This window comes from Myripristis murdjan, chromosome 11 (assembly GCF_902150065.1).
Source record: "Myripristis murdjan chromosome 11, fMyrMur1.1, whole genome shotgun sequence".
Classification (NCBI taxonomy): Eukaryota; Metazoa; Chordata; class Actinopteri; order Holocentriformes; family Holocentridae; genus Myripristis; species Myripristis murdjan.
In genome coordinates this window covers 23,132,199-23,557,198 of record NC_043990.1, presented here as the reverse complement: position 1 = coordinate 23,557,198, position 425,000 = coordinate 23,132,199, and the positions used below count along the sequence as shown (strand labels likewise).

General features: G+C 43.0%; 25 protein-coding genes and 1 long non-coding RNA gene across 34 annotated transcripts in view; 14 read left to right on the top strand and 12 right to left on the bottom strand.

Annotated features, from left to right (window-relative positions):
• Positions 1-23,583, bottom strand: part of trit1 (tRNA isopentenyltransferase 1) — a 33,308-nt gene extending 9,725 nt beyond the window's left edge. Inside the window, exons 1-8 of one of the 2 annotated variants that reach the window (XM_030064182.1) lie at positions 23,378-23,583; positions 10,781-10,921; positions 8,146-8,244; positions 6,955-7,115; positions 5,785-5,927; positions 5,480-5,591; positions 1,438-1,550; positions 1,194-1,271 (exon numbers count right to left, since the gene is read on the bottom strand). In XM_030064182.1, the coding sequence (XP_029920042.1) occupies positions 1,194-1,271; positions 1,438-1,550; positions 5,480-5,591; positions 5,785-5,927; positions 6,955-7,115; positions 8,146-8,244; positions 10,781-10,921; positions 23,378-23,536 (1,006 nt within the window). In that variant the 5' untranslated portion in view covers positions 23,537-23,583. Of the gene's footprint in view, positions 1-1,193; positions 1,272-1,437; positions 1,551-5,479; positions 5,592-5,784; positions 5,928-6,954; positions 7,119-8,145; positions 8,245-10,780; positions 10,922-23,377 lie in introns of both variants that reach the window. The other variant, XM_030064180.1, reaches the window with a different exon arrangement.
• Positions 23,584-24,234: 651 nt separating this feature from the next.
• On the bottom strand, positions 24,235-31,468 carry myclb (MYCL proto-oncogene, bHLH transcription factor b). Of its 2 annotated transcripts, none has more exons than XM_030063943.1 (3): positions 31,205-31,468; positions 29,755-30,424; positions 24,235-28,040 (listed from the first exon to the last, which is right to left on the bottom strand). In XM_030063943.1, exons 2-3 carry the CDS (start codon positions 30,380-30,382, stop codon positions 27,271-27,273), a joined length of 1,398 nt encoding a protein of 465 aa, XP_029919803.1. In that variant the 5' UTR covers positions 30,383-30,424; positions 31,205-31,468; the 3' UTR covers positions 24,235-27,270. The 2 variants fall into 2 exon arrangements, with proteins under 2 accessions (XP_029919803.1, XP_029919804.1); XM_030063944.1 differs by lacking the exon at positions 31,205-31,468 and adding an exon at positions 30,931-31,056.
• Positions 31,469-60,486: 29,018 nt separating this feature from the next.
• mfsd2ab (MFSD2 lysolipid transporter A, lysophospholipid b) lies at positions 60,487-77,819 on the top strand. Its single transcript, XM_030064179.1, has 14 exons — positions 60,487-60,719; positions 63,984-64,109; positions 65,294-65,418; positions 70,725-70,848; positions 71,184-71,262; positions 71,404-71,594; positions 71,779-71,869; positions 72,537-72,655; positions 73,020-73,103; positions 74,950-75,033; positions 75,312-75,424; positions 75,536-75,679; positions 76,117-76,293; positions 76,400-77,819. Exons 1-14 carry the CDS (start codon positions 60,630-60,632, stop codon positions 76,452-76,454), a joined length of 1,602 nt encoding a protein of 533 aa, XP_029920039.1. The 5' UTR covers positions 60,487-60,629; the 3' UTR covers positions 76,455-77,819.
• Positions 77,820-79,805: 1,986 nt separating this feature from the next.
• On the top strand, positions 79,806-83,396 carry LOC115367982 (uncharacterized). The gene is made up of 2 exons (XM_030063924.1): positions 79,806-80,317; positions 81,431-83,396. Exons 1-2 carry the CDS (start codon positions 79,900-79,902, stop codon positions 82,417-82,419), a joined length of 1,407 nt encoding a protein of 468 aa, XP_029919784.1. The 5' UTR covers positions 79,806-79,899; the 3' UTR covers positions 82,420-83,396.
• A 595-nt stretch (positions 83,397-83,991) lies between these two features.
• odad1 (outer dynein arm docking complex subunit 1) lies at positions 83,992-91,406 on the bottom strand. Of its 2 annotated transcripts, XM_030064508.1 has the most exons (16): positions 91,285-91,406; positions 89,880-89,988; positions 89,084-89,156; positions 88,616-88,712; positions 88,339-88,519; positions 88,080-88,196; positions 87,776-87,889; positions 87,535-87,602; positions 87,230-87,417; positions 86,417-86,551; positions 85,935-86,017; positions 85,470-85,638; positions 84,809-84,972; positions 84,608-84,711; positions 84,413-84,485; positions 83,992-84,299 (listed from the first exon to the last, which is right to left on the bottom strand). In XM_030064508.1, exons 1-16 carry the CDS (start codon positions 91,404-91,406, stop codon positions 84,288-84,290), a joined length of 1,809 nt encoding a protein of 602 aa, XP_029920368.1. In that variant the 3' UTR covers positions 83,992-84,287. The 2 variants fall into 2 exon arrangements, with proteins under 2 accessions (XP_029920368.1, XP_029920369.1); XM_030064509.1 differs by lacking the exons at positions 89,880-89,988; positions 91,285-91,406 and adding an exon at positions 89,756-89,869.
• Positions 91,351-92,172, top strand: LOC115368406 (SOSS complex subunit C-like). The gene has a single exon (XM_030064511.1). The coding sequence runs from the start codon at positions 91,598-91,600 to the stop codon at positions 91,907-91,909; it is 312 nt and encodes a 103-aa protein (XP_029920371.1). The 5' UTR covers positions 91,351-91,597; the 3' UTR covers positions 91,910-92,172.
• Positions 92,173-92,916: 744 nt separating this feature from the next.
• On the top strand, positions 92,917-98,808 carry yars1 (tyrosyl-tRNA synthetase 1). Its single transcript, XM_030063320.1, has 14 exons — positions 92,917-93,063; positions 93,802-93,872; positions 93,970-94,116; positions 94,265-94,440; positions 94,542-94,671; positions 94,834-94,914; positions 95,120-95,212; positions 95,347-95,482; positions 95,580-95,665; positions 95,780-95,915; positions 96,042-96,154; positions 96,769-96,962; positions 97,103-97,244; positions 97,901-98,808. The coding sequence occupies exons 2-14, from the start codon at positions 93,816-93,818 to the stop codon at positions 98,009-98,011; spliced, it is 1,602 nt and encodes a 533-aa protein (XP_029919180.1). The 5' UTR covers positions 92,917-93,063; positions 93,802-93,815; the 3' UTR covers positions 98,012-98,808.
• Positions 98,809-99,498: 690 nt separating this feature from the next.
• On the bottom strand, positions 99,499-155,412 carry nhsl3 (NHS like 3). Of its 3 annotated transcripts, XM_030063317.1 has the most exons (11): positions 155,366-155,412; positions 140,057-140,170; positions 138,491-138,892; positions 107,147-107,305; positions 106,467-106,510; positions 106,197-106,344; positions 105,464-105,571; positions 105,213-105,379; positions 104,800-104,997; positions 101,064-104,634; positions 99,499-100,276 (listed from the first exon to the last, which is right to left on the bottom strand). In XM_030063317.1, exons 3-11 carry the CDS (start codon positions 138,720-138,722, stop codon positions 100,236-100,238), a joined length of 4,668 nt encoding a protein of 1,555 aa, XP_029919177.1. In that variant the 5' UTR covers positions 138,723-138,892; positions 140,057-140,170; positions 155,366-155,412; the 3' UTR covers positions 99,499-100,235. The 3 variants fall into 3 exon arrangements, with proteins under 3 accessions (XP_029919177.1, XP_029919178.1, XP_029919179.1); XM_030063318.1 differs by lacking the exons at positions 140,057-140,170; positions 155,366-155,412 and adding an exon at positions 139,712-139,779; XM_030063319.1 differs by lacking the exons at positions 138,491-138,892; positions 140,057-140,170; positions 155,366-155,412 and adding an exon at positions 128,828-129,416.
• A 4,911-nt stretch (positions 155,413-160,323) lies between these two features.
• Positions 160,324-167,997, bottom strand: rbbp4 (retinoblastoma binding protein 4). 3 transcript variants are annotated; one of them, XM_030064276.1, is made up of 12 exons: positions 167,739-167,997; positions 166,478-166,625; positions 166,222-166,367; positions 165,170-165,343; positions 164,870-164,985; positions 164,508-164,668; positions 164,233-164,359; positions 163,951-164,028; positions 163,575-163,651; positions 163,438-163,495; positions 162,379-162,489; positions 160,324-161,333 (listed from the first exon to the last, which is right to left on the bottom strand). In XM_030064276.1, the coding sequence occupies exons 1-12, from the start codon at positions 167,752-167,754 to the stop codon at positions 161,271-161,273; spliced, it is 1,275 nt and encodes a 424-aa protein (XP_029920136.1). In that variant the 5' UTR covers positions 167,755-167,997; the 3' UTR covers positions 160,324-161,270. The 3 variants fall into 3 exon arrangements, with proteins under 3 accessions (XP_029920136.1, XP_029920134.1, XP_029920135.1); XM_030064274.1 differs by having other exon boundaries at positions 166,478-166,628; positions 167,739-167,996; XM_030064275.1 differs by lacking the exon at positions 167,739-167,997 and adding an exon at positions 167,162-167,195.
• Positions 167,998-168,673: 676 nt separating this feature from the next.
• tert (telomerase reverse transcriptase) lies at positions 168,674-178,027 on the top strand. The gene is made up of 16 exons (XM_030064441.1): positions 168,674-168,958; positions 169,517-170,843; positions 170,933-171,122; positions 171,230-171,383; positions 171,468-171,635; positions 171,778-171,939; positions 172,029-172,130; positions 172,220-172,305; positions 172,535-172,651; positions 172,788-172,859; positions 173,964-174,152; positions 174,487-174,613; positions 175,363-175,424; positions 176,360-176,484; positions 176,605-176,742; positions 177,189-178,027. The coding sequence occupies exons 1-16, from the start codon at positions 168,743-168,745 to the stop codon at positions 177,290-177,292; spliced, it is 3,339 nt and encodes a 1,112-aa protein (XP_029920301.1). The 5' UTR covers positions 168,674-168,742; the 3' UTR covers positions 177,293-178,027.
• A 761-nt stretch (positions 178,028-178,788) lies between these two features.
• LOC115367305 (sodium-dependent neutral amino acid transporter B(0)AT3-like) lies at positions 178,789-186,974 on the bottom strand. The gene is made up of 12 exons (XM_030062977.1): positions 186,830-186,974; positions 185,244-185,384; positions 182,182-182,319; positions 181,791-181,972; positions 181,487-181,597; positions 181,274-181,386; positions 181,050-181,178; positions 180,787-180,946; positions 180,139-180,343; positions 179,509-179,668; positions 179,179-179,341; positions 178,789-178,986 (listed from the first exon to the last, which is right to left on the bottom strand). The coding sequence occupies exons 1-12, from the start codon at positions 186,972-186,974 to the stop codon at positions 178,789-178,791; spliced, it is 1,845 nt and encodes a 614-aa protein (XP_029918837.1).
• Positions 186,975-187,978: 1,004 nt separating this feature from the next.
• Positions 187,979-200,010, bottom strand: LOC115367304 (inactive sodium-dependent neutral amino acid transporter B(0)AT3-like). The gene is made up of 12 exons (XM_030062976.1): positions 199,869-200,010; positions 197,341-197,481; positions 197,060-197,197; positions 194,701-194,882; positions 193,904-194,014; positions 191,737-191,849; positions 191,448-191,576; positions 191,148-191,304; positions 189,258-189,462; positions 188,704-188,863; positions 188,446-188,608; positions 187,979-188,161 (listed from the first exon to the last, which is right to left on the bottom strand). Exons 1-12 carry the CDS (start codon positions 200,008-200,010, stop codon positions 187,979-187,981), a joined length of 1,824 nt encoding a protein of 607 aa, XP_029918836.1.
• A 1,001-nt stretch (positions 200,011-201,011) lies between these two features.
• LOC115367303 (sodium-dependent neutral amino acid transporter B(0)AT1-like) lies at positions 201,012-209,550 on the bottom strand. The gene is made up of 12 exons (XM_030062975.1): positions 209,352-209,550; positions 206,859-206,999; positions 206,544-206,681; positions 206,275-206,456; positions 205,264-205,374; positions 205,061-205,173; positions 204,812-204,940; positions 204,437-204,593; positions 204,129-204,333; positions 203,824-203,983; positions 203,365-203,527; positions 201,012-201,173 (listed from the first exon to the last, which is right to left on the bottom strand). The coding sequence occupies exons 1-12, from the start codon at positions 209,548-209,550 to the stop codon at positions 201,012-201,014; spliced, it is 1,860 nt and encodes a 619-aa protein (XP_029918835.1).
• A 1,826-nt stretch (positions 209,551-211,376) lies between these two features.
• Positions 211,377-217,021, bottom strand: LOC115367718 (sodium-dependent neutral amino acid transporter B(0)AT1-like). Its single transcript, XM_030063608.1, has 12 exons — positions 216,823-217,021; positions 215,929-216,069; positions 215,682-215,819; positions 215,244-215,425; positions 214,668-214,778; positions 214,093-214,205; positions 213,849-213,977; positions 212,749-212,905; positions 212,356-212,560; positions 212,104-212,263; positions 211,781-211,943; positions 211,377-211,583 (listed from the first exon to the last, which is right to left on the bottom strand). Exons 1-12 carry the CDS (start codon positions 217,019-217,021, stop codon positions 211,377-211,379), a joined length of 1,905 nt encoding a protein of 634 aa, XP_029919468.1.
• A 2,594-nt stretch (positions 217,022-219,615) lies between these two features.
• On the bottom strand, positions 219,616-228,396 carry LOC115367963 (sodium-dependent neutral amino acid transporter B(0)AT1-like). The gene is made up of 12 exons (XM_030063904.1): positions 228,099-228,396; positions 224,518-224,658; positions 224,194-224,331; positions 223,933-224,114; positions 222,915-223,029; positions 222,723-222,831; positions 222,406-222,534; positions 222,095-222,257; positions 221,773-221,977; positions 221,530-221,689; positions 220,214-220,376; positions 219,616-220,093 (listed from the first exon to the last, which is right to left on the bottom strand). The coding sequence occupies exons 1-12, from the start codon at positions 228,295-228,297 to the stop codon at positions 219,884-219,886; spliced, it is 1,914 nt and encodes a 637-aa protein (XP_029919764.1). The 5' UTR covers positions 228,298-228,396; the 3' UTR covers positions 219,616-219,883.
• Positions 228,397-230,019: 1,623 nt separating this feature from the next.
• fhod3a (formin homology 2 domain containing 3a) lies at positions 230,020-289,708 on the top strand. The gene is made up of 27 exons (XM_030063903.1): positions 230,020-230,570; positions 236,334-236,443; positions 240,822-240,889; positions 260,146-260,213; positions 261,732-261,837; positions 264,802-264,896; positions 265,293-265,404; positions 265,570-265,664; positions 266,077-266,220; positions 266,535-266,770; positions 269,685-270,143; positions 271,121-271,180; positions 271,954-272,088; positions 272,405-272,455; positions 275,318-275,535; positions 277,061-277,411; positions 277,783-278,477; positions 279,141-279,281; positions 281,783-281,941; positions 282,573-282,755; positions 283,803-283,922; positions 284,258-284,419; positions 284,815-285,005; positions 285,782-285,986; positions 286,550-286,757; positions 287,465-287,629; positions 287,730-289,708. The coding sequence occupies exons 1-27, from the start codon at positions 230,406-230,408 to the stop codon at positions 287,804-287,806; spliced, it is 4,779 nt and encodes a 1,592-aa protein (XP_029919763.1). The 5' UTR covers positions 230,020-230,405; the 3' UTR covers positions 287,807-289,708.
• Positions 289,709-289,815: 107 nt separating this feature from the next.
• On the top strand, positions 289,816-293,107 carry LOC115367965 (glutathione S-transferase A-like). Its single transcript, XM_030063906.1, has 6 exons — positions 289,816-290,785; positions 291,015-291,080; positions 291,272-291,377; positions 292,447-292,565; positions 292,678-292,763; positions 292,930-293,107. The coding sequence occupies exons 1-6, from the start codon at positions 290,618-290,620 to the stop codon at positions 293,060-293,062; spliced, it is 678 nt and encodes a 225-aa protein (XP_029919766.1). The 5' UTR covers positions 289,816-290,617; the 3' UTR covers positions 293,063-293,107.
• Positions 293,108-294,498: 1,391 nt separating this feature from the next.
• On the top strand, positions 294,499-300,633 carry LOC115367302 (coagulation factor XI-like). The gene is made up of 9 exons (XM_030062973.1): positions 294,499-294,559; positions 294,659-294,815; positions 295,376-295,485; positions 295,601-295,763; positions 298,046-298,164; positions 298,266-298,410; positions 299,669-299,763; positions 300,079-300,238; positions 300,492-300,633. The coding sequence occupies exons 1-9, from the start codon at positions 294,499-294,501 to the stop codon at positions 300,631-300,633; spliced, it is 1,152 nt and encodes a 383-aa protein (XP_029918833.1).
• A 1,758-nt stretch (positions 300,634-302,391) lies between these two features.
• Positions 302,392-305,154, top strand: gstr (glutathione S-transferase rho). The gene is made up of 6 exons (XM_030063905.1): positions 302,392-302,663; positions 302,795-302,860; positions 303,180-303,285; positions 304,171-304,289; positions 304,546-304,634; positions 304,766-305,154. The coding sequence occupies exons 1-6, from the start codon at positions 302,496-302,498 to the stop codon at positions 304,896-304,898; spliced, it is 681 nt and encodes a 226-aa protein (XP_029919765.1). The 5' UTR covers positions 302,392-302,495; the 3' UTR covers positions 304,899-305,154.
• Positions 305,155-306,891: 1,737 nt separating this feature from the next.
• Positions 306,892-312,699, top strand: LOC115367301 (coagulation factor XI-like). The gene is made up of 9 exons (XM_030062972.1): positions 306,892-306,952; positions 307,052-307,208; positions 308,202-308,311; positions 308,427-308,589; positions 309,519-309,637; positions 309,731-309,875; positions 310,148-310,251; positions 311,804-311,963; positions 312,527-312,699. Exons 1-9 carry the CDS (start codon positions 306,892-306,894, stop codon positions 312,639-312,641), a joined length of 1,134 nt encoding a protein of 377 aa, XP_029918832.1. The 3' UTR covers positions 312,642-312,699.
• A 2,234-nt stretch (positions 312,700-314,933) lies between these two features.
• heyl (hes related family bHLH transcription factor with YRPW motif like) lies at positions 314,934-318,731 on the bottom strand. The gene is made up of 5 exons (XM_030064133.1): positions 318,652-318,731; positions 316,229-316,295; positions 316,012-316,095; positions 315,775-315,856; positions 314,934-315,661 (listed from the first exon to the last, which is right to left on the bottom strand). The coding sequence occupies exons 1-5, from the start codon at positions 318,729-318,731 to the stop codon at positions 314,934-314,936; spliced, it is 1,041 nt and encodes a 346-aa protein (XP_029919993.1).
• An 11,461-nt stretch (positions 318,732-330,192) lies between these two features.
• zbtb8b (zinc finger and BTB domain containing 8B) lies at positions 330,193-335,441 on the top strand. Its single transcript, XM_030063586.1, has 5 exons — positions 330,193-330,309; positions 331,541-331,735; positions 332,776-333,676; positions 333,901-334,079; positions 334,440-335,441. The coding sequence occupies exons 2-5, from the start codon at positions 331,562-331,564 to the stop codon at positions 334,740-334,742; spliced, it is 1,557 nt and encodes a 518-aa protein (XP_029919446.1). The 5' UTR covers positions 330,193-330,309; positions 331,541-331,561; the 3' UTR covers positions 334,743-335,441.
• Positions 335,442-335,555: 114 nt separating this feature from the next.
• Positions 335,556-341,025, top strand: LOC115367703 (tissue alpha-L-fucosidase-like). The gene is made up of 7 exons (XM_030063587.1): positions 335,556-335,975; positions 336,430-336,564; positions 337,123-337,366; positions 338,264-338,464; positions 339,147-339,337; positions 340,105-340,204; positions 340,306-341,025. The coding sequence occupies exons 1-7, from the start codon at positions 335,608-335,610 to the stop codon at positions 340,441-340,443; spliced, it is 1,377 nt and encodes a 458-aa protein (XP_029919447.1). The 5' UTR covers positions 335,556-335,607; the 3' UTR covers positions 340,444-341,025.
• A 1,147-nt stretch (positions 341,026-342,172) lies between these two features.
• On the top strand, positions 342,173-347,348 carry LOC115367704 (tissue alpha-L-fucosidase-like). The gene is made up of 8 exons (XM_030063588.1): positions 342,173-342,746; positions 342,863-342,997; positions 343,257-343,394; positions 343,566-343,671; positions 343,829-344,029; positions 345,143-345,333; positions 346,219-346,318; positions 346,661-347,348. The coding sequence occupies exons 1-8, from the start codon at positions 342,403-342,405 to the stop codon at positions 346,793-346,795; spliced, it is 1,350 nt and encodes a 449-aa protein (XP_029919448.1). The 5' UTR covers positions 342,173-342,402; the 3' UTR covers positions 346,796-347,348.
• A 1,206-nt stretch (positions 347,349-348,554) lies between these two features.
• dlgap3 (discs, large (Drosophila) homolog-associated protein 3) lies at positions 348,555-372,517 on the bottom strand. Of its 2 annotated transcripts, none has more exons than XM_030064220.1 (11): positions 371,360-372,517; positions 366,087-366,304; positions 365,263-365,365; positions 364,049-364,265; positions 361,886-362,433; positions 360,556-360,650; positions 358,293-358,512; positions 357,381-357,675; positions 356,349-356,440; positions 355,977-356,123; positions 348,555-348,721 (listed from the first exon to the last, which is right to left on the bottom strand). In XM_030064220.1, the coding sequence occupies exons 1-11, from the start codon at positions 372,452-372,454 to the stop codon at positions 348,602-348,604; spliced, it is 3,150 nt and encodes a 1,049-aa protein (XP_029920080.1). In that variant the 5' UTR covers positions 372,455-372,517; the 3' UTR covers positions 348,555-348,601. The 2 variants fall into 2 exon arrangements, with proteins under 2 accessions (XP_029920080.1, XP_029920081.1); XM_030064221.1 differs by lacking the exon at positions 348,555-348,721 and adding an exon at positions 350,487-355,229.
• Positions 361,592-363,364, top strand: LOC115368196 (uncharacterized). The gene is made up of 3 exons (XR_003928999.1): positions 361,592-361,664; positions 362,060-362,062; positions 363,354-363,364. It is a non-coding gene; the product is annotated as an uncharacterized LOC115368196 (long non-coding RNA).
• Positions 372,518-425,000: the final 52,483 nt, after the last annotated feature.

Here is a 425,000-nt window from a genome sequence, read left to right as displayed (position 1 = left end):
CGGTGGCGGCTTGTGCATACTGCAGCACCCGCCACTCTGGCAGGTAACCAGCCATTCCAGTTCACTGCTGAACTCTGGGCTGTTTTACTGGAAGGTGCGAGAGACTCGATCATGGAAACAGTGAAAGAAGCAGTGAAGGCTTTCAGCTGCAGGTGCACACCCGGCGAGGAATTTTGAAATTTTATCTGTTCTCTAACATCACTGCGGCTCGCCCACGCTGCGGAAAATCCAATCCAAACTTGTGTTATAGAATAAATTTCCATAATTTAAATATAGACGACTATCAGAAACTCTGCTGCGTTTTAGGAAACAGACAGTGTCAACCTGAGAGAGAGAGAGAGGTTTGACATCAGTTATCATGACATCAGTGACTACAAATGAGACGACCGCAGTCATCTTCAGACGTTTCGGTGGTTGCAGAAAATTTAAGGTCTTCCGCTTAATCAGCTTTGCAAGATGCTTGCGGTGTGGCAACAGGTTCGGTTCATCTCTGACTCAGTGATATCACTACTACGATCGGTGGAAAACACTCAAAATTCTCTGCTGATTTGCATGTTTTTGCACCATCACCGTTTCGCATATGGAAAACTAAACCGTTAAAAATATGCAAATACGACAGGGGCTGTGGATGTATGACACAAAAAAAAACCTTAGGAGATTAAAAATGAAACAAAACACTCAAGTGGCGCATTTCCGAACAGCAAAATGCAAAGAGGAAACACATAAACAACCGTGAATAAACTGAGACTGGGTTCAGTGCACCTCAAATAAAATGAAGATGCTAATTTTGTTTGAGAATAAATTACTGAAATTATACATATTGCATACAAAAAGACTATTATTCTTATTCATTTGTCCATTTTAAAGAAAATCACTTTTTATGTTGATTGTATTGGAAGTGATATAAAGTGAGACACTGCCCAATCTCGGTGTGCATGCACAAGCACACGCATATGAATACGCACACACACACACACACACACACACACACACTACTCTATATACCCATATACCCCGGATAAACACCATAATACGGTGGGTGAGAGGGTTTATTATGTGTTTAATGGAGTGTGTGAATCTCATCTTGTTAAAGAGACCACTGATTACTAAGGCACTGGACTGCAGAGGACACACAGACACACACACACACACACACACACACACACAGTGTGGGCTGGGCAGAGGGTACTCACGCTTAAGGAAGCGGTTGCGGACCCATTTATTCTGCTTGCGGGCGTAACGCCTCGTAGCAATCTTCAAAGCTTCAATACCTGGAGAAATTCAGAGGAAGGGGGGCGTTATCGATCGAGAATACCAAGGGGACACAGAATGAAATTCAGAGGGTCGATTTTTCTGGCTGATCAGTGATCAGTCAACCAGTCCACCGATCGATGAATCTAAATCCGTCTCTGTGACTTTGGCGGGGTATTTTCTGACCTTTGTCTCGGAGTGTGTCTCTCTCCTGCTGGGTGGTGTGTTCAGGAGCAGTCAAGTAGTCATGAAACTCCTTGAAACCAATCGACTGGAAGATCCCATGTTGATAGTCCTGACTGAGAGGAGAGGAGAGGAGGAGTGAGATATACCATCTATCCATGAAGAAATATTATCCATCTATAAAAAAAAAAACAGTTTCCATCTGTCTCCAACTTGACATTTCTAGGCACCCAATGGCGATTAATTTCAGCCACTCCTTATCTCTGCCTCTCTCTCTGAATAAGGAATATCAGTCTGAGCAGACTTGACGCCCTTTGGGGGACGAAGTGACAGACTGACATTCAGTGAACTCCGTGGCCCCGACAGAGGGACCCACGGGTGCCAGGCCTGACCGGGGTGACAGCAGGCAGGGGCGCACAGCGGGGCAGAGGGCTGGAGCTCGTCGAGCCAGACAGACGACAGGGAGAAGAAATTATTTAAGCCAAGGCAACATCACCCCATTTTTAGCATCTTTGCTGGTTCCAGCCCAAACTAAATCTTTCAGATATACATAACTGCTCAAAGATTAATGTAAATATAAAGTCTGATGCCATAAGTATTTTCAGAAATTTGAGAGATTGCAAAAGTGATGCTGCTCAGCCACGGTGGCCATATTCCTTATTTCCCAGAATTAGAATTTAATACAGTTCTTCCCTCACATCAATTAAGCAAACAATGATGAGGCTGAAACAATATGTTGCAAAATATGTTTTGATGGAAAACAAGGAACAACTGTTCAGATCATGATGTACACGAGTGATGCTATGTGAACAAATACAATGGATTCGTGAATGAAATTGTAATTTTATTGTATCCCGTTACACAATATCAGTGAATTTGCCTTTATATGGCGATCTGAACAGTTTATGATCTGTCTCAGCCATTTAAACTAAAGTGCAGACATATTTTTAATCCTAACGCAGTTCGGCACTGGAAGGGAAAACCCATTTGCTCGCAATGGCAGAGAGACGATTTACGGCCACATCCGATTTTTGCAACAGCTCCAATTCTGAAAATGTTCAGGTCATCAAATTGTGCACGTGCTGGGCAAACCTCTATCATCTTTTACAGACTTTTTACAGACTAATACAATAATCTTTTATTTCTTTTTACCTCCCCTTTATGGTTTCCTTAAAGGCTTGTTGGCCTGCTTTTATGTGTCTAACCCTGCGTTTACAGCTTTTACTCTCATTTCATCTTTTTTTTTTTAACTCCTTTGAAAAGCACTTTCAAAACTTAGATTTTGAAAGTTTTTCTTTTTTTTCTTTCTTTTTTTTTTTTTTTAAATAGAACTTATTGCTGTAATAAGTCCTTAAGTTATAGATGTATAAACTGAACAATGGGCTGGAAAAACAGAAATAAATCTGGCTAGATGGGCAGAGAGACAGACAGAAATTTGAGAATAGGGACAGAGCACAGGAAATGCAGTCGATGGAGGAGAAAGAGAGAGAGAGAGAGAGAGAGAGACACAGAGAGGGAGAGAGAGAGAGAGAGAGAGAGAGAGAGAGAGAGGAAGAAGAGAGGGAGGGAGAGATTTGACCTTGATGTCTGGCCACAGCAGTCAGGGATGGAGACATGAGGGGAGGGCGAGAGAGAGAGAGGGGAAGAGAGAGAGAGAGGATAAAAGTGCTTGGGTGATCAGATTGTTAGGTGATGCAGAGAGGGCAATGGTGGTAGAGGTGGAGGGAGAGAGAAAGAGAGAGAGAGAAAGAGGGAGAGAGAGCAGAGGAGGAGGAGGGACGGGCTGCTGGCGGATGAAGTGGCATGGGGTGATGGGGTGATGAAAGGAAGGAGCGAGGAAAGCAAGGAGTTGGCGGCATCCAGGGCACCATGCCACCAATGCATCAATTCCCCGCAGCCACGCCCCATCATTCAATTACGCGCACGCGCAGGCACACACACACACACACACACACACACACACAGACACATATCAATATGTCACGCAAAAGAGACCTACACAGCACTATCTGTCCACCCATCCTTTTCCTCTCTGCAGCTATTAGTGAAGCCCACACAGCAGCACATGCATAGCAGCCTTTTATACCAAATCCAATTGTGAGCATCCGTACAAAAGTCCTTTCAAACTGGATGAGTGTTACTGGGAGAGGCTCTGTGATTACCGCAATTACTAACCACCACACACAGCTTCAGTCTTGTATGAATCTGCCATGTGTGTAAGTTTTTGAAATTAAAAAAAAAAAAAAAAAAAAAAAAGTGTCAAATGTTTTTCATCACAGTCAGAAATAAAGTGACAAAGCCACATCACTGATACAAAAGAGGAATAAAAATCCAAATGAGGAATAAAGCAAAGCAAGCCCTTCAAAGACTGAAATCTCAAATGTGATGAGCTTTATTTCTCGTGTAACAGTAGATAATTAGAGAATGTAAAACCACTGCAGACAATGGGACACTTCCTCATGCAGTGCAAAATGTGTGTGTGTGTATTCAATCAGTGTGTGCATTTAAGTGGAAGTGTAGATAATGATTTTTTTACATCCAGGCTACAAGCGGTAATTCAGGGAAAATCACAGAGATCCTCTAACCTGCCCTAATGGTCCTTGGTATTACACGCACCATGGAAAAATTACATTACAGAAGCGCCCCTTGTGAACTTAATTAAGTTCAAAGAGGGCAAAATACTTGCGAGAAAAGCTCATCCAATCAGTTGAGTCTTATGTAAGGACCTCAGACAGTCTCCGTGTTTTGTTAAACACGCCTTTAGGATAACTAAATTCATTCAAATTGCTCGTGCCCTGGACGCAAATGTATATGGCCAAGATTTTACAGTTTGTCACGTCCTGATTCAGCAAAAGAAAATATTATGTTTCCAATTTTTCATGACAGAAAGACAACAGAAATTGCACACTGAGAAAAGGAACAAGAAATTGTGAAATACCTGGAGATTACTGACAGTTTGATTCAGGGTTTGTATTATCAGGGGAGCTCTGGCATCACCCAAAAGCAGGTAAGTGGTGGGCGAACTGTAAGCTGGCACACTTCCGCTATTTATGCTGGAATTCGACAAATTACAGACAAGGCCAGTTCACTCAGTATTAAAATCACCAATGACAGCTCTCTCTGGAGGCCATAAATATTACAAGAGGAAGTCAGTTACCATATTTTTGTCTATGCACAATTTTTATTTCAGTCATTCCTCTTAAATAACCACAACCGTGAGCCATAATAATCCATGGATATTCCTCAGAATATCAAAAAAAAGGCATAAGTCTCTTCATGTACCTTCATATCTGTGACAACACTCGATCCTGAAACGTGTTGCACGCCTCTTGTAACAGAGATACAAAGTGTGCAAGTCAGTAATTGCATGAAACACCAGATGTCAATCTGGACTAGATTAAAATTACCTCAGGACTTTGGCACTAACTCAAAATCTAGAGGGTAATTTCAGACTGAATTTTTCACCAGTCGGCTACAGAGAGGCAGTGATTGGTTTGTTATGGTCAGGGTGAGAATCCTGGGGTTTTGAGGTAATAACTACCAGTCACCAGACATCTCCTGATAATATTAACTCCATCTGGAGAGGCCTTATCTCTGCAATTATTAAAAATCACTGGACGTCCCAAAGACATAACAGTCCCTTGTGAACTGCACTCGCAACAGCGCGGCTGCGACTAAATTGGTCTGCGGGCCCCTGGGAAACAGCGGCGCGCAGAGTGACCTGTCGGAGCATGAAGGACAAATAAATAGCTGGATAGCTGCTCGGCTGAGTTCACTCCACTGCTATCACACTGGTTATACAGAGGAGGGGAGTTATCTTTGGATTAGGCATTACTCAGAGGAACTTCTGGATGATTCACGTGGATAGGAGGATGAGAATATAATCTTGATCTTGCTAGAAGGATCCTGACCTCTTTGCCTTTAATCGTTTGGTAACCACAACAACACGCCCAAAATGCCAAAAGGAAATGCTTAGTGAGGCTGAGCATCAGACAACCTGTGCCATCAGGGTGTCTGGCATGTTTGGCTGCTGTTTGTTTTTTACCTTTGGTCCTGGACTTTCTGCTGATTGTAGCGCAAATGAAAGTCTCTGAGCTCCTCTATCAGTCCCAGAGACAACATCTCATCGACACGGGCGTCCAGCCGCTTGTCTAGAGCTGCAGGACGGAGGGATGGAGGGACGGAGGGAGGAGAGAGAGCCAGACATTTAATGAAACGAGACAGACACACAAACCAAAAGAGGTGCAGCACTTCCTATTGAAGCTCTCTTATTAATATTGACATTTCTGTTGCTTTGGGAAAGAGGGATTACTGTGAAATAGAAATCCATATGATCCTCTCCTCCCGTACCGTCCATGTCTGCATGCAGCCAGAAGATGCAGGGGTCTGGGTACCTCAGCGGCCCCCCCAGCCCGTCGCCTCCCTCCTGCCCCCTCTGCTTCTCCAGCCAATGGCTATGAGGGACGCCCGTCTCCTCGTGCACCTGTAGGCTCCTGCAAATGACAATTATGCAAGTGATGACGAGGAAATGCTCCTCTCATAGTGCAGCTTTAGCACATGAGATAAACGGTCTAGAGATCAGAAGAAGAAAGGTACAAGAGAAGGTATAAAAATTAACCATGACCAAGGCTGCACAAAAACTGCTGCTGTATCGTATCCACTCCAAACACATGTGCTGCCAGTTGCTTCTCAGCGTCACCAGTGGCACGTTGTGTTCACCCTGCACTCGACAAAGTTTGAGACGAGACTCAAATTCACACCAGACTCTTTTCGTCATGCCCGGCTGCTCTCGGAGGTTATGGGAAAAAAAAAAAAAAAAAAAGATGATTCCTGTCGCCTCCTGTCAGCTGGAGGAACGAGGCAACCATCAACAGATCACAGTGTGTTGACTGAAACACGTCATCTGTGCGTGTGTGTGTGTTTGCGTGTGAAGTAAACAGATACTTGTCCTGTCAACGTAGATTGGGTGGTGCCTTGTATAGTTTGACAGTCACAGAGCGTGAAAGCCGTTTAGCACCTCGCACAAATCAGAGAAAGCTCAAAAGCATTGTCATGTCACTCATATGCGCGCGCGCGCACACACACACACACACACACACACACACACACACACACACACACCAAATTACAAGAAAGAAAAAGCAGCCTCCTAAACCATCTTACTCAAGTAAAAGTATTGCTAATTTACTGAAAAGTAAAATTACTAGGATAAAAATCTAAGACTAACAAAGCAAACAATTTGTAAGGGTAATTTACTTATAAAGACATCTGTTATTATGCCTAACACTATCACAATGGTGTTATTTTTGCTACAAGCTATCAGACTAGCCAGCGAGGTAGCACAGTTAATAAATAAAGTATATGTATACATTAAAAACTGACTTAAAGAAACCCTCTGCTGACTCTAATGGAGGGGGATTCTAATTCATGTCATTGGTAACAGTTTGTGTTTAACTTGCTTTTTCATGTCAAGATGGCTGCTGTGAAAAGGCTCTCCAATGACAGCATGCAGGCTCTCACCTTGCGATCTTACGTGTGTCGTTAGGGTGCAACATGGCGGCCATTTCGGGGTCCACCTCCGCCAGTCGCTTATGCAGCTCCGCTCCTCCCAGTTTCTCTAGCTCCTCCTTCCTGTCCGTTGCCCCGCCTTCTTCTTTCTCCTTCCCCGACTCCTTGTCCTCCTGCTGCGAGGGGCATTTCATTTGATGGTTCAGACATTTGTTCAAAAAAAAAAAAAAAAAAAAAAAAAAAAAAAAAAAAAACGAAAGCCGCCTTCAAGTGCTCTTTGTAAGATTCCCATTAACACGACTGGCACATGCTCACATCAGCTGGAAAATGAAGTGGGTGAACAGGAAAGTAAAGTAGCTAAAAGTCTTCAAAAAGTAACATATTAATCTGTAAATTAAAAATATATATATATGTTCAGTCTTATGATAGGCTGAGTTAGTGTTGTGGCTCGAAACATGCACGATAAAAGTAGCATTAAATTTGGTTGTATTCACCTTTAATGGTCACCATTTCCAGATACTAATGCATTGTTTACCCCCGAGTTGGATACATCAGAGCTTTCAGGAAAAAATAGTTTCCTGGTAGTAATTCCAAGTTGGACACTGACGTCCCACATGTTGGAAGACGGTACTCAGAGTAAGTGAATACCACTTAAACAGAAGGTTTGAGTGCATTTAATGAATGAATAAATGAATACAAGCAGTTTTTGGAGGCTGTTTTTTTTTTTCCTTTCGAAGTCAAGAGGCTCAGAACGACTTGGTGCTGCAGCAACAGCATTAAACGAAGAGGAGAGAGCGCACGTCAGCCATGTCATTAATGTTTTAATTAAATCGTTACACGGCTTCCATGCTCGAGCCATTTTTCCCCTTCAAGACACACACAGTAAACTTGATATCTCAGCAACTTTGGTATCAAAAAAGTCACACTTTCTCGATCATATATACACCACTTAATTGGGCTACGCTGGTGTGTGTTGAATACCAAATGACAACACACTGAAGGCAGGGTAACGTGGCCTACTGTGGTGCTTCAGATAACGTTTATTTTATCAGTAGTGCTTTAGTTGGAGTTTGGATTTGAGAGAGAGAGTTGGAAGACGAAGGAGGTGTGAGGCAAGAAGGAGGAGGACAAAAAGAAAGAGAGAGACCAAGAGAGATCATATGTTTTAAGAAAAAAAAGGGAATGAAATTCGATGGTACCCACCCCTGTGTCCACCAGGACTTTCCACAGTAGAGACTCGATGTAATAGTTCGTCCCTCCCACGATGATTGGCAGCTTGTCTCTGCTGTGCATGTCTTCTATGTTGAAGTGTGTTAAGGAGGAAAACAGATCTTTGAACACTGTGTGCACTGCAAAAACGCAAAATCTTACCAAGATTATTTGTCTTATTTCAAGTCAAAAATGTCTTATTTCTAGTCAAAATATCTCATTACACTTAAAATAAGACATGATCACCTCAGAAGTAAATTGTTTTTAGACAATTTTCACTTGTTTCAAGTGAAATTTTGTTTGTTTCATTGGCAAAATTTGCCAGTGGAAAAAGTGAAAATTCACTTGAAATAAGTGAAAATTAGCTAGAAACAAGAAACAAATTTTGCCATTTTTGACTTGAAATAAGACAAATAATCTTGGTAAGATTTTGATTTTTTGCAGTGTTTAACCCTAACTGCTCTGTGCATGGACACAGCATGACCTAAACACTGACAGCAGAATAATGAAATCGTCTAGTGGCCTAGTTAAAGGTCAATATTAGGCTGCAACACTGGCCCCCACCCAATGAAACTGGTAGGGGGGGAAATGTGTGTCAGTGTTAATGCATTTGTTCGTCTGTTCATCACAACGGCATAACTTCCAAACAGGTTCTGGTCAGGGTCCAAGGAGGAAGTGTTGAAGTTTTTGTGCCCTTTGGCTTGCGGTGTGTAGCTGCTGACGAGTTGGCCGACACACAGCGTGGGTGTGGCCCACCATGCAAAGTCTCACAACACCCCGATGGATTAGCGCAAAACCACAAACCTTTGGCGCGAGGAGCAATGTATTGTCTTCTCACGCTGATCGGGCCACGCCCACTTCAGTTGTTGTGCAGTTTTTGTACAGAAAACGTGTTTGTTTTAAAAATGGATTTTTAAAATGGCAATATCAAGTTCATGATTCACTCTCAGTGGAATTCTCCTTTTTTTGTCAGCAGAGTGTAATCTAGCCGGTAAGTGATCCCCTCCTCTGTTCTGGTCATTCAATAAGACTCTAGGTGAGGTAACTGCTACACCCCAGTCTCTCTCCCTCTTCTTATCTCAAAGTTCAGTGTCTCTGAGGAAGAGGGCTCCACCAATAAACCGGGTCAATATTGGCCTTGTATTAAAAATTCAATATTGGCCAGTTGAGTTTGGTCCACTTCCAATATCAGGGCAAATATATCGACACCAGCAGAAAAATTTCAAACTCCACAGAGCATGCAGTAGAGGAGCTTGTGTGCCACACCTTATTTACTCTCTCCCTCTCCCTCTCTCTCTCTCTGTCATGTCTTTGCTTGTCCCCCACCTTTCCTTTCACTCATCCTTCCATCCTCCTCTCCATTCCTCACCCATCCATCCTCCCTGCGTCCCTCAAACAGGGATAATTAAATAACCACTCAGACAAGATAAGTCTCATCAGCCATCATCACTCACATCCTCCCTCGTTGTCCCTCTTGCACGCACACACGCACGCATACACACACACAAAACAACCCCCCCCCCCACCCCACCCCACCCCGCATCACTGTGCTCTTGGAGGAAAAGAGGAGAAGATGGGAAAGAGATTGAGAACAGGAGGATCGCACACAAGTGGCGAGGGAGGGAAAACAGAAAAAGGGTTGGAGAAGAAATTGGGGGGTGGGGGTGAGGGAGAGCCTGGAGACAAGAAGAGAGAGATATGAGAGAGAGATGGAGAGAGAGGGGGGAAAGAGGAGGGAGTTTTGTGTGAGTGGCATGTTAAGTGAACGTTGATGGTGGATGATGCGACGATGCGACCGTCTCTAAACCTCTCAAGACTGTCAGCCCTTCCCGATTACTGTACCTCCTCTTTTCTCAGCCTGTTTCCTCTCTATCTCCTCTTTTCTCAGCCTGTCTCCACTCTCTGGCTGCACTTTTCCTACGTCTCTTTCCTCTCTATCCCCACTTTGCCGTCTTTTCTGCCTCACAGACTCAAACCCACCACACTGCCTCTTTCCACTCTAATCTGTATTCATCTCTTTCCATTTCTCTCTCTCTTCCTACCAGCATGCTGGAGCGGCGCTGAGCCTATTCTTAGAGCTACCGCAGCCCCTCGCCGCACTGGAGAGTGTGAGTGTGTGGGTGCGAGAATGCGCATGCATGCGTGTGAGTGTGTGTACGTGTGCGCACGCCTTCCTGATCTATTAATACCTTCTCTAGTTATCGCCTTCTCTCTCCACATCTGTGTGACGGCCAGTGTCTGTGGGAGGGTGTGACTGCCCAGTGTGTGTGTGTGTGTGTGTGTGTGTGTGTGCATGCAGGCAGACCACAGACACAGACTCCTATTAATATCCTCTCTAGTGATCGCTCCCTTCTCATTTTCAGTGAAGCATCTGCAGCGAGAGACAAGCTGACAAAACCAGGACACAGCAGATCTAATTTTTTTTCCCCCACATACACATGCACATGCACATGCACATACATGCACATGCACACACATACCAATCAGAAAAGGTCAAGTCAAAAGAAATCATTTGCGATAGTTAGCGCTTTATAAGCTGGAGAAAGGTGTTGCTGGGTGATACCAGTGGGTGGACAGGTGTTACAGACAAGACTGTTCCTCTGATTTTACGTGCTTCTAGGAAGGATATGAGGGCCAGGGCTTTGTTTCTGAAGTCGACCACTGTGTAGCTGCTGACCAGCGGGTCCACAAAGCTGATCATGTGATGTCTGCACTGAGCGCACTCCTCAGCTGTCACCTTATTGGTGATGATGTCCAATCCCTGGTATACCTGAAGGGAAAAACAAAGCAGATAATCATTATGGGATATAGTCAGGGCAAAAAAAAAAAAAATCATCTAAATATATTAATAAGTAAGTCATTAAAAAACAGCATAATAAAGCAGTTTAATGAGGAGGGGAATCAAATAAATGAGAATTTTAATTAGAAGTAAGTAATACTAAGCTTCATTTATATAGGGCTTATCGGAAAGCAGAGTAAAGAGGACAGCTTAAACACAACACTATTGAAAAATATAATAATAAAAATATAATAATATAATAAAACTAATACAAGATAAAAAAAAAAAAAAAAAAGATTAACATGATGACACAAGTTTAAATATGGGCCACATAAATCAATTATATACATAAAGTCTGATAGGAGTTGTACAAAAAGAGGCTCCATTAGGCAAATAGCATCAAATGTAAGTGGCACTGGGATTGCAGTGGAGCTTATAAGCTACTCTGTGATTTTTCATCAGTGAATTCTCATTCACTTCCAAAGTTGTCGACTTTGGAAGGTAAGGTCCCCAAAGAAGGGTGCTGCCAGACCTTCTCCTCCAATGGACTTTGCCCAAGACTAGAGAAGACTTAAAAAGGTCTGCAGACAGTGATCTCAGACCCAGCCAATAGCAGGATGTGTAGCTGGAAGCAGGCCTTGTTGAATGATAAGGGATGAGAAGTGCTGTCTGCTGGCCACGTGAAATGATCCCAACCATCCCTGTGATAAACACACCTCCCCTCTCCATGTTACATCACCAAGCAACCGGGCTCATGGAATGTGACGGCTGGGTGTCACCCATCGTTGGCGATTCTCAGACATGCACAGGGCTGGAGGAACAGCCAGCCCTGACAGGAGCGTCTCTGGATGTAGAGCGCTGTCTCACTAGGCCTGTTTTTCTATAGGCCTTCACATCTTTTAAAATGGGCAAGAAACGCCTCATCTCACTTGCTCTGCATTCATGGCTATCATGCCAAACATGTTGTCCCTCTTGGTCCAATCGGTAGGCTAATATTTAAACAAACATTACTGCAACTCACGAAGGCCAATCAGGCCAGAAGGAGGCAACGACATTCGCCAAAAATCCATCATATTCCAAAGAGTGGCTTTTGAGGTATTATGTGACATGTAGAAAATTAATGTTGTTTTGTAGTGCCTCCTGACAGCCAGTCAGTATCATTTTTAAAATCCCAGACCAGAGCTCGTCATTCCCCAAAAAATTTCAAAAAAAAAAAATTCAAAATCCAGTCAGACTTTGGTGTTCAAGATACTACTCTCAACTTGTTATTTCTTATCTGACTGTTTGTGTCCATGAGTAACCCCCCCTGCACATGTGCAATATGGAGTACCACAAGGCTCTATTATAGGTCTCTTACTGTTCTCTATGTTGATGCTCCTATTTGGCTATGTAAGTTAGAGCTATAATATCATCTTTCATTCTTATGTTGCTAATACAGATGTGTGTCTGTACCTGTCTTAAGAGTTGTTTGTCTGATAACAAATGATGCTTCAATGTTCTCCAACTTGCTGATAAAGCTGCTGTTGTTGTCTTTGGCCTGCAGATTGCATCTGACATATTTCAAGAACAAAGAAACCTGGCAACCCACATTAAACTGTCTGCCAAAAACTTGGAGGTAATCTAATGATTTTTAACTGATCGTTGAAAATCATGTCCAAAGAGTTGTCCACTCCTGCTGAGAACTATGTCAAAAACCAGATTGTTTTATCTGCTTCACACATGGAGACAGTTATCCATGCTTTTATCTAATGCCAAATTGATTATTACATCTCTTTGTTTTCTTGCCTCATCAGTAAATCTCACCCTTATCTGCAGTGGATTCACAATCCAACAGCTAGATTTTTAACTACAACTAAAAAAGAGAGCATATAGCCCCCATTTTCACACCCCTGCACTTGCTTCCAGTGAATTACAGAATTGCAATAAAAATGATTGGAGTGTGTTGTAATTCTCTGGTAGTAAGCAATATAAAAAAGGGTGCTTTTTGGAAAAGGCATGTAAACAAAATGAATAGAAACAAATATATCTCCTTAAAACCTGAAGTGGATTTAGTAATCGTGAGCTGTAGGAGAACTTGAAAAAGGTTCAAGGCACACCATTCTATAGGAAAATGAAAAAGGCTTTATTATGACATGGAAAGTCATGTTAATTAGGCATGAGATGAAATTCCCACCTACTCAATTTCTCAAATGCTCTATTATGGAGAATGCGGTAAGTGATCAAAGCCACTAGACATTTCACTCTAAAGCCACAAATAGAAATATTGGATCTCTGCTCCAATTAGCTGGCTTACTCCTCACTACTGAGAAAACGTCATTTAATTTACTGGACAGTTACTGGTCATTGTAAGCTATACCAAAGACCTGTTTGGTGCTGCTAGTCCTTGGTCGTCCACAAAGGTCGACAAAAGGTAGAGATTAATAAGAGAAGCGCAGGCGGGTATGTTGATTCTGTGCGTTTAGTCTTTTATGGTAATGCACAGACAGATAATTCGATTCAGCAAAGAAACTCCGTCAGTATCTTTATGTTATTTTGAAACGTACATCATACCAATTAAGCGGGTTCAAGACGGTAAATGTCAATGTCTTCCCTTATATCATAGAAACATGACTTTATGGCCTCGTCTTGTTGATAGCATCTATAGTCTAATATCAACTATTCCCGGTATTTGCAGTTTATAAGAGAGGGAATCAGTGTGCAGCTGCCAGGAAAACATTATGTAAGTGTATGAAACATTCCTGACAATAGACCATAGGTTTTAACATGAGTTGGATTCAGATTTGATTAAAAAAAAAAAAGCTGTTTTGGCCACTAAGAGGAAAAACATACATTCATTTACTTCATGTTTAAGAAAACACATTATTCATTTTTTAACCGAGGATTGAATTTTCCTGAATCTAGGAGTGGACTTTGCCACCAAAGTGAGAATTATTGCTTCCTCCACTCTCAGGAGGGGATTGAAAAGACAGCTAAAAATAATCTGAGCATTGTAGTTAGATCTGGGAACAGACAATATAGTTCTAGCTTTGTTTTTTTCATCAAGCTGATTAATTTTTTATTTGTCAGCTTCAAAAAAAAAAAAAAAAAAAAAAAAAAGTTGTTTGTTTCCCCCCTATTATGATTGCGTGCATGTCTGATTTCCATACGCTCAATTACCTCTCTAAAATAGACAGCATGCTGTGGCGGTGCAAGGTGTGCCTACATCCTCTTTAACATATCCTAATTTTGTTGTCCAGCTCTGACTCTTACATTTGGAGACATTACAGGCTATTTAACCTGGTTTACATGCACCAGTTAGTTAATCAATACGGCTGTACACTGGTTACCGATTTCCATGGTGCTGGTATGTGGCTTGCTTGTACTTCAAGTAACTGTACTTGAGTGCCATGGAAAGCCAAAAGTGGGGAGCAGGGCAGGACAGAACAACCCAGCCTGATAAATTATTTACGGCTTCTCTGCACGACACCGCTGTCAGCCCAGGGAGGGATGGATGGGTGGAAGGAAGGAGGGATGGAGGCGGGGAGGTGGGGAAGAAGAGCAAACGGAGGAGGGTGAAGGTCTGAAGGAGGGCTGGGAAGAATAAGATCGATGGAGAGGAAGAAGGAGGCAGAAAGAGAGAGAGGTGAACAGACAGGAGAGGAGACAGAGGAGCGCTGTGTTCTTGTTACAGAGAACAGGATGCTCCCGGAGAAATTTGCACACATTATCCCCCCCGCCTCTCTGCACTCTGTCTCTCTCTCTCTCACACACACACACTCACACACACACACACAGCCTGTACCGACAGGACAGGATGATGGGTTGCAGAACGGAGGCAGGGAGATGGAGAGAGCAAGAGACAAGAGATAGAGATGCTCGGAGAGTTGGCATCAAGCTGGAAAGCCACTGTGTATGTGAGAGAGTGGGGGTGTGTGTGTGTGTGTGAGTGCTCTCTCTTACAACTTAAATCATCAGTGCGTGAGGATCATGTGTCTCTCATTTTGGGACACACTACGCAAATGCCCCCGGATTTATGCCCTTTTTGCTCCAAACATGGTGAAAAGGCATACAAAAGCCTCCCTTCACACTTACACACAAACACACACACACACACACACACACACACCATTCAGAAGGGTTTGCACCACTATTTCTCTCTGATCCATGTATGTGTGGCATCTTTCATCAAAAATTCTACTCCAATTTTCTTACTTTTTATCTCGCAAATCCTTTTTTTTTTTTTACCTCTGCTCCTCTGCTTTCATCTTCATCCTGTCTTCCACATCTAGGCTTACAGCCTTCAGTTCTCCTAAAACTCCCGCCCGCCCTCCCTCCCTTCCGTTTTCTCCAGTGGTGGTTAAAGTTTCCTCTCCTCCTTTTCCATCCAGTGCCATTTTTTCCGCCTACTCTCAAATCCCCTCTCATTTGGTCCATTCCTACCTGCCACTGAATGGGACATGGCTTATCCTTCTGTAACGATGCCTGAATGCGCATTTCTGCGTATGTGCATGAGTGTAAAAACACAGATTGAGATGATTCAAAGTCTCCCTTAACGAGGACAAGGAGGCCCAAGAGTAAAGGCAGGCAGGAGAGGACGAGTGTTCAATCAGAAAAATCAAAAGAGCCACTTGAGGAGAAGGCATGAGAGGAAAATGCTTCAGGTGGGTGGAGAGAACGAGATAGAAATTAAGACACCAGCCAAGCCGGGGAAAATGAGCTACAAATTGCAGGGTTGCTTGAGCTCACAGCCGTAAAAGCATCAAAGATAAAACTCAAGACAGCGAATCAATTTTACTCATGTCTTCTAGTAAGTCCCCTGGGGTGAAAACGAGAAAAAAAAACAGCTGTAGAGAAGGAAGATGTCTGGAGGAGAAAGTAAATAAAAAAGATGGAGAGACAGTGACTCTGTTTCCATACAAATGTCAGGTGAATTTGCAGTAAGGGTTTGAAATGTTGCATAAAAAAAAAACAAAAAAAAAAATGCGGAAAACGTGTGTTTCCATCAGCTGGGTTGAAGTGAATAAACAGGCATCCTGACCGGGGAATCAAGTAATTTATGTAAAATCACAACCATGGAAAAAATGGAGAGACAATTTCAAAAACTCATTAGTGAATGGGTGAATACTTGCTTGTGATTGGCTGGAGGGAGTGTGTTCAAACAATGTGACCGACACGCAGCTCAAGCTTAATCACTGAATTCACACGCTGGCCATGAAGTTTTGAACCAAACTATGTAGCCGTGGCAACAAACTGGAACTTAACCTGCCTTCGAGTGCAAATCGGAGGCTCTTATTTCCGACATCAGGACTCCAGTATATGGACTGACTGGTGCTCAAGAGCTCTGGTTGGAAAAATCAGGTAACCATAACAACCTGATTTAAAAAAAAAAAAAAAAAAAAAAAAAAAAAAAAAGGTGCCCTAGTTGGTCACCAGATAAAGGGCGTCCTGGGTTCGAATCCGACCTCAGGCCCTTTGCTGCATGACATCCCTACTTCTCCTCTCTCTCTCTCTACTGGGACTGTCAAATAAAGCAGAAAATGCCTAAATAAATAATCTCTGAAAACATGCCACCAGAAATCTAATTACTGCATAATTATATAAGGTTTAAAAGTTAAATTAGTTCATATTTGAGCTAATCTGTAAAAAAAAAAAAAAAAAAAAAGCCCTCCATGGAGAGACCACATCATTGCTCTCATGTGCAATAAAAATTCTTTAACATACACCTGGTCGTGGATTATCTCTTATTTGATATCGGCTTATTATTTAAGATGACAGAATGGAAAAACAAAGAAGTGTGCTTGGTAATATTGTACTACTGAGCATCTTGTATACAGGAAGGAGTGTGTGTGTGTGTGTGTGTGTGTGTGTAGCACTTCTAGGAGGTGGGCAGATGGTTTACAGACGTTTCAGAAAGCCTGCAGCCACTGTTGAACTGCAAACGAGATTAAAACATTCATCAGGCCGGTCATGACAAGCCACTCCGTTATTGTGTTAACTTCTCGAGGAATTTTGCCACACTCTTGCCGTTCCCATTGAGCCTTTCTAGCTCATTACTTTGCATGCACACTTTGGCAGCCCAGCTCGTGTGGGTTTAGACTGGCGCGGCCTGGCTGCCTACTCCTTCCTGTCTTGGTTCAAAGTGGATGTGAATGGACGTGATCGTGTGGCTTATGTGTGTGTCAGAGAGAATGAGGGGCAAATAGCAAAGCAAGAGGAATGTATGTGCGTGTGTGTGTGTGTGTGTGTGTGTGCACGCGCGTGTGTTTGTGTGTGTGTGTAAGTGAGAGACAATGAGCTCACTGTTCGAGCTGTGCAGCCTGCAGCCGGCCTGCCTGGCCAACCTTACGCCCCGCACGAGACAGCTGTTCCTCTGCTGCACAAATAATGGGGGAGCAGGGTGAAAGAAAGAAAGAAAGAAAGAAAGAAAGAAAGAAAGAAAGAAAGAAAGAAAGAAAGAAATGAAACTTTTATTGGATACTGCCCAGTTAGTGTCATGATGGAGGTTCCTCTCCACTCAGCCACATAGAAATATTTATCGCAGCTCGGTGAAATCTGATTTATTTTCTTTACAGATTTTGCCTCCTTGTTGAACTGTTCAATAGTGTTGTAAATTTCTAAATTATTTCTCCAGTTAAAGGCTGTGACGTATCCCCTGCATGTCTTTCCTGGCACTGAATGGGCTGGTGGGTCATTCCGCCTTAAAGAGCTGCTAACCCTAAAGTAATCTCATTAGTCTAGGCTTCAGTGGAGAGTTTTAGTGCCCAGCGATGATCTAAACGCTGCTTCAAAGGGCTTGTCCCCTCTGACAAGCTGAACATTCTGGCGGAAAACACTGAATCCTTTTCTTTTCCGGGGTATAAAAAAAAAAAAGGTCAAATTTAAAGACCTTCAACGTGGACTGTCCGCAGCTTCGACGCAGGAATATCAGACAGCAGCATCAGTCGAGCTCCAGTCCGGGGTACAGTCGGAGGGAAAACGGTACAATGTGTCCTCGGTCTGACCCCTAGACATACAGTAGGCCTGTCCAACGGCCAGACTGTAAGTCGTTTCGCTTCATTTTCTCCCTCCATCCTTCCTTTCTTCATTAAACCTATTTTTCCCCCCATCAGAATACCTCTCTGACCGCCTCTTCTCTTTTTTCATCCATCCACCCCCCCCCAGGCACCATCCTTCAACAATTTATCCCTCCATCTCTCTCTCTCTCCCTCTCTCCCTTTCTCTGTGGGGAATGGCCCAGTAATGCCAGACTAATAAATCATTCATGACGTTGTCCCCCACCCCCCCACACCCCACCCCGCCACAAACACACCCCTTCCCCCTTCTATCCTCGCCTCCTTTGCTGCTTTTCTGTAGCGGTGACCGCATCACCACGCCTGCAGACTACCGTTTACAGCTACTTCTCTCTCTCTCTCTCTCTCTCTCTCTCTCTCTCTCTCTCTCTCTCTCTCTCTCTCTCTCTCTGTCTCTTTCTCTCTCAAATAAGGAGTTCACCGGATCTCGTCTTTGGCTTGGTCCCGCAAAGGTTTAGATTACTAAAAAAGATGCATCATAAAATGGACGTAGGAGGCGGCGTCGCCTTAGTGACAATGCGAACGGATACGTCAAAACCCAGACAGGTCATAACCACTCCACACCAGACAGACCGAGAGAGGTGGGGAGGGAGCGAGAGGGAGAGAGAGAGAGAGAGTGAGGAGGAGGAACATGTGTGAGCAAACCAGAGGGGATACAACACATAGCTGCACAGTGTGGGATGTGTTTAATACGTAAACAAGTATTCTCTGTGTGTGTATGTGAGAGAGAGAGAGAGAGAGAGAGAGAGGGAGAGAGCCACTGACCCCATACTGAGCACAACTTTTCAAAGCATAAGAGCCCCTCACTGACGTAGAATCACTGGTCAAGTCACACGATCATCAACTTTCAGAGTTTATGGCCCATAAGGCGTAAATGTTTCCCCTCAGAGAGACCTACTTGTCATACGTTAACGTGTCGGCGTATGGGACTACACACACCACGACAGCACATGACAGTGCTCATGCCGCTCCGCAGTGACGCCTCACATTCCACAGATCATGAAGACGCCCGTCAAACTTGTGTCCCCCTGGTCACAAGCTCCTAAGGAGAACACTGCGGCTTCTTCTTCTTCTATTGTCCCGGCGGAGTAAAGCAAGGGTCACCGCCTACCAATACTTCCAATAATCGCACATGCACACTTAAACATTAAAGTGATGGTCGATCCAGCTTGTGCATGACCTGTTAAATTGCCCCCCTGGGACCTCCTGAAGGCCGTTTGTCATGACGCCCCACTCCCTCGGCCACACACGCAGCCTGAGGGGCGGCCACCCCACCGAGCGAAAAAAATGGATTTTGCGGCCGTGATATATTAACACGATACGGTGCTCGTGCTATATGGAACTTGCACCGCATGAGAAGCATAGTAGACTTAAATTGTGCATGTGATTGATTAATATATAGAGTGAGAGTAACCGATCCCCTCCGTCAGACGGGGTGTCGGAGAGCTGAGTCAGATCCTTTATGAAGCCCTCAGCCTCCCTGCAGAGTGCATGTAGATGACAGCACAGCCTGTTTGCTGTCAATATGCCTGAGCCCAACAGCGAGCCAGGGAACTTCCATTTAATTAGTTCAATATGCAGCAGCACATAAAGGAAACAGACACTATCAACTATGTGCCAATATTGTGCTGTATCAAGATTATCTGCTGTATTTATATTACAATTCTTACAAAGAAATGCATATTAGTGTCAGTATCAGCTGCTGCGGGTGAAAAGATATTGGATATCCATATCAGCCTCAAAAAAAAAAAAAAAAAAAAAAAAAAACACATCAGTGCATCCCTACTTACTCTTAATGTATTTGCCAATTGTTTCTTACCAATATTGTCTTACCAAGCAGTAATGGGTTATGTCTAGATAAATAATCACATGTATACAGTTTTTACTTTGAGTGAAAATTGATTAACAAATCTATATCCATCATATCTCTTGCATCTAGGCCTACATCACACCACATCAAAAGCCTGACTCAACAAAATACATGTATCAGCAAAATATCAGGGCAAATGAACAAATTATCGCATTAATGACAGCAAGTGGCTGAAATCAAAAAGAGGTATATTGTATGGACTCCAAATAACCAATACAACAGCACAAGGTCTATTTTGTACACACACAGTACCCTGGAATCTGTGCACAGTGGCAATATGCAATTTTTCCCCTCTTCCATTATGCTCTATTTGTTGTAATTACAGTCATCTTAGGTTTTTCTTATTTTTCTTCTATTATTATTCATATCGCAGCCTTTGCTATAGCCTATTCTTTACTGCTGCAATGCTCCAAGTTCCCCACTGGGATCATTAAAGATCCGTCTGATCTAATCTAATCTGACGTTGCTCTCGTTCCCATTTACATACCAAAGCAAAGCCCAAACCCCTTGACTCACCAACCCTATGTCCAACCTCTTAACCAAAGCCTCCACTATTTATAGGTTCTACAGTTTTAATACGCAAACTGTCCAAAATCCCAAATATTCTTTGTGGCCGCATTCTTTCAACTCAGTGATCGACACCATCTGGCACCAAAGACCCCCAAACTGATCCACATCAGACCCTAAACCTCCATGTGGTGTTTTCCAAAGGAAGGCTATCTGAAATGGTTATCACAGAAAGCCAGATTTAAGACGTTTCAAGACATTTAATGCCAGCCTTGAGCATGCGTGCGTTTGAATTTAGGATCAATTTAAAGACCAAATTAGAAAAAATGGTGGTTGAATCCAGCCTATTTCCAACTGAACACTGAAAAACAAAGTTATGAAACTGTAACTGGACACTATAAGTGGAAGAGATGACAAAATAAATTGTCAGTAATGTGTAATTCAGCACAAAGACATAAATGCAATATAATTAGTGGAAAAAATGTAACCTACAATAACCATAATGAAAACATTCTAATACTTTTTGAGACCTTGAACTTGGATAATCAAACGTCTTAAGGACCTGTGGATATCCACTCAGAAGATTTTTAATCATTGGATATGAATTAGTACATAATTACACAACTGTCTATAGTGTAGGTGCAGATATAGCTACAGTATAAAAAAAACTTCTGTCGCATGAAGTAACAGTGTAATTCATCTCAGCCACTTTTTGCTGGAAGCCTCTCCAGGACCCCTGGGGGTCCCTGGACCCCGCTTTGGGAACCACTGCCTTCCAGTATTGGCAAGACCCAATTCAATGACAGTACAGGCAGGCACTTGTGTGTGTGTGCCATAGATAGCATGTTCATTTAATGAGTGAATAATATCCCCCTGCATTTCCAATGAACTGTGGGCCGGGGGGCATAGGCTAAGGGCAGGAGGGGGTGTGATAATAACACAATAGGAGTGTTAGGGAGTGTGGGAACCAATTCTCCCCGGGACAATAGACACTTCCCAGTGGCCACAGCGGGCCCATTCACTATCAGCTGCTGGGCCAGCGTAGCACGGCGCAGAATATGCACCGGCTCAGCACAATGCTGCTTTCTGCCAAACAAGACCAGACTGTTTCCTATCCCAAAGACAACACAGCGCGGCTCTAGCCTATACACAGCCTCATTCTCACATCGGCGGACTCTCCCTCTCTCACTCTGTGTCTCTCTGTCTCCGTCACTCACACAAACCGGAGGGGAGCAACAAGGCCGGGGATTGTGGAGACGGGACAGTTCTGCCACGCTGTAACTAGGCCACTGTTTCTCTCTGCTATCGAGCTGCTGGTCGTTGAGATATTCTGGGCTGAGAAGTTATTAGTGTAACCCAGTTTACCCAGTACCAGGCAACTGCTGGAAGACTCGCTCCCCGCAGAGACCCACACTGTCAAGGACAGAGTGTGCTGAAAAGGCGGGAAAGGGGAAAGAATGTGCTGGGAATTGACAGTGAAGCAGTCCTAATGAGCGTGACATGGACTGGCGTCGACCGCTGTCGTCTGTGTCACTGACGCTGGACGCTGTCAGATTTGCTCAAGCTAGAGTTGGTGTGTGACTCTGTGTGTGTGTGTGTGTGTGTGTGTGTGTGTGTAGACCGCACTCTGGTGTGACCCAGACCCAAACCAGTGCCCAACCTTTTCTTTTGTGTGCCATGCCCTCCGGTTGCTACGGCAACAGAGCCTGAGAACCATGATGGTGGGGGGACGGAGAGGAAAGCAAAGCGATGCCAGCGTGAGAGTTTTTAACGTTGTCGTGCTCTCTCTCTCTCTCTCTCACACACACACACACACACACACACACACAAAACAGCCGGTGGAAGAGAGCATGCCTGTCATTTCAATATGTAGACTATCATCATGTGGCTCTTTAATTTCACAGTAGCGTCTCACTCCACTTTATTACGCTGACAAATGCAGACAGACCTCTTCCTCCTCATCACTGAGATCTTGTGACTTTCTTATTTACTGGAACTAGTTCCTGCTGAATGCCACCACACATAATAATACCAGCTGTACAGTAACTGGAGCACACACTAAATCATTTCAACTGCTTATGTAATTAAAAAAAAAAAAAAAAATCATCATGTGGCCTAAGACTCATTGATTTATTTTAGTAATGCATGTTAACCTGCTATATTGACTGCAAGTTTCCAGTGTGCCATGTAGAAAACTTTTGGCAATCTCCTCTCTTATAATCAATGTACGGAAATGAGTCATGACAGTAATCACCTTGGAGGCTTCACAGGGAAAAACGCAGGATGACAGCCGCATGACAAAGTGGACAGTTGCTAAATATAACATCTTGCAATGAAACAGGCAAGAGGCTTAAATAGTAAATCTTGATAGGAGTGCTTTTTTTTTTTTCTTTTTGTGTCTGGTCTTTGAAAACCCTGTCTCTCTCCTGTGTGCATCCTTGCATTTGGCCTGCCTCCTCTGCAAACAGCCATGCAGTCACCACCCTCAGGTCCCATCACGACATCTAATTTAGTGCACTTTACTCCTTTTGCAAGTCATTTTGAAAAGCATTTAGCCAAAGCCATTCTTTTCTGCACGTAATCGCCCTGTAATACTCCTAGTGGCTTTATTCTGATTAGCACGATAATGACAGCTCACGCAACATAACACTAAATATTGACTCAAGAAGGAGAGGCAAATCGGTGATAAAACAGTCATTGCATTCCTGTAATTCTGCTTTCTCACTGGACTAACTTCGAGTAGATCAAATTTAACAATAATAATAACAATAACAAATCATTCATAGGTTTCTAGTTGTGGGCTCCCTGCAGGGCTCCACATTTAGTTAGATGGCAAGTTGCTTGCTTACATTGTCGGCATGCATTTCGCGGAAAAATCAGCCTTCGCCGTGCTCTTGCAAACTGTAGTCTGCCTGTTTCTCCCCGTCTTGTCAGGTCAATCCAGCCTCACTTCATCAACAGCAGTATGGCTGCCGTGTCAAGGACTGACAGCGCGTTTCCTCGTGTCGACAGTTTTCTTACCTGCATGGAATCGGCGCTGATTATTTCTCCTTGCACCCGTTTTCCTATCTCGATCGCCAGCTTGGACTTCCCGGTGCCGGTAGCTCCCAAGATCACGACCAAAGAAGGGGCCATCGCTTTCTGCAAGGCATACTGCATGCTACGAGTGGAAGCCGCCATGATGCTGCCCTTGGTTGGCCAGCTGACGTGCCGTGCGCATGCGCAGTGTGGACATGGCTCGCCGTGAGCGGTGGGTGTCTGTTACCAGGCAACAGAAAGCCGTTACTGTAGTAACATTGATTTATGGAGGATTATGTTGAGTTGTCTGGGAAGGTCCTTTGTCCCGGGAGACAATAAAGAAATGTAATGGTTTTAACACGGCAGCCCGCTGCGAGAGAATCAAGCCTTTATCCGTCATCACTCTGAAGGAAATATCATTGAGAATTGCTCAGAAGGGTCCAAGTGGATTTATATGTCATCGCTGCACTTGTGAACACATCCGATGGTCACCAACTTTCACCGTTTCCGTGAGATGTCTTGCGGAGATAAACTGGGGACGGTTGGTACGGTTTCTATGGAAACTGTAGGGAGCAGGAGTGGTGAGGGAAGATGCTTGTTGCTATGGCAGAGGTGCCAGGACGGGTTGCCTTGGAGACCGCTCAGAATGAAAGCAGGATGGGGACAGGGAGGAGTGTGTGTTCACTCATACAGGTGGTTAGAGAGAATATCTTGTGTGTCAAACATTAATGTGCTTTAGCTCATAAGTGTGTGCTGGATGTGAACAGTTAGAATATACAATTAATAAGGCATGAAGGCATTTTTTTTTTTTTTTGACATTGTGTGTGAGAGTAAGAGAGACACTGAATCACACCATCAGGTTTCATGTCTAACATTGAATTTATTAATTTTCTTACTTATTCTCCCATACATAGAGGCTTATGAGGTACAGAAAAAACAAAGTGCTGAGACAAGGCTCCATTGTCACCATAGTCTAACTCCCAAAGTAAACAACGTCCACTGCTACCATGACCATGCCAACAGCAGAGACCAGTGACCAAAAATAAAATCAAATCAAATCAAACACAAACAAAACTGTGGACTAAACCACTCCTGAGGCCCTAACCCCCCGCCGCGAGAAAGAAAAAAAGAGTGATCGAGACCTATGGTGGTTTGTGCAGAACTGCTTTGCTGAGAAAGTTCACTGAAAAAGGAGGAGAGGAAGAGGTAATGATGTCCTGGACCAGTTTTTGCTCAACGGAGATGGCAGAGGCAAGTACAGCATGCCTCCTCTGATCCGTTTCCATAACCAAACCTCCCCACCTCTGTCTTTTTCTTTACCCAGTGGGAGGCAAGGAGAGTAATCCAGGCTTTAGGGATTATATATTGTAGCAAGGGGGGTATTTTCCTCAAAGCTCAGCCTATGGCCCTACCGTAAATAAGAGCTACAGACTATTTGGGAGTTCCTGAGTGCCCTGGTAAATGTGGGGCCTGCTACTCAGCATGATCGTGTCATTTACAGTACTAGTTTCAAGGCTACAGTGCTATCTGATGTATGGCTTATGGACAAGAAGGAGCACCAGGCTTGTGGGAAAAAAAGCACAAAGAGAGCTGTAACACTGAGGTCACCAAAGGCTACGCACAGCCAGAGGTTTAACCAGTAGATCCTCTTAAATCCCCCCACCCCCCCTTCTGCTACCGGATTGGAGACGGCACTACAGCTACGACTGGGCTGAATATGGGGGGCATATATGGGTGCTTTCACCTCCAAATGGATGTGATGTAGAAAGAAAGAGACAGTACATGCCAATTTTCAGCACAAAACCACCATACATCTCAATCAGCTACAATAACAAAACAGTCATTAGCTCACGCTGAAACACAACTCTGTAGGAAAATATAGTACAAAACTTTTGTCACCTGACATGTACAAATCAAACCCAGACAGTAAAATTATAAAACGGTAAAGAAAACAAATAGGCATCAAACAAAAAAAACAAAACAAAACAAAAAAATGGTGTCACAAAGTGGCTAGTGTGATCATCAATATTTAATAAGTGTTTTATTTTTTTCATAATCATTTTATTAACAAAAATAGAAGCTTTGAGTTATCTTTGAAAAGTCAGCAAGCTTGGCCCTGGTTTAGGACACAGGGCAGAACAAAAACTAGGAAGAGTATAGTAGACAGCTCTGGTTTTGGTTTAGAAGGGACTGTACAGTAAGGATCCTATATACAAAACATCCAACAGGATAGTCTACATACATTAGAAGGCTTCTCTAGGCATTAACCAAAAAAAAAAAAAAAAAACAAAAAAAACTGTTAATTTACAAATGATATTAGACAGCAAGATGAAAGAAATGTACAGTTTGAAGTCAGTGGGCTTCACTTCCAAGCAAAAGTTGGCATTGTTGATGTTGCTGACACATACAGACTAAATTAAATTAAATTAGCCACTTGGTAGTTTCTTTTGGTTGATCAACTGAATCCGACATTCAACTTTTGGCTGGTCTCAATGGCACATTAATAATAAACAGACATGGTGGAATCTGGTAAATATGTTCTTGAAAAAAAAAAAAAAAAAAACATTTTGCAGTTGTGGTTTGAGAATGGGAAAATGTTTAGGATTCTAATTTCTTTATGCGTGCATCTAATCAGAATCTCAAATGCTGCCTGCATGGCATGCTAATATAGCTCTTCACTTCCTCCCAAGTAAATAAGGCTACAAAACAGGCTGTTATCATGGGCATGGTGCTTTCGTCTACACAGGCTGTCATGCAAGAAGTGAAGTGACACTGATGTTATCAGTGGAGCCTACAGATGCAAAGGTTACGATGGGGACATGAAGAATCTGAGGTTTTCGCAGAAGAGCGAAAAATATCCCTCCAGTCAGTACGTTACTTGCTCTATGGCTCAAAATATTCCCACAGTGGCCCCCTGCAAGCATGAGCCCAGCACACCAGACATAGGATCGGATGGCACTGGAAAGAATCCGGCCGCCTGGTCAAGCCTGAGGTCTCAGCGGGGGTCAGAAAGCAAAGCAACAGAGCCTGTCCTCCTGAACAAAGCTAAACTTTAACCAGCTGTATAATGGAGGCACAATGCCTGAAACTTCATTTGCTTACAAAGCAGCAGTAACAAGAAGTGGAAATAAGAGAATGCACGAGGAGGAAACAGAGGGGACAAGAGATGGGACACTAAACTCAACTGAGCTGAAAAAAAAAAAAAAAAAAGGACAAAGACTGAGCAGAGAAGGGCTCAAGCTGACAGCAAAAATGACTAAGCTGCATGTCGAGAGCTCAGCAGCAAAGGATAAAACAGAAACTGAGGTGGCGACCGAAGGTCAAGGGAAACTAACGTGGAAAATCAAGAGGAAGTTAGTAGGAAAGATTCAAAGATCCCTGCAATCTACCAAGAAAGGGAAGTCACGCCAAGAGAGCCAACAGTTCTACAAGCATATTCAGCCCAAACAAGATCAGGGACATCTCTGACAAGCCCATGCAACAATCTAACAGCACAGTTGTAACAGTTTACCTACTAGCAAGCTCATAAACCTGCACCATGTCTTCCAGGAGGAAGCAATATTTTGAATGATTTTACCAAGGGGATACTTGACCACAACAATAACCATGGACATATTAATCTGTCCCTAGGATGCCCCTTGAAATCAGTCCCTAGCTTGCTGTCCTGACTGGCTGGCTGCTTTGTCAATCACTCAGAAGCTAGTGTGCAAACCACAAAAATAAAAAGTGGGAAAAGAACACAACAACAAAAAAAAAGGAACACAATCCACCCGCACCATTCCAACGTGACCCACTCAAGAAGAGTGAGCATGAGTGTCTTTTCTCCTTCATGTTGCCCCATTCAGTTCTGAAAGTGTGTGTGTGTTTCTGTGGGTGGTGATTGCCAGTCCTCGTGCTCAGGAGCGCTTCAGCTGTGCCAGCCTGCGCAGCAGCTGCAGCTGCCTGGCTTTCAGCTGCCTCCTCTCCTGCGCCTTCTGCTTCTCGCTGGCGTGCAGCTGCTGCAGGTACTGCGTGGCTCGCGTCAGGATCGCCACCTTGGGTGTCTTGGGACACTCTGCCAGGCCCGGGATCTCGTCCCGCAGCGACAGGAAGCGCGAGCGCAGGTCGTTGCGCCTCTTGCGTTCCAGGAAGTTGTGCGCCTTGCGTTTGTCCGTGTCCTCGCAGTCGGATGACTGGGGGCTGGAGAGGTGGGAGAGGGGGTGTGGCTTTGAGGGAGAGCCCTGGGGATGGGAGGAGGAGGAAGGTGGGGATGAAGGTGATGTGGAGGAGGTAGGAGAGGAGGCGCTGGGGTTGGGTGACTCCGACCCGACTCCGGCCACAGCCACACGAGGTTTTCCGCTCTCAAAGTTCAGGGGGGTGTGGCCGGGCCGTGGCTGGTGGGGCTGAGAGTTCTGCGGTCGGGGTGACTGGGTGGAGGCCTCCTGACGCAGCCTCTTGCGGGGCGGCTCAGGAGGGGGGAGAGTGTCCGGGGAGGGTGCTGCGTAGTTGTGCTGCTGCTGATGGATGGAGATGTGAAATCGCTTCATGCCTGGGTCAAGGGGGTCAGCTCGCACTGTTATGGTCACTGGTTTGCGGGCGTTGACCACTCGACGAGGTTTGCGCTGCTTGTGCTCCACCGTCACGACATCAATCTCCTCTTCATCCTCATCCTCGTCATCTTCATCATCTGAAAGGGAAATCAGGAGTGGATTAAATGAGGTGTGATCATGATGTGCTCATACACAAACAAACTTGCAGTGGCCAGGGACAAGCGGTAAGTGAGCCATCCCCATCCATACAAAGAGAGCTGTAACTCTTCCTCTGCCTGCTGCCTCCTTACAGCCTCTAATAGATGCTTCAGTAAATTGAACTCTATACAACCTCAAAAAAAAGAAGAAAAAAAAAACACAATCACACATCATCTCTCACACAGCTCCAGACCGCACGCTCTGATGCACAGTGTCACGAATGCTGTGAATAATCACTGCATTAGGTCAGCACCCTTAAGTGGAAATTCCCGCTCTCCATTCATGTGGAGACGAGTGAGGAGGAGAAGACGAGAGGGAGAGACAGCTTAGGTTAAGAAGCACTCAGTACAAATCACTAACTCTTCAACTTGTCGAACAAGGCCAACTAGAACACAGCGAGGCACACGTTTTAAAACCATTTGCTGCTCTATTTGCGAGAGCGAAAACAGGGTTTTAAAATTGTGTAAAGGTCTTATCAACTCAATTTCCACCAACTCACCAAATTTTTGGGAGATTTCAGTGCTTCTGTAAATTGAAACACACTTAAAGTAATTGCACCCTTGTGGATGTGACTGCTCAGTAGTAATCGCTATATGATTAACGTAGGAGAGGGGGATGGACAAAGAGCATGGGAGGGAGGTCATCTCGCCTAGCTATTATCCCTTACAGCAGTTACATGACAAAAAGATGACATCTCACATAACAGGGCAAACAGGACCATTATTTTTGCTCTTCTAAATATTTCTACCTCTCTTCACTGAGTACATTTTGCATTTTCTCCTGAAACTCTGTGTAAGAAAGCAACGTCAAAGAATTCCCCAGGCCTAGTCGACCTCATAAATGGCTAATCCTGCACTATTCACGGCCCGGGCTCACTAGGACCAAATCCACCCACTGACACAATTGGCGTTGCAGCCTGTTGAGTGGAGGAATGCTGCAACAAGTTCCCTTTGTGACATTCCACACACCATTATGCATGGTCTGGCTCCACATCACATGGCAACCTACATACCAACCAGATCATATGGGTTCACGGCATGGAAATGGGGAAAGTAGGTCTCAAATTAGGGGGAAATTTAGTGGGTTGGACACAAATAAAAAGGATAGTTTTTTTTTTCCTCCCAGCTCTTTGTTACATAAACTCCTGATGACTGTCCTTATTGAATTCATGTCAAATCTTCACCAGAGACCGCAAAGAGGATATTGTTATCATAAGTCAGACTAGAAGAACAAGGAGAGTTAGCAGCTGGTCTGCTGGAGCCTGGCCAAGTAGCAGATGTTTCAATGGGCGTGTCGCTCTCCAGGCTGGAAGCATGTGTTGCATGCACCAAGGTAACGCAATGCAGTCATAATGTGCCATGGCAATCCTCATAGTCAGATAATGGCTAACCCAAGCAAAACATTACCAGTGCCAGAGCAAAACATTCCCATGCTATTTCAGTTCAGGGAAATTCTCACTTACTCACTCTTACGAAAAAAACAACTTGCGTAATTTTACGGTAACATTTAGTTGGAAAGCCTACTATGCACAAGTCATCCAAAATAATTCTAATTAAAAAAAATATATATACAATGAAGTAGCTACAGATTGGACAGAAAGTCCCTATAGGAATATAATAAGGTTGCATATTTGTTCTGGTGCCACTTACTGACCTGATGAGTCGGTGTGGGACTCTGAACCGGATGAAACTTGTTTCTTGCAGCCACCGGTTAACGGGAAAGTGAGCACCGCAGCCGGGTCCACGCAGTCTGCCGCCAGGCCGCTGAGGGGCGGCGCGTCAGCCGGCACGCACTGCGCCTTCCCCGGGGACGCGGCCGTAGACCCCACAGGGACCTTGGCTGCGGCCCCCGGCCCGGGACAAGAGGCGCATCGCTCCCCTATTACTCTCTCCAGCTGCTGCCCGGCGGAGAAGCCGCTCCACATGCAGTCCTGAATAATGATGGAGCTCAGGTTCCCGAAGGAGTCATTCGCCGTGGTCAGTTTACAGGGCAGGTCCTGCTGCTCCTCGTCCTGGCCCAAGAACTGGGAGACCCACTCCAGTTTGTCCCCCAGAGACGGGTACACCAACCCGACCCTGCCCGACCCTTCCACCGTCCGGATAGGGGACATGGGCGGGGTCGGTACCAGCTCGAATTTCTTCCATATGTCCTCACTGGGCGCCGTGGACTTGAAGAAATCCTCGTCCGGGTCGTGGTCGTCGTAGAAATAATGTTGGTAATGGTCGAGGTGGTCCATGTCCCAGTTTTCATAACGAGGTGCGGTGGAGCTGATGCCCGGCATTGGGGCTGCAGGCCAGGGGGAATTACTCCCTGTTCCCTCTGTCTGGAGAGAGGAGACCACAAGTTCTGTCAGAATGTGCCTTTACTCTCATTATTAAATCATCAAACCCCCATCTGTCTTAATATTGCCTCCTGGGGGGAAACTGCCTGATTTTGTGGCCATGCATAATGCAGCTAACTGGGGTGCCTCATGCCTTACACTAGTGTCATCTGGTTGGCTTGTTAGAGCAATACATGGGTGACATGCAGTTCAACCTTTCCAGAAAGAAAACCAGCACAAACACGCTGTAAAAGTGTAAAGAAGTGCGGAGTCTGGCCATAATCGGACACAGTGACACAGTGATTCCTTGCTGGGTTTTATGCCAAAGTTGAGTAAACTTCTGCGTTTTGTTGCGGCTGCGAAGTTCAAGTTTCGCAACAGTGTTTCATTACATAACACCACCTTTTAAGTAGTATACTGTGAACCGGGAGGAGGGGGGGCTCACAAGCGAGCAGAATAAATACAGTGAGTGAATTAGAATCAAACCGATTAATTAATGAGACAAATACCTGTCGTCCCTGCTAATGAACCGGCCCAGACTGAGGAGTCGTATGTAAAGTAGTTTATCTGGCTCCTCCTTTATTTCTACTCATCAGGCTGAAAGAATTCAGCTGCGACTCGAGCGCTGATCAATTAATTAACTAGTAGAGGCGCTGGAACGGAAAGCCAAACTTCTCCTGGTTTAATTGGCTGAAGCGCTAACAGTCCGCCGGCACCGCGGCATGCACGGCAGCCAAGCCCCGGTCAAAATATTGCCAGTGAAATTATTCCAAGAGTTTTTACCTGGTGTTGAAAATAGAAATCCTGCCTGCTTCATAGATCCGCCGTGCGCAAAGGAGTGCCCCAAAAACCAGCCTATAGCACAGCGATGGCTTTCCGAGTGCTCTGCCTCGATCAGGGGCTGTTTTCCGCTCTTCGACCGGGCTGGTCTTGGTTTCACGTTTTGAACGAGTCACGGAAACAGCGAGTGGTCTGGTCGTAGTGCCGGATAGGTTTTGGCTGTGGTCACTTTCTTAGCGGGCTACTGCAATATGTGATCCAGAGGAAGGAGAGTTGGCTATTATGCATAAAAGGCGGGTCGTAGTAGGAGAGCCACGCCTGTCATTTAAAGGGACAGCGCACTCAAAACGTTGATGCGTCGCTGCAGCAACAGCCTTACGAGAGCAGGGGGGTTATGGCACTGATTTCATAAACACCCATTTAGTGCGATAAGTATGCAGTGTGTGTGTGTGTGTGTGTGTGTGGGGGGGGGGGGCGGTGGGAGGAGGGGATCCCAGTGTGATATAATGTGGACATATGGCTGCAGTATCTGATGTCCTCAGTGCATCTCTCTGTCTCTGAAGGCTAATCAATATCAGCCTTAAGATGTAAAAAAAAAAAAAAAAAAAAAAAAAAAAGCACCACACACACACACACACACACACACACACACTCCCAGTGGTGTTGATATTGAAGCAAAGCCCATGTCTGCCATGTTATGTGTCCCTTGGACAGCTGCACATGCACGCACGCACGCACACACACACATACACACACACATGAAAACTGCTGACACATTTGTTCCTTGCAATATGAAGAGTGCCTCCATCTTTGGGAATGTCCTTTGTTAGCAAACATGAAAATAAGCGCACCATAAAACTTCTGGTGTTTGATGTTTCCATGGTGATGGTGATCAAACATCGTTTCTCTTCATCCCCTGACGCTCAGCAGGGAACGAGACAGCATGAAATCCTTGTCTGTCCGGCTCACCTTCCCATCAAAAAAAAAAAAAAAAAAAAAAAAAAAAACTCAGGAAACCCCCCCCAAAACCCCATCTCCCGTCACGCATCCTCTCTCTCTCTCACTGGTTTTCTCTTGCCTCCTTTTCTCCTGCCCCACCCCTCTCCCCTGCTTTTATCCCCCAGTCACCCCTGATCAAAAGATCTTGACCCAACATGAAACAGTGGGACTTGAGAGGGTTATGTGCCTCTGTTCCCAGGAGAAAGCCTACAAAGACACATGGCTAACAGATCGGAGAAACCGAGGCAGCAATCTTTCAATTTGCCCGTCCATATCACTTTCCCCCTGTCTCAACCCATCTCTTTTCTGATCTCCCTCTGTCTTCATTGTGCTTTTATCTTGTTCCTCTGTCTGCTGCCTTCTTTCATACTCTGAAACGCTTAATCTGCCTCCAGCTCTGAATTAGTGATCGTGAGTGGATGGGAGAAAAGGAGACAAAAGAGAGAAATGGTTTCTTAAACGACATCAATGAATTAAGTGCACTTTGCCCCCATAGACAGCCCACGCCTTTTTAAAAAATTGCATCTATTAAAGTTTGAAGCAGTCCACCATTTAGAGGCAATATTTGATTGTTGTGTGCCGATGTACTTTTCTTCAGATTCCTGCTTGGATGTGTTGTAGGAGGCTCTGAGGGAAATAGCTAATCTCTGTAATTCCTCAATGGATTAGCAAACCTCTGCATGAAAATAGGAGGGGGAGCTTGTGATGTGGGATAAACCTTTGAGTTCTCTCCCTCTAACTCTAACTTGATCTCCCTCTCAAAACACACACACACACACACACACACACACACACACACACACACACACACACAAAACACAAGACAAGACAGTCCCATAGGATTAGAGGAGCGTTATCACACATGTGGTACCTATTAAGTGATGTCTGCTCCCAGAATATGGAAGGCGACAGACTTGATCTGTGCTACGCATATTAATATATCACATCACAGGGCCGGTGTGCTGCAATTTAAAACAAAAAGCACACACTGGGGATAATGCAAACCTCAGTCATCGCTGTGCGTGCCCAGAGAGGAGTGATCTGTAGGCACGGCGGCCATAAAAAAGATCCACCTCCTCATCCGTGACCCCACTGTCTTGTTAACAAATCTCTCACACAACTCTCTTACCTCCTGACCCTTCTCCATTCATTTTCATCCCCAGAGAGCTTAGACAATTAAAGGTGGGGCGGCTCTGTTGTTCAGTGAAACATTTGTGTCTGAAAAATGCTTCCACAATGAAAACATTACAAGGAACCACATTATTTGCTCCTTTGCTTGCCCAGTTTCCCTGAGGTTTTGGTCTAAGTTCATGAGAATGTTCTGTGTTCTCTGCTAATGATTTTGATTAGATTAGACAAAGTTAAATGAAGCTGAATGACGCCCAAAGGGTGGTCGCAGCAGTGGAGAATGTGATATAGATTGACAATTGAGCATTGATGATAATACACTGCAAAAAAAAATCCACCTTTACAAGATATGTAGTCTCATATTAAGTCATAAAATCTTGTTTTTTCTTAAACCAAGGTAAAAAAAAAAAAAAAAAATTGCCAGTGGGATGTGACTGTCTCACTTGTTTCCATCGGTAATCAACTTGTTTCCAGAATTATTTTCCTGATACTAGGCTAATCTGCCTTGTTTCAACATCGTTGCCAGAAAAAAAATCCTGAAACAAAGGAAACTGCATCTGAGACAAGTGGGATTATCTCATCCTACTGGCAGATTTGCTTCACTTGTTTTCAGAAAAACAGGATTGAACATTAGATATGAGACTGTTTTGCATGCTGTTGCTCGTGTGTGTGTGTTTTGCAGGTAACCTGGAACACCTCCAGTCGTCATTTGGTGATTGCAAGCACCTGCTGAGCACCCTCTGAAAAAACCTAGATGTCGCTCTCTCTCTCTCTCCTTCCAGACAGCTGTCACAGCACCAGGCAGTGTCTCCAGCAGCACCCTGTTTATTCCCCTCTTTGGTTATTTTTGATTTGCAGTGAACCCCATTATCTTTCATACGTCAGTACACTGCGTTCTGAATCCTTTATGTTGCTTCCCTCAGACCTGTAGTCGTAAAAGAGACTAAATGACTTGTTGAGATGGAGATTTTTTTTTTGCGGTGTAGTAAGTAATCACACCTATAGACGCTATACTGTAGCACTGCAAATAATAAAGAAAGATATGGACACAAAGGTTTCAGGTTGAGGCGCCTGCTCCTTTTAATGTGACAGAACACATATACAGAAATGTATATGTATGCAGCCATTCACATGATCACAGATGGGGAAAGCATAATCACAAGATATGTGCAGCGCATGCAAATGTGCACACAGTTAACTGTCACCATGTCCAATAGACTGAGGTATAGATAGAGGCAACGTATATAAAGAAATGAATCATAATGTGGTAAATGTGCATTGCTAGCATCTCTCATAAGATATATACAGGGTGAATATTCAAGGACAGAGGTTAGAGTTTTTCAAGCAGTGCAATAAAGCAGTGCTAGAAAATGCACTCAAATCCTTCACTGACAGAAAACTAGTTAAAGTCTTGCATTCAAAATAAGTCTGAGAGGTAAAGGTAGTGTGAAAAACAGTTCCTTTCAGAATGATTGATGCAGTAACCTTGTAATGTTGTAGCTCCAACTGCTCCATGAAGCAATCTGATCTATGATTTCTTCTGATTGTTAAGCATTTTGTAACCTTACTTAGTAAAGTGCTATGAAAATAACATAACATATTTATTGATTATTTCTTCCGTGAACCTTTGGAATGTTTAGTTCCTCAAAAAGACTATTTTTTATACACAGTTCAAAAAGAAATGGATTGTGAAGTTCCCTCAAGAACCACCTTAAATATAGGAGGTCCCTGTGTGGAACTGCATAAGGAACAGGGCTCCTGGAGGCACCATGTGGTGTTAAGTACAGTGGCTCTGAGCTCATTCAACAGTGAGGGTGCCTCTCCCCACCCCAATGGATATTAGATTGCTGGTGGAACCAAAATAGATGACAAAAGGTTTCTTTGAGCAACCTTTGATTCTTGAAAGCACCTAATCGGAACCAGCAGTTTTTAAGGTGCATATATTCTTTCTAGCTTTCACTCTAAAAGTGCATCACATTTGATATTTTGCACAGAAAAGCTCATTCTGCAAAGTAACCACAGCCGTCAGATGAAAGTAGTGCAGTTACAGTATAAAACTGTTGAAGGTGAAAACACTCAAAATCCTCAGTAAATGTACCAGGTTACTTTCTACTGACATTTGTTTTTTACCTCACAGCATACATAGATATAACCTCTTGTTACAGCAATATTCATGCAAATGCATAACGTAGCAAACATGTTTAAAAAGGACATGTCTTGTCCCATTAGTGATGAAGTAAATGAGGAAAAAGGGATGGAGCGATGGAGTGAGGGATGAAAGCAGGAGGGGAGATGAGATGACAAGGGCAGCCTCCTCTGCTGTCCCGCGTCTTCCTGGGTCACCCTGCGCTTCGTCCTTCCAGCCCTCCTGCCAGACTGATCAATGAACACCTAGTCTGGGACCCACCCATCTGGGCGCACACATGTGTGTGTGTGTGTGTGTGTGCCTGTGTGTTAAGATGGGCAGCCACAGATTCAGTTGATTTAATACTGGAGTCTGGAGAGGGAAAAGTGACAGCTGCTACCCACTGGATGGTGCTGACCTCCTACTGACACACAAGCCACACACACACACATTCACACACAAAGACGGACACACATGCACGCACACACACACACACACACACACACAAAGCAAAGGAGAGGATTGCCTTTCAGTCCAGATGCTCACTGATGCTGGATTTTACTCTGGGCTACTCCACACTGTTGAGTTGAGCTACCTTCTGGCCTCAACTCTTTTCATTCAAAAGACATGAAATGTGTGTGTGTGAGTGTGTGTGTGTGTGTGTGTCAGCTAGCCCGTAATGGGTGGAAGAATGTTTTCCATTTAATTAGAAAATCAATGTGAGAGACAGCACATGTAATTCCAGGAAATACTCCCATCAGTTTCACTCCCTCGCTCTGCAGTGCGCGCTGCACCTTTGGCTCCATTATCTGTCTGTCTGCTTGTCTGCTGCTCGGCCTGCCTGTTATGCTTCCACCTCCATCCGTCCGTCCACAGCTGCGTCCATGCATGTGAAAACAACGGCCTTGTGTTCAATCAAACGGGAAATTGATAGCAATCTAATAGCCGCGCGGACAACGATTAGCAGTTATGATCACGCCGGCAGGAAATCCATGAGGCCTGATGGGAATAATGAGAATGTGTGAAGCTCAGATGTGAACGTTACGCTGCTACACCGGCCACAGGTCAGCCGGACGGGAAATCAACTGTCTGCCGTCTGCAGTGTGTGTGTGTGTGTGTGTGTGTGAGCGTGTGTACATGTGGTGACATATGCAGGAGCCCCACCTCCTGTAAACACACACACACACACACACACACACCCATCAAGCGGCAGTGATTGACAAGCTGTCGTTACTCAGTTGCTCCCCTCCTGCCTTTAGTGAGTTTTATTGCATTCTGGGTAGAAATCAATTCTTGGGGAACAGGCTGTCAGCACAGACTGTACTCTAGAGAAAGAGAGAATGTGAGAAACACTGAGGTGTGTGTCTGCGTGTGTGCGTGTGTGTGTGTGTGTGTGTCAGAGCAGTGAATAACAAGTGCACACAGGAAACAGAGAGGTAAGATAGAGGAGAAGGAGGCTGAGCAGAATAATGAATTAGAGGTGGATGTGAAGAATGTACAGACAGAGCGCTGGAAAGGGAGGGAGGGAGGAAAAGGTATTATATATCAAGGAAGAGAGAGAGAGAGAGAGAGGTGGTGGAGGGAGAGACGGCTTGATGCAAATTTAGGGAGGTGAAGAGATAGCAGTTCACAGGAACAGACTTGAAGAAAACGACACAATTACATAACCGATATTTGGCAGGAAAGGTTATTGAGCATTCTTGAAGCATTAAACACACTCCTACACTCACACATATGGGCACACACACACACACTGGCACATATGCAAATACACAAACACACTCACAAACCTCAGAGAGTACAGATAATCCACATATATTCATACAAACCATAGTAAACAAATACAAGTAAACACATCACTAGCCTACTAACGTTTCCTCTGATAAATCCCCTGCTGCTTTGCCTTCACATTACGTAACCGCTGTCTGGGATATTATCAGTGTGTGTGTGTGTGTGTGTGTGTGCGCGCATTAGAACTGAGCTCATTGTTTTGAATGTGTCTGCAGCGAGAGGAGGCACTTCTGCTCTGGTGGTCATCACTGTTTGTGGAGTGCTGAGTTGTTCCTCTCTCATAACAGAGCTTCTCTATACCAGCAGGCGTTAGATAAACTGTCTGGAGGGGAGCCAGTTAGGACGGAGCGCGGTCACTTCCCCAGTTATGTGCACCAGATCAAGCCCTCTGAAGTGTTCAGTGTCCATTTGGGATAATCGGCCGCAACCCTCATAAACAACAGCCACCATTTCAACCTCTAAAAAAACATAAACAAAAGATTATAATGAAGTGTCTACTGTTGGTTCAGGTGCCGAGGCCGTATCAATATGTTTATCCTTGACATTTTGCACTTTTCCTCAGGATTGTAACAGGTGTTACAGCCCAGTTGCCAGGAAAAAAAAAATCTTGGCATTTTACGTTTCTGAAAACCAGGGCAACCATATGCTGAAATGTAATGTTTTCAAGTTTCATGATGTGGTTTAAAACAAACGAAAAATGCTGCGTTAGAAGGTAAATGAGGTTGTGGATGGCACAATAAATAGGACTTTGCTTCTGCAGACCGGGGTTCATGTCCTATATCAGTCTAATGTTCTCGCTCTAGGTAGTTAATATTGACCAATATTGACCTTAACCAAGACCTTTTCCTAACCTTAACCAAGTAGTTTTGGTGGCTAATAAAGCTAACAAAAATGGAAAGTGCACATGTGCAAATATTAGCTGTCAAATGACATTGTTACAACAATATGTTTTTGGTTCTGAAATGTTGACAATTCAACATATTTGTTGGTTATCAGATGCGTAAAATGGTAGCACTTTATTTTGGCAACTGGGTTGGGGGTTGATATGAGATATCCTGCCAGGTGGTCATATGTTCACCTTGCCACTGGACGTTAAAGGAAAAATCTGGTCCAAAACTTAGTAACACTGTTTAAAAAGAGGAATTAGAGAATTTATATTGTGTTTGTTGTGCTGTTGGGTTATTTGATGTTGTATTTTTGTTGTTTCCCCCGAAAATGAATCCAGTTACATCACTGAGTTTATCCTCAGTGCAGCTGCAATGATGTGCAATAGGGGGAAAAAATCAACAACATAAAACTGAAATGTTAGCGGTCACGTTTTAGTGTCAATTCCCAAAAATAAAAGAGCAAAGGCTTCTTTGTAGATTCAGCGATTTGGAGCGACGTTAAACAAAACATGCTGGGAGAAATCCAGCATAGAAGAGGGAGAGCACGCTTTGTCCTCCCATTAAGCTCCACTGTAACTGCAGCTGCTCTCTATGTGCAGCTATGTGCGTGTCTGAAAATACTTTAAAACGGCAAAACAATGATGATGTAAGTTAAAAATCCCTGTTTTTAAAGTGGAATGTTTTAGGCTGGATTTTTCCTTTAGACGGCAACATTGTAGTGATGCTGGCTGGCAGCTTCTTGACCGCAACATTCCAGGCGTGGGAAAGTTGGTAACTATGCAAGTAGCTCCACTACTCTCCTTTTATTTTCATGCCACCAATCATTAAAAAAAAAAAGCATTCTCTATTTTTTCCTTTGTTGTTGGTGGTCTTATTATTTACTCAAACTGTGCTGTTGCTTTCATGGTGTCATAAGTTCACAGCTTACATAAAACTGCTCGCAGGGTCCCACTGTGCCTCTTTCCCCATGGAGCGACTGGTACGTTTCATGAATCCCTCCCTTCGCCTCTCCTCTCTGCAATAGACACACAGCTCACTATGGAGACATCTAGTGGTCAGAATGAATCAATTTGGAATGCATGACATCTTCGATCGCCCTTGAAGGTAAAAATCCCCCAGAGACAGTCATTGTATTTTGTCTGCACATATCTTTTTTTATATTTTGTTGAGACACTCAGCCGCACGGTGCAGTTTGATTATACTGCTTTTCCACGTTTTGTACATAGTGTGCTTTGTGAAACGCACATAGAGCTATTGAACAACGCACAGTCCTTGGCGGACAAATAGTTGTCAAGACAACAACATAAAATAATAATATTTATCTTTATCAACATTCCTTTCCACTGAAGTGAGAGTAACGTTTCACCTAATCCAAGAAGTAACCGAATGTTGACAAAGATGTGAGAGCAGTGGCGGCAACCTTCAGTCTGCTGCCTTCTGACATGAACGAAGGCCAAAGCACAAAGTTCTGAGCAACGCTGAGTGATGAGACATGTGAAGATCCTACGCTAAACACTAAACACTAAACAGCAGATACAGAGCATTCCAGGCATTCGGCTGGCTTTTGTACAGACATCAATGTCCCAACATGCTGAACAGAGGTTGATAAAATGGCCCGCTCCTGTTTTGAAAACCTGCATTTAAATATGAACCAAAATGAAAGCGGAGATGACATATGTGGTTGCCCATAATCGCTTTAATAACTGCATTAATTCATGACACTGGGATCAAAACATCTTTCTGATCAAATCAAAATTTCCAAACATTTCAAAAATGGATGCCATAACATCATATTACAAAGTCTTACATGACATTTCAGCTTTGATAATTTCACAGGCTTAGGTGGATTGAACCATATATACTGATTACAATTACCATCCAGCGAATGCTAACAGAATTTCATCATCAGATACCGGGAAACACCCATTTCCCAAGATCCTCCACCATGATGGTAGCTGGCAAAGTGTGAATTTAGATAGCTAACTCTGTAGCCTCTTAGTTTTTGTGTGGGAGGTCAGAGCGACTATGAAAATTTGTGGTGTTTGTGGATGTAAGTCCTTCCCCTCCATTCCCGATGTAGTTTCTTAGACTGTACTTCCTCAGAATTATTTTTTTTTGTCATAATTCTGGCGAGCTAACTGGCACTTATGATGTAGTGTAATGAAATTAAACTAGAAAACAACAAAACAGCACAACAACCACAAGGTAAAACAGGCATATTTTTGTTTTAACAGTGTGATTTACAGTTGAATCTTTTCTTAAATCCTTAATGGAAGATTGGGACTGGGTCCTTCAGCTGGTGAGGAGGTCCTTCTTGCCCTTTGGAGAGCTAAGAGGGAGTCTATTCAAAGTCTCAGGTTTTTAGCTGCACATATGGCTTGTCAAGGCTGCACAAGGCTATTTACACATTGGCAGCTGATGAAATGAATGGCAACTGGTTGAATTTTGCAGACTGGAATAACCCAAAATCATGGAAACATCATTGCACCTTTTTTGAGCCTAAATGTCTCTTTCTTCATGGCTGGTGAGTCCTACCAGTGATTGCAGCCGACACCCACTGATATTAGTAGAAGGGTGAATTTATGGAGTCTGAATTTGCAGGGATGGCACACTCTGAAACTACTCTTTTGCAGCCCCACTTTGTGATTTTGGGTGATGCTGATCTGGTGCTGATCGGGGCTGCAGTGTATGAATGTCCATTTTGACCAAACAGTTCAGGAGCCAAAGTTCCTTGGTCTCGCTCTTGGAAGAAACCTCTGGGAGCAAAGTGAGCTCTCAGCTCTTGAGAGATTCAGTTTTCATGTCAACCCGAGAACAGCAACGGGATGTCTAGTCATATTGCGTGCGACTGACAACAGAAAAAGAGTAAACACAGAAGATGTTGTAGCTGTCAGTATGTTCATGATTATTTACAACTGTGCCGCTGTGCTGTTACATTTGGTTTTGGGGAAGAGATGTGTGGATGTTGAAAATGGGACTGAGGCTACCAGAATGACAAGACGTCAAAGACAAAACTGTTCAGTAATTGAGATCATGCCATGCAGTCTCAAATGGAGATGAATGGTGTGTTCTGCTCTCAATTACCGGCTGAACGATTGCTTGATCGGATCTTTAGTCAAGTGTGTTTGAAGTCAGTCAGTCACTCCTGGTTTTAAAATCAGCTGGACTGATATTTTCCCATTGCTTGTGTCAAATGTTTAACCAATTGGAAATGTTCAGTGCTGAAACTCCACTTTGACCATCCAACCTGAACAGTGCTACTTCGGCTGCAGGAACTGTTTTGGGGCCGAGGAGCTCAAGAACCAGGGCAGAAAAAAGATTTGTCTGGTTCCTCCAGAGGCAACAGGGGTGTGGCTCTCTGCTTCCTCAAAAGGAGTAACAGCCTGTATCCTTGAGGCTGGGCAGGCAAGGATGTGCGGTGACCTACAGATGGATGCACAGACGCAGATGGGAGCCCACACACTCAAACACAGAGTGCAATCCGCATCAAGATCAAAGGGGAGCGCGGCTTTGACTTGTCAGCACCGAGGACAATGACAGACAGAGGCATCTGTGTTGGCGCTGGAGTGGAGAGAGTGGAGAGAGGAGGCACAGATCTACACATGATCCTCCAACCTCATTATCACATTCACTAGACGCAAAACAATCTCACAGTCCTCCTCGGGGCATTGTGGTTTTCCTTGAGAGCCGAAAAGGGAATGTCTTAGTCAGCAGAACGGCACTGCATAGTTGCCATAAAAATCACTACTTGTGTGCACATGGTGTCTTCTCACTGTGTTACGTGTAATGGATTCATGCGGGCTTGATTACGCTCAGTTTCATCTCCATAGTGACAACTGTGAAGACATGCTATTTGTCATGTAGATTAAATAACCCCACCACTACAGATGAGCTGGGAAAAACACAGCTGTTTGCATTCTCCACTGGCTCTCTTGTCAGAAATGTACAAGGCATGCACACGGTTACCTCAACAACACGGGAGGGTGAGCGGAGATGAAAGGAACTGGGATGGATCCACCTAGCCTCGTAATTAGTCCTATTTCTGATTAATTGCATGTTAGAGCGCAGGGGGGTTATTCCTACTGGGCCTGTGGGTGTGATTTCCCACACAAGGATGACTCAAAACAAAACACGACTGCGCGCCTTATTTACCCTGAAACTTCAGTCTCCACTCTGCCTCTGGGTTTGGAAATGATGCAAATGTTGCAAAGATCGTAACAATCCCAACATTAACATCAGACATTTACTGTACTCCTCCAACCAGCATTAGATCAGTTTATGAGTTTACCAGTATATAGGCTCAGGATGTGTCTTTTTTTTTTTTTTTTTTTGAAAATCAGATATTGGCATGTCTTCCCTCTCTGGTATAAAAGAGGTTATTCTCGAGCTCATGATTTTTCATATTGTTTGACAATACCTCTTGCATCTTTTTATTTTGCGTTGTCTTTGTTCATTTTGTTTATTGAAAAATTTTATTAAAAAAATTATTTTAGTGATTGATTTCTTTTATATTTCTTTCTTTCTTTTTTTTGCATAGTAATTTTCACATTTAAAAATATTCAGAATCAATATCAGCCATCGGCAGCTTCAGTCAAGCTTCACTATGAACAAAACATTAATTTATCATCAGAGAAGTTTATGTCGGTCTAAAAACGGCAGCAAACTCTATCATGCACATGATGTTATTGTGAAGTACAGATTTTTTAAAATTTTTATTTAAATTTTATTTTTTTAGATGAACTGGTGCTTCTAGATGCCTTGGCATAGCAGATACCATCTTAGACCTTTTGTGTTTTATCCTTGATTATTTTATAATCATGTGCAATACGGTGTATGTGCATTTTGGATTGTTAACAATCAATTAAATTACTTTTACTTAAATTACAAAAAAATTAAAAATATGAGTCAGTCAGGTTTAGGTGGGTTTACCCTCAATTACATCCCAAATGGTGCTTTATAAGCTGATATATCTCTTCATCAGAGTCACAAATATAAATACCTGAAAACTGATTATAATCAGTGAATGATGAGATTTACTTTTGATGTACTTTGTTTGTTCAAGATGAAATGTAGCAGAGAGAGGGAAAATTGTCTTCCTATATGAGGTACAGTTCCATCCCCTATAACATTAACCGTTGTGCCGACATGATTCAAGCATTCAAAAGAGGCATTACAGGGTGATGATGGTTTTCCTGTTTTCATATGTCGGAGGATGATCGGCCACCTCTAATCACGAACCCAATCTCTTGTGCAGTGAAACGAGAGTGGAAAAAAACAACTATTTTCTCCTTGAGTAATGGCGGGTGATCACTGCGAGGAGAGCGTTTATCTCCTGCTGTCTCACAGACTAAATAAGCGAGGTCTGAGCGTGACCGTGCTCCCACTGTCAGTGTGAGAATGTCTGGAGGGAGAGAGAACACTGCAGAATGTGAGACTTTTCCCTGACATGCAATTCTGTCAAACTTGGTGGCTGACTTTTTCCACACATTTGTTTTCAAATCAAGCTTTTTTTTTTCCATCAGCATTTTTTTGGGCTGCAAATTTTTGCTGTAAATATTTATGTACGTCTGCGCAATGTGGGAGTTACATTGCATTGTCCTGCACTTTTCTTACGGTGTCCTCCAAGTGTCCAGCGCCCACGCACAATCTGCTGTCGATGACCGTGTATTCATTGTGGCTCGAGCAAAGACGAGGCTGCTCTTTGCATCTTTGGCTGCTCCGAAAAGACTTACGGCAGTGCTCCGCTCACCTTTCACCCCTCACAAACTCCTCAACACCCCCGTCACACCCAACACCTTTCAACTGTCTCTCACCATCCCCAAAGACACAATGGTTAACTTTAACAATACCTCCTCCAGATCCTCTATAAATGTAGCCAAACTGGGGTGGCCAGTGTGTGTGTGTGTGTCTTCTGCTTATTGTCTGTGAAGCATATGGCCTTCTGACATCGAAGGCAGAAGGTCACTGGCCACAGGAATTCAAGTCATTCTGGGAATCTTTCTTTTGCATTGATAAGGCTTCTTTCACAAAATTGGTTGGTCAATGGGCACTAAAATGCATAGATGCACACACACACACACACACATAGATAAACACAAACAGATAGTATCCCGGCCAGATGTAATCAGGAGCAGATAGCAATGAGAGGCATCCTGTTACATCTTAACCGTGAAGAGGGAATGCGACTAGGAGTGATGGACACACTGCTCCCATTGTAATGGAGCCACAGCGGGGGGAGGGGCTGAGGGATAAGGGGTGAGGGGTGAAATAAAGACATGAGATTGCCAACATGATCCACAGTAGAAGCCCAGGAGGAAATAAACAGGGAGGGAAGAGGTGACAAAGCAGCAGAGGAAAGAAGAAGAGAGAGGAAATTTAAAGGAGGAGCAAAGCGGTGGTCAGTGGCGCTGCAGTGGAGCTGGGGTTTGGATGAGTTGGCGGGGGTGGGGCTGGGAGGGGGGTCAGACCCCATGGAGAGGCTCCGATAGTGGGCCGTGATCTCTCAGGTGGCAGCCTGCTCCCTCCAGGCTCAGGGCGGGCCTCCATGTGTCAGGCCCGGCCGGTGACAGATGTCCCTCTGTCTCTGAAACAGCAATAATTCACCATTAATCACCAGATGATACTGTAAAGGGAGGGAGGGGAAAAGGAGAAATGGAAGAACAAAGAGAGGGAACGGGGGTCGGACTGAGGATTTGAATTATCACCTTGTTTCTTTGAAAATGTGATGTATTGCACAGGAAGACGGCGCTTTCTACGAACTGCCCTTCTGAGTATGTGTGCGAGTGTTTGCACGTGGCAAGCATGGCATTGGGTTTAACGGTGCACTGTATATCTTAGTCCCTGAATCCTCTCTCTCTCTCTCTCTCTCTCTCTCTCTCTCTCGCTCGCTCTCTCTCTCTCTGACCATAATGAGAATGTGTCACTGACATGAATAGATGGTGACGATCACAGACACGTGCATGTGCGTGTGTGTCTCGGCCCTGACAGTAAATCCATATGCACTTAGATAGTTATTATCGGCGCTGTATCTGGGTGTATTTCTCCCATGCTGACACATTCTTCAAGGCTGGATGGGGAAGAAAACGGACACCCATGGGTGGGCCGCGCTGAGATGGCAATCATGTGAGGCCATGCTTTTTTATGTCAGCTTTTGTGTGTGCGTTTGTTTGTGTGTGTATTTAAGTGTATGTGGAGGTGTTTGAAAGTGGATGTGCATGTAGTGTGTGTGTGTGTGTGTGTGTGTGTATGTGCATGTGTGCCTTAGTATGCATGGGTCTTTTTGCATAAATGCGCCTTAACCTGGTGTGTTTGTTAGTGAGTGAGTGTGTGTCTAAGTGCTTGCATGTGTGTTTGTCTATATTAATGTATTTGTGCATGTGTGTCTGTTTGCATACATATGAGTATGTTTCTGTGTGTGTGTGTGTGTGTGTGTGTGTGTGTGTGTGTGTGTGTATGTGTGTGTGTGTGTGTGACTGTTATGTGATGATGCAGTATCCTCCAGGGATCATGGGATCGAGCCTGTCAATCAGAGTGATTGATCTGTCTCCTGCCCCTCCCTCCCTGGTTCCAATACAATCCCCCCCGCCCCCTCCAACCCCCTGGTGATTAATCACTCAGTCACTCAGACAGGTAGTCATGACATCATCTAATACCTTCCACCCACCCTCCTTAAAGGAACACACCAGAGGTTTGGGGGAAATTGTCTTCTGGTCAACTAAATAATGAGAAAATACACCAAAACCATCCAAGAGTCCCTGGTGGGTCATTTTATTCAGAGAGCCAACACTGTTACTGTGTTTTTATTATAAGGCCTGTAGAAATATCATTCACTTGACCCAGCTGATGTAGGCATGTTTATTTGCGTAACAATTTCAGGTTGTGGTGTGACGATTCATTCTTTTCATTGATGCAAATCAGCTGTTAAGTCTACCAATTTGACTGAACTGACCTGCTAAAGGGAAAGAATTGCTCTGATTTTGGCCTTAATTGATATGTTTTGGATCAGTTCATTCACAATTACTAAAATAAAAACAACAATTTACAGGCGATTTCAGAGAAAACTCTTATTATTTACTTAAAAAGTAAAAAATAATTCTGTTGTCTGATTTTTCTTTTTAATTTAAGAAAAAAGGTTTATTATATTATTTGTGCGTGTTAAAAATCTCAAGTCAGAACGTTGACTTGCATTGTGCTTTACAAACTTGAATATAATTGAATCAATCTGAACAACAAAAATTACCAATTAGTGTATTGGGAACTGAACTGAACCGATGTCAGGTCAAAAATCCCCCCCCTAATTTTAAGCAGCAAACTTACATATTCATCCACTGTGCAGAGATTTTTAGTTATAAACAATTTGTCATTGCCCAGAGGGGAACAGTCGTTTATGGTAGTTCAAAGCTTTGTTATTTTCACATCATAATTCATGTAAATTTCAACAAGCTCTTATACATTATTCATTTCAAGCTTTACAGTTAAAATTGCACTGAAAGGCTCCAAATGACAGTGCAGCACATGCTCATGTTGATCAGCTGAACCGGTCTGCAATCATTTTACACCAAAAAAGCCAAAGGATACCAAAAGGACATGAGGACAAGATCTAATGCTGGTGAGTCCAGCTTTCTCTGGACGGTGATATACTCCATGCTGCTCTTTTTCTGTTTAGTTTCAATTCATCGCTTGACCAACGGGCCAACCTTGGGCTGAAAACTTGGTGTACTTGGAAAATAAAGGAGTGGGTGTTGATACAGCAGGTTTTGTGTCTTCTCTAAAGGTCATATACACCACCTGTGTCCACCGGAGGGCGGCATGTCAGGTCATTTGGGTTTTTTTGTATCTCTGGAATGGGAGGTCAAAGAGCCACAGGACTGGCCCCAAACAGATTTTGGATCTGTGTTGGTAGGAGGGTTGTGTCTGGATACATGGGCCAATTGCATCTCCTTTCAAAGTCACCAAGAGATATGTCACTTGTGTCACTTGGCCTGCAATTCCACCTGTGTCCACAGGAGGGTGACATGTCAGGTCATTTGGGGTTAGAATATAGGGATGAGGCGGTCAATTGCCCAGCAGCACAGCAAATATTTCCAGAACCCTAAGTGGCAGAGACACCAAATTTGCTGCACATGATCGTCTCATCCCACTGCCCATGTCTGTCAAGTTTGGTGCCTGTAGCATCTTCCTTTCATAGAGCTGCCATAAATCCCACTCAAAAAAAATCTCTCCGTCATTTAAAATTTTTTTCTCCCATCACTAGGAGGTTCGGTTCCGGAGATAGAGGCCAACTGCCTGTCCATTCAAAGTCCAAATTTGGTGGGTGTGATTGTCTTGTCCCACTGCCCATGTCTGCAAAGTTTGGTGTCCCAAAGGTCTTCCTTCCATATAGCTGCCATCAGGGCCAAGGTTTCTGTGACCCTCACTCCATCCACTGCTCACTTCAGAGCTACTTTGTTAATGTTTGATCATGTTTGATGATGTTCAACTTTGACACCAATAAAAGCTGTAAATGAATTATGCCAGAATTAACGGTTCCTGTGTTTGCCCAAACTGGGGTCATTCACTTTCACAAGATAATGATAATCTTCAGTCAGTGTCAGCAGTTTCTGTCTTTATTTGAACAAAATTGGTTTTAAATTTATTTTTAGTTTGAAGAAAAACACATATCCAGTGAATGGATGTGAAGTGAATGGATCTGAAGTCCGGTCCCCATTGGAATAAAACTGACTTTTGCTGCTCCCTACTGGACATATTCTTTACCTGCAAGAGTAAGAACTGAGATGAGCTTCTGCTCAACATATCGAAGCAGGAGGTGAATTTTGTCTGAATTCATGTATTTTTTAAATTATATTTATTCAGTGTACCAGAATCCACCAAAACAACAATCTATCTATCTATCTATCTATCTATCTATCTATCTATCTATCTATCTAGAAAGGTATGGAAATCAAAGGGAAATTTCAGTTGTGTAATCAAAATGAGATTGCCAAATTTTCAGAAACTCCTCTTTTATGTTTTATATATAGGCATGTAATTAGAAAGCTCATTAGCCAATAGTATGTTGTTGGTGAATAAGTAGATTTCCAGCATATTGTAATGCACTTCAGCTGTTGAGGCCAAATCTAGGTACCTTTTATTATTATTAATATTATTATTATTTATTCCAAAGGTGCCAAGAAAACACAAAGGAGATTTTGGAATATGTATATTTAGACAGAAGTAAATTAAAGATATCACTGAATACCAGTATGCTGACAATAAATTACAAGACCAAAACATATGACGTAAGTTACAGTTGCCTTAACTTTATACAGTGCCAAAAGCAGAAAGACACTGAAGGATCCATTTTTAAGCTCCTTTGGAGTGAAAAAGGTTTCTGCCTCTAGGATGTTTGTCTTTGCCTCTGCCCACAGACCAAACTTGGTATCACTGTCATTGTAATACTTTAAATTCACCAGTAGGTGGCAGCAAACTTGCAAAAATGGAACAAAATCTTGGGGCCGGTGGAGAAATCAGAGCGAACGTGATCAAGGATCCTCTAAGAGGCCATTTGAGGTCAGTTGCACTAAACACACCTTAGTGAACAGGAAACAGGAAGCATTAACTGAAACTGGAGATAATGACTAACAATAATGATGACTAACAAACGCTGTTTTCCAGTTTAAGATAATCGAACAATGAGAGTTTTTATGAATCAGGGTGTAACTAATTTCCACGTAAGAGAGGTACTGTTTATATTGTTTCTATAGACCTCCACACTGAAGACATCATGTGTAGGCCTACATGGACACACACACACACACACACAAAAAAAAAATCCAAACACAGCGTCGGAAGAGATGACGCACAAACCACACCACAGCTCATAAGTCAACTGGCTGGCAGTGAACTTGTGAACTGCAGTTTTCTCTGACTGACGCTGGACACAGGAACACATGCCATTGGATTCACACACACACACACACACACACACACACACACACACACACACACACACACACACACACACACACACACACACACACACACACACACATCACATGTCACAGTTTCCATTCTAAAGATAAATAAACCCAGTCCACCTCCCAAGAGCATAACCATAAACAGTCAGCTGTACCAAGTCTATTATGACACCCCACCTGCTCTTGTCTACAATTGTAAGGTGTCATGTGGTGGGCGGATCAATGGATACTTAACTGACATGCTTTTCAACACCGATTATCAACAAACTGTATCTGCTCCAGCATCGGCAAGTGTCACAGCTTCACACCGGCCGACAAATAGATGCTTTTGACTGATAGCAGCCAGTATTGTCAATGTCGTGACCCATGAAACACAAGTCCTCAGGTACTGCGGCTCTACTCACACTCACCTCTGTCACCCTGCGGCGACCTCCTGCCATATCATCACACGGTCACACCATGGTGGCCTCACACATGTCACTAAACATATGTTTGACCAAGCCTCCTTAAAGACGAGGCAGCCACAGGATGTCATCAGTGTGGAAACTTGTATTTCATCAGAAATGAGATGAAGCTGTTGAGCTGTTCTGGGCCATTAATTTCAAAACCTGTTTATGGATATTGTAAATTCACAGGTTTATTGCACCCTGAAAATAAAAGGCAGCAAGTGATAATGAATGTGACCTATAAACAAGGTTTGAGAGGAAGCCATGGTGGAATTCTCCATGTCACATTCACCTGACTGGACTTTGGCTTCTGACAGCTTGTGTGTGTGTGTGTGTGTGTGTGTGTGTGTCCGTGTTGTATTTATGGGTGTGTTGGTTTGCATGGGTGAAAGCACAAATTCACTTATCTGAGTGTGTATACGTCTCTACAGTGTGTGCTTTTTGTATGTGAATGTGTGTGTATGTTTGTGTGTGATAGCTGCCCTTTCCTCTGTTTTTCTTCCTCCCACACTTCTAGTTAAAAAGAGTTCAAAGTGTAAGAACATGGGTTTCTGCTCTTGGCCCCCAAACACACAACATACAGTGGGTACACGGCTGAAATGAAACTCTCAGAAATGAAACTCCCAGAAATGAAACGAAACACAGTTTTGCACAACCCCCCAGTAATGGAGCTACCAGCAGTGTTACATGTTAAACCACCGGTAGCTTAGCTGGGTGCTGCAATATATATTACACACCACAAAGATTATATCAGAAGATAAGATAAAAATGACAGGAGCAGTTGCACAGAGCAGAGACGGCCATGTGAACTAATTAGAGAGAAACAGATCCAGCCAGTCACTCTCCATCTACTTCTTACTTACTTACTTCTTACTTATTATTATTATAGATCATTGGTTTAATTTATTATTATTATTTTTATTTTTATTCCAGCCACCAACTATCCGCTCTCCATCCGCTGTCCCTGAGGTTGGCTCCTAACCCAGATCCTGGGTCAACCTCCCCGAAATCAGTTTTTCAAGGATGTACAAATTAACATTTTAATGATGAATGAAGGCATTTCCTCTGTAAGGCCTTGAGCACTAATGATATTCTGTTCCAACTCCGATGAAGAGCGCATTTACAGTCGGTCGATATGCCACCGAGAGAGAGACTGAGACACAGAATGGCAAACTCACAGAGGCTGTACTTGCTTGATCAGCAGCTTAGAGGGCATGCAAACTTTCAGTTGGTTTTGAAATGAGGTCATGGGGACGAGGGGGGGGTATCAAAGGGGTGAAGTGGTGCAGCAGCCTGCAATTTACATAATTACAAAATCACACAGTAATTACAAAACCGGATTGAGCCCATGCGTGTCTGCAGGCATTGTGCGCATGCGTGTGGGTGAACTGGCACTGTCATCGTCTTGATCTCGCTGTACGGCCATGCTCCGCCCACTGATGTGCACCCCTGTGTTTGTGCACGTCGTCGTGTTACACATGCATGTTCACATTGTTTTCCTTTCATTTCTCACCCTTCTTCGTTTCTCACTACTCTGTTCAGAGGATCTAGGAAATCCCTGGGGCTTCTCTGATATCTGAATCATCGCACCAAGACTCTGTCTGCAGGCATCTGGTGCTGTTGACATTAAAAACATACATTGTGAGGTTGTAGGTATCACTTCATGGCTCCGTGTTACCCTTTCTCCCTTTGCAGAGCGGTTTATGGCTGCACCTTGCCCTGCAGAGAGCATTTTTGGACAAGGAATGTGCTCAGCTCGAGTCACAGTCCCCTGCTGCAGTGAGACTCACGGGGTTGACCTTTCATGACCCTTTGACTCCACTTTAAACTTTGCTGTGACTTTTTATGAAACACCTGGGAGAACGCTGCAGCTCGGACAGTTGGCTTTTAAAGCCACATTAGACAAGATTTTTGTCAAAGAATATACCCATCTCAGCCTAAATCACAAAGCAGGCCCCAGCACAGAAGAGTGTCCCATAGCTAATAGAGACTCTGTAGATTCCCTTTGAAAAATTAAACTGTGATATCAGGTATGGTCACCGGTGGGGAACTTTTCTGCACATAGGAGGTCATTGATTGAAACATAAGAGTGAAACCCAAACTGTCTCCTACACAGATAGAACAAACACTGTGTCACCTCTGCCCTCAAGAAGATCCTGTTTGGTTTACGGATGTTACCATAATTTCTAAGTACTGAAGTCGATAACAATTCAAACTTTAACTTCACCTCTTGTTGCCTTTTGGGGCTGGCAGGAGGTGAAGCCACCGTGTACAGCTGTAAATATAGCCTTCCAATACAAAACCAGCAGATCTAGGCCTGTGAACTGCAGCAGTACAAGGGATCAGACAGTTCCTCTGATGAAAACAGGGTGACATCACCAGTCTGGGACACTGTTAATCAAGGTCAGTCCATCCTGATAGCGGACAGGTTCAATGTTCTCCAACCCCCAGCCACACTGACAAGAAAACATGGACTTTGAAACAATCACCTTAGCTGAATGCAAGTGTCTGTTACTGGCTATTTAAATGTTCATCTTGATTTTTTTTTTTTTGCTTATTTCCTGTGCATCTGTGCTTCAGTGCATTTGATCCATCTGTCCATCTGTCCAACCTGCAGAGCGTGGAGGCTCCAGAGCTCGGGCTGTAGTGTCACAGGATCGGCAGCAAATGTGGAGTCATGGCAGAGGCGGATGATGCGACAGGGACTTTTTTGTATGCAGACACACATTTCATAATAGTCATTTCCCAATCCACAGGATGTACTCTACCCCATAAATACACTTAGAGGAACAAACCACTCCTCGATCCCCTGACACTGTTACATATCAATCTGTGATATTAACATGCCGTAATTCGCTTTTTTGGAGCAAACAACTTTCCATGATTGTATCACACCCCTGATTCAAAACACATCCTGATGCTGTCTACATTGCATTATTATGCCTCCTTGTATGATTGTTGAACATCAGTGTATGACAGCAGCTGTAGAATGGAAGTATTTATAAGACTTTACTTATATGGCAATCCATAAATGTGGAGCTTATTGCACAAATATTTCACTATTCACAAATGTGCGTCTTTTTTATTTTTGTTTTGTAAATTCGTAACCACAGAAATATCCAGTGGTTTGCAAACATGTAGAATTTACTCTGAGTAAGGGTATTTTAATTTCACAGAAAATGGTAAAGGTTTTCTAAATGTAAAGTTTCAGGGTTTAAATGGCGTTTACATTTGTGGACTGTCTTCTGTGGATTAAAATTGATAATGTCCGGTAAATACTTGCATATAACACCGCTTCGAATAAAGAGCTGGCAACATCGCTGCCATTCACTTTCATCATTTCTTTCATGATTTCTGTATTGCACCACAGTCAGCTGGCCATCTCCTAACCTTTAAGCTGATTTCATGTCATGCAAAGGTTTTGCTGTAATCGCTCTGTTGCAAAGCACCGCTGGCCTGTTGCAAAGAGCTGTGCACCATGTTGAAATGTAGTTATTGTGAAGATCACTATGCCAACGTCAAAATTTTCAGTATCTGCAGGATAATTGATGCGCCTGGGAAGCGAGCATGAAACATATTTAAGATTTCGAGGATGTATGGACAGAAGGTAGTGACACTTTTTGGGAGAGGGAAAAAGAAAAGGAAGGAAACATATTCATCATGTGGTCTTATACAATGTGGAGGAGCAGATGGACATGAGAGGAAATGTCCAGGGGAGTTGGCAGGCAGTGCAGACTGCTCCTGCCTGACCAGACCTTGACCTAGCACTGAGAAGCCTCGACAGACGGGACATGTGTTTTAGAAATGTACGTTTGACAGTATGAGAGAGACAGACAAATGATTCGTTTAACTGTGAATCCTTTTGTTTTCAAATGAACAAAGTTCTGTGTTTCTCCTCCCAAAGTTGGTCTGAATTGAGGGTCTTCTGAATAGAAACCAAACTCCTGTGCATTTCATTACAGCAAAACAAAGACTGCGTACTGTACTGCCTGTTCTGAAAGACCTCAACCTAATCCGACAAGGCACTTTCCCATGGCTCAGCTTACCTGCCCCATCTCTTTCAGCCTGGCCAGACCTGCTGGGAACTCACCCGAAACGCTCTGGCGCGCCCCCAGGAGAGCCTCTTTGACCCTGTGTTTGACTTGGAAGGCCTGTTGGCGGGCTGAAGTAATGCCATGGCTTTGGCTTATGTTGTGTGGAGTGTTTTGTCTGTTGTCCCGGTTCAGGCTAGGACGCAGTCACATGGGCGAAGCTTGATCCAGATACACCCACAATAAATTCTAACCTAATTAGCTCGAGTTTTGGCCCGCTTGTGATAACTCAGCTCATTCGATGTCATGCTATTTGTTGCAAAATCTTACAATGAGGCAGCTGGCGTCTGTGACCACTGCATTGTGCACAGGAGCATTTGTTATTATATGAGCGTGTGAGTGCGAGTGGGCCTTATGCCTGCATGTACTTGTTGCCAAACAGAGTGTGTGTTGAAGTGTGACAGCTGAATACTATGTGGTGAATGCAGTGGCCGTCCAATAGGTGAAGCCTTCTGTGCGTCATATCGACCAAGCAACCGCGTATACATAACTACAAGTGGGATGGAAAGTCATAAGGGAGGGACACACACACACACATACACCGACGTGATGGCAGTAAAAGGGGAAGGGGGAGTTGTCATGTGTTCCGAATCCTCTGAAGCTGAGGTATTCTGCCTTGAAGTGGGCTTCAAGGAAAACATTACAAACTGGCAAGCAGTCTTTAGATCCCCTCTGTCTCTACACACCCACACACACACACACACTCAATCATGCACACAAATCTGAACAGCAACACATTTGTATATTCTGGGGAGAGAGACAATGCCAAGTGTGCAGTCAGCATTAAGCACATACTCAACCTGTTGTGACTTGCATCACAAGCTACTCATGTGTAATCTTGCTTTGAAAATTAAATTCTTGCCTGTACTCACACCTGTTTACAAGTCTATTTGTGTGTGTATGTGTGTGTGTGTGTGTGTGTGTGTGTGTGTGTGTGCACCTTGTAAATGCTACGTAGTGAGGACCAAAATGCAATTTTGACCAATAGAGTTGGGACATTTTTGGGAAGTGAAGACATTTTGGCCGGTCATCACAACTACAAAAGCTCATTCTGGATTATTATATTATTATTATATTATATTATTATATTGTTATATTATATTGGTTGAGGTTAGAATTAGAGTCAGGTTAAGGACTGGGTTAAGGTTTGGGTTAAGCATGCATTGGTTATGGTTAAGATTTGGGAAAGGCTGTAAAAAAATGAATGGAAGTCAATATATTGTCCTCACAAAGACAGAAAGACGACATTGTGTGTGTATGCATTCATGGTATTGCCTAAATTACCAGTAAGATGCATGGCTATTGCAGGAAGCCCATAGAGGAACCAGTTAGAATGTTGCTGTTGGTGAAAGCCAGTCCTTCCTTTATGTACACAAAAGGTTCCTGTAAGTGGCTAAATGAAGGAAACACCTGAGTAAATACAGCATATTAGATGCAAGTGGTGTTCATTTTTCTTGTGTGGCATGTGTGCACTTACCCAGTACAAGGCAGCAAAAAACAAACAAAAAAACACACCCATAATTTCATTCTGCTCGAGCACTTTCATGCTGTCATGCAGAGTTTATGTCTTGAGTGATCTAGTGAAGCAGCAGACACACAACATTATTATTAATAATTCAAAGGAATTTGTAGAATGTAAGCCGAGTCTGATATATAGTGATAATAAGAACTAGTGGAACAATTTCACGGGCAGAAGTTAAACTGATGTATAAGAAAAATCCAGCCTAAAAATATTTAATACTACTAAAACTGTATGTTGATGTATTTTGTTCCAAAGAAGTTGTGTAAAATCATATTTCCAGTGTAGCTACAATGACGTTTAGCAAAACATTTTTTTACATATGTGAAGTGGTAAACATAATCCTGTAGAATAAAACAGCTTCTTTCTAGAGATGTCATGTTGCACTGATGTTCAGCAATCGTGCAAAGACAAATGCACCATGGAATCGGAAGAAGCCTCAAGTTCAAATGCAAGGAATGCATGTCACTTACAAACAACTGTGCAGTCAGATCCAGACAAAACAGCTGGCAAAATGAACAGCTGTATGTTTTAACGGCTCGTGTGCGCAACGTCACATGCACAGTCTGACTGTAAAGTTGTTTTTCTGTGCTCATGCTCTGGAGAAGATTGGTTTCTCCCGGACAACTTGGGAAGATCTTTCTTCACAGAAACACAAGAATCAACTTGACATTCTTGGACTGGATATTTGCCTTCTGCAGTTGTTGCAAATGGCCCAGCCCGGATCATATAAATGCCCCGGTGATCATAAACCATTTGACCAGCTAACTATCTTTATATGCACATATACCCGTCTGACTGAGAGCAACAAGCTCATGTCTCTTGTCAAGAGGTTGTAAAAGAGGCAAAGGCAGGAAATTATTACTGCAGTAGATATAAATGTAGAAGAGACGGGTAAGTGGGTTCACCAAAAAAACGTAAGTTATAATACTTCATTGCAACATAACTCCTGGAATAATAAACTGATGATACAAAGTGTAAGAATATCCATGGGTGGATTCATACTTTAAATAGAACTAATATCACTAATTGCAATTTGTTTAAAAAAAAAAAAATCACATGCAGATGTTGGAAGCCTAGATGTCTTGTTGCCATGGGGTGCCATGTTTCATCAAACTGTGCCCTGCAGCATTTTGGTGTGCCAACCTAATCGGATATACACGGGCACACCTAGCACAACAAAGCCCTCACCCACATGGTGTGACAAGCCCTGGATTGATGAGCAATCAGTCACCAGAATCAGCTTTTTTCATCTGAACAGTGAAAACACACCAGAACATAGAATGCATTGGGGAAAAACATTACCCATCCTAATCTGTATCACAATGCATTAAACTGCTCAGGAGGCACTATACAACAGTTTGACTTTGTTAAAAACAGCTGTTGGTAAATGTGGTCATACATGACTACATTTCAGAGGTAAACCCAACTTCTGCAAACTCCCTAAGGGCCATCTGGGACCAGGACCTCAGCATCACCATGTCAGATGAGCAACGTGGGCATATACTAGACTTTGCACACCCCTCCTCTGTTTGTGCAGGGCTCAGTCTACTGCAGAGTCCATTTCACCAATGGCAGACTGGCCTAGATACATCCTGACAGAACTGCATACATGCAACAGATGTAAACAATCACCAGCCGAATATGCACATGTTGTGTTCACGCCCACAATTATCAGAGTTTCGGCCGGCAGTCGCTGATAGACTTATGGTGGTAAAACAATCGACCTCGATCCCCTCTCTGCCCTTTTAAGAATTCTCTCTACACCCAACGCACCCAAAACCACAGACACAAGTTATTGCATTCACCACTCTGCTTGCAAGGAGGCTCGCTCTTTTGTGCGGACACATCCCTCCCCACCTACTCATAATAAATAGATTCATGAGATACTGCAGTGCATTAGGGGTGAAAGGATCAGGTTTTCCCTGCGAGGTTCCATAAAGACCTTCCATAAAACCTGGCAACCCTTTTTAAATCATAAAACATATCGATAACCCTGGCTATTAACAAAGAAATCAACAAATGAACAATCAACCTGCTCTCTCGGATTTTTATTTTTCATGATTTATTTATTTATGAATCCTTTCCTCTTTCTGTCCTGGCATGCATGTGTGTGAGTGAGATTCCTGGGTCGGGACTGACCTCTGAGAGAAGAAAGGGCCAAGAACTTGTGTGGGTGGCAGTGGGGTTTACAAAAATGGGTGGGAGCGAGCTGGAGTGGGGTTTGCCATAGATAACCACAGAACACTGTTAGCCGACTGTCAATTGTGTTTGTGTTGTTGATTTCTCAGGTGGTGGTTCATGTTTCTTATTCCTGTGTATAAACGCCCCTAACAAGGATGATGCAACATCATGTGATTGTACGCAGTTTTTTAGATACTTGTGCCATTGAAGACAGGTTTTGTGGTTAGTTTCTAAGAATTACAGAGTAACTGCTTGCATGCTACTGAACTTGTGCTGAGTCACGGGACAGCAGTTTTTGGATAATGATCCATATAGCCTACTATCATAAGGAAGCATTTTTAAAAGACACCCGAAATCACCATCACTGCAGTGAAAGTGTGTGTGCATTTAGCTGACACTGTGCTCTGTCTGTATTTGTATTTTACAGTGTTAATGACACTGGTGTTTACTGACACCACTGCAGTCCTGCCTTATCTAATCTACTGTTTACACACATTGATCTGTGTGTGTGCCATTACAGCCTCGCACCACGTGTGTGTAAGGTCCGACTGTCTGAACTTGGCTGTGTACAGCTGGCAAGGTCAGGATCCAGCTATCAGATGGAGGTGTCTAAGGTGTGTGTGTGTGTGTGTGTGTGTGTTTGTGCTGGGTGTGAGCGTGCATGTGTAAACAAATAGATATATTGTTCATAGATCAAGCTTGATACTCAATGTGCACTGGCGCTACGTGGCATGTGTGTGTGCTCGTGTATGTGAGGTGTGTGGTGTACGTGTGTGTAAGCACGCACTAGTGTGTGTGTGCACGCATGGCAATAAGCAAACATTGCCAGTATATATGTCCATAGGTCTCCGTCAGTCTATGGGTCCCTAACTAAGACACAGATGAGTATTCAGGCTGCTGCTGGTGTGTGTACAGTGATGTGTGTGCTGTAGGCTTCGTGGCATGTGTGCTCAGCTAAAACGGGAACATATACGTGCACGGCCTTACACCGGCGCACAAGACGCTTTGCAAATAAAGACTCGGAGAATTTGAGCCGGTGCTGGAGAAAAACCTGAAGGTAGCCACTAGCCAGCAGCCACATTTGAGGAGCTGCTGTTTGTTCTGCTGCACATGAGGAATTTTGTGCATGCTTCGCCTCAGCACAGGGGCTATATATGTATCTGAAAAGACGTTAAAATGGTCGGTTTGAAGTGTATTTGGTGTTGGTCAATACAGAGGAAGGTGGCCACTTTGAATCCAGGGCAGCCGTGGCCGGAGCTGATGAAGGTGCAGATGGAGCATGGCTGATCAGAGAGGCTCCCTCACTCTGCAGCCACATGTGTGTCCCCACTTCAAATAACACCGTACGCAGAGACAAAATATACACAAATGCGCTAAAAATGTGTTTTGAGGACACTGGAAATGTATTTCCTCCCCGCATCGTCTTGAAAACATACTGTATCTGCAAGTTTATTCACAACATATTTTTGCCACTTAAAATATACTTGAAAACGGTGTTTTGAACATGTGCAAATATGTTTAAGACATGTTTAAAAACCTCATTTTGACACATATTTTAATGAAATCTAAACATAAAAACAGAGCATTCCTATATTGTGCCTTGGGGTTGATGTTATTGCCGCAAGGGGAATCAGTTCAGTATTTAGACTTCATTATCAAGCACCTTTGGGTAAATAAAGCTTCTTAATGAGAGGAAAAGAAAATGGCTGCTGGTCTGTAGATTAGTTTGTAGTTTGTAGATTCACAAATGTATGGAGCCCTACATCTGAGAAAATATTTGCTAAAACTGCAGCAGCAAACAGTAGACGGCACTTGAAAAATAGAAAATAAATGGCAATAAAACAGATGGGAGTGCATTAAACATAATGCACACTGAAAAAAACATTAAGGAGACCTATGCACACGTGGAAGAGTGTGATCAGAATGATTGTTATACTGCATACGTCCTCTGGGCGATGCATTTTTTTCTAGGATGGTGAAGGCATGACCTAATTGAGTTACATTCATTCTCTGCAGTCTTTCCTCAACCTGACCCTAACTCTTACCTTAACCCTAACCTTAACCTATAAGCCAAAATGACCTCTCAAAATGTAAAAAATTACTTCCCCATCCTTGGGGGAAAAAAGCTTCCTGTGGCCATGTTTGGTTAACTGACATCATGAAGGGGATCAGATGTGAAAGTGCCACAGACTCCAAAGTTAAAACTCCATTATAAAAATACTGTTTCAAGAATAGCATTGAATGGAATGACATAGAAATCATGTTAAAATAATTTCAAAAAACTTATTTCATGGCTTCAAATGTCTTTCACCTTCACAGAATCTATCAAAATCAGTCAATCACAAGTCAGTCACAATACTGTGAATATATAGTTTCACTGACATGTTGCTCCATTTTTTTCTGGTTTGTACAAAATTATGAAGAATAATATAAATTGTCTATTAGTGTAGTAGAATAATAATTTAATTCTCTTTGTATTTGCATTTATACATTAAAATTTGTCTCTGTCTTTATTACTTTTTATATTTATGAGTCTTCTTTTTGTATACTTTTTTATATTTATATAGTTATGAATGTTAGTATTATCTGGGTTTCGATGGCAGTTCAGTTTTGTTCGTTTTTTGTTTGAAGTGAAATATTGCAATAATCAGGTTCTCTTCTTTGTGAGTGTGATTCTGTGTGTGGATTTGTGTGATAAATGATTTGCGCCATTAAGTTTTATTTGTGTGGTTAACAGAGTAACATCTCTAGCAACATCTTTTTTTTTTTTTTTTTTTTTTGGTAGCTGTGAGATTTATTTTAGTTTAAAATGTTTGGCTTAGAAATGTTAGGGTAATGTTTTTTTTCCAAATATCCGATCTCGGGTGGTTTTGGTAGTGGTGGTGGTGGTGGTGTGTGTGTGTGTGTGTGTGTGTGTGTGTGTGTGTGTGTGTGTGTGTGTGTGTGATTTTTGGTGGTGGTGGTGGGGGGGGCACTGTTTGCTGGGGGGAGCAGGGTGGACACACCAGCTCGCTCCGCCGCTGTGTGGAGATCCCTGGGCCGGTGTGGTGGCTCCCCCCCGGCGCTGAGCCCGGCTCCCCCCGCCCACGCTGTGGGCGGGGTTAAATAAAATACGTAGGAATGGCCTGTTGAAGGGGCGGGGAGCTCTAAAAAAATGACTAAAAAAAACCCCACATCTACTACGTCCCTTCAGTTTCCTAATTGATTGTAGACTACACGGATCTCAGATAGGTGTCCAGTAGAAGACGGCTGATTGTTTCTGTGATACTGAAAGTCAACAAATAAAATAAACGCAGCACGGCTATGGCAAAAGGAGAGGGAGCTGAACAATACTCCAACGCCAGTTTATTGAATAAACCGGTCAGCTCGGATGGCATCAAGCTCGCTGGGAAGGTGAGTTCATTCATCGATTTATGATTTATGATTTTTTTTTTTTTAACTGATGTGTTCGTAGCCAAATAGCCTCACTAGACACCACATGAAACCTCCAAAGACTGGTTTTGAGAGGGGCTTGGTTTAATAAATGAGTGAGTGAGTGAATGAATGAAGCAGACTCTCTAGGCTCAATTGACAATTCGAGGGCGTGAGTCGTCGCGCGCGCATTTGTCTCTGTACTATTTTAACCGGAGGGGCTTTCGCTTGGGAGAAAGCAAAATGATACATGACTGAGATTATTAATCCGGTGAAAGGCTGTGTCGTTTTGCAGCGTGTCCCACCAAAAAAACATTCATTTTCTGCCCGGCACAGCGCTCTGCCTGTCGTGAGAAAGTCCCCAGATGTCGTAAATTCATCCAAACTCCAGGTACTGCGAGGTCTTCAACAACAGTCAACATATTAGCCTGTATAATGGGTTTAAGTCCGAAAAGAAAACTGTGATAGAGCTACGTTTTCTGTTCATTTTTTGAATTTACTCATGCGCTGAAATTGGCACTACAATTCATACTTAATGACATCAAAAAGGTCGTAAAAGGCAAAAAAAATAACCTGATAAAAATTGGTAGACAGGCTGTCAATTAATGATTAGCTCATTTAGCCCTGTTCTGTTTCTAAGTAGGTTGAGACAAGGTACGAAATTATTCTCTGGGAGTCATTCACCAAATATAGTGGCGTCTTCGCCGGTGCTGCCTTCAGGGACTCGTCACAGAGCAGAGGACAAGGCGAGGGAAAACGCCTAATGAACGTGTTTCTGTTAAACTGTAACAAACCAGCCCATATAACACGAGTATATGATGGATATTTTATTTTACCCGGTAAATTATCACAGAGTTAGCTTGTGTTGCAGACGCAAAATGAGGAGAACAAAGTCCACATCAGGGTGTTTATTTAGTTAATTCAGTAGACAAGCGGTGCGGTGGAATGCATCACTTTTCGCCCTCAGCTAACGCAGGTTTCTTGCTCCAATTTCCTCTCAAAATGAGCTACATCTGTTTGGGGGGAAAATCCCCACGTTTTCATAAATCGGGAACACTCACAATTCCGATATTTCAGTAGCCCTTGAACGGAGTACTACGCTACACTACAGGCAGCGCTAAACAAGGCGACGTGTCATACAGAAGGGGAGCAGCTTGTGGATTTGGATGAAACCAAATCGGCATCAGCCTCAGCTAATAAGATCTTATCCCGAGCTACCAGCAATTAATCATATTTCATTCACTTAATGATCATTTACAAACTCATTTACACCATAAACCTGGGACTTGATTATGTTGCTTACCAGTCAGCAATGATAACAGTGTGATTATGTTTTATCATTAGTAGTATAATTGAAAGTTAAGAGGTGGTATTGTTGGTAGCAATAAAAGGATTATTTTCATATCAGGACATAATGGGTAGGTTGAATGTTTTTAGTAGATGGTGCTCCCTGTGTGTTAGGACTGGCTTATTTTTGGATGAACACACTCACAGGGCTGTACAGTACATGTGGTCTGCTGTAACTGCAGGGGTTAGGATGCATTATGCAATTAGGAGTATTTTGAGCTGATGGCATTAAGGAACTGTGCACGAAAGGGTGACATGCCTGACACGCAGGTCTGCAAACTTAACACTATGCCAACACATCCCTGCAATAGTTTCATTGTGACCCAGGTGGTAGATTTACTCCACTGTAATTTTATGGTTAGGAGTGGCAAAGGTTGAGTGGTGGGACTCTTCTTTTTCTCTTGGTCACACTTCACTCAGGGTTACTGGTCTTACAGCTTTAAAGGTCTGTTCTTTATTTTGATAAAATGTGCATCAGATCAAGTTTAGATATTAGTGACCACGACTGCGAACACCTGACCTGACTCTCCACGTAGTCTGACTGCTGTCCAGCGATTGCATTTTGTTGCTATAGTGTGAATGATACATTTACTGTTATGATGACGTCTTATTTCTGCTGGAGGGTGTTTTGTCACCAAAACAAAGACTGTGTTGGGTGTATCAGCACGACAGAGGCCAGATGATTCGCTTGCGGTCACAATGGTGTGTTGTGTGGTGGCCTGATCGTAGGTGAGACAGCATTCATTGGCTGTCACTCACAAACATAACATTGAATTCAACTCTAAGGAATGCTGAGGCATTTATCAAGGTCACCGCCAAGTGCGAGTCTTTACTCTTAGACGATTAGTGAGATAATGACCTGCCTTTTGGCTGAGATTCTTCACAGCTGCCTTTCCATCACCCAACACCAGTGATCTATAATTGTTTTATCCACCAAGAGGGAGGGCAGGGAAGACAGCACCAACCATAGCCCTTTCATTGGCCAGAGGGAGGGTGTGTTTTACTGCCTCTGATTGGCTGCTGGTCCAGGAGGCAGCAGTAGGAGCCCCGGTCAAACTGGCCCACATCCCTGTGGGTTCTGAGCCAGTTCAGCCTCCAGCCAAGGTTCTGGCACCCTGGCTTTAAGGTGTGTGTGACACTCTGGTGTTGTAGTGCCCTAGCATAAGTCAGCCCAGCAGAGACTGGCATTGCTGTCACATTAGACTTTCAATACACTGTTTGTCTGTTGTGGATAAAATTAGCCCTGCAGTGGAGAAAATGACATGGGACATCTCAGCCACGAGACAGGAGCACTTTGTTACAAAACCAAAGTTGTCTGTTTCCCAGTGGCAGTCCCTGAGCACTGCCAAATAAGCAAATGATGGTTATCTTTTTGCCAACGAAACTCCATTTCTTGCTCTTAAGAGTTTACACAACATTCCCTGTGAGGCACTTGTTAATAGTGCTACTGCTTTAAAAGGAGAAATGAGAAATAGAAGAAAAAACTGTGTTGAAGATTCAGGGAAATGAGAGGTTGAGAGGCGGGAGTCACCAAATAAACCAGGGAAATTTGGTGTATTGAGGTTATCCCTTTGTGGTGTCTACCATGCTCACTTCTGCAGAATATGTTACTCCTTATGATTATGAAAAACAGGCTCTGCTAAAGCACAAGCCTAAAAGGTCTTGCAAATTGCTACTTATTTTAAGGCATCCTCTAAAAGTAGGTTAGTATCAGTATTAAGAAATGCTCGAATGTTTGGCATTACTTTTATGCTTCTTGTTAAGCAAAATAGATTTTATATTTCTAATATTTTGTCTGCATTCCTATAAATTTCCTGTGCATCTTCAAGGTAAACCTGTTTGATTTTCATTCACTGATTAACCTCATGATTTTTGTCCTCTTATTTCTTTTGATCGCAGCGTGAGTCGAGGAACAGGCTGTCAATCTGCAATAAGCTGTGCTATGCCGTCGGCGGAGCGCCCTACCAGATCACAGGATGTGCTCTGGGCTTCTTTCTTCAAATCTATCTGCTGGATGTAGCTCAGGTGAGTTGGTGGCCTGATATGATTTCTAAACCACTATGACCCAGCCTCTTCAGATTTCAAGTAGCCTTTTCAAAGCATGGACATAAAAAGAGAAAAAAAGGATGATTAGAAAGAGCCTGTCACCCTTAGCCCTTAACGTCAGAGGACTTACACATGCATACTATGTGTCCTATACACTATTCTTGCACAGTATGTGGGCTGGCATGTACAGACTTCAGAGCGCAGGACTGGTCATCATCATTCCTGCGCCTACAAAGAAACCCCTCTTACAAGGGCACATGCAGGACATGGTGACCACCGAGGCTCGCCATCAATGAGGCCATTGTCCCGGAGAAGGAAAGAGTTGGAAAAAAAAGTTTTCTTTTGTTTCCCTCATTAACTCCATGATGGGGCTCTACTGTAGCATCAGCAAGCTCAGTGGGGCTTGGTCTGAAAAGGTCAGGGTGAAGAGGAGGGAGTCAGGCCAGTAGCATGATTAAGAGTGGCTTGCTTTAATGGGCTTTGACACTAATCTGATTGTCAAGGCCAAGATGGAGTGTAAATCAGCGGCTTCCCAGGGGTTAGTTTTGTCTGGCTGCTAAGATCAGTGATTAAGAGTCTATTGGGTGACACAGCATGGAGCAGAGTATACAGTCAGGAGGTCCAGCATTCATTCTGCCTGACTTCCATTGAGGCTTGACATCCATGCAGGGCTGAATAAGAAGAAGTTGCACCCTCGCTGCTTGACTCGGCTCTTGCCAAGGGTTGTACATAAGAAACACAGCTTTGCATATTTTGCTACACCCATTACATGTGTCAAACTGCTGACCTGTTACCTAAGTGAGAAGTGGTTGCATTCACTCAGGAATCTTTTTTTTTTTTTTAAACATCTCTTGAAACATGGTCTGTGCATGGTCTGTATGCTTTCTGTGATTATTAGTTCTTATAGATGAGATGGGCTGTGGCAGCCATTAGATGCATTGTGTGTAGAGTCATTTTTAACATAGCAAAGTGATGAAATGGGTACAGGTAATACTAGTTTCTGTGGTTTCAGGAAATGACCCATGGACAACCGGTGTGTGTATACTCATTCAAAAGAAATGGGAGAGTCGGTCATAGAGAACACTTGACAAATCTTCTCTGGTACTCTCATTTACATTCCTTGAGTTTCCTGTGAACTTCCTTTGTATTTTCTACTTCTACAGTTGGATCCCTTCTATGCCTCCATCATCCTGTTCGTTGGCCGGGCCTGGGATGCCATAACAGACCCCACGGTGGGCTTCCTGGTCTCCCGAAGCCCATGGACACGCTTCGGACGCATGTTGCCCTGGTACGTTCAGCTTCCACCTTGGATATGAAATTTCTATGTTCACCATCTGATTCAATTGGTTCTTTGCTGCGAAAATTAATATTGGATTTATATTAGATCCAATTTAAATCTGTGAAGATTTTGTTTCCTAAGGTTTTTTTTTTTTTCCTAAGGCGGGCACTGCTCCTTCTCTAGCTCTAATACTTAGGTCTTTGGCATTTTTGGTATGAGATAACCATTGAGGATTTTTTTTTCTCAAACTGAATCAGCCTTTTTCCCATGTTTTACCTCCCTGAGGATGAGGGGGCAATAGTGCAAAGCATTTCCACTATCTTGCTGATAAAGCTTAGCTTGAAACAGTTGTGGTCCTATATTTACTTTTGGAAATCCCAGATGGGGGGCCTTCAGGTTTCAGCCTTGGTGAATCAGAGCTGAGTGGAAGCTCTCATGTGATGCAGACGAGCCAGTGTGTGTGTTTGTGGGCAGGGCCTCATGCTATGACTGCATTTGAAATTCCAACGTCATCACCGGGGGGGTTACTATGGGTCATGCTGATGCAATTACTGCCTTAACCGTTTTCTCAGTGCCTCCACGTGTGTATATACAACACTGCTGCCCCTCCTGGACACCCCCCTCTCTATTATCCGCCCACCCACCACAAATTGTAAAGACTTTACTGCTGCTGCACGTGCCAACTATAAAATATTTTATTGAAAAATGCTTTTCCATAGTGAAGTCCAGGCTTTCACATTGAAGCTAAAACATAAAGGAAACCCCATAATAATTGACTATTTGTGCTTTCTAGTTTTAAATGAGGAAAATCTAGCGGGCTTGCGTTGGCTTGTACATTCCCCACAGTGTGGCCTCTGGCATGGTATTGGTAAATATAACTCCTGCCTGCTAGGGAGTCTACTTCTCACAGCAAGCACACAAGCCTCACCAGTTTTCTCCCCCTTTTCAGAAAGAATTGCTGAAAGCAGATGTTTTCAATAACCAAGTCATTTTTCAGCTGTATTTGATAATAGTCTCATTTGTGTGGACTGACCTCAAATTAGATGCTGATGTGGGTCATTGTTCGATAAAACATAGGCTCATTTTACTCTTTTTTTTTTCTTTCTTTTTTTTTGCTGCCAGTGCAATTTGACCTCTTTCTCTGGATTCCTGATGTGGGGTGACATCCCCTGAAGCAAATCAAATGCTGCCAATTCATGCCTCGCATTTTTGTCTCATTGGTGGTGCCTTTGTGTGGTTGGCTAAGGGAGTGGCAAGCCTATGAGGCTGCAGGCCTTCTCACAGCGAGGTTACTGACCCCTCTTAGCTGCTTTATCCCATCCCCCCCCCCATGCCTTTCAGTATAGCATCTCACCCAGCAACGCACACGGGTTCATCTCTGAATTAGAGCTGTGCAGTGTCTACCCGTGCGTTATTGTGCGACTCTTGGCTGCGGTTCCTGCCTGATCCAACATGACGCACCCTCATGCAGCTCTTGGTCCTGGTCAATAACACTCTTGTGTGAGAGACGTGAGAGCTGCTGGGTATAGAGAGTGGCTGCCAGCCTCCTTTCAACATAGATGTTTCAGAGAGCCGGGACAGGTGACCTTTAGTAGCCCGATCCAACAGGAAACCTGCGGTACCTTGTGAGGGTGACTAGAGTGACAGAAATGGGCCGATGAAGAGACGTATTTGATTGAGGCGGGACTGTGTTGGGGGTTTGACTGCATTCCTTAAGTTGTGGAGACAAGGCAGTGGAGGGGAGAGGGAGAGGCAGATGCACTGTTTATATGTTGGCTGGGGTTGCCTAGCACAAAAGCATCAAGAGTAGATACCAGTAGTAGACATATAAACATTATAGCCGCAATTCTTCATGAGTATGATCTCCTAGGAGCTGGTTCACATGGAAACAATCAGTGCAGGCATCCACCTACACACACACAACAGAGTTACAACCTGCCTGTTTGCCTAATATAATCATAATGGGATATCCCAAGACACTTTTGGAGTGTCTCATTTCTCCGAGGTGACTTGTGCAGGGAGCAGACGACACAACTGGGAGGGAGCGGCAGTCCTGCAGGTCCCAGCTGGTCCCGGTTGTGGCAGATAGAATCAGTCGCCCCTGTTTGTCCTCCCTTTACGAGTTTTTGCGACGAGTAAAGACCTAAAAAAAAAAATCATTCGGCACACACAACAATGATCTACCTGTGAAGCTACTGTGGTTATGAGGCGGTTCCGTGGAAATAGCAGATGTGTGGTTTGCACTGTTGGATTGTAATGTTGTCCAGCAGTGTGTTTTGAATAATAAAATGAACCCACCACACTACCACACCAGGAAATTAGACGATCCCTTTTTTTTTTTTTTTTTTTTATGCAAGGATCAGATGGGGTTTTAGATTGTGTCCACAGCTTTGACAGTTTTGCTTTCTTTCAATCAGTCATGCTCTACATCATTATCTCCATCCCGTGTTGAGATATCATGACATCAGATCTGAGCCCCTATGAAGTGGGTCAGGCTGGGTGTTGCTTTTGCAATGCAGTACATATCATCATCCATTTGTGGTGAGTGCAGGGATAAGGGGTGGGTGGAAGGAGACAGGATAAAGGAGTGGTCGACAAGTTCGGCTACATTACAACTGGCTCAGTCATAAAACAGGGAGGGGAAAAGGACTGTAATTGTGCTGCGCCTGCGGACAGGGAAGAGGAAAGACAAGAAAAAAGCAGGAGCTCCCCCATCTTCAAAGCTTGGTGTGGCGAGAGGTGGGGGGTAGCTAGAGCCAAGTCGGCTTCTCATTGGTCCTGCCCACAACACACCACCGGCGTCAGCCAATAGCGTTGCAGCTGTCAGCTGTGAGGGCCCTGGATGTCTTTTTTTTTTTTAAAGACTGACTGAGGAATCTGGGAGGTTACTGGAGTTCAAGTGGCTTCACAGGAGCAGAGTCAAAGAGCTTCACTGTTGCTGCTGGAATAGACACAAGCGACAGGTTGCAGGTTTCCTGTGGATAGTTTAAACTTCTGAACATGAATTTAAATTGATTTCTTTGGATACTGTTTAGTATTAAATTACCGTTTTCAACAAATATCGAGTGTGTCTCACAAAATGAGAATTTCAAATGGAATCCGACCCTGTAGATATAAGTGCAGAAGATCAAGCGATGTAAAATCCAGAGGAAACAAAAAACTTTTTCATATTTTTTTTATTTGCATATGTTCAGCTTTCACAAAGCATGCACGTACATACACAGGAAAATAAGGCCATAACAGCCCTACAATAAACAGATATGTTATCAGTATCTACCCATAAAACACGTTATTACTGCCACCTATTTAACATCACCCTGTTTCCCTTTTGCATTTGGCTGGTCTCTTATTGAGAATATGGGCTGTCACTTGATAAGTTAACTTATAAGAGAAGCTCTTCCCTCGTCAGCACGGCTATTTCAGAGGCCAGTGACATCTGATGCCATGCTAGAGGGGGCATCATACTGTATGCCGCTAGTTACATGGCCTTCTGTGTAGTCCTGCATGCACAGCTAAAGACTTGGTGTGGCCCCGCAGCTTTTTTTAGAATCGCACACACGTAAAAAGATTTGCAGGATTAAAAATATCCATATGAAAGAGTTCCAGACTGACATTCTGACTTTTTGTAGCCCAAATCACATCATGATTATTCATCTGTTAGGGTTAGATTAAATATTAAAATCAAGCCCTTCTTCAGGCTGTGACATTTCCGTAAAGGCAAATCATCCTTGCAGACATGGGCGTATGTCTAGTTTAGACGGTGTCAGTCTGGACATGTGGAACGGATGAAATGGGTATTAGCAAAAATTGCGTTCCCAAGGGCACTACTCATCTCGCTCCCTCGCTAAAACATCCACTTGCATACTTGGACGCAGCTCCTTATGCAACCGGGCTCTTTTTTGGTTTCCACAAAACATGCACAAAGGTGTGGCCTGAATGCCGCACCTTTTTTTGTTTTGTTTTATATTTGTTTGGTTGCTGTTTTTTCTTTCTTTAAAGAGGGGGAATAATAGCCTCAAGGTTAACAGAGGAGTTGTTATATCAGGTTGCCAGGAAGACACTTCCAGGGCACTTAAACTGTTTAGCTGACATTGACTGAGAGGTCGGTAAGAGCTGGTTAAAGCCTCACTGCAACAGGTGGCGCTCACAACAGTGCAAGACAGTGCAGACAGCTTTCTGGTTATTGCTGTGAAAAGGGTCAGAGAAGTGCATCTGAAGTGGCAGAGAAAAGTTGGCTTTCTGTTGTTTACATGTTTTCACTCACATGTTTATGATTTTACACACTAAGGCTCAGCCACAGTCACCTGATGTTGGAATTGTCCTGGCTCTTTAATAGTTTTGTAATGTTGTCATTTATTTCGATGAGTTTCTTTTACATATCAACCAGTGCAGTGACTCGAAATGAGGTCAGGATGTTAAACTGGAAACCATCAGATAGGGTTCCTGCCAATATGCTCTGATGCATTTCCTGTCTGATAAACTGAGATGAATCACCTGATTTAACCGTAAACGTCATCTGGACCCGCGACAGCGCTTTTTCTGTTTCCGCGTGTCAGCGTTGTGGTCATGCTCGCTCAGCTCTCCTCCCATTGGAGCGTGCCGATCAGACCACGGGAAGAAGCCGATCGGGGGCAGGAAGTGACCGCAGACATTCCAGGGTCCAGCTCTCCCACTGCTCCTCAGCTGGTTCTCCCTCTGCACATGACGTCATGGTGGAAGTTTTACTCATGTTAGGGTTGTAAGGAGGAGGAGTGCAGGATGGCCGCGGTGTGTTTAGGAAAATGAGAATGGCGTGTTCCTATTAAAAGGCTGAATTCCTGAAACACTCCTTTTGCATGAATATGATTTTTCATTACTCATTAATCCATTAAAGCCAGAAACGGCACCTAATTTGACTATGGGGCAGCTCTTGTCTGACAGCATTCCCTACTGTTCTGCTCTCATCTAATCCTGAAGTAAAGTCATCAGTCATGTACATGCATGTTGGGAATGTTGTTTCAAGAACACCGTGCCCTGCTAATAACCACATCAACATGAGACAGTTACGTGCCAAGCGCCATACTCTGAGCCCCGCTGAGCTCAGTAATAGTTGGCATAGACTGAATGAATCAAAGACAGCCGTTGGAAGTGGGCACAACTTCATTATGTAATGAGTGGCCTCTCGCTGCAGACAGAGCACTTATTGTCCACGGAGCTCGTGTTGCACGCTTGAATAGGATCACGTTTTTAACCACTGTTGTTGATGTTGTTTTTCTTCTTTCCCCCCGTTCTCCTCTTTCTTTCTCACCTCCTCTATCCGTCCTATCACGCCGCAGGATCCTGCTTTCCACCCCTCTCGCTGTGCTGTCCTATTTCCTCATATGGTACGTCCCCCCGTTTGAGGACGGCAAGGTCATCTGGTACCTGGTGTTCTACTGCCTCTTCCAGACCCTTCAAACTGTGAGTGGGACACACACACACACACACACACACACACTTGATGAATGCTCACTTGTAGAGCAATAGGAGAGTTTTATGCCAAAGAAAGAGCTGCAGCGAAAATGCTCGCTTATCTGAAAGTAAAGCACATTATCGAGCAACTAGAGGAGTTGTTTTAAGACAGTGGGATACAAAATTGTTTTGAAATCTTTTCCTTAATTTTTTATATAGCATTTTGAAATGAAATCCCCCACCTGTACACACATCTAGAGCGAGTTCTGCTCATGAGGAAAAAGTTCATTTGAGAGTTGTCACTGTGTTTAATTTGTCTCATCGTGTTTCTCTCTGTTTTTCAGTGCTTCCATGTGCCCTACTCTGCCCTCACCATGTTTATCAGCTCAGAGCAGAAAGAGAGAGATTCAGCCACCGCATACAGTGAGTACCACACACTTCCTCTATTACAGCAGAAGAGGAACTCGGCATGGAAATCTATTGGCCTTAATGACTTTCCTGACTTGAGTCATTAGTGTGTCAGCTTCACCCATTCAAAGTTTCCCCCGCCTCTGCTCCAATCAGGGATGACGGTGGAGGTTCTGGGCACCGTGATTGGCACAGCCGTCCAGGGGCAGATCGTGGGCATGGCCAACGCGCCCTGCGTCCCCGTACCCAGTGACATCACGGACAAGCTGGGCAACTCCTCTGCATCGCTGCCCACCGCTGGTCCTGAAATCAACACCAGCGAGCCTGCCATTTCCCTGGAGCACACGGTACACACACACACACACACACCCCTTTCTTCCTCTTTCTTGTTTTTGATCTTCATGGCTCATTTGTAAGTCACATTCTTGCCAGTGTGTGCTGATGACACTATTAGTATTGCATCAGGAGACGCTGATGTGAAAGTCAGTATGAAGTTGGTGTGAGCTAACTCTGTCGTCTCCCCCCTGACAGAGAGCAGCCTACATGATTGCCTCAGGTGTCATCTGCGCCATCTACATCCTCTGTGCTGTTGTGCTCTTCTTTGGTGTGAGAGAGCAGAAAGGTACGCCACTGACCCCCCTCCCTCTATTAAATGACCATTTACCACTCCTTTTATTGTCGAAAACCGGGAAAGAGGTTTTTATCTTTCACAGATTTTTGAGCTTTACGTTGTATATCATGTAACAGTAGAATACTGACTCATTTTATTTGAACTGAAGCTGCCAATAGCTGATATTTTGCACTAATTTTAATCTTTAAATTTGAAAATTGCTCTGCAAGAAATAAACAAGGAATCTGTCACTGACATAAATCTGAATTTTTTGAGTAAACAAAGCAAAAGAAGAACCTAATTAAAAAGATGAGAGATCCTGTCAAAAATATTTATGGATACATACCTATATCCAATATTCAAAAAAGGGCAGATATCAGCAGAATATATCAATATATCAGTAAACCAATAAGTTAGTCTAACCCTACAGGGTCAGTAAATTCTTTAGTCTGGATTATTGTTCATTGAATCAAGAGAGAGCAAACGTTTTGATGTAAATGGATGAGTACATGCAAATGAATGTCCCCAAAATGTTTTGGACTGCTCCTTTGAATGCAAATACACATGGCATGACAGACAGCTCCACATGGAAATTTTAATAAAACACCATGGTATGTAGAAATACTTAAATCGAACAGCGTGATACATCTAATTCTTTCTGTCTCCCTCTCTCCCTCAGATTCCTGTCGCCCCAGGTCAGAGCCGATGTCTTTCTTCCAGGGCATTAGGCTGGTGATGGGACACGGACCCTACGCCAAACTGGTCACGGGCTTCCTCTTCACCTCTCTGGCTTTCATGGTGCGTGTAGCGACACACACCTACACACACACACACACGCTCCATGACATTAGATAGGCCTGCGGTCCTCTCCTCAACACTGCTAAATGCTGGAGTAAAGCCTTCACCGCAGCCGGCTGGGGCAGTCTGCCATCTGCTCTCTATATGTGGACAGGAGAAGTCCCTCAGAGGGGCACACTGTGTGTTTGTGTTTGTGGTCATCGGGTGAAGCCGCTGCTCGTATTAAATGTTGAGAGGTTCGCTGAGAGGGTTTACTTGGCGCCTGCGAGGTTGGACAGAAGTGTGTGTTTGTATGTGCTTTGTATAGACGTGTGAGGACCTTGTAACTTTTTTACTGAGTGTGTCTGTGTGTTTCCTTCTGCAGCTCCTGGAGGGAAACTTTGCTCTGTTCTGCAGCTACACGCTGGGCTTCAGAAATGACTTCCAGAACATTCTACTGGTCATCATGGTGAGCACACACACACACACACACACACATATACAGTCAGCGTTGTCATACCTACAGAGGGGTGCACTGTTCCCACAGCAATGACCACATCTCCTATTGGCCGAACAAAAGCCTCCCCTCTAAGTGCAAGAACGTAAATTCTCCTCAGTTACGAGCCCAGTCCTCCTCCGGCTACGGCCACTGTCTCCTCGCCTGCCCCATTTCCGTGATGTGTGTCCATGCTGGCCCATCTGCCTGAATGCCATCCAATTCCCACAGATGCTCGCAAATGCTCAGCAAAGGCACCGCTGCAAAACCTGCCAACGGGAACTCTCAAATCATGTTATCCTTTTATCTGTCTCCTTTTTTGGCTATCCTTTTACATAAACCTGTGGGCAAGAGAGAGGTTTTTCATATCAAAGACTCATTCAACCTTCAGGTCCTGACAGATATTAAATCCCGTTAATGGATAAAGGCTGCCTAGCTAGCACAGTAGAGCTGTACAGGGTGGGAAACTGTCTTCGGGTTAGCGAGGTTGAAAAGATTACACGCTCTTATCCTTGACTTTGTGGAAAGGATTATAGAGGCAACCCTTTTTCAGAGGAAAGTTTGATTTATTTAACAAAATGCCTTTTTTTTACGACTTCAGTGCTATCATGACAGGCTTTGAGTAGAGGCTTCCCCTTAAGAAATCCCGGATCAGCATCTTAATCTTCACTTTGACCATTTTTGAAGCGACTTCAAACTAATCTGAGGAACCTGCCTCATGACTTGGGCGAACGCCAACGCCTATGGACGAGTTAAACCAGTGAAACCAGCAGGCGTTATTTGTACAGGGCTTTCGATAATCAGTGGAAACTCAATAAGGTTGCCAGTTAGCAGGCGATGGGAACAGCAGAGGTCAAATGAAACGAAACACCATCCCGGAGGTGGAATCAGTGATTAGTGAGGTTTTGTTTATTGCTTTCGTTTTACAGCTGTACACTCAAGTCAACTGAGTGACATGTGCAAGTGATTTTGTGATTGCTGTTGAGGAGATAAGGACGTTATGTACTGATAGTGGTGTGAGACTTAAGGGAAAGGGGTTATAAGGCTGATCGTAACATTGCTGGGAAGTAGCAAAGGCTGGTTTTGAATAGGCAGTTCAAATGTATGTCATACACCAGGAAAAAAAAAAAGCAAATGCAAATGTGCCGTTTGTCATCATGTAAAACCACATAGCAGACAGCCACTGATGCAGAGACGCCACAAGCCAATATAGATGACTGTGCAGCTAAAGTGGTGCATCAGGATGGGGGGGGGGGGTGGGGTCGCCTCTTTGCTTAGCATTTCATTTGCAATGCTTATTCAGAAAGGTGGGAAAATCCTTTTGCCCCATAGCTCTGTGTTATCTTTACCTTCCCACTGGTCAAACACGGAGGGGCCAGAGGGCAAAGTGCTCTGTCGGGGGGGCCGCCGTGCCCCCGCCGCGTCCGAGGACCTTGTGCAAGTTCATATTACGTTCAGCTGAGAATTTGTTTTGGGAAGGGCCGCAGACGCTATATTGTCTTCCACCTCCCCTGTTGGGATTGGCACATGGGACGGTTCAAATGCTCCCCTTCTGCATCACCACATTTGGAGGTGGTGTAACACTCGGGCGGAAGTGAAAACCTTCAGAGAATGCGTGGCATGTCATTCTACCATTGTGTTGCATGTATTACGACACAGGGGCTCGCTCATTTTCAATTTGTTGTGCATGCAATTTCATGTGAACTTGAGTAAAAAAGCCTTTTGTAGAATTTTTTTTTTCTCTTTATTTTCTCTTTATATTTGCCAGCATTTGTGTCAACAGTCAGCTAACCAGACTCTGAATGTTTTTCCCCTCCAGCTCTCCGCCACTCTGGCCATCCCCTTCTGGCAGTGGTTTCTGACTCGCTTTGGGAAGAAGACAGCGGTTTACGTTGGCACCACGGTGAGGCCCACAGTCATGTCCGTACACCACCACTGAATATGAGAAGGCTGCGAGATTGACAGAAATGCACTTTTGAATGTTTTTAACTGCATGAAGAGTGACACCGTGGCGGTGGATGGTGATTTGAGCCGCGCTGCATTGCAGGAATCTCAATTGGCTTTAGCGTCACTTGGCATCTGCTTTTTTTTTTGGAAATAACTTTTTTTTCAAGGACAGCTGCTCAAGTGTGTGTTCATGGGCTGACACTTCTTCCTCTGTTTTTTTCTTGTCCTTTCCAGTCTGTGGTTCCCTTTATGATCCTAGTGGTGTGTGTGAAGAGCAACTTGATTGTCACCTACTTCGTCTCCTTTGCCGCCGGGGTTGGAGTGGCTGCAGCCTTCCTGCTGCCTTGGTAAGGCACTCTCTGATTGTGTTTGTGCCTTTTTATGGCTTGTTCATCAGCTGAGCATGCATGTTCTGAACTCAAATTTCACTTGCACTGCGACCGCCCTCTGTCCGTCAGGTCTATGCTTCCTGATGTGGTTGACGACTTCAAGGTGCAGAACCCAGACTCCACCGGCCACGAGGCCATTTTCTACTCCTTCTACGTCTTCTTCACCAAATTCGCCTCGGGAGTTTCCCTCGGCATCTCCACTCTCAGTTTAGAGTAAGTCCTCACACACACGCGCACATGCATCCTCTATATCTTTAATCACTCAAATTGTGTTTGGAAAGAATTTTTAGTTAGCATGACCGACACACATAATAATGAAAGGCACGAACAAGAGGCTAAGCCAAATCTCTCTGCTCCCAAATCCCTCTTCAAAGCAAGTGATTCCTTTATGGACTCATTGGATTTAGTACAGTAAAGCCGTGTGGTGTGTGTGTGTTTCTGTGTGTGGCATTTGTGTGTCACATGATTGGCTTTACTGCAGAATGATGGCCTTTGATCAGTTGCACGGTGAGAAATTTGGCCTCATATGAAGATGTGTTTTATTATCTTTGTGGAAGTTCATCTCTGGCCGCTGGCGCTCGGTCAGGTTCTGAGATGTGAGATGCTTTTTGTCCGTCTCATTTATTAAACACGCCTCTTCCCATCTCCAGCTTTGCAGGCTACATCACGCGAGGCTGCTCTCAGCCAGAGGAGGTGGATTTAACCCTGAAACTGCTGGTCTCCGCTGCACCCATCGTTCTCATCCTGGTCGGCCTGCTCATATTCATCTCTTATCCGATCAACGAGGAGGTTAGGCAAGGCAACCGCAAACTGCTACAGGAACAGAGGTAAGACAACAGTCAGACAGCTGTCTCGGCCACGGCTTCGCTCTGTTGTGTGTGTTTTGCCTTTTAAAGGGAAACTCCACCTAAAAATACTCTGATTTTCTTGCAGGGACAGCGAAGCAGACTCTGAAACAGACTCTACAGAACTGGCCAACATGGTCTAGGACATTTGGGAAAAAAAAAAACAAAAAAACAAAACAAAACAAAAAAACATGGACCAATTGGGTGACCAACTTCCATTTGCACTGGGCGGGACCAATGGACCCGGGCCTGTCATATTACAGAGACACTGCCTCATCCTTTTCACTTGCTGCTCCTCCACCTCTCCAGAACCTCTTCAACTAGACAATGTCATGGCGTCAGCCACAGCGAGGCCTTTCTCCTAATAACTACCCTAACGTCTGAATTTCTGATGAATTTTCCCACATTGTAATGAACTCACCTTTTTGTTACTTTAATTTTTTAAAAAGATTGGCCTTGTTTTTGGCTAAAGTTGCACAAACTCTTGAAATGTGACGAGCACAGTGGGCCTGTTTGGTGGTTGCTGCAGTTATTGGTGCTACTTGCTAGAGCTGAGCAGTTTCCCTCCCGGTGGACTTGAAAATTCATGACCCTGAGTGCTGCACTACAACACCTGCATCCCAGTGATGTAAACACCATGAGAAACTTGAACAAACAGTGGCTACATCTTCATTTTCAGGGCTGCTTTTGGTTTCCAGACGTTTCAAAAACTCTAGAGATTATTAATACAACAGTCTGTAAAAGGACTTCAGATATACTATATTTGCATTAAATGAGACCGACTGGTCTTCACAAAAGCATTTTTTTTTCTTGTTCAGCATTAAGTTATTGCCCTGTTTGGAACACCTTCAAATGTTAGTTCTCATTTGCACATTTTTTTTAATAAGTTCTGCTCACGTTTACTTTACTGAAACCAGTCGGCCACATTGTTTCCATCCCATTCTATCCCATCCCGCTGGCTTTGCTCAGAAGATACAATAACGATCTGATGTGAAAGCAGTTGTTGAACTGTAAAAGCTGTGTTTTTCCTCCTCACCGTCGTACTGAAACCACTAAAGCAGCAGAGCAGTTGATTTCACAGTTAACTGTTATGTTAATCCAGCAATTACATGATTTACATGACATTATCTGTAGCACAGCTACTGTAGACCATAGAGAGACTGTTTTCTCTAAATTGCTATTCATGTATTGAGCAAAAGTTGTGACTACAACCAGTACTAGTAACACCATTATTTAAGTATTTATTTGTTTTAAATCTAGTATTTTTTGGTTGCTGGAAGGTTGTGCTTCTTTGAGTATTTAAATCTATTTAAGGCCTTACAGCTTGTTGTGCCAGCTGAATGAGATTTGAGTGAAGTATATTTCAAAAGGCAAACATGGGGGGATAAGATGTGTATTAATGGTTAGGCCCCAAAGAGCGAGAGTCAGTTTAAAAAAAAAAAAAAAAAAAGACAAACATAATTGATATAATATTGCATGTTGCTACTGCTATAGCTGATGCTACTGTTGTTTTTGCTCCATATGCATTAAAAAGGGAAGCACATAGTAATGAGAAAATATTTGAAAATGGGGAATTGACATGTTTGTAGTGTCCTTTGTGTGTTTGTGAATGGTTTTGTGTGTATGTGTGTGTGTGTGTGTGTATTCTGTAAATTAATGTATAGTTTGTAAGGAACAACCAGGATGCTTTATGATTATCTCAATTCTTTGTCATGAATGAGGATTGATGGTTTCATATCCTTTGATATGGAATATGTTTATATACAGTGTCATATGTTATACATACTGTTGCATCTTCAACTTGCGTTGACTCTGACAACATGGTTATCAGTGTGAAATGCTTCATATGTCATCTTATCGCCTCTTTTATTAAAATTCCCTCCCTCCCAGAGAATTCTTACATCACTGGGAGAGGAGGCATGCCAACAGGGTGACATTTTACACACAAACCCTCAAAACAACACCTGACCTGTTAATTTTATTTCTCTAGTTTCTTTCCTTTTCATGGATCTGTACAGCTTCCCTAATGACCCCCGAGGCTGTAGCCAAATGCATGAGCTTTAATCACAAGCCTTGTGTACACACCTCCTGTGCATATGTATATATTGTATGTAAACCTGTAAATATCTTTGATATTTGTGCCAACAAGTGAAATGAACGTATGTACATTGATGTACTGTAGTTATTTAAGACAAGAAAAGATGTTTTTGAGAATAAATACAGAAGATATTGTTAATAAATACTAATTGATAAATGTATTGTGTGTGATCTGCAGTTATTTGAAAATGTTTCTCTGCAGCAGACTTGAGCAAGCTAATGAAAGTGATGAAGCTATTTAAAAAAAAAAGAAAAAAGGAACAAGTGCGTTGTTTAAAATTCTCAGTTCTCCTGTTAACTCTCATGCACTCTCATCCCTTGCTGGTGGATTCATCAAAATCCTGTTGCTGGCTGCACCTGTATTTAAGTAGGCAAAAAATTGTGTTGTGGAGGCAATAAATGAAGAAAAAAAAATGAAAACCAAGCAGAGTAATTTAGCTGCTAAACACAACACATCTGGGTTTATCTCCATATGCTGAGAAATTATGCATAAAAGTGTGTTTGTGTGCAAATCATTTGAAGCAACTATGCTCTCTATAAAACTCATTAAGCATATAGGATCCTACTGGTGCACTGGAGCCTTTTTTCTCACTTTATTGTAGGATTCCAGTAGTCTTCTTGAAGTGACTTCAGTCTTAGGAATATAATTATTAAGTGCACAGCAATCTTATGTATAAGTCTTTTCCCTCATAGGTGTAATTTTTTTTTTTTTTTTTAAATTCTTGTAGTTGCAATGGACTGTATTATGCATTTGATAGTTTTATATGAAATTGCTGCAGGTAATTAGAATGATTTATAGAACTATTTGCAGCAGACAGCAAGCTGCCCTCTCACTGCCTGGCAGTGCAGTTTGTTTCTGTTGCAGGTTGCACGGTTTGATCAGTCACTCATTAGCTCACTGCTGCCACCTAGTGTCCGCACAGCGCCATGCCGGACTGGACAGGTCGGAGGAGCGAGGTACCTCTCCGCCTTAAACTCGCTATTAAATTTACTTCCTTTTTAACTCTGGCCAAAAAGACCACTGCTACTCCATTACTGATTTTATAGTCTGACAGAGGTTTGTTTGATTTGACCAACAGTGTGTTTAAGGGCTTGTAAGGCTGATATTGATGTGTTGCCTCCATTTACTTCCTACTTCCAAGAGCCGTTTGCTTTTAGCCAGGCTGTCACCTTAAATAAGAAATTAACTTAAGACTAAAAATAACATAAATTTGTTGAAATCTATTTTTTAATGTGCAAAATGTAGGTCTAGGCTGTGGCTTGATAATTTTTAAAAATATAGTGACTTTTGAGTGTTTGTGTGTGTGTGTGTGTGTGTGTGTGTGTGTGTGTGTGTGTGTGTTTTCGCCCCGCTCTGATCATTTTTGAATGCAGTAGAGCTGTAAAAAAAAAAAAAAAAAAAGCTTTTATTCTGGAAAGAGGGACGGGAAGTCTCCGTTTTTTACATTTCCGGTTTGTGCATGCGGAACTAGACAATAGCAGGGTAAACGCATGGATGTTGACAGCACTAACGTGAAAATGGTGCAGCACAGCAAATGCTACTGCAGTGTGCCAAACTGCTCCAACAGCAAGCGCAAACAGCCGTATCTGAGCTTCCACGACTTCCCGGCTGATTATATGCTGCGGCAACAGTGGGCCAAGGCGATCAGGCGAGAGGAGGGTCCCTTCTTCACCATCCTGCGGGGCAGCACCTTCGTGTGCAGCAGGCACTTCCGGCCCGGGGAGATCTACGTGAAGGAGGGGGGCAGCAGACCGCGGCTGAAGAGGGGCTCCATCCCTTCCAGGTTCGTGTGGAACGACTGGGGGACCCGGGAGGTGCCCGTTCCGCCGCCGCCGGAGCGCCCCGCTGGGCTGCGGGTCAGAGACCTGAGGGCTCTCATGGATCACGACTACTGCCCTATGCCTCATGGTGAGATGTGACAATTATCAACAAAATAACATGCAGCAACAACAACAATACTGTCTAGTTGCTTTGGACATACTGCACATGATGCACATTGTTATTATTATTATTATTTTTTTACAACTACTATTAATGCACAGGTAGTATTAATACATGTCTTTATACATAATGCACATACTTTCTTTAAATTTCTAAGGCATATGTTTTTTTTTTTTTTTTCTTAATTCTTATTTCTTTTTTGTTTCTTATAATTTAATTCCTCTGGAGATTTGGAGCAACTGCAGCTGGACCAGTTTCCCCTCTGGGATCAATCAAGTATTTCTGATTCTGCTAACAAAAGGAGAAAGGAGGAGAAAGACCAGGGAATGCTTCATAATAATGCGCACTGTCATAATGAATGGAGCTCAGAAAAATTATACTAATGAGGGGTACATACACACGACATCAGGAGAGATAAAGGGGTGACTGATGAAGAAGTTCATTTGATTACTTTGTATATTTGAGTGATATTTCACAGCTTTTAGATTCTGTCTGCTGCAACTTGATGATGCACATTTGTCAGGATATGGTGCTTTTCTTTTCCCATTTATTATGCATATGTGTAATATTAGAAATACGCATCTTGCAAACGGAAAGAAATATCATTTTAAATGCTGGAGCAGAATTTGTCACGAAAGCGTGTGCATGTATGTATTTCCTTATGGCGAGGGACTTCAGCTGCTTTTTATTGATGCCGTTTATTTCATATATTTATGTTTTAATATTTTTTGGGGGATGTTATTCACTTTTTTAAATATAATTTCATAGTTCTATATAACTGACTGATGGATAATGTTCTAGGATTATTGTTTCTAATCGTTTTGTGCAGTGTTTTAGTTGCCTTCTTTATTTACTGTTTTTCTGAAGTGTCCTATTGATATTCCTAAATTCTCAGTAGCTTATCCGGGTTTCCATTTTCACGTTTACTGTTGCATTTCATGTAATTGTAGTATGTTTTTTTAATGACGTCTGTAAGATATGCAAGGGAACCTGAGATATCGTGCATTAAGTGACATTCATAAATCAGCACCACTCCCTACAGGCCGACAGAAATAAGCAGAATATACTTATACTCCCCAGGTGCCGTGGATGCTGCTGCTGACAGAAGGGAGGTGCTGGAGTGGAAAGTGATGGAGGTGGAGGATGAGGCAGTGCCGGTACCCGTCCAGACACAGCAGCCCGCGCTGAACCGCTTTTGCTCCACAGATGAAGAGTTCTTCTTCTTCACACACTTCACCTCCGAGAGGGTTTTCCTGTGGTTCTGGGAGTCTGTTGAACCATCTGCCTCCACGTTTGTCTGCTGGAGCGAGGCGCAGAGACAGGCTCTGGGCACACCTGGCCCCGAGCAGGAACTGGCCCTGGTGGATGAGTGCTTCCTGTTTCTTTGCCGCATTGCTGCTGGACTTGAGGAACAGGCGCTGGCATCCATGTTCAGCATCAGCTTGTCCTCTGTCAAATCCACCATCCTAACATGGACCAGATACTTGTACCTACTCCTCGGCTCCCTGCCCTCATGGATGACCCGAGAGCAGGTGCAGGCAACTACACCTGACGAAATCCTGCGATGCTGCCCAGAGGTGCGGGTGATAGTCGGCTCCACGCAGATCTGCTGCGAGGCGGCATCTTCGCTCCCCCCGCAGTCTGAAACAACCTTCAAAGGGCTGATTGGCATCGCCCCCTGCGGCGCCATTACATTTATGTCTAAGCTTTACGCCGGATCTATCTCTGAACAGGAACTCACACGAAAATCAAACTTGCTAAGTCTGCTGGAGCCAGGAGATGGAGTGATGGCTGGCTTGGGCTTTCAGATTGAGAGGATGCTGGCGGAGGTAGGGGCCACCCTGGTCGCTCCCCCTCAGCTGAGCAGGGACGATGCTGAGAGGACAGAAGCAGTAGCCCGTCTTGGACTGCTGGTAGAGAGAGCAATCCACAGAGTGAAGGAGTACCACATCTGGGACGGGGTTCTTCCCATCTCTCTCAGAGGCTCCATCAACCAGCTGTGGCTCATCTGCTGCCTCCTGTCAAATTACCAGGGTCCTTTTGACATTAAGGAGGACCAACCTGTTTGATCACTCCCCTCTGTTTATTACAGAGCTGGACCATATATCAATATTGTATCAATATTGTGATATAGGCTGTGTTACAGTAAAGCGGTGTCGTTTTCTGAGCTTATTCAACTGTTGTAGCTGTTCTGTTATGTGCCTCAATCTGCTTGATCATCGTGTCCATATTAATGAATGTTTATCAGAAATCTCATGTAAATATGTGACATATGAAAGCACCAAGACCTCTCTACAATATCGTAACAATATTGAGGGAATCAATCAAAGATATCTTCATATTTGATGTGCGTTTTTATTTTATTTTTTTTAATTTAAAAAAACTGCAGCAGCACACATGATTGTGTTGATGGCCTGGGGCCAGTTTTTCAAAGCTGGATCAGATTACTCTGGGTAATCAGATCACAGTTTATCCTATAGAGGATTAAAATGACCTCATTGATTTTGAGCCAGACTGGATAATACTGATCCACATACTACAGGATCAAGACTTCTCATTTGCTGGTCAAATAAGCGCTAATTTGGTAATGAAAGAGGAATCATTATTGAACTACCTTTAAGAGAGAAGCTGCCTTTATTCTCCATCTGCCAACTTATTAAGTGCAATTAATCTTTGGACAAATAGCCACATGTGCATTTCTTTTGATGACAAAGGATTTTTAATGATCATTTGAGAAATCCACGTCCGCTGCAGCATTTCTGATTGCCCATTGTGTAGTGGTGGCAGGGCTGAGGATAAGCCCACGGTATTGCATTTTGTGTCAAGTGGAACTGTGCTGGTCCAAACATGGTCTGTGTTTGTCCACACATTACTGGACATTGGGACCGATGTGCCTTTATTATTTATTATATTTTGTATTTTATTTATGATATTACTTTGGGAAATACTGGAAGTTTGGACAGTTGATATGAAAATAAAGCTGTAATGAACTGTGTCTAATTGATAGTAAGTTTGTAAACTTTAATCATGGATTAAAGTGATCATAAACCCTGTGAGGGTTTCTTTTCCTGAGCTCTTCCTCATGTTCAAAGCCTTCCAAATGGAGATGCTCTCCTGCCCTCTGGAGAGCGTACTGAGGTTTAACTTGGTGATAGCCATGAGCCTACAACACCCAAATTAATGAACAAACTGAAAGGATGTTCTCAAATCCGTCATTGTTTGAGCTTTGGATACAGTTGTGTTTCACTCAGGTCTGTATTTCCTACACCGTGATGCTGGAAGCCCACAGATCAGAGCTTTCTCTGTTTCTTGTCTTTCGTCTTGGTGTATTTTAATGTGCTTTAGATGACACTAATGCTCTGATGTGGTCCACTGTTGTACACCTTTAAAATGTTAAAGCAGGGATCTTTCAAAAAAAAAAAAAAAAAAAAAAAAAAACAAGATTCTACTACCTTAATGTACATTTGTAGGTATAGAAACTTCAGTACATATAAACTAAGATTAAATTCACAGTTGTCACTATCTTTAGATTTAAAATTCCATAGTAGTTTCAATAATAGCACTTTAACCACTATATACACAGAGTGCATTAGACAAATTAGACAAATATTCAAAAAACAAAACAAAACAAAGAAGTCAGGTCAAAAGAAAAAGTTTTTTTATTCTCTTGAGAGTGAGAATTGTGCTCTACAGAATAGAAAGGTTCTGGTGAGATGTTTCCATGTTGTGAGTCTCTGATCGCTCCACAAATTTAGAGAGAGGGCCTTTTCTCTCCAGATAATGACTTGAGCATGTTTTCCCTACATTGGGTGATTTGCTTTGATCTCACTTAATTTCTTTGGTTTTTCATTTAATTTGACATTAAAAGTCTTCCAAATGGCGTCTGTCTGCTGGTGAACTGCTGGCTGATCTCATAGGCTCGTCCGACCGGCCCCTCTTACACCTGAAGCTGTAAATCATTTCAGGAAAATCAGACGACCTGCAAGTATTTTTTGCTAAGACTACCAAACATTAAGATAAATAGCAGCACAGTATGGTCATGGCATTTTTAACTGCACTTACGCTTTTCATAATCCTTTCACAAAGTTCATCCTGAGAAAGAGGCCGTCCTTCTTCATCAGGGAGGGATTCCTCTCTGAGGAGCAGTCATTGAAACAGACACACACTGATCAGTCTCGGTGCTGAAAGTGTTACAACCTTTGCATGAATTTGATTAGAAATACATTAAAGTCAGAGTAAATGCAGTAGAGTATTCACTCAATGATTGGTGGTTGGATCATAGTATTCTCCTTAAGCATTCCTAGGTTTTGACCCAACAGGGACATGGCCAGGTCTTCTGGATTGTAGTCTCTGTCTGCATCCTGTAAGGAGGCAAAATGGACAGAGATTAGATTTCAGAGCAGAAATGAGTGCAGTGGTTAATGTTGTAAGTCTGTCTGTGCCATTCTGACTGGTTACTTTGGAGTTGATGAAAGCTTGCAAAGTGAGCAGCTTATTGGTCTTCTCTTCCACCAGACCCACGTAGGACATGATGTTGCTCTCGCTGATCCCTGCAGAGGAGCCCAGCTTATCTTCTAACACAGAGCGGTCACACTCGAGCTTGGACAAGATGCTGTTCAACCCTGTGAGGAAACAAGGAGCCAGGGAGCTGCTTGTGCTTTCTTGTGTATGATAAGTATTTATAAAAAGTTTAGGGTGAGCAAGTGTGAGCATGCAGGTTAGAGCTGGGCAATATACTGATATTATATGGATATCGTGACGTAATAAGACTACATGTCCTCTGGGATTTTGGTTATTGTAATATTGTGATCTGAGTTAAGTGTTGTCTTTTCCTGATTTTAAATGCAACACAGTGAAGAGATGACATTTTCTTTAACTTATTAGACTGTTGTAGCTGCTCTGGTATTTGCCTCTACCTGCTTGGTCATCATATTCACATTACTACTGATTGTTAATCAAAAATCTCTTCTTTAAGTATCTTGTGAAAGCACCAGAAGTCGTCCCTTCAGTATCATCACAACATGAATATCGAGGTATTTCATCAAAGACATCAGGATGTTTATGTTTTTCCATATTGCCCATCCCTGATGCAGGTACATAAGGGTTTGAGAAACAACACCTGTTTTAATCTGGTCCAGGGTTTTGCTCACAACGCTGGCTTCTTTTTCATACTCCTCAGCTTTGGATTCTGTCCCCCTCTGACACCCCTCAATGTCTCTCAGCAAAGTCTGCTGGACTTCCTTCTGTTGTAAACGTTCCACTTGAAACTGCTCCATTTTAGCCTGGATCTGCAAGGGGCACGCATTTTATCACAAATAGATGCTGGATGAGGACACACAACTTGAATGATAGTCCTTCCGCTTTATTCACTCTTATTGCTCTCAAAATAACTTCCACCTCTCTCTTTAGCTTTTATTTAATTCTAAGGTCAAAGAAATATTATTAGGGCTCTAAGTGCCTTGCCTACTGGTTACATCTAATTTTGATGAACTACAAATTTAAGGGGATTGCACAGTAGCATAATCTTTATGGAAGAGTAAAAATAATGAGCAGGGTGTTAACAGGCACAAGCTTACAGACTTACCTGGTTGATTTGCTCCATCAGTGCCTCAGCCTCAGTGTTTTGTTCATTCACAAAATTGAAGAGAGCAAAATTCTGGTCCTCAGCTACACAGCAAAACAGTAATTCAGTGAGATACATTTTCCTACTCAGAGCTGAAATGGTTCACTCTGTTTGACAAACTGATCCCTTTACATTAATGTAGCTGTTATGAGACCTTGCAGCTAGAAAACTTAACCTGAGTGAAAATTTCACTGCCTGTCATTTTGGCTCAGCCCACTCAAACTACAACAATTACAACTGTAGCTATAGCATAACTGTCCCAACATAGAAATAACCAGTGATATAAATTCTGAAACTATAACACCCACTGCCAGGCGGAGGCCCAGGATCAAGATTAGCCCCACTCCTTACATCTCTACACTGGGAAACACTAGAAGCAACATTAAAAGAAAACAATGGATTTGTGCATGGCTATATGTGTGACAGTTTGCTGAGTGACTCACCCTGGATGAACCTGGTGACCAGCATGTCCAGGTTGTCCTCTCCTGTCACAGCCTGAATCCTCTCAAAAACCTCCTGCAGAGTCTCCACTGACTCCTCCCCTGAGCCAGTCAGCTTGTGCTCCTTCAGCCCTGATACTGGGACATGCAAACGTCATTATCATCTCAGTTCAAGTTCAAGTTTATTTACAGCCCTAAATGACAGTTACAGTCCCAAAGATGCGTTTGACAAACTATTTTATTCTTGTAAATGTCCTTAATGTCCTTTACTTGTGTTTGGAAGTAGTCATAAATCACTGTTTTTTGTTTGTTTGTTTGTTTGTTTGTTTTTTTTACCTCTAATACGGTCTTCAAGGACCCATCAGCTGACATACGGTGGGAATCGCTCTCTTATCACAATATAAAGTTTAAAAAAATATTATTTTGTCACCTTGGAATTCCACCTGACATTTTTGTCAAAACTGGGTAATTCAAATGATCTAATTGTACAATAACACTATGTGTGGTGTGATTGTTAGTTTTATGCATTTTTGGACTTTATTGAGAGGGAATTGTCCTGGATATCAGTTGTGCTGTACGGAATGCGAAAACTTCAAAGCTCAATATCTCAAAACCGTTCAGATCCTTATAATTCCTAGTTGATTTGTCTGCAAATTGTGCAGTGCGAAATTGCACATTTGATATTCTGTTATTCATATTATGGATCATTAGTAGTATGATAATCATAAATAACTTCACTTTCACTGCTGCCATTATTATGATCATTAATACTGTCAGAATAGAAACATCAGATACAACAGGACTTCCAGGTCTTACACTGTCTGCGTCCCATCTCCTGATCCTCATCCTGGCCCGTCCTCTCGCTGCACTTGGTGGTCATAAACTCTTTGAGGAGCCGCTCATGTGCAATAACCTTCTCCGCTTCTTTCATCTCAGCATTGTGCTGGCCAAGGTCCTTCACCGCCTTTTCCTTCATCATGGTTATCTTGGACTGAGCCTCCACCCTAAGCCACGCAGAATTATAAATTACATCTTCAACAACAAACGCCATGAACCACATCATACTCTGTTTTTTTTCTTTCTTTTTCTAATTGACGTGACCACCTCAAAGCAAATCTCACCTGGCATCGTGAGCAGCAATAGACAGGGTAACGGTTTTCCCAATGTCCTTGCGGATATCCTGCAGCTCCTGCAACAGACAGGAAACAACGAACCAATAACTGCAGCCAAAGTATTTTGTGGGCAATTGAGAACCAATGTAAAATCTTCAAAATAACAGACTAAAACTATAAAAGCCAAGGCATCCCATTAAAAGTAACTATTGGGCCTGGTCTCTGGTGTGTTGGGAACGTGATCTCTGACCTTGACCAGCCTGTGGTACAGCTTCTGGAAAGAGGAACGCTCCACCTGCAGATTCTCCAACTCTTCTCTCAGATGTTTGTTTGCAGTCATCTCCTCATTGAAGCAAATAGTGGCCTGCAGAGGACATACAACGCACATAAAAGCAATATTTGTAATAATGTGCCAACATGAAAATTTGTCATGTGGTGAAACACAGCCTGATTGTGCAGACAAAGTCACGACTTTCAGTGAAATGATCAATCAAAGTAACAGTAAGTGATGCAATCTGATTTCCTGGTGCAGTGCAATGAGCCTTATAACTCACTCTGTGTAGTTTGTTTTCCAAGGTGCGTATGGCCTTCTGAGTCCGCTGTGCCTCAGACTTGTGTGTGTCAACGGTACCTTTTCTCAGCTCGGTCAGCTTCTTCTCCATGTCCGAGATCTGTTCACATCACACAGACATGGCATCAGCTATCTCTATCTGTGACCTTAGCAAGCCTTGAAAATGATCGTATATGTTATATATATTTCTGTTTATCTGTGTGTTTCAGGCGTGTGAGCGGCAAAGTGGAAAGGGTTTTGACCTCCTTCTTTAGTTCATTCTGACACTGCTTCTCCCTCTCCAGCTCCTCCTCAACCTGCCCCAGGTCTGCACAGAGTCTCTGGGCGTCCTCACTGCCCTTCTGCCGCGGGGACACATTCTCATACATCTGCAGACTTCTCTGCAGTTCCTCCTGCTCTCTCTGCAGCCGCTCTACCTCTTGCCTTCACCCGCAAAATCACACAAACAGCGGATTAGATGATACACGCACATACATACACACAGAGCAATGACAATAAGGTGTAGGCGTGCCATTTCACCGTTGTTTGCGAATCTGCTCCTGCGCCCGGGTGTTGTAGGCCTGCAAATCTCTGCCCATGATCTTAAACTGTCTCTGCAGTTTGGCCAGCTCCGATTCTGCTCAGAGGACAACAGACAACCTCAGCGTTTCAGTTAAGTTACATCTTTAAATCTGACAGGACATGTTCTCAAAATAGGGCTGAATATGAATATGATTTTAAAAAAGCTTGACTCTCACTTTTTAATTCTAATAATGTGATTGTCGAATGTTTTTCTTATGTCACAGAGAATATGACTTGCAGGTCAGGGTATCTGTGTAGCACCACAGTACTTAATTTATAATGCTGTCTCACATTTTACCTTTATCAAAAACATCACAACTCCTGTGATTTAGATATTGCCCTGGAGCATGTTGTGACTTTGATGACACTTTGATTAACTGTTTGCCCTTAATATTTCATATTATAAAACAACATAACCAGCATTACCTGTGCCATCTATATCCATCGTGCTGGTGTGTGAGTAAGTTAGACTCTTGCTGATCTTCCTCCAGTAATAGTCCTTTATATGTTGAAAATAAACAGCAATATTATTACTATTTATACACATTCGAATTTACTGACTTTTTTTTTTTTATCAATTACGATAAATTTGACAGCTATAATTTAAATCTCCAGAAAATGATTATAATAACAATTGTTGCCCAAGTTAATGTGTCAGGTACTATGTGTCTTGTTGACTACCTAAATAACACTCATCCAAAACAACTAGAACTAATGTGTATAAAATGTTGATATTTCTTGATTTTTACAGCTAAAAAGCCCTGAAAACATATGTTAATTTTATCTTTGCCCACTTGTCCCCATTAAATTAGTTAAAGTGTATTTCGAGGCGTTAATGGGGATCAAACTGCCCCCAAAGATATTAGGAGGGTTAACCAAAACCATGACCAAACCTTACTGTTAGTGTGTTTCCAATTAACAGCACATACAATTTAGGAGCTGAGCTAGCGTTAGGTCAGCAGAACGAACGAGAAATATTACGAAGTACTACAGTAATGGTAGCTAATCGTTAGCGAGCTATGCTAACTAGTAACAGTCGTTAGACGTTAGTATTTAAATGTTATCTCCCAAACGTTTGGTGTTAATGAGCCTACAAACCTGCTGTTTTGCTTGAACTCCCAAGTCTAATTTTATTAAAGTTCACTAACTAAGGAAGCTGGCACCCTGCTGCTACAAAACAGTGAACAAATGGTCAGGTTGGGAGCAGCAAAGTTGAGCGTACCTGCTGAAAGGTGTCCAAATTCCCCAGTGGGTTTAGGAGCAGAGACTGTTGTTGGACACTGTTGCTAGGTGACGGGAGTGAGCGCGCTGCAGGGGGAGGGGCTCCGGGTCTGAAGGCAGCACCCACAGAAAACATCTAAGCAATGAATACCAAGCCTTATCCTTACAAGACAAGTGATCTCTATCATATAGAGGCTAGATGCAGGAGAAAAAGTCGTGGCTCGTCCGTAGTTTGTTTCAAATAACTTTTGAAATAATAACTTTTTCTGCACAAAAAAAAAAAATGTTTTCCATGTATGTCAGGAACATTCTTCAATACAGCTGATTGATACTTAAAAACTTTTGGTGAAATTCAAAATATCATCAGCCACCCACATATAAAAGAAACAATTATAAATTATATAAAATATAAATATAAATTGTGTAGAACCTGTAGACAGCAGCACACACCAAATACAGGCTGTGCCACCGGGCGAATATTGTATCAGTGGCAGAAAAGAATGGTACAGAGAAAAAAGGGGAGATTTTATTTCATAATACAACCAAACATCAAACACATCTTCAAACTGGGGGGAACAGACTGCAGAAATTGTATTAAACCACGATCCATCTGTTACATATAAAACTGGCCGAATATGGAACAAAGATTTTTCCTTGAGCTTAATACTCGTTGCAGATGACTGGGAAATGATTAAAAGAGTCCATCACACAACACACCAGGGTCCACCTTTTTCATAACTTTAAATCTGAATCAGAATGATCTGAATAATCATAAATAATTTTCCTGGACATAAAGATGATCTCACTGATTTTGAGCCACTTTTTCAAAACATAGTTATATTAGTTCATGCTGATCCAGATCATGGACTTCTAAATCTGAATTTGGAGTGCATTTCATACTCCTCTATGTGGCCATTCTGCTGAGCAAATTTGGTAATGAAAGAGCAATCATTCATGATCTAGAGAGATGTTACATTTATTTTCCATTTAGTTCAGACAGCATGTAGGCCTAGTAATTAAGAATAGAAGAAATTAAGTTAAAATCCCATCCCTGCATGTCCTTGCTAGCATAAAGTGGGTAAATATTAACATGATGATATGTTTTCAATGTTCTGGACACATTTTGTACACATCTGTGTTTCTTTGGAATCAGTAAAACACGTAAGAGAAATCAGCATTTTACACAAATTAGTTTTAGCTGTTTTGGATGACACTGAGGAACTATAACATGTCATTTCTAGTCTTCAAAAAACTTCAGGGTCCTACCAGAGGGCGGGGGGCGTGATGTATTAAGAGGAGTGAGTGGGGGAGGTTATGTATTATTTAAAGAGCTGAAAAATAATGTTAGTAAATGTGAAGGTAACAAGAGGGCTAAACGCATGTTTAACTGATTTCTAGCGTCTGACCTGTAGGGGGCAGCAGTGTGCCTTAGCTGCTTCTCGTCTGCCAGAAACCGAAGAAGAAAAGTAAGGAGGAAGAAGAACAACAACCGGCAAGCATCGCTCCTGGTGGCTGAACACAAAGACATGAGAAAATGCTCAGTCTTACTGGTGGAAAATAACACTTCTGTAAGCTAAAGACACCTAAACTGTGCACAGTGTCTGTTTGGACGTCACCACCCACAGGAAACGACGAGTTAGCTCGACAGGAGGTAACAAACGCAAACAAGCTGCGCTAACGTTCAAATTTAGCTAACTAGCGGACTTGTGCTACACCGACATGGCCACTAACACTCCGGGACAAGCCTTCCAAAACAAGACCCGTGTGGCTATCCTGGCCGAGCTGGACAAAGAGAAGAGGCGGCTCCTGCAGAGCCAGTCCATGAACAGCCCGGGGGCCAGCATCCCGCTGTCGCGGCCCGGGCTGAAGGAGTTCCGGGACAGCGCCGAGCAGCAGCACATCGCCGCGCAGCAGAAGGCGGCGCTGCAGCACGCGCACGTGCACTCGTCCGGCTTCTTCATCACCCAGGACTCCTCTTTTGGAAACCTCATCCTCCCCGTGCTGCCGCGCCTCGAGCCCGGTGACCTCTGACCCTGTGCCCGGACATCCCAGCGGGCACACTGAGACAAACATTCAGATCACCTCCGCTGCGCACTGTGTGTTGTAAAAACTTGTGTTGTATTCCTTAAGCTCCTCAGCTCAGACTGATCCACATTCATGCTGAGTAATGAGCTTGCTGCTGAACTGTGCTGGGGCAGACAACCCCACTATTAACAGAAATGTCACTTGTATTGCATTTGTTACTGAATTTATTGAAAATATTAAAATAAAGTATTTAAATATACACGTTCAAATAAATTGTTGTCTATACACTCAGTGACCACTTCATCAGGTCCACCTGTGCAACCTAATACAATCCAGTCCAACAGTTCTGCCATCAAGTTTCCTTTCCTGCTGCCTATAATGTTCAGGTTTTCTTTTTGTCACAGTAATAGAGGTGTTCATTCACTTCTATGTTTGGCATTGAGCTCATAGTGCTACTGTTGTACTGGACTGCATTTTATTGAGAGCTGTTTCCACGATTCTACCCCCCTCATGTATATAAACGAGGGATGGGGGCAAGGGTAGACATCTTTAGTGTGCTCAAAAACGTAGGAATTTGTTGAACTATGGCATGGAAGCCCTGGTGAGGTATTGGTCATTACCCCTCTGAGAACAGGACATACAGGTCTTAATCAAACACACAGAATACACACATAGAATAGGCATGCACCCTACTGGGCCATGCACATACTGAAATAAACAAGAAACAGTCAAATATGTACTGATGCATTGCAACAGGTATGATGAAGGGAAAAAGAGAATTATTATTAGGACTAAATGATGGAAAACAAAATGTTACCCTGGAGAATCTGTCAGGGAAGGCATCGAGTAATATACACAATCTTCTGATGATTTAAAACCAGCATGAACATTACAGAGAACTTGTGTTTTCCAGATTCAGATTACCAGATTCCCGTGCCCACCCATCCATTCCAGTAGGTGGCGGTAATGCCCTTGCAAGCTGGTTTGTCCATCTCCATTGGCACTTAAAGTAGTTAGAAGAAGAGGCCCTCTCGATTGGTTTTCCCTTGTGCCTGAGTGAATCGATCACAGAGCGACTGGCAGCGCTGATGCAACTCTGACAGGTCCAGCCGGTCTCAGTCACACTCTCACACCTCTCGCAGTCAGGAGCTCGTCTTGAGGTAAGTGAGCGGGTTATGCGGTGTGGCTGCGGGGCAGACTGTCGTTTCTCTCGGTTGAACCAGGGGCAGGCAGAGCACACTGGCCGGCCAGCGCGGAAACCTCACCGCGGCTAACGGCGGCTACACATGGTCAGGTCGGCTAACCAGCTACACATGACTGCCCACCGTGTCCATTCACTTCCACCGTGTCAGCGGCTCGCCCAGCTAGCCAGAGAGCTAACACGATAGCTGTAAGCAGCCAGTGAGTGGCATATGTTTGGCGAAAGGATGAATCTGCGCTTTCGTTTACGATGATCTTACACGGAGTCCGGCCGCTCGGCGCGAGTCGTTCACACTCATACATGAAGACGGCAAACCAGACTCCATTAAATAATCTTTCACTTCAGCGTGATCTTGCTAGTCCATCGAATCAAAACAGAAAGTGATGCAAGACCTGTCAGCAATCAGGATCAGATCAGTTCGGCGTACAAATGAATCACCATGCACCGCATCATATCAATAAAGTCTCAGTTTAAAGCCAATGTGTTTGGTAGAATGCCATTAGAATGACAGTCGGAGTAATTCTCCCAAAGTTATTTTGTAAATAAGAGTCAGTGATTCTCAGTGTACTGTGTGACAGCTCTTTACAGTGCGTTTGGTCTCTATCCAAAGCATTTTGCATTTCACTGCAATATATTCTGAATAGATTTTTAAAAACTTCTGCCGTCATCTCCTCTTTCTCGGTCTTTCGCCGGCCAGAAGCCTCAGGTGCCATGGCAGAACAGCTCAGCCCGGATGAGAAGTTCAATCTCATCACAAGGAACCTGCAGGTGGGTGTGGGTGGGACACGTAAAAACACACACAGGGATTGTATTATGTCCCTCTTGTGGCTCGGTCTGATGGATCCATGCTTGTGTTTTCCTGCAGGAGGTTCTGGGTGAGGAGAAGCTGAAGCAGGTTCTCCAGGAGAGAGAGCTCAAGGTGTACTGGGGCACAGCGACCACCGGCAAGCCTCATGTCGCTTACTTTGTCCCCATGTCCAAGATCGCAGACTTCCTCAAGGCTGGCTGTGAGGTGAGCAGACTTGTTGATCTTGTTGATCGACTGTCCTGTTTGTACTTTGGGTGTGTGTGGGTGTGGGTGTGTGATGCGATATCATCTTCACATTCACTGGTAGCTTATTGCAGACTCTTTCCTCATTCCCTCCGTTTGTTTTCCTCAGGTGACCATCCTGTTTGCGGACCTGCATGCCTACTTGGACAACATGAAGGCTCCCTGGGAGCTGCTGGAGCTCCGGGTGCAGTACTACGAGCAGGTCATCAAGGCCATGTTGGAGAGCATCGGGGTTCCACTGGATAAACTGAAGTTTATCAAGGGAACCGACTTCCAGCTCAGCAGGTGAGTTGTACATCTACACTGTCAGTTTTCCCATAGTGCCTCTGCAGCCTGAAATCAAGCCGAGGTGTTGCACCCCTCCTCTCTCTCTTCATTACTGTCAGAGAGTATACTCTGGATGTGTACCGCCTGTCCTCCATGGTGACGGAGCACGATGCTAAGAAAGCCGGAGCGGAGGTGGTCAAACAGGTGGAGCATCCTCTGCTGAGTGGCCTGCTCTATCCAGGACTGCAGGTAAAAACACGGCTCTAAAAGATGCCCTAAGATCACTCAGAGTTATAATAATGATTACAGTCACAGCAAAACTGTCCATATTGTGATACCACTGCCCAAGTAAAAGACATTAATAAACTGTAGAATCTACTGGAAATCATCCTGTGATGTCTTTGTCATCAGGCACTCGATGAGGAGTACCTGAAAGTTGACGCCCAGTTTGGAGGAGTCGACCAAAGGAAGATTTTCACCTTGGCTGAAAAGGTACTGTCTCCCTCCGTCCCCGCACATTTCCTCCCACCTTTCAGCCACTGAGCCCTCCTGCTCTTGTTGACACTGTTTTCCAGATGAGTGTGGACACAACAGCACTCTGATGTTGTAATACCTGATCTTTAGAATTAGATCTCAAACATCACATTGAAATGTCAAGTATAAATGTACTGTATGATCACAATGTATTTGCTTCCAGTACTTGCCCTCCCTGGGCTACGCCAAGCGCTCCCATCTGATGAACCCCATGGTGCCAGGACTGACTGGGGCCAAGATGAGCTCCTCAGAGGAAGTAAGGACGCAGATGTATTTTTTTTTTGTTTGTTTGTTTGTTGGGAAAAGCTAAAACAATCATAACTTTATATGCACATTGTTTTCCAAAGCTCTTGGCCAGTCATGACTTGTATTTTCTGTTGGTGGCTGCAGGAGTCAAAGATTGATCTGCTGGACAAGAGGGAGGATGTGAAGAAGAAGCTGAAGAAGGCTTTCTGCGAGCCGGGCAACATCGAGAACAATGGAGTCCTGTCCTTTGTCAAATACGTCCTCTTCCCTCTGCATGGAGGTACAAAACTCATCTTTCCATCTCTGTCCCTGAACTCCTTCCCCCGATTTCCTGACACTTTTGAACAGAGCGTATGTTTGGTGTCACTCCGTTTCAGAGTTTGGCATCAAAAGAGACCCGAAGTGGGGGGGAGACAAAGTCTACACCGAGTTCGAGGAGGTGGAGAAGGACTTTGCACAAGAGGTAGAGGATGGCGTACTTCAGCACCTAGCTAAAAGACATGCACCTCAGTGTATAGCTGCACTCCTATAAAGGCCCCAGTTTACCTTCATGCCTCCTAACCTCTGACCTTTTTAGATGATCCACCCTGGAGACCTGAAGGCCTCAGTGGAAGTAGCACTAAACCAACTGCTGGACCCAATCAGAAAGAAGTTTGAGTTGCCTGAGCTCCGCAAACTCACCAACTCTGCCTACCCCGACCCCTCGAAAACCAGTCAGTATCATACTAACACTTGTCACCTCATCTGTCCCTTCACACCCAGATACAGGGTCACAAATGGTGCTGTGGCAATGGGAAGGCATGTAGAAATTAAAGGTCATTTCATGTGTCTGTGATCAGAAGCAGCAGGAAAAGGTGCCAAAGCAGGAGGAGGGGGAGGAGGAGGAGAGGACGATGAGCTGGTCCCCTCCAGACTGGACATCAGGGTGGGCAAAGTCATCAGCGTGGAGAAGGTAGGCGGTCAAAACACCCCTGCCCTGTTTCAGGACAGCTGGAGGGTCTTTTAAAAAGTTAAAATCTTGTTGTATGACTTAATTGCATTTGATTAAGAGTGATTAGAATTGCTTTGATTAGTATTATCTTGGTCTATCAACACTGAAACAAGTGCCAATGAATTTTATGATGGCCAGAAAGACTATAAAAAACAAACAAACAAACCAAAAAACCCTTCACTGAACTGTCATATTGAAAAAAAAAAACATTTTTTTTTTTCATTTTAATATGCCATGCTTCTACATAAAACAATAGGGAAAGGCCCTCCATCGGCAACCTAGAGGTAAATAAATAATAAAAAAAACAGATTGGAAGGAATTTATAAAGTGCAAGTTTAATAATGCTACAAATAAACACACAGATTAACAAAAGTGCACAAACAAGTAATGAATGACCACAAAAAAGGTTTAGGCAGCCTTCATCAGTGTCAGTGCTGTCAGTCCCAGTAGGAAGCAGTTCATTTGGAGCATGCATTTTCTCTTTGGATACACTTTATGAGGCTTTACTTCATGAGATTGCCAAAAAAAAATAAAAAAATGTAATGGTACCATAATAAGCTGCTGCCTGATTTCAGCACCCGGATGCCGATTCGCTCTACCTGGAGAAGATAGACGTGGGAGAGGCGGAGCCGAGGACGGTAGTCAGCGGGCTGGTGGCCTACGTTTCCCAGGAGGACTTGCAGGACAGAATGGTGTTGCTGCTGTGCAATCTCAAACCCCAAAAGATGCGCGGAATCGAGTCTCAAGCCATGCTGCTATGTGCCTCTGTGTGAGTGTTATTGCTGTTTTTTTTTTTTTTTTTTTGCACAAACACACACACACACACACACACACACATTTGGCAACTCATCCTACGTCTGCACTTTCTTCTTCACTTTCTAAACCTCTCTCTGATTGGCTGGTTTCTAGTGACGGGGAGCCCAGGAGGGTGGAGCCTCTCGACCCCCCAGAGGGCTCGTCGCCGGGGGAGCAGGTCTTTGTTGAGGGCTATGAGACAGGCAAACCAGACGACAAACTCAACCCAAAGAAGAAGGTGTGGGAGAAGCTGCAGGTACGTTTCAGCAAGACTCTCTGTATCTCTGTGCTGTAAAAACACTTCCCACTTGGCACACATTCCCACATGCCGTGCCAGCCACAGGTGAGGCGAGGCGTGACTGGCTCTTGTGTTTCAGGGTGTTGTTGCTTTCGATTCAGAACAATGGCCGATTCTCCTGCTGTTATGAACACGCACATTAATGCTGTCCTTCACTCAGATGGATAGTAGCTGCATTGTCTTGGAGACTTTTCCAGATTTTTTTTTTTGAAAACACCCAAACAACAACAAAAAAAAATCTAACACAGTCTTTTGACTGACCCATGAATCTTACAGGTTTTGTTTCACGCTAGTTTCACAGAGCAAGATTCCTAGAAATTGAAATTGCCAGATCAACTTTTCCAGTGTCAACTCTGGATCCTGTTAACATAGGAAAATTTGTGGAAAATATCTGGGTGAAGCTGCATATGTGAAATGGATTTCTGTCCACTACAGCGGTACAAAATATTTCCTTTAAAGCAGCAGACATAAATGAGAAATGCAGTTCTCATATGATCCCTAAATAAGATGTCTGCCACTTGGAAGAGACCTCTGCTCCCTCTCTTCTTCTCCTAACAAAGTGCGTATACATCATGGGTTGAACTGAACATGTGTTTTTCTCTCGTCTCTGCCAGGTTGACCTGAAGGTGTCAGAGGAGTGTGTAGCCCAGTGGAAAGACAAGCATTTGATGACCAAACTTGGACAGATCACATGCAAGACACTGAAAGGAGGCAACATCAGTTAAACACACACACACACACACTCATCGCCACTCAGCACTGAAACTGCTCCCACTGGCCGCCCTCACAGCGAGAATCCACTCATCATCTTATCACCATGGTAACGGCAGCGCTCAAACTTCATCGGCATGGTTCTCGAGGGGGAGAAAAATCGGAGCAAGATTGGACATGAATGCCAAAAATCTCAAATGGTTGGGACGAGCATGAAAAAAGTATCTTGCTTTGTCATGTATTATGAAAAAGAATTTTAACTCAACAATCTCAAGAGCTATGTACAACAAAATGTATACGACTAATCAGACTCTTCATTGTAATGTCATTATGATTCAGTACTATGGCATTTTTACCAGGCATTGTGCGCTTTCAGTAACTCACTTCGAAATACAATATTACAAATGTTGAAACAGCTTATGTTTTACAAACGATACTCATAAAATAGGAATAACCTCCTCTTCATTAGTGCAGTAATGGTTACTTGGAAGCTGGCAGGAAACATCTCAGGTGTTGAAAAGGGAATTCATGTTTCAGTAGTTTTTTCTGGGGTTTAAAATCTGTGGTGGTGGCTTCCTCTGCAGTAAATGTCAGGTTGTGGGTCAGTCTGTGAGGCTTCATTCATGACAAACGGTTTCATTGGCAAGTTTCAGGTGTTGGATGTATATAAAAATCAATATGCCTTGTATAAGACTACATGGGGTGGTTGTATTGGGTGTAAGGCTGTACAGAAATCAGTATCGGGACATGAACTGTCATGTGATTAATATTACATCAAATCTAATATGAAATAAACGCTGCCTGAAATCTGTGGTCTGTGAATACCTGAACAGGTGAAAAGACTGAGTACAGAGTAAAGTTCATGCTTTCTGTCCAGAAGCATTGGGACTAATGACATTATATAAGACATCTATACCAAATCTCTAAAGAATAAAGGCAAGAAAACGACATTTCCAATACTTTAATTTTATTTATAGAAGTAATAACTGTACATAATTCTTTGAAATCATCAAAATGTTTACTTTTTCACGACTCTATGGATGAAGAGAGTCAAAATAATTCATTGACCAATGACTTTGCTGGGTAAAGGCATTTTGTGCAAATCGTGATTGGGGCTGGACTTTCCACCAAACAGGCCGGGTGGGGCAAGAGTTGCAGATACGGAGAGGGAAGATCAATTTACGTTCCTCGAAGAAAGCCTGACCTCACACTAAGTCTACTCCAGTGTATCAATCTTCCAGGGCTGATCTAGACATCGGTAGCCCCAAGAGTGGTTTTCAGAAGAAAATACTTTTTAAATATTCTATATTTGGTAAGAAAAGGTGACTGACAGTGCTAATAGTGGAACCAACCACGCATAAATAAATAGGATACTTGTGAGTATGGTCTTACTCAAATGATTTTATAGAATGTGTCGGGTTGACCTTTAGTACATCTAAGCGAGATTGTGCAGGTTGTTATTTCTACTGTTATTTTAATCACTCGTCTAAACTGTGACAGCTTATCTACTGTAGCTTTACAAAAGTGCCTTTGTCCTGACAAAACATCGCTCCCTTGTTCTTGTGAGTGTGCACCATCCCTTTTCACTATTATGGACCCATCTATCCACACAGTGAAAAGCAGGACTGAAAGTATGATCTTTTTTCACTCTTTAAGCAAACAAAATGAAAAACAAAGCTTTTCTCTTTTTGTAATGATGCTTATAGTGAATGTCATTGTCAGCCTTTTGAGACAAAACCGCATAAATGCCTATGCGAAGGAAGCATTATATTATAATAGAAAAACAAACTTTCAGATAAAAGTAACCTTAACAGACAATAAGCCTCTGTACAGAAATTGCCTTGTCCAGAAAACTCTTTTTCTCTCTCAGCTGCAGTGACCACTACCTAATTCAACCTCTGGGAGGCGATCTCACACAAGCCAAATATTTACAGTCCAGCCGAAGTACACCATTTCATCCTGAGGGGCCTTAGTAGGAGAGGAGAGATAATATAGCTTAGAAAAATACTCCAGAATAAAGCTATCATAAGAAACTGGGACCAACACATTTTTTGCATAAATATGTAGGAAGGCCATTACAGGCTAAGGCTTTTGGAGAAGATGTATCACACAAAAATGCTCAGATGAGTCTCTCAGTAATGTCACTCGCTGCTGTGATTTCTCTTTCTCTTGCTTGTGGTCTTTGCTTGTTCCTCTGGCATGAGCCCAGTCCTTACTTAATCACCATGGAGCTTTTTCTCAAAACAGCGTTTCAATTGTGTCTGCTGTCACTGTTGTAGCTGGAAGGGGGAAGATGAGAGGAGGTTAGAGATGATGGCATCACCATAATACAGTTACAGGAACAGGCATAAAGAGCATTCAGTCCCTCAGTCTAATTCAATTGGTGAGACATGATCATGAGCTTTAGGTTAAGGCAGCCTGAAGCACATGCTTGCAAATTCAACTATAGAACGCAGCAAATGTATAGCAAGAGGGGAGTTTGTGTAAGTGCTTGTGAGTGTAGTTTTCTCCCATTAGTATGGAGAAAAATCTGCTTTTTTAAGCAAATGTTGCTTAGCAGCTCAAAATCATGGTAATGCTGGTATTTGCATTCTGCCTTTCCATGACAAGAGTGGCATGATTGTTATTGATCGATTGTACGACTGAATCAGCCTTAACACATTTCTGTGTTAACACAGTCAGCAATACATCAAATTCCTGCAACACACTGATCAGGAAAAATGGGCCAGCTTTCATGACTCGAGCTGGTTTTCATGACTCAAAGGCCTTTTTTTTTTTGCTTACAAATGTAAGCTTTGCAGCTCTGTCCATTTTTGATTTCTGTAGTTATGTCACTGCTAAATGTGTGTTTTATTGGATTTTGCTGCAATCAGTTTACCTTCTATTCTTTTTCATTTTAATCTCTAAATTACAAAGCCCTCTAGGGATGGGTGTTGCAAATTATCATTCGCTACAGCTACTATGATACTTGAATTGGATAGCTGTTTTCAGTTTGTCTATGTACATTGTATCAATCCTTATGAAATACGTAATTAATTAATTAATTAATAACATTGCAGCTCTCACTTGTTTCCGTGGGAGGTGTTTTTTGGCCCACAGGTTGTACTGTTGCCATCACTCCATTGGTTTCGGTACTGAGCTCCATCTTTGCAGAAAAAGCAGGGAGTTTCAGCGAAGGGTTGCTGCTTCCATGGGCTGGTTTCTTAGCGACTGGCGGTGGAACTTTATCAGATCTCATTCCACCATTGGAGAAAGCAATGGCCTTTGAATGGTCAGAAACCTGCATGAGCTCAGCTGCTAAGCTTTGCTTCAGACTTGCTTGAGCTTCGGGAGTTGCAACCGGAGTTTCTATGACAACTTTTTTTGTGCTCCTGGAGAAGATAAAGCTGGCGGTAGAGGCTGGGGACTTGTGCATGTCACCTATGTCAGGTGACTTGGGTGATGGAGCCCCTGGGTCACTGGTGCTGCTACTGGTGGATGATCTCAGACCCAAACGGGCTGGAAGACCATCTCTTGAAGACATAGCTGCAGTTTTCATACGTATGGCTTCTTGTAAGCGCATGGAGGGGGCGTTTAGTGTTACAGTGGATGTTTTCACTGTCTGAGATTTTAGAGACAAAGACTTGCGGATGGGCTTTTGTGGAATGTTTTGAGGTCCTGCAATTGAGACTGGGCAGTTGTCCTGAACTGCTGCCCCTCCGTTTGTTGACTTGTTGTCCTCCGAGGTGGCTTTCACCTGATCTTCAGCCATGCTGACTGATCTGAGCCGGACCATTTGAAGCAGGGAAGGGGTGACGAGTGGTATATTAGCATCCTCTTTGGGAATGGGTGCACTTTTGTGTCGGGAAAGTAGCTCCTTGCTTCTGGTGTCTCTGCTTGATAGACTGGGCTGCCTTCTGAAATTCACTCCAGGGCCTTGGTTCTCCACTGGTAAAGGGGGTGCTACAGGGACACTAATTTGAATTGGAAGTGGGACACTGACTGGTGGCTCTGGGGGAGTTTGATCTTCAATTTTCAGAGTGTCTGGCTTTGGGACACTGCTTGGGGGAACTAATGCAAAGACTGATAATGGCTTCTCGGTTGTTGTAGTAGGTGGCGGAGGAGGGGCTTCCACCGGTGGAGGTGGGACACCCTTCGGAAGAGATGAAACTGCTCTGTAGCAAATATCTTTATCGGTGTCAGCTTTGGGAAATTGTACATCATCTTCTGGTTTTGCCTCATTCACCACAGTCTGTGGCACAACTGGGGGCAAATCTGCAGTTTCTTCATTCATAGACTTCCCAGCTTCAACTGAATCGTTAATTGTCACTCCAACTTCCTCTAGAGCAATGGGCCTGTTTGGAGCATCAATCTCTGCAATGCAACTGTCCAACATATCTGGCAAACTGTCTGTCATGAAAGGAGGAGGAGGGGGAGGGAAGTCCATCTCGTCTCCTCCATCAAAGACTGCGTCCCCTTCCAAAGGAGGTGGAGGAGGGGGCCAGCAAGACTCTAAAACATGGATCTCCTCCTGTACCTCTTTTAACTCATCAGGTGGCATGGACACTGATGATGGAGGTGTCTTTCTTGAGGGAGGAGGTGTAGGGTGATAGGGAGGGGGAGGTGTGGCAGGAGGTGAGACTTTATTAATTTTAGGGACATCAACATAAAGTGTCTGCATAGGCGTGACTTCACCTCTGTCTGTCTCAACCTCACTCTTATCAGCTAAAACCTCAGCTCCAGTCTGTGATGAGGATGCATCATTCTCAACAGATACATGAACTTCTATCTTGACATCAGCACATACTTCCTGTGGCTGTGTCTCTAACAATTTGTTTGACACTGATTCCTCTCTGGGTGATACTGGAATGGTTTTCGGCATGACAGGAGGGGGCTCTTTCTTTGGCATTGTCTCTGGACTCTGTACGTCTTTAACCAGTGAGCTACTCTTATTCTTATCTTGAATTTGAACACCCATACTTGCCTCTACCTTCTCTGGAACTGACTGCCTTTCTTGTTCTGTACTTGGACATTCCCTACTCTCTAGCTCCTGACTGACACTTTCTACAACTGTCTCTAACAATGCTTCAGGTTTGTCTTGAAGGACTGTTTCTTTGCTTTCTGACAATTCTAAGACAGGTTTCTCTATAGGTACCTGTTTTTCAGCTGAGTCTTTACTGGCCTCTGACGGAGTTTCTATGATTTTAACTGTGCCGTCCTTCAACTGTCCTGGTTTCTGCAGCTGAGTTTGTTTATCGACATTAGGGCAAGGCCCACAGAGGAGCTCAAAGGTGCGTCTGTTATGAGCCCATGTTTCTGGTGGAGGAGGACAAGGTGCTTTAACCTTTGGAGGTGGTGGGATGTTGAAGAAATCTCTGATTGCCAAGGTTGCAGTTGGACAATTGTTGACTGGTGTTATCTTCTCTGTTGCAGCAACAGAGGGCAGAGATCCCTGCTGAGACGGACAAGAGCTACTTGTGGAAACATCTTGATTGACAGGCTCAGAAGTAGTAGATGATAAAGAGGTAAGAGAGGAGGAAGCAGAAGCTGCTGAGGATGAGGCCCGAGACACAGATCTCTCTGGTTTGACTGGTTTCTTTTTCTGTTTTTCGGGGGAGGTGGGGGAAATCCCTTTTGGGGAAAGGGTTGGGGTTCCACTCTGACTGGAATAGCCACTGGAGGGGGACATGGTCCTTTCAAATTTACCCCCTTCTGATGGAGTTTTCTGTGGGGAGGAACTACTGGATTCTGACCGGGGCTCTGGTGTTCCTCCAGTCCCATTAGAGGAGGCTTGTGAGGGGCTTAAAGGACTGGAGGAGGCTGAAGATCTGGAATCATTTAGAGAGCTGGATCCAGCAGAGTTAGATGCAGATTTTGGGGTCTCAGTGACATCTGCAGTGGCTAATTTTGTCACATCAGTTGATAAAATATTTTCTGTTGCAGTTTCCACCTCTCCAAGCACAGAATCATTGAGATTTTTGCTATCCACGAGATTTCTGGAGTTGCTCTTTATCTTGTTATTGTGAAGAGAATTTGTTCTCCGTGGAGGTGCTGGGGGCAGCTTGGTCTTCATAACAGACAGATTACGAGAGAAAGGCCGGCTGTTCCTCATATACTCCCCAGCCGTTAATGACCCTGACACACCAGACTCAGGCCCTGGGCCCTTAACAAGACATTCAACTTTACTGCTGGGGCTGCTAACCGAGCTAACTGAGCTCAAATGGTCCTGATCTCCACCAGGCTGCTTTGGCTGGCTTTCCTGTCCAGGGAGGCCCACTGTCTGTGTGTTACCACTGTATGTAGTCCCCTTAGAGAAGATGGTGGATGAGTTTGACATAACAGTCTCAGAAGACTGCGACTGGCTCCAGTTAGACCCTGAAGCTGATGCAGGCATTGGGGTGGAGGAGTTGTGGGAGTTGTCAATGTGGGAACCATCTCCTTCTGATCTTCTTGATGATGCAGGACTGACTGACGAGTCCCCTGATGCCAGGCTGCTTTTGCTCACAGTGCGAACACTCCCGCCATGATTGCTGCTTTTTCCATGTGTCCGGCTGCTGCTGCGGTCAATTTGAATGACTTCGATTGAGGCTGGTAAGACAGCATTAGGGATGATTTTAGACAAGTAGGTAGCCTGAGGAGAGATAGACATCACTGGGCCCTGGAAACAACAGGAAAAATAATTTTCAAAGTTATGTATTTGAACAGTCAAGTTACAACACTATTTTACACAATTTTTCCAGATTAACATTTCATAAGAGTAACTCAGTCTGAATTGTGATGCTATCTTACTACCTAATTAAAACGGTCTGATCTTTTGTCTGACCTGGGGCTCCTGGAGGAAGCTAAACATTGTTGAAGGAGAGGAGGAGGAGGTCGTCATGCCAGGCACAGCTACAGACTTTGGTCTCTGGCTGGATGTAGAGGAGAGACGGGCATCAAAGCCCTGGTGTTTGAAGGGCTGCTCATCCTGGTACATTGCCTGGAGGTGGTGCCTCAGCAGCTGCTCCTCTCTGGAGCCCTGCTAAAGCGAAGAAGAGAACATGAGGTACACTGTGGCACACTGTGGATTACTTAAAAGTCACTGGTCATTTTAAGACATTTCCCTACAGCCTTTCATTTGATCTGTTTGTTCTCATCTTATTTTTGTTATTTAGTCAACAGACAGGTCTGAAACATGCAAATGGTCTGCTGTTAATCAATTGAATAAATAAAGAAATCATTTTGGGAGAACCTCACCTCCAGATCTGAGAGGTGCACCCTCGCTCCCTCCTGATTGGCTGCTAGAGACTCTCCAACAATGGTAGGAATGATCACAACACTTGACTGGCCATCACTGACCCGTCCATCTCCATTAGGAAGCTGCGTAGAGACAACCTGCTGGAACGTGGAGTTTCTGTGTAGCGCTGGAAGGAAGATGAATGAATGTAAAAACATGTTTACATCCAAAAATGCACCATGTCCCTCTTGCACAGTTGATGTGAACGTACCGAGCTCTCTCTGGACCTGGTGGGGTATGCCCATGATGGTGGTCCTTCTGCTCCTCTTCTTGCCCTTATCTAACCTCTTCACTGGGTTCAGAGGCTTGAATGTTGAACCTAAGGTAAAAAGCAATAAACAGAGGATGTTTTTTTGCCAATATATATTCAGCTCAGGAGGACAGATGGGTTAGACAGGGAGAGACCGGGTATAAGAAAACTCACATTATAAAGCAATATGGAGGGGAACTGGAATTTCTAGGGGATTTCAAAAGGGATGTTGGAATTATGGATCAGAATACCAATCAGATGTACTGAGTGAACACACACACACACACACACAGAATAGTGTGCATTGCCTTCCAGCTGTGACATGCAGAGGCAGCTGCAGTGCTGTCTTCAGATGCAAAGAGACATTCCAGTATCAGAAATACACTGTGTGCGTGTGTGTGTGTATGTCAAGTTCCTCTTCATTTGATTTCACACCATAACCAGAGGCTCCATACAGCTGGAAACGAGCCGTGCATGTTAAACACTTGCTTCTGCCTCGTCATTCAGCAATAACTATACTATATGAACAAAGCTCAAACTGCTTTCACAGACACAAGCTCAATGATTAGCTCTTTTTGTCGTAAGATGAATGGGATGTGGATAGTTGCTTTCAAACTCTCCATAGACACACATATCCACACACACACACACACACACACACACACACACACACACACACAAAGCTGTCCTGTACCTTGGCGGGTGAGCACAGGCCGAGTAGACCCAGCTGACATAGGGGAGGTTGCTGTGGTGTCAGTATTCCCAGAGGTGGATCTCGACTCTGGAAAGCCACCATCGTCCTTGGAGCTGATATCCTGCTCAGGACGGAGAGTGTCTGTGGACTGCAGGACAAACACACACATACACACACACACATACAGAGCAGTATTAAGTGAGGTGGTGTGTAGTATGCTTAGGAAGTGGGGGAAATGATTGGTCATTCACACAGCTTTGGAGTACTTACAGCAATACTCTCATCATCTTGAAAGTTCACTCCATTCTTGTTTTCTGCGTGAACCAAATGGGAAAAGTCCTGTTATATTTTGCAATATATACGTAAACAGTGATGTAACAGCAATGTCATCATTTCACTGCTTCAACTGTTAGTGTATATGATGTGTTGATGTGTGTTGTACAAGTGCTGTCCAAAAAAAACTGCAGTCTTATTAACTAGTTATTATTTTGTGCAATTTTCTATTGATACGTTAAACCCTTATATTGATACATATCATTGACACACTTCATTTTCATATAATTTTATGACATCTACATTCTACTGCCAGTGCTAATTTGGTTTCAATAAATTTCAACGGGAATTTTGAATTAAAATTATTCATCTTTAATTAAAATTGACACACCTTGTATCGTGTTGTATAGATTTTAGACCGGTGTGGTTTTGTTTAGTTTGTCATCCAATTTAACATATAATATATTGTATATTTTGTTATTCTGCTTGGGTGTTATGTAATAGGCCATTATTTTAAGCTGTATGTATACATTTTCAGTCAATTCTGTAGAGTAATGCAATAATTGTGACAAAAAAAGTGACCCTTGTAATGTGAGACATATTGTATGGTAATGTCCTTGCTATATGTTGTACTTTTTGATGTAAAAATGTCCCCTGTCCCACTGGACATGTCTGACCTTCCTGCTGTTGTATCTTTAGTCCCTCCTGGGCCTCGGTGTGCAGGTCCTCCAGGTACTGTGGCCTGCTGCCTTCAATGAAAACATTTTCCTGGTAGTGCTGCGAGGCCGTGTAGTGGACCGCCAACCTCTTCTGCTCCTCACTGCCCTTGGGACCAGCTGTAGGGCGGAGGCGGGTGGAAGGAGGAGAAGAAGAGAAGAGGATTTATGTATGTGGTTTACATGAAAATAAATGCCACATTTCACTTTTAATAGGTTCAAAAAAAAAAAAAAAAAAAAAAGGGACCTGTAAGCTCGCTAGGCATGTGGTGATTGTATCTCAGTCTTTCTCCAGACATTACAAGACACAATCAGGCTAACAGAGGACAATGTGGTGTCCAATCTCTGATCTTAAATATTAGCAGTTGCTTGTTACCCGTCTTGTGCATCCTCTTTCCTCATCTAACCTTTATTCTGTAATATATTTGCTCTGATGCCTTGTATCCCAGTCCCCTCCTTGATATGATCATTTTCACTATTAATGCCACAATGTGATTTGGTGTTTGTCAGCTTTGCCCAGGATCAAAGCTAGGAGGAAATGTCAAAGGTATAAGGATTTCCAATGAGATAACTTTCCATTCTCAGGACTCTGTCACACACACACATACACACCAGGTGTCCAAGTGCCAAAACCAGCTTTACAGTGACCCCTATGCACCTCCACCTGGCAGGAATGTGTGTGCATGCATGTGTGTGTGTGTTTGTGTTTGTCAGTGTACACAGCAGTGCACCTTTGACACAGCACACACTTCCAATCCCTTCAGCCAGGCAGTCTGGCGGGCAGTCCTTCAAGCCTCGCCAAGCCCACAGCAGTAAACCAAACCAAGGCTCGGCTAATCTCCAGCAGTATCTTTCTCCCTCGCTAGTCCCCGAGGGATTAGATAATCTGGATTGGCGTCAGACAAAGATGCCACCAGATCCCTGCTGTGGGACTATTTTCTGTCACACTATCACTCCACTCAGTTTCAAGTCATCAAAATCCAACAGTGCTGCTGCTTTCAGGAAAATGAATGTGGACGATTTTATTACGGTGATGGAATACTGGTGTGAAGAAAGTTTGAAGTCTGTGAAAGTTCATTTTCATATCGTAGTGGAATGAATGGAAACCAATGGCTGAATACAAGGGAGGAAAACTGATACCGGAGTACTAAAATATGAGAAAAGATTACCAGAAATGTGAATTATATACATTTTATGGTATTTATACATTTTTATTGTGCTAAACATGCAAAGCCACTACTGTGGTCCTTCAAATGTTTCTGGAACGGTGTGCTGGGCACCAATCTAGTCTAACATAATGGGACTCCTGAAAGTAGAGAGCATGACCCACTGGAAAACACTTGTGTAAAGTGGCTGTTCAACACTCTCTGCTCCTTGTCCGCTGGCTAAGCAAAAGTCAGCGAGAGGTGTCCTCTTTCCCTTCTTTGTCACAAACAACACTATGGCTCTCAGTCTCTCCTGGTTAGGTAATACTTTGCATTTGTGTGTGACTATGTACATACAGTATGTGTACGTGTTTGTAACAGACACCCAGCCCTGGCTGCCCATTACCCTTTTCTACCCTCAGTCACTCAGGTGAGGCAGCCAGTCATGCCCAGATACAATGCTCTCTCCTGTGTTTGGCTGTGGGAAAACCTTTTTTTTTATTGTGAACTTGGCACTGTCTGATGCAATCTAAGGAATTGGGGAGACATTCTAGACACAGCCACCAGGCAACTCTGTCATAACACGGGCAAAGCTAAGCATAAATTTTGCATGTAGTGTATAAGGTTTGGTTCAGTATATCTAATTAATAGGAGAAGCAGCACTCCTACAGATCTCCCAGACGCTTATGGTAGGGTTAGGGATTTTGGTTGATTAAGCGGTTCATTGTCAAAACCGATAAAGCCCCTCATCTCATTAGAGAGGACCCCCAAATTCCCCTCAACAGTAATCCTTGCATGCCACTGTCTGTCAGGTCCTGCAGTTGTGTGTGTGTTTTTATGAAGTGAGAGAGAGAGAGAGAGAGAGAGAATGAAAGAAAGAGCAGCATTTTTCAAGCTTCCAATCAACTAATGACATTTTACTAACTCACAAAGGAACCACTGATCCATCACCTCATAATAGTGCACCACAGGCTTGTGCGTTTCAAGATACATCAAAATAGTCCTGAACAAAGTCAAAGTCCAGCTCATGTATAAACCAGATATATGTCTATAAATCATGAAAGCAAAGTTCAGAGCATGAGTATAAATCACTGTCATCAGCGTAAAGGCAAAGATACCAGCCTGCCAAACCCTTCCACTGCACTCACCCTTCTTCTTGAAGACTGAAAGCAGAGAGTGGATGCTCTTCCTCAGGTAGACCACCATGCCTACACCGGCCCCATGGCAAACTTGAATGTAGTGTAAAAATCAGAACAGAGTCTGAAAAGTCCTCTTTGTGCCACAGATCCTGATGCTCTGACTTGTGCGAGCGAGCAAGGCTTGAAATCACTGCGCAGAGCCAAGACTGAGAACAGTTATAGATGGCCCGCTGTCAGAGTCAAAAGCTCTTTCTCCTTTGCAAAGTGTCTGGGCGACTTGGGAAGGACAAGTGCACAATAAGATCTGCCTCCAGCCAAGAAGCCTGTCCCAGCTGCCTTATCCCTGAGTCTGTTACCCTCCTCCTCCCCTCCCCCTCCGCCCTCTCTGTCTCTGTCGCTCTCTCTCCTCCACTGCAACTCCCCCTCTATTGTCAAATGATGACACCCCCCCCCCCCCCCCCCCCCCCCCTCCACCCCTCAGCAAAACGGCTGTCAAAAGTTTGGCTTTTCTTCCAGAGCCGTCCACCCCCACTTCCCTCACACGCTCATGAACAGACACGTGTGTATAATGCGTGTACACACGACCCCCATGAATCCCTTGTTAGGGTTTGTTGGGTTTTTGTGGTGGCAAGCAGGCCAACGCTCTTACACGCTGTTTGCAGCCAATAAATAGAGCCTCAGTTCTCTTTTTTCACGAAATCACCTCCTCCTACACATATTGGAATATTTTTAAACCCAAGGCTCATCTTTGTTCAATGTCTATCGTTTTTTTTTTTGATGAATGAAAGAAAATGTTGTGTATCGACTATTTAAAACTGCTATTTGTGGCATTTCAACTAGGGCTGACTGATATATCGATGTAATAAAAATGTTGTGATATGATACTAGATATCATCTGGGATTTTAGACATTGTAATGTGATGTTATGACATAAATTTCATCTTTTCCTGCTTTTAAAAGTATTTAAAAGTATTAGTCAGTTCTAGTTGTTTAATTATTTGCCTCTAGCAGCTTGGTCATCATATCCACATTACAAGTGAGTGTTTATCAAAAATCTCTTGTGTGCAATATACTATGAAAGCACTAATAGTCATCCCTACAATACTGTCACAGTACCGATATTGAGGTATTTGGTCAAATATATCACAATATGTAATTTTGTCGGTATCGTCCAACCCTAATTCTAACATCCGTATCCTGGTTCGACCCTCTAACTGCCCACAGAAGTTCCACACATCTTCCTCTGTCCTTTCTCTCATCTTTCAGAGTTAAAGCCTTCAGCATCATGCATGACTCGGTCTCGTTGCCACATTATCCAAGGGCTACAGTGGACCACAGATATTGCATCTTCAAAGTAAAAACCTAAATAATAACTATTCCATCTCCTCTGTTTCACTACATCACTTTCTTCAATGTTCTCTCTTTCCTCCTCCAGCCTCTCCCTCTTTCTTTGCACGCCTCCCTTTCTTTTCCCCCGTGTCTTTCTCCTTCTCAGCCTTTCTCTCCCCTTGTCTGCCCCTTGGCTTCGTAGACACAGAGGTCTACTTTGAGTTATAAATAGCCAAAAGTGCCTCGGATCACTCAGTTCATCGTGGCAGCTCAAATGCCGCTGTGTGTGGATGGGTGTTTCTCTGCGCCGACTTATGTTTCCTGATAAACTGCGGAGGGCATGAAATACAACACGGCTGTGCAAAACAAACACAGAAATGGCTGATTTGGACAAGCAATCGACCGGCACAGTGTCCCAATATGATTTCCCTGGTGTGGAGGCAGGACTTTGATTCCTCTGCCCCCTGAATGGCTGTGTTTATTCCCAATAAAGTGGCCCGGCAGGGGGGCTACAGCTGGCCCATACAACCCGACCAGCTGGAAGGACACGGTATTAAAGCAATTACCTTCATCCATACGCCCACCATCCACACTCACGCCGCCTCAGCCCGGGGCCCCTGGCACTGGGTAAAGAGCCCAGGCGAGTGGAGGCAGCTAAGATTTAGGCTTCTCCAGGAACGCCTAAGAAAAGAAGAAGAAGGAGAGATTCCCACCCCGGCGTGTCGGGTCACACTGCCCGGCCTGGTGTGCTGGCAGCGAGTCAGCCAGGAGGTGAGAGGCAGGCGGATAAGCTGAGGCCTTGAGGAGAGCAGCTTTAAACACGGGAGCCATGCCAGAGGATTAACGCTGCCAATGGCTTAACCTGTCTCTCTTTTCACCCAGCACTCCCTTCTTCCTGACATTTATTTTTCCTCTCATCTCATTCTTTCTCTTAACACTACTTTGTTTTTCCTGTTTCACCCGTCTCTGATCCCGATTTTTAAAAAATTTTTATATGAGCACGCACAAGCTCTTAAAAACTTTTGTTTATGGAGCAAGTGACATCACCCCGGCAAGCAATTCATACTCATTAACTCCGAATCCATATTAATTTGTGGGGGAATATTTTCCGATATGGGACGTGGTAGATTATGTGCGTAATAAATCAGCCGCGTTTTTCAGTGGTGTGGTCCTTTAAACTCTCAGCGCTCTCTTTCTCTCTCTCTCAAAGAAGAAATCCCCGACACACTCAGCCCATACAATGTTCCCCACCCCAGTGCAGACCTTTACTATCTGCCAATTTTGGGGGTTTCTGGCCCAGCCTCTATACCCCCCTGTTGTTAACTAAGACCCCTCATATCAATATTCATTAGTGGGCATAAAGAGACACCATCTGGCCTGGAGAGAGAGGGCAAAGGGGAGAGAGGGCTTCAAATGCCTTTGAATCAACACACACACAAACACAATTCCACCACATCAGCAAAATGACACAATGTATTATAATAGAGAAGATTAACACAATGTTACGCTGATGCAGGCGACTGAAACTTCATTCAGTTACATTTCGACTAGGGCTGGGTATCATCACTGATTTGCTGATTTGTTGTGATTCCAATTCACAAGACCACGATTTAATTTGATTTTCAATTCTATCGAGATTGGGTTAGGGTTGCTATTAGAATACCAGTTTTACTTAGTTTGTCCACAGGGGGGAAAATATATAAAAAGATCATTTCAGGAATTAAATGAATCCATGAAGATCTATTCAAGTCGGAAAATCAGTCAAGTAAACCCAGCCCTGATTTTGACCACATGAACAGACGGTCAAAGCCAAAGATTCTCAGTTGGCTTGGTAGTTCCATTCACCAATTCTGCATTGAGATCTTAAGGCTGAGCAGAGCCACACCTCAAGGGCCACTCAGAAGTTGCTTTACAGCTTTTTATGTCTGACTCTAGAGAAAATGTTATAAATCAGTCGCATCAGGTTGTTCGACTTGTTAGCAGGTCAAACTGCCTATTCGGAGGACAATCAGAGTTCATGGAGGCAACAAAACATGCTGCTTAAAGAGTCAAAGGTCAGTCCAACTCCTCCAGAAGCTAGAACCACTTTAAAAATATCTATCATACTTGTCATGCCATTCTCTCTGTTTTTTTTTTTTGTTTTTTTTTTTGTTTTTTTTCAAAATTAACTTTCATCTTATGTTACACTGGATGAATTTTGCGTTTGGAGGTATGCTGGGCACCCACCGCAACCCCCTCGAAAGCAAACTAAAACTGCAGTTTGACTGATGAAGACTGTTCAAGAAAAACTGCTACCAACAGTTTGTGCTTGCATGCGAATTGCATGAGAATGGAAATGCCTATGAAACAGTATTAACATCATGTGAGCCTACAACTCTACTGAAACCCAGACTAATGAAATAACTAATAATGGCAAATGTTAAATTCATGGTAAAAAAAAAAAAAAATAAAAAAAAAATGTTGTTTTCATGCAGCTGTGATGAGGGAGTAACCTCTATAATATCCATATTGGACCAAGTATCTGGCTGATATCCAACATTAGAAAAAACAAGGCACATATTGGCTTGATACATTGGTGGAAATCATTCTAATTATGAGAGCTAAGCTGCCCTGCATCAACAATGTTCCTCTTTGTACCCGCCCCTGGAATTTTTGCTCCACTAGAGAGCGCTGCATCAACTCTCACTCTGACTGGACTGCAAGTATGAGACTGCAAAAAAGCAGAGGACCCCATGAAGACATTTATTGTAGATCCACAGGTCAATTTGCGGCGTTGCAGGACAAAGGAGCAGCTGGATGTGAAGTATATGACTCCCACTGGACTGACCAGGCCCACACCCTGATACACACACACACACACACAGAAACACACACACTTATTGGAAAATGTAATACTGTGACCGCATGGTGCATATTAGCTCATCTTGTGTCCTCGGCTCACCCTCCCATTTGCTGCACAGCGGAGGGAGGAGATACATAGAGAGGCAGAGCACAGAAAGCGATAGTTGCTCTCCTGCCCTTGTAACCTCAACATCAGTATCAGGTGAGAGTGCAGAGCACTGGAGCATGGGAAGCAACAGAGTTTCCACTTCATGCCTGGCTGGCTATGAAGACTGCCACTGTGTGAGCGAGAGTGTGTGCTTCAGTACATGCATGCTGTGTGTGTGTGTGTGTGTGTAAGACAGACGGATCAGGAGACAGGGAGTAGGAGGGAAAGAGAGAAAAAGAAAGAGAAAAAGAAATCAAGGCGGAGGCAGGTACAGGACTGTAAAGATAACTGCAAAAATGACAACGAGCAACATGGGTGACGAGGAAGTTATGAATCATTGATCACTGCAGGTCTTTGAGACAGAGAATAGGGTGAGCCAGGCCTCCTCTGCAGAGCAACGCATCTGATCAATAAGCTCCTTCATGCCCAGGATTGTCTTACCCTCCTCACAGACTACCTGAGCAGGGGTGGCCAGGCATCTGCTTTTGGCTGCCAGAAGAACAGACAGACAAATAGATAGAGGAAGGAAGAATGACTGAATCACCTGTAATGATTGAAGACCATGAAGACTGGCTCATTTTTGACTTCTCGCCCACAAATGTATTGGTTGCATGAGTGTGTGTATAGCATATGCTTTTGAGGTCTGAGAAGTCAAAGCTAACTTAACACTGATTTACTCTGATTCATATTCAAAAATGTGTATAGCACAATGTAGGACTGAATGTACAGTATCTAATTTGTCATAACCAATTCATGCAAACTGACTCATATTTGACTCATTTCCCCGACTAATGACTTCAGTGGAGAGCTGTCTCATCCCAAGGTCAGACAGTGCTCACTGTACCTGGCAGATGATATTCAGACCTTGGCTATTAGTCTCACAACACAATGATGCTCTTTCTCAATCCGCGTATTGTTCGGGAAGTGCTGTTGCTTCCTTAAGCGAGGCTGCCGTCTCTCGATGGTGATGATGCCAAGTGGGACCAGTGTTTGCCCTGAGGTGTTTTTCACCCTCGCAGTGCGGTGAGGATTGCTCCACGCGGCGTCATGGTCGAGGGATACACAAAGACAACAGGCACTTGTTCGGCAAAGAGGTTTGGGACTTCCTTGTCCTCGGCTGGGCTTGTTTCCCTCTATTGTTGCTGTCATGTGGCTTAATAATTTTCACCTTCAGCCCAGCCTCCTGAAATTTCGTAACATGAGTTTCGTGTCATAAAATGTGAATCTATACTCCATGGGTGGAAAGTGATAAATTTGATTTCCCACCAATGAAAGGAGACACGACTAGATACATACAGCAGTTTGACATAGAAATATTGGAAAATAAAGGTATATATATATATATATATATATATATATATGCCATATTAAACTCTGATGAACTGGGTTCAATTCCCAAACTAGGCCAAGTGTCATCCTGTGAGAACATTCACAATTTTTAAATCTTTTCTAATTTAAACATAATGTAAACCTTATCCTTATCAAATGGTCTTAATCTCCCGACTTTAATTTAACCCTGTGTCATCAACTTTTCTCTTCATGGACGAGTGAAAATAGCCTGGCCATTTTGTCACATAATGCAATTCACAGTGGAGCGACGCTGTCTTCATTTAATTTGTGCCCACGACACATACGCTGTGTTTCAGACTCTGCACTCATTTCGCAAAATCATGAGACTGTGTCCTCTAAGAGAGAGTGAAATCAGCACTCCTTCTCCTCTTTGGTTTGCCCTTTCAGTCCTCCTCCTTGTCACGTCTAATCACCCCACTCTCTTTCGCTCCTGTTCCCTTCTTCACCTCTCGTCCTCCCACTGTGACGCACCCAGAGCTAATCAGAAATGCAGGTGATCCATGGGCGACGACACGTACTGTATTCGGTGATTTATGTCCTCTCCCTCCTCCCGTGCCCTCTTCCCTCGCCCCCATTTCCTCAGCCCTCTGCAGACTGTCTTCATCACTTTCCCTCAGTATCCCTCCTCATATCTCCGCCCTTCTATCTCCACTTCTCCTGCTGTAATCTCGCCACCATCTCCAGGGTCCTGTAGGACACAGGAGGTTGTGTTTTTTGTGTTCGCTGTATGACCAAACTCACACATCCTATAGATAAAATGATGAATGCATTCAGTCTTAAAGCGCCTATTTCATCCTCAGAGGGCCACCTCAACACATGCTGCATGATAATATCATAACAAGATACATGAAACATGAGATATTCCATAATTCATGGAATTATCTGACCAATCTCTCTCTCTTTCCTGTCCCTGGTTAATACTACACTACTCAGTGTTGGACAGGTGAGCACGTAACTCAAGCCCACCACAGCAGCCATAGAATACAAATCAGTGGAATGGTGATGAACAAAATAACGGTGGCTCTCTGTGTGTGTGTGTGTGTGTGTGTGTGTGTGTGTGTGTGTGTGCGCATGCTGGTGCGTCGAGGCCATTGTGGGTTTATTGTTGGTCACATTTTAACCCTCTCTTGCTTTGCTCTGGCAGTTTCATTACCTCCCTGAGATGGAAAGAAAAAGAAGGAATGACAGAGAGGAGGGAATGAGAGAGAGAAGGAGTGAGGAGGAGAAAGAGGGAGAGAGAGAGGGAGGGGAGGGAGGGGGGTTACAGCCAATGTGGGCACTCAACACAAGCCACCAGCAAAATGTTGCCTGGACTTTGCCTGGTGGTTGAGTTGGTTTTCTTCTATTTTGAAAATCATACTTGTGAGATGATCATACTTGTAAGTCCGTCTGTCACTGTGGACTGCTTTAACTCGTAACTCTCACAATGTGAGTAGAACTAGACAGATTTAAATTATAGGAAGATCTTTTGAGGAAGCACACATTTTTTTTTTGTTCCTGAAAATATACCGCCAAGTAGATTAAAGCTCTGGCAGGCGTGTATGTGATTGCCCTTGTCTGTCTGTCCATCTTTATATCAGCAGGATAACTTGAACAACAGACAAATCCGACAGGGGCTTGGTCGGATCGCTTGGAGTGTCTGTTCTGTTTTACCCATGGTTAACATGTGGGATGTGTAGTGGGCGAGACAAGGCAGGATGACTCAAAAGGTCTTTGACAGATTTGCAGCAAACTTTGTGGTAAGGCTGGTTAGAGTGATTAACGGCCAATCGGCCTCGAGAGGCGTGGCGATGGTGGGACTTTGCACAGCCATGGCTGTATTTTCTAAATGCATTCATGTAAAGGGGGGACAAGGCGGCACTGAACCCGCTTTACCCGCTGATTGGCTGCAAGGGGTGTGTCCTGTAATGACATTGCTAAAAGGGGACGTGGCTTAGCACAAACATTTTATTACAGAAGTTTTACCCACTGTGACTGATCTTCTCTCCTCTATACCGCTGCATCACTGCATGTAGAATTTAGCGACATCACTCACTGAGCACAGCTGTCTCCTTTTAAACATCTGTCTAACCTGTGCAAGATCACTCCTGAATTTGCTACGGTGATAATCCCGACTTGGAAGAGGCTGGTAAACCTGAGCCGCTGCGAATGACTCCACCTTTAGACCCTCAAATTCCACGAGGGCGCACAAACCGAGAGCTATACTTATCTGCTTCAGTGCCCACCGAGGGCAAAAATAGAAACCGCCACTCTTTTCGTAACGATCTCTCTTCCTCTCTCTGTTTCTCTGGCCCTCTCAGACAAGGGGACTTTGATCTCTCTCATTTACAGGGAGGAGCTGTTTTCCTGCTCGTCAACTCCAACTTAACCGCATTTCGAGCGCAAAACTGAAACATGAACGTGAGTAGAGATATAGAGAGATGCACAGCACAGACACAGATGACCCACTCTTCGCTGCATTCGCCGACAGTCTCAGAACAGGATAATAAATCTGTTTGTTGCTGGTTGGTGTGTGGGAGAGAGCAAAGGCGTCCCCCGGCTGACCCCTGAAAATTAGAGAGAGACAGATCCAAAGGCCTCCAGCCAAAACCACCCTGAGAAAGAGAAAGAGAGAGAGGGACAGAGAGAGGCAGGGCAAACAAAGAGCATATACGACAAAAAAGCGTCTGTGAAGTTATTCAGCCTTTTCTAATGTTGTTTTTTGGAACACAAGTGAAGAATTCTTGCCTCCAGATTAAAAAGTCACAGACAGTCACAGACAGAATGACTTGTTAAGATGGCTATTTTTTTTTACAGGGTAGTCAGAAAGCCTGCTGGAAACAGTCACACAGTCCACAACAGAAACAGAAGTAGCAGACCTAAAATAGAAAGAAGGTATAGCAGGCTATTTGAGGCCGGTCCGTGCCTCCCTAATGGCGAGCAGCCTCATTTATTATGATTGATGAGTTAATGAGAGGTCTACAGCTTCCGCAACAGTCCAAAGCACAGAGCCGCCGCCGAGCAGGACCGGACAGGCCAGACGCCCTCAAGTCTGACTCTGCTATGGGACCTTAAATCCCTCTTTGTTGAGGTATGGACATCCCCATGTTTGTCTATTCAGCTGTGTGTCTCCTCTGCTTTAAACAGCTAACATGTCCAAACAAGTAATTTAGTCTCATATTTACTTTTTTTTCCCCTTAAAAAAGTGAAGAATTCTGCCAGTGGGGTGATATCCTTTCCTTAGTTTGGATTTACAACATATATTTCAGGAACTGTCAGAAGAAAATGGATCACTGATCACACGATAGTAAAAATCCTTAATTTAATCTTCATGAGAAATCATTTATGTCAGTCTTTTGAGCGATAAAAACTGTCTCGTACAAGTTCATGAGTTTATGGATCGTCTTATCTATCCTTTAATTACATTTGTATAATTACCTCTCTTGTACCGTCAAGTGGCACCCACTTGAGTCGAGACTGATGGATGACAGGCCAAAAGACAGATGAGTCTCTGCTCACTGTCACAGAGCAACAAACACCCATATGGATTACGGCCATAAATCCATGCAGGCATTCCAGCTGAGACAGAGATGACATTATCATGGGAAAAATTAGTTTCGCGTTTAACAACAGTGCAAACTCCCAACCTCCTCGACCTTCTCCACAGCAGAAACGACACAGCGTCAAAATGTCATTGTCTGGATTGTCTCATTGTAGAATCCCAGTGTGCGCCTGGGATTGACCTTCCTCTGAACCAAAAACTTTATTCACTTTATTCACTCTGTGGAATCAAATCCTAGAAATTTTCAAGATATTTTCATCCGGCAAACACTCATGTCTTATTCTTAGTCTGAAGTGTGTGTGAGATGAAAAAAAAAATATGTATCAACATCCTGAATGCTGAGCTGTATGGTACAAGGGAGCAAATTCACAGCTCATTGGACATCTGAATCACACCCAACACATTAGGTCTGAACAGACGCTGGCTATGTCCAATATGGGCAGCACCAAGCATCACACATGTAAACACACACACACACACACACTCACACACATGAATACACAGGCAATGGAGGTATTAGTTTGGTCCGTCAGCAACATAACCGCATTAAAGAAGAATGACGGAGTTTTGTGAGTGTGTGTGTGTGTGTGTGTTCAGCATCCCCGTCCCATTCTGCCCTTTGTGAGCCTTCACTAAGTGTAGCAGCGACACAGTTACTCTTCCTCAGTGAAATCCTGTTACACATAGCCAGTAAACAAAGCTTTCCCTCGTAAACAAGGCGACTCCTTTTTTTCCGACTAAATCTGTTACAAAACACATGCAAAACCATGTGAAAGGACGACAGCGTGTTTGAGTCAACCTCCTGCCAACTGCTGAGGGACAAAAAAGGCCGAGGCTGGCACCGGCCCTGTGCCATCTGTTTGCAACAGATCCTCAGCCACCCAGTGCAAACCTCCTCGCCCACATGAAGCCCAGGTCTCATGACTCCGGTAACACGACATAACCGATGGGGTAGGGGTTAACAACACTGGTGGACAATATACCGGTGCTCTGTGTATAATGCAGCAAATGAGCCTTAGGTTTTCTAGAGGTGAGAATCTGATTCAGTTTGAGTCACACTTCACTATTTGGCAACTGAATTAAATAAAAAACTTTTCTTTTTGGAAGTAAGAAGCAAGAAATAAGTCACATCGTCCTTGGTCTGAGAGTCTTTTGTCAATATGCCTTTTGTCAATCTTTAGAAAGGGTGTACATGAGCATGTTAAAATGTAATTTTAATCTATGAAGACAGAAACTGGTGGATAACCTCAAAGAAAAGCGGCTCCAACACTCACTGGGTAACCCTGAGAATTTAAGCTCAGCTAAAGCTTTTGGTTACAGACCACTATGTAATATCTTTTTTTGTGTGAAAGAGAAAAGTCTCTGTTTGTCCAAAGATGAGGCATCTTGCCGTTGGCTATTAAAGTGAAGAATGTAGAGTATGTTTGCTTTGTGACCTGGAGGACATTCAAAATGAATTGCATGTTATGTTTTCCTGCACTCTATTTGAGAACTTGAGATTACCACTATCATGCAACTTTAAAATCCTGTGTTACTGCGGTCTGATGGAAAAGATAAGCTGGAATGGACTTTTGAGCATAACACTACGAGTTTTATATCTGAAGCCTGGGAAAGGAGACAGGCTATGAGACTACTAACAAAAGGAAAACAGATTTACTTTAATAATCTATATTCTAGAGAAGAATTTTATTGACCAAAAAGCTGCAATTTATAGGATTCTGTTGCACCACAATATTAGGTCTTTTTTTTTTTTTTTTAAGAACTGTGAATGAGTTGATTTGTAGCATTTCATACCCATTCAGTCTATTTGTTCAGCAGATCAATTCAGTTGAATTGTCAGAATTTATAATAAATTTAGCATTGATGGACTGAGAATCATTACACCCTCTTACACCACTAGCAAGTGAAATAATGAACATTGTCACAAAATGTGGAATGTGGAGCTTGTTATTGGATATTGGTTTTAGTATCGGTGATGCTTCTAACCAGAGACAAAAAATAACACGTCTGTACCAGCTTTCTAAAATATTTTATCTGAATGAGCACTTTGAGACTAACAATAAAAGCTCCTTTGATTGATGCATAACTCGATTACAGTGAAGTTTAATTTTTTAAGTGATATCAGTTTCTTCTCCATCAACTGGGCAGAGCAGAATTCAGCCGGGAACGTCACAAGTTTCCAGTTTTGGATTGGATATGGCCCTTTTGAAGACGGGACAAAAGACAAAAAACAAAACAAAACAAAACAAACCCTAACGTGGGCAATAAAAGATAAATTTGTCCTTGTTTCACGGTGATAAATTTTAAAACCCAGCCATGCCAAAACTTTAAAACACAACCTTCGAATTGGCAGGATTGCTGTCATGTGTGTACATGTGGATGTGTGGATGTGTGTGTGTGTGTGTGGTGTGTGCGTGCTTGCATACACTGTCTAATGTTTTAACTCAATTTAGGTGGTGATGCAGGAAGCCACTGGACTGAGCCCCATTACAGAGCAATCTGAACACTGAGTCCCTTTACGCTGGAGACAGAGCGCCCACTCTGATGCACTGAAGCTGCATGAGGGTGAACCACGCTCAGAGCCATTGGTGGGTGGCAACATGCGACTCAAAATACATATTCCTCAAATGTTAATGTTAATTTCAGTATTTCCATTAGCATTACAAAGAACAAACTAGTCCCTACTCTTCTAAATGTCAGATTATTAAAAAAACATTTTGAACCAGTTCCCCTGAAGTCTTTTCATCAGTGGTGGAAAGAGCACAACAAACTGTTATTCAAGTAGAATATGATGGCTGAGTCTACATTGATGATATTATCCCCCCTTTCTCCACATTTAATCTTTTATTGCTAAGCTTTTATTGTGAAATTTGGAAGTGACAAAAAGTAGAACCAACAAAGCAGAAGCAGGTTCCTCTTCTCATCTTTGCTGGCTGAGCTTTTATTGTGAAAGGTTCCACAATCTGTCGCTGATCATTTGCTCACTGTGATGGATATGATTTAAAATGTAGTGAAGCACAAGCAACGATGCACTTAAGTAAAAGAAAAATGTAATTAGTTACCGCCGCCTCTGAGATCTGGTCATCGTCTTTATAATTGAGATGAGAAATGACAGAAAAAGTTCATTTTCTCATTCTTTGAGTTTATCGAGTAAAAGATGTAAAAGATGTCAATTCTAAATTTTGAGTAATAAAGTAGGAAAAGTAATGGAACGGCTGCTTTAACTTATCAAATTACTTCTGAAACGCATGAAGTAGTAAGTAACATATGACTTTTCCAAGGGATGAGCCCAATACTAATCATAACCACGGCTGAAATAACAGGATTTCTTTCCCAGTGATATCTTTAGTGAGACCTGGGTCAAATCATCGCATCACACAGAAACACAAACACGTCTCTTTTTGCCCTCGTGAGACTCGCTATATGGCTGAGGATCGTTCTGGATATGCCATTCAGTGCTACAAAAATTCCCATGCTACATTTAGACCCAGAAAATGTAACCACAACTGCGTGCTGCCAGAAATGTCTCTTTCCATTTGGAAAAAAAAACAAAACAAAAAAAACAAAACAAAAAAAGTTCCTATTCTTGCTGCTGGAGGGCATGATAAGAGAGACAGAGAGGAAGAAGGTAATGATCTCCCCTCATTTCTAGGGAACAGGGATATTTTGGTGCAACAGGCCAGAACATGATGTTACAAGGTGAAACATCCACAGTGACAATTAAAACAAGCAGCGCCGAGACAGGGCCGTGCTGCCTTCAGAGCCCCTGGGAACATAACGTTACAGGGAGAGGAGGAAGAAGACGAGGAGCGACGAATGACAGGGCTTTTCATAGCCTTTCAACAGACGCAGCACTCTGTACTTACTCTGCATCACAGGCATAATAGGAAACAGAAAAGTTGGAGACGGAGAAGAAAGGGACGAGAGGGACGGAGAGGGAAGTGAGCAGACGCCGAGGAGCTGGGTTGAGAGACGAGGCTTAAGAATAACTCGCGCATCTCCCCACCGCGCCGTCGCTTGTGGTGGGGAATACGGCGCAAAAAAGATATTTTGGATGTAGGAAGCAGAGAATAAAGAAGACAAGAGGGCGAGGGAAGAGGAACGGGGGCTGTGCATGCGTGTGTTGTAGATGTTCCTGTGTAGGTTGTGTTTAAAAAGGAGAGAGGAGCAATGAAACGCGAGACAGGAAGAAAGAGACCGTAAAAGATCGTGGCTGCAAGGAAGGAGGGAGGGGGGGGGACGGAGCGAGGCGTGGGAGGGATAGATAGTAGGGAGGAAAAGTCATCCTCTCTTTATCCGGGCAGTATGATGCCTAAGCTCTCTGTGGGGAGCCCATGACATTGACAGTGGCACATGGTAAATGAGATCTTCAAAGGAGGACGGCGAAGAGAAAGCCCCGCTTACAGAAATCAAAAGGCTTACCCCGCAGGATAATGGAATGTGGAATATCACAGCCTGCACAAGACCGTTTTAATGGAAAAGGCCGGGAAATCTGCTTACCGCCTTGTTCTCCAACTATACATAGCCCTACACTTGTGTTTCTCTGGATTTCTCTCCCCATTATATCATATTCTCTCCGCGCAGTGACGCCTTCCTGCTCTCCCTCCCTGTTTCTGCCGCTTTTCCGCTCTCATTCTCATTCCTATCTTCCTTCATTAAATCTCAAGTCACTCCGTTTTTGCCATTAACGACGGACGTAGGTGTGCAGGCCCGTCCGTGCAGATCGGAGCGGGGCCGAGATGCCGATACCCTCCCAATACAAACGCAGCCAGCGGGCCAAGGTCGGGGAGATAGCAGCATAAAGATGAGGAAGGACAGCGGAGTGCGGAGGGAGGGAGACGGAGATGAGAGCAAAAGAGAGAGAGAGGGAGCAGTGGCAATGTAAGAGCATGTCGGCACAGCGGTTTTCAAAGTGGGGTCTGGGGCACCTCAGGGGTCCTTGTGGGGCCTCCGGGGGGTCCTCAGCAACATGAGTTAAATTTCACAATATTTTAAGTCACGTGTGATACACAAAGTATACAAATTATTTGAGCACTGGTTTAATCTCACTGCCATGTATGACATCTGAATAATTTAATGTGCAACACACACCAAAATGTGCTTTAATATTCGGGGCCCTACTGTGCAAAATTATTTTAATGGGTGTTTTTGGCTTCCCCCTGAGCAATTTTTAGCTCATTAAAAGCTTTAAAGAGGTCAAAATGGTAGATGTCAAGGCTAAACCTGGGAAACATGCCGTCTAAAAGTGAAAGTTTAGTAGATGTGTACGTCTTCGACTGCATCTTCTGAGATATAGGACAAGATGTATAAATCATTACCTTGTACATTGTTTAAATGACGCCTAGCGCTCAATTCCTGAAAATCACATGAAAATGTTTTAAATCCCGTGTTGATAAACCTGGGGTTTACAGTGTGAGCAATTTATTTATCCTGACAACACACACACCACTCGCTGTCCTACTGCAGAAACGTGCTGGGCTGAAAGTCTATCCCGTGATCAAAGCCGCTTGCGGTTTTGCCCTGCAGAGAGGACAGTTATGAGAAGGTAATATGAAACATCTGGAGACCCATCTGCTCCACGACATGACTTTATAAAATCTCAGGGGGCCTCAAGACTGAAAGAATGATACAGAGAGGGAGAGAATGTCTTTCTTTGCCCGTGTGTGTGTGTGAGTCTTTCTGACCACCTGTGCATGCAGCAAAGTGAGTTCATGGCCAGCTAATCTCGTCCACTGAAGCCACTGTGTTCATACTCCCATCAGTGGATGAATAGGCGTCTTTGTGACTGCGGAGCAAGGCTGGCAACACACGTTGGGTCGCTCTACAGCATTTGAGCGCAGAAAAACACCTCCAGTCACTGTTAAGTGATGCTGGAATTGATAAATTCTTTGTGTCAATTGCCAAGCACAGAAAATTTAATGAAAGTCCTCAGCGTCCACACACCTACGAGAACATGTTGTCTGTGTCCTCTTGGAAAAAAAAATCCACAAGGATGCAACATTCGATAATTCAGTTAACTCAGAATTGTGACCATATGGCTGTCCCCTACTGCTGCACATTTGAGTAATTAATCTGAGGTGAATGTAATGCCTATGACTGTGCAGGACTGGAGCTTCAGACCAGTCACTAACACTAAATAATTCTGGAAATGTTTGGACATCCTCCTGTAGTCTGAGCTGGGCCCCGTGACTCACAGGTCTGCAATAGTAATACAAAACTATTGCCAGCGAAAGAGAAATAAAAAATAGCAAGAGTAGAAATGTTTTCCACCTCTGTGTTGTGCTTGACTTTGTGTTGTAGTAGCACAAACACTTCTGCTTTTGTAATATTTGGGGTATGGGTGACTTGAAAAATGAAATGCCCAGGTTCTTTTTGGCGATGTACAGTCCAATTTTAGACCAAGCAATAAACAAATTCATACATATTTAAATTATGCATACACATCTGTAAATACCGAGCATATGCACCAAAGAAGTTAATGTGTGACCTTCATAGCCGTTTAGACCTCTTTAAAAATATTGCGTGATTCCAGTCTCTACCTAACATTCATGTAACCTTGTTTGGACCTATAGTGGTAGCACTGTATCTTGGTCCAATCAATTTAATTTTGAAAATGTGATAATGTAATTGCAAAATGCAGCATTTTCAGGTTTCTCTGAAAATGCAGAGGCTGAAATCTGTGTGTGACAAATAGCCAAACACATATAACATAAGGAGAGGGTGGACAAAAATCTGCAAAAGCCAGTCGTTGCGCGTGTGAAATTCATCCCTCTCCTCATGTGTGAAGTCTTGTGCTGTTGTTTATCTCCAGCAGGTGATGTGAAGGACGCGGGGCAGGGTGCGACTCCTCCATTTGGAGCGGGGCCAGAAAGACACAGACACGCCTATTTCAGGGGGGAGACAGAGAGCATCTAGGCACTGCGATTAGGCAATCACTTGCATGTTTCATTACCCTGCTCGACTTTAATGCTGCGCTGCTGCCGCATTGAGAGACCACGCATTGTGTGGTTGTTAGCTTTGCTGTGGGTTTAATCCATTAGCTATGGTTTACTGGTCTATAAATAAAGTCAACAGGGAGACAAATTGGGAGTAGAGCATCAGCCATCCTCTACACTAACACACACAGAGAGAAGCTTAGACATTATACCCTAATAAATATCCTCTCAGTCTCACTGAGAGGATATTGCACGTGTTCATTTTGACGCTGATTTTTGAATTTAATCCAGTTTTTGGTCACAGTGTGCGTGCAATAGTTAAAGTCATATTTTAGTCTTTTCATTTTCATTTACTCTCGTTACTGTTGACACTGATTGAATTAGTGTGCTCAGTGTTATTCTAATGAACTCATAATTCAGTCATTCCCTTTATAACACTTTATTGCTTACTTTTATTACATTTTTATTGCAATACTCTGCAAAGCAAACTCAACCTTCTAGCAGTCACATGTGCAAATATGCAAGCCTATATTTGGTCCTGCAATTTGAGGAAATGTTATTCCATTACAGCGTGCAAAAGACAGTCACTGCAAAGGCAAACTTGTCCAATGAAGGATTTATTCATGCCACATGATTTTTTTTTTTTTTATTCATTAAGCAGGAATATGTAGGGATATATATGATACTAAAGAAAACTTGATTCAGAGTCTGGTGATTTTGTTTTCTTTTCAACGTTTGCTACAAGGAATTTCGCCTTAGTTATCTTTGTACCCAAGGTGTTTTGATCAGTCATTGTCATTGACATTTACTTGAAAAAAAAAAAGGGTGGAATATTTCTGTTCACTAAATTAGCATTGCATTCTATCAACTTTTGCTTTGGTAATGTGCAATCACCTGAAACAAACACAAATTCAAAATGAGCCACACCTCCACATGGTCTGAGAAAGTATTTGTGTGTGTGTGTGTGTGTGTGTGTGTGTGTGTGTGTGTGTGTGTTTTGATTGGGTGTCCATGCATAAAGAGATTGGATGGAATGCAGGAATGCATTCACACCCCAGGTTTCTGAATAAACTCCCCATGAATGAGATGGTGAATACAGGAGAAGGCGACTCAAGCCAAGAAGATGACGTCACTCACACACACCGACCACCATGACACACAATGTAATCCTGGCATGTTCATATACACACACAAATATGTATCCCATATATTCCATCTCTCTGACACACTCCATGCTGACATTCTGGTTTATAGCTTTCTCTACTGGCCTGTTTCAGTCGGTGTATCTCTGACGGCTGCTGCATACCTCCATATCATTAACAAACAGGGTTCACAGGGGTCACTTGTTGCCATGGAAACCATTAGCATCAGGGACTAATGGATGAGACATGCCATCACAAGCATAGCTTTCGGCCATATTAGTAAGAGAAGAGCTCCTCTGAAGACTTTACTAAACTATCGAGGGAACTTTAAGTTAATTTTTGACACGTCACAAACTACACAAAATGAAACCGGAGTGACTCCATCAGCTGATGGAGGCTCCTGAATGCTGGACGCCAGTATGTCAGAAAACGCACACACAAGAAAAAAATGAAAGGAGGCTTTCGAGAATTGATTCGTAATGGCCAAGCTGTTTCTGTTCTTTGTTGTCAGCTAATGTCGGTAATATTTCATGCTGTCTGCGAAGAAAAACAGAGAAATGCACTCAGCATGTTTTTTCTAGTCACACCACATAATGGCCACACAACCACGGAAAATGTCTTGGGAGACAATGCAGATTTCTGGTTAGTCATGGTGGACACTTACTGGACAGATATCATTACATGCAGCAAACATCAACAACCAGTCTCCCTAACCTGAATCCAAATTATTTGAAGGAAATCTCCTCAAAAAAAAAAAAAAAAAAAAGGCCAAAAAAATGATTACTTTTACCTGTGCTCTAGAATTTGCATGCAGAAAGTCATCTTGTTTACAAAATGTTCATCAGAAGATATGCACATGTCTACAAAACCATCATTAAAGAATGATAACGGTCTTGCATAAAGTCTTGTTTATGTTCTTGTTTTATGCTCTGATGAACCTTGAAAACAAAACATGGACTGATCTGAGTGTGCGAGAGATTTTTTTCACCCTGGAACTAGTCAAAGCAGACTTTGTGTCCACTAGAGTTTTCAACTAGATCCTTGACCCTTTTGTCAGTAAATCAGGAGTCAGAAATGATAAAACGACGACGCTCCTGGGTGAGAGGCGGCAGAGTCAAAAGTCAAAAACAAAACCCGTGGGAAACAATCGGAGACATCAACACGGGTGGAAAGGTACAGCCTTATGAAAGACAAATGCCATCTATCGCACAATCTCAATGTCTGTGAGTGTGTGTGAAACCTGTTTGTCAGCCCCCCCCCTCCCTCTTTTCTCCTGCTTTGTTTTCTTTTGCTTCAGGGAATGTTAACTCAGACAGTGATCAGCATGAGACTGGCTTAGCGCTGTTTTCCCCTCTGACAGTAATCAGTCACAGGATCATAAAATAACAAATGCATCACCACAGGATCACACACACACACACACATACACTGAGGCATGGGTGCGTATAGATGTCTGTGAGAAAATAGCAACAGTGAAGGTGGAAGTGAGCTCTACCTTAACTCCACAAAACCCAGCCACCCCGACTCTACAGTCAGCAGAAGAAACAACCCACCGGAACAACAAGAAGCCCAACACCTAGACTTGCTTGCTCACACACTCACCACAAACATACATACACGCACACACACACACGCACACACACACACACAAATCCTCCTCTGCAAACTTGTGCAATAAGCAGGAAGCCTTGAAGCTGACTAAGGTAAAGTCAGCATGGGAATATCGTCCCCTTGAATCCAAACTGCTTACTGTACGAACAAATTGACACATACACATGGTCACACACACACGCGCACACACACACACCCCTACACACCTATGCATGTTGGTTCCAATCTCAGCCTGTGTCAAAACTCTTTACACCCCAAACAAGTCAGATCTGAGCAAATAAGACACAACACTCAACAGTCAATATATGACCCATCAACACACACACACACACACACACTCTCTCTCTCTCTCTATTGTTGTTCTAAGGAGCCAAAAACGCCAGCAGCTACCCAGAAAGAGCAACACTCCAAAATGCCTATTTCTTCGCCTGTTCCCTCCAGACGTCCTGCTCTGCTCTTACCTGTTTTCAGCTTGTCTGAATGTCCAAACAGCCAGAAGCCTTTCGGTTTGACCCGGCTCGGGCTGGGCGACGAGGTGGAGGAGACGCTCCTCTCCGCCTGGACTTTCTTCTTGTGGATGCTGTTCCCCATTCTGGGGGTCGTCCCGAAGCCCCTAGAGGGGGTCTACTGTCCCATGGCGCGAAAGCTCCCGTAACATGACATCCAGATGCCCTTTCCTCTCTTAAGACCTCCAGCAGTCACACATATTCATCCAGAATGAACACGCGCACACACACACACACACACACACACACCCTGAGTCAAAATCAATAGTCTTGAGCCCCTGTGGTCAGATCATTCCTGCTGATTCAGACTTGCTCGTACACACACGTCCCCACCGGCATGTGTGTTAAAGACCCACTGACACCATTCCCTCACTATGCAAAGAGAACCAGCGTGCAAAAATATCACACCCACGCATACACACACACACACACACACACACAGTCGGGTTGTTCCTGTTCCCCTCGCTGACACACTTCCAGTCCTGTACATCCAGCTGCTCTGCTGAAGCATCGGCAGCGTCCCACACTGAGGAGCTCACTGCCATATGTGTGTGTGAGTGTGTGTGTGTGTATGTATGTGTGTGATTTTGAGTGCCCCTCCCACTCTCTTCCTCTTCTTCAGCTGAGCACTGACAGAGCTCGCTTTCACTGCTCACAATGTACAGCCCGCAAGCACATACACACACACACACACACATTCATGATCTTGTTATCCCTCATCTTCATTATCATTTTCATCATATTTCTCATTAAACACGCCTTCTTTGTGTCACGTTTAACGGCAAACTCGGATCCTGCGCCTCCTCTAACTCTCTGATTCCTCCTTTCGAGTGAAGTGATCAGCTGTTTTTAGGGCAAACCATTACAAACACCGATGACAGGTCCTGTTCACACAATGAGGCGGCGGAGTAGACACAAATCCCCGTGCTCCCGCCACGCTCATTCACAAGTGGTGACAAGAGGAGGACTTTGTACCGATGGTGTTTATGTGAAGGAGAGCGCGACAAAGACCTGGAGAAATGGTGACACTAAAAACAATGAAAGGGCGCTGAATAATTCAACTGATGTGTTTGGTGCACACACACACACACACACACACACTTTATGAAGGCACATATGCACCCATCATTACAGAGAGAAACAAGAAAGAGCAGAGTATGTCCCAGTCAACCAGTCAGACAGATGAAAGCCTGTTGTCAGATGAAAACATTCCAGCTATGCTCAGAGGAAATACAGATGCTGATCAGGACGGGCGAGTTGCAGACAGACAGACGGACGAACGGGGAATTCCACCGATGCAACGGTGCTCCCGGTAAATGCCGGAGCGCTGAAACACTGAAACAAGGAGGCCATACTCAGCTCCATGTCCCTCCATTCCTATTAATGCACATATCAAACAGAGTCAGTCAGTCCCTGTACATCATGATGACTTGGCAGTGTCGCTGCGACTAATCGGGGTCTGTCCCACACTGATGATGCCGTGACCTTTGCTGTCAATCAGCCCGGAAGGTGGCACTCATACAGCATTGCACCGGTCCAGAACGAAATGAGAGAGAGAGGTAGATATGAAAGAAGGGAGACAGAGAACACGAAGAATACCACAACGTTGAATGTTGAAAGTGCACTGGAGGAAAACGGGGGAGTGAAGATAGAGACCAGATAAAGATGGAAAGATGTGGAAAAAACACATAGTGCTATCATCACTCCACATCCCACATCATGGCCACCCTGATCATGTTTCCCCGACGTACAGAGAACCGCTGGAAAGATAAAAAGCCCCCAATAAAAGACAGATTTACTGACCGGGAGGGGGGTTAGCATGTAAGAAAGCAGAGAGCTGCAAGCTGGGGGAAGAATTTACAATCCCTCGTTTTTCTTGGAGAGGAATCGATTTGGTGTTTAAAGAGCGGGAGGAGCGCCTTGGTATTATATGTGCATATACCGTGCACGGTGTATATGTGTGTGTATAAAATGTGTCTGTGAGAAGGAGCAAGAGCGGGGAGTGTGCATGCGTCACTTAAGCTTTCCAGTGCGGGAGTGTAAAAGGATCCTCCATAAACTGCTCAGAGAGAGATGCTGCTTGTAATGCAGCCCCAACAGAACCACACCCATTACATCTGAGCTGGCAGAATACTGAGAGAGCCCCGAGCCCACTATCTCATCCATCAAAGAGCTGTGAGAGTGAGCGCACAATTAGGCAGTGCAGGCGTCGGTGCCTCTGTAGCCTGAGCTGCAAAACAATGTGCCAAGCAAGCCCCAGATACATGGGCAACCGAGGTATTTTGTCAATGTCGAGGTATATTTTATGATCTGACAGCTGGCAGGGAACTCAAAGGAGCACGCAGCGAGTGTATCTGTGTGTGTATGTGTGCGCATGCGTACACAAAAGAGCATTTGTGTAGTGGAATGTCGTCGTCAGGGAATGGTCGTTGTCAGGGAAAGCGGTTGTCAGGGTGACCATAAGTAGGGCCTCAAGACGGGATTAGGGAATCTACCTTCGTAAGTGTGTGTGTGTGTGTTTTATGGGAGTCTCGGCAGGTCACTGATGGTGGTCTGAATTCAGGGACTCATAAGTTACATAACAACAGCCTGGGAGTCATTAAAGGTCTACCTCTGCCCCCCCGATCACATCCACCTAAACTCTTCTCAGCTAAATCTCCATCCACATCCAATACCAATTTAAATCTGCCTGCCAACATCTACCCACCACTCCCCTCTAGTGGCAAGGCTTTGCTATTACTGAGAGAAAAAAAAAAAAGAACACATTAGCAGGATTATGTAAGCAATTTTGGACATCATCAGTCTGTAATGTTCAGTGCATTCCTGTGGTTATTTAGTAATAAAGTGTAGTACATTTACTCTATTGTACCCATTTTTAAGCTTTCCTAATCTACTTCTACATCAGTTAAAGATTTCCCAGATTGACTTCTGACAACTCCCAGAAAAGGGCTTCAGCTCTTGGTTATGTGTGTAGGTGGAAAGAGTGATAACAGGGGCAGAATTTTTTTTTTTTTTTTTTTTTTATTTTCCAAGTTTATTCAAGTTCAAGTTCAAGTTTATTTAGAGCCCTAAATCCCTGTTTACATTCCTAAAGGACTTCACTGGTCCACAATTTTACAACAAATACAGCAGCACAACACCCCCAGACAAAAAAATCCCCCCTCAAAAAAGCCACAGATAATAAGGGAGAAGGGAAGAAATCTTGAGAAGGTCCACAGAGAGGAGGGGTCCCCTCCTGGCCAGTCAGATGTGCAATAGGTGCCAACCTGAAGGCAAATTATCAAATTAAGTTAGCCAATTAGATCAAATCAAAGCAAAGCACAAGATGAGAACATGAATGTAAAAATATAACAAGAAAAAATAAGCAAAGTGCAGCATGTCCTGTGCCTGAATTATGTTCTGCTCTATCCAGGCTACTGTCAGCGGAGAAACTGGTTTTCTGGAACAGATTTCTCCAAAAGCTGAAAGCTGCAGCGTGTTGAATCTAGAAATAAAGATGGCCTTGCTAATTCATTCTAAGGCACCAAAACCTTTTTGAAGATAGTTGAAAAGTTTTTTGCTATCAAACTAAATATTTTGATGTGACTTCATGTCCACATTTAGCCAGAAATTAAAAAAAAAATCACCAACAAAGAGTAGAATGGGAGTCCAACATACATTGCCAATAGTTGGTTAAAAGCCAAAGGCAATGTGAAACTAGAAATCTAAAATACTGTAAAAGAGTTCCGCATTTTAGTAGTTTTCCTTTCAGTAGATGACCAAAAGGCACCAGTGAATGCTCCATGATGTTTTTCTAGCTGCGGTCATGCTCCCTGTACCTCAAACACCTACAACTAATTGAATTCCTGAGCTGTTTCGTCATCTGTTCGCTCTATTCTTTTCCTAGCAGAATAAAAGGAGAGGACATGGGAACATGCAGCTGGATGAGGTAAACAGTGCTCAACAGGTGTATCCATTACTACAGGTTACGCAACACACACACACACACACACACACACACAGGCACACACACTCTGTCTTTAGGGTAAATCAGTTGTATATCCCTGTGTATACAGACTCCCACTCCCACAGCCCCATGCTGATGTCTTCCAGCTGCCTCCCCACCACATCAAACACAGTCCCATCCTATAAAACAACCCATTAGCTTCTATTCCATAAACAATACCACTGAAAAAAAAAAAAAAAAAAACACAGGAATGTTTTGAACGTTGATCAAGAGTTATTTTAATTACCCCTTACATTTTGTACTGTATATACACGGCTGTGCATGTTTTCGTGTGTGGCCGTGTGTTTGTGTAGGTGTGTCCTTGCACATACAGTACGTGTGCTGGTAATTTTATGATATTTTCAAAGGACACTATCCAAATATAACAGTTAAACTATAACCTATCTTCAACATAGATTGGGAATATTATTATAGCAATATTACTACAATAGAAATTAAAAACATCATAATATCATAAAGTCATCAGTCATTGAACCCATTGAGTTGACTGTGATTGTTTTAACTGTTTGTTATAGCTGACCCTGCTGTCTGATTTTAATTTATTTGTTTTAAATGATTCTGCTGTTTGACTTCAGTTTTGAGATCTATTGTGCTAGTTTTAGCAAGTCATTTGTTTTCTTATCTTTTATGATCTGCTGGCGATTGCTTTCAACTTAGTTGGTTGTTTTTACTAATTCTGCAGTTCCAGTTTTACTGTTTGAGTTACTTAATTTGCTCATATTTTGCAGTTTTTTAAAAATGCAATGTTGAGGTGATGTTTCTGCTAAGTCCTTGTTGTCTATGCTGACTTTTGCTATCAGCATTAAAAATGAGGGCCTAAAACCTTCAACTTTCTTCAGAGCTTTAATTGAAGCTGGTTTTGTTAGAATGAGCACTGTGCTGAGTTGAGAATGCGCATGTGTGTGTATCTGTCATAGCATAATTAAAGGTGCATTGTATAAAATTGCTGAAGGCTGATATTAGTGTGGACAGTTTAGACTCAACTGACAACTGACAGTGAGTCGGGTCGATGACAAAAACGATGTAGACTCAGCCATCAAATTAACATGTCACTCCTTTTTTTTGCCAGCTGGGTCAAAAGTTCTCGTCACTTCAATCGACCTTTGGCAATTTTGCGTAGTGCACCTTTAAAGCTGTCGGCTGTGAGGTGGAAAACTGTGCTTTAGCAGACCAGAGGCTGGTATCAGCATAGAGGTGGAGCAAGATCTGAGTAACACTCAGTAATCAATAGTGGGGGGGTGGGGGGTAGGGTTGACTTTATGGCCATTATTATTTTCTATTCTTTCTCTTTTATTTTCCATTCTGCCTTTCATTTCTTCGCTCCGTTGCAACATTTCTATAGCCCATGTTAAACGCCACCTGAACAGCCATTAATGTTTCACTCGGTTCTTCTGTGACATCACAGCTGGACCCTATTGTTACATCACAACATCGTTGCCGTGGCGACCGCTACCTCACAATGCCGTTGCCCGGGAGATGTTTACCTCACCAGCATCACTTTAGGTCTGCGGTGATGGATGAGGGCTGCAGGTATCTGTTTACCCAGGTAAAATTACCTGGCTCCACACAGTGTGTGTGAGCGGTGAATGATGTTCGCAGGAGACACATTGTGCGGCGGCATTAAACATTCACACCCCTCCCTGTCTGCCGCACGCTCTTCTTTGCCCTCCGCTTGCTCCCTTCGCCCCGTCACACTGTGCTGTGGCAGTCATGAGTGGTGGCCTGTAATACAGCAAAGAGTGAACCACTACTGAGCGCATGAGCTGTTTACTCTCTTAGTGCTGCACCAGGCCTGTAATCTGCACAAGACTGTGGTGCATCGACATGGCCTAATTGTGCTTTGCAAAGTGGTACTGACACACACACACACACACACACACAACCAAGCAAAGAATGGTACCCCTCACAACCAGCTGTATAAGGCCTCTGTGACACCGTCAAATACACAAACACACACACACACACTCAAAAACAATGCATACACACACGGACACACACATGGAATCCCAGGGATTGTGCACAATGACCTCACTGCTGAAACAGCCAGCAGCTGAAGATGAGCTGCAGTGGACAAAGCAGGTAGTTCGCAGGGCTCTGCAGTGCGCTGTATGTGTGTGTGTGTGTGTGTGTGTGTGTGTGTGTGTGTGTGTGTGTGTGTGCATGGAGGTGATGTAATGAATGCTGGCGCTGGTTTGGCGCCGTCCTAAGCCTAGCAATATGCTGCTAACAAACACAGAGATACTCTGTGATACAGGGCAGCACAGGCCATCACACACACACAAACACACACACACACACAGTCACAGTTTTAAACAACAATGATTACATAATAAGACAAACACACCCACAGCAGTCCTGAATAGAGGGAATTAAGCAAACTGTGAAGCAAATCAAAAACAGTTATGTGGTAATGAATAAGCAGAGTCTGCAAAAACCTGAGAGTGGGACAGAGGATTGTGTGTGTGTATGCGCATGTGTATGCGCGTGTGTGTGTGTGTGTGTGTGCGTGTGCGTGTGTGCGCTGAGGGGTTGCTCTAATTAAAAAAGCATTGAGAGAGTGTTCCCTAAGAGTCCTCTCAAGGCTGAATGAGGCTTTGTGATTCGCTGTAATCTCTCCTCTCTATCGCATAACTCTAGCCCCAATCTGGCAACCAGGCAGCTATACACACACATGCGCACTAACAGACCTAGACACACACACACACTCACACACACACACACACTGCGCTGATACTTTGCTCCCAGGAATTCAACACATCAAAGAGTGTTTTTTTATTATTATTTTTTTTTTCAGGAGAGGAATCTCAATAAATTATGGCGGGCGGTCAGCGCTGGACAGCCAGCCTCTGGATCACTGAGCTACAGAGTTTAGCCAGTCATGCTGCAGTGACACAGCCATTGTAAATCCACCGGCGGAAAACGATTACATTAAAGGCTACATGTATATAAACCATTAGAGGACACCATAAAGATCTGTGGGCACAGGTAGGGTCAGGTTCATCGCTATTAGGAAGGTGCAATGGTTCATCAGAGGAGGAGAGGATACTTCCACTGAAAAGTGCTAACTAACTTCTATGTGGCAAACTTTGCACTCTGTAGAAACTCAAGTCAACTCTCAAGTTTGGTTTGTTATGATGTGTAAAACCAGGGCAAAGTGTACCTGGAGAGTGTAGTGAGTGTTTTTTTTTTTTTTTTTTTTATATACAGACATTATGTATGGTGTTGTAAGCCAATGTGGACTGCAACCTGATCAAATATAACAGATCTACTGTCCGACAGTTTAGTCACATTGCAGAGGTCAAAGGCTGACATGCAACCTTAATTGCACTGCAGAGCAAACAGCGTCACAGTGCACCGTCGCCATTTTCACTTTTTCATAATATAATTGCAAATCAAACGCCAAACTCTGTGCTGGTTGTGCTTTAATATCATTAGAGCAGTGTCTTTTGTGAGTCAGACCTTGAGACAGGGCAGATAGCGGCCGCAAGTGATGTGCAAATCACGGTGCTATCAGCAGCCACAATCCATTCTTTGTGAATTCGCCCCGGAGTGTGTGTGTCCACGTGTTTGCGTGACAGCTTTCTTTGTATGGGCTAATTCTTCGTCTCGTCGGGCTGGGGGGTTAAAGTTACCCAGCAGGTTTGTGAAATACAGCAGGAGCAGCAAAGAGGAACATAAAGGTGCAATGCGCTGTTCTTTAACTAGTGGGAAATAGCCCCCTTGTGCTCTCTCTCCATCTGAGACAAAAGCAGCCACCAAACAATGAGGTACATTCATACACAGGTAAGACGAAAACAGAGCTCACACAGGTCAATGTCAATGACTCATTAGTCCCTTTGTCCGAATAAATTGGGATCCCACAGAGTATAGGAGGTTTAGGTTCACTATAGGTCACTTCAAGAACTGCAACTTCTGACCTGGCTGGGTGTCCACAACTGCACGTGATCCACTTTGATACACTTGGGCGCACTTTGGATTTTACAATCTTCCAGGCAAGTAGAAGCTTGATATGACTCACTCAATATACAAGTTTTGCAAAATGAAAGTCAAGTACTTCAGGAATATTACTGCTCTTGAGGTCCATGCATCACAGGCTAAGAGCTATTCTAGTGGCTTTGGTCAAGGTTCCCTGATTTTTACCTCCATCTCTTAGTAAAGCTCAGGTACCGCTTTGTCAATAAAAGAAGAAAAGACATGATGGTTTGGCATACTTTGGCTCAGTTTTATGGATGATAAATCTAAAGCCTTTTCAGTCTTACAATCATAGAATCACTGGGAATGAACACAGGAAAACATGGTTCCCACACATTCTAACAATCAGTCTTGACCACATCCTCTTCTTGGGAATTATTAGCCCTACAACTAGTTAATCTTTGTTTTCAAATGGAGTTACTGCTTGCTATCCATCCAGTATTCGCAGACCTCCACAGCCCTTGCAAAACCACAACCCACGACATAATAAGGGATCATGGAAGTCCCATTTTGCCGGAACAAGTACAAAAACCACAACCAGTACGTGCCAGTTTCCAAATGGAAATCGAACAAAATGGTCTAAAAAGACCGTAATCTTGGGTTTCCAAGAGTTGTTGGCTAGCGACAATAGTGACACCCACACACACACACACACACCACTGACAGGAGAGAAAGGGATGGCTTAAGAGGTGGAACAAAAACAGGAAGTAGGGCCTGTGGGTAATCTCTGTGTCGCCAACCAAGCAAACGCATCAGTAAACAGAAGAGGGGATTAGACCCCTGTGTGTCTATGCGAGTGCGAGTCTGTGAGCCAGTTGTCAAGATATAACTGTACAGACTGATGTCCTGATGATAACGAAATCCCTCATACCCTTTGCATCTCTTACAAACACCATATCACAATAGCCAAAACAGAACAGAGCTGCCAAACAAACTGCAAACACACCTGGGCTCATCAACCTGTTGCGTAAGTGAGGGGCTGATAGCCTTAATTTGACCTTGAAAAGGAAAACGCACTATGAAACACGACTTGGCATATTACTCCTATGATGATGTCATCAAGCCAAAAGTGTCTTGTTGACATTAATATGATTTCCTGGAGATGATCCTTGGAGAATCAATGGGAGGAAACTTGGTGATTTCACTGGAATACAGACGTTCCCTTGATTCCCTTGAATCCAGGTCTCCAATACACTGTCACCAGTTTTTCTCTTCATGATATCACAGATTAAAGTCCTGATTTCTAGCTTTGGGAGATGCCTAGTGCCTGGTACATGTTGCCCAGTAGATCTTCAGAAATATTGATTAATCTGGATAAAACTGCAGAAATGCAATTTGTGAATTCTCTTTTGGGTTGAGATTCCCAACCCAGAATAGCAGATTCAACCATCATCCTCTGTCATACACTGAAAATGAATCTCTGCAAAAAGCACTAGCTGTATTCCGAGCACTTTGTTGTGATACAAGAATGTTTCATGATCCCAGCAAAACTGTGGCCTGGACATTCACAGGCCCTATAATTGGTTACTTTGCATTTTTTGGTAATCTAGGAATTGAAGCTCATTCTACTGTATGGACATCACTCTGCAGAGGAGCAGGGTCAGGTAAACATCTAAAATGAAGCATTTTGGCCAACTCACCTTTGTCAGGGTCGTGGCTTTGAAATCCCAGTTTGGCATCCGTCACCCCGATGCCTGTGCGGCTCAGTCCATTGCTGATGCTCTTCTTCCTCCGGCTGCCCTTTAACCAACTGAAGGCCTGTCCCAGAGAGCTTCCCGTCTTCCTCTGCCCGCGCTGAGCCCTCGCCTCCCGGGCTAAGATCTCAGAGATGTCCCTAGGCACCAGGTCCCCTGTGGAACTCCTCCGGGACATCCTGGAGGTTGGCTCTGGGAGCGGAGGCCTGGTGCTTCAACCCAGCTCAGCGTGTCTTTTCTTGGAGAAGGGTCACGGGGTCTGAAGCCACCTCCACCCCCAGGGATTGGTGGACCCCTCCGTCTCCCTTTGGCCTCGCTCAGTGTCTCTCTTGTTCTGTCTGTCGCCACCTGGGACAACAATGAGATCAGCGGGGTCAGAGAGAGGGAGAGGAGGATGGAAAGAAAAAGAGAAATAAAGCATTAGAGAAGACAGACAGAGATGGGAGAGAAAGTGAGCATTAATAAGAGAGAGGAGATTAATTAGTGTGAAGAGATTAATTGGGAGAGAATTAACTCACACAGGATTTTTATCAAAAAAAAAAGAAGAAAGAAAGAAAATAATAAAAAAAAAAGGCCAGAGAATCAAAGCATAACAGATGAGAAAAAAAGAGAAAAATGCATGGGAAGCTGCACAGTCTGACTACACTGGAACCTGCTGTTAAAACAGAGTATGAAGACCATTCCCACGTTGTCCTACCAAGAGTTTTTCTCTTCATCTGTCCGCCCCCACTCCCCCTTTTTTCTATTCTCTCATTTTTGTGTGTATGTAGAGAAGCCCCAGGGAAGAAAGCTGGACCACTGCAGTGTCTGTGTGTGTCTGTGTGAGCCTGTGTGAGTGAGTGTGTGTGTGTGTGTCACATGTGGTTTACATCAGCAGAAACGTGTGTGTGTGTGTGTATGAGTGTGTGTAAGCGTTTGGGTGAAAGACCAAAGTTAAACTAGATATGGCTGGCGATGGAAAAACACTTGGTATGCACATGACGCTTTGCTTTGACAAGAAACATACATTCAAAGATTGCAAAAGATGAACACACACACACAAGTACAGAAACACACAGATGCACGCACACACAAACACTGCCTCTACATTTTTTTCCATTCCAAAATACAAAAAAACAGAAAGTCATCACTTGAGAAACAGACAACATATAACTGTGTACAACTTACTCAGCGAGCTTGCTGTGTCCTCTCCTCGGCTCCCCTCTCTTCTCTCTCCCTCTGTCTGAGAACAGGCTGCCGAGTATGTGTATTTGTGTGTGAGTGTGTGTGTGCATGTGTGTTTAGCAGTGTGAATGAAGCGCCATGCTCTCTGAGCCGTCAGTCCCTCCCTCTGTATGAGAGCCAGCCTCTCCTCCCACCTCTCACAGGGCTGATATGAGTTAGCCAAACCATTCCAGCTCCGGCTGCCTCTCCTCACTCTCCAAATACCTGAGATTTAGCATTTTTGCTTCCCTGTAAAGTCCTTTACTTCAAGCACACAGAAGGCCATTGCTTGCAAGATTAGATCTCTACCTTTCTCCTGCCTTCCTTTGTCTGGTTCTTCCTAGCCTCCTTTGCGGGGATCAGGTGCAGTCATACCCTGTTCCCCCAGGAGGGAAACCCCAGCGTCAGGAAGCCTCATGGTCGCTGTGGAAAAGTAAAACAAAATATTCAAAAACACGAGACAATCCACTGCTGATTACAGCTCACGCCACGGGCCAGAGTAGGATCGGCAAATCTGGTTTAAATACAGCCTTAGCAGCAGAGTCAGAGGTGATGCTCTCTTCTTGAGCTTTAAAAAAGGACATTTAAAAAAGAAATTTGATAGTGAAACTCCTAGGAACAAAACACAGCAGCTCAGTGGAGAGAAGAGGACAGGTGAGGGTGAAGAGGTTCAGTTGTGTCTTCAGCAGAAAGAGGGAGTGTCTCTTTCCTGTCACTTTGCAGTGAGGCAGAAACTTGATACCCCTTGTTTAACATGACAGGCACACACACACACATACACACACACACATGCAATTAGGTAGGCAGGAAGGGCGAGTCACCGAGGGCCAGTCACCTTTAGGGCTTCGTTGCCTTGAGCAGACGAGCCCTTCCATTCGACACTGAAGTGTGTGTCATTTTTTGAAATCTCACTATGTTGGGGATGACAGGAGCTGACATCATTGTGTGTGTATGGAGGGTGGGAGGTGGAAATGGGGGTGGGGCATGTGATGGAAGGGGGTGGGGTGTGTGTTTGTGTGTGTGTGTGTGTGTGTGTGTGTGTCCTGGGACTGGCTCATCTGGTTTGAATGTTGAGTAGACCCTCTTGGGTAAGGGCTGGAGGGGAAAGAGGATGGAAGGGGAGGGAGGAGGATGGGAGGAGGAGGGGGAGGAGGTGAAGCAGCCTTGGGGGAACAGACAGAGACACACCTGTGACTTCTGTCTGCAACATACAATACAGTTTGCAAATTAGCAACAAGACTCTCCATTCGTTTATATTCACCTAACAGCAGCATGGCATTACCTTTGTAATACATTTGTAACATCTCTAAAATTAACACTCATTCTGAACTAGGGTTGCAAGGTGCTGGAGCCTATCCCAGCATGCACTGGGTGAAGATGCCTTGCTCATCAATGCTGAGCAGCAGTTGTTTAGGAAGGCAATTGTGTTTTACAGTCACCTCCCCCAATCAGTTTTGTTCCCAACTAGTTCACTGATTTGAGCCAATGACTTTCTAGCTTTTCTGTTAACTTTTTTTAAATCAAGATCCAAATGCAAAAAAAAAGATGCAAACCAATTTTGAAATTTTGAACCGCTAACAATGGCGGCACGTCAGCGTAAGACACAGTGTCGGCCAATCACACTTTCACAGTTTCTGTAGCCGCAAAACTTTGCTATTTACGACAGATCCAAGAGGCAACGCTGCAGCCCAGGCAAGCTCAGACAAGACAGCTGTTAGGACTCGACACAGTGGAATTAATACAGGTAAAAAGATAACTGCATGCCTCTGGGAATCAATCTCAACATGACGGTTTACATTCAACATGGAAATGACATGGGCTGCTGCAGGGCAGACTATCAAAATGTTGCTGTGTGGGTAGCACATGTGAGAGCACAAGATTTTCTGCAGCACTAAAGCCATTCAGAAAAAGAAAAACGTTATGGCTCACTGTTGTTTACTGTTTGACAGTGTCCCTAAATATGGAAAGGGCATGACAATACATATGTGAGAGTTTTATTTAATAGGCAACCCATTTAAAGAAATAGGACTCTTGTTGGCTGTGATCCTATACTGGCTTTCGGCAATTTGTCTCCTTTTATAATCCTAAGTATTTCTGATACATACCATCAGCTATGAATGAACTGTGGTCATACAATGTATTACCTACATATTATCCCGTCATATGCACAAGGTGTATTTGATCTGCTCCATCTGGGACCAGTGGGTCACTGTCTTCATTTAGCTCCTGTGACAAGGCAACCTAATTACTTGTCTGTTGGGATTCCTGGGCTAACTCTGGCACAGGACCTCAGGATATTACTGTCACTCAGACCTCAGCCCTACCTCTGCTTTTATTAAACACGTGAAAGACAATCCCATGGAGAGAAAAAAAAAATGCATTATGTTTTGAGTGAGGCAGAGAAGGTAATGTTGTTTTATGCTGCAACTTATATGGCCTTTGGAAGTTCATTACTCAAGTGGATTGTATACTGTAAATTAGGAGCGGGGGAAAATTTTTTAATTACATCTTCTACAATTCTGCATTCATTCACCACTTCCAAAATGAATTTTTAAAACCTTTTTTCTGTTTCCGTTTTCTCCTCACTGGTGACAGTGCTGACTTGCTGTGTGTTCTTTCCAGCTGCCGTAAAACACAGCTGCAGCAAGCAGCGTGGCTACTGGCTGGGCTAGTCAGTCGCTGTTAACTCCTCAGTTGCCTTTGTGTGTTTACCTTATTGCAATCAGCTGATATAACTTTTTCAAATATAAAAACTACATAATATTACACACACTACTCTGCTTTCATGCCATAATTCACCAAACCGCCTTTCTTAGCGCACAGTGGAGTGCAATAAATCATGAAATTAATGCCACTATGTACTGAATTGAGAATCAGTTTTGAATCAGGAATCGTTATGAATCGATTTAGAATTACAGTTGTGATTACATTTAGACTGTACAAGATGGCCTCTAGCACATTTCTTATGGAGGGCCTTGCATTAAATAGTGAACTCCACTGTATACAGAATATTTTGTGCATGTCTGCACAGTGTTACATTTTCACAGCTCACCGTCAGTAAATATTGCACAGTAAGATTTGGGCTGAAAGAGTATTGCAAGCCTGAAAAGGCAAAGTCATCTGAAGCTTTGAATCAGACGACTGGGCTCTGGACGTGTGGTTACGGCAATTACAGAGGGTTGGCGTTGGCTGGGGCGGTGGTGCCCAAACATATATCTTTACAGGGCCCACACACACACAAACAGACACACACACACACACACACACACACACACACACACACACACACACACACAGGGGTGCATGGGAGACACAAGGAAAAGGGAAATACTGGCAACACAAGAGACCATGACATTATTATAAATTAAATATTGTGCCAGAATTCAGAGGGAGTACTAAACTAACTTTTGATTCCCTTTAAATAACAGCATTAAAAGTTCATTTGTTTTTTAGCTGTTACACAGTTAGACAGTGGCATGATTTCTCTGTGTATGATGGTTTGTTGTGGTAATGTGTGTGTGTGTGCGAGCATATTACTGCATACGTGTGTGTGTGTGTGTCTGGGGAGGGGTTAAAATGAGTCATGGTTTAGCTCACTCACACTGCACACTGAACAGATTGAAATGTTTTAATGTTTCCATGACAATCCAATAGAAAGCAGCCTCTCTCTGTACATCTGTGAGGGAGCTGTAGCCTGTAGCGTGTATGTGTGTGTGTGTGTGTGTGTGTGTGTGTGTATGTGCTGTAAAAAGGCACAAAATCATTAACCACCAGAACTCTGTGAGCCTCCTGGGGAATGTATCACCAATCCTCTCCTTTCCTCGTTTCTTTCTTTCTCCATCTCCAGTCTTTTAGCTTCACTGGCTACTTTAATATGCACACTAACGTTCCATTAATTACGCCTTTTCATTTCTAGAGTCAAGCTGAAACTAAATCGTATTTCTATCCTGAAAAATGTTAACATCCTCATGTGTTCGGAGGGTTGATTATGTTGCAACAGCAATTTGAAGTAGGTAGTTGTGGAAAAATGTAAGATGCTGGGACAAATTGAGCAATTCAAGTTCCAGACGAAGCATATTTCAGTGTAGCTGTAACTAGCTTACTTCACTGGCTGTATCACTAGTGGGAAAAGGTGTGAATTCTGTTATTTTTTTTTTTCATGAGCATGTTGTTATGAAGATGGATATTCAAGAGGTAGTTCTTAACGATAATTAAATATAAACCGTCCGAAGTGGTCGTAAACAGATAAAGGAAAAGAGCAACCTGTGAATTTAATGGCATTTCTACAGAAAGTGGAGCCCAGGTACTCTGCTGCACACCTGTGGTACTATCCTCGTCCAGGACTGACTGCCGTGAGGAAGGCGACTTGCATGGGATACCTCCCTGTCTTCTCTCTATCCTCTGTCTGGTTCCTACAGCGTCGTGATGAGCGATCAGGAGGACAAAGTAAAAAAGCAAGCTGGCCACAAAAATCGGCCCCGTTGTCTCTTTTTGAGCAACAACTTGCAGCTGGGTCCTTCCTCTCAATTGCTGGTTTGGTGGAAAACTATTTGGTGAAGTGCTTGGCAGGATTACTTGCAGGATGACTTGCCAAATACTTTGATGTAAATTATGTCAGAATTGGTACAGTTGTCAGAACTGCTGGAATGGTACTTTTTGGAGCACCAGACCACACAGCAGCAATATGATAAAGTATTCCTTTTTTAGTTTCACTTTCAAGAAAAAAATAATGGGTAGGAAACCATATAAGGCACAAAAAAACCACTTCAAATCAAGAAGTGGACACAAAATAAGCTTCTCAATGGTCGTATTTCATGTATTACGCCTGGGAACCAACTGGAAACCTATATTTTCACTGAGGTTCAAGAAAAAAGACAGGGAAGAGCATAAAATAAGGATAATACCCACAATGAAAGCGTTTTTGTACCTCATCCACTGTTTGGACTGCATCAAGACATCTTCAACACATTACTGTCGCATTGCTTGTCGTGTGTTAGATGTTGCACAACTGCTGACATATTCAAGTGTAGCCCAACATGGTTTCAAGACTGTCGATTAACACGGTGCCATAATAATTATAAACGACACAAACACACTCGCAGCATGATGGACTGTTTGTTGAAGAACTGTGTGTACGTGTGTGTCACATGTGACTGAAAGGAATGAGGCAACAGGCAGGAAATCCATACTGCCGGTTGGGATAAGCCTCCCTCTCTCAAACCAGCATTATCATTCCCAACCTGCCTTTGTCCAGCGACGAACGCATTCTTTCTGCACCAATGACTGCTTCTCCCTCTGGCTCTCTCTGACACAGTTTCAGTATAAAATACCCACCGAAAACTTAATGAAATAAAATTAAAACGGAGCAAACTCATAGGTCTCGAAGACACATTTCGCATCTGTAATTTCGTTCATGGCCTTTTTCACAAGTATTGTTTGGGTGTATCTGCCAGTTTGTCTTCTAGAAATGCATCTCTAAGAACACATGAGCACTTCCAAGCACTGACCAAGGACCAAAAAACTACCCTTCTTCGCCAAAATTACATTCCATAGTCCACTATTTATAACATCTACCAACTAAGAGGAGATGGGAGGGGTGGAAAGACATAGGCACAAAGAGAGAGAAAGACTGAATGCTTGTAATAACAGTTTCACAGAAGAGTGAGAGTGAGTCCAGTGGGATATTCAGTTGTGAAACACACAGAGGGGTTTCCTCTGCACAATAGAAACAGCTTTGACCGGCCAGTCCTTGTCTAGAATAGGCGGTGCAATCTCTGCAGCTGTGAGTTTTGGTGAGCAAAAAGAGGTAAGGGAGGATGCACGAACAAAATGAATGCAAAAATAGCTCTGGGGGAAAACATGCAAAAGATAAAGGTAAAAGGAAACAGTGCAGGGCAGTGCTGTGACCCCCCGCCTAACTCGCCCCTGCCCGGGCTTGTTGTCGTCCCTCCCTCTGGATTCACCCACTCACTGCCCCTGCATTCCTCTGACCTTCCCCTTAATGGAGGCACAAAAATACGACAGGGAGACAGAAAGACTGTGAGGGTATAAGACAGGGAGGGAGGTGCAGGATAAAGAAAAATAGGGCAGGTTTGACCATTTTATGCCAAAGGGAAAGGAGGTGCAAGGAATGATGGAAGATGGGGGAAAGTCGTGAGAGTTACAGCATGGTGAGTTATAGGTGAGGAAAACAGAAAACATGGGCTGGGTCTGCTGAAGATGAAGCTGTGAGAGCCGAGGCTGCTGTGTGCTTTATGGCGCCTCTAGGGAACAATATTGCCCAAGAGCCTGAGAACAGAAAAAAACGAGGCTCAGGAAGGGTAATTTTCTTATTAGCCACTGGTCCTGCCCTAAAATAAGGCAGTTACCACTGAACATTGTATTTTGCAACCCAGTTTTACTACACCATGTCAAGCCTTTGTCTGTTATTCTTCTGGACAGGTATATAATTACTTTCCTTTTGCTGAGAACAGACATGTCACACACACACACACACACACACACACACACCGGTGTGACACAATTTGGTATGCATTGCCCAGTTCCAGACATCACTCTACCTTTTCATTTCCGTCACCAATAACCTCTGCCTAACCTTCCCCTTGTCAGGGTGATGACAAACGCTGCTTTGAGGCTGCCTTTAAGCACACATCTTTATCAGCTCTGGACCTTAAGTAGTGAGGTAATGGAAACTGACGAAATGTAACAGTAAAGCTGACTCTAGATCTGTGTTTGAGAGATTTCTATCTGTGCGATACCATCTGAGGAGGAGAAGGTGGGGTTTCCATGTGTGTCTGACCTTCTCACAGGCCAACTGTTTGACCTGTGAGCCGTCCATCAGTTTTACGAGCCAATCAGCTTTTACCTCTAACTGGACAAGTTGAAGCTGGTCAATTAATGGTGCTTGCCTTAGGCTGCATTGACCTTTCACACACACACACACACACACACACACACACACACACACACACAGCAAAAATTAAACCATATGACCTAAAATATTATACATGGTGCATGACAGGCTATAACCCTCCTTGTTTTTTTGTTTTTTTTTTCTTAAAGATGAAATAATAATATAATAATAAAACAACAGTCAGAGCAAACATGGGAAGCCATCTGTGTGTGCTGTTTGGAGTTAAACTGTCTTCTCTGTGGGCAGTAATGTACTTCTCAGAATCCAGGAGCAGCGAGAGCCAAAACACACTGGCTGTGTGCAGAACCATCTGGCCAGTCATCCACACACACACACACACACACACACACACACACACACACACACACACACACACACACACACACACACACACACACACACACAAATATACACACAAAGAGAGGATTCACTCAAATAAAAAAAACATGCTGGAATACTTAGACCAGAATAGCCTGCATACCGGATACTTTGTGATGAAGCAAAACCTAGATGTTTCTAAAATTTGCATTTGCTTGGATTGAAGTCAGCATTTTAGTAATTGTAGCTATCCTGTCCAGTTGGGCTTTTGATGTTAGCGGGTTTTGAAGAGGTTACTTTTGCTGGCATGCCGGGTTGGTAGCATAATCCAACACAGTGGTTTGTCACTGAAATGATGCGGTGGAAATTAAGGGTGTGGAGGTCAGCATGGTGGATGAACTAAACCTCTGCCTTCAACTCCAGTGACCCGGGCTGAGTCACTAACTCGTGACGAGAGGATTTCAAGAGTAACATCCCCAGCACAACCAAGTCAAAAGATCCCCGACCCAGCCATGTAAAAAAATGTACTTTAACTATCACATTGGTTTAATTTCCTGATCTTTACCAGTGCTTTAAAGGGATGGTGAATTATGGTGTGTAAGTTTTCATTAAAATGTTTTATTGTCATCATTGGGTGTTGGAAACATCATGAAACTGTGAGTCCTTTCTACGCAGAAAGTGGCCTGTCGCTTGATTATTCCACTCAAATCATGCCAAAGAGGGATCAGAGGCTACTTTAACACGCACAAGCTGGGCGATCCAATCAGAACACAGTCTCAGGTTTTATTCCTCTCGTGCCAACATATCAATGCCAGATTTCAGTAGTTAGACCTGTAATTATTTCAGTCCCAACATCAGAATATTTTTCTGGACAGATGAGTTGCAACAATATTGTAACCAAGAGTGTTAAGATATACCAGTTTTTGATAATATCCGTGATATTTAAAAAATAAACTATTGATATCATGTTAATAATACACATGATAATATTGTGCAAAAATCCCACCCAGCCCTGCCGGAACGTATTACATTAGAAAATGCAGTTCCTAAAACATTTTATTGCTGTTATTGACTTTTAGGAACGCTCAAATCTTGGTGGCTGATAAAGATCAACTCAAGTATAATGCTAAACATGAAAATCCCCAATTTTAACTGGGTTTGCAATCCGATTAAAGGTGCAATCTGTAGTTTCCCTTGTAAACACACTGCCTTTTGTTTGGTTATGTTTTTTGCAAAGCCTTATTTGGAATATTTTGAATGTTGTGTTGTTTTCACCAGCGTGTGCAATTTGTTGCTCCCATGCTTATGGCATGCCGGAATATGTTATGTGAACAAAACCACTGGTGGTCATACACTACACTGGGCACCTTTAAATCTGACCCTCATTTTAATCCAAGCTGTTTTACTTGCAAAAACTGAACTGTGAGCTAACCTTCTCATGAGAGAAAAACATGAAAATGGCCTTTCAGTTTGTGCTACTCTCACATAATGCGTTCATAATGGAGGTATGCAATCTCCAAAATATTTGTGTGTACAAGACATAATCTATGTTTCAGAGTTTATGCTCAACAACATTTTATGAGACTGTTCTGTAGCTGTGTTTGCTCGGTTTAATCATTTCATGATGGGGAACAATATTTCTCTCACATTTTGTGCCCAGAGCAGACCAGATATTTTAATATATCACTCTCATTTTATGAAATTCTCTGTGAGATGCATAATATTTCAAACCCTCTTGGCATACTAATCAGGGTTTGCATCCTAACCAGGTCAACCCCAAGACCATTACTCTGCCTCTTACCCCAGCCAGGATCTGTGCTGCTACTCCACACAACATTCATCACACTGGCAAATGTTCTCAATATTTCTTCCCTAAACAGTGGAAAAAAAAAAAAAGTTCATTACTTCCTTTGTTATTTATCCTGCACTTTTTAACACTTTTTAAGTGTTATAAATAAAGGTTGTTTTGTCACCACAGTGTTGTAATAAAGTAATTATAGCAATAAAATTGGCAGGTTTTAATTGGGATGGCCTTTATGTGGTTTGTAAAGACATAAGACAGTAGTCCAAAAAATGACCTTTTTATCAAACTTTCAATTTGATTATATCAATGATTTTTTTTTTTTTTTCAGATTGGTTAGGAACATCATTTTAAAGATGTGTTTAACTAAACTAGTGAAAAGATATATCTTAACTAAACTGGTGAATTGTTATTTAAAACTGGTAATATGTGGCTGTATTTAGCTGTTTCATCCATATGTCCTGTTTTACCATGTCCATGTCCACCCCATTATGCAGCAGGAGTGTTAGAGGTGTGAAAACAATGACCATGTTGCTATAAGAGTGAACTGCTCCTTTAAAAACATGACATGCAATATTGTTGCAGCAGGAATTCCTGAGAGGGTGTGGCTGCCACTGGCTTCACTGGGACCGGACAAAAACAGGCCACGGTTTTCCATCCATCTATCCATCCACCCACCACAACATCTCGCACTCCTCCTGCTCACTTTTATTCTTTCTTTTGTTGCCTCTGCCTCTTTCCCTCACTCCATTAGCAGAGGAACCATCGGCCTGTTTCCGCTCTCTCTGGGGGGTCATTTAAACGAGACACTGACGTCACAGACAGGAAAGCCTGATGTGACCTCTGTCAAATCAACTTTATTAAAACAACAGAGCCGGCACAGGAACAACGTGTGATTAAGGGCAACCGAAAACACTGGACTCGTTGTCTGTGGCGCTGCTCTTCCAAGAAGCCATTTCTGAAAACTAACAGCAGGGATTTGCACGGCCTCCAAAGATTGCAGTGTAGAGTGTGCAAGAGCAAATCTGTTGCCTTTAGAGAAGTCATAAAATTAATTTGATTGTGAGCAGCCATCACAATATTTACTGAGGTAGCTCATGCTCACATTTAGAGTACACCATTAAACATCTCAGCAAAATGCAGTCCCTTAAAAGGCAGCAAACAGGAGCATATGCACATGCCTCCATCTGAGGTATATACTGTATGTTTGACATGAGAGGAGAGCTGCAGGTGGACAGTGTGTCTCCGTAAAGCCCGGTTGATACATGGTGGTGCTAAAAGCAGCCCTGTTAAAGTGAGCCTCTGCTGGAGAGACATGAGTAAGACCAGAAGAATGCTGCATTTCATACGGAAATCTGCGAGTGTCTAAATGGATCTGTGGTCCAGAGTGAGATCCACATGAACTGCAAAGAATGTCCATTTAATTTAAATCACGTCAAAAACAAACAAACAAACAAACAATTGAAATAATTTAGCTTGTTTTTGGTGTCATTCAGCTTGTCTCAGTAATTTTTTGGTATTTTTGTGGTAGCAAGTGTCATTTTGCCTCATACTTGCGGCATGGATTTTCGTTTATATTCAGAAAAATAAGATTTAAGACTTAATATGAGACCAAATGACTTGATATGATGGACATTTGCAGTCTACTTGCTAAATACAGGGTTTCTGTTCCAGACCTACATTTCCAGACTTCCCAGTAGACTTGTTCAGGCTATATCAGACTGCTGATAACTAAATGTTTATCAGGCCTGTAAATTATTTATCAGTTTACCCTCCGCTTTTGCTTTGGATTTGGGATCGTTTGCTAACCATTTTGAATAATTTGGATGGGTTAGCCACTGATCTGAAAATCTGCATTTTCCCATTTTGTGGCTATGGGTGGACTGGAAATAAAACTGAAGGGAACCAGGCTGTATGGCCGCAGCATAGAAGCCCGAAACAGTCGAAAGGAGACATTTGAATTGTTCTCTCCCGTGCTCTCTCAATGAAAATGCAAGTCTTTTCACTTGGCACAAGCCAAGTGAAAAGACACTCCTGCTCAGTTTCACACACATACACCCAACAGCCTGCTCCCCTCATGAGTAAACACATCAAAGTAGTACTGCAGACCACATCCACATCTCTGGTCACAGATAGGAGATACACTTTAAAAATATCACTGTTGACTACTTTCACTCTGCACAGAGCCTGTCACCCATGACTGAACCCATAGAAGGTGAGACTCGCTGACAGAACAGATGTAATCTCACCTCTGTCAGCTCCTCTCATCTCTCTCTTGGTCCCTTCACGGGAAATGACTGTGGCTGTGCTACAATATACAGGTGATGTTCACTGAATTACAGCACACTGTGAAGAAAGGTTGATGTAATATTGCAAGCATAACACAACAGTTACAAACGTAATATCCTTACACACACACACACACACACACACACACACACACACACACACACACACACACACACACACACACTTTTTTAGGCATATCTTGGCTGTGCTCCAACTATAAAATGCATGCAATTCTGATTTTTTTTTTTCCACCAGAGCACCAATAATAATGGCCTTGATGGTCTTGTGAATGATTGCACTCAACCACCACCTTTTTTGGTAGGGTTAAAAATCCCTCAGAGAGACTAGAATTTCTAAAGAGAAATAGTCTTACAATTTTTGGTGAAAGAAAAAGTTAATCTCAAAGCCACAGAACTAAAATACTGCTGCTTTGTGGCTTCCAAGGATTAGTGTGAGATGTCTTCTTTAAAAGGAGGAAACATGCTTAATCCAGAACAGTGGAAAAACATACTTAAGAAGGGCATGGGGCCCCTGCTTCATTATATTAAGTGATCCCTTAAGACCATAAAAAGCCAACTGGTACAAACACAGGGTGGCGGATGACAGTAAAAAGATGGTGGCTAACAACCATCTAGACGAGACTTTCTCTTTAAAATAAACACCAGATAAGGTCAGCATCATTAAAGCACACTTAGCCAGAGTGGGATGACACCGCATGTTGCACAACATGACAGCTGGCAGAGAACAACACAAGCCCACATTAAAGAATACAACCTGGAAGTGGGAGAAGTTGTGATGGATGGCTGCCAGTTCAAATCCCTTGAAAAGCCAGGACAGTTTGCAATGAGAGAGTCAATGAATAACACTCCCTCTTTCCCTCAACAGCTAGTTATAATGGTGCCCTTGAGCAAGGCACCGAACCTCCTCAAACCTAACATCAGTGAAATGCACACCAACCCTGCAGGTCTACTTTGTGCAAAAACTGACAAGAAAGAAACAAGGGAGGCAGAGAATTTGATGATGAAGAGCTCCTCTTTCTCTGGGCAGAGAAGTAGGAGGCAGTTTGTGTTTCGCTCTTAAGCATTAATGCATCACCTCTGGTGAGTCTGAAAGTGTACAAACCAGACACCGGAATTTCCTCTCCTCAAATAATGTCAGTCTATGGCATTTCGATTAGATGGGATGGGGCGCTCCTCTTGGCTGCAGCCACTCTTTGTGATTTAGACTGATAGGTCAGGTGTCCTTTCAGTACACCAGCCCTGCCACAGTATTTTCTTTCTCACAAATGCAATAGCAGGAGGGCAGAACAGATGGTGCCATTATGCAGGGTAGATATAGTAAAGTTAACAGAAATATGCTGTGAAGAAAATAAATAAACGATGTAATGATGAGAACAGGGGGAGAGAGAGCAGGAGCACAAGGGGGACGAGAAAGAGGGGGAAACACAGAGAGGATGGTCTGATCAGTCTGGACCGTGCTGTGGCCAAATGGTAGTCCAGCATATGGTTTGTCTCAGTGGGTCAGTCAGCACTCAACCACAACGCCTCCCTAAATATTTGGTTTCCTCTTGTCTTCTACTCCCCCACACATGGACTGTGGATCTCTCTAACCTCAGTAAAGGAAATTGCAGGACAGAAAGACAAAGAAAATTAGAGCTTAAGAGACTGTTTTTATGTCCGACAAGTGAGGAACAGACAAGAGGTTTCTCTCTCGATCCCAGTGGGTGAATGGGTGTGCACATATGCATCAGCACAAATGTGTCACAGGGTGTTAAATGGTGTGTTGAAACAGATAATCCCGGGGACATAACGTCATGTAAATTATCGCCTCTCTCAAAGGCCCAGCCTTGCCAAAACACAGAGTCACAGCAGTCAACATGGCTGAATTTAATAAACATTACACATTTCCTTGGACACCAGGGACGCTATCTTTTCATGGAAACACTGAATCAGAGTCCCCAAAGAATTCACTTCACTATTTTATAGAGTCTCAACTGTAAATAGGGGGATACGAAGTAAAAGAGGGTTACATAAATGTTCTTAAGTGGTATTAACAGTGAAGTCGGCAAGTCTGGCAAACTGTTGTCCATGTTATAGAAGAAGCTGGTTATTGTTCTATCTCTCTTTCTATTCCTCCGTCTCACATCACTTTTTACAGGCTTATTCCACTCAGGAGTAACACAGCAAGCATTTGCCTTCAACTGGCAAATTTGTGAGGGAGAAAGAGTGAGAGAAGTTACAAATACAGAGAGAGAGGGAGGAAGACATCTTCAATCTTTCTTCCTGCTCTATCTTGTTCAAGATTGTGGATAATATCTGTCCTACACATGATGTCATACAGTTTTGTAACACTAGCTCTTGGTCATCTGAATTGGTGTTTTGACAGAATGGTCTGCGGAAAGTCCGGGTAGAGGGGTTGAAACTGTTTAAAGACCAGCTGGGCTGTCAAAACAGAGATGTTATATTGCATGGAGAGTCAGTGTTGCCTTGTATGTTACCCAATAGAATGAGAGGACCTCTAGTTAGACTGTGTTGCCATCTAGTGATATGTCATTGTTACATGTTTTCCTCAAAATAAGATGGCAACAGATAACTTAGAATGAGTATGAGTCTTATTATCTTACAATAACAATGTTAATATTACCACCATTACCACTACTACTACTACCAAGGAAGGCAGGGGGTATAAAATTATGCCATAATAAGGAGGTAACAACAACAAAAAGGTCACTACATAAAGATAAGTCTGCTCCAAAAACTGCATTTCCTAGATCATCCTTACATCGGTCTTTCTCAAACATTTCACACCACCTTTCAATCTCATTTCTCTGTGTAACTCTCATCCTTTCTTCCACACCTACCACCTTTTCCTGTACACCTCCATCCCATCCTCTCTGCCCCCCATTTGGAAGGCAGGGAATAAACCACCTGTGGTCCATCATACTGGGGTCAGAAGTTTAGGGGAAAACCAATCCTCCTGTGGGAGGGGGGCCAGAAAGGCGCAGGAAGCTATTTAAAGTTGCCTCGATAATGAAGAGGCATGGGTGGAATCCTGCAGCCATGTTCCATCTGAGCATAAAACAAATGCACCATGAACCCTTCTACCCCATGAACCCCCCTACCCCACCAACAGCCATAACAGATAGTCCCAGCTGTAACTCTTCAGATGATCCACACTATCAGAGCAAGGAGTGAAAGTGTGCTATAACTTACACCAGGTTTCTTGTTCTTGTTGAGTACTCGCCTGTCTGACAACATGAGATACTCTCACTTGTGCTCACTGTAGTTTCACTCACAGGTTCAACTGCAGCTGAGAGAAGTGACAATGGTGATACTTTTAAATAAGGCAGATACCTCTAACAGTACCACAAAAATGTCACTTGTTTCAGAAGAAAGGTCAGAAAATAGGTAAAACTTTTTTTTTTAACAACATTGCCTGAGTTTGCCATCCTATTTATGGCATGAAATGTTGAAATATCACATAGAAAAGACAAGACAACTGAAAAACAAACAAACAAACAAACAAAAAAACAGGTTGCTTTCTACTGAAAATGCTCCCGTGCTCAGCTCTTCAATAATTTTAAGGCAGTAAAGTATGTATAATATGTTTCCAGTGCATTTGCTCCTGAATGTCTGAATTCCCATGTGCAATATGATTTAAGAATTGGAGGTGGAAAATAGAGCAACCAGGTGTTTGATCTAATTTTTCGAGGTCCACTTTGGCAGATCTTTCATCTCTGCTGGGTAGCAAGCCAGGCTGCTGTGGCTCCTCTTTCTCCCTGCCCACTGTTTATTAATAAACCCTAAATAGAGTCAGCGTAGTCATGGTCACGCATAGCTACAAACTGACTGTGAGAGAGGAGGCTGGGTCAGATCAACCATCCCACCATTCCACCCCCAACTTGATCTCCACACACTCGTCCCGCTCATTCTTTGCCACTTGGTTGATGTTGAATCCAGAGCTACCCTCTCGTAGATCTGTCCCCTGGACACCGAGAGTGTTATGTGCTTAGAGGTAAGTTCAAGCATGTTTCATGTTAACTAAAGATGGTGCATTATCTTGCCAAAGGGTGACATTTGGTAAGATAACATTTGCATGGAAAAGACCAAAGACACACTGTAACGCTCACCATTCCTCTAGTTCTCAACCATCAGCCTTCAAACTGTCTGTATGTGTTAGGGCTTGTGCAGCTAATTTAGCAATCAAATGTACTAATATCATGTCAGATCGAGTTGAAATTGAAGATGAAAATGTTTGGCTACAACTGTAACTGAAGAGTTTCTATTCAAATGCTCACCAAATGTAGGCCAGCGCCTTGTTTGGGTGGTGTAGGGTCTGGAGGAATGTGCCCTGTGCCCACGCTTGCACTCCAGCAAGACAGCTGGTCAGTGTTATGTCTTCCACAGGGATTTGCTTTGCCATGCACAGAATGACAATGTCCAGTCCCTGGTTACTGGTAGTACCTGTGATGGAAAAACGAGACAAACCCAAAGAGAGAAAGACGTTAGTGGCTCCATAAATCTGGAGAGAGATTTTTTTCATCCAGTGAAGTTTCAATCAGACAGTAGAGCTGTGCATCTTGAATTTCATTTAAATGCAGCTTTGGCAAGGAACTTTTACATGAAAGTCACTGTAGTCTCTCCTGCTCCTTCTACATTACTAATTGCTGTGAAGACACAGCTGGGTCAGTTTGATCAAGTTACTCTCAGTGTTTGTTTCTGGCCAGACTTCACAAACGTTTCAAAGGGTGAAATTACAGTTACAGTATTCACCAGGGAGAGAGTATGAATGCCTCACCACCTGTGAAATGACATGTTATGATAATGTACTCTGTGACATGTTATGCAATGTAACCTGTGCGATGCCACTTGTTGAAGTTTTAGAGGCAAGGTATTCATGTGTGTTTATATTAGCAGTGTAACAGTGTTTGTGTGACTGCCACAGTATCTGCAATTTGAGTGTGTGTGACTGTGTGTGTGTGTGTGTGTGTGTGTGCTGAGAGACAGAGAGATTAGTGAGAGTGAGACCATGGCCCAGTTGTCAGTTGGTCCCTACGAGGCTTCCAGGATAGGGGGGCAGCTGTTAGTAACATTGCTCCTGCTGACCTGCCCCCTTTACCCCTCATGTGCTAATGACTTCTACATAGTTTACAGCCTAGCTTACAGTCTGGCCAGAACTTTAATCCAGCTCTTTTGTTGGCATGCCATCACAGGCCAGACCTAGAATTTGTGAAATTCAGCATGACTGCCAATGATCATATACATTATGTTTGTGCAGTACACATTGGGTAGGCCGTCTAATATGTTCATCTGCTTTTGTCAAGGGATAGGTCTTGGTTGCAAAGGACACTGTTATTTCAGCAAGATAAGTGGCTACATGAACAAAGGATAAACTGATGGAGGACGACAACACATCATCAACTAGTTTTGAGCCTCTCTTCATCCAGGAAGAGGATGGGGAGCAGGACAGAGCCCTCATGGAAGATGGAGTTGAGTGCAAAACAATACAATCTGGACTCGCCTTCACACAAACATCGCTGAATCAGCCCACTCCAATTCAGCCATACTTACAAGAGATGGATGACTTATTGAAGAGCTGTGAGGAGCTTACTGGAGTTCCCTTTGGCTCTCAGCTTTCACCTAGTTATACAGACAAAAGCCTGAGTGCATCGACTCAAGGTCAACTTCGAGAGGATGTTAAGATGGACAGATACAGAGAAACAAGTATATCTCCGCATCCATATCTCTCTACGACCTACATTGACACATGCATGGATAGGGCTGGACCAGAGGACCATTCAGCTCATGCTGAGCATCAGGACCTGGGCTCCATCATCAATAGGTATGGGGATACAAGAGGAGGTTCTGCTCAAAGAGAAATGCCCCTCACTTCAACAGGTACCGAGCTGAGCAGCACCATGGTGGAGTACCAGAGCCAGCTGCTGGGGATGCTGGCCATGTTAGAGAGCTGTATGGAAGAGGTTGGCATGGACTTTGACCCACAAGAGTGGGCTGCAGATCCAAACCAAGAGTATGTACATATCAGACAGAGATCTAGTCTTCACAGGGCCACAACATTAAAGCCAATGGAGCAACAGAAGGCAGTAAAGTCAGAAACCGAGTCAATGCCACTCCACTCCTGGGTTGGTCATCCCATGGATGGCATTACAGAGAAAGGATCCTTGGAGAACAGAGACAGGGTGATGCTGAGTTCAGCTACAGAGAGAAGCCCACTAAAGCCTTGGCTTAGCCATGAGGACACAGGGGGCATCTCAGTGGAGAGACTGGAAAGGTCAGGGACCGAAACTGCAGTTTGCGTAGATTTTAAAGTAGATCAGGGAGTTCTTGAGCCTGAGTTACTGCTTTCAGGGTCACCAGAGCTGATGCAGAATATCCAAAATAAAACAGAGTACTATGAGAAAATGCACGAAGGATATATGTCTGCTGGTGAGGGGACACACACAAGAGGGGAGATATCTACGATGGATGTGGGAGACACTGGACTGCCTGTTGGAGGGACTCCAGAGCTTAAGATGGAAGCAACTGATCTAAGGTCTGGCATCGATGAAATAAAGGCCCTGGGGTCTCGGCTAGAGGCGTGTATAGAGGAGGTACAGCACTTGAAGAAGAAGAGGGAGGAACTGCTGGTGGAGGTGCTGGAACTGAGAGGGCAGAAAGAGGAGAGAGAAGAGCCTGAGAAGAGCGTGGATGAGGAGGAGAGGATAGTGGAAGCAGAGGAGAGAACTGAGAGGAAAGTGACAGAGCTGATGGATGCACTGAAAAAGGAGGCAGAGGTGAGAAGAGAGGAGAGGCAGAGGGAGGTGCAGAGCCTGAGGATGCAGAGGGCAGAGGAAGAACGGAGGATGTGGAAGGTGAACCTAGAGTGGCAGGGGCTGCAGGAGGAGACTAGGAGGCTGAAGAGGAGGCTCTTCACCATGGCTAGGGACTGCGCTCAAAGCCAGGCCACCTTGACGACCCAGCAGCATGAGGTAGAGATCTTCAAGAGAGAAGAGGTAGGAGGGCAATGAAGCATTTTCCGCAACTTTCAACCCCTCAGAACTTGGTTAGAATTTGGTTGACAAATTTGTTTATAATACAACAAACAAATTGAGCATCAGATTTCTAAGTAAATGAATGTACAAAAATCAACCATATTCAACTCTTGTCTCCTTTCTCCCTGTATTTCAGGAGAAGCTGCAATCACTGGCACTCGAGCTGACTGAAGAGAGGTCCCAAATCCTCGAAGCCCACCAACAGCTGCACTCAAGGCTGAAGGCAGAGCTTCAGGCCATGGCCTCCTGCAAGACTTCCAACACCCAGGAGGAGCTGACCCAGTGTAGGAGGAACTCCTGCGGGGACCTCCAGCAGTACCTACAGGGTGGGCTGAAGGTGCTGGAGGACAGGTACCATTGTTGGCTGAGTACTAGCCTTGTCTGAGTGAAAATGTTATCTTGATTCACTTCCTAATAGCTGAAGTCTATACTGAGTCATTATGAGTCATCCATTTTATGGATTATCCTGCATGCTGGTCATATGGGAATGGGAAAGTGTTGGAACAACCTGACAACTCAAAGTAACAACTCTGACATGTTCAGTATTCCAACTAGTTTGAGTTCTTCTGCAACTCACGAGCACAACATGATTCATATGATGAAAATCATATTATTGTTTGTTTTATTTTCAAAATGTACCGCCTGCAAACGACTGAAGGTGATTTCCTTGTTGGTGATGTAAGAATTCAGAATTCCCAAGTAATATTTATCATTGGAAAGCTGATGTGAAATTCGTCCTGGAGAGCAAAGTGTTTCATGACATGAGTGTTGGATTGGAACCTAATGATGAAACATTCATAGAAATTATCATTTTTGATCTCAAACTATAGTTATGGCTAGAAATGCATTTTAACTGTCAATGGTCCTCATGATGCAGGTATGAGCCGATGTTGCTGGCCCTGCTGAAAAGGAGGGAGGCAACAGCTGGAGCCCTTGTGAAAGCCAGAGAGCAGGCCCAGGAGCTAAGGGCCCAGCTGGGGCCCCTGAGGGAAGAGAGCCAGAGGCTAGGACTCCAGAGGGCCTGTTTGGAGGAGAAACTCAAACTAATATACATGCAGAGGAAAGAAGACGTGGAGCGCTATAAGGTAAGCAAGACAATCGGAACATGTGGAGGCACCATGACGTGGGGAGATGAAAATGGAATCAAAGAAAAGAAGAGAAGAAGGAATGTAGGGTTAACAAGAATATGTGGTTGAGCACCCATGTCGGCATATAAGTGCCCTAAAGTCTCCATGAGCCAAACACTAAAGCTCTGCCAGCTGTTGCTCCATAGCTCACTCTTACCTCCCTGTGGAGCACCAAGACAAAAGGAAACCGAGCACAATGAAGTGATACATTATTAAAAAGCAGTATAATTTGTTGAGTATTTAGTTGTTTCTTAGTGTTAGGGCACTGTATGAAACAACTAAAGCACTGAAACCCTTACAGGAGGCAGTGTATTGTCTGGAGGAGACTAACAGAGAGCTGAAGACAGAGCTAAAAATCCAGAAGAGGAAAACCAAAGAGATCGAAGAGCTGAAAGACAGCCTTACCAAAGAACTTCTCCTGTATAGGTATGTTAATTTTGACTTATTCTGAGTAAAGTGGATACCTTCTCAGATAACTCAAAACTCAGTTTTGAACAAATGCATTGTAGCCTTAATGAAAACATTCTTCTTGCAGGGCTGTCATTGAGGACCACACCAAGAGCAACCTTAAGGAGGCGAAAACATGACTGCGTGATTACGCTAATGCCAATCAAACATATTTCTGCGATTACTTTAAAAGATGAGAAAATTAGAAAATTATTTTATCTATAACATATAGAGCTCCAGAGGATCAATGTAAGCACTTTGGACACATCAAGGCACTTTTAGGTGTTTGTATGAAAAGTCTGTAAAGGTGAACCAGATTGCTGCTTGTAGAAAGGGTTTTGTTATGAATAAAGGCTTTATGCTTTCATTGTAACCTGAGTGCTGCAGATGAGTTAAGAACTGAGTAAGAGAGGAGAGACAGGTTGGTGTACTTATAAGGGCAATGTGGCTGGAAATCTAAACAGTGAGATAGAGTAATAGAGTGAGAGTAGTCCACTGTGTGATGAGGCATATCTCAACTTCTTGGTTGTTTAAAAATACTTCCTAGCTTAGGAAGACACTTTGGAGTAGAGGAAGATAATTTGAGCAGCTTAAGTGGTTATTACCAATGAGTAAATTATGCACTCAGAGTGATGGAAAAATCATTTTATTAAGAACGCACTCACTGTACAATTGAAAAATACTGAACACAAAAAAAGTTCAACTAGTAATAATAATCTACATCACAACGACAACATTTAGATGACAAAGACAGCTATGGTGAGGGGAGGTTGGATGAAAAATTGATGTTTCAAAATAGAGATAGTCAAAAATTTGGATTTCACTTGTAAACGACTCACATGACAGACCAACACTTTCAAAAATGCTGTTTCATGAACTTTGCTGGTGTGAAAATCAGAGTCCAGAACAATCAGATGGTGATCAGACTCAAGAGATGAGGCACATTTTAGACCATAAGATAGCAAGTGGACTACCTGCTACCTGCCAGACCACATGCAACTGTTTACTATGCCACCCTAAAGAGCTCTAGCAAAAACACTAAGTGTTCAAACTAGACTGCATTTAATTCAAAAAGTGTTGTGTTCAAGAGCACCTCTAAGATGTGCAAGATTATTTTTTTACACTATGAAAATCACACAAAACAACAGGGAATGGTTTACTGTCTCTTCTGTTTTGGGATGTTAGTGTGATCACCACCTTAAAATCTAGAAAAGCAATTTATTAAGACTAAGCACTGGCTTTAAGTAACTGAATAGTGTGTAAGTGTGGAGGGCACAGCCAATTTCAATATAAAAATACACCTTTTATAATGCAGTACAAAAAACATATGGCAAAATTCCTCAGGCAATAAATTAGCTATTTGAACCCGTGATGGAGAGTTCTTCATAAACACACTGCAAAAGAGACCAGGGCTGAAAATGAATGCATCGTCTGCCCTCCTCTCCCGCATTCTTCATTCACACCACCAGTAAAGAAGAGCAAGCTGGGAAAAAGTCATGAAGTGAAACTTCTGATATGGCCTTTTGACAGTAAGTGATGAGGTTGTAGTTGGGTGAGAGGTACAGGAGGCAATGATGTTACGCTGTGGCTTCTGGGTCTGTCGACCCCTCAGGATCTTCATCATTGTAGATGTTCTCTGCCTGCAAGAACAATCAGCATGTGAGACAGTCATCCACGTATTGTCAGCATTATTTTCAGATCCCTGAAGCTGGACAGACAAAAAGATGAGGTACTGAATGACTACTTGTTAGCTTTTTGGTGATTAAAGTTGAACCTGAGTGAATCAACTTAACACAATACTGAATCAGTAAAACTTACCATTCTTGCTCTCTCTCTCTCTTCCTCCTCACTTTGCTTTGAATTAGGGCTCTAGTGAAGTAACTAGCCTTGTTGACTTGTAAGTCGGCAGTCAGTTATGTCAAAAATCGAGCTTGGGTTGTTGATTTTTTTTTTTCTTTTCCCAGTTACACTCAGTAGCTGAAATGTCAGAGGGCATCTCATTGTGATTTTTTTTTTTTTTTGCAAAGTTCATGTCTGCTCTCATTCACATTAGGGCTGAATGACATGGCCAAAAATGTTAGTTATGATAAAAATGAACTATACTGTTCGAAAAATAATTCTCAATATGTATCAAGTAATTATTATGTCACAGTTAGAGGCTTCTTTTTGCTTCTGAGTAAAATCTGAAGAAACGTGAAGGCTCATTATACTTATCTCCTTTGGTCTACCAAAACAATACAGCATGCCTGCATGCAATGTACTGTATGCCTCCTCTCACATAGCAGGACGAGCAACAGGAACATTCCTCTATTCCTGCCGCAACAGGCTACTTGTGTGTCATTTATATGCCACCTATATATTCTTGCCTCATGATTAGCTATTTATGCATCAACCATGAAATAGCATTTTGTTGACATTTACTGAACATTATTTATATTTGTAGTGAGGAAAAATAGATTGATATTAATTCACGTTATTGTATCATTCCCATAAAAAAAGACTCCTGCGAGAAGAGACAGCCGTTGACTGTGACGGTAACATGTTGCTGTTGCTTAACTGAAATCTCATTTTATCTCAGAACTAAATATTTCCGTCCAGGACATTATACATACAATGGAAGAAAATACCTTCTCGTGCTGCTCATACCCAACATGCCTGCCTGAGGTGTAGCTTTAACTGTCTCACCATTTGCCAGACTTGCATGATGTTGTCTTCAGACACAGAGCAGATGACCCAGGGTTCATTGGGGTTCCAGGAGAAGTCAGAGATCTTGGCTGTGTGGCCGCCGTGGATGAACTGGTGGAAAGGCAGAAGACCAGTCATTATAACGATGTATGATACATAAACAGTGATATATAAAATCTAATGACTGCTAACTGAACACCCAGCATGACTGAGTCACATATATAAATAAGCATATCCGTTCATGCTGATAGATAGGTAAAAATCATACATTCAAAGCTACCAGGTAAGACATAACACCATTGCAGAAATAAGCCTAAATTAATAATCACCTGTTGTCGGTCTTAAATTAGCATTTTGCAAAGACACTGGGAATTTTCTGTTATCTCTTAAATAATTTTATACGACTGACTGTTGCTGTTTTTTCCACACAGTCTAAGAGGAAGGCTGTTTTAATTCCTATCAGAATTAAAACAAAAATTCCTATCAGAATTAAAACAGACTGTTGACATATTTTGCAAAGAGAGATACTCAAACCATTAACACATGATAGAGCTACTTCTCTGTTACGGTCACAGTCCATGTTACCTCTCTTTCTCCAACTTGCTCATTTTAACATCCTGCTGATGTATCTATTATATAATGTAATGCTCTAATGTAAAATAATGTATGTAATGTATTATCTTCTCCAGTAAAACTCAACCAGCATGGTAATTCTGCTGTGTTGTTGTTGTGAGTTTGTGTACCTCAGCAACGTGCAGGCTTATTTTTGCTGTCTGAGTAGTGGCTGACGTCAAGCTTGACAGCCAAAAGCCTATCTCTGCTATCTGACTATTTGTGTTGTTTGTGGAAAGACTATTTTTACTATGCAACTGCCTGTTCGTACTGCAAGCTTATGTGCAGACTGAGAAACGCAGATGTTCAAAATGACTTTGTCCAAAATAAATCCCAAAAGTCTGTCACTGTTACTGGGGTGAATTTTATTTTCATTTGATAACTGGAGATGATTTTATTTCCCTCCTCTAGTTCAGTTCAGTTCAGTTAGAGTTGAATAAAACTCACCAGCAGCTCAGGGGGGCCATCCTCTGCATCTTCCGGTGACTGCTCCTCACCAATTTTACTACAAACACAGACAGGAGAGTTAAACTGGTCTACCAAACAATATTACAATACAAATGCACTAGTGTCTGGTAATTTACCTGAGGTCCCAGACATTGAGTCGTCGATCTGTTCCACTGGATGCCAGGATGGTCTCATTATGGGGTGACCACTGGACCTGAAGCAGCCAATCAGAGGGCTCAAGTCAGGTCAACATAATGATACATGGGTATTTTTCTCAAATGTACTACAATAAATTTTAAACAATCAGACTTGATTTAGATCAGACACTCTTCATAACACCACAATATCAAGTTTGTCTGTTTGTCATATTTAACCCTCTTATGATCTGGTAAACTCAGTAAGCAGTAATGCATCTTTGTTTGTCCTTTTCCCTTAATTAACCGTACAGATTTGAAAAAAATGGATCATGCTATTCTCATTTGAAGAAGATATCCAACATGAGAAATCTCTTACTTGGAAGATCTCGTCCTTGTGTGACTCAAATGAGTGCAGCTTTAGTTTCAGGTTTCTCAGGTCCCAAAGGGCCACAGTCTAGGGGGAGGAGAGAGATATTACACATACCCTACAAGTTTGCTCGATCTTGGCAGTGACACTGCAGTAATAAAGTGGTAACACTATCAGGCGCATTTATTAACTTTAATAGTTACACCATACCTTCATATTGCAGAGTTAAGCCCCATAATGTAACTGAAACTGTGTAGAGGCCAAGTAACATGTGGCGGAGGATTGCATTACCTTGTCTGCTGAGCCTGTGGCGAGGATGAACTCACTGTACGGGTTGAAGGACAGACAGTTGACCTCTGCTGTGTGGGCATCCACTGCATGGCTGGGCTTGGATGTGTTGTTAGAGCGAGTGTCCCAGCTTAGAGGCACAGAGGTGGGAGAAGTGGGGCAATGGTCATTCATTTACACACCAATTTAAAATAATTAGATTGGCTGGAAGATTTACCCAAATGTACTGTTTCATGTGACTGTTAGACGTCAGTGCTCTTTATTTTCAAGCCTCTTACATCATGAGTTTCTGGTCGTCTGCTACGGAGCCGAAGAGAGACTCGTGGAGCAGGTGCCAGGAGACGTCTTCCACCACAGCAGTGTGACCAGTGAAAATAGTCTTAGCATCCACTATCTTCCCCTCCTTTGGCACAGCGCTAATGTCCCACAGACAGATTGTCTACAGAAGAGGGCAAGACAGGAATAAGATGGCCATCAACATTTCAAATCTCAAGTTGCACACAATTAATTTTTGATTTCATAGAATGACATTCATTTATTGATAAAAACATGTTTTATTAGATCATTTTGTAAAGCTCAAACAAATTGGAAAAAGAGGTTAAATGAAAATATTTCACACAATGAAACATTTTTCTCTTACATGGTCATCAGAGGCACTTAGCAGGCAGCCGGAGAGATTTGGATTCCAGGAGAGACCATAACCTTCTTTCTGATGGCCTCTAAGACGAAGGTCAGGTCGACACTCGCTAGATGGGTCTGTGCACAGAAGGATCTTAATGTACACCATCTATTTACACTAACAATGTAAGCAATAGCAGATAGACGGTAATGAGGCAGAGTTATTTATTTGGCTGATGGGCTGATTGTACCCATTAGCAGACTCTACTTTCAAAACACACATTCAACATCTTTAGCAGTGCCTTGGATCTATTCTATGTACCAGGCTTGGAGGGGTGCTTGGTGTAGTCAAAGACCAGCACGTCTGAGGTCGGGGTCTTTGTGGCGATGATGCAGGGGTTCTGGGGCATGTAGCGGGCACGATTCACCTCTCCCTCATGGTTGATCTTGATCTCTATCTCAATTTTGCCACTCACTGAGCCAAAGCCTCCAAACTCTGCAGGAGAGATAAAAGGGACTTGTTTGTTCAAGTAGAATGAGGGGGGACAACACCTTTCTGGCTTCAGCCACTTGATTTAGGTAAATTACGGCAGAAACATGAATACTGAATGAAAAAAGTGTGTGAAAATTTGTCTACAACTCAGTACAAATGCAGGTTGCTTTGTAAACAAAGTAAACGTAACATGTTTACATGCACACCAATACCCTGATTTCTGGGAGTAATCAGCTCAAAGCATTTCAAATATGACTTTTAAAATGCTATGAAGTAACAGAATTTCTCACATAACTCAGTTTACACAAGCTCATCAAATAATCAGCTCACCAACTGTCACTCCACTGCACTGCACCTTCTTGTCGATTATGCAAATACAAAATCCAGATTAGTCAGTCTGGGAACTGATGTGTAGTTTGAAAAAGCCAAAAGAAATCTGTATTTCTATGCCTGATGAATCAAAAGATTGAGCTCAAGGTGTGTTAACAGTCATTCTTACTCAGATTATGACCATATCTAAATAAAGATGATCAGCAAAAGGCATTTACCTAACAATTTCAATCAAATTATTGCCTTAAATGTTAAAATTAAAGTGCACTGAGCATGAAAACATACTCATTGCAACATGAACCAGGTAACAGTCATTCAGCTCTCCTAGTCGATGCCACAGTAAAATGTACACTCCCATGATATTTAAATGTCTTCAAATATCTCTGAAAATACATTAGTGTTGTACCTTTTGCACTGTGCAACGTTCTGATATCACAACAAGAAGCTGCTGTTTTTGGAACCATCAACAGTGTAATTCAGGAAGTTAATAGGCACTGGGTCACTTACAAACCAACTGCTCTGTACTGGACTGCAATGTATGTATTTCCCACCTCCTTTTTCACTGTCGTAATGAGAAGCATCAAACTGGGCATCGTCATTTGGCAGCTGGACGCTGGCAATAACAAGGTGATTCTGCTCGTCAGATGTGTGAGTGCCCAACACAAGCCGGTGCACACTGTAATCCTTCCCTTCTGGTCTAGGAGGGAGCAAAATGATGTTTTTTAAACATTCGCAAGACCATGACTGATGCAACTAAGTGAAAGAATACATGTAAATACGATGAGTCCAGTGTGTAAATGTGTGTACCGAGAGACGTCAGGCAGCCACTGAGCTGTGAGGCTGGGCCACTCTAAAGCATGGGTCATAACCAAGTCATACAGGAAGGGAGTGTTTTTCTTCCAGATCTTATACTCCTCATTGATCACCCTCTCCTCCACAGCATCATCAAATGCACCTGCTGAGAAAGGAAAGACACCTCAGACGTCAGTGATGAAAAACAGCATGCATGTCATTTCACTAGACAGTGGCTAGTTTTGCCAATGAGTCTTAACCCTCATATTATCTATGGGGTCATTCTGACGCCATTCAGTGTTTAATGCCTCTAAATACATGATTGACACTGTTTCTGTTATGCTTTGTATTTAATGACTTTTCCTAACTTAATGGGGACAAGTGGATATTTTCAATGTTCTGGACACATTTTGTACACAACATTGCTTGCTTGATGCCAGGCTTTTTCAGCTGTATAAAACATAAGAATGTGTTTTATTCAAAGGGCTACTTAAGAAGTGAACAAGACACAGAAAGCACCTGACTCATAAACTTGGGTAATAATTTAATATTTATTAAATTAAATGTATTTAATTAAAATATTTTTCTAGGGGTTTAAATTACTGGGGTCAATATACCCCAGTTGATGAATACTGTTACTAAATGTGAAGGTAAAAGCAGAGTTAATGATTCATGCTATCAATGATATTTTTAACTGACCATCTTGATGAGGCGGCATGCATGTGTTAAAACATGACCAAGTACAAGTCAAACTGTCAGTTCATCCCATTGATGGCCACAAAACTGAGGTCAGATAAGACACATAATGCCTTCCATGATAGTAAGACTGGCCTGTCCCCACACCTGGCACCGTTACTTCAATCACCACCACCATCATCATCATCATCATCATATACATTGAGGTTTGACATTGTTTTGGTTTGGAAGCATCATGTCACTTATAGATCCAGTGGCTAGCAACTATTAACTAGCTAGCATGTGAACTGCCATATACATCTGTTATATTAGCAATTACACAAACGTCAGCAAACTAACGCTACAGACATTTAAAGTGCTAAAGTGTCACAGACTGCTGGTTTACGATACCCTGTGGAAAAGCACACGAGCTACAATACTGTATTAGCCGGGTTTGTGGTTGCTTCATGAGTGAAGGTTAGCTCGAATGCCACGGTGGCTACATGCTAGCTCAGCTGCCCACTCGGCTAAGTTCTGTGTTAACGTTATCAACCTTATCGCTGAAAAACGAAATAAAATTCATGTGCTGTGTTTACTCTACCTTCCTTGTCTGCCATGGCAGCTGGGTTAAGCAGCAGCTAGACCAGGGAGAAGCGTGTGGGGACCAGTGAAATGTGGAAGCCGGCAGCTCTGTGTCAGGTGCGCCAGCCTTGTGTCGCCCAGCCCCGCTGTTGTTTAAGGGACCGTCTGAGCCAGGCTAGGCTAGGCTAGGCTAGGCTAGGCTAGCCTGGCTAGGCTAAGCTAACTGGGCAGCCAGCTGAGAGACGTGGGTGCGTTCGCGCGCTCTGTACAAGCGAGGGGATGCTCCGACCAATCAAAACGCAGAACGTCTCCTGTAGTTACTTCGATCAACCAGCAGGGGGAACGAGAAAGCTATGCTCACCACATTCAAGAGTAACTTTATTGGCATTCGGACTCCATACAGGACAAGTACGCTGCAGAGATTTGTGCTGCATCCACGTGCTGTCAGAAATGGTGGAAACACCTCACGGAGGCTGTGACATTCCCAGCTGATGAACTATTTTGTAAACTCAGGCTATTTTGAGCCTACACTTTATGTCATATTACATAAAGACTACCTGAATAAAGTGATACCTGTTGCAAAACATTTAGGTATCCTATTTCACAGTGTTTTTCCATTGAGAAAGCATGTTTTTCTTTATGAACAGTGTATATCAGGTCCTTGAATGCAACATGCATACTGACGGTCTACTTTGTATTTATGTTTTATTTTGTTCATTTATTTTTTTATTTTGTTCATTTATTTAGTTATTTTGTTCATTTATTTATTTATTAAAAATCTATTTATTTATTTATTCATTTATTTATTTTTACATTATGACAGTTTGTGGCCACGGCATAACTCCAGCGTTTTGCTCCACTTGGATGTGATTTTGTGAATGGAATGTCCCTTATCCTTTTCCGTAGTTTCTCTCATTGGCTGAGGCTGAAGCGGGGCCCTTAAATAGTCAAATGAACTGAGGTTTACCACAGTGTTGAGTTACTGTCTGCCATTTAATAAACCGCACAGCAACTGTAGCCTTCATGTCTACTCCTGACCTTTCACGGGTTGCAGATATCCTCCGCTCACTCTACCCGCATGTCCAAACCCTGGAGCAGTTCGCCGACAGTATCGTGTTTAAAGAGGGACGGAGAGCAGCTCTCGTCGAGCAAACCGACTCAAACCGCTTCGTGTCTTTCGTGCAGGGCGTTTTGGTGTGCTCCGACAAGAAGCTGCACCAGGTGCCAAGCTGCAACCAGGTAACTACTTGGGTTATATTTAGATTCAAATTCGTCCTCGGGTGAATTATGTAGTGTTGACGTGCTGCAAGCTCACTTACATGGTGATTTACCCCAGTGTACTCTGCCCCGATTATATTAGGGACACCACCCTCCATTAAAAAAACATACCCATACCAGCAGACATGATTCGAGATGTGTCTGAATCTTTGGCTTTCACTTGTAAATTCGGCGTACCCTTTTCCCACCACGATGCCCTTTTTAATGCACTGAAATATTTTATTCCCCAAGTTCAGCCTTCCACCAAAATAGACCAGCATAGACAAGGAGCTGTAGTGATACATGTGAGACATTCTAAGGTTTGAAATAAAGTGTTGCTTTCTAGATCATTTCATTCATCTGTTTGCCAAGATTACTAAAAGACCACAAATATTCACAAAAAGATCTTAAAGCTCCATGCCAGCCAATAGGCAAATACACACCAGACTGGCAGCTTATTATTTCCAATGTAAGAGAATGAGAGCATACATTGCTCACTTCTGAGCACTTCTGTAACTCCTAATTTTATGCTTTCCATAGATCTGCACTTTGCCCGAGCTACTGGCTTTTGTTCTAAACAACTTCAAGCGGAAGCGAAAAAGAAATGTCCTGGCACATGGCTACAGTTTTCTCTCCCTGGCTCAGGAGGAACGGGATGCAGACCAGTTCAAGTTTCAAGGTGATGTAACTCAAAGTGCTGCCTACATACATGGCAGTGACCTGTGGAGGAAAGTCACGGCACGCCTCGGCACAGACATCACATGGTACCTGCTGGAAAGCTGTGCCGTGTTTGTGGCTGTCCCGCCTTCATGTGTTTTCCAGGTGTGTGGAGTTCCTGTCTATGACCGGGTCTCCATGTCTACTGTGTCCTCTGGCTTCTGTCTCCAGACCCAGTCAAGGAGACATAAGAGTAGTCAGTATGGAAAGTATCAGGGGAGTGCAGTGATGTCAAAAAAGAGGCGAGAATGTGAAAATACTAATATCAGCAAGCAGAAGAAGAGCAGATCCAGAAGGCATGGCTGCAGAAAAAAGGTTAAAAGGAAAAGAGAAAGGGATGACAAGGAAGAAGAGGGTATGAGTTATTCAAGAAAGAGGAGACGGATAGATGAGGATGGGCGCACACAGGGAGTCCAACAGGATTGCTATGAATCAGGAGATGATGGGCAGAACAGATCAGTGAAAACATCAGTGTCTCTGAAGCTTTTGGACTGTGGTGGCATTGATTCTAAGCAGCCTGCTGAAATACCAACAATCACACTTCCCTTAGAGGGAGGTCCCAGTTGGAGAACAGGGCTTTTCCCTCCTCTGCCTCCCTCACAGTGTTTTATCCGCACACGGGGAATGCTTTATGGAGGGAGAGGCATGCGCGGCTTCCTTCTCAACAGGAAGAAGAGGGGTGGAGTTGAAGTGCCTAGAAGGCTGCAGGGGCGAGACTTGATAAGAATAGTGTTTTTTGAGGGTGTGGCCTATCTCAACGGGATGGAGAGAAAGCCGAAGAAACTTCCCCGGCGCTTTTTCAGCATGGTCCCCCTGTTTAGCCAGCTGTTGCGTCAACACAGGAGATGTCCATATGGCAGAATACTGCAGATGATGTCCCCAGTGGTGGAGGGGGAAGATGGAGAGGGACAGGACTTAGCCTCTCTCCTGCCCCAACACTGTGCACGTCACCGTGTCTACCTCTTCATCAGGGAGTGCCTCTCAACCGTGGTCCCACAGGAGCTGTGGGGGTCTGACCACAACCAGCTATGTTTCCTCACCAAGGTTAGGGCCTTTCTGCACAGCAGCAAGTTCGAGAGGCTCTCACTGGCCCAACTGATGTGGAAGATGAAGGTGAATGACTGTGATTGGCTGAAGATCAGCAAGACTGGTGAGCTTATCAACTAATTTTTTTTTTTGTTTTTGCCATGTTTGAGTTTGATCCAGGTATTTCAGCTTAACCACCTCTGTCTCCCAAAGGATGCTTCCCACCCAGTGAGCTCTCATACCGGACACAGGTGCTGGGTCAGTTCGTGGCTTGGCTGCTGGATGGCTATGTTGCAGGCCTGGTTAGAGCCTGTTTCTACGTCACTGAAAGCATGGGCCAGAAGAACGCCCTGAGGTTCTACAGACAGGAAGTGTGGGCTAAGTTGCAAGAGCTGGCGTTTAGGTAGGCTCATATACACCCAAGCATACAATCACAGTGCACACAAGCTCACCAACTTGTAAGTCATCAAAACATTTTGTGATTTTGTTTATGTAATTTATTTTTTTAAGAACTCACCTCTCCAAGTGCCACATGGAGGAGTTGACCCTGGCTCAGGTAGCATCCCTCCCCAAAACCACCATCACCTCCCACCTTCGCTTCATCCCCAAGACTAATGACATGAGGCCTATCACACGAATCATAGGAGCAGATGCCAAAACAAGGGTACATCACTTACAATAATACATTTCCACTGTCACTGCCCATGAGTTTCCAGATGTACTGATATATGTATGTATTTTTTTGTAGCAATACCAAGGGCGTGTCCGGGACCTTCTGGACATACTGCAGGCATGTGTGCATTCCAACCCCTCCCTCCTGGGCTCCACAGTGTGGGGGATGACGGACATCCACAAAGTCTTGCTCTCTCTGGCTTCAGCTCAGAAGGACAAGCTGCAACCCCTCTACTTCGTTAAGGTTGGTTTTTGTCCCCACTCTTATTTGTCTTGTCAGTGACCAAAAATGGAAATTGGGTTTTGTACTATTGCAGTCATGTATCTGATTAATTTTTATAACATGCTATTTTACACTTTCCCTCTTTTGTTATCTGCCCCTTCAGGTGGATGTGAGTGGGGCCTATGAGAGTCTGCCTCACACCAAGCTCGTGGATGTGATTAGCCAGGTCTTGTCACCGGTTCAGGATCAAATCTTTACTGTACGCCGCTACGCCAAGATCTGGGCTGATGCACACGAAGGCCTTAAGAAGAGCTTTATTCGACAGGTACATACACACATCCTTTTGTTTTTTTGTACCCACAAACACAACCTTTTGACCTATAAATTAGTTTTTCATATGTTTCTTTGATGTAGTCAGGTGTCCTGGTTGATAATATGGGATTCACCAACATGAAGGGGTTTGTGATGTCACTACAAAAAACGGGAAAAGTTCATCATGCTATACTGGTGGAGCAGGTGAGAAAATGTCCCACAGCGCTCAGGCATTCTTTTTAGATCAGGATGTCCAATTCACACCAGTGTGACTCTGCTGTTGTTCCTTCCAGCATTTCTCTGCTGATCTTCATGCCAGGGAGGCCCTCGAGTTTTTCACCCAAATGCTCACTGGCGGTGTTGTTCAGTTTGGGAAGAGGTAAGATTTGCACCTGGTTTAAGCTGCCATTATGAAACTGATGTGTGAGGTGCAGTATGCATTTGGTAAATACTGATATTTCTATCATCTGCGATAAGATCTCTGTGCTGTGAGAATGAGCAAATGTGTTTTCTTTCCGTGGAAACATAAGTATAACAAAAAAGGTTCCTGATGGTCTGCCTATGGTAGTTTTGAGAGTGGATTTGAACACTCCCATCTTTTTTTGCAGAACGTATCGTCAGTGCCGAGGGATTCCTCAGGGATCGGTTGTGTCCAGTTTACTTTGCTGTCTCTGCTACGGCCACATGGAAAACCTCCTGTTCAAAAGCATTTCTGATAAAGGAGGGTAAGTAAGGTCTATGCTGCATTTCAATCAACATAAACCTCAAGATGTCATGGCCCATCACTGACAGTAGAGTGCAGTCTTCCTATATTACATCTCATTTTGGTTTACTTGTATGTTCTTTCTGTCTCTCCTGTAGATGTCTGATGAGACTAGTGGATGACTTCCTTCTGATCACCCCTCACCTAGACCAGGCACAAAGTTTCCTCAAGTATGACACACACACACACACACACACACACACACACACACCTGTCAGAAACATCATCATTCATGTAACATTGTGCAGAGGAAATCCTGGAAAAGTCACAGATTTAAAAAAATGTGTTTTCCAGTCTTGGAAATGTTTTAGAGAATGGTGAAATCTATGTTAAGTTTTGAAAAAGTTATTAAAATTGATGAGTCAAGCTACAACTTTTTGAAGGGAAAATCATTAGGGTATTTTTTTTATTTCTTGAAAATCAGCTCTTGTGTTGTTCTAGTAAACCAGGCAGTCATAGTCAAGAGATCTGACAGTTGCTATAAGATGCATTTTATTTGTCTTGTGATTTCATCCCCTAGTTGTAAAGGTTGCTTTCCTCTTTACGCTTCAGAAATACAGTCATGGAAATTTGGTGTATGGTTCTGGAAAAGTCATGGAAAAGTTTTTGAATTAATTGCAAATACATATCGAAACTCTGACTGCCGGTCTCAAGCTGTAGGCCGCTGAACTTCCACTGGTCGCCTATGAGCATGCTTCATTTTTGATTTAGTAATTCCTATTTTGAAGACTAACTCAGATTTCTATTAACAGTCCATAGAAGTTATTTTTATCATTGTTTTGCACTCTTAAACTCATTTGCAAAAAAAATGTCATATTCCATGTTGCTGCCAATCACATGCCTGTTAGGGAAGAGGGGAAACATGGCATTGCACTGCCTTGTTATCACAAAAACAAAACCTGCCTCAGAGTACAAGAGGAGCCACACAGCATACCAAAGTCAATGTGCAGGATAAAGAAAATGAGTCAGAGCATTGTAAACAAGAGTAAGAAAGTACTGAACGGCACAAAGGGCAGTTGTTCAGTTTGTTGGGCACTGAATGTACAAAAATATTTTGATACAACTGACAAGGATTCTGATAAGCACCAGCTTCCCAAATCAAGATCTCATCCCACCGCATTTGCAAATAACATATCCTGAGAATGTAAGCTAGCCAGGCCATTTATTATTGGGTGTCCCACTTGACTTGTTTCTAATCACATTTTTTGTCCCACCAGCCAGAGGTGAAGAACCACTGATCTTTTCTTTTCTTTTCTTTTTTTTTTTTTGTGCAGGACCTTGTTGGTGGGGGTGCCAGAGTATGGGCTGGTGATCAAGACCCAGAAGGTGGTAGTCAACTTCCAGGTGTCTGGAGACATGGGCTCTGTTCCTGGCATTCGCCTGCTGCCCCCTCACTGCCTCTTCCCCTGGTGTGGACTGCTGCTAGACACACATACACTGGATGTCCATAGAGACTACTCCAGGTGACTTTACATGTTCACGCACACACACACACACACACGCACACGCACACTGAGGAAGAAAGAAACATTGGAGTTGATTATAATTTAACTATAGTTTTATAATCTCTCTGTTTTCTATGCAACACTTTATGGTTTCTTGTAAGGTGACTGAAAGACACTTGTACTTTGTACCTACTTATAAAAAACCTCGCAGTCTAGCTTGGATAGATTACTATATCAATATCCTTTTTCAAAATGCAGCAAACACTCTAATTGCTATACCACTTAAACATTTCTTTTGGTGAATGCTTGTTTTTTATGTTTTATTAAACTCTTGCTTTTTGTCACTTCGCAGCTACGCAGGACAATCTCTGCGCTACAGTCTTACGTTAGGCTCCTCCCACTTAGCTGGACAGCAAATGAGGAGGAAGCTGTTGTGTATCCTCAGACTCAAGTGCCACGCTCTCTTTGTGGACCTCAAGGTCAGGGCTGTAAGGTTTTTTAAATTCCATTGCCTTTGTTTCAAAGTCTTATAATTGCACAATGTTGGCAATAATTCACTGCTGCTCTGATATGGTTTACAGTCTGAGGATTTCCTCAATATCACTAAGAGGTTGTTTTCACACTAATCTGTCACTGGTTAAGACAGAATTCCACTGTAAGCATCAGTCAACTAAGCAAATGTTTTTTCAGTGGCTCAACAGGCACCATAACTTTCTTATGCTGCATCAAACTATCACTTTCCTTTTTTAAGGAAAAGGCACTGAACATTTTTGGTCAGTTTTTTTTTTTGTGGAAATATGCAACAGGGAGCCAAGACATGGTTGATGAAAAGCTTTGAAAATCAAAAAGAGTGGCGTAAAATACACCAGTTAACTTGAGGTCTCATTTGGTCTCATAATTGTTAACATGTATGGACAAACAATGAACACCACACGGTCATGCTGGTTTCTAAATTACAGAGGCAGAATTTGGAGGAGGCTATGAAACACAAAGTAGGACAGATTAAAATTGCCTGCGTCAAACATCACATGTCAGTTATTGATTAGTTAGCTCAGACCTTTTGTGTATCTTTCCATAATCTTTATTGTGTTTGACTGTGATGCATCAACAGAGCGGAGGACTCAGTTATTACCTGTTGTTTTTCAGTCCATGTCACTTCAGGTTTACACATCAGCTCATTTACACTGCATGAAAACCAATCTTTTATTGTATGTGTTTCCCTTCTCAGACCAATTCTGTTGAAGCAGTCTACAGGAATATCTACAAGCTGGTTCTGCTTCATGCATACAGGTAAATACTAAACACCATGGCCAACACTAGACTCCTGTTTTTATTTCTTTTTAGGGGTCCAAGCAGCAAAGCCACTGGGTCTATATTGTATCTGGTATTGTTTTTTTCCCCGCTACTGTTTCCATTCACTTTTTTTCCCTCTAAGAATATCTGGGTTACTCAGAAACTGTTACAGCTACGGTTCCTAAACCTTCTCACCCACTATTCAGACAAGAAAATATATAGATTGGCCGGAGGATGGCGTTGTAGCTGTGAACTCTATATTTTATCCAATAACTTTTGGATTTTTGATATAACTTGCCCTCAGTGTTTGCGCAAATGATGTGGGCGGGGTTTATATTAGAAAATATGTCGTATCTCCTGAACGCTACAGGAGGGGGCACTACAGCTACATTCGGAAACTTTCAGGAAAAAATCAACGAATGTAATTTACTTTTGGACGTGTCATGTCCAATGATTCCTCTGGTTATGACAAATAAGTTTGCCGGTACATGTCTTCATGCCAAAGTCTTCAGTTTTCCAGCACTGACCCTGTTATCGCCTCTTGCGGCTATTTTTTTCCCTAAAATTGAGGTAATTGGGCATTTTCAATACATAATTCTGTGCCGTAGTGCAGGTACTAGTGTGAATGCAGGTGTTTTATTTCATGCTGAGGTTAAAGAATTGATTGAACATTGTGAATTGAGTTGAAAGATGGCGGTAAACACAGGCCAGGGACTTTAGACTGTATGTCCTTCCGCTCTGACATATGCTCAGTAGTTTTGGCTTAATAAATGGGTCTGTGGAGATAATGCTGCTATTCAAACAGACTGTGTGTGGATGGCAACCACCAATCTGCTCTGGGCTGAAAACTCACCACAGCACCTGGCACCTCAGAGTTTATGTGTCTGAGTGGGCAGGGGTTTTTGTTTTTGTTGTTCTTTTTTTCTCTTTAGGTTTCATGTGTGTGCCCAGAGTTTACCCTTTGGTCAGACTGTTGCCAAGAACCCGGTCTATTTCCTGCAGATGATCTGGGACATGGCTGAGTACACCAATTACCTCATCAGACTGAGCAACAAAGGCAAGATGCATACACACACAACACAACCAATCATGGAAAATTACAATTTGAAAACAGCTTTCTCTTCATTGTTCTCTTTTTTTCTGCCCATAACATTACACCTCTCTGTCATTCTTCCAGGTATGATTATAGGTAGTAAGGCCCAGACAGGCGTCCTCCAGTATGAAGCAGTGGAGCTGCTCTTCTGTCTTTCTTTTCTGCTGGTGCTGTCACGCCACCGTCCTCTCTACAGGGCCCTGCTCCCGTGCCTGCACAAAAGTATGTACCTGACATACACACACACACACACATACACACACACAGGTGTCCCGTGGAAACTCTTATCACAGCATTGTTGTCACATTTTTCCATTTAAAAATCCATCAAAACAAAATGAACACATCAGTTGTATTACAACATGGGCCAGTCCCTTTGAATGTGGACTTTGTGAAAGGAACACCCAACCAAATGACACTAGCTACAGTTAAATTTTTATAATCTCTCTATAATCTATCTTTTTATAAGCCCCAATGTGACCTTAAGTATAGTTACATGTTTTTGGTAAGTCATGGTCACTGCCCACCTCATCTCAGTTGCAGTTTTACAGCTGTTATATAAAAGTTAACACACGTATACAGGTCGGCTAATTTAGAATAATGCAGTTCACCAGCAAGGTAAAAACTAGTCTGAAGTCCCTCTCTTTCCTGCTGTCCTCCTCCTGACAGGGAAACGTGGTCTGGAGAGGCGTCTGGGGGATCTGAGGCTGGCCAGGGTCAGACAGGCTGCTAACCCTAAGATCCCAGAGGAGTTCCTGGCCATCCAGACTTAAAGTGTCGCCCTGTCACCTTAAATCACCTTCCAGTTATCACACTATCCCCCTGGAAATATAAGTATATATATATAAGTTGGACCTAATTTTTGTCAAAATCAAGTTGCTGTGGAAAGCAGCACCTTTACTGTGACAAAAATCCAAGTGAAGAGGAGTTTTTCCCCGATTCTCAAAAGGATAAAGAAACTATAAAGGACATCTGCTGTGCAAAACTACATTACTAGGAAGGTTGGTGTTGATATAAAACACTAGTTGCATGGTAAATACTGATATATTTCTATCATCTGCGATAAGATCTCTGTGCTGTGAGAATGAACAAATGTGTTTTCCTTCCTTGGAAACAAATAAGCAAAACAAAAAAAGCCTCCTGCATTTACTGCATAAAAAAATCTAAATAAAAGTAAAAATAGGTCATTTAAACTTTAAAGTAAAAGTTATTCCGTAGCTTTTTAGAAAAGAGCATTGTTACATGTGATGTTGTTAAAAAGACAAGCAAACAGAGTTAAAACTCAGTTCTTTTAATCGGAAAATTTCAAGATAAAGTGCAGAAACAGCTTAAAGCCAGTTTCACCTTTTCTTTCTTGTTGAATAGCTGCTCACTGCAAACGGATCCACAATTTGTCAACTGAATTTTCTGACGTTTTTAGTGTTCCAACAATTTGTATTGCATTGGATGTCACTTTAAATGTAGTGAGGTACAATATTTAAATAAAATTCAATTTTATTGCACAACAAGCAACGCACTCTGCTCAGTTACATGAGTAAACGCAAGTTAAATAAAGAAATAATTACACATTTGAAGTTGTGATCTTTGAAAATGAGTAAGGCACAGAAAAACACATACATACAAACAAAATGACATACTAAAGAAAGGATCAGTCCTATCACTGTTTAAAATAAATCTAGCCTTGTTTTATGCAAATAAATGTAAGCTCATGTTTTCCCTTTGTCTTTGGGGTGGGAATTGCTGGGTGATTGGCGATACGATACTGTCACAATATTCCATCCACAATAATGATGGAATCATGATACAGGTAGTTCTATGATATGCAATGTATTATAAGATAATCAGCTATGATATGACATGAATTTTAAAATAAGCAAGAATTTTTCAGTGTTTTAATATACACACCCACTGCACCATGGGCATGACATAACAGTTCCAGTTCAAATAACTGAGGGCAGGGAACAAATTCGCCTCACAGGAACTCAAATGTGAAAGTGTATTGGTAATACTGTATATCACAAAAGGAAGTGTTGCGATGTATTGCATTACAGATTTATGTCACACCCCTACTTCACACTGATTTAAAAAAAAATGATACCAAACATTAAGAGGACATTTTTGATTAACAAATCCACAAAGGGAAGGATAAACATAAATGAGGCAAAAGTCCTTTCCAATTCATGAAAGTCAGTACTGTTGAGTAGGAACATTTCCTTGAGCTCAGGCTCCTTCTGTTCCTATGTTTCGACCACAGAAATTGAACTGAATTTCATGCGGTTTCTCCGGTATAGCCATCGTTGACATAAGGATTGGGTCTGACGTTGGATGACTTCCTCTGCAGTCCACATAAAATCAGTCTGTAGAGAGCCACCAGTGGGATGGAAATCACAGGCAGGACACAGAGGAGGACAATTATGGCAAATACCCAGTTTGGGTAGGGCTTCATCTGGGTTTGAGGGAAAAATTCCTAAAGAGAGAGATTGATATAGATTGTAGTCATCAAGTAAAAAGATAACATTAGACAGAAGTTGAATATCAGGTGTACAATATAAAAACTGCTTTATTGCATAATGCAGTGGAGGTAAAGGCTACGTAATGTCCATTAATGAGGCTCATTTAAGTTGACTGAAATCCATGCCAGCCCCCTCAGCTTGCTTACGTAGTCAGGGTTCCATGCAGGGTAGCTGGGGTATTTCTGTGCCTGGACAATCACATAGGCAATCAACACCCCTTTTAGCAATAAAGGACTGATAAATGTCCAACAAGCCCTCCAGAAAATGTTGGGCCTTCTCCCAGTCATAAAGAGAATGTCCTCACCAAACCTGTCAAGAGACACAGGAACAGTCTAAGAAATCATTAAAAGTTTATTTGTAAAGCTTGGAAGATTAACACAGCTGTAGTGCATATTTTTTCAGTGTAGATATCAAAACAGAAACTAAGCTTTGCTATTCTAAGAAGACATGCAGACTAACGGAGCAGAAAAGGGTACCTTTTCATCCCATAGATATAAGACACTCCAACAATCTCAAAGACTGCAATGATGAGTAGGGGCACAGAGCCCACATAGCTGCTGAAGATCTCCACCCAGTAATTCCCTGAGCCCAGGGTGAAAACCAGAGCCATCAAGAAGGATATCAAGCAGACGACCGCTGAGGAATTGAGAGAAGTGCTTAGTTTTTCACGGAGCAGGAATTCAAAAAGAACAACACCCCTTCCCATGAGACCCTCATGGACCTCAGCTGTGTTCAAAATTCCTCCTGAAACAGTGAATCTCAGAGGGTCATGTATGATTACCTCAACAATCACATCAAGCCGCCCATGCAACAGGTTATTCAAGGCCTGGATTGGTTGTGTTGCCCGTCTAATTTGACTTTCTAATATTGCCATAGTAATGGTATTATAAAAGTGAAATTGGAGTGCTGTCCTTTATAACTGACTACATTATGATGGCAGATGAAAATCAATCGTTAAGCTACCATGTGCCGGTGGTTGCTTGATGTAGATAATCATACGTCATTGAACTGTTAAAGGATATTATTCCAGTAGGGATCACAGAAACAAAGTATTTAAGATAAATATTCTAGCATGAGGCCAAGAATGGCATGCAATTAGCAGGTACCTGTTACAAGTTCATTAGGGATCTGTTTGGGCACCACTTTGAGGTCAATGAGTGGTGTGACGATGCCCTCTATGGTGCCAAACATGGAGGAGAGACCCAAGCTGAAGAGCATGATGAAGAACAGTATGGCCCACACCTGAGAGCCTGGCATCTCTATCACTGCCTCAGTGAACACAATAAATGCCAAGCCAGTACCTGAAGCACTCTGGGGAAGGAGGAGGAAATTAAATGCCTGATTAATTAATTAATGAGGATGTGGATGACTTAATGAAATGAGAGTTTCGGTGAAGAACATGTCTTACTGAGGTGAAAAGTGTTTCAAATATCATGTATGCTGGCACATTTGATGACTTGGTTGCTTTCTGTGGTTTAATTTGTACCACTTTACCCATATCCAGGCTCAGGGGCGCCGTATATGGGGGAAAAGTTAGGACAATTCCCTTGCCTGACAGGGGCCCCCAAAAATAGGTAAAAACTAATATAAAATTATTAAACCATCATCAAGTAAATATATATATGTATTTCATGGGGCCCAAAATTCCTGGTGGCGCCCCTGTCCAGGCTGAACTGTCATCCTATAAAGTTTAAACTATTACCACAGTGTATGAAACGAGTTCATCAGATTATTCTCTAATAAAGTTACAATACCTGATCAAGGAATGTTTGCAGATTGCAGGTCCTTATGTTCTTGAGACTAGAGACTTCATCAGGAAAAGATGCATTCAGGTATCCCAACCAGTGGTCATAGTTCTCTACTGTTATATTCTGGTCAGAAATCTCAAAATGGTTGGTCAGAACTAAGACGTTGCTGCAGACGGGATAAAAGATAATCACTGATGATTTTTCAGGTGTCTAGTTGGTATCAGTAAGCAAGCAAAAAACATGTATTTCCACAAAATAGAGGCACATACTGATTTAGACAGGTGTTGTAGTTGGATCTAGCTTTAAAACCCAGGATGGCAAAGATGGGAATGGAGGCGTAGAGAGATGTAGCGCTGTTTATCACCCCCACCGCAACAGCATCCCTCTCACAGTCATTTCTAATACAAACAGAACAGAAAAAAAACAACAGAGCTTCACTCCAGTCCCACACCAGCTGCTCCATTTCTACAAAAGCAAGAGCAGAAGAACTTACTTCTCAGGGTTGTAGCTTGAGAACGCTATGAGGCCACCAAAAGCCACTGAGAGGGAGAAGAAGATCTGGGTGGCAGCATCCAGCCACACCTGAGGGTTCTTCAGAATCTCCCACTTAAGGAAGCATGAAAATAACATATCAGTGATTCAGGATGTCTGTGACTCAAGATGCCGCCATCTTTCAATTGAGAGAGCAAGCGACGAGTGAACTCACATCAGGGGTGAAGAGGTAGATGAGTCCATCAGTGGCTCCGGGCAGAGTGAGGGCACGGATCAGGAAAATTGTCAGTACCAGGTAAGGGAGAGTGGATGTCACATATACAGCCTGAAAAGTAAAACAACAACAAGACATTTTCATCTCTAGTCAAAGTCTCCAGACTGCAAACGTGTATCTCAGCTCTCACTGTTTACGCTATTCCTCTATGTCTCAGCAAATACTGAATATGAGTGAAAGCACTGATCTTCAAGAGTTTGGGTACAATGGTTGATTTTGGACCAGGATACCTATTGCACCCCACCTTTCCGATGGTATCAATGCCTCTGATGAGACAGATGTAGACCACACTCCAGGCAGTGGCCAGGCAGATGACCATCCACCACCGCGGGGAGTCGCTGATCCCGATGTCAGCTGTGATGTCCAGGGTCTCGCGGTACCAGAAGTAGTTCACTGGTGTACTGGCCACACATTCCTCATTATAGCCTGTTTAAAAAGCCATTGCATAAAGAGAGAGAAACCAACAATCAGAGGTTCTCTCAAGTTCTATATAAAAGCATCCTCTTGACACTCCTAGTTTATTTTGTTTCATATCTGCAAAAAGTTCAGAAATAGAGCTAATTTCATGCATTTTTATATTAACAAATTCAACAGGAATTGTTGCTAATTGATGTGATACATGCAGTCCTTGTTACCTGTGTGATTTACGTTGAGTGGACACTGGCTCCAAGGCAGGGGTTCTTGGAAGGAATGAAAGAAATACCAAAGCACCCAGGCCAGGATGGTGTTGTAGAAAACACCCACCAGGAATGACACCAACATGCAGCTAATACCTACACACAGTAACATTATTCATATTATTCACGGGGAGTTGCATATATATTTTAATGGTAATAAGGCAGCAACATAACTGACTAAGTAATGCACATCACTGATTCTTGAGAATTTGGATAAATCACGTCCCACTAAGAAAAATGCTATTTCTGCTGGAAATTTACAACATTTTAATGAATAAAAAGAATCAAGGGCATAATCAGGGGGTCCTTTGCACATTTGTAACGTTCTTTTATAGGTTTATTTTTAATTTTTATTAATTTAATGATTATATGTTGGCCCATGGCCTACAAAACCAGTTGTCCTCGGATAGGAGATAATCATTTCAACTTGATTAAAACAACAAAAAGTAATAATTTCATTGAATAATATCTTTACCACATGAAAGAGTACATCATAATATGTATTAAAAACTACAAACGATGGGTTTTGAACAATATTACTATTATTTTGTGGTTGCTCAAAATGTGTCCCAGATATTTGTCACCACCGTCAGACATATATTTAAAAAATAATAATAAAAAAACTACAAGGTCAGTTACATTCCTGAGGAGCCCTTTTCAAACCTTCAGCTCTGCATGCTTCAAGACCGCTCAGGCTCCTGGAAGTTTTCTATTTTCTCTTAAATCTCTTCATATTTTTGGACACTGCTACTGTCACAACCATAAATTGTCAACACCGTCACTTCTGTATAAAAAATATTAAATTAGATTATGGAACAAATGTATACTTTTTAAGAAGAGGTCTGATGCAGGTAGCAACAGGGCGAAAACAAGCTGGCTAATATGAACAACTCATGCTTATCATGTGAAAGAGTAGGCTTTTGTCACCACCGTCAGACGTCACCACTGTCAGGTTTTCTGTCTGACGGTGATGACTGAAGTCTGAAAAATGCTTATAACAGTGCTCAAGATTGTTATTTTTTGTACCAAATAGTTAAATGGAGCTTAGCGTAAGTTCAATCAAGAAGACCATCTTTTGCCTGCTTTCATCAATAATTCTATTCCTCTGTTATTATGCCATTCACTCTTCTCTCGCATGCGCACTCATAATTTCCCGGCTGTCACTGTGGGGCTGTCAACTGAGCTCGATCAGCTGTTCTCGTCAGCTGTTCTCATCTTCCAATGGCCTAGCGCCTCACCTTCCTCGTTAGCCTATCAGCTTACCGCGGCTTTTTTAAATATGCCTCTCTCTGTGCCTCTAGATTCATGCTGCTGTCGTGCGCCCCTCCACCTCCCCATCGCCTCCTGGTCTTCCCAGATTCATCAGTTCAGCTCATCTTCAGCCCCATCAGTCGCCACCCCACCACCACCACCAGTGTCTGGACTCCATGGGGGGATTTATTTAGATGCCGCTCAGGGCTGTCGCCCTTCGGTTAAATCTCCCTGTAGAGTCTAAGCGCCAAAGTCTTGTCATTTAATAATTGCTCATCCGTTATAATAAACCACTTTCATTCTTGATTCGTCTATGTGTCTCTTGATTGAAATAAAGTTGTTAAGCAAGAAGCCATTGACTTGAGTGGTATAAATTTTGGAAATGTATGTTTTAATGAGGCGACTGTCACCACCGTCAGATTAGTGTCACCACCGTCAGAGGCAGTTATATTGGTTTTAAATGAATATGCTTACAATATGTCTCTTTGGTGCTGTTGAGTTATTAAAGTAATAGTCTCTTTAATACAAAAAAATGTTTTTCAAATTAAAAAAAAAAAACATTACGGTGACGGTGTTGACAAAAACAAAGTAGCCTAATAACTGGAAAAACCTATTTTATGAAAAAAATGCAAAATGAGGAGGTTGCACCGGTACATTGCTGAACAGCCAAGACCTTGGCCTATAATGATATACCTTCAGATTTTTTTCAAAATTAAAACCTGTTTTATCCAAATTCCCAAGAATCAGTCACATTTCTAACTCAGACTATAAATTATCTTTCCTCAATGCCGCAATTTGGGATTTTGTGGGAGTTGACATTTGGCAGACACACGTATCCAAAGCAACAAACGTATGAGAGGTGGTGAGTAGGGTCACAATATCATGATATCTTTCTGTTGTGCAGGATGGTGAGCCCTGTTAATACCAATGTGTCCATCTGTTTGCTTGTATGTTAACAAGATATCTCAAAATGTTATGAACAGATTTGCATGAAACTTGGTGGAAAGTTTGATAATGGGCTGAGGGAGAACTGATAAGTTTTTCACACTGACTGGCCCAAGTGAGGTGTGGCAGAGAGCACGGCTTAACATAAAAATGCATGTAACTTTTAAAAGGATTCAGGAACACCATGAGAAATTATGGAAAGGTTGGTCATGTGGCAAGAAACACAGATTAGCTTTTTGCACTGATTGGCTAAAAGGGGTGTGTGACAGTGGGCATGATTAGCCAACCTGTGGATAATCTGGCATATCCTGACAACAACATAGTGTTTCTAACGTATGTGCTATACTTAGTGCATATCTTCAGTAACAAATCTGTGTGCCTTAAAAAAAATATTTTAAAAGATGGCATTTTTGGTCCTCATTTCCTCATCTCCCCCACCACATGTGACTGTGGAAATGGAAATGCTTTCAGCTAGTTTTGTTTTGTTGTTGTTGTTGTTTTTTTTGTTTGTTTGTTTTTGTTTTTTCCCAAAATACTGCAGCTTTAATTTTATTTTACAGTCTTAACATGCAAATTTGACTCTTAGGTTTATCGTTACTGAATTATAATAGCCTTGCAGACACATTTCTGTAGCTCTGCATGTTGCTTTTCACGTTATTCAAAAGGAAAGGAAATGGGAGACATTTACCTAGAATATTCTGGAATAGTAAATAAAAGTGGTTAACAATTATTTACAACCTCATTTGGAAATGTGCATGCAAAAATGTTACCATTTATTACCAAAAGTAAATACTGATTTAGATTAAATATTCTGGGCTACCCACCGACTCCACCCAGATATGGTGAGATGGAGTTCCAGACACCGACACTGCCCTTGCGGAGCCTCTGTCCTATAGCCAGCTCCATGTAGAGCAGGGGGAGACCCTCAAATACCAGTGCTATCAGGTAGGGGATGAGGAATGCACCTGAAAAAAAAAAAAAAAAAAAAGGGTTGGGTGCAGGCCTTATGCCTGGGGTTCAGCCTTTTGGTTTTTATTGTCAGATTTTGCCTCAGGCCAGTGAATACAGCAAGTGGCCAAAATGCCAATCTTTATGATTATGGGGGGGTCACGTGATCTGGACCCTTATCTTGATCATCAAGCCATTAGGTAATGTTTCATGCTATTCTAACCAGGGACATTGTCATGGCAGACACTCTTTTCCTCTCTGGAAATGAAATGCACTGAAAAAACACTGAAAGCAGCTGATCACAGAGGATTTTTAGAGTTGCTGTGATTTTGAATTCTCAAAAAGACCACTGGACTTTAACTATGCCATCATACCATCATTGCTTTTTACTGTGGAGTTACTGTGGGGACACTATGTGTGTGTGTGTGTGTGTGTGTGTGTGTGTGTGTGTGTGTGTGTGTCTGTCTGTCTGTCCATTATTTTGTGGCTAAACATGTGACTTTAAAGTGAGATGAAGTTTCAACTAAATAAACGCCTGAGGCAGTCTGACACTTAGAGTCAATATTTAAATGAACAGAGCGTGTGCACATTCCTGGGATTGGCTGTTTGCTCAGCGAAGCCCTGACCCACAACATTTGAGGTCCTGTTAGCTCTGACCTGGTGAATTATCTCACCTGGAGTTATGAGGAAGTAAATAGTGGACGGGGGTCTGTTAGAGATACTCATACTAGTCTGAAGTGTCACAGTGTAGCATTCAGCAAAATAAACCAGATATGCTGTAGATGTGGCTCACTATTCTGAACACAAAGAAACTGATTGCTCTTCCTCGTCTGTTCTGGAGGAACATTACATATTACACAGTCTCAAGTGTCATTGCATCGAATGACAAAAAATGGTAATAAATAAAATTAAAAATTTACAGAAATTTATGTGTTGGGTACTTTATATTTCTTTTTTTGACTACCTATACGGCTCTTTACATAAAACACATCACAGTTTTTTTTTTTTTTTTTGCTTCTATAAGTGATTCTCACACTGCTACAGGTGTGGTTATGTTCGGTGAGAGCCCTTAAGCAGAAGGAAGTTTTTTGAAGATTATAAATGGCGTGTTATAGTTCCTCAGTGCCATTGAAATCAATCAATTAAAACAAAAGTGTGGAAGGTGTTGATATTTCATATATGTTTTAAATAGCTAGAAAAGCCTGACCCCATAGACAGACCAATGTGTACAAAATGTGTACACCATGTAATACATGATAATCATGTATTTAGAGGCACTAAATATAGACAATAGGATGGTTAAAAATTTAAGTGAGTTAAACTGTGATCTGAAAAAACTTTTCATGTACATGTCTTCACTCCCGTTGATGATAATAAATTATAACAGCATTTTTTTTTTTTTTTTTTTTAAAAGAACTCATTATATTATAGATGAACGTGTGAAACAAAGCTGGCATCTTACCCCCTCCATAGATTTGACATAAGTAAGGAAAGCGCCACACGTTTCCCAATCCTACTGCAAAGCCGATGCAGGTTAACAAGTACTGAATCTTGTTGTCCCACTTGGGTCTCTCCTCCACGTCAGTGGATTCTCCTGTTTTCACCATCCTCAGCTGGCAGCGGCACAAAAGTTCAGCACAGCTCCACTTCCAGTTAAGGTGAAACCTTAAAAGCTCTCCAAGTCTGATATTCGCTGCAAATCAGCCAATAAAATATTTAGTGTAATTTTATATATTCAATCCTTTCCACTTGTTTTTACTTTAGTTTTATAGCTTTCTTTTTTTCTTTTTACATCCGTCCAGCTTGTACTGAATACTCTTTCTTTGCTACTGCGTTTTACTGTGCCTTGACTCAGTATCAGCTTCCTTTGCTTCAACAAATGTTCACTGGCAAAGTTAAATAATGTCACTCTCTTCTCTTCTTTATGATTGTCCTGGTTTGTCCTCTACTGCCGTCTCAGTTGCAGCTTTGAGTGCAAGTGTCAAGGAAACAGTTTTTATGGGTGGTACAAGGAAGTAGGCCACTAGGGAGGGAGGGTAGATAATGCATGATGATGCTTTAGTGGGTAAACCTTCCTGCTTGTTTAAAAATGGGATTGTAAAAATACAGCTATGTCTTCAATATGTAGAATATCTTCAGCTCTGTTCATAGAAAACATGGTGAAAAACATCAACATTTATTTTGACAGGCTTAACTCAATCACAACCACAAATATAACATTCTGTACCACACAAGACCTAACACTGTTGTCGCTACAGGTGCTAGAACATTATAACAAAACTAAATTTCATTAAAACTAAATTAAAACACTCCATCAGACAATCATGAAATGCAAACCATGTCAGTGGCAGTTATGGTGATGTTGCAGCTGTGTTGATCAGTTTCAGAGTCGGCTGTTTATATCATGAAATAGTAAACAAAAGGATTTTTTCAAGAAAGAACAAGAAAGAACACATATTTTATCATGTTAATGAAATGACCAGACCTGACGTGATGTCTGGCAAAGCACAGACAAAGTAAAATGAGGTCAAGGACAAACGTTCATGTATTCAAACGTTCTTCAGCCGTTTAGGTGAAGTTTGCAGAATATTCAGTCTCTCAGCTCACTGAACTATGTTTCGACAGCATAGCCATCATTGACATGAGGGTTGCGGTTGACTCCAGAGGACCTCCTAAAGATCAGTCTGTAGAGAGCTACGAGGGGGATAGGAGCTACAGGCAGTGCAGAGAGGAGGATAATGATGCCATACACCCAATCCGGGTAAGGTTGCACATTCATTTTGGGGAAATCCACCTGTTGGGGGGGAACAAAAATCTGTCAGGTATGTATTCAGTCTGCTGGCAATAGCATGTTTCATATCAGATGTTCTTACAAGGTAGTAAGCTGATCACTGCATGTTAGCTCAGACATATCGATCAACTGTGTCTGTTGCATTCTTTTAAATCAGTGCATTTAGAAAAATAAGGCAGCTGGCCCATCAGCATTCCAGAAACTAAACTACACCAGTCACGGCCTGAGGGGATGTTTTATCCTACTGGTATGAGATTATTTGGATCATTTGAGTTGTACAGTCTTACATAGTCAGGGTTCCATGGAGAATAGCTCGGGCGCTTCTGTGTTTGGACAGCAACATAGGCTATGAAGACTACCAGCAACATCAAAGGACTAATAACCATCCAGCAGACCTTCCAGTAAAGGTTGGGTTTTGTCCCTGTCATGAAGAAGATGTCCTCACTGAAACTACAGAGCAGAAACAATCACAATATTCACCGCATTCAGTTATTCCCTTAGTATATAATACAAAGCACAGAACACAACAAGAAAACCAGTGTTACCGCCGCAGTCCGTAGACATACATCACCCCAACGACCTCAAAGAAGGCGATGATGAGGAAAGGAACAGAGCCCACGTAGGTATTAAAGATTTCCAACCAGTAGTTGCCCGAGCCCAGGGTGAAGATCAGAGACAACAGGAAGCATATCAAGCAAACTAATCCTGAAATAGAAGCAAGGGTTGCATTATAGATATAAGAGATTTTTACAGGGTTCATAAAGACAGAGTCACCAATGTGCAATTAAGCAAAAGCAGACAACATGCACAGTCTGTAAGTAAACAACATGTCCTTGTGGGGATCAAGGACTCGTGTTAAGGGAATTCTGACAAAATGGCAGAATTTTGAGTCCAATCCAGTCCTTTTTTTTGTTTTGTTTTTTGATGTGAACAATGTATAAGGTTATTTCGAAGCACATAGGCTATGCTCTTCTAGTAATATCTTTATCAAGAGCCCAACTAAATGCAAAACTGGTTTCAAGATTTCTTGAGAAGCTGCCCACAAGCCAATTGTCTTAGTCATTGTTGCAAAATCTAGCCCAAAAACAACACTGCTGACCTGTGAGGAACTCCTTTGCTATCCACTTGGGCACCATGTTTAGTTCCTGGAGGGGGTTGAGGACACCTTCCAAGTTTCCAAACATAGTTGAGAGACCCAAGCTGAAGAGCATGATGAAGAATAGTACAGCCCACACCTGAGAACCTGGCATCGCTATCACTGCCTCAGTGAACACAATAAATGCCAAGCCAGTACCCGAAGCACTCTGGGGGAGGAGGAGGAAGCACAGAGAGAGCAAAAAATAATCAGAAGGTCTGAACATACACTACACCCTGACCAGTACCTGATGAACTCTGTCCATGTCACCAGCTTCCTGACTGCTTACTGTGATTTTATTTTTACCCTCTCTGCTACTTCATATCCAGCTTAATCTAGATCCAGGAAAGTTCTGAATATTCAACTTCAGCTGAATTTCAGCTTCAGTTCATTTAAAGTACACATCACCCAAGAAGTCTCTGTATACTTTACACGTCGGTAAAAACCAAAGGCAGAATACACACACACACACAATATTACAAGTACACACACATACACACACACTTTCACATGTGTGTGTGCGTGTACTGTGTGTGCTACATGGGTAATAATGTTAATATGACAACAAGGCTGAGGTTAGCAATTTACAAACAGAAATCATATAACTGTAACAGGGTTGGGGTAGCTGTACGGAGAGCTGTTGGGGTTCCCAGCTGCTGAAATTAGTAGAGGTCATAGTGAATAGACAGAGGATGTGTTTTCAGTGCAGTGGTGACTCATTCCAGAGAAGTGGAGCTCAGTGAGCAAAGGCTCAACCAAAAGAGCTCTTACTAAATCAAAGGGTAGAAAGTGGAGATATATGAGGCAGCTGGACAATTTAAAGTCTTATAGGTTAGAAGGAGGATTTTGAAATTAGCTCCTGCGTGAAATAGTGGCCAGTGCAGAGACATCAGTACCAGTGTTTTGTAGGATCCAATTTCTTAGATCTTGTGAGGACTCTGGCAGCTGCAATCTGGACCAATTGGAGACCTTTTGTTAGTATAGTTGGCCAGAGAAAAGTACATTACAGTAGTCTCTGCTAGATGTTGGTTAGATGAAGGCATACAGTATATGAGGATTTTGCATCTGAATTACCTCCCCTTATGGGCTGTTTACCTTCATAAGACTATTTGGGATAGATATATCTAGATATAGCTAGATATACATATATTTAATCTGTTTATAGAGATCTGAATGTGATAAAAGAAGGCACTTTGTGTTATATACTTGAGGTGTGGCTCAAATACAAGAGGGGGAATACTACTCCCTGACTCTTAACTGTATGGGTGTAGGAAATTCTGCAGGCATCAAGATTAATAGAAAAATCTGTAAAAAGTGACATGAATCTAGTTGGACCAACAAGTAACATTTTGGTCTTGTGTGCATTCAAATGCAAGAAATGATTGAGCATCCAGTGATGCACATCTGATAGGCATGACTCTAACCAGCTGGGAGGAATGGCTGACTGTTACAGGAAGATAGATTTGTGTGTCATCTGCATAGCAGTGCTACAGTATTTATTTATTTAGTTATTTATTTATTGAAAACAGCATAAAGTAAACCCAAAACAAAAGTGGACTGAATACTTATCCTTGTGGAATACTGTATTTAACCTTGGAGCAGAAAAACATAGTTTTGTTGTATGTAATGTTTTGTGTTTTATTACTCAGGTATGAACAGAACCAAGAAAGTGCCAGGTTCATTAGGTTCAGGACATTATAGGAGGATGTCGTGATCCACAGTGTCAAAGGTGGCGGGAACTTAAATGTAATAACAGCAAGCAGACAAGTCCATTGGAATTAACAGGTTGTTAGCGCGGTTTCGGTAGAACACATTATACAAAATGTGCTCACCAGATAGACAAAGGCATACTACCTGATCAAGGAATGTTTTCAGGTTGCAGAGACTCAGGCTTAAACTGGAGACTTCATCTGGATATGTCCCATTCAGGTATTCAACCCACTGATCATAGTTTTGCACTGTTATATTCTGGTCTGCAATCTCAAAATGGTTGGTCAGAGCCAAGATGTTTCTGCAGTGATATATATATATATATAACAGGTCAGAGTTTCTTTTGAGTGTAGTTTAATCAATGATTATGATGAGGAGAAAAAACAGCAATTAGAGATATTTGTAGTTAGTAACTGGCAGATGTTAGTACATTCATATACATACCTTTCAAGACAGGTTATATAGTTCGCTCTGGCTTTAAACCCAAGGATGGAGAAGACAGAGATGGAGGCATAGAGAGATGTGCCGCTGTTTACCAGCCCGACCACAACTGCATCTCTCTCACAATTATTACTGACAGATGAAATGTGAAAGAAAAAGAAAAAAAGATTTAATTTACAGCCATAGTGCAGTGACAATAGACATAATGAAATATCATTGTGACCATTTAATGGTTGTATATGATTGAAAAAAAAAATTGACACTGGAAAAGCTGTCCCTGTTTGACACTAACTGCAGAGGATTGTAGCTGGAGAAAACAATGAGGCCCCCAAACGCCACAGAGAGAGAGAAGAAGATCTGGGTGGCAGCATCCAGCCACACCTGGGGGTTCTTCAGAGTTTCCCACTGAGGGGAGACACAAGATAATACATGATTTTAAGAAGAAGAAAGAATAAAAAAAGAAATATAGAAAAGGGTTAATTTCAGTAATCTTAGCCTTTAATGCCTCCTACAGGCTATAGAAGAGAATGACAGAAATTACACTAATGCTGATACTATCACAACAAATAATAATTATAAAAACTATTAGTAGCACACAACAAATAATAATTTTAAAAACTATTAGTAGCACAAGTTTTTCACTAATTAACTAACAACAACTCATCTCATTATTATTTCAACGACAGCTGTTACTAGTACAGTTAAAACTACAGTCATAGGTGAAAGTATTGGCACACTTGGAATTTTTCCAGAAAATACACCATTTCTCCCAGAAATTGTTGCAATTGCAAATGTTTTTGGTATACACATGTTTATTTCCTTTATGTTCATTGGAACAACACAAAAAAGCAGAAAAAAGCCAAATTTTACATAATTTTACACAAAACTGATGCTAGTTTAAACTCACCTGTGGCAAGTAACAGGTGCTGGCAATATAGAAATCACACCTGAAGGCAGTTAAAATGTATAAAAGTTGACTCAACCTTTGTGTTGTGTACCTGTGTGTGTCACACCAAGCATGGAGAAGAGAAAGAAGAGCCAAGAATTGTCTGAGGACTTAAAAAGCAAAATTGTGGAGAATGAACAATCTCAAGGTTACAAGACCATCTTTTCAGATCTTGAAGCTCCTTTGTCCACTGTGCCCAATATAATCAAGAAGTTTATAACCCATGGAACTGCGGCTAATCTCCCTGGACGTGGACGGAAGAGAAAAATTGCCGAAAGAATGCAACGCAGGATAGTTCGAATGGTGGATAAACATCCTCAGTCAACTTCCACACAAATTCAGGCTGTCCTCTAGACTCAGGGTGCAAAAGTGTCAGCTCAGACCATACATCATCATCTGAATGAGATGAAGTGCTAAAGCAGGAGACCAAGGAGAACCCCACTGCTGACACAGAGACTCAAGCCAAACTGGAGTTTTCAAAAATGTACCTGAGTAAGCCTCAATCCTTCTGGGAGAACGTTTTCTGGACAGATGAGACTAAGGTAGAGCTTTTTGGCAAAGCACGTCATTCTACTGTTTACAGAAAATGGAATGAGGCCTACAAAGAAAAACACTGTACCTACAGTCAAACATGGTGGAGGTTCAAAGCTGTTTTGGGGTTGTTTTGCTGCCTCTGGCACTGGGTGCCTTGACTGTGTGCAAGGAATCATGAAATCTGGAGACTATCAAAAGATTTTGGGCCGCAATGTAGGGCCTAGTGTCAGAAAGCTGGGTCTGCGTCAGAGGTCATGGGTGTTCCAGCAGGACAATGACCTGAAACATACCTCAAAAAGCACCAAGAAATGGTTGGAGGCAAAGCGTTGGAGAGCTCTGAAGTGGCCAGCAATGAGTCCAGATCTAAATCCCATTGAACACCTATAAAGAGATCTCAAAATTGCTGTGGCAAGAAGGCACCCTTCAAATCTGAGTGGCCTGGAGCAGTTTGCAAAAGAAGAGTGGTCCAAAATTGGTGCAAAGCTTGATGGTTATAGGAAGCAATTGGTTTCAGTTATTTTTTCCAAAGGGTGTGCAACCAAATATTAAGTTGAGGGTGCCAAGAATTTTGTCTGGCCCATTTTTTGAGGTTTGTGTAAAATGATGTCAAATTTTGCTTTTTTTTCTGTTTTTTTTTTTTTTTGTGTGTTGTTCCAATGCACATAAAGGAAATAAACATGTGTATACCAAAGACATTTGTAATTGCAACAATTTCTGGGAGAAATGGTGTATTTTCTGGAAAAATTCCAGGGGTGCCAACACTTTCGTCCATGACTGCAAAACAACTACTACTACTATAGTTACTAATAATACTACAACCACTACTTCCTCTACTACTGCTAACCACAGTTTGTTCCTTTTGAGGAGTCTGGCAATATTACTACTACCAGATAAAATAATCTTTTTTTTTTTTTTTTTAAATCCAAACACCTTTCAGTAGTGTTTGTTTAGGCATTTTAGCATGGATAACAGTTGTTACCTCAGGGGAGAGAAGGTAGATGAGTCCATCAGTGGCTCCTGGCAGAGTGAGGGCACGTACCAGGAAAATGGTCAGTACCAGGTACGGGAATGTAACTGTCACATACACAGCCTGGAGAAATATTAATTCATTTGAGTCAAATGGTCGATTTATGACGCCTATGGCATGCTGCTGAGCCATTCCAATGTTGCCCTAGGGTGATTTTTTTTTTAAATCTTATTGCTGCTACTTCTCAGCTGCTTCTAAAGCAGATGTCCATTTTTTTTAAACTACATTGAGTACAAGATGCCCAGAAATTGCCACAATAAGAACACTATCAAACACAAAATCATACCAAATACTCTGCTGTAATTGTCTACTCTTTCTGAAAGCCATTGTTTTCTTTGTATCCCAACCCATCAAGCACATAAAAAGTATTTGCAAATACTATGACTAAAGAGGTGTTGGAAGAGATGTAAAATGTTCCAGTTCTCCTTAAAAACATGTTATGCCTGGCATTCGGTGATCTGTGTTTATCTAATACTGGTATATGAGTGAGTAAGATATAGGAAGGAACCCCAACATAGAGACTTTAACATAAACTGAAGCAGAACGTCAAGCAAAGAGGCAATCTTTCTGACTAAGAGCTCTTCAGACAATGGTGTGACAAATGTCTATGGGGAATTAGAAAAAGAAGTTATAAGTCTATTCTAAAACACTAACACTACAATAGCATTTTGACTGATCTTTTTGCGAGGGGCTGGTGGGGTTAGTTGACCAAATCATGATTTTATCCTAACCACATGAAGCCCACCCACCTTTCCAATGGTGTCAATGCCTCTGATGAAACAGATGTAGACAACACTCCAGGCAGTGGCCAGGCTGACGACCATCCACCACCGCGGGGACTCGCTGATCTCGATGTCAGCTGTGATGTCCAGGGTCTCACGGTACCAGAAGTAGTTCACTGGAGTGCTCTCTTCACACTCCTTATTGTAGCCTGTAATGTGGTGGATCAATTTTGATCTTGTTCTTGTAAATGTGTTAATAGACAGAAATAATCAAGCAAAAATAACTAATTTCAACAAATAAGGACACAGACCAAATAACAGCTATCTTATCACTCATCAGTCAATGCTCTGCGTTTTCCACAGACATGCAATCAATAATAGAAGATTTGGAAATTCACAGGTGAATTTCTCGGAAGTGAAAGATGTCTATGGTGCATCCGCAATAGGTGCAAGGTACCCTGTGTTTTTTTTTTGTTTTGTTTTGTGTGAGACATTGGTCTGTCTGCAGCCTGCTGTATCAGTACAAAACATCTCCCCTCTCATCACTTATGGCTGTTTGTTGTACTGCATTGAGTGTGTAACGACATGTTTTGCACAAGCCTGCAGGCTGCAGATAGACGCTCTTGGAGACCTTGCTGCATTTAGTGGATGCTAGATACACTATATTACCAAAAGTATTCGCTCACCCATTCAAATGATCAGAATCAGGTGTCCTAATCACTTGGCCTGGCCACAGGTGTATAAAATCAAGCACTCAGGCATGCAGACTGTGAAACAAGACATTTGTGAAAGAATGGGCCGCTCTCAGGAGCTCAGTGAATTCCAGCGTGGAACTGTCATAGGATGCCACCTGTGCAACAAATCCAGTCGTGAAATTTCCTCGCTCCTAAATATTCCACAGTCAACTGTCAGCTCTATTATAACAAAATGGAAGCGTTTGGGAACAACAGCAACTCAGCCACGAAGTGGTAGGCCACGTAAAGTGACGGAGAGTGGTCAGCGGATGCTGAAGCGCATAGTGCAAAGAGGTCGCCGACTTTCTGCACAGTCAATTGCTACAGAGCTACAAACTTCATGTGACCTTCAGATTAGCCCAAGTACAGTACGCAGAGAGCTTCATGGAATGGGTTTCCATGGCCGAGCAGCTGCAGCCAAGCCACACATCACCAAGTGCAATGCAAAGCGTCGGATGCAATGGTGTAAGCACGCCGCCACTGGCCTCTAGAGCAGTGGAGACGCGTTCTCTGGAGTGATGAATCACGCTTTTCCATCTGGCAATCTGATGGACGAGTCTGGGTTTGGAGGTTGCCAGGAGAACGGTACATTTCAGACTGCATTGTGCCGACTGTGAAATTTGGTGGAGGAGGAATTATGGTGTGGGGTTGTTTTTCAGGAGCTGGGCTTGGCCCCTTAGTTCCAGTGAAAGGAACTTTGAATGCTTCAGGATACCAAAACATTTTGGACAATTCCATGCTCCCAACCTTGTGGGAACAATTTGGAGCGGGCCCCTTCCTCTTCCAACATGACTGTGCACCAGTGCACAAAGCAAGGTCCATAAAGACATGGATGACAGAGTCTGGTGTGGATGAACTTGACTGGCCTGCACAGAGTCCTGACCTGAACCCGATAGAACACCTTTGGGATGAATTAGAGCGGAGACTGAGAGCCAGGCCTTCTCGACCAACATCAGTGTGTGACCTCACCAATGCGCTTTTGGAAGAATGGTCAAAACTTCCTATAAACACTCTCCTCAACCTTGTGGACAGTCTTCCCAGAAGAGTTGAAGCTGTAATAGCTGCAAAAGGTGGACCGACATCATATTGAACTCTATGGGTTAGGAATGGGATGGCACTTCAGTTCATAGTATGAGTAAAGGCAGGTGAGTGAATACTTTTGGTAATATAGTGTATCATTGTAAAAAAAAAACATCACTCCCTAAAGGTTCATCACATCTGACCCAGCAGTGTCCAAGATATCGATCCCTGTTGGTCTGATGGTGGCGCTGTGTTGGGCAAATCAGATTTATATTCAAAATGTTGGACCCTGGTCTCAAAATCCATCATTCAACTGAGTTACATCAGTCCATAGTCCTTCAGTCTTCAGTTGTGGGGCACAAAAAAAGCAGATTTTTATTTTATATTAACAGCCATGCATTTTTGATGGTACACAATTGAGTTTGAAGGGAGTTCATAAGCAAAAGCATGATGAAATTTCCTCAACCCAGATTATTACTGTGATTCTTCAGTTCAAGTGAAATCATTAAAGCAATCAATACTGGAGAAACAGTGAAACTACAAATGGCAAAAATGCTGTCAATAGCATTTTATATATATATTTTTTTAATATATTCCTCTGAGGCTGTGGAGAAGTTCTTGGTTCTTCTTACCTGTGTGGTTATCGTTGAGCGGGCACTGAGCCCAGGGCAGAGGATCCTGGAATGAGTTGAAGAGGTACCACAGGATCCATGCCACAAGGGTGTTGTAGAACAGAGTCACTAAGAAGGAAATCAGCATGGTGGCTATGCCTGAAAACAGAGTAAAAAACTTATTAAACTGCCATGTGTGATCTGTTTAAGACAATCATGAAAAGCACAGCTGCTGCTCTCCATGTATCTGATGAACTGTGTATTTATGCACAATGATTGGTATTTTTATTAGGTCTACCCACCGACTCCACCCAGATATGGTGAGATGGAGTTCCAGACGCCGACGCTGCCCTTGCGGAGCCTCTGTCCTATAGCCAGCTCCATGTAGAGCAGGGGGAGACCCTCAAATACCAGCGCTATCAGGTAGGGGATGAGGAATGCACCTGAAGAAGAACCGTGGTGGTGAGCAAAAGAAGGTTTGATTTTCACCTTAATGAGTCTGTTGAGAGCAGGGATGTGATTCCTCCTGATTCATCAGGAATTCACATTTTTCTGACTTAAAAATATGACACATGTGAATCATGCAAACCTGTTAAAAAAAAAAAAAAGGTTTTTGAGTGGGGAGTGGGTGTGCAGAGCTATATGGAATTTTTAACATAAATGATCTGAGGACATGTGGTTTTTAGGGCCATTTCACTCAAGCAAATTTTCATTTTCTTTACCTGCTTTGTCATCATATCCATAATTAATGACATTTCAATCTGTATATTTTCCTTTTTTTTGGGGGGGGGGGTCTTTTGCCAATGACACGCCTTTGAGATGTTAAATATCAACCATAATTTTATAATGACATTGTAATTTTCTTTTAACACCATCATAAATCTCAAAGTTAGATCTATGGACGTTTCTTTTCACGTCAGTGTGACGAGTTTGGTGTCCAAGAGGAAGAAAGTGTTTAGGTGTAAGATTAACTTAACTTGGATGAGAAATGAAATGTCTTCAAGCATTTACAAGCTGACCTTGATTCAACTGTGTGTGGACAACCATAACTTGGATGACAGAGAACCTTCACTGACATCCTTTCTCATATAAAATACAAATTTATATATTTACCTAATTATTGCGTACATGAAATCGTGTTTGTGGATTCTAGTCAACTACAGGCATGTCAAGAATATTGGTTATTTCAGTTGGCCCGTAAAGGAGCAATTTCTTTATTTGTACACTTGTATATTTTATTTATTTAGTCATTGGTTTAATTTGAAGATATAGTATAGATATTATTTTAAATATTTCAGAGCTAGTCTGGTCAAATTGCCTTAAAATACTCCTTTGAATTTTCAGAGACTATAAAGGCATCCGTTTGGCGATCATACTGACATCCAGACAACATAAGACATAATAAAAAATTGGCAAAAGAGCATCATTTATATTAGTGATGAGGCACAAGAGTAAAACGGCAGTTTTTAAATTTTAAAACATTAGGTTTTTATTTGACCACTGGGTATTTACTGTGACAGATTTATTCATTCTTTCATTCAATCTTAAGTTATTTCTTGAAAGATCATTGAGGGAAGTGAAAAGAAAAGAGTTACAATAAACTAAATAAAAGAAGACAAGAATAACAGTAACTACAAGATTTGAAAAAAACAACAACTCAGTCACAAGCAGGGCTGGGGAAACTCACAATCATTTTTACGTGACCAAAAGGCAGTGTTGAGATGATGATATAATTGGTTCCAAGATATTGGTGCGCTAACACTAAAGGCACTCTTTCCTATTCCCATTCATTTTATGGAAACTAACAGACTGTGTTAACAATGAAGAGATATCTTCATTCTGCTTCATAAATGAACACATACCAATATCATGACATTTCAACACATTTAACCTGTTTAACAGCATCCAATGAAAAACTGCACGCTTTACTGTGTTAAATGCCGTCCAAAGTATACAGCCCCAATCATGCTATCATTCTACATCACCACACTACCTTTGACACCATGGGCAAGATATACTGTAATTAAAGATATCATGAGCATATCTACATTTAAAAAAGGTGTGTACTATGGCTGGCTTCCGTGTACTTTGAAACACACCCCGAGACAGAATCTGCTCTTTGTAATGGGAATGATTCACTAATGTTCTTAACCACAGCGGAATCACATTCTTGGCTCTTGAGTTTTTAACAGAGCTGATTATTCTCTGCGCCTTTGACTGAGAGATGTCTCCGAGAAATACATAAAATCTTTGAGCCTCAGAGAATGAATTGGGCTGTTACTTTTTAATTATTGCCTTAGTTTTTCTTAATGTCCATACAGCATAGTCCTTGTACTGTTACAGAGAGCTGACATTTTGGTGCACACATTAGATATTCACACAGACCAAGTAATTTGTCATTAGTTATTTAAAGCTTTTTGACAGCAGCCGCTCTCCCCATTGATTTGGGGTTATTTTGTAGTAATTTCTGTACAGTGATAGGGCTCCCTCACTTCTGGTGACCCGTAAGCCTCTTGTAAGACAGTTTGTACCGAATCTGAATGATATAACACGGTTTCGCCACGTCTTTACAGTTTAACTAAACAGTCTTGCATGTACAAATCCACACCCAGGTCCAACGACTGAATTTTGTAGGCTGTAAACATACCCCTTCTAAAAAGTGCAGGTGCTGCCTCCTGTTTCAGAGGTGCACACAAAATACATTCATTTATTAGGGAAATGTTAAAAATACAACTCCAGAAAAACTCTCAATGAAGCATAAATATTGTCGAAGAGATTATTCAAATGTTTGTAGCTGCCAGTACTACCCAAATCATAGAGAGCACCTCACCTCCTCCATGGATCTGGCACAAGTACGGAAAACGCCACACATTCCCCACTCCTACAGCGAATCCAATACAGGACAAAAGGTACTGGGCCTTGTTGTTCCACTTAGGCCTCTCCCCTGTCTTGGAGCCCCCTAAATCCGCCATCTGCAGGCTTCTGTTGGATCAGCGCTGGTGTAATCTAGCTTCTAGAAGCAAAATAGTCCACCAGGAAGGCAGTGCAAGGGATTCAGTATGCGATTGAATGGCTCTAACACAGTGGAAATATACCAAGGAAAAGTATACCTTTAATTAGTTTAATGGATAACCAAGTGGTGGCCTACTGTTGCAATGCGCCCAGTGTACGAGCCACCAAGAAACTGCAAAGTTGTCAATCAAGCAAACCACTTACATGTGTGAAGGAAATTGTGTGCTCATTCTTAGCAATCATCTATCTGCCTATTTTTAATCATTTAAAAGCATGTAGCCACCACTTTTATTCCATATTCCATATTCATGTTCCATGTTCACATTTTGTTAGGAACGCTTCTGCCAGTGTTTAGTTCACTGTGCACTACACTTTGTTTTGTCTCTAGTAGTGACTGCTGTGTTTGGCAGTCTGAGTTCTTGCAACAGTGATAGAGCTGAAGTGTTTGTTTTTGTTTTTTTTTTTCAACCCATACACTCACCACTTTGTGTCTAAAGACCCAATAAGGAGATGCAATATTACAGCACAAGGAAAGAGTACTCTGACAGTTCTGTCCTTTAAAAGAGAATTCCATGACATATGATAAAAAGGCAAAGTTCAGTGAAAAATATAAAGCATTTTAGTATATTAATAGTCTTAATATTATTAAAACTATTAATGGGGTTATTTTCAGCAAAATGAAAATGAGTAACAGATGATTTCAGACATTTCACTAGAAATATTCATGAGCAAACAATCTTGTGTTGACTTATAGGTAAACTATATTGAGGATAGTGGATACTGGTGTTCACATAATTCAGAATTTTGAAAACAAAAAAGTCCTTGAAAAAGATAAACAATTGTTTCCATTACCTGTTAAAACACAGTATAACAAATCCAACATAAATAGACTATTCCAAAAATCAACATGACAAAATCATACATAATTTTATTTGCTGAATTGTGTAATTTTTTAAGCACTTTACATAATTTGGCTTGTTTTGCCTCTGGATAAACAGCGAACAAAGACCAGCCTACATAATGCATACACAGGCATTGCCAGAGTGGGGATCCCTGCCAAAATAAAGATGACCGCGCTGATCCATGAGGGGTATGGTACTACTGCCAAAGACGGGAAGGTCTCCTGCAAACCAGGAAAAATTATAATTAGTGCATTTGACTTGCAAGGGTTATCCACAATGAAGTAGACTATTATGTAGTTGATATGGCTCCCACACACAATAGGGTTATACCATAACTGATTTGTCTTTTACATTTGTCTTCCTTAAAAATGCACCATCTGTCAAGCTACCCTTTATTTATAAAATTTAGAAAAAGTTGTTGTTAAGCAGCTCACAGCTATCTTGGACACACACAGTACTTTTGATAAGATCCGGCCTAGTTTGCATCAGCTTCATTCCAGTGAGCTGGCCAGTCTTCAGTGACATCTTAATCGCTGCTGACACAGCTGAATGCTCTGTTCTACTTCTGTTCTAGTTCTCTAGCTCTGGAGTGGTTTTCTGCATATCTGACAAATAGTTTCTCTCTGTTAGCTGATCAGCTGTAATGTCCACATCTGCTTTATCCTGAGGTGTGCCTCAAGGGTCTGTTTTGGATCCTATTTTGTTTGCTTTATATATATTTCTATTCACTAAAGACGGCTTATAATCAGCTTCGTAGATGTGTCTTATCACTGCTATGTGGATGATTTACAGCTGTACGGATCATTTAGTTCAGAAAAAAATGCTAAATTTTCCACTCTGCATTAATGTTTAAACTCTTTTATTCCTGACAGTGCTGCTCCCAAAATTAATCAGTATTTAAATTCCCTTCTGTCCTTTTGTACAGTCTAACCTGAGGCAATCTAGGTGTTGTCTTTGACCAAGCTCTATCTTTTGATCAACAGTTTCAAGTCACTGACCTAATCTTGTTATTTTCAGTTACATAACATTGCCAGTCTCAGGTCTTTTGTGTCACAACCTATATTGGAGATAATTAGACAAGACTATAGATTATAGCACTTGACTTTTGCCGTTAACAATTAGTCCAAAATGCTGCTGCAAGGCTTCTGACCAAGTCCACCAAAAAGTCCCACATCACCTCTTTTTGGTTTTATGCACACTTACACACACACGCCACCAAAGATGGATGGAGGTTATGTTTTGGCCCCATTGTTTCTTTATTTTCTGTTATCTGTTTGTCTGTTAGACAGAAAAATCAAAAACTAATGGATTTGGATGAAATTTCATGAGCGCATGGCTGATTAAATTGGTCAGTATCCAGGTCAAAGGTCATGGTCAATGTTGCCCAAAGGTCAAAATTCACATTTTGCTGGATCAAAGAATCACAGAGAGATGTGTTATGTTGTTGTGGATATTGTGAAGGGTGTTGGAGGTTACTGTCTCTGACTACTCTCATTGCATTTGTCTTACTTGCTGTTTGTACACTTTGTGACCTTTGTGAAAGGTCATTTCTATGGTACCTTATCATACACAGAGTGTATTCAAAGCGCTTTATGGGCAAAAGATATAGAAAAAAATAAATGAAAAATAAAACGATTTAAAAGATAAACATATAAAATTGATAAATAAAAGTACAGATAATTTTACTGATGTTTAAACCTGGGCTTGTTGTTATTTTGCATTGAAGCATCCAACTGAGGTTTTCAGTGATGTTGAAAAGATTCCTGAAAGTAGTGACCCATTTACAATATGCAATAAATCCACTGGCAAAGAGCTAAAAACCTTTTTTTGAAAAAACTTGTAGCCAGAATATCTAGTGAGCATGTAGATGGCACAATGCCTTACAGAATTTTGTTAGTAACTGCAGAGTATTCAGACATTAAGACTTAGTAGAGGGGTATGAAGCCAGAAGGTCTCTCCAGGGTTGAGTGGAGCTGTACCATTTCTCCATGGTGCTCTGTGTTTACTAGCAAATTATTTTAGTCTTAACAAATGCTATTGCATCAAAGACCCTGATTTATTTAGTATTTTGAAACTCATCCACAGACCCTGCTTTTGTGACTGGAGAATTAAATAAAGTGTGCATAAATAGAGCACTGGTATTCATATTAATATACCTTTTTTGACAGTTTTAGACCTATCCTAAATAAACTGAGATAACAAAACTGTACTTACTACATACTGTATTGCAGAGGAACACCATTTAATCTAAAAATGTTTATTTTGCAAAAAAAAAAAAAAAAAAAAAGTAATCAAAAGCATCAGAGAAAAGCATTAGCGAGCAAAGATGAAACAGTGGGCTGAGATGATTCCTCATACAGTATATCCAGATGTTAACAACCAAACATTTTATTCATGAGTGAGTGTGCTTACAGAGCTGGGATCCCAGACTAAGTAGGTGAGCTCCTCTTGGAACTGGGTAACCAGGTAGAAGACTAGGATAACCAGGATGATTAAAGGACTGATGAATCTCCATGTAGCCTGCCAGTAGATAGAGGGCTTATGTCCTATCATGAACTCCAAGTCTTTATTGAACCTGGCACACAAGAGTGTTTTCATTAGTGCTGAACAATGACATAGAGTTTTCAGTAAAGAAATGTAACAGGAGCCCTGTCACACAGGCCTTAAAAACAGGGCGCTATCTCTAAAATTCTGCTCAATATCCTCAAATAGGTTGGGGCCATCTGAGAAAACATACACAACAGCATGTACTTTTTCTTTTGTAGTCAGTCAGTAAATATGTGGATGCTGATATAGTAATTTTGCAGCAGGTTGCAGCATATGGAAATGTAATGCAATAACTGGAGGCCATAGTGATGCAGAATCACTAACCTGTCTATGCCATAGATGTAAACAACAGCTATCATCTCAGTAAAGCCAATAGTTAAAAGTGGAACAGAGCCAGCATAGTTGTCAAACAGAGTCAGCCAGTAATTCCCTGACTGCTGTGCAAACAGGAGGGTGATGATGAAGGCAACAATGCATGTTGTACCTGAAATGTACATGTAAGAAAGACAGGGAAACTCATTAAAAGAGAAACAAGAAAAAATATGGCATAATCAAGACGTAATCAAGAATATGTGATGGGCATTTGAATGCTGATTTGTACATTGGGATGATTTTTAAAACAGGATCACCAGTCAAGACTTCTTGGGGCCATTTTCTAGGAAAAATATTCAGGTCTCTTAAGGGAACAACAACTCCTTCGATGGTGCCAAACATGGTTGAAAGCCCCAGGCAGAGAAGCATGATGAAAAAGAGAATGGCCCAGACGGGAGAAATAGGCATCTTCATGATGGCTTCTGTAAAGACAATAAAAGCCAAGCCTGTCCCCTCCACACCCTGGACAAACGCATGTCATGGTTACAATTCACATGGTAACAGAAAATAAGAATGTCAAGTTATGTGATTAATTCAGCGCTGAACATTGGTAAACAGTGTTTACCTGACTGAGAAGTGTATGCATGTCACAGTGTTTGATATTCAATCCAAAAACAATTTCTGGGTAGGAGCTGTTGAGATGGTTCAAGCTTGACTCATAATTGCTTGTAGTGATGTTGTCTTCAGCAAGACCAAATGCATTTATTAATGTCATGATGTTTCTGGGGGCAAAATGTTGTGATACTGATTAACAGAAAAAAAGAAAAAAAGAAATCAGGGTCTTATAAGATTATGAGTCATCACTAAAGTGCAGTTTCTAATCCATATGTAATAGTCTATTTCCACTGCCTGAGATCCTTGAACTCTGTCAGAACCTTAAAATGATCAATATACCTGAGACCCACATACTATAACAATATGAGATTTTGTTCTAACTCACCCACTGATACAGCTGTCAAATTTCTCTGTGGCCCTGAACCCAATGACGGAGTAGATGACCATGGCAGCATATATTGAGGTGAAGCCCGTAACCACAGACAGAATCAAGGCGTCTTGCTTGCAATTGTTGCTGGGGAAAACAAGTAGAAAAAAGCCATGACGTCGCGGTCTGAATTCACTGAACCAAATCAGACTTTAGCTGTTGCATGACGATAAAACATCACAGTGCTTTGGACTGTCAGGCTCTTACTGGACAGGGTTGTAGCTTGAGAAAGAGATGAGTCCTCCCCACGCCAAACCAAAGGCGTAGAAAACCTGGGCACCCGCATTCAGCCAAGTTGTTGGGTTCTTCAACTCATCCACCTAGGAAGACAAGGTGTGAGGCATGGGAATTAGTATCTTAGTACATATAACAAATAAGCCACTTTCTTTGTAAGGAGGTTTGAAACTTACATCAGGTGTGAAGAGAAACTGGATTCCACTAAAGGCGCCTTTAAGAGTCAGCCCCCTGATCAGGAAGATTGTCAGCACTATGTAAGGCAGGGTAGATGTGATGTACACTGCCTGAGGTCATGACAAAAAAAAACAAAACAAAAAAACACAGGGAACCAGACAGTTATTGGCCATCTGGGCTCCATTTTCATAATTTTATTACAGAATAGCAACAATTTTCTTTTTTTTTTTTTCTTTTTTTTTTTTTTTTTTCATTTGCTTTTTTTCAATCCAGGATCAGACTGATCTTTCTGATGTCCATTTCTCAGAAATGAATCAGATTGGGTCATTCTGATCTGGATACCTTTACATCAAAAGATGCCAGACCAAACATCTCCATCTGTGGTCAAGTAATGTGGCATGTTAAGTCAAAAAGATGAGTGAACAAGATCTAAAAAGGCAAAAGACTGTGAGTTACTTAGATTTTCTTATTTGAACAAGTTTAGGAAATCATTTCTTCTTTCAAAAAACTTGAAACATGAAATTCAAAGATTCATCAAACAGCAAAATCCAAACCCCAAGTTATTTACATTCATTATTTGAAGATCTTTTAAAATGATGGTTCACTAAAGCACTTTTCACTGATGGTCACAGACATTCCATAAAATGTAAACATTAAATACTGTCAATAATTTATATTCAGTATTTATAGGATGTATTTCCTCCACATCCTACGATGTATTCCCATTCCTATTCCTACATGAAGTCGTTCAATTTTTGCATTTTCTACTTATAAATTGTGAAAAACACATACAAAACATTTATACTTCACTGAAGTTAGGATTGGATTACCCAGTTCAGTTCCCAAAATGGCCAGAGTTTCATTTGCCAGTTTTTGAAAAACCCAATTGTCAGATTCAGTCCAATCTGATTACTAAAATCCCACCAGAAAGGTTTTGAAAAACTGGAAATGATAGCATGTGCCTGTGCAACTTTATCATACATGGGGGACTGACTAAGAGTTGAACTGACCTTTCCAGAAGTGTTTATCCCCCTGATGCAGCAGACACACAGGACTGACCAGGCAGTTAACAGACAAAGCACCACTGGCCAGTGGATTCCACCAGAGTCAGATATACTGGTAGAGCTGTTCAGAGTAACTCGGTAGAAAAAGTAATCCACAGTGGTGCTCAGCTCGCACTCTGCCACATAGCCTGTGGGGGGCAACAAAGAACAAAGATGCAAGTAAGTTGACTGGTGTGTGTGTGTGTGTGTGTGTGTGTGTGTGTGTGTTCAAATACCTGTCTTATTCTCATTGAGTGGACACTGGGTCCAAGGCAGTGGGTCTTGGAACGAGTTGAAGAGATACCACATGACCCAGGCAATGATGGCATTGTAGTACAGTCCGATCAGGAAGGATACCAGCAAGGAGGCTATGCCTGAGTGCAAGAGCATATTGATGAAACTGTAATATGAAACTCAGTGGCTGCATGATATTCCTCCAAAACTGAGGCGTTTAACAATATAAAATAATGCCTTTGTGTTCCCATGGCAGCATACGGTAGTTTCCTTATTGGTTTTTGACAAGGCACTCTAGAGCCTTGTTGGCTGCTCACCAACACCAGTCAGGTACGGGCTGATGGCCCGCCACACTCCTACACTGCCTGTCCTGAGGCGCTGGCCAATGGCAAATTCCAACAGGAGGAGAGGAGTTCCTTCCAGGACCAGCAGGATAAGGTATGGGATCATAAAAGCACCTGGAAAAAGCAGACATGATCAATGGCCACAATGATTCTCGAGCTAAACTAAATTAAACTAAATAGTTGAATTAACACAGACGATCACGTCATCAGCACCGACAAAACTGTCGTCAGCACATCAGGTTTCACAGTGGCTATATTAACTTTCAGGTACAAGGTGTGATATGACATCACATACCCACAAGTCAAGGACACCAGGACCATTGTGTTCCAGTTGATAATGAGTAATCTGTAATTTGAACTTCATATGCAGGCTCTGTTTTCCTTGTGGATGTCCAGTAGTGAAATGTTTTGTATAGAAGCACATCAAAAAATTAGCTCAACAAAACTACAAGTGATTCTGTATGCATGTCAGCAATTTGGGTAAGTGGTTAAATTAATAGTCATATGTCACATGCTAATGATTATAATAATTGTTAATTTATCAATTCTGTGCTGTTAAGAATTTAACCAAAAAACCCATGAACCGAACAATGTAATTCTCTGATGCTCACGTGTTTTTATACCACAAGAGGGAGTACTTCACCTTTGTTTGCAGTTCAGAGAGGAACAAGTAGTCAGTGGGAAATATTATTCTGTTTGTTGAACTTGTTTGTGGTTCACGAATTAATAAATTAATATTTCACACTTAAATGTTAAAAAATAAAACTTGACTGTGAAAGAGACATTCATTATCTGTCTTGTTAATTATTTATGATTTATTATTGATAAGGTGTTCAACTACCATTTAGGGAAATTTGCAACCCTGGTTTGTTTCCTTCTATCATCATAAAAATCAGAGTCCATTACAAAAATGGCAAAGTCAGTGTCTGATAATCACAGGGCTTAATCATGCTGAGTCTTTTTAAAGTACAGGGGCATAGTGTTTTATTGCTATATGTCAAAGATTATACCGAATCACACTCGCAAAGCTTGTCTGAATCTGCCTTTGTCAGTAGAATTGCACTGGCTATTGTGTCTAGGTGAGTCAGTTTTAGGTTATAGTGAAGTAAAGATCGACAGAAGTCTGTAGATCTTTTGTGGAATTTAGGATTAATTCTGCATCTTTAAAAAAAAGGTTTTCAAGTAAATATAGAGTATAAAAATTTCACAATAAAAATATAGCCTATAATCTGTGAGCATACCATTACTAGGCTGCTGTATTCCTCCAAGCAAATAATCCTGGCTTTACTATATGATATTGCTGCCGCTAAGGTAAAGGGATGCACCCTCAGACCAAGTAAACAAGGTGCAGCAGCCACAGTCACTTGTGTGCTGTCAGCTCCCACTCTACCATGGGCATTCTGGGACCAGGTAATTTGACTTTATGTTATTGAAGTTTTTCCAATGAAAGCAATAACATAGTGTGTTCCACTGGCATAACACTGTGGCAGGACACAAATAATTCTGTTAAACAGTTTGGGTAAGCTGGTATGATAATCTTGTAGCACTTGGCCCATGTTCATGTACAACACAGTTAACATATTCAAAAGCAGTCAAAGGAGAGTCTCTACTCATGGCAGTACTGACAAATGGTAATAAGTAACCTGTCTCTACAATCCAGATTATAATAATAATAATAAAAAAAAAAAAGTATTTCCTAGCCTACGTAACATGACATGATGAGCAGAAAACTAGGTAGTATTAATGTTACTTCGACCCAACTTTGTGCCTAAGCAAATATTTGGTTGACCATAGGTTTGGCTCTTATAAAAGGGATGTTAGCCATTACATAGACAGACCTCACTCGCTGTTTACCATTAATATAACCTAAAACTGATTTCATACCACTCCATGTCTATGAATCAGGTTCAGCCCTGGGCATTGGTCAAATAGGCAGACATAAGGTGCCATTCAATCATTCAATCATGCTATGGATTTAAAGGGGAAAAATAAAGTGTGCTGTGGTGGTGTATATAGAGAGAAAATCTGATAGAGTGTTTGCAAACTAGGGGAGCCACCTAATTTGGTTTTTCAATGCATTTGCAGTCTGATCTGTTGTGTTTACAGCTGCCAAGATAGGCTAAAATGAGTTCTTCCATTGGAAGGTGGTGTATGAGGGAACTTGATCCAATGGCTCTATGTTTTTTTCTTTAATAATTTATTCACCCTGTGTAGTTTTGAATGTCTCATGAAAAGTGTTGTGTTAATTCATTTGTTCAGTGTGTCTCAAACCAGTGTATTTCACTCAAAAACTGCTAATAAACCACCTGCACAGTTGGCATTAATGGACAAATTTTGACTATAATGACTATAATAGAGTTAAACAGTAGTTTTAGTGAACATGCATACACTAGAGTTTGACAGGGATTTCAAACAATCCTTTAGGAACTGGCACTCTTGTCCTTTTATTCTTTCATCCCAGCTTACCTCCTCCATGACTCTGACACAAGTAAGGGAAGCGCCACACGTTGCCAAGCCCGATGCAGAAGCCCACACAGGTGAGGATGTACTGGGCTTTGTTGTCCCACTTGGGTCTGCCATCGGCCTCCTCCTTCTCCAGCTCCTCCAGGCGCTCATAGGAGGGGATTCGGTCATCCAGTCCCGGGTTAGGAAGAACCAATCTCATCGTGTGTCATTCCACATCTACACAGAGGCAGAGACACGACACCGTACTGCACTTGCGAGGCAAAGGTTTTGACACAGTAATAGTGTCGGTGGAAGAGCAGATTAATGTAGTTTGTTGCCTCTTTGTCCGGTCAGTGGCAAAGCTGGAACACGTTTATGATCTTTTATTATCTGTTGCACTCCTGCTTAACCCATGCCCCTTGTGTACTTTCGTCTTTTCGCTACCATTCAGCAACCATTAAACAGGAAAGGCTTCCAGTCGTCTCTGTCCTGCATAACAGGCTGGACATTGAACGCTTTGCAGAAATGTTTACACTAAATTCTTGGTGAAGCTAATTTGCTTCTATAAGTAGTCAGTGAGCAAAACAGAACTACATAGGAAGGTATGGTACTAGGTTAGCCGAAAGGTATGCATGAATAACAACTGGAAATATTAAAGTGAAATAAATTAAGCAAGGCCTGTGGATTAGCTCTGGATCAGCTGATGTGTCAGCTGAGCTTCATATTGCCTTCACCAGCCGCTTTGTGTTTAAATGATCAAACTCACCTGCCCTCATTCTCTGCTGCTGCCTGTCATGCTGCTGCTGTTGCTGCTGCCACCCATGCAACTCACACACCTGCCTCCCAGCATCCACCTGTGCTATCTGGCCCTTCACAGATTCCCATGGTGGGATTTGCATAGATCCCTGCCTGTTTTTGCTTTTAATTATGCTTTTTATTGAGTGAAAACTTGTCTCATAGTCTTGACACCAAAATATAAAGTATCTGCATTTATTAATCATGTTTACAATGGTCTGTCTGACTGAAATCAAACGTATGCTTACAGTAATATACATATTATATACACATCATATACATACAATGAGGCAAAGATATAACCAAGCCAAGCTCACAGTTGTGATTCTGAAATTATTTATAAGATTGCACCGTTTCATTGCTGAAACTGAACAAAAGTCTTAAAAGTGCTGATTAGCCTATCAAATGTTTCATTTTCATACCAGCTTAAAACAGTCATGTTTTTTTCTTTCCATTTTTCAACAGAGTGTGCTTTTCATTTTGGAACAAAGTTGTTTATTTTGAACTCGTGTGAGATGATCATTAACACAAGGACTCTCAGCATAACCTGTCTTAACCACACCGGTTTATGACAGAGTAGTCTGTATTGTTGTGCGCATGTGTGTGTATGTGTGTGTTTGTGTGTGTGTGTGTGTGTGTGTGTGTGTGTGTGTGTGTGTGTGTGAGATAGAGAGAGAGAAAGAGAGGGAGAGAGAGAGAGAGTGAGAGAGAGAGAGAGAGAGAGAGAGAGAGAGAGAGAGAGAGAGAGACATTCAACAACTGGGTGTAGGACCATAGTATGTAAACAGTGGATTCATGCACAATAAGATAAAAACACTATAAATATTTAAAAAAAAAAAAAAAAAAAATTCGAGTCTCAGAAAGTAAACTAAGGCTTTGAGTATAATCAACATGAATTTCTTCTGTTTAAAAAACAACTCCTAATATGTTTAATGTGAGAGATTATTTACAAAAAAATAAAATAAATCAATCATTATACATACTACTGACACAGTAGCAAACTACTACTTTTTTCTCCCCTGAAACAAAGCTACATATTTTATATAAAACACTCTCCACAGATGTTATACATTGATAACAGCTTTGATTTATGTAGTCTGAATTTTACAGTCTGTGTTGTTCTTTGCATGTGCAAGGCATGAAGAGGAAAATTGCAATAAGCAGAAAATGGAAACAACAACAACAAAAAAAGAGTCCATGTTTGTTCATCTTTCCAGTAATATGAAGTATACACACACACAAAAAAGATATTTAGGCCTTTCCATTTTCAATCATTTGTATTTTGCGATCAACTGTTTCAACAGTGTCCTGCCTCTGGTCCTTTTTGCAGCATTTGTTCTGGATGAGTTTGAAGAGTGCAGCTCCTGGGATAGCAAGACAGGGAACTCCAGCCAGGATGAAGATGATAACATTGATCCAGGCAGGATAAGGACGCTCGGCCAGCGTGGGGAACTCCGGCTATGGAGTCAAGAAACCCGCAGGGTCAGCAGAAAATTTGTGATGCACACAAGGTTTTGAGCAAGTATTACATTATCTCAGATTTGTTTGCTAAGGAAAGGACCACCATCATCAAGGCATTCGTTTAAGGGAAAAGACATGAAAACATTTCTGAAATTGAAGCTTGCATTTAAAAACCATTTGATAAGTGCACTCACCGCTTCCTGGTCCCAGACAAGGTAGGTGAGATTCTTGGAGATTTGGGTTACAAAGTAGAAAACAAAGATGACAGCCATGATGAGTGGGCTGACCACCCTCCATGTCACCTGCCAGAAAAGGTTTGGCTTGTGGCCAATCATGAACTCAATGTCTTCATTGAACCTGTTGGGGGAGTAGTGAGAGGGATACTTGATGTCAGCTGGGCTGTATCAGGCTTTCTTGCGATAATGCCCATAAAACTGACTGGAAACGTGATCTTGGTTGTTTATTAGTTTAATGAGGCATGAGTGTTTCTTTAATAGCTCCATATAGCTGGACTCACCTATCTACACCATAGATGTAGATAACACTGATCATTTCAAAGAATGCAATGATCAGGAGCGGGATGGAGCCAGCAAAGCCATCAAAAAGAGCCAGCCAGTAGTTTCCGGAGCGCAGGGCAAATATGAGTCCGAGGGCAAAAGAGACTAAGCATGTGAGACCTGAAAAGAAACAAAACATACATGCAAAATGGCAACACTGGCATCTCTGGTTCAATTTTTGCCACCAAACCAAGCCAAGTCAAATATATTACCTGTGAAAATTTCTTTGGGCCATTTTTTGGGCAGAATGTTGAGGTCCTGTAGGGGAACCACTACTCCCTCGATGTTGCCAAACATAGTCGAGAGACCCAAACAGAATAGCATGATGAAGAAGAGGACAGCCCAGATGGGAGACACGGGCATTTTGGTGATGGCCTCTGTGAACACAATGAAGGCCAACCCTGTCCCCTCTACACCCTGAATGGGAATACACAAAATATTTCAGTGTTTTTCTCTTTGAACAGCCTGTTGCTGTTGTATGCAGTGTGATATCTCTCTTTCCTCTGAAGATCTGAGAGGTGATCAGTGAGACTAAAACTGGGTAAATTAATCATCTTTCGTTGAATCAACAAGAGCGGTCCATGTCTATATTTTAGCACACAGACCTGACTGAGGAAATCTTGCATGTTGCAATTCTCGATATCCAGTCCTTGAATGATTGCTGGATTTGTGTGGTTGAGGGAGGCCAGAACATCTTTGTAGTTGCTTTCTGTAATGGTACCTTCAGGGTAGTTGAAGGCATTCATCAGCTGCAAGATGTTGCTGCAAAATGGAATGGACATGGAGTTCAGATCACCCTGAGCTCAGACAATCATGATTGAGGCCTCAGCTTCATTACCCTCTGTTTAGTGGTGAGAGGCTTCTTTGCATTTAGATGTGTGGCATTTATGCCCTGCAAGGGGGCCTGAGGATGATCATGTCAGCATGTCTGTCCAGCCATATGTACATATATCTGTCCAACACTTTACTCCAAGGGAACTATTCTCAAAATATATTGAGCAGATTGCCATGGAATTTGGTGCGCATGTTCACGCTTCTCAGAGGATGAACCCCATCAATTATGGCGACCTCATTACAATTCCTGTGGCGCCAAGCTCAGATCAAAATGTCAGATTAGCACAATCATAGCATAAAATATAATTAGTGGATTGCCATGCTCTATATCCTTTCATGAGTGTAGATGTACATAGGTACATTTACACTCCTGAAAGGAAGATTCCCCTGAATTGTGGTGATATGACTTTTCTCTAGTGCCATCATCAGGCCAGATATTTCACTTGTAAGTAACATCTCTAAATGCAAAGGATGGATTTCCGGGTAATTCTCAGTGTATTCAAGATTCCTAAGGAATGAACCCTATCAGTTTTGTTACCATCATCATTCCTCTTGTGCCAAACTAAGACCAAAATGTCAATTATCTCACAGTCTATCAGGCAGATTACCATGAAATGCCATGAGCACATTCATACTCCCCTGGAGGGAAACCCCTCTCAGATTTGATGACCTCAAGACTGTTCTTCTAGCACCACCAACTATTCAGAAAGTTCAAACCCTATTCTCCCAAAACCTTTATTCCCCCAACATGTACCAAGCCAACAGGGCACCAGGCCCTGCAGTAGTTTTCATAGTTTTCAAATTTGGAGATATGAATTCTATTTTCACTGTCCCTCGTAAGTGATCACTTAAATTCAAAGAATAAACTCACTTTCCCAGGCAGTTGTCGTATTTCTCTGTGGCCCTGAAGCCGATGATGGAGTAAATAACAGTTGCAGAGTAGACAGAGGTGCAGCCATTGATGATGGAGATGATGACAGCATCCTGCTCACAGTTGTTGCTATTAAAATTATGAAGGGAAACTGTGTGAAACTATGGAAACTGAGAACAAGAGAAGGTTTCTCTATATCTCTATTATGTCACTACTATATCTTACAGTTGAGATATTTACTTACTGAATAGAGTTGTAGCTGGAGAAGGAGATGAGACCTCCGAATGCCAAGGAGAATGAATAAAAGACCTGGGTACCTGCATCCAGCCACGTTGACGGGTTCATCAACTCATTCACCTAAAAGAGGACAATCAATAGGTAGAGGCCACCATTACACCAGGTGCTCAGGTTCAGTTTTCACAATAAAGCCTTGAAAAATGCAGATGCCCATGCATGTAACTTGGTCTTGTAATGCATCTGTCCTTTAAAAGTAGCAGTTAACAGTATCTTCTACTGTCTTGAAAAAGTTTTTTTCAGGCTTTGTGTTCCTTTCCCTCTCTGTTCAGCCATGATGGCTATCACTACTAATGCAAACCATCCAGTTCTTGCTGCTGCTGCTGCAAGACACATTACATCACTCCCTGTGCACTGAAGGACACTGATACTTATGAGAGCGAATGTATAAGTGTTCATGAACATTGTATAGATTGAATCAATATTGCAATAGATCAACTGACAATACAGACAAAGTGATATTTTTTTACATAAAAATTTAACAAATGATCACTTTAATTGGTTGGATATAACATCAGTGCTTACATCTGGTGTGAAGAGGAACTTGATTCCCTCCACAGAGCCTTTGAGAGTCAGGCCTCTGATGAGGAAGATGGTGAGGACCAAGTATGGAAGGGTGGAGGTGATGTACACAGCCTGAAAAAATAGGAAAAGTTAGACTACACCAATTGAGCCCAGACTTAATTTTATTGTTGCTGACCGATTTCCAGCATCGTGCCCAAATGTAATATGACATGTTCTAAGAACTGACGTTTGTCATCTATGATGCCCACAACAACCCAACATAAAGTCAAAGATTTTTTTCGGCTTTTCCTGGCTTGTGTGGCAGTGGACACACTTGACTGTCATAATGTTAATTTCTTGATGCCTTCTGCCTTCTTGTGGACATTGCACTATACAGCATGTCACGGCTTGTCTTCTCTCTCCAACAAGACAAGGCAAGAACTTATTTTACTACCTACCTAATAAGGCATGGTAATATTATGCAGTCTGACCCCAGTGTAATACCTGCAGGTGCCCACAAGGACATGCACGCAGAGCCAGAGGTAAGCTGGCATCATTGCTACATTAGATTATTCTTGTATAATTTGACTTGAAGACCTTGCCAGTGGTCTCGATGCCCCGGATGCAGCAGACGTAGAGCAGAGTCCAGGCAGACACCAGGGTCAGTACCATCCACCACTGCAGACCTCCAGACTCCTCAATGTTCGCTGAGGTATTCAGAGTCTCTCTGTACCAGAAATAGTCTACTGTGGTGCTCCGGGCACATTCCGTCACCAGACCTGTAGGCAGCAGCAGATAGTGGCAAGGCAAGTTCAAGATCATAAAGCTGAAAACAGGACGTCGGAAGTGTTTAAAGGAAGCAGCAGTAAATTGTGTAACTTCTGCTGTTGTTACTACAGCTGTTGACTCATGAAAAAACTTCTGATAAGGCAGATCTGACTCACTGATTTTGCCTTGTCAGCTGCCTTTTTTAAGATGTATTGAAGAACAGTATCAAAGACATAAATACTGTTATCTTGATAGATGAGGGCATACCTGTCCTGTTGGCATTGAGAGGACATTGGCTCCACGGCAGGGGGTCCTGGAAAGAATTGTAGAGATACCACATGATCCAGGCCATAATTGTGTTATAGTACATGCCCACCAAGAATGACACCAGCATGGAAGCGATACCTGTCAAACAAGGAAACAGTCACACAGCCGTTTTTTTTGTTTTGTTTTGTTTTGTTTTTTTATTCACAAGTAAATTTCCTCCTGAAAGTTTTCAAAAGCTTTTACATACCAACACCAGTCAGGTAGGGGTTAATGGACCTCCAGACCCCCACGCTGCCCTTCCTGAGCCGCTGACCGATGGCGAACTCTAAGTGCAACAGTGGGATTCCCTCCAGAACCAGCAGAATAAGAAACGGGATCATAAACGCTCCTAGAAGTACAAAATTCATTTGTGATGTAGACTGAGTAAACTAAAAATGCATCACTTTTGTTATCACTTAAATGGAAAGTAACTGAATCCTCCATGGGGACAATTCACAAAATTGCTTGTATAGCATCCCTTAACTGCGATTATGTCATGGTGTTACTATCCACAGAGCACATTAAATAAAGCACCATCAAATATTTCAGCCTGTACTGTTTGAAAAAACAAAACAATGTAGGAAAAAGGCAAGAAAATCATTAGACCACATGCACTGTCAGTCTTTTCTGTAATAAGAAAAAAAAATGTGTTCTGCAAAGTCAGGCCAAGAAAATCCAGGAGATGAGATGAGGTGCTGTTTCTGAGTATAGTAATAGCAAGAATTCTTCCCAGGAATTAAAGTGCCAAGATAGTCTCCATCTGTCCACCGCTAATCAATAGATCCTTTTTACTGAAGCCATTTTGCCATGAAATAGCAGGTAAACTAATGATATTCATTAAGATTCTGTTCTATTTAAGCCTAACAGAGCCAGGGTCCTGTTTTTTTGTTGCTTTCTCACTGGAGAGGCTCTGCTACACGTAAATTAATGTGAGGTTTTGTGAGGTAGTAAAATGACTTGAAACAGTGAACAGTGCACATCTCTGTCATCCTACCTCCCAATTAAAAGTTTTTGAATTGTCTTCAGCATTTTCTTTATCCACTCTAGAGACTGATTTGACACTCATCCTCTACTTTATATCTTAATGTATGAAATAAACTACCTCCTCCATGGCTTTGACAGAGGTAAGGGAATCTCCAGACATTGCCGAGTCCCACACAGAAGCCCACACAGGTGAGCAGGTACTGGGCCTTGTTGTCCCACTTGGGCCTGTCCTTTGCCTCCTCATTCTCCATCCTCTCCAGGTCCTTATGGGATGGGATCCGGTCATCCAGTCCTGGGTTTGGAAATTTAAGTTTCATGATATCTTATTTTTAACCTTAAGCCTACACAGAAAACTAGTATTAATCAGTCCAGTCTCCTTTTGCTTGCCAGTTGCTTGCTTTTCTGTTCCTGTGAAAATGTGTAGATGGCTGTGTCCTTGCTCATACAATGTCCTCTGTGGAATTCCCAGTGGAGTGTCTGTCTTTGTGTCCTTTACCTGTGGTGTACTCTTTGAAAGGGCACCGAAAAGCCATTTATGTTGACCTTTGGCATCTCAACGGGAGTTATCTGTAACTTAATGACAGTGAGGCATTATACACTGTCAGCACCTTTAAACAGAAGGAGGTGCAACCACCTTGATAATGGTTAATACATCATGTGAAGTGCTGTCAGAGATGCTTCTGTCCTCATAGGATGAGTTAAATTATCGTTACTCTGTGAGGCCCTGTGACGCAGCATCTCTCAGACAATGTGATAAATAAGTTAAATGCATGAGAAATAAAATGAAAAGCCTATGGCATATTCAGTAACAGTTAAAATGATACGGTATTAACTACATAATTACAAACAACGGGCAACAAATTGTAGTACCATAAAATAAAGGGAATAAATACTTCCAGGATTAGAATGATTTTTGGTTGTTGCGTAAAATACAAATAATTGTATGAGATAACTGGAGCTGAAAATTCAGAAAGGTGCAGTGAATGATAAACTAGTTAAAAAAGGGTGGAAGGACAATCATTACAGAGACTGGCTACACCTGCACCATCTTTTGCCACTTTTCATATGTTTACAGTGAAGAACACATACAATAATAAAATTATATTTTTTGAAAATGCAATTTAGTGCTCAAATGTACAATACTCACACAGATACAAAAGTGCACAATGTGAACTCTGCAAAAATAACGAGAGAACAAAAGAAACCCTTAAAAAAGTGGCTGTAGTAGACTTCAGACTGAAGACAACATATCTAACAGGACCATTCAGAAGCTGTAGAGTATAAAATCTACACTTTAGAGATGTTACGCAGTGTGTGGAAGGTCTAAATTACTTGATGCTATTTTGCTAAAAAAGAAAAAAAGTACCAATGACATCTCCCTTACTTGGTTAGTATTTAATTATTTCCAGTCATTTCTGTGAAATTAAGGACCTGAAATTTAAAATACCATCTTATTTAGAACTTTAACAAGCATATCCATTGTAGCATTCTTTAGCTCCAGTTTGTCCAAGGCAGAAGGAAAGCATAAATCAATTGCAGGCAGCAGATTTTCCGACCCTTATCTTAACTGTCAGGCCAAGCCTTTTCCAGTCCTTGAGAAATTAGATTGTTTTATTACATAAGGATGTACAGTCACATATGTATGCATTCAAAGGCTGAGTTGCTTCCAGAAATCGATCAGATTTGAAAATCAAACTGAGGCAATTTGTCGAAGTGTTATTTTTCATAGTGAATTTTAAAAGTCAGTCAGACCAGAAGAAGTCATTTTACTTTTTGATTTGCACTGTTATGCAGTATCATGGTTTAACAACTCAAAAGTGCTTATAAAGCTTATCAGTGTTCCTCTCTAATGCAATTATTAACCAAAGAGGCACTGTCATGTGTGGACTATTTTATTGACTGGCAATCTATAGAGGCCATTTCAAGGATGTCTTTATGACTGTCTGTACATACTGTATGTGTTTGTGTGTGTGTGTGTGTGTGTTTGTGTGTGTGTGTGTGTGTGTGTGTGTGTGTGTGTGTGTGTGTGTGTGTGTGTGTGTGTGTGTGTGTTTGTGTGTGCTCACAAATTGCAAAACATCAAGATAGGTTTAACCATCAAAAACACTTATGGGAACAGCGGCTAAGTAAATCTGGTCACATTTGGATGTGTGGAAGACATCAGGAGGTAGACTATTTTACAATTCTTTGACATCCTTTGAATGAAAATCTGCAGCCAAGAGGCTGTGTGTGTGTGTGTGTGTGTGTGTGTGTGTGTGTGTGTGTGTGTGTGTGTGTGTGTGTGTGTGTGTGTGTGTGTGTGTGCGTGTGTTTGTGTGTGCTCACAAATTGCAAAACATCAAGATAGGTTTAACCATCATCATTCCAACCAACAACTCCACCAGGTGATTTCACTGATCACCCTACCTCCAAACAGAGAGGTGGGACTAATCAGTGAAATCACCTGGTGGAGTTGTTGGTTGGAATGAAAACCTGCAGTCTCTTGGCCCTCCATAGCACCAGTTTGACACCTGTGATCTAGAGTAATTTCATTTTATTCTACTGATGTGTAGTCAAAATGAAGTCAAATCAGGACAATCTCTTTATACCATGCTTAGAGCAGTTTATTCAGATTTTCACAAAAGAAAAAAAAAAGAATATCAAATAAATATTTTTTCCTTGTATGGACATATATTTCCAGTGAAAACATCTTGTAATTTTTAATTAATAAATGTCAGTAAAGCAATACACATTCCACTGTTAAATCAATGATCATGTTTTATTGCACTGGCCACTAATTTTGAGGAGCATCCGCTAATTTTATGCATTTGAAATTTTTTCCTTATATCCTAAAGCAGTTTTGGCATTAGGTTTATTTTTCAAGTATAAGAATGTGACATATTTATATCATTGTGTGCTAATTAACTGTGCTCTATCTGGTGTGAACTAGTAATGTCACCATAGAATAAAACTTTAATAATAATGATAAACAGCATGATGAAATAGAATAAACTGGTGCTTTATTGACATTTGCATGTTTACACATCTGAGACTTTGATTCTCACAAATATTAATTCCATGTTTTAAGGCAACAGGGGTGGCATGTAACTTCATTAAGTGAGCAATATGCAGTATCAAAGTTGCATCATTATATAATACAGATATTCAACACAATCCAATTAAATGTTGCTGCTGACATTCTATGACTTTGTGGGAGGGTCTGACATGCTGACTGTGGAAGAGATGGTGTTGAGCACAGGTACATCGGTGGTTTTCTTGCAGCAGCATCTTTGAAACAGTTTGTATAAGGCAACTCCTGGGATTGAAAGGCTGGGAACTCCAGCCACAATGACGATGACAACATAGACCCAACCAGGATAGAATAATGTGTCCAACACTGGGAAGTTAGCCTATAAACCGGATAAGGAGGATACATTCGAGTTAAAATATATCTTTGAAAAAGTTTTTCATGCTGGAGAGTCACTTTATAACTGACTCAACTGACTGGAGGCGATTGCCGTTGAACATACCGATTCTGGATTCCAGGCGATGTACGACACTTCGGAGCTGACTTTGGTGGCAAAATAAAAGACAAAGATAACAAAGACAATCAAGGGGCTGAGCACTCTCCATGTGACCTGCCAGAAGATGTTGGGTTTGTGTCCAATCATGAACTCTATGTCTTTGTTGAACCTGTCGAAGAAAATATAAACGACTCAGTGCTAATATGGTGCATATTTCTGATCTTTATATGGTAAACTGGTTCATATATCTATATATACAACACATGATTCATTGGTCATACTTCAGTTAGATCCAACTGAGTGATTTGATCAGACAAGAGGCATTCAATGAGCGCTGACATTCAGTACAACAGCACTCTGATGTCTTACTCGTATGTGTGACTATTACTTAATGCTTCACTTGTTCAGTAAATAACTGTTTAATGCATTGGAGGCCATTATCCACATTGTAACAGACTTTGTACTGCAACAGCACAAAGATGGACACTTTCTAAAGACACTGGAGTTAAATTACAAACGGTCATCAGAAGGCTATGAAGGGGAGGAAAGCAGTCTAGATATGGCCACCTCCTGCGTTTTTGTGCGTTTTTGTGCCTCAACTATTGTTTGTAAAACTGGTGTATAAAAGCAACCTGAGGCCATGCTGTTACTCTGCAGTTATACATTATCTTCAGGACTTGGCCTGCAGCCCCATGCCTATGACCAAATCACTGCTGTGCTGATATTCAGTGTAACAGCAAGTGTGATATTACTTAATCATCCATATTTAAATAAGAAAGTAACATCTGTAAGAAACTTTCAGTACACTTAAAAATTTCAACAATCCATAGTCTTTCCTGCACTTCCCACTTTAAAAGTACACCTAAGATTCTGCAACTGTGACAGTATGTGTTTACATAACCTCACAACTGCTAGATTATTCAAGTAACACTATAATTTTGTTATGTTAACTGCAGTGTTGATTCAGTGGCTGCTAACGCCATAATAAATGTTCATCTGATCAGTTGCAATTAGCTGAACCTGCAGCAAATGGCTACATTAATGTGCTTGAAGGTAATTTTAAAAGCTGATGTGGTGCTGATTCCAGCAAGCATCCAAATTATTTTGACAATTGTTATTTTCAACCATTTCACAAAGTTTTTAGATGTAGTGGCAGACTATAATAAAACAAAACTAAATTAAAATAAATTAAATTAAATCAAATCAAATTAAATTAAATTAAAAACAGCTACCTGAAAGTGACATTTCAATATCAAATCATGAATGTTTCTTTGCTAACACATTTTAAAATCTAGTCTTCAGCATGTCTTAAAACCACCTACCTGTCTATTCCATATAAGTAGGAGACAGCAATCATTTCACAGAAGGCGATGATCAGCAGAGGAGTGGAGCCAGCAAAACTGTCAAACAGTGCTAACCAGTAACTACCAGACTGCTGGGCAAAAATTTGTCCAATCAAGCAGGACACCAGGCACACAGTTCCTGTAACCCAAAATGTCACGTTGCTTATTTACAAAGCTTCTCACCAAAAGTCCTGTTGTATTGTAAAGATAAATAGATACTACCTGTTAGCACCTCTTTGGGCCACGTCGCAGGAAAGATCTTTAGATCCTGCAGGGGAACAACCACTCCCTCAATGCTTCCAAACATGGTGGAGAGCCCCAGACAGAAGAGCATGATGAAAAACAGGATAGACCAAAGAGGGGAAATGGGCATCTTGGTGATGGCCTCTGTGAACACAATGAAGGCCAGACCTGTCCCCTCCACACCCTGGAGAACGACAGTGCACACTCAGTAGCAGCATAATATGGACCCTTTTAGAGTAAGAGAATACAGAAACTACTTGCCATCAGTGGCATGTGGGGTGAAATGTCGATGAAATCTTACATCAGAAAGGAAAGATTTCATGCTGCAGGTGTTGAGGCCCAGCCCTTGTATGACCTCTGACCCAGAGATCGTGCTGTTGAGTGTTTGCAGCATTTCATCATAGTTGCTCTGTGTGATGCTCCCCTCAGCTAGACTGAATTCATTCAGTAGCATAATGATGTTTCTGAAATTGAAAATTGTGAGCATCATTGACCAAAAAATGGTTTCACACTGTGCTTGTAATCACGATACCAACATTTGCATTTTAGAAGGTCCTCATTTTTGTCTGGATTTAAATTGTGTAAAACTAATTTCACATGGAATGCACATACTCATTAAGGCAGGCTTCAAACCGCTCTGTGGCCCGGAAGCCGATGATGGAGTAGATAACAATGGCAGCATAGACAGAAGTACAGCCATTAATGATGGAGATGATAACAGCATCCTGCTCACAGTTGTTACTGAGAAAAAAATCCAAGTCAATAAATTTGTTCAATACTATTTGTAATGTAAGACTAGATGCTTAAAATTGTATATAATGTAGGGATATCATGTGGCTCCATCAGCGAGTATTTGTTCTGTTTATCTCTGCTGATTAGATAAGGTGTTGTGAAGACTCAACATATAGGGGTAGCAAATATCCACTTACTGAACAGGGTTGTAACTGGAGAAAGAGATAAGACCTCCAAAGGCCAAGGAGAAAGAAAAGAAAACCTGGGCACCTGCATCCAACCACGCTGACGGATTCAACAACTCATCTAGCTAGAAAATTAGAATATCATCAACATAGTGTGATTTTTTTCATGCCATTTACAGGTAAAATGATTGTTGACACATATACTTACATCTGGTGTGAAGAGGAACTTGATTCCCTCTATGGACCCTTTGAGAGTCAGTCCTCTGATGAGGAAGATGGTGAGCACCACGTATGGAAGAGTGGATGTGATGTACACAGCCTGTGTAGAACGGAAAGAAAAACTTAAAGGTGTCATGTGAAGCATTTTTCAGCATCAGTCTGGATATCTTGGTAAAAAAAAAAAAAAAGAAAAAGAAAAGAAAAAAAGAAATCCATGCTGAGATTCTAATTCTAATTCTAAATGTGTATCATATCTATCGGACTTTGTGTTATATTTCAAATTGAGATTCAATGTATATTTTACTTTCACACTTTCTCTTGCTTTCATGGTAGTTTCTTTGCATAGTGGTGATGCACCAACTACTGACTGAATACAGAGGAGGGAAGAGGGATAGGAGAGAGATACTGGTAGAGAGAGATGGAGTGCGTTATTGGTTGCTGTTATTGCCACTCAATTTGACTCTATGTGTTGATAGCTCTGTTTTATTCTGTTTCTGCATTTTCTGTGCCAGGGATGGGCCAGCCATGTGACCTGAAAAAAGATTTTTTTTTTTCCAGAAGTGAAACATTAAATATAACCATTTTTTATGCCATTTTTTCGCATTCATGTAAAATTTGTCATTACCAAAAGCTAAAAAATGTTCTCTATAGGCTCTATAGTGATGCTATTATCACGTTTGGATGTATTTTATAAAAAAAAATCACATTCTTTGGTTTATCATCCTTTTAATCTCTTTTAATGCTGTGAAGAAGTTAATCAGAAACCACAAAATGTACAATGCAGTGGCTGGTATAGGCTGCAGGTTTTCTTGATAATGGTCTTGCTGAATCATGGTGACTATATCAGTGACTTGAATCTAATGTAATAATGATTATTTGAAATGCTACACATCACACATTTAAAAAAGGGATTGTTTTGGACGAATAGCTTTCACATGGCTTGAATGATCTATCCTGCCATGTCCCAGCAGTTACACAGTGATGCCGGCTGTGGCTGGCCTACCTTGCCAGTGGTTTCAATCCCTCTAATGCAGCAAATATAGAGCACAGTCCAAGCAGTGACTAAACAAAGCACCATCCACCACTGCAGACCTCCAGACTCATCTATAGCTGTAGAGGTATTCAGTGTCACTCTGTACCAGAAGTAGTCCACTGGAGAGCTCTGTTTGCATTCTGAAACCACATCTGCAGTGAGCGAAAATCAAATAGTTAGACCAGATTGCAGTGAGACAGTCTGACTGAATTTGAAGGAAGGATCACATACCTGTGAGATTGGCATTGAGTGGACACTGGCTCCATGGCAGGGGACTCTGGAAGGAGTTGAAGAAGTACCACATCACCCAGGCCATGATGGTGTTGTAGTACATGCCCACCACAAATGACACCAGCATTGATGCAATACCTTTGGCAGAAAAAAATGCTTTTACCTCACAGAAGCCCAGACGTGTATGCTGTACATCTAAAGAATGCAGAGAATAACCAATGACTTCTTCACCAGTCTCGAGGACTGAATATTCACACAGCCTTTTGATATAGGACTGATGGTTTGGTTAACACAGGTGCTGCTGGATTAAAGTTTTACACTCACCAACACCAGCTAAATAGGGGTTAATAGCAGTCCAAACCCCCACACTGCCCTTCCTGAGGCGCTGGCCGATGGCAAACTCTAGGTGCAACAATGGGATTCCCTCCAGAACCAGCAGAATAAGAAACGGGATCATAAATGCTCCTATAGACACAGCAAGGACAATTTAGATAGCCTATGTGAGAGAATACACTTGGGAACCAGCAGAGGTCAGCAGCAGCAAAGCAGGTCAGTTTGTGATGTGTCAAGAGACTTACAATGCAACACTTCTTCATATCACTTCTTCTTCTATCTTTATTGTTCCCTTTGTAATCACAGGCCATTTGCTCTATATTGGTTTTTAAATACATTAAAATTTAGTGAATAACTGTTGTCAGGCGCATAAACGTTTTACAGAGATGAATGTTTTGCAGAATCATGTTAATAGTGTCCTGACTGACAAAAGGGAGTGTAGGAGTATTTATTATCTTCATTATCAAGTATGATGTTGCAGATGGGATAAGCTCAGAGCTGAAAGTTCACTTCGCCATCAGGACTTTGTGGGAGATAGTGAGATCTGAACCAGCTGATAAAGTAGAAAATGACATGTCAAATTAAAAACCTTCCATACAGTAATTTGAATGACTTGAAGCAGAGGTGTGGCATATAATAACAGGCTGTTGGCTTATATGAAGTAGTGGCTGTCCCTGTGAATTCAACAGCTACTCTTTGCTAGTGCCAATGAACCATACTGCAAATCAGTGGTCATGTATGTAAAATATTAACCGGGGGGGAGTGTGTGTGTGTGGGTGGGTGAAGCCCAAACACCTGAACATCAACACTACAGAGATCTGAAAAAAAAAAAGAAAAAGAAAAAGAAAACAAAAAGAGTCTAGAGGTCAGATTTAAGTTTTTCTTGGAGAGATCGTTGAAGAGCGCAACACCTTTCAGAGGCCACCTAGCTGTGCGATTCAGCAATCACCGAATGAAAGAGGACTGTCTTGTTTCTTTTCTGGACATGTCCTCTTTGCCATCCGCATGCTATTTCCCACATATCAAAGCGGTAATCTGGAAGTTCTCTGATTTTCTTCAGTTTTTTTTTTTTTTTTTTGTCTCTATCATTTGTGCTTCCCCCCTGTTCAGCCAAGGTGACCACATTGACCATGGTGACTATATTCTCCCATTTGCTGCTTTGCTGCTTCCAAAAATGTCTTAAAAGTCTTGCTTCATATAAAAGTTAGTTTAATGTCCTGCAGTACAACACATTACTGACTGCCTGTACTAGTAGATGAACAAAGGCATCAGTTGTTTGTAAAGATACTGCTAACCTGTAATGTACTGGGTCTCCAAAAGATAATGAGCCCTTTTGTAATGTATGGAGAGCTATGAAAGCAGGGGTGAAAGCAGGCCCGTACAGTCCAGTACTCCATACCAGTGAAAGATTCAGTGTGGGCATGCAGTACTGGGAAGAGGGAACAGCAGCTGCCTGCCAAAACCCATGCACACACTGTCAACACACTGTATGTCCAGATTAGTTACAGATTACAGCTAACAGTGTTCATAATGGAAATAAGCTTAACAACTGAACTGAGATGGATAGCCTGTATTGATGTGTTAAAACTGTTATAACTTGTTTATAATTGCTTCTTAATGATTTATAAGTGTTTACAACCTAATTATTAAACTAATTACAAACCATTCATGAACCCAAGATAGGGCAGGACTGAAAAGTGATAATGAAATCACTCACTACAGTAAATGTAGGTGCAGCAGGTTAAGGGAAAGTGCATTCACCAGAAAAGTTGAGCTGAGTTTAGCAGACTCTATGGTGCCTTGGACAAGAAATCTGTATAGTTTTCCCCTTTTTTCTCAGCATATTGAATAAATACAACTTGTTGAATGCTCATTGTCTGTATAAACACTGAAAAATATACTGTAGTTACTGCAAATGTCAGTGAAAAATGGTCTGAATGTACACATTCAATCAACATCTACAAGTCAGTGAACAAACTTTTGAGCCTGTTTTTAAAATCTTTTCAGTGGTGAACGTAGACATCTTTTCATCTAAAAATGCTCACAGATTACACCATTTAAATAAATAATTTGCTTGTTGTCAAGTGTTTCTAAAGGCAAAGTTCTAATATGTGTGTTCAGGGATAATACATGAAGCTGGGGGCGGTAAGAGAACGATATGAAATGATGAGGGCTGGGTTTCATAGTAATACCGACAAGAACTTCAAGCTGCTTTCACCTCAGGTAACACACCATTCAGCACAAAGCTTATGTTTAGGTTTATGTTGGTATGGCAAGACACACATGGCAGATAATCTGTAGAGTTGTAAAGAATCTGTGGAAACATGGTTGTAAATGCTCATAAAAGTGACGTCTGGGAAGAGGGAAATGAGTGTTGATACTCAAAATGACAAAATGTTTTCCATCTCACTTCAGATAACTGTCACCTCCAGAAGTCCTCCGATGATACAGCCATTGTTTGACCTTTAGCCATTGTTTCTGTGTATGAGAAGGTAATCAGAACAGGAGTACAGGGAGCTCTTCAAGAGCTTTGTCAACCTGTGTGAGCTCAGCCACCTTCTCGCAGAAACATGAATGAAAAGGTAGTAGACCTCAGCAGGAAAATGACCCAGATAACATCAACAACATCAATGAACATCAGATATCAACATAGTGGAAGCCTGTATTTGCCATTTTTATCTATCTATGTCTATATATTATCTATATTTTATCTATCTATCTATCTATCTATCTATCTATCTATCTATCTATCTATCTATCTAAATTATCCAGTCTCTGTGCAATTATCCAATTTACAATTCAATGTTTAAGTATAAGTGCATAAGTGAACGGTGTATACAGTGTATATAGTTTTTATAGTTCTTATTTATCACTCAGTCACCCCTTTCCTCTAATTTGAGCTGCTGTGACAAGATAATTTCCCCTGGTGGGCATCAATAAAGCTTCATGTCTTATCTCTTGATAGACCAGTGCTCATCCCCGAGAAAGTGTTAATATTTAACCTAAAGCACTTTAAGTGCTGCTATTGAGCCCATGATGATGCATTATCGCTTCATATTTTAATTATAAGTGAACCGTGTTTCATTCTATTAAACATAGCTCCTCATAATAAACATGCCCTATAAAATGCAATTCACGGTCAGACCATGTTTGCACAAACTGTACTTCATGAGCATTCACATTTTTAACTCACGCCCTCTGTATCTTCAGCAAACATGTATCTATCTTCCCCAAATAAACTGTGTAAACCAGTAGGGAAGTTCTGACATACTTTTAGCACTTCTAAGAAAAAATTAACTCAACGGAATGGACAGAGTGTTAGAATTGGTATGATCACTGCAGGACACAGCATAACATTAAATGTATGAATGAATGATGTTTTAATCATTCATTCATGCATTAAATGTTATGCTGGAATTTCTTGACCTGATGTAAATCTCTAAATAAATAACTCAGTTAAAATGGATTTGCATTACTTATTTTAAAGTATATGTGTTTTGTTTTATAGAGAAGACACAATCTGATATTACACTCATGTTCTATTTTATATCTTAATGTATGAAATGAACTACCTCCTCCGTGGCTTTGACACAGATAAGGGAATCTCCAGACGTTGCCGAGTCCCACACAGAAGCCCACACAGGTGAGCAGGTACTGGGCCTTGTTGTCCCACTTGGGCCTGTCCCCGGCTTCCTCGTTCTCCATCCTCTCCAGGTCCACATGGGACGGGATCCGGTCTTTGAGCCCAGGGTTGGGGAGGACTAGTCTCATGGTGTCTGTGGCTGCAGGGGATCAGGCTTCACTCCAATCGACAGTTTGGTTCAGTCACAGTGCAGGTCAGGCTCTGCCGCAGGGAGCTGGGAGGTGGGAGGATCTCAGTGCTGCTAGGTTTCTAACAACATGAGAAGCAGCTACATGACTCTCAAACTTGCTGTGTATCACTCCGCTCCATCTGCCAGCTAATATGCTCCTAGCAATAGGGTTACCCTCATTTACAATGTGCCAAGATTACGGCCACACACACACACACACACACACACACACACACACACACACACAGACAGATACAAAATAACTTAAATGGGATGATGGAGGTTTAACAAGTGATCTAAATTGTTCAAATGAAACAGGAAAAGCTACAGTACAGCTGAAAGTTAATGATATAAAATATTGTCACAAAAAGTGTTGCTAACCCTCTATTCTTCTCTCTTTCTAGCCTCTCACACTGCCTATTCACCTGCTTTAACGTTTTAACCTTTTATCAGCTTGTTTGAAAAGAGGTGTTGCAGTCGGTGGTGCAAAGGTAGGTGGGGGCTCTTTGAGATAAAAGTGATAAATTGTTCCCCTGCAATTTCATCATTTCCGTATGCTGCAAATCCAACGTTGTGTACATACACAATTACAGATTATTTCGTCTTATTTGTCATTTATTTTCTGAAAATTTAGGAGCTTAAGGGCAAGAGCATTAATCTTCACCAAGCTGAGTCAAGTTTTTTATTGTATAGTACATTTTATACACAAGAAAAAACTTAATGAGCTTTATATAAAATCAATACACATGTACAAAAGTAGCACACACCCATGACCAACACATTCGTTACATTGAGAAAATATACTTCTGAATAGAGAGAGAGAGAGAGAGAGAGAGAGAGAGAGAGAGAGAGAGAGAGAGAGAGAGAGAGAGAGAGAGAAAGAGAGAGATCAGTGTTAAAAGTAACCCAGTGGGTTTCTGACCTCCAGTGGGTAGTATGATAATACACTAAATATTTCCATTGTGTCACAGCACTCCTAACTTATTACTCATTTACATCAGAATATATCTATTTATACATGTTCATTCATAGATGTATATTTTCCATAAATGATAATACAGATTAAGGTTGATCTGTGGTGTATTACGTTATGGCAGACAGAGAAAGAAAAACTCTCACTTTGGCCCTGTTTCCAGAGTCTGTTCTCAAAGCACTGATGAGCAAACATGTCACTTATCAGTAGACGATCTTTGGCTGTGCTGACTGACGCACCAACTGCAATTGCAACTTTTTGCCGCTTGGGGTCATCAGCGCTTTAAATAGCGCTGTGACGCGCAGCAAAATCCCTACAGAAAATAACTGTAATATTCCTCTAACATTACTTTAGGGACTTATTGTATGTCTCACTCAGTAGTGAGTTTTTGACACCGTGTTCCAGCAGTGGACTACTATTATAACAGCCCTACTCCTGTAATATTCAGGACTTTTAGTTGGTCTAGTGACCATATTGTACTTTACTGTAATTTTTATTATCTCCTATGGCATTTCTACTTCTCTAATATTCCTACGAGGACTTTCCATTTGTATAATGCTCCTATGAAATTAAATATAGGATTACTACAGTTCTTTCTCATATGGGAAGCCACAGCTAAGCCGGGGACATGAGCCGCAGGGAGGGGGAGGAGGGAGGGATGAGGCAGAGGGGAAAATAGACAGGGGGGTGGATTTGCTGGGACGCAGACAGACAGCAGACCGGCTGTCCCAAGCTGCGCTGATCCGTCACTCTCCGGCACCAGGCTGGAGTCCGCCTGCCTCCCCTTTATCAGCGGCCACCTGCCTCTCCGAGAATAACACAGCAGCATCAGAAAGCACAGGGCAATTAAAAGCCGCGCAAAGGAAGGAAATCAGCGAGGCGAAAAACTGACCGGTTTCTGGTGCCATCTCACCGCCACACAGCCCCCTGTCCTGCTGGAGGAGAGGCTGCGGTGGAGAGCGTCTGTGCGCACTTGGTAACCTGCTGGGTTTGTTGTCGTTACCAGGAGAGGAGCGCTCAGCGACGGGACTCACTGCTGGTGTGATTCTTAAACCGGGCTGCCCCCTCGGCGGAGACACTTGCATGGATGCACCATGGCCACATTTGTCTGCAGGATTCAGTTTTTAGATGATACCGATCCATTCAACAGCACAAATTTCCCGGAGCCGACCAGACCACCATGTTACACCTTCAGGGAGGATATTCCTCTTATCAACCAGATTGCCGGCGTCCACCGGCTTCTCAAAGCTCCGCACAAGGTATGAGAAAGACCTCGAGTACGCCTTGAATCACTCTTAGGAGGACAATATATGTTTGAATATTGTTGTAAATATATTTAAAAAAGGAGATGAAGAATTGTTTAGGGGTTTTGTTGTGTCTGATTCAGTGCACAAACATAGAAATACTTTTATATTTAATAGAGGAACCAGTTTACTTGGCTAGGTAAGACTTCTCACTGTGAGCCAACAGCAAATAAACTCCATACCCACCGGTCAGGAGCTATTTTGGGAGCAGATGCAAGCTCAACTGATTGGTTCTCCAGCCCCTTTGAGAGCAACAGGGTTGCAAATGTTTGCTTCAAAGCCTGGAGAATAGCAGCCTCACATCACGGGCCAAAGCAGAGCTTGGCTTGTTTGAGATTAAATGTCCCTATTTTATCCCATGCTGGCAAGAAGTGTGCTGAAGTGTCCTTGAGCAAAACACTGAATCCCCACCAGCTGTTCTGACTGTAGCTATCCTCTGACCTTTGACCTCCCTGTGGAGGAGCAAGACCAGAGAGAATTTCCCTGTGGTGAGCAGTGAAGTGTGTCACTGTTATCATCAAGATTATTTAAGAAAATATCCTCTGTTTGATATGTGCACTCTGCTTTCAGTGTCAGGGTGACAGGTGGGTGCACGGGCATTAGTGAGGCCAGATATATCCCAAGATGCCTAATTTATTCACAAGGGACAGTGAGGAGGGTGTCTGCAAGATTATGATGTGTGTGTCCTCTCTCTGTATAGACACTGTATACATACATATATGTACAATAGACACTGTACACACAAACACACACACACACACACACACACACACACACACTCATATATGTATATGTATGTGTGTGTGTGTGTGTGTGTGTGTGTGTACACTCAGTTGCCACTTTATTAGGTACACCAGTACAGTCTAATACAATCCAGTCCAACAGTTCTGCCATAAAGTTGACTTTTCTGCTGCCTATAATGCTCAGCTTTTCTTTTTGTCACAGTAACAGAGGTGTTCATTCAGTTCTATGTTTGGCATTGAGTTCATAGTTCTAATAAACATAGAATTGAATTTACACATTCTCCACAATGTCAACAAAGACTGAACAGTATAAACTTTGTTAAAAGGTAGAATTTCTGGCAGCTGCTGCATTTAACTGCAGTAGATTGTACAGGTGGACATAATAAAGTGGCCACTGAGTGTATGTGTATGTGTGAGTGTGTGTGTAGGTAGGTAGGTAGATAGATACATAGATAGCTAGATATGCTTATAAATACCACTAGTTACTGTGGAATGAAGTGTCACAGCAATACACGGATCCCCAGATCTCACACTGTCAAGGTTTACTCACACACACACACACACACACACACAAAAGTCATAGAGATGCAAGTGCAACATATGTTTGTTATGCACAAGTTATTTCCTTTTTTATATTTTTTATTATTATTATGTCTGGAGGATTTGGCAATACTGCTCACCTGTTTGCATTCATGCCAAGCCAACTGAACTGAACTGAAAGAATTGAAAACAGAGGGGATGAGAGAGAGAGAGAGAGAGAGAGAGAGAGAGAGAGAGAGAGATCGAGAGCGGAGGTTGAGTGCTGGCACGTCGCTCTGACAGCCAACCAGTGTGTTCAACAGCAGAGCGGTTTTCCAGACCAGTAGCTCTTTTGCTGTCCCATCTTTAAAAGCCACAAAACAAATGAAAAATGGCCCGCAGAACAGAAAATCTCATGATTACAACCTATATGAGATGGAGTAGTCCATGCTTGTGTTTGTAATTTTGTTCTCATCAGGCGGCACACTGAAAGCAACGGCAACTTGAATATCGCACTTAGATGCAGATTATAGGGATGGAACTGAACTGTTGCAAATTTGCCTGTCACAGCGTCATGACATTGAAGCCTGATGTTGAAAAGGCATGGAGGATTGTCTGGAGTGGCTCTGTCAAGCCGGAGGTGGAAACTGTGTCAAAGCTGGTCAGTGGTTGACATTTGCCTGAGCAAAGGCTTTTCGACCGATACCTCCCTCTTTCTTTCTTGATGAAGCCGGCCTCTCCTCTTCTTTCTTCCTCCTCTTTCTTTTTGTCTTGCTCTTTCGTCTCTCTGCTCCTCTTGTCTCAGAAAAGCCCGAGCCTACTGTATTATTATGTTGCGATGACAGAGCTCTCTGATTGGCTGGCTGGGCTAAATGTAAAGTATAGGTCACTTGTCCCAGAATTCCTGTGGTCAGGGCCTGGATCCCTCCGACACTTTGTTCTCCTCACTTTGGGTGCCGCGGTTTTCCTGACCTCTTCCTCCATCTCCTCTTCTACCTCTGACCATGCACCAGTTCATACACTCACACACACACATACACACACACACACACATACACACACACACAGGCTCACTGGCCATGGCTAAATCAGTGTCTCTGGTTTGTGAGAATAGGATCTGCACATCTATTTTTAACATATAAAACCTACAGTAACAAGTTACAACAAAGATCATATGAAAGTGATATGTGTTGGTTTCTAGGGTTACAGGATATTTAGTTACATTTATCATCACAGTACCACGAGTCTCCCTTACTTTTGGTTGTGCTGTCTTGGTGATACAGCATAAAAATTAATATCTACTGCACTGCTGCACTTATGTTAAGTTGTTCATGCCCAGTGGAGAAATGTAAATGTAAAAGGTCAGTAAGTTAAATTATCTTAAGAAAGTAGCACTGACTTACAGTAAGTTAGGCAAAAGCACACACTGAATATTCGACTCATCAGAAATTTCACCATCAAACTGCTGCATCTTTGCGAGACAAGTTCCCATTCCCCTCAAAAACAACAAAGCCCAGACATCACAGCACAATTTTAATTTCATTACCAAATTGTTTCCATTAAAGCAGCGCTGAGTGCTTTAATAGCTGCGCAGAACACACCCTCCCCTCACTTCAAAGAACCTGATCCACTGCTCCTCTGATTCCGAAAAAAAAGAAAGAGAAGTTCTTAAAAAGTCATCCTCTCAGTTACGTAAGGCCGTCGTTAACAGTCGACCCGCCGTGATCGCCAGCCGGCTCGGTGTTGTTTTAACGTGGAAGTAATTACTCCCTTACCCCCCTTTTTTTTCTCCCCTGACTCTTCTGGGAGAATTTGATTAAATGAGTGTAAAGTATACTAGCCACGAAGTGTTTCCCTCGCCCGGCCTGGAGCCTCTGACGTGAAGAGCTTGTGGTTCTTTTCTGGAGCCACCTCTCTCCGCCGTCGTCCAGCATGATGTGTTTTGTTATGTTATTACTCCTATTACTTCAACGAAGTGTTTTAGGAAAGAGACACCCTTTGGAGGGCGCCCTGTTAAGATATTAGGTTACAGAAGTGGTCGAGGGCTCATTTCTCGCTGTCCAAGCAGTATTTGTGTGATTGAGTAATGCGTGGATGAGGCAGAGCAGCAAAAGTAAGGGGAAAATGGAGGTGTTTGTGTGGAGAGAGAGGGGTTCGTTTACTTAGGACACGTGTAAAGCAGTATGGGGTAAGAAGACAGCCTCGCTCAGCTGCTTAAATGAGCACAACACAATGAGGAGGGAGCAGACTAGGTAAAATCTGGATAAAAATGCTGAATAATGCTGGCAGATTGAGCCCAAATTGTTTTTTTTTTTTTGTCTTTTCCTTCCTTAAGAACCAGGCCACTGGGGCAGGGTGTGATTAACCCCCCATGCTTCTCCACCCTACCCCTCCCTGTGAGCTCGAGATCAAATCTCAATCTGAGACTTTCCAAATCTCACTCGGTGCTTTAAGTATGGAGAACAACAATGCCAAAGCTTAGTGGCAACATGGACGTCGGTCCAGCCCAGCTTTCTCCTTCCTATCTCCTTGGCCTTGGCTGTGCAACCTCTTGTACTCGGAGCCCCTGCGGACACACCCACCCTTCAGCTCCTGTGTGCACGCTGTCTCACAGCAGAGTAAATATAGCAAGGTTATATTTAGGCCGTGAGTCCATCCGTCAGTCTGTCTCTCTGTTTCCAAGAGAGAGGCAGAGGGAAAGACAGAGCGCGGCAGCAGGTCTTGTGATCTGAGGTCTCTGCTGGTCAGAGAGTGTCGTCATCCAGCGGGACTGTGCTACCAGGGGGCCGCTTGGCAGCGAATCAGAGGCCGGGTCAGGTCAAACCAAAACCGACGGCGACGAGGTGTTAAATGGTAATGCAGCGCGTGATTCTGATCTCATTCACCTATATTCACGCGCCGGCAGCTGCAACAGTCGGCTCCAAAGATCGTAGTGGATTTCAAGAACGCAATCGCGTATGTTATTCTTTTACGAGTCAACCTTTGGATGGCTTCTCGCACCTGCCATCAACTTGTGACCGAGCTCATAAACATCAGTGCCAGTGGTGCTCTGATATACGACCGTGCACCTGGTCTGGGACCCAGCGGGGTTTCTCGTTACATGTCCATTTTGACACGCAGGCTCCTGCAGCGTTACCTTAGATCGTGCACTCGCAGGTGGAATGAGCGACAAGATTTTTCTGCTCTTGAGCACGACGGGTGGTGCTTTTGTACAAGCCGTTGTGTTTGGACAGCAGCGGTCCTTCACATGCATAAACGTACAGGAGATATAAAATATTGGAAGGAACGCAAATGCTCCTTCCACATGTGCATTCAGACGAATGTACACGGGTGCATCCCCCCTGCACATGCATGCATGCACACGCAAAAGCACAGACACGCAAATGCACACACAATGCCGTACGTAATCGCAAACGCAGCATCAACATGTCAAATTTTTCACAGCTGGCATTTGAAGGCACTTCTTAAAGCTTCACCTCCCCCTGTGCCCAGCCCCACCCCCCTCTCTCTCTCTTTCTCTCCGTCCTGCCCTCTGGTTTGCGTTTCATGTTCTGCAGGCTTTATTGCTACATCTCTACTAGTTAATTCCCTTAACAGCTTTGTAATGCTGAAAACAGAGCCGTGCCACAGATGGCTCTCTCTGTTTTCATGGACCACTGTACACACTCTTGTTCGTACCCTCCCGTTAACTGGCTTTATTTTATAGGCTCAAACGGTTTTAAAAAAAAGGGTGTGAAACAGACACAGAAAAAAGTGAAGGAGCATAAAAAAAAAAAAAAAAATAGTGGGCTCAGAGGCCAATGTCATTCCTGTGGGTGGGTTATGTACATCACACCCTGGCCTGCATGGAACTTTGTGTGTGTACAGTATTTCACATGCCACCCTGCACCTCCGAGTGCTCAGTGATGTTTTCTTTTTCCTTTTTTAGGTAAAAAGGCAGATTTAGAGCGGTCGGACGATTTTCCCCAAGTCTAGTCCTCTCAGTCCAGTTCAGTTCAGTTTTTGCTCATTTCTGTTCCGTTCCTTTCTGTTCAGTTTGGTTCAGTTCAGTTCGAGTCAGTTCAGTTTAGTTTGGTTTGGTTCATTTCATTGCAGTTCAGTCCTGTGCAGTTCATGTACATGTGCTGCTTTCAGTTTAGCTCAGTTCTCTTCAACCCTGCCAGTCCCATCAGTGGGTTCCTGATTACAAATGAAGGTTGCCCAGCTGAGCTTTGTCCAAACCCATGGAACTTTATTATAATAAAAAAAAAAAAAATCTTCAGTTCAGTTCTGTGTAGTTCATTTCATTTCAGTGTTATTTAGTTCAGTTCAGTTCAGCTAATTTCATTTCATCTCATACAGTTTCACAGTTCAGCTCAGTTTACCTTCGTTTAATTCCATTTAATTTATTCTCATTCGAGCATGCTTAAGCCAAAGTTCCTTAACAGTAAATTAACATGTTTCCTCCTCTCCATAGCTTGATGACTGTGCGTTGCAGCTGTCCCATAATGGCACCTATCTGGATCTGGAGTCTTCTCTGGCGGAGCAGAGGGACGAGCTGGAGGGCTTTCAGCAGGACGACACGGGGTGAGACTGACTCACATTTATATCTTCTGCAGTAACAAAACACGCACTCACAATCTCACTCATAACTGTCAAAACAACGCTAATCATTTGAGACAAAGCGAGGAGTCCTTTTGCCCTTTGCCTCCCTCAAACACACACACACACACACACACACTCACATTTTCTGAGTTTCTTCATTCCTCTAAAATGGGAAGAATCACAAGCTGCTGGATATGGATTTCTTGGAAGGACAAGTTCACGGAAAGTATGAAGCGCTCTGGAAAGCGGGACAGATGCGCCCTCCCTTCCACAGCAGCACAGAAAAGAAAAGCTCTGGGCTCTCATTTTCTCTCTCTCTTTTCTCGCTGTGTTTTTCTTTGTCATCTTCTCTGCGACAAAATATCATGTTGCAGAAGCCCGTCATCCTCAACAGTGCTGTGAAGCTATTGAGGCTTCGCAGTTGGCTCCGAAATCTTCTAGCAGCCTACAGTATGCTGGTGCCATCTTGGAGGTCCACTGGTGAAATGGAAATTCACTTCTATTGGCTAAACGTGTAGCAACTGCATTGCAAAAGGAGATATTTGGTGCAGATGTAAGTCGCAACATTGACGGGAACATCTCTGTCGTCCTAGGGGGCGTTGGTAAAAAACAGATGAAATATAAACAAAAATAAATCAATACATCTTAACAGTAACTATGGCCCCTCAGTGTAAGGGCACATTATGTCACCCTATATAAACAGGCATTGTCACAGATCACTGAGAAAGAGACTCTGATGGCAGCTGTTAACCGGCTGGAAGTGCATGTGTGTGTGACTGAGTGTGTGTTTGCGGAGATTTTTGGCATGGTGGAGTCTTCGGGGGTTGGGGGCAGCATGACAGGTGATGGCGGACACATAAACCCCGGTGTGAGTGCACTGTACTGTATGTGTGTTTGTGTACGCTTGTCTCCATGTGTACTTTTGTTTGTATTTGTGTGCGAATGTGTGTGTCATTGTTAAGCGCCTCTTAACCCATGTGACAGATCATGGACAGGTGAATAAAGGCGTGTGTGTGTGTGTGTGTGTTTTCGAAGCACTGGAGATCTTGGTGAACTGGTTGGATTGGATAGGCTTGTCTGTCATCCCAAACTGAGGCTGTAACCAAGGTCAGTTGTGAAAGTAGGAAATGAGCTGCACGTTGAGTTGGTTTTGATTCTTTCCATGAAAAAAAAGAAAAAAAAGACAAGCACAAAGGTTAAGGATGGATACTCCTGACTGTCCGTGTCCTCCCTCTGTTGGAGGAGTGCTGTTTATATAGTGTCAAAAATGAATAAACTAATCACACTCACACTTGTAAAAGAGAGTGTGTGACAGCTGCTTTAGCTTCTTAAAGGCACAGCTCATATTAAGAACCAAGCAAGTGGGTGTGAATTTTGAAATAGCTACTATAACATTATGTTGTGGCTATTTCTTTTGTAGGCAAAGCACTAATGAGACAAAAAGTCCCATGTTTTTGTTGTATGTATGGACAGTAGATATAAATAGAGGGCCATTTGAAATTGCAAAGCAGAAGACAACATGTACCATCTAAATTAATCAATACCAATGTTAAGGTTAACATTTATGTCTCTTCCCAATAAAGCTATAACAGCTTTATTTTGTTGATATTTTTTGAGAAAACAAATGCCTGACCATTAAAAAAATATCACAAATATTCAAATGTTAACTGCTAAATGCTAACAAGGGCCAAGCAGTGATGTAGTGGAAGGTATATACAGATATACAGAGTATACCCAATTCTTTTTCTAGCAATTTACAATATACCCACCTATCAACCAGAAAGCTTATTAAACATATAGAAGAGGCCAAGTGATGTCAGCGTCCAAGAAAATAAGGAAGACAACTTAAACTTGAAGGCCATACAGCTATTGCATTGATTTTCAAAAAGTTTCATAATACCCAAGGGTTAGAAAATATTCCCAATCAGTGTCATCCTTCAATAAGCAATCATGAAGTTAGTGCTCAATACAGGCGGCTGCTCTACCTGCTTGGCATTGCTGCCTGAGGCACCTCATCCAGTGCCCCTGTGGCCGTCTGCAGGGTCCCCAGCTGCAGACCACCAGTCACTGATGCTCCGCCCTCTTAACCCCGTGCATCTCCTGTTGGGAGGATATTTCCCTGCCACTCCCTGCAACCAACCTGAGGGGATGTTGACCCCCAACTCCCGTCTTTCCTCCTCAGCCAAAGCCAAGGACTGCTCTTTTCCAGCTCTTCTGCCAGCTCCTTGATGGCCCTTCGGGGTCTTGTCCTGGTTACTCCAGGACTGCAGTGGAGTCTGAAGGTGAAGCCATGACATCCTTCCTCTATGGGTGGATGGATGGTGTCCAGACGGCCTCCCTGCACTTGGCTGCCAGGCCAGAGTACTTCAGCCTCTTCCGTTCATGTGCTGTTTCCATTCCCACCTCTCGCGGGATGATGAGTTCAGTGATTAGGACCCTCTCGGCAGAGCTGGACCACATCATTATGTCTGGACGGAGAGATGTTGCAGTGATGGCGGGGAACTCCAGCTATTGAGCAAGGTCCACTCTTATGCTCCATGGCATACCTGGGTGGAGGAGTATGCCCGCTGCTCTCATGCTGGTCTTGACGTTCCCACCGGCTCTGACATAGTGGAGGGGTCTGTCATTACCCATGAATGAGTTGCTTTTTGCTTCCGCCCTGCAGTTTTCCAAAATTTCAGCCACCTTCTCCAGAACGTGGGTGTGGCACTACGTGTACCAGACTAGTGCCACCTTGCAGCCAGACAGTAAGTGCTGAATTGCATTGCTGATCTTGCAAAAGGGGGTGCTGTTGTCGCTGCCAAACCATTGGTGGAGATTTTAGGGGCACGGTGTCATAGGTTGCTCGGATTAGACAGCTGAGTTTGACTTGTAGGATCTTCCATATGTTCACCCAACCACGCCATTCAGGCTCCTTGACGTCCCCGAGCGACTGCCTTCAGGTACCGCCGCTGTTCTGCTCTTGTCACTTCTTCCGCCACCACGGCTTTCCTTATCTTTCCTGTTGCTTTGGAAACAATGTTGTTTCTTCCCAACCTAGGAAATAAACATTACTAAAAGGAAGGTTTTCACCTGAAAAGCTCACTTCAGTGTATTTGAAGTGCAGAAAGGTGCACCTGCAGCTCAGCTAATGTTAGCCATTGTTTTGTCTTTTTGACTTCACAACCGTGCAACACATTTGCTGGCTTGTTAGCATTTAGTGATCTTAAATCTCACTCTGATTCACAAATTTTCATTTTCCATTGTACTGAATTGGATAACTGCTCTTTCTCGGCGACCTGGTTTGACTGTCAGCGACATGCGCTTGCTTATCACTCAAATGGCAGGAAAAAATGAATGTGGGAGAAAAACAGTTTCATCCGCATCTCAACAACACGTGTTAACATTGTGCTCTATTTCCTAGCAGTGCTGATAACGCAGCAAAACACAGTAATAGGAAGCCAGCTGCTCTCTTGTTTGGGTGTCTGAGCGAGTCTTATCCCCGAATGCATGCTATGCAAGGCGAGTGTATTCCATCATTGTGTGTTATCAGGGCAGCGCTTTCTCTGCTTGGATGGGATGTTATCAGCATGTCAGCGATGGAAGTCACTGATTAGCCGCTTTAGGGTCACTTGATAACAGCTAAGGTTACAAGAGTGAGGGCCTTCAGACTGAGCATCCAGTAGCATGCCAACACTTTGCCGTAAATGCATTGCTCACAGCGATGCACAGAATTAGATAGAAGGAAGTACAAAGTCATTAAGTCTAATTATTTGTGTGTTCCTTCTGCAAATTAAACAGAGGTTCGGTGACTTCATTTTTGTGGTCAAAAAACCATCATGCATTTGTTTAATGTTTGCGTGGGTTCACTTTGTTTTCTTATTGGAAATATGTGCTGCATGTATGTGTGTGTGTGCGTGCGTGTGTGCACGTTTGTAGAATGGTATGTGAAGGTGTTTGTGTGCATATGTGTGTGTGTTGTGTCTGCTCCTGTGGTTCTGCTGTCTTCCAGGCTCAGATGTGTATCAGTATGAGGGTACAGGCCCAGTGCAGGCCGTCATTTGACTGACTACTCAGTGTTTTCCTCTTCCCAACATGCCTGCAGGGCCACTGTCCTGAAAAAAAAAAAACAACAAAATTCTTAACATCTTCATCCCCAAGAGATACTACACTTGTTTCCAGCTCTGGAATGCCATGACACTGAAATGAAACCATCTCAGCCGAACTACCTGACACTTTTTGCAGTGATAGACTTTCAGGACACGTAAACAAAACATGATAACGTGGCAACAATCACATCTTGTTTGCCAAAAAACTGTTTACTGCTTATTTCATCACACATTTAATCAACACAAACTCTCTCCCTCCCACCTCTCCCCAGGTCCAGAGGAAAGAAGCACAGTGTTATTTTACGGACCCAGCTGACCGTCCGTGTACATGCCTGCATTGGTGAGTGCAGTATGACATGTTTATGTATGTGTTTAACATGCATTTCTCCCTGGACCCACATACACACATCAGGAAGCCCGAGTACATGGTGTACTATACATTAGAATTGCTGTCCAGGGGCTTTACATGTGTACGATGCACGTGTGGGACTGAGACCTGGGACCTCCCACTCTGAGGCTTGGGACCTGAGAGGCATCAGCAGGCAACTGGTTTGACTGGTATGGAAGGTTTCTGCCCATTCAGCACAGCGGCACCTCTCATGTGGGACTGGGAATTCTTGTGATTAATTGCATTAAGCTTGCGCAGTGGGAGCTGTTACATGATTTGAGACAGAGGAAAGTGAAGGGAAGCTCTGTGTGTGTGTGTGTGTGTGTGTGTGTGGCTGGCTATGAAGCGAGTGGAGTGTGTAAGCACGGTGTCGGTGCACTGTGTGCTTGGGTTTTTCCCATCGGGGCTGGTGAAGCGTTCACAGTGTGATGCCCTCAACTCCTCAGTGTACAGTGAAGGGGCAGGGAGGAGGAGGGGGGAGGGGCGGAGTATCACAGAGAGTGGGAGGGAGACAGAAGAAAGAGAGGAAGTAGTGAAAAGTAGTGAAAGCGGAGGGAAGGATCCAGAAGGGAGAGAGGGAGTGGTAAGAGATGGAGCTCAACGTTTGACTTGCTTCAGTTGGTTGAGCAAGACAGAGCCAACATGTTGCTGTTACCACAATTTATGTTCCTTAATACCATCATTTATATTCTTTTGATTATCAATATAACCATGAAAACATTTTTTTCAGCAAATCTCTTAGTCAATATTGTTCATGTGAAACAACCGTTTCAACTGATTTTTGAAAATAAAATACTCAAGCGACCGGTGGAGCTGGTGTTAATGATATGCAAAGCAGCACCTCGCACCAAATCTGACCAAATATGTATGCATGTATGTAATTTAGTTTTTTTTTTTTTTTTTTTTTTTAAATGTAATAAAAATGAAATTCCCAGTTTGCTTTAGAGTTGCATTACAGTTCTCATTTTTGCCTTTTACCACTCACCACAGAGCACGCTGAAGTGTGAGCATGGAGCACAAGTGTCTGATGATCTGCCGGCCACACATGAATGATTTTGGTATCTATGTTGTCATCACTTTCTCATCACAGGGTAGTTGGTCAGAGGGACAGGCTTCCAAAAATGTATGCATATCTTCTAACTCCTTTTAATCGGTTTATGCCTACTGTATGTCACTTGTTTTTTTGTTTTTTTTTAATTTAAATAAATGCCCTTTCTCATGATCATCTCTGGGCACTTCAGCCTCTCTGCCACCATTTCTCGTTCCCTGTCTCACTCTCTCTCTCTCTCTCTTCTGGTTGAGCCCGTGGAGGTTTCTCACTATTCCTCCATGTCATGTCTGCATGGTCAACATTCTTCAGCGATAGTAGTGCTAATTCTGGATGCCAAAATCAGTGCCTGGGATTGGCTGGGAGCATCAGAGAGGGGTGAAGGGTCACTGGAGGCGGGGCTTAGCTTGTTAAATACTGAAAAAAAAAATGCATGCACACAAATGTGCATTGCTTTTGTTAAAAGAAGTGAAACACGTCTACCAATGAGGTGAGGTAACTCCACATTTTCCGTTCATTAACAGTTTAAAACAAACAAAAAATAAATCAGATGACTCAAATGGTGTCCAGAAAATGACATTTGATTCAAGAAATGCCTTCAAACAAGTCGATGTACTGGAAACTAGCAAGATCTCATCCCACTGGCAGATTAAGAAGCAAAATATTTTGAAGACTCAAAAATAGATTGTTATTTTTTTGGAATGTAGATAGAAGTTCCCCTTTTCCCGTATTAGGGAAGTAATCTATAAACATCAGCTGCATGTTTCCCAGCCTTTGTAAAAGAAGCAAGATAATAAAATACCAATAGATCTGGTTCCCTATCTTCTCTAAAGTGGGAGCTCAATAAAGTCCAGGGAGCATCTGAAATAGATGAGCCCTGCTCTTAAGTGGATGAGAGGCCTGAGTCTGCAGCCGTGCAGCCACCTGCTGCACACACACACACACACACACACACACATGCACACAGGGGCAAGCATGCATGCATGGATGAACACATCTCGTTCACTCCACATTTCTTGCGCCTGCCTCAAATGACTCTGAGTGATTGGAGTAGGTGGGAGTTTAAGCTAAATCCCCCTATCACGCTCATGCACTCATGCACAACACACACACACACACACACACACACAGGCTTGTAGGAAGGATACCCACAGTTTGTCTCTGTTAGAAGAAAACCAGTACCAAGCTATATTTGCATACCTCTTTCACCATAAATTAAAAAGCAACTTCTTATTAGAACCAGAACATCTTATTTGTAAAAAGGGCTGCATCATCACCATATGAGATGCTTTTCATTTTGAAGGGCAAGAGTGAAACTTTAATTTTGGCTTGAAGATCGAGTTTGCTCATTACATTGACCGCAATCCAGATTTCACTCAGCGTGGCACAGATGTTGGGCAGCGACCAAATACCGACCGGAATTCATGTGCTGGAGCGGCGGCTGTAATTCCACAGCATTAAACAGACATGTAATCAGACAGATCGAGCGAGTTAGCATGATCCATTCAGATCGACTGACCACTGCCTTCCCCCCTCCCTCACTATTGTTTCACTGCTCTACTCAGTTCAGTGCTCTTTAATCTGCCCGGGGCCTTGACCTTAAAATCGGCTGAGCAGCGGTCAGCATAAACTCTAAATGAGAAGTCTGGTACAATCAAGGATTTAGAGGCATCGGATTGCTTGTAAAATGATGTGTCTTTGGTCATTCGTTCATCTTTGGTCAACATATCCCCATTCTGGGCTTCCAGTTTTTTGGGAGTGAATTGATTGCGTATGGATTACTGATAATGACTCATTAAACATTTGATTTTTGTGATTAAAACGCCATAAAGGATCACTTCCTCAGATTTTTTTAATCTAGCGTTGGCCAGCCTAATCAGCCGTCAGCTGTGATTGTCATGGATCAAGGGCTGTTTGATATGAGGTCAAAGGTTAGGGAGATCCCCCGTCTATTCATTCACTGAACTCCTCTCAAGCTCATATGGGTGAAAAAATAACTGTATGAGAAACACAACTTTCACCAGCGTTACACAATCCCAAGCTGGCATCGCTACTAACGGAAAGATCAAATTATACGTGTGCTTGCCAGTTTGGGATTAAGGATGCTCTGTGATTCATGTGTGTCTGTGTGTGTGTGTGTGTGAGAGAGAGAGAGAGAGCTAATGAGTTTTTCTTTTCTTTTCTTTTCTTTTTTTTTTTTTTTATAAGGATATATTGGCATGGTCAGCAAAGCAGAGACTTTGTCTGCTGGTGTAAGCATTACCTTCCAGGCTGTGAGTTTGCACTGCAGAGACCTTGGTGGCACTTTAATGATCCAGTCCTTGTCAGCACTCAGCACCTGACGCCCTGGGAGATTGCAGTCAGTTTTGCAGGAATTTCTCATTTTTGCGGGTGAATTAAAGCAAACAGATGGAAAAAGTCCTGCCTGCACACAGACTGTACTCAGTTTTAGTCTTAATTTAGACAAGGTTTGGCTCAGGCCTATCATCTTTTGAGCTTTTTTTTTTTTCTCACCAATTTCTTTCCTCTGCTCCTTCTCCCTTTAGTCATATACAGCCATTTTTGCAGCCCGGTTGTCTCTATGTGTTTGCCCCCTTCCCTTCCCATTTCCGCCCCTTCTCTCTGTTGATCCTGTGGCCTGCAGTTGAGTCAGACTGGTTAATTTTAGCCCCCCTCTGTTGCAGCCGACTTGTTGCAGCCCTTAGCTGCCGGGGTGAGAGAGGTGGTGCGACTGTAGGTGTTATCTTTGGAAAGTGTTGACAGCACAGAAACTTGTGAGGAAGGTGGCACCAGCACTGAGACTCCATGAGCCGTTGCTGCGAGAGGGAGGATGCACCAGGGGGGGAACAAAGGCAGATGGGCAAGAGGAAGAAGAAGAAAGAGGACAAGGCACACTGAACAGGGTTAAAGGGAACTGACACCAAAGTTTGTCTTTCCTTACGTGACAGCTTAAATCGGCTCTATAGGGAAGACTTTCATGTTAAATTGCGGCCAAAAGCAGCAAACAGCTCAAACGGGCTCGATTCCAAAAGGGAATAATGCTTTTTAATGGATGCTGAATCCTTAAAAAAGGGTCAAAGGTCAGCCTATGGCTTTAGTGGAAAGCACCCTCATTTGTGGGCTCTTAACATTTTACTGGCATGGACATTTCGACAGCATCCTCAGTGTGCAATGTGCTGAAACATCCATGTCAATAAAATTTTAGACCCCAAAAATGAGAGTCCTGACCAGAGAAAGCAAGTCTCACTGATACAATTTTTTTTTCTTTACTTCTTTTGTCCCTTTGGTACAAAACATCGCAGGCTGGCCGGGTTGGTAAACATTAGCATGCTGTGTGCTGCTTTTACTGTTGCAGTTTTACATGATCCGAACAATGAAGTCCGGGACGTTTTCCCAGCCCAAGCCTTCATTTTCCCCAAGCCGCCTCAGTTCCCAAGATCTGCGGATGAGAAAGAACCTACTGTAATTAAACGCAGTGTAAGTCATCAAATATAAACGGAGGATGCTATGTGACAGGTAAAGCTCCCTGTAATGAGTGCTGCAGCAGGTGAAACAAAGAGCCGGAGCACGGAACAAAAGACCTCGCATGTGTTTGGAGCCGGTTCAAACCCTCGCCACTTAGCTCAGGAATTCAGCCCCCTCCTTTTTTTTATTTGGCTTCTATACGGTTGGATTTTTGCGCCCCAATTATCTGTCTCTAACGACCCCCCGCAGCATCGTAAGGGGTCGGGAGGTTGAGGTGAAGGTAGGCTGACTTGCTTTGATTCGTGCCGGTCGTGCTGTTGCATAACAAATTAGCAGGGTGTCGAAAACTGAGTCAAAGTTTGTGTTGCGTCTCTCTCTCTCTCTCTTTCTCTCTCTCTCTCTCTCTCTTTTTGCCTACTTATCCCTAATTTCCTCTCTCAGCAGAGGATTAACGGTTCCCACGTTACGCCTGTCCACACATTTTTTGCCTGCCCTCTCCCTTTATTTAACCCTATTTTCACTTCTTAACCTACTTTCATACGTCTCACCTTTACATCAGCGTGGATAAGTGTGGAAAAACAGCGGATTACAGGGCTGGTTGATTGCAGCTAGTGGATGAAGAAAATGCAGTCCTCGCTTTACCATCGAGGCTCCAGTGGTCCTGACAGTGGTCTGACCTTGGGAACTTGCAGAAAGAGATGACTGCAGCTGGCTGGAACAGCGATTTAGTGTGTTTATGTCCCTCCGCAGTAGGAGATAAGGTCTGGTAATGGCATGGTGTGACAGGGAGATAATGCTTGGTAATGGGGAAGGTGGGGGGTATAAGGACAGCTCTGAAGTGTGCAGCTGTAAAAGTCCACACACTGCCTTCTATCGAATATGCTGCACCGAGCAAGCATGCTCCACCTGACCTCCTTTCCACCTTCATCCTCTGTTATTTTACATTTCTCGTGCCCAGCTGGTTCCGCATCTCCCAATTCCTCCCCTCATTCCTTCTCTAACCTGTCCGCATATTTTTCTTTTCCCAGCGTGCCCTCTCTGCTTTGTAAATCTATATTTGCTGCGCAGGTCCACATATACGAGTGTGTGTTCTGTTAAACACCTGTGACATTAGCTCAAGCTGTAGAGGCCAGTGATCCTGCTGTGTGTGTGTGTGTGTGTGTGTGCAAGTATATCTTGCCATGAATTGTTTGCCTGCTCTTCACAAACACACGCAGACGGGTTTAGACCTGTCACTCACTCTGTTTTATTGATGCTCGGCCCTGATACCTTGTGGATGTGCCTGTATGCCCGTGCTTGCACGTGTTTGTTGATGGTTATGCCTCTGTGGCCTTATTTTGGTTCCACTAACTCATTACATGAAATCAGCCGTTATGCATTCAGTACACAAGGCACCCTCTTCTCTTTTCATCCCTCTTTCACCGAGAGAAAGGAAGCGGGGATGAGAAAATCCCTCAAATAGTTTCCCCTCTACCCTCACCGGCAGCTGAAGCCCCAAGGAGCAACTGACAGCATTGCACCCACATGAGTCATGCCTTAGTTACTGCTGAGGGAGATGGGGAGATGGGATGATGAGGCATAAGGGATGGAGGTGTGGAGCGCTGGAAGTGGTGGAATAGTTTTACAGCGGGAGCCATCGCACCGGGCCCGCATCATGCATCCATCCTCCTCTCCAGCTGCAGGAGCTGTCTTCAAATTGTCTGTCCTGCCATTCATCAGCTTAGTTAATTATTGCATGAATTTAAGTGGGACCTCTGCAATGGCGACATGTGTGGGTGTTTTTTTTTTTTTTTTTTTTTTTAACTTTGGGGAAGGGAAGATATGAATAGACAGGGACAGACAATCAAAACCATCTCTGCCAGGAAGCTATAAGCAGACGGCAACACAAACAATGCACATTGCACTACTTATACTACAGTTGTGCTTTCAGGCTGCATAATCCCATCAAAATATGCGGTAAGAATAGTATCTGGTTGTTTATGGCTTTTATGGTTTGGCTTTGTAACCCGATTGCACGGAGGAGCTGTGCGCTCCATTGTCACTCTATTTGCTGCGGTGTGGTGAGTGCTGTCTGCGCGCTACGGTGTTGTGCGCTCTGTGGATGTGGCAGGGTTTTCCCTGGGCTCCTGTTATGCTGACAAACATGAGCAACCCAACTGCTCTGCCCTGGCACAACATGCTGCTGTTTGGGGTTTGCTCTCCCGCGCTTCACTGCACTTACTGGAAGAAAGCAAGAAATATGACACTTCATGTGTGTGTACACGTCTGTGGGTTTGCCCCTGCTTGTTCATGTATATGTGTACATGTATGCACCCGAGTGTGCATGCACAAACCTCTGGATGGCCTGTTTTAATCATTTGAGAAGATTACATAATGCAATAAAACATTACAGTTACCAAACGCTAAACATCCAGAATGCACTGGAGAGTCTGCTGGGCTTGGCATCAGATTCAGCCATGGGGTTAAGGGATAATGGTTTTAGGGGATGTGTGGAGAGAGCTGGGGAGAGGAACGATTTCCAGGGAAATGGTAAATCATTTAGAGAGGGAAACACAAGGGAAAAACAAAGCGAGGAGGAAATGCACCTGCCAGACAGAGCAGCACTTGGCCAGGAGCTCCACAAGTTATGTCATCCTCCTCCTGTAGTACTGAGAGGAGAGGAGAGGAGAGGAGAGGAGGTGAAAGAAGAGGAGCAGAGAGGAGAGATGACAGGAGAATATGAGAGAAAATCGTGTGAACACTTCTGGAAGGTGTAATAGCCACCGATATTCTTTCTGTTTTTCTTAAAACAGGTGAGAGGGAGAGGATTTCCTCCTGGCACTGATGCAGTCAGGGCTGTTCCTTGCAGTCCAGGCTACTGCAGAAACAAAATGACATTCTGCTGCAGATCTGCTGAGTGCATTTAGACACACCAGGGGGAGGGGGGGGGGGGTTCAGTAGCAAAGAAGGTGTGAATACTTGAGAATTAGAGAGAGAACGACGGGACATTGAACTAAGGAGAATTAAAGAAAGAAATGAACAAAAGAAGCTGTATTTGCTTGAAAAAAGTTTTAAAACAGTTACAAATCACTGTTATTTTTTCACTGGAATGTGTGACAGTGACAGAATATTGTTGATCACTCAGAATCACTGTTTTTGTCCTAGTAAGTAATGTAATATGAAATAATGTGTCACAGTCCTATTGGTTCTTTAGTGTTGTTGTTTTTAATACTACTGCCCTTGTCTCTCTTTCTCTCTCTCTCTCTCTCTTGCTCTTACACACACACACACACACACACACACACACCGGGCTGCTGACGGGGGGGAACACCAGGTCAGTTATCCCGGGCCTTGGGTCAAGTTAGGTGCCCTCTAACTTTTAAATAATATGCTGGGGGAAGAGGGGTGGGGGGTGGAGATCATCTTGCCCTGGGCATGAGCAAAACACACTGCGGCCCTGCATACACACGCACACACACACGCACACACACCCCAGCAGCAACAGGTGGAAGCTTCACAGCGGAACTGACATGGTCTAACCTCTTTCCTTAAATATATCCACCTATGGTCTTACTAACCCCGTTACAGTCATTTGTCATGGGTCCTTTAGAGACAACACACACACACACACACACGCGCGCACGGTCGGACAGACAGAGAGACGAGGGAGGAGGATAATAACAGGCAAGTGTGGTATGAGTCAGAGCGAGATTTCACCCAGCTAATCCACTCAACAAGCAGCGAATATCCTCCAATATCCTCCCTGTTTACTCTCTTGGGCTGCTGTAGTTTCTGTGTCTACAGTGTCTTTCTCTCACTCTTTCTCTCTCTGTTTGTCTTCCTCTCCCTTTCTGTTTGTTTTTTCTCTCTCCTGTGCTCTCTCTTACTCTTTTTTTCCCCCTCTCCCTTTCTCTATTTATATGTCTCTGTGCCACTCTGTCTCTCCTCTGCATGTCCCTCATTTTCTTGGTCTTATTTCTGACATGCGCTGCCGCCGCACATGAGCTGCCGGGGCCCGTGAATTCACAGTGACATAAACAGGCGGATAAACAGTGAGACGAAGCATGAGAAGTGAGAGGGGGGGGGGTGAGAGAGAGAGAGAGAGAAAGAATGAATGAGAGAGACCGGCGGAGAGCGAGGGAGAACAGTGGTCGCTTGTTTCACACGTGCAGACTTGGATGCGGCTGTGAACACGCTGTATTCTCCGCAGACGGCTGTGCGTATGGCTGCGCGCTGCGAGGGAAAACAGCTCACACTTAAAGAATGAACTTTCATGCAAACAACGCAATTACAGAGCGACTGTGTGAAGCGACGCCAGCTACATGCCTCAGTTTGGCTAAAGTAACATGAAAGGAATTTGAAGGTGTAAACAAACCATTACCATGTTAATCCTGAAATACTGGTATAATTAACACGGACAAAAAAAAAACAAAAAAAATGACTGTCACTGATAGCCTCTGCACTGCATTTTACAGTGTCTGCCACCGGAGCAAGCAGCAATATCCTCTTTGCAAAAGCAAGCACAGGGCTTTACAAGAAAATGACTTTTAAAGGTGCCTTATGCAAAACTGATCATTTAGACTCAGCTGGCAAAATTATACAAGTACATAGTTTATCAGTGAGTCAGTGTGAGACATCAAATTGTTCATCAGAGTTTTTTGTCAGCTGAGTTTTAAAAGTCCTCATTTCAATCAACAGAATGAAACCTCTTTCCCACCTTCGAACCCAAAGTGTGATTCAACACCCACAGGATTCAAACCCTTTGATATAACTACAAAACTCTCATTTTCATTTGCTTTTAGTTGGTAATTTGATAATGATTGAGAGTGTGTAGCAACGTGTCACTGTCTCGTACAGTACAATGACTGTGCATGCGTGCGTGTGTGTGTGTGTGTGTGTGTGTGTGTGTGTGTATTTGTGTGCGTGAATGTAGAGTAATACTGTAGCTAAACCTGTCGGGCTTAGGCCTGTCATCGCTGGGCCTCTGAGAAAAGCTTGGTTTGTTTTTGTTTATGTTGTGGGTGACTATTTCTGTGTGTGTGCGTGTGTGCGTGTTTAAATGTGTGTCACTAAATTTCCTCCCTGAACATATGACATTTACTAGAAAGGTCATAGTCCTGAGTGTACATTATGAGTGTGTGTGTGTATGTGTGTGTTAGTGTATAAACTATGAAATATAGTTGTTTATATTTGTGTTCATGAGAGAGGATTAATAGGTGTCATGTGCAAACTTGCTTTCATTTACTGCAACTTTGTGTTTGCATTTATGCCTGTATTTGTACTTGTATTTGTGTGTGTGTGCATGCATGTGTGGATCTGTGTGGTTGTGTATGTGGTTGTGTGTGTGCCTTTGTTGAGCCCAGTGTAAGCTCTGTCTAGGTTTGTCTCCATTCTTTAAACCTCATGCAGCCCACAGTCAAACCCTGGAGGTCTCTCTCTTGCCCTCCCCCTCTCTCCCTCTCTCCCTCTCTCTCTCTCTCTCTCACACACACACACACACACACACAGTGTTCAGAGGTCCTCTATCGTCATCTGTACCATCAGCAGCCTGCAGTACTCATATTGTGTGCCAGGGCCAAGACCAACAGACAGAAAATAGACAGCCGCAAAATAGCCGTGTTGTCCTCAGCGCTGTGGCCTTCGCTCTCCTCTGTCTGCCAGCTTGTCCTTTTCACTCAGCTGACATGGGACTGAAATTGTGCATTATTGTCCACAATATAGCTGCTAGAGTATTTATTCACTAACTGCAGAGATATGGACATGATGTGCCATAGATTTGTGCATGCAAGACGCAAGCACAAATCCCAGCGCGGAACCATCTGCACATACATCGAAATACTGATGTAAAACAGAGAGATCTGAAGGAACTGAAGGCAAGCTTTCATAATGACCTTGAACATGACCTCGAACACCTCTGGTGCACACAAATGATCATCCACTCAGATTTGTTTTTCTTTTTTTTCTGTGCAAAAATGACACTTATTACGTGGCCACTTATGAAAGAAAGCAATAATTTGACACAGAGCATGATGTTCAGCTGAATTTGCTTACAGGAGCAACTCACCTGACTGCAACCACCCGAAATGGTGGTAATTTTAATGAAAGTCAAAGCATCCACATATAAACCTGCTTGCTGTATGTTGTAAAATGCCAGGAGGGATAAAGCAACAGGGAATATGAGATAATTCAGATAATAATTCATAAGTGTTATAACACCAATCAGCCTCCAGCAAGTGTCACTGATAGCTTGATTAATGAGAGTAAATGCACAGGACTTTATGAAGAGATACATGAATGTTTTTTCCAAGTTCGAAAGTTGTATTTATGGTTATGACAATATGGTGTGAATGCAATAATACATTCACTAACATGCACAACAAGTCATTTGAGGTCTATTTTTTGTCTTCTTTTTGTCCTCACTTTTGGTTCTTGATTCTTTTTTGTCCACACACCATGCACCGCATGACCTGAGCCGAGAGTGAACCCATGCAGTATCTGGGGGTCTTACAGTATGTTTGATACCCAACCCAGCCCTCTATCTTTAGCTTTATACCAGTGCAGAGAGGGAAAGACTCTCTGGGATTAATTCAAGCTCTGTAGCGTGCCGTGACAGCCCCCTCCTCCCCTCACCTCTTTATTTTAGATCCCCACTGAAAGCGAAGTGACTGATTGGCCCAGACAGCCGGGAGGGGGCTTTTTTCAGGGGTGCAACGAAATCCTCCAGATACACGAGTCAGCGGTTAGAACTGCGTTTAAATGCAGGACCACCAGCTGTATCACTCTGAAACGATTCACACCCCCCCTCACCCCGACCCACAGACAGTGGTACCATCCTTAAAAATATTACCCTTGGTTGACCTTAGTCTGTGTTTATGTGAAAACATCCTCTGACGTCAAAATGTGGCACAGTGAAATCACCCCCCCACCCTCCCGCTCCCAAGTCAAAATACATACAGCTGAGGAAGACACACTTCCTCAGCTGTATGTATTTTGACTTGTTGTGCGGTGAACCTCTAGTTTAACATGAATGTGTTTCGATTTACTCAAATACATCTTGTGCACGTGTGTATTTTCTTTGCCGGGTGCCAGGTGCTCTGGTTTGGAACACACACACACACACACACACACGCACACACACGCACTTACACACACACCTATTGACTTTGCAACTGCTCAGCGCTACAAGGGATAAATGAAAAACCTTGTTTAAAACAGGATGAAAAAAGAGAAAAAACAGCATTGCTACCATTATCATCATTATTATTAGTAGTAGTAGGAACAGTAGTTATCAAAGTAATAGTACAGAATAATAGTACAGTATTTAGCATGGCGACATATTGCCTCTTCTTGTTGGATCTCTGCTCCAGTTGACTAGCCTACTCATCTCTTTTGTGAAAACTCGCCTTTATTGATTGCGTCACTCTTAATTCAAGGGGATGGGTGTTGTTCGAGTGTGTGTAAAGTTTTGGCTTTTCTCACTGATCACTGAAAGGTCATACATTACTTAAGGAACATTTTCATGGCTTGTATGGTATCTTTTTGAACATGTAGACTCCCACCTTTACACTGCTGTTCCTCTCACTAGCTCACCTCCTGCTTGGCTGGCAGCCTGTACTGTTCGCTCCGGTCATGGATTAACCTTAGTAATGGTGCTAGATGCTTTTTTCTTTTTGTCGGCGTGCTAAGAGCAGCTCTGCAGAGTCAGGCTCCAGTTCTTTCAGTCAGGCACTGGTTTTGATCATGCGCTTGGTGCGGTGCACATGGCATTGTGATAAAACGCAGCGCAGTTCTGAGCATAATGGCTGTGGATTAGGCCTAGTGTTAGCCTGAGCTGGCCTGTGTGTGTTTTTCTGTGTGGAGATGGTCCAGTAATGTCCAGGGATTAGTCAAAGCTGAAGGGTCACAGCACTAATCTCATTAGGGCAGGAGGAGAAGGAGGGAGCTGACCACTTCTGAGCGACTTAGCAGACAGCCTTGGCATTGGGGGAATCCCCATATCACTGCAGAGGACACCCACACACACATGTACGCACATGCCCATGCCCAGGCGCGTGCATGTGTATGTGCATTGGCGTGTATGCATGCAGCGGTTGTTCTATTGCACTTTATCTTCTACACAAAGCATTATGCAAATGCACATGAGTTAGTTAACATATACCCTGCAAAAATATCCCTCTCAACAGATCAAAGCTGCTATTGAGTCTTCAAATCTTGCTTTTGCTAAAACAAATAATGATACTAATAATAATAATAATAATAATAATAATAATAACAATTATCAGTGAGATAAAATGGGAATGGGAATTCCTTAAATGAAATTGCATTGGAAACAAGTGGAATTGTATGATCTCATTGTTGTGGTTTTTCGCCTTGCTTTAAAACTGAAGCTAAATGTCTTAAAATGGACATTTTTTTTTTTTACATTTTACATTTGATAATTTTTTTTACAGTGTAGGCATTGCTAGAAGCCTGTCCTAAGACACTGATGATATATTGCTGATTTAAGAAGTGTAGATATGATTTTTTTGTCGCTTCATGTGCAGGCTCACACTTGTGGCACTGATGATATGATGAATCCAGTGCGAGTGCAACACGAGCTCAGCCAGTAACTGGACTCCAGTGTCCATCTCACTCCACCAGATAAAGCTCTAATTATAGCGTGAGCTCGGCACACACCGGGAAAAGGCTCTGGAATTATCGAGGTGTCAACTGGGAGTGCATATAGACATGTGTTGTAGATTTTGCGAGTTTTGTGAAGCTGTGTAATATCATAAGGGCTTATGGTGCCATGATTTTTGTTTCACTCATGGTGTGAACTGAAAAACAGATGGCATGAGTAATAAATTTTAAATGGCAGTATATTTTCATTGGGTAAATGATGTACATGCGAGCACGTGTGTGCGTGTGTACGTGTGTGTGTGTGTGTGTTTTGGGGGGGGCACGCATGTCAGTGACTCTCTCTGCCTGCATTTTGCCATATATCTTTCTTTGGTGCACACTGTAAAAAATACCCATCTTACCAAATCATGTAGTCAAATAGTAATTGTTAAAAGCATTTTTTTCTTAAATGAAGGAATGAGAAAAAACATGGCATTGCAAAATGTTGTTGAATTAGGTTTTCTTGGTACTAGGGCAGTGATTTGCCTGGTATTGCCTTTGTTCAAGATACTGACATTTGTCTCTAGAAAAATTCCTGAAACGGCATTGGAAAACCGGGGAATTACATCACCCCATCAGCAGAATTTTCCCCTTGCTTTAAGAAAAATAAGACTTTCAGACCCAATATTAGACTAAATGACTTGTTAAGATGGACATATTTTGCAGTGCATGTGAGGTCATGGTAAAACAGTGTGGACACGAAGAACTGTGAGTCCTCCAAAACAAAACAGTAAAACTCTAAGCAACCTATAAATGGAAGCCTGCCTTTTCCTTCATCCATCTGTCTGCACTCAGCGAACACAGGCACTGGCTTATACATGGCCTCACATACACACACACGCACGCACACACTCACACACACACACACACGCTCTACGCAAACACATACACAAACACACAAGCCACATCGACACGTCCCAGCGAGTATTCCAGCCTTTCTTGTGACAACAATAAAACCTGGGGCCAGGAAAAAGAGAATGACCGGGAAAGGACACGTGGACAGACAAATCATCCCTCCATCATGTCAGCGCCATCCATCTGCCATTTTTCTTTGCTCCGCATTCGCTTGCTCCCACTGCTACTCCTCTGTTTCTCGGACACAGTGGACGGTATCATATTAAGATGTGTTACTTTCCTAGTTTGCGTTTCGCTGTTATTTCAGTCTCCCTCGTCAGGGATGCAGGCACTGAGGCGGCGTTGTGCCTGTTTGTGTTCCTCCAAACCGTTAGGCCCAGAGGTCGAAGGTCAGAGTGATTTGTTGATTTATTTCCCGGTTGAATCCGCCATCACTCCAGAGAGGCAGTGTTAAGACAGCTGGAGCCATTAGCGCCAATGGGAAAAGGGCCCATTGATTATTTGTGAGCGTTATAGTGTATTTACACTGGAGCAGGAGGCTAATTAAGTTGACAAGACATTGTTAAGCCAATATGAGGCAATTATGGGGTATTGCCATGACAATATTAATGTTGGCACTGGTTCCTACTAACACTGCACTGCACTCCATTTATCACATCATTTAGCCTATTATTGAGACTTTGAGTCTTCTTTTCTTTAAACCAAAGAAGTGTCCATATCTTGAAAAACGGCAGAATAAGGCAAATTAGCTCAATATCAAGAAGGTAACAGATGGTTGCACTGGAAACAAGTGAAATTACCTCACCGCGCTGGCAGATTGTGCTGCTTCACTCAAGAAAAATATGATCTTAAGACTCGGTGTTACATTAAATGGCTCGTTAAAAAGGAGTTTTGCGCGGTGTGACCTGCCAAAGAATGTAAAAAGGTGTGATTTTTTTTTGCCTGTTTGACAAGTTAATGTGAATGCAACACACAAAAATAGCCTCATCTCTCCTCTCCCTGTGATTCATCCCTCCGGGCGCGTGCAGTGTAGCGCATGTTGTACAGAAGTGCTACTTTAGCAGATGCTGCTGAGCGCCCGTTGCTAGCACCTTCCTGTCGGCTCTCATGGAATCTGTCCCTGGCATATGAAATGTGCCCCGACAGCACGTGGCATACTGTACATCGGCTGTCTCCAACTAGGCCAATGTATCAATCGCATGATGTGTGTGTATAGCAGAGTATCTGTTTCTCACATCAGCGTTAGCTCACACAAAGGGCTGTGTGCACAATACAAATCCAGCTCACCTCTCTAGAAATACAAACATGCTGTGTAAGACACTGCAGGTACAATAAAATGAAAAAAATAAACATAAATCAACACTATTCTGATAATGAAATTCAATAACAGTTTATGTTGGTGGTTTTTCTCCTCATATTGACCCCTTATGATGGTGCTTGTAATTCCCCATTGTTTCACACAGCTGCATCACTGGTGCCAACTCCACACCAGAATGTATTGCCAAGTATTTGAGCCTTATCAGTGCTTTTGACATGCTCCTGTGGCACGGCAGTCTCTTTGGTAAAGGTTACCCTGACAGGCCCACTCGAGGCCTGATGGAGAACATGACGGGACAATGCACTGAACCGGCCGCTCGGCCCCCGAGGACCCGACTGAGCGTTCCCTTCATTTTCAAGTGGCCACTTGATTTCCTGGGAAACCTGAAGAGCAACGACAAGGAAATCGAACTGAATTGGCCGTTTGAGAACAGAATCTGCCCTTGTAGCTATTTGGAGTCGGTTCTGTTTTGTCCAGTGCAGGTCGAGGGCCACCTGTCACACACACTCTGCTCTCCGTGTTGTGCAATGCGATAAGAAAATCCGGCGAGGTTATAAGGAGCTGTGTTTGCGTGTGTTGAGGTGTGTGCAGTGAGGTACTGCTGCAGTCAGTCAAGAGAAACAGTCAACAGAATCGGGTTCCACGTGTTGTGATCTGTTGAAAATATACTGCCTAACGACACATCGTATTATAACCCTGTTTTGATGTAACATGGCTCCACAAAACTCATGAAACCCAAACCACGTGTCCACACATTCACACAGTCACATGGGATCAAGCCATGGCACAAGTTCTGCATGTTCTCCTGTGTTCAAGAAAACAACCTTTAAGGAAAACCTCACTCAAAAAACTCCATATCATGTATTGATTGCTTATGTTGAGAATGTCTAACGAGACAATGGTATGCAATTAAAGCCGTTTTTTGTTTGGGCATTCAAGACAACTTGGCGTAGGTAAATGATAGAAAATATACAGTATAGTTTTTGAATGAAATATTCCTTTAATCTCAGCCCTGTTGTCAAGAGCTGTCAGTGGATTCTGATGCTGGTAAGCAACCAGCTCACTGATGTCATTTAGCGTCGGTAAAATTCAACTGACCAGCCTCAGACCTCAATGCAAGCCCACAGCAGGATTTTGGCTAATCATTGGCTGAGCCCTAGTTAGTGATTGGTACTGATAGATTAGGGGTTCGGAAATGGGATGTGTGCTCCAAAGAGAAATAGATTGACCTTTGCCCTGTGGCAGTTTCAGCGTCACTCTCATACAGAAAGAAACACTCAATGAACTGGATAGACTCTTTCCTGTGCCACAGGCAGCGACTGTGTCCCATCTGTCTGATGCCTTGTCACAGCGACACAGCGAGAAACTAGCATGGTGGCGGCTAAATATGACACAGCAAATGTGACAAACAGCCAAAGCTTGCATCAATAGTGAGCAAAAAAAGCCATTTGTGAAAATAGGACCATGAGAGTGGCATTCAGGTGGATGCCCTGTTACAGATCTCCATTCCTGGAACTGGAAAGTTGCCAGGTTGGTTGGTTGGAATGCTGGTTGAGAAAATCGGAGCAACATGTACTGGGACGGTGTTTTACTGAAGTAACACAGTCTTGACATACATGTAGTGTATTTTTAGAAAGGGAAATTCCCGTTTTTCCAACTTAAAGGGTATCAACTTTCTGTCTCCTTTTTACTTGCACACATTTATTATCCAAAAGCAACTGGCCTCCTCTCCTCCTGTCAGACGCCGGCCTGTACTCTGTGGTCACTGTGCTTCTTCCACTTTTCCTCTCCTCTCCTTTCCTTCCCTTTCCTTTCTTTTGCTGTTTAGTATTTATATTTGCATTATATTTGTTGTTTGCCTCATTCCACTGTATTTGCTTGAATACAGTGTATCATCAACATGACCTCTTTGCCAACTGTAGCCTATCACAGATGGCTTTTATGATGCTGGTATTTATCTCTAAATCATTTATCTTGCAGAAAGGGTCCTACAGATGGAGAGATGGACAGGCCTATAATTCTTAGCCTGTGTGTGGAATGATAATGATTTTGACCCTGACTTTGGGTTAGCCTTGCCTAGCTGAGAGACAGTTACCACTGAAGTCCAGACAGGCCGGCTCCGCAGCCAGCTAACCCACGTAGGGGGGCGTGTCCTCTGGCCTGTCCAGCTCTCACCTCCATATACTCCATCCAGCCCCCCTCCTGCCTGCCTGAAGGATTTAGCACACACACACACACACACACACACACACACACGCTCTCAGGATTCACACATGGTGTTTCCCAGGCTCCCCGCTGACACACAGTTGGACGCACAACCGTTCATACACAAAAATGTATGGGCAACCAGTAAAAAATGCTTTTGAGCCTTGATGCAGAGCACGTAGGAAAATTAATTCTGTCTTCTGATCATTATGTACAAGTACAGTAATACAGAACTATTTGGAAAAAACAAACAAACAAACAAAAAACATGATAGCTTGATAAAATATGTAGCCTACTAGGGACTTGTTTGGTTTCGTTTGCGTTTGGGGTAGTTCTCTTGTTTTTATGGTATAAAGGCTGATTGCGGTTTTTTTGTTTCTTTGTTTCTTTGTTTGTTTTAAATACATAAAACACGGGAACCTAAACTGAATGAATGAATGAATGAATGAAGGCTTTATTTTGAACATGCAAAAAAACAATACAGAATAGTTGAAACAACAAAACATGTCCAAAAAGAAAAAAATTCTCCATGAATGTTACTAAAAGTTTCCCTTATTATTGTTAATCAATTGCTAAACATGGATTTGGTTACCTGATTGATTAACACTGTGTGTGAATGAATGAATGAATGAATGAATGAATGAATGAATGAATGAATGAATGAATGAATGAACAAAATTGAATGAATTGAATTGAATGAATGAGCAAAATTCTTATAAAAATAGAGCTGCAACTATAGAAATAAAATAGCAATATGAAAGAAATACCATAGGAAATAAAACATCACTCATAAAGTCACTGTCGAGGACCACAGACACATAAACAGTCAATTCCTATAAGAATATATAGTGATGCTACAGGGGATGAGATATTATCGTTATCATAAACACACGGGTAAGTCCTAGGAACACAGAGAGATCACACATTATTTTAAGAACAGTAAAGGCCTTGTACTTTTACTTGAACTTGAACATAGAAAATACCACGTCATATGATAGGATGACTGTAAACTCACCGCAGAGCACTACAGACCTGTTTGAGTGCTGCTTTGAGAATATTACAGGAGTATTTAAGGACAGAGATGTTGATGCAAATATGATTGCGGTGCAGAAACTGTAGCCGTTGGTTCCTAATCAGAGTGCTTTCCGTGTCGTGACCTGAATACCTCACTGCTGAAGGCCGGCCAGCAGCTCATTAACATTCCAATACAGCTCTAATCACCACTGCAGCGACTGAGAGTGTGTGTGTGTGCGTGCATGTGTGTGTGTGTGTGTGTGTGTGTGAGAGAGAGAGACCATGCACGTGTTGTGTTTGCGGGTGAGGACAAGGTGAAAGTGTGAGGTGAAGTGCCGGCCTCAGGTGGTCGGAGCCGTGCGGTGTGAGTGGTGCGATCTACTTATAGCCATGTTTTGAGCTCCTCACACGACTTCAACACACTTTGGCCCCTGGTGCTCTTCATCTGTTCAGCACAGAGAAACAGATGAACTAAGAACGTGGATGAAAGGTGGAAAATGTGCAAGTGGAATAAATGCACAAGGACTGTAAGGCACCTCAACTCATCGTTTGTTATCATGCGTCAGATTTTGTGTGTGTGTGTGTGTGTGTGTGTAGTTTGTGTGCATGCTGGACACACACAGTTGGTAGTAACCACCACTGTCTTTTTTTTATCTCTTTTTGCAGAAAAACTGTACAACTCCAATGGACGTGACTTGAGAAGGGCGCTGTTCTCTCTAAAGCAAATATTTCAGGTAAAACTCTGTCTCTGTCCCCCTCTGTCACTCTCTCTTTCTCCCTCTCTCTCACACACACACATACACACACACACACACACACACACAGCTAAAATTACTGTTCAGTTTGTAGTGGCAGAGTACAATTGGTTACTGTGGCCACTTTGTGTTTCTATGACAGGCAGCTCTTTCAACGTGGCACTGCTCTGTGTGCGTGTGTGTGTGTGTGTGTGTGTGTGTGTGTGTCTGCGTCTATGTGTGTGGGTGTGTGTGAGTGTCTGTATCTATGTGTGGGTATGTATATGTATGTGTGCACGCAAGTGTGTGTGTGTGTGTTTGTGTGTGTATGTGTGTATGTGTGTGTGTGTGTGTGTGTGTGTGTGTGTGTGTGTGTGTGTGCGTGTGTGTGTGTGTGAACCTTTATTTTAGGATGAGAGGAGTCAGCCAGTTCCAAAGCCAAGTTCACTTTTGCTATCTGGAACACACACACACATACACACACACACACACACACACACAAAATAACCAGACACGAGGTCAACAATAAACTTTCGGGAGAAAAAAACAACAACTTTAAAGCTTTCTGCACATGTGGTGCTTTCAAGGGCTGTCAGAAATATGATAATTACAAGTTAAGTGCATATTAATGACTCAGCAAACTGGCAGAAAATGAGCAGGCAAGCAGGAATTTCCTGTGACACCCGAGTTGCGGAGCTACGGCATGTAGATAGCAGAGCGTATTGAAGCTATGTCAACAACTGATGGAAAAAATTAATAAAATAATTAGTGATTCATTTTTTTATTAAATACACCACAACTTATGACTTATGACCAGTGGATTATTTAAAGGAAAGAAGGCCCTTGACCCAGGATGTCGGACTGCTGAGCTGCTGCTCCGCCCCTGTTGGCCATCCTGACGTAAAGCCTCTTAATTACATCGAAAAAACAAAATCAATGTTGACACTTGGAACATTCGATCTGCCTCTAGACATTTATCGAATAAAACAACAGCTTCCAATAAACTACGATCATTGCAAGGTCTGTGGTTATTTCCCACTGAAACCCCTTGAACAGGAAAAATGCTATATTCACAGCTGCTAAACTTTGTTGCTGAAACTTATGAAATTCATTTGTAGGTGGCATTATGTCAGGTGACCTGTTTGGGTTTGGGCAGTCAGAGGTGGAAAAATGGTTTCATCATTCTTTGAACTGTTTTTGTAATTACAGATGGCATCTCACTGGCAACAAACTATTAAACAGATGACTGTCAAAATGATTGGTGTGTGTATCACATGGCATGACCAAGTGGTGATTTGGAAGTTTATGTAATAATCAGCAACCCAGCACCAACTTTAATCCACGTCCTGCACATTACTGCCACCATGTGGGTACAACAAGGAGTGCAAATGCATGGAAGTGAAATGGACATACTGTAGTTAAACTCTCTCTCTCTCTCTCTCTCTCTCTCTCTCTCTCTCTTTGTGTGTGTGTGTGTGTGTGTGTGTGTGTGTGTGTGTGTGTGTGTGTGTGTCTCAGGATGACAAAGACCTGGTCCATGAGTTTGTGATGGCTGAAGGTCTGACATGCCTCATCAAAGTGGGGGCAGAGGCTGACCAGAACTACCAGAACTACATACTCAGAGGTACACCTCCTTCTCTCTCTCTCTCTCTCTCTCTCTCTCTCTCTCTCTCTCTTTCTGTCTTTCACTTTCTTTCTTCCCTCTCAGCCTACCTCACCCTCTTCCCCTCTGTCTCACTCTTCTCTCTTTCCCTTGCATTTATCCACTCAAAACACGTCACCGATAATCATTTAAAAAATATGGACTGTTTGTGATTGTTATTAATTGGCTGTGATTGGCAATGACGGGTTATTATTACAGCCATATTTACGGCCCGTTCATAAAAGGTGACATTTGAACTTCCTGCCTCACAGTGACTCAAAGCTCTCTCTTTGGAAAACCCCCAAACCCTGCAGCAGTTCAAGCATTGCATGTGTTAATTTTTATAACGCGTGTGAACAAGTCTCAGCCCAGTTTGTTTAATGGGCAAGATGGTATGAGTGGCTGTGTGCGGACTTTACGCAAGCTTTAAAATATGTATAGCAGTCTCTAAATCTGTGTGTGCGTGTGTATCTGTGCATGTGGCTGGGATTGTGAGTAATCTGAATGAGATTTTAAAGTTAAGTGTGAGAGCAGTTATTAGAGTTAAGAGCAAAACTGGACAGTTACTGGACAGCTACAGTTAGTTGCTGGTTCATTTATGCCTTGTTCACTCATTAACACTCATTTCACATAAAACAGCGGAATGAACCACACATGCTTGTAATAGTCTAAATGCAAGATTTTAATGCAAGGATAATTCACTTCTTTTAAATGATAGTTTTTCTCTCCCAGTTTTCAGTGGAAATTCAAGTAGATTACAATAAGAAAATAGAAGCCTCAAAATAGAAACGCTAAGACCTTTTCATTCATACAAATTTTCACATTACAAAAGACGTGATGATTTTAAAAAAATATATTATTACACAAATTCAGTGTCTTTTTGTAGACATTTTTTCAAAGTGAAAGCATAGCCCTCCACCACAGGTCCTGTGAAACCATTACAGAAACATTTCCTGAGTTTGCCCCCCTGACACTTGCGCCCAAAGCGGTGGCGTTAAATTTTGCGTCAGTTTGATTAAAAGAAGCTCAGCACCCAGTTGAACAGGCTAGACAGAGTCGAAACTCCAGCAGCAGTGCCATCCTTTCCATCATTATTCTGGCTGGTATTATTCTGGCTGCCATCCTTTCCACCATTATTCTGGCTGGTATTATTCTGGCTGCCATCCTTTCCACCATTATTCTGGCTGGTATTTTCAGAGTGCATTTCCTTAATCAGAATGCCGTATGGTCGAATTGAGCGCTCCACGATCTGCTTCTCCTTCTCGGCAGTCGTACCGGCGGGAACAGGAATGAGCCAGTAGTCTTTCATGCGACACAGCTCTCTCTCTTTAGGGTTGATTCGATTTTGCACGATCACTTGGTATTTTTTTCCGGTCGTCTTTGACTCGAAGGTCTTGACATACCCCTTGGCGATGTTTATGTCTGGTGTTGAGTAGATCCCTCTCCCGTACACACTTCCGTGTCCTGCCTTGTAGTGGGACGTGATGATGCCTTTGGCACCGGGCAGGCTTGTCCCGTGGAAGCAGGCGGGCCACTCTCCGGGCGCAGAGTCACTCCTCCATCCGTCAGGGCCCAACCACTTGTCCCCGTCCGGGTATTTGCCTTTGACCTTCAGGGCCATGCGGTACCAGCCACACGGTCGCTTGTAAGGCTCTCCACCTCTCTTACAGTCACCCGAGGAGGAGAGTCTCGTGAAGTCGAAGTCGTACCGTGGGTCAAAAAAATTGGCCTGGTCTATGAACAGCTCCTTTGCATGTGTCTGCACAGTCCCGCAGATGGTGCTGCGATGGAAGTCATCAACAGTCAAACAAGCCTCTTTTTTTCCACGCGTCCCGTCGTATATTGCAATGGGTTGCCCCAGCAGCGCAGATACAGTTTCATTTCTCAAATTTGCGTCTGGATACATCATTGATGAAGATGGAAGCGCTGTTGCAAAGCTGTTGTTTCACCTCTTAGTAAGGCTGTTTGTGAGCTGCTCTCTAACTTACCCTCAGTAAAGTTTTCGTGACTCATATAGGAGTACCCTTTCAGTTTCAGTTCCTCGAAAATACTTTCATCTAACTTCATACAATTTTTTGCCCCTGGTAGTGACTCCTCCTGTCTGGCAGGGAAAGCAAAAGTAAAAGAAAGGCATGTTTATGATGAGTTGTGCTTCATTATCAGGGCAGAGTCTACCTGATAATGTCACTGCATTTCCCACAGGGCGGTGTTTTATAAGTTAACTTCATGGGTTCCTCACACATCATCACAGTACTAGCTTTATTCAAACACACAGACATTTATTTTAAACTGTGGTGACGATCCCAAGGTTTCTAAAGATGCCAAATATGTCCTGCTGAATTACATGAAAATGTGTATAAAATTATGCCAAACACATATTTGATGGAATGGTGCAGCCGTTAAAAAATGGCATCTTGACTTTGACTGTTTCACTCCACATAAGTGTGATGTGGCTTCTATGAAGCACTGCAACTAATGGATAAAAGATATGAATGTGACAACTGTGTTATAATGTAAAAAAAAAACAAAACAAAAAAAAAACCAACCTTTTTCTCTGATTTTGGAGCTATTAGAGAGGAAATTTAAGGGAAAATAAGAGCTCAAGGGGTTAAATTTGAATGAATTGCAATCCAGACCAACCTGGGAAAACCAGATAAGAGTCAGGGCTAATTTTAGGCTCGTGAACAGGATTTAAAATAACAACCAAGCTGAATCCAAATATTTCTTTCATGCTCTGAGTTGAAGTATATCAGTCACAGAGTCATATCACAAGAATGATAATTCTGTTTTTTAAGCAGCTTCTTCTGTTGCCAATATTAAATAACTTTCTGTACTACACACAGCAGCTGTTTTCTGAAACATTCAGTTGTTCAACCTTCTTACTGTATTTTTTTTTTTATTATTATTCTTTCTCTCCCTCCCTTTCTGTGTCTGCCACTCTCTCAGCTCTCGGGCAGATCATGCTTTACGTGGACGGGATGAACGGTGTCATTGGCCACGCTGAGACAATCCAGTGGCTGTACACTCTCATTGGGTCAAAGGTAAAAATAGATCTACTCTTTATAGCCCGATAGCAAAACACGACAACCTTTGCAAAGGCAGTGAAGCGCATCGTACAGATACACACACACACACACACACACACACACACTGCAGTTTGCCTCTCACTGGGCCTACGTTGCCCATCCACAGTTTGGCAAGTGTTATTCTCAGTTTTCCACACAGACACACGCAGATCTGCCATTTATTGAGTTCTGTGTCCTGAGGCTGCTGTGTTTTGTTGTTGTGGTATTTGTTTAAAGGTACTCCCGCCTGCGTTCTCTGCCCACTTGAATCCGGCACTGAAAGTCTTAGTCCTACCAGCCCCTGAAGCACACGTGGCAACATGTTGCTGTCACATCTTTCCATGCCTCTTTCCCTGTTTGTGTCCCCCTCAGTTCCGTCTGGTGGTGAAAACGGCTCTGAAGCTGCTGCTGGTGTTTGTGGAGTACTCTGAGGCCAACGCCCCGCTGCTCATACAAGCCATCACCACGGTGGACACCAAGAGAGGTACAGCGGACGTCTCACGCCACAATGGCTGCTGCATGTCTGTTTGGTGTATTAGAAAACAGGCACACAGACAGTGAGAGATGTTATGTGCGGTTAGGTGGACAGTTACTTGTTAGGTAAGAGGCTGACTGACTGGTGCACTGATGTTGATGGACTGACTTCCAGGTTGCAAGCCATGGTCCAATGCCATGGAGATCTTAGATGAGAAGGATGGAGTGGACACAGAGCTGCTGGTCTACGCCATGACCCTCATCAACAAGGTACAACCGCATACACCCTTTATTTATTCAGTTAAATGTTAATTAATGTCTTTTGAGTTCTTTGTTTCATGACCTAATGTGTCCCAGAGTTACTCCTGCTGCTAACCCTCCTCAAAGAATTTCATTGGTTTTGGCTTCACAAAGTTTAAGTACTACATCATGGTCTTAATACTGGTTCCCTTGTTTTTTTTTGTCTGACCTGGCAGGAATAAAGTTCTGGCAGAAACACTGAATACTTGCATGTATTTGGAAATTTGGGCAAGAAAACGCCTATTTAAAGATTTTAAAATTTGGTGTTAGACGCAGAGGGAGATAATCTGCTCTCTAATCTGAACATCAAGCACTAGGTTTTTATGCTGGCCCATTGAACGTGAAAACCTTAAACTGACTTTCGTCTCACTCCCCTGTGCAGACGCTGGCGGCGCTGCCAGACCAGGATTCTTTCTACGACATGGTGGACTGTCTGGAGGAGCAGGGCATGGAGACGGTGTCCCAGAGACACTTGGGACGGAGGGGCACTGATCTGGACCTGGTGGAGCAGCTCAACATCTACGAGGTCTGAGACAGATGGATAATGGCCTTTTATCAAAGATCAGGAGGGACAACCAGGGTTCCCGCCGATCTTAAACAAGTCTTAAAAGGCACTGAATTTATTGATCTAAAAAAAAAAACTAAATTGATATTAAAAATTCATAAATTAAACTCCAAAAGTCTTAAACATGCTTAGACATGGGAAGTAGGATTTTTTTTTTTCTTTTTTTCTGGCATTTCAATTTCAGCTGTTGGAGCCCTGGAAAACACTCAATCCTGTTAAGGCACAAACCTCTCAGACTCCTCCCCATCTTCACCTCCCGCTTTTTTTTCCCCCAGATGACCCTGCGCCACGAGGACGGCGACGACGACAGCCTGCCTCCGCCGGCAGGACACCGGGACCGCCGCCGAGCCAGCCTGGGGGGCGGCGACAAGAAGCGCGGCCTAGAGAGGAGGCGAAGTCGCAGAGCCTCTCTTGGCCGGTCCGGTCACGCCTCGCCCTGCAGCCCCGCGTCGCCACAGAGAGCCGGCTTCCACCCCTTCAGCGGACAGAGGGCTGAGGACACGAGCGAGAGGTGAGAGGGCGGGGGCGAACGACAGGGTTCAGCGAGTTGTAAGGTTGTCCTAGACAGAGTAGGCATGTTCGCAGAGGGATACGTTTTCAAGTTTTCTGCGGGTGGAAGGGTATGGTTGTGGCGTAAAGTCTTTAGTCATCATTCCTCAAAGGATATTTTGAGATGCCAGTGTGTTATCTGAGTCCAGGCTGAGAAAGGCTCTGACTGATTTGTTCCAACATTTCCCGCTCCAGAGCACTGTCAGGTTTCCTCCCGTCCATGTAAGTCCAAAGGTCACACAGGAAAAGGTCAGCTGCTGACCTCCGTGGCCTTTTGTCTTATTATTACTACCGTGGCTCCTCACCTACATTGCAACACTTACAAGTGTGTCTCACCTGAAATACAACACGCAACACTTCAATTTAAAATCAAATCTCAAATTCCAAACTCACCATTAAGCAGCACTTCTGTTCGCCATTAAAATAACCCGATGGAACGGATGCCACTTACCCAGTTTTCTGAGCAGCTGCACAAGCCTACACGCTTCTGATGCTAATGGAAACATGTGCATTTTTGAGCTAACATGGGCTCGTGGCAGAGTGCTGTGCTCATAGACACAAAGGGCCAATTCTTGGAGCGGTGGCTGTAGCAGTTCAGGTAAATCCTTCCTGCCCTTGTCTTCCAACTCATCACCCAGACATACACACAGGGGCGTCGTAGTGGGGGGAAAAGCGGGACTGATTACCCAGGGCCACAATGGGGGAGGGGGCCCTCGAAAGGCCTGAAATAAAAAGGTTTATCTATTGGCCGGCTATACAAGGGCCCAATAAGATTTCTTTTCATGGGGCTCAAAATCCCTGGCGGCGCCCCTGCATATACACACATACACACACACAAACACACACACACACACACACGCATCCCTCCTTCTCTCCCCTCATCATTCCCAATCAGTCTGTGATGTTTTACGAAGCAGATTTTGGCCCTCGGCCTGTAAGAGGTACTACTAATTTTAAAACAGTGGTTGTATATGCGAGCATATGGGAGTGTGCGTGTGTTTTAGTGTGTATGAATGTGTGTGCATGTGAACTTGGTATATTTTGCCAGCACATCTGCGTAAGCTGGGAAGAATGTGTATGATAGTGTGAGAGGGACTCCGTGTGCATATGGTTTATCGAATGAAGGGGTGAAAGTTTGTTTATGTCAGCGGGACTCCATCCTGCTTCATATTTACCCTGTTTTCACACACACAAAAGGAACGAATGCGCGCATACACACAGGCACACACAAAGACATCCTTTTATTGTCGGTCCCATCCGTCACACACACATGGCTCCGGTCTTGTGGAACAACACCTGGCAGCGCACACCAGCCCAACTGCAACAAGACTCATCTGGTTTCGCTTCAGTTCCACCGACTGCAGGTCTGCTCTGGGCGAGCGGTCCGCATCTCCTCCACTCCTGAGTCACGACCAAGAGCTGGTCTCTGATCAGTTGTTCAGCTTCATTGGATTCTCCCCCACAGCAGTCCTTTCCCCCTTCCCTGTCATCATATTTTGTCTCCATGAGCATGTAAAACTACCTAACTAGAGGCACAGAGTGTGTAATTAGAAACATTCATGCACCATTCCTCGGCTGTTCTTTCTGTCTGTTTCTTTTAGTTTCTGTATTTTTAAAATCATCCCATATTCCATTTTTTTATGTTTTTATCATTCCTGTGATAGAAGCCATGTCCTCGTCTGTCCTCTTTGCCAGTGTCTTTTAAGTGGCTTAGCAGTACCACTGTTTGCATTAAAGGAACACACCAACATTTTGGGCAAAAACACCTTTTTCTAACTTACCCAGGCTGAGACAGGATGCTCAATACCATTTTCACCTCTGTGCGTCCACTGGTTTGGCTCCTATGGCTAGCATTTTATGTTAGCTTAGCATAAAGACTTGAAGTCTATAGGAGTCATTAGCCTTATTTCTGTCAAAGAGAAAAAATGAACCTTACAGCAACTCTGAAGCTGTGTTATTTACACAATGTATCACGTGGATTTGAAATATGCATCTTGGGGGGTGAAAATGGTATCGAACATCTTGTCTCAGTCTGGGTACGTTTGAAAAAAATGGTATTTTGCCTAAAACACTTGAGTTTCCTTTAAGTATTTCTTCCACATGTCTACCCTTCCATATCTCCCCTCATCTCTTCCTCTCTCTCTCTCCGTCTCTTTCTAAACAGTGCGGTGATGTATTTGCATGATATTGTTTTGTATTGCATCATCTCCCTCAGTTCCTCCCTCCTTTTTCCCATCTATCCATCCATTCATCTACCTCTCCTGACCCCTTCCTCCCGGCCTTCACAGAGAGGAGGAATGTGAGGAAGAGGAGGAGGAGGAGCAGGAGCAAGAGACTCCAGTGACGGAGTCTGACTCCGATGAGCAGGAGGAGGCTGCTAGAGTCTCTAGTCAGACCTCCCCCAGGTATTCCAGGATGTGGTCAGGGGTGGCAGCTACTAATTACATTCGCTTTTTGCGAACTTTTTGAGTTGGAGTCACTCATTTTACTTTCACTTGGAGTGGAGTGCACATTTTGGAGGCTCTTGACAAGCATCAGAAACTGGACCGAGATAAAACGACAAATTGTGGAAGCTCTCCCAGTGAACATGCAGTCAGGAGAGATGAGAAGAGCTTTCTTAGTTATGAAAGGACTATAAAGTCGTGGCTAGCAAAAGAGTCTTTTTCAGTCTTTTTTACTACATCTTGTCGAGCTGGGCCTTTTTGATGGGTGTTGACTTGTTTTCCTGTAGGTACTTTTAGGGACGTCTAAACCGATTAAAGTAAAGGCTGTTTTGTAGTATTATCTAGTATTTGGTTCCACTTCTTGTTCAGTAGCCCGGTGATGTTTTCATGTTTTAAGTTACTCCTCTGCTTCCTCCATCCCTCTGTCTTCAGCCTGGCTAGAAACCATGCATCCAGCGTTCACAGAACAACTCTCCAATCCATCACCATCGCCTCCAGGAAGGAGGACAAACTGAAAGAGGAGGAGCTCAGGAATCGGGCTGAGCCACCGGCCCCAAAACCACCAGCACCACCGGCACCACCAGCACCCACTCTTCAGTCTCTTCAGTCCAACTTCACCCATCCCACCTCCCTTCCCATCTCCTCCCCTCTCAGCCCACCAGCCCAGCCCTCCCTCCTGGCCACCCTGCTGGCCAGGAAGAGGACCATGGTGACCGTCCCAGCCACCAAGGAGGTCAGCCCCCCACTGCGGGGCTCGTCTCGTCCCTCACCTGACTACCTCCCCTACCTGCCCCACACCCCCTTCCACCTCTTCTCCTACGACATGGACGAGGAGCCTCCGGCCAAACCCAAGGAGGAACTGCCCAAAACGACATCTCCGGCGTCTCCCAGGTCAGAGGGAAGACGGGACTCCATCTGCCATGAGTCCGCTGCTGAGGAAGTGGCAAAGAAACTCTTCCTTCCATCTGCTCCACATTGTGCTTTCTTCTTTTCTTTTTGGCTTCCCACCTCTGTTTTTGCCTCTTATTTCTGGCACCAGCTTGAATGTCTTTCTCCACTTTTGTTTTTCGTTACCTCGGCTTTTCACCACTTCTTTTCACTTGGTAGCATGCGCCGCTTCTCACTTTCAGTCTTTCACGGCACTTGTTATCGCTTAGATTCCCTCGCATCTTTTTCCTAGTTCTGTCCCTGCATCGATGAGCTCCCACACTTCTTTGAAAGCCTCACTTTGTTTCCCAATGCCACTGCTTCTCCCTTCTTTTCAAGTATTGCTCAAGTACCGTAGTCTTTCTGCTGTCAAATTCTTTGCCTCTGTCTCCACTTCTTAGCGTGATCGCTTTTCATTAGACTATGCATTGTTTTGTTTGTTTTGTTCATTTGTTGGAGAGGATTGTGGTTTAATAATCTGCTGTAAGGCTACATTTTTAGTGAACACTATTTTTTTATATAACATATTCCTTATTTTTACTTATGGGTAGTTATATATTATATAGTATTATATAGATGTTGTAGATTTTATGCTAAGCATGCAAAATCACTGGAATGGTCCTTTAAGGGAAACAAGATCATAAGACTCATTTATAAACTACAGTAAATTTTAACAGTTTTTGCAAAGTAAAGGTCTTTTTAGATTTGCAGTGGACCCGAGGAGGGAGGTCGTGCAAAACGTTTTCCAGAAACATGAGGGAATCAACACCACAGCAGTTGCTAATTATGGTGCACTCTAGTGTTTCACCGACAGCATTCCTGTTATGTAACAAGGTGTCACATTAGGTTCTCGCCACCAGCTTCTCGCTAGCAGGTAGTCGATACGTTGGTGTGACACAAGGTGACTGGTCAGGTCACTGACTGTCTCCCCTCCCCCTCAGGAACGGTGGTCCCATGTCCTACTCAGCTCACAGCGGCCCCACAACACCCACCAACTCCAGGTGAGCGCACCCAGGACGTCACGCACGTGTCCATGCACATGCATGAAAACAGCTCCCACACACATCTGCACTGTGCACACCTCCATATGCCAGCACGAGTGTGCATGAACACACACAAATGTACCGACATACATAAATATAGATTATGTGCATCAGTTCATTCATATCATCGACTTTAACTTTATTTGATATTTTTGAATGTGATCTCTGCTCTCTGTCTGCCTAGCTGTAGTAGTCCATATCCTTTATTAGGAATATAGTTATGTTAGCCAACAGAACATATGGCATACTGATTGAAGAAACATATGAAGGAACAGAGTTATGTTTTTACAAAGTGTATCATCAATCATCTTTCAAATGAGAAGAGGCTTGTGGGAGAAATTACAAGATGTATTATTAAAGATACATTTTCACAACAATACAACTTTACCTTATTTTATTTAATTAGATACTGCATAATAATAAAAACCATGTCATCACACTGACTGTGCAGAGGTAAAATGATATCAAACCGTTTTCCACAGCAGGCCAAAGCAGGGCCAGGGCCAAGTACACACATGTAACACAACATGATGACACTGTTTTTTTTTTCCCATATGATTCCATATCCTAAATGTGTATGTACGAATAATGTATGGAGGAAACAAGATGAAAAATAATGAAATGATTTGTTGTCCTGGGGGAATGAAGAAGTATAAATAATGAGCAGACCCTGGTGTGGGAGTAGGCCAATAGACCCTTCTAGTAACTCTCTCTCTCTCTCTCCCCCTCAGGCCTGCTCTTGGAGGTCTCCTCTCTTCCTCGTACCGACAACACCAGGAGTCTCTGGCGGCCGAGCGAGAGCGCCGCCGTGTGGAGAGAGAGGAGAGACTGCAGAGGATAGAGAGAGAGGAGAGGAACAAGCACAGGTGAGACGCCGCCGCTAGTTGGCTGAGATGAGATGGGGTGAGGTAGACCTTAAGTAATTGTAAGGAAATGTAGTCATTTTGGGGAAAAAAAGAATATACATAAGAACAGAAGCAGAGCATTAATATTGTACGTTATGAAAAAGTAGATGAAAAAATAGCAAAAATCAAAGAATATGAGGAAAATAAAGAGGTTAATCAAAAGCTTGTCTGCATGATGTGCAAAACGTGCATCATGACAGAAGGCTGTAGTAAGTCTACCTGCATGCAAGGCTTGACTATCATTTCTAATAAAATACTGTGTTTGTGTCTGTCACAGCCGTGACTATGTGGACAAAATGGAGGAGGCCAGACTTGCACGGGAGGAGAGGTTAGTGTGCACTCAATCAAAACACACACACACACACACACACTTAACAGTTGACTCTGGGGTGTATGTTTTAGCCCGTGCCTTGGGAAGCTCGGTAATAGTGTAATTGTTTTCAGGTTCAAAATGTGCCCTTTGCTGCCAGAGGCTGTGGATGCTGAACCGATTTTCTCTGCTCTGACCGCCTGCCTCACCTTTTCTTATGAAGCTGGATTTTAACTTCCACCTTCTGCCAGGGGCTTGATTGTGTTGGCTGTGACGATATTAGGCTCCAGGATATGGCAAGCTCTTCACACCAAACGCACGCGCGCACACACACACACACACACACACACACCTATGCACACTTCTCACTTACTCGTGCGCTTGTGATTCCACACACACACACACACACACACAAGAGGAATTTTCATGAGGCTAATAAATCTATGTTTGAGTGCAGATGGGAATCACAGGAAGCAAGAGATTTACTCAAGAGGGTGTTTGAGGTCACGATCAGATTTAGGAGCGATCGTATTGGACGTGACCATAAATTAATAAGGATTGATGGCAGCTGTAGATAAGCCAAATCCACTGCGCTAATCATCACAATATTTCAACGGTCTGAGAAGGGAAGGCTCTTTGGTAAGCATCATTTCTCTGTAACCTCACTCTCCCGCTCCCCTTTGCCTCCTCTTTAGCTTCTGCTGGTCTGCGCACCGTGCCAAGTGCTCTGCTGTGTGTTTACCTCCAAGCCCTGTCACTTCCTCTCCCGGCCTCAGATCTGTTTCACCCTCCATTTAAATCCAAATTCTCAAACCAAAACAACAACCTAGAGGGAACGAGCGAGGCAAAAAGAAAGAAAAAGATAGATAGACCGAGAGCACTTTGAGACAACAATGGAGGCAGGAAGTGAGTGTGAGACGGACAGAAAGCCAGGAGAGGAGAGGGATCGCCAAGTGAGCACCGGGGAGATTCATCCACAGGAGCGGCTGATGTATTTATGGCGTGTTTGGGCTTCACGGTTATAAGAAAAACATGAGTTTTTGCCCTAGCTCACCTCCCCAAGGGACGAGGCTGTCTGACGAGATACAGCGCTGCAACACGCCACCGGGACAAGAGAAATGATTTGAATTATGACGGCGTGCACGGCCTGAGTGATGGACGTATCGCGTGCACAACAGAAATGGGACTCTAACACTGTAAAATGACAACAGACTCATACATTCTCATCTATATTTGCTTTTATGCGCAAATATTGGCTCACATTGAGAATTCATATTCGGTAATGACTTTTGCATTTGCCATTTCATATCCTAGCCTTGATATTTCATTTAAATAATTTGCATGATTTATAATTGGCTTTATAGCAAATGACACTACTGGGAAATGATCATATATTTCCTTAGCTGTGTAGATAGGTTTGATGTGATTATACTGTAATGGGGTCATAATAAGTGAAATGTGTTTACATAAAGGCAGATGATGCAGTTTAAATGGGATGGCACAGCATTCTGGTTACTGGCTGAGGCTGAGGAAGGATAAATAACCCATATATTTAATGTAACACTTTTAAATGCCTTGTCTTGAATCGAATCTTTTTTTATGTTACATGTACACAAAAACAATGCAAGTGGCCTCATAATTTGGGTTATGGTGGGGTAAAACAGCTGAGGCAAGTGTTCTTCTTTGCTACCACATCATAACAAGATGGGCTGCCCTCCGCTTTGAAACTGTGTGTGTGTGTGTGTGTGTGTGTGAAATAGAAAATGAGATCAGACGCTCATTATGTGATACGTCACCGTGATGTAGGGACGCACGGAGCTCACACTCAGAGGTTTGCTTGTTTTATTCAGGCTGTGCAGGTGGCAGACCGGCTGATGGTTTGCGTTGTAAATATGTGAGGAGGGTTTGATCCAAGGTTTCTTCCCTCCCTCTGTCTCTCCTCCTCGCTGTTTTCCTCTTTCTTTCACGTGCGCACACATTCGCGCGTGTTTATGTGTGGTATCCAGTTTCCCGAGGCTTCTGAAGTGGCCTGATGCTAATGAATCCTGAACAGAAGCACCACACATTCATGGTACATTTGGAGAGGAGGAGGGGTTAGAGTGAGAGAGAGAGAGAGAGAGAGAGAAAGACAGAGAGAGAGAGAGAGAGAGAGAGAGTTGAATAGGTGTTCATAGTCTCTTTTCTGGCAGGCCGGTTTACCGATGAAGTTTGGTAGAAGGAGAAAGGGAGGAAGAGAGGAAAAGGCCACGGGTGGATGAGAGCGGACGCACATCTTGAACAGGTTTACTCTGATTCACTTCTGATGTTTGGCCTTTCGGCAGCCAAGCTAAACGTTAACTTCTCCTCATCTTTCCCATTCCTCTCTGCCTTTTCCTCCTCTCTCTTTCCACATCTCTCTCTCTTTCTCTCTTGTACTCCCTCCTGTTTCATAGTTTGACTGCAGGTGATAGCTCAGTGTTGGGTTGGAGAGGAGAGGAGGATGGTGCGTTTGTTGAGCGCAGGAAATGACTGATGAATGCATTGGATGTGGTTTTCGTGTTTTTGTGTGTTTAATGGGGCGAGAGATGGGCTTATGTAGGTTTGCAGAGTGGAAGAGGACTGTCAGCTGGGGAGAAGGACGTGAAGAGGACTGGTGTGAGATTATTATACCGAGATAAAAGTCAAACGTTTGTGTGAGTAAGTTGGCAAAGAGCGGCCCGCAGCCCGGAAACTTGCGTGATGCTGGTTTTGCAGCAAACGGTGCATCATTGAGAGCAGCACTGATGAGCGATCTGCGTGATTTGTTTCTTTTTAACACACCCTCTCTTTCACTCTCTACCCCCGATCTCTCTCTCCGTTATTCCCCCCCTATCATCCTCCCCTCCTCCTCCTCTCCCCCAGGTACAAGAACGTGGAGCGCCTGGCCGCGGAGGAGTACGAGAGGGACCGCGTCCGGGTGTCGAGGGCTCGCCCTGACCTCAACCTGACCTTTGAGCCGGCGGAGGCCTGGCCCTCGTCATCGCGGAGCAGCACGCCGTCCTCCTTCGCGTCCCAGGAGGAAGCGGACGCCGACCTCGAAGCCGAGACCCCCGTCACTCCCAACACACCCTCCGAGCCCGGTAGGACAGCTGCCTGATGGAGCGGCTCACAGGGTCGACTAACAGCATGATTGTTCATTTACAGGAACACTGTGTTGTAAATTAGTGATTCTTTATGACTAAAAAATGAGTGGATAACAATGTCATTTATGAAGCTGTGTTTTGTTATGGGCCTTTACCTAAACTTCTTTACGTTGTCATTGCCGAGCTGTTATCATTTTTTTTATTGAAATGTAAGAGAATAATGTGATATTTTAATGTATTACTGTTATGATAATAATAATGATAATAATAATAATAATAATAATAATAATAATAACTGCAATGTCAATAGTAATAATCAGTTACATCACCAAAATTTTAGAATACATCAAAAGCAGCATGATTGTGTTTTCTTAAGCTTGTCGTCTCTGTGAAAGGTCACGTCTCTCGGAGCACTTGCAGAGCTTTGAATTCTGCCGGTTATTGCTCAGATGCCTAAAATTAAAACCAGAAGGTTGCCAGTTCAATTCCCAGCAGTGCACCCTAAAGCAATCACTCTTAACCTTAAATTGTTTCAGTTTGTAGCCTACCGCTAAAACCAACATGCAGGTACACGCCAAGGAAAAGGAGAGAGAGAGTGGAAAATAGCATAGTGAAAGCTGGGAGGGGGGGAGGCAGGGCTCATCAGGGGGTGCAAGAAAGAAACAAAAACACACCGAGACGGGACGGGTGAAAGGGTCAAACGGGTTTTTGAAAGAGCTTTTTCAAAGTGTGATGCCCAAACATCTTGTGCAAGAGCCCAGTCCTGTTTTGCAGCTGAGTGAGTGTGTAGCCATGAGCCGAGGTACTGTAGCCCGGCCAGGCGAGTGTGTATGAGGCCTCACAGCCAGCTGTTATTCTAACCTTGACTGCATCACTGCACGGACTGTACTGCGTTACGTGCGGCTGCCGTGCGAGTGTGTGTGTGTGTGTGTGTTTTGACGTAAACAGGAACTTAATTCCTCATTTCCTGTTCATATCCTGGTGCCATGACAACCCGCCTTTGTGCCCCCTGCCATATTGTTTACGTTAGCGTGCGGGCGTGTGTTTCTGTTGGTGCATGCGTGGGTGTTGATACAGGGGTGTCGCGCATGCAGCCTAAACAGAGGTGCCTTTAAAGTCCAAGCCAGCCGTATAACAGTGTCAACGAGCATTTCACTGCAGATAGGCGATACAGCTTACAGTATGTTTTCTGTGCAAATTATTCTCATTTCTGTGTAAACAAATCTCTGTGTGACAGACAGCGAGTGAGATAACAAATGAGGGTTTGAGAGAAAAAAGTAATAGTTTGTGAACATGTGTGTGTGTTATGTTTATGTTTTTGGAAGACTGGCTTTTGGGTCAACATGCTGGTTAAATGACGTGAACATGAATCATTCACAAATCGCCAGTAGATTCACTCCACACCATTTCATTTCTACCTTTAAGGTTTCATGCGCAATGACTTTCAGATTTGCGCTAAACTTTTCATCCGAGTATTTATTGATGCATGACTTCCATTGTCTTTTCTCCGTCTGTGTGCCAGGAGATGCAGAGGACTCCTGCGCCGGCGTAGAAACGGAGGAGAAGGGAGCGGAAGCCCCCGCTGCAGAGGAGGAGGACGAGCAGAGAGAGGAGGAAGGAGAGGGGGAAGACGAGGTGCCGGAGGAAACGGCGGCAGAAAAGGAGGAGGAAGAGGAGGAGCAGGAGGAGGAGGAGGAGGAGGAGGAGGTGCAGCTGGAGAAGGAGCGGGAGGAGGCGGAGGAGGACAGCGGGATCCTGAGCGACAAGGAACGACAGAATGAGGAAGTGAATGAGAAGGACAACTGCTCGGCCTCCAGCATCTCCTCGGCCAGCAGCACTTTGGAGAGAGAGGAGAGGGGGAGCAATGAAAATGGTGGGTGCCAAAAAATATCCATCTTAACAACATTCCATCTAATAGTGAGTCTTAAAATCGGATTTTTTTTAGCAAAAGAAACCGAACTGGAAACTGGTGAGATTAGACCGAAAGTAGACTTTAGTTTGTATTTTAGGCCAAGAGAAAAAAAAAAAAATGTGTAAAACGTGATTCCTAATGAATGTGCATCACGTCCTGGTTACCCGGTGTGATTCTTACTGGATTCACCCAGCCTAAAAATGTATGGTCTGATGAGACAGGAGGTTATTTTGGGTAAATGCATTCACATTCATTCACTCATTCAAAATGACCAGGCATATGTTTTTTCCAATTAATTCCTCTTCTTTTAATCCCATCGCCTTGTCTCTCAGGCTTTAAGGAGGCGGAGGTGAATGAGCAGTGCAGCAAACTCCTCAACAGCAAACTCTTCATGCTGGACATGCTGTACTCCCAGAGCAAGAAACCGGGCGACGAGGAGGAGGAAGAGGAGGATGGGGAGAAGGATAAGGAGAAAGCAGACGGGGAGGACGGAGACGTGACTCAGAAGGCCAACGCACAACCCGAGGACGACCAGAGCAACGACAACAGGGATGACAAGTCGGAGCACCGCAGCAACATCCGGGCGTTTGCCGAGCGCTTCGGGAACTTGGTCAAGGATCTCGGTTCGCCCCACCCTCTCATGGACGCCCCAGCCAATGAGCCTCCGCCTCCTCCGCCCAAGAAGGAGTCAGATACGATCTGGGACCAGCTCCTGGCCAGTCCTCGAGAGCTGCGCATCGGGGACATCAACTTCACTGACCTGACTGAGGAGGACGACAAGGACACTCTTGACACTGGTTTGATAGGAGGGTGCGGCGAGCCCCCGCCGCCTCCACCTCCCCCGCCCTTCATCCCCCACTTGCCTCCGCCGCCAATGCTGGGCAGCTGCCCCCCTCCCCCTCCCTTGATGGGGATTATGAGGCCTCCCCCTCCTCCCTCCTTTAGCGCCCCGGTCCCAGCACCTCCTGCCCCGGAGGTGCCTCTCTTCCACAAGAAGAAGAAGACAATCAGGCTCTTCTGGAGCGAGGTGCGTCAAGGCGTCTCCCTGACAGACATAACATTTCTGTTTAACATCGACAACTAAGGCTCTCTGGAGCACAAAACAATTGCATCACTGTCATAATTCATTTCCATGCATCATTCATCCAGACGATGTCAGCTGGAGCTCGTAACAGTGTCAGACATAACATACGCATAATGTTTCCACACACAGCAAAGTTGGGTACACTTACAAACTGACATACCTTAGATAAAACAGGCCATACATTTAAAACATGGATGTCTCATGGATGGAATAACATTTTTTTTTAAAGGGAGTGATTTAAATATCTCAATACATGGAGGGTGAAATTATAACAAGGAGCAGACAATTTGTGTCCACAAACAAGGCCAGCTCAACACTTTTGCTTGAAGAAGCCTGAACAAGCAACCTGTCCTCCTCCTTTTCTGGGGAAGAGGAGATCATGCAGAACAAGGCAGAGTTCGTAAAAGACAGCACGTTTCCATTAGCCAGTTACAACTGAGGTTTTTCCATCCAAATCACAATGACTCACTCACATGCTCCTCTTGTTGCTGTTAGATGTGGTACTTGGTGTTCGGAGTCTCTCATTTGCCTCGTTTATTGTCAGAAATGGGAGCTGAAGACATGCCTGCACCTAATCCAGGCCATTCTTGTTCTGTTTGTGATCAGGTGCGTCCGTCGGATTGGCAGTACAGGGAGTACAGGCGAAGTGGAGACTCACTTTGGTCCAAACTGGAACCAGTAAAATTGGACACGGGCAAACTGGAACATCTGTTTGAGTCCAAGTCAAAGGAAATACCAGTCACCAAGGTAAACAACCACTTACAAATGCAATCATGACCCAAATATGAATCATTGTCCCCCACAATGAAAGCTGGTTGAAGGACTAACAATCATTCACTGCAAAAACGCAAAATCTTACCAAGATTATTTGTCTTATTTCTAGTCAAAAATGTCTTATTTCTAGTCAAAATATCTCATTACACTTAAAATAAGACATGATCACCTAAGTAGTAAATTGTTTTTAGACAATTTTCACTTGTTTCAAGTGAAAATTCACTTGAAACAAGTGAAAATTTGCTTGTTTCATTGGCAAAATTTTCCAGTGGAAAAAGTGAAAATTCACTTGAAATAAGTGAAAATTAGCTAGAAACAAGAAACAAATTTTGCCAATGAAACAAGCAAATTTTCACTTGAAACAAGAGACAGTTGTCTAAAAAAAAATTACTTCTGAGGTGATCATGTCTTATTTTAAGTGTAATGAGATATTTTGACTAGTAATAAGACATTTTTGACTTGAAATAAGACAAATAATCTTGGTAAGATTTTGAGTTTTTGCAGTGTTCTGCGTATGCATTATTTGTAGGGCATGACATGTCTGCTATTGAGTGGCAGCATGACATAAGATATCCTGTGTGGGAAGCCATGCATTGCTCATATCACCTCCTCATGTGGACTGCACCACACAGGAGAGAGATTCACATTTCTGTTTTTCTCCCCATGGCCTTTCATGTGTTCCTGTGGCTGCTGCTTGATCATGAACACCTCCCATTTGCCAGCTAACACGACCCACAGATTGGTGTTCTTCTTTCTCCAGTTTTTGAAAGGTGATATGTAAAGGGTTAAGCAAGGTCATGGGTGTTCTCAGCCTCAGAGAACAGGGGTGTACTGAATCCCCGTCCCCTGTCTAATTCCCATAAGGCCTCTAAATAGGAAAAGTATGCTGTGCAAAGACAGGGAGCTCAACCTCGGCCGCTCACGCTTACAGCTCTCAAGCCGCTGCTCCGAAACCATTGAGCAAGTTAGAAACTCACCTGAGCCCAGTGATGCTTGTCTATACATTGTGTGACGGTGCCATGGGTGGTCTGCGCCTGCTTGGATCAGAATGGCTCTGGCTGATCTGTTGATTATCACGAGAATCCAGTTTTCACAGGACCACCAGGACATCAAACACGTCAGAGGACAGAGCACTGAGCTCCCTAGGAAGAGGACTTTATTGCTATTGCCTTGTTGTCAGATTTGGAGCTTACTCTGTCCCATGGTGGGGTTTTTGGTTCCCTGCTAGAGGCCATGTGGTGTTCTTACCTTTGAATTTAACTTCACCATGGGCAGTGGAGAAATGCATGTAAGCCAAAGCTGCTGTTAGATTCAGATTCAGAGAAACATGAGGTGTAGTCATAATGCTTACTGCATGCTCTGAATGCAGGGTCTGAAACACCTTCAGTGGATAAGTAAGGGTAACTGGCTTATGCATTATTGTCTTTGCCTGCAACTAGCCTTGTGTTAGTAGAACCATAATATTATTTCTATTTATACAATTGTACACTGTACATTCCGTTGTACAATGAATCAGAAAGTTTGGATTTAAAATCTTAAATTCTTCTCGTCCTTTATTGAATGTTTCACACAATATCTGAATCCAAGCATTGAAACCAAGTAAGGTGACATATTTCTAGAAGTGAAATATACATTAACCCTTTGAAACCTGTGCAAATTCACTTGACAATGATGAAAAAATGAAGAAAATTAACAAAAAAAAAAACCAACAAAATGAACGAACAAATGTAAAATTAAAATAATATGAAAAAATGTATTTGTAAAATGTATTTATTATAAATAAAAAATACCAAAAAATGAAAATAAAACTAAATAAAGTGAAGTAACAGCCCACCCACAGGCTCCTGAGTTTCAGTGGGTCAGTTCATTTGTCAGTCTTGAAGTTTACCTGCCCTTGTCAAGTAAGTCAGTAAAGTTCATTTCAGACACTGAGGCAATGTAATATTATGATGCATGAGGCAATCCTCATGCATCATAATATTACATAACATTGATTCAGTGGAGCATGATAATGGACAGCTTGGTAACTAGAGTGAAGCAGTGCCTTCATGTGGTTGCTTTAATTTCCTAGTGGCAGCAACCAGATCTTAGCACCTGCTCTGCTGCTGTTTGATGTGGTGAGTGTGTTACAACTTCCCTCCGCTAATAGCTTCTAATGATCTCATGTTACCTAAGTGTTAGTGAGCTCATCTGTACACCTGCAATGAAAATATGTCTGCAGGAGTGTGTTATGCAAGCACGTACATAAACGCACAAGCAAATACAGTGCACACCCAACCGGTGATGATATTTTGTGCTCCTAAGCGAACCTCGTCACAGCTGTAGTCAGTTTAAGTTGAGTGATGACCTCCCTAATCCGCACAAGCTCGTAAAGCAGACGGCACCGAGAAAAAAGGAAAATGAGAAAGAGAGGGGTTGAGAGGGAGAGAGAGACATTAACCCTTTCTGTGTGTGTGTGTGTGGGTGTGTTACAGAAAACAGCAGCAGACGGCAAGCGTCAGGAAATAATTGTCTTGGACTCCAAGAGGAGCAACGCCATCAACATTGGCCTGACGGTTCTGCCTCCTCCCCGCACGATCAAAACCGCCATCCTCAACTTTGATGAGTATGCGCTCAACAAAGAGGGCATAGAGGTGAGTGGTCATGATCTTGAGGATGAGGAGGATGAGGAGGAGGGAAAAAATTTGCGCAACAGCATTAAAGGAACAGTTTATCCCTTTTTTTTTTGTATTTTTGTATCAGTTTCTCGTCCTGGGGTTTTTTAAATGTAGTCAGTGTTCTAAAGTTTTAGTCGCATGCCTCACGGAGAACCAAGAGTCCGAAAACTGTATCTATTTCTGTTTAGCATGGAGTTGGCACTTGATAAAAGGATGTGAAATCATCAAACTCAAAAAAGCGAAATAAACCTCTTCCAAATTGAAAACCCGCCTCTGACTTGTTCATTAGCTCATTGATCAACAAGTTTGTGGGCATTTCATTCTCCGTGGTGCATGTGATCAGAAACGTTTTGCTGGATGTGTAAATGATACAAAATATATGGTTCATGGGTAGAGTACTCCTTTGCTTTTTGAAACACGCTTCCCCTCTCTCTCCTGCAACTTTCCATGTCGTTTCCCTCCCTAACTATTCTCCTCTCCCTGTTCTCCCTATATATCACCCTCACGAACCATATACTGCCGTCCTCATCCTTCCCTCCTTGCGCTTCCTCCTCGTCTAACTCCTCTTTCGCCCTCTCTTCCATCCCCCTCCTCCTACGCCCGGCAGAAAATCCTGACGATGATTCCGACGGAGGAGGAGAAGCAGAAGATCCAGGAGGCCCAGCTGGCCAACCCTGACGTCCCGCTGGGCTCAGCAGAGCAGTTCCTCCTCACCCTGTCCTCCATCAGCGAGCTCTCTGCCCGGCTCCAGCTCTGGGCCTTCAAGATGGACTATGAGGCCACTGAGAAGGTGTGGTGCACTTCTCGCATTCAAAAAATTCAAAGAGTCAACTGGGGAACTTAATAGCATACAGCAAAGAAACATGTACAGTAAATAAAGTCTGAAAATGTATGAATTACATTGCATGCACAGGGTGTGCAAAACAACAATAGCAGGAAAAATATGAGTAGAGGAGAGAAAAGAAAAGAAAGCTGCAGTTTTAGCAGAGGTATTATTAAATGGAGGTTTAAAGCTTTGCTGAGGGGCTTAACTTGCGCTTATAAAAGGGGAACAAGATAGATGTGAATGCAAACACAAATAAACTGCAGCGTGGATGAAATGCAGCGCAGGAAATGTGCATGGCATGTGTGCATTTGTGTGTGTTCTGCTCCTATCAGTGGGTATCAACATCCCTGCGTGCAGAGGTCCAGCACAAACAACATCCACAAAACAACAGCATTGTTACATCATAACAAAATATGCACGCTTGTTAGCACCGCCTCGTCTTCCTCTGGCACACACAGAGAGAGAGACATTTTTCAGCCAAGCATAGAATGCATCCAGGAGGAAAAGTTCAAAGTCAAAACCAGCGGATGGAAAACATGCCGCCTCTCTCCCATGCTGTCCTGTAAATTTTACGGTTTTCCGCAGGATGCTGTTGTCTTTAATCTCTCTGCGAAAAGCAGGATTCCTGACTGAAGGTTCGGCACGGTGTTCCCAACCTGACTCTGTGGGACGGTTTAGCAGTGGGAGGTTTAATGGAGGGCAACATACCTTACAGGCACACTCAGACAAACATGCGCACACACACACACACGGGAACGTATTGTACAGATACAAAGGGTTCAGATAATCAGAACCACGTTTGATACCAAAGGCTGACCGAGGCACCAACCTCTACACAACCTCTCATGACCTTAAACAAGGACAGATAATTTGTGGTGGGACGGGGTGCACCTGTTCCACCCTTATGTAACTGTAGACTCTAATGAAACACATGTTGGAAGACTTAATTGACGTAGCTAATGGTGCATGTGTGTGTGTGTGTGTGTTTGTCTGTGTCTTCCCCCTCTGCAGGAAGTGGCAGAGCCACTGCAGGATCTGAAGGAGGGGATGGAACAGCTGGAGAAGAACAAGACGCTGCGCTACATCCTATCCACGCTGCTCGCTATCGGAAACTTCCTCAACGGAACCAACGTGAGTCTGTCATTACTGCAGGCCTGCATCCGTCATCATACAGGAACGCAGTGAAAAGCTTCCTTTTTAGCTTTTGATTTGTTGTACCTGCAGAGATCACTAGTGAAGCCTGTAATTTGTAAAACTTTGAGCAGAAATTGCACACTGCATTTAAATAATAATAATAATAAAGAGTCTGGATGATGGTAATACTGTGCAAAAGGAACTCTTGGTAACAGAGATTGGGAAACATAATTGATGTCATGATGTCCCCACATGGTGCTTGTGACTTTGTGCTCACATTTTGTGTGCATGTATGCATTCCTGTTTGTGTGTGCGTGTGTTAATGTGACCAGGCTAAAGGTTTTGAGCTGACGTACCTGGAGAAGGTTCCAGAGGTGAAGGACACGGTCCATAAGCAGTCTCTGCTGCACCACGCCTGCTCGGTGGTGGTCGAGAACTTCCCTCAGAGCACCGACCTCTACTCCGAGATTGGAGCCATCACACGATCCGCTAAGGTAGACCGCTCTTACTGCGCACATTATTTTGCATCCCCAGTTGAGCAGTGTCAGTAAGGAGCCAAGTCAAGAAAAGGATTATGACTAAATATTGACTTTAATACCAAAGTATATCCATACATCCATGGAAACTCCGATGTTTTACATGCAATCAATACAATGTATGGAACAACAGGAATCAATAATGTAACTGATGATGAAGCAATTGTTTGGCAGTAATTTGTCCAATATTAAGAAGCCTTTGCATCAAGCACTGATGTGATTTCTCTGATGTAGCAGTCTGTAGTCAGCAAGTCTCTTCAGCCAAGCTGCTGGAAATGCACTTAAGCAAAATCGTAATTGGCTTGACAGCTGGACGGAAACGTACTAACACCCGGGCTCTCTCTCTCTCCCAGGTGGACTTTGACCAGCTGCAGGAGAACTTGACTCAGATGGAGCGGCGCTGCAAAGCCTCATGGGACCACCTGAAGATGATCGCCAAGCACGAGATGAAGCCCCAGCTTAAGCAGAAGATGTCCGACTTCCTCAAAGACTGCGCCGAGAGGATCATCATCCTCAAGATTGTCCACCGCAGGATCATCAACAGGTAGACCCCCTCGCAGGCTTCTCTTTCTTTGCCCACCGATGTAATATCCGTACATTTCCTCCATTCATGAAAGGAGAGGTCTGGCACCAAGTGGATCTAGTCAGAGCGCTTCCAGATCAGAATAACTGAGTGCATGCAGCACTTCTACTGGCAACACTGATTTTTTATTGGTGACTTACTGCAGTGAATTTCATAGTAATGTATTACCAAGCAGCTCTTACATATGTGCATATGCATCGCTCTTCTGAAAGGTTAATAGAGCATATTATACTGTTGGGTGGGTGAATATTTTTTTCTGATTGACTGCCATGTAATGTGAATCAAGTTCCGCTCAACTTTCATTACTGTTATATACTGGTGCACTGGCCATAATGTTTTCAATATATGTAACCATAGCAACAAACCTATAGTATTTTTATTGCTCTCCTGTACAAAAATAGTGCAGGAAGATTTTTTTATTTTTTTTATTTATTTTCAGAGCAGCCCAAAATAAATGATCTCTCCCTGTCCTTCATTGTTGGCGAGTGTCCATGGTATATGCTACATAATCCACTCTAAACTGTACATTAAAAGGTTTTTAATGCACTTTGCGTCATGCATTAAAAACCTAAGTACCTGTCTGCAGGGCACACTGAACCATTACTATGATACAAACTTAATTAGACCGAGAGAAAATCCCCTTAAACTCCACTTAAAATGTATAACCTCTAATTAAGCTCCCCGCGAGCACCTTGAGAGAAAATGAGTTTTCTTCGCTTCTCTCCTCCTCCTCTCAGGTTCCATGCATTCCTGCTGTTCCTCGGACATCCGGCCTACAGCGTGAGAGAGATCAGCGTCCATCGCTTCAGTAAAATCCTCAGTGAGTTTGCGCTGGAGTACCGGACCACCCGGGACCGCGTGCTGCAGCAGAAGCAGAAACGAGCCGACCATCGCGAGCGCAACAAGACCCGCGGCAAGATGATCATGGATGTCAACGCACCGGTGAGCATCGCACCCACGACAGAGACACACACTCACACTCACACTTGACCCCCATATTTCTATTTCTTCTTTTTTCCAAGACGAGCTCCACATTGTTTGCATTCCTGTCTCTTTCACTCATTTCCCGTCATTTTCTTTAATCTCTTCTTTGACTTACTCTGTCTTTCCCTTGTAGTCTGATGATGAAGAGGAGAGTGAGGTATCACCATGTGTGCCTGCCTGTCTGCATGTGTGTAACCGTATACGTGTGTGTGTGTGTGTGTATGTGTGCATGAAACTGCTGACCTTGACCAAGCCACTGTCTCTAACACTTCTCCCTCATTAATTCTCAAACGGTCTCCTTTTTCACTTGTAAATAATTGATTTAGACGTCTGAATGGATCATTTGGTGAAATACAGGAAGGCCTTACTGTGCTGGATGCAATTTACAAACAAAGAGCCCTCCATATTCTGTTGTTTGGTGTGTCCTTTGATACTTCAACACTGGCATGTTTCAGTCAAAGTCAAAAATTTTCCAAACACAATTTCAGATTCTTATTCTCCTTCGCTCTCCCCCTCCAAAGTGTGGTCGGTACGGCTCAGGCAGTGGCAACAGCGCCCCTAGTGGCAGCCAGGAGAGTGAGCAGGCACAGGGTCTGGGCCATGCAGAGGACGCAGTGGAGCATGAGCACATGAAAGCCGTGCTGAGAACCAGCCTCAATGGCAGCGACAAGGAGGGGACGGGAGTACCGGGACTTCGGACACGGACCAGGTCACGGCCTGGCCGGGGAGGTGAGGATGATGATTTTTAGGGTTACTTTGGTCTGTTTTGGGGGAACTCTTTATTGTACAATGAATGATTTCAATGCATTTTGCAGTGCATCTAACCCTGCAAATAAATTCTGAGTTTCTGAGATTAGATGTATCAATGCATCATATTTATAATATGTGGACTTATTCATAAGTCCACCTCACCTCAAAGTGTGCAGAGACCATTCCATTCAGAAAAAAAAAAAACAGTTTTGTTGTAATAGTTAAAGAATTTTGGTCAATTTTAGAGTAATGTTTCACCAATTTTATGGTAATTTATTTTATTTATTTATTTTTTTTGTAGATTTTTTCTTTTACTTATTTCCTGGTAACTTTTTCTTGCTAATGTTTGGGTCATTTCTTCATGTTTTTTTTGCTTGTAATTTTGCTTCTAATTTTAACTAATTTTCTGGTAATTTTTTGTTCACTAATTGCCTTTTCCCTGTGTTTTTTAAAGCATCTAAGTGACACTGCTCAAGTTTCAGAGTGTTAAATGGAATTGTCGTCGTATATTTAAATTTATACAGTTAAGTGTTTTTACATTCTGTAAGCCTGACCGTCTTCTGTGGCGGGTATGAGTATGAGATCAATCTGACACGGCTGCCCTGTGCGTAAAGCAAACAAACCAGTTCACAGCGCACTAAAGGCCTTCATGTGTAAACCTCCGTCATCCTGCTCGGTTCGTTCAGGTCGCAGCATGCAGGCGTTTACACCAGCTGTGGAGGAGGCTCAGATCTGTGGGGAGGACGCTGCCGATGAGATCATGGAGCGAATCGTGAGGTCAGCCACTCAGGGTCCGGCAACCAGAGCCCAGCCACGGGAGAGGAGGAGGTCCAGGGCCAACCGCAAGTCCTGTAAGACATGTGAGACAGCAATATCTGAGGAGAAAAAAACAACAACCGTGCTATGACTGATCTCTTCGCTTCTCTTCTTCTCTTTTTTCCTCCCCTGCAGTGAGGCGGACTCTGAAGAGCGGTCTGACCCCGGAGGAGGTTCTCGCTTTGGGGCTGGCCGACGCTTCAGATACGTAAATGCGTCTGCGTTGCCGTGGAAACACTCCCCTTGACACTGCTGCAACATCTCTGTCAGCTCTTTGCCTTCGCCACGCTTGACATAACTCCGCTCAGCAGCCAGTCAGTAGTCCTGTAGGTTTTTCACCCGCAGCAAATCCCACATTTGGTTGAGCATGTCAGATTGATGAAGCTGCAGCTGTGATAGTGGTTCTGGATGCGAGGCACCAGAAATGGAAAAGAAACAAATTTCATCATTTCAGTTGATGCTGCCTCAAGATTGAATAGGATTTTTTAACAGTATATTTTAATCATGTTTTTCGCCACAAAGGGATGACATTTACTTGTGAGTTTCTGCTGCCCTGACATCATTTTTCATTTATTTAAGCTGTGAACCTGGGTTATGGAGAATAATGGACAGTGGCCGGGGTTCTTTTGGGGGCGTTTTCTTCTCTCATACAATTTCAGACAATCCCAGGGGTCGTCCACTTGAACAAAAAGACTTTCACAGATTTATACTTTGTTTGCAAAGCGCAACTTTTTGCTTCTGCAGCTGCACACGATACAGTTTGAAGCAGAGATTTGACAAGTGTGGTTGTGTTTCGTAGGAATGTGAAAGGTTTTCAATCTGATGTGTGCCTTTCATTTTACAGGGACAGCACCGTACCTTTTTGCCATTTCTCTTATATGTCATTCACCTTTCAGTTACATTAATTTTCAGAGGTGTCGGTAGTTAAGTCATAACAAGCTCATGTGAGTGTTGAATAAATGTTTTATTTACTTTTTTTTTTATTTTGGCAAAATGGTTTTACCTACTGTCTAATTTATTACAAAACACAAACACTCATTTTTGTTACCATGAGACGTGTGAAGATCTTGCACCTTTCTTGTAAAGATACACAGTCGGAATGGCTGGTATAAAATATGGAAAAAGGAACACTACGTTTTTATCTCAGAGGAACTGTTTGTAAATTGTACAAAAAAGTAAAGAAAAAAATTATTGTAAAACCTTATCTTGAAGGACAAGCAGAGAATTCTGCATAAAATGTGTAAATGCCCTCATCAGCTGCGAAGTACTATGAAGTACTGTAGTGTGCATGTTTAGAGTGTTTCATGTTTTGTATTATTTTTGTAAGTTCTGTAGAAACTTGTATTATAGTCTAAGAGAAAAGGTAAAAAAAAGAAGCTATTCTGTGAATTGTAATTAAAGAGAAACAAAAGAGGGCGTGGTCATATAGCTGAGATACATCCAGTCAACATGTTGCTCCTTGTTGAGGGAAGGAAGCCACACCGTTGGATTGGAAAGGCTCCTGTGTTTTGTTTTGCTTTTAACTCTGTGGTCATGCTGTACTTTATATGAACTTGAACAGGCTGTGGATAATAATAATATCTGGTTAATAGACAACTCCTTGTGTCCCAGTTGGAGAGACGGGTTCCACTCTGCTGCTTGACACGGTGCAGCAGCAGCAGCCGGGAAACATCACGTCCAAAATGTCATGCAGTGAACTGAACATGAAACCATTGTTGCATTCACTTTCACTTGAAATGCTAGAATATACACGTACTGCAATTAAAAAAAAAAAAAAAAAAAAAACAGTAAGTGAAAAGGTGGATGTGCAAGTCATTATTTTGTTCATGCAGTAAAATAGCAGCCGGTGTGTTTTAGACAGTATGTCATGATCTGCTCCAAGGACTCCAACTCGATCAGCGCGGCCCTGTGGAGAAAGTTCCTCCCCAGCTGCTGCAGAAAGAAGGGACTTCTCGTGTAATCGAGTGCAGAGAATCATCCTTGCAGTTTGCAGTGGACTGTGATCCACAAAGCAGCACAGCTGTTTGTTTCCCCAGCTGTCTGATCTGGCAAATTATAACACAGTTTGGATGTGACATGTCATTCTTGCAATAAATTCTGGGGCTTTCTGTTCATTTTCCTTGGTCAAATCACCATTGTCTGCATCTTCAGAATATCCAGTAATCATCCATTTATTACACCAAATGTATCATTAAGAATATAAGATGAAACATTAATGTGACTCCAGTGGTGGAAACTGGGTCACTGCAGCCTCAAAACAACAGAACATAGGCAAGAATGAAACCATCAGAGTAAATAAACCATACTGAAGTTAAAGCTTCAATTAAAGATACTGCATCTTTGTTGTGGCAAGGCTGCAATGTTGGCTGTACTGTATGTGTCACTACATTGATAACTGCAAGTGGTAATATTCGTGAAAGGCTTGTACTTGCACAGCCTTGTCGACAGAGGCCACTACAGCGGCGTGTGTGTATCTGGTAGACGGGGGTAACTATGCATCATGGAGGGCAGGGTCCATCCAAACACTACACCAGCTGATTTCTCTGTTTGGGGTTGTGCTTTACAGTGAAATCACCTGGTGTACAGTCATCTGTTGTTAGAATGAAACCCTCCAGGCTTTAAGCCCATTGCCTTGATCTCACATGCTTGCCTATATCTGATCTATGGTATATAGTGGCAGCACAGACCCAGACAGCTTTTCTTTATATTTGAAAGGACTGGGTGTATGCAGAATTTTCTAAAGAGAGAATAAAATTCATTGTACCATGCTGTTTAATACGTCTACCATATCCATGCAGTATACACTGAGAAATCAATGCACCAGCCACATGGCCACTGAAGTATTCTTTGAACTGGCCTCTTGCACACTAGAGCACCTGGGTGTGGTGATACTGACCAACCTTTGGTTAAATGCGGTGCCATAAATTGAAGCACTACAACTCTTTTCATTTGTGTTGCTCAGTGTTGGGCCTTTTCTTTTGCCTTATAGCAATTTAGTCACAACCTCCTTCCCAACCTGGTCCATGGCCAAGTCAATGAGTCTCCTGTGGGGGGCTGGATCCCCTCCCTGCTGGCGCGTTATGATCGCTCTGGAAGAGAAGAGGCTGCAGGGCTACAAACACAAGCTGCTATCCTTTGAAAAAGGAGAGCACAAATCCCAGGAAGTCTTGGATATCAACCCCAGAGGGCAAGTAGGTAAACGTTTTAGCCACATTGGCAAGTAACCAGGTAATCATTTGAAAGGCCGATTGAAAAGTTGCCAAATGGCTCAAATTTAACCACAACCAGTAACTACGTGTAATTTCACTGGTTGACTGACCTTTGGAGCAGATAATGCACTTGTGGCACAAATTTCAACATACAGTACTTCATGACCTTAAAAAAAACTTGTTTTGTTAACATCACATCTCACTCTCTCAGCTCCCCGCCTTCAGACATGGAGACAACATAGTGAATGAATCTTGTGCGGCTTGTTTATACCTAGAGGTAAAACATCTTTCAGAAACACCCTTTCATTTAATTGGCCAGTCTGTGCTGCCATGCACAGTGTTCATCCCCAGTACAGATGTTCAAAAGCAACATCAGAAAACAAGATCTCAAAGAATGTATAAGGGATACTGAAAGACGTATCACACATCGCTGTGATCATCTTGCATTCTGCTTCTTTGCCCTGACAGAATCAGTTCAAGTCCCAGGGGACCAAGCTGATCCCTGACGGGCCAGCAGAGGAAGCATTGGTCTACCAGCGCATGTTTGAAGGCCTCACACTCAATGATAAACTCAGTAAGACGTGTACATGCACACAGAATGCACACAGATACACAGAGAGGGGAGACCGGGGATGGTTGTAACAAAGGGATAGTTGTAACACTCTCAGTTTGACCAATCAGAAACGAGCTGTGGTGATGTCATCAATCAGTTTATGGTTCCTTCTTTATTATTCATTAAAGTGCTTCCATACATTTATTAGTGTGGATCTTTTTTTAAGCATAATAATTTAATTGTTACATCCATCCTCAAGTAGTGTTACAACTCACCCCGGTACTGGGGAAGGTTGTAACAACATACCTCTTTGTATTTGACATTAATTTACATAATCAGTGATGGTGTAGTAGAAGTCCAAGTGTATGTCATTTATAGCAGACAAATATGGGTACCACATGTCAAAACATGAGATCTCTAGCACAAAGAACCACTGAGTTACACTTGTTCAAACAAAAAGTGTTACTATCATCCCCGGTCTCCCCTACATGGCTACATAGATAGGCAAACAGAAACTGCAATACATATCCACCTGACCAACTCATTTTCTGTAGTATTGAGTTTCAAAATCAATTTGTACATACTGTGCAGTTCAAACCCACTAAACTTTATTTTAAATTCTCATGAAGATCCGAAGATTTCCAAAGATACCAAATATGCCCTGCTGAATTACAGGGAAATGGACAAAACATCTAAATATTTTCCTTTTGTTGTAATGCTGCAGCCAAAAAACAATGACATCTTGGATTTGAATATTTCACTCAGTATAAGTGTGATGGAGCTTCAGTGACGCACTGCAGCCAGCAGATACAGAATATGAACAGTATGTGCTATTGTTGTTCAATATGGGGAAAAAAGGCTCTTTCTAACCATGAAGCGAGTCACACTGAACCCAATGTGCAGATCTATCTTGATAAGAGCCTGCCTCACTCCGCCTTGTGTCAAGATATGCCTTAATATTTTTAGAAAAGGGGAGTTATCTCACTGTAGTGGTGGAATTTGTCTCTTGTTGTTGAAATGAGTCTTAAAAATGATTTTTTAAAAATTGTTGCGGTACACAAACACACAATAAAGGCATGCTGTTTCTTAGATTCTGTCATCTACTATGAATGGTTTGTCCCAGAAGAAGAGAGACATGAGTCGGCTGTGAAGAGAAACAGGGAAGAGTTAGCCAATGAGCTCACACTCTGGGAGGGTTACCTGGAGAAGGTAGTGTATACACACACACACACACACACACACAAACACACACTCACACATACACACACACACACACATAGACACTGTGTTGACATCCTATTTTTTTTCCATCTGTATCCAGGTGGCAGCAGGCTCATACCTGGCAGGGGCCTTCTCGTTGGCTGACGTGATCGTCTTCCCAAGCGTTGCTTACGCTTTTCGCTTCGGGTATGAGGCAGAATCCTTATTCTCTAATAGCACGGTGCTTACTGCAAGAGTCACCCTCATTTTTAATTTATTACCAATTGCCCTGGTTTCATCCACTTCTATGAACTGTCCATTTTGTATGAATGATGACACAGTTACGATAAATGATGTCCTGTCTTCTCTATAGGCTGTCTGTTGGGCGTTATCCCAAGCTGGCCAAATACTACCGCCTGCTGAAGGACAGGCCCAGCATTAAAGCCAGCTGGCCCCCACACTGGGTGGACAGCCCACAGGGTTACAACTGCCTCAAGGATCTATGAAGCACACACACCATATGCATTTTTTTTTTTTTTCTGTTTGTCCAGCAATAAAATGTAACCTTGAGTTCGTCCGATTTATTTGACAGGAACTATGACAGATTTTTAGTTTGTACGTTTTTTAAATGCTATTGTTGAACATTGCTCTATACTATTTGGAAGAGGTGTTGTGATGCACCATAGCATACTGTATTAAAGGTGCATATTTTATGTCAGAAATTAACCTTGCTTCTTTTATTTTCCACACACAGTTCACTGCAGCTCCGTACTGATATTCATCTGGCAAACAATCATGAGGCAAAAGCCTCCAGCTAAATGAGATACTGAAAGACATTTGCATCAAAGAAAAAACATGTGAATTCATGTGATGAGTCGTCCTATGAGATGGGTGCTGTCTTGACCTTTGAAAAGACACATCTTCCATCTACAGCATTCATTTTCAAACTGTGGGTCCTGACGCTTTGTAAATCATGCAGTCTAGATGCCATTTCTACATCCATTAGGCCCGTTCCAGCACCACTGACAATGATGCCCTGCAAAAACGACATTGCTGAAAGAATGGTATCAGTTGGCTTAGAGGACACAGGGGACGAGGGAACATGTCCCCCTCATTTCTGCAGCCTGCCTCCTTGTCACTGCACTTTATTCCACCTATAAAATTTCATCCAGTTACTAAATAGTTCACCCTCTTTGATGAGTCGGCCGTCACAAGTATTTAACACTTCGAAACCACAGCAAATTCACTTGATTTCTTTCAAAAACATGGGGAAAAGGGTGTTTGGAAAAGTAATAATAAATAATCCAAAACACGACATAACCAAAAATTGCAAAGAAACCCATAAAACAGCAGAACATAGCAGAACATAACCCTAACCCACAACAGAAAAAGAGAAAGGAAGGGGCCTTCCCAAAGTCCCCTTGGTTTCAAGAGGATAATACATACGCAATAAAAGTGACTCAAACCTTCCATTTCACCCCCCTCACTTTTGAAATGAACACTTTGGTGATGCTGGATTAACTAAACCTTTGATCACAATGGTCAACAGTCCCTCATTGTGCTGACTTAAAGTGAATGAAATGCTAGAGAAAGTGACCTAATTTTTACTTTACTGGAGACATCCTTGAACAACCCTCAAACTCCACAGGTTTATAAGCGTTTTCTTTTTAAGCCCAGTACCCAACTGAGGCATTTTTCATCCCAACTCACAGTTTGACATGCACTAATGTTGTGTGGGGTTTGCACAGCAGGGCTGCACAGTCAGGCCAACGCTTATGACTGCATGAGTCAACAATCAATAAAATCAGTGGTTCAAAGGTACAAATTTGGGGCTGCAAATACTTTTTTTTTTTATCCCACTCTGCTGATGCTGAGCCGCCACTTCCAGTTGTGCTTGAAGGAACGAGGCTGGTTTCAATAGAATACAAGCAAAAGTCTGAGGATGAGAGCTTGTTTCATTCTCGTGGCTCTGCTTTACTTCTGTGGGCTCAGCCTCAGTCAAGGTAACACAAACTCGATGTTTTACACATTTGATGACTTTTAAGTGTTATGCATGCAGGTATGTAGTTTTTCTCTGTGTGTTTCTCTGTCCATTTCTGCAGAATGTGTGCGAGAGCTGCTGGAGAATGTGGATTTCCCAGGAACAGACTTGACTCAGCTGTACTCCCCTGATGTAAACCACTGTCAGCTGCTGTGCACCCAGCACCCGTCCTGCCTCTTCTTTACCTTCATAAGAGCAGACTGGACCCGAGATAACAGGTAAGTTGCAGGCAAATGATCATTGGAATAAAGTGGAGAAATACCAAGGAGGATTAATATATGTATACATTAAACATGTCATTAGACATTCTTTCAAAAACACTAAAAGTGCATCTTGAAATCTGTGAAATTTGAATGTTTATGATGAAAAACAAAATCTTATCCACCATCTCACAAAAGTTTGCCAAATATTGAGTGAAAGGTCAAACATCAAGTTATTTATAAAATAATTAAATGTAATTGTATGTTACAACTTACTTCAAGAACAAAAAAACTTACTTCTAATCTTTCAAGATTTATAACAAATATTAGTTTGTCACTGTTTATAAAGTGCATTTCAGTTATTTGGAAAAAAAAAACAAATTTATTTATTTTATTTTACAAACAAAAACCTAAAGTGTTCATATGCACTGGATCTGTGCATTTAATTGAGACAAATCTAAAAAAAAAAAAAAAAAAAAAAAAAAATTACCTAGGTCAGTGCTGTGTGTTTTGCTCTTGTGGATGTATTTGCACTTGTGAGTCACTGACCCTAGATGCACCAACCTCTCTCTCCACAGGCATTTCTACTGTTACCTCAAGTCCACTCCCTCTGGGCAGCCCAATGTTCAGAAACCACTACTGGGTGTCACCTCTGGCTATTCCCTCAAGCCCTGCGGTCCAGAGTCTAGTAGGGACTTAACAAGTTGAAGCACTTCCTAGAATCATTAGTCAATGAGTTATCAATAATCACACTAATTCCAACAAATTCTCTCTGTCTCTCTGCTTGGCTTTTTGTCTGTCAGACCCTTGTCTGTCTCAGGTGTACGAGAATGTGGACTTCTATGGAGCGGACTACCAAACCCTGTTCACAGTCAGCTATGAGGAGTGTCAGAGAGCCTGCACAAATGACCCTTCCTGTCAGTTCTTCACTTTTTTCAATGGAATCTTCACACCAGAAAAGATCAGGTAGCGTGAGACTGCAGAGGAGCTTTTCAACATTCCCAAAGACCTATGTTACCTCTCAGCGTTTTTTCTACACCATTTTCAAACACAGTTTCAGCAATGGCAGATCTAGGGAGTGGCATGCCATCCTGAGAAAAAGTTTTGCCACCCCAGTTTTGGTCAACCTTACAAAAGTCAGAAATTTATAACACCAAATCTCATCAATATCTGACTTTTCCCTGTCTCACAGCAGTCAGTGGCCTTGGTTGGGCTTTCTCTCTATAGGAGCTTGGCGTGAACAGATATATTTATTTATTTATTTATTTATTCATATATTTATTTATTTGTTTGTTTGTTTGTCGCTGGTTCGCTGGATTCCCATCTAGTCCCTGCCCCCTGCTGTCCCTTTCCCGCCATCCTGCTGGCTTGTACTTCCACATCTGCCCGCACTTCCTGCTGAATGAATTGCCACCGTTCTTTGCCCTCGACATTATTAAATCGTGGTTGCTGGGAAGTAGTCTAAACCTGTGCATCCCCTTGCTATGGGCCCCACCAAAGCCCTCTGCCTCCGCCATGACTCAGCCACCTCCAGAGATTTGTCTGCACTCCAGTCCTTGGAGGCCCTCCATGAGTGCTTTCACTGGGGGCTGTTGTACTCTAGTTTTAGATCAAATGGCACCTGTATTCTGCCTCTGCTTACTTGACAAGCATGTTGATGGCAAGGGCAAAAAGGATGACTGCCAGATGTCAGATATGCCAGACACTGCAGCGACGTTATCATAATGGTTAGCATGAGGTTCTTGATTTTTGCTGGGAACATAATGTCGATGTAGAGCAAGCTCAACAAGTTTGTGTGGTATGGATCTATACATTTGCAAGGTCCAGCCACCACACAGTCAGGTCTCTCTTGCCTTCACATGCGTCCCTGATGAGTTGTGTGACCACAGCCGGATATAAAGAGATCCCACGGTGGTGTCAGTAGATCTGTTGTTCAGGAGGTTCGTGGAAGTTAGTGGAAGCCATATTTCCAAGTTGTCAACTGTCTCTCCAGTCATCATCAAACTATTCTTGGTTGCCATCCAGTCTGTTTCTGCACATCACTAACTAGGCCAGGTTTTAAGATGAAAGCTACATCCTGCAGATGTTGCAGGATGTAGGTACTGGGATGTATCATCAGTGACGTGACTTGAAGTCATTGAGAGTTTCAGGTCTTTCAATATCAGACACCCTTGCTCAGGCAACCCAGCCAGGGCTGATCAGATCCCAGCTTTCAACCAGGCAGCCTTCACCCACAGATCTGCCCTTCTGATCTAGAGGCACCTTGTGGCTTTCTCCACAGCTTCAGCAGTGAATTTGATGGCCTTCCTCTTTGCCTCCACGGTAATGCCCAGAAGTGCGAAGGCTTTGCAGAATGAACACCCTGCAAATTAATAACGACTGACAGTAACAACGCGTTGTGTCTCAAGATCAAACTGTGGACAATATCATTGCTTCTGAGGAGTTTCCCTTGGGGATTTACTTCTAGCTGTGTAGGCCCTCCCATGTGCAGTTGATGTGATTATTCTCTTGTTATTGCTGCCAAGGAGGTGAAACCTCAAGCACAGGATTATGTGATTGCCCGCTCTGTCCATTTACTGGTCAGTTCATCAGCAGGATAGCTCAAAAAGTACTGGACTGATTTGCTCAACCTTTGTAGGACAGTTGGACATGAGCCAGCGGGTAAATTATTAATGTTTCAGGCCAATTGGCCTCAAGGTATCACAGCAATGGGTGAGCCTTAAAACAAACATGATTTCTAAATGCATCAGCACAACCTTGGTGACCTTTCCGTGCCCATTGAAAAGGGGCGTGTCCTATGAGAATAGCATTGCCAAAAAGGGGAAGGGCTAAGCCCAAAGAGGGCCGTTGTGTAGTTTCCAAACCCATCCACAAACCCCAGCTGGGAGGACGGTCAGTAATGGTCACTGATGCACATTGGTCTGCAACAGCCTGTTGTGTTGGGAAATTAACAAAAAAGACTATACTTGTATCTGTTTTCAGTAGTAGCATGGGGCTCGTTTTGACTTTGAGCCCCAATTCTTGGTCTTTATGTTGATTGAGACTTGAATTGATTATGCCCCTGTTGTGTATTCTCAAGGGGCCATTGACCAGAAACAGATCATAACTTTCAGCTTCAGCCGTAGTGGAGGTCTGCTCAGTACTGAGTGCCTTCTTGTTCTTTCCTTCATGTTTGTTTGTTTGCTTCTTTCTTTCTTTCTTTCTTTCTTTCTTTCTTTCTTTCTTTCTTTCTTTCTTTCTTTCTGTAGATACAAGTGCCACTTGAAATTCAGCTGGACAGTACCCAGGACTCCTATTGTAGAGGCAAAACCTGGTGTGGTGTCTGGATTCTCACACTCTTTACAAATAATGACAAATTCTGACACAGGTAAACACTCATAGTGGGTTGTTTTATCAGAGATTCTTGCAAGCTACTGCACGTGCTTTTTCGCCACATGTGTGCCTGAGTGTGTATCTGTTTCTACACAGTGTGCCAGGCCAGGTTTTTCCCAAATACTGACATCCCAGGAAACGACTTAGAGAAGGTACTCGCCGGCTCTGCTGAGCATTGTCTTAGCCTGTGCTCTGCTCATCCACGCTGCACCTACTTTTCTTACGTTACCTCTGATGGCAGGTATGTGTGTGTGTGTGTGTGTGTGTGTGTGTGTGTGTGTGTGTGTTTGTGTGGTAGCAGATCTATGCATGTGCTTTTACCATGCTGGTCATACAGGTGACAATGTCTTTCCCAAAGAACACTTGATTTTTACTCAAGTTTTAGTTTTAACTCTCTCCTGTATCAGGTGGGTGGAAACATGTCAGATAGTTTAGTAAATCACAGGAAACATTAGTTTATTTTGTCTGTGTTGTCTGACCGACAGCATCTCAACTGTCCTGGGGTCCGTTTCACAAAGCAGGTTTAGTGAAAACTCTGTTAGTCTGCTAACTAAGTCTGTTAAACCTGAAATGAGGGAAACGTTTAGTTTTCCGTTTCACAAAGGAGGTAACTCAAAGCAGAGAAAGAGGGGTAACTCTAGCCTGTTTCCCAGAGGGAGGTAACTTAAGCTCTCGGTCAGTTACCGCAGTAACAGACTCCATGAAACTAACCTGGTTGGGACCAGGTTTTTCTCATGAAACCTCAAGTTTCTCTCTGTGTCCACCCTCTTTCAGCCACACACGGTATTTAACTTCCTCATTCATTCAGTCAGCAGGCGAGTTTTGGCGTGGCATATTAGTTCTGCCGTCTGTTATTTAAAAAAAAAAAATTCCATTAGTAGTTAGGTGGCGACTTTTTTTCACGAACATGGCATGTCCTTTCGACGACTACATTTAAACTTACGCATTGACCCGAGCAGCAGTGTTCTCCCACGCTATCTCCCTCTCCTTTGCCGCTGCAGCGGTGTTGCACTTTTTTAAAAAAACAGGTTCAAACTCAGTATGTATGTATGAATGCATTAAGATTTCCAAATCAACTGGGGTGAAAAACGCAGCCCGACGCTTCCCCGTTGCCATGGTGAATCGTCAAATTGGGGCTCCATTGACGCTGTCTTTTTACAGCTGTGGTGCGCACGCTTAACTCCAGGTGAAACTACTCCGAGTTGATCAAACTAACTCAGATCAGCTGTTCTGGAACTGAAAACTCAGAGTTTCCTATCTCAGAGTAGATCAACTCAAAGTTCGGGGTAAACTTGGAATTTGTTGAACCTGCTTCGTGAAACGGACGCCTGGTGTGGTTAGCACCACCCATTAGAGGTCCCCTATAGAGGGAAGCATGCTAACAATCTTCTGCAACTACTGTTTCACCCTTTGTGTTCTCTACTTTGCATTATCTCAACAACATATTTGCGATATTTATCTTGTGTTTTGTTGCTGTTTAGTTCCAGTGACAGATTCAGTTGCTTTTTGAAGAGCAATCCAAATGAAATGATCATCAGTGCCAAGGATGGAGTCACATCTGGGATACCATCACGCTTCTGTCAGCAAGACAACAGTGCGTAGCCACTTAATAAATCTAATCCAAAAGAGGAGCAGAACTGATTTCAAATTTTGACAACGTTTCAATCATTTTGTGTGTCCTGTGCTGTGGGTTTTTCCTCTTCTGTACAATGATGGTCTTGTACCTTTAGATGGTACCTTTGTCCTGTCCTGTCTATTTCTGTGCCTTGTCCTGGTAATGCAGATCCTATACTAACAGGGTGAAGTTCAGGTGACTTTTATTAGTTTGCAACATTGTTTATACGTTTGATAAACAATGGGGAAAAGTTTGCTGATTTTAAGTCTTACTCTGTTCTTTCTTTATTAATAGGCTGGTTGAAGGATACTCATGACGGAGTAGATTTCCGTGGGTCTGATATCCGTTATGTGATGCTGGACGACCCAGAGACTTGCCAGACGACATGCAGTCAAGATTCCAACTGCCAGTTTTACACCTATGTCAACGAGGATTTCTTTGATTCTAACTATTGGTATACTTTATGCATACATGCAAACACACACACAAACACAAATAACTGTCAAACGCAGTTACAGTTGCAGTAAGGAACTTACTGCACAATATATCTACAGGATCTCAACTGAGTCTATGGGATGCTCTTTTGTATTTCAGCCCAACACTGTGACGTATAAAAAGGCTTATACAAATGTTTCACGCTGCCATGTAAATATTCATGTAATTGCTTTCACAAAACTGAAGATACTGTGTTTGATTTTGTGTCCTAGGCGTCGCTGCTACCTCAAGCGTGTCATCACCATGCCCGCTCCTCCCAAAGTTACCAAACTGGCCAACGTCGTGTCTGGATTCTCCCTGAGGAACTGCAAGACAGATCTGGGCACAGATGCAATCACACACACAAATGTCTAAACAGATTCTCAAATGAAACAGGGAAACCTGATTTCAGGGCAAAGAACATGTGTGATCTAATAAAAAGATTCAGCAGTGAGAAATTTGCTTACATGTGTTTGTTTATGTGCAGAGATGTGTCCTGTCATCTCTTTCTCTCATGATGGGTTGCACCATGGCACATTGTATCAAATGTGCATATTTAATGACAGAAATTAATCTTAGTTCTTTTATTTCACAAACAGTTCAGTGCAGTTCTGTGCTGATATTCATCAGGAAAGCAATCATGATGCAAAAAGCCTCCAGCTAAACGAGACACTGGTAGAAAGGGGCTTAAAAAAGGAACATGTGAATTCATGTGATGAGCAGGCCTGCAGAAGATAAGACTGCTCACCTGCTCTGCCTGACATGACAATATGTTCACTGATGAATATGTTTACTGAATTTTGGAAGTTCCATCAATATTTTTTGTGGGAGATGTGTAACATACCCTAAAATAAATTATCTGAAATTTGCTGAAATACGGATTTTGATTATGGGTTGAATGGCATTTGTAAGAAACAAAGGGAAGGTGATGATGATTGTTAATATGTCAAGATTTTGGTCAGGTTTTCCCATTTTTTATGAGTTTTATGTGTGTTACCAGCGTCAGTCTTTTGTCACCTCAGTGAGATGGCCTTTGTTTGAAAAAAAAAAAGAAAGAAATTGCTTGTACCCTGTTCAAAAGTTTTTTTTGTTTTTTTTTTTCCTCTCATAGAAAACACTGCCTTTTTTAAATTATAAAAACAGTTTTTTATGTTATAAAATATGATTTTACATAACAGAGTTTAAATATGAAGGGGAACAATTTCTACAAACCCAGAATGGGGTAATTTAAGGTAGAATAAAAATTACAAGCACATATATGTAATTAATAAACAGAACACATGGTTATGGAACAACACATCAGTGCTGAGCAAAATAAATTACAAGAATTCAATTTTCTGTGTCAGGCTGTGTTGACGGATTTAGTGCTGATCTAAAACACATGCAGTTTGTAAGAAAAGCTGGGAGGTCATTTTAGGTCACTTTAGGAATATTACTCAAATATTGCAGTGATAGCATAAGAAATTGAAACATATGATAATGATTTTGATGTATTATTATTATTATTATTATTATTATCGTCATCATCATTATTATTATTATCATTATTATTATTATTAGTAGTAGTAGTATAGTATTATTATTGTTGTTGTTCTTTGCTGTTGTTGTTGTTGTTGTTGTTGTTGTTTGTAGTAGTAGTAGTAATAGTGGTATAGCAGTAATATAGGGTGGTATAATTTGACAGAGATTTATGTTAGGCACGTCAACAGAGTTCAAAGAGTGTTGTGGTTCTGCAAGAGGAATCACTCCCACCGTCTTCTGCCAATGGTAAAAGCATGTTACGCACACCAAACTAGGCAACTTTTATCTCTGTCAAACCGAGACAGAGAGAGAGTATTATTTTACCACCAAGTGTAGCAAAGGAAGAATATTCACTAGCAACATTTTGTAATCACAGAATTAATGCATCACTGATTAAATATCGAGTTCCGGTGAAAATACAGCGACAACAACAAGCGCCTTTACTGTCACACCTGTTACCAAAAGCTGAGGACATTCAATCTGGCCACCAGGGGGCAGTTTATGTCAGCGAGAGGCGCTTCCGAAAGCTGGTGGACTGTCTTGAATCGTGTTTTGATCTTTGGCAATGTGGGCTGTGACGATACTGAGCCAATCCGGACTCCAGGAAAAGGCAAGATCGTATAAAACTAGAGTGCCATCAGGTTGCTTCACCGTTTGATTTCGCCCTCGTTTCACGGCTGTAAATCTGCGACGCGGTTGCGGTTCAATTTGATATCATGGCCAAAGATATGACCCTTCTGTGGGGCTCCGGCTCTCCTCCCTGCTGGAGGGTCATGATCGCCCTGGAGGAGAAGAACCTGCAGGGATACAACCAGAAACTGCTGTCCTTCGAGAAAATGGAGCACAAGTCGCAGCAAGTCTTGGACATGAACCCCAGGGGTCAAGTAAGTTCCAGTTTTATTATGCATAGCAGTCATGATCCAGTCTCAAGCATGCACGACAATAATAATAATAATGGTGATAACAAAAATAATAATGAAGCTATTTACTTTATTTCATTCTTTCCTCCTGCAAGCTTCCCTCTTTCAAACATGGGAACAACATACTGAATGAGTCCTTTGCAGCATGCTTATACTTGGAGGTAAGGCTCAGGGTGTTTGTGTGTGTGTGTGTGTGTGTGTGTGTGTGTGTGTGTGTGTGTGTGTGTTGAGGAGGGGATGCTTGGGGTGGTGGGTGTCAGGCGCACAGTCCACATGATGGTCACAGGGGTGCTGCTCAACAATACTGTGCAGCATTGTTGTGCCCTTTTTAATATTTAGGAGCATTCCCTGTCGCTGTGTGTGTTCAACAATACTGTGCACACAGTCCTTTGCTCGTGTTACATATCAACAACAATACCTGAGCTCCAGGAGGGACGGCATCACCATGGTTGCACCTTGTTGTCTTGTTTCCAACATCAGAGTCAGTTCAAGTCCCAAGGAACCAAGCTGATCCCTGATGGCGCCGCAGAGCAGGCACTGATGTACCAGCGCATGTTTGAGGGTGTCACACTCGCTGAGAAAATGGGTAAGTGGTGCCTACAAACATAATCTGGGATAAATTATCTATATTATAATAAATAATATGTGTTAGAATTTTAAACAGAGTGTAGGCAGGTCAAACTGTTGTATTTGGCTGAACTTATCTGGTTTCCTTTGGCCTGGCTTTGACTATGGGTCTTTGATCTGCGTTGTCCTTGGCAATACCAAACAATAAACTGGCGAGATGCCTTAGAGCCTCAGCCTGGGGTGCCTCAGTGTGACCTCAGCTTTAGCACAGATATTCTCTGAGATTAAATTGGTTAAAAAAAAAAAAAGAAAAGAAAAAAAGGGGAAAAACAGAAAAAAAAAAATCATTCTGAGACTACAAAATCACACATTTGCACAGTACCAGTAATAATCTGTGCTCTCATATAAGCAAGCCCAGGGATGCTGCATTCAGAGGGTGTTGCACAGCCTTGCGAACAGGTAGTCATTTTGAAAGCTCCACAGTGATTTCTCCCAGAGAATCACATGCTGGGGTTAGGGTCATGATACAGCAGAGAGAGAGTTATTGTCAGGCTGAATTCCCAGTCAGCTGCTACATTTCTTGTGTGCAAATCAGCTCTGATCTACACAATCAGACATACTGTTCCTTCTGTGCACACAATGTTATCAAAGTAGCCTCTTCCAAACATAATTTGAGCCACTTTCCTGTCTTCCTGTCGAATTTGAAGTTACGTAATAACGCCCCAACTGTGATTAGCACAAGAGCATTTATTGTGCCTTGTGCTGTGAGGAACCGCAGATGACTCAGCATTACATGGGAGGGGACAATCTGCAGATTAGAGATTAACTTTGATATCACTTACACCTCCCAGTTTCCAATGAGAGCTACTGCAGTGACTGGAATGCCTGTTGACATTTCTTTTAGCGAATGTTATCTACTACAACTGGAAGGTCCCGGAAGGAGAGCGACATGATTCTGCGTTGAAGAGAAACAGGGAGGCTTTAGTTACTGAGCTGAAGCTCTGGGAGGGATACCTGCAGAAGGTAAACACACAGACAAAAAATAATTCACGTACTGACAAAAGATACAGACCTGCAGAACCAGATGTCTAACCAAACAGGCTTTGTTAAACTAACCCTACATTCCTGTGCAAATATCAGAAAAAACAGATCTCTTATTTGGAAATTCCACAGGAGAGGCGTTCAAAGGCGAATGATGAAGTTGTGTATTTAGTTTTAATTATTGTTGATTTTCCCAGCCGCATTTGAATGCAGCATAACTCCGTTTTCTGTCCTCCAGCTGGGAGCAGGTTCCTACATGGCAGGGAAGAACTTCTCAATGGCTGATGTGATTGTTTTTCCGAGTGTTGCCTACATCTTCCGCTTTGGGTAGGTGGACTCTTCATCGGCCAAACTGTGGGGAATGTGAATAGAGAAATGGGTGAATGAATGAATACGATCACAATGAAAGTATAAATGCGTGATGTGAAGCTTGATGGCGTCCTCTCTCTGTTTTGTAGCTTGTCTCCGGAGCGTTACCCGAAGCTGGCAGAGTATTTCGCTCTGCTGAAGGAAAGGCCCAGCATCAAAGGCACCTGGCCTCCACACTGGCTGGAGAACCCCCAGAACCAGGACACACTCAAAGACCTCTGAGCCACACACCCTTCATCTCACACACTAACTGTTCCCGTGTGAGCAAATTCAATCGAGAATAAATATTAACAAGCCCTTTAAGTTTATATTAGCCCCTCCTCACTTTGCACTTCTGTAACTGCATCACAATATTGATATGCACTTCCTCTTGCACTATATTTGCTTTACAACCTGAACGTTCATGTGTTTTTTGCAAGTTGTCAAATAAAGATGGTCTTCTTTGCAATGTGAATGAAAGCAATAAAATCAAATTCTGACTATTTTTGCCTGCTTCCCTTTTTTGTCATTATGATCTGACTGACTTTCAAAACATGCGTATAAGTAATAATTTTGAAGAGCAGTATGGGTTTTAATGGTTCTTCTTTCATTACACTTTTTTTCTTAAGAACATGTTGGGGTTAATAAAGCTTGCAATCTGGAATCAGCTTCTTGACAGCAAAATGTAAATTTTCAACACCTATGGTATGCAAGGCATTAGTTACATGTTATTTCTGATACTCTAGGCACCTGCTGTAAAACTGCTGGGGTCAAAATGTCTTTCCGGGGGCAACTTTTTAGTCCTGCACCTCTTTGATTTTGACAGCAGAGGTCGCTAAATTTCAATGAACCACAGCAGCAGTCCTGTTGGTGTTCTTGCTATTATCCCATTCTTTTTCTTTTCTTTCTTTTTTTTTGTTTTTTTGGTCCTGCAGTTGTGTCAGTCATGCTTTAGCCATCAGGTGGTGGTGGTACACAGTTTGCCCTGGAAATAATACACATTGGAGAGACCTGGGACAAACAACAAACTGGAGTGCCCAGACATTTTCTTGTCAAAGTCCAACAAAAAGATGTCCTCAGGCACATATCACACAATTGAGTGAGTAACAGGCTACCGCACACCGTGTTGACTTTATTTAGTTTTTATTTCAAGTGAACAACACGTTTCGCCTGTAGCGTCATCAGGTTCGCTCAGGTATGGTCTGAGCTGACACAGGTGTGACTAAATCACCTTCCAGTCACATGACCATTGGTTCTTAAAAGTCATAATTTTTCAAAATGCAATATGATCAGGTGAGATACCCTCCCGTGTATTTAAATACAAATTACATTACATAATAAATGATAGTCTCTAATAAAAACTAATTAAGCAAGTGGCCAGCATCTTAAGCTTATTACACAAAGTCATCACAAACATCCTAACAGGCCTAAGATGAGCAAATAATCATAGAAAATTATACCATCTCCATACCATAATATAAGTGTAGTGTTTAAACACCAAAATCCCATGAAGTCAATCAACCCACAGTATTACAACATATACAAGAGCAATTAATATATTAGAGAAATACACACATAGTTCAAAATCGCACATCACAAATTATACATGCAGGCAAAAAGACAAGTAGGCAGATGTCCTCAGGCACATTTGATGAAAAGTGTGCTAGCATTTGAGTAGATCTTCCTGCATGGCAGGTGTGTTTAAATGACAGCAGGGGGCATGAAACCTTTTATTGCAATAACAACCTTCTCTCATTGTACTGGCTTGAAGTGAATGAAATACCAGTGAAAGTGACTCCATTTTTAATTTTACTGGGGACTTCTTTGAGCAGCCCTCAAACTCCAGCGGTTTAAAAGCTTTTTGTTTTACAGCCCAGTGCTCAGCTGAGACATTTAGTCTCTTGCTCTGCGATCAAAACAAATCAAACCATTATCTCTGCTGGGGACTCACCAGATTCTGGCCTGCAAGCCATTTTTCATCCTGACTCACAGTTTGACGTGCGCTGATCTAGTTTGTAGACTGATGTTGTGTGGGGTTTGCACAGCAGGGCTGCACAGTCAGGCCAACGCTTATGACTGCGTGAGTCAACAATCAATAAAATCAGTGGTTCAAAGGTACAAATTTGGGGCTGCAAATACTTTTTTTTATCCCACTCTGCTGATGCTGAGCCGCCACTTCCAGTTGTGCTTGAAAGAACGAGGCTGGTTTCAATAGTATACAAGCAAAAGTCTGAGGATGAGAGCTTGTTTCATTCTCGTGGCTCTGCTTTACTTCTGTGGGCTCGGCCTCTGTCAAGGTAACACAAACTTGATGTTTTACACATTTGATGACTTTTAAGTGTTATGCATGCAGGTATGTAGTTTTTCTCTGTGTGTTTCTCTGTCCATTTCTGCAGAATGTGTGCGAGAGCTGCTGGAGAATGTGGATTTCCCAGGAACAGACTTGACTCAGCTGTACTCCCCTGATGTAAACCACTGTCAGCTGCTGTGCACCAAGCACCCGTCCTGCCTCTTCTTCACCTTCGTACGAGCAGACTGGACCCGAGATAATAGGTAAGTTGCGAGCAAATTATCATTGGAATAAAGTGAAGAAATACCAAGGAGGATTAATATATGTATACATTAAGTATGTTATTAGAAATGCTCAAAAAAAACCCAAAAAAAACATATTGAAATCTGTGAAAATTGAAAGTTTATGAAGAAAAACAAAATCCTGTCTCACAAAACCTATCAAAAAATTGAGAGAAAGCTCAAATGTCAAATTACATCAATATTTGTACTATCTTGACAATTTAATAATCAATTATTGCATTATCATCAAAACCGTGTAGGCTAATTTGTGTAATAACTGAATACAGTTATGATACTTTTTAACTTACTTCAATGAAAATGTCATAATTTTATTAAGTTTATATGAATTTTGAAACACTGGTTGCTGTGCTTTTTAAGTCACTGTTTGTTTGTTTTGTGTTAAATATGTATTTCAGTCATTTGCTGCTGTGATGACCCTGCTTTCCCATGATTAATTTGTGTATCCTCTCACTCACTGATTTGATATTCAGCCTTGGCCCAAGTTAGAAGAGCGCATGGTTTAAAGTCATGTGAGGGTCCATAGAGATTAAACGGTCTGTCTAATCCTTTTTGTGCCATTTGCCCATTTATTCAAAAATTTTTCATCAGGTCTGCACGTAAATTTGTGTGATATTTCCTGAATGTTTTAGTAACAAAATAGTTGAAATAATGACTGTCTTTCTTATAGACCAGTAGGTCACAACTGTTCTGGCTAATGACCCCTCAAAACAAACTGTTTTTTTTGTTTTGTTTGTTTTTTCCCACATCTGCCTCTAGACACACCAAACAAGCATGACTGTGAATGGGGACAAACAAAAACCTAAAGTGTGAATTCACACTGACTCTGTCTAAAAGTCTAAAAGTTATTAGATTGGTCAATGCTGTTTGATGACCTTGATTTGTCTGTTTGCTCTTGTGGACGTGTTTGCACTTGTCAGTCACTGACCCTAGATGCACCAACCTCTCTCTCCACAGGCATTTCTACTGTTACCTCAAGTCCACTCCCTCTGGGCAGCCCAATTCTCAGAGTCCAGTTTTGGGTGTCACCTCTGGCTATTCCCTCAAGCCCTGTGGTCCACAGTCTAGTAGGGACACAACAAGTTGAAGCAGCTCCTAGATTCATTGGTCAACAAATGATCAACTATCATACTCTAATTCCAACAAATTCTCTGTCTCTCTGTTTGGCTGTTTGTCTCCCAGACCCTTGTCTGTCTCAGGTGTACCAGAACATGGACTTCCCTGGGGCAGACTACCGAAGCCTGTTCACAGCAGACTATGAGGAGTGTCAGAGAGCCTGCACAAATGACCCTTTCTGTCAGTTCTTCACTTTTGTCAGTGGAACCTACACAGAAAAACCTACCAGGTAAAGTGAGACGGCAAAGGAACTTTTCCATGTGCCCAAGGACCGATGTTCTCTCTCAGTTTTTTCCAAAACCAACACAGCTTCAGCAATGGCAGATCTAGGGAGTGGCATCAGGAATCAGGTGCCACCCTGAAAAAAATGTCTTGCCACCCCAGTCATAAATGATCTTTTTTTTTTTCTAAGCATAGTCATACTTTTCAGATAAAACTCAGTTTTGTTTTTGTTTTTTTACCATCACCTTTCCTCTAGTCCTACAAACACGTCAAATCTGATATCTCTCAATCTATTGGTCTGATTGCTATGAAAAAATCAGCAGTTCATGCAGTTCCGCTTCCAGGCAAGTCAGTCAGTGCAGTGGCACTTGTTTCTTTATTCTTGGCGGCTGGTCTTCTCTAGCACACCTTACCTTTATCCTTAATGACCTGAATGTCATTAGAAACAACCACACATATCTTTCAGAGTCCCAACTCCGCTGGTTCCCTCCGGTCTTTCCATTGTCGTACTCTTCTGTCCATCCTTGACCCTGATTTTCCCCCCATCCCTTCATCCCTCGGATCTCATCCCTCCATTCCTCGACCCTTGTCCCTTCATGCCTAACCCCCATTCCTCCATCCCTTCATCCCTCGACCCTCATCTCCTCATACCTCAACCCTCACCCCATCCCTCCATCTCTTCATCCCTCATCCCTCCCTTTGAATGCTCAATCCATCCCTTCTACATCATCTCAGTTCTCCACCATACAATAAATTATTTTGAATTCATATCCTATTGGTGTGATCTGTAGTTCATGAATGTATCTTCTCAAGGTGGCACTGGCCACAAACAGATCATAACTTCCAGCTTCAAACTTGCTCTATACTGAGTGTCTTCTTGTTCTTTCTTTCTTTCTTTCTTTCTTTCTTTCTTTCTTTCTTTCTTTCTTTCTGTAGATACAAGTGTTACCTGAAATTCAGTTGGACAATACCCGTGATTCCTAATATAGTGGCGAGACCTATGGTGGTGTCTGGATTCTCACACTCTTTGAACATAGCTACAAATTCTGACAGAGGTAAACACTTATAGTGGGGTGTGTTAGTAAAGAATCTTGCAAGCTGTCACACATGCTTTCTCACCACATGTGTCTGTATCTGTTTGTACACAGTGTGTCAGCCCAAGTTTTTCCCAAATACCAACATCCAAGGAAATGACATGGAGGCACTGCTTGCCGGCTCTGCTGAGCATTGTCTTAGCCTGTGCTCTGCTCATCCACGCTGCACCTACTTCTCTTACGTTACCTCTGATGGCAGGTACGTGTGTGTGTGTGTGTGTGTGTGTGTGTCTTTGTCAAATGGGTAGAAAAATGTCAGTTAGTTTAGTAAATCACAGGAAACATTAGTTTATTTTGTTTGCTTTATCTGACAACTGTCCTAATGTGGTTAGCACCAGATGTCCCCTTTAGAGGGAATCACGCTAATAATCTTTTGCAACTATTATTTCATCCTTTATGTTTTCTACTTTGCGTTATCTCAACAACATATTTACAGTATTTATCATGTGTTTTGTTGTTGTTTACTTCCAGTGACAGATTCCATTGCTACTTGAAGAACAACCCAGATCAAATGATGACTGAAGCCATGGATGATGTCATATCTGGGATACCAGCACGCTTTTGTCAGCTAGACAGTATGTAGCCACTTAATGTATCTAAAAATTGCCATGTCAAGGACCTGAACTGGATGACTAGAACTGATATCAAATTCTGACAAAGTTTCAATCATTTTGTGTGTCCTATGCTGGGCATTTTCCTGTGTAATGAGGGTCTTGCACCTTTTAGTGGTAACTTTGCCCTGTCTTCTCCATTTCAATGCCTTGTCCTGATAATGTAGATCATGTACCAGTGAATATCAACCAGCAGCCCACAGGCCACATCTGGCCCACTAAGGCTTCCCATCAGGCCCACAGGATATCAATGAATTCAGAAAAAGTGAGACGGAATAAAATGTGTATTTAGGACATCTTTAATTTTTCCTTCTATATTAAAGCAACACCAAAACAAATATTGAGATGGAAAAAAATTATTAGGAATTATTTACCAACCCCAAATATGTACGTTTGACCCGCAGGTTCTAAAGACATTATAAATCCACATGCCACCTTATTCTCAGGTACCTGTGAGGTAGTAGCCACACAACCTGATGCACCAAAATATGCACACATCGTTTTCTACAGAGAAATTGTTATTTATAAAAAACAAAAAAAGAGAGAGAGAGTGTATTGAGAATGTACTTATACCTCCATGCGAGTTTTTGGCTGCAGGCTGCTGATGAAGTGGCAGAGAATAACATGACAGAGGGAATTTACACAACATTGTGTCTTTAATATCCAATTTCATTGTGCATGTATGATTTTGTACAAGCCTGTTTATCTATTATATATTGTGGGTGAAAATATGTCCATTCAACTGTATCACACATGGTACAGATGTGATTGTGGACTGATTTAGAGGCACATGTGTGATCAATTAATAGTCGTTATGTGTGCTATAAATTGGCAGGGTTGTGTGGAATGGCTGTGATTAATGACACAATGCCAGTTTTGGCGCTGTTAGAGGACTTTACCAGCGCAAGGCTGAGAAGAGAACAGGTATTTAGAGACCATGCTGGAGAGAGGTGGGTCACTGAATTGCAGAAGCCTTGGTGAAGCTGAAATGAAATTCCTCCCTTTTATGAATGCAAGCCGTATCTTCATGTAAACATTGGGACAAAACCGGTTGAAGTTGATTAATATTTCCTGCCGATCAGGGCTGAATTCTGCAGTTGGAATCACAGATCTGAACCATCTCCTCCTCCTCCTCCTTCTCCTCCTCCTTGGTGGAGATCTGCACTCTACTGAGAGTGTCTAGTTATTACTATAGATTTCCCTGTTTTTTAGGAGTCTATTCCCAATGATATAGCCAGGCTAATAAAAATAAACATTCATTTTGTAAAAAAGTGAGAATATTAAACAATAATAGGATAATTAGGCCTAAATAAATTTAAATTTTGTTTGTTTAATGTCCAGCCCCCAGAATGTCTGCTTAGAAAAATTCAGGCTCTTGGACAAATGTAGTCGATGACCCCTGGGTCCTAAACAACATTGCAACATTGTTTACACATTTGAGAAGCCATGGGGAAAATCTTTGCTGATTTTAGGTCTATCACTAAAGTCTGTTAATAGCACCTTTCTTTACTACCAGACTGGTTGAAGACTGCTCTTGAAGGAGTAGATTTCCCAGGGATGGATATCCGCTACGTGATGCTGGACGACCCAGAGACCTGCCAGACGACATGCAGTCAAGATCCCCACTGCCAGTACTATACCTACGTCTCCGAGAACTTCCAAAGCTCTATGTATAGGTATACATTATGCTTGCATGCAAACACACACACACACACACACACACACACACACACACACAAACACAAATAAATGTTAAATGTCAAATGCAGTTAAAGTTGCAGCAGGTAACTTTGCATCTTTGCAAACAGCAGGGAACTGTTTGCAAAATGTGAACTTCAATGCACAGGAATCATGTAGCATGAGGCCAATAGAATGCACACGGCATGCTCATGTTTAGCGGCACAGCCGGTCTGGGATGCTTTATCAAAGGAAACCAAATGGACAAAAGAGGCAAAAGATGCAGCGTTGGAAACGGTGCTGCTCATTGTTGATAAGGAGACATTCTGTTTTTCATGCTTCAATTTTGATCCCTCGCTTTTCTCACCAATTTCATATCTATGAAATATATCTACAGGATCTCAACGGAGGCGATAGGATGCTCTTTTGTATTTCAGCCCAACACTGTGATTTAGGTTTATAATACAGGCATTTTCATGCTGCCATATTAATATTCATGCAATTGTTTTCACAAAACTGAAGATACTTGTGTTTTGATTTTTTTTTTGATTTTGTGTCCTAGGCGTCGCTGCTACCTCAAGCGTTTCATCACCATGCCTATGCCTCCCAAAGTTACCAAAGTGGCCAACGCCGTGTGTGGATTCTCCCTGAGGAACTGCCAGACGGGGCTCAAATGATACAGGGAAACCTGATTTCAGGGCAAAGAGCACGTGTGATCTAATAAAGAGATTCAGGAGTGAGAAATTTGCTCGCATGTGTTTGTTTATGTGCCAAAGCAGAGATGTGACCTGTCATCTCTTTCTCTCATTACTGCCCTCCTTCCTCCACACTGATCCCTCCTCCTCCTCTGCCTGCCTCTCTTCCTCATTCTGCAGGGACCACAGAGTCTTACACATACACACACACACACACTCAAACACTATAACCCTCATTCTTTCTCTTATTCTCCCCGTCCCTCTTTCCCCTCCCTCCACACACACACACACACACACACACACACACAGACCCCCTCCTCCGTGGGAAACCCAGTGCAGTGTGATTGTGGTCGTCCTTCCTGGAAGCTGTGGTGGTGACTTTGGCTCCTTCACTCAGAGGCCAGAATAGTGCCAGCCAGCCTCTGTGTGTGTGTGTGTGTATGTGTGGGGGTGTGTGTATATGTATGTGTGTGTGCGTGTGTGTGTGCGCTCCACAAACATTCCACCACCATACCGTCCGTCCGACTGCCGGCCGGCCTTGCACGAGAGCCACGCCGCCACCGCGGTTCAGCACTGACGCCAGCCCCGAGGACTCACATCGCAGCTCACACACACACACACACACACACGCACCAACACACCACATAAACAAAACACTCACCAAGGCACAGACACAGACAGACACACACACACACACACACAGGACAACAAACAGGCTGACTAAAGCACACACTCGCACACTCACTCAAATAAACAGAATGCACATTGCGGAACACACACATTTCGGACCGCAGACCACAGACATTGCATCCTGAAGTAGATCAAAGTGTTCTCCAGCAGTAAACACACACAAGGCTCTTTTCTGCTCTCTCATCCCTGCGGAGCTGTTTTGGTGAAAGCACGGTACAATTATGACCATCTTCTTGAGAAACAACTGGTTGCGACTGTCACTCACAGTTATTCGGGGGTTTGTCGTGCACTCTCGACGCGCTGGCCGACTTTTGGCAGTTCACACCATTCCCGTTCCTGTCCTCTCAACCTTCCAGATCCCTCTCATCTCCTCGCTCCTTCTCCCCCCCCCCTCCTTCACTGAACTTCTACACTGAATCAGTCACTCAACCGCAGCCCTTCAGATCTTTGTCTTTGTCTCTCTCCGTGTCTCTGTATCTCTCTATCCCTCCCGCCCCCGTCTCTTTCCTTCTTACTGTCTGCGCGTTGTTGAGGAGACAGTGGCGCAGACAAACGGGGAGAGAAGATATCCGCTGGTACACCGCAAGATTGGAGAGAAAGAATGGCAGAGAGACAGCGGAGGAGAGAAAGATACATAGATTGATACGATGGTGAAGTTAATTACAGAGTCCTGCCAATGAGAGGGCAAAGTGATGGGTTTGTTTGCTCCGCCGCGGCATCCCGAAAACATCACCCGCGCCCACCATGTTTATCCTCTGCAGCCACAAGACCACAACTCCCATCAGCCATCACTGGCGACAGCTCAGATACCAAGGGGGTTACGGCTGGGGAACATGCAAGCAGTGTTTGCAGACAAGACTAATATGGATAAGTGGGGAGCATGGAGTTTTCAATCATTTTTTTTTTGTGCCACTATTGATAGCAGCTAATGTGCAGCTGCAAACAATAGACAGGGAGTTGATTGCGGTGGGGAAATGACATCCAAATTTGTTTGTGTTTGCTTATGCAGTCCACACTCAGAAAACACACAGATGGAAGAAGAAGAAGAAAAAAAAAACAGACAAAAATAAAGGCACTTAGTTTTTATAAAGATTTTTGTCAGACATTCTTTGTCAATCTTACAGAATCATTAAAAGCAATCAAACGTATAAATGATTTAAAAGACCATCAAATATCACAGTAAAAAGATCAGTGAAACCTCAACTCCAGTCTGTTGAGAGTTATGATTTATGGCTCTGTAGTACACTCCTCTCTCTCTGTGTGTGTGTGTGTGTGTGTGTGTGTGTGTGTGTCAAGCATAAACACAAACATGAATTTACTCAAAACCTTATTTGCTGTCGTGTCTCTCGCTTCGTTCCCCTCTTCGCATCCATGCTATTCTTCATTTTTCCATTAACTGATTGTTATTGATTATCTGAAACTCCACACAGAGTCTGATATGGCTTTTTAGAGTCCCCCTCAGAGACAACGATGAAATGTCCAATATTGCTCTCCCGTGATGTCATATTTGCTATATGGCACACTTCCCACCCCCTTGTCCACTGTACATGTAGTTCATCTGGAAAACAAAATCAGGGTTTCCCCTCAAAAAGCCCCGATCTCGGTTCCCCAGCCCTGAGCCGACTTGGCCGATCCGCCCAGGCCCCTGCGCTGAGCTGTGGGAGACCCCAGAGGTGCAAAGGGCCTGAAGGAGATTTGCGGTGGGCCGGAGGATGACGATGATGCTGAAGTGGAGGAGGAAGAGGAGGAGGAGGAGGAGGAGGTGGAAGGAGAAGAGGAGGCAGGGGTGGGGAGAGGAAGAGGCGAGGCCCTGGAGGCGCTGTGAGGGGACGGCTGTGTGGCTCTGTGAGCCGGGGAGGGGGCGAGGGCGGGGGACGGGGGGAGGGAGGGCACTCTGCGCACGGTGGCCAGGGCTGCGGGCGCCATGAGGGGGTGTGCCCCCTGCTGGCAGCCGGCCAGCGGGGCGAGGCGGAGGGAGGTGGGTGACGGGTAGCTCCCCAGGAGGGCCAGCTCCCTCCGCCCCCCGGGGAAGGGAGGCGAGGACGAGGCCGGTGAGGACGCCGACATCTGAGGGAAGGACGCCGCCCACTGCCAAGGAGGGAAGGGCAGGGCAGAGGTGGGAGGCGACTGCAGGAGGAGGGGGTCCAGCTCACTTGCACAGTGGGAGAGATGCGAAACCAATCGGGCTCCTATGGGGTCCGGAGACTCTGTCCCCCCCTCCAGGGAGCTGAGGTACCGCACCACCTCCCCAACACATTCCCTGAAGCCCAGGGTCCTGTAGTCGACTGCCAAGGCCCTCGCATCAAAGTAGCCTGGGAGAGAGAGAGGGAGGGAAAGAACCAGCACAGAGAGATCAGAGATGCCAGGGGTGCAAAGCAGTTGAAATATATATCTAACAAAAACCAAAAACCAACCCATTTCTCACCTTTTCCTCCCATGGCATGCAGGAGTTTGAGGTGATCCACTGTCATTTGCAGGATCTCCGCCTTCTCCAGCTTAGAGGATCCCTGAAGATAAAACAATCAGACTTTTATGAGGCTGCTTTAAGGCTTTTACCGCAGTACTCTCACAAGCAGTGTCTAGCGGATTTGACGGCTTTCGTCGTTTGAAAGAAACCTTTGACTTTTGTTCACTCGTTCTTATTCTCTGAAGAGCAGTTTACCTGTTTCTCAAAGGCACTGGGCACCAGCCGTCTCAGCTCTGACAGGCTGTGGTTGATCCGATCCCTGCGCCTCTTCTCTATGATCTGCACAACAAGACAGAGAGAGGGGGAGAGGAACAATCAAAAAAAAAAGATGGGACTACAAATTTAGATCTAAAGGATCTTCAATCAAGAAAACTAAGGGGGAAAAAAAAGAGTTAGATTATGATGGACTCACCCCTCTTCTCTTCTTCCGGGCCAGAATCTGCGAGGTGCTGCCAGGGGACATGGACCCGGTGACAGGGCTGAACCAGCATGAGAGAAAGAGAGAGAGTGAGAGAGAGAGAGAGAGAGCATTGGCACAGAGTAAAGCATGGTAACTTTGATACCCCTGCATATTGTTGTTATTACTCTCCCTAATATGACACAGAGGCAGGATGGCACATCAGCTCCTCTCAATCTAATTTGTGTTTTGGGCACAGAGCGGCATGGGAGTGCCTAGGAGAGGAGGGAGGATGAGATTGTTTTTGGTTTAATGCGTTTCTGGACATTAGTCTCAGTCAAATGACATGCTGTTCTCCTTCCATCCGAGCAGAGCGCTTTTAGAAAGATGATTATATAGCCGCAGGGCAATGCTTTCGCTCGCATGGGGCTCCAGCATGCGGCGTGGGAGCCGGGCTCCTCGGAGCACAGTCACTCAGTATGGATCGTGTTTGTTTGTGAACTCTCGTCTTACAGGCTTGAAAGAGCCTGACAGCTTGGAGTCCCTTTTAAACTGCCTCACCAAAGACTTATTGCATTTCTATTAGATTTTAACATGAGGGCTGCCAATTTAGCTGTGTGTTTTTGTTTAGGTTTATGTTTGATGGTGCTGTCTTGAAAAGAGTACACTGTCTTCTGTTTGCATGTCATCTGGCAATTTGATTTATCCAAGTTGCTCTTCAGTATTACTCACTAGCTGGGTATTTGAATCTATGGAGCCTTGTGTAACCAATATTGTCACGTGTGTTTTTATTCAGACACACTGGTTCAAAGAAGTTATAATGAATATTTCCTTTAATTTATATTGCTATAACACAACCATGGAACTTTACTAATGCACCCAAAGTGCTGGATGCTGTAAAGACTTGTAAAGCATGTCTGTGGAAGATGTCAGCGTCATTCTTCTGCCAGTCAAACATTTTACCATCACCAACACCCTGTAGTATAACCTGATCAGCTGTGACACAGCAGTTAAACAGGACACAACAGTTCTGATCACTAAAAAAATTACAGGTTGCTTTTGCGCTCAGAACTTTTCCAAATATAAAGTTTTCCCGTAAAGTGTATAAACTCTTTTTTTTTTTTTTTTTTTTTTGAACTCACTTTAATTTTCAGAAATAGGGCTGGAAGTAATTCCACTCTCTTATATAAATATTTTTTTTCTTTTTTTTTTTTTTTTTTACCAAAACATCACATGGACTTTTATAATTCTCTGCTCACAGGTTTCAGATATTTAAAATAATAACGTCAAGTTAAAAGGAACCGCAAGAAGATTAAAAATAGCTATTTAACTATTTATTGCTTTCAATATGTGATATGCATCTCTTTAGAACTGAATTATAGCTCTCATATAATATATGCATATCTTTAGAACTGAATTATAGGTCTCATGTGATGAAAAAAAGCAAGTATGTCTGATTGTGAAGAAAAATCATTCTACTATATTCATTATCTGTGCCTCAAAATTTCCAACCAACCACCACAGTTTTCCATATTATTAATTTTGTACTACCACAACTGACAATTCATATTTGTTGTTTGTGCACTATACAGTTATAATATAAAAGCTACAGAAAAAAGAGCAAAATAATAATAACAATAATAATAATAATAATAATAATAATAATAATAATAAAATTAACTTCCATGTAGAACCATCACTATTTGACAAATAAATTGTCAGTAATAAATCCCACATCTCAATGTGTATTTGGATGCAAGGAATTTCATATATCAAACATATTTATTATCATCTGACACAGTGTAAGAAAGTTCTGGTGTGAATTTGGCCACTGTTCATTTAAATAAAACACTTTTATGCCCTGTCCCACACATTGTCACTATGCTTCTGGCATGATAGGCCTCACATGACTTCACCATTTGATCCGATACATATTTCAATGCCAGGTATCTTTCCAATCCCTGCATGTGAGCACATGCAGCTCAAGGGAGGACAGATGACTTCATTCGATAAAAATATAACATGTAGCAAATATTTAGATATATTTCTGAATAGAGCAAATGATGGCAATTTTTTTGTGTCACTGTAGGCCTGACATGGTCTTACAAAGCTGACAACCCAGGTTTATTGATAGCAGTATTACAGTTTACTCAGTAATTTTTCAAGTATATTTTAAAAGAATATGCTTTGGTCTATTCGCAGACTACACAGAAACCAGCATCACCTTGTGGGACTTTTTTTATAGACCTTTTTCAACCTGTTCGTCTCTCTGAGAGTGTCAGCATCCTTGTTAAACCCACAGTTAACTGTCATTGCCAAATAAATCAGTTGTAGATTTGAATTGAGTTGTTGATGTACATTGAAATTAGACTAGTTTTCCTCAGAGGTACGATTGGACAGCAGTGTTACATTCTCAGGTGTGATTGGTGGATGCTCACCAGTAGCTGTCCTCCTGACCCACGTCAATGAACTCATCTGTGTCCGAGTCTGGGGAGCTGTAGTCATGGGGGCGCTTCATCTCTCACCGGCCAGATGGATGGATGGATGGATGGATGGATGGATGGATGAGAGGACTTGGGTGAAGGAGCGTGATGGCCGGTTGCCCTTACCGCCGCTCTCTTTGCCCTCTGGAGCGAATTACCACCCTCTGTGCCCCTCGCTCTTTCTTTCCCTTTTGGGGTTATTGAAAAAAAAAAAAGGAAAAAGAAATGAAAGCCTTGTTCTCCTCTGTTTTGTCTTGTCGCTTGTTTTGTTTTGTCTTTTCGTTTTTCTCCGCTGCCCTTGTGCCTTCTGTCCTTCTTGCTGTGAGTCAGCGGTGCCACTTGATCGTCCCCCGAGGGCCCATGACAACTAAATGTTTTCACTTGCTGCTTTGGTCCTTTACTCTGTCATTGGCATCCAATCATACTCTCTCTCTCTCTCTCTCTCTCTCTCTCTCTCTCTCTCTCTCTCTCCTCTCCTCTCTCTCTCTCTCTCTCTCTCTCTCTCTCTCTCTCTCTCTCTGTCACAGCCACCCAATGACAAAACACGACTTTGGCACTTGGGGCAGGGTTGCCAGTTTTGGCTCCCTCCCCTCTCTCTTTCCCTCCTCCCTTCCTTTCATCTACCCTTCTTTGGCTTCTCAACCAACCCCCCTCCACCCCCCCCACCCCTTTGCTCAGTCATCCTCAGTCCATTAGCCTCTTCAGTCTCATCCTGCTCCCCTTCCTTCTCTCTGTCTTCCTCTCTTTCTCTTTTGGCTCCTTTAATTACACTCCCTCGCTCGGAGAACAATGGCCAAGGAGAGCGGCAGGCAGAGACGAGAGGAGAGGACTGTGGGAATGACGGGTTGTGAAAACCCTTCATCGTCTACAGGGGAGTGTGTGAGGATACACGACACTGGCCTCGCATGCAAACACACAGGTGACTCGACAAATCGAGTCGGCGTGTCTGTTTCTATGTGTGCGTGTGTGTTGTGAGGCTGGGGAGTAGAGACAAATTTGGAGACAAAGACAGAGAGAGAGAAGACAGTGGTGCAGTGTTAAATACAAAGTTGGGTAAACAATGCCCTCCATTCAGGGACCAGTCATCACCCAGTCACCAATGTGAAAAAAATAAAATTAATTGCATTTTCAAAAACCAAACAACAACAACACCAAAAACACTCACTAATTTATGTGTGATAATCTAATTTCTCCCTTTAAAAGTCCTCAGATAACTTCAGTTTAACACACTTTGTTGAAGTGTACACACTGAATTTCAAAACATGACTTATAATTTAATATATAAGTCATGTAATATTTTGATTAAGTATTTTACATGACACATGCTGGTAATTATGTATTCATAAACAGTTCCAGTTCAGTTTTCAAATAAAAGTTCATCTTGATATGGTTTGAATGCACAAACTGTTGTGTGTTAGTTTTGGAGAGTTTTAAAAAAAATTTCCACACTGCTCTGGCAATGTTTTTTTTTTTTTTTTTTGATAATCCATAATTCCAATAAATTTGATGAATTTGAGTGCGCAAAGATGAAAAAGAGGATACTGATTCGTGAGATCAGAGCTCGGGCGCAGACCCTTGAGCTAAGCTGTGAACTGCCCGTCTGTCTGCTGTGAGCCTGCGAGGTGAAGAGGACAGGTGCTCCAGGTCAAGAGAGGAATCAGCCGGTGAGTGTCTGAACATCTGGGCTCTTCACTGGACAAGATAGTGCTGTCTGTGCACGCACATACACACACACACACACACACACACACACACACACGGTTTCTTGTGACACTCAGTGCTTGGTTCCGCTGCCACCGTGGGAAGAATGCTGGCACAGATTGCCATGGAAACAGGAGACCCAAGGCGCCGGTTGTTAGGAGCGATGCCTTACTAACCCGGCACTGTGTGTGTGTGTGTGTGTGCATGTGTGTGTGAGAGGGTGAAAGAGGCCAAATGGCATGCCCCCTTCCACACAATGCCCAGCTGAGCCCTTCTCTTCCTGCCTGGCAGACTGGAAGGGCGTGTTAGTTTAAACATGCTACAATGTGTACAAGATCTTTGTTTTCTGAATGAGAAGAGTGTCTGCTTTTGCGCTTATTTTGGTCTGTGTCTCATGTTACCGTGGGCTGTGTTTCCATTGTGAGCTCCTTTTATGTAAAAAGTGTGTTTCATCTACAGGGAGCGTGCACTCTCACACTCTCGCTGTCCTTTGGCCTCCATTTGACGATCGGCTTTGTTTTGATTTACATTTTATTTCCCTTACCTCCATTTATGTGTGATGAGGTTTGTCTCTTTTGAGGTGAGATGCTTTCATAGCCACACTGTTTTGGTACCTATCTCGCTTGCAGTAGCTGAAACTTCTTCATGTGTTTATGCATTTTATCATTTCAGATTTGTAAGGCAATAAATTAACCAAAAACACATGCATTTGTGTGTTTGTGCGATACATGACGAGTGTCCGTAATCAGTGCGATGATCATCATTGAGATCGTGCTGCGGTGGATATGAGTCAGGAGTGACGGAAAGGAGAGCTGCCGCTTTCTCTCCTTCCCATCCTCCCCCCCAAATAAACCCTCCTTCACCCGCGTCCACATATCCTTTCATTACCAATCACGCCTTAATTCAGATCTGGATCTCATTTCAGCATCAGAAAGCAGGGAAGAAAGAGTCAGAGTGAAGAGAGACATCTATGAAGTCAGGCCTCCGTCTCCTCTCTGTTGTTATTTTTATCACACACCCCCTTCTCTCTTCAAAGAATAACTTTCTTCTCTATATCACCAGTCCTTTCTGTATGAAATCGCTTTGGTTCCATGCATGATTTTTTTTTTTGGCCGTCCCCGCCTCTCAGTTAAACAACCCCTCTTTTTAGGAGGAGGCAAGTTGCATGAAAAACGCACACCAAGTGGAAAGTAATTAAGAAGATGAATGAATAAATAAATAAGTTAATTATATAAAATAGTTTGGGGGGTTGGGGGGGGTCGGGAGGGTCAAGAACAAGAGAGAGAGCTGGCAATGGATGGCGGGGTGGAATTCTGGGAGATTTCTGGCGATCTTGGTCGGCCACTTCAGTCCTCTCCCTCCCCTCTTCCCATCCAACCCGCCCTCCCTCCAAACCACAACAAGGCAGCGTCCCTTATTGAAATTAACAAGCTCATACTTTTACAATTTGCGCACACACGCACGCACGCACAGCCCCAATATGAACGTGTGAACGCTCACAGACACACACATGCACGCACACACATGGCCATGAACTCATTCATACAAACACACACAGACACACACAGACACACACACACAGACACACACACACACACACACACACACACACGCAACCCCCTCACACGAATGTGGACAGTGCATACCCACACTTTATAAGACACAAACACTCAAGTGCAATTATTGTCCCTGATGCATGACTATTGCTATTGTTTGAAAGTCTGTGAGATGGAACCAGCTCCACATGGTATTTTGTTTGTGACTTATTCATGTCAAACTGACTAACTGCCAGGGATTAGATATGTCTCACTGCATGGTTGACTTTGATTATTACTTATTTAATTTTTCTGCTATTTTTCCTCACCATTATTGACATTATACAACAAGCAGATACCCCAGTGCCCCCGCTATAAAATAAAGACGAAGCCTCAGCAAATGATTCCCAATGTAAGCTGAATGTCGCAAACAGGAAAATCAGAATCAGAATAACTTTACTTGCTACATACATTGACAAGTATTAGGAATGTGTTTTGGTGAGTTCTATGGCACACTTGACCTATATTGACACAATAGCTATACTAAAAAAAACAAAAAAAACAAAAACAAAAACAAAAACAAAACAATCACAATGTACTAAAATCATTCTGAACTCAAAATAAACTAATGAACCTCAAAAGGACCAAAACGGGCAGAAAAGTGTTTTCATGGCATTTATATATCCATGCTCTCTTCACAAACATTATGATTTTATATTGTCTTTACACATCCAAGCACTAGAACTCAATTTGAAGTCATGTGATTCATCAACACAACCTGTGCATCATCTCAATGTACATCTTTACAAGGCTACATACAGTTACATGTTACATTACTATAATGTGTCCAAACCAGTGTGTTGTATTATTTTGATAGAAAGTGTTGTCTTTCCACACAGCACCAAATTCAAGGCACCAGCAAGTTTAGGACACAGCACAAATCCAAACAGAGATGCACAAATTATACAAAAAATATGGCATGGAGGAGGAGGCATGGAGGCCAGATGGTGGGCCGCATCCCAAAAACTATGAATGGACATTAAGCAAAGCAACAGTTGTGGGATGCCTTGCAATAAGCAAAGTGCCTCAAAATCACTTCTCAAATCTAATCAAGTAGCATTGTAATAGTCAATATATATATATATATATATATATTTATATATATATATATATATATTTTTTTTTTTTTTCACTGGCTGGAAGCCCTGAGTATGCGTAAAAAGAATTTCTCGAGGGCCAAATGTGCTCCACGGAGCCCTGCTGTATGCACTAGCTATTCACATATACCCATAAAATCAATTGATTCCTTATTGGTATGAGGTCTTTATAGTAGCCAGCCTGTGGCCTGGCGCTCAGTGGCGAGGGTCAAGATTGGATTGGCATGGGAACTGGCACTGGAGTACTTTGGCACTGTCCGGGCTGGACCCCAGAGGGAATTATCTGCCCTTCAGACATGTAAGGAATGCCTGGGACCTGTGGCACTGCCTGTTTGGCCCACTCCACTGCACACTGGGAATAACCTGGATGTATTAGACATTCCTGGGAACACCGGCGTTTGTTCCTGGGAGCCTGGTATCCACAGGGCGCTGCCAAGAGCTGCGGCATGGTCTGATCGAGCTGATATGAGGTGAGAACAGAGGGACAGAATCTGTATTTATGTTTGGGTATGAGATAGAGATGGTGCGAGCTGTGATATGAGGTGTGAAGAGGGCGAGAGCGCTGCAGTGATAGAGAGAGAGAGAGAGTGAGAGAGAGAGAGAGGGTGAGAGATAGAGAGGGAGAGGGAGAGAGTCCTCCCTCCTCATCCGGCTCCCCTACGCAAAGATAAATAAAGAGGCTAAAAGCCGAAGAGAGGAAGCAGAAAGGAGCTTTTGTGGCTCCGGAGTGGGGTCCCTTTCATGGCGGTTCCCACAGCACTGAGCCTGTGATGACATTCACCATGTTTTGCACGCGCGCACACACACACACACACACACACACACACACACACACACACACACACACACACATACACACACACACGCTGATGGGCCCTGTGACTGCGGTGACTTTCGCTGGTGCCGGGCCCCAGACGGGACGGCGAGGGCCCCGAGAGCCACAGGCAGCCATTGTGCTGTCGCCGCGGAAACCAGCCTCTTCATGTCAGACATGTTTTTCTGTTTGTTTTCTTTTTTATGTCTTTAATGTGGGCAAGGGGGAATGTTTCCCCTCTCATCTCCCACCCACCCCCCTCCCGGCTGCTCTGCGTTATTTCCCCCCAATGCCCCTCTTCCTCCTCCTCCTCCTCCTCCTCCCACCAATCCATCCACATTTGTTTCTCTTCTTCATCCCCCCTGCCTCCCTGCTCTCCCTCCTCCTCCTCCTCCTCCTCCTTCTCCTCCACTCCCTTCTTCTCTTAAGTTTGTCTCCCCTTTTTTCCCCCTGGAGATTGTCATTTGTAAAGCTCTTTGCTTATAGACAGCCCGTATCTTTGTCGTGGTGTTGCGGCCTCCCTCTCACTCAGCTCCTTTTTATCTTTACTTTATGAGGTTTTGGCACAAACCGGCACTTTTTCTTCCTGGAGTGGAAAAAAAAAAAAAACAACAACAATACACACAACTCTAAAACAACAAGACCTATCCCCAAAGAATTCTGCCTTTCCCACGCTAAGCCAATTTTCTTCACAAGATTAAACAAACTTTCAACAACAAAAAGAAAGAAGGAGAGACAGAAAGAGAGACAGAGAGAGAGAGGGGTGGGGGGTAGAAGAAAAAAAAAAAAAAGTCTGGTTATGATTCGAGTCTCCAAAAAAGCCAACAGAGGATGCCCCAAAGTCCTCCAATGAGAAAAACAAATCTGAAAAAAAGCCAACTGTTACTATTTTTAAGCGCTTGAAGAATGCCGTTCGGTGCCATGACTCAAAGGCACGACGGCTCTCGTCCGTAATCAGTTCATTCTGACTGCGCTCCTCTGCCACATCACACACAGGATGCAATCTTTTATGAGCCACAGAAAAAAAAGGGGGGAGAAAAAAAAAGGGAAAGTGAAAAATGAAAGAGTTTGAGGCTAATCCGCTCTGCCCCTTCAGCCCATGCACGCGACTGTGCCCGATTTGATGTCTGGGGTTTTAGGACCTTGCTAATATTAGCCACTGTAAAACTAGTTTTGCTCAAAGGATTTGGAAGTGGAGGCTGGCTATCACTCAAGCTGCTGGAACAGCCTAAGGTTTAACGTGTGGAACCATGTCATGCTTAACACTTTGATCGACGCACTGTTTGTGTCAGCGTGTCTGAAGACAAGCCTCACGGTAGAATCTGAAGGGCAATCACAGTGGTGGAAAGGCTAGGTCAGTGGTTTTGATATCAAAGTGGGGTTTGGGGTCCCACCAGGGTCCTTGAGGGGTTTCCAAGGGGTCCTCAGCCAAATAAGGAAATGTTTAATTTCAGTATTGTCAGTATTATAGCATCATAAGTGCATTTAACCTTATAATTTAATATCACCACTTTGAATCTATTTATTCTAGTATGCTTAAAACAAATGAACATATGTTTTCATATCAGGGTTCCTATAGGGCAAAATCACTTCAAACGGGGGTCGGTATCTTAATGCGAGTCGACTTTGGAGTCTGGAACATGAAAAGGTTTGAAAACCCCTGGTGGAGGCGACTGGAACGTATTTAACCTCTTCAGCTCTGCCGCTCCCACGGGTGGGTTTGTCATTGCTGAGCTTTGTTCAAACCCACAGAACATTATTTTAGATTCTAGCAGCGATCCCGAGGTTTCCAAAGATACCAAATATGTCCTGCTGAATTACAGGGAAATGTGTAAAAAATGATGCACAGACATCTAGATATTTTCTATTTGATGTAATGGTGCAGCTGTAAAGCAATGGCATCTTGGGTTTGAATGTTTCACGCTATGTGAGCATGATGTAGCTTGAATGAAGCATTTGTAAAAACATTGAATATTTAAAAATGTTTTTTTCTAACTTTGAAGATGCTCAACAGGAACTTAAATGTAAAATCGGGTTCAAGGAGTTAAAGGGAACATGCCTGTGCAAATTGTTCTTCAAATGCTTTTAACCTTATATATTTCAGACTTTGCACAGAATTACTCTAATATTATTTTGTCTAATAAATGTATATTCTAATTGACTTTACAGTCACATTCATGGTCGGGTTGAAATCCAGAGGTATGGATAAACTAGGCCATGGAATCCATCAGGAGACAGCACTCCATCTCTGTGTTTTACACTGTCAGACACCCTGTGACACCGTTTTCTGACAGCCCCTCACTTTCCCAAATCCCTCTATAACTTTACACCTCCGATTACAGCCTTATCAGGGGGGCATCCAGCTGACACCTCGTTCTGACGGCAGCTCGGGAGAGCAGGCGTAAGCCCCTGAAAAGCAGCATAAAAAAAACCTGCCGCCACTGCCGCGCAGAGCTATGGGGTAATTTTAGCGTTCTTGGAAATGGGATTACGGTGAGAGTGCAGGAGGAGTGGAGGACAAGTAATGAGGAGTTGGAGGATGGAAGGACCCGGGTAATGATGAGCAGTATTTTATTAGGGCTTTTAAAGGCATCTAACATCACTGTTTCCTGAAGGCATTGTTCCTGCTGATTCTGCTTGCACCTTTTGTGATTCAAAACAATTACAAATGTATGAGAGCACGGATGACATTGCTGAAAAAGCCACGCACTCTGCACTGTGGTGAGCGTGCCATTGTGATACTTGTGCATTTGGGCCTGTACAGCACCAGCCGCCTGTCTGATCTGTTTGCTGTGTAATTGCAATGCAGTCTGCCTGGCCATCACACAACCACAGGACAATGCCATGACAATGCTTTAGGTAGAGCACGGGCACACAGAGACGCACATAAATCCAGAAACATGCACAACAACAAAATGTTTGTGCACATTTCGCTCGCTGAGAGGAATGTTTAGCTGACTTCGACATGTTCTCGTTCCATGTAGCTCACGCGCAAGCACGCTCGCTCTCTATCTCAGACATCAAGTCTTGCTGGAGAATGTTTGCGGTTGCATAGGAGGACTCACCAGCTAACCTCATACAGTACAGCAGCCTTTGATCTTTGGCCTTAGCTGTGGCAAAGCCAGCCAGCCAGCTCTGCCCTGCTCAGGCCCTGCGCTACCGGAAGCTTGTGGTCTGAGCAGGCTCCACTCACTCCTCTCCTCTGGTGCTAAATATACAATAATAAAAAGGCTGGCAGATTTATTTCAGGCTGTGATATATTTCCTCTTCGGCAAGGAAAGAAAAGACAAGGAGAGAGTCAGACGTCTGCAGATCACCGAAGAACATTAAGTGGTAATTACAGGGAGAAAAAGAGAGAGAGCTGAGGTTTATCCCCGCGCTGTTCTCTTTCTCTTCCTCTTCCTCCACCACCACAGAGGAGAGCGGCGTCTCCGAATTAAAAAGGGGCGCCCGTCGTATTAGACTCCCAATGATTGGCTATGATTGCATTATCCGATCCCAAGAGGGATAAAGGGACAGGGACACACACGAACACCCTCGTACACACACACACACACACACCACACCACAAGCCTGTATCTCATTGCCCAGTGATCACTGCCTCCTGCAGACATGGCTTTCTGCAAAACCTCTTTAGACATGTAGCCATAAAGGAAAATATGATTCTCGTCTTTATCTTTTCAAGTATGTTCTCTAAAACACACACATGCACGCGCGCATGCACGCGCGCACACAAACACACACTCCCCTATGCACTCCACTTCACCACCAGTCCACCGCACTCCTCTTGGAGCTCTTTGATCCCCGGTCGAGGGTCCTCTCCGCGGTGCCTCCGTCTGAATTCCAGAGATTCTGGGATAATTCAAACGTTTCACGGCACATGCTTGGTCCCCCCAGGAGACAGTGGCGGAGATGGAAAATGCCACCACGGTCCCCGTCTCTCTCTCCCTCCATTGTCCCTAGTCTTTAATCAGGCCCGCTCTGTGGCTCGCGTTGCCACCGTGGTGTGTTGTCCCAGCCTGGGAAAATGCCGGCCTAAGTGGCTGTTATGTGCTGAGGCGCAGACCACAGGGACCCAGAAGGGTGCTGCTGGAGCCCTCTGTGCCAGCCGTGGGTCTCAGGGTGGCTAACACACACAATAGGAGAGGTCCCAAATCTGGATGGAACCTTACATAACAGCCAACACTCCATCTATTTACGCCGCTGTGACCAGGCCCTGATCAGTAAATCACACACCATCATAAACATAAGCGAGAGTCAAAAAAAAAAAAAAAAAAGAGTCATAAATCACAGGCTATTATTTGCAGGTCGCAGGGAGGAAACCTGTGTAAAACTGCCACACAGATAAGGTGATATAAGAGAAACTCAGGATCCTCCTACTTGATCCTCCTCCTCCTCAGTTTCCTCATCTTGTTAGCTCAAGTGTGATCACTTGGCTGTGAAATGTCAGTGGAGAGGGAGTTTCCTGTCCTCATGTCAACGAATGACCAAAACAAAGGCCCTGTGTGTGTGTGTTTCCCTGACTCAGAGGGGGAGGAAGGTCAGCAACTGGTTTTACCTCAGAGTTCACCTCAGTTCAGCTTTGTTTTGGAAGAGTGGGCAGCTTGGTCAGTGTATGGTTGGCATGACCGAGCGCTCCATCAGGTCAGCTTTACAGAGATCGGGACACACCATACTGGTTTATACTAGTTTATATTTAGGGCTTATAAGAGTGAATAGAGTTTTTATGGGGTGCCATAAATTTCATTTTCAAAAGGGGGTGAGTATGGAGAGTCATGTACGCCTACCCTGCGGTTTCCCCAGGCCACCACGAAGTCTTTGTATTCACCCCGTTTACCATGGGAAAATATCTGAAACAAATAAGTCGCCTGGTCGGCACCCCTCAGAGTAAAAAACACTTCTAAGGGCTGTGGATTGTGCTGAGAGGGTGTGGCGCGGCACTGAAGGAACTACTTGTTTACTTTTGCTATGTCCGAAAATAAAAGAGGGGACTATTTTCTCTCCAGAATGGAAGGCAAATAAACAGGCATTCTTGTGCAGACAATGTGGGCAGGCGCGAGCCGCCTGTGGTCGTGCAGCGGCATGCTGGTCTTAGGGGCATGTGAAGAAGAGCCACACTTAGAGGTTCTTCCCCCGTCGCCATTGTCACCATCATCATAATCATCATAATCATCATCGCTGTCGCTGCGCTCCTATGGTGGAGACAAGCAGACGTAACTCAAGCTTTGTCAAATTTAAAACTATCAAAGTTTCTGTCACAGAGCACCACATTATAGCATCCATCCATCCATTGTCTACACCCTCTTATCCCAGTCAGGATTATGATGGAGCTGGAGCCGATCCCAGCATGCATAGGGTGAATGTCATATCTGTGAAGAATATTTTCAATTTGAAGTGCAAAAAGATGGAGGACAGTGCCATGAGTGAGCGACTGGCATTGCAAAGCAGTTTTATTAATGCAGCATCTTACATTCTGATGCATCACTTCTTCACATGTGTTTTTAGAACCTCTGCTCTGATTGGCTATTTTACTCACCTTTTATCATGTATATCAACTAGAGCTCACTGTAAGCTGTGCCACAGCCCTCTTGATACTGATACAACTCCTTTGACAGATTGAATAGTCATACTGTAAATACCCTGTAAAGAAAGGTTCAGGAAACAGAAAGTGGAAGGTAAGGAGTAAATGACAATTTGTGTATTCATGTGTGCACACATGCGTGTGTGACAGGCTCTTATTTGTAACATGAGGTTAGTTTGTAGCATCTTTAGTCCCTGTTTTTAACTCACTTTGCCGCCAGAGGATTACAAACTCCTTGAACTCACTGTTTTTCTGAAAATATGCACAGCACATGGATGTGTTTGGTATTTTTACACTGCAGTTTCTGTGGTGTGTTAATCACAGGAACATGGTAGCGCGCAGTCTTACATAAGTTCAGCAATAATCAAGCTTTATGCCAGGTAAATGTTTCACATCTTCTAGGGAACACACAAAGAGGTGTAAGTCTTTTTTTTTTTTTCAAACTTGAACTTTCCTCAAAAACATGCCAATTTTATACATGAAACTGTCAACTTCGATTGATTGATACAGGAGTAAATTTAGTTCATTACTATACTATTTAGTGCTGTTACAGTCACATTTGTTTATTTATTTATTATTTGTGAGTATGGAAAGCATGGAACTTGTGTACAACATTTATTAAATAGTTTAAAATAAATGGTTAAAACTAATTGGACGGTCAAACAGGAGTCCCGCCCACATCAGTGTCTGATTGGATAAAATTAACACGTCACCGGCTGCCGACTGCGGAAGTCCCTCGGCTGCTACAGACAATAATGATCTCTGTTATGGCTCAGTTAGCTAGATGGGGATAGAAGTTTTGGCACCTGCGAAGGCGTCAGACAGGTGAGGCAACTTTATCATGCCCTCGCATGTCACGGGGTTAAGGCGCTTCACGTGAAGTTGGGTCGGTTTTATTCTGCCGTCGCGTTTTGTATGAAAATAACCTCCAGCTTGCTTTTTTTTTAACCGTTAGCAGCTCCAGCTAACATTTTCTCTGCTCCATCCAAGTGGGATGCCTGTCGCTCTGTCCTCCTGTGAGCCAGCTGTGTGTTGGCTCTTTTTAACATCACATTGTATGCCCAAAATGTGTGGCTTGTTTTCTCGATAGGTGGTAAGCGTTGCTTAATCTCCATGGGTTTAAAAAATAATGGAGAAAGGCCTGTGGAGGGGTCAGGTCACAGTGTCAACACAAAGCGTCTGAAGTGGAGTGTGAGGTGAAAGAAGCCAATATGTGATACACACTTAACACAATCGTGCACAACACTGAGCAGCCCGGGCTTCCTTTCCCTGTGACCCAGTCTGATAACAGCTTCTTTATTGCATTGTAGAGCACTTTCCCAAAAGAAAGCGTGCAGAGTGTGTGACAATCAGGAGATACAGAAACAATGTTAATATAAAAAAAAAGGACAGGGGCGAAGCATGACCATAAAGGTTTGAAGGGCTTAATTTTGGAGGCAGTTGTTAATGCCATAGGACTGCACAGCTCTTCATTTGGCGTCCACTGAGATTCCTCACTGATGGGCACCTAGCTTTCAAAACTGAAAAGAGTGCCAGGTTCATATGAATCAAATGTCTCTTATTATGCAGCCACAAAGTCAAATTCGCAATGTGTCTTGATCAAGTAAGTTGTACTTGACTTATTATCAACGTTTTAGCTGCATGGTTTGTGCCCCAAGCTGCATGGGGTTAGAAGAAGGGTGGCATGTCTGCAAATGACAGACCTGTGTGTACCCTTAGACCCCATTTTGATTCGGCTATCTGAAGGTCAGAGGTCAAGGGACCACTTGAAAATGTCAGTTTTTCACTTGCTACAGTGTAACCTAATTTGGAGCGACATTTAGTCCCCTTGCTGACAACCTAGCATGACATGTTTGGCACCAACAGATTCCTTAGATCACCTAGTTTCATATGATACTTTACTTTAAATGGATTCAGTAATAAAAAATCTATTAAAAAATGGACAAAAAAGAATTGTGATCCTTAAGTGAATCAATATTTCCCCCCACCCCTAAAACTAACTGCTCCTTGCTCTCCACCTCTAACTAAACCTCTCTCTCTACCCTTGACCTGGCAGTGCTCCGTGAGCTGTGGCGACATGGAAGTACCTTGCTACCTGTCCAAGCTGCTGTGCGAGCTCAATGAGCAGCGGAAGCGGGATTTCTTCTGTGACTGCAGCATCCTCGTCGAAGGGCGGGTGTTCAAGGCCCATCGAAATGTCCTGTTTGCTGGGAGCGGTTACTTCCGGGCTCTTCTGGTTCACTATCTGCAGGTGTGCAAATCTAAGAGCACAGTTTCCTCTGTTTATTGTCCAGCAGAAGGGAACATGCGTGATGCAGCAATTGTCAGTTTTACCTGTGACCAGATTTTGTCAGCATCTGTTAGCAGCACAGCAGGGCAGCCTTCAAACATTTATTACAAACCTTTATTTTAGTGTTAGCAGTGACTCTTCTGCCCACATCCTACATTGGGAGTTTTGTAAATGTCTACATGTTCTGGACATTTTTCATGTTCCCCAAGTTGACTTTCATTCAAGGACCAGACTCTAAATAATTAAACAAAAAAATAAATAAATAAAATAAGCTTTTCCCTTTTACCCCTAGTGCAGTGGGTCTGGCTAGATGCCTTCTGTGTTATTTGATGACATTTACAGTTAGCTGCTATTTCCCATGTCCTCCTCCACCACAGTACAGTGGGGCTGGAGGTGCTTTCTGGAGGTTTTCTCAAATCATCAAAAATTTACATGTGAAAAACTCACATCATTTGCCATCCTTTTAAAAGAAAAGTATTTCTTTTTTTGGCGGCATGATGTTTAAAACGACAGGAAATGAAACCCAGTCAGTGTTAACCAAGGTGTCATTTAGTTTCATGTCTCGATATAAACAATGGTTTTCAAGAGAAAAATGCACCGCTAATTCTAGGGTAGGTAGGGTGTTAGTTGACTCTAAGGTAGGTTTCAAAAAAACGTATAAACTAAAGAGGGTGTTTCATTCTATGTAGCCTTTGTTTTCAAAATTAATGATCCCACAGTAGCGGCAATATAGAGAAATCATTGTAACAGGGTGGAAAATTGAAGTGAGTGGTGTGGAATAACATCATAGATCTATTAAAGCAAGCAAGGCCAAATCTCTGCACAGATGCAGCTTACATTTATACTGTCTTTTGAACCTTAATACTATTGAACGCTTTTGAATGTAATCAGGTGAACAAATTATTGAAATGAAAATGTTATTTATTACTGTACACTTTGCCCCTGTATATGCCAAGCTTGGATCACTGAACTTCATGTTGTCTTGATCTCACCCTCCTCAGGACAGCGGTCAGCGCTACAGCACAGCATCACTGGACATTGTCACAGCTGATGCCTTCTCCATCATCCTGGACTTCCTCTACTCGGGCCGCCTGGCCCTGAACAGCAGTAATGTCATCGAGGTGATGTCGGCAGCCAGCTACCTGCAGATGACCGATTTGGTCAACTTCTGCAAGGGCTATATCCGCTCCTCCTTAGAAATATGCAACAGAGAGAAGGAGAAGAACAAAGAGAAAGAGAACAAGGCACAGGTTGGAGATAGTGACTCTCCTGCTGTGAGCATCTCCAGCGCCTCAGGGGCCGTAGAGCCTCTTTCACAAGTGGTTGAGGCTGACAGAGGGACCAGTTTAGTCTCAGAGTCCGTGGGTTCAGCTAGAACGCCCTCTTCTGTCCCCATGGCCACCCCCCCAGTCAGTAGCAGAGACCCAGAGAGTGGCTATAGTTCCAGAGGAGACTTCCCCTCCGGGAGAGAAGGGCAGAAGGAGCACATAGATCAGACCAACCTCTCATCCTCCTCATCCTCTGCACTGACCCCAGAGTTAGTGAATCCCAAGATTGAGTATGACCCAGATGAAGAGCTGGTGGAGTCGCCTGACACCAAAGACCTAGCCTTGTATCCTGGTCCCCCTCTGCATCACCCCCATCACAGCAGACTACTTCCGCCCAGTCCCTCTCCCAGCAATGAACGCTCCCCCTTGGGATACAGCACCTCCATCAATGCCAGGCCGTTTTTAGACGTACTGTCCAGAGGCGAAGGCTCCAGTCCTCTTGGGGACAGAGTGGACCAGCGCTTTACCCATGGACTAGTTACTGGGAATGGAGGAGGCAGAATGGATGAAGGACTAGGGCTGGGAGGATCATCTATCATGGAGATCCAGTCTGATTGGTTTGGAGAGGATACAGGTAATTCAAAGATCACGCCCAGTTTATCTGATTGATTATGCTCCCACATGGAAGTAGCCTGACTTAATGGTGCTGATTTGCTCTTAAGGCTTAAAAATGCATCTAGCAACTAACTCCATGTTACACTCAATAAATTCTCTCTGATGAGAGGACGGTATTTGTCATTTGATAACCCTTGCTCACTGTTGTGGTTTTGAACTGTTGGCCTCTCTCTCCCCCTACAGGTGATGGCTTGGTAGTGCCAGTGAAACTCCACAAGTGCCCGTTCTGTCCATACACTGCCAAGCAAAAGGGAATCATGAAGAGACACATCCGCTGCCACACGGGGGAGAGGCCCTTCCCCTGTCCCATGTGTGGCAAGAGGTTCACAAGACAAGAGCACCTCCGCAGCCACGCCCTCAGTGTAAGAGCCCAGTGTGTCTGTAACTGGAAGATTACAAAATCTAGTTATGTTGTGCTGTTTGCAGCCCATGTAACCTTGTTTTGATATGGTTTTGCAGTACATTATGTGGGTGGCTGAGCATCAGGACTGAATGGTCTGGGGGGGAAAATACAGGACATACAGCAGTTATTTTGGCAGATATTGTGACTGCAAAATGATTAGTGATTTACAGTGGAATGGAATTTTCACTGCCACTGATTCCAAAAAAAAAAAAAATTGGCATCATACATATACGGTTATTCTTTTTGTGTAATTTTCCGCAGTGCCTGTGCAGAAGAGTGTAAATAGTGTTGCCTGTCTTGTTGTGTCTTCCAACAACAGGTTCACAGGCACTGCTGGCCAGTAGCTTGTAAGAGCTGCAGGCGAACCTTCACCGGCTCAAACGTTTCCGCGGGACTCAGGCGCTTTGGCATCTGTGACAGCTGTAACTGTGTGACCACTACCAATGACGACTCCGCCCCCATCCACCCTGCCAGCCAACCAGAGCCCATGGAACGCGGGCACGGGGCAACAGATTGGTCCAGTTTTATGGACGACGTAGACGAGGTGGAGGTTGGCAGAGTGGAGGACCTGGTGGAGAAACAGATGCTGGAGAGGCAGCTGGCTGAGTCTGCAATGATGTAGGAGATCCACTGTTTGACCAACAAAACCATTCCTTGGACTGCTCTGCATCAAAGTTGCCACCCCCCACCCCCCAACTATGGCCATACTGTTACCACTGTTCAATTATAACTGTAAGATTTATATTATTTATTGAACCTTTTGTGACCAGAAAAATGTTTTTTTTGTTGTTGTTGTTTTTTTGAATGTTCAAGCCTTGTGTTAATCAGTTCAGTGATTTTTTTTTTTTTTTTTTTTTCCCTGTCAGCATGTAGATTACCTCAAGAGGTTTTAGGTGATTTTTTTGTTTTTTGTTGGTTTGCTTGTTTGTTTGTTTGTTTGTTTTTTCACCTTTTGTCTTTTCAGATAATAAATGTGCTCTTTAATTTGACATAGACACGTGCAGAGTTGTGAAGACCTCCACTGTCTCTTGATGTACATAGAGAGGATATAATGAAAATTCTGAATATCAAAGTAATTTTTTTCTGGATTATGCGAAGGAGGAACACAAGATTGATGCTTCTCCATTTTGTTTTGTATTTATTTCCCCAAATTTGTGACAGTACATGGAAATCGAAATACGCTTTGTGTTACAATGGGGCTAACGTGGAGATATTTTCAATAAATGTGGTGTAGCTGTGGATATGATTGTCCTTCATACATTTGTATCTCCGTGCAGATATTTATTAACTCCTTTCTGCTAAATAAAAACAACACTTGACATGCAGTTGCACCTTTTTTTTTTTTTTTTAATTTCACCATGCCTGTAGAGAAATGAAAGTGCATTTATTCTGATATGCTTCCTGGATTCCTCCTCCGCATGTCACAAGACTGGTATTTGCGCGTATACAGGAAAGAGCAGCTGAGTTGTCATGTACCTTCATTCTTAATGGCACTTAATTTTGTACCTATTATTTCATGGACCGCTCTTGTCACCGTTTTCATATCGGGACGTGGGTGCGCGGCGCGCTACACAGCTGACTGGAAGAGTCTGGATGCCAGACCCCTGCCCGCATGGTTTGATGAAGCCAAGATAGGGATTTTTGTCCACTGGGGGGTTTTCTCTGTCCCCGCTTTTGGGGAGTACAGCGAGTGGTTCTGGTACTGGTGGGAGTCCAAAAAACGCGCAGAAGAAGTTGAGTTCATGCGGAAAAACTATCCAACAGGGTTCGAGTACACGGATTTTGCGCACAAGTTTCACGCGGAATTCTTCAACCCTGACAGCTGGGCAGAGCTATTCCATGCCTCCGGAGCCAAGTAAGATCATCCCTTTAAATATATCCCATTACAGCTGTTTTTGGCCATTATTGTATATTTTTGTCTCTTATGTACAAAAGGTTAGACAAAGCTGTTTTTTTTTTTTTTTTACTGACTGCATCACCGCTTTTTGTTGGTTGTGCTTGCTCAGCCACAGTATGTAGCCACACCTGCCTGTCGTTTTTTTTTTTTTTTTTTTTTTTTTTTTTTTTTGTCAGACATGTATGTACTGGCTTCCTGTACTATTTGCCAAGAATGGTCGTTTTATCTTTGGTTACCATAGACAAATGCTTTTCAAAGCTCATATTTACTCATAAGCATTCCGTCACAAGGCAGTGACTGCAGAGGCAATTATTTTTCCTTTGAAAGAGCTCCTGCTCATTTGCCTATCTAAATGTGTGTGTATGTGTGCGTGGGTGTTTGTGCCTGTGGTTTTGTGTACATGCTTTGGCAGGTATGTGGTGTTCACATCCAAGCACCATGAGGGCTTCACTAACTGGCCCTCGCCGACTTCCTGGAACTGGAACTCGGTGGACGTCGGTCCTCACAGGGACCTGGTGGCAGAGCTGGCAGTGGCCATCAGGAACAGGTGACAAGATATTAGCATTCAGATTTTACTATCATATCATCGACAGCTGTGTTCTACTTTCCCTGAATATTCAGTGAGGTCAAGCAAGGTGTAAAAGCCAGAGATGAAATTTATAAGGTTATAAATAATACATAATATCATATGTTATTAATTCCCATAAACCTTCAGGAGGCCAGGGTCAGATGCTCTTGCTCACAGACACTTCAGCAGGCCACAGAGATTTGAATCCAAGCCCTGTGGTTAAAGGGCAGTCAGTCTAACCACTAGGCTAAACTGCTGCCTCTGCTGTACTTCAAATTTGTATTTGGTTGCTCCTCCAACACAGATTTTGGGGATGTAAACAACATGGGTTTGTATTACCAATAAAATATGAAATGGGCTGGAAGGGAAACACAAATTACTGTCAAGCTCACACCTCTAAGCCTCTAAAGACTACAGACAGATTGTACTTATCCAGGAGAATATTTGGGGTTGATGGGTTCACTTTTACAAAATTGTGCTGCAGCGCCCATAGCATGAAATAATTTTGCATATTAACCCATTGTACTTTGTCACCAGGTCACTGCACTTTGGACTGTACCACTCTCTTTTTGAATGGTACAACCCACTTTTCTTGTTGGACGAAGCCTCAGGATTCAAGACCCAGAACTTTGTTGCCTGGAGGACTCTCCCAGACTTAGTGAACCTTGTGAAGGTGTACAAGCCTGAACTGATCTGGTCTGATGGGGACTGGCTGGCATCTGATGAATACTGGAACTCCACCCAGTTCCTGGCCTGGCTCTACAACGACAGCCCAGTGAAGGTGAGAGAGGTTTAGCGAAGACTGGCCCCATGAAGCCATATCCTTCAGTCATGAAGTAACGGAGGCCTATACTTGAGTGAATATGATATTTAATCTCATCTAGGGAAATACCTATGGATCATGCATTGAGGACATTATAATTTGGAAGGTAGTATTTATGATGTAAGATGCTAAGCAAACAGGAAGTGACATCTTTGATTATTTCATTGTAAAGTAGATAGTTGTTCAAAGCCATTGAGAAACACCCGATAAATCACCTGACTGCATAAATGTCCAGTTAAAGATTAATTTGCTTGCCAAAAAAATAAATAAATAAATAAAAAAATACACGGCTTTTGTGTCGTGCTATTCAAGAACTACACCAACACAGAGAAAATTCTAACACTATTTTTGAGACGTGGTGTTTCGCCATTCATCCAAGAGAAACAACAAGTGTAGTTGCCTTTGTCTTATCACTTCCTGACCTGCATGACTGAGCAGATCTACTGACAGATATGTGGCTAAATCTGGTAGGTACTGGTAGGAAATTATCACAATTCAGAGAGATCAGATACAAAAACAACATAGTGTTTTGAACAACCAGGAACTAATGTACCTGTTTCCATAAGAAGTGAATGTAATGTATAATAATGTCTTGCGCTACACACTTCGGCCTGTTCTACCCATCTCTGCCCTCCGCCCCGCTGTTGGCTTGCCCAAAAATGCTTTCAGTTTTTTACAAAGTCAGATATTGTTTTAGGGTCAACTTTCACTTTCAGCAACTATGATGATTTTGGTGTCTATTTCCTAATCACTTGTTGGTACGTTGATCAACACTGGTGTATTTCTCTAACTGTACAATATGGTGTCAGGTATCTACCTAATCATGTAACATACCTGACCTGTGTGCTTCTTCAGGATGTGGTGGTGACCAATGACCGGTGGGGTAAAGGCTGCTACTGCAAACATGGGGGCTACTACAACTGCGCTGACAGGTACACCCCTGGTAAACTACCAGGGCACAAGTGGGAGAAGTGCCAGTCCATCGACACCCGCTCCTGGGGCTACAGGAGAAACATGCAGCTCAGCGAGGTCATGGATCTGCCTTCCATCATAAAGGTCAGAGGTCTCAAGAGGTGATGCTCACTGGTAGTAAAAATCAACAGAAACTAAGTGTCCAGCCAAGAGTTTTGACGCACATTCATAGGTATTTTTATGGTAATTTTCTTCGGATGATAACTATTTTCATATTTTTTTACAGTAATTTTGTGGTAATTTTAGGGGTCTTTTCTTTATTCTTACAATGTTTTCCAGTAATCTTGTTGCAATTGATGAGAACCTCCTAATTCACTCTCATGTAAAAGACATTTGTCATGCTTGTAGGCCTATAGTCATTGCACTGGACTGTTGCCAGATGCATTGTTTGTTGTAGTCTTCAGAGTCAATTTGAAATTTATAACATTTATGACAACATAAATTGATACCAAATAATATGAACAACTTGCCAAATACTAATCAGTTCTTGAAATACTCTCTCCATTTATCCGTGGTTTAGTTTTTTAACTCCAACCCAGCAGATAGAAACACACCAAATTCACTTTTTTGTGGCATTTCAAAAGTTTGCTTTCAATTCCATTGAGAGTTGGCTGGAAGGCTGGTCAGTGTCTGGGCTGAGCTTTGTAATACTTTTTGGTTTCCAGAGTTGCTTTGTTTTTCTTTTAGGATTTGAGACAGTCAAATGTGTACAGGCAACACAGTTTCAGTGATGAGTCTCGCTGTGTGTGTCCCTCTCTCTCCTCAGGACATGGTGTATGTGGTGGCAATGGGCGGTAACTATCTGCTGAACATCGGGCCTGCAGCAGATGGCATGATTGCTCCAGTGTTTGAGGAGAGGCTAAGGGGACTTGGTGCCTGGCTGGGAATCAATAAGGAAGCCATCTATGCTTCCAAGCCCTGGAGGATCCAGACAGAGAACAGCACGGTCACTGTCTGGTGAGAGGGCTCTAAAACAATGCTATGGAGAAATTAAAGTGTCCAGTTAAAACTGATGTGGGAAAGCCTGTGCAGTGCTTTGGATGGTGTCCTGCTTCCATAATTCAATGTATTTAGAATGTATTCAGAATGCAATAGGGGACAGGATGTAACAGGGAGTCATCCTCCAAAAATGTTTCAAAAGTTTGTGTGTTATTTCAAATTGAGTGAATCTTTTTTTTATGCCCATATATCAAGAAGAAACCACTAAAATGCAGCATGAGCCTCAGAAGTCATGTTGTCAGCACTTTTGAGATTCCCAGCTAAAAAAAAAAAATCGATCATCGTTGGGAGAAATAAATGAGGCCATCCTAATTCCATCAGTATAATTTATGACATTTGGACATTTGTTTTAATATGAAAATAGAAAAAAAAAAAATCTGTGGATCCAGGGCCATTAAAGAGTGGAACTTTCCTGTGTAACGTGGAACCTTCAGATAAAAATATTCAAGTTTTAACTTCCATCTAGAGAAAATGTATTTGGGCAACGGTTTAGTCAGTCTTGTTTCAGATGTCTGAGACCTATTGTCCAACAAATAAAAATGGTGTTTTGATACAAAATTAAAACACTATAAAAATATACAATTTTTTGGCATGTATATTGTTGAATAGAAGTATGTTATGGAATAGAGAATGGGTAACAAGGGTATTTTCCATTTGGTTGTGATTTTAAATAATACAAGCAGTATTAGTAGTTAGGTGCTAACCGCCATTTGCTCCCCTTACAGGTACACTGCCAAGAATAGTACAGTGTATGCCATAATGCTGGGCTGGCCATCCACACAACCACTAGAGCTCACATCACCCAAGACATCTAAGGCCACCAAGGTGGGTCCTAAACACACGCTTACATCTATGAAGTTAAATTCCACTTGTGGCGATTTGTTTGTATGGAGAACCCTACAAAAAGATGCATGTTATGTCCACAGGTTACTCTTTTGGATTATCCTAACGTGCCACTGAAGTGGGCACCACTGACACAAGCAGCGGGGCTGTTGATTCTCATGCCTGCAATGCCAGCGTCCCGTGGCAACGCCTGGACTCTGAAGCTGGAGGGAGTAGTCTGAGGGGACATGCCTGATATATTCATTTGTTACAGATTTTGCTCCATTTTATTTTGTGTGATTGCAAATTACTTCAGTAGGGTTACAATTTTGGGTAGAATATGATTTATTAATTTACTATCACCTATCTATAGGCTTTAATTTTGGGTTGAATATTATATCATTATATAATTAATATGATGCCCTATGATGGACTGGCAACCTGTCCAGGCGTTCCCCTGCCCCCCCGCCCGATGAGCGCTGGGATAGGCTCCAGCACCCTCGCAACTCCTGCGGCTTAGCGGATTGGAAAATGAATCAATGAATTATAAATATTATTATGGTAATTATGTTTTATTGTTTTCTGTGCTATTATCATGTTTTGTTTTGCTTCTATTGACTTATTTTATATTGTCTTGTCTTGTCCTCTGGCTGCGTCCCTGAATATTTGAGGGCTGCTTGTGTGCAAACACTCATTAAAAATAATCAGCCTCGACCCATCAGACTGCAGCACTTACAGGCCAATGTCAAAATGACTTTATTTGCAAGACTCCTTGAGAGAGTCTCCCTACAACTCCTCGAAACGGTGACATAATACAACATTTACGAAAAATTTCAATAAGGTTTTAGACAGTATCACAGTACAGGGACTGTGCTCATTAGTGTGACAAATAACCTTTTTTAGAACAACTGATACTGGTATATGTCCCATTCTTGCACTGCTGGACTAAAGTGCAGCTTTGGATACCCTTCACCATAAACTTCTGATTGACAGGGATGGTACATTTTGATGGGTTGGTACATTTTGAAGTGGTTTTGTTCTCAAATATCTTTTTTTTGTTGTTGTTGTTGTTTCTGTTGGTGACCATGTCTCCCTTCACTCTTTAGTAAATTCTGGAGTCCCTTACGGGTCAAAACTAGGGCCAATATTTTCACTGTACATGCTTTGGCCACGTCATACATAGGCACAAAATTTCATTCCACTGCTACACAAAGGATACACAGCTGTATCTCCCAGTAAAGTCTATTGGAACTCCAATCTCCAATCAACAAATTATCGATCAGATTTTAAAAAATGGACGTCACTAAGTTTTCTTAAACTCTGATAAAAGTGAGATCCTTAGCATTGGTCCTAACTGCATCATAATATCCAGTCCTTTCTTGCTCCCTTAAATCAACTGTCAAGAACCTGGGTGTGCTCTTTGACACCAACCTCACTTTTGGAAAACACACAAACAAGGTCATTCAGTCTTGTTTCTATCATCTGCGGAACATCACAAGGACTCGATCAGTGCTGAATTTTAATGTCACTCAAAGTCAGTGCGAAAAAGGCCAGAAGCTGAACAAAACCGGTCAACCAAAAATGAAGAATGAATAAATGAATGAAGGAAAGTCAAAGTTAATGTGCTGCATGCAACGACCTTCTCTAAGTAATTAAATAGATGAATGCAAAACAAAGGCAACTTGTCGACCCTTTTACCCATTCACATCTGTCCTGTTAATCATACACACAGATTCTTCTCATACTGAAAATTACCTGTCTTTTGACTTGTCATCAGCTCAGCTCAAGTCACACACACACACACACACACACACACACACACGCACGCACGCACGCACGCACGCACGCACGCACGCACGCACACACACACTTCTGAAAAACAAAACAAGCCTACAGTCCATTATAATAAGCAGACTTTGGCAACAGTGCTGATCACGCTATTCAGTCTCCGTGTATCATGTGATTACAGTCACGTGACGGGAAACATGACTTTTCTCTCGGAGGTACACAACACACACCACACAAAACTTCCCATCATATGATGCTCCAGCCTGGAAATTCGGCACTGTAGCGTCCTCGCAGGCCTGTTTTACTGGTTTTTGGAGACGTGATGAAGTGTTAATACTGTTGAACGTGTCCGGCGTGCTTCCTGGCATCGAGGCTTGTGTGTAAGTGGAATAATTTCCAGGGAAGCTGCAGTGATGTTGTTTGCCTGCGCCGTGTTTCTCGGTGCATTAGTGGCGCACACCTCGGCTCGGTACAGCCCCGACTGGAAGAGTCTGGACGCCAGGCCGCTGCCTTCATGGTACGACGAGGCCAAGCTGGGGATTTTTATCCACTGGGGGGTGTTTTCTGTCCCCGGGTTTGGCAGCGAGTGGTTTTGGTGGCATTGGCAAGGCCAGCAGCCTCCGGACCCGAAGTGTGTGCGCTTCATGTCAGAGAACTACCCCCCCGGGTTTAGTTACCCCGAGTTCGCACCCCAGTTCCACGCCCAGTTCTTTGACCCGGGAGAATGGGCAGATATGTTCAAGGCTTCTGGTGCAAAGTGAGTGCCTTTCCTCTCTGTGATATCACCGTATTCCCATTTGGCTGGATACCCTATGGTGCACATACACACACACACACACAAACACACACGGTATCATATGTGCTTAATCTCAGGTATGTCGTCTTGACTGCCAAACATCATGAGGGATTTACAAACTGGGCGTCTCCAAACTCCTGGAACTGGAACTCTGTTGACACCGGTCCTCACAGAGACCTTGTAGGAGACCTGGCAGAGGCAGTGCGCAACAGGTAGGCCCTCAGTGGATCAGTATTAACAGTAACAGTAGTTGTATTATTAACACATCAATGTCAAGATGCATAAATTCAGCTTGGAAACATACAGTCCTACTTGAGGTTGTCTGCATCAGGGTGATAATGACATTTTTATTCAGGCTTATGATTGAATAACGAAAGATCGGTCGTTGTACGCCATGTCCTATTCAGGTGAGGTTTTCATTTGGGTGCATACTTCCTTATTAGACAATGTCCTCTTTTTCCTCTCATCTAGATCATTGCACTATGGACTCTACAACTCCTTGTACGAGTGGTTCCACCCTCTCTACCTGTCTGACAAGAAGAATGGCTTCAAATCCCAGGAGTTTGTATTTCATAAACTACTACCAGAGCTTTATAACATGGTAGTAAGGTATGTAGCACTGAAATTACACCATCTGTTGTATGTGGAGGGGCTTTGGGGTGTGTGTGTGTGTGTGTGTGTGTGTGTGTGTGTGTGTGTGTGTGTGTGCATATTGTGCGACTTTACAGCCTCACAGCAGAAGAGTTGCACCTCCTTCACGGTATCTCTCTTGGACTGTAGGTACAGGCCTGAGTTAATCTGGTCTGATGGGGACTGGGAAGCACCGGACACCTACTGGAACTCCACCGAGTTCCTTGCCTGGCTGTATAATGACAGTCCTGTCAAAGTAAGCATCCTGATGACAAGCATATAAGCTTGACAGGCAGCAGAACATCCCTGTGAGGAGTGTAAAAAAGTGTTGTTACTGCAAATTTACCGGTTTGGCTTCTGTGTTGCATTGCTGAGTTTTTAATTGGCTGTAAAATAGATCTTTCTTGTCTCAGGATACCATCGTGACCAATGACAGGTGGGGGGCGGGCTGTGCCTGTAAACATGGCGGCTACTACAACTGTGAAGACAAGTACACCCCTGGGAAGCTGCCCAAGCACAAATGGGAGAAGTGCACATCAGTGGACACTTTATCCTGGGGTTACCGTCGCAACATGAAGATGAAGGAGCTGATGGATCTGCACACTATCATTGAGGTGAGAAGATTGCAACAGCACACACTGTTTGCCTACCATATCCAGGGTCATATATTTTGGATGTGGCTTTTATGAGGTGCACCAATGCACATCGTTCTGTCTTGGACACATTTCTGGAAGTGATACCCATATCTGTAAGGTTGAGAAAGCAAATAGCCTACACTGAACATTTGCCCGGCTGGACACTTTTGTCCATGTGTTCCTCTGTCTATACACTGTCTCTGTGTCTCTACTTAATACTGTGAACAGATGACGGTGCTTATTCTGCAAAGGGATGCACCGATTGACTTTTCCGATCCAATTCCAATACCTGGGCTTTGGGACGAGTACTGATTTTATGCCAGAGCTTTTTTCATGATGATGATGATGTGTTTACTTATTTGCTGCTGTTGTTTGCTATGTGCAAGATTACATGAGCCTGTAGTAAAACACACAGAGCTTTTATACAAGAATGGATTACATTTAAATGAATTCCAAAGCAGTTCACATTTGAACAAATCAAGTCCACAGCAGTGCACGAGCAACTACTAGTAAGTAGAATTCACTCACAGTACCAATACTGATACCGGTATCAGTATCTGTGCATCCCTAATTCTGTATGTCTAACAATTTCTAAGGAATTTACTTTGCACACCCTGCATTTATAATGTGAATTGTGAAAGAGTAAACATTGGCTAACATATAAATTTGCATTTAGTCCCTCATGCTATTATTATTATTTTGCTGTAAATACTTGTATTATTCTCGATACTTACAGTTCCACCTAATCTATTTGATTGGCTCTGATTTGATCAAATTTGATCTGATGTATTCAAATCAATTTGATCAGATCTAATCTAATATGATGTATAGGCCAGCTTATTTAAATCAGGAACAGTGTGTCTTGAAATAGTTGAAAATGAAAGTGTGCTTTATCAGCCCTGACTGATAGTGTGCAGCGTGCCCTGATAGTGTCAGATGTCAGGAGAATATTGACCAAATGTCAAGTCAGACACACAGTGTGTCAGTCATCTGTTTGGGGGCTCTTTGCTTGGTACTGCAGCAACAATGTGATCAGTGAGGCTCCTTGTCCTTCCTTATGTCTGACCAGTCGTCCTGTTTCCTCCTGTACAGGATCTAGTTCGCACTGTGGCTCTGGGCGGGAACTACCTTCTGAATGTGGGTCCCACACCTGACGGGATGATCCCACCGCTCTTCGAGGAGAGGCTAAGGGGTGTTGGTGCCTGGCTAAAGGTCAATGGAGAGGCCATCTACGCTTCCAAACCCTGGCGGGTCCAGAACGAGAATGCAACTGTACCAATCTGGTAAGAAACTGGGAGAATGGAATCATGGATGGAAGATCGAATAATTTATCCCATCAGACAGACATACAGTAAGTTTGATGTTAAAAGGTTTAGAAATTGGTAGCAGATGACATTAGGTAGAAATGCTTATCCATATCATATTAATTAGTGAACTGAGTAGTAGGAGTTGTAGCTAACTTCTGAATTTCCCCCAAACTAAGTCTGTGACTACTTTTCCGTCTTTTTGTTGATCGGGATGACATTTCATTTTAACTGTGGTTTGCCTTGGTAAAGCTACAGAATCCATTTTTCAGTATGAGGCTGCAACATGTTTGCTAGTCTTGCTCTCATTCCCCTCAGCTGGTCAAATTCACGCTCCAGCACTTGTGCCTAATCTTGAAGGGCTGTCAAACTGTAATACAACATTTATCTAAGCTGAAGTAACAAGTATCCATAAAGGCACCACAGATGTTGAGGAAGCAGAGGGCGAAAGCAGCCCATCTGCAGTAACCTTGATAGGCAAGATGAGCTGCAAACATGATAAATTTTTACATGGGGAATATCAATAGTCTTGCATTTGATTTTGATATTTTTCAAATTAAGTCTAGCTCCTACTTCTAGGGTACTTCTAGGTAAATGTTTCCTTGCTCTTTATTGGCTGAAACTTCCAGCCATGCTGCACTTGTGGCCTCAATCAAAGATGGCATGGCAAGTGTTTCACCTTTGGCAGCTTCAGATGCTTTGTCATTAACAACTGTGTCATCCTCAAGTGGTGGTGGAAAACCCATTATTCATTATTAAAACCACCTTCCCCTTCCTGTCACTCTGATCCAATTAAACAGCAAAGAGACAGATGAAATAACTGATGTGCACATTATTGGTTATGTCCTGTCCTCCTGATTGTAGGTACACTTCTAAAGGCACCACTGTCTATGCCACCATGACAACCAAGCCTTCCCAGACCACACTGTACCTGTTTGAACCTCGCACATCAGAGACCACCAAGGTAAGTGGACCGGGACGTTTGTTTGTTCATACGTAACGTCTCTTTCCTTGAAACCAAGGAAATTGTTTAAACACAATATACCTGAAGTCTTATGGATAGGGTTAAGTTAGAATTTGAACTGAATGTTTTAGTTTCCCTGAAAATACATGGCCTATAAGTGAATGTGAGAGTGTTGTGAGAGTCCTGAACTTCCATTTCTTAGATTATAAGATTTGTAAACAGTCATTCTGTTAGACTGGATTTAGGATTCCTCTTCAGTTTTTTTTTCTGTAGCTTGAGATGAATGCCTGTCCGCGGGGAAGTGTTACACTCTATGTCGTTGGTCTTTTCCCCCTCTCTCAGGTGACTTTACTGGGCAATCCTAAGCCCTTGCAGTGGTCTTCAATATATCCCAATACTGGCCTTATTGTCCTCCTGCCTGAGCTCCCCTTCACAAGCGGCCAGGCATGGACTCTCAGACTGGACGGTGTCCAGTGAGCCTCAGAGACCTGAAGTGATAAACTCACAAGGCTGAAAAAGGCTATCTAAAAACTGACAGAATGTAAGAATGTAAGGGGAAATTTGATGAAAAGTGAATTGCTCCTGGGTGATTAGGGAACTCCTGTGTTGTAGAATTGTATTTTCCATCAATGCCGGCTCACTGTGACCTGAAACACTTCAAAGGTTAGGCACGCAGGCTTGATGCCTCATGTCACAAAGTGAAAGAATGGAGCACTCCATTTTAATTTGTTTTTCCTTTTTTTTTTTTAAATGCTGCGTGAGGAAAATGATGCCTTGTTGCTTTCAAGAATAAAGGCTTAACAGCTCAGTAATTGTTAATTGTGCTCTGTTTAAATGACTGAATGATTTTGAATGAAAAGTACTACTTGCCATTCAGATTGTGATTTTTTTTTTACCTGCTGTTTGTTAGCTGGCTAATTGCTCTTCATCTGAGACACTTCACAATTTTTTAATAGATTGTTTGAACATGCAAAACACTCTATTTTTGTACTGTATGCTTTTAAATAACAATAAAAGATTTTGAGATTAATTTGATGAGTGTTCATGTAGAGATCGAAGGAATTTAAACAGTGCATCAAATGTTTAAATTTGTTTTGATGACTATTTTTTTCATGTCTTTGATATTAGACATCGCACTTACCACAAATTTTAAATATACTCCATATTAAAACATTTGAGTCTGATCATAACTTGGCCACTGACTGACTCTGAGATAGTTTGCCTTTGGAGGTCCATTTTTCTGGAATCTTTGTTGTTTGAGTTCTTGAACTCAAGATCAAGAAGCAAATTTGTGCTTGCATGTCCCAAGTGAAAGTTAAACCAACACCCGATAACAAGAAAGGACTGTCTTCTTTCTGCAGGCTATACTGGATGCACACAAGTGAAAACATAGTGTTGGTACTTTCAGATTTTCTGACGTAAACGCATGCCACCTCAGAATTTTTTTCCCTATCCAATGCCCATCCTCGATTGCAGGCCTCTTCTATTCTGCAGGCCCTAACCCCCAGCCATCATACATACATATATATGCAAAAATCAGGAAAGGCTGTCTATGCTCAGTTCTACCAAGTTTGGTTCCTTGTCGCCATCATCACGCAACAAATAAGCATAAACATGTCATCAATATGTGAGTCTCACCTTAGGCACCTTGATATCCAAAGGGATCATGTGTTTGCTGGAAATACCTGCCAGGTCTGTGTTACTATTCTCTGTCTTCTGCTTTAACTTCATTTAAAGGCAAAAGTGTTTTGGTTGGTATTTGAATAGTAAATTCCTATGCAGGGGGATAAAAAAGGAGAAACAAAGTGGAAATGGAAATTCTCTCTTAGGAAGTTCTTCTCATTGACTTCTGCTTTGCCTGTTGTTTGTTTCTGGCATTTCCTTCCTGCAAAAAACGCCCATCACAACAAGTCATCCAGTCTCATATTCAGTCTTATTTTTCGTAAAACAAGTTGAAGGAATTACCTAGGAACAAGCGTTGGCAAGGCAGACTAAGGCAGCTTACTGCACAAATATCAAGAACATTTGATTGAGTGATTTTAACCTGGCTTGTCTGTCTAAGGAAATAAATGACATTATGTAATCCTGCTGCCTTTTTCACTTGTTTTAAGAAAAAAAAAAAAAAAAAAAAAAATACCACCCCAGGTACATTAAGTCACTTTCAATGTGTTAAAACAAACATTCACTGGAGTCAGGGAATCAACACAAGAGAAAGAATACACATCACCCCTTCTTTAACTCGCTAAAAATAGCTTTATAATAATCATATTAATAGTAATAATATTAGCCATTAGAAAATGTTTTGACAATGTTGACAGTGTTACATTCTGTGTTGGGGTAAACCACGTCACAGTGTGCCATCTCTCTGGGCTTCAGCGCTAGCAGACGTGCTCCTGGACACATCTAGATCCATTAAACATAAAGGATCAATAAATAAATCTGTATGTACAAAAATGAAAAGCACACCACAACAAAACAGAATCATGATTTACACTTCACTGTGCAACACCCTTAACCACTGGCTAGCGCATACTGACACTATATCCCCAGTCATTTTCATTGCCATGGTGTTTTCATGCATCTAGTGGATCCATTGGTGGCATTATAAAACAACAAAGTTCATTTCTTATGGCATCACTATTGCTATATGCTCCAGTCAATCCCTTTCAAAGGAGAAAAAAAAGCATTTAATGTCTGTATGTACAATATGCTATCTTGGCACTGAATCAAACACGTGTATAAAACAACATAAATAAAGAATAAATCTGAGCTTAATGACAGAAAAGCTCAATGTATCAAACCCGTCTGATTAAGAACCATGGTGTTCAGTGTGATAATAATGTGCAGAAACAGGATATAGGAAATAAAAAAAGGAAATAGGGGAGAGGATGAGGGACTACTTTTTTTTTGCTACATTATAGAGTACAGAGAGTGGAGTGTCTGTGTCAGCTTGATGTCCATCTGTTGTTTTTTCCTGCTCTAGCACAACCAGAGTTCAGAGTGGAATAAAAGCATGTGGATAAGCTGTTGTGTTTGGATCGTCCTTTCAGTCCATCTCTTCAGCATTTCCTTTCCTCCTTGGGCGATCTCTCACTCCCCGTAAGAGTATCCATCCCTCGTGCACCCCAGAGAAACAGCTTATTTCTTCCCAGAGCTATTGTCACTTTTCTATTCTTCTGCTCCATCTCCTTAGTAGCAGCGATTATAGACTTGTCTTCATAGATTAGACTATTTTTTGTTATTGTACATAAGACTCGCCCTTGATTACAGAACAGTTTTACCCCATAGCTATAGTTGAAATGACAACACTATTTATAATAATGATAGTGATGGCAATAATTAATCCTTTTAATGACAATAATCATACTAATAATAATCATAGTAATTGTAATAACAATACATGTAATATTGAGGAGAGCAATGTCCATTGGCTAAGGGTATTTATATTACAAGGGTATTTTTTTTTAATTACACAGTAATTGCTCAGTTGTCTCTGACCCACATGGTTACCTGTGTGTGTACTGTAAAACAACGTCGTTGCAACTGCACGTGCATGCATGCCACACACACACACACACACACACAGTTACATCTCATTGCAGAAGGCAGATCAGAGTTAAAAGTTCTACAAACATTTTCAGAAGGCAGACCTGGTAGACATGATGTCACTGGTTCAGTTAAACATCAGGGGGCGGAGCCAAAGATTTTTATTTATTTATTGAATTAATTAATTTATTTATTTATTTTGAGCACATGTTAGCTAATTGGCTCACTTAAATGCCTAAAAGGGAAATCTGGCCCAGTATAAATAAAAATAATCAATGGCAGGGACTTTTTTCATCCATCCACGACCATGACCAAGTAGCTTGTCTAGAACATTATGGGCTTGTTTGACCTTTGAACTGCAAGGTAAACTTAAAGGAGTTCTGAGACAAGATGTTTGATACCATTTTCACCTCTGTACGTCAAGTGGTTCGTTTCCTATGAGTACTGTTTCATCTTAGCTTAGCATAAACACTTAAAATCTATAGGAGTCATTAGCCTAGCTCCTTTCAAAGTGAAAAAATAAACCTTACAGCAACTCTGAAGCTGTCTTATTTACACAGTATATCATGACCATCACCACTGGGTGTACAGAGGTGAAAATAGTATCAAACATCCTGTTTCCCCCCAAACAATGGTGTATTCCTCTAATATCTTAGTTTGACTAGATTCCATGTTTGCAGATAGCAGCAACAGCATTTGGTTTTATAATATTAGCTACTCTACCTCTTGCTTTTCTTGCTGGGCTGCAGCCCGATGTCACTTAGTCAGGAAAAAAAAAATGGTTCTTTGGCTTTGCACATTGAGGTTTAACTCAAACAATAAGACAGTTTCTGCCTCTGGACGAGCTCCACCTTACAGAAATGTTTGTATAGCTCCAACTAGAATCTGCTGCTACAACGTCCCCCCACTTTATTTCGTTGCAGACGTTCAGCATACAGCACACACATCGGCTACAATTGAGCTCTCACCTCGACCACTGCTTGCTTGCGACTCTAGTGCTCTGAAGTCTCAGAAAATGGCTACTAGTGATACTGGGTTCTCCTCAAGTGTTGCCCCCGTTCATTCAGAGAGAATGGACATCACTCCAGCAGGACTGATCTCGTCCAATATTTCCAGGGTCCGTGGTTGTGTGGTGTTAAAGAATCCCCTGAGGACAGAGGCCTGGGTCAGGGTTGGAGACACTGCTGCTAGAAACTGAGGTACTCGTAGTTGACTTGTCCATCTGACTGTCCGCGCGTGGTTTTTGCACTTTTAGAAAGAGGTGAAAGGGTTCATGTAGTGGTCTGTCTTATGTGTTGGTGAGCGCTGGGATGATACTTGTACACTACACCCAGGTGCTATTGTTACTGAATGTTTCTGAGGCCCCTGTAATTATACTGTGCAGGTATAGGAGACATGGACAGGTAAAATACAGAACCCAACATATGGAAATCACACCCAAAAGCATAAGTGTTTATAATGGACCTATTTCAAGGCAAGATGGTTGGCTAACACCTCAACTCATCTATTAATCTTGTGATAGAAAGTCACTAAGAATTTGAGTAGTAGTAGTTCATGCTACTGTGGATAAATATCCGAACGAGGCCTCACTATGGAAAGACCTTGGCATCCCTCCACAGTAAGGTGTGCATGGGTGAGGATTGTGAGGGCGGCGTCAAGAGTCCTTCACAGTGGAGTAACAGTATAAAAGCAGATCTTTGTGCTTTGTTTGATGAAGGTTGTGTCAAACACCACTGAGATGCTGTAAATGCCTCTTCTCCGGATGATGTTCAGGGCAATAGAGGAAAAGAATGAGGGTTAAAAGGCTACTCTGCCCCCTATATGAGCAGGTGGCTGCAAATGAATTGAACATGACGTCTGATTCAAAGCCACTTTTGATGTCCAGGCCAGCCTGTTTTAGTTGGAGATTGTTAAATCAATCCGTCAATTCCATGAAAGACCTAAACAAAACACTGATTACTGTTTCAAAGTTGCCAGTATCATTTTTCCCACAAGGATATAATTTTTGTACAAAGAAATTACTAATCTTGTCAAATGTCATTTCTCAAATCACGAAATACACCCCAAAAAGCAAATGTTTACAGGCTACAAAATTTGCTTTCTTGTCAATTGCTGGTCAGAAACGAGATTCCAATTAAATGAATCCTTTAAAGGAGGTTGTCATAAACCATGCAGTATTTTATCAACAAATTCAGCCAGTGTAAGTGTGTGAGTGAGCTAAAGACAGGATGGCATGTCAATACAATAAAAATTTTTCTTTAACAATATTCTCTGCAGATTTTATACTTTTTTCTATGTACATATCTCTATATCTATATAAATTGTGTTCAAAGAAAACCTCCACACATAGCTGGTTAGGCACATGTAGTTGGTTCTAAAGAGGAGACCGAGAGAAGGAGGAAGAGGGAAAAGGGGAAAGGAGGGGATACAGCAGTATATATATGTATATATATAATTTTTTTTTTAGAACCACAAACAGAGAGGATATATGGTAGGCCTAAGGAGGATCATATTTGGCAAATTACACTCTTGCCAGTTATACCCTGTGAACCTGACCCAGCTCTCACACACTGAAGATAATAATAATCATTTGAAATTCTTTTCACATGTACTGAGTCTGGATATGCCACATAGCTGTAGTATCACACGATGCTATAATCTATCATAATAATACTGTAGTATTTCACATTTGATATATGTATTTTGTACATATACTGTTCTCAATAGTCTCTACTAATCTAGAAATAGAGTAGGTTATATTATAAAATATACATCTCCCAGTAAAATATCCCATTTTTCAACACATTCCATCTCAAATATTAGAAAAGAAAAAAAAAAGGTCATGCTAAAAGATTCTTGTCTTTTGTCTTTTTTTTTTTCTTCAAAATGGTTGAATTTAACTTTTAGTATTCATTGGGCTTCATCACAAACTCATGTCCCCTCTAACAAACAGCCCTTCATATTCGCTAATGCCAGTGAATTCACAATGGCACACTCACACAAAAGCCTGTACGCAACATCCATACAAAAGGCTAAAATTAGAAATAATATATATTTTTGACACAAATCTGCAAACGCAAGAGGGACCCTCTCAACACTTTTAAAATCATGCTACACTTTGTTCAGAGGAAACACCATACAGTATGATCTCAGGAAGTAAAATTGAGACAAGGGCAAGGGAGCATCTAAGTCCTTTCTGGAGCAACAAGCTCATAAAATATCGCTAATTACTGCGAGTGTATCTTGATCTTGGCACGATTCCCGTACGCCACCGGCTTGTCTCACTTCAAGATGGGAAATTTCACGGCTGAGGTTTTCCTCTAGTTCCCAACTCTTTGGAAGGGGTTTGGAAGGAGCTAGATTGAATTTGAGTGTCTTGGCTCCTCTTGACAAGATTTGTGAGAGAGAGAAAGGGAGAGGGACACAGAGTGGCATAACAAAGTACAACCCTTTGTTTTCTTTCGCCTCGGTGAGGGATCATCCCTTCTTTCATCGGTGGTGTGTGAAATTGAGAGGATTGTACTGTGCACCTCTGGAGTGACTGATGGATTCGAGTGGAGCTCTTGTTAGGCAAGTGGATTGTCCCTAAGACTTTGGCAGCTCTCTCCCCATTTACTTTGTGATCCACTGGCTGATCTGCTCCACGATGCCAAAAATACCTTGGAATAGTCCACCAAATCAAGCAACATACTTGAGAAGAGAAGGCAAAATATGTGTGTCCGAGGGAAGAAAGAATAATCTAAGTAAGAAACTGATATCTTTTCATGGCTATTTCATCAGGAAAACTGTTAGTTCCTGACTGGGGTGGAAAGACTCTCTAAAGGCCAATGTTGTTGGTATGTGTCCTTATTTGGCCACATGGAGGTGCTATAGTCTCACAGTGAAATGGGGCCGTCCTCTGTAAAGTCTTGAAAAGCCACCAAAATGTATATACTAAAAATTCCCTGCAACCCCGCCCCTGAACACTGCAACTTCAGAAAGAATATATAAAAAGCAAACAGCTCTGGCTTTGATGCTCTTGTGGCTGTCAAGGCTGTGATGCTACACTGCAAAGCTCCTTCTGGCAGACATGAGCATGTACACTATGTACAAATAGCACTTGCACACTCAAACAGCCTTACTGCAGAATGCTGAGGGTAGCGGATGGATACAGGGGACACGAGGAGTGAGCGCTGAAAGAAAGAAGGAGACAGAGGGAGAGAAAACTATTCCATATCCCTTGACTGACTGCCTGGGTCTTGGTGAAAGGTGCCATCTGTAGTTGGCTGACTATGCTTGGAGAACGTTCTTTGGGGACTGCCAGCCATCTAACTTTAAGGGCACTGTATTCAAACTGATGGTGAGATATTCTCTGAGTTCATCCACGCATACTGATGTTATCAGTGAAGCATATGGATAGATCTTGTGGTGATTCAGAAAACCTACAAATAGAGTACAGAATAGGTTCGGCTGTAGAAAGCATTTAGAGGATGGCAATGGGCATCCATACAGAGAGATGCTGTCCTCTCCTCTCCTCTCCACTTCTCTTACAGAGGTTTTGTGCCGGTTAAGCCCTTTTTTTCAGTGAGGGAGAAGTGCTAGGTGAACACGCACAGGCATGCTACTACTGCGTGACCCTCAACTGACTACTGTATCAAAAAGTGAACTGTTTCATGTTTATTTTTAGCCAAAATTTAAAAAAGAAGAAATTCCCAGACAGACTGAAAAGTCTGCAGTTGAAATATGCCAGCTACCATTTCAGGTCTAGGCATTTCTGTCAGCAAAATGGGTGATTCGTAGTGTCAAGACACAAAATGGCCGTCATTGCTTGTTTTGTCTCATCCAACAGTGAGCAACAGAACTGTGAGTTTGCAATTGTTGTGAGTGAAGTGATGTGGCGATGCTGACGGCGGGGTAGAAGATCCGCAGATCCAAAACAGGGCTTGGAGAACGAGTGAGATAGGTTTACGTGTCAGCTGGGAGTATGTGTGTGTGGGGATTAAACTCTGTGTGATAAGAGGCTGTAACACCTCTGTGTGTGTGTGTGTGTGTCGCATGTTTAGAGTCGAGTCTGGGCTTCGGGGATGTAGATCTCGATGCTGTCGGCACTCTCTGTGGCTGAGTTCTGTCTGAAGGAGGCAGTTCGCTTGGTCTGCAGCAGCCTCCTCCGCGCCTCTGTCCTCTGACGGTCCCCAAGGTCCAGGGACTTCTCCCTGATTGGTAGGGTGCGCCCGCCTGCACGAGGCACCGCCAGGCCTCCCGACCCACCTCCTCCACCTCCACCTCCACCTCCTCCCACCCCATCCCCGACGCTATCGGTCCGCAGAGTGCCGCTCACCCCACCCGCTGGCTTCTTTGGTAAAGGAGGAGGAAGCTTCTTATCCTCCTAGCCACATAATGGCGATGTGAGAATATAAACAGAAAACGCAAAGGGGAGGTACCATGTCGGATGGTATAACAAAATGGTTTCATATGGTTGTGTGATAGAAACCCATGCAGAGTAATGGAGGTATTGGGAGCAAAAGAATAAGTAAGAGGTAAAAACAGCAGATGGTGAAAGGGGAGAGGCCACGTGAGGAAGCACAATATACAGGACAGAGTATGGCAGAATTATTTTTAGAGACGAAAATGGCAAAATGAAAACAAAAAAGCATGCATTGCCATTAGAATGAAAGACAAAAAAAATAAACATGGGAAAGAAGGGGAAAATAAAATAAAGGAGAAGTGCAAGAAAAAGAAGAAAAGAGAAAGTTTGTGTTAGTTCTTAAACTACCAGATGAAACTCTAAAGAACTGCAGTTTGTTCAGTGAGTGTAACACCTGACATACTGTGTGTCACAGATGACAAATTTGGTTCCAGTTTGTGTCACATTTAGACAGAAATGGATGGGTATTTTAATTTTTGGTTGAATAGCTGCATTAAATACAAGCTTCCTCATAATCATGCATTTCTATTTTAGACTCCACAGTCTTCTAGGCAGTTCAGCTCAGTTCCTTTTGCCATTCTGTAGTTTCACAGCCTGCAATGGCTTGGAGGGCAAGACCATCTGCGCTACTCTCCTGCACACCGCCATCTTGGCTCTGGGGGAGTGCTGCAGGGAAACCAGCTCTGTGTGGACCCCTGGGCTTCTCACCTTCTTTTCAGGCGGGAGCCTCCAGCCAGAGTCCTTGATCCTCTGGAGGTCCTGGAACTTGACCCTGACGTCCTCTATGTTGAGCTGGAGCAGGTCCCAAAAGCCTGCCAGGTCCTGAGAACTGGGCTGAGGGTACGCTGACGGGTCCTAGAGAGGAAGAGGGGGACGGGACACGTGTGGCCAAGTGACGGGTGGCCAAGTAATGTAGGAGGAGGAGGAGTAAAGGAAAGGAAAGAAGGAGAGAGAAAATGGGGAAAATACCTGGAGTCGTGATTTTGCAGCAAGGCTAATTCTGCCCTTGGTGACAGTTATATGATGAAGCATAACTCAATCTGATGTTGTGGTTATGTGTGTGAGATCACACGTACTCACCACACTTTGTTGGCAGAGGCGGAAGAACTGCTGGACTTTTTGAGACATGAGCATCTGTGCACTGCCAACTGCATTACGAATCAGCTCAAGAACTAGGGAGGTAAAACAAAGCAGAGACACAGGAAACAGTACAGAAGTACTATGAGGAACTGAAAATCCAATAATTAATTCAACTTGAACTTCAACCTATCCTCTGCTCCTCCAGAACAGGCATGCACAACATACAGCCTGGGGTCCAGATGTAGCCCAGTGACCAGTAAAATCCAGCCTGTGACATGATAATCACTTATTAATTACCAATGTGGTCCTCTATATCTTTAATTACTGTCAAAACAGCACCTTCTTGCACTAAAATAGCAATCTGTTAGCCAAAGACAGCTGATAACAGGTGATGCGCCTAAGATCTAGTTGTATTTTGGTTGGTTCAGTGATGAAACAACTATTACGGGCCAATTATTACGCAGCGCAGGAGTGGACCAAACCACTCAGATGGAGTGAAGGTGGAGTCTATTCTGCTTGAACGCTGACCAGCTGAACAAATACTGGAAGAGGCTGTGGTAAACAGTAATGTTTGTGGAGCTACACCTATGAAACCATCATTTAGGCCAAACATCAATGTCATTTTGCAGCAAGATGCCATTTTACAGCAGGTACCACCTGGTATAAGTGTGATTCACACAAAGTACTTGCCTCTTTCTATTCCTGTCATTGTTTGTCATGCTGCAGCACATTTTTGGGCAACGGGGCGGTTTTTGAGTAGCACATGTTCATTCATTCATCACCCTTGTGTGCATTTCATCGTCATATTCAAATAGCAAATTATGAGAAATAATTTATAACACTGTCAATATAGTAGACGATTTTAATCTATATCAGTGCCAAATGCACATATTTTTGTGTTTGTGCAAAGATAAATAAATAGTTAAAGAAGCAGTTTTAAACATACACTTTGAATCATCTGTCAAACTTCTACTGCCCCCCCATGGCAAATTAGTTGTGCACCCTTGCTCTAGACCCTCCGCCCACACTCACCCTCCTCCGGCAGTTCGTTCTCCTCTGCCTCCCTCTCCATTGTCTGGCACCATCCCTCCATCCTCTCCACCTCTGTCTGCAAGAGGCGTAAGAAGAACTCTCCATCCCTCATACAAGGCGAGGCTCGGCCTGAGTCAGGCAGGCTTCGGGGGCCCTCCAAGGACGGCGTCCCTGCCCATCCTCGCTCAGAAGTGAGGGGCAGCGGGGAGTGGGCACGTGGGGGCAAGTGTGGGTGCTGATGGGGCCGTGGGTCTGCTGGGCAGGGCTCAGTGGAGTAGCCACTCTGGATATAGTCCTGGGATAAAACAAGGGATAAAAGGAAAACTCAGAGGATATATGCCTCAGGACAGATCCACAAATCAGAGTAAATTTAAAAATGCCTTTCTTCTGTCATTTTTTTTTTTGTCCCTCTGTCTACATCAGCATCGCGAAAACAGTCTGACAAGACTATTTTTGTATAGTGGGGATGCAACACCAAAATGGCGTTTTCAAATTTCCCTGGATCATTGTGTATGTGGACTTAGGGGTGTAAGGTCACTAAACCATTAGGAATGGCAGCATCTAGTGTCCAGTGTCTCACAACAAAACCCATTTAAGCAACTACATTTCTGGGCACAATGACAGATTTATTTATTAATTTTTTTTTTTTTTTTTAGTGCCATAAATTAATATATATAGGTGATAAAATTTCACAAACAGCTGAGATTTAATTAGTCTTGAGTGCTCCTGTGTTTTGGTGATCTCTGCCCTCAATTATAAGAGCTGCAGCTTCAGCATCAAATTTGGAATGAGGCTAAGATATTGCAGGTCTCATACCTTGCCACAGCCAAATGACAAGACTCGCCGCAGAAGATTTCTTGCAATGGAAATGACCTTTTTCTAATACAAACCTGGAGGACTAGCTGTGCCTACCTCTCTATAGGCCCACTGTCCCTGTGTGTGGACCGTGCGGTGGTACTCTGTGTACTGGCCAGCAGACTCAGGCTCTGATGAGTGCCTTTGGAAGGAGCAGCCGAACTGAAGACTCTTGTCCTGCGTCGGCACTGAGATGCTAAGTCCTGGGAAGCCCTCGGGGTCCAGGTCGGCCTGCACGCTTGCCGTCACGCTGTTGGAGCGCTTGAAACGAGCCCGCCTGGAACACAGCAGGGATCCACAGCAGGGTCAGACTGACACATCCAGTCAGGTTAGGTAATGGCTAGAAAAAGTATTCAGGTCTTTTATATATGCTTTATGCCTCTGCACCGCGGCCGGAGGCATTATGTTTTCACTGCAAAAAGTCAAAATCTTACCAAGAGTATTTGTCTTTTTTCAAGTAAAAATGTCTTATTTCTAGTCAAAATATCTCATTACACTTAAAATAAGACATGATCAGCTCAGAAATAACTTGTCTTTAGACAATTTTCACTTGTTTCAAGTGAAAATTTACTTGAAACAAGTTAAAATTTGCTAGAAACAAGAAACATATTCTGCCAATGGAACAAGCAAATTTTTACTTGTGACACAAGTGAACAAGTAAAAATTTGCTTGTTTCATGAGCTGATCATGTCTTATTTTAAGTGTAATGAGATATTTTGAGTAGAAATAAGACATTTTGACTTGAAATAAGACAAATAATCTTGGTAAGATTTGACTTTTTGCAGTGTGGTTGCCCGTCCATCTGTCTGTCTCATTTCTGTGAACATATCTCAGCAACGCCTAGACGAAATTTCTTCAAATTTGGCAGATACATCCACTTGGACTCAAGGATGAACTGATTAGATTTTGGTGGTCAGAGGTCAAGGACTCTGTGACCTCACAAAACAAGTTACTGGCCATAACTCAACAGTTGATACACTAATTATGACAAATATTATACTAATATATCCAAAAGCTCAAATGTCAGCTTCATAATGGACAACATTATAATGGTCTGCAAAAACACTTTTCTGGCCATGGTTCTATGCCATAACTCATCATTTTCACTTCACTTCCTCTCCCTGGATGACGACCAGGACAGGGGGGCTCCCGTTCCTCTGGAGGCCCAACACAAACTTGTTGGTTTTACTGATATTAAGCTTCAGGCGATTATTGCTGCACCATGTGACCAATTCCTTCAAACTCTCCATGACAAATATTGCGAAGGCATACATCCACGAGGCGTTAATTCTAGCTTTCATGAGGGACAACCGGTTTACATTGGCATACGTTTATTTGCAAATAGATTCATGCTGCGATTTCCTATTTCCATGCCATTACGGTCACTACTACTGACTTAGTTGTGATATCTCCCACTAAATCCCATGGCATATGACACACTCGTGAGTTCATATGTCATGTTAAATGGAATCAGAGATTAGAGTTTGCTCAACTATTAAAAATGCCCTCCTATCCCCCTCCACATGCACAAACACTCCTCCACTGTCTGATAAGGTGCAAAGTGTGACTCAGATATCCGTTCTCGCTCTCATTTTCACTTCCGATGTCACACTCGCACCCTTGACGCCGAGACTGGAAGGGAGACATTGTTAACAGGTGCACAATCACAAACTGCTGGAGGTGTGTGTGTGTGTGCATGTGTGTGTATGTGTATGTGTGAATCTGACCTGTGGCTGATGCTGGATATAATTAGGAGAAGGGTTGCGTCACGTGTGAAAGTCATGTCGACTGTGAGATTTGCAGTAGTCATGGTTACAGTCACTAATGGTGAGAAACAAGACGTTCTTGGAACTAAGTGCTACTGAATTCAAACTGTGATGTCTGATGAAATGTTAAATAAAAAAAAAAACAAAAAAAAAACAGGAACTAGCTTAGAAATACATTTTAAAGAGCGAGTTCCTATCATTTGAGGAGCTTCGCAGGGGTTAACTGCTTTTTAATATCACTTTAATATCACATGAATTACCTCACACACACACACACACACACACACACACACACACACACACACACACACACACACACACACACACAAACATCCAATAAAATCGCAATTTGGAGGAACAGACCAATGGATGAATGCTTTTTCAAACAGCCACAGCTTGTGTCATTTGTCTGTAAATAAGGCAACTTAAGAGTCATGCAAAACAAAACCAAAAACATCTCAAGCAGTTAAGAGATTAATAGAAGATATATCCAAATATATGTATATAAATATTTTTTTTACCCTAGTTTAATATCCAGTTGTCATTTGGATTACCTTTTATCATCTTCCACTTGGACCCCTATAGAGTGGACCTCCCTAAGAGCCTTGCCCTCTGCGTCTGAGTCCGACAGGGTCTCTGAGCTGTCCACCTGGCATGGACAGAGAGAATCACAGTGAGAGTGCAGAGGTGTGAGCACACACACAAACACACACACAACACCTCTTTAGATAGAGGAAAGCTGCATTAAATTTTGATGGAAAAGCACCTAAGATGCACCAAAACTCGGGTGCTCAGAGATTCACCTGGACATATTTGCAGGCCAAAACACGTTAGAATGCACTACATCTTCAACCAATAAATAGTAACAAACAAAATGGCAATCAGTGTTGCCTTGTGGGAGCATAACATGCAAATCAAATGGATGACAGCAGCTTGGATAATCATATAACAATATATAGGATAATAATACTCATCAAAAATGGATTGTCAGGAGGGTACTTGTGGATGGCGAATGAGCACAATGATGTTATGAAATGATGTGTGTGTCAGTCTGTGTTTTGCAAGGGGAAAGGAAATGCAATTTCAGCGTGTACTGGTGGTGCATTTTAATGCTGGTAAGAATGTAATCTGCCTAAATTATATCCAGATGCAACCTAGATATGAGGTGCATGTTAAAACTGAGTGTGAAGTTAAAATGTTTGAGGTAACATGCACATCCCCTCACGCCTAAAAGCGTGCGGTGGCGCTAATGGCATTTCATGGGTAAAAAGTAACAATTCTGACTGATGAACAGTGCGCAGGTTGATTTTGTGAGTACGCCACAGTACAAACATTTGGCATCAGAACTGATGGATAGTTATTTTAAGGTATGCCAGCCAGAAAGTACAAAAATGAATGAGGGTTTTATAACCTGTCCACCATAAGGATTAAAAATATCTTTTCTGTCTTTGAACAGCAAGTACTAGACATATTTAATCTAATCTAATTTGGATTTGCATTATTCAGAACAAGTGTATCAAATTTGTTTTATACTTGAGAACAAGAAAAATGTGCATCTTGTAATCCTACAGGTTAAATAGCAACTGACATTCTAATTGGTTAATTGCTGTTAAATTGCAATGGCGCTCATTTAAATTTCAGCTGTTAGTAAATCACTTGCTAAGTTGGTTAGGGTTAGGCTTATTTTTTTAGCACAAGCAGCTGGTTTGCACTTGCTTGGTATCTCAGGGGTTTATGTCTTATTAGTAGTGTGTGCATCACTCTGTGCAAGAATTTGAAACAGACATGTCATGGTTCTTTCCCAAATTAGAAGCAGTCGTTTTTTCACACAGCCATACAAAAGTGCTTGCAGTTGTCCCTGTACCTTCACCATTATTACCTCACCTGCACAGCTATGGACGGCCTCCACTTTCTCCCACCACGTGCTTCATCCTGCCCTCCTACTCCTCCAGCTTTACTCAGCACCAAGCTATTCTGGGGCAGGGATACCGACTTCCCCAGGCTACCCCCGGCCCTGCCGTCCCTCTCCCTGGCCGGCCTCGGGGGTCCCTCCAGCAGACTGTCAGCTGAGCTGCTGTGTTTGGCTCTCACTCCAACCCCTGGACCCCCTCCATAGGGCACCAGCTCCCGTGAACCCCTGACCCCGTCCAGGCTCTCTACCGAGTTGCTGTGTTGTCGGGACCGTCCTGGGCCCGTGCCGGTGTAGTAGCCTCCCCTGGAAGAGCGACCCGAGGGCCCATCGGAGCTGCCCAAGTCCATGGAGTTGCTGTGCTGCTTGGAGCGGCCGGTGCCAGGGCCTGATGCTGATGGTCCGGTGCTCTGGAAGTAGGCATCCTGGGTGGACTCTGTGCTGCTTTGGGCCCGCACTGAGAGTGAGGACTTGGACATGCGAGGTGGGAGCGGAGGAGGAGCACCTTTACGATAGGGAAAGACTGGAGATGCAGAAGAGAGGGGAAACAAGAGAGGGAAAAGAGATATAGTGGGCTGTTAGCAGAATGGGCTGCATGTCATCAAAGGGCTGGGAAAATGGATACTTACAATGGGGGCACGCTGGAGAGAGAAGATGGTAGGGGGGAGAGAGATGGAAAAGACAGATTTATCAAAAATGGGGGTGATTGCATACAGAGAGGAGAAACAGCAAATAATGTCAGTGAAAGATGTGATGGGAAAATTTTCTAAAAGCAACTAAAAAAACATTTTCTTTTTTCTAAACATGAGCTTTTGGTGTGAATTTCAGTGAGAGGCAGAAAGCGAAGTGGTGGAAGATACAGAGGAGAAATGACGGGAGTGACAAAAGAATACCTCTTCCCTTGAGCTAACTTCACTCTGCTTCTTAAGAAGATAAAGCAATTTCCTGCGAGAAATATTAAAATGAGAAGCACGCTTTTTTTTTTTTTTTTCTGGTGGATTCGCTCTGTCTCTTTCTCCTCCCTCACTCGTTCAAACATACACAGAGGTCTAGTTTATTTCCACTGAATAAAGGATCAAACCCAAGTGCTTTTCTTTCCAAGCATCTTCATTTCCAGCCGGCTTGTCTCAAAGTGCAATGAGTCTCACCATGAGAGGCTCTCTGCTGTAGTGTGTGTGTGTGTGTAAGTTTGTGTGCTGTGCATGCGCGTCTGTTTATGGTTGATGTATATGACACTTCACAGAGGCTTTAATAAATCTCAGGGGGATTTGCTGGTCTAAGCCAGGAAATATTAGCCCTGTAAGGCATCACTGATGGCACAGGAGCGCCTCCGCAGTCTCCCGCACAAACACACACACATGTGCACGCAGAGAAATACACACATGCAGTACACAAACACACACAAATAACTTAAGATGGAAATGAGGCTTGAGTAAAAGTAAGGATGATAGTGAGGGTAAAACTATTTAAGACAAAGGCACGGGAAATGAAATGGATTCAAACCGAGAAAGGGATGTTGAAAGGAACAGCAAGGAAACAAGGAGCGAGAGAGAGAGAGAGAGAGAGAGAGAGAGAGAGAGAGAGAGAGAGAGAGAGAGAGAGAGAGAGAGAGAGGCAGCTGGAGACATTGAGCTATCATCATAATCATGAGCGTTCCAGTCCCCATTACTGAGCCAGGGAAGCCAGCGATTACACAGGGGAGGGAGATGGAAGAGATGAGATACAGAGACAAGGAGGAGAGAGGAACAGATAGAGATGCTAGAGAACAAGGAAGATGTACAGCAACACACACGAGCCCATGCTGACAGCACGTACACACAAATACAAAGAAGACCTGAGTTGAGAAAGTGAGATGATAGAGATTGAGGGAACAGAAAAAAAAAATAATAAAGGCAGAAAGTAAAAAAAAACAAAAAAAAAAAACTTGCACACATGGCATGCAGGCGAGAAAGTAGTGAAAGTAATAGTTTGCATGTGTGGGTGTATGCACAAACACGATTTTGTCAAGTTAAGCGCAGTGTTTTGGTTCACTGCTGTCTCCTGCTGGCTGTGCCACCGGGTTGCTCCTGTACAACAAGCAGCCCCCCCACCCCTCAAATAAACACACTTACACGAGTAACACACACGCTTCCACTCACCGGCTCCGCCCTTGATGCTTCCCTGGGGGCCCGACATGGAGAAGACAGAGAGGGCGTCGTCGTCCTGGGAGCAGCCGGCCTGGATGGCCCGAACGTAGCTGTGGCTGCGGGTGCGGAAGACCCCCGGCAGATCCAGAGCCTCAACAGCCTGAGACTCCACCTCCCCAAACATGGTTTCACACACCGCCTCGAACTGACGGTTCAGAGAGTCACCCAGCTGAGGGGAGAAGGAGGGAAGGCAGGAGAGGTCTTGAAAATAAATTAAGCACACACAGCTTACCCGTTCATTCATTTTGTCATTAACTAATTCCACTCTGGACTGGTCGCCCGCTGGGCTGAGACTCTCCAGTTTAATTTTGCCTGGTTTTGGAATGTGGCAGGAAACTGGAGGACAACCACTTTGACCACTAGTGGAACGTGCAAGCTCCACCTCTGGGGTTCAGTGTCTTGCTCGAGGGCACTTCAGCAAGGAGAAATCATTTCTGAGAGGGCTGCCTGAACACGGATCCTCTGGTTGAAGAGCTATTGCTCTTAGAGCTGAGCAAAAAATGTTGTAACTTTAAAACCATTCAACCGACAAATACCATTCATATATCAAAACGTGCAGAATTCTGTGTAGATTTATCCTATCATTTTGTTCATTGATACTCCAAATACTTTTTGAATTATTAATGTTTAATAGTATAGATATATTGAAATGCAATTACAGAGACTCTCATTGTAAGCCAACGTGTAGAGTAGAAACCCCCTTCAAATTTCTATATGCTCAGTATGGCATGCTGACCCAACATGCACACTCTCATAATGATGAACACATAAATGCAAAACCGGACAGATCAGTTTATCAGCTGACAGCAATGACACGTATTTTCTTCAAGAAATGCTCATTTTCTAGTTTGCCTCTACCTGTTTGATCATCACACATTGACATTAGATAGATAGATATTTATTGTCATTGTATATAAAAACACAACGAAATTTTGTCTGCAGCACCAAAAATCAGCATAAAAAGGGCATAAGTAAAAGTTAAAAATAATGTACAGATATATTGCACAATGATAAATAAATAAATATTGTTCAGGTGAATTACTAGCACCTGTCTCTATTACAAATCTCTCGTATCAGTAGTGAGCTGTTTGGTCAAAAATCTAGTGATATTTGATTTCGTCGCAAACCCCATGCAATGCCAACAAGCAAACTGTGTTAGCTGTTACCTGTGAGCTGGTCAGAGAGCGGGTGTAGCTGCGAGAGCGGGTGTGGCTTTTGGGTGCGGTTCGGCTGTTGGGGTAGGAGTCTGTACACTGCTTACACGAATACCTGCATGACACAAAGAAAAAAAAAAAAAATCAGCACCACTGAAGTCCATAGCAATTATGACAGCACCAATAATGATTATTAACCAGCAGCTGGCTTCTTAGAGTTGTAGTCACCGCTGTTTGACATTTATGGATTAATTCAAACAGAGTAATAACATCTGAGAAGGAATAAAATCTAAAATGACTGTCAAACGTCTTGGTCAAAAACTCTAATTATGCAGTAATCAAATACAACATTAGGTGGATCTCAACTGTCAGCTAACACTTGTTTGATTGATAACCCATGATTGTAACAGCTGGACGTCATGCTGAGTGCCATAGCACTTCATCAGCGCTCAATTGCGCTATCAGTCTGCTGAAATGTCTTGGAAAAACTGTCAGAACGACTTGACGGCTAAAAGGACACACTTGGACGTGCTCAGGGCTCTGAACTCATGTGAACTTGTCAAGACACCATGATTGTTTTCTGTGGACTTTGTTTGGACCTTATAAGCTGTTTCACACTTGACACACATGCACTTAGTGAGTGATAAACAGACTATCACCCTGATTCATCATGATTTCATCACTTTTCATTTCATTGTTTCTTTGTTTTTGCTTGTTTTATTTGAAATTTATATTCTTTACACTTGACTACAGGTATTTCCATTTTTGTGACATCACAGATCAGGAAGTCAGTCCATTCCTAAGCCAATGATGATGTGAAGGCAACGGTAGATGACCTTTGATCCATGCTGACGGAGCGTCTGAAGGCTTCTCGCTGGGCGATCAGGCTGGTCTTGGGTGAGGCTTTGGGGCTCGCATCTGAGTCAGCACTGTCGTCATCACCCATGGCCTTGATGTAGCTGCCGCTTCTCATGCGGCGGCATGGGATCTCCCCTCCACTGTCCGACACGCCACCGCCGCCGGGGTACCCGCCTCCCCACTCGTCGGAAGGAACCTGGTCGTGTGAATGTCACAAAAACAGTCACACAGTTAAGGTAGAGGCATAAAAAATATGCACATGCACGGCCAAACTCGGTTTTAGTAAGATTCTCCATACATGGGTTAAAGACTCACAGAGTTAAATTATGTTAAAGGTAAGAATGCATTCCTTTAATCCGAGTGTTAGGGGAAAAGAAATTTCTCACAACTCATTTAAGTTAAGATATTGAAGATGCTTTCACTGCACTGTTGGCAGCGTCTTCCCAATATCTGCTATTCAAGTCAAAAGACATCACAAAATGGAAATATTTTTCACTGGTTGATGAAATATATTTCACTGCTGCTTTGTCAGACATACAGAAGTGGCACACGTGCACACAGCCGGTGTTGTAATACACACACACACACACACACACAGGTATCAACAGCTCAGCCGCAAGAACACGGTCATGAAATCATATGCACACACCCACACGTATGTACTCACTCACAAACACACCCACACATACATATGCACACATGCACATGCATGCATACATGAGATGAAGTTAGAGAAAGAAAGAAAGGGACGAAGGGACTTACAGAAAGAGAGAAACTCTGACAGCTGGAGAAACACTGACACAGAGAAGGAAAAGAGCGTAAGCCAGAAGCCGACAGACACGGAGCAAATAAACAGACAGACAGTTAGACAGACAGACAGATGAAAGCAGATCTGAGATGAAAACAAAGACCAACAAAAAAAAAAAAAAAAAAAAAGCAGGCAGACAAGAGAGCTGACACTGGCAGAAATGCAGAGAGACCGACAGACAGACAGGCAGACATATGAGTTGACAAACAAGAAACAGACAGACAGAAAAAAAAACAGAGCGACAGACATAAGTAGGCTGAGAGCAGAGCAGACAGGCAGATAGACAGGAAGACAGATGGGGGGACAAATGACAGTCTGATGAAGCAAAAGCAAAATCAAACACATGCAGAAACAAATAAAGTCAACAAAATAAAGTAAAAAAAAACTAATTAAAAAATGATAAGAAATAAAACAAAAGATTCACTTTGACAGGGCTCCCACCTTGGCCGTATAATGTGAGTGTGTGTGTGTGTGTGTGTGTGTGTGTGTATATATATATATATATATATATATATATGTATGTATATAGATAGATAGATAGATAGATAGATAGATAGATAAATATATATAAGGATAAGCAGTCTGGCTTTCGGACACAAACACATTCTGGTATATTCCTAAATGGTCCGTTTTAAAAATTCCTATGTTTGTCCCATGATGTTATAGAACTGAACAAATTCCCTGTTACATTCCCTGTCCAGAATACCCAGAAAACCTCTCTAAACTGATTAATATTGTGGAAAATTCCAGGAAATATCCCAGACCAGAGGGAGCCCTAGTTGGAAACAGAAAACACAGGGAACCAGGCAGGCTCAGAGAGACACAACCACACAACAGATACTGAAGACATATTTCTTTTTTTTAAATTTGCATCGTAAAATTGAGCATTTAGCGTTTATCTATCTTGTGCTTGGAATCTTATTATTGTGGAGGGCCACTCAGACCTACGTGTAGGTGTAGGTGTGTGTGTGTGTGTGTGTGTGTGTGTGTGTGTGTGTGTGTGTGTACCATCTGGTCTCACTCCTTTACCAATACGATGGAGGCGTCACACCAGCTAACAACCAGAGAGTAAGAACGGCTGCTTTGTGCTGAAAGACCCCTCTGTCCTCCGGTCTCCTCGCAAAGGCTGTGAAGTGTGTAGCCTCACACACACGTGACTGCATGAAAACACTGACACACACACACACACACACACACACACACACACACACACACACACATGCAGACACACCACCACACACACACACACACACACACACACACACACACACACACACACACACACACACACACACACACACACACACACACACATACAAGGCTCCAGGGCAGGGGTCCATCCAGCTGAGTATGTTTTTTAAAGGTCATCACTTAAAAGAAGATGATTCAGCCTAATCTCCTGATTCCCTGGCCTTCCCGCTATCTCTCTCCTTTTCCTTCCTCTCTCTCTCTCTCTCTCTCTCTCTCTTTCTCTCTCTCTCTCTCTCCCCCCCGGCTGCCATCTTCCTCTTTATCTCAATTCCATCCCGGAGCCCTCCTTCACTATCTGTATGTCCTCCTACCTTCCTCTTTTTCCTCTCTATCTTTCCCACTGTCCCTTGCTGGTTTTTCTTCATTTCACACCTGCTCTATATTCTCTCTCTCTCTCTCTCTCTCTTTTTTTTATCATTCCTTATCTATCAGACCCAGACAGAGGGGAAGGGAGAGGGAAGAGCAGCGAGAGGCTTGCTGAGTGGAGAGTAGTGAGTCCTGGTGCTGCACATCATGATTGGGTCGAAAGCCTCGCAGTGTCCCTTTGCCTTTGACTACAGTAAATCCAAAATGTGTGAAGATTCACTCCAACTCTGCCTGTTCAGTCAAATTCTTTTTTTTGCTCGGGGCTCCTGCGGTTATAGTTTCTCACTTGTGTGTGTCATACTTGAGCCGTGACCCTGCATAAACCTCTAAAAACCTGTGACAAAATCCGACTCAGCAGCCTGGAGGTACAATAAGCTTTGTGCTTTGCCTGACTCACAGGGAGCAATTGTGGGAAAAAAAAAAAAATGAAGCGGTATTTGTTTCAGATGCTTTATCAGATTTTATCCTCAGCAAAATCAGTATTACCTTTAACACTGCGGACACACTACATGAGTTTCAGGCAGATTCTTGTAAGCAATTGGCCATCATAACTGATTTTCAGCCACTAAATAATTTGGTGCAAATGAGGGTTCAGGACTTAGATCCATCATGATTACACATATTTTATTTGTATGACTCAAATCTGGATTGGACAACCTTTAACTAAGCACCTTAACTACTACTAACTACTACTACTAGTATTTTTTATATATTACTTGTTTATAGTGTTTATATTGCTTGCTGCTATTTATCATCTGTTTATACTGTAAATTTCTTCCAAAATTTGCACATTGCCTACATCTATGCACATTGTATACATCTATGCACACGGTTTTTTGCACATTGTGTACTTAGATCTCTAGTGTCATATTTTATTCTTTATTTTTTTAATTTATTTAATCTTGTAATCTGTGGATACTGCTGAAAACTGTGAATTTCCTTCGGGCTGAATAAAGTATCTATCTATCTATCTATCTATCTATCTATCTATCTATCTATCTATCCTTTAGTTTCTATTCATGCTAACAACCGTCTTGGGTGACCCGACCACAAGTGTACAGCTCACAAGAGACATACCAGTGTTCAAACGCAGCATTACCATGTGTCCCAAATGTGTCTCCAGTGACCGCTTGTAATCAGATTTTGTGAACACAGAAACTCTATACAGTCTCTATCCTCCCTGTATTCCCTACCCATCCCAGGCTATTGGACCAAATGAGGACACTGCCATCTCACCACAAAATCATTCAATTTTTTTTTTTTTTTATTTCATGCTGACAGTCCGCAGTAGCAAATGCTCCCTCCTCCCACAAATCAACTCTGCCGTCTTCCGATGTTGTCGAAGACACATCTGGACACATTAGCTGTTGACTTGCGATCGGATCATTCTACACCGTGTGAACGGGGCCATAATGTGAGCTGCACAAGGATCCCAAAACCCAAATGGTTGAGATTTTGTGCCTCTGTGAAGGAAAAACAAAAAACTTTGCTGCAAAAAAAAAGTTGTTGAATGTATGACATCCAAACATGTCACATTCACTTAACTCTTGTAGAGCACTGATCACATGAGTCTTTGGCACCAAAGAGGACTTTGACTGGTTGGTGCGAGCTGCAAAACGCTGCAGAATTGTTGAACTTTTTTTGCAATTGTGGTTGCAAGTTTCTTATTCTAAGCAGTAAATGAGTCAAGTTTGAGGTTCAATTTGGAGTTATTGCTTTAATATGGCACTTGCGCCGCTGTGTGTCCTCAGGTTCCCTCTGGTTCTGGTGGTGAGCCATTCCACTAAAACAGCTCTCTATATCTGCAGCTCCAGGAAGCCACGGTGCCTTGCAGCCTTGGATCAATCTAGCTGACTTCAGCACATCTCAGCAGAGCACAAGATTTACTCAAACATACTGTACCCCCCTAAGAAAAGTGAGAGTGACACTAGGAGATGGATTTGTGGGGGGAAAGGGAGCCGGCAAGTTCATTTTTTGTCCCAAAGTGTGAATGTAGTGTATATGGTATGGTAGCCCAAGGCACAGAAGAGAGTAATGTGTGGCTGTCTGTAAAAGGAAAAAAAAAAAACATAGTATGGTGAGCACAATGTCTTTTCTTCTTTCCCTTTCCTACACCGCTTCCCTCTTTTCTCTTGCTCTCTCTCGCTCCTATCAGCAGACCTCAGCTGTGACTAAAGGATGAGTGCTGGAAAAGCACCAGGGACTCCTGTGGCTACCTGCTGTTTCCGTAGAAACACAGCCTGCATGGCAGTTCTACCACAGCACAGCTGGAGGTGTGTGTGTGTGTGTGTGTGTGTCTGTGTGTGTGTGTTTGTCCTGTCATCTGCCTTTGTAGGTACACTGAAACAGCCATTAGGTTTTCACTTTGGATAGTTCATGTATACAAAATGAGAGAGAGAGAGGGCAGAGGGAAGAGGGAGATAAAATGAATGAGTTTGATGGGAAGAAAGAGAGAGAGTGCCGGCAGGGACTGGGAAACACACTGCTGAGAGAGGTGTTTAACAATCTTCGGGTGTCAATCATCATTTCTTCACTCGTAGCGAAATACTGCGGCAGTCCATGGGTTTCTCAGTCAGACATTCAATTTGTATGAGATTTTGTCCCAAAGCCACTTTGCTGTAGAACACTGGTTTCTCTGTCTTACCGTGTGTGTACCCTAATGAGAACACTGTGTGTGGACATGCAGCCTATATAGACACTCACTGTGAAGTACTGCTGCTTTTTTGCTATAGCTCAGGATGGGGTGGCAAGAACATTCACATCCACTCATACACACGCTGAAGTACACACAAGTACACACACACACGCACACAGGGATACACACACCTGCAGGTAGTGGAAGGTCCTCTCCTTCAGCTTGCTCTCCATCGGCACCAAGGCTTTGTCGTAGCCTCCTCCCCTACTGGAGGGGTACACCTCTCTGGCCTGACTAACTGTCATGGCCGACCAGGTACTTCTCTTCAGGGAGTGGCCATGGTGTCCGTGGTGCCCTCCTCCTTCACCCCCGGCCAGAGCCATGGTGGCACAGGCCATGCACTCCCCAGGCCCCGGCCCGCCGCCTCGCTCTTTGGGCTTCTTCATGGTGAGCTCCTGGATGGCGGCGTCCAGGCTCTCATGCCCGCTGGGATACCCTCGCCTGCCACTGCCCACCAAGAAGCTGCTGTCACTGTCCAGGTTGTCGTCCGAACTCCACCAGCCCGCCGTCCTGCTGCGGTGGCGTCTTCCCGACTCGTGGCGTGAGTCTCCACTCTTGCTGCGCTCGCGGGACTTGCTTCTCTTGGTGGAGCGAGACTGGTGGCCCGAGTAGTGGCCCCCGCCATCCTCCCCTCCACTCCGGTGGCCTCCTCCTCTCTCGCCGCGGTACTCCCCACCTCCTCTCGTGCCGTTGTACTCCCGTTTCGATGGTGCCTCCAGAGAGTGGGATTTGGCAAAGAGACGCTGCACCGAGTGGACCAGGTGTCGGATGCGGGAGGGGCTCTCGCTGCGCTGCTCAGCGCTCCCGCTGGCGGTGCGCTGGTACTGCAGTGTGTGGAAGCCATCGGGGTGGAAGGGCACCTGTTTCTCAAACTGGTCCATCAGGTTGGGGGGAATGCGGTGCATCTTACCTCCATGGCCCGAAGACAGGCACTCCTCACAAGAGTCGTATGATTGCAGGGGTGGGTGCTGGCTGGGGTGGGAGCGGGGGAAGGTTCCCCCTCCGGAGTGGCTGTGAGAGTGAGAATGAGAGTGAGAGTGGTGCCTCTCCAAGGCCAGAGATTCCGACGGACCTCCAGGAGGGTAATAGTGGCCATCGTTGTGACCCTGGTAATAGTCTCGTCCCGGGCCAGCATCACAGTCCTCAGGCATGCAGTGGCAGGGCCCTCCTCCGCCACCACCAGAGGAGTGCTGAGACATGCTGCGGCTGACATGGTAGCCCTTCATAGGCGCCGGGGCGTGGTGGGCCGTCCGGGCCGAGAGGGGGCGCTGTGGGCGTGACAGGGCTGCGCCGGACTCACCTGGAGGCACAGAAAGAAAGAAAACACTGGGTAAACACCCATTTCATGGAAAGGAGTGAATTTACCTTATTAACCGATGTCATGACGGGGATTAAACGTGCAAGTGCCATAGACTCCAATATTGAAACTCTGCTATACAAATACAAGAGTAGTATTGAATGAAATCATAACACTATCACAATTTCACTTAAAAGACTTCAAATGTGTTTAACAATTGCAGCTGTCATGACTTAAAAAAAAAAAAATGAAGGTGAATTGCTGCACTGCTGATCGACTCTCATTTATTGTTAAACAATAAAACAAGAGTTAGAAAACATAACTCAGTCATATTTTATTGCAGCTACTGAGATGATTTCCATTTGTGACTGTGATTAATACTACCTTTGAAATGGTATTTTTATAGCAGAGTTTTAATACTGGAGTCTATGAGTCTATGTCTATGTGAGGAGGCGGTTCGCCATTAAAGAAGATGAAGATGGAGAGGAAGGAGGAGGAGGAGGAGAAGCTGGGTGAATACATTGTATTACTAAAAATAACTATTTTTATTCATTAAAATCATGTTCTTGATTTATTTGATCTGGCATTAAGTCTGTGAGTCTCATTTTTCTTTAAAAAAAAAAAAAAAAAAAATGAAGAAACTTGCCAATGGGGGATCATAATTTCACTCATGTATATCAGATTGTCTCAAGAGTTTTCTTGATACTGATGGAAAAGTCTGCCTCATTTCAGTCTCTTGACAGGAATTTCTAGGAAATTCTTGTGTAATTTTGTCACCACATTAGCAGAGTTTTTCACATTTCAAAAGCAAATAGGGTTCTAAGACTGAATATGGGAAGAAATGACTTAATGATCACCATTTTTTTTTTTTGCAGTGTGTGTGTGTGTGTGTGTGTGTGTGTGTGTGTGTGTGTTCAAGACAAACAAAAGCTGGGAGGTGGAATTAGTGTTATTTATGGTGTGGTTTACAAATGAATCACGACATGATATAGACTTTGGGGGAAAAAATGACAAGATTGATGTCTAGATTATTCTGTACTGTCAAGAGAGAGAGTTTTTTTGTGATTAACAGTTTTATAGTTGTTACACATTTCGCAGGCTGCAACAAGCAGCCAGAGACAGCCGTCTTCTTCTCATCCATCTGGCCTGATAAATCAGGAATATTAGCTTCTGTTTCTGCCTTTCAATTTTCTCCTCTCTCTCCTTCTTTCCTGTTTAGCACTCCTCGCTCTTCATCATCTCTCCCTCTTTTTCCTCATCTTCATCAACCTGGCACCGCTCGACTGGCTTGTTCTCTCGCTTTCCCACGGGGAGTCTCTGAGCATTCGGATGATTTACAGCCAAGGAAAACACTGCTTTTATTGATCACCTGCATCTCCGCCCTACCTGTCTTCCTAGAAACTAAATGCACGGGAGATAGAGAACGGCGGCGAGTGTCCAAACATACTCGCAAACATCCCCACTATCAATTCCAGAGCCGTTCCACCACTGTCAACAAAAGACGAGGACACGAGACAAACAAAGATATAATTCACAATATGCAGGGGAACCCGACAGAAACAAATGCTGCAGATGTGCTGAAAAGAAAGGCCACGAGGTGTGTGTGTGTGTGGGGGGGGATCTGCTTCACAAAACAAATGTATGAAACAAAATCAATACACTTCGCCGTGCTGCAACAACAGTGTTGGAACACTGTAAACCTTATCAGCCACACATTCTCTTTGCTGTAAGCCAAGCGAAATAAAAAGAGGATGAAGCCAGGCTTTCTACTGCTATCTTTTCATAGAGTGGATAACAACCTTGATTATATTCCAAATGCTGTAATAATGTATTTTGTTTATTCGGCTGGTATTAATTGCTGTGACTGTAATCACATCCTCCATTAAGCATGCTGTTCATTAGCTATATAATGAATCACAGACATACAGTTTGTTTATAATGCACATGAGCAGTGCCAAGGAATTAACATTCCTGTCGTGGCTGAAATAATTAAACTGAGTTGAAATTACTCAGCAAATACCAGCATTCAGCTACTCAGATGGCTTTCACTGGGCTCATCGTCGCGTTTGCATTCACTGGCTTTCACACAGAGATGAAAGATAAGGGACAGATGCTGAGTTAATCATTAAATAGAGCGTGGCCTGTTCCCCTTGATTGGCTGAATGAGAGCTGCCACCCAGGAAGCGCACCCAGATCCAGCCGTGTCATTGGTGTAGCCGTGACGACAAGCCTCGCCAGCCGAGTGTCCGACCGTGGCCGGCTTTCAGACAGCCGTGGCACCTGGGTGGACTGGCTGCTTCGCATGAGGTGCATGTGTGTGGGCGTGCACGCTTTTCACTCCAAAAATGATCCCTCTCAATCATTTTTTTTGAACTGGTTTTCCAAGTGGGATCCAGGAGCCCCCATTGATCCTTGAGAGGCTTCCAGGGGGTCCTCACCAAAATGGGGAATAGTCTCAATTTAATATAATTTAATTCACTAGAAACTGAAAAAAAAAATGTATGAGTGATGATTTCAACATTGCGGTTTAATCTCAGCATCTATTTGTCAGCATTCAAGTATGACATCCAAACAATTTAATACTAACACAAACCAGAATATCTTTTCATATCAGGTCCTATAGGGCAAAAACACTTCAAATGGGGATCCATGGATTAATAAAATTCAATTTGGTGGTAAGAAATTTGAAAACCTATGATACAGTATACAGGCTTAAGATACTCCTATAAAATAATCCCACAACATTGAAACAAACTCTGCAGGGATATGGATAGCTTTCGGTTTCTCCCTGTGTAAATACTGGCATTTATTTCTAGAACAAAGTGGGATTATCTCACCCATTTCTTGCATTTTGCACCTGTTGAAAGACAAATTGGATTTCGAATCCCGGTGCTAAATGAAATGACTTGTTGAGATGAACATTTCTTGCAGTGTGTTGTACTTGTACGCGTGTGTCCCTGTTTATGAATAGACAGCAAAGTGAGCAGCTCTGCTCTGCCTAGAGGGGTAAATTATACCATGCTCTGTTTATTATGAAGTCTTTGGCTTTGGAGCTGGCTGTTGGTTAGGAGCTGTCAATCACCGTGTCGCATACAGACACACACACACACACACACATGCATGTATGTGTGGATGTACGCACACACTCTCATGAGACAGGCATTCTCATATACACACACATACACAAAATGCCTGCAGAAAAGAGACAGAAGTATGGAGAGGTAGAAGCGGCAGAGCTGTACGTCGCTTCTCAATTTCTTCCTTTTTTTCTTTCCCTCCATCCATCTCTCCACACATGTCTCCTTCTCCTCTCACTCTCTGCTCTTGACCTACTTCTCTTCCTCCTCCAGTCATGCCCTCCCCCTTCCTCATCCCTCTTCTTTGTTTTTTTTTTTTTTTTTTTTTACCTGTCAGCCCGTCTGGCTCTCTGCCTGTCAGCACTTCTCTATGTTGAGTTACTAATTAGAGAATTTGTTTGGATTCCTTGGCCTCTCTTACTGTATGCTTAATCCACTCCTCTATGTGTCCCGCTTATTGATACATTATGTACACAAATTAATATCCTTTTATTCCCCGCCTCCTCCTCTCATTCACTCATCTATTAGTGTTCTCTCGTTTCCTTTTCTTGTTGGATAATGGAAGAACTCATTTGTTATTACGGGGATGTTTTCCTTTTTTTGTCTTTCTCCATCTCCATCCCTCTCTCTATTTCCCCCCCCTCTCCACCTCTTCCTCCTCATTGTGTTGGCAGAAATATACAGGCGGTGCTCTGTGGGGACTTGGAGCTGTACAGCATTCTGTCAATGTTTAACATAGCTTGGCATCAACATGGTTGTTAGAGAGGTTTTGAGCTAGAGCTGTTTCTCTTTAAATATTCATGCGATCATGCCAGCTGTTCTGACCCACTTTCCCAACAGCTGAGTCTGCCCATTCTCTCTACCCTCGCACGGCTCAAAGGGCGGTTCACGTCCAGGTGAGGGGTCACGGATGAAGTCAACACCAGGCAATTAACGGAGAGAGGCTGCTGTCCTGAAACTACTAATAAATGTAGCCTGGGATAACTCAAAAACTTTGCAGATCAGCCTTGGGCCAAGCATCTACTGTTCAGATTTTGGTAGCGATAGCCTTTAGACCTGGACAATTATCATTTTATAGTCGTAACTGCTGTAAGAGAGATTTTATTTCGACAATGTTTGCAGGGTCAAAAAAGTAATTTAACATAAAATGTAAGAGACTGAAGAAGAATTGACCTTATTCTCACAGTGGCCATTCAGAGTTCAAAAAATCTACAATTTGCAATTTATGTTTTTTTTTTTTTTTTTGCTACCAGTTACCTACCACCCATTCATTGCCGTGGTGTGTTTGATCTGTTGGTGTTGGTGTTTTTGCACTGTTCTCCTCAGCAAACAATACGCGTGTTGCTGTGACATCTTGTTCCTTGGATTTTTTTGTTGATGAAGTTGAGTTTCTCTGGGTGGCGTTCTTTTCATTGTCAGTTCAGCCAGTTATCATGTTCACAATTCTTTTATTTATTCCAACCAGACGGCAGTTGCTGCTGCGGTTAATGGAAAACACATCACTTCCTGTTCATCAGAGCATTATCCCTGTGGAAGACCACCCAGAAATTGGATGTTTAGGACAACATATGTAAAAGTTATTCCGAATCAATACTGTGTTACATTAATCAGCCGCAGACTGCAACAAATAGAAAAACGCCGCAGATTAGCACTTTGACTGCAGATGTTTTGTCAGCAGACTTTTGGAGACAATAGCACACATCATTTGGACAATACGGCCACATTGCTTGGCTTACATTGAAATCCAGTGAACTGCGTTGCGAGGCGGTGGGTATTATGTGCATGAATACCAGCTTTGTTTGAGTCTGCAAATACAATGGAAGCAAGCCGGAGCGTGGCAAGCAGCAGATATGTTGATTCATTTAAGAACACAAGAAGGTTAACTGCGCAGGCTCCTTATAGAGCTGCAGCCAAACAATGGCAGCCGTTTTCATTAGTCTGGTATCCGTCCATATGTGCCACTACAGCAGACTTCAAAGACGCCATTAACCACTGAGCTGTGCACAGCCATAATGGAGAACGGGACAGACAATAGTCAAATGTAATAAATATGGGAATGGAGATAGAGGTTTGGCTCAGCTGTGTGTTAGTGTGTGCCTCTTGCTTCAGGAGCCAGATAGCGGGGAAACAGGCAGGCAATAGAGAGACTGGCAGAGGCATTGATTCACTCCACTAATTTTTCAGCCATGAATGATCCATTTCCTTTCTTTTTTTTTTTCTAACTTCCTCTCGCTGTCATATGCACACGTAGCCACAAACCCCGTGCGCACTTCTGCCGGGCGACTGCCGTAGCAAACCCGTCAGCATCCAGAGAGAACCGGGGCTGATGGGAAAGATGGAACATTCCAACGGTAACAAACGCAAGTCGACCCGCAAAATCCGACTGCAGCGCTGGGCAGGACCGCTGCTGCAGCTCCTCCAGCTCCGTGCAAAGGAAGGGGAGAGAGTCTGACGCAGAATAAATGAAAAGAAATCGGGAGAAAAGAAGAAAACATAATGCCTCCAGGTTTTAAAAAATGCAAGGCACCTGCTGGGTCGATACGGGTTTTAACATCTATTCTGGATGAGGACTTTGTAGCCGAGGTGGGGAAACAGTTAATGTATAAGTGTGGCAGTGCAAATGAGTACACCACACGTATGCACTGAGACTTGCATGCACACACACACACACACACACACACACACACACTTACACACTGAATGTAAAAATAGGTGTTGGTGAAGGTGGCTGACAATTGACTGACTGTTGCCTGGGATGCCTGCAAGGGAGAGAGAGAGAGAGAGAGGAGAGAAGGAGAGCGTGGCATAAATACTGAGACAGAAAGTGAGAGAAAGTGCCAGAGAGAGAGAGAGTGTGTGTGTGTGCGAGAGAGAGAGAGAGAGAGAGAGAGAGAGAGAGAGAGAGAGAGAGAGAGAGAGCTGATGGCCACAACACAGGGGAAATACGCTCCCATCATGAGGGCAAAAATTGAAGAGTGCCTTGGGGGCTATTCCTATCCCTCTCTCACCCTTTCTCCTCCTCCTCTTGTCCTCTTTCCCCATCTTTCATCCATCCCATATTCTTTTCCACAACCAGTTCTCCCCTCCACTTGTGTTCCACTGTCACCCTCCTCCCGTCCAATCTTAACACCCATCTACTGCACAGCACGCATTTTAAAAAACAGCGAGGTGGCTAAGCCCGACCCTTAGATTTACATCACATGCAGGTTCAGCGCCAGTTTTGTCAGAAGTGAATATTACGCTGTGGAATAAAGTTTAAGTGTTAGTACAGCTTTTGATGTGATCCGATATCATAAAGACATTTCCGTCCTGGGCCTGTAGTTATTAAGCATCTCAGTGTCGTAAAAAAGTCCTTAGTGCCTGAATTTCTCAGAGGGACACAATTTTGGCCCCACTTTCACACATGCAATCAATGTTTATATGACATAAAAGCACTCCTATCTCAAGGTGTAAATTAGCAGAGATGGAGAGGTATCCTAACAGTTAGGTTACTGTTGGTAGGCCTGAACTTAACATGTTTCAGTATCCAGCATTCAATAGTACTGTTTTGATTAGAAGCAACTGATTAGATTTGGCTGGAATACTTGAAGTAGCTCACATTGTCCATGAATCTGTGCACACTCTCAGCAGAAATGAAAACACTTTGTGCTACCTCACAATGGGAAAAATGCAACAAGGTAGCAGGAATGATTCGGGACCATCCCAGACAACAATAAGCAGAGCAATCAGTCAGACACTGCGGGCCCTAACGACACCACAAATCATTCAAAAAATTTTATCAATTCTCCAGGTTGTTCAAAAACTGGCTGCCCATATGAATACAGCTGGATTTCCCAGAACTGTTTGCATTATTGACTGAACCCTACATCAAAATTACAAAACGTCATCACACTTTCCAATTTATGACATGAGAAGGTGTATCATTTATTCAAAAAGACAGCTTGATAACTTGCACTACTTACGCTGAGTGGGCACTATTCCGAATCAAACTTTAAGTGCAATTTTCTAGGACTGATTCTGAGATGACTGATATGTGTGGGCCATGGTCTTCCAACATGATGCCAATAGCAGCAATAGACGGCTTTGTCTCAACTTTCACTTTTGCATTAGGTTTTCAGCAGAGGTGCAGGCCGTTATATCAGCATCTAGCCGCTGTCAAACGGGTGCTTGGAAATGTAGTCATACATTATTTTACAGGTAACCTACAGCTGTAAACATCACAAGGCTTCACAACCACCAACATAAAATATTCATATTTTCAGAAAAGCGTTCAATTAAGCCCTTTTCTTTAAACAACCTGTCTTTAAATAGCTTCCACCGGTTTGATATTACTATCTATGATGTATAATGAATATATGATGTATAATTAATGTTATGGAGACTGGTGTCGGCCCTAGAAAGGTGGGCAATCTGCTCCGCAAAACAAACGGCTGGGTGATCTGAGTTTGTTAGTCCTGCACCATCTCTTAGTGTCTTGTAGGCACAATCTCCCGATAACACAAACACATTTACAACAAAAATGTATGTTTCCACCACTGAAAACAGTCTGAGAGGGTTTCTGACTGCGTCTTAATGAGAAGGAAAATACCAACACCATTTAGCTGAGTGCTGCTCGATTATAATTGGCCTACTTTTTTTTTTCTACCTTGGATAAGAGGTGAGGACATGGCTGAAGATATGAGATGGAGGTAAACAGAGATCAAAGGCAATGAGAGAACAGCATCAGCCTTATTCAGAGAGTCAGGCGATAGATATTAGACCGGCACCTTGTGCTTGTCCATCGTATAGTGTATACACACTAGCTCTTATTCCCTTATTTGGCGATCACTCCCAGCCTTTATCTGACACACAGGAGAGGAGTCTGCCTTTCAGAATGGAGCAACCACCCCTTTTTCTCTCTCTCTTTCCTTTTTCCTCTCTTTCCCTCCCTCTCTCTCACTCACTCAGTGCCTCTTTCTTCCTCTCTGCTATTCTCTCTCTCCCTCTCTCCAGTCATTTGTGTTGCATCTCAGTCGTGACAGGAAATCAAAGGTAGATGCAGAAACCACCAGTATAAAGTATAAAGAGTATAAACACACACACACACACACACACACAGAGAGAGAGAGAGAGAGAGAGAGAGAGAGAGTTGCGTTTCCATCATTTCAGAGGACATTACACTGACTTGCATTCATTTCTTGGAGACTTATCCTAACTTATCCTAACCTTGACATCAGCCTAAAGTTACCTTAACTTTAAACTGAGTCTTCGCCCTAAAATGAATCATTTTCATTAAGAGGACTTGGTTATTATCCCCATAAGGGAGGCGAGTCCCCACAACATGACTGTGTAAAAAGATTTATGCACCCACAACAATAGTAATACCTGGAACACACGCATGCACACACGCATGCACACACACACACACACATGCACACACCCACATACAAACTCATCAACCAACAGGCAGCCAAAATCACTTCAGAAGTGTTTTTGCACTGTTATGAAGTTTTCCAGCCTTGACATGCCTGTGAATTGGTTTTTGAACCCCTCAATTTTTCCCCTGATGGTGCTATTTCACTTGAATTCATCACTAGTAAAAAAAAACAGACAAATGCATGACCAAACTCAGACACACAGACAGAGATGTGCAGCAACATGCTTTAGAGTTACTGTTAACAGTCATGCACAGACAAAAATGGACCAAATGTGTGGCATTTTCATATGATTAAAACATGGTCTCACTACTCACTATCACCTAGCTATTGCAGTAAACAGGAGACGTTGGTAGTTAGCATGAGTAACCACAGTCATCTGCAGACAAAAAAAAGGGCTCCACCTACAGAAACTCAGGCCTTATCAACAGAAAACCCAAGGAAGAGGCTGTCAAGGCGCTGGAAATACTTATTGCTTGACAAGAAATCTCTTGGAAGTGCAGCGAAAAACAGCACGATGAACGCCCAGCGTGAACGATAACAGCAAATTCAGAAAAAGGAAAAAGGAGGTGGAACTCACGGATTATACGAGTTTAACAACATGCGGTGAGACTGACAGGCGTAGTTACATTTGACAACTTTACCGGTCGGATTCGGATACTCCGGCCGCTTCCCAGCACTCAGTCACTTCCAGCTCCCCCTCATGCAACACATGAATACTGCTGGAGAACTCAGCTGTGTCCATAGATGCAAATAACAGACAGACGGACACGCGGATGGATAGACACACATACACACACACACACACACACACACACACACACACACACACACACTCACTCACACAACCAGCTGACTCCAGTGTTGCTAGGTTACTTGGTGAACTAGGTTACTACATGTAGAGCGTATTTGCATAAGTCTCACATGGGTTTTCATGCAACATGAGAGGGAGAGATTTCTACATAGCTGTCAGCTCAGATCAATGACAATGATCAGTCTTTACTCTGCTTCCCTGGGCCGCGACAGTGTCTGCAAAGCCATGACACTTGAGAGATTTGTCTTTTCATTGTGTGTCTGTGTGTGTATGTGTGTGTTCAGATTTGTATGTTTCGCTCTGAGAATATACATACACTATATTACCAAAAGTATTCGCTCACCTGCCTTTACTCATACTATGAACTGAAGTGCCATCCCATTCCTAACCCATAGAGTTCAATATGATGTCGGTCCACCTTTTGCAGCTATTACAGCTTCAACTCTTCTGGGAAGACTGTCCACAAGGTTGAGGAGAGTGTTTATAGGAATTTTTGAGCATTCTTTCCAAAAGCGCATTGGTGAGGTCACACACTGATGTTGGTCGAGAAGGCCTGGCTCTCCAGTCTCCGCTCTAATTCATCCCAAAGGTGTTCTATCGGGTTTCAGGTCAGGACTCTGTCAGGCCAGTCAAGTTCATCCACACCCGACTCTGTCATCCATGTCTTTATGGACCTTGCTTTGTGCACTGGTGCACAGTCATGTTGGAAGAGGAAGGGGCCGCTCCAAACTGTTCCCACAAGGTTGGGAGCATGGAATTGTCCAAAATGTTTTGGTATCCTGAAGCATTCAAAGTTCCTTTCACTGGAACTAAGGGGCCAAGCCCAGCTCCTGAAAAACAACCCCACACCATAATCCTCCTCCACCAAATTTCACAGTCGGCACAATGCAGTCTGAAATGTACCGTTCTCCTGGCAACCTCCAAACCCAGACTCGTCCATCAGATTGCCAGATGGAAAAGCGTGATTCATCACTCCAGAGAACGCGTCTCCACTGCTCTAGAGGCCAGTGGCGGCGTGCTTTACACCATGTATCGCACGCTTTGCATTGCACTTGGTGATGTGTGGCTTGGCTGCAGCTGCTCGGCCATGGAAACCCATTCCATGAAGCTCTCTGCGTACTGTCACTTGGGCTAATCTGAAGGTCACATGAGTTTGTAGCTCTGTAGCAATTGACTGTGCCAGAAAGTCGGCGACCTCTTTGCACTATGCGCTTCAGCATCCGCTGACCCCTCTCCGTCACTTTACGTGGGCCTACCACTTCGTGGCTGAGTTGCTGTTGTTCCCAAACGCTTCCATTTTGTTATATAGAGCTGACAGTTGACTGTGGAATATTTAGGAGCGAGGAAATTTCACGACTGGATTTGTTGCACAGGTGGCATCCTATGACAGTTCCACGCTGGAATTCACTGAGCTCCTGAGAGCGGCCCATTCTTTCACAAATGTCTTGTTTCACAGTCTGCATGCCTGAGTGCTTGATTTTATACACCTGTGGCCAGGCCAAGTGATTAGGACACCTGATTCTGATCATTTGAATGGGTGAGCGAATACTTTTGGTAATATAGTGTATGCAAATGCATGCATATGTCTGCCTGATTTGCATAACATGTGTGCGTGTGTGTGTGATTTCTTATGCTGGTGCTTTGATGTGTAGGTTTGCATTATAGTTTTGTAAAGTAAAGCTGCCTTCAGTAGTTGGGGGGGCGAATGCTTTGGTAATTTCATTTTATTTCCTCAATTACTTTCTCCTTTCCTTTCCTTTCCTTTCCTTTCCTTTCCTTTCCTTTCCTCTATTCAGTATTTCCACATTTTTATCCTCCCCTCCTACTTTGCCCTATCGGCCCGATCTTCCCCACACCTCCTCCCGTCAGCCCCTTATCAGAGCAAACTAATAAGAATGCTAAAAGTGCGACACACAGTCTGGAGAGCTCTAATATTGAACAGATGGAGGAGACTTAATAACACGTAATCTAATTACGGTGCAAAAGAAATTGTTTAGCAGCCATCTCTACTAAATGGGACCTGTTTACAGCATTTAGTTAAAAAGCCGACTCTGTGTCCGCTGTGCCACACGCCGAACGAATCGATGGATGGCTGGATGTTAAGTGGGAGAAAAGGCATGTGCACGCGCGCACAGACACACACACATATATACACACACACACACACACACACACACACAGAAACACATATGCCAATACAGAATTACACACAGCAAGATGAATATCAGGGTCATGTTGCGAGGCGTGCTGCTTCTCTTGGTAATAGGGACACAGCTGTGCAATGGCTGAGAAGTGACAGACAGGTGGTGGAAAATGTTGTTGTTGTTTGTTTTTTTTTCCTGTATGAGTGTGTTTGTCAAGGGAAATGCAGTGATGTAGACCTGCCTTCTCTGTTTGGCTGTGCTAATGTCTGTTGCCCCCATGCAAGAGAGTGCTAAGGGTTTTAGACTTAGGCGTTTGGATGAATCAGCAATTTGCAGTGTTTTTTGGGCAATATTTTGCATGATTTTTGTCCTTTTATTTTGCTAATTTAATGGTCTGCTTCCTCGAGAATTTAACTCGATAAATGCTTAACTTGTAAAAAATGAACCTGTAAAGTGCAGTTCAAAGTGTGTGTGAGAACTGGATCTGGCAGCTGGAGTTGGGCCATGTGCACGCTCCTGTTGAGTGTTTCATAAAACACGGTCTGACTGCACTGAGTAAATGACGATTAAGCTGTCTTTAGTGGTTGCTGACTGATCAACTGTTGCTGAAAAGCAAAGTCAATTCATAAATCATATTTGAGAACTAGACCAAAAACTGCATGTGCACATTGTGCAGTTGTGCATCCTGATCATTTCAGGATGCATCCTGATCATTTCAGGATGGTTATGTTATCCCTAAGCAAACGCGTCCTTCATCTGATGCCATCAAACTCTTTTTCAAATCGCGTCAGACATGGCCGGAAGGGAACCATACAGTTTTTTTTGTTTGTTTGTTTATTTGTTTTGTTCTGGAGGCCACAGAATTTCCCAAAATTTGCCAAATTCCCCAAATTTTTCATGCAAGGACCCACATCCAGAGGTACTGTTTGTTCCATGACCTGCCACATATTTTTTGAAGTGAAATAAAATTAAAAAAAATAAATAAATAAAAATAAAAAAGGGTTAATTTACAAAAGCAGATATCTCTAGTTGCACTTAATTCTATAAACCTTTTTTTTTTTTTAGTTTTCAAGTACAAAAATCATACTATCATACTAAAAATCATACTACGAGGCTAATGTATAGGCAATATTGCCACTCCAATTGCCACTACCTCCCTCACACACACACACACACACACACACACCTACCAGTGGATACAAAATGCAAATGTATTTTGTGATTAAAGTGCTCCACAGAAGTTCAGCATTAGCTCTGTCCCACTGCCGCAGAGTGAAAACACAACAAACCAAAGCTGAGCTGAGATGCACTTTCCTGGCTTGGCTTCCCATTGCAACACAATAAAACCCAGTGGGATGTGAACAGTCTGGCCTCGGGTTCCAAGTTGTGTGGAAAAAGGATACAAGATGGAAGCAGCAATATGTTCCACAGCCACAAAGCAGCCGCTGAGCATCATCTAGGAAACACTGTGTATGACTTTGTCACATGAAATGAAAAAAAACGGGCCCCATTTCTCATTTGCAAACAAAATCTGAGCCTCCGAATTGTTCACACTTCTCGTTATTTATTTCTTTTTTTGTCCTCAGGTGAAGATGAGCGATGTATATAATTCCATTACGGCTTCGCTTGTGCGTAGCGCTGCCAGACAAAAGTAATCTATTTCACTTAGTGATGAATTTGTCGGCACAGCTCCGTGGCTGGCTCTTGTTATTACTGCACTCTTTTGTGTCGAGTGTGTGCCAGTGAGAAAATCCGAAACAGAGAGGGAGAGAGAGAGAGAGAGGGAAGGAAGAGAGTGAGAGGAAGGGAGAAATAGAGAAGCCAAAAGAAATCCTAGACAAAACCCAGCTCGTCTTCCATCCTGAGGTTGCAGTCGTACACTGTATGAATGCATAATCTGTTCTCTCCATTCATATTCAGCACAGAGCGCCACTCTATTAGCCTAATATTATCCAAATCAAATTAACTGGGGGTAATTTCATTTCTCTAATAGGTACTATCTAATAGGATATGCACAAAGCCATGTACCATTACAGCCACTGTTCTTTCAGTAAAACAGATGGTGACCAAGCATTGTAGATCACATTAATTTTGGAGATATCATGTAATATCACAGTAGCGCAGTACTTGAAATTTATAAATTGGGGTGGCGGTCCGGTCATTCTTAGCCCTCTGCCAGCGCAACACAATTGAATTTCAGTCAGCAGCGTATGAAATGGAAATGGAAAGGTCTTCTCATTCATCTCGGTTACCATTCATAGTTAAGAATCAATGAGAATGGCTGCCAAAAAACGGAGGGAGACTGGCAACAGAAAAAGTGTGACATTCTGGAGTCATTCGCTGAAGATGTGGACAAAAGAATAAGGTATCGCTCAGGAGGCACTGGAAAAAAAAAAAAAAAAAAAAAAAAGCTCTGCCTTTGTCCCCCATCTCATTATGAAGTACAACATCGGTGCAATCTTGACGAGGGAAAACAATGAGATGAGATGAGAGAGAGAATGAAAAGGAGAGGGAAAACAGCAGATAATGAAGACTTCATTAATCAGCGCTGATATGGGCCCTCATTTATCATGCCATTGTTGAAACCAATACAAATTCCGGCGCTGAGATGTCCTTAAAAACGCCTGATTGTACAAACTTTTCCACACACTCATGCATATGCTGAGAGAGTGCGTTCATCAGAGCAGAGGTCTGAAGACTTAACACACCCACGCTGCACCCTCAGGTGAAATTCACAGGTGGTACGTACGATAGATTTCCAATCAAATCAATGGAGCAGAACAGGCATATTTGCATACGCGAGCGGAGGGAGAGGCAGAGTCTACCTGCTGTTGGTGGCGTGCTGCGCTTTTGATTTTTTCGCAATGAAAACTGCCTGTTTAATAAAATCTTGGTGAGATAAGTTTGTCAGGCACAATGAAAATGAGTCTCCAGTTCTAATGAAATTGTCAAAGAAATAATCAAGGAATGTAGCCGGTTTTAGTCCGGGGCTGTGCGGAATGAATAATGCAAGAGGGCTCATTTTGTTGTTGTGTGATTTTAGGACATGAAATTAGTTTCTGAAAGTCGTGTCTGAAAAACTGAAGTTGGTCAGGCTTTTGCAACTAGGGCCCCGCAGACTTTGTTATGCAGTAATGTGCTGGTAAATAACACCAATATGAACAAAAAACAGTTCACAGTTTAAAGTGATTTATTTTTTCCCCTTGAGAGCCCCCATGATCACTTTGAGTAACACACGGAGCTCTAATAAACAAACCTATATCCACCAGGGAACTGTTGTCATTTACACTATATAGTCATATGGACCAAACATATATACTATACCTATAACCTACAATAATACAATAATAATAATAACTGTACAGGGTACATATACTGCATCCCATTTACCTCGGAAGTTGGAAGCTGGAGCTGGAAATGACAAGTTAACTATTCCACTACAAGCTGGAAAACCAGTTCTGCCCAGGTTAGCCATTGTTAACATTATCAGTTGAACCCAGTATGCGGTATTTTGCATACAAACATGGCAACATGTAAGTAATTTATTTAATGAGACACAAACACGACAGAAGTGCCAATAAACAGTATATTACTACAGCTTTCACTATTGTTGGCACACGGAGCAGCCATCGTGGATTTTGACGTCAGTGTTGGTGAGGTTCTTCTGATTTTCCGACTCAGAAATCTGACTTCAGGGTTCGTTCAAGTTGAAATTCACGACTGGGAACTTCCCATTTCAAAAGGAATACACCATTATATCTTAGCTATTTCACAAATCATACTGGTGATCATGCAGTTTCTAATTAGACATGAGTTTGGTCCTGGTTGTACCCAAGTTGCAGTCAAAAATGATACGGATCCATAAATCCATACTGGATCAAAAATGACCAAGCAGTTGTTTATCAATAATCCAGAAAGTTCAAGAGCTACCTGCACAGGACCCACTGTGCCTGCGCCTCCACTGCTGCCATAACATAAATACACTTACTGCTGAACAGGTTATTATTTTTGCTTGTATCATGTCTTGTGACAGTTACCTCGACAGCACTGAGGGTGTGCCTGCTTGCCTCCACTCTGTATGCATCCACTGGGGTCTATTGTCTGTGCTCCCTGTCAAATCCTTAGCACACTTGCTTGGATTTTGCTTGGGGAGCACCCAAAAGAACGCAGCCTGTTGTATCAAATATAACTGTGCAATACAAGGTGTAAACTTCACCATGGGATCATTTCCTGAATAAAATACATTTTCAAGGTCAGGGGTGTCAAAGATGTCATGTGGCAGGTGCCTCATTTGGGAGCAAAAGTCAACATGATATGCGCTAATTATCTCAAGAAAGTGGACTGGAAAGTGCAATTATGAAATTGGGATGCCAACTGAACGCCCACTTGATAAATGAAGTCTGTTGTGTCTTTCCTGCTTTTTCAAGAAGTGTCTGTTCTTGTAGGCAGCGCCGCAGATACAGAGCTAATCAGGATCATGCAAGTAGTGGAGTGGAGAGGAAAGCGGTAATGAGTGCTAATGAGGAGAGAACACATGAAACAGCCACTTGATTACCTGTCTGACTCACACTAATGGAAGACAATGTATCAGTGATGAGTGTGTTTCCAACAGTAAAACTGCAGTGTGTATGTGTGTGTGTGTGCAGCATGCTTTATACTGTCTATTTGTCCTACTCCCTCTGCTGTCTCTCTCAATGTGATCTGTCTTGTGTTCAGGGACTTATTTGGTATCATGCTCCATGCGCCTGTGTCTCTGAGCACGCTCTGTCCATCAACAATCAGTGGGGACAGAGGAAGACAGTCGAGGGCCCTCGGAGAAATATCTATAGAGAGAGAGAAAAAGACATGGTGTAACGCAGAGGGACGGTGGAAGTTTGGGTGGAAGTTTGGATTGCTGGCAAGCTGAGGAGTGTATGACTGACAAGCCATCTGTGAGAAACAAATGAGCAAGACAGCCACAGAAGAGGAAGCCTTCGTAGACAGAGGGGCGGCTATAATTCAGATGTAGTGGAGGGTAAATCCTGGAGAAAAAAAAAATCCTTTGGCACGGGAAGTGATGCTTTTTACATTTTCAGCGACATCATCCATTTGTTTAGGAAAGAACATAGAGAGAGAGAACTAGGCTGCATGAAAGCCACCATGGCTGAACAGACAAACACAAGAGCGCCATCCACAGAAATTCAAGTGAATAAGTCACTTATTTTTTCATCGCTGACATCACTGGCTATGTTTACATGAACAAAATAATCAAATTTGCCCTTATTCCAAAAAAAAACAAAAAAACAACAACAACATTCCTACTAAGCTGTTATCATGGCAAATGAAAATGAATATTCCACTAATGTTCCCATTTACATGCAGCCGATCGTGCAAACACAGCCTCCATCCTTCATTTCATCAACCACCTTACTGAAAGGGCTCACACTGCGACGTCTGCGCATATCCAAAGATGAGTTGATATCGAAGTCATTCATAATGTTTAAAAGTAGGTGTGTTTCTCCTTCCAAAAAGAAATGTGGGCTTTTCTTTTGCGAATGCACTTCTAACCCAGCCTCGCAAACTGTGAGCCAGTTGGTGTGTTTACGACGCTCACAGCTGACTGTAAACAGGCAGGTGTGTGTCGCAAATTGCAGTAGAAACACCAATTGAGACGTATAGTCCAAATGCGTTGCATAAAAATGCCTATTTAATGCTTAATGCTGCAAAGAATGCTCCTAAAACTTGCATGTCTCAATTGGAAAATGCAGCATTTGGATAAAGGCCTTAATAGGAATATCCAAACTGAATATGCTGTTAACATGACCTGCATCAAATTTGTAATATTGTCGTATTTGGAATAATAGTGGAAAATTAGTGTGCATGTAAACCTACTGATTGACTATGTTAGAACCTCTCTTTTAAGGTCTTGGATTATCTCCACATATAACATCTTACAGCCACATAGCCCCTCTTTCACTCATATTTATGGGAAAAACATTCAACTAAATAAGAATGGTAATGAGATGTGCAGAATCAGTGTGAATGGAGGAAGCAGCAGACCCTCCAGGTAGCATGTGGCCTGTAGCCCTGGGTTCTCTGGGCACAAAGCCTCCTCTTGCCTCTACATTAGCTGGTGATTGGTTTTCTATGATGCTGGATGTGATCATAGTGAACTATTAGCTGCACTTACTAAACTGGGTATCTTAACTAACAGGCTGCTCCCTCTGTGGTTTTGGCACAGCTGAGAAGTATCATTGGAAACAAAATGAACTGTGTTATTGTAATGGGCAGTTTAATGCTTTCGTAAAACAGTGGCAACACACCACTATAACAAATAGAGCCCTTCTATCAGAAATAGTTATTGGTTGCTGAGCCATACATATTAATAACAGCATGAGTTTTCTGGGTAGTGTATAATTTAGCTATTATGCAATCGTCGGCGTGCATGTAAAATGTATTTTACAACAGTTTCATATGCATCTCATCCATTCAGAAAAAAATGATTTTGTAATAAGTGTGGTAACACTTAATAAGTGGAGGGGTGGGAGTATGCATGATGAGAGTCAAAGGATCATTAAGCAATTTATAGACCATAAAATTAGTTCACATAAGTTAGTTCACATGAGACACAGAGTCAGAGTGTTTTATTGGCTTACAGTGAGCAATTGTAATCTTCGTGGGAGTGGGATCATGAATGGCTCAAACAGTAGGAGAAGTGGAGCTTATTTGCTGTGACAGAATGGAGAAGCATCAAAGTTTCTAGAAAACTCTACCTGTTGACACCAAAGTGCTGCAGCTGCCCAGTGTTGCTGGAATAATGAGAATCGCAGGGCATAACACTGAATCCCTGCACTGCCTCGGCCACTAAAGTGGATGGATATACAGCGCAAAACCCTCCAGTTGGCTGATGCTTGTTTGACTTCTACCTCGACTTCTGTTAAGGGCTCTGCAGTGCAGATTGCAAAAAAAAAAAAAAACATTATCTACAGCGAACTTGCGGCTTATGGGAGTGCTCCTCACCTGATAACGCATAACAAGCGTAGGTGAAATGCTGGGGGAGGAGTGTGGAAGAGAGCGGGGGGCAGATGTGTTGGAGAAGCTCAGCGTTGAGGTTCACGAGGCTCGTTAGTTCTGCCTTTCGCAAGGAGCTGATCTCTCTAATCAGAACGAGCAGCTTGTCAGCGTACACTCCTCATCATCTAATTAATCACAATCACAGAGAAGAATCTACAGCGCATTAGCTTCATCCAGACATTCCGCAAATGTGCACACTTGTTGAGATACGCACACACACACACCTGTCTCTGTAGCTTTAACTCATTGTGACTAGCCATGACTTATTTTTTTTTTTTAAAAGCATACTTGTGTGTGTGTGCAGGCAGTGGGTGTTGCGACCTCACTAACTTTCAAGGGCACCATGAAAGCGGAACGATTTAGGCTCATCACATCTAAACTAACCCCTAACGGCCTGAGCTTCTCCGCCAGCTGGGACGAGCGAAAGGGCAAAAAAAAAAGAAAAAAAAATCCAGTCAATCAAATTAAAGACAAACTCACAAGGGTGAAAGAATGTGAGGGAGAGGAGAGAGGTAGAGGGAGAAAAGAGGCAATTTAAGAGGTGCTGCCCTCCACCCGTCCCCATTCGTTCCCTTTCTTGACTCCACAAGGATCAGGGGAAGGCTTCGTGTCGTTCGCCCGTCTGCTCTTTGATGTGCGCGCTATGCGAGCGGCGAGGCTAGCGGCCTTTCATGTCGTACTTTGTATGCAAGCTTTCCAACCCTTTTGAGAATTACAGTAAAATAGTCATTTAGCCCAAGCTCATCAGGCATCAGGCAGATTTGTTCCTTCAGAAGCACTCGACTGCATTCACTTTAAAGAAGCAGCCACTCGGCAGCGGGCATCAAAACTCCATTCCATAGCTGCAAAAAAAAAAAAAAAATGAAAAATGAAAACACAGAGGGAAACTATCAAGAACCATCAAAATTACACTGTGTTTCTGGTTGGAAGCGGGAACTGCTCTGAATTTTAGTTATTATCTTTGCCAGAGGGCAGCCTGGAGGACATCTTGCATTTGCTGGTATGTGTGTTTGTGTGTGTTTATGTGTGTGTGTGTTCCAGCCTAAAACTTTTTGTGCACAGCTGTGTCGGTACCACGAAGAACCTGTCGAGGATGCGGTGATTCCAAACCTTTGAAAAACTTGTTGTCACTTCCTCCGCTTTCTCTCGTCATTCATTGATTAGCTGGCTCGACCACCAGTGTGCTGTCTCTCTCTCTCTCTCTCTCTCTCCTCATATATTACTGGGTGTATCGCATTCCACCACTTCCATTTTTTTCCACAACAAAAGCCCTAGATATACACAACATAACTATCACTATAAGCATTGTAAATATTATGCTGAGGCTTTTACTTGCTTTGCTAATTGTTAATTGTATAACCGGGTTGGACACGGCCCGGCTCAGTTATTAAATTACCCTAAAAGATGACAACACCACATTGGGACTTTCATCCAAAGAATATACCCACTGTGCAAATGGAGACTCAGCGGTTCACTTTAACTTGGAGTTACGGGGTTTCCACTATCACAGGTAAGTCCATAAATAGAATCAGAGACGTGGATTTGTATCAAAGGGCATCATTTATTTTACACCAAAAAACAGCACTAAAAAAAGCACTTCTACAAGATCGAGATGAAAAAAATAAATAAATGACAAAGTAACGTTTAAAAACAAAATCCACTTTTGCCTGATAGTTGAAAATGGCCAGAGCCAAATAAAACAATCCTCACATTAAAAGTAAAGTATTGCTCAACTTGAAAGGGGGTCAGCCAGCCCTGGAAGAAGGAGGCGCTTTGAGACAAGGGGATGGAATATACACACTGCAAACCAATGAAAGCAAAACAAAACAAACAAAATTTAAGGCGCACGTTAATGCGTGCAAGCAATTGTGAAACACTAAAAGGATGAGCCACGTGCCCTCTGACCCAATCTTAGCTGTACCCCAGACTGGTCAACCTACTGACATGGCCTTAAATAAAAACAGGTAAAAGTCTATTAAAACCAGGTGATAAAAAACAAATAAATAAACCATGATAAAATTTAAGTCAGTAGGTTTCTCAGTTTCGTACACAGCAAAGCAGCAGTGGCAGTGAACGCTCTGCGGGGATGTAAAGGCACGCGTCACCATTTGTCTGCAGTTATTCACATATTGATTACATCACTGTTACACTGACGAAAAAGGAGCTTTGGCTCTATGCAAACCTCTCAGCGGATATTATGCCGGGTAACTCCACTTGCCATTACCAACACCCTGCAACGTCCATCTGGAATATATGTAACAGGCTTAATGATCGATATTAAAAACATTATAATGTCACTCGGTGCACGGCAGGTACCTCAGGGATGCCATGCAGCAGTGAGGCACACCAGGAAACAGCGAAGAGGAAGACTATGCTCTAGCTACGGGTATTTATGTCCGAGGGACTGGTTTAACTGGCTGAAGTCTCCATGGTCACGATACACCCATCCCTCACTTCATTCACTGTCTAGCTCGCTTGACCATCACTGCTCTCATTCTCTCTCTCTTTCTCTCTCTCTCTCTTCTCATCCTATTGAGTCACTATGCTGCTCCCTCACTTCATTCCCTGTCCAGCTTGCGCCTTTTATTTATGCTATTGCAGCCATGTTCGCTCTGATTGTGGGCGAAAAAAAAAAAATCCAGGAAATGTCTTGCATTTTTTTTTTTTTTTTTTTGTTGCATTTGCGTTTCGTATAAAACAGCCATCACTGTTTCATGTCAGTGGACTATTTATGCAATTTTGCCATGTGTTTTGACTGTGTGTGCGTGTGTGTGTGCGCGTGTGTGTGCCTGTGAGACAGAGAGAGAGAAAAAAGAGACCTTTAATACTAATTTAGATTTTTGATTTAATTTGTGCTCTTTTTGAAACATGGTGTCTGGCGAAAGTCATATGACAACCGGCATACTATGTGTAATAAACTGAATCATACAGTCATTTAATTTTGAGAAGCGTGACAATACATTTGGCTGCTGAGTCTCTGTTGAGTTGTGGGCTGCACATAGGGTAGCATCTAGTCCAGAACAGGAGAGATACACCTGGCAGAGACCTGCACTCTACTCACGCCCTCTTCTAGTTAGTCTTGTGCCCTGTGACATCATATCCTGTACTGGCTGCTTTTGTTTTCAGTATTCAGAAACGAGGGAATAGTTTACTCTGCCCTTTAACCTTCAGTGTTACATCAGCTCAGAGCTCTGTAGAGAAAGAACTGGACAGATGGAAAAGGGTATGCTGTGATTTTCTGAGGAAAAGGGTACATCTAGTTCAGAAATAATAGCTCTAATATAAAGCTCAATTGGATTCAAAAGGTCAGTGCTTTGTTCAATCCGCAGTCCTCCGCTCATGGTCAAGGGCTCTAGACAGTGCACTGATGAGATCACACTGTACACTCTGTTTTTTTGAGGAAAAAAAAAAAAAACAATGAAAAAAAAAATCATCAGCTTTGAGAGAGAGGTATTGATAGGTTGGAGCTGTGTGCTGTAAAAATAACATGACTAAATTCTTGAATGGAGTGTTTTTTTTCTCTTTAATGGAAAAATCAATCCAGCAGCTTACTGTAAAAAAAGAGACTTGGCCGAATGTGCTGACATGATGACACAAAGCTAAAATATCAACAGTAAATGTCAGGTTTTGCTGTCAGTCCCTTAGAATCAAAGAGCAAGCGATTCTTTCTCAATTCACCATTTTGCACATATGTTTAACAATTATAAATGCAGAAATCCATCAAACAAAAGGCAGTCATACCAGTTTCTCCATTAATAACTGATCAAAAGGCCACACAGCCACAAGACATGAGGTATTTGGAGTAGCTTTCATTTCTCTGTGACTGGCAAAACTCCATACAGACGACACTACGGGTACAACTAACAGCTGAACGAAGCACGATCAGGCACGCCCTCTTTTGTTGAAAGGCATTCTGGGAAATGTAGTAAAATGACTAGCAAAAGCAGAAGTAGCTGAGGAAGGTTGAGGAAAAGTGGGTACAACAAATCCAGGTCAAGGCAATTTCCCATCTGCTGTGTTTGGTGCATCGGTTTGGAGTGATTGAATAAAACTCTGGAGCGATATTTATACCTGCGGTTTAGCTTGGGAGGGTGAGAACGGTGATCCGAACTCTCATCACGGGGTGGAACAGGGCAGGAAAAAGACTTTTACCGACCCGAATGATTAATAGTATTAAGGTATTAAGGTAATGTTCCATTTCAATGCTATTTCATATATATGGAATTAGGCATCATACAGTACATTGATGTAACCTTGCTCACTGTTAATAGAAAGGATCATGAAGTCCAAAATAACTTAATAATTGCCATATAAACATGAGCCGCTGTGGTGACTGACCCTTGATTCGTCCACCAGTTTTCCAGCATTTTGGTGGTGAATTGAGATCCTGGTCATGATGCCGGTGTTCCGTATACTGCAGCATATAAATCCCATATAAATCTCTTCTTGGCCTTTTTTACCTGCTCAGCTGCTGACCGAACGAGGGTGGCTTTTTAACTAAAGAGTAAAACTTTGTACGGTATGATATGTATGTTTCTTTTTTTTCTTTCTTTAAAGTCGGCCTATTTAAACTCATGTTCAGGAGTAGAATAATACTTGCTGTGTTAATGCGTTGACAGCGGCCATCACTTCTATTCACTTCCATTCAGTTTCGCCATGTAGCACAACAACTCTGTTCTGAATAGAGGAGCAGCTTTTCACGGCGAACACACAGCGTCCGTGTTTCCCCTTGTTGCTTTGTCCAGGTGGCCGGTGATTCATCGCTCGCACAAAGACAACTGCGTAAATTGCTTTTGCAGACTTGAAATTGAGCAGGATGAGGACGGCGCTCAGAAATGGCTCGGCTGAACTCATGATGTATGCCGACTTAATAAAATCAGTTGCACAGCTCTGTTCCCTGTGTCGGCCAGGCTGCAAGAGAAGCCGTTACACCGCAGTTTGGGGGAGAACATCCAACAATTTGATGTTTCAGAGGAAATTCTGGGTTATTTGCTTGAACCTGAATATACAGAAGAGGACATGGCGTGGAAAAACTGGAGACAAGTGGAATCAGGCGATAGGTGTCAGTCAGTCAGGTGTGGGGGGAGCACAGCAACTAACATTATCTCAAAAGAGCCTAGAGAGTTGGATTATCTGTGTAGCCATAGGCAGCGTTGTGGATATCTCTGGTTGATGAGATGGCGTACTTAATTTGCTTCATTTATATGAGTGATTGCTATTTACATAGTGAGATCAGTGCCAATAATAGCTCTTACACCAATAGGAATACGTGACCTTTCATTAAGAAAAAAAAAAAAAAAAGACAAAAAAACCCCTCTTCTCGCAGCTGAAACTCTTTGTGTGTCTCTGACCCACAGTCTGTAATCCACTGCAAAGGTTACTGAGCAGCAGGCTGACTCATACTGACAGCACAACACGCGCACGCACACACCACGCAGGACGGAGCGGGTGGAACACACGCCGAGTCTCTGAAAAGGTCAAGGGTTGTGGATCAATTGTGACGGGGCCACTGGGATATGGACACAGATGGTGCATAATCTCCCGTCCCCTCTGAATTATGCAGCGTGACTCTGTCTGTCTCTCTCTCTCTCTCTCTCTCTCTCTCTTCTCTGGCAAAAAAAAAAAAAAAAAATCACAGCCAAAACTCACTCATTCAGACCCAGTTCCACTCCACTAAAAGCCCTCACTGGTTCATACTTGAGTGAACGGAGAGCCCAGATTAGCCGAGAGACACTTTCAAATTTCAACCTGAAGGAGTCTCACCCTGTCATGCATGGAGAAGTGCTGAATTCATATTAACTCTAAATTTCCTGTAGGATTTCCTCGTTAATGCCCTTGACGGCTTAAATGAATATTTTCTTCCACTTTCCACATGAAAAGACAATTTGAGTGAAATGTCAAAAGTTAAAAAAAAAAAAAAAAAAAACACATACACATACACCAGAATGTCTTATATATATATATCTAAAATAATCAAGTCAACCAGCTGCACTGACAGTGAATATGGCAACGAGGTTCTGGCCACACAATATGTTGATTTCAGTTTTTACACCCCAATTACATAGTTGTGATAACCCCATTCCAGTTCCATTATCTTTTTAATAGAGCAATTCCAGGAAGAGTTAGAAAACGACAGATTACAGTCATGGCTCTCCTGCTTTTGGCTTTGTTCACAAATTTAAAATGAGTCATACAAGATCATTGGGGCAGCATATGACAATCCACTTTTCTGTCGAAAAGCAAAATTAATTTCTCTCATGTGGCTAAAATGATTTGTTTCTGCTGTCACGAGGGTAATTCAATCACTGGCTTGATTGGAAGGCTTTGATCTGAAGCAAGGTAGAGATCAAAAGTTTGATGGGAGGAAACTGGGGCAGCTTATTGCCGTCTATAAAAAAAAAAAAAAAAAAAAAAAAAACAGGGACAAAGAGAGAGTGCCATGTGACTTGTGTTTGTGACTCGTGATTTCCTTGGATAAAGTCTGTGGAGTGCCCAAAACAGAACATCATCACAGCAATAATTGCACCACTCACACACACACGCACACACACACACACACACACACACACACACACACACACACACACACACACACATATACAAACAACACAAGCTTGAATACGCAGAAAGAGAGAGGGAGAGAGAAAGAAAGGAAGAAAAGCAGAGAGGAGGACACAGGATGAGCTCCACTGCCTTTCAATTACTGTCCCCTCTCTCCTCGTGCTCCTCCACTTCTCCTCGGAGAGAGCACTGTGAAATTGAATTGCTGCGCACATCTGTACAAACAAAGCAGTTCTTCACCTTACTGTCAACCGAGGGATGGACGGGCACCGTGACAACAACACACCCATGTCATGGCCAGTCAAGTTCACAAACTGTTGGGTGGAGAACAAATCTGGATGTTTGAAGCGGGTTTATAAGACGGTGTGGCCGTGCAGCTGAACGCAGCGGTGTGTGTGTGTGTGTGTGTTTGTGTGTGTGTGTGCTGAGGATCGGTGGACTGTACGGTCAGTCATGGCTGTACGCGCTATAATTGTGCAGAGCCACACCTCCGTGATCACATGATCTCATGCTCACGCTTCTCCGCATGGAGAAATTCAAGCAGAACGGTTGTTTTGGAAAAGGGTGGAGACACTGTGGGCTGTTGTCACACCTTATTTTATTTTATTTTATTTTTTATTTAACCTTAACTTGAGCAGGAATGCCTCACTGAGAATAAAAATCTCTTTTACAAGAGTGTCCTGGCCGAGACGGCAGAAAAACAAATAACACGTTTCAACAGCCAGAATAGCCGACAGTACATGACGAACCATTAATAAATGAAAACAGATATTAAAAAAAAAAAAGTTTCAGCATGCAACCATGCCTTCCAGTGTTACTTCCACACCCAGACTTATTAAATCATAGTTTTGTATTGCTGACACATGAAACAGTCATATCTTGCCCATTTTGGGTATCAAACCATGCTGTGTAAATACTATATTAAAAAAAAAAAAAAATTGAACTACCATTCTTTATCTCACAATATCAGAATCTGGTTTTACTGTGAGTGAGGCTGAAAGTTCATTAGCAGACAGCCTGCCTGACACTGACAGGTTGAAATCTCGAGATTGAGGTACAGAAATAGCGCACACAGGACGGACTAACCCCTGCAGGCTTTTCCCCCACCCCTTAGTTTTCATCACTGCAAGACACATCAAGAGGAGCAATCTGCTTGTCATATTAATGCAACAATAAGTGAGTGAAAGATTGTAGAGCCATATAAAAGTAATGTGCATAGGGTGACCTGTTTTTACTGTTGCACAGTACAGTGTCTGTCAGAGGAGGGATCACGCCACAAGTAAAGCCTGGCACTCGAGTCCCAAGTCAAGTCATAATCCAAGACTGACAAGTTCAAGTCCAAAGCTCTAAACCTGGAGATTTGGATCCTTAACAACAATCTTAATCTAATAATCATTTTGTGCACCTCTGCCTATCCTGTATTATCATACAGCTGTGCTGAATACTGATTCTGACTGGTTGATTCTGATGCTGCAGTCCATTATTCACCTCATGCACTGCAAGTGTTGTTGCTGAGTGTTATAGGCTAATGTTAGCAAGCTAGCTCTGCGCACAGAAAAGAGTCAGTTCAGTAGCTGACTTGTGACAGCCAGTGTCAATATGATGTTATGGCCGTTAATCTCCAGCTCCAAACAACGTGTCCAAACGTGTCACTGGCTAACTCAGCTATTTTGAAACGTAAACAGTTGATTGCATAATTTTTTAACCTTTGGCTTTGGGTAATGTCGGCTGTCAAGTGTTTCCGAGTCAAAAGTCCAAGTGAACTCATGAGTCACCAGTTTAACAGTCAAAGTTGAGTTGACCTGGATGACTGAGAATCTCCACAGACTCATGTGACTTGAGTTCACACCTGTGGTGTCTGTGTATGTATAAGACCGTGTCATTTTGTGCCAAGCACTGCCTTAAAATCTCTCCCACTGTAGTGAAGTTGCTCTACTTGTTTCCAATGCAATTCACTTGTGTCAATAAGGCAGAAAAAGCCCACCTGATCCCCAAGTGATTTGCATAGGACACGCCATTTGCAGATTCTACTGCGTTTTAAGGAAAATAAGATTTGTCGCTACTGAGGGTGAATAAGCAATAAGCATAACATGGCACATGGTATTTTTAGTGTTTGTATTTCTTCTTCAAATTTTTTTTTAGATATTATTATTATTTTTTTTGCATTAAGCATGTATTTACTGGTATCAAAACACATACGCACAATAACAAAATCTCGGCCCAGTCTCCCCAGTCTGCTCCACAAACACCCAGCTCACTGCACCACAGTGGTGATGGGTAGGATGGCTGGATAAATGGGATATATTGGTACTGTAGACATGGGTGCCATCGTCCTGCTTTTCCGGGGCGCTCCATTCTCCACTGTGTGTTTACTGCCCCGAGGAGAGGCACCGCACGGTGGACAGCCTGCTTGGTCCTGCTTGGCCTCAGCACCACCCCCCCCAACCCAGGATTCCCTGGGGCACCCAGGGGCCCACCAAGCTTCCCGAGGCCCACAGTTGGTGATCTAGTTTTACAAGCTGACACATATGGGATCCGTGTATTATTCATACTCTAGGGAGGCGGAGTATTGGAATCTTCCACCATGAAGCGGGGTGGAGTGCAGCTTCCCAGTTTCCACAATTTAAAAGACAAGAGTGTGTGTATGCAGAAATATGTGTGTGTGTGTGTGTGTGTGTGTGTGTGTGTGTGTGTGTGTGTGTGTGTGTGTGTGTGTGCATGTGCGTGCGTGTGTGTGTTAGTGTGTGTGAGTGCACTAATTATGCCGGAATGGAAGAGGCATTTATTTTTGACAGGGGATTATATAATGCACCAGATGATCCTCCACAACTAAATTTCAAAATATTTTAGTTTGGTCTCACTGAGAGCTGCTGGTCACCACAGTTACCAAGTGACAGACTACATGTCGTCCTGTATTGAACCATTGTTTCCAACTCAGAACTGAATTAAAGGAGCGTTGCAGTGCAATTCACGGGCTCATTATGGCCATCTAATTGTGCAGGGAAACTGATGAGACCCAAATACACACACAGCAAGTGCAGTTGAAAGGCTCCATCTTAACAAGCCATTTAGTCTCATATTCTGTCTTAAATTCTTGTTTTTCTTCAAACAAAGCAAAAAAAAAAAAAAAAAATCTGAGATGATCCGACTTGCTGATCAAATTACTTACATAATGTTCTGGATTCAAATCTTTTTTTTTTTAGTTTATTGATACTAGTGGACTAATCTGCCTTATTCTGTCTTGTTTCAACATATTTATGAAGTAAATACCCGACATAAGTGAAAATGCATCAGAAACAAATGGGATGATGTCATCCCACTGACAGATCAGATCTTTCAGAAAAGATTATAACACTGAATATGAAAATCTGTGACTTTTTTTTTTTTTTTTTGTAGTGCAGGCCTATGTGTGCACATAATATATACACACAGGCACAGAAATACACACAACATACATACTGCACAGGATGCCTATTTAAATGGTTAAAGGAGAAAGAAGAATAACTTTTGAAGAGACTGAATGAGCTGAAAGACAGAGAGGGGAAAACTTCTGTGGAAACTGGAGGCAAAGAAAGGGACCAAGCTGCTTGGTGGTGCAGAAGTGGAAACTGCGAGCCAATGCCCACGGACCCAGAGAGCTACTGCTGCCATGAGTGGGACTTGGTTACAGCACAACTTCAGGATCTCTCTGAATCAGAGGATGCCAGCGCCTCACATACAGTCTGCATCACCAGCCATCCAGAGTTCCCTGCCTCACTGAGTGCTGCTGTCTTATGGACCTTCTTCAGTTTTCTGAAGATAAATTGAAAAAAAAAAAAAAAATGTCCCAGACCTGACCTAATGACAACTTGACTTCAAGGTAATTTTTTTTTGGCTCTCAATACATTTGGTTGCATAATGACTGATTATTAGATAACCAAAGTACCAAAGTAAAGTGGTGAAAACGTTCTAAATATAGCATACACTTAAACTAATACTGATTTTTGTAGGATGGCTTTTTTTGGGTCGGCTGATATATGTTTTGCTTCTACCCCCGTCCACGTCTGGCCCAGGACTCCCATTTACTGTTACACTAACTATGGATAAGTACCTCATACAACCCCACTTCAAAAAATCTGAAATGACCCTTTAAAATACTGATAAGAAATCCACAGGAACATCCAGACATCATATGTATGCAGATGTGTGTGCACGCATAATGAACAGATGGACAGGGACACACACAGACGACCAAATGGCAAAGCATGGCTGAAAGTATAATATTAAATCTACTACCTTAGACTCTGTCACACATGCCTACACACACACACACACACACACAGAACGCACACATATAGTCACAGGACGTCTAGCTGAAAAAAGTGATAATAAATCTTCAAAAGCCACACACACACACACACACAATGCAGTAGGCCTCTGTGCACACATACACACATTGATTATTTCCCACTGCTTGTACATGAGTGGGCATCCTGACCAGCACAGAGGAGCTGAGAGTCAATCAGAAACCATTATCCCTCCTGTTACAGTAGTTACAGCTGAAACCTGAGAGCCCTCACCGGAGGAGGGAAGAGATGGAGGGAGACGGAGGGATGGAAGGACGAGTGGAGAGAGGAGAGAAAAAGAGAGGGGGGGTAGATAAAGCAATGGCGAGAAAGAGTGAGCTGAGGACAAATGGGAACGAGGAGAAAACAGACGGGGTGACGGAGTGATAGAATGACATGAAAAGACAGGGCGACAGGGAAAGGAGGAGTGGAACGACGAGGCTTGACATTTCTCTGCCACTCGGCATGAGGTCAGCCTGGGTGATGGTGTACCTTTCGGGCTTCCAAAACAAACTCTCCCTCTTTCTTATCTTTCTGCCCCCTCCCCCACCCTCCGCCCCACTCCCCCCCTTCCACTCATGCCGCTCTCCCTCCGCTCCATTTTCCTCCCCTCACTTTGTCACAGGTTCACGGTTCCATCGGAAAGGTGACATCACATTAGTCACAGTGTTTAATCAAATGTCATTATCATTTCACAGAGCTCCCTCCCTCTCTGTCTGTGTCTCCTGTGTGCATGTGTGTGTGTGTGTGTGTGCGACTGTGTCAGTAATGTCACTTCCATTCTTGGCAGGAACAGAAGATTTCTCCCTATGGGGACTCGGCTCACACAGCTCTCTGCGAAAATGTGAGCAGAGATGTAGCGGGGAGGGGTGTGGGGGGGGCGAGAAAGCCAAATAAAAGAGATAATAAGAAAGTGTGTCTGTTTGTGAGATGGAGGGGGGAGGCGGGGGGGTCAAGGAAAGCAGAGGGCAAGGGCGAGGGAAAAGCACTGAATGGTGTGGGAAAGAAAGAAAGAAAGAAAGAAACAGAGGAGAAAGTTTGAGGTTGGGAGGACAATGCAAAGAGGGATAAAATGGAAAGAAAGAGCAATTAAGGAAAAAAAAAGGAAGAAGAGAAAAGTGAGAAAAAAGGGGGGCAGCGTCTGCAGGAGAGATGAGGACAGAACGTGGAAGAAGGGAGGATGTGCACAGCGGCGATGTCCTCGCCTCGTTCGCGCACGCATGGGTGTGTGTGTGCGCGTGTGCACGCGCGCGCACGCGGCAGGCGGTGGGGGGGTGGGGGGGGGGTGGGGGTGTAAGCCGAGAATAATCCTTGTATCCCATTGTCTCCTGTTTTCAAACCAATTATTGTCATCTCTAGCCCCATGAAAGAAAGTTAATGAGGGGAGCAGAGCTTTGGAGTGTCAGGGCACAGTCAGGGGAACAGAGATAAAAAACAGAGGGTGGAGAGAGAGAGAGAGAGAGAGAGAGAGAGAGAGAGAGAAAGAGAGAGAGAGAGGATATAGGAAGGGGGAGGTGACAGAGAGACAGGGTGAATGGTGGGGGGAATGAGGGTGGGTTGGTGATGCTGCAAAGGGATAGAATATGAAATAAGAGAACGAGATAAGGGAGAAAGACAGTCACAGTGAAATGTCAGGGCTGTGGGGAGGGCGGGTGGGGTGGGGGTGGGGCGGGTGGGGGGGGTCAGTGATGTATTTTGCATGGCCTGTGCTCTCTTTTCTTTGTCTCCGTCAAACGTGCTGCCCTCTGAAGGTTCCTCGTTCCTCTGCTTTTTTTTCCCCCCCCTCGTGCTCTCGCTCACCCTCACGCTCTCAGCCATCAGTGCCCTTGTTGCGCAGAAGGTAAATGTTGACCCTTTGACCATCAGCTGTTCAAAGCACACAGTTTTCAGTGTTGCGTTGGGTGTCGCGCGCGTGTAAAGCCTCAACAACAGGTGGCGGGCGCAACACCTGCATTTGCTATGTGCACAAATTGGTCCATTTTCCATTATTGATGCAGTAAGAGCTTTGATCAATGAACAGGCCATCCCTCAGGCTAGTCATAGTGTGTGTGTGTGTGTGTGTGTGTGTGTGTGTGTGTGTGTGTCAGCGTTTGGCTGCCCGTGTGAGATGTTTCTATGTGTTTGAATCCTGTAATTGTGTCTCTGCATTTTGTGAGATGAAGATAATACTGTCTGTACTGTGTTAAATATGTGTGTGTGTGTGTGTGTGTGTTCATGTGCATGTGTGTTTGTGTGGGTGTGCATGTGCTTCAGCCTAGAACTAAAGCAGTGCTATGACAACAGAGTTTTCTGTACATTCATTCGGCAGGTTGACTGCTATAGGCGGGTCACCATGGCAACTGTATCTCCAACCTGCCATTTTTAAACTCTGTCCATTCATTTACAGTATCTTTCCATCGCTGCATTCACTGCTTTAATTGTTTCACCTTTTGGTGCTGGTACTTATTGTGAGGCATGTTTTTTAACCAGTACTAATACGCCATAAGTTTTTTTTTTTAAGTTTGTGTCACACTGGATCAGCCTCCGTATTGTGTCTATGTAACTTGCACTATTGTCAAATAAAGAAATATGAAGACAGCAGCTTCCTGGACTGATGTGATTAGCTTTCTGACGGGGTGCACAATTCGGCTAATCACTCCTGGATGCCGAGAAGCTCTCTGCCAAACCGCACCAGCTTCAGAGGTTACCATCTGCGTGCACCCGATCCATACTGCACCTATTGTTTACACGCCGTGCAGCGCTGCCATTGTTCCAGCTGCGTCAGCTGGTAGCTACGGTGCATGGCAGGCTGCCAGTCCTGAGTGACGTGGACTTCTGTACTTGCAGTGAGCAAGCCGCTTCGCCGGCTCATGTTTATGAGTGTGCATAACGCAACGTGATATATTCAGATTCTTGTAAATCCAGGGAATGTATGCGCTTGCCGAAGTTGCAGGGAGTTTGTTCACGCATTAGTGAGTGTGCGCACTCTGCACGTGCTGTGTGTGTGTGTGTGTTGGGGGGGGGTGTGATGCGAGGATGAGTTGGTTCAGCTGTGACTGGCGGGGCAGGTCACCGTGGGAGCCTCAGTTCTGTGAGTGACTAGAATCTGCAACTGCCTTCTTTTTCCCCCTAGACACAATACACGCACAGTTATTCATGTGCAAAAAGCCCACATGCGCAGATGTATGGCACACACACACACAGACACACACACACGCTGCCCCACACAGGCTTGACTTGATGAATGTACTCAATTAGCATTTGCTGAGCTGCACCTACCTGACATTGCCAGCTGGTTTCTGTGATAGAGGTGAAATGATGTGTTTTAGGTCAAAGCCCCTCTCATCACCTGCATCAACAACTCAAGTCACCAATGAAAGTGAAAAGCAGTGAGAAAAGAACGCTGCGAAAAAAACCCAAAACAAAACAGATCAGGTGATAATGAAAACTGGGTGTGATTGTGTGTGCGCGAGTGTATTACTGCACGCAACAAGGCAGAGCGAGAAAGACGTCGCAGCAGCGGCGGAGGAGAAAAATGCTGTGAAGTTTTCACCTCGCCTCGTGCTGCACTCCTGTCACTTGTTCCCATGATCAATGAGAGAGTGTGTGAGGTATAAGGGGAGGGGGGGGGGAGGACAGGAGATGTAGCTGCACTTAGTCAGCAGTCACATCCCTGATGCAGAGGGAGAGAGGGAACGAGGGGGAGAGGGGAAACAGAGAACAGCACAAAGCAAACTGTTGAATGATAGCTCAGACAGAAAGTAAGCAGCTGGCCTGCCAGGCAGCGTCTGCACGCAGATTGCTGCCGCCGCCCAGCTTCGACACTCAAGGTGCCTCAGCTCTTGCACACGCTCATTAGGGTACATGCACATTCATTACACTATATTGTTTTGAGATCCTACGAGAGCCCATGGATCCACTTAACTCCCCCTCATCAAATCAATGTAAACACAAGCTCCCTAATAAAACAGGATCACTAAAGGAGTGAGCATAGCAGTGCTGGTTGATTATGAGCTGACACAATAAAAAAATGTATCTTGGCAGGATTACCGCTAATCTGTAGTTGCATTGCACATCATCCTCTGATCTGCATGTAATTGGAAGATTCATAATTGATCATTTTATTTATTAAGCGTTCGCGCAAGCAAGATCAAAGCATGTGAACTAATTAAGGATGGAAAGTTTTAGGTGCCTTTTTTTTTTTTTTTTGCAGAAATGGATGTGAGTCCAAATCGATCACAAGCTGTCGAACAAATTCCTACAAACTGTAGTTATCACATGAGAGACACTGACACAGTTTTCACCACTGATTCCACAGAGATGGTTCCTCTGCCAGTTCCGCCATCAATGAACTCCTTGAATGATTCGGCGTGTGCAGGAAGACGGCACGTGTTTTTAAAGCCACTGAAGCTTGACAGGCATTTATTATCGCAATATCAAAGCATGCGAAGGGAAACAGCGGAGGGAGGCTTAGGAAAAACTCAATTCTGTGCACCGCAGAGGTGTTGGACCAGATATCAGCAAGGATGGACCTGACTGAGATATGGAGCATCCAATCTTATCTCCGTTTGCCTGATGCCCGTTTCAGCATCACTGCAAAGAAAAGTCAAGCTTAGTGATTCTATCTTGTCGGCAAAGTTATTTCAAGTTGCCTCAAGTCAAATATGATTATGTTATCGGGTCAGGCATGATCTTATGTCAAATATTACAACACGCTGACAATTAATAGTACTAATTTCAAGAAATGCAAATATTTTCAGGGTAGTATGATGAATTAAAAAAATTGAGAGGCAATCATTCAACAAAAATGAATTCATGAAATAACAGACTTAGGGGGCCATCATTTATCACAAAGACTAATGTCTATAAATATTTTCTGCCTGACTCATGGCTTCTGAAAGTGGAACATAATGGCGATAGTTGAAGTCATTTTCAAACTGAGTAGCAGACAGCGTCAAAGAACAAAGAGCACAAATGTTATGTTTCTGTAATGGCTATATGTCTATATGTGTGATAATTTCACTTGTTTTCAGTAGAACCCGTTTCTTCAGTTGAGCATTTCAGATAGTGGTGGAGTGATCTTCCTTATTCTGCCTTATTTCAAGATATTGGCGTATGTATTTGTGACCAGTAATGCAGCTTGCAAGCAGATATCCATATTTGTGCACACAGACACACAATGTGAAGGAGAAAACAAAGTTCACTGCCCACACTCAATTACTCGGGGCCAAATGTGTCCATAAATTTAAATGGTTACTGTAATGCCCCTGCCTCCTTCCCGTCTTCAATACTGTTTCACGACTGGCTTGTTCCTGTGCAACAGCATCAGATTTGAAAGAAGAAGAGGTGGGGGGAAATAGGCAGATTTTTATTATTTGTCATAAACAATAACTCAGGTACAAAGACTGAAGTCGCAGAAGAAAAAAGAAACTGAACTGACAATTGGTTTCCTAGGTAGCATCCCATCTATCTATCTATCTATCTATCTATCTATCTATCTGATGAAATATATTGAAACAATGTCTCAGCACTGACCCTGCCTCCACATGACAAAACCAAATGAAGGCTGAGTGCAGAGGAAAACCACTTGAAAAGCAGAGAGCTTGCTCAGGCTGTGCAGAATATGGATTTCTGCAGAAACACAAAGTGGATCAAGCAGAGACACTTTGATTATAAAAAGAGACACTCAGTCAGTTTACCACGGAACAAGCGAGCAACAGCTGCGATCACATAAACGCATACATCCACGTGCGCATGCGCTCAAGCACACGCACAGCTTCACAAATGCTTGGCACGTTTCAGCCTCATAGAAAGTTGTGGTTGCTGTATAGGCACAGCTTTGTGGAGCAATGAACTGATGGACTGACACACCAAGATGACAGGGCTAATCCACCCCACTGAAAAAGGAACCTCTGCTGGGTCGTCTGTAGACTCTTGTCTAACACACAGCAAAACAGCAAATGGCTCCTAAGTTGTGAAAGGGGCGTGGCTAAAGTATAGGGGTGGGGCTCACACACGATTGAAAAGGGACTGTCTGTCTATCTTTGTGTGTGTGTGTGTGTGTGTGCTTCACTCTCATTGCCACATCCCCTTTTAACATGAACACAAACACACTTGACCTCCATGTAAAATGTCAGCTTCCTAGGGCAAAAACTGTGGCCGCCAAAGGTTAAGTAAATTTTAGCGGACCACCCAACTAACCAACAGAGCAAGCTATAGAGCTGCTGGCTGCAGCTGACACGCTATCAACCAATCACAGTTTGAGAGTTTGCATAGCCGCACAACTTTGATATTTAAAATGAAGTGTAAATATGATAAGTGCTGTGCTCCATGAACTGTTGGCTTGCTTGATATGGTGACACAGGTAAGAATCTTAAGCATGCATTTTTAACTTTACTACATACCTGGCATGACTATTTACAGTTACCATGGCAACAACAAGGGCTGCCACCAGGGGAAAGTATTATTGTAATTCAGTCAGTCACCTTATTCAAAGACTTTATTGTCATGTGCAGCTGGCTCTGTTCTGGCACCTCCCCGCTCTTCCATGTGCAACATGGAAAGCCACAGGCAGGGAGAGCGGCAGCAAAGACGCCTCGAAGGTTATAGATCGGAGCAGGCGACACTGACAGCAGCAATGACACTGGTTAAGTCAGACACAGCATGTAAAGGAGGAGCGGGTGGAGGCCGGTTGCAAAGTGGCTTGCAGAGGAAGCAGCAGGGGTAGGCAGGCTGAGGCAGCTAAAATAAGGCGCTGTGTGTGAGATTCACCAAGTGTATGCATAGAAGGGAATCAGCGGAGCCATCAGCCGATGTTAGCTGAGCCTACCAACACTATGCTCAATTTGAGTGTCTTATTTGTGTATCTACTTTGAGTATTTTTTTTTTAAGTAAGTAATTTTACTTTTACTTAAGCATATTTTTGCTTAAGTATTGCACTTAGCTATGTTTTAAATCTCATCTATGACACAGTACAAATTTGGTCTATATAAATACTGAAACTTGACCTTCATAAATTGACAAATTGTGGAGCCCTCCGGTCAGCTTCCTTTTGGAGATGGATTTCTTTTTTCTTTTTCTTTGCTTTAGTAGGTATTTACAGTCATACATAAACTTCTATATAGGTAAAATGTCAGCAAAGTACTAATACTTCTACTTGAGTAGCAATTTCTAGCACTCTTTCCACCACTGGCTGCCACAAAGCAGATTGTAGTAATGTTGCTGTGTAATGGTGCATGGGTAAAAGACTCAGTGAGTTAACAACATGTTTTTTTGCGATAATAATATCCCTCAGAACAATTTTTACCAGTCCATGTTGTATACAGTTTGATAGTGTCCCTACAAGTGAAAATATGTGCACAAGAATTTTAGATACAGGGTCTGGTTTTGTTGATCCCACTACCAGGGGGCGCTTCAAAGATGACACTTGAATGTGCCGCCTCCTTATCGTCAAAGTGTCTCTGGATCAAGTTTGGATTTCCACTTAAAGTTGCAATATTTGCTCAGAAAGACAAAGCTCCCTCTAGGCCAGAGCTGTCACTGTGTTTGCTGGAAGTGGACATTGCCCTTCTGCGTGTCACACAAGTTGTTAAATCTTACAATTTGTCATGGATATGCCACCATACTAAAAGTGAAACAACACTGAAAAAAAAAAAAGATGATTTTTTCACTTGTTTTAAGAAAAATAGGATTTAAGACTTCATATGACACTGCATGACTTGTTACGATGGACATTTTTTCTTTTTTCTTTTCTTTTGCAATGTAGCCCCTCTGTTCTGATCATTAGCTGGCTTTACACAGAGCCCACTGGCTGCTGACACCAATTCCACACATTTAATTGGCCATCAAGCACTGAGAACCTCACTGATAGACACCAACTAAGGGCTGACTGGCTCAAACTGCTCCCAATCATCACTCCTCGACTCACTGTGCCTGAATTCTGGGCCGACATGTTTCGGCTGGATTTGTATGTATGCAGAGAGATGGCCTTAAGGGCGTGCTATGTTTTCACCAGTCCTTCCCGTTGTCACCTGGCTCCTGCATATTTGTGTGGGAATTTAGGTGGGTGTGAATGCATGTGTGTGTCCTAATTGACGTGCTCTGGTCATGCGATCCATGCTGCTGTCTAATTATCCAGACGTGATGGATGGCTTTGATTAAATCATATGAAGGCTGAGCTGGTTGCTGCCTCCCTCTACCTCCTGCTCTTGCCCTTCTCTCCTCTCTCTCTCTCTCTCTCTCTCTCAAACACACACATACAAACACACAGAGAGAGAGGCTGAATCCTTATGCTTCCAATCTCAGATTTTTTTTTTGTTATACTCTGTGAGATGGGAGTTGAGTAGTTCAGGCCAGATGAGCCCAGCTTTCAACAGTGATAAAAGATAGCTATAAATCATGTGCTCCGAGGGAGAGAGAGAGAGAGAGAGAGAGAGAGAGAGAGAGAGAGATGGGCACAAAAAGATGCAGTGAAATAGGAAGACAGGCAATCAGAGAGGGAACAAAATTTCATATAGCTCATCACTGATTTCAAAAGCATTACTATTACTGTAATATAACTTACTTAACATCATTTTTCAAACTGAATATGCAGTTCCATCTTTTCTTCAAAAATCAGTTGAGAGAGAGTGTTTTGGGGGAAATTTTTTTATTATTTATTTATTTCAAAACTGTTGCGCATCATTTCTTGAAACTATGAAGCTTCTGCTTGATATGCAAGCAATCAGTCATCGATTGAGGCTGTGCAATAGCTTTCCTTTGAATTGCAGCTTAACACCGGCACCATCATGTCTTATAAGGCCTTCAAGAATCCATCACCCTCCAAAATAATGAAAGCGTTTATTGCATGCTATTTTGTTGCTCTTTTTTTTTATTTTAATTGCCTCCGTTGTCCTTCTGTCATAACAAACAGCAGCTGCAGTTTTTGATATATGCAAGATGAAAGGTGGAAGGAAGTGGAAGGATATGAGCTTAAAATACACTTTGTATTAAAGGCAGATGCTAGCAAGAACAAAAAAGGTCAACCATTTAAGAAAAATCAGCTGGGGAAATATCTTTTAAAAATTCTAAGATGCCAGCGGAACGATAAAAGTTGCATTAGACTTCATTTCATGGTTACACAAACTAACGAAGTAAATCAGAAGTGAATCAACTCGTAACTAGAGGAGTGCTCTCAGCAGGTTGCAGATCTCCGCCTGGCACGTCTTCCCTTTTCCTGTGCTCACACTTGAGTTGGCACTCAGTCGCGGTATAAAACGGGTTTTTCAAAGGTTTTGAATCACCGCAACCACGAGAGTTTCTTGATCATCCAGTCAGAACTATGTGCAAAAAATATTAGGCGGATAGACCTGGTAGTATGCCAGATTAGCTGCAGACAGACAGACACACGGACGGACACACACGGCCAAACGCAATATCCCCTAATAACATTACGGCAATGCATTACTGAGAAATGAGCTACCGCCGAGCACTGCAACTGAGCCAGGAAGGCCATTCTCAGCCTAATGCTCTTATCTGTTGCTGATAAGCCGGGCTGCAGATAATCACGAAACACAATCGATATAACCTGTTCTCCTCCAGGCTCCTCTCTGTCTGCTTCACCCAAACATACACACGCGTGCACACACACAAGACGGAACACACGTGAACGCACATGCTCGTAAAACACTTAGCATGTAGCAGGTCAACTGAGTGTGCAGCAGCAGTCTGCCTCTATCACCCCACAGTTCCTAATGAGATCATTAACGGCTGCAATATGCCGCCCTTCAGGACACCGAGCCCTACAAAGAGCTGCTGTTTACCTGTTTACTCTACCAGAAACCATATGCTGACAGCAGGGGGAGCCGGCACAGATCCATGAGTCTGCACACACACTCACATGGTCACACACACACACACACACACACACACACACACACACACACACACACCTTGACACACCTTGGATAAAATTAATTTGTATCCACTGGGGATACTGAAATAGTGTTTCACCAGTTTCACTGTAACAAACTCTCACAACAGCAGATAAGTGTGTGTGTGTGTGTCTGTGTGTGTGTGTGTGTGTATGTGTATGTATAAGCCCAATGACAGAGGCATCGAAATGTTGTCGTGGGAACTGGGACCCTTCTTTATTCAAGCCCCACAAGGCTTTGCATGGTTACCATGGTGACATGACATGCCTGTCATTGCTCTCAGGGCGGGTGCAGGGCACTGTAAGTCTCTTATGACAAGTGTGTGTGTGTGTGTGTGTGTGTGTGTGTGTGTGTGTGTGTGTTTCGCCAATAAAGCAACAGCATCACAGATTTTATTGGATGTGTGTGTTTATCCATCCTTCGCCCCATCCATCTGTGTCCATGAGTTTGTGTATGCGTGTGTGGGTGTGTTGTTTCTTGTTTACTCACTAAACAATCCCAAACTCGTTTGCCTTCTGTGCTTAATATTGGGACTCTGCTAAACCAACATAGCAAGCTCCATGGCAGGCCTCAATTATTCTTTACCGGTTTACCAGAGAACATTTTTGTTTTAGTCTACTTGAACCAATATGAACTTGAAAAAACAAAAAAACATTTTTGCTTGGGCTTTGGGGAAGTTCTTGGTATTGTGCATGGTAAAACAAATTAAAAACTGGACTCAAGGGATGCACAATGTAGTGATGTGTAGCTGATTCCATCTGGTGAATAGTTGGCTGACATATACTTTCACTACAATTATCGTTTTATTCCTTTATGATCACATACAATTAGCACATTATTAACAAGTGGGGTGTGTGTTCAAAGCTTGAAGAGGGGTTCAGGTCCACTTGTTAACTCCTGAGTCGGAACACGGAGCAACAGAATGCGCCTGGCAAACTAGTTCCTTTCAATGATGCAAATATGAATTGATTTGCAGTAATTTTAGCAAAAGTGCATGCCAGCCAAGTGTCATAGGACAGTTTTTCACATTTTGTCAACATGAATGGGCGTGAATCTGGGAAACTTATTTAGCCTTGACCTCATGCAAGGATATGCGTGACAGACAAATGCAATCACAACTGTTGACAAGAACTAAAAGTAAGACAACAAACTACCTTTAAACTCAATTAAAAGGAAGAGTACAAAGCAAAAGGATCATTGGAGACTTTTGTGCCCCTGAGCTCTGTTTTGTTTATAGCACATCCGAGTAAATGACCAGTTTTTGGTCTTTTATTCATGAGGACTGATTCACAGATGCTTTTCCGCCAAATGTAGATAATGGAGCTACACCTGCGGGCTAGTTCAGGCAGCTCGAGCTGCACGGCTGCATACACACATGCAATGCCTCATTCTCCACACATCATGATTACCAAACTCATACTCCCGATTTGGGGGTGTATTTAGGCTGCACAATTTCCCATCTCTCCCTCTGACATGCCAGTGAAGGCTGCTGCCCTGCCTGCCTGCTCTTTCAGCCTCTGCACCACCTCAGCATTCACCTGGGGGCTCTGGCTAAAAGTGGAACATATATACTCGTATTTAGTCATCATTCCCCAACATCTATATGTATTCATATCTGCAGGGAATGACAAGCTCGGAGCCTAGTCGCCATTCTGCTGCTGCAATAAAACATTTCAAATGCAAGTTGTGTGACTGAAATGCAGATTATTCTATCTGGATTCTGGCAAGAGGTAAATTGGACTTAAATGTTGAATTGTTTTTTTGTTTTTTTTTTCCTCCCACTTTTGTTGTAATTTATCAAAATGCATCCACATGATTCTCCTCATTTAAAAACAATTCCGGCTATGTAGGCCAATTCCTGAAGGGATTTTAAAATTAAGGAAGATGGGGCACCTGATACACACACACACACACACGAACACACACACGCACACACCTTTCACAATAAGTGGCCCATTCTCTGGCTGTCATTTCAGAGCACTGCTCCATGATGTCTGGCAATCCCAGCCTTGGACAAAACAATGTATGAATGGATGGCAGCAGAGGAGGAAGGATGGGTCAGATGCCAGATGGATGGGTAAGTGAATGGCGAGGGGAAAATAAATAAATAAAAGGAGGAATGATAGGAGGTAGATGGATGGAAGACAGCAGAGTGGTTTCAGCCAATTAGCGAGGGAGAGGGGAGAGAGACAGAGAGTAAAGATAGATCAAGAGTGCTTCCAGACACCAGCTTGGCTGTAGAGCGCTGACGTCAGAATGGTAACAAAAGACTCAAGTGAAGGGAGGGAGGCAAGAGGGAGGAAAAGGAGGAGACTGAGGCTAAGAATAGTACTACAACCTCAGGCCAGCACAATCGGTCAGCCCTGCCTGCTATTTTTACCTTACTACTGTGCCAGCTAGCACTCATCCCTCTCTCCCTCTTGCCACTCTGTCAAATTCATGGTGCACAACTTAAAGCCCGAATGCCAGCGTCTCCCCGACGTTCCTGCAAATCAGCGCCCGCACGGCGCCGTGGAAAACTCCAAGAGTGAACACGATCCCGGCCCACGCAAGGTAGCCACGGCTCAATCTGCTGCATGCAGACGTCGATGTTCAGCCGTGAACCTCAACTCCGGCTCGCGGCTTCAAAAGCTTACATCTGCAAGCCACTCTCTGAATCAATGCTGCTCGGCACATGAGATCAGACAGAAGACACGAGAGGCCACAGTGAGAGAACCGTAAGAGTGACAGACTTCTGATCCCTAGTTTCTTAGAGCTGCTTCACTGACACGGGCTAATCCGTGAAAGATTCCTCAGGGAATATTTACCCCTCCAGGGGATGGATCTCAAGGACGCACAAGACAGAAGTGGGATTTGTATGTGCCTGGCGCAAGTAGCGCCAGGAATTATACTGTGTGTGTGTGTGTGTCCATAGTGCATACTCCACTTACCACAATCTCATCAGGAAATGGTGCTCCATGTCTTGAGGAAGGAACAGACTCTCAGCGAACAAACTCTGTATCTGCAGAGAGGAAAGAAAACAGGAGGGACATCAGGTTAAGTCCAACAGGGGAAAACACTGTAAAGCCCATCATCTACCTGGCAGCACGCATTCCGATCTGTCCTCTCCTCCCTCCCCCTTTCCCTCCACTTCTCCCTCTACAACCCTCCCCGTGAGCTCCGACCTGTAAATGGGTCCCCGGCGATGCCTGGAGATGCAGTGTGGTGGAAAATGTGCGGCTGTGCCTGTTGGTCCCGAAACAAGAAGCTCCCCTGACTGACTGAGTAACAGCGCCGCTTCCCTGCGTGGCGCGTGGGGGCCCCGGAGCCACGAAGCAGAGGGACGGCGGCACGGAGGAAGGCGACGAGGAGGAGGGGGGGTGTTGAGCAGGGAGAGGATAAAAAGTGAGGGCGCTGAGGAGACGGAGGGAAATCAGAGCCAGACAGGGTAGAAGGGGAGTGAGTTACAGCATAAGAGAACAAGAGAGAGAGAGAGATAGACGGAGAGAGAGGAGGGGATAAGAGGCTAACAGCTTAATTGAGTGTGCGCTGCGTCCAATTACCTCCTAAAGGTAGGAGAATGTGTGAAATCACTTAGTCCTCAGAAAAAGAGCACACACTGACACACGCGGTATCTGTGTCTGTGTCAGTGTGTGTGTGTTTGCTCACACACAAGCGTGTGCATGTGCTTGGAGATAATAAAAGTGGTGGAGGCAAGAACATCGTGTTCTACATTTTCCCCCCACTGTGTCTGACTGAGCCGAGTGCTAAGCGCTACGAGGCTAACTGCTGTCATTTCGGGAGGTGCCACAGGGTTCCACACACCTTATTGCATCCATTACCATGAGCATTAGCCCGCTGATTAATGGTGATCAGCGGGCTAATGCTAAGTTGTTAGGAGTAGCTCGTTGTCGGCATGAGCTCCCTGAGCTTTTTCTTCTGTCTTTCCATGCTTCATTATGGATGTGGTAACAAACACCTTGAATGCCCTGTGTTGCGCTGGCGCTCCATGGCAACAGTGGCCAGTGCGCAGATTCGATTTACATCACCGTTTGTATCCATTTAGGGAACCATCGATGATCACGTGATGATCCCCCTCTGCAGGACCGAGTCGTGTGAGACGCAGTCGTTACCTACAGATCACAGAGGGGTTTTAACATGCGCCGTATGACTCAAGGCGTCACATCCTCGCCAATCCTGCCGCTGCTTCTCATCATGCCGAGCATAGCAGATGCTCTCACGGGCTCCCATTGATTTGTTGGCGTGTGTGTGTGCATGAGCGTACGCATGTGTCTGTGTGTTTGTGTGTGTACAAGTGTGATGTGTTGCTCGCTAGCTGCAGAAATAATTAGAACACAACTCTTTTGCTGTCCCTGAGGCCACTGATCCAGCTGCTTTCATCTAATATAGGTCAACTGTGACAAAGCCCTCAGCATGGACACTGATCAGCTCTGCTAGCTCCCTCACACACTCATACAGTCACACACACACACACACACTGAGACATACTGGCGTAATATGCATATATACCATACACAGGCAGAAATACACACGCACACTCATGTGTAGACACACACACACACTGATGCACAGACCCACTCACACAAATACCCTGAACAGTGGTACAGACAAGTCATAACTTGAGGTCAGCACACTCACAGCACAAGAAAACACATTTTTTGACATAGTGAATGCAAATTCACTCACTTGCATTTGTTTTCTAGTTCCCTTTAGAGATAATATGGACCTACTGCGCTGGATTGGACTAAAACCACCAAATTAACCCTGAACACACACACACACACATTGACACAACTCTTTACAAGGCTAGAATGACACTGGACAAGGTTTCTGTGGACAGTAGTGAACAGCGTCCCATCCGATTGAGACACACAGTCACCCCAGTTGGATAAATGAAATGTTGGTGACTGAATGGTTGAATGCTTCTATGCCCCCAAAAAGTAATAAATCAAAGCTTATGAACACAATTTGAACTGTTTTATACACAACAGTGAGCGGCAAGTTGGACTGACCGACAGTCGATCTTTTAATCAGCTCCGTAAACGTGAGCCTGCTGTGTGCCATACGAAGAAAGCTCGATGTTTAATCTTCACCCACCACTTGGAAGAAAAAAATGTTTGTGCCTTTTGGAGCTGCTGATGTGCTGAAGTGAATTGCCTGGTGAGTCTTGAATTCACAGCATATATCGTGGCAAGCAGTGTCACGTAGATTGAAGTTATACGAGGATTGGCTCTGACAAAAGAACAATTCAGTGCTTTTCTGAAAACACAAAAATGTTGTTATATTGGTGGTTGTTTGCCTTGACCTGCAACCAATAAGAGTAGAGAAATCTTGTTTTTTTTTTTCTTGTCAGTTTTATGAGTTTTAAAGCCTACTGTATCTTTTTTCCTTGAGCAGAGCTAGAAGGACAAACTCATTTGAACACCCTGTTCTGTAGCAATAACTGTGCGACTTAAGCTCTCCTCTGAGTAACCTCTAAAAAATGCAAAGAAAGCCGCGGCTTAGCTCGCAATGAGTCATCAATACGCTCACGCAGACTCGCAGGTTCATGAATTTATGTGCGCACTGATAGACAAACGCATGCAAGAACACATTTTATACACGCAGAGTGTTGCACTTGTTATCCCTCCGCTGCAGCACCTGTTATCATCCAGATCACTGAATGTCTTACATGTTTGCCCCGGTCCCTGCAGGGTGCAGCCACTACCTGGGCACCCGGAGTTCACAGCGTCATGTATGGCATCACTGCGGGTCACCGGCACCCACCTCACAAGCAGGTTCAGGGGGGGGGGTGAGACTGTTTTGGCTGCGGAGCCTGATGGGCTGTGACACTTGAAGAGCTGCAGGTAAGAGACGAGGAGTTGTGAGCAAGTCTTCAGCGAAGGAAAAGCTGCCTCTCTCTGTTTGGTATGCTGTGCTGCTCCTCAGTTTTGAAGGCTACATTCATCATGTGCCGCTGCTGCGTTAGAGAGTAAAGCGAAAGTGACTGTTTCACCTCCTCCAGTATTTTTAACCAACTCGTTCTACTGATGACCAACTCAGTAGAAGAGAAAAAAAAAAAACACATTATCTTCCATTTAGCCTGCTACAGTGGGTCAAGTAATGGGGCAATAATTGGTGCCAATTACAAACTGAGTGAATAGTGTTGTTGCCTTTGGGATGGCTTGATTGCGAGGCCTCTCTTCTGTTGCACTGCGGGAGATCCAGGCGCCCTCTCACCTCTAATCACCTCTCATTCCATCTCCACTTTTTTTTTTCTTTTTTTTCTTTTCCCCAAACCATGCCTGGAGAGCGCAAAGGCAGGATGCGCCCGGGCTAGTGAGGTCATGGAGGGCTTTAAGCAACTGCGGCTGTTTATGCAAATACAATCAATATGTGATAGCGCTCTCTCTCTCCTTTCTCTCTCTGCCTCCATCTCCCTCTCTCTAACGAGGGACTGCAGTAAGGGTATTAATTAGGGCCAGACACGTTCCAGGAGTCCCTACAGGGCCGAGCAGCAAGGCCAGACCAGGCCGAGCCAACGGGGGACGGCTTTGGTCTGGCCACTGCAATGAGCACGCAACACACACACACACACACACACCAAGGAAAGCGAGACCACAGAGGGTAGCAGCGACTCCATGGTGACACTTTCCATGACTGAAATGTGCAGAGTTTCATTTGTATGAGCACGGTGCCAGTGGGTGCATTGTCAAATTCAGGGGACTTCTCTGTTGCTTTAGTTGTAACGATTATTCAGGTTTCAAAAGCCCCTTTCACACAGATCTGAGTGCTGAAAGGGCTGTGGGTCCGCACAATAAATTCTAGTAACATTTCCGTGTGTGCTCATTCACATTCAGACGGCTAATAGAAAGTGGCCTAGATCGGATTTTTCCTCAGATGTGACACAGATCTGGTTTTTATGCCAGTGTGAACAGCAAAAAAACCCCAAAAAAAACATATTGCATCTGAACATTTGCCGTTCTGATTTGGGCCACTTTCAATTGTGGTCCCAAATTAGAATACGATTCCTGTTGATGTGATGGCTATGGGAACGGTCTGATCAGAATTTATTTATTTTTTCCTCAATGAGCATGCTCAAGTTACTGTCAGAGCGTCATTATTCACAGATTGACAGCAGTGGTGGGCAAAACAAAACACAGAGGATCGCAGCGACAACTAAAGGGAAACACGCCATTACAAATGTAATAGATATATGGGAAGACCCTTCAATTAAAGTGCTTTTTTTGCCCTCTTGCCCTCAGCCTGAACAGCTGACTGCTACCACACCACTGTTACCATGGAAACTATTCAAGAAATGAATACCCGCGCCACTGTTTCATTAATTGTGATGATAGACTGTCTGTTCAAACTGTTAGATACAGGTCACATGCAAAGATGTCAGTCGTTGCCTTGTTGTACTTTAAATTGCTTTGCTTTTAGCATTGCTTGTATCTATTTTTGACTATGAGTTTCTGCTTTTACTGTAATTTCCATCTCTTTCATAGTGATGTCATTGCTTTAATGTGTTTGATTTTAGGCTGCATTGTGGCATTTAAAGAGGTGTTTATGAATGTTGCACCGTCCCTGAGAAATAGACGGAATGAATAAAAATTAAAATAACAAATGAAAGTGAACAGTCAAGGAAAAAAAGATCAGATCTTGAAAAGAAACCAGAACTGGGTCACTTTTGACTTCTGTAGCCAAACACAGAGCGGAAGGAATCTAATAAAGAAGAACAAGAGAACTGCTCCTCAGTGCCATAACAATCCTGGGTAAAAGGGAGAAGGACAGGCACCAAAGGGGGGAAAAAAATCAGTATTTCAAAATTATATTATTCAAAAAGACACATTGCTCGGACATTAAATGAGATTGCATGTCAGCAAATTCTGCTGTGATTGATTTTTATGTATAGTGGTATGTTCTTGGCTCATGTTCAGATAGTTTCCCAGCCACAACATTCCCGCAAATTTCCATAGGTCCCAAGCCTTAAGAGGAAGCAGCTCTTACCCAGCAGTAGCCATCGTAAAGTCACCCTCAATGTATTTATCCCACATTTGTCCCTTTAGTACTGCAGCTGATTCTGTTTCATGATATCCAACAGAACTACAACACAATTAACATGCTGCTCTGCAAAAATCCTTCAGAATTCATTCTTATAGTTCATATCTCACTGCGATAATTTCTTGAACATTCTAGCATAGCTATTTCGCCAGTCCTTCTGGGACGGCAAGTGTACACACTAGGACACCTCAGGTTGATACAGTCAAGGCAAAAGGTGGCCCACACTAGCGTCGATCAATCATCCTGTTATCCAAGTGTTGTAACTTCCGACTGAAGAGAGTAAAATGTGATTATCCTAGCCCGACATGATTCCTCTTGGGTTTAGCTGAAGTGCAGCAGAAGTTCAGCGACCCAGAGGTACAGTAAGACGTGCGACATCGACAATGACTCCATCTGTAGTGGCGTTTGAAAACTGATTGACACAGAGATGACTTGGATCTAATACCTCAAAGAAATATTTAAGAAGATTTTTTTTTTTTTCCCCCATCCCAGGGCTTTTGTCAAGCACGTTGTATTGATGTATTCACAAACATTGCAGCAATCACTGAACCCAAAGAGTCTGAAGGCTTAGTTCCATTTGCAAACCGATGTCCTATATTTAGGACATAGCGCATAGATTCTTAATAACTTCTTAGGGATTTCCACGGGATTAGGTTCAGACTACCCAAGCAACTTCCTTAAGACCAGCCATTTCCAATTAGATCCTATTAACAGAACACTGGCTTCAGCTCCACAAACACCCTATAGGGGATTTTCGTAAGCTTAACAGAGGGGAAAAAGTTGAATAACCGCTGCATGTATTCCTCCTATATGGCTAGTAGCACAGGCCTGGCTATTTGCCGTTCTAATTTTATGGATTCCCGTGATGCACCCTACTGCTAAGTTGTACGATAACCCACTGAACCCACTCACTCATATCTGTGAATAAAACATAAGGGTAATACTAATTGCATGGCTAGGAGAACCTGCATAATTTCTATATCAGGCCTTCTGCACTCTGCTTGTTGAAAGGGCCCTATAGTTAAGTTAGATGACAGAGCGTCGGAGACCTCGGGGGTCAGGCGTCCTCGGAGGGAAAAGGAAACGGAAGAAGAAAAGGAGAGGAGGAGGGTTTGCTTTCTCGTGGCGATCAATGGCGGCAGATGCAGATGAAGCAGATGGATGAAAAAAGGTGAAGCGGCAATAAAAGAAACATGTTTGAGAGGAAAGGTGAAGAGAATAAAGAATGGCAAAGCTTAATGGGAGGGGAAAAAAAGATACCAAGCAGTGATCAAAGAATGTAATATTTTCCCTCTGGCAGAGTTTCACCCAACAAAAAGAGAGCAGTATAGCTGTGTACGGACACCCTCACCTGCACATCAGCCTCAAGAAAAAGAGGTCTTTATAGTACCTGGAAACAGTTTCATGGGGTTGTGGCGGTAAAACCTTTGTTCGCCTTATCACCATGCTCAAATTGTTCTATACTGAACATTGGTAGTGCTATAAACGCCTTTACTGTTGCATGAAATGTCCCAGATAAGCAATACTAAAGCAACTTGCACTGGCAGCCTCACAAGTTGGTGGTCCCAAATGGTGCCAAGAGGTCACAATTTGAAGTTTGGGAACTGTAATACCTGAGAAATTGTGTAATGAAGGTAAAAGTAGGCATTTCTGAGGCTAGTAGGGGTGGAGATGAATATGTTCAGCCATCATTGTTGAGTCCAGTTGTCTTCCTGCCAGTGACCATACGTGATGTCAGAAAATAACATGGGAAATTAAAGCAAATCTGCAAAGTCTAAATTAAGGGGGGCACCCGATAAGTAAATTTATAAAAGTATAAATCATAAATTCAGTGCAGCTTTAAAACAAGTTTTTCATAAGTTTGGCTTTCAGTTTTTGTTTTTCATTGAGATTTTTTTTTTTTTTTTTTTTAGGTTTTTTACTATATAGAGCCACTACCCAAATGAAAGGAAGAAAGAAAAAAAGAATGTTACTTTCTCTGAGTTTAGGCCCAAAACACAAAAGCTACTGGCTTAGTCACAGCAACCTGACCCAACAGCAGCACCATGACCTGTTTAAATAGTGTCCCCACATCAGTAGCTGAACTAATACACACAGTACACACCAACACACACACACACACATTTATGCAAAATAACGCATACCCGAATCTTTTGTCTCAACATGCATTTTCAATGTCGGACTGCATGCAGTTCAGATAAATATACTGGCCAATGTCTCGCCTGGGCACACACACAAACACATACAGACACATGCTGCAGATTAGAGAGAAGTGGTAGTGGTGTGTGGCTCTTGGACTGACACAGGCCTGGTAAGCTGCATGCATGATTCAGGAGGAGCACCGCTGAGCTGAACAGAGGAGGTAAACGGAGAGGAGGCAGGGCTTGGACGGAGTGCAGGTGGGATGAAAGGGAGGAAAAAAGACGAGAGGAAGTGGAAGGGAAGATGAAGGGAAAGATTGAGAAGCATCACGAAGGGGAAGGGGTGAAAAGATGATGCGGAGTGATATGCACTATAAAAGAGAGAATAAAGAAAGGCAGAACAAGAGATGTGTATATCTGTGTATGCATGTGCACACTTGTATCTACTGTATGCATTCACGTGTGTGTGTGTGTGTGTGCGTGCGTGTGCGTGTGTGTGTGTGTGTGTGTGTGTGTGTGCGCGTGCGTGTGTGTGCATAAATCCAGCTGTGCCCCAGCACATGGCTGTATCTTTGTGTGATGGAAAAAATGGAGTACACACACACACACACACACATATGCATGCATACATTCTCTGTGCTCAGAGTCAGGGCAAAACATTTACAGCCTAACTCCCTCCTCAGTTTTCACCTGACAGCTCACCATTTTTCATAGCCCTTCTGCTACCTCTCTCTCTCTCTCTCTCTCTCTCTCTCTCTCTCGCTCCCCCATCTCTTAAGGATCCCTTGGCTCTCGTTAGACAATTCCTTGGCAGCGGCTAGATAAGTGAGTTTTGTTCCTGCTTCACTCCCCCTCTCTCAATCAATCTCACACTCTCACCTCCCTCCTCCTATTAGCCTCTACTACCTTTACACGTTCGCAGCACACACTCCTATTTCCTGCGTTCCTCTGTCTTAAGCACGTCTACAGTCATTGCTCTGCCTATTCTTTTGCCGTCATCCCTCCATCCCCTTTTCTCTTTCTCTCCTTCGCTTAGCCCCGCCGACTCTCAAAGGACAACAGAGCAGAATGATGAGAAATAGCAGAGCAAAACACCGACGGCAAAAGCAAAACAAAAACAACGATCTGAAAGCAAATTTGCAGAGTTCACCGTGCCCCAAATTACCGCCGTTGTTCGGCAGTCACAAGCGGGCAATTTGGGGAACGACTAAAGTTATGATTAATTTATTCCGCTGCTGCTGGTGAGTATAAGCGAAGCGGCGATGCCCCGAAGCATCCAAACAATCAGAATCTTTCTCATTATTTTCGGTCAGATCGGCAAAGGTGTTTAGGTGCGTGTGTATGTGTGCGTGGGCGCTTGATCATAACCTAAGCTTATGCACTTGCATGTGTATGTGCGACTGTGTCCCAAATGCTGATTTAAGTGACTTCCTGAATGTAATTTTATGTCAGTGTGCCTTTATCTGAGAGCAGAAACCTAACTCCAGGGTCATTACTGCATTATAGACCATTAGACACATACACTGACTGCACTGATTACCACAATGAACGACGCATGCTGTTTTTGTCCCTTTGTGTGCATTCGTGTGTGTGTGTGTGTGTGCATGTGCGTGTGTGTGTGTGTGTGTGTGTGTGTGTGTGTGTGTGTACATGGAGGTATGTGTATGCAATTTTGTGTGCATTCCCAGAGAGGTCACTTAACAGAGACAGTAGCCAGGCAATGAGTAGCCTGTCCATTAGAGGCAGACTATTGGTAATGCGACACAGGGGTTAAGGCTAGGGTTTACAGCGTCATCCTAAACTGCGTCATCAGCTTTGACTCAAGGTCACCTGTCCTGCAGGGCCAGATCAATTCCCAGGCATGGCGACGGAGCCGCAGTCATAATCAGCGCAAACAATCCCCCATCATGCATCCGTCTCGAATCATCATCAATGTTTAACCTCTTCAACTCTGCAAGTCCCAGCAGAGGGTCCGTAATTAGACATACTGCTCGGCCAAGCTTTGATCAAGTCCACGGTACTTCTAGTGGCGATCCCAAAAGGCACCAAATAAAATTATGCATATGACATCTCGATGTTTTCTATTTGATGTAACAGTGCAGCCATAAAACAATGGCATCTTGGATTTGAATATCTCACTCAATATTAGCATAACTGAAGGGCTGCAAGCAACAGATACTGAATATGTATCTTTGAAGTTGCTTAAGGGGGAATTTAAGGGAGGATCAGAGGTCAAAGCATGATACAGACTCAAATCCACGAGTTGACAGAATTTTGAGATTTATTACTCCTGACTGCAAGAAGGAGAACTTAATATGAAAATTCTCATTTATTCTAATAGCTGCCTGTTGCTTGGGGTAACATATGAACCCTCTATGATGGCTCCATTTGGGCCGTTCAGATAATGGAGATCTTCATAAGCATGTGGTCATGTTTGATCATCACTAGCCTGAAGTTCAGACAGAATGACTTGTCCATTTCCACTCCCATTAGCCTGTTCTGTCCAAAATTGCCCTCACGTTAGCTGCTGTCTGTGCACGGGGGGATTTCATTTTCCCCTGACCAATCACCACGCCAGCTCTGACATGGTGTAAAGGGAATGACACACCGAACTCTGTTCAAAAGTCTTCCAGTTTGATCCTGCAATACTTAATCGCAGAGCACAAGTATGCACTGTAACATGTACTGCTGCTGATTGCTAACATTATAGCCACTGCCGCACGTTATCAAAACCTTCTGATTTCTCTTAAATTTATGTCACGGTTGCCCCATGTAGAAAGAGGGGAACCTCTTTTATCTATAAATGGGATGCATCTATTCACACAATTTGAGTGAAAGGTTGTGTGTGGTAATGTTTTGTCTTGAAAAAACAGTGACTCTACATTGATTGACTAAAATTTTGCAAAATACCCCCACTGACTCACTTGAACGGATTACCAAATAAGAGGTCATTGAAGAGGATGCCAGGTATCTGAGGTGCCTGAAAATGTTTGAGAAGCGGGACAGCGTTTCA

Coding starts and splice junctions, on each gene's coding strand:
- myclb (XM_030063943.1), bottom strand. CDS start 30,382: ATGCCGGGCATCAGCTCCACCGCACCTCGTTATGAAAACTGGGACATG. Junction 28,041..29,754: donor GTCCCACACCGACTCATCAG/GTCAGTAAGTGG, acceptor TTTCCCTTTCAG/ATGATGAAGATGACGAGGAT.
- mfsd2ab (XM_030064179.1), top strand. CDS start 60,630: ATGGCAAAAGGAGAGGGAGCTGAACAATACTCCAACGCCAGTTTATTG. Junction 72,656..73,019: donor TCACCTCTCTGGCTTTCATG/GTGCGTGTAGCG, acceptor TTCCTTCTGCAG/CTCCTGGAGGGAAACTTTGC. Junction 75,034..75,311: donor CGGTTTACGTTGGCACCACG/GTGAGGCCCACA, acceptor TGTCCTTTCCAG/TCTGTGGTTCCCTTTATGAT.
- LOC115367982 (XM_030063924.1), top strand. CDS start 79,900: ATGGATGTTGACAGCACTAACGTGAAAATGGTGCAGCACAGCAAATGC. Junction 80,318..81,430: donor CTACTGCCCTATGCCTCATG/GTGAGATGTGAC, acceptor TATACTCCCCAG/GTGCCGTGGATGCTGCTGCT.
- odad1 (XM_030064508.1), bottom strand. CDS start 91,406: ATGTCTTTGTGTTCAGCCACCAGGAGCGATGCTTGCCGGTTGTTGTTC. Junction 86,552..87,229: donor GGAGATGGGACGCAGACAGT/GTAAGACCTGGA, acceptor TGCATGTCCCAG/TATCAGGGCTGAAGGAGCAC. Junction 84,486..84,607: donor ATCCAACCACCAATCATTGA/GTGAATACTCTA, acceptor ACTGCTCCTCAG/AGAGGAATCCCTCCCTGATG.
- LOC115368406 (XM_030064511.1), top strand. CDS start 91,598: ATGGCCACTAACACTCCGGGACAAGCCTTCCAAAACAAGACCCGTGTG.
- yars1 (XM_030063320.1), top strand. CDS start 93,816: ATGGCAGAACAGCTCAGCCCGGATGAGAAGTTCAATCTCATCACAAGG. Junction 94,117..94,264: donor TCCTCAAGGCTGGCTGTGAG/GTGAGCAGACTT, acceptor TGTTTTCCTCAG/GTGACCATCCTGTTTGCGGA. Junction 94,441..94,541: donor ACCGACTTCCAGCTCAGCAG/GTGAGTTGTACA, acceptor CATTACTGTCAG/AGAGTATACTCTGGATGTGT.
- nhsl3 (XM_030063317.1), bottom strand. CDS start 138,722: ATGTCCCGGAGGAGTTCCACAGGGGACCTGGTGCCTAGGGACATCTCT. Junction 104,635..104,799: donor GCTTCCTCCAGGAGCCCCAG/GTCAGACAAAAG, acceptor TGTTGTTTCCAG/GGCCCAGTGATGTCTATCTC. Junction 100,277..101,063: donor AACACCTCCCACGGAAACAA/GTGAGAGCTGCA, acceptor TCCCCCTTCCAG/CTACAACAGTGACAGCAGAC.
- rbbp4 (XM_030064274.1), bottom strand. Junction 162,490..163,437: donor ATGGCCCCCCTGAGCTGCTG/GTGAGTTTTATT, acceptor CCTTTCCACCAG/TTCATCCACGGCGGCCACAC. Junction 161,334..162,378: donor TCATGCAAGTCTGGCAAATG/GTGAGACAGTTA, acceptor TTGTTCTTGCAG/GCAGAGAACATCTACAATGA.
- tert (XM_030064441.1), top strand. CDS start 168,743: ATGTCTACTCCTGACCTTTCACGGGTTGCAGATATCCTCCGCTCACTC. Junction 170,844..170,932: donor GCTGAAGATCAGCAAGACTG/GTGAGCTTATCA, acceptor TGTCTCCCAAAG/GATGCTTCCCACCCAGTGAG. Junction 176,743..177,188: donor GCTCCCGTGCCTGCACAAAA/GTATGTACCTGA, acceptor TCCTCCTGACAG/GGAAACGTGGTCTGGAGAGG.
- LOC115367305 (XM_030062977.1), bottom strand. CDS start 186,974: ATGGTGAAAACAGGAGAATCCACTGACGTGGAGGAGAGACCCAAGTGG. Junction 180,344..180,786: donor TGCAAACATTCCTTGATCAG/GTATTGTAACTT, acceptor CTCCTTCCCCAG/AGTGCTTCAGGTACTGGCTT. Junction 179,342..179,508: donor TATATCTATGGGATGAAAAG/GTACCCTTTTCT, acceptor GTCTCTTGACAG/GTTTGGTGAGGACATTCTCT.
- LOC115367304 (XM_030062976.1), bottom strand. CDS start 200,010: ATGGCGGATTTAGGGGGCTCCAAGACAGGGGAGAGGCCTAAGTGGAAC. Junction 197,482..199,868: donor GTGCCAGATCCATGGAGGAG/GTGAGGTGCTCT, acceptor GTTCTTCTTCAG/GTGCATTCCTCATCCCCTAC. Junction 188,162..188,445: donor CTCCATGGAACCCTGACTAT/GTAAGACTGTAC, acceptor CCCCCCCAACAG/GTGGATTTCCCCAAAATGAA.
- LOC115367303 (XM_030062975.1), bottom strand. CDS start 209,550: ATGAGATTGGTTCTTCCTAACCCGGGACTGGATGACCGAATCCCCTCC. Junction 207,000..209,351: donor GTGTCAGAGTCATGGAGGAG/GTAAGCTGGGAT, acceptor TGCTTTTTCCAG/GTGCTTTTATGATCCCATAC. Junction 204,334..204,436: donor TGCATACACTTCTCAGTCAG/GTAAACACTGTT, acceptor GCGTTTGTCCAG/GGTGTGGAGGGGACAGGCTT.
- LOC115367718 (XM_030063608.1), bottom strand. CDS start 217,021: ATGAAACTTAAATTTCCAAACCCAGGACTGGATGACCGGATCCCATCC. Junction 212,561..212,748: donor TGCAAGATTTCCTCAGTCAG/GTCTGTGTGCTA, acceptor ATTCCCATTCAG/GGTGTAGAGGGGACAGGGTT. Junction 212,264..212,355: donor GCCCAAAGAAATTTTCACAG/GTAATATATTTG, acceptor GTTTCTTTTCAG/GTCTCACATGCTTAGTCTCT.
- LOC115367963 (XM_030063904.1), bottom strand. CDS start 228,297: ATGAGACTAGTCCTCCCCAACCCTGGGCTCAAAGACCGGATCCCGTCC. Junction 222,535..222,722: donor TCCAGTTACAACCCTGTTCA/GTAAGTGGATAT, acceptor TTTTTTTCTCAG/TAACAACTGTGAGCAGGATG. Junction 221,978..222,094: donor TGAAATCTTTCCTTTCTGAT/GTAAGATTTCAT, acceptor GTCGTTCTCCAG/GGTGTGGAGGGGACAGGTCT.
- fhod3a (XM_030063903.1), top strand. CDS start 230,406: ATGGCCACATTTGTCTGCAGGATTCAGTTTTTAGATGATACCGATCCA. Junction 279,282..281,782: donor AGGAAATACCAGTCACCAAG/GTAAACAACCAC, acceptor GGTGTGTTACAG/AAAACAGCAGCAGACGGCAA. Junction 286,758..287,464: donor GTCACGGCCTGGCCGGGGAG/GTGAGGATGATG, acceptor CGGTTCGTTCAG/GTCGCAGCATGCAGGCGTTT.
- LOC115367965 (XM_030063906.1), top strand. CDS start 290,618: ATGGCCAAGTCAATGAGTCTCCTGTGGGGGGCTGGATCCCCTCCCTGC. Junction 291,081..291,271: donor CGGCTTGTTTATACCTAGAG/GTAAAACATCTT, acceptor TTGCCCTGACAG/AATCAGTTCAAGTCCCAGGG. Junction 291,378..292,446: donor CACACTCAATGATAAACTCA/GTAAGACGTGTA, acceptor GCTGTTTCTTAG/ATTCTGTCATCTACTATGAA.
- LOC115367302 (XM_030062973.1), top strand. CDS start 294,499: ATGAGAGCTTGTTTCATTCTCGTGGCTCTGCTTTACTTCTGTGGGCTC. Junction 295,486..295,600: donor GCCCTGCGGTCCAGAGTCTA/GTAGGGACTTAA, acceptor TTTGTCTGTCAG/ACCCTTGTCTGTCTCAGGTG. Junction 299,764..300,078: donor CTTCTGTCAGCAAGACAACA/GTGCGTAGCCAC, acceptor CTTTATTAATAG/GCTGGTTGAAGGATACTCAT.
- gstr (XM_030063905.1), top strand. CDS start 302,496: ATGGCCAAAGATATGACCCTTCTGTGGGGCTCCGGCTCTCCTCCCTGC. Junction 302,664..302,794: donor ACATGAACCCCAGGGGTCAA/GTAAGTTCCAGT, acceptor TCCTCCTGCAAG/CTTCCCTCTTTCAAACATGG. Junction 304,290..304,545: donor GGGAGGGATACCTGCAGAAG/GTAAACACACAG, acceptor TCTGTCCTCCAG/CTGGGAGCAGGTTCCTACAT.
- LOC115367301 (XM_030062972.1), top strand. CDS start 306,892: ATGAGAGCTTGTTTCATTCTCGTGGCTCTGCTTTACTTCTGTGGGCTC. Junction 308,590..309,518: donor TACACAGAAAAACCTACCAG/GTAAAGTGAGAC, acceptor TTCTTTCTGTAG/ATACAAGTGTTACCTGAAAT. Junction 309,876..310,147: donor TACGTTACCTCTGATGGCAG/GTACGTGTGTGT, acceptor GTTTACTTCCAG/TGACAGATTCCATTGCTACT.
- heyl (XM_030064133.1), bottom strand. CDS start 318,731: ATGAAGCGCCCCCATGACTACAGCTCCCCAGACTCGGACACAGATGAG. Junction 315,857..316,011: donor CCAGTGCCTTTGAGAAACAG/GTAAACTGCTCT, acceptor TTTTATCTTCAG/GGATCCTCTAAGCTGGAGAA. Junction 315,662..315,774: donor GCATGCCATGGGAGGAAAAG/GTGAGAAATGGG, acceptor TCTCTCTCCCAG/GCTACTTTGATGCGAGGGCC.
- zbtb8b (XM_030063586.1), top strand. CDS start 331,562: ATGGAAGTACCTTGCTACCTGTCCAAGCTGCTGTGCGAGCTCAATGAG. Junction 331,736..332,775: donor TTCTGGTTCACTATCTGCAG/GTGTGCAAATCT, acceptor CACCCTCCTCAG/GACAGCGGTCAGCGCTACAG. Junction 333,677..333,900: donor TTGGTTTGGAGAGGATACAG/GTAATTCAAAGA, acceptor CTCCCCCTACAG/GTGATGGCTTGGTAGTGCCA.
- LOC115367703 (XM_030063587.1), top strand. CDS start 335,608: ATGGCACTTAATTTTGTACCTATTATTTCATGGACCGCTCTTGTCACC. Junction 337,367..338,263: donor ACAACGACAGCCCAGTGAAG/GTGAGAGAGGTT, acceptor GTGCTTCTTCAG/GATGTGGTGGTGACCAATGA. Junction 340,205..340,305: donor AGACATCTAAGGCCACCAAG/GTGGGTCCTAAA, acceptor TTATGTCCACAG/GTTACTCTTTTGGATTATCC.
- LOC115367704 (XM_030063588.1), top strand. CDS start 342,403: ATGTTGTTTGCCTGCGCCGTGTTTCTCGGTGCATTAGTGGCGCACACC. Junction 342,747..342,862: donor TTCAAGGCTTCTGGTGCAAA/GTGAGTGCCTTT, acceptor GCTTAATCTCAG/GTATGTCGTCTTGACTGCCA. Junction 345,334..346,218: donor AATGCAACTGTACCAATCTG/GTAAGAAACTGG, acceptor TCCTGATTGTAG/GTACACTTCTAAAGGCACCA.
- dlgap3 (XM_030064221.1), bottom strand. CDS start 372,454: ATGAAGGGCTACCATGTCAGCCGCAGCATGTCTCAGCACTCCTCTGGT. Junction 356,441..357,380: donor GAACGAACTGCCGGAGGAGG/GTGAGTGTGGGC, acceptor TTACCTCCCTAG/TTCTTGAGCTGATTCGTAAT. Junction 356,124..356,348: donor GCCTCTGCCAACAAAGTGTG/GTGAGTACGTGT, acceptor CTTCCTCTCTAG/GACCCGTCAGCGTACCCTCA.